The following is a 574,375-nucleotide window of genomic DNA, read 5'->3' as shown; positions in this document are numbered from 1 at the left end:
TTTATGGAACATCAAATCACAAATACCGTCTATGAAGGATCAACTGTTTACCACAATCATTTTTAACCTGAACCGATGCTATTGTTTGCTCACCTGGTCTGAAGGACTGAAAATTGTACAAATGGTCGGGCTGACCCCTAGGGGACTGAAGGGCGGGGCCAAAAGGGGTCAAATTGACTATTTTTCATATAAACGACATATCTGAAACTAAGCATGTGATAGCACTCGGGTAGGGATCTACTGTCATCTTCTGACACTTAGCATTGACTAACACTCATAGTCATATGGTATTGATATCATTATTATATGGTTGGGATTCAAAATTAACAATACGTCACATCAACTTTGCTATTTCTAATTTAAAGAATTTTTTTATAATAATTAGTAAAAAAAATAAAGAAAAACAGGGAGGAGCGATACAGGCCCTCTGGGCCTCTTGTTCCTCTTCTCGGGGGATTTCCTCTGATTGAATAATATTGAAGAGAAATAGAAATCTGAAGCATCATAAGATGCCGTTTTTAAACACAAGGGTTTTTTTTTCTTTAATACATTAAAGCTGTCAAGAGATTTCCTCCCTTTACTGATAAACTCAATCATATTCCCGAGTACCAGGAAGAGCTTGCAATTAAGAAGTGGTGTAAAAGCAGAGTTAGGTGTGACATGAACATTTTCTCTATCGCTTTTTATGTAATCTGTGCGAACATATCAAAGACAATTATATTCGAATTATAATGTATCTGACTAGAGGTAATATATACATAGATTATCATACTGCTAACAGTTTGAATGCTGACTTTACGACACTATTCAGTTTTACTGTTATCCTTTCTTGTTAGTTTGTTTCCTCCATGTACACAGTTGCAAGCGTACATATCTCAGTTGATTCGATCATCAACGGCTTGTTAACTTTTGTTTTAAAAGTATTTTGACAGATTAGACTCATGCCAGAGAAAATAGTATGTCAGGTTTGCAAGTGCCTGAATCTCCCAAATTTAACTTGATTTTGTCTGTCTGGTATTGTCCGTGAAACAAAATCGTTCTTCCTTTATATCTCTGCAGATTGAAATGTTTTTGATAAACGAACATTGAGTTTGATGAGAGCTGTGTCGTCATGTTACCTCATTGGCTTACGATCGAGAACTGTTTGGTTAGTTGTGAATGAGGGTGTGGCATCGATGTTTAAACGCCTTCATGCCACAGCAAAAGGAATCCTTTTTGTGTCGCCTGCAACGCATGGGCGACACTAAGGTATCACTATGTCGGCGTCCGGGAAACGGTTTCCGTGCGATAACTTAATTATTTTTTGTCCGATTTCAACTTGGTATACTGCTTTATATCAATGAGATCTGGGATGAGTTCGATAATAGTCAAAATTAGTAAATATTTGCAAGAGTTATGGGACTTTAAAATCGTCAAAACAAATAAATCCATGGTTTCTGCTCAATAACTGAAATATTTATTGTCCAATTTCAACAAAATGTTTTAAGTTGCTTTATATCAATGAGATCTCAGATGAGTTCAATAATGGTCGAAATCCGTCAATATTTGCAAGAGTTACGGGACTTTAAAATCGTCAAAACAGATAAATCCATTATTTATTGTCCGATTTCAACCAAATTTGGTATATTGCTTTATATCAATCAGATCTAAGATGGGTTCGATACTGGTCAAAATCCATCAATATTTTCAAGAGTTACAGGATTTGATAACTTCACCTAATTATTGACAATATTTTCAACTTTGGTATATTGCTTTATATCAATCAGATCTAAGATGGGTTCGATACTGGTCAAAATCCATCAATATTTTCAAGAGTTACAGGATTTGATAACTTCACCTAATTATTGACAATATTTTCAACTGTAAATAACAGTTTTTTGTGATGCTGTGCAGGCGACACATCCACTTCTGTAGAATTCTTGTTTGACATCGAGAAGGAAACATTTTTTTTTCAAATTTAAAACTGATGAAAATCTTGTTACTCAATTTCAACCCACATTCGTTAATAACTTTCATGAAAATCTGACGCGTATCAGCCATAGCGAAGTCAATGATTTTATTGACAATTTCTGGCACTGCAGCCTCAATGCTCCATCACGCTTATATTCCATCACATGCCATGAATCATTTAAAATGATCAGCTCTTCCTAGCTAGTGCTGTGAAATGGTATCCATATGTTCTAGATAACCTTTCTTATGCAGATATCGAATCACCGTTCTTTCAGCGCTTGTTTTTTTGTATAAAATCACATTGTTTCAATACAACACTTTCTCTTCGACACTATTGACCAAATTTCATATCTTTGGTGGTATTATGGCTAGAGCATCCACATAGAAAGGGAATTACTACGCTACCATCTGTTATCTAGCTACGCTTCTAAAATACAAGTTAAATTTACATTTATCTAATTATTTGTTATAAGGAACTTGAGAGTGCGCGATGTTACCGTATGTTATTGACAATATGGATATAAAAGATCCACATGCATATCTATTTTCTGCGCAAAGATAAGACACGTAGAAATACATCTCTAAAATCTTTATTTCATTCACAAAAAGTTGGTGGTGTGAGATATGTTATAAAATCAACAATATGTATACTATAGCAGTATTGCAACTGGTCACGGCAATGCTTTCTTAACTATTAATAAGCAATTCTCAATGATCATCATTGGAAATGAATAAAGGAGCCTTGTATTCGCCAGGTCAATTTAACCTTTAATTAGTAGATTCAGATTGAACAGTGTGAATATAATCATACTTGACTATAAAGACTATCCAAGGCACTAAACAAATATGGTCATGATACACAGATCAAGTCATGTTGAAATTGACCGTTTGGGACCCTGAGAAAGTGGCCCTTGACGACAGTAAGCATTGTGTATTGTTTTAAACTTCTACTTCGAACTTTCAGTTTACCAAAGTGACTTATTCCAACCAATTAATTGTTTGGGGGGAAACTGCTGCACTAGAAGGTATTCATACAGGAATATGTACAATATATAAAGCTCCAAAGGGGTAAGTAAATGCATTTAATTGTATAATATTTCCTATAAAAAAACAGCCAGTGGCTGAAGTATTTATTCACTTAACAAATGATAAAAATGAGTGTCGATAAATAGCAGTTCATCAGAAATACACGGAAACGTATACATCGGTTTCTTTTTATAATATCTAAGGAAACTGATTCATTCATGGGTATAAAATGTTATATATTGGAAAGCATATAAAATATTGTTTGTCATGCAGTTGAACTACGTCACTTTTGAAAAGGTCCAAAATTTCTTCAAAAATACAAGGTTCAAAATTTCTTCAAAAATGTTGTCATTCTTTCCACAGCGGAGTTGTTAATGTCACACTCGTACAGTCCATTGTTACCACTGAATGTCATATCGATGGTCCCACCAAGCTGCCGTAACTCTGCCCCGTAACTACGGAAACCAATATTGGTGAGCGACAGAGGTTCTTTTGTTTCATTGTAGTGGATAACGATCAGAGCGGTGTCTTTGTTACCTGAAATTAGTTCAGTTTAGTTTAGTTTAGTAACGGATAAAGCAGGTCTAGCTTAATTACCTTATAATAAGAAAGTTAAAACATCATGTAGTTGAATGTATATTTTTACCAGGACCTTGCTTTGAAAGTTTTTGCCGATGCTATCATTGCAGGAATAATCCAAATGATGAGAAGACTTAGCAGAAAATTTCAGTTAATTAGAACATCAGATGGTATGCTATTCAAATCGTCAATCGTTAGTCCGCTAACAGTTCTTTATCAGAAATTGCTGACAGGCTGATCATTTGGTTAACATATATTTCTCAGAAAGTGCAAAGGAATAATCCTTAAATATGAAGTTTGTTACAGAAGTTTTATTTAACTTCATGGGTTGGTATTGGATGCATTTCTAGTTGATAAGAATTGCAAATTGAATATTTGATCAACTTAAAGTCTTACAATCAAACCTTTAAACATTTTATATGAAACGAAATTTATATCTCATTTGTCTGATATTGCAGGTTTTATGATGGGTATCAATATTCCTCTTGTTTAGGTTTTAAATTTGCATAATTAAAATAAAAGATGTATTTTACCTGGTATTCCTTCCAGCGCGTTAACCTTTGTTCCTATAATTGCCTTTGCCAGACAAAGAACAAAGAGTGGACCTTCTGCGTCAGCCTCCACAGTTTGACACGGTTTGAAGTGAAGATCTACTTTTTCTCTGAGTAGTCTGTCTTTAAGGAGGTTCTGCAAGCCTTTAGTCACAATGTCAATCATAGTTTTGCCCATGCCACTTCGCACGCTTCGTATCCGGAGCTCTGCATATTAACGTAAAAAAAAGTTTATTTGTAAGCAGTATCCATCAAGATTTTATAACGTTTGACGACAACAGGACCTCGTAAATTTCGAATTTTTGTAAGTATGAAACGATGTTTGATTTGAATTTAGTTTGTCCTTTTTATTTTCTAATATATTTGATAACTAGTATATTTCAAGATCTTAAAATACTGTATTTTTCCATATCCACGAATCAAGAAAATCTTTTTTATAACATGTTATACATCACTACGAGTTATCAACATTTTGAGAATGACAGTACTTTCAATGCATTGATTTTAATTCAACAAGTACAAATCATAGCTGAAAATGATTTTAGCAGTCCTGCCAAAATGTTTATACTTAATTTAAAGTGAAGTGAAATGAGTATCACAGTCAGACCATGAAGCCAAATGATTGGTCTACAATTTTATTTCACATTTTTACATTGTTATTAGTAATCGTAAAGTGATTTCTGGAGGAAAATTTGCATTTAAACACACATAGGCATAAAACGTCAATTTTACAGTACATATAATTGCTGTGTTGTATCTTAGGTTCATAAGGCATCTGAAGCCATTTGAATTTTATGGAATTCAATAGATTTACGAAGTTTTAATAAGTGTTTGGTTACAACCCAGGGATCAATACAATAGGCCTAGTGCACTCAAATGACTTCTCTACGATTACCTAGATCATTTGATTTAAATAATTCAATTGGATTTTCTGAATGAGTTTGTGAACCCTGTTGCTTCAAATGATATACATCTATGTGTAGATATTACCATAGATTTCTATGAAATGACACATATCTTCAGTTTTAATATTTATATCTTTATAAATTGTATAGAACCGTTTTACATCACAGAAAGTGAATATTAGTATAAAGTTTACTCGTCTGGAGGTTTTGTATTCCACCAATAATTTAATTGAACCACACAATTGTTTTAATAACAGAAGGTTAATATATCGTGGTTGTGACATTAAAAATATCGATAAAATATTTCTGTAAATACTTTCTGTTAATCAATTACTATAAATGTACCATTACGTAGTACGAAGCAAAGTGTACAACAATTGATACCCAATGCATTTTCCCTTACATCTATGACATTGGTTATTTACACAACAGATGTCCATTTAAGTAACTTTCCATACTGCGACTTCAATCAATGTCTTACCAATTATTTTCTTTGTCTTTGAAAGCTTTTCAGCCACAATTGATCCTGAATTGATTCCCAATTCATCTCCAAGGGAAGCTGTTAAATGAATAAGATGAAGATGATTAAATGCCATGTTTATAACTTGTTATGTTGTATTATCATTATGATAAGAATGAAACCAGGTCAACATCTAATAACATGTATTTAATTAAGGCATTTATGATACTGTCAGCAATACTCCTCGTATATATATGTATATATCTATTAACACCCATGTGGGCTGTTGGATTCTAGACTTAGGTCATCGGTAAAGCCTTATGTTTTTCCCCAACCAAAAGATCACCTACGTGTATAACTGAATTATGACAGCATGCTAAAACAAATTGAATTATTTCAATCCCAATATTATATAACTCCTATAAATACATATTTTTTATTATCAGTTTTATACGTTGGCTGATTTATGCCTTTTCGTCTTTTCGCCGCGAAAAGACGAAAAGTCAAACACGAAAAGACAAAAGTTATGCACGCTAATTAGCGCCTTTAATTTTCGCCTTTTCGCCTTCAAAAATCTCGTCTTTTCGCCCCGAAAAGACGAAAATTAACAAGCCTTAATTTTCGTCTTTTCGACTATTCGCCCCGAAAAGACGAAAATTAACAAACCTTAATTTTCGTCTTTTCGCTCCAAGTGACTTGGTGCTAAATGTAATCAAAAACGTAGATTAAGACTAATACTTTTTAATACTTCTAATCTTAGTTATTGATGAAAAACCTGGTAATACTTATCAATTTAATAAATTGATTGTTATCATAAACTGCTTTGATGCTTCCATATTGAACAATTAAGTCAATAATATGAAAAGATTTCAAAATGGCTTCCACACCGTACCGGAAGACGAAAAGACGAAAAGACGTTAATTTTCATTTTTTCAGGGCGAAAAGACGAAATTTAAGGTTTGTTAATTTTCGTCTTTTCGGGGCGAAAAGACGAGATTTTTGAAGGCGAAAAAACGAGAATCAAAGTCGCTAATTAGCGTGCATCACTTTCGTCCTTTCGTGTTTTAAATTTCGTCTTTTCGTCCTTTCGCCTCGAAAACACGAGATACAGAGATGGTTGAATTTCATCTTTTCTTGGCGAAAAGACGAAATTTAAGGTTTCTTAATTCTCGTCTTTACGGGACGAAAAGACGAAATGGCACAAATCAACCACCATAGTTTTAGCAAATACCACAACTTTAAATAGGAGATTTTTTACGAGTTCAGTTATACTAAATACAATACCAACTTTATTCGCAATAACAAATTAATTTAACATACATATGGGTAACAGAGAGGTGAAAATACGTAATTAATTATAACGACTCTTCATTAAATGTCGTTTTTAATCAAGTACCAGGCAACACGTTTTTGGTACTTGGGTACTTATATAGTTTTTAAAATATTGTCCAATTTAGGAAGTCTTTGGATCGCATATATAACACGCATATATGATACAGTTTAGATGCATGTAATAATGAAAATGTTTTTCAAACCTTACCGGCATTTCGTTCATCCATCGCTTGGGAGGTAGCAATATCCGGTTTACGGGTATACACAGTCGTACCTGTTGGTTCCTGTCTCTCTTGCTGAAGTTTTTGAAGTTCCATTCTCAACTGATTGTTTTCCACTCGCAGCGATTGAAATTTCTCCGCATTATCATCTATTTAACGAATGAAACAATACAATAGTTTCATACTTAGCTTCTGTTCAGTTTTTGTTTGTTAATCTATTTGTCTACAGTATTTTATTAACGTTTAGAGAAATACTTTTAACATAATAGATGTTATAATTACGTGTGGAGATTTTGATTTTTGTTTTACTGATAATCGGCCATTCACAAAATTCCTGTAGCCATCATTATTTTCTCGACATAAATTAAAATGACATATTGTACTAATAACTTTTTCGCGGCGATCAATTTCCGAAAATAATGATTCACGAGATTTGTAAAATTCAATCGCACACGAAAATAAGGTGGTTTTTGGTTTATTTTTGGTCCAATTAGTTATATAAATGTATTATTAGCATAATCAGTAAGATAAAGTAAGCACATTTTGTTTATGGTTTCTTTCATCACTACGTTCGATAAATGATTTCTATAGGAGATGTTAAATGAAGGGTATTTAAACGATAGATATGATGCTAAAAGATACTAAAACTGTTGTAAATGTGTCTCATTATTTCAATTGTTAAAACTTATACCCTTTGGATTTTCATCTGCTTTTTTGCAGTTTTTCAGTGTTTTCATTTTCCATCTCTGCTAAGAGAATTTCAGAATTAAAGGAAGTGTAGAGGTCATTGCAGCATGTCGTATAATTAAATTTAATGTAGACAAAGACATCCAAGGAAGCGTTCATACATTATTCAATCGTACAATGAAGGGATAATTTAAAATTGATGTCTTCGTATACCTTTTACTAGACATACAGAGCACTACGGTTAAGGGGCTGCATTTCCTGCCGTTCTATCAACCCCTACACTGCCCTTTTAATCATCGCCGGATTTCTTACGACGGCAAATATCAGATGCTCTCGGATTTCCCTATCCTTTGTATATTGTTTTGCTGTAACCCATGGATTATTCCTTGGTGTGATAATATAATAAAGTAATGGAACCTTATGGGAAAACTACTTAATGTATACCTGTGATTTGTTTTTGATCTTCGGGTAATGTTTCTGTTTGTTGAACCTCTGAATCCTTAACGTGCTGTTCTCCAACTTCTGTTGCTATAGCTAGGATCTTCTCAACTACATGCGATAAAAATTCTTAATTATATTTTTCGTTTGTGAATATGCAACCTTTGATGATACCAGTTGTGTCCTTTCTTTAAACTGTGTGTTAGATACTACCACAGTGACTTTTTCTTGTCAGTATTCAATACAGTATAACTTGTCACTAATCAAGTCCCTTTGTATTCCGGCGTAATTGAATGTTTTTTTCTTCTTTATATAATACAAGAGGCCCAGAGGGCCTGTATCGCTCACCTGGTTTGTAATGCCAAGTAGCATTCTGAATACATGTTCATTATTTGTTTTCTAAAGGAATTTGAATATTTACCTCTTATGAGGCCCCCTCCCTTCCAACCCGGGAGGTCAGAGCCAAAATTAAAAAAAAAAACTCTACTACTCTTCCCCAAGGATTTGTCAGGCCAAATTTGGTTACAATCCATGAATTGAAGAACTTCATGATTAATAGCGATTTATAGGATTTACCTCTATATGCCCTATTGGGCCCCATTCCTGTTCCTGGAAGGTCAGAGCCAAAATTTATACAAACTCTGTTCCCCTTCCTCCAATGATGTTTCTGGCCAAAATTTATGCAAACTCTATTACCCTTCCCCCAAGGATGCGTCAGGCCAAATTTGATCACAATCCTCGCAGAACTCTATGACTATTAGTGATTTAAAAGATTTGCCTCTATTTCCACTATTTGGCCCCACCCCTCCTGCCCCTGTTGGTCAGAGCCAAAATTTATACAAAATCTGTTCCCCTTCCCCCAAGAATGGTTCTGGCCAAATTTGGTTACAATCTATGAAGAACTCGTAGATAGCTATAACTTCAATAATATGGAAATCTGTCCATAAATGCTGGTCTTTGCGACATCAGGCTTAGATAAGTTACGCCGAATATAATTTATCATTATTCCATCATTTCTTTTGATCATATAGTAATGAAGTAATATAAAATCATTTAAGATAATCTTTGAATATTTAATGTACATACCTGTGATTTGGTTGTGATATTTGGATACTGTTTCTTTTTCTTGGACCGCTAGATTCTTGACAGGTTGTTCTATTTCTGTAGCAGCTGCAGATAATTGGAAATACGAAAAGGGAAACAATGATAAATCTGGGCCCGGCTGTTCAAAGAATGATTAGCTTAGTCGCAATTTTACGACAACTTCTAAATTAAAATTTCTGATAATACAAATTTTACATGATTTTATAAAGTTCTTTACTCTCTACTTACTTACTGACTTCAGTGAATATAAAATCACAAATTTAGAGAAATGAAAATTTCACTAATCATGTGATTAGGCTAATCATCCTTTGAACAACTGGGTCCTGATCAGAATTGCTCAGCAAAACTGACACATTTAAGTGGACACATTTATCTTTCCAATATTCCTTTAATACATCATTATTTCTTTCCTTGATGTTTCCATATATGCGTATGTTTAATGACTTGCTTCCACTTAAGAAATTACACATTCTTTGTTCAATAAAGGAATGTCCATCATAATAACTGATTCCCTCTATTTAATAACAAAATTTTACCTTTCATATTTTCCTGTTCTTGAACAAGTTTCTCAAGTTCCTCAATTCTCAATGTCATTGCGCCATGTTTCTCAGTAGAATTGTCTGAAAATTAAAAAAAAAACACAAAATAAATCATGAATGTGCAAATCCGTCACTGATGAAGCCCATCTGAATATTGACACAATACAACATATTCAAAGTATTCTGTATTGGCAAAACATATTTGGGTCAATATAAAATCAAATAGGTTGAAAATGCTCAGTTTTTCCTTGACCAACAATTATGAAGACAATTTAAACAAGGTACGTTTTAGTTGTGGTTGTTGTAAGTATCTTATTTATTTGACGACTGTGACCTTAATATTAGGTCAAGGTCATTCAGTGGACCAAAGTAACACTTCATCCGATCATGCTACAGGTCCAATATCGGTACTCTGCGTCTTTCGGTTATTGGCAAGAAGTGATGAATATAGCTCAATCTGGCCCTGTAGGTCAGATGACCTAAGACGTATTAAATCTGTGTATATTTTATATCGTTGTTATCTAAATGATGAATGAAATGAAACAATATTAACTGTTTACTTAAGAGTGTAAATATATTTTGCTTGACAATATATTTAACTTGTTTTGCCTGTTAACTGGTATCAAGGATATTAGTATCTTTGTTGACACTTTTTCGGTATCGCTTGGTACTTTGATACTCGGTATGCCTAAAAAACATTATATAAAGTATGTTTATTCCTTTAAGTTTAGTAACCATCTATGATGTGATCAGATTTTGCTTGTTTGAAGTGCCTGAATTCTTCTATACAGAGAAAAGCTATTTGGGAAAATGTTAAAAAATGTTGAAACAGAATAAGACCATGTGTCTTATAGCAAATTCTAGTCATATACATATAACGATGATACATTTCGTATGCATCAACAATTTAAGAATAAAATGTCATATGTGATCCGTCTTTACAATTAATTACACTGTGGTCGTTGGCTATCCCTATGTCAATAGTTACCTAGTTCCACACGTAACGTAGCGAGTTCTTGCTCTTTCGCAGCGAGTTTGGCCTCGTACTCCATACGCAGTCTCGACTTTTCCTCCGTTACATCCTCGCTATCTAATGAATGATGAATATGATGAAACAATGTTAACTCTTTACATTAGTGTTAGCTTAGAAGTAAATATATTTTGCTTGACAATGTATTTTAGAATTTCGGTTTTTATTACCTTTCATCTCCTTCAGCTGCTTTGTCAAGTCCAAAATGTCTTCCTGTTTCTGTTTACATTCAGCAACACTCCTCTCTGTCAAAATCAAGAATTCTATCTCATATATATGAAATTGTTATGGCTGTCTTTTCTGAATCTTTATTTGTTTTACGAGGAGTGCAAACAATCCAAGATCCACTAGGTGATCTCTGCGACACATATGACAATACAGTATATACAAGACAATATAATACTCTCACTCACAAAAACATTCCATGACAAAAGGGAAAGACAGAGGAGAGAGAGGGGTAGGGAGGGAAGGGGCATTGGGGTGTAAATAAATAATTATCTAGAATATTTTGGAGTCGATGATATATTCGAAAACGTAATCAAAAATAATTTTGTTTGATAAATCGGTGTTATCATCACAGCCATGTTTTCAAATTTGACAAAGACACCAGGTATTAGATTAATGATAAGGTCAGGATTGGCATTTGGAGCCAACTCTTTACAAATAATCTGAATTATTATGGTGCGTGGGATGCTAAATCTTGGTCATAACAAACTGAAATGCGTTTCATCCTCAGAAGAATCTACACAGAAATCACAATATTATGGCTGTACTAGTCGTTAATTGATACCTGAGATATGTAAGGAATTTCTGCTGTCTCCATTTGATGATTTATTTGTCAGTTTTTCTGTATGCTCGTTTACTACTTTATAACTCGGTGTGTTAACGTTCGAGAGTAAATAATACATATACCGAGTATATATGTAGAAAACATTACATAATCTATTCAATTCCATTACTTCAAGGTTAGTAACCTTTTATGAGAGTTTTGATTTTGCTTATTTGCAGTGCCTGGATTCTTTTAAATAAGGGAAAGCGATTTGCTATGGAAAAATGTTCTAACATGTTGAAACAGGATAAGACTGTGTGTTGTGGGTCTCATACTCTAGTTATGTACACATAATAACAATATACATCAACATTCATCGAACACTATGTCTATGTGATCCGTCTGTACAACTAAATGCGCTGTCGTTGTTGACTTATGTTAATGTAGTTACCTAGTTCCCCACGTAAGGTAGCGACTTCTTGCACTTTCGCAGCATGTTTTGCCTCATACTCCAGACGCAGTCTCGACTTTTCCTCAGTTATATCCTCGCCATCTAAATGATGAATGAGATGAAACAATATTAACTCTTCAAATTATTGTTAGCTTTTTTGACTGTAAACATATATTGCTTGACAATGTATTTTAGAATTTCGTTTTTTAATACCTTTCTTTTTCTTCAGCTGCTTAGTCAAGTCCAAATTGTCTTCCTGTTTCTGTTTACATTCAGCATCACTCTTTTCTGTCAAAATTAAGAATTCGATCTGATATACGAAATTGGCTAATTCTGGCCGTTAATTGATATCTGAGAGATTTTCTGCTGTCTTCATTTGTTTGATTTGTTTGCTATTTTTTTCTGTATTGCTGGTTTACTACTTTATAACACTCAGTGTGTTCGAGAGTTAAAAATGCATATATCGAGTACATATATAGAAAACATTACATAACATATTCCATTACATTACTTCAAGTTTTGGTTACCATCTATGGTGCGCTTTTATTTTGTTTATGTAAAGTGCCTGTGTTTTTCTAAACAGAGGAAAGCTATTTGGGAAAATGAAAATGTACAAAAATATTGAAACAGAGTAAGACTATATGTCTCACATTAAATTCTAGTTATATACACATAAAATAACATACATCAAAATCTTCGAATAAAATGTCATATGTGATCCGTCTTTACTACCAAATACACTGCCGTTTTTGGCTATCCCTACGTTAATATAATTACCTAGTTCCCCACGTAATTTAGCGACTTTCGCCTCGTACTCCAGACGCAGTCTCGACTTTTCCTCTGCTTGCATTATAAGTTCAGCTGTAATTACATTATTTATTTTGTTTAAATTTAACAGCATATTAATTAAACAAATAAGGTAAGTATCGAAGAACAACTGGGTCCTGATCAGAATTGCTCAGCAAAATTGACACATTGAAGTGGACACATTTATCTTTCCAATATTCCTTTAATACATCATTATTTCTTTCCTTGATGTTTCCATATATGCGTATGTTTAATGACTTGCTTCCACTTCAGAAATTACACATTCTTTGTTCAATAAAGGAATGTCCATCATAATAACTGATTCCCTCTATTTAATAACAAAATTTTACCTTTCATATTTTCCTGTTCTTGAACAAGTTTTTCAAGTTCCTCAATTCTCAATGTCATTGCGCCATGTTTCTCAGTAGAATTGTCTGAAAATTAAAAAAAAAAAAAAAAAAAAAAAACGCAAAATAAATCATGAATGTGCAAATCCGTCACTGATGAAGCCCATCTGAATATTGACACAATACAACATATTCAAAGTATTCTGTATTGGCAAAACATCTTTGGGTCAATACAAAATCAAATAGGTTGAAAATGCTCAGTTTTTCCTTGACCAACAATTATGAAGACAATTTAAACAAGGTACGTTTTAGTTGTGGTTGTTGTAAGTATCTTATTTATTTGACGACTGTGACCTTAAAATTAGGTCAAGGTCATTCAGTGGACCAAAGTAACACTTCATCCGATCATGCTACAGGTCCAATATCGGTACTCTGCGTCTTTCGGTTATCGGTACTCTGCGTCTATATAGCTCAATCTGGCCCTGTAGGTCAGATGACCTAAGACGTATTAAATCTGTGTATATTTTATATCGTTGTTATCTAAATGATGAATGAAATGAAACAATATTAACTGTTTACTTAAGAGTGTAAATATATTTTGCTTGACAATATATTTAACTTGTTTTGCCTGTTAACTGGTATCAAGGATATTAGTATCTTTGTTGACACTTTTTCGGTATCGCTTGGTACTTTGATACTCGGTATGCCTAAAAAACATTATATAAAGTATGTTTATTCCTTTAAGTTTAGTAACCATCTATGATGTGATCAGATTTTGCTTGTTTGAAGTGCCTGAATTCTTCTATACAGAGAAAAGCTATTTGGGAAAATGTTAAAAAATGTTGAAACAGAATAAGACCATGTGTCTTATAGCAAATTCTAGTCATATACATATAACGATGATACATTTCGTATGCATCAACAATTTAAGAATAAAATGTCATATGTGATCCGTCTTTACAATTAATTACACTGTGGTCGTTGGCTATCCCTATGTTAATAGTTACCTAGTTCCACACGTAACGTAGCGAGTTCTTGCTCTTTCGCAGCGAGTTTGGCCTCGTACTCCATACGCAGTCTCGACTTTTCCTCCGTTACATCCTCGCTATCTAATGAATGATGAATATGATGAAACAATGTTAACTCTTTACATTAGTGTTAGCTTAGAAGTAAATATATTTTGCTTGACAATGTATTTTAGAATTTCGGTTTTTATTACCTTTCATCTCCTTCAGCTGCTTTGTCAAGTCCAAAATGTCTTCCTGTTTCTGTTACATTCAGCAACACTCCTCTCTGTCAAAATCAAGAATTCTATCTCATATATATGAAATTGTTATGGCTGTCTTTTCTGAATCTTTATTTGTTTTACGAGGAGTGCAAACAATCCAAGATCCACTAGGTGATCTCTGCGACACATATGACAATACAGTATATACAAGACAATATAATACTCTCACTCACAAAAACATTCCATGACAAAAGGGAAAGACAGAGGAGAGAGAGGGGTAGGGAGGGAAGGGGCATTGGGGTGTAAATAAATAATTATCTAGAATATTTTGGAGTCGATGATATATTCGAAAACGTAATCAAAAATAATTTTGTTTGATAAATCGGTGTTATCATCACAGCCATGTTTTCAAATTTGACAAAGACACCAGGTATTAGATTAATGATAAGGTCAGGATTGGCATTTGGAGCCAACTCTTTACAAATAATCTGAATTATTATGGTGCGTGGGGATGCTAAATCTTGGTCATAACAAACTGAAATGCGTTTCATCCTCAGGAGAATCTACACAGAAATCACAATATTATGGCTGTACTAGTCGTTAATTGATACCTGAGATATGTAAGGAATTTCTGCTGTCTCCATTTGATGATTTATTTGTCAGTTTTTTCTGTATGCTCGTTTACTACTTTATAACTCGGTGTGTTAACGTTCGAGAGTAAATAATACATATACCGAGTATATATGTAGAAAACATTACATAATCTATTCAATTCCATTACTTCAAGGTTAGTAACCTTTTATGAGAGTTTTGATTTTGCTTATTTGCAGTGCCTGGATTCTTTTAAATAAGGGAAAGCGATTTGCTATGGAAAAATGTTCTAACATGTTGAAACAGGATAAGACTGTGTGTTGTGGGTCTCATACTCTAGTTATGTACACATAATAACAATATATATCAACATTCATCGAACACTATGTCTATGTGATCCGTCTGTACAACTAAATGCGCTGTCGTTGTTGACTTATCTTAATGTAATTACCTAGTTCCTCACGTAAGGTAGCGACTTCTTGCACTTTCGCAGCATGTTTTGCCTCATACTCCAGACGCAGTCTCGACTTTTCCTCAGTTATATCCTCGCCATCTAAATGATGAATGAGATGAAACAATATTAACTCTTCAAACTATTGTTAGCTTTTTTGACTGTAAACATATATTGCTTGACAATGTATTTTAAAATTTCGTTTTTTAATACCTTTCTTTTCCTTCAGCTGCTTAGTCAAGTCCAAATTGTCTTCCTGTTTCTGTTTACATTCAGCATCACTCTTTTCTGTCAAAATTAAGAATTCGATCTGATATACGAAATTGGCTAATTCTGGCCGTTAATTGATATCTGAGAGATTTTCTGCTGTCTTCATTTGTTTGATTTGTTTGCTATTTTTTTCTGTATTGCTGGTTTACTACTTTATAACACTCAGTGTGTTCGAGAGTTAAAAATGCATATATCGAGTACATATATAGAAAACATTACATAACATATTCCATTACATTACTTCAAGTTTTGGTTACCATCTATGGTGCGCTTTTATTTTGTTTATGTAAAGTGCCTGTGTTTTTCTAAACAGAGGAAAGCTATTCCGTCTTTTACTACCAAATACACTGCCGTTTTTGGCTATCCCTACGTTAATATAATTACCTAGTTCCCCACGTAATTTAGCGACTTTCGCCTCGTACTCCAGACGCAGTCTCGACTTTTCCTCTGCTTGCATTATAAGTTCAGCTGTAATTACATTATTTATTTTGTTTAAATTTAACAGCATATTAATTAAACAAATAAGGTAAGTATCGAAGAAGAATAGTAATAACATGCCATATTATTCATTTGTTTTGTTTGTAACACTTTGAAACTGATAGCATAATACAGAGGTAAATAGCAGTTATTTTTTATGATTATTAATAATAATTAATAAAAATTTAATAAACTTCTGAATGTATTACACATGTACCTTTTAAATCACCTAACTGCCCTTGCAATTCGTCTTTGATATGGTCTTTTTCTGCACTGACGGCTTCGACCTCCTTTTGTAATAGAGACAGTCTCTTTTGCAATAGGGTCTTTTCATCTGTACAAATATTGAACATGGATAAATCATTTTAAGTAATCATTTGACATGTGTATAATCTTAATATGTCCTAAGAAGAACACGTAAAATATGTTGCCGAAATAGTCTGATAATTTCTAACGCGATTAGAGGTAATATATAAAAGATAGACAGAACAAGCCATTTAATTCCGCAAACATCATTCCTGTATACCAACAGCAAATGAAAATATATAGTGAGGAACATCCGACCCATTACCTTGGAACGACCCATTGTTTTCTTAAAACAAATATAGGTTAAGTTTTCAAGTCTTAAAACAAAAAAGAAAAGCAGCTACAATAGACGCAAGGTTTTCTGACCTTTCTCTCCCGCTGATTTCTTTACCAACTTGTCATGTTTTGCCTTCAAAGTCTTGAACTGTTCTTCTGATTTGCCTGTTGAATTCAAATATGAGATTTTAGTTTTCAAACAATAATAATTGTATGATTGTAATGTAAAACACGTAATATCAGACGAGTATTTATATCAATAAACTAAGCTCTCTAGACTTGACTTGCTCTATTTGTAGTGTGCCGACTTTTTGGTTTAACTTGCCCATTGCTATTCCTTTCTCCTCAATTTTTTTCTTGGATTCTTGTAGAAGCTCTTCTCGTTTCATCACATCCTCTGGGAATATAAAATATATCAAATGGCATATAACGATTTCATATGTGGATATGAAGGATAGGGAAATTCTACGCAAAGTTACAAAATGTAGTAATACCCAAGGATTGTCAAGGGTTTTACACTATGTACTTTGTGATCTCGATGGTAGAATACCACTATCTTTAATATCTACATATCTTATACTTCATTGTTTTATTACAAGTTTACAAGATATGTGAGAAAATGTGTTTGTCATATTTATTTCTATGAAAAAAGAAATTCTACCACATTCCTCGGAGTTATTTATTACTACAGTAATATATAGTAAATAATGGACATCACGGATGTAATCTATATGGAAAAATAAAAAGTTTAAACGGAAATGAAATTTTCACTTAATTTCAACCAAAAATCTTCCTCAATGTTCATATTAAATTAAGCTAGATATCTCAATTTTTGCATATTTGTTCAACATATTTGATCAAAACATTGCTCATTACCTATATGCGCATGAACTGAGTATGTTAATCTTAAAACAATAATATTAGCTCTTATTACCTGGCTGCAACTTTTCCAAGTCAGCGTATTTTGCTCTCAGCTTTTCCTTTTTATTGTCGTACTTCTTATTCAGCTCCTCTGTAATTGTATTGTAAAACCGTTTTGTAAGGAATTTGTGGTGTACGTGGATGAAGGTCAAATGTGATGAAATTTTTCTTTATTTTCAATATGAGTTTCAGCAGGAAAAATCGTCTCTAATTAATATAACTATCCTCAATGACCGCCTTCTCTGTTAGTGAAGCTGTTCCATTTTTTTACAAGATCCACGGTGACAACCTCTGACAAATGATATTGCCGCGAACAATTTCTTTTTAACCCTAAATTCAATGGCTTAATTTCACAACTTATTGCTTACCCTTTTCCTTTTCAGAGACACTATATTTTGCAGTCATACGTTTGAGGTTTTCTTCTGCTTTAACTGTTAAAATAAAATATTACATCATACTTTTTCTATTCAATTGAAACTTTTGTAGACATGCCTGAATATATGTTAAAATATGCATTTTTTTCTGCAATAATATTGTCTATTTGAAAATCTTGAATATTCATGTAATAATGCGACACTCGTTGGTACATTTAACTTCATGTTTACATTTATATATTAAACGAGTTCAATAATTTTATTTATTTTCAGTGACTTTGCAAAAGAAACTGTAAGGACATACTTATCCTAAATAAAAACTATTTTATGATGTAATAAACAATATATGACATCAAAATCATTGACTTTATCTTAATATAAATGTTTGTTTTATGCATTGCGTAGACTATCCACCGGAGTTCTTTGCTAGATTATCTCCTCTTAGTGTAACCCTTAATCAGACATGTAGTAGAGACAAAATAATCAAGCCAAATTAAGTGATTTTCCAATATTCTAGAGACTGGTGGCCAGTCAATGCATTACAATACTCATGAAGTGAAATGATGAAACGATGTGTCTAGTGTTTCATAGAAAATGAGACTCAAATAACCCGCGACGAATAACAATGTGAAAGCGGTGTCTTACGTATTTTGTTCTGATATTCTGTGATTTTTCGACTGGTGTCTTCATTTAGGCCGTTCTTTTCCTCTCTGACTTGATCTAGTCTTTTCTTTAGTTTTTCTTTATTTGTCGATTCCTCCTTCAACTTCGCCATTAACGTCCTTACAGCATTTTCGAGTTCTTTTATACGATCCTGGTCTGTGCCTTATGATGTGAGATAATATAAGCAGAAAAATCCTTACTCTGTCCTAAATATTCACGTACGTTAAGAACTTGAAGTTAGATACCTACTATATGATTCTAAGCGGCATGTTTCAGTGTTTCTGATGCATTATTTTCAGCCATTTTTTATTTTCAGACTTTGTCTTCAAAGACATAATTGGCGATAGAGAGCATGACTTTAAATCAACATTTTATGGGACATATCGTTTGCATGGATAAACAAACCAATTCAAACTGTAACGAATCCAATCAGATATCGATTTCATAAGCGTATGTCCCGTAGCACACATTTACAGAGGCGAGTTATCAACAATGAAACAACTGCATTATTTCTTCTAAAACTATTTTGGAACAACAACAAAAAAGTTCTTTTGTACATTTTTGCATTCTCTGATACGAATAACTACCGATATTCATAAAAAACTTAAAGGAATGACACAAATCGCTTCTAAATACATGTGAGTATGTATGAAATCGGATAAGTCAGTTGCTTTACTTTATGACTATATTCACCTGCAATAATGTTAACACTTACATTAGATCCGGATCATATGTTGATAATTTCGCGAAAAAGTACTTAGATTGCTAATTAAAAAATCTGATTCATTACTTTTCACAAAAATTGTCCTTGTATCTTAGATGATTTGATTATTGATATAGTAAAATGATTTTAGATGGATTATTGACATATCATAATGTTTAACGTTTAGATATAGCCTATAGCCATTCAACCAGAAAAAATACGAAAGCACACTTTTCCCCAAAGTTGTTTGGGATAAAAACAGCACATGTATTTTGGAGTTTCATTCTAGTTATTGTTCAACACCTCATTTAATATGTATCTTTGATAAAGTCCTCTTTAACAATATACCAGTAACCCAGAAATAAATCATTGATATTTTCAGGGAGGGGGCTTATATAAGCATAGCCTGCTGCCCAATCCCTATTAAGTCAAATGATTTAATAAAAATATTTTGAAATGAAATTGACAATTTATTGTTCACTTCCATTCTCGCTGTAATGTAAAATGTTGTTCATAAGAACGTACACTATTCAGATTCTACTTTTATTGACTATCTAATTTCAAAATGTGCTTCATCAAACCACTTGTAATCTAATTGTGAATCCGACAACAGTATAAGTGTACAAATAATGGACCATAGGAACCTGTGTCGTATGTGGATGGACTATTGTCGCACCTGATTGCCTTCTATAAAAAAACGTTTTAAATCATTAATAAAAATAAAAATTCAGAAAAATAGCGATATTGTGAATCAAAGATAAAACCGAGCGCTCAAAGATGCTTTTCTGTAAATCTATGGAATTACACTGTACATGTATATTAGTATTTTATGATAATTTGTATGTTAATCCGAGAACTATTGTCTTTTTATTTTTAAAAATGTGAGTGAAATAGATAACTACAAAGTCTATATCGACATATGATATTCATTTTTTTTGTTTTCAATCTACAATCATCGACCACGAGAGACAAGGTCGCGCTTACAAGGACATCTACCTAGTAAAGCAAATATCATCTTTGTCATCAAAATGAAGGTTTCAAAAATAGTACTGGCATTTTGGTGATTACTATAGTATTTTACAATTCTTATTATGAACATATTGCAATTAATCAAATATCCAGAAGCGCAAGGCAGTCATCACTTCGATCCCTAATTCGTCCATTTTCACAAAATTACGTATTCTGAATGCCTTATTCGTCTGAAAGTTTTGGCTTTACTTTGTAATAAGTGAATGAGTTAGTTCATTGTTACATTTTATCATATTTAAAGCAAAATTCCTTTTTCCTTAAGTTTATTTAGGATTTATGAAACCACCCATAATGTGCGACGTAACATATTTTTTTTTGCTAATTCACAGGTTATTCATTCTGAGACGTCACAATGCATAATCTTATCAAAGTTATATTCTACTAAAAACATTCGACTCTGGATTTCGTTTCCATAAAATATCATTTTTTTAATATCACACATATCGTACATTTACAATACGAACTATATTTATTTTACAAATTATATTGAGATGTTTGTTGGTAATGATCAGATTTTTCTGTACTTAATAATACGCTTAATTTTCCCAAAGTATTTAACTGTCAGCAGCTCTCCCTTGTAGCAGAATCAAGACACCTTGAAATTAGTTATCTATTCACAAAAGACAACATCCGTGTGACCAGAAATGATGTCACGGTCCGACGAACTTCGCCCAACTTCGTCAAAATTACATGAATGTTATTGCACAAAAACCATAGTGGTAAACAAAATATTAATATATATTTTATTTTATTTATGGTATTGTATACATTGTATTGTATTTATGGTATTGTATATATTGTATTGTATTTATGGTATTGTATATATTGTATTTGGCTGTAATGTTTTATATGTCGCCATACTGTGGTTTATACCTTTGTGGACCCGACGGAAAGTTATCTGTGATGTCACGCCATCTTTTCTGAAATAGTCTATAAGCAATTAGGTTATCTGTGGAAATACTACTCACGTGCTTTATCGCTAAGTTCATTAGTCTTCTCAACAGTACAATTTGACACACTTGTGTCTATAGTCTTCGTCTGGGAATCTTTTTGTGGTGGAAACACCTCTTTCCATAACTTTGCATATTCCATATCTCCAGTTTGCAATCTACTCGTTAAATCCCTGTTTGCAACCTGTAGTCGTTTTATTTCCTTTTCAAGCGCTGCATGGTCAGACATTTTGACAGTCATGCTATTTATATATTTATGTGCCTCCTCTTTATCCTTCTGTAACGATCCAATCTGTTTTGATAGTTCTTCTAGTTTGCTCTTTAGGTCGCGTTCCTCAGAGTTATATTCATCGGGCGAAAGATATTCGTCATCCTGGAAATTAATTGATTATTTCGTTGACAATGGCGTTTGTGAAGTCGTTAATACCACAGGTATTATACTATCATATTCTCTATATTAAAGCGTGTTTATATTATTAGTCAAAACACCAAGCCTCAGTCAATCTTTATGCTTCTCCACATAATGTTCTGATTAACCAATGTCTAAATAACTAATCAACGATAATATACTGAGTAATTTTAATTATACCGAGTTTTGATTTAATTTTGTTTCAGAAAAATACCAATGAGGTTTTCATAGTAAATTGATTTCTCGCAAAGTACATGTGTTTATCAAAATCATATTGAATTGAATTTTATAACGATATAAATATTATCATAGTCATATCGATATAAAAATCACCCATTCATCACATTTCAAATTACAAAACAATATGCTCTGAAGTACTCCTACCGAAGATGTAACAAAAATCAGTGTTTTCTAAATCATTCTAAATTGGGTCATTAACATGATACAATAATAATAGTACTGCAAAGAAAAAGTCATAGATAATGAATACAAAATAGTCGAGGAGTTTGTTACACTTACCGTAACTATGCTTGTATTGGCCATCTGTATCTGATTCACCAACTGGAACAATGTGTGTGCTGAGGTTGCCGATGCCCTGTGTCGGATTTGAAAATACAGCGCTATTTAAAAGCAATGTTGCAAAATATGCCGTGAAACAAGTGTACAAATACCGTACAGGCGGTGATTTTTGCGGCGATTATATTTTCGCGATTTCGCGGCACATTGCTATGATCGCGAAAATTTGATCCGCGAAATAATGAGAAATGGTTGAATAATATCTACCCTTTAAATCGCTAAAATATTGATCCGGCTATACGGTAATAAAAATAATGAATACCTTTTGTTATAAATAGAGGTTTATACATATTTCGAACAGCTATGTAAAATGGAGTTTTCCGGTTTTTAAAAGATAAGTCCACTTGGAATACTTCATAATAACTTATACCAAGTTTAAAGTTAATCATATGAAGCTGAAACGACTCTTTCACTATTGCAGTTTGATATCGAACTTATGTTCATTTATCGTTTATTTACGCGAAAATATATGAGAAATAAATACTTTGCTCTAATCAAGCTTAGGAAGAATGTTTTGACACATTGAATATTTTAAGTGTACCTCTTTAAGAATAGTTTTTACCATACACATGGCTTGCTAAATCTTAATGCTATGTATCTGACAATTAAGGTCAATGTGAAATATTGTAAAACGAAAGCTTCTTTTAGTTCACTTTCGTTTAGAACTAAAAATGTGACGACAAAATCGAAACAACAAGTAAAAGTGTTAAATATAGCTACACGCAATAACTATCAATGACTCATTTCGATATTTTTATGCGTTAGGTAACCTACTTTCGTTTTCGCTTTGGTATTTCCTGTTTATTGATTTCGATACCCATATATATTTATAAACCATATTATTATACAAAACTTTTATTTGATAATCTATATAAAATCCATGTGCTTACTTATGGGTCTCTTGAGCAGTTGAATCTCTCAGATAATTGAAAAAAAGTTTATTATAAAAGATTTTTACAAAGTTTTCTATACAATGATAAACTGCATTTCTAGAAATATTCGCTATGTAGAAATATTTTGTTTCCTCTGAGGTTGATATGGACTATGAATATAATAACAGCGAACTCAATTTAATATATAAATGGAAACACCGTGTTATAAGCTTACCAAAATATTTCTACACACACAATGATTTAAAGGCTCTTACCCACCGTATTGTGTTTCTATAAAATTGGCTGTTTATATGTAGACAAAGTGTTGATTCATTTACTGCTAATTACACATTTGGCAAATGGCGAGTTTGAGTTGTGTATGTTTAAAGATGATACGATGGGTGTAAGTACAGCATCAGTTCATGGGTTGAAAAAAATACCGTGGACATAATGCGTAATTAGGTTAGTATGGCATATGGCAAATACAAGCAATATGATAACAATTATACATACATAAAAATAAACATTTAAAAACCCCATTAGATAAACAACATATTATACCGTATGTGATTAAAGGAAAATGCATTTCTAACCTTGATCGAATCTCTATCTGCTACTGTAGTAGTGACCTTAATTTTTGATAAACGGCAAAACCAAACATATACTTTCGTTTTGTATAATGGTACAGCTTTTGGGTTTTTTTAGGATAGGAAAGAGAAACAGTAATACCTAATATACAATGAGTGACAACATTATAGTCCTATAAACATATGTCTACATACCCATTCATTACCAATTGAAATAATATCGATGTTTTAATAAAGTAGAGTATTTTCATTTCATGCAAATAAATCCTGTTGATTAATCTAAAAACAATTTTGTAGGATATCTATTTATCAGTTTAAATTATGTGTCATTAACATGTATCCATTGTGCATTGCGACCGAAACTTGATAATGAACTGCTGAACTAAATTTTATTATATATGTGTCTTTTTGTTTTTCTCTACTATAGGTCATATCTTACCTTGTTTTGACGCTAAAGGTCGGACGATATATAACAACTACTATACATGCGTTAGTTTAACAACTCAAATGACTAATATAGAATTCATAAAATACGATTGAACAGCTTAAAAATTTAAGTACTACCTTGCTTTGTACCTGCTAACAGCTCAACATGTTGTTTCATTATCAATTATTCTGTACCTGTCAAGTATGGTAAAACCATTTGTTCGTGGTGAATATCTACTTTCGTTTCCTATTCATGAAGTACTATGCACAAGGTTATGCGTATACAGTTAGTTATTTATAGTCCAAATGCAATCCATTCTACTTTCGTTTTAGTCACCTATCGTCAAAACAACTTTCTGATACTAATATGTTTTCTGTTGATACCATTAGATATATATATATTTATAAACCGAAAGTGGCGTAACCTGGTTTACCTGTTGCCTTTATAAGAAGTACACGGCAACAACATGACTAATCTATTTTTATTTTATTTTTGCATGAAATTTTGGGTTGTTTATGACGAGAATTTTGAAAGTTGTCTTTCTGTAGAAAATTAGTTTTATATTTTCCATTCCATATACGAGTTAATCAAGCTATTTTTCTGAAGTAGATGAGCAAAGTTGTAAAACCATTCTAACACGTTCACAAATGTGTTTATTCTTCAATTACATTTGTATGTTTTTATGCCCAGCCATACGGTCCTATTATTTTATTTAAAGGGACTAAATCGCTAAAAAATCATGTAATAAAAGATAAAAAGAGTTATAGGACTAAAATTAATTGTAAAAGTTGTGTACTTTGTGTTAATAACAATATTTAAAAGTTTGTATAACAATTTTGTTCAAAATGGAGAAAAACTGAAAATAAAAGGACCGACCTAGTCACTATTTCATATTATTATCTTTCGGCGAGTGCAAGGACGTATCTCGTATCTCACTTTAAATCCTTGGCGAGTGTAAACAACCCCTATGTGCATGCGCGACGCGTGAACATTCCAAACATCCGATCGAAGGAAATCTCATCTGTCTAATGAACATATCTACTATCGACTGAAAATACAAATTTATCGACTACAGGTTCCTGATTACTGTGTTAATCTAATAAACGTTGAAACGTATGCAAAAGTTTTGTGAAGAGTTTCTAAGTGTAAATAATCCAATACTGTACAGGTTTATTGTAGCCATAAAGAAGGGTTTTCATTATATTATATGGTTTTATACTTGCTTCTACCATTATTTTATTTTTCATTTGTCATGATATTATGTACTATTCTGCTAAACCTGCCAATATTATTAGGCTTTTAAAAAAATGGCCTAATATATAGACTTTATAATAAGGAAAAAATGGCGAAAAAGTAATAATATATAGGCATGTTTAGCGGACTAAGTAAGTACGTGTATTTCTTTTTATCATTATATCAATATTTGACATTCCGTTACATTGTATATCCTTAGTTATAATGTCTATCCGTCTAATGGGCATTCCCTATATATCTCTAGTTATAGTCTTTATCCGTCTAATGGACTTTCCTTATATAGCCCTAGCTATAATATATATCCGTCTAATGGAAATTCCCTATATATCCTTGGTTATAGTGTCTATCCGTCTAATGGACATTCCCTATATAACCTAGTTATAGTGTCTATCCGTCTAATGGACATTCCCCTATTTGTCACTAGTTATATAACTTTTTTACATCTGATCTACTTTAAAAAAAAATCAGCCTAACTATATATCTAAATTTTATGTGTACTTTTATGTATTCAAAGCAAAAATATACCTTACATATACATTGTAGACCTATGTACATATATGTTTGCTTAATAATGTACATGTACACCTGTATTCATGTATAATATATACATAATTAACGGGTGAAAATACCTCTCACTTCTTGTCATATTTCCATCAAATACTCTAAAGCTTCATAGAACTATGCTGCAATGTAGATACAGGGGCGTAGGAAGCGGGTGTGGGAGGTGGGGGTCGGGGTTGGAGGGGGTCAGGGGAGGGGGGCAATTGCCGCCCCGTTTCCCACGACGAGGAGAAACATTTCTTTTTGCCCCCCCCCCCCCCTCCATTTTCGCCGACTGAAATGATCTAAAATTGCACATTTGAAAAAAAGGGTCCTCCTGCACATTTTCGTGAACTAGACTTAAAATGTCAATCAGGGGATTCTACGTACTATTTAAAAAAAATTCTCTTAAAAGATTCATCTGTTTATATGACTTAGCAAAACAATTAATTCATTATTATTTTGTGTTAAACAACAATGATCCGATGGTGTGAAGCCAGTATGTTCAGATCGAGTTGCATAGATATGACGGCATTCACAATTACCAATTCTTAATGCAGGTAGCTTTAAATAAAAAAAGTATTATGTTAAGAACGCTTTAAAATCATTAAAATATATCGTAAAACTCATCACAGCCATTCTAAATCTAATATTTTTACCCGGGGGAGACCCTCGGACCTCCTCAAACACCCAAATCTCGCGCCTTCAGGCGCTCCCACATTCATCAAAATGCATCGTAAAATTCTAAATCGTAATGTATTTCCCGGGGAGACCCCCGGCCCCCTCAAACACCAAATTCTCGCGTCTTCGGCGCTCGCAAATTCATCAAAATGCATCGTTAAACTCATAAACTCATCTTAGCCATTCGAAATCGTAATATTTTTTTCTCGTAGGAGATTGTCGCACCCCCCCCCCCCTCCCACCAAACACCAAAATATCGCACCTTTGGCACTAGCAAGGCAATTTGCGTATTCATTAGTTTCCGTTTATCGACGCCACTGTCTATAAATGTGTACAAGTATATTCTACTCAACGATATATGAAAAAAGTTTATAAAGTATATATGGTTGTGTGTTGAATTAAAGAATCAATCTCCTCCTGTGGGTGCGGGGCTGAGATACGCTGTAAATGTATCGGCTATTACGCTTAATCAGGCCAATGTAACCGATAAAATATAAGTTGCCTCTTAGTGGTGTTATTACGTCTATATATCCATTAGCCCAACAGTGTCGAACAGCTGAGCTGGCCATGAGATTTTCAGCGACCTCGATTCCGAACTCAAAGATTCACTCGGTTCTTTCCGTTGTAAACATTCAATGCCGACAGATGCAATTTCTTGTTGTGTTTGGCGATATTTTAACGTTGATAAACATTGCCAATAGTTCAAATTAAATGTTGTAATTTTGAAAACTTTCTAATTTCAGGTATAAGAACGTTTGTAGGAAGTCAAAAACCCTAAGAAATCTATGTAAATCTAATGATTTAGTAATTTTAAAGTGTTTTAGACAAATAAAGTGTTTTAGACATTTTGCTCCATTTCCCCTTAAATTTGTTTTCTTTAATCACTGTTGACAGGATGATGGACATTATTATTACACAGCGATTAAAATACCATAGACATTTAAGGCTACTTAATGTTGTGTCTTCAGGCAATTACTGGGTATGTTTACATTGCCTTGAGGCATAATATGTCCAAGCATTTTTCTCAGGATCCATAGCCTGAACTATTTACTGGGTCAGTTAAAAAAACTGAATATATGCAATGTAAATTGAAACCGTGTGTCACAGTGTGATTTGAAATCCGATGTGTCTTATACCAACGTCTTTACACTGACAGATACAGGAGCTTATAACCAAACTGTAAAAGAAAACAAAGGAAATGGACGTTAAACTAATAAAAGTTTGTTACATTTTTACAATGCAAGAACGGTTTGATTTTATTTGAAACATAAGGACACAATTATTAATGACACATTTACCTAAGATTTAACCCTGGCGAGGTCACATCAAGTGGCGTTACAGTATAAAGAATCAATAAGTTCGCTTCAAAATTTATACAATATTTCTAAAAACTGGCCATTGTGCTTTCAAATACCCTGACACAAACATGAGGTTCCAAAAATACCCTTGAATTATTTTGTTTATTATATGAAGCTTTTCATCATATCTAATAACCTTGAGGTATTTTCAAAACTTAATTGCCATTTTATCATATCTTAATCAAACTAGACAGGTCTATCATATGATATATGAATATAATTATGAGTGATAAATCAGATTCAACCACATAATTATCGTTTAATCATGTCTGAACAGACCTTAATATAGTGTATTCATTTATTTATTTTCTATTCATTTTTTTATGTTTATTCTTTTATTTTTTGTTTATTTTAATTATAAGTTGCCAAATATTGATCCAAAAGCTTGTTGAAGATTTCTTACAGCTTGCATTTCAGGCATATAAATGTATCTCAATAATATAAAAAAAAAAGGTGAAAAAAGGAAAACTTTCATAGGAGTTGTGCAAAAATGAGAGTATTTCATAGGGAAATATTGCATAACCTGACTAGACATGTTACGGCGGGATTGCGTCATCATGAAAGGAGTTCCTCATGTCAAGCGCTAAGACACACTCTCAGTATATAAGTTATTAATGTCAGATATTACTAACGAGATACGTTAATATCTTAATACCTAAAACAAAGCACGAAATTGATTAAGACCATTGAACATTCTACAGCAATAACACAAAAAAATAAATAATGAATAAAACACAACAAGACATAAAAAAGTGCTATTTCAAATCATTAAGGATGCTCCACCGCTGACAAATGGTAGTTTTGCATGAAAAACAGGAGCAGACGATCTAGTATTTTTCTTTAATTACAAAAGTTAATTACTTTACACCATTACCATCATTGAAAAGTTTGAGCTTCTGATTTTACTTCAAGTTAAAAATATGAAAAATAATTAATTGCATCCCGAAAAAAATCCGTGGCACTGTATCCTATATGGAATGAAGTACTGATTGAGCATGCACCACAGCAAAATGAATTATCTTATATTATTTTTTGTGTTAATTATACATATATACACACACACACGATTAAACACCAATTATTGTTCAAATGATGAATGTAATTAATGCTCTGTTGGCGGTGGAGCATCTCTGATAATAAAAAGTAGTTTATTATCTTCAGCTTATAAATATCCTTTTAGATAATTAAATTATTCGTATACATTGTCAAAGCCTGTCATACAAAACGTCATATCATTAAGCAAATGTCTCTTTTACGACATGATGGTTTATACCTGAATTTCGATTAGTCGATATTCAATTAGTCGTTGTTTCAAACACATCGGTTCTGATTTGTTGTCCTATATAGTAATAGTCAATTAACCACTATTGAATTTTTTGAGTCTACTTATTTGATGAGTCGAAGTAAATTGGAAAATTCATTTGTAGCAATAACCGCCGATAGGTGAACTATGATGTGTATAGCACTAAAACCAACGTGTAGATATATACAGGTGGTTTGTAGTATCAATTTTAATAAATTAAACATATCTATCGTTATGTGAGTGTTTATCCCGAGAATTACGTATACATATGTGGACGTGGAATAATCACATTCAGTCAGGTTACCATGGAAATATTCAAATTGTTTATTATAAATACGTTTCACAACATTAACTTTCAATCCATTTCTTAAATAGGTTTTCAGGTACGACACTGTAAAAACTGTAAAAAAAAATGGCAGTGCCATGAATAGGTAAACACCACGCATAATGACAAGTTTATGTAAGACTTAAGAATAACGTAGCAACAAGTTTATTGATTGAAATGATATATTAAGAAAACATCAGGACTATGAGAGACATTCAGGGGTTTCGAGTAGCTTTTTAAAGTTAAGAAATATATATTTCAATAACGACATACCTGGATATTCATCTTATGTCAATCAATTTGGCAATTCTACTTTGGTGTAAATGAATTAAACGTAATAATAACGTTGCCTACTAAACAGCTAGATGAAAATGCTCAAGGACATTTCGCAAACGGTAGGAATGTATTTTAAAGCCTTGAGGTAAATGTATCGACCAACTCTGTCTATCCTAAGGTCATCGTATGTTCACATGAAAGGTGTGCTCTAGGTTCTAATTATACAGTGAGAGAGAGAGAGAGAGATAGATATACTACTGGGATTGAATTTTTACATTTCACATTGCATTAAATCAAGTCATCCACACTTTCCATGGAAAACAAAATACTTTATTCTCTGCATCTTTCTCGCCATTTTAAAATGGTTATCACTACTACATATTAGAAATATGTATAGATTATAACTGAAGAGTTTAAAATATCATCATGAATCATAAATACAGATTATGATAGAATATTAGATTGTTTACCATGGCGAACATAAAAAAAACAGTCATCACCTTTAGATGTGGAAGTAATCTAACCAAATTTTCAGTTTACTTTTAAAACATGGTATTAATTCCTTATACCGAAATGGTTCCCTATCATACAATATATCCGTTATTCTTCATATAATTTGTACGCAATTGCTTCACTGTCTCGGCAGAAATACAATTAAACATAATATAAACTATGTGAAGAGCAGCGATAGCTATGAAAACGATCGGGAAAACAGAGTTGTTTATTTTTTCTTACTATGTGAGATATATATTATGTGACACTTATAATCTATATTTAGGTAACATGCATGCAGAATTCATATCACTAAATTAAGCAGCGAACGTTTTGAAGATAAAATCTACATTAATTCCTTTCTCCTTTTCATCTAAGCACCTTAAATATGTTAATATTGTGCCTTTACAACGTGGTAATGATACATAGTCTGTTTATAATGAAGCAGTAACTCGTAAAATATTCATAGAGACAAACCAATATTCCAGAGGATGTGCCCAGAAATTCATAATAAATAAATTATATGAGGCATCCCGAGCAATGTTTTTTTTTTAATTTGTTTTTCCCCTTCCTTTCCTCCTCGTTTTGAATCTCATTGAAATAAATGCAGACTAGGTATTCGACATTACCTTTTCCATGTATATCTAATACATTATTACACAACTGACCAGATGTCCACGGAATGCTGGTCAGTGCTGTAACAGGGGTAGATATAGCTTAAAATAATCACGATCGCTTCCGGATCGTTCGATACGTAATATCGTCACCCGGCGAAGGTCTGTACTGCACTAGTGCCGGGCGCTAGCCACTTCCGGGTGTGTTACACACAGTGCTGTAATTTGGACCCCTATATAATACCCAACTCCCCAGACAGAGTAAGTTCATCTTCCAGACTAACTTGTAAGTGTGAAGTTCGGTGCATGTACGGTAGGAGCGCAAGTGTAATGGATATACCTGATCTTAATATGATACTAATTATTTATTTTCGGATTCTTTGGCATTAATATTTACTAATCCAGTACTCTATTTCATACTCAAAATGTATTAGCATTAGTGTAAAATGATATGAGAAGTATGTTAAACACTATATAATCTGTAGTGTTATAATCTCAGTTTTAACACCTGATTTATGACTTTTGCTGATTAGTAAGAACGCTTAATAATTCCGCTATCATAGTTTTATCGGTTCCATGCAACTTTTGCCGCATTCTAGGTGAAAACAGTGAAATGTTTTAAATATATATTCCGTTCACTTATTTCAATCTTCATTTCTAACAGCTATCATCATGAAATTCATCGTCGCTGTCCTCGCCGTCGTCCTAGCGGTTGTTTCTGCCGATTTTGACGACGGATATATCATCGGAGGCGACTTTGATGATTCCCATGGGGGCTACATCGTTGGCGGTGGCCATGGGTTCCAACCCATTGTAAAAGGATCAGGTAAGTCCACAGACCATTCTATATTTATTCACTGATGTGTTTTTGTTAGTAATTTGATGAATGGTTTGTCGCTCTAACCTCATTATGTTGCATGATAATTGCACTAATCTGAATTTCTCGTATACAGTCGGTATACTGTGCAGGACAATGAATCACCACAGTAATCTGTTTGTCACCATTAGGGCACTTAAGTAAATCCGTAACAGTATCACACAATTTATCAGAGATAAGCGTATTAATTCTATAAAACGATCCAGTAGGTTATATTACCTTACGTATCTATTTATTATGGCATGAAACATCAATACGTGTAAATGTGATTTTAAAACAAGACGAATCTTGCTGTAAAAAAAAGTCAATATTGTTGCTTTAATTGAATTGCTGTAAATTTGTATAAGCTTGAACCATGATATTATCTTATTAATGTAGGTTTATATATATATTTTTCTAGCTATGTAATAGTTAAGAGTGAATTCGGAAGCGCATTTGTTTTTGTTTTGTTTTTTTTTGTTTTTTTTTTGTATTTATGTCGTATTCTTATCGAGGCAGCAAACATACATATGTGTACATCACAAGATTTATTTAAAAAAAGAGTATTTAGTAATTGAAAATCCATTTATATTTCCTTTGTGACATTGTAGGTGCCTGCTTGAAGCACAAGGGAGGATACCACAGCGGAGGCGTTGTGGTCCATGACTATCCCACCGTGTACACCACCGGAGGCCAATACGGAGGCTCCCAGATGTACGGCAGCGGCATGTACGGAGATTCCAACGTGTACGGTAGTGGAATGTACGGAGATTCCAACGTGTACGGTAGTGGAATGTACGGAGGATCTCAGATGTACGGAGGTTCACAGATGTACGGCGCTGGACAGTACGCAGGATCCCAAATGTACGGTGGCTCCCAAATGTACAATGCTGGACAATACAACTCTGGTCTAGGACAGTATGGACATGGACAACAGATGTACAGCCAACAGGTATACCCTGGCCAGAACATCTACTGATCTACCCACTCGTGGCCTTCAGAGGCAATATAGCCAAAACCAGAGACTTCGGACAATCACAGCGTCCGCTTATGGTGCATAATTTATCAATGAACGCTTTATTTCGATGTTTTGAGACATTTGCAGATGGATTTACTACTTACTGCGTATGTTTAGAAACGTCCTTATAAATCCTAAATTGACATAATTTATATTTAGTCTTGACTTAATGTTCACTGTGTATAGTATTTAGTAATATGTGGGTTGAAATGGAAAAGAATTGATAATATTTGATTTTTCAATTATATTGGTTTGTTATCATGTTATAGTATTACGTCATTTCATTCAAGTACAATGAGTCCAGAATATATATATTAAAGTGTTGTTTTTTTTCAAAATTATTCAAAAATATATTTATTCGGTCACCTTTCTGTACTTATTCAAACATTTCCCAAAATTACAAAAAGTTCTATTTGATTCGATGTTTTACTCACTAAGTCAAAGTAAACTCAAATGAAGTTCTGAAATAACAGCTCTCTGTACATTGGCTGTCCGTTTATGCTCAGGACAAAAGAGCGTAAAAAGCAATAATTTGTTTAGGTATATGTTTCCTATGCTCTCTTAAAAAGAAATTCATAGATGTTACCATCAGAAAAGTTAAAAAGCCAGTTTTATAGTGAATGACAGATTTTAACTGTCTGTGATTAGTGGACATTTGTTCTTTCTGTCATAGTAATTCATATTTATTTAACATAACTTAATTTTCTTCAGCTGTCGTTTGGATTAAAAGGTTGAAATATATACAGCTAACCAAAGGGGAATATTGTTTCATAATAGGCTTCATCAGTGATTTTTATATTAAAAATCAATATAATTTTTAAAAAATAATATTAATATTTTAAAAAATCGTAAGAAAACAACACAGTTCGCAGCACTTATATCCGCTTTACGTTATGACAATAGAAAGAAGGAAATAGCTGTCAAATTTATATAATATTTTGTGTAAGTATACAGAGAGCAATGTAAGCAATCAATTTGTTTTTTACCTGGTACAATTATAATGAAACATTTTTCATATCAGATTCAGTTTTTGTTGTACTTAAACAGATTTATTTTACTTGGTATATTCAGAAATAAACAAAAACTGCTTCTAGATTTATAGCTTAGCTATCGAAGAATATGAATAACCAATCCATTTAACTTTCATAATGTGTATTTTTGTAAAACATTAAAAAATTACTGTAATAAGACTATTTTCCCTTTAATTCTAATGTGGCGGCAGGGATATACACTTGTGTATTGGTTATCTGTATATGTGCTGAATTTATCTAACATAAACCTCTAATGAATAAAAGCTTAGTATGATGTTAATATTTATTGTTGTTAGTGTTCATTTTACACGGAACATTTATATTATACTTTCAACTTTCAATATGTAAAATGTTATGCAGAATTTCTTAATTTATCTCATTTGCAATGTAATAAATTTTATCAACATAAATTTTGTCTTTTATTCAATAACTTTCTATTTGGTTTTTATTGCACTTGTTACACAAACAGCAAGTAATTCTTTATAATGTTTCGATGACTAGTGTAATGTGTGCTTTGTCACCTATATCAGACAAATGACCAGGCAGCAATGAAATCGAATATGGTCGATGTAGATTTCGGCACTGCTGAAGTATAACACATTATGCTATAACATTATAATTGAATTGAAATGACTCGGTTTGTATGTAAGAGAGTCAATGTGCCCCCTCGTCTCGATTTTATACTGGTCCACTACGACGTATCCTGTTGACTTCTGTTATCTGCCACTTCTGATCTGCTTCCTTTCGTACGTCCTGTATAATACTTTGAAGTAGCATGATTCTTCTGTTACTGCCGATACACAATTACATATAAATATGGCCAGAATTTGACATTAGTCGATGGAGAATTATATCAATCACATCCAGTAAATGTTAACATGCTCCCAGCTCGTCATCGTAATATTCACTCATACAACACAAGGGGAGTCGATTTTTTTCTATCAACCTCCATGCCGCACTAACCTTTATACAGACTCCTTTCTACCTTCTTCTGTGGACCTATAGAACTCGCTTCCGGACATTATAAAATTTAATCCATATATTACCTGTCTCAAAAACTTAATACTGATATCCAAGCTGTCCCTCTCTACTATTATTATTGTAAAAAAAGGCATGGCCAGATTCACCACTCCCGTCTTAGAATGCATTGCAGTTCTCAAAATTCTCATTTATATCATCGTTATCTTGTAGTTAGTCCTCGCTGCTCGTGTAAACAATCTGACGAAACTTCTGAACATTTCCTTCTCCATTGTCTAAATTACCAACAAACAAGAATGGTATGTTTCAGAAACCTACCCCATGGCTATGATATTAACACTTTACTCTATGGTAACCCTAATATGCCCGATCATTATGTACAATGTAAATAATTTTGATACGGTTCAAAATTTTATCAGTCGCTCAAACCGTTTCAAGTAGATATAAATACATTTGTATCCATCAGTACTACTCTACTGTCCATCTTATTGGTTATATACTCATGCCCCGCGTTAGTTTTACTAATGATTAAACTATGGCCGATTTATCAACAAAGTTCTGGTTTTGTATGGTTGAAAAATAAACACCATTTTTCTCTTCTTAATCCCTGCACCCTTCGCTTTCCTTACCAAAACACTGAATAATTAGCACTGAAAAGTTTTAGAAATCAGTACTGTCCTATTGGTTATAAGTCATATATATATATGGAGACGGATTGACATAAGTACATTGTACTTGTTTCTTTATCCAACCTTTTTGATATATTGTATATCGTTATTGAATTGAATAAAATATTGTTTTAACCAAATATGTTAATCATTTCGGAGTTCGACGTTATAGCATACAATCTCAGAAAATAAAACAGTCGATATGTTATCATATAAATCATATCCAGAAACATGTTAACATATTAGGAGTCTGTACCTCAGGAAATAATAATAATAATAATAGACTTTATTTAAACTTGATTGCATGTTGAGCTTAGCAGCTCGTCTTACACATGGTCAATACATTTTCTTCTCGAAACAAATGTTGGAATGAGACATACCCTAGAGTATACACAAATGTTTCTACAAGTATTATAATGTATTTATGTACGTGAGGGAAATATTGTTTGTCATTGAATGACGTGGTGTTTATTGTGAAGCATAATATCAAAATGATTAATGTTTATAAAATAGAAACAATCAGTTCAATACGAAATATTGTATGCGTTGTTTTTTTAATTTTCATTTCGTAGTCGACATCGACAGATAAACTTTGTATAAAAATATTCCCATGCAGATGTAACATAGATATATCCGTGCAGATATAGCATAGATATATCCGTGCAGATGTAGCATAGATATATCCGTGCAGATGTAGCATAGATATATCCGTGCAGATGTAACATAGATATATCCGTGCAGATGTAGCATAGATATAGCCGTGCAGATGTAGCATAGATATATCCGTGCAGATGTAGCATAGATATATCCGTGCAGATGTAGCATAGATATATCCGTGCAGATGTAACATAGATATATCCGTGCAGATGTAGCATAGATATATCCGTGCAGATGTAGCATAGATATATCCGTGCAGATGTAACATAGATATATCCGTGCAGATGTAACATAGATATATCCGTGCAGATGTAACATAGATATATCCGTGCAGATGTAACATAGATATATCCGTGCAGATGTAACATAGATATATCCGTGCAGATGTAGCATAGATATATCCGTGCAGATGTAACATAGATATATCCGTGCAGATGTAACATAGATATAGCCGTGCAGATGTAACATAGATATATCCGTGCAGATGTAACATAGATATATCCGTGCAGATGTAGCATAGATATATCCGTGCAGATGTAACATAGATATATCCGTGCAGATGTAACATAGATATATCCGTGCAGATGTAACATAGATATATCCGTGCAGATGTAACATAGATATATCCGTGCAGATGTAACATAGATATATCCGTGCAGATGTAACATAGATATATCCGTGCAGATGTAACATAGATATATCCGTGCAGATGTAACATAGATATATCCGTGCAGATGTAACATAGATATATCCGTGCAGATGTAATATAATGTACATATGTTTGCAGATGTAACATAGATATATCCGTGCAGATGTAGCATAGATATATCCGTGCAGATGTAGCATAGATATATCCGTGCAGATGTAACATAGATATATCCGTGCAGATGTAACATAGATATATCCGTGCAGATGTAGCATAGATATATCCGTGCAGATGTAACATAGATATATCCGTGCAGATGTAACATAGATATATCCGTGCAGATGTAACATAGATATATCCGTGCAGATGTAACATAGATATATCTCGTGCAGATGTAACATAGATATATCCGTGCAGATGTAACATAGATATATCCGTGCAGATGTAACATAGATATATCCGTGCAGATGTAACATAGATATATCCGTGCAGATGTAACATAGATATATCCGTGCAGATGTAACATAGATATATCCGTGCAGATGTAACATAGATATATCCGTGCAGATGTAACATAGATATATCCGTGCAGATGTAACATAGATATATCCGTGCAGATGTAACATAGATATATCCGTGCAGATGTAACATAGATATATCCGTGCAGATGTAACATAGATATATCCGTGCAGATGTAACATAGATATATCCGTGCAGATGTAATAATATAATGTAATATAATGTACATATGTTACCAGCAATCGATAGAGATGATGATACGTATAACTTGATTTGGATATCGACCATACGAAATATACCTCACAATTATTGCATTTTACAGAAGATTACATTTCATGACATGATGATGATGATATTTGATAGTCACTGACAAAAGAGTATCTGTTTCAGCTCATACATGCGAATGTCAGAAAATATTGAAATAAGCTAAACAAACTAAAATATTGGAAACCTAGGCAAGATATAACAGTACAATCCATAGATAGATACCTCCATATACATCGGTTCCGTTCAGACAGGATTTGTCGGTTAGGTCAAGGGTCATATATGTTCATGTAGTATGGCCACCAGTCTCTAGATTATTGAGAAAACATTACTTATATGGCTTGATTATTTTTGTCTCTACTAAATGTCTGATTTGATTCTTCAAACTAGAAGAAGATAATATAGTAAAGAACTCTGCTGAGAAAGTCTTTCAACAACTTAGAGTCTGGTGGCCAGTCTAGTGTTCATGAGTTTTGATAAGAGAAAACTAAATCCAAATGTCGAATAGAAAAAAGGTATTAATATATACCGTAATATTTCACTCTTTTTTTCATATTCTATTATTATGTATTTATTTTTAGAATTGACTTATTTTCATTTTGTTTAATAACAACTACTGAATATTTTACAAAGCAAACACAGTAGCATAATAAAAAGAAACAATTTTAATTTCTTCATTTTAAAATTACATATATAATGAAAAGAATGGACTCATTCACGTACCACGTGATACCCGATAAAGTTTGTGCTTGACTATTGTTTCTATTGGTGATGAAATGATTTTAAAAAGATGATATCCCGCGCTAACGATTACAATATGGCACGTTTGATTGCCACTGAAAATACTAGTACTGTACAAAACGTTATAAGGTGTGGTGTGGCACATTAACTAGTCCCATTGTAAGAGCTAGGAACTTCTTACTTACAATGCACGGACAACTACCTCTGCTGCCTTTGCCTTGATGTAGTATCATTATAGGAGTGGGGGGTTTAACATATTAGGTATTAAAAAAGCGCAATTTAGATAATTTAATTTAATACAGAACCTATTTAAATTTTGTTGAATTTGACTCTTCTTATTATAGTTGTGTAAAAACTCGTAAATGATAGATTTCCTTTTAATAAACTAACCTTCGAAAATGAAACCAATATTCTTGATTTTTTTATTATGTTGTTTAATAACGTTAAAACCAGGTTTTTCAAATAAATCAGGTAAACATCTTTACTGAACAAACTAAAGTGAGCAAATAACTGCAAACAATGCTGCATATCAAATGTATGAAATGCCAATTTCGTTATTGTTTCCGTTGGCACTTGGTAAGACACCTTTCCATGCAACTGCAAGGTCTCTCGTCATGAAGTGTTTTAAAGTCGAAATGTATTGAAACTATTCCAGAAAAGGCACCCATTTTGTCACTCCTTGACGGAACGCCATTGTTTCATTAACTATAAACAATGCGTACTGAGAAGTCACACACACGATGTCGGTTTTTTTTTCTAAACCAACTCATTAAGGGATATGAAGTCTGTATGAACCAAACATTTGTAGCCTTGGTTTCGATTTTGCAATAATCTTTCATCACGTTTCTGATCACGTTGGGAATAAAATGCCCTGAGGGCGTAACATCATTTCATGGATAAGTGTATTAAAAAAAACTTCATGTTAAAATGTCCTGAATTTTGAAATTGACGCTATATTTTTTTATATACAAAAACACATAACCATTATCAGCGTCACGTTTTTGTTTTTAACCTATATGCCGCTATTTTTCTTCGAATACCCGCATCCAATCCCTGGAACAAAAAGATAATATCACACTGATAAAATATTTTGTATCTCAGTCATTGAGAGTATAAATAAATATATATATATATATGTATTATTAGCATACAATTATGCATGATCAAAGAAAGTATTTCTGTCATTTTTTTGGTTTATTTTTTATGTTCAAAAACAGTTACTGATAATGAAACTAGGTCGATATCTGAATTTAACATCTCATTAATTATTTCCGTTATATGGAACACTAGGGCGTAATAATCGCAATTACATCCCATATATGAAATAACTATCAATTCGTTTAAGGCTGTTTCTAATGTCGCCAAAATACACGATCTGTGATTTTCCATCTTCATCATTACTAAAGTGAAAGGAATGATAACAGCTCTTCATATAATATAGTAAATGCTTTGTTCTCTCTCCTTTGGGAATTATAGGATATTTTATACTTCGTTGTCATTATTAATTGTAATTGTTTCTTGTTTTGTTGACCAACGTGCAGAGTAAAGCCGACAGCGAAAGATTGATTTAGCAAAATGATTATTGATTGGGAAAACTAAACAGTTTCCTAGAGGTATATGTAAATGTATTATTCCGCGTCTACTTGAATGTTTTCTCTTCAAATTGAGTCATCAAATTGTATATATTATATTTGATCTGCTTATTTTAGCGTAATAACATCTTGCTATTAATAGAGATTCTTTTCTATTTTTCCACTCAATCGGTTAGAAATGTTTTAAAAATGTTGTGTACTCTTCGTGTAAAGCGCCTAAGGGGGAGTCTATGACAATGGCAATGGTTATAATGACATCAAATCCAGGGATATACAAGTGATGCATATAATATGATAATGGGAACGACAAGGAGAAGAGGAGAAGTGAAGGAGGAGGACAAGACAAAATGGACGATAAAGACAGAAAGAGGATGAAAAGGAGCAGAAGGAGGAGGAGGTCTAGAAATGCATATTGAAAGAGGACATTGACAATAAAAACGATGAAAAGGATGTCGATGAAGAACAATAGGAAGAGTTTGAGGCCAGGAAGACGACGATGAGGAGAAGAACGAGGATAAAGAGAACGATACCTGTAATACTTCTTCCTCGTTCACTGCTACATAGATCCACGTGAAAAGCTTTTTATGGCTTATCACCTTTACTGTGTATTTTAACGAGTTAATACCATCCTTGTGTGATGTTTCATTATTCCTCGAGTACAAAATATCGAATCTGAAAAAAGAAAATACTTGCTGTAGAACACTAAAACAATCAATTGCAAAGAAAACATTAATCTTTTTTTGACAAGTAGACCAAAGTCATGTTTAACGTTCTCTACTAGCAACTGGTACTATTTTGATTTTTTTATTATTATTTACAGCCCGTGTAAAGTTATATTTTCAGTACGCGGTGACAAAAAAAATACTATTTTTCGAAATTGAAATCAGAATGCCGGCTGGTTGTACTATAAAAGATGCATAGAGATATATGCGTTAAAAATATAACTAAGATTGTATGTATAGAGAATTCTCGGGTAGAAGTTCCCTATCTTTAATATCTACATATGAAGAATAAACTATTAATAATTCAATAATTATCCCAACTCCTAACTTGTTCAAATTTCTATCGTGATTCTTTACTACCATTTGTTCAACTTTCTAAATGACATGCATCTTTACCTGTATTTCACTTCTGGGTCTCGCTTATGTTTCAATGTTGACATAAACCCAATAGTTGAATTAGTATCTGGTCGCTCTATTTGCATTTTTGCTCTTTGAATTCTTTTGATGAGGAAAAAAAGAAAAGAAAAAACATCAAAACGTGTAAAACCAATTCATAAAATAACAATCTAATAACTTCGATTGAGTAAGCATGCGATGCTTAATCAATTTATATGATAACAAATGGAAAAGGTCGAAAGCGTAGGACCTAAATATGCATTAGAAGTTATCATAACGCCGTTTTAACTTTCCCCAAGGGTCCCAGTTGCAAGAACTCTCACAGGAAAATGATTAAGCTTTTCCATTATTATATTTCTCGTTAATCCCACCCACCCCTCCTCCACATCCAACTGATTTTAATACGTGGCTAAATTAGGAGTAAAACATATTTTTAATATTTGTGTAAAATATTAAAGAATGTTATTGGTTAAATCATAATATGATTTATGTTACAAAATGCACTTATTTTGGTATTCGTGATAAAACAGAAGTGACACCGTGATAGATTCATATCAGTCAATGTTTGTTATGGAAAATTAAGAGATTACTTTAGTAGTTTATATAAAATGATGTAATAACTTTATTATTCTTTAATTACTTATTAAAGTTACTGGCCGAAAATTTTGACATGTTAATTTTTCTTCATTGATCTATTGAAAACCATAAGGTTTGATGAACTAAGCTATGAAAATCATTCAAATGGACAAGCAAACATATAGGATACCTTAAAAACATTAGTTACAACATATAATGTATGCACTATATTCTTGTTATTTTGCTTCATGTATGCATTTAACTTTTAACTATCTTTGAACCTACCTGTAATAAATGTCGTCATCCTCAGCGCCCCAATCAAAAAAGAAGTTTGAGTAGCCGTTCACCCTCCTAAATTGCTCGGGTGTGAAGGCTATTATACCACCAACTAATATGGAATACTTTAACCTGACAAAAATATTACAAAATATAATGTATAATCAACTCCGCTTGAACCAAAGATATTCAATGTGAGATATAGGATTATGTCAGTTCTAAAAACGAAAGCGAAAACCTATATGGTAATTTAATTTATCTGGGTTTTTTTATGTTTTTTTTTTTTTTTTTTTTTGTGAAGTCATTTCATTAAAATCAACTTTTAGGCTATGAAATAAAACCAACGTTTGTACTTAATATTAGAATAGACAGAAAGTGTTAATTTAGAAAGATTTCTGAAAGTAAGACTGGATTTTAAGTAGACCATCTACCTGTAGAATTATCTTAAATGCACTTTTTTAAATAAAGTCGCACTTACGACTAGGACTTGAAGAGGAAATCAGATAAGAACAAAAGAGCCTATTGACATAGACATTTATAGTAGTGACTTTTTGTGATGATACATAGACTAGAGAATGCTATTATGGTCAACCTACTTATAGTCAAATACGTCCACTCCTGTCACTAGGTGGCGTACGCTGTTATCAGTTCCACACTGGAATAAATTCCTGTCATCCTCAAAGATGGAATCAACATCATTGAAAATGAAGCAATCGTAATCTGCTATTTTTCTGGCTTCAGCGAACCCGATATTCCTCATCATTCCTCGATTAAAATGAGATCCTGGAGCCTTTCGAAAACAAATTGCATATATATCATTGTTATCATGGGTATCACGTATATACATAATTTATTTTGTAAAACATAAATGCAACTTTTCATATATACTGTTAAATAAGAATACAACTTGGAAATTTAAATATGCTAATAATGAAAGCAAAATATTATAAAGCTGAGAAAGACCATACATCATGGATTTGCAATACAACATCGGAATACTAGTTATAGAACAAAATAAAGTTTTATACCTGTTCTACTACGTATATGGTGAAATCAACCTTTTGTCTTCGAAGCTTTGGTATAACATTACTGAGATAAATCTTTAGATGGATTTCTCGATCTCTAAATGGTATAATGATAGCTATCCTGTGTTTCGATCTACAGCCGTTGGGCTGGAATCTCCCCCCAGCGTGACTTTCAGGAAACATAGACTCCAATGCTATTAATGATTGCGACGTCAGTGCCATTTTTTCTCGACCTTCTGAAATGAAATGGTGAAAAATAACTTTTAGGACTAGAATAATGCAAACGGTGAGATGATGTAATGCGCTAATTTCGAAAAACGACATGGGTTAAGTACGATTCACTGTCAATCGATCCTTTATCCAACGTCGTTTTGGTGATGGAAAAAACTGATCAGCTTACGTTATTGAAAAGAATTTAAGAAGATTTTTTAAATACCGTACATTTGTATAACCGTTTATTTTCGCGGGACAAACTTTTCACGATTTAGTTTTAAAAAATCGAAAAAATCATATATTAGCGATTTTAAATGTTTTCTGATATGTATTTAAGGGTAGACATAATTTAACCATCTCTCAATATTTCGCTTATCAAAGTTTCGCGGTCCTAGCAATGTCCGTGAAATTGGTATATCTTATCTGAAATCCGAAAATGTCTTTCTTTCTTTCTTTATAGGACATCATGGATTTTTCCTTCTTCGCAATTCAATTCTCAAGAACTGCTTACAATTGGTTCCGCCTGATGAAGTAAGTCGTATCAATGTTTGTGTTACAACAAGATCTTTACGATAACACTATATTTGAAATCGACAATAACTATTTTAGTATTTCTTAAAATCAAAATCATCTCTAATTTCCATGCATACTTATATAATTCCATTTCATCTATTTTACACTTTGTTTTATTAGACGGTCAATATCATGGCCGCAGTTTGCCTCTATGACGAGGACTAAATGGAAGCTAAAGCAAAAGTTATATCTCGTCATAGAAATAGTAATGTTGTTTCATACCTAGTGTGTCTGATGTACAATCTCCTTACTTTGTTCTTAGTTCAATCATGGTAAAAGTGATATTCGTGATATTTTTCAAAGTAACCTCTGTTTTATTCATTCGACGACACATTCTACTGGATCCGTGACATTTTCCCCTGGTATGTTTGGAATGTTTCAGGAAACTATTTTACTGTTTCAATTAATTACAATGTTATATTAAACCAACTGTAGTCCCAATCTCTATCGAAGACAAAGCTTGTTAACTCGTATCAAACAATGGTTAATTAGGAAGAGTTGGGATGTCTCTATGAATGTAGGTCTCTATGAATGTAGAGGTGTCCATACAAAAATAGATATCATTTAGTACATTTTGTAATTATATATTAAATCTCGATCACGGATCTCTACACCTTGGAATTCAAATCTGAATACCCTACACACACACACACACACTTTGATGGCCCGTACAGGTACAACATCAAGTATTGGGTTACTTATTTTAAAAACGTGATAACATACACTAAAAGGTGGAGTATGAAATGGGGTACTTCGAAACAAGTATATGTCATCTATAGATACCATACTGCCGATAGAGTATAAACATAATTTAAACAATCATTGGTGTTTACTCATTACATGGTTGTATATTTCAGCACACAAACCAAATAACCTTATGTTTTGCCTTTGGTGAATGCGCAATCAGTACTTCATTCCATATATGACATAGTGTCATGAACTTTTTTTCGGGACGCAATTAATTATTTATAATATTTTTATCTTGAAATAAAAATAAGAAGCTCAAACTTTTCAATGGTGGTATAAATAAAAATAAAATAACATTTGTAACTGAAGAAAAATACTTCATCTGCTTCTGTTTTTGATAGAGAAAAAAAAATACCATTCGTCAGCGGTGTAGCATTTTTACACTAGATTCGTATCAAAATTTGACAATATATATCTAGACGACAACAAAATCGACAAACCGATGATCAGATCTGAAAGGGATTATAGATCGACCAAAAAAGACTAGGCCATAGTTTAGACTAGGCCATGAACATCTGACAAAGTATTAAGGTCAGGTATGCGTTATTTAGAGAAAGTTAAAGAACCGTAGATATAGTAACAGCAAATTATGTTTGGTGGGGGTGTGTAGATTGTAGGTGTAAACATTAACTTCGTGACAATCTTTCAAATCATGGTAATACATAGGTTTAGCTTATAATATATATTATATACTACAACACGTTATTTAAAAAGAGAGAGAGTCGGGTACCTATGGGTGAATTTTGTCGATTCGAGTCAAATGTTTATTTTAAACAGTAGTAATGAGAGAAATTCTTTTGTTAATCATATGTAAAGGGTTTTTTTTGTAATTTAGTCATATTCGATAGCATTGGAAAAAAAAGAGTCGTGGAACAAGTTTCATAAAATTAACGAATTTTATTGCAATGATAGCGTAGCACAAATCTATATACAATGTAAAAATATTTATTTCTTTCATACCTACGGGTGTAAGACTGGCTGGTCTAGGGCAATACGCTCATGCCGCCTGAGGCTGTATTGCATGGCTACCCATGCAATAAAGCCTCGTGACGTCACGGCGTCAACAAAATTTCTATTTCCTCGGTAAAATTTAAACATTTTTTTCACAAAATTAACTGGTTTTACTATAAAAGATGCAAACAACAAATTTTTTGTTGAAATTATCACGTTATTTTTCATGTATGAAAAATTGACTTTCAGCCGTGGATTTCTTCGAATCTATTTCAAAATGGCGGGATATTATAGTTGTAAAATTGCAATAAAACGTCGAGGTATGAAAGAAAAATACTCTTTCATAAGTGGATATGAAGGATAGGGATATTCTACGCTCGGGATCACAAAATGTTGTAAAACCCTCGGCAAGCCTCGGGTTTTACTACATTTTGTGACCCTCGGGTAGAATAACCCTATCCTTCATAAAAAGCCGAGGGTTTCGCAACATTTTGTGATGCCGAGGGTAGAATATCCCTATCCTTCATATCCATATATAAAAGAGTCTTATAATATATATCTACTATCTTGCTCTCTTTCTGTATGCTATCGACTTGATGTCATCACTTTCTTAATGACTAATCCCCAGCAAATGCTTTCTGATCATCAGAGTGTTGTTCACAAGACTACTGTTACGGGAGTGAAGCTGAATGAATAGTTGCAGATACCTAGAGCAAAGATGGATATTTATTGAAGATCGTAGATTGACCAGATTAGGCAAAGCTAAGGTCTGAAATCTACACAGCTTTGTGTGTAATATTACACGTTTGCTTTATAATGGGGTTTCATAATACTTTTTCTTCTTTTCTGACATAATCCTAAGCAAGTTGAAAACGCCCACAGAACGTTGACGTCTCGATATTTCACTCAACATATTTTCCATTAAATGACCTAAATACTACGTCTGGACTCATCTACATCGAAATATGGCTATAGGGATAGTATTACATTGGTAATGTATAGTTCAATCGTCACGACATGTTACCGTCTCTCCATCTCTAGGTCCGCGAGTTCGAGTCCATGAGGGGCATTTTCTAGGTCTAGATATTGACAACTTGTCGATGTTTTCTCCGAATATTCCGCCTTTCCTCTACCATCTTAATCTGTACGTAATTGGCTGTTAATCAATGGGATATAAAACTAATCAAACCAAACCAAAAGTAATAGTCACTTAAATACCACAGCACTGAGACGTTTGAATATCACAATTTCTAGTATATTGTTTTATTTTCACATTGCTTGTTGACATCAAACATCCTTGTGTGTTAAAGGTAAAACACCAGAGTAAACCTCCGATATGTTTCAATGTGAATGTTATAGGAGCTATTATGATTTCACAGAAACGCTTTGATAAAAACAAGTAATGTTAAAACTTTGTAATTATAAAATTTATATTCAAAGAAACTTCTCTTTATTTCAAATTTAGAAAAAGTTCATGTTATATAAACTGTATAAACTGTTACCAATATAAATTTACAAATATTGATACTTTAGACTGCCCAAATTGGGATTCGAACACGCAACCCAAAACTATGGAGAGGTAATATGTTGTGGTAGAGGCTTGTGGTAATAGTCGGGACACCTTTTCTCAAAAATCTTAACCACTCGGCCACCGCGGCCTCAATTACTGATTACAACACAGTGAAAACATTACCAAGTCAACAACGAAGCACTTGAAACAAGAAGATTAACAAGTATAATTAGGGTCACTAACTTCCGGACAACTAAACCAGTTTCACACAAACCCTTGACTAAATAAATATTTCCGTCTATGTGTTTTTGTTGGAAAATATTTCCATATAGTTATTATTTACTTAGGTTTATAGTAAATCCTGGGCATGCCATTTCATGTATTATCAATACAGATAGAATCATTACATGAGGAAGTCGTTTTATTTCGTTTAAACTCTACACATGTATTTCTGCTATTATGAAATAATCTGAACGCCCGACGTATACTTAAGAATACTAAACACTTCCGCAATTTTCTAATGAAAGGCGCCTAAATGTAAAACACATCCCGATTTCTCTAAACAAAGCTATCGACTTCAGTAAAAACTTAACTTCCATAATGCAGACTATGATACAAGGTTTTCTTCAAGTTCAGGGCCAGACCTCTAAAGAAAACTAGTGAAATGTAGCAAAAAAGAACATTAAACGATTTTTTTTATACAAAAAGTATAATGAACGCAATATATACAATTTTGTTATATGTTTACCTTGATTCAATTCGAAGAAGCAACTTTTTAACAATGGGGAACTAAATCATTTTCGTGTACAATCTATGATAAACAATTCAAGAAAACGCATGATATCTAGTGATAATACGGTAAAGAAAACCTTCACATCCTGTGCGTAGTAAGAAGACCGCACGTTATTTGTATACTGTATATCAATGAGAAGACCCATCAACTAAATGCTAACACATGATACACATGTTTCTGTATAATGATGTTACATTAAACAATCACCGGACATTTGGCTGAAAGGTCATCGGTATGGTAATTCTAACCATATGTACAGGACATGCACGATCGCATAAGCGTTTCATATACATACTATATAACGTCATTTGAATACAACACATCCTAAACGTCAATGTCAATGTAGAAAAAAGTAACTAATGCAGGTTTCATTGGGTTTTTTTTCCAGATATCATAAATTAGAGAGTTCTGTGTGTTCTATATTGATTATAATGGCTGGTCGTACATGTCTTCATATTTAATATTTTAATATACAAATGAATTTCTGTACTTACTTAAAGTCTTAAAGTCCAGATCACAGACAGATAAGAAACTAGTAGTGGCATGCTCTTCATGCCTTCTCACGTTGATCGGCAAAGATGTGTGGTTTATCTGTACATCATCGCTGATATCTTTAAGTATAAAGTTAGAAAGATTCTTCTGAACATTACCATAGCTCCTCCTTGTCACATGGTTGTTACTATAATACAATCCTTTCACAATTAGAACAATTCCGAACGTCACTATAATTAATCCAGCACCACCAAACGGTGAGGGCGACTTTACAATGAACTTGAACAACGCCATTTCATTATCTTACTTTATCGCCATGTTGTTATCTAGTGTCGAGCTGTTGTGGAAGTGACTACGTCGATGTCACGCACCTTACTAACTATATATAGGCTTAAAGCTAAATGAAGGCGGGGCTCTCGCTACAGTTCACAGCCAGGCAGGTCAGGTGTACAAAAACAATAGAACAGCTTGACATGCAAATAAGTCATCATTAGATGTTTAATGTCGTTTTTATACCAAATGTGAGTCGTGAGTATTTTTAGTTGGGAGGAATCTATTGAAAGTAATGCATCACTGTTATCGTCAGTACTATGTAACAGTTTTGAATTCAATAGTATGGCGTGTATTTGATTCGTTTAAAAATTCTTTTAAACACTCATTTTAAGGCTCTTTCGTATGTGAATATGAAGGATACTGATATTCATACCATGAGGGTCAAAAATTGTTCTTTTACCGGACAGTATATTATCTCTGTCCTTCATATCGACAAATAAAAAGGAGTATTTTGCTCTCACACCTCGAAGTTTTTATCATAATTCACAATTACATTATCTCGCCATATTGAAATCTGCAGCTGTAAGTTCTTAGAAAACTCTTTAAGTCATTTCTTCATACGTGTATAATAAAATGAATATTGAATCTGTTTTGTAAAGTTGTATTGTTTAGTTTAGTTGATTATAGAGTTTGTAGTTCATGGCTCATAGTTCGTCAGGTACATGTGCTTGTTGAGATGGAATGATGTACTGTCGACATTTTATTTCCGTTGTACTTCATATACATTTCACTATTACATTAACAATATAGATACAGTCATGGTTATGTGGTCCAAAATAGGACCACACACAAGATGTGGTGCTCCAGTCTAGCTGTCTAACATAAGTATTATTTTGGGTGGAAGTAGATGTGAGAAGTGGAGCAGTATTGAATAAAAATGAAGCAGGAATCACATTTGTAAGGTTGTTTTTATCCCGGGTTATCATATTGTCATATGGTGGATGTTTTGTCCGGAAACTTAACTGCTTACTAAGAACCAACAAAGACGGGCATGCCAAATATTCATCCAACCGTATCTACATTTGGCCTCGTTTTTTTGTTTTGACAAGTGATGGGGTGCGGCATTGATACCACACAGCAGTCTGCTCAGACAGAAATGAGCTATTTAAATGTTTTCTTCACGGAATGGGGTGTTGTGGAAGTAAAAAGAAAGCTACATAATGGTTAAATGGGTAAATGGTTATTTATGTCACCGCCTACTTTCCGCGTGCCAAACTTAGGCATTACTTTTAACATAAACTTAATTTCATTCATCTTAAAAACATTAGCTTCAATACATCATGCATTACAATTGTAATAAATTAAATAGGATTCGGACACAACATAACGTATAATAAATACGGCTCAAGTAGTGAAAACACATAATTGGTTGTCTGATACGTTATCTATAATTTCGAACATTATTAGAAAAAAAATGAAAATAATGAATGAGTGGTTTAGAACAAAATTGCGGATTAGGTGGGGATAAGAGAGGGATATGCATGAAGGGGAGGGGTTGGTATCCAGCATAATATAAAGAAAATAATTTCCGTAGATCTAGAGGCAGGGAAGTTCATTCGGCATATTGAAACTTATTTCCCGACGGTTGTCCTACACAACTGAAAAATGAATGAATTAATAAATGAATAAATACAAAAATATAGAATAGTAATTAATCAAGCTAATTTGAGCTAATGATGAAGTTTTGAACTCATGAGAATGTAAAAGCGTTTTCCTCATTATTAGTCAACCCATTCTTACCGAACAACAGAATTTAGGACAAGTTATCAGACCAAAAACATGTACACGACGTTGGGAGAAACGACGACAGCGTAACTAGAAGTAGTCGTTAGTTTCGTTTTTATTGATACAAGAACACAGAGGACTACCAATAAGATTTCTACGAAAAAGATAGAAATAAATTCTTAATCTGACATGAAGAATCCGATCCCTCCTGCAACCGCTATATATAACAGTAAGAGGGTACTCAGATGACATAATTATATTAACATATTTTATGTCTAGTTGAAGAAGGATTACTTTTTTATAGATCTGGAAGGGAAATCCAGAGTGTATCATATGGTGTATTCGATTATTCCAGGAAGGGCACATGTCCTGACGAAACTGCGGAATGAGTCCATTAACAATTATGTGGAACGTAATTATTCTAAGATGATCACGTCTACGTTCAGGGGGTAACCGACCTTTAAATATTGTCTTATAAGTCAGACTGAGTTTGGGTAAGACAACCTTATAAAACGTCGGCATATTCTCACATTGGGTGAATAAGAGTAAAGTACAATGTTTGCAATCTAAGGCGGTCTAGCGAAAATTTGAATTTGTGCAAAATATTTAATTTTGGCGAATAAATTTTAATATGCTTATTCCAGTATCTTGCACGGAGTCGGGGGTCCCATAAGCCTTTCCATAGAGTAGTATACCGACATGTTTATGAGTAGAGCTATAGTTTTGCTAGGATTAACATTTACCAACCACTTCTTCGACCAAGTATTACTTTTGACTCGTAAGATGTGGTGTAGCTTGTAAATCTTGACAAATATATGCGAAAAATACACATTGCTGGAAAAAGTGCACAGGTTTCGGTACATATTTCTGTTACAATTAACCATGTTGTTATGACTACTATGTCTGTAGCAGGTACAAGGACCGCTTGTTTGACCGGATTCGATTTTACAAAAGCATACACACCCAGTCCTAATTTCTTGTCGTGCAAATGGCGGTTGTGAATTATGTCACGAGGCTATGTCATTTTCGTAATTGAAATGTTGAGGGAGTAGTTCATTTTAATGTGTATCGAACTATATGCGTATCTTAGAACTCTGCTTTTTGAATCAGAAAGTAATTAAATAACAGTTCATAACAAGTTTTCATTTTGACTGGAGAATCACTGCAACCTCTTTCAGCTAAAACAATTCTCCTTTGAATAAAGATGAGACGCTATCGTTGCAAGTTATGAAGATTGGAGAAGATGTTAATTATTAATGTATATCTTTTATAATAACTTTACTATTCAGTGGTGGGGAGAATCGAATTATGGGTAGGGGGCTTCCCAACCATGTTTGTACTTTCTCCGCAACTGGATGGTTTATTATCCTGCTATTGTTTCTATCAAACGCTAATTTGATGATTCTTAGTATTCTATTCTATTTTAATTCAATTTCATATGTACTGTTTTATTAAGTCGATTTTGTTGCCAATGACGTGATATCAGTAGGTAGGGTTCTCTCCAACCATTCGAGATCTCACTTCTCCCAGCATCGAGCCTTTACTTCATGTATAAATATACTATAATAATACTGTTTAATCTGCTGTTCATCGAATGATGGGCCGAGGGTTGTGCAACCTGATAGTAGAGGATCGTCCATTCACTCCTGCAATTCGCATTTTTCTTGATGTTGACCGTCGCATAAGCAAAATGTAATTAACCATAGCTAGTTATCAAGTATAGTTCTTAGTTCTCTCAAAGAGTGTGAATAATTAGATTTAAACCTGTATCGTTTAAATATTCGTGTAACTTATGTTATGTTTTGATCAACAGCTTCAAGACAGGTCAATGCGACCGAACGCCGAAATATATTTTTTTATATAAATAACAACAACAGGTATATCAGTTTAAATAAATGTAAAGCAGTACGAATTAATGAATATATTTAGCAATAGGGAGAGGACGTTTCCCTTGAATTAGGATGATAGCCCATGGTCTTTATAAATAAAAATTAACACTACCGAGATTTTTCATTATATAATGTATAGGGAAAACAATAAAAATCAATTCCGATAGAAAAACATGACAGAGTATGTAGATAATATCAGTTTTTATGTTAAAACCCAATGGCACTTAAGTGTACCTTGACAACTAAGGGACATGTTACTCTGGGCTTTTAAAATATTACAGTACAATTTTATCTTAACCGAAAATCAAATGGATTTTTCTTAATTTTCAAAATGGAAATATAAAACGAGTTCGAGCTTGAAAAGTTTGTCGTTAATATTGCACTTAGCATCACCTTCTAATTAGTTTAATTCAATAAATTCAATTTAAACTTAGGCCATCGATATAAATGTTCGTATTTTATAATTGTTTTGTTTGTTTCGGAAACGTTGTGTGCCCTTAACGTATATACGATACAATTTAGATATCAAAGTAATTTTAAAAACATTTTAATTTGTGAAGAAAAAAATACATTATGAAAAGTGTCCCTTTTGAGTTCACGTCAAAAGAAAATCAATAAATTATTCAACTACATTCATGAGATCTAAATGGAATTAAAACAATCATGTAATATATGCTACTTGCCAATGGATTTAAAAATATCGGATGTAAATATGTTCGGTAACAACAACACTAATATTTAGTGTATTTCATTCAGATAGAGATTCCCTGCCAAATGTTAAATCATAAATGGTTGTTTCCCATAATCAGATTGTTTATTATCGCACAGAAAAAAAAGGAAGAAAAATGCAGCTAAAGTCGAAAAACCAACTAAGGTTATTAAATCCTTTATTAATACATTAGTGATTCGAGACATTAATATTCTTTTACTCATGTATGCAGATGATATGATGGTGCTATCCGAGTCGCCATAGAGAAGGATCTCCAAATCATGTTGAGTGTTATTTTGGACTAAAGAAGGCCTTATAGTGGCTTAATATATATTCCATAGAGATGATTTTTTTACTTTGAATTTATTTTGGCCTTTTATTTCGGATCATCAATATACTAGCTTTATACCGTTTTTACCTCATTGTGATGTTGAATTCCCTGCAGGATTATATCAAAATGGGGGCTAACTGTTAATGTATAGAAAACCAAAATAATAGTTCTTTTAGAAATGGTGGAAATATTAGAAATAATGAGAAATGGTATTACAATACATGTAATGTTAAATGAATTCAATTATCTCGGGCTGATGTTGAACTATAATTTTAAGACCCAAAAGTATGCCTCAGAACAAGGTAAAAAAACCTGTTTGCTATTATGAATGTAAGCAAAAGTAACTTTTTTTAAAATATTGAAACTAGTTTGGAAGTTTTCGACTCTTACGTGAGTAGTGTAATGAAGTATGGATGTAATTAAGATATATATATATATATACTTAAACTTTTAAAAGACGTGTTGTGCATCCAGAGATCATATAAAGCATCCTTTTCTGCTAACGTAAGGCCATTGATTGATTATATCCTTATGTGACAGACACGTATGCGTGACGTCGACTGCATTCAATCATGCAGTACTCTTTTCTCTGTGCAAATTATGACATTCTCCACGCATGCCGATATTTTCGAGTCTTTGTAAACCGATAGCGCCTCATCATGATCATGCAACATTTTGGAATGGAATGCGTTCTTAAATCACCTCTGATCCAACGATCTGGCGTCTCCTATTCCGTACCACACATCCTCTTTGGAGTAAATATTATACAGATCAGCTAATCAGTAAGTAATCAGCTAGCAGTCCTCGTGCGACTATATGTTACTGGCGGTTCAAGATTTCGAAATTAAAAGGAGTTCATGTATAAGGCTTTAAAACAGTGATATTTTGCTAGCCTAAAACTCATTACTGTGCTGCAATTGAACAGAAACTAATTTCATTTAATTGTTGGTATATACAAGGATGGCTAACTGTTAGACCTGTCTTATTGTTGATATGTAATTTGTGGTGAAGCTGCTTGTAAAATTCAGTAAATATATGAGAAAAATTGTATATTTCTGGAGAAGAGAAAAAGACATAAAACTCGTGTGATCGTGTGTGAATTGCATTTGATGGAAACCAAACAAGCATGCCATCGTGTTCAGTTTGTGAATATTTGCCAGGTACTACTCCAACAATTTGTTTGGCAAAATCGGACCAGCAAATAGCGCGCCTATTGTGGCGTAGCCTGATGATAAATGTAGCATAAATGAAACCTTACATTCGATCGTTTTGGTTTTATTTGTTTTTGTTAGTTTTGTTTGTTAGTTTGTAGTTTTTTAGTCCTATGGCAAATGGATATCGGGGAAGAATTTCTAACTTTCATATTCAGAAATTTCTAATTTCCGATATCGGGAAATTCTAATTTCCGATATCGGGAAAGAAAAGGGAAAAGAAAAGAAAGAAATCAATTTCCGATATCGCGGAATTCAATTTCACGAACAAGGGAAAGTAGAGACGAATCGGGAAAACAATGGGTAACAGAATAAAAAATTCATTATTAAATTTTTGAATATCGGAAATTTAATTGCTATATTGAAAGATATCGTGAAAAAAAAAAATTCTAATTTCCGATATCAGAAATTCTAATTTTCGATATCGGAAATTCTAATTCCCCATATCGAAAATAAGGCGGAAAACAAATTTCTGATATGGGGTTAATCAATTCTATTTCGGGAATGGAATGAATTGAATAAAATTGAATATTTTCCGATATCGGAAATTGCAAAAAAAATTTCCCATATCGGAAAGTGTTTTCTAATTCCCGATATCGGAATTAGAACTTTCGATATCGGAATTAGAATTTCTGATATCAAGAATTTTTTGTTCTAATTACGATATTCAGGAATGTCCGAATTTCCGATATCGGAATTAGAATTTCCGAATATCGGAATTAGAATTTCTGATATTCGAGAATTCTAATTCCGATATCGGAAATGAATTTCCGATATCGGAAATTCAATTCCGATATCGGAATTAAAAAATAAAAGAATTAAAAAAGTAAAACGTTTAATTGGAATGCCATATAGTGTTAGGTCATTCCTTATCTGCAATAAGTCCATCGTTTTTTGAAGCAAGTCTGTACTAGGGAAAGTAAAGTAGTCTAAACATTCATCTTTATGGTTCTGTTTGGTTGTGAACACTTGGGCGTTAATCTCTCCGCTACTGACATCTCCAAGATAGGGGGACAGCACGTTTTCAACTTACGCTGCAAACAAAATAAACTTATAAATATATCCCTATGAATTTATTGACAAACAATACATTGTGCACATGACCCATTTTTTAATCTACCGTGTGAATTACCGTAATTTAAATTTAAGGCATTTTATTTTACATTAGATTTTATTTTTTTATGAAAAGTGTGTTTTTTGATAGCCAATATCAAGTTGAAAAAAAAAAAAAACATATGTTTTTTATATAAAATGAGGGTTTGGGGATTGTTGAATTGGAAATTGAAAAAAATTTTCGAGGAAAATTCTATGGAATTTGGACAAAGGAAGTTGTTAAAATGTAGTAATATATCAAATGTAAACGATCGTCAAACGTGGCTGGTGGTATTTCACAAAAATACCATGATTGGTTTTTTTACTTATTGTTTTCCCCGTTGTGTGGGAATTTTTTTTGGTTTTAAACAGACAATGTGGGTATCAATTTCGATGATTTTGAGGATTGGAAGGGGGATGGGAAGGATCAAAACATAATTTATACAACCCGTTTACAAAATAACATGACACACTATATAAAGTTATTAACCAGCATAGTTACGAAAAAACAAACACAAAACGATGACCTATGCTCTACCTTGTAAAAAAAAAAGCGTTTTAGCTATAGGTTATACACGTGGATCACGAGGGGAAAGTTAAAAGAAAAGTTACTCGAAAAAAAAAAATACAAATATGCGGGAAAAAAGAGGGGAAGGAAAGGGAAAAAAGAAACAGGAGTACGGAGAGACGCACTGATAAAATCGAACATGGGTGTCAATCTCAATGTGATTATGTACTCTTAGCACTTACTCATCAAATTTTGGTTTTTTATCGTTTAATATCTTTTGGGAAAAAAAAAGAAAAAAAAAAAAAAAAAAAAAAAAAGAAAAAAATAAAAAAGAAAAAAAAAAAGAAAAAAAAAAAAAAAAAAAAATGAAGAAAAAGAAAAAAAAAAAAAGAAAAAAAAAAACAAACAAGGAAAAAGAAAAAAAAAAAAACAAAACCACAGAAAATTTCAAAAAAAAATATTGAACTTGATACAGGACAGTCGGACGTCCAGCGTCAGCGATTTCAATTATTCTCGGGGGCTGATCCTGGGGGGCTGTGGATTTTGTTGAAACTATAATTTTTAAGACCCAAAAAAAGTATTTGACAAAAAAAAGTATGGCTCAGAAACAAGTAAAAAAAAACAAAAAAAAAACAAATAAAAAAAAAAAAAAAAAAATAAAAATTAAAAAAAAAATGGTAAAAAAAAAAAAAACTTGTTTTTTCGATTTTTTTCGCTATTATGAATGTAAGCAAAAGTAACTTTTTTTTAAAATATTGGAAACTGAGTTTGGAAGTAGTTTTTGCGACGACCGACACTCTACGTGAAGAGTATTGTGTTCATGAAGTATGGATTGTAATTAAGATATATTATATATTGTTATACTTAAACTTTTAAAAGGGGACGTGTTGCATCAAAGTTAGATATTTAAGAAAAAAAAAAAAAAATAAAAAAAAAAAAAAAAAAAAAAAAAAAAAAAGAAAAAAAAATATATCAAACACGGCATTACTTTTCGCTAACGTTTTTCAGGCCTTTCAGACCATCTTCAGGCGATTGTTGATTTACTTTACTTTAGCTTAAGATACAAGATGAACGTATCATAGTAAATGATGACGTCATAATAGACAATTCACTAGCCAGGGGAGGGTTTAACGGGTATTGTTTGTCAGTAAATATAGGTATCAGGTATCACTAATATGTAGATTAAATTATTTATACTAATCAATAATGAACCACATATTATGACCATTTTCCATTTTCAACATGGTTGGGTTTTTTAAATAATTTTACAAACATATTTTATTTTGCAGAGTCTGTTTTGTTAATCCCAGCGTTCTTTCCGTGTTTGCTCCCATACTGTAAAATGGGAAATATAGTATAGTAAAAAATAGCCTGCCTTTACATCATGTGTCGAGGTGTGCATGTGAGTGGGGATTTTCCGAGTTTCTGGCGGATGGGTTTAGGTTGAGCGCATTTGCTGCTTATGAACTCGGACTCTCTCACTCAGTGCAATTTTCCTGTTTGTCCTATGTAGAATTCTTTACAACGTGGGGTGCATAACAAAATCACGTCGTAAGATAAGGTTTTGTTGGTTTTTGCAACTCCTCAAATAATTGTTAGGCGTTTATGTAAAACTCGTGTGAATTGCATTAAGTGATGGAACCTCAAACAAGCATGCCCATCGTGTTCAGTGTTGTGAGTTGGAATATGCACAGCCGTTACTCCAACAATTTGTTTTGGCAAAAAAATCGGACCAGCAAATAGCGCAGGAAGGAGCCTATTGTAGTGTAAAATGCAAAATGGCCGGCTACTATAAATGGCGGTCGGGGGGCGGACGGACTATCACAAATATAGCAGATATGAAAGAAGCCATGTCTCAATCAATTGATACAAATGTTTTTTATTAGACAATCATAAGGGTACTCTGAAATCTCAAAATCACATTATACTATGTTGGGTTGTACATGAATACTGAGATAGATAATAGGAATATGTAATAGATATGTAATAGAGGTATATCACGATATGTTTTACTATAATGTATATATTATATGTGCTGTACCCGTTGTTGATAAACGAGCAAAGTAATAGTTTAATACCAGACACCGTTTTTAATCCCTTAATTACCGAAGGCACGTTTGAACAGGCCTGCCATGTGATGCGACACCCTGCGACACCTGTTTATAGACACGGGTTAGTCGTTGAGCGAGCTAGATGAAGCTATTTTATCCGTGTTTTGACGGTCGGTGCAGAGTCAGGTTGTGTGTGTATGTGACACAAGGTAAACAATTATCAAGGGCCCCGCGAACACCTGTTCGAACGAACATGCATGGGGGGTACGATTACTATGGATTTTGCTCTATCGGGGGATATATTTCTCACATGTTCGAGGAATAATAAAATAGGGAGAATATAGGAATAAAGGAACTAAGGGGGTATTAGGGGATTTTATTCGAAACCCGCCCGGCCGAATTAGCTCCTTTGTTCGCGCGAGCTACTCGGGGTTTTTGTGGTTTTGTCTACATAAGATAGGGGACAACACGGTCCGGGGGTCGGGTCGGGACCGTACCCGCGTTACTGTGCGTACGACTAGTTTCGAACTGAATAACGAATAGGGTGGTCATGGGTATTCAAGGGAATCGGGTTCGAAGTTCGTTAGAGGGAGGGTTTTTATTGTTTTAGTAGAGGGTTTTTTTTTTTATGTTTACTGTACTTGGCCTTGCGCCGAAGCCGTAGCGTTCGAGGTGCCGATTATAGCTGAGCCTATTCTTGGCCTCCTTACCGAATTTCAAGCACGAAAGGCTCGAACGGAGGGGGAAAACTACTGTTTTCTCGTCCCAAAATTATCGCTAGGGCTCCCAAACGTTACTTATCTTGACCAAACGACCAAATTTTTATCCTACTCGTCTTTATGAGTTATAGTTCAAAGTCTCTTAGAGTAGAAGACCCCCGGTTAACCACCAGTACGGGAAGGAAGGGGATATTTTCCCTGATTTAAGATTAAGGTTACTTCCATAATTACAAACCACTTGCTTATTTGGACAGTCTTATCTCGATCTTACATTTTTCCCTTCCACTGAGGATCCATTGGAAACGTTATAATAAATTCCAATATCAGAATTACCGTGAAAATTTAATTTCGGCGCGCTCGTAGGATCGTTCGTTACACCTATACTATGGCAAAACGAATATTGCGAACTTATCATTGTTTAATCAAATCTGAAACTATTCCTCTTACCGAACCCAATATATAATGTGGGCTTTTGCTGCCTGTATCCATTTTGATCCGATATTAAGGAACCATCTATCTACTGTTCTAACGCCTAAAGTTTCTTGGCAGTCGTACCGACGAAGTTGTTTTGCCAGGTATACCTGTGTACGGCTTACTCACGCTTCTCTGGAATTTTGACAACGCTTGCAGTTATCGTTCATCTTGGGTTAATTTGTAAATGTACATTCCTACGACACCCAATAGACGAACCTTTCATTGGGAATGATATTCAATCTGGAACTTGAACCCTTTGATTTTCAATTTCATTGAAAAATTTGGGATCATTCCGGAACAACGCGCGCGACTCCTATATGCCCGCCTCGACACACCTCCTTCACCCCGTTACGTTTTTATTCGTAGAGCCCTTTTTAGGAAGGACCACAGTTATACAGGAAAAATCCCCTTTCACAGTTGTTACACCAGTTGTTTTGTTTGTGCATGACCAAAGACAAAAAAAGACCCTATTCTTTTAAATCTATCTTCAATATGTTTTGTAATACGCGTTTAAGCGGAGACGCTTTTAAGCGATGCTCTTTTGGCTTCACTTTTGTGGATAACCCAGTTGAAGGGTTACACAAACGCTTTACTCGAACCGCCGCGGCCTCCCCATGGCTATATTTCGCCGGCCTCTGGCCTAAATTACATTTTATAATAAGTTTTAAGTTGGCGGAGTTTCCGAGCAGCGAGCTCCGCCAGCAGCAGAGCGACGGATAGAAAGAAGAAGCCGCCGCCACACGACCCGCCCCAGCGCCCGACCCGAGGGTGCGGGGGTGGGGCAGCTAGGTTGTTGTCTGGTGATGGTGTGTGTTATGTTGTGGATCTTGAGTGAGGAATTCAATATCCTCTACCGTGGGAAGGGTAAAAGAAAGCGGGAGTTTTGAGAGAGGGAGTGAGGGGCTGAGTATAAGCTCCTTTCTGACATTGAGGAAAACTGGATACTTATGTCATGTTTCTTTGAAAAACAAAAGACAATACCTTGGTGTTGAATGTGCGAAGGGAAGAAAGAAAAAAAGGAAAAAACGAAAGGGGAAAAAACACTCACTAATGCTAAGTGCTGCACTCATATTGAACTTGGGAGGAGAGGGAGAGGAGGAGGGTTTCTTGGAGGGAGATGGGAGGGGATGGCGAGAGAAGGACGAAGTTTCTAGCGGTCTTATTAATTAAGGAGAAGCAAACAAAAAATATACTTATCGTCAAGTTCCCCAGACCAGCAATTGAACAAAACCATAAAACCAAATCGGAGACCCGGACACTTGTACGGTTTTGATTTTAACACCAATGGCGCTAAGAAGAAGAAGCAAGAACATGATCTATACTAGTATATTAATAATAGTTCGGATTAATGATATTGAGATAATGTAGATATATTATCTTCTTTATCAATTTGCACATCTGTGTACGAAGATTTAATGAAAATACTGTTTTATATAAAAAAAATTTTTGAAGGAGAAAATAGAGATAATTCAAAATATGTATTACGTTACGTTAAGGATTATCTCAAGATGGTTACGTGTACATGCAAATAAAAGAGGTATAACCTCACTTTACACCGATTCCTGCCCATGGATACTGAACCGGATGTGTCCTGATCCTGTCTCTGTAGTACTGGTACACGATCCGGTAAATCTTGGTTCAACCAGACATATGTTTGAACAACGCCAAAACTGAATGCAAGGTTAATTACCAAACACGCGTCTTTTTTAAAACTAGGGTTAGTAAACAATCGTCGCCTCTTTCTCCTGCACGAATATTCGGCGGAGTAGAATGGCAGGCGGTCACCCCCGCTTTGTGCTACTGAACATAGGCCCAAAAGCCTTACCAGGATTTCAACTGAAGTATGGGGGGAGGGAGGAATGGAGATGGTTCAAGATAATTATTTAACACTAAATCACGAATAAATCCCGAGGTCGCTCGTTTTATTAACCTGGATAATTCATACCTGCAATGTCTTGAAGATGGAACAAGTTTCGCAGATGCATATATTACTCTCCAGAGTTGACAATATGCGCGCTAAAACCCGAGGAGAGAAGAAGAAAAATAGATACAGAAATTTCATTTGTCAATGATTAACATTGGATTGACCGTCGTACCCCGAATGTCAGAGTCAGTCCAGGGGTGCTTGGACTTACCTTGAATTGATGGGATAGTCTAGAAAGATAGAAACGGGACGTACGAAAACGTCCCCTGAAAGAATTTCGACGGAGAAGGCGAGTAGATGGTTTGGGAAAACATTTTCCCCCAAGCCCTAATTTGCCATTCATTCTTGGGGTTTTAATAAACTTTTCTACGCGGTCAGGCCCCTAAACTAATAAATAATTTGTATTACTGGGGGCCCAAACTATTGTCGTACGCTGTACAAAAGTCGTTTGAACGGAGGCAAAACGGAAGACGGTTTATAGTTAGGTAGATATAGTCCCCGTGGTGATTGTGGTGACTGTTCGTGCACAGGGGCCATGTTTCGTTTCTATTATGAAAAAATAGTCAGAAATACATAATAAATTTATAATGTATTTCTGGCTATTTTTTTATTTATTTCTTAGGGAAAACTTATTACATGGGCCCTTGTGTGCTCCTCTTCTTCACTATTGTGTGGTTCGTGGCGTCGGGATAGATTTTCGAAACCAAACATAAATGTCTCTGCGTGGAGCTCCGTTTTCTGTCGAATACCTTCATGGGCATTTGGCATTGATTTGTTTATGTGGGGGATAATAATCACAGGGGGGCTCAAGAGCACTGTGGGAAGATAATGTCTGTGGTTTCGGGACGGAGATTTGAGATTGATGAGATTGCAAAACATTTATATTTTACACTAAAATCACCAACTTTGGTTAATTCCGTCCACTACAACTGGTCAGGGTCCAACCCCATGTACAGCATGTTTCATTACCCTTCCTTATATTAATGTTGGGCACACATGTTTGTCTGTATACTCCAACAATGTTAGATAGATTTAGAAACTATAGTGTTACAACTCAGGTACACTTTTGTTGATCCTTAATTACGTTTTAACTATTGGCCATAGCAGAAGTTTCCTTGTCAATATCGAGCAAGCAGCAATCTAAATAGTATTTGATTACTGGTATCTCTTCGTAACCTGCCACCCACCATATGGGAAAACATAACTCCTCCACTTTAGTGTCAATTTCTACTTTCGAATAACACCTGTACGGTAAGGTACTGCAAACGAGAAACAAAGGATTTATTCACAACTGAGTTGGTAGGCAAGGACGGCTAGCATAGAAGAAAAGAAAGACATAAGGAAAGGCTATAGCATTAGGGAAAATGATAAGTTTGCCCAACCCCCCACCCCCAATCCCCCCACACCCCCCCCCACTATACCCTTCCCCCCTCCCAGCACCCCACCCACCAACCCCACCCACCCACCACTGGACTCTCGCCCATTCTTCTGCAGCGCCTCTCCATTCCATATATATTATTTGTCTTATGCGTTTTTTCACCTGAAGAAACAGTACCATTCATTTTTTTCCTCCATACTTTATTCTAGCGCTGCGGTCTACCAATGTACTTACCTTCGAAAATCTATTGGACTACCTTTTTAGAATTCATGTCTTTCATCCTCCTCAGTTTTTGTTTTCTTCTGCTGATATGCGTTTTTTTTTTCTCTAGTTTTGTGTACAAATCTGTAAACCAATCTTTGCCTATCTTTAACCAACCTTTCTTTTATTTCTGAAGAATCATTATCATTATACTATAATGATACTGAGTCTTCAGAAATTAAAGTTGGTTGATTATAAGTACCATTGTTAGTAAATATGTTAGGATGTAGTGATGTTATTGGTTAAGAAAACCTTAGCCGCCCCGATCGGGAATTTGAAACAACCGAACACCTCCATGCCCGCACTAGCCAGATTACTCTACAAAGATGGCAGAGGATTACAGGGTGATTAGGACCCACTTTTGAAAACATTAAAACTTTTGCGATGATCACAGTTTAATTCATAATTTCCTCATTCTGACGAAAAGAACATTTTTAATGGTAATACACTCTGTTAGTTCCTAGTAAATAGCACAGGAAGGGTTGATCCAAGTTGTTAATAAGAGAAAATTTTAATGCCTCTCGGGGAAGGTAAGCTTTATGGTGGGGGCCTCCTAGCCCCTAATACAAAATTTGTGTGCCCTTTTTACCGACCGCATTACTAGACCAGGTGTTTGGGTTGGTAGGTTGTTAAAATTTTTAGTAAACCTGTATATATAATTTGTTTTTTTTTTTTTGTTGGTTCTAGGACAACAAATACTAAAACTTCTAATTTCAGACTAGCCAATGTGGTATTAGTCCGGATTCTCTAGAAGTAGAGAGGAAGAGAATTACGGCCCCCCCTAATACCCTTGGCTAGCAAAAGTTGCAAAATCACTAGTACCCAAAGTTAAGTTTTCTTTTCCCGAATTGAAATTATTAAAAGTAAAAAAAATGGATTATAACAACGGCAGAAACAAAAGGCGAGAGTACTATTATAAATTATTTAGTATAAAAATTATAGACTTTCAAAGTAATTGGAAATTGAAAGTAAAACAAAAAAAAATTAATATCTAGAAGATGGATTCAAATTATTTTTTGGTAGATGGAAGATTGCCTAAATTATATAACATCTTTTGGGTGGATGGGTGTTTTGGCACCCGTGGGTGTAGGACGGAAAAAAAAAAAAAAAACAAGAAAGAAAAAAAACAAAGAAAGGGAAAAGCCTTTAAGGGGAAAAAAAGAAAAAGAAAAAAAAAAAAAAACAAAAAAAAGGGGATTTAACAAACAATGTTCAATTTTTAATCCCTGGGTTGGTTTAAATCGGGTTTTTTTATAAAAAATACTTATGTGTATTTCACACATTTCCACCACATTCATACGTATGTATTTCACAATCACCCACATGGATGAAAAACTATCTTAGCTTAATCATGTTTTGCATCTTCCTGAGATAGAGATGAAAAAGAATCATGAAAAGTGCTCTCAGGAAAAATTTTTCATTTCTCTTCCCAAAAGAGTCTGTTTAACGAAGGAGGGACAACTTGCTAAGGACCCCCTGGATTGGCCACCCCCCCCATCAACTGGTTTTCCGATTTATTACGATTTGTACCAAAAATAACAAAGTATTGAGGTGGGGATGGATGATGCGAAGCTAAGAGCTTCCAAAACACATGTCCCTGTGGCTTAGGGTTGATGTTGGCAGGTTAGTATTAGTAAGTAGTATAGTAGTAAGCTAGTAGTTAGTAGTAAGTTTAAGAGTGTAGTATTTATAGAGGGGTGTGATACCTCACTAGGTAGGTTGGGTAAAGATCAATTTTTCAATCATCACGTTCTCATGGATTACTGAGTTGTGGTCCTCCTCTCCTCACTAGAAAAATTCCAAAAATGGGCATATGGGAGTCTATCAAGCCATATTGGATGATGTTAGCTTTGTCTTATAGTTGTGCTCTTTGCTGGTATTGCAATAGTAAGAGTATATAAAATAAATGCTCACTGTCAAATTACATAAATTGTCAGTCCTTAACAGGGCTAACAAAAATACCATGTGCAAGTTCCATTATATAAAACTGTGATTACTGGCCTGAGTGTCCTGCAAAACAAACTGTTATTATTAGTGGAGCCAAAAAAATGTGGATCTGCTGTACTTGGATTGATGAGGATTAAAAGCTCTTAATTAAGAATGAGGCGGATAATATTTTACCTCTCCTTTTGTACACGATTCTGAATATTGTATATAGAAGGAAAAATTTCCTGTACTAGGAGATTACAAGATTGCTGATGCTATTAAAGCCCTCACAGAAATCGGTTTATTATATATTAACATTATTTAATCCATGGGGGATTGGTGTTGAAGTCGAAGGTATTGAGGGGGGTTTGTGATGGGGGGGGTTATCGCATGTACCTTTCAACCTGTTCCAGAAGAGAGATGGTGGCGCTAATTGCAAGGAGATGGATTGGTCTATGGATTCATTAGTTACATTGTGTAAATTATATACCTGGTAATTCACAGGAACAAAAGGAACTTGGCATGGCAGAGTGGATATCCGTGGTGAACGATGTGATTGCTATTACAATCGAAAAAGAACAAACCATGACTGAAAATGAAGATGAAGATACAGTTGAAGACGAACCTCAGAATAAAAAAACAAAGAAAATTAGAAATAGATGAAAGTGTGTGAAATGTGTGTAGATGTTTAAAGGCAACAGAAGACATGAAACTGTTCTACTGGATGTGAAGGTAATGAATAAAATCTTAACTAAAGCTATAACAAAATGGCTTTGCTCAAGTTAACGCAAATAAGAGTACATTTTCACATTTTCTCATTCCAACATTTGGAGCTACATCAGATTATGTTACTGTTTGTCTGTATGACCCTGAAGTGGACTGCTTATTTCCACATTGATGAGGAACTCCAACTATGGCGAGAAAAGGAGATCAGATCAGAACGTAATTTTAGATCCTGAGACTATAGTTATCATTTGGCTTTTTCTTAAATTTTACTGTGCTTACCAAGAAAAAAATCTGGTTGTACCAGACATGAATAAATCAGGATTTCACACAAACGATTAAAGAAGGAAGATCTGAAAATTTACAGAGAGACCAAAGCAAAAGCAAATTTTTTTTCACATACGCTGCCTGAAGCAAAGACCATGGAAGAAAACCACAAAAAAGGTCATGCGTCCAATATCCCCATCATAGATATGAATGACATGACTCCTTTTTGGTTCCCTGTGACAAAGTGACAATAAAACAATCATCTTTTGTTCAGATCGTCTTTTGCCTAGTATCATTGCACCATCTACTGTTCATTGTGTAAGACCATTATTACAAAATTTTAAAAGATATTGACCCAGAAAAATGTTTTGGATGAAAGTGTTTTAAAAAGTCATATTTTAAATTGTGAACAAAATTTGATCTACTTATTAAAAACACCATTGGTCAACTATAATAAAATCTTTGCATTTCTGAGAAATAGCGGTAACAAGAATTGTTAAGGGACGGAAGGACGGACGAGGGACCACCGACGAAAAGCGATTCGAATACAGGGCTTTTTTTCAACATGATTTGGGGCCGAAATTCGGCCCCATTCCCCAAGGCAAAACCTCTAAATTTTTCCCAATTCAAGCCTTAAATTTCCCAAAATCAAAATTTCTTGAAAACTATCCAAAAATATTACATGAACTTAGTTGGTTAAGACTTTAAATATTTATGAATTGGATTCAAAAAAGTACATAAACTACACTTGAAATAAAAAATCTTATTTGTTATGCTTTATTTCATATTTCATAATTTTCCCCAAATCCTTGTTTTGTCGCACATTTTCCCAAAATCAAAGCCACAGGCCCCATTCCCAAAGCAGTGAGAAAAAGCCCTGGAATAGCCCACCATCTGGTGATGGTGCTAAAAACTGATCATGTTGTAAATAAAAATAAAATAGGCATTGAAAACCTTTAACCTTGGGAATCTATGATATAATGGGAACTATATTCTACTTTATTATAGTTCTACATCACTGAAGCATGTACAGCCAAAGATTGATAATGGACAAACCAATTCTTCCACTCAAATAAATATATTTACAGTTTGCACTGACATGGACTCAATAACAATGCTTTCTAAAATTATTATTATTGAACATATGAATGACTGCATTCCAATCAGCTGTTCAATCCAATTAGTTGATGATGGCGGAAGAGAAAAAACAATATGGGCGTTTTAATAAACAAGAGGCCCATGGGCCTTAACGGTCATCTGACTATTGGCACAATACAACACCTCAAAGAATAAAGTAGTGGCAAAAAATTAAGGAAATAAAAAAACTCTTTTATTAGAAGAAGTCCAGGTTCTGATATATTTAATGAATAAGACCATGAATGAAGATCAAGGTTATTCATTTCAATAAAGATGGTGTCCCTTGATCCTCACCATGCTACAAATCCAATATCCAGTCTCTAGGCCTCTTTGTTATTTACTAGAAGTTGTTTGAAGATTTTAGCCTATTTGACACCTGTGACCTTGAATGAAGGTCAAAGTCATTTATTTGAACAACCTTGGTAGCCCTTCATCCCAGCATGCCACAGTCCCAATATCAGGTATATAGGCCTCTTAAATATTCATTAGAAGTAGATTTAAGATTTTAGCCTATTAGACCTCTGTGACCTTTAATGAAGGTCAAGGTCATTCATTTGAACGTAATTGGTAGCCCTTCATCCCAGCATGACACCTAATATCATGTCTCTAGGACTCTTTGTTATTCTCAAGAAGTTGTTTGAAGATTTTAGCCTATTTGACCCCTGTGACCTTGAATGAAAATCAAGATCATTCATTTGAACAAACTTGGTAGCCCTTCATCCTTGCAACCTACAGGCCAAATATGAGTACACTGGGCCTCTCGGTTATTGAGAAAAAGTTGTTTGAATGAAAAGTTTACTCACGGCACACAGCGGACTTCGGATGACCTAAAAAGTAACATCTTTTAACATATCTGACACTTATAACATTGAAAGAAGGTCAAAGGCATTAATTTCAACAAGCCTCATAGTTTAAACCATGATACTGGCACAATATCGTAAAACCCTTATTCATATAATTATACAAAAAAAAACAAGAGGCCCAAGGGCCTTAACGGTCATCTGACTATCTTGGCAATAGCTGTATAGGAAAATAATTAGATATGGTGTCATGGTAGCCATCTCCAATCTGGGATCAACCAGAGATATAACAACACTTTGACAAGATCATATCAGTCGCATTTTATGTTTCAAGTTTCAGTTAAATTGCACTGGTAGAACTTGAGAAGAAGTTCAAATGTGTTTTCAAGATGGCATCTGTGGCAGCCATCTTGGATTTTGGATCAACATAAAATATAACAACACTTGGTCGGGACCATGTCAGGATCATTTCATGCAGGTTTCAGCTTAATCACACTGCTAGAACTTGAGAAGAAGTTCAAAATTCAAGATTTTGGAATATTTGACTCTCGTAACCTTGAAAGTAGGTCAAGGTTATTCATTTCCACAACTTTGATAGCCCTTTATCTCAGCATGCTATTGACTAAATATGAATACCCTGGACCTTTTGGCTAATTAAAAGGTGTAGTTAAAAGATTTTAGCTTAATTGACCCCTGTGACCTTGAAAGAAGGTCAAGGTCATTAATTTTTATAACTATGGTAACCCTTCATCCCAGCATGCCACCAGCAAAATATGAGTATCCTGGACTTTTGGGTTAGTTAACAAAAATCGTTCAAAGATTTTAGCCTATTTGACCCCTGTGACCTTCAAAGTAGGTCAAGGTCATTAATTTTCACAACTTTTGTAGCCCTTCATCCCAGCATGCTACAGGCTACATATGAGTATCCTGGACCTTTTGGTTAGTTAGAAGAAGTCGTTCAAAGATCTTAGCCTATTTGACCCCTGTGACCTTGAAAGTAGATCAAGGTCATTTATTTTCACAACTTTGGTAGCCCTTCATCCCAGCATGCTACAGGCCAAATATGAGTACCCTGGACCTTTCAGTTAGTTAGAAGAAGTTGTTCAAAGATTTTAGCCTATTTGACCCCTGGTGACCTTGACAGTACGTCAAGGTCACTAATTTTCACAACTTTTGTAGCCCTTCATCCCAGCATGCTACAGGCCAAATATGAGTACCCTGGACCTTTCGGTTAGTTAGAAGAAGTCGTTCAAAGATTTTAGCCTATTTGACCCCTGGTGACCTTGACAGTACGTCAAGGTCACTAATTTTCACAACTTTTGTAGCCCTTCATCCCAGCATGCTACAGGCCAAATATGAGTACCCTGGACCTTTTAGAAGAAGTTAGAAGAAGTTGTTCAAAGATTTTAGCCTATTTGACCCCTGTGACCTTGAAAGCAGGTCAAGGTCATTTATTTTCACAACTTTGATAGCCCTTCATCCAAGTATGCTACAGGCCAAATATGTGTACTGTGGGCCTTACGGTTATTGAGAAGAAGTTGTTTGAATGAAAAGTTTACGCACTGCGCAAGGTGGACAGCGCACGGCGGACAGCGCACGGCGGACAGCGCACGGCGCTCGGCGGACGACGACGGACGGTGCATGATGACTATAGGTCATCCTGACCCTTTGGGTCAGATGACCTAAAAAATTAAAACAAATCTACAATCCTTCGAGCTTTCCAAACTACCGCTGCTTTTCAGGGGATGTTAAATGATCCATTAAACATCCCCTTAAGAATAGCGATAACTGGGAAAGCGCTAGGGATGGCAGATTTGTTTTAATTTTGTTTTTTCATAATTTAATTTGATCCATCATAAGGATATTCTACATTCATTTATTCTATATATATATATATATACATGTATATATAGTAACAAGAGGCCCAGAGGGCCTGTATCGCTCACTTGGTTTGTTATGCCAAGTAATGTACAGGTTCATTGTTTCTTTTCTGAAGGAATTTGAATATTTAATTCTAATTCCCCTATTGGGCCTCGCCCCTCCTGCCCCAAGGGGGTCTGAGCCAAAATTTATACATGTTCTGTTCCCCTTCCCCCAAAGATGTTTGTTGCCACATTAGGTCACAATCTATGTAGAACTCTAGGACAAGTAGCAATTTATAGGATTTACCTCTGTTTCCCCTATTTGGCCCCACCCCTCCTGCCCCCAGGGGGTCAGAGCCAAAATTTATACAAGTTCTGTTCCCCACAGGATACTTGTGGCCAAATTTGGTTACAATCCATGCAAAAGTCTAGGACAAGTAGCGATTTATAGGATTTACCTCAAATTTCCCTATTGGGCCCCACCCCTCTTGCCCCCCGGAGGTCAGAGCCAAAATTTATACAAGTGCTGTTCCCCTTCCCCCAAGGAAGGTTGCGGCGAAATTGGGTTACAATCCATGCAGAACTCTAGGACAAGTAGCGATTTATAGGATTTACCTTTAATTCCCCTATTGGGCCCCGCCCCTCCTGCCCCTGGGGGGTCAGAGCCAAAATTTATACACGCTCTGTTCCCCTTCCCCAATGATGTTTGTGGCCAAATTTGGTTACAATCCATGCAAAACTCTAGGACCAGTAGCGATTTATAGGATTTACCTCTATTTACCCTATTGGGGCGCCCCTCCTGCCTCCTGGAAGTCAGAGCCAAAATTTATACAAGTTCTGTTCCCCTTCCCCCAAGGATATTTGTGGCCAAATTTGGTTACAATCCATGAAGAACTCTATGACAAGTAGCGATTTATAGGATTTACCTTTAATTCCTCTTTTTGGCCCCACCTTCCTGCCCCTGGGGGATCAGAGCCAAAATTTATACAAGTTCTGTTCCCCTTCCACCAAGGATGATTGTGGCCAAATTTGGTTTCAATCCATGCAGAACTCTAGGACAAGTAGCAATTTATAGGATTTACCTCTATTTCCCCTATTGGGGGGTTAGAGCCAAAATTTATACAAGTTCTGTTCCCCTTCCGCCGCGCCATGACATAAGCTCACCGGCCCTTTGGGCCAGGTGAGCTAAAAATTCAACGGTTCCTGAAGAAGGTATACTGTAAATGTACTTATTTTAGCACAGTAAATGAAAACTTTCTATTTTGTAATCAAATTTTAGCGTTATACATGAATTTGCTCTCTAAAGATAGAGAGAAAAGTGCTAAAATAAAACTACCACTAAAATAAGTATGCTTACAGTATTCCGTCTTTGTATACATGTATTACAGAGTTAGCTCCCTTGCGGATAGGTTTAGATTGTTTTGTCATTATTTTGTGAGAACAATTCACATCGTTTTCTCCAAAAAGTATGACGTTACGCTCGAAAACACATGACATCACAATCAATACCTTACCACAAGGGCATATAACTCAGTAAATACAGAATATGAAAAAGGAAAAATGATAACAAGGCCTTTCTGGCTTCACAGGCATCTTCAGGTGGAATCAATGGCGTCTTCAGGTGGAATCACTATATATATATATATACAATGTACAAGAGGAAAGTCGTTGACTTTTATTTTTTATATAAGAAATGGTGAATGTACAAGAGGAAAGTCGTTGACTTTTATTTTTTATATAACATTTCTACTCCTGAAGAGCCATCATGAAATGGTGAATGTACAAGAGGAAAGTCGTTGACTTTTATTTTTTATATATATATATATATATATATAAAACAATGTATGTACATAGTTATAGAAAATTCATTTCTAGATTATAACTTGTATGACCCTTACCACCTTGAACGGGATGTAAAGTCCTTCAAAGATTTTATTATAGTAGACCACTGTGATATTAAAAGTAGATCAACTTTGTTCAAATTAAAAAAGCTTTAAAACCTTCATCCAAACATTTTTCTGGGTCAATATCTTTAAAATTTTGTAAAGTGGTTACAATGAACAGTAGATGGTGCAATGATACTAGGCAAAAGACGATCTGAACAAAAGATGATTTTTATTGTCACTTTGTCACAGGGAACCAAAAAGGAGTCATATCATTCATATCATGATGGGGATATTGGACGCATGACCTTTTTTGTGGTTTTCTTCCATGGTCTTGCTTCAGGCGTATGTGAAAAAAAATTTGCTTTTGCTTTGGTCTCTCTGTAAATTTTCAGATCTTCCTTCTTTAATCGTTTGTGAAATCCTGATTTATTAATGTCTGGTACAACCAGATTTTTCTTGGTAAGCACAGTAAAATTTAAGAAAAGCCAAATGATAACTATAGTCTCAGGATCTAAATTACGTCTGATCTCCTTTTCTCGCCATAGTTCGAGTTCCTCATCAATGTGAAATAAGCAGTCCACTTCAGGGTCATACAGACAAACAGTAACATAATCTGATGTAGCTCCAAATGTTGGAATGAGAAAATGTGAAAATGTACTCTTATTTGCGTTAACTTGAGCAAAGCCATTTGTTATAGCTTTAGTTAAGATTTTATTCATTACCTTCACATCCAGTAGAACAGTTTCATGTCTTCTGTTGCCTTTAACATCTACACACATTTCACAACTTTCATCTATTTCTAATTTTCTTTGTTTTTTATTCTGAGGTTCGTCTTCAACTGTATCTTCATCTTCATTTTCAGTCATGGTTTGTTCTTTTTCGATTGTAATAGCAATCACATCGTTCACCAGGATATCCACTCTGCCATGCCAAGTTCCTTTTGTTCCTGTGAATTACCAGGTATATAATATACACAATGTAACTAATGAATCCATGCAATCTCGCAATTAGCGCCCCTCCTCTCTTCTGAAGAGGTTGAAGGTACATGCATATAACCCCCACCCCACACCCTCAACCTTCTACTCACCCATCCCATGGATTAAATAATGTTAAATACCTTTCTGTGATGCGTATAGCATCAACATCGTAATTCCTGTACAGGAAATTTTATATTTTCTATGTGTACAAAAGGAGTTAAAATATAGCCGACTTCTTTATTAGACTTTAATCATCCACAGCTGATACATTTTGACTCCCTAATAATACAGTTTTTGCACCCTGGCCAGTAATCACAGTTTATATGGTACTACATGTATTTTGTTAGCCTTAATGAATGACAATTTAGTATTTGAAGTGAGCATTTATACTTACAATGCAATACCAGCTAAGCGATCGATTGTAAGACAGCTGACATCCATCCATGTCATTTGGAATTTTTCTAGTGAGGACCACTACTCAGAAATCATACGTGATTGAAAATAGATCTTACCTAGTGAGGTATCACCTCTATAAATACTGCCATCACAGCCACAGGGACATGTGTTTGGGAGCTGCTTTGCATCATCATCCACCTCATACTTGTTATTTGGTACCAATCGGGAAAACAGGTGATGGGCCAATCCAGTCCTTATCAGTGTCTCCTTCGTTACATCTTTTGGAAGAGTATAAAGAAGTTTCCTGAGAGCACTTTCATGATTTTTCATCTCTGGAAGATGCAACAGATAGCTATGATTGTTTTTATGTGGTGATGTGAAATACATACTATTTTTAAACCAGGCTTAAAATTAAACATTGTTTGTTTCCCTTTTCCGACCTACCCACCCAAAACACCCATACCCAAAATATTTTATAGGCATCTTCCATACCAAATATATTTGATCACTTCTGATATTAATTTTTTTTGTTTACTTTCAAATTACTTTGAATTGTCTATAATTTTATATAAATAATTTATAATAGTACTCTCGCTTTTGTTTCTGCAGTTGTTATAATCCATTTTTTTTACTTTTATAATTTCAATTTTGGAAAGAAAACTAACTTTGGGTACTAGTATTTGCAACTTTGCTAGCCAAGGGTATTAGGCCGATTCTCTCTACTTCTAGAGAACCCAAAAAAAAAAAAAAAATATACATGTATATATAAATTTTACCTACCTACCAACCCAACACTGTCTAGTATGGGTCGGTAAAAGGGAAACACAAATTTATTAGGGCTGGCCCCACCATAAGCTTACTCCAGAGCATTAATTTCTCTTTTAACTTGATCAACCTTTCTGTGCTATTTACTAGGTACTACAGAGTGTATTACCTTAAAAATGTTCTTTTCGTCAGAATAGGAAATTAATTAAACTGTGATCATCAAAGTTTTATGTTTCAAAAGTGTCTAATCACCCTGTACCTCTGCCATTTTTGTGAGTTATCTGGCTAGTGCTTGGAGGTTTCGGGTTCAAATTCCCATCTGGTCGCTAAGTTTTCTTATCCAATACATCTCTACATCTACATATTTACTAATAATGTACTTAATAATCAACCAACTTTAATTCTGAAGATCATATCATTATACTATAATCTTCAGAATTAAAGTTGGTTAAATATAGGAAAAGATTGGTTTAAATTTGTACAGGGAATATCAGAGAAGAAAAAAAAACTTGAGAGATGAAAGACATGATTTAAAGTAGTCAATAGATTTTCGAGGAAGTACATTGTAGACCGCAGGCTTGAATATAGTATGAGGAAAGAATGAATGGTCTGTTCTGCAGTAACGCATAAGACAATTATATATATGGAATGAGAGGCTCAGAAGATGCGAGTGTCCAGTGGGGCGAAACTTATCTTTTTCTATGCTAGCCTGCTACACTCATTTTTATCCTTCGTTTGAGTACCTTACGTACATGTGTTATTCGAAGTAGGAATTGACACTAAAGTGGAGGATTATTTTCCATATGTGCAGTTACAAGAGGTACCTGTAATCAAATATTAGATGCTCGATATTGACAAACTTCTGATTGGCAATATTAAAGTAATTAATGATCAAAAGTGTCTTGTTGTACTATATTTCTAACATTGTTGGAGTACACAAGTGTGCCCAACTTAATATAAGGGTAATTATAAATGTACTGGGACCCTATACTACCAGTTGTCGTGAAGGAATTAACAGAAGTGGTGATTTAGGACAAGGACGTATATGAGAAGGATAAGTCACACTGGGTTTTGGGCAGGCGCTTTTGTGTTTGTGCACTGACCGTGACGTTGGGCGACGACTGATTTCCTTTGATATCCGCCGGCGCATCCTTTGATGCAGCAGGGGGGTGCGAGGGTTACCGTCTTACTTTCTGAAGCGTGCTGTCATTTCATGAGCTGTCGTATTTTTTTAACGATAGTTTAAGACATTTCTTCTAAATCTTCCGTCTTTAATACAAGATATAAACGTTGTGAAATTTAATTAACTTTACATTGGTGTTTCGTTTGACTAGATAAGACTAGTATTTGTTAAGAAAAATGGTTTTTATTTCCGGATCATAAGCGTCTCGCGTGGTGTTTAGTAGTGTAAAGAGACAGTCACGAATCCTTCTCACTTATAAATCCTTGTTTAGGATAAATATAATTGTTTGCATCTCACGAAACACATTATTCCCACAGGAGCTTGAGCCCCTGTGATTATTTCCACATAAACAAATCAATGCCACCATGAAGTATTCGACAACAGCTCCACGCAGACATTCGAAAATCTGGACGCACGAACCACAGGGCCATGTATAGTTTCTATAAAAAAATAGCCAGATACATATAAATTTTATATGTATTTCTGGCTATTTTTTCATATAGAAACTATAGATGGCCCTGTGCACGAACAGTCACACAATCACGACTACTGTTCCGTCACGACTACGGCATTGTTTGGTCCCAGTATACAAATTATTATTAGGCCTACCGCGTAGAAAAGTTAATAACACCAAGAATGAATGGCAAATAGGCTGGGGGAAGTTTTCCAAACCATCTACTCCTCGTGTCTGAAATGCTTTCAGAACGTTCGTTTCTAGAATATCCATCAATTCAAGCACCTGACATTCGGTACGTTCAATGTAATCATTGACAAATTCTGTTCTATTTCTTCTCAGGTTTTCATTTGTTACTCTGAGTGTAATATATGCATCATCGAAACTTGTTCCATCTTCAGCATTGCAGTTATGAATATCCAGGTTAATAAAACGAGCGATCTCGGGATTATTCGTGATAAGTTTAAGAATTTTTTGAAGCACTCTTTCCTCCCCAGACTCCTTGAAATCCTGTAGGCTTGGGCCTTCAGTAGCACAACAGGTACCCGCCATTCTCCGATTTTCGTGCAGACGATTTTTACTAACTGTTAATAAGACGCTTAAGTAATAACCTTCTGTTTTGCGTGGTCAACAAATGTCTGGTTGAACAAGATTTACGGGATCGGGTACAAACTACAGACAGGATCGGACACATCGGGCAGTACCTGGCAGGATCGGTGTAAAGTAGTTTACTTTTTTGCATGTACACGTAACCATTGAATAATACTTAACTAACCTAAACATATTTGAATTTCTCACAAAATGTGTTTTATAAACTTTATTCTCAAATCTTCGTACACATTGCATTTTATAAAGAAATGAAATTCATCCTCAATATCATAATCTATATATTTATATACTGTATAGATATGTTCTTCCATTTTTTAAATCAACACAATTGTCCGAATTTTTAAGTTTCATTCTGTGATTGAATATTATAATTTTCCTTAATGTAGACCTAGCTAGAACTCTCCCAAGTTCAATATGCAGCATAGCATTAGTAGTGTTTTTCTTCACACCAAGTATTCTTTTCAAGAAACTGATATGTACCTTTTCAATGTCAGGAGCTTTATGAACTCTCCATATATCACCATCAAGCTTTATTTCCCCCGTTAGAGGATATTGAATACAATCAAATCCACAAAAAAATAAAGAAAAAAATAATGACAATAAAAGCTAAATAGGTCGGAGCTCGCTGCTGGAATATACAACTTATGAATAAGTTATATAGCCGCGCGGTTCAGTAGCGTTGGTTAACTCAAGGATTTATAAGTGAGATACGTCCTTGGTTAACTTCAATGGTTCACAAAAGGCATCGCTTAACGCGTACAACATATTGAATTGACTTTATAAAGAATTGTCTTTGGTCTGCAACACTGGTGAAGGGGATTCCTGTACTGGCTCCTAAAAGGCTACGGGTGAAGGAGGAATGATCCAGATTTTCAATGAAATTGAAAATAGAAAGGTCAAGTTCAGATTGAATATCTTCCATGAAAGTTCGTCTTAGGGTGTCGTAGAATGTACATTCAAATTAACAAAGATGAACTGCAGCGTTGTCAAAAGTCAGAGAGCAGAGCGGACACTGGTTACCGGCAAACACTCTCGGTACTGCCAAAACTTTACATAAACAGTAGATGGTCTTAATATCGGACAAAGATTCAGCAGCAAGCCACAGTATATATGGGTCGTATGAGGAATGTACAGTTTTTAAAAAGGATAAGTCATTATCGTTTGCCATACGATCCTCGAGCGCCGAATTTTCACGTAATCTGATATTGGAATTTATTATACGTTTCCATTGGATCTCAGTGGAAGGAAAAATGTAAGATCGTAGATAAGACTCCAAATAAGCAAGTGGTTGTATTTATGGAGTACCTTAACTATATCAGGGAAATATCCCTTCTCGTGGTTAACCGTGGGTCTCTAGACTTTGAAATATACAAATAAAGATGAGTAGTAAAAATTTGCTTTGGCAAGTAACGTTGGTCCATAGCGATAATTTTGGACAGAAACAGTAGTTTCCTCTGGTCGATCTCTGCTGAAATTCTGAAGAGGCCAAGAATAGGCTCAGCTATATCACAGGGACCTGGCACGAAAATTTTTAACTAACAGTATACATATATATATATGTATATTATTGGTTAATTTTTTTCGTGCCAGGTCCCTGTGAGCTATATCGGACCTCGTACGGCTCGGCAAGCCAAGTACAGTAAAACCCCTCTAACTCGAACCCGGATTCCTTGAATACCCCCTATTCGTCGACCGTGTCCCTATCTATGTAACAAAACCCCGGATAGCTCGAACAGCTATTCGTCGAATACCCCTTATTCCTCGAACAGAAATATATCCCCGTTTGAGCAAATACATAGTATGTACCCATGCATTCGTCGAACAGGTGTTCGGCCCTTGATAATTGTTCACCTGTGTCACACCTGACTGCACCGACCGTCACGTATAATAGCTCACGACCCGTGTCTATACAGGTGTCGCATCAAGCCTTTCGGTAATTAAGGGATTAACGGTGTCTGTATTATATTACTTTGCTCGTTATCAACACGGTTACTGCACATATATATATACGATAGTATACATATCGTATACTACATCTATACATATCTATTCTCAGTATTCATGTACCCAACATATATGTGTTTGTGATGTTCAGAGTACCTTATGGTGTCTATAAAAACATTTGTATCAATTGAGATGGCTTCTTATATGCTATATTTGTGATCCGCCATTTATAGCAGCCATTTGCATTTACTACAATAGGCTCCTGCGCTATTTGCTGGTCCGATTTTGCCAAACAAATTGTTGGAGTACCTGGCATATTCACAACTGAACACGATGGCATGCTTGTTTGGTTCCATCAATGCAATTCACACGAGTTTTATGCCTAACAATTATATTGAGTTGCAAAACCAAAACCTTATCTACGTGATTGGATGTCCCCAGGGTTTATACCACTTGTAAATTAGTTTCTGAATTCAGCACATAAAGAGTTTTTTAGGACAAAACAGGAAATGCACTTTAGTGAGAGAAAAGTCCGAGTTCCATAAGCAGCAAATGTGCGCTCACCAGAAACTCGGAAAAATCGTTGGACTCAGTGTTAAAAACGCACACCTCGACACATGTGGTAAAGGCTATTTTACTATATTCCCATTTTACATGATGGGAGACGCTGGGATTACAAACAGACTCTGCAAAGAAAATATGTTTGTAAAATTATTTAAACCATTGTTGAATGGTCATAATATGTTCATTATTGATTTAGTTATAAATAATTTAATAATATAGTGATACCTGTACCTATATTTACTGACAATACCGTTACCTCCCCTGCTAGTATTGGTTCTATTATGACGTCATCATTTACTATGACGTCATTTTGTATCTAAGCTAAAGTAAATAAACAATCGCCTGAAGATGGCCTGAAAGGCCTGAAAACGTTAGCGAAAAGGAATGCCGTGTTGATATATTTTTTTCTTAATATCTACTGATGCACAACGTCTTTTAAAAGTTTAAGTATATATATATATATATCTTAATTACATCCATACTTCATTACACTACTCACGTAAGAGTCGAAAACTTCCAAACTAGTTTCAATATTTTAAAAAAAGTTACTTTTGCTTACATTCATAATAGCGAACAGTTTTTTTTTACCTTGTTCTGAGCCATACTTTGGGTCTTAAAATTAATCAGTTCAACATCAGCCCGAGATAATTGAAATCGCCTGACGTCCGAACAATCCTGTATAAGTTCAAGTATTTTTTTTTGAAAATTTCTGTGGGTTTATTTCCCAAAAGATATAAAGCGCTACCAAAATTATTGAGATAGTGCTAAGTACAAATCACATTGACCCATGTTCGTTTTTTTATCAGTGCGTTCCGTATCTATTTCCCGCATATTGTATTTTCGTAACTTATCCTCGTGATCAGTTGTAGCCTATAGCATAAACGCTTTTTACAAGGTAGCCCACGTGTACTACCGTTTGTTTTGTTACGATATCTAATCAAGCTGGTTAATCAACTTTAATAGTGTGCATTTATTTTGTAAATCGTGTTAAATTAGTTTTGTTAATTAACCATCAAACGAAATTGTACACACATGATATCTGTTTATTAAACAAAGATGGTATTTTGATACCACGTTTTGACGATCGTTTACATTTGATTTTACTTTTTGTACTATCAGTATTTTACACCAAACTCGCTCATTTTATATAAAACCATTATTTATTCCACTTGATATATGCTATCAAAAACACTATAACAAAAAACATCCAAAATGCTTGAAAATTACGGTAATTTAAATGTCCATTGTGCCCAGATAATGTTTTGTTCATATAGGGGATATATGTATAGAGTGTTTGCAGCTGTTAATAGATGAAAACGAGCTTGTCTATCTTGGAGATGTCAGTATCGGAGGGATTAACCCAATGTTACACAACCATACAGAATAAGATTGTTAGACTTACTATACTTATACATGACATGCTTCAACGATTTGGACTAATTGCAGATAAGGAATGTCCAAACCTCTGGCCAACAATTAACGTTACTTTTTAATCTTTCTATTCCGATTATCGGACAAGTGAATTTAAATATTCCTGTGATATCTGTGGACACCAACCTATCCGATATCTGGACATTTAGAATTTCTCGATACTCAAGAAATTCTTACTTCCGTATCACTCTGGACAATTCAAATTACCTTGTATATCGAAATAGAACAAAAAATTCTTGATATCAGAAAAAACTAAAACCGCATATCGAAAGTTTCTACATTTTATCGCGATATCGGGAATTAGAAAAACAATTTCCGATATGGTGGAAATATCATATTTTCCGAAATCTGAAATTCAATTCCCTGAAATTAGTAATTACCCAAAACAGAATTATAGTATTTCTTATTTCCGATATGGGAATTAGAATTTCGATATCGAAATTAGAATTTCTGTATATCGGAAATTAGAATTATCCGATATCGAGCAATTAGAATTTCCGATATCAAAAATTCATTGAATATGAATTCCCGATATTCGGAAAAAATTGATTTCTCGATATCGGGAAATTGAAATCCCGATACTCGGTAGAACTTAGAAATATTACTGATCTCGGAAAATTTAGTGAATTCCCGATATCGGAAAATTGTGACAAAAAAAAATTGAACACTTGGCTTGCCATACTACACCCAATCGATCGAATGTAAGTCAGGTTCTATAATATATACTATATTGTTGATTCGCCAATTAATCAGCCATTTTTCATTTAATACAAATAGGGCTCCAGCGAAATATGCTGGTCCGATTTTGCCAATCAAAAATGTTGGAAAGTACCTTGGCGATATCACAAACTGAGCACGATTGGCTTTGCCATGTATTGGTTCCATCCAATGCACTTCACACGAGTTCCTTTGTCTTCTCGAGGAAATATACAATTTTTCTCCGATTGTTACTGAATTTTTATAAGCAGACTTCCACAAATTACATCATCAACACATAAGGCAGACAGGTTAGCCCGTGTAATATACCAAACAAATTAATGAAGACTTAAGTTCTGTTCAATATGCAGCACAGTAATGAGTTTTAGGCTTAGCAAAATATCACTGTTTCAAGCCTTTACATGAACCTATAAATTTCGAACTCTTGAAAAGAACTAGATAACATATAGCGACTGCTTTAGCTGTTACTTGATTAGCTGTTCTGGTTTAATATTTACTCACAAGAGGATGTGTGGTAGGAATAGGAGACGTCCGATCGTTGGATCAGAAGGTGATTTAAGAACGCATTCCAAAATATGCATTGATCAGAGGCGATATCGGCATCCGGCAGAGTTGAAAAAGATGACTGCATGAATATTGAATGCCAGTCGTAGCATCGTGTCTGTCACATAGGCTTTAATCAATGGTAGTTAGACGAGCTTTATGAACTCTTCATATATAAATATATATATATATATATCTTAATTTACATCCATACTTCATAACACTACTCACGTAAGAGTCGAAAACTTCAACACTTGTTTTCACAATTTAAGCAAAGTTGATTTTTGCATACATTAAAAAACATATAGCGAACAGGTATATTATTATCCTTGTTCTGATGCATACCATTTTGGTGTCAATAAAATATAAAATGTTCAACATCATGCCCGAGATAAATGTAATTCAGTATTACCAGTTACATGATACTGTTTAAATACAAATTCTCATTATTTTTCATAATTATTTTCCCACCCATTTCTAAAAGTAACTATTAATTTTGGTTTTCTATACATTAGACAGTATTAGCCCCCAATTTTGGATATAATCCTGCAGGTGAATTCAACATCACAATGAGGTAAAAAACGTATTAGAGCTTGTATATTAATTGAGTCGAAATAAATGGCGCCATAAATAAAATTTCGCAAAGTTAAAAAAAAATCATCTCTATGGAATATATATTAAGCCACCATACTGTCCTTACTTTAGTCCAAAATAAAACACTCAATCATGAATTGGAGATCCTCTGCATGGCGACTCGGGATTGCAGCCATTCATATCATCAGCCACTAAACATGACGTAAAAGAATATTAATTGTCTCGAATCACGTAATATATTAAATAAAGTGATTTAATAACAATTAGTTGGTTTTTCGACTTTAGCTGCATTTTTCTTCCTTTTTTTCTGTGCGATAATAAACAATCTGATTATGGGATAACAACCAGCTTTATGATTTTAACATTTGGCAGGGAATCTCTATCTGAATGAAATACACTAATATATTTAGTGTTGTTTGTTACCGAAACAAATTTACATCCGAAATTTTTAAATCCATTGGCAGTGCAGTACATATATTACATGATTGTTTGTAATTCCAATTTAGATCTCATGAATGTTAAGTATGAATAATTAAATTGATTTATCCTTATGAGACGTAGACACTCAATGGGGACACTTTAACATGTATGCATTTTTTTTCTTCACCAAATAAAATGTTTTTAAAATTAACTTTGGATATCTAAATTTGTATCGTATTATACGTTAAGGGCCCACAACGTTTCCGAAAAACAAACAAAACAATTATAAAATTACGATACATTTATATCCGATGGCCTAAGTTTTAAATTTAAATTTTTGGAATTAAAACTAATTAAGAAGGTGATGCTAAAAGTGCAATATTAACGACAAACTTTATCAAGTCTCGAACTCGTTTTATATTTCCATTTTGAAAATTAAGAAAAATTTCATTTTGATTTTCGGTAGTTTTAATTAGATAAAAAATTGTACTATAATATTAATTAAAAGCCCAGAGTACACAATGTCCCTTAGTTAGTCGAGGTACACTATAGAGTGCCATTGCGGTTTTAACATAAACAACTATGAGATATTATCTACAATACTCTTGTCATGTTTATTCTATCGGAATTGACTTTTTAATTGTTATATCCCTATTACATTATATAAAGAACAAAATCTCGGTGGTAAGTTATAATTTTATTTATTAAAAAAACCTTGCGGCAATCATCCCTAATTCAAGGGTCACTGTTTCCTCCTACCCTATTGGCAAAATACAATCATTTATTCGTACATGCATTAACATTTATTTAAACAGAGTTATACCTATAATCAGCCGTAAACTAAATACAAAAATCGCATTTAAACAGGCATATGTTTGTCATTACGTAAAACGTACTAACAGACCAATTAATCGTTACCGAGAAATTTTTATTTAATATATGTTATTTATATAAAAAAAATATTTTCGGGGTTTCGGTCGCATTGACCTGTCCATTGAAGCAGTTGATCCAAGAACATTAACATAAGTTTACACGTGAATATTTACACGAAAACAAGGATAAATCTGATTAATCACACATCTTTGAGAGAAACAAAGAACTATACTAGCTAATGGTTAATTACATTTGGCTTAGCCTACTATCACACAACGAAGAGAAATGCGAATTGCCGGAGTGAATGGACGATCTCTACTATACATGTTGCACACACCCTCGTCTCAATACATTCGATAACCCAGCGAATTAAAACTAAGTATTATTATAGTATATTTATACATGAAGTAAAGGCTCGATGGCTGGGGAAAGTGAAAGATCTGAAATGGATGGAGAAGAACCCTACCTTACTGATTACCACGACAAAGGCAAACAAAATCGACTTAATTAAACAGTACATATGAAATGAATTAAAATAGAATAGAATACTAAGAATCATGCAAATTAAGGTTTTATACGAGAAAGTACAGAAGGGATCTCTCTCAAATTTCACATGTAGGTTCCCCTAGAGGTCTAGTTGTGCATAATGCATTTTGGGACTAATCGGTCAACAAAATGGCCAAAAGGCCACCATCTTGGATTTTGATAGTTAAAAGTTTGTTATCGCTATTTCTCAGAAAGTGCTGAAGTGCCTCTTCTCAAATTTCACTTGTAGGTTCCGCTAGGGCCCTAGTTGTGCATATTGCCTTCTGGGCCAATCTATCAACAAGATGTCTGACAGGCCGCCATCTTGGATTTTGACAATTGAAGTTTGTTAATGCTATTTCTCAAAAAGTACTGAAGGGGAGCCGTCTCAAATTCCATGTGCAGGTTCCCCTAGGTCCCTGGTTATGCATATTGCATTTTGGGACCGATCGATGTACAAGATGGCCACAGGCCGCCATCTTGGCTTTTGATAATTGAAGTTTGTTACTGTTTTATATCTCAGAAAGTACTCAAAGGATCTTTCTCAAATTTCATGTGGTAATATGCAGTAAAAGATTGAAAATCAGAGAAAAGATCCCTCTTTCGTTTGTCGGACATAGATCATTCTTTGGTGGGCTTCAAGATCACTCTGGGATCTCTTGTTTGAATAACTCATATCTTATCTATCAATCAAATCAATAACATGTTCATTAAATTTTCATTCGGAAAGAAATTGCTTTAAAGGTGAAAAGCCTGTCAGCAGTTTTAACTGTGACCAAGCTCATACTGAAACTGGCAAAGATGCATATCTATAAGGTAATCTGTTTAATCTGATGAGTCATTTACACACTTACATGTAATTACACATCATTTCAAGCTCCAGACAATATTTATTTAGCCATTTAGATTTTGAGATTTTACAGAAGATTCATGATCGTAACATGTGTGCGGTCGTGAACACTATCTGCACAAAAATACTGTAGTTAGAAACCAATGAGTCACTACTCGATTGTTTTGTGACCACAACAAATGATTCTTGGATTTCTAAGGATGGTGAGGATGTTGAAAGTTATTTTACTTGAATTAATAAGAAAGACAATTTGGGTTTTGAGCGACATTTTATTTGCATAGGCAAACTATAATCCATGTTTGATAAGAGTACATGTCTAGGTACTTCAAACACTGGTGTTCGCAACAATAGTATCCCTAACATAATTAACAATGTGAATAAACAAATAAACTACGTCAAATCTTACAAGATTGAAACATTATTTTGGTTTGTTTGATGGGTAAATCTTTCTATGTAAGGGTTATGTTAATTATGAGAGTCCCTTGAGAAACTGCTGACACATTGGTCATGACTTTGCTATGACTTATAGAAGTCTTTTAACCACAACTTATATTTGGAGAGCATGCGTGGTACAATATTTAGACTCATTTACCTGCTTGGACTGACAGCCCATAGATTAATTCAAAAATTGAATTGGTATTTTGTATACCCAGTGCAAGGAAATAACACCAGAAATGGTACCTTAAGTGTCTTGAAAATTACAAGACTTTTTGTCTTTGCTTCTTTTTTTTTTCTCAAATCAAACGTTAAAATTCTCATTTTGATTATTACATCTCTTTGCAAATGTTACCATATCATTTTCGAACAAAATAAACAAAAACATTCTGGTTAAGTAAAAATTACTAAAGACTTTTCTGCATGAAGTTCACATCACTAACATTAATTCTACTTGGTACATTTATATGTATGTACATCATTTGTATTTACAAAAATAGTATTAATTAGTACATGCATTTTGGAATGACAAAACAATATAAAGCCAATATCGCTGTAGATTCCTAAAGCAAAGAAACCTTAGTTGAGACGGATATCTTAAAGCTTCCTCAAACAATTCACTTGATCTTTCTTACATTTTACATAATTATAAAATCTACTATCTTTCCTATCTGGTTCTCACCACTTGCTTACATACACATGCACTAACACGAAAACTGTCAATCATAAGTCTTACATTTGCTTACAATCTACAAGTACAAGATGTTTGATTTTAACATTTCTTTATTTACACCAGTATTTCAAACTTTTATTAAAGTTTAAAATCTGCTTTGTTTTAATGACGATGACACCTCTAAGAAACTTGGACTAACTTAGTTCCATGACCTGTTTAAATCAGTTTTACACAATATTTGTAATTTATCTATCAACATATTAAACGGATAACTAAAAAAATCTGGAATAAGTGGTTTTGATGGGTATATATTGAGCAAGTTAAAACAAGCACAACCTAATAATTTATCTCAATCATTATTATTTAACAAATCTTGTTCACTCAGACCTAAATCTAAATACATGTAGTGTGAAGATCCTAGTTTGATCCACCATACATCAAACAGTTGATTTGGAGCGCTGAAATAACTTTTAAATAAAATCTTTAAACATGTGTCCTTCCATAGCATAGATTTGAGTGTACTGTACTAAGAAAAAGTATTATGCAAATTAACTCTTGAGAAAAACACCTCATGTAAACTGTTTCTGACAAAACAAGCCATACATATAATCTTATCTCTGTTAATCTTGAATATCGATATCAAAGTAACACCTTGTAATTACTTTGTTCCTTAGGTTTTTTTAAACTCTTCCTAACTTCCTAAGTGGAAGCTAGGAAAGTATATTTTGGAATTTTAAGGGCTAATTAGTGGTCAATGCTTAAAACAGTAAAGAAAATATACATTACACCATAGTGAAAGTCAGAATTCACTATGTAGTTTGCATAAGAAAATACAAATGTAGTTGAAAGAGGATCGAGGGAACTGCTAGATGTCATTATTAGTCTCTTTGACAGTCAATATAAAAGAGCTGGACATTTTCCTCATAAATCTGAATTGAATATACTACTATAATACTTTTATGGGTACCATTTATAACATATCAACATATATCAATATATCTGCTGTATCAAGGTAGTTATGTAGATATATCAATATTCTGTTAAATAAAACTGTTGTATGTAACAAAAACAAATTGGAATGAAGCAGAATTTCATCTTATGATAAAAAAAGTTAACAATCAGATACATGTTCAAAAAGTATTCATCATATTCAAAATGTATGCATTTCTATCTGCCTATTTCAAAATGCTTTCATTGGTCAATTAAATTTCTGTATGTAATATTAAAATGAAACAAGCAAGAAACAAACTACTTAATTATGATAATAGTCAACATGGATTTTGGAATACATTCGTAATATACAAATTTGACATAGAATTATATACAAACTTAAAAGATGATTAATGAGACATCAGCTAGTGAAAATGAGAAAAGTTTTCCTCCCAAAACTTAGTTGTATCAAATACTTTTTGTATCATGAATAAATAATCCTGAAGTAACTCCCCACATTGTGACTGGATCTCCATGTTGACATTATGAAAGAACAGTTGTGTTACAAAATTCAATCAAACAACTGAATTCCCATTTTTACAAACAGGACACACAGTCTGGCAAGTTAAAAGAAATGTTTATTATTGTTTAGAGTATAAACACACCTCTCATCAGACACACATTGGCACTGTAAGAAAGTATCACACAGTAGACTCAGTCGGCTTTCTTTGGTCGACGCTTCCTTGGTTTGGCATCACCGGTTTCTTCTGGCTTCGCCTCCTTCGCGGCCTTCTCTAGCTCTTCCTCAATAGACTCTCCCTCTGACTGTGAGTGTGGTGTATCGTCGATGATATCCTCCGTTTCTGTATCATCATCTTCTGTTCCCTCCTGTGACTGATGACCGAGGAATAACAACAGTAACTCAGTGTACAATGTATTTAGTGTGTTTTATCAAATGAAGTATTGAGTAAAGTATCAATATTTGGTATGGAGAGCAAGGTTCCTGCCATGCTGCTCTAACAATGTTACAGGTATACGTGTAGCATGAAGAGACACTTTTGAAACATTACTTCAGAATAATGTCTGATAAGAAATCAACTGGCCAGTGGACTCGTGATATGGGAGTACAACAGCACATAACACTCATTTTATCAAAAACATTTGAAAAGTCTCTGTTGAAATCAATGGCGCATACACTATACTATCAATTCACCAAAGACTGCAAACATTATCAACTCAAAATGAGGTAATAGAAACAAACAGATTAATCTCTTGATTCTTGAATTCAAACTTATTATTGGTCCCAATATTTTTTGTCTTTTATAGCCTCAAGTATACAATTATAGACATTACTTCAATATTTTCATTATTCAAAGTTTAACCATCGTCCCCCAAACTTCAAGTTTAATGAACTAACATTTTGTTATATTAATAGATACCCTGGTATGTAAATTTGAAGAAAATTATATTACATTTAATAATACTTTCAAACTTTTTTATTGTTTGAAAATATTCCTTCATCATTTATCTTCTTACCTCCAGTTCGTTCTCCCCCTGCTTAGGGATCATGTCCTGGGGAGGGGGTGGAGGTAGGTACTTTGTGGGGAACACCATATCACAACAGCATACTATAAGCTACAAAAACATATCAACTTTAATTACCAACTGATGATCAGGAGAAGACTTAATGGATATACATGCACAACATTCTATGTTTCCATGGAAGTTACTAAAAGGCTGAAACCATTTTAATTTTGTTACTTTCAATTTCTATCTAATTATATAAATCACTGTAATAGACTTTCCAACACTTAAAGTAAAATAATCTGTTCATGCATTCACTCAAAAGTAAGGAAATGATGAAAAAAAGTTTTATAAGAGTACATAACTATTTGTTCTAAATTAAGAAATATTCATCTAGGTATAAATAAAAACATACCAGTCCGAGAATGAGCCCCAGAGTTATAGTCATGACTGCAAAGATCACATAGCATGCCCATTCAGGGAGTCCATACTCTGACGTCATCACATTGTACAGTGCCTATGGACAATTACATAAATTAGTGTATCAAAATTTCTTCAATTCATAGATGTATAAACATGGCATGATTTAGAGTCATGGCCAAATGGGACTCGGTGAACTTGTAACCTACAAGTGCAGGGTTACATATAACATGATACTATATTAGTTGACAATGGAGACAGAATACAGAGCTTACCCTATTCAACATTATTGCAGGCTCAAATCTTCACTGTATATGTAGACCTATATGTCATGTTACTATTGTCAAAGTATTCGATCAATGTCATGATGCAGTTTTTAGATTAAGGATATATCTGTTTTATCTTTCTATATATTACAAGTTATTATCTATCGATGGTCTTGTGTTCAGATTAAACAATATAAAATATTTTCACATTGCAATTGCTTACCCTTATCTGCATTGCAGCCTTGAAAAAGAATCCTACTGCCCCCATTCTGTAAGACAAATACAAACCATTAAATATATATTCAGGTAGTTTGTAAGGGAGGTAACTCCATTAACATATTAAGAAAGAGCAGGAAAGTTTGTATACATGTATATAGAAACCAAAGAGCATACCATGATTTAGAGTCATGGCAAAATGTGACCCGCTGAACTTGTAACCTAGAAGTGCAGGGTTACATACAACATGATACTATTACATTATATAATTAGTTGAAAATAGAGACAGAATACAGAGCTTTTCATATTAGACATAACAGGCTCAAATCTTTAATGTATGTGTAGACCTATGTTATGTCATACTTACTGAACAGAGCTGGGAGAAAGGTACCAAACCACAGGCTCAATCTCCTCCCACTTCTTGTCATCAATAAAACTGACCAGCTCGTTTTCCTTGCGTCCTCCCTTGTATTGTCGGAACACCCCATCTTTTACACTGAAAATGCATAAAAGCAACAGATCTAGAACAAAGAAATATGTTGTTCACCTTTAAAAAGACAGACTCTTTTAAGTGTGTCCAATGCTGCTCTGAATGTATATCACTGTGGTACATGTAGTCATGTGATGTTGGTTGGTCATTCTATCTCTAAAGCCGTCCACCTCTGAATATAAGTTGAAAGTGCAAAGGACAGCTTGTAACATAACAGCTTATATAGGATGGTGTTTTCTCTCTTTCTCCATATTCTCAGTTTTTTTCCCAACATCAAAAAGTTTTATTATTATAATGCTTCATAGGATTTGGTTGTTGAAAGAAGCCTAAGTTCCTACAGTAAATCAAGTGTATAAGCACTATAGTTACTGTGTCTTGCAGACATAAAATTCAAAACTTAGATCTGTATTAGGGCTATAACAGCTCTACCCGGCAAGTGTTTGAGAGTCTTATACTTACTGGTAAACAGTGGGAAGAGCAGATACCAGGAACCGACCACTTAGTCCTGAAACAATGCAGGGATAACACAATTAAACCCATGAGGGAAAACCAAAGTGATATTAAAGTAACCAATAGTTATTATCTCCAATCACAATATCTTGGAGAAATTTCCGCCAATCTTCATAAATATGTCTTAATTTTCTGAGATGTTGCTATTGATATCATCCCCTACCACCAATGTGCATGTACAACTCAAGGAGCAGAACATTTAGGAGAAAAGTAATCATAAGCTCATGTGTATCCAAGTGAATTAGTAAGCACAGTCACTGATGCACCTGATTAAGTCAAAGTTTATTGGTTCTTAAAACTTTCATCCCAACGCAAATGCAGTACAATGGATTTTTTTTTCATAAGTTGGCAAAACAAAATATCCATCATACTATATGTATGCTGTTGGTTTGGTATTACACACATTAGCTCCAGTTATAGTAGATGGCATGGAGGAATACATCGTCGGAGACCCACGGGTGATCGCAGTACACTAAGCTTCACTTATGATAAGTGTAGCGTACGTAGTGTAGTGCGATGACCCGTGGGTCTCCCCGACGATGGGAGGAACATAGAACCTCATGAAAATAAAGTTCAGTGCAGATCAAAGTATAATTTTTAACAGAAAAAAAAACAACATTTAATGTGAAATCATGGCATTATAACAAATGAGCAACATACAGTATGCAATTTGTATCATTATATTTGTTTAACAGTAATATATGTGAACTGATCATATCACAAAAATCAATAGACACATTGTATATGTCACCATATGGCAGCTAATGAGATCCAATTATCATAACCAATAATAACATAACAATACTGTCAGAGATCAATATAAAAGTTATTTTCTATTTGTAATTAAGATTTCAACCCAGTATACTGTAAATAGCTTTTATACCTACAATGTAATACATCAAAATATATTTTAAATTAGGACATCACATGTGTATATTTATTGTTTTTTTAGGTCAACTGAGACAAACGAAGTCTCAATTAAGTAACCTATTCTAATTGCCTTTTGTCCGTCGTCCGTCATATGTCCGTAAACAATTTTCATTTTCGACTTCTTCACCAAAACTGCTGAAGCAATTTCAATGAAATTTTGCACAAACCTTCTAAGGCATAAGGCCAATCAAAATTGGGAATGATATGGTCCCCCCTCCCCCAGGGAGCTATAGGAGGGGCTAAAAGGGGTAAAATTGACTAAAATTTCAAAAATCTTCTTCTTCACTCACAGATATGATGGAATTAAATACTCTTCATAGATAGAAAGGTCTCAAGGTCCTTTACAAAAATTGTGAATTATATGACCCTGGGGTCTCGGGTTTCCCCCTGGGGAGGGGGTTAAGTTTACTATAGTTTATATAGGGAAAACACATTTTTGAGTATTATTTTATCATTTGTTATAGGAAATGAGTCTAATATTGTCAGAATTATCAGTATGAGATGGCCATTGAATCCTATTAACCAATTTTCCATGACTGACCCCCAGGGGCCTTAGGGGCAGGGTCAAATAGGCTATAACTTCAAAAATCTTCTTCTGAAATTCTGGAAATGGTAGAATCACATACTCTTCACAGATAGAAAGGTCTTGAGGCCCTTTACAAATATTGTGAATTATATGACCCTGGGGTCTCACGTTTCCCCCTGGGGAGGGGGTCAAGTTTACTATAGTTTATATAGGGAAAACACATTTATGAGCATTTTTTGCTCAATTTTCATAGGAAATGAGTCAAATTTGTTTAGAACTATTAGTCTGAGATAACATTTTCACATCATATCTATATTGGTCCTGGTCAACCCCCTCGAGGCAGAGGGGAGGGGCCAGAAGGGGCAAATAGGCTAAAACTTTTAAAACAAGAGGCCCAGAGGGCCTGTATCGCTCATCTGGTTTGTAATGCCTAGAAATGTTCTGAATTCAAGTTCTTTGTTTCTTTTCTGAATTCCCCTATTAGGCCCCACTCTTTCTGCTCCAGGGGGTCAAAGCCAAAATTTATACAAATTCTGTTAACCCCAAGGATGTTTCTGGGCCAAATTTGGTTAAAATCCAAACAGAACTATATGACTATTAGCGATTTACAGGATTTACCTCTATTTCCCCTAATGGGCCCCGCCCCTCCTGCCCCCAGGGGGTCAGAGCCAAAATTTATACAATTTTCTGTTCCCCTTCTGCCAAGGATGTTTGTGGCAAAATTTGGTTACAATCCATGCAAAACTCTAGGACAAGTAGCTATTAGCAATTTAAAGGATTTACCTCTATTTCCCCTATTGGGCCCCACCCCTCTTGCCCCCGGGGGATCAGAGCCAAAATTTATACAAGTTCTGTTCCCCTTTTGCCAAGGATGTTTGTGGCCAAATTTGGTTACAATCCATGCAGAACTCTAGGACAAGTAGCGATTTATAGGATTTACCTCTATTTCCCCTATTGGGCCCCACCCCTCTTGCCCCCATGGGGTCAGAGCCAAAATTTATACAAGTTCTGTTCCCCTTCCCCCAAGGATGTTTGTGGCCAAATTTGGTTACAATCCATGCAGAACTCTAGGACAAGTAGCTATTTATAGGATTTACCTCTATTTCCCCTATTGTGCCCCGCCCCTCCTGCCCCCGGGGGGTCAGAGCCAAAATTTTTACAAGTTCTGTTCCCCTTCCCCCAAGGATGTTTGTGGCAAAATTTGGTTACAATCCATGCAGAACTCTAGGACAAGTAGCGTTTTATAGAATTTACCTCTATTTCCCTTATTAGGCCCCGCCCCTCCTGCCCCCAGGGGGTCAGAGCCAAAATTTATACAAGTTCTGTTCCCCTTCCCCCAAGGATGTTTGTGGCCAAATTTGGTTACAATCCATGCAGAACTCTAGGACAAGTAGTGTTTTATAGAATTTACCTCTATTTCCCTTATTGGGCCCCGCCCCTCCTGCCCCCAGGGGGCAGAGCCAAAATTTATACAAGTTCTGTTCCCCTTCTCCACTAAGGATGTTTGTGGCCAAATTTGGTTACAATCCATGCAGAACTCTAGGACAAGTAGCGTTTTATAGGATTTACCTTTATTTTCCCTATTGGGCCCCGCCCCTCCTGCCCCCGGGGGGTCAGAGCCAAAATTTATACAAGTTCTGTTCCCCTTCCCCCAAGGATGTTTGTGGCCAAATTTGGTTACAATCCATGCAGAACTCTAGGACAAGTAGCGTTTTATAGGATTTACCTCTATTTCCCCTATTGGGCCCCGCCCCTCTGCCCCCGGGGGGTCAGAGCCAAAATTTATACAAGTTCTGTTCCCCTTTCCCAAGGATGTTTGTGGCCAAATTTGGTTACAATCCATGCAGAACTCTAGGACAAGTAGCATTTTATAGGATTTACCTCTATTTCCCTTATTGGGCCCCGCCCCTCCTGCCCCCGGGGGGCCAGAGCCAAAATTTATACAAGTTCTGTTCCCCTTTTGCCAAGGATGTTTGTGGCCAAATTTGGTTACAATCCATGCAGAACTCTAGGACAAGTAGCGTTTTATAGGATTTACCTCTATTTCCCTTATTGGGCCCCGCCCCTCCTGCCCCCGGGGGGTCAGAGCCAAAATTTATACAAGTTCTGTTCCCCTTCCCCCAAGGATGTTTGTGGCCAAATTTGGTTACAATCCATGCAGAACTCTAGGACAAGTAGCATTTTATAGGAATTACCTTTATTTTCCCTATTGGGCCCCGCCCCTCCTGCCCCCGGGGGGTCAGAGCCAAAATTTATACAAGTTCTGTTCCCCTTCCCCCAAGGATGTTTGTGGCCAAATTTGGTTACAATCCATGCAGAACTCTAGGACAAGTAGCATTTTATAGGAATTACCTTTATTTTCCCTATTGGGCCCCGCCCCTCCTGCCCCCGGGGGGTCAGAGCCAAAATTTATACAAGTTCTGTTCCCCTTCCCCCAAGGATGTTTGTGGCCAAATTTGGTTACAATCCATGCAGAACTCTATATGACAAGTAGCGATTTATAAAAGGAAATGTTGATGGACGGACGACGGACGGACGGACGCCGCGCCATGACATAAGCTCACCGGCCCTTCGGGCCAGGTGAGCTAAAAATTGTCTTAAATACTGGAAATGGTAGATTCAAATACTTTTCATAGATGGACAGGCTTAAGGTTTTTTATGAAAATTGTGAATTATATGACCCTGGGGTCTCCTGTTTCCCCCGGGGAGGGGGTCAATTTTACTTTAGTTTATATAGGAAAAACACATTTGTGAACATTATTTGCCTACTTTTCATAGGAAATGAGTTAAACTTGTTTCGAATTATTAGCCTGAGATAACATTTTAATATCATATCCATATTGGTCATGGCCGACCCCGAGGGGTCAGAGGGGCGGAGCCAAAAGGGGTCAAAATGGTAATTTCAAAAATCTTCTTTTAGAATTCAAAGATTTGATGGAACCAGACACTCTTGATCGATTGGAAGGTCTTAAGGCCCTTTACAAAAATCTGTGAATTTCATGGCCCTTGGATCTCAGATTTTCCCCTGGGGAGGGGGTCAAATTTACTATAGTTTATATAGGAAAAACACATTTAGGAACATTATTTGCTTAGTTTTCATAGGAAATCAGTCAATCTGGGTTAGAATTATTAGCCTGAGATAGTATTTAACATCATATCCATATTGGTCCTGACCGACCCCCAGGGGCCAGAGGGGTGGGGCCAAAAGGGGTCAAAATGGATAACATTTCAAAAAAATTTCTTCTGAATTCACAGATTTGATTGAACCAAATAATCGTCATAGATTAAAAAGTCAAATTTATAAAATCACTAACTGACTCCAAGGGCCTGATGGGCAAAAATATAGTGTTTATATGCATGTCTTTGTTCATTCTGTATCTGAACTCAGGTGACCGTTAAGGCCCATGGGCCTCTTGTTTTTTTTATGTACCCCGGTACATGTATGTCAAATGCATGGTACATGTACGTGTGTATATATATAAATATATACAGTGTATACATAGTAAACACTGTATAATACTAATGTTCACTTAAAAACAGGAAAATCATACAGCTGTATAAATAAATACTAGTGTTGTCAAGATTTTGATGATATTATCGCTTTATTTCATTTTGGAAGACAAATAGCAGAAAATAAATACAATTTAAGAAAATATTCAGATCTGTATTGATATGGCTAGAACTTTTATTTCAACTGGGTATTGGACATTCACTAACCCTTTAAATGGTTAATTAGTAAAAACTGTGTTTGCTGTAAATAATCTGAACAATTTTATACCTTACCTGGGTTTTCTGTGACATCAACAACACCGACTTTGAAATCAAAGTCATCACTCCATTTCGCAAAGCTTGTCCATGTCTCAGTGAAAGCCCGACAGGCAGGGCACCAAGGAGCCATACTGTTGATATACAAAATAAGTACACCATATATAGTCCACCAATGTGTATAAAATCATAAAGTGAAAAACCTAGAGTTCACTTTTCTTCATTGATAAGTTTTACTGACCGTACAAGAAAGGGGAGATTATCATTTTGTACTGCATACAAAAGCTGATCATGATCGATAAAATTCAACAAGTTATAATTATCAACATATAAGTTTTGTGAAATTCATAGAAGAGCTAAGATTACTCCCGATTTTTTTTTTTTTCCCAAAATAAATTTTAATTTGCTTAAACAAATATCTACGAAAGGGCTCATTTTGGTAGAAGAAATTTTTTTAGCGTAATTACGCAAAACTTTTGGCATTATTACGCGAAACTTTTAAACAATTATGATGTTATACCATCCCAATTTACATAATCGGAAGTCTTAATTTTATATTTTACTGAGGCAGTATAACACCTAAATGCAAATTAAGCGAATCAAAGGCATCTAATTTTCATTAGAAAAGAATTTTCTCCGAAAAATGTCAATAGGATTATCTGAGTTGCTTGTCATTAAGAAAAAAGGATGGCCATAAGACACTACCCTGATGAACTCTATGTTTCGGATAGTGGAATTTAAAAGTCCAATATCGATGCGACTATGATGTCAAAACACTTATATTAAACTGATGTTTCAAAAATTTTGTTGAAGATTTGTTGAAATTTGTGTCATATATATTTGTTTCTCCAACAATAAAATGTTGTTATCAGTAACGTGAACGTTTAGATAACAAGAGCTGTTGGAGAACAGCAAAGCTCGCCTATTCAGAAGAAGTTGATGTTCAAGTATTTACCATTTAAACATGGAAATATGACAAATTAACAGACTCAAAAAAAACCTAAAGGGCCCCAAATTGGTTGTATTATCACGTTCAGCATCCATACACATTAGGAAAATAAAATTATAAACATTTATGATGACTTAAGCTTAAACAATAGACAAAATAGAAACTTGCTCAAAAACTTTAACATGGAAATATGACAAATTAACAGACTCAAAAAAAACCTAAATGGCCCCAAATTGGTTGTATTATCACATTCAACATCCATACACATTAGGAAAATAAAATCATTTACATTTATGATGACTTAAGCTTATAAACAATTGACGAAACAGAGAATTGCTCAAAAACTTAAACATGAAATGGGACGCAAACGCTGACGCCGAAGCCGGGGTGACAACATTAGCTCCCCCTATTCTTCGAATAGGCGAGCTAGCAATTCATTGTACATCAATGGATTTGGTCGAAAGTATAGATACTCATGGGAGTTATTTTAGCAACAGTATAGATACAAGCAAAGAGAAAATTTGCTGCTTATAAAATGTGTGTAAAATGGTAATCAGAACCTATTCTAAAATGAACATGAAAATTATGTGGATGCACGTGAGTACAGGAGTATATGGTAGTTTAACGCCTGAAAGTTATTTAAAGTAAATCAGTTGTAAAGCAGTATCGAAATCAATTGGAATTAACAAGATGGAAACTGTTTTCAGATTTAAACGATGTTTCAACATTTATTTTGAGTAAACTTCAGCATTACTAAAAAACTTCATGTGTATAAATGACATGTGTATAAGTTCTTGCTCCTCCATATATTAAATGTGGCTTCTGGGATCAAAATGTAGCTTCCGAGGGCTCAAACAATGTAAATATGTATAGTATTTTTCGCGTAATAATGCGAAAGTTTCACGTAATAATGCCAAAAGTTTTGCGAAATAACGCGAAAGTTTCGTATAATAACCCGATAGCTTTGCATAGTTACACTAATCTATTTTCTTTTTCTCCTACCCAAAATGAGCCTAATGGGCTTTTATAAATATCAGATAACTAAAACAAATGTTGTAAAATAATCTTCAATCAAAATTCACTGAAATATATATATCACAGCCAATTTTAAAAACAAATTATTATGCCTTGAATAAATCTGTGATTGGCCTATGTACTGGGGTTTCAATATATTTTAGGAGAGGCAGTAGAATTGTAATTTCAGTGGGTTCTTTTCTATAATATCTCTATGCTATCCTATGTAATTTAGCGGTACCATAGCCAGTTTAAAGCGACAAAAATTACTGAAGTTCTTATTCATTGTGAAATCAAATTTTGGATTCTTAAAAGTTTTTCTTTATCCTTTAACAGACAATTAAACTATTGTGTGTTGCTTATTTATTTGCCACAATTGTAATCTTTACTTTTTTTCATTATATATGCTTAATATATGAGACTGTTTTCATTTGCATTCTACCTTATTCACTTACTGTAATGTATCTGCAATCAATCAACATTGATATTGATTACATATTAACTGATACCTTAGATTATATCATTAATGAAATACTCTTATACTGTATATGTATATGTGTTTAAGGGTGATAGGAACAAAGATGACTCAAATACTGACATAAATAAATGATGACACACACCTCTAACATATGTCACAAATATTGGCCCTACTAAGGTAAATAATATATATACATCTGACAGCTTATTACCTGTCAAGTTTACCTACGCATACATGTACCGTATCTATACCCATCCAGTCCCTGGGGGTTAACTACATTTTTTTTTCATTATATTAAAAAGGAGAGTTATATATAGTGCAAAAGGTAACGATGTTTAATCTGCATCGATCTGCAATTACTCATAGATCATTTATAATATATGGATCAATGGTTTGATTTAAAATATATATTCCAAAATAACTCTACATGGTATATTTAGCTACCCTATATATGGTATCTGACTTCATTCTCACGTTATAATAGTTTCATAATTAGCACTGAGCATGATGTTATTTTATTTATTGATAACTTTCAGTATCTAGGCTATATGTAGCTGTCAGGAATAATGAACTGACACTATTAGTATATCAATATATAATAATATCATATTTAGTTATCAATAAACCGTAACACATATAATTATATTAAGTACATAAGACACTTTCAGATTCCAGAAGTTATTGAGGACAGATTAATTCAAGTCAATGATCATGACTAATTCTCGCATTGGTCATCATTGTGACCATTAATATGCTGTACTAATATTTAAATACCTCAGGTAATGTACACCTACAAACTTATTCAGTAGTTATCTGATGTACATATAGAAAACTTTGTATAGGTACAGTACAGTCATGTATGTCCTGGATAGGATATTTAATAAGAGTGTTATTAACAGAATAATTAACTACCCTCTGAAAATGTTTTGTTCGAATCATAATGCATTCTACTACATTGATAATGAAACACATTGCAATGCATGTTATTAAGGATTAATTATGATTAATAGCCATAATTGCACCCGTCTGCCTGTACAGATACATGTGTATTTCATTTTGAATATATTATTTGGAATAATAGAATTAAATTTTCTGTTGATATCTTATATATTTATTAATTTGATTGTCAAGATATATTTATTAATTTGATTGTCAAGAGGAAATGCCATCCAATTTTATTTTTTTCATGAAGAATTTAATAGACTGAACAACCTACAAAATTAAATTAACTTCTAAAATCAGTAAAATGGTCGAAAATCCAAACAGTGACTTCAAAGTCTTAGGTCAACAATGTCCTAGATTAATCAGCATAGATGTACATGTATATCATTCAATCATCGTAATAAAGTTGTAATTTGGTAGTGATTGCATCAAGTAACTAAAATCTATATAGATGTCGTACTGTTCTACTAGGCCTATCCGATAATCTTACGAACAATTCAACCATCCATTCTCCTTCCAGCGACTGTGTCCAGTTGTTTTCATCAATGGTGACGGGTTTACTCGACTGCTGACCACACAGACATGTTGATATCAGACACAGAAGGACGAGATCTCCCAGAGCGGTCTTCATTTTACTTGTATCCATGTTCAGTTCTACTCGTCGAATGAAATGTAGCCACGCTTACCAACAAACAGGAAGTGTTTTCCAACTGAACCGGTAATTAGAGTTATCCCCCTTCGTACATACCAATTGTTTCGAATAAAGGCGCGTGCACACACTCTATCAGAGTTGTCGTTCTTTACCTAGCTTTCACTAACAAGAGAAACTAAATAAAAATAATAAAATTAGGTTTTACCACAGACATATTCTTTGTACCATTGGTACGTCCTGTTAGTTTGATAAAAGTCTTCAACTATGAATTTGTGACTGAATATCGCTGCAATGTATACATTATGTAGTCTAGATCTATTTAGTACTATGCAACAAGTAGCCTTCAGTATGTATATTTTATTTGTATGTTTGGAGAGGGCTTATTAATAAGTTGTAAAAATACAATAAAGACTAATAAAATATGTTTAAATCAATGTCGCTTCATGTAACTTTCATTCATTTATACATGTAAATATTTATTATACTTGATAGAAGAGTTATATGAATTTGCTTAATTTCGTATTTTGCAGATGTTTATAATATCCTAATATGTTTTGTATTTTTTCCTGTAAGTCTGTGGACTAAAATGACGTCCTCTCTATGGGATTCCCACATCACATTTTTGTTTCATGTCCATACAGGGACTAGTAACGTCACAATCTACGCTACTAGTCCCTGTGCATGTCCATGGCTCACTACTATCTTTCCGGAGCAAAATTTAAAGGTGCCTAAAAAACATTATAAATCTAATAAGGAAACTACACCAAGCATATGCCAAATTTTCTGGGTAAGATATGATACAGTTATGTAACAGCAGAGATTCATTTCGCTGTTTTGCCTTCTGGCGCAGTGATTAACAGCTAACGCGCGGTATTTAAGACCCGCGTTATGATTTTTTTTTTATTTTAATTGAATTAAATTGTGAAGAACTTAAGGCTGTGATAAGTGTAATAAATAACTTTCGCGACTATATAAAATTATCGATCTCGTTGTACATTCCCATTTTAAGAATTAAAAGCCGTTTCGGAAAGGTAGTGGACCTTTAAACGCCCGCTACCTTTCCAAAACAAAAAGATAAAAGTTTCTTTAAAACAATACATAATAACATTAGAAAATGTATATCTTTGGTCTAAGATAAGGTTACAACACGAAACAAATGCAACTTTTTCAGCGTCATCTATTCCATCCTTGCATATTACTGAGCTAGCTCCCTTGTGGGTAGGTATCGATGAACCGAAATGTTTTATTTGGCGGCCGCCAAATAACTATCTGGCAGCAGCTATATTTCTGGCATATAGTTATCTGGCGGCCGCCACTTAATTATTTAGCGGCCGCCGCCATGTAATTATTTGGCGGCCGCCAGATAACGAAATTACGGCCGCCATATAATTATATATTGGCCGCCAAATAAAATATTTTCGTTATCCTGAAAAATATTTTCCTATGTCAGCCTAATACGCTTCCATTTTTAGCCTATTCAAATCGCTCTGCGTCCGTGGTCCGTGGTCCGTGGTCCGTGGTCCGTCGTCCGTCGTCCGTCCGTAAACAATGCTTGTTACCACTATTTCTTAAAAACTACGGCAGGGATTTTGTTCAAACATGGAGGGTCCTCTTGGTCCACGGTTGTGCCATACAGATTTTGTGGCTGATCGGAATAACAAGATGGCTGCCAGGCAGCCATCTTTGATTTTGGCAGTTGAAGTTTGTTATCGATATTTCTTGAGAACTACAGAAGGGATTTTGTTCAAACTTCACATGGAGGGTACCCTTGGTCCCTAGTTGTGCCATACAAATTTTGAGGCTGATCGGAAAAACGAGATAGGCGGCCATCTTGGATTTTGATAATCAAGGTTTGATATCAATATTTCTCAAAAAATGCTGAAGGGATCTTTCTCAAATTGAATATGTAGGTTCCCCTAGGGCCCTAGTTGTGCATATTGCATTTTTGGACCAATCGGTGAACAATATGGCCGCCAGGCCGCCATCTTGGATTTTGATAGTTAAAGTTTGTTATCGCTATTTCTCAGATAGCACTGAAGGGATCTGTCTCAAATTTCATATGTAGGTTCCCCTAGGGACCTTGTTGTGCATATTGCATTTTGGGACCGATCGGTCAACAAGATGGCCGCCAGACAGCCATTTTGGATTTTGATATTCAAAGTTTGGTATCGCTATTATCAGAAAGTATTGAATGGATCTTTCTCAAATTTCACATGTAGGTTCCCCTAGGGCCCTAGTTGTGCGTATTGTGATTTGGGACCGATTGATCAACAAGATGGCCGCCAGGATTTTGATAGTTTAAGTTTGTTACTGCTATTTCTCAAAAGGTACTGAAGCGATCTGTCTCAAATTTTATGTGTAGTATGTTTGAAAAAGTTTAAAAATTAGAGAAAAGGTCCATCTTTCCATTGTCGGATATAGATCATTCTTTGATGGGCGCCACGATCCCTCTGGGATCTCTTGTTAGAATTAGAACGCCGTACGTTTCAGAAAGGTAGTACCTTTAAAGCGAATGGTCGAGCAAAGAACGGTTAAAATCGGTAAAAATGGTGTTAATATATGCAGTGTAATTTCTTATGAAATAGAAAAATAAAATCTCCCATCAAAATCTCTCTGTATGCGAAGAAATTAATATATAATATAGGAATTCTAATTGGTCTTCCCGGCCCCGCTATCAGTGCAGTTCTGTGATGTAATCTTTTGGAAGGCCAAAGAACGCATTTAGACTGGTTTCCTTTGCCCGACTATTCGCTTTAAAGATGCGATCGTCTGGATGACCCTTACTATAAATAAACGTCTTATCAAGATTTATGTTCCTGATTATGCTAATGATACCCCATATTCCTGTGTTGTGGGGCACACAATGCTCCGTCTAAGCACTGTCTAAACAATTATGTCAGTCCCGCCCAGGGACACTCAGTCACATGCATGGTCAGTAAAGATAATGACGCATTGTTAGCTAAAATTCCAATGATATGAATTTGATAGAGACTATCAAATACATTTACTTTATAACAAAATTACATAGTGTATAATCATCTTCTTTAAACCAACAGTATCTTAATTTATACGCACGTACGTATGTGTTTAGAAGGTGGCCATGGGCACACAACTTTTTCTTTGTGCATACCTGTGACGGTACATTTTCACTTCCTCGTTTTACGCACCACTGCCCTGGGGTCTTGGCCTCACTGTGAAGTTTAAGATGTGACGTACGTACACACCATTTAATTCAAAACACTCACATGTCCAAGCCGAAAATATACAGGGAATTATCATGGCTGTTCGTGAATATAAAGCTTTGTCGTACTGACAATACATGTCACCCAGGACAGAAGTGGCACAATAACCGAGGTACGTACATGTATACTAATATAACTCAATATGGGAAAGGTAGCATCGAATACACATCAGCTGTGGAATGTATGTTTGAATCTTATGGACACGGGTACACGCATAAGGCCTACAATGTAGCTCTGGTTAGATGTAGACCCAAGGGTTAGAACTACGTGCCAACCACGTGCACATTTGACGATATTGTGATATGTACACGATGTACAATTGTATATGTTGTACGTGTAGATTTCCCCAACCTCCTATTTTCCAGGAACATACGTGCATGACCCCATTATATGTAATTAAACTATATACATATCCGATGGGCTATATTTTTTATGCAATCGTTATAAATGTATATACAATCTACAATGTATATATAAATACATATGTTGAGGCTAATGATATAACATGTACATATGTTTTGTGATTTGAATGGTTTGCATCCGTGTACTCCCCACCCAAATAACAATGTGTACTTCGATACAGATGACTACACACATATAATAGTATATACGTATGTACCTCATTTAATAGATCACAAGCTATATGTAATCTAGTTACAAAACAAGGCTGCGAAAACAATGCATCACCAGTCAACTTTTTTATCCTAATGCATATAAGTTAATGTCAGATAAATATGCTGTAGTTACCAAGAGCAAGGATGTACAAATCTTTGCCACGAGCAAATTATTTAGTGTACTGATACAATGAAACAAATGCCTGTACATGTTCATATGATGTACTTGTTCATATATGTATATAGATAATATACAATTATGTAAATTTATTGTATACCAAATTTATCCAATCTGATTGTAAAATTACATCTTGATGTTAACGCCGATCCGAAAACTAGTATACATCAAGATGTAATTTTACAATCAGATTGGATAAATTACGAATACAAGGTATTTTCATAATTGTATATATCTATATACATATATGAACATGTAAATATAAGCATATACTTCTCGTAACTCTCGTAGTTTACAATCACAGGAAATCACAAAGAAATCACAGGCTTTCGATACTATACTTATACAAACGAATATCTATATAGAGGTGTCGGTATAATTATTTAGAATCAAAAGCCCGTGACCGAACCATCATCACCGTCATGGTCATTTGCTATTATGGGTTTACCATTTCATAAATATTTATGAATTGCATCGATACTCCTATCACCCAGTTATATACATTGTATACATAATCTATCAAGTTATCATGTATATATATATACAGAGTATATATACCAACGATTGGTAGGAATTCGTGCCGAATCCCTGTGTTAGTAAGTACAACCTTCATCATCACGGAATGTACGAGTTTGCTACGAATTTCTCTACTACTTGACACATATGTCAGAGGTGACTATGGGGTCAAATCGTGTAATGTTCTAAATGGACCTATCGATCATGACGGTATGGAGCTTGTCACCTAACCTCAATCTCATAGTCACCATTATAGGCGTTCGTATTAAATATGGGAAATTGATAATAAATCATAATGAAGAAAAAAGGGTTAAATATGTACATTGTATATATATATAGCGTATGCATGATATTTGATAATAAGTAAAGTAAGATGTAATTGATATTGTTGAATTTTCTGTCAGTTCACAACCATCTGCATTACCCAACAACGGCCAGTTAAAAGCAATTAAATGCTTGTATTCATATATACTAACGGAGAAACTTGATTTTCGATAGTTATAATTTAGTTTGATTCATCAATGTTTAATTTGATTCATCATTGTTTGCTTAGAGGAAAAAACAAGGGTAACCGAACAATTTGTTATTAACAGTCAGTAGATTGTGTGTGTGTTACCGCTTCAGGGGCTGCCATTAGTCACTGCTCTTTAGCTTTGTTCAGATGGAAGTGCCTGACGGACGTTGACACGCTTCCTAACCCCTCTGTCCAGCCCGTCCATCATATGTTCGATTGTGCTGAGACGCTTCCTAACCCCTCTGTCCAGCCCGTCCATCAGATGTTCGATTGTGCTGAGACGCTTCCTAACCCCTCTGTCCAGCCCGTCCATCAGATGTTCGATTGTGCTGAGACGCTTCCTAACCCTTCATTCCAGCCCGTCCATCAGATGTTCAATTGTGCTGAAACGCTTCCTAACCCTTCATTCCAGCACGTCCATCAGATGTTCGATTGTGCTGAGACTCTTCCTAACCCCTCTGTCCAGCCCGTCCATCAGATGTTCGATTGTGCTGAGACGCTTCCTAACCCCTCTGTCCAGCCCGTCCATCAGATGTTCGATTGTGCTGAGACGCTTCCTAACCCCTCTGTCCAGCCCGTCCATCAGATGTTCGATTGTGCTAAGACGCTTCCGAACCCCTCTGTCCAGTCCGTCCATCAGACGTTCGATTGTGCTGAGACGCTTCCTAACCCCTCTGTACAGCCCGTCCATCAGATGTTCGATTGTCCTGAGACGCTTCCTAACCCCTCTGTCCAGCCCGTCCATCCGATGTTTGATTGTATTGAGGCGCTTCCTAACCCCTCTGTCCAGCTCGGCCATCAGATGTTCGATTGTGCTGACACGCTTCCTAACCGTCTGTCCAGCTCGTCCATCCGATGTTTGATTGTACTGAGGCGCTTCCTAACCCCTCTGTCCAGCTCGTCCATCAAATGTTAGATTGTATTGACGCGCTTCCTAACTCCTCTGTCCAGCTCGGCCATCAGATGTTCGAGTGACTTGACGCGTTTCCAAACCCCCCTGTCCAGCTCGTCCATCAGATGTTCGATGACGGGCTTCCTAACCCCCTGTCGGAAATTCAAGTTATTCTACCATGCAAATAACGTAGGAAGCAGTAATTGCAGCAGGATGAGAGAGAATTACTGATATCGGGAATTGGATTTCTGATATCGGAAATTCAATTTCTGTTATCAGGATTATTAGGATTTTCCGATATTTGGAATCGAACAGCTTCCCGTGTTAAAAGTTACTTCTGTTTAAACGATACTATTTACATAGATTTATTGTTTTGTTATCCTAACACATGTTATGTACTTTCACGTATTTTATCTCCTAAATGATATTACTCTAGTCACTAACCGGGTCCCAGTTGAAGTTCTGGATGTTGCCTTAAACACACTGGTGTTGTTATGTGTAATTGCGATGTCGAAGATATCATTATTACTTTCTGGTACGAACTCCGAATTGTCCTCTGAATCTTCGTGTTCATATGTCAGTGAGGAGCTCATCTAAATGTCCAAAGTTTAAAACACAAAGTTGATGTTTTTTTAAGGGAATTTTCTAATACAGATATATTGTCTTTTACTGAAACATGGCTTACCCCTAGTGATGATTTTAACGAATTAAAACAATCCGGTTTCTCTGAACCTTTCACATACTGTAGACGTGGGCGCATAAGGGGTGGTGTTAATTTAGTAAATGTGTTAATTTAGTAAAATGTTCTAAACTCCTCTACTTCGGGAAACTCTGTAAAAAAAAAGTTGAAAACAAGAAAGCCACAAGTCCTAAACAGTGGTGGAAAATCGTAAACACCTTATTGTCAAATTCAGAAAAAAATGCTTTTTTTCCTCCGTTATCCTCTGACAATAAATTACTGTCTGAGGATACTGACAGATCAAATATAGTAATTTCTGTTCAAGATGTTATAAATATTATTCTTAGTCTTGATTGCTCTACAGCTACAGGTCCTGATCTTATTAGCCCACGCCTACTTAAAAGAAGCGGTCAATATTCTCAATATTCCTCTCCAAACAATATTTAACTTGTCTCGTACTCTAGATCAGTTCCCACTGTTATGGAAACAGGCTTATGTTACACCCATTCATAAAAAGGGGAATCGCTCAATTCTTGGTAATTATCGACCAATTTCTCTTCTTTCTATGGTGGGTAAAGTTATGGAAAGATGTGTCTTTAAATATACTTACAACTTCATTATTGACAACTCCCTATTAACTTCTAATCAGTATGGTTTTAGGTCTGGAGACTCCATCGTCAACCAACTAGTAACAATAACTATAGTCCGCTAAACCTGCCTATATTATTAGGCTTTTTTTGCCTAATATATATATATAGTCAGCTCGTAGTACCTCTTAAAAATGTGAAATCGTAGGCCAGATTTGGCCTACGCTACGTCAGCGGTATATTTCTAATATATCGTCCATGCAATGCCGGCAAAACTTATGTACTCCACTGCCCCCATGCTACATCCCATTTATGAAATGAAACAACTCTGCACAATGAAATATTTCCGAGACCCTTCTATTTCACACATTTGTAATGGCCGCCGTATACACATTTAGTAGAGCAAACGGCAGCCAATCAACTTCGCTTCCGGTTTTATTTTTTTTAAAACCACGTGTAGTTGAAAGATAAACACAATGCAACTGTGTATATCGCAAAAGTGATGCGGTACCAGCAATAGTCGTGTTCAATTTGAATATTTGACAACATGTCGTGTATATCGACCATAATTTCACTATAAAAACTCTAACTGGCTAGCATTTTGTTATCTTTCAACTACACGTGTTTTTTTTTTTTTTAAATAAAACCGGAAGCGAAGTTGATTGGCTGCCGTTTGCTCTACTAAATGTGTATACGGCGGCCATTACAAATGTGTGAAATAGAAGGGTCTCTGAAGTATTTCATTGTGCAGAGTTGTTTAATTTCATAAATGGGATGTAACATGGGGGCAGTGGAGTACATAAGATCCCAATATATAGGTATGTGTATGTTTTCCCGGCATTGCATGGACGATATATTAGAAATATACCGCTGACGTAGCGTAGGCCAAATCTGGCCTACGATTTCACATTTTTAAGAGGTACCGCGAGCTGACTATATATTAGGCAAAAAAAATAATAAAAAAATAAATAAATAAATAAAAAAGCCTAATAATATAGGCAGGTTTAGCGGACTACAATAACTAACGATATCTTTTCGGGTCTTGATAAGGGTAAAGAAATTCGAATGGTGTTTTGCGATATTAGCAAGGCCTTTGATAGAGTTTGGCACCATGGACTTCTACAAAAATTATTAAACTTTGGAATTAGTGGTAAACTCTTTACATGATTCAAAGATTATCTCAATAATCGTAAGCAAAAGGATTGCTATTAATGGAAAATTCTCTGTATGGACTAACGTCACTGTAGGTGTACCCCAGGGTTCAGTCCTTGGCCCAATACTTTTTCTAATTTTTATAAACGACATAGTCGATAATATTGATGTGTTAATTAAACTTTTTGCTGATGATACGTCATTATATTTAATTGATGATACACCTAGTACCTCTGCAGCTATTCTAAATGAAACCATTCTAAAACTCCAGCACTGGTCTGAGTTATGGCTTGTTAACTTCAACCCTAATAAAACTGTATCTCTAACTGTATCCAAGAAAAGAAGCAAACCCTTTCATCCACCATTGATTATGAACAACATCCCTCTTCAGCAAGTTTCTTCTCATAGACACCTTGGGGTCGAATTATCAGAAAATGGAGGATGGGCTAGCCATATTGAAAGCATAATTGACAAAGCTAATAGGAAATTAGGCCTTATGAGGAAGTTAAAATTCAAAGTGGACAGAAAGTCATTACAATCTATGTACTTTTCCTTTATTACACCGGTTCTTGAATATGCTAATGTCTGGGATAACCTTACTCTATACCAATCCAATTTGTTAGAAAACGTTCATTTAGAAGCGGCTAGAATAGTAACAGGTGCAACTAAACTTACAGGGATTGATAGATTGTATCGTGAAACTGGTTGGCAAACTCTCTCCACTAGACGGAAAAATAATAAAATTATCCAGTTTCATAAAATGGTTCATAGATTGTCATCATCCTATCTCACTGACCTTCTTCCGCCTCGTCAATCAGATATGCATCATCACAACACTAGAGATGCTAATAACTTCCGCTCTATCACATGTAGAACTCGGTCATAAAAAGACTCTTTCTTGCCCTCTGTCGTTGATCTTTGGAATTATTTGCCTTCCCCATCTCTGTACATGCTGAAACATCATCTGTGAAGTCTAGCACCTCAAATTCCTTCATATTTCTTTTACGGTCAAAGGTTAGGTCAAATTCATCACTCCCGTTAGCGAAGGAATTGTAGTGCACTTAAAGATCATCTCTTCATCAGAAATCTCATCGCAAGTCCTGTATGTAACTGTGGTGAGGATATTGAAACCACTTTCCATTTTCTAATTGCTTGTCCAAATTTTACTATTTGTAGACATCTTTATCTTGCTCATTTACTTCCTGTCGCTCTGTTGACAACTTGACATACTCCTGTTCGGAGATCCTTCGTTACCGTTAGTGGAGAACGAAGTTATATTTGACAGTGTCCAAACATTTATATTAAAAACTTAACGATTTGACCCATAGGTTTCCTTTATCTTATACTATATGCCATTGGTGCCTCTCAATCATTCTTCAGTTCTTCTAACTCTCATTGTCAAAATTTAACTATTTTAATAATTATTGTAAATTACCAATTGCAGTACCTATAGTACTAACGATATAAAAGAATTTTTAAATTTTCAATTCTGCCAATCAGTGTTGTACGCGGGAAGTCCTCTGTTATCTGGATAATTAACGGTTCCTTGTCAAACACATCATGTGATATCCTCCTCCCCTTATATCCCCATTGCCGATCCCTTCTTGCACTTTTCCTTGAATCCCCTCTCTTCCCCAATACCTTTCCATTTCTTTCTTTTCTTCCTTTTAGATAAGTATGCTGCCCGCTAGTTACATTCAAAAGGAGACAGATTTACATAAGTGTAAACACATTTTTTTCTGAATCCTTATTATGTTGTGTACCTCATAAATTTTTGTTTCAAATAAAATAAAGTCTAAAGTTTAAACTAAACTGCTTCATTGTTGAAATTGTATGTGTTCTCTTTACATCTTTATGGAAAGCATTCAACATCGACCTGGGTCACTGCTGACCTCGGCGTCGATTTCTTTATATTTCATTAAGATAAGAGTCTTAAAGGAATGTTACCAAAACAACTTGTTATTATTTTTTTCAGAAAATATATGATAGAAGCCAATTTCCCAGGGATATCCCTTTGTCAATTTTAGCGAATGGACAAATTGTGTCTATTCACCTTTCCTGAATTGGGTCTTCACATGCGAGTTTTAATGATTTCAAAAGGAAATTACCATACTAGTTTAATCTGTACACACATGTAACCGATTACCGTGACATTGTCGTAGTAGTGTACCTCTACATTACATATGTACGGTTCCATATGAGTAATATCACCACTGTGATTGTTCAAGGTTGGACTTGTTATGATTAAACAAACTTTTCAGTCGATATAGTATACATATCTATCAGAAATAATGATGATGACGTATGACAGTCTTCGAAACCATTAATGTTTAATTGAGACAAACCCATAATGCTATAATAACCGATTCAGGTCGTAGATTTGTCTATTGAAAGTGAATTGTTGTCTTTGTGACTGGTGAATAGCTGGACGCTTACATCAATTTAAAAAAAAAAGATTCCTCTCTATTTTTAGTCTTAAACCTCATAGCAACATTTTATTTTTGATTTGTTGAATAACAAATTAGTTAACTTACTATATGCAGATGTAAATAAATCTGTATAGTAATGAAGTATATAATGGTAGGCTATAAATGATACCTAGGTTAGTAATATAATTTTATTTCTTTATTACACTTGTATAAACCGTTTATGGAAAATATTTTCTCACAGCCAATTGCAGCTTCCAAACTGAACGCAACAAACTTGTTTTTCAATTGATGTCATTTCGAAACTAAGCATGCTATTAAATAATCATAACTATTTATAAAACTTATTTCAACAACAATGACGTAATTCAACAAATACATGTGTTGTATATTTAAATACTGTGTTCCTAAACCACAAATGTTGTCTTTACGATTAGATCTCTATCTCATTTACATTTATTTATTGATCTGAGCATGTGATTGGCTTGTAAGATAACTAGATTTCACAATATCTGTTAGTTTTTTGGAAAGGTGTCGTGGACCGATTTAATTCACTATGGTTGGAACTTCCTGGTTAAGGCTTAGTAATGTGGGTATCCACCTGGAGATCTGTGTATGTGCATGGTATGTATACACATGTGGGCGGTTTATGGTTGGTGTGTAGGGTAGTACTTAGTAGTAAATACACTAACATATCCGGGATAACGTTATTAAATGAGTGATTCGACGAGGACACATTTCATATGTAACACAAGTACATGTATCCGTTGATTTCACACATGCAGGACAAAATCGGCCAGATTGCTTTGGGCAGCAGACATTTGCAGTTTACTAGAACAATACGTGATGGCAGAGGTTGACATGAACGGATACTTGATGGAGTGTTTTTGTTTATTTCAGGGTGTACGGTGCTGAATTAACCAATAACAATGACAGACCCCGGAGTGGTGAGTAATACTGTCTAACCACAATTGATACCACGCCTTACATAATTCAGTGGCTTTTATTTCGTTATATTCATCTTACAGGTTATTTTTTTCTGTCGAGAAACCTTTACTGAAATCGTTGTTTCTAGAACGATATGTCATGTGTATAAATACAGAATCAATCAAATATATATACATTCCTTGCTGGTTAGTAGATATTAATAGCGAGAGTTCATATGCTGAGTTCAATGTGTATTAAGACACACGAAATGACTGGTTTTACATGTAAAGAATGCAGCATTCTTGAATTCGCAAAAGTTAATCACAATAAGGTACCCTCTGTAATCACACACACACAATTCCAAAAAATAGGTTAAGTAGACCACGTACGAGACAGTTTAGTGAACAGGAGAACATGTAACAACAGAATGGCACATTGGCGACTGAGAAACTGTTAGTCTGATAATTAATGAACACATATAAATACTCATGAAAACTAGAAAAAGCCTACTTACACACTGTAACATTTAGATGTACATATTACGTTCCACCTACTTACACACTGTAACATTTAGATGTACATATTACGTTCCACCTATTTACACACTGTAACATTTAGATGTACATATTACGTTCCACCTATTTACACACTGTAACATTTAGATGTACATATTACGTTCCACCTATTTACACACTGTAACATTTAGATGTACATATTACGTTCCACCTATTTACACACTGTAACATTTAGATGTACATATTACGTTCCACCTATTTACACACTGTAACATTTAGATGTACATATTACGTTCCACCTATTTACACACTGTAACATTTAGATGTACATATTACGTTCCACCTATTTACACACTGTAACATTTAGATGTACATATTACGTTCCACCTACTTACACACATGTAACATTTAGATGTACATATTACATACTCATGAAAACTAGAAAAAGCCTACTTACACACTGTAACATTTAGATGTACATATTACGTTCCACCTACTTACACACTGTAACATTTAGATGTACATATTACGTTCCACCTATTTACACACTGTAACATTTAGATGTACATATTACGTTCCACCTATTTACACACTGTAACATTTAGATGTACATATTACGTTCCACCTACTTACACACTGTAACATTTAGATGTACATATTACGTTCCACCTACTTACACACTGTAACATTTAGATGTACATATTACGTTCCACCTATTTACACACTGTAACATTTAGATGTACATATTACGTTCCACCTACTTACACACTGTAACATTTAGATGTACATATTACGTTCCACCTATTTACACACTGTAACATTTAGATGTACATATTACGTTCCACCTACTTACACACTGTAACTTTTAGATGTACATATTACGTTCCACCTATTTACACACTGTAACATTTAGATGTACATATTACGTTCCACCTATTTACACACTGTAACATTTAGATGTACATATTACGTTCCACCTATTTACACACTGTAAAATTTTGGATGTACATATTACGTTCCACCTAATTTCGAATTCCAAAACACATTAGTTATTCCATACAAATACTTCATCATTTTCTAATATTTATACTGTAAATCTTTACCTGATGTTAAAATAATCTTAGTTGAAATACAAATTAATGTTTCCCAAACCGTCCAATTTTCAAGAAAAGAAGCACCAAGAGACGTTTTACTAAACATAAACCATGTGAAGGTATCCATTTTCACATGAAGATTACACACGTTAGGTTTCGTCCCCATCTGATAGATATTCAAATTATTATCATATACCCCAAATACGATATCTGTCGTTTGGATGTTGTTATAAAAATGATCAAGCACAAAAACGATTCATTGTTTTCATATAAAATATCTTTCTTGTTCAATGCTTGTTTGTTTCAACTATAACAGAGGCAAATTAATGAAACACACTTTACCTAATAGTAAACATGGCTTATCTATGGAGAAATACTAACTGTACGCCTTAATTGATATTACTATATAATTATATTTTATTATCATGATGATGTGATGTGATGACATAGTTAGAATTGCATACTCGTTAAAGACATAATGTAAGGATTATGTCAATATGGCCTAAAGAATATGCTAATATTTATATTTGGATAGGAAAAAATGTCTATCGGATGGATTTGATTTATAGAAATTGGACACGTATTAAAACAGATATACTTATAGCCATTGAATAGCTCACTGTATTTTATGTGTAAGTCTCTTTGAAACAAAACTTGCACACCAAATTTCTTTTTTCAGATTGCGGGGCTTATTGTACTGGCCTTTCTTCTCGTGCTGGTCATCGCAGCTTTCATCGTCGTCGTCTTCCTCGTTATAAAGAAACTCCGATTTCAACACAAAGAAATTAATGAACTGAATGAACGAATAGACAAGCTAAGTTCAACAGAAAATGGGGAGGTCACATATCAGACAGAACCAGAGGTTGTGGTCTCCAGGACGAAATCAAAACAAAAGGGAGAAATGAGAGCGGATAGTGCGGTGGACATGTGTGACACTTACAGTTTAAGTACCCATGGCAACAGTATACACGTAAATGAAATAATTCAGGAGAATTATCCTGCGTCGTCAAAGATAAAACCTCAATATACCATCAAAGTAAAGAATCGGCACACCCTTATGTTCGGTAATAAGACTACTATGCCACAAATGGTGGCGTTGACACAAGACTTTTCCCGAAGCGACGAAGGTGGTGATGCGGTTGCATCGGTAGACGAGATCGACATTGAAAGTGTAGATGCAAACGACACGATAGGAACACTATCACCCCTATCTCGACAATCTATATGGGAAGGTCGGCCGACGTCAATTCTCATGCAAACTCCAAATGAACCTCGCGACTCCAAAGGCAAAACTGTGTCACATGATAGAGGAGTATTTGTCCACAAAAGTGTCGGTAAAGATGGCGACATTCTAAGGATGTCGGGCGTAACTTTGGAAATCCCTCCTGATGCACTAAGTGAATCAAAGCTAATAACATTAGGGATAACTTGGGATGAAGCTCTTCTTCCAGATTTGAAAAAGAAGCAGGCACGACTTAGTCCTGTGATAGTGTGTCAACCTTGCATCCAATTCGCAAAACCCGTCAAGTTGACTTTCCCACATTGCGGTGTCAAGGTTATACACGATTGGATGCCGCGGGTGATTAAACGCCAGGGTAGTCTCGACGACACAGATTCGGAGTGGACTAATTTAACACTTGACGATTACGAGGAAAGAGATTTCACTGATTCCGAAGTAACTGTAAGCCTGAAACATTTTACTCTATATACAATGATAGGGGAATCGAAGCCAAATAAAACGGCGGCGAAGAAAGTAAAGTTAATCGCCTTCACCCCGATGCTTCAATTGGGTGCGATGTTCAAAACACGAATATATTGCATCAACGACTACGAAACTGAAATAAAGGTAAGTCTAAGCCGAAATTATATGGAAGACCATTACCTGTTGGTAGTTTGAATGTGGTAGGAGAAAGAATCAAATGACCTTTTTGCAAAGCGATTTTGAAAACACTGTATTTCAGAGCAGCACATTTTAGTTGTAAAATGGAGAATCAGATTGAGTCTCAGTTAATTTAAATACAAATGTGAAAGAAAGTATTGGAATCTATATATTCCATATTGACTTCTACCGAATTCCTTAATGACAAACACGTTTGCAAATAACAAATAGCTGATATTTTTTTCAAATTTTCTTGTAGTGATTAATTACTCATTGCCTCCATCTTGTGTTTCTCGATGAATTCCTTAACATTGATTGTCCTCGCTAGAATTGTTCTTACTTTTGTTTTAAAGGAAGTAGATCAAGTGGAAAAAAAGCTGGAAGGAAGCATATCCAATGCACCAGTACCTCTTCTTTTCCACGACAACGGCGAGAACCTCGTGGTTTCTTTGAAAAATGACCTACAGGAATGGAATTTGTGTGGGGACAAAACGCAGGTAAACCACTACATTGTCATTTATATTTGTCTTTAAACTCATTACTTTAGTACACACCCAGGTAAACGTATATATTGACGTTACCATTTTATATTAATTTACAAGCCTATGAAGCTGTAGCACTAGTATCCGCTCCTGCCATCAACTAACAAATTACTTTATATATATATCGATGTCCTACCTTGGCATGATTGTAAGGATATGTATTACATGAAATATATAAAATGTTATGTCCCTGCTTACTTGACTACTAGTACATGCACATTATATATCTATACAAATGGGAAGAAAACCCTTTACAATAGCTTATATACAAATAGAATGAAAAAAAATATTTTAATTGGAATACATGTAATTGTTTTAATGACTTTACAGTGCATGGATTTCGAGAGTGTTTGGCATGGGATGACTCCGTACTCTAACTTCGTGTTCGAGCCTTCCTCGGCAACCAACAGTAAGATCCACTGTGAATATGAATCCCTTCAGCAGACGGTCGGTCGAAAGGTTTCACTTCAGGTCTCTGCTGAATACGTCGCACCGGTAAGTTAGGCCAAAAAATATGTCTGTTTAGAGTTACATTGTCAAAAAGATAGGGTCGGTAGGTCGGGAGGATTTATTTTGTCTTTCACTCTAAAATAATGGCCGGAACCGGAGTCTGTGATCGAAATCCCGACTTTTTTTTCGTGGAAAAGTGCAAAAAAAATTAGGGTCGGGGGTAAAAAATTAGGGTAGGTCGGGTAACCCTAAACAGACTTGTTAATTTTTTGGCCTTATCAAAGTAAAATGGAAGTTTCAATAAATCAATGTTATCTTACTGAGAAAATACTTTGAAATAAAAATAAAAATGAAAACACTTAAATGATGTATTGAGAGATCGTAATTAGGAAAAAAATATGTAATGGCCGGTATTACGTAACATTATTTTTTTATATTAAAACTTATTAACTATATGTTCTTTGTGGTTTTAGGTAAACAAATTATCTCCAGTTACAGACCCACGCTTAGAGTTAGAACGGAAGTTGTCGATTCTTCTGGACCCAAAAACAAATTCCAACGTGGGTGATTTCCGGGACTTAGCTTCTTATATGAACCTTGATGGTGCACATGTGACTTATCTAGAAAGCCAACAAAATCCCACAGAGCAACTGATGAAGCGATGGAAAGACGAGAAAAGGAGTCTACACGAACTTAAACAGGCTATGTTGGACATACAACGTGTAGACGCAGCAGATGAGATAGACACATATATAAATAAGTATCTAACAAGTGAATAGGTCACAATGACACGCTGACAGTATTCTCAAGGACAACGCCATCATGATCAACGATATAAAATGTGATAAAGGATACGCCTTGAAAATGTCCCTGAAATATAACTCTATCATTGTGATCCATCAGGGTTACTCCCCTTCGTTTCACTCCGTCGGTACGGTATTGTCGGATCGAAAAGAAGGGAAGTAACTCTGATAGATAAGAATGTAACACTATAAGTCCCATAAGTAGATTATCGCCAATTAAACCGTTTGCATATTGCATCACTTTAGCACATATGTATGGTCACAACTTCATTATATCCGTATACTACATGTATATTTATTAGCACGACGCAATTATCTCAGTGTTCGGTTAAATCATACTGCGTCATGGTGGTATGTACGTTGTTAAGTATTGAATGTTCATGTTATCGTGTTTTGTTTGTATACCGGGGTACATTGTACAGTTTTTGACTGTAAGCAATTTGTTTGATAAATTGTATCTTTCTATTTGGCTTGATCTATTCAAATATTAAGGCCTTATATGTTTGTATAAGTTACCGAAACTGACGCAAAACCTATTACAAATTTAATCACAATCTAATAATTTATTTTAGCTAACATTTTCAACTTTTGAATTATTTTCTGAAAAGTCATTGGGAATATACTTCCCATTTCAAACTATCCTCTTTCAAAACTTATGAATTATTTCCATAAAGCAATTCATCAGATTCCATAACAAAGTTCGTTTTCGTGTGTGTCAATCGTTGCCATATGATTTTCTGAACATTTTATTTCTGAAACGGAACATTGCATCCCCTAGCCGATATTAATGATTTGTTTTACTTGATTTCGTATAAACTGACTTACATACTCCTACAAATGTTGAGACACAACATATTAAGTTTTCAGGTAAATTCTGGTTTTCAATGTTCTGTATTTGCTCACTTTAATGATATCATTGTTATACTTTAAGTACACTGTTGTGATGAGGTGTTCGTTGTACTCCTCTGAAGAACATCTATACATATATTTACTAAAGTGCAGATTACAATGTCCGACTGAACTTATGATACGCACATAATGAAGTAAATACTAGATTAACATTAACTAGACTGATCAGACTAAGTGCAAATGTAACATACATTGTATATTCACATATTTGCTAATCTGCAGTTACCGACTGAACTTAATCACATTCGTTTTTGTTGCCTACGCATTTGATACCTTTTCAATTACAATAAACATGTATTTATAAACCCACAATCAATAACTTTAATGGGCTAGAGATATACATGTAGTTGAAAGAAGGTACTAAACAATATTGAGTAGAAAAGAAATAAGAGTATAATGGATAAAATGAACGAAGAAGGACAGGAATATGTCAAAAGGAAATAGAAGAGGGAATGGAGTGAAGTAAAACCTGATATAGAGGGAGAGAGACAGAGAGGAACATTGGAAGAGGCATGAAATGGAGTTTGAAGAAGAGAGTGTCGGAGAGAGAAAATCTGAGTGTACTCTAAATAAACCGCGAAGCGTTATATCTCCATAACATAAAAAATATATTCAAATTAATCCTTATAATTCAATTTACTAAAAATAATCTCTTCAATATTCAAAATTCATTTTGGGACTCTTTTGTCTATGAAATTATTACGCCGTTATCTCAGCCAATCAGAAACAACGTTACAAACAGCGACGCCATTTTTTCCTTTATGGGTTGATAAAGTAAATGTTTAAGCTCGTAACAAGCAAAAATTGAATTATATTGTTATAACACAGTTTCATATATAAACCAAAAATACACGCGTACATTTGCACGTTTACAGTATTCAAGGAAATTGTTTCCCTATATATAATAATATAAATGATATCACATGAACACTATCAATCAATGAGAGTTTATCCATTTAATTCATATGTAAAATTATTTTTGTGTATTAGCGTTTGATGTTTATGTAAAGGTAAGTGCGAATGTATTTGCTTACCGAACAAGAGCTGACAAAATATTTTGTATGCTCTACATCTGAGAATGGTTTTCGTTGATTTTTATGCACTTTTTATACGATTTGTTATATATAATATTGATAATATTTTGTGTTACAAATCAGCTGTAGTTCCTACTTCGTTCTTGCCTAATCCCTTCTAATCATGTGTAAATCTCCCGTAGATCGTACAAATATATATATTTAATGCTAAAGCAAGGCATGGACCTCTTCCAAAGATGTTTGAACTACCTTTCATTTAAAAAGATACATTCTGGAGAGCACCCTATTACATAAATTAGCAATAAAACGATGTCCAGTGGTAAATAAGGCACACATGTACAGATTGGATATATTCTTTTTAAATTGTGGTACGAAAATAAGTACAAGATGTAGATATTTCAAATGATATATTATTACACCAAAGTCTGAATGAAGACATTAATATTTAAGACACTATTGTTTTTATTTATACGTCTATCTATCATCGGAATTTTCTTTTATAAAAACGAAGGGGAAAAGTTGGTAAAATAAGTTCATCCTCATTGTGTAGCTGAAAGAGGAATTCTTCTGTAAAGCAATAAACAAAATATCCAGAAATATAGGCATGTACAGTAAGTATGACTTTGGGATAAACTCATGTCAGTATGTTTATCGGAAATCAGATATTGATAACAAAATGTGTATAGTAGACATGTATTGTCTTTATATCGGTACGTATGGAGGAGAAAAATATGCTTTTATTTGTGTGCTACAAATTAACATTTAAATGCAATTCTTGAATTCTACATGACTTCTACAAATAATTTTTTTACAGTAAACAGTAACAGAAAATAGTAAAAACGATATTGTTACCACAGTACATTAATAAATGTATAAAAGAAAATCAATGTGTCATTTTCATTTCTCAAAAACTGATATCAATATTAATCAATATATCAATATTATCATTAATAATATTCTACTGTTAATGCCACGACAATTTCATCATACTATTACTTTACTTCATCATAACATAACTCCGATTAAACATAACTCTATCATAAAACAACTTCATCATTACATAACTTCATCATAACATAACTTCATCATACCACAACTTCATCATAACATAACTTCAAATAACTTCATCATAACACAACTTCATCATAACATAAATCCGTCATAACACAACTTAATCATAACATAACTTCATCATACCACAACTTCACCATAACACAACTCCGTCATAACATAACTTCATCATAACATAACTCCGATTAAACATAACTCCATCATAACATAACTTCATCATTACATAACTTCATCATACCACAACTTCATCATAACATAACTTCAAATAACTTCATCATAACATAAATCCGTCATTACACAACTCCATCTTAACATAACTTCATCATACCACAACTTCATCACAACACATCTCCGTCATAGCATAACCTAATCATAACATAACTCCGCCATAACATAACTTCACCATAACCCGATCTCTTGGCCCACAGTCTTGTACCTTTCAGACCTCCTCAATATCTGTCACAGAAAATTGTAAAGACAAGAGCTGTTGGAGAACAGCAAAGCTCGCCTATTCAGAAGAAGTTGATGTTCAAGTATTTACTATTTAAAAATATCAAGCAGTGCCCTGAGTCTATATTATTTTGCCTCCAACAGAAGTTGAAATGTCTTCTTTTGCAGTATAAATCTTTAATATTTTTTTATGGTAAACGCAGACAACATGGAAATATGACAAATTAACAGACTCCAAAAAAACCCTAAAGGGCCCCAAATTGGTTGTATTATCACGTTCAGCATCCATACACATTAGGAAAATAAAATCATAAACATTTATGATGACTTAAGCTTAAACAATAGACAAAATAGAAACTTGCTCAAAAACTTTAACATGGAAATATGACAAATTAACAGACTCAAAAAAAACCTAAAGGGCCCCAAATTGGTTGTATTATCACGTTCAGCATCCATACACATTAGGAAAATAAAATCATAAACATTTATGATGACTTAAGCTTAAACAATTGAAACTTGCTCAAAAACTTTAACAGGCGAGCTAAAAATGGTAACAACACCATCAAATCATAGCGTCACAGCCTGAGATATATTCACGATTATGTCTATTTAAATTTCGAAAGAGCATATATTTATACTTGTAAAATATTTGATTTTCAGTAACACCTATCCCGAGAAGTTGTTAGGTCGAAGCTGCACTCTGTTATATTACTCTAGAAGATACCATCAATATCGGACACGTCTTTCAATCAAAGTTTGAATAGGACATTATGTCACTTCACCAATACAGCAGTGCATTTGTATATCTTAAATGCAAACTGCCTCTTTCCTGCGATGACACATTAAATAATATTGTTAACGAAGATGAAAATCACATTCATTTCCAAAAGTACGTGTGTGATTGATAAAACCACTTGATACCGTCTGACGATAATTATATAAACTGCCATAAATGGATGGAAAAGCAAACAAATGACACGTTTCTCCATACAGAGGAAATACGACGGACGTGAATTGCCTACAGATATTAGAGGTGACTTCTGAATCAAGGAAGTTATAAGAATAGTTCGTGTCACAATATAACGTGGTCGTTTATTGTTTACAAAATATTTCCTTAATATTAGTCCATTAAAAAATGCTCCACCGCCGAGAGCATAAATGATATTAATCATTTGAACAATAATTGGTGTTTAATCGTGTATATATATGCCTAATTAACACAAAAAAAAAATAAAATAAAATAATTCATTTCGCCTTTGGTGCATGCGCAATCAGTACTTCATTCCATATAGGATATAGTGTCACGAATTTTTTTCGGGATGCAATTAATTATTTTTCATATTTTTAACTTGAGGTAAAATTAGAAGCTCAAACTTTTCAATGGTGGTAATGGTGTAATGTAAGTAACTTTTGTAACGGAAGAAAAATACTAAGTCGTCTGCTCCTGTTTTTAATAGTGAAAACATACCATTTGTCAGCGGTGGAGCATCTTTAACAATCCAGTGAAAGTATGGTACCGTTGGAACTTCCGGCTATACATTATAGCTTTTCTTCTTCTTTTTTTTGTTTTGATTGTTGTTTTTTTCTATTTTCCCTTTTTTTGTTGTGTTGTTACTTTTTCCATCATACTTTTTATATTATAATTAGCATTACCCATACTACTCAGTTTAGTTTAACGCTCTCTTTTAAACTGCTATAGGACAACGTGCTGTATTAAATGTGGAAGTGGGAGTATTAAATTAGTGTCTATTTTATTACTCAATTCCTAGAAATTTATCAATGAACAGTCCTCCATGAAATCTTAGATGTTTTACCTATATAGCAAATTTCCTTTATTTTATGAATTATAAGACCCAGTATACATGTACGCATAATTTCGTTTGGACGCAATGAATTTCTTTCATGTTTGTTCTATGCATGATCCTTCATTGATTGGGTCTCTTTAAGAATGTCTGTAATTGTGTACTATCACATAACAAATAACATTTATGATTTCTTCCAAGAACGGCAAAGTGTCACCTGTGGCCGATGGATGAATCGCTTAGTTCTCCATCAAATCTGCCGACTACGATATTCACCTCATTACAACTCCCCACATAGACTTAAGTTTGTGATCTAAAAGTTGGGGAATATTTCTAGATCATTTACACAGGCAGCATTTCTTCGTGTGATTTTGTTTCACGTGGAATTCTAACGAAGGCTTTTTCACACGAAATTTTCGTCATTATGTTGTATTACGTATTGTTCCTTAAACATTAACAGGTAGTGAGTGTGATGAGCTTACATGAGCTATGCAGTAGTGGGTTGTAGGCCATAGGCTAGGAGGGTCCCACATACACCCCTTCAAAACCTCCAAACCAATATTTTTCTGAACCCTTATGACCCACTGATCACAAATCAAAATGTTAACATTGCATAAGTTGGGATGAACTTCCGGTTATGAAGTCATTAAGATGGCCGCCATCTCGAATTTCAATAAAAAGTGAAAAATAGTCATAACATTGACTTTTTTCAACTGAAGTAGATAAATGAGGTACCAAAATAACCACAATAAAACAACACATACATATCAGGACCAATTCATCAAATATATGTAGTGATTTGTACGTAGGAACTGAAAAAATAATATTTTAAGCTCAAAAATGGTATTTTTTAGCAAATTTTTCATATTTGGCTTGACACAGTAAAAATGATTCCCAACAACAAACTATTATTCATAATCAGTTATTTGACCTCTTATCAATCAGTAAAAACAACATCAAAAGATAATTATTGTTAAACCATCATTAGGTTTACAAAACATCACCGGGTGCGTATACTGGGTATAAGCTAGTTTTCGAACTCCAAACCGCTGACACTACAGTTTCCTGCTGTCATAGAATTTCCTGAAGTTCGGAGGGTTTTTTTTTTTTTTGGGGGGGGGGGGGTTGCATGTGGGACCCTCCCAGCCCATCGCCTATTTGGTCCCCAGAGGCAGAAGCGATAGGACACAATAAGAATGATCACGAAATTTTTAAAATCAATTGATATTTGGTTTAAAAGAAAACAGAGGTATCGCTCACCTGGCATAATAAAGCAAAATCAACAATGTAACAGTATGTATATAAGTATAGCATAAGTGTTAATATCCTCGAATAAAACAATATCATATGGATATAAAAAATAATTTAGCATGAAGATACCTTAGAGTCAGCTGTATATTTTATGCTATTTATAATATCCGATTTTTTTCTGGACTCATTGTAATTTCAGAGGTCAAAGGGTGAAAATTCCAATTTTCATTGTTTAAGTCTTAATTAATTAAACATTTGAATAGAGATAATATTTTTTGCAGTTTTTGCATGTAAATATTCGGTTTGTGAAGTTTATTTCAGAAAACCAATGACTGGGTGACGGGGATGATTAAGGTCATATTCAATGAAATGTATCTTCTTTCAACAATGCATCTTTTGGGTTTTTCATATATCTTAAAACAAGTGTTTAAGCTATTTAAGTTTCTTTTGTGATATCATTTAAATCAACACCTACATTGCAAGTATGTTCTTGGAATGTGCCTGCTGACCCATTTCATGATCGTAATAGGCGACTCATTATGGAACCTTTATATCGTGGCTTTAGCAAACAGTATCATGTATTTAACATCTGGTGTTCACTATAAGAGAGTATTTCTTGAAAATAACTGTTTTGTAGTGACAGGAAAGTCTTCCTGAAAAAAGATACCTTCTTTGTGATGTTTGAGACAGAAATCCAATATGTATTTTGACTAGAATTGAGGTTCAGGATTTAGTCGCCTTTTCCGATCATGCAATGGCGCAGCAGGCACAATTCTAACATCATGCAGTAGTTGTAATGTAGGTGTTGCTTAATATTTTCCCTTAAAACAAACTAAGATAGCTTACACACTCGCTTTAAACATGGAAAATCCACAAGATACTTAGTTGACAGACGATACCGTTCGTTGAATGTGACCTAATTTATGCACGTGATCCAGCAAATGTGCCCTAAGATGTAATAATCTGATGTAGATTGTCACAAAATACAAATCAAGTGATAAACATTACTCTAAATCTTTGAAATGGTTAAAAAATTAATGTACTTTCATCTCAGTAATTACGAAATTAAGATTCCAAATTGCCTTTCACGATCATACAGCAGCAGGCACAATTCTAACATCTTCCCTTCAATGAAGGCGTTTTTTTAAATAAGCTCATAAGCCTATAGCATTTTAAAACCTGCTTTAAACATGCAGAAACAGATGCTTAAGTTGACAGATGATACCATTCATTGAATATGACCTAATTTATGCACGTGACCTAGCCAATATGACCCTTGGATGTAATCATTTTAAGCAGGTCATGTCAAGATCCACATGCAGTACTAAACATCAATTTCTAGCTATCAAATCGTTGAAAAATCTAAGTTTTCAGCAAAAATAATTAAGTTTTTAAAGCCGCATAATCCGTATCCTTCAGGGTCCGTAAAATAGAACAAATGCTTAACTAGGTCACTGTGACCTGCGCTTTTAATCTTTCATTAGTTTTTTTAACTGAACTTCACAAACCCAAGATTTGCAGGAAAAAAACGCAAAAGAAATATTATCTGTATACTAATATTTAATTAATTAGGACTTACACAATGGTAATGAGAATTTTTCACCTTTTGACCTTTGACCTCTGAAATTACCATGAGCCCAGAAAAAAAATCAGATATTCTGATTAGGATACAATATGCAGGTGACCCTAAGGTATCTTTATGTAAATCATTTTGCTTGTCTCTATATCAAAGTGGTCTTTACATAGCACATCATACTATAAGATTTGGATGTATAGCCTTTAGTATACGGAGAAATATATATTTCTCATAAAAAGGTATATGGCGTGCATACAAGTGTAACACAAATAAGATCATGCGAATATCTCAACAAACTAAAAGATATGTTGGCCTGGTTTCAACAGAATATTGTGTCGTTTTTCAGGAGTTTATTTAAAGCATTTTCGATTCCAACTACAATTTGGATACGTTTCCTTCATGTATCTTTCAGGAATTTTCGATCTTTTCAAATAAACTGATCATAAGACTTTCAGAACGTTAAGTGACGGATACGGGACATGATGGCATTCTGATCATAATTAGCATCTGTAACATGTACTCGTGAGAGAATCCTACTCTATACATGTATCTAGATAATATCAATACTCCGTAGGCAGACTATAATTGTTTAAAATATATAATTGCACTTATCATATTCAAACCTGTCACATCATGTATATTTAAATCCCGTGTACTTCCTGGTTGGCCGACTGAATTATTTATTGTCAGTAGGAAAGTAGGCTAATAGTACAATGTCAGTGCACTGCATGTACTACATACAGGACAACTCTGTTTGACGAAATAAGCGTGGTTCTGGAAATCATTCGACCCAATAATGTTACTACTATTACGATTACATTCCGTACTATGTATTTACTGGGAAAGACGCACAGGCCACAGGAAGTGTAACTGAAGGTGAAATTTGTAAAGAATATAATGCTCTATTTAAATGACATAACAAGACAGGAAAGACAAAAAAAGGATATAACAGGTACAGTGCCAGGTATCCTCGATACTCCAGGGCTTCCGATCACTTACATATAATTAATGTACTTGAAATTGTAAGTGATCGGAAGCCCTGGAGTATCGAGGATGAGTACCAGGAAGAACAAGGAAAATGGTGATAAAAGATGGTCTGTTGTGCAGAAACTTCAGTCTGTATTCACTGAACCATTCTTTTAAGCAATCTACCATAAAACTAAGGTATCAGTAAAGTTCCCGCACATAAGCAGGAAATGCAAACTGGGGCACGAGTATCAATGCATACTTAATCCTTTAGGGTAAAATTCCCCCCAATCAGAAACAAGTGTTTATATATCCATACACGCTGCGGCGCGATAAATGAATAAATCATTGGCCTTTTCCATTTTCAAAATAATATATGTGTTTTTTATTGTGTACCGGTAACTTCTTTCGGTTATTTTCTTTTTTAACATATGCAAACCATCCTAACTTTGTAATGTAAATAGACATAAAAGCATGAAATTAGCTTACTCTCTTGGTCGGAGCTCAGAATTATCAATTTTCGTGGTTGACCAAATAATCAATACGATGTTTTTTTTTATCATTTATTTTTTGGTAACAGTAAACATCTACTCTCGACAAAAGGTTTATGTATTTCTCGGTCCACACAGTATTTCATTAGTTTTGATTTTTTCTTACTATTTTTAAAGTGAATAGTCGGGCAAAGAAAACCAGTCTAAATGCGTTCATTGGCCTTCCAAAAGTTCTCACATATTAATACGACGGTCAAGTTCTGCTTAGTTTCCCAGTTCTGACCATTAAAGGCCCATTACCTTTCCGGAGCAAAATATATAGATTTCTTAAAAACATTAATAACCTCAGAAAATATATACCGATGGCCTAATATGAGGTTACAACACCAAACATATGCAAGATTTCCTGCGTAATATATGATAACAGTGGAGAGTCATTTCTTTGTTTTACCGTCTGCCGCAGTGATAGCCAACTACCGCGCGGTATTTAGGACGACGGGGGGAAACATAAGACGACCCGCGTTATGAAAATTAACATTTTATTTATTTTAATTAAATTGATTAGGAGGTGATAATAAGTGTAGTATTAACGTTAAGTTAATAACTTTTGCAACTCTACAAAATTACCATTCTCGTTTTGCATTCCCATTTTAAAAATCAAAAACCGTTTCGGAAAGGTAGTGTGCCTTTAAAGTAAAGAAAAGTTGAAAGCATCGAAAGCGAGGCTGTGAGGAAATGTAACCACGGACATAGTGAGCCGGGAGGACGTTTTAGAATTCCCATACTTTAAATTAATTTCTTCGTACGCAGACAGATTTTGATGAGAGATTTTATTTTTCCATTTCATAAGACATTATACTGGATACATTCACACCATTTTTACCGACTTTAGCCATTCTTGCCCGACTGTTCACTTTAAGCTAGAGTAGCGTCCTGTTGTACTGTAAAATGCCATTGTCAGACAATGTACATTTGTTATCAGGAGATCATAATGTCATTTTAGGCCGCTGTATAGAAACTTGTTCGGTAGTATTTATCCATAATAAATGCTGATGATAATTAACACAAACACAGCAATAACTTTTCAACGATTTGTTTATAACCAGTTATTTATAACCATTCATTCATTTTATATATCAATTCATGACAAACCAAACTATACATTTAGTATTATAATCCTTCTATAGCTAAACATTGTATCAAGCTCCTCAGTTGAAGAACAAGTTAAACGTTTGCACACACATACATTCACTTAACAATTATCGAAACAGATTTATACAGCTATCTAAGCTCCTGATATCAAGATCAAACCCCCAGGTCAGGTGGCACAAGGTACACATCCAATGTTCATCATGTCTTACAGTTTAGAAACTAAAATAACACTAATCAGCTCCTTAATTTGTTTCAAGACTTACTATCACACATTATCTCACCAATTATCTTTCATTTCTTAAATCTTTTCGCAAACCATTTGTTCATATTTAACTTCACGGCTGGCCATAATAAAGAGAAATTCTTCCCATACCATTCCCTGTAAAATAAAACAGAATGTATTAGTTAAGCCAATTACAAACACACAGGATATTAATTACTTGTATAAATGTCTATTTTTATGAAAATGTAACTGCCTTCGAAATTGTACAATTTTGAGAGTATGATAAATTAGATGATACATGTAGTATCTCAGGGCCCAGTTTCATGAACATTCCTTAACATTAAAGAATTTGTTAACTTAAAACTCTCAATAGGAAAGCATGATGCTCCACTGCCGACAGAGCAAAAATGGGATTTATCATTAGAACAATAATTGGTGTTTAATCTTGTGTATATATGCTTAATTAACACAAAAAATAATATAAAATAATTTATTTATTCCTATGTGGAATTTTAAGTTAATGAATGTTCATGAAACTGGGCCCAGATCATCTATTCATATTGAAACAATGAGAATATAAAAAGAAAATAAAACCTCCATGTGTGGAGAAATATACCTGTTATATGTCCTGTGTAGATTGTAGTTGTTATCCAGAAACTCTCTATAGAATACAGACATTTCCTCTGCAGAAAGAGTTTCAGAGTCGATCCCTGCCTGATGTTTTTCCTCTAGTCGACGTTTTACAAATTCTTCCTTCATCTTTGCAAACAATAAAATTATTTTATTTTAGTAAAGCTACAATGTCTACAATGAAATCAAAGAAATTTGAAACAAATATTTTGTACACAATAATATGATTTATTCATTCAACAATTTATCAGTTTTCGTGTGTCCTACAAACAGTACATACTATAATGTACCTATAGGCTCAGCAACAACCAGAGCAAGGACATTAATTATGACACAATCAATCTATCCTTGATGTAACTTAGAGTAGGTTTACCGGAAAGTCATGAAAATCAAGACATGATTTAATCAGATTGACATCATATGTATATGCACCAGTGTGTCCTTTTATTCAAACACATAAACAAAGCCATATAGGAAAATTATATCCCTCGAACATTGATTTAACACACACCTTGTAGAATTTTGTGTTGTGTTCTGCCCAGAATTCCTGGTTCCAATCCTGCGTTTCCTGTCGCTGAGATCGGTAGCTTTGTTCCAATCGAGTATCTTCTTTACTGACGTAAAATTTCACAGGCCTTAGGTTAGAGACAGGATCAGGAGGACCAATCCAGTCGTTTTCCATGTCTTCTTCTTTCACTAAGCATGGTATCTTTTTCGGAGTGTCGTCCTACGGTACAAAAAATCAATCAATAAATAAAATTGATCAATTGTTTTAATCTATTTATTAATACAAATGTAACAGTGCTTGTAAATAGTTTGTGTTTTATGGGAATGTATATAGTGTCATGGTCCTGTGCTAGCTGTAAGAGTGCGTGTGTATCTTGTCCACTGTATACGTATCTGTCGTGTACGATATGTCATTGTATCGAGCGCCTGTGTTGTGTTCCGTCTTTTTATTGGTCGATCGTGCATGTGTTGTTACAGTCGGAATATAGAGGGGTGTTCTGTACCCAGAAACGATTACGTGACGGTACGTTAATATAAACACTTCAATTCGTCCATTTCAGTGCGGTGTGTTGAAGGATGAAGTTATTGAGCCATATAGGTTTCAGAGGTGTGTAACAGTAAGCAGGAAGGGGGCATGTTCCTAGTTTTATAGTATGGTAGGGTTTTAGGTGGGGTATGGAGGGGTTGACGGGGGATATTTTGTAAATATATGTGTTGGTCTTGTTGTGGTTGGGGCTTACGTCTTGTGTGGACATCGTTCAATATGTTCTTATACATATATATTGTTACGTGTTGCAGGCCTTTGTCTAGAGTTTTCCTTCATCGACAAAAGTCAAGCGTAAACCTATCGAACCATGGGTTGAAACACACACAGGGATCTGAGAATTAGTTACAGATTATATAATCATGGACCCACCTGAGTGCCGTAAGACCATTTATAGACGTTTTAGAGGTCATAGATTAAAAAACGATAAAAATCATACTCTACATTATATACGATATGTAGAGTATGATTGTTATCGTTTTTTAATCTAGACCTCTAAAACGTCTAAAAATGGTCTTACGGCACTCTGGTGGGTCCATGATTATGTAATCTGTAACTAATTCTCAGATCCCTGTGGAAACGCACAGGTAGGTATCGCTTTATACAATCTGGGCCCGTCTTGCTCCTGTTACACAAACATTTAATCAACGTTATTGTGTCATTTCATCTAAAGTATGGAACTTGAAGTGCAAAAAACATATGATCTGAAATGGAATTAACAATTAATCAATAACCACGCAAATCAAAATATGTATTATAATCATTCAGTCAATAATGTCAAAACAGTATCGGCGAACAAATTGTGTCAATGGCCTAATGATAATATCCACAATGATTGAAATCCCTAGGTTTTAGCACGCGTGTTAGAGTTACCTCCCTTCGTCCAGTACTGCCCACATCGTCTTCATAAACACCAATAAACTTACATCTGTCTATTAATCTGTAGATTATCAAATAAAAATCAATCCCGTAAATACAAAGTCAGTTGATTTCACATCGCTAGTTTTATATAAAATAGTTAAAGATTTCTGTCAAAACAACATCAGAACATGGAAAACTCAACGGTAACAGACAGACAGAGCTCTGAGTTGACAACAACTGTTTATGATTGTGAGTAAGCACGTGATTGCTACGCCGCTTTAGTTTATGGGAATTAGTTATACATACATCCAGCTGTTTACTTTCTGGTTTTGAATGCTTGTACCGGCAGTATGTAAGTCCAGAAGCTCTTCGGACAATCCTGATCATGTTGTAAAAAGAAAACAGGAACTTGTTAACTCAAGGGAGACCACTCTATTGAAGAGCCTTCTGATACACAGATTTTGGGAGTTTGTTGGGGGGTTGCAAAATCCGCCCACGCTCCGATTTTTTTATTTCCCCCCCCCAAATTTTGCAGTAAGGTCTAGATAATAACTACTTGATATGTACTTTTTATATATTTTGTATGTTTAACAAAGGCAGAAAGGACCTAAAAATGTTTTCTAAAAATACTTGGGGCATGTGACAAGAGGATCACTTGTGTCCACCTTTTGAACATTTTTTTTCATTATTATAGTTAATAAAAGATACCTATTCTTTAATTGAAATACAAATATTAGTCTACTACAAATTTATTTTAAAGCAAAAATAGTCTAGATCAATTTTGTCAGGGTAAAAATTGAAGATAGATCTATTGCGTTTGCAAGAAATATTTGCCATGTCATTGATTTTGTCCACACATTTAAACCATGTTAAAAACATGTTAAAGGTATAATCTTATAACAGATCCTTTTTCAAGAAAAAAAAAAAAAAATCAGAGAAAAGAACATTTCATAATCTGAAATGAAGCGAGGAGAATTTTCTATAAAAAATCAAGATTTGCCCTAAATGACTTAATTCAAAATTGATCGTAGTCTGAAATATACGTTATGCGTTAATATGAATCTTCTAAGACACAAGATGGCTTGTTCAAGATTAAAACGACAGATGAAATATCGAAAGTGACACCTCGCAAATTATAGTGACACAGAGTAGATTCTACTTAGATAGTCCGCTAAAACATGCTTATATTATTATGCTTTTTATTTATTTTTTTGCCAAATATAAAGTCTATATATTAGACAAAAAAAAAAAAAAAAAAAACTTATAATATAGGCAGGCTTAGCGGAAAAGATTCTGTTTAGTAAATGCACAATATACTGACACATATACTCTTGTTGGAGCGATACATTGTATAGAGAATTAAAACTTCCCGTCAAGATAGACTTTAAGAAGACAAATACTATTGTTTTCAAGCAGTGCGACTTTTATTCCGTACAATATGAGGCGCTGTTTTTATATTCATTCATTTTTTCACATATATGTATAATTCGATTTTTACACATAAAAAAAATCGATAACGTAAGAAAGTTCCGTCAATCTATCATCAAATCCCATTAGAGTCACTCAAGATACATGCAGGACTTATCATGAGATTTTCATATACTTTTTAAGTACTAAACATTAACACATAATTATCAGGTACAGGTAGAAAACAGTCATATAACTTTGATTTTAATAAATATAGTTTTAGCAATACCAAACATTATCAAATATCAATTTCGGTGCTAAACATTTCCTTAAAACGATTTTCCGTCGGGGGGCTTCGCCCCCCTGAACCCCTCGCCTGGGCTTGCACATGTAAAAGACTCTAGCTACGCCCCTGGAGACACCATAATTAAACAACAGTTAGAAATTTGTAAACTTACATGTATACTGTAAAATTAGTGCATTTATATTTCTGTATTTTCCCTAACAGTACAACATAATCTAACAAATACAAATGTAGTTTCTTTTTTAATATCAGAAATCAAATAACTATTTGAAAGAAATATATTTTCGTCAGCAACTCAATTTCGAAAAATACAAATTAAGAGTATACATCTCTCTTATGTAGATAAAAAAATTCAAATTGAATTAAAATGATTAAAGAGGGAAACAGGTTACATTTGATTTTCATACAAAATTGTTTAATCTAAAAATACCAGCACCACAAAGGCTTTAATCTTGATTTTGACCAGTCAGGGGGCCCTTATTTCGTTACATTTAACATTAGCTTGAACACCAATTTTTCGTTGAAAAATTACGACTTCTTTCTCATAATTGTTTTTCAAAGCCTTAGTTTATAGAAATGAAAGGCCGAATATCATAGTTTGCAGCAGATAATAGGCCTACGTACAGTAGCTGTACTGAGTAAAATTGTCGCAAATATTCCTTGCTGAAAACATTAAGAATGCGTATGCTATACAAATGAGTTTTCTTGCAAAACATTACGGCAAACATTTGTTGCAATTTTTTATGGCTCACCTGCGCTTAAGAGCTAATGGTTTACGTCCGTCGTCCGTCCGGCTGATCGTCAATGATTTGTTCAAATGAATGACCTTGACCTTCTTTCAAGATCACATTGGTAATATAAGCTAAAATCATCGATTGACATCTCGTCAAAACAAAATAGATCAGGGTAGAGACCCGGTATTGGGCTTTAGGTATGTTGGGATAAGGGTTGGCTTCTAAGTTTGTTAAAATTGATTACCTTCCACTTCATTTAAAGTTACTTTGGTCAGTAAAGCATTCAAAAATCTCAAATTTCTGTCTTGCGTGTAAAATATCTACCATGATCACCTCATGCAGTGCTCTTAGACGCTTAAAATGACATTATTTCTACAATGACGAAACAACTATGAATGCTACTTTTCATGCCTTCATTTTTGTTTTAGCCTATATAATCTATAATAAATATCTGAAACTCATAAAAGTCCATCCACCTTAAGTATTGTCTGGTTTGACCTTGTTTTCAAATTTGATTCTGTGACAAAACTAAGGCTGCCTGATGACTCATTATGTAGGTCAGTCAATTGCTTCAAATGTGTTACAAATAACATTATGGATGAATACATTATAGAAGATAGCATCTGTGAAATTGCCTCAAAATTCTAGCACAAAAAAGTTTTTGTGAGAACTTTGCAGCAATGTTGAAAGAATATTTGCGACTGCCTGTAAAGTTCTTGCATACAGTTCTGGCAAACTTTCAATTTTTCTAAGAGATACTATGAATGAAAAATAACGAATTTATCAATAGTTCATTAGCAATTCTCCAAGTTACTTTACAATTACGGTGTTAATTTATATAACACAGGGGGAATTGAGCGAAAGTATGCAGGGATATATCACAAACATAATCTTGAGATTCTCGTTTTATATAACAATAATTCAACCTGGCTTGTTACAATCATTTTCAATGACGTACATGTAAAGTCAATATCGTCACATAACATAAAGAAAAGAGTTCCCCAAGAAAATGGGAATATCACTGGATTATACAGGCTTATAAGGATTAACTTGAATGTCCATTGTTATAAGTAATGAAGCTGTAACACAAAATTCAGTGTGTACTCTTTACTGCTATTCAAGGCACTCCATAATTAAAGTAAGACCAAATCAACTGCAACTGTTTGGGATCCTGAATTAATACTAGCTTGAAAAAGTCCAAAGAAGAGAATCTAGATATCGATGTATGTTGATGTACATAGTTCATCATCCATCAGAATCTCTCGGAATCCATAGCTAGTCATGCTCGTCTTCACAAAGAAACTGTTCGGTTAACGGTACATTTAGGGTTAAAACAACTACAGCTAATGATATTTTTGGTTATAAACACTCATTTGACATGGAAAGACAAAAAAGGCAGTAGAAGCGAAATGAAATTGATGGTGTTCTTGATGAAAGCGCAAAAATTGTCGCTTTTGTTTTGGATAAACTGAAAAGAAAACAAGAAAACAACATTTCGGAATTCAAATTAATAAAACTTTTTCTAACTGTACATTTCTATAAAACAAAAATGCAATAAAATGAATTCATCAATTAATTGCATACATTCCTAACCATCTGTTTATGTTCGGCGTTTCCTTTCTCATATTTCATTTTTTACATACCTTCATGATGACTTATATATTGTAATTAATTACTTTTCAGCAATCTTAATGTTTCCTTTTGTTTAAAAAACATTTGGCATCATTCAGATGATAAACGTAAATTTTTCATGCCCTTTGTCAAGGCATTACTTTTACAAAACGCAATCAATATGTGTAAGGCACATTTCATGGCCAGCAAATACATTTATGTACAAATTGTATATCGTTTAAATCAAAATAAGTTGAATACAAAAAATGAACTGTTTACACTTTCAATTTCAATGATCTTTCTATAAGTATAATACAAAACAAATTATAAAATTCAGATAAATTCCGACATAATTGACAACATTCCGCAACACAAGAAAATGTAAATATCTTCGAAACACACAATCAGCCATATTCATTACTAAGCATGCTTTGATATCGATTCAGTATTACTCATCGACTGAAATAAATCTAAATAGCGTTTCTTTGACATTACTTTCACAAAGCATTACCTTTAGTGAAAGTTTGTTTAAGACCAATCTGTGCGACAATGTTCACTTAATGTGATAGTAATATAGAATACAATAGGTTTACTAATAAACAGGAGCATACATAGATAGATTTAGCCCCAAACCGGCGTGTCTTTTAAGTTCCCTCAGCACCTGGACATGTGATTATTATGTAAATTCAGGAGAAAATCAAAGACTTCAATGAATAGACGATATAATGTTTTGCAAAATGCTGCAATTTTCCTCACTTCTGATGAAAAGCCTAATAACCCACGTCTCTGTTGTGTTTATAATGGAGCGAAACGGGTCGACATAACACTCCCTGTCTCTGTGACAGACACAAGGTAGTGATGAACAATATGGTTATCATTCAAGGAAAAAACAGATAGACAGGTACATTGTCGACTTTTGTATGCACGTGTTCTAATGACTCTGCTTTATCATATCAAAGTTTAATATGTTCATGAAAATCATGTTATTTGATCATGAATGCTTATATAAATGTATGTCAAAAACATTTCGCCATCTTCTTCCTATTAAGGAATGTGTCGAGTGATATGGTGATAAGATATTGTTATTTAAAATCCGCGTGATTAAGAAAAAGAACGAAAACAAGCGTTCCATTCATGAGCCTATGTGAAATATGAATTGATTACCACGATATTGATTACAAACTTCCGGTTTTAGATGTTTAAGGAGTGACACCACATCCGGTGCGAGCCCACCAACATCAGAACTACTGTTTTGGACGTGTTCTCTGGTGACCCAGTGACGCGGTAGGAGTGTGTAAGGAAGTAAAACAATACCTATTGCTAGCCATACAGTTACCAGTAATACATTTATTACAGTGTATAATGAGGTTCAAAGATGTAAATCAGCTCCTGTGTGTCACTTTAAATGTCAATATGTCCCAGGGTTCATTTGGGTTCTCACATTTAAAATCGGAGGAATGCAATGCATCCTGGGGGAAATTGTTGAATTTTACCTTAGAATCTGTTTTCAACCTTTTTTTCTTCGTAATTTTCACCAATACAATTTTCCTTCTTGCTTTATGATTTGTTTTAATTTCGTCCTTATTTACCTTCCCGACCATTCCTAATATAATCCTAGTGTCCTCTAAACCCCTTTACATGACCTTCTTTGTTGGGATTCTGACATTGGTGTCCTCTCAACACTCTACGCAGCAGATGATGTCTTTTAGACAACCTAAACAAGTTATTCTTATAGTTGGTGTCCTCTCTTCTCTTCCATTTCTTTATATACAACCCTGAAAGTTAGTGATATCTTATCATAACTCCTCTTCAAATAATTTTTGAAGTTTATGTCTTCTTACCCTCTTCCCCTTTATAAAATCTTAGCAGTTGATGTTTCTTTCCTCCCAATCCCATCATCTTATGATGTTAGCAATTTATGTTTTTACCCCCTCTTCATATGATCTAAGTACAATGTAGTTGCTGTTTTCTTACTCTCCCCTTCATATGATCTAAGCAGTTGCAGTTTTCGTACCCACCCCTTCATATGATCTAAGCCGCCCGTTTCTGTTTTCTTAGTCTCCCCCTTCATATGATCTAAGCAGTTGCTGTTTTCTTACTCTCCCCTTCATATGATCTAAGCAGTTGCAGTTTTCGTACCCACCCCTTCATATGATCTAAGCAGTTGCTGTTTTCGTACCCACCCCTTCATATGATCTAAGCCGCCCGTTTCTGTTTTCTTAGTCTCCCCCTTCATATGATCTAAGCAGTTGCTGTTTTCTTACCCACCCCTTCATATGATCTAAGCAGTTGCAGTTTTCTTACCCACCCCTTCGTATGATCTAAGCCGCCCGTTTCTGTTTTCTTAGTCTCCCCCTTCATATGATCTAAGCAGTTGCAGTTTTCGTATCCACCCCTTCATTTGATCTTAGCCGCCCGTTTCTGTTTTCTTACCCCCCCCCCCCCTTTCATATGATCCTAGCAGTTTCTGTTTTCTTACCCCCCCCCCCCCCTTTCATATGATCCTAGCAGTTGCTGTTTCTTACCCCCCCCTTCATATGATCTAAGCAGTTGCAGTTTTCGTACCCCCCCTTTTATATGATCTTAGCCCCGTTTCTTTCACCCCCCCTTTCATATGATCCTAGCAGTTGCTGTTTTTTCCCCTCATTGATCCTAGCAGTTACTGTTTCTTACCCTCCCCCGTCATATGATCCTAGCAGTTACTGTTTCTTACCCTCCCCCGTCATATGATCCTAGCAGTTGCTGTTTCTTACCCTCCCCCTTCATATGATCCTAGCAGTTGCTGTTTCTTACCCTCCCCCGTCATATGATCCTAGCAGTTGCTGTTTCTTACCCTCCCCCGTCATATGATCCTAGCAGTTACTGTTTCTTACCCTCCCCCGTCATATGATCCTAGCAGTTACTGTTTCTTACCCTCCCCCGTCATATGATCCTAGCAGTTGCTGTTTCTTACCCTCCCCCGTCATATGATCCTAGCAGTTGCTGTTTCTTACCCTCCCCCGTCATATGATCCTAGCAGTTACTGTTTTCTTACCCTCCCCCGTCATATGATCCTAGCAGTTACTGTTTCTTACCCTCCCCCGTCATATGATCCTAGCAGCGTTTCTGTTTTCTTACCCCCCCCCCCCTTCATATGATCCTAGCAGTTGCTGTTTCTTACCCTCCCCCTGCATATGATCCTAGCATTGCTGTTTCTTACCCTCCCCCGTCATATGATCCTAGCAGTTACTGTTTCTTACCCTCCCCCGTCATATGATCCTAGCAGTTACTGTTTCTTACCCTCCCCCGTCATATGATCCTAGCAGTTGCTGTTTTCTTACCCTCCCCCGTCATATGATCCTAGCAGTTGCTGTTTTCTTACCCCCCCCCCCCCCCTTCATATGATCCTAGCAGTTGCTGTTTCTTACCCTCCCCCTGCATATGATCCTAGCAGTTGCTGTTTCTTACCCTCCCCCTTCATATGATCCTAGCAGTTGCTGTTTCTTACCCTCCCCCGTCATATGATCCTAGCAGTTGCTGTGTATGTCTTACCCTCCCCCTTTATATGATCCTAGCAAGTGCTATTTCTTACACTCCCCCTTTAGCAGTTGATGTTATCCCGACATATGATGCTTGTACACTGTAGTTTGTCCTCTGGTTCTCCCTCTATTAATGACCTAGTAGTTAATGTCCTCATTTTGACCATTTTGATCTGGCAGCTGGTATCTTTGCGATCCCTTCCAAATATAACTTGGGCAGTTAGTTTCATCTCGACTTTCTTATCATTATAATCCCGGTGGTCGGCGTACTTTCAATGAACTATTCATATAATCATATCTATTGGCATCTCCTTGCTCTTGCAAGGATATTATACGTTAAAAATATCATATCATAAGATTTCATTATAGAAGAAATAAAATCCAAGAAAGTTATTTTTAAAATGAAATCTACAAGAAGATATTTGAGTTAACTGTATCTTAGATTTGGAATTCCATAGGCTGTAATTTTCTCTATGAACATTTAGGTCATTTTTTCCGAGCGAATATCTAAGAAGCTAATGACAGCTACGGATGTGTTTTTAGATATTGATTTATGAACCCATTCCTGTGTTAGAATCAGTAAAGTACATATATCCAGCGTGTTTCGTGCCAGACAGATTGTCATACTATCAACGACCTCTGATTGATAATTGTATTTCCATGGAACTATTACCGTCTCATCCGTTTGATGTCCGTATCCAAACCATCTTCATAATGCTCGCGACATCGTTAGTGCCGATAATTTTATTCATGGGTAATTAGAACGTCCAGTTGTAAAGATTTAGTCAAAACTTTAAAAGCACTCCCTGGACAAGACTGATTTCCCATGGCTTGTGTAAAATATTAATTGTTTGGGGCACTGAATTAGCTACACAGACTGTCCTAACCTAATACATTATGCATGCATCTTGCATTCACCGAAGCGTGACACGTTTTTGCAAATTGGTAATATTATGGACAAGTATTTGTCCATAAAAAAATACCCATCCCTTCATGGCGATCGTGAAGTGTAGTTAAGGGTAGCGGGACCTGAGTCATACAGCGGGCGGGATCGTTACGTAATTGTGAGCAATGCGAGGGTGAGTTAGGTCTAGGCGGAAGTTCATCTCGCACAAACCACAACCCAGCATAGTGCATGGGTTGGATAATTGTATTAATTTCATTGATACCTCTTTGGTTGTTTATTTAGAGCATCGATAACAATCTGTTCACCTATAGATCAGTTCTGTGTCACGTTCCTGACACTACTACAAGGCACCGAAATTACAATAATTACCATATGAAAAACGATTGGAAACAAGGAAAACACGGATTGTCACAATGGTACATCAGATAAGGTAGTAGAACCCGGGAACAGTTAGCAATGCCGGGGCGCTGGACACATCAAACTATATATAGTTACATGAGGTTCATTATAAATAATATAAGCCTTTTATCAAATATTGGCAATTTATATATAATGAAAGTAATAAACTTAGACGAGAATTTGATAATTAACATCATATGCCATAGATTTATATTTTCAAAACTTTCACTTTTGAGTCCTTTGTACTTTCAAATTCATCGTGGATTTTCGCTTTTGTCTTTTTAATTACAAATACATGTATTTAACCATATCATACTAAGTACTAGTATTATTGTTTTCAAAGTCATAAAATGTCTTGGGTATTTAAAATACAATGCATACATTAGGATGTTTAATATTTGATGCCAAAAACGTTGGTTTGTAATCACTTTTACGAATTTGGCAACCATAGGTTTACACAAATTTGTTATCTACGTTTGATTACTTATTTAATCAACTAACATTATGTCCACTTAAACCTAATGTCACCTGTACCAATGTGGGTCATGATTTAGACCCCCAAAAGAGCTTTATATATGAACCCATATATCAAACGATAAAGAAATATAACCGGTATTCCAGACATGCAATTTGACTCGTATGCCTTTTATCTCTCTATTAACTTGTCGGTAAGCTTAAATACATTAATGACGATATTAGGGTGAAAGTACTGTAACTATTGACTAAAATTTTTTACAAGTAGGCGATAATACTATGGATGTATGTTGAGTTCGTTTTATATTTGATATTTCTATAGCAAGCATGAGTAAGAATACAAATATGCCTTTCATATTTTGATGGGTTCTTAATATCAAAAAGCCTCTGATTGTCATGATGATAAATTCCTTTTTATGCCTGGTCGAGTGAACTTTATACGGCTATCAGTATGTAATGCTATAGTAGTTTAAACTATAACATGTAGATTTGATCGTTTGATCTTCACTATATGGATGAGGAGGACATAGGAGCATTTTAATATGAATTTATTTTAGATGGTAATTATCTTAAAACTTATCATTTATCGACTTAAACCAAGAGCCAATCATTGACAATAGTGTTGTAATTTAAAGGTTAAAGGTTTAAAGGTTTAGCATCCAATGCTCTCTATAAAAGTATAAAAAGCGCAATTGTTCTAACCTGTAAGTTGATACCAACAAAAATAAAAGCTACATAAACTTGAATATGTGGAGATTACACAAGGATGACCTCAAACGTTAGATACTAGGTCATTTCTGATTATTATTCGAGTGATCCTTTAATTACCATCACACTTTAATTAAGGTTTAATTAAGGTTTGATACGATTTTCTGTAAATACTGAAAATAGTAAAATAATGTAATGTAATTCACTTTAGTTTATTATGAAATATATTCTTTGATTTTTCGAATTGATAAAGATAGATAAATGAATAACTAGGAATGTTTCAGATATTCTTGAATGAATTTTTCAGCTTTTAATCATAAAAATATAGTGTAATTTTTCCTTTTATATCTAACACAAAGTTAGAATGTGCAACTTTTTAAAAAAATTGAGAAAAGAAAACTCATTTCAGGTTCTGACTGAATTAAAACACATTTATCTTAATAGTATTATCTATGCACATACATAGCATTAATTTACATTTGAAGGTAATTTTCTCTAAGATATGTTAAAGCTCTTTCAAAAAATAATTGATTTCCATTACATTTTTAGTATTAGATTTATTTGATGTTTTTTCTCTAAAGTTATATTTGTTTAGATGTTTCATAAGCAGGAAATTTGAACTGATAAGATAAATCGGTGTCGGCATTATCGACAAAAGATTAAATGCTGAGAGTGACATTGAGCGAAGGGTCGATAATTGTGTTATGTAAATGGTCATTGCCATGATTTAAAATCTTTTACTAAGCATAAATACATTTGCATTATACTTAAACTCGCCGTTTGATCTCTGACCAAAAAGTCTGCCTGTTCAAATCTCCTTTGAATGATTCCAATATATGGATTGCAATATATTTCGATATTTCATTTCAGGCATAAACATAAAAAGTGCGTCTTTTATTAGAGGTCGATAGTGCATCGTCCACTTCTCGTTTAAAAGTAAAGAAATCAGAATGTAGAAATGGATAAAGAAAATTGAAAATAATATATAAACGTAGGCAACCGTCGAAAAACACGACGTTGCGTTTTGTCGTGTCTCCTCTGGGTCTATGAGCTAACTCACATTCTTCATAAAGATTTTTGTTATTTTCATTATTTACTTCAAATTTTTTTCTGGTTGCTATTCAGGCAAAAGTTTAAATAGAGCATTGAGAGTAATAGACGTGAAATCAATTTTCGAATAACTTGATAGAAGGAAGCAAAACATGTTAAACTGAACAACGAGAGAGAACAAAAATGACCCTCATTTAGACTCAGAAATGTTTTAATGAAGGCAAAGATTAACAGTTTATAGATTTATACGAATAATAAACATGTAAAAGAAAACAGCCTGGCGTTCCAAAAATATACACATTTTCTTATTTAAATAGAAAGAAAATTAACAAATCGGTGACTTCACAGGTAATATTATAAAACACCAACACGTGTAAATAGAAAATAATAAGTTTTTAATAACAGGTCAGATGAATATATTACATTCACTTAATCTTCATCTTATCGCATCTTAAGAACCCCTTCGACCTAACCACATGTGCGTATTGAGTCTATGTTCAATATAGATATGTCATCTTCAAACTTATTGTATTCACTGACACCGACTATCTTATATTGTAATAATGACATATATTTCGTGTTCTCCACGAGATTCATATTATCGTTAATACCAAAAGTGCTAAAGAACCGTTTCCGTATTCCACACATTTGAAACAATATCCGATAGTTATTGATCATAAGCGAGTGACCTAGTTATTGGGTCAAGCTGCAACGCTCTATCATATGACACCGCAAAGAGCACAAGTACATATAATTAAACATTAATTGGCTATGAATATTTAGGAATAAAGATAAAAGGTTCTTTAACAGTGGACACGTGCTCACACCTGACCTATGACCTGTGTTGTTGGTCTGGTCTGTGAAACGCTTATCGGGTTTCTGTGGACGATTTAGCACGTTATTGGGCATGGCACGTTGTGTCACGTGGCATGTGGGGCGTGACCAACCATTCATGGTATCTCCAGATTCAGGTACACGAGACTTTGTCATGTGATATCAGGATCAACATCTCATCAACTCAACTTGGCAGGCGTTATTGGACAAACATTCAAACTCCGCATATTGCTATTGCAATTATCCTAACCATTGTATTTACGACGGTTAAGATGGTTCCAAAAATAGTTCTATGTTGTCTTTTCTTTCATATTTTAGTACATAATGCATGCTGCAGGAAAATATTTAATATTTTCGTACTATTTCGAAAAGCATGATATGACTTGGTAGCGGAAGAAAGCAGTAGTAAAAGGAGAAAAGCCCTCGACCTGTTATCGGTACCACTTACATATGAACCCCATACACAGAGGTGGGGATTAGCAATATAATGCGGGATACATTTATTGATTGGCCACAGAGGCTTGCCAATAAGGAAAGTGGAGCAATTTTATTAAAGAGGGAGAAATATTACTTCTGAAGCATCGTGGGAATTTCGTGGGAGAGGACGATGCAGATTTAGAGTGGCGGGACAGAGCCAGTAAAGCGGAGGTGCGATGCTACGTAGTTTCCCTATTCCCACACCACATCTGCGGGTTGTTAATGAATCAAGTGGCCTTCTCCTGATATCGTCTTTTATACCTTCCCATAAAAGGACCTATCGGCCGACTTTGAAGTTACAATACGTCTTCAGAAAAGTCGATAATATCTTTTGATGTAATAATCTATCTATCAAATTTGACAGAAAAAATATTTAAGCGAAATGAAAGCCTAGAAAATTACATAGTCGTTTATAATCATAAACATATCAAACGGTAAAGTCACTTTATCCACCCGGGCTGTTATCTGTCTAAGCCGAACCGGTATACAAGCGACTACCCTTATCGGTGTTTTGTTTTGCTACGTAGTATATACTCCATATAGATTTTATAGCTTAAATATTAAAGGCTTATCAAGAGTATTGTATGGACGGCAGACTTGATAATGTAAACGACACGCATTCTGACAGTGAAAAGCCTTTATTTGTATAGCCAGCCAGAAAAAGGTTATCGAAGGTCACTCGCGCGAATTACTTACGACGAGTTTCGCTTTGATCTAAGCCATGAATTTTGATTCCATATTATAATTCTTATCAAAACAAGCTATCACGTCAAATCTCTCCTCGGCTTATTAAAGAAGTATGTGTTTTGCATTTAAAAATGGTGACTTGGTTTTGCTTCGGCGGCGATAATGTGAGAACTTGTGTCAATGACAACATCCACACCGTGTAATGGTCCTTGTCCGTACCTCGCGTATACCGTCCTACCTATAGTAGCGTCCGCAGCCATGGCCCGTTTATCCCGCAGTCACTTCCAGCAACCATGTCCGGTTTGTCCCGTAGAAAGTCCAAGCAACCATGACCGGTTTGTCCCGTAGTCACTCCAAGCAGCCATGGCCGGTTTGTCCCGAAGTAACTCAAAGCAACCATTACCGATTTTTCCCGTAGTCACTCAAGCAGCCATGGCCGGTTTGTCCCGTAGCCAATTCAAGCAACCATGGCCGGTTTGTCCTGTTGTCAATCCAAGCAACCATGGCCGGTTCGTCCCATAGTCACTCCAAGCAGCCAGGGCCGGTTTGTTTCCTAGTCACTCCAAGCAGCCATGGCCGGTTTGTCCCATAGTCACTCCAAGCATAGTCACTCCAAGCAGCCATGGCCGGTTTGTCCCATAGTCACTCCAAGCAGCCATGACCGGTTTGTCCCATAGTCACTCCAAGCAGCCATGACCGGTTTGTCCCATAGTCACTCCAAGCAGCCATGGCCGGTTTGTCCCATAGTCACTCCAAGCAGCCATGGCCGGTTTGTCCCATAGTCACTCCAAGCAGCCATGACCGGTTTGTCCCATAGTCACTCCAAGCAGCCATGACCGGTTTGTCCCATAGTCACTCCAAGCAGCCATGACCGGTTTGTCCCATAGTCACTCCAAGCAGCCATGACCGGTTTGTCCCATAGTCACTCCAAGCAGATGACCGGTTTGTCCCGTAGTCACTCCAAGCAGCCATGACCGGTTTGTCCCGTAGTAACTCCAAGCAGCCATGACCGGTTTGTCCCATAGTCACTCCAAGCAGCCATGACCGGTTTGTCCCATAGTCACTCCAAGCAACCATGGCCGGTTTGTCCCGTAGCCAATCCAAGCAACCATGACCGGTTTGTCCCATAGTCACTCCAAGCAGCCATGGACCGTTTGTCCCGTAGCCAATCCAAGCAGCCATGGCCGGTTTGTCCCATAGTCACTCCAAGCAGCCATGGACCGTTTGCCTCGTAGTCACTCCAACCAACCATGGACGGTTTGTCCCGTAGTCACTCCAAGCAGCCATGGCCGGTTTGTCCCATAGTCACTCCAAGCAGTCATGACCGGTTTGTCCCAATGTCACTCCAAGCAGCCATGGCCGGTTTGTCCCGAAGTCACTCCAAGCAGCCATGACCGGTTTGTCCCGTAGTCACTCCAAGCAGCCATGGCCGGTTTGTCCCGTAGTAACTCCAAGCAGCCATGACCGGTTTGTCCCATAGTCACTCCAAGCAGCCATGACCGGTTTGTCCCAATGTCACTCCAAACAACCATGACCGGTTTGTCCCGTAGCCACATCAAGCAGCCATGACCGGTTTGTCCCATAGACACTCCAAGCAGCTATGGCCGGTTTGTCCGAAAGTCACTCCAAGCAGCCAGGGCCGTTTGTTCCATAGTCACTCTAAGCAGCCATTGTATTAGGAGTTACTGTAGGAAAAATGGTTAAGTTGTCAGACATACTACCAACAGATCCAAAGCTATTGGTCGCCAAGTTGACGTCCAAATTAGACATTTTCGAAAAACTAGCCATATGCATACGTTGACAGCTATTTGCACAGTATTAGTCTAAGGCATTCATCTATTTCGAAACAAATCATTGTCTTTCATTGACGTTCACTGCTTATAGAACATAAACAAATCTCAAATCTACGAAGGTTAATATTGTTTCGTTGTAAAATAGTGCATTTGCTGAACGACCTCTGCCTAATGTTTGTTTCACCAATCCCTATCGATAAATACCCCGTATAATAGAATAATCAAATCTATGGATGAATCAAATAATTCGCATGCATGGAATACTTGAATACTTGCCACTAAGAACAAAGTGTTTGTTTCTGGCTTCTGGTTCGGAAATAACAGTACTCTCCGTCGCTCTTTTTACATAATCTTCATCTCTTCGAATATTACACGATAAGTAACGAGTAAGATGTCCTAGATAGATTCTAGTTCAACATCAATCAACTTTCTGCCATTAAAAGGTGATAACACAAAAACGCAGTATTGCAAAACAAAACAGAAACAATCAAAGTAAAAGAAAGAATAATAGAATCTTACATGCGTCTGTGAAGTGGACAGGGATATCTCAACCCTCGTGAAAGATTTTTGCCGGTCAACCCTAGGCTTGCCGAGGGTTGACGGCCAAAATCTTTCACGAGGGTTGAGATATCCCTGTCCACTTCACAGACCCATGTTTGATTCTTTTTCTCCCATACATAGCAGAAAAATGATGAAATACCACTTGGTTTCCAGCTTTGTCATCGCGCCATTATCGCAGAAACGTCGTTATGCGTCAAAATTGATGACTTCATCTACAATGTGCGCCGCATGTATTGATGACGTCACGTTATTGTCTAGCGCGTGTGAGCTGTCTTACACCCCCCTGTGTAAGATAGAGATATCTTTTCCCTAGCAACCACGGGATATCCCTGTGAAGTATGGGAGAAAAACTTACATACTAACATGATCAATATTGGAGTCTGTCCTTGAATTAACGTATCTAATTTGAGACGTTTTACAAATCTAACCACATCACCTGGTTAGCTGGACTACTGTGAGCTGCTTCTCTGTATGTCCTCCATACAGACAGCTTTATATATCAAACCCTTATACTTTATTGTATCTTTTAAAATTAAGTTTTGTTATTTACTACTGCAATCTTTGCTATAATCAGGATTTATAGTTAAAAACTGCGCGATATTTTATATATATAATACGATAATTCTAATTACATTTTGACCTAGATGTGTTAATTACTGTCGAAGAATTAGAGGACGTTTACTCTTGTAGAAGACCTTGCTCTATATACTTGTACACATGTCTATATACAAATATATATATATTGTGTATGTTTCCTCTCGATAAATTTGATTATCAATTTTGATTTGAACTTACGTCGATCTCCATGCTTGACCATACTTTAATGACTCTGCCTATTAAAGGAAATCATTCAATTCACAACCGATTAAATGATTTACAAAAAATCTTTGTTTAAATGTTGCATTAAAATTGGTCGTTTCACCAATAAACTGGACTTTAGCCAATAAGTCAATACTTTAAGTAGTCTACTTGCATTAATATGTCATTGATTGCTCGGCTTCAAGCGTGCTGGTGAACCGTTAATTATTTCAATGTCTTTAATTGTGAATGTGGTCTTGATATATCATTCGCATTTAAGCACATTGCCGTCAAAACGTTTTCAGGAAAGGTGGAGATCAAAGACAGGTGGTACAGTTGTAATCTGGAAGTTTCTACTTGTTACATCGAAGATTGTCTCGGACTCCTAAGTAGCTGTGTACTAAAATTCTATCATGTATAAATATTTCATGACTCTGATGCAATATGTGTTTCTAAATTCTATTTGGAGTTAGGACAATACCTCTCCATTTAAAGGGTAGTCTTTGCCTTTAGGGACTTCATAGAGCAGTTGTTACTGACACGTTCTTTCGTAAAACGATGTTCATTGGCTGTACGTCGCTCTGACCCTAACTGTGGTGTAGAACATATAAAGATGTATCAAATTTACATTTTAATGCTAGTGTCGTTGATGGTATCTTTTCTATTCGTTTAATTTTCTTTAAATTGTGTCTAAATGATAATTAGCGTGTTATATTTTACGTTAGATTAATTATTTATAACCGCGACAACACTGAACAAGTTTAAGTATGGACATAGAACATTTTTGGTTTTCGTCATGAAATACGTTTGTCGTTTGTTTTCTATTTTCATCAATGCTTTTGTTCGTGTTATTCTCATTAAAAAAAATTTTCAGAACGAAATGTGGAAACTTTATGGACGATTATAAGATATTTTCCAGCAATAATGTCCATGATAATACATGGCATATCTCCTTTCCAGGAATAAATGACTTATGTTAGTAATAATTGTGACATCTCCTACATCAATCCATCCTGGATAAAAAAACATGCATGTGTCTGCACTTTGGTGCTTATCCCTGTGTGTCCCATTAATCCGGTGAATGTGAATCTCAAGGGTGCACAAAAATGAGGATATTTGAAAATATGTCTACATAAAAGAACAATGTTGTGAATAATTAATTTCAACCGAATGCGATGGACAGAATGTGTATTTGTCAGGATTAGTGTGTGTCCTTTATTTATTCATGTGCCTGTTTTAGCTGTTTGTAGATTGTTTGTGTATCATGGTATTTGATGTTTAGGATAGAAAGTCTGCATAAACAGTCTTCTAAACCACAGCGACTGATTCACATGCAAGATATCAATTTGTTTTATTTATTTTTGTTGTTTTCATTTTTTATACGTTTCTTTTTTTCCTGAAATGTGATATTGTCTTTTTTTATTTTGAATTTGGCTTATTTTGTTATTTCCTCTATTTTTTCATTTTTTTTTTTCATTTTTGCTAAAGGTAGAAGACATAACTAAAGAACAAGTTAGGGAAATTTTCCAAAGTCTTCACTAATTTGTTTTTATTATTTCTTTTTATTTCTTTGTTTATTTTTTCTTTCTTGATTTTTCTTTTTTCTTTTGTTGTTGTTGTTGTTGGTGTTGTTGTTGTTTAAATCTAATTCTATTTTTTTATTCATTTCATTGGAAATATAACACTATGACGAATCTATTTTTATATTCATGGTAATTAATTTAAATGATGGTTATTATCCTCATGATTTAAGCCACACTATTCGTAACTATCAACAACAAGTCAAGAAAGATTTGACTCAGATATTGTTAATATTTGTAGATGTAGTTGAAATTAAGTTATATCAAAGAATATTTATAATTATTTCTTAATAACTTTGTTACAGCAGTTGTTGAAAGTCGATACTGGTCGCCATAGAAGTTACGATTATTGCCGAAGAGAAGTCGGGAAGTTTATGACCCGTTCTTGGAAGAGTTCGTACAGACGTCACGTAGTTACGGTAGTCACATGGCGTTCTCAGCAACGACGTTACAATGTCGGCTAACTTCGGCTTGTTTGACTAGATGGGACCCACCCAGTGATGTTCAATATTTATTATTTTTTTTTTTATCAAAAGTTTCTGAATCATTATCGCTCATCTTGAATTCGATTTAGTCCTGTCTCTACATGATTTTTTACAATTCTTCTAAATCCTTAAAAAATAAGACGGATAATGGGACTTTATGTTTTCTTTGGAGATTAAAGGTTAATGTGGATTAGCCTTGATTTGTATGACGGGTGTCATCGCTGTAGTAGAAAATACTATCATTATCTTGGAACCAGCGACTGTGGGATTTGCTTTAATGCATTTGATAATCCCTAGTGTTTATAATTTAATGAATTTATGATTAAAACATAAAATGTACTTTCATTTTAATATTTTCATTTTCTTACAATTATACAACAATAGAATAATAAAACGATTTTTTTTTTTTTGGGGGGGGGGACAAAAAGAAAAGCGTTATTTCTTATTACATAATATATGGCTGTATTTTTACATCATTACATCATACAACACAGACTAATACCATCGCGTTCAGGGACAATGTCAATGTATCTGTACCTCGTTCAAATATCGTTAATTATTTCACATCGAGTACTTATTTATTTGACATCGCAATTTGCACAAATGATTAATGACAACTCAAAATGTCGTACGAAATGAAATAAGCAGGTATTAAAACAATGCGATGACATTAAATTATTATACTGATTTTCGATTCCTTCGTTGTGTCTGTTGTTCAAACAGAATTGTAGAGACCTGCAGATGGTGCAGTTGAATTGAGAGTTAATTCCCCTTTAATACATATGGTGGACAGTATGTTTATGTTATCTTGCCGATTTGCACCGTATCCATCCACTGTCAATCATATTGTATTCATTCAAATCTTCAACAGAAATAAAATACCGCGGCATTGTGCTTAAAGATATAATGCAAAAATGTTTAAAAAGAAAATCTTGATAAAGTAAAGAACGACCCTCATTAAGGCGCGTTAATCCATACGTGGGGATCTAGAACAACACACTGTTTTAATATAGTCCATTAATACTCTTTGGTTATGTAACTATCAATATCCTTCCAGTGATCCATAGCTTTCATTAGCTCCTATGGCAGATCGGATTTCAAAAACAATATGATCCTTTAAGTTGAAAAAGTAATGTTTGCTAATTTTCACATGACACAATACAAGCTATTCATGTCATATTCAAATTTTCTCGATAATTCCCCGAACCACTTGAAGTAATTTCGGAAATCTGTTCAATATCGCATTGATTATTCTAAACACCAGTCTTTACACATTAGCACATAATGTATGCGTTAACCGACCGGTAACAATGGTGTATTGATATTTATAGCCTCTAAACGAAGTGCCCCATGTTACAGTATGTCGTAGTTTTAGTCCCAATGTCGCTGCCCTGTAATGCTCCTGAGATAAGGTCAGAGAGTTTGAAAATAAATAAATTTGATAGTTTTTCTAAAACATAAGCTTACATCAGAACTTTTCCAATATATCTTTAGATACTTCCTTTTCTCATTCCAAGAAAACCAATGAACCGCCTAATTTGAATTGTACTTGTTTTGTTCAAATCATTGAGAACAATGATATACAACACATGATCAGAATTTTTCTTTAAATTATTAATTAAAAGTCCTTTATTATTCAGTTATGACTTGATGTATTTTGTATGATTCTGCTATGTAATCAATTAAGTGTTCCTATTTATGAGTGATACATTTTAAATTAGGTGTACATTGCATTATTTTATAAGAAAGTCGTTTATTACCAATATGAATCTTATCGAAAATACTTTACAATGATTATGTTCCCGAAGAAGCAGTGAATGGACAGCTTTACGTGTCTTTGATAGGGTTGGTAATGAATCATGTCTTTTTGATTCCATTTTTTGAATTTTTTATTATTTAATTTTTCCTTAAATGGGGTCGACCCTGGCGGCTTCAAAGAGTGCGCAGACAAAGCTAGTGCCCCCTCCTCCTCACTAACTGGGAAAGGGCTTCTTTGTCCGACCCTCACACCCCTATTTTATTGCAAACCGTCCTCCGTCAACACAATTGCATTCAGCATTTTCCCCCCAGTGTCGAGTTTCAAACGAGTGATAGTATCTCCTTAGAGTTCATTATCGTGAAAGAAAGTGATTTTTGCAGTAAAAACCGTGTAAAAATTGTTTTTAATAATGTCATATATTTTTGATAAATATTCACTTTCACCCTGATAAAAGATTTCTTTTAAATCTTCACGTAATAATTTCATCGTTATGGCAACACGGCTGGTCTGCCTTATAGGATATCTTACAAGTATTTCAAGCTTCATATTATATTTATAAATAGCTTGAAGATGACATCGATTCGCTCTGCAGTAAGTAATTATTTTTAAATGCACACATTCCATTTTTTAGTATTTTAATGATGAAATAGTATTTTTGTGGAATATATTTTGCATATGAAGCATTAATCTTATCCATAACTTTTCATATTTTTGCCATTTTTAATCACGCTACTTTAAAAAGTTCTTGAAAGTGATTTTTCCTCAAATTCTTTATTATAATTTCTGATGCGAAATAATCCAAAGTCCAAACTCGTTTTATCTTTATGAATTGCAAAGTAATCTTCGAAAAATAATATAGTAATTTGCCTCCAAACGGTTTTTATCGGATTTCCTATAAATTAATGTATTTTGCATATTGGCGAAATGTGATAATGTCGTTTGTTTCCATTTTATACATCAGTTTTCATAACGTTTTAAATATCCTTTCTTTTGGTGTCGACCAACCGGGCTAAATTTTGTGCTAAGGTGTTGTCGTATATTATAGAACATATGTACCTTTGTTAGTTGGTCTTTCTTTATAGGAAATAGATTGTAATATGATAACGATACATACTATTAAGTAAGGTCATCACATTTGCTTATGACATTATGTTTTGCGGAAGGCGACAGAAAATGGAATTTTAAAAATGAAAAAGATATTTCAATGTTTTCGTTTTTTTATCATTATTTTACTTTTCATTCTTTAAGATAATTCATTTTATTGACATGTTTTTATTTATTTTTTTATTTTTTTTTTGTCCGCTTTGTCTTTGTTTTCTATACATCAATTATTCAGCATCCACGACGATTTCTCGATATCAAATTCTAAGGTGATAATGAATAACGTAGTTTTATAGACGATTTATTTTATTTTTATTATTCTTTTATTCGTACTATTTCCTCTCTTTTGTTTGACCAATTTTAAAGATAAGTAATAATGGAAGTCAATGGTTATCTCAGCAATCAATTCCATATTCTCATTTTTCTTTCAAATAAGTCTAATAAGTGATTTTTATAGTTTGGATGTTGTATATCTTCAAACATTTTCTGGAATCTATCGTCGTATTTTATATCGATACCTTGCTGGTGTTTAAATGTATTTTAAACTGAAATTTAAATACGTTTGACAGTGCTATTCTACTATTCTCTTTAGTAGCTAGAAGAAAATTAGTGACACAATATCCTAATTTCGTCTGAATCTTTACAAAAGAAAATAATATATAGCCGTTTTTAATATTTAATTGAACCATGGAAATTCTCCGTCCTTCTAGAGTTACGCCATGATGCTAAGGCTCAAAGGCATCGTTTAGAGGCTACAACATCAACTTTACAAGTATTTAACAAAATATATATGGATAGGGAGATACAAGAGATCAAAGATTAAAGCAATTGGAGGTTGGTTTGAGAGATTTTACGATTGAAAGAAATAAATTTTAAAAAGGGTAATAAATAAATGATCGTGTACATTCATGGTCATATACGGAGGATGAATTTGAAGTCTGACTGGTCAGTTATGTCACATTTTGGGAATCCAAACATATACCAGTAATGTCTAACATCTCCTGTGTTTTTAAACTAAAGCTTGTGTGGGTTGTTTTTATAAGTAAACATCATTAAACCTAAATGATCTAGCTTTCTTTTTATCTAGAAAACCTTATTTATAACTCTTTAGCTGTTTTTCACTGTCTACGTTTCCAACTGTGGAAATGGTGATATCTTTTTTTGTCTACGTTTTTTTTTTTTACAATCCACCAATCCACCCTTTTTAAGCGTGAGGATGGTTTTCATTTCAAATAAAATGTTTCCGATAGAAAAATTGAGTCAGTATGATGTTATTTTATTAGCTTTACATAATAAACGTTTTCCTGTCATAACTATATATCACCGCCATTACTTGTGATTGCGAAGTATAAAACATTTCTCTATCACGAATCGTTTAGACATAGCTGTCAGAACATGATAAGACAATGCGGTTGCTGCCCTAGACGATTTCTGGATTACGAGCCTTCGGTTGTGGACATAGAGTATTAATGTTTACTATATCTATAGATATTGGCCAAACTATAAACAACTACCCAACTTGTATTCCGCGCTGTTGTGGTTAGGAATTGTATTTTGTTGCAGCTGGCCAACCTTGCTGAAGCATAAAATAATACCACTGAAAACATGGTGCAACTATTGAGCCGTTAAAATACTTATTGTCAAGCCATAATACGAAATTCTGCATTGGTCATACCAAACTAGCTGATTATTATTTAATAAAAACAAAATTAAAGAAAAAAATAACGTGTACGCTAGACGCTTTGCTGGGAATCAATTGCTAGCAGATACCATAAAAGTTATTTATCACGATTGATTAGTTTATCTAATGCTACAAAGAACGTGGTATTGATGTAGAATTACTCTTCCTTCGGTCGTATAGACATAACTATTAGAGCCTTTCCTGTTCTTTTATCACGATGGTAGCTGTCGTTTCCACATGAAGCGATCAATTCTAATTGATAGGGAAATCGTCCCTTACTTTACTGATAGCCATTATCTATATGTATCTTTTAATCGGTTAATATCCAGATAAAGCCGCTTCAAAGACGCAGATAAAATTATTTCCAAATAAATGCCCGTACCGTGCCGTGGTTATTCCTTGCTAGTGAGTTATGGATAGTTAATGGTAAACCGCAATGTAACAGAATTATTGAAGCTAAGACAGACATTGGCGTTAGTGCTGGGTCGCCAATGTCTCTAAACTTTTTTAAACTATATAACTGAAAATTCTCCATAAGAAAGCATAAGTAAAGATTTTTCTTTATTTCTGCCACGTTTTGCGATAGACAATATTTCAAGTTAAGGAATTGCAAGAAGTTAAGGGAGGACATTTGATAAATGGGACCATGAAACCCCTTTGTTAGTAATAGATAATACATGTACTCTTAAATTTTTACCAAAAAGAGAACATACACACATCAAATAATTATAATTTTAGGAATTCATACATGCTGCCGAAGAGGAGATCTTTAACTTAAAAAAACAATTTTATGACATAATTTATCAAAAAATAATGTTTCGAAAAACATTGTATGGCGTCACAATATCCAATAGTATCTAGATACGTACACTGTATTTATACGAATAAAGTTTGGAATCGCACTTAGATGGTTTCTATGATTACTTTTCTATTAATTGGTAATTTTAGACCAGCTTAATGTAATGCAAAAATAAGTGGATAAAGAACGTCATAATTAGCACACGGTCAATAGAAAATTAAAAGTTACCGTCTAACACAAATACCTACTCTCATCTTTACTTTGTGTTGATTAATGTATTTAACAAATTGATATTCGATGTTTCGACATATTACCCTTGATATCTAATGCTACAGAGTTATTGCTATTTGATTATAGGTAGAGAACAAACTTTAATATTTATGTAGCATGTTTGTGTGACCTTTGCCAATTGACAGGGTTTTGTGTGAGTATATTGGATGAAAATGTTACCTGTAAGTACATTAAAGGCATTTAAATGGTTAAATCGTGAATCAATTATATGGAAATACAAAGCTAATCAAAGTAGATTTTCTGGACTTGCCCACATGTTTAGGTCAGACGACAGATGACGCGGGACTCTAGAATCTGCTGACATTCCCAAGTAGGGCTGAGATGTTACGGATGGTAAGCCAGGACAAAGACAAGTTATCACTCTAGCTTATCAAACTATTATAGAATGATGACAATAATAGGCTCTGATGTAGAGACTACATAAAACAATAACATCGTTTTAAAAGCAATTCACGGGAGAGGGTACAGGCAACTGGAGGGTTCCCAGAGGAAAGGCGGCGATTTGTCGGGCTCGTCTGATGATTCCGCCCCAGACCTGTGTATTGTTTATTAACATTATAAAACGTCATTCTGCAATTGATAATGTGACAAATCCCATTTATATAACAGGTTTCCCTCAGTTGAAACGGTGACTGTAACTAAATATGCCACGTACAAGCGGAATGAAAAGGACGCTGGGTCGTTGGCCACCAGGGATTCCTGATATCGGTATCACGGTTATTAGCAATCACTCGAGAGGGAACATCAAGGGAGATAAGAGAGCATTTTGTATTTAGTTTTACATAATGTATTTGCAATAAAACAAATTGATTTTACTATCCATTTAAAGTCTCATTTTTGCCACTAGATATTCAATAATACTCTGGAAATTGGCAATGCACGAAGACTTATGTCGTGAAAGAGGAATTAAGTCCTCGCGGAATGGGATGATAGATTAAGATAGGGGGCAGCACCTGATAGCGAGGCTGTGTGACGTCGAGACGCCCCCTGGTGTTGGTCAGATATCACACACAACGAGGCGAATCATTGGCGACTAGTGATGTCTATCTCAAAGTGGTGATTACATTACAGAGTTTGAGCCCGAGACCAGAAAATGTTTTAATAATTACTAATAGTGTAAGTCATATATCGCTTGGTAGACAGCACTGTGGCAACACGCTGAGGATTCAGAAACGTTCTGCCACACTTTATGTAATGTCAGCCAATGCAAAATTACTTACTTCTCTTCTGTTTTTTTCTGTTGTTTCTGTTCAACAGTAAAACAATGAGTGATGAACTAGACGCTCAGAATTCGAGACCGTTGGTGAACATACACGAAACAATAAACACTAAGGAAAGACTCGAGAACAAACAAATGGAAGCAGTAAAAATCATGTTTTAATTTTCGAGATGTTATTGTAACACAATTTTGTATCGCCAGCGACGATATATAGTTCGTGAAGGCGATACTATGGTGTTACTTTTCCGGCGGCGGTGGTGGTGGCGGCGGCGGTGGTGGCGTTGTCGTCAACATTTCATTTTAAAGTTTTGCCTTTTGTTCTGTTTCTCAAAAAGTCCAATCCTAACTAAACTTTAAAGTGAACAGTCGGGCAAGGATGGCTAAAGTCGGTAAAAATGGTGTGAATGTATCCAGTATAATTTCTTATGAAATAGAAAAATAAAATCTCTCGCCAAAATCTGTCTGCGTACGAAGAAATTGATTTAAAGTATAGGAATCCTAAAACGTCCTCCCGGCTGACAATGTCCGTGGTTACATTTACACGCAGCCTCGCTTTCAATGCTTTCAACTTTCCTTTACTTTAATGGTCAGAACTGGGGAAACGTAAGCAGAACTTGGCCGTCGTATTAATATGTGAGAACTTTTGGAAGGCCAATGAACGCATTTAGACTGGTTTTCTTTGCCCGACTATTCACTTTCAACATAGCTAAAGGACATCATTATCACCTCAACACACCTCATTGTTGCAGGATTCATTTCAGGGTGTGGGATTCAAGGGCTGTGAAACTTAGGGATGCTAAACTATACTTAGCTCTTTTTCTTTCTTTTTCCCCTCTTTTTTTACCTTTCAGATGTATTTAAATATTCCATTATAGTTAGGTACATGTAATAGATCAACAATGCGGTACGGGCGATACTTAAAATTAGGCGAAATTCTTGTTATAATTGTGTAGAGTTGTCCAAACGTTGGTAACATACCATTAATACTACAAATATCATTAGTTCTTGAACAATTTAAGTGGATGTAAGTAAACCAATTAAATTCATCGTCTAAGTATATAAGTTACCTTGTAGTAATTGACTATCAGCGAAATGGATTTACAATGTTGATGTTCTAATATAATATATTGTTAGTAATGAACTGCTATATTTTTGTTTCGGAAAGTAGTATGCTTTTAAGGGAATATTTTTCAAAAATTAATTATAAAGTTCTTTGGATTAAAAGTGCATAATATGACCTGATATGTCAATTAAAAACAGATATATTTTCATGCTGTTAACAAATATAAAATAAAGAGGTGTGCCACTTACTAAAATCAAATTGTTAAATACCAACATTTTTTTTTATTTTTCCTAACATTGTACAACATTATCATTATTTACGTTTGTTTATTATCCTTATTTTATTGATATGAAATGACTCATATACATTCATTTCCGATTATAATGAAGACAAATCAATAACCATATAAAGATATATTGAGTTTGTCATGGGGCCGATATGAGAACGTTTATATCGATTCTAATCACTTTTACTTATTTGAACTTCTCTATTCAAGTACAAAATTTTAAAGCTTTTCTTACGTTTGTTTTGATCAAATCATTTAAACTTTATTTTTCTTTTGCAAATAAAATGTTTGATTCCAGACAGAATGTTTTGTTATGTATGTCGGTATGTTGGTGTGACGTATATGATATATCCATTATGTTAATGATTCACGAAAACATACAGATTGCATTAATTTTTCTTTTATTGAATATTTTTGGTATTCTTCCTGAGAAGTAGTATTCACGGTCTCAAATATCGAAAATCGGAATATACATTTTATTTCAGTCTGTGAACTTGAATTATTTGTTAAATAAAATGTTGGCTGCATTTCAAAAAAATCAAGTGATGGAATTATCTAGAAAATAATTCATGAAAAGAGATTTTCATAGAACATCATTTGAGACATCTAATATTTTTAATTGATATGCATAGTCAGGAATAAGATATTTTAATGTGAGTCATGGTAATCAGGTGAATACAATATCACTGTCGACTGGTATATAGTTAATTTCCATCTATGAGAAATGACAAGATCACCATGTAAGGTACACTTGTACATTCTAAATAAGTATTAATGATGACAATGCTAGCTAAAGCAATATTCATTTGAATTGTCAGATTTAATATACTTGTCGTGTTGCATTGTAGATCCACGTAACGTCTGCGTCATCAACAGTAGGCTCATTTTGATCTATCAGAGTTACTTCCCTTTGTTTCACTCCGTCAGTACTGACGGAGTAAAAAGAAGGGGGACAATTCTGGTAGATCAGAATGAAGTAGCTATAGACAGCGTTACTCTAGGCTCGTTAGGGTGAGGTGTGTTGTTGGGACAGATGACCAAAATAGAAACATGAATGTAAAAACCTAGCAATCCTTTTCTCAATGAAGCAACTCCTTATTTGCGTAATATGGGAGTACACATGTATAAAGTTAAATTCCAACAAAAGGTATAATTTTACAATTTTTCTTAGAATATATTTCTATCTTTTATTTCTAATAATGGTGATATCATTTTTGTGACTGCAGCCGTTTAATACCATACGTGGTGCGTTTGTTTTAGATTTAAACTGATTTGAAATATGTGATTTTACACAAAAAAAGTTGTTTATTATAGTAGAAGGGAGGTGATACATGTATACCATTCAATTGGAGGCATTTTTGTGAATGTTGAACAAAAGAAATCAGACCTATTGTTTTCTTATTTCTATTTTATTGGATTTCTGACAATAAGACAAAACACGGAGATAATTATAACGACACATCTATGGCATTTTTCCCAGGGACAACAACACATACATCCGGGGTAACAAACACGGAACTATCGTACAGGTATATGTTTACATAACTGCCTTACTTTGTTCATATTTGCTTTACGATATAAAGACTTTGTTTCAAACATGTGAAAATGTCTGGGCAGGCAAGTCATGGACACAGTCGTTTGATTACGTCACAAACGACATTGGGTACTACATTCGGGCACCTGCTGTGAAATACTTAACAGCATACCAATTAAACATTGATGGATCTGTCATAAAACACCGAACTGTACTAAACGACACGAACTTTAAAAAAGGAGGCACGCAATAATCCTTTCCGTAACACTGCTAATGCGTTGTCTTATTCCGCTAATGTCCAATTGTCGACGAATTAGCACGTTACACAATGTCCTCCCCTTCTACTAATGGAATTACCAGGTAGTGAACTAAGGTACATACAAATAATGTTATAATGAAATATTTAAATAGTAATTATGGTTGGTATGTTTTTGGCCATGAGCTGTCTGCATATCACCTTGATGAATTTAGATTGTCCTCTGTCGCAAGCTCGTGAGATTCTAATGAAACATTGTCATTTTGCACGTGAGAAGACGTAGAAATGTTCCTTTCGATTTCATTGTCTGTTTTGGCACCATTGTCTTTTCTGTCCTGAATTCCATTGTTATCCTCTTCTCCTTCACAATGAGAACTGTCATCACTAGACACACTGTCATTTTCTTCCCTCTGAAGTGGACTTGATGTGCTAAAATCATCATCTACACATATCGTCATATCTTCTCCCAAATCATCGTCGTTATCGTCTGCACTTTCATTTTCTGATATCCGGGTCTTTTGAGCTTCTGAAGTGATGGTTGATTTTGCTTTGGAACCAGAATGACCTTGTTTTGTAGCCTCATCTTCGCGCTTTACTTTTCGCCATTTTGCCCTTCGGTTCTTAAACCAGACCTTCAAAGAGAGAAAGAAAAATATCAGTATGCGTAATTCAAAACTTGAAATTATTAGGGTGATAAATAATGAAACAATACTAACAGCATACTAAATTTCATATCTGTCAATGATAACATCCATCTCGGGGGAATGCTTACGAATTAGGGAGATTTTATGCTTTGAGATATTTTGGTTATGATTCCCAAATCTCTTTTATCCACGGTTTAGTCACTAGCAATGGAAATCTATCCATTAATATTTCATGGATTTACGTGTTGTGCGTGACTGTGTCCATAACATTAAAAGTAGAGCATAATGGACGCCCCTAGACACGTGGTGTTTATAGTTTCAGCTCCTCAACACATGTCTACTGATCTCTCGGAATTATGAGTGATTGGATGATGGAATCCAATTTACTGCTTGATATCTTATCTAAATTCAGTGGTAATGTACAGCGTATAAAAGATAGTGTTTAGTAAAAACAGCCAATCCATGGTGATCACTAATACCCATTCTATACATTACAAAAGCCGATCAACTTTTATTTGAACTGTCAGTATGATAAAAGATTAGCAATATTTCAACGGGATGAGCACAATATGTTTACCGATATTATGGTAATATGTGGCATTGAGCCCTGGCCATCTCCATCTATGGAACTATCAACCTATTAATAAGCTTAATCCTTATTAAACTTGATACAAATTCGTCATCCTTTGTGAGTATGACGGCATTCTGTACAAAGCCTCAATGATATACAAACAAAGGTAACCGTAGTGTTAGCACCATGTACCAGTCTGGTTAGTATATATACTATACTATTGGCTACCAACACAAACTGACCATACTTTTATGTCATTAGACGCACGTGGGAAGTAGTCAGATGACGAATAAATAGCAAATTGATTCCAATTTTTCACCTGTAAGTTACAGTCCCTAATGGAACAATGCAATTGTGAAAATTAAAATGACATTTGAAAACTATTCCTATTGACTTGTTGAATAGAATGTCTAGATCACATAAAGTATCGACAAATTAGTTGGAGGACAGCTGGCGCGTTAAAACAGCATTTTGTTGTGGGAATAGCTGATTTGATTGAAGCGTGAATAACAACTGATCCTCCACTTCTCGAACGCAACGTAAACAGGAAGTACCGACATTAAGACATTCAACTTCAAAGGTTGATTTTCTCTCGTCATCGATAAAACAAATGTCAGTATCTGCTACAGATTGATGAGGTCTGTATTGCACTTCCGATGTAAAAAAACGATATGTGCATGGCTTTGATGAATAAACGTCATAGCAATATTAATTTGAATGTATTTTGCTATCAATGCTGTTATTTAATTGGACAAATATGTTTAAAGCGTTGCCTTCAAGTGGATTGTCTTTGGTACTCATGTTATCATAACGCTTGTTTCGTTTCTTTAACTACACTACTGGTGTTTTATCGGTAAATATTAAAAACCCGCACATAGAAAAAAATGAAAGTTTTTTTAAATAATAACTTTCTCATAATTATGTAGGATTGTCTTGTAATAAGGGACAATTTTCCTCATTATAAGCCTCGAAATGAAATGTTACGCGCCGCACTTACATCATAGTAATGTTGATACAGAGTATTCAATAGATTATTAGGCACATGTGCTTAACATTATATTTAAGATACAGCTGGATGCATCGGTATTCCTTAAATATTAAAGACTTCGTAAATGCATAGCATATATCGACTCCCACGGTATTTCAAAGTCAATATGCAAAGAATATTTCACACATTGGCTGATTCTTAAAAGATAGCCTTAGAAAGACCTTCTATTGAAATTAATATATTCCTATGTGCAGATATAACGAGAAGTGGTGTCGGGTTTCCCCGCTATCCGATATGTGAGTACGCAGGGATAAGAACGGGTCTGGACGGACGTTACTATAACATTTGTCACAGTTAGCGATCACACGCAGACGACAGTTCTCTCAAATAAAAAATATGAACGAGATTCAACGAGATGTCCACAAGCTTCTGATCTGAATCACATTGATGTTTGTTACAGATAGGCAATCTAGTAACGGTTTGACACACTCGACATGGACTCTGGTCTATCTCACATGTCCGTAAAGACATCACACAAGAGCTTTAATGAAATCTGAAATAATATCGATATTCGTGTCAAAGACTTTATAACTTGTAATTTCAATTACAATTGACTACCAAATTAACCACATTTGCGTTAATCAAATCCATTGTCTGAAGCTCGTCTGGAATTCAGTTGATTTTTGGTATAATAAAAATAACCAACAGAATCGCTCTTAGGACCCATAATAAAATCAACGACGTGGCGGAATTTTGAAGTTATATTAAGGAATTGTTTGAAAAATCAGTTACAAGCAAAATTTGTTTGGAATGTAATAGAGTTAACGGGAAAACAAGTAGTTTGTTAAAATAAATATGAAAAAACATCCTAATATGTTTACAAATCTGTCATTAAGAAACCATATAAGCATATGTAATTTACAAATGTGCCATACATATTTCTGTCATTAAATTTAGAATAATGTTTTGTTAGAGATGGAAAACCTTTCATGAAGCAGGGATTTTGAAAGATCACTATGCTACTATTAAAAACAATAAATCAATTAGGAAAACAAACTGATGCTTATTTTACAGAAATCCACGTTTCAACAGAGGACATCTGTGGCAAAGATCATCAGATTTACTAAACTAATCAGTGACCGAAATATGATACACGAGGCAGCCGGCAAGTTTGTCTGCTTCCTGTTATGCTGCAATAAGTCACTTACCAGTAAGAAGCTTATCTACAAAACATCGAAATCTTTTTTGATATTAGAAAATTGAAGACGACAATATTTGCCCATAATTCTTTAAACAACGGTATTGCATTATGTCAGAAAGCAATTGCACGCACAAACGATAGACGTTAATCAAATAAATAGATTACTTCTATCCGAAAATACTCTTTAAACAAGTTAGTTGTTGGATGATATCTGAGGGAAATCCCTTCCATAGCTCCAATCACTCGGATAATCTTATAGAAGACAAGAACTAGAATATAACTTGGGTAGCAAGAGGGATCTTTTTGATGATAATCGGTTCTAGCATTATTTCTCTAGGCAGGAGTGGCGGGATTCCAATAGATGCTGATGCTGGAGGCAGGACAAATGCTGGCCCTGTGACATCGCAATATGTATTGATTTTGTTGTTATCTGATATGTATACAAGGATATGTTCCCAGTTAGCTTGTCATCACTGACAGACAAATATGCATGTCTAGCGATACCTAATGATAGACTAATTATATTACACAAATTGTTTATTTCCAAGACGATAGCATAATCCTGTTTGGCATTTCATCATATTTATGAATTTACAATTATGATTGGATACATATTATTCGTCACTAAGCGAAAGATAAAATCCGAAAAAAATGAAAACGTTCGGATGTAAAAAAAAAAAAAAAAAAAAGATTAAATGGTATAAGTATCATCAAAACTTTACTGTTTCATACAGAATTGTCCTTCTTAAATATAATCTAATTAAGAAAGACTAGAACTAAACTTTGGAAACAACCAAACAAAACGTCATCAGCAATAGAAGGACTTTTGGCGATTTTGATTGATCTAATGGCTTTTTCAATGTTGAACTGTTTGAATGTCTTGACTTAAAACAAGTTATCTTTCGAACTAGGACACTATATCTACTTAATCAAATCAAAACGTGGAAATGAAGTTTTGAAAACCTTCGGGTGATCTATTTCAATTCTTTTCAAAGTATGAGGTTGTAACCGCAACAAATATATGGTACGTCATGTCAATCTAATCTATCATCTAACATCAATTTTATTTTATATATTATAGTCGATATACATTTTTAGTAACAAATACTTTTCAACTGGAAATTAAGTAAGATCGTTTTAGACCACATTTTGATTTTGTGTTTATGTCGAAATTAATCATAGGAAATAAAACTTTGCTGAGATTGACACATATGTCCTTATCATTTCTCAGATTGATGTAATGGTTATTGATCCGTTTGATCAATTAGGTAATGGTCTCTTTCCATATGTTTTACATTGTCATAACAACAATGAAGTAATTAAATGTTGTTCATTATACCTTATAAGATGCGGTATTACAGGTTCAAAGACTAAAGAGCAACATACAACTGCCGCTAAACCACCAAAAATAGAGACGGAATGATATAACTATTGTACTTGTTTCTGAATCCAACCTTTTACGACATGCATATTGTACTGTATCATTATTGAATTGAATGAAGTATTGTTTAAACCCAACATAGAAACTTTAATATATCACAAAAAGGAGACTCATCTAAGAATTCGAAAGGTACTGAGTCGATAATTCAGACCAACTAGTAAAAGGCACAATCACGACGTGATACAGCCTTAAATATGACAACGGTAGTAAATGTTTCGTTTGCTTGGTACTTTGTAAAACTGATCTGTCCTTGATTGACATTACAATGACACGAAGGACGGTGGTGCAATACAGAAAGTTAATGAAATCAGAATATACGTGCAATTATATCTTAATGAATCAATTTATAGTAAGGATATTATAACATTTATCTAGACACATTTTATGATGGAAAACTTACTATGAAATTAAAGTGGACAATGAATATGCGAAAGAAACAAAAAAATGCATGTATTACGCATACTGGGGAAAGGTGAAACTAATTGTAAGCATGAAATGCATCTTTTGTATATCAAAGAATATTCCAAGTGTAAGACGGTAATAAAAATGTACTAAGAAGTGCTGTCTTCCCAGAGACAACTGCGCCACCAGATGATGTATACGTGTAATGAAGAAGTGTTGTGGATCTACGTGGGAGATTAAACAGATTAGATGGTCTGGTCCTACACAACGACTTTGATATAGAAGTCATCTGTGTACGACTATACCTAGCTTCAGGTTACAAACTAATATCAAGCACCGATTCCGTCTTATACAATCCTTTATATCTGCGAGATTTAATGCAGATTTCGTATATCTGTCATCTGTGTCACACTAGGACATGGGAATTACTTAATTTGAATCGCCTCCAACCTAATTTCAGAGAGCAGCTTGTATCAAGTTAGATTCACCAAGTGCATGCTGCATATGCTTGTCATTGTATATCCTTCAGTCTGATATGGTTAATAATTTTAATTACACTTAAAATGAAATAAAGAAAATATTGAAAATTTAATTCCTATTATTTTTGTGTCTTCTTTATATTATTTTAGTGAAAAATATAAATCAATATTCTGTTGTTGTTTTTTTCATTTTCAATCTCATTTATATATATGTTGACATTTGTTTACTCGTTATTTTCACGGTACATTACTTATTTCATTTGAATTATTATTTCAGATTAAAGCCTCTCGTTGCGTACAGTTTTAATGTAAAACAAATACATCTGGCAATGCCAAGCAATACGGCGGTTTCGAGATCCCAAAATAACGTGGGTAAAGTACTATTTACTGTCGATTAGTCCCACCTTCCGGTGATTATGACGTCACAAAAACCACGTCAAATGACGACGTCACAATCACTGGATGGTTGGACTAATCGACGGTATATAGTACAGTTCTTTACCCATGTCGTTTTGGGATCTAGAAACTGACGTATGTATGATATAACAGGGATGATATTATGTTTTCTCGTACGTTTAATTGTTATTATTATCTTTATTCACACTGATTTTGATAAATACGTCTTGATTGTTATTTTTATTTTTATTGTATTTTTGTTTTCCCAGATAAAAGTACTTTGCTGTATCATGATAACAATATAGCATTAATGTATAATGATCCTACATAAACCTAACATGGTTTACACTTCCAGTACAGTGATAACATCAAAATAGATCATATATTATATTTTATTTATGTTTCGGGATGCCAGTTTCTTAATCATATTATTTTTCATGTAAACGGATTAAAAAAAAACCAACATCATTATGTATGAAGTATACAGTATCAGAATTAAATAGAAAAAAGTCTTTATTTACCTTAACAGTTGTAATAAGTATTGTCATTTGATAATAATTCAGTCGTATTATCGATTTTATCGATTTGCCCTAATTGAAATTACTAAATACCTGAGTATTAAAATGGTTGATCGGACACCCAATAAAAATAATAATTCAACCTGCAATACATGAGCGCCCACAACCTGTTTCTGTTAACCGTCCAGCCTATTCTGTCCCATCTATATATTAGCTAATACAGCCATTATGACTACATGATCACACGTAAATCGTGTTCAACATGACGATTGCAATGATATATTGGACCAGAAAAAACTTATATTACATCATTATCGTCCTTAATTATATAGGCCTTCTATATCATATGATATATGATGCTAAATGTTGGCATTCACACGCGAATCAATGCAGCTTAACCAAGTGTAGCGTATATTTCCATAGGTAAGTCAACCAACAACAGCAAAATAATACATATCATTCAGTGGATACAGACCAAATAGCAAAGTTATTATCAAATTAAAACATTGTGTATCGAGGAATATGTAAACGAAATATCGATCTTTACAAATACCCTCTTATCTTGTAAACGATAAAATCAGATGAAAACCAAGCGCGTCGGAATAGAAAGCGTTTTCCGATTCTTAGTCAAGCTCTTACAACTACCAATATTATTTTCTATGGTATTAATTAGTACTTGTTATATCCTATAATTACATTATTTTAATGATTTGGAATAAATTTTCCTAATGTTTGGATCTGAATTGAAATTCACGTTTTTAATATGTTTTGGCAAATTGAGAAAACTTGGAAAGACAAGACTTGTGAAAAGAATTAAATACCTTTTTAACTTTAAAAAATGTTCAGTGATGCTTCACAACTACCTATTCCCTATGGCAGAGATAAGTTATGCAGTGAGTAATACCGTCGGTTTAAGATGCACCAAATTGTATATCTACCATTAGTATATGCTCCATATTGAAATATGATAATATGATAATTGTACTTCACCAGCTTGTTCTTTGTAAATTCTATATACAAATGTATTTGTTGAAGTGACATAAAACGGAAATAATCCCAAAAGAAATACATCAGCTTCTCTACCCCAAAAGAACAATTTATACATTGTAAGCATATTTTTATTGATATAAAAATCATGTCTGGATACATAAAAAATTATGACTGAATTCATTCGTTATGCAACAATAATCAAACCATCTACAATGTATGCGTAAAAAATAACTTTCCCTTGTGTAATTTCATCCGTTTATATTATTATTTACCAGATCAATGTGTAACCGGTTATCAATATCGGCATAGAAACGGAACAGGTATTTTTTTTAATTACCATGTTCCAATATATAACTATAACTGTTACCATGGTGACGGCTAGATTAAAATAAATTGATAAATGTATTATTAATCAACATATTCCATTTTAGAAAAGTTGAGACATGAAACTGGTTTTAGAATAATAAAGTTGTCATATCATTATATGTTTTAGAAATCTTGTGAAATTTATATATCAGAAACAGAAATTGTTTTATCATCAATGTTTAAGACACTTTCTTTGGAAAATCTGTCAGCACTTAATTTCATTGGATTTGTGGTAAGTTATACATCAATAAGCTAAGTAGGTATTTTATGTATTATGCATTTATTATTTCTAATGTTGTATTCTATTAGATTACAATGTGTTAAATGGTAAAACATTATGTATGAAATATATCTATTTTACAAAAATATTAGTTTATATGGTTTCATTTCATACAATGCCATGTCTTAATACTACATATAGATGTTGTCATAGTAGATTATAATAAGCAATTTATTTGTTTTCCATTCATTTAGAACTATTTCTAGTTCGTTCTACATATATTTATTTCAGCATATATTTAAAGGACATTAAAATTTGATTGATTGATAAAGTTGGACTGACAAATATTAAATATCAAAATTTAAAAAAAAAAATCGTTTGATGAATATGGGATATTACTGTTTTTGATGTTAAGGTTAATCGCACTTGAATGATTATAATTATCGTTTTAAAATTATAACTGTACCCATTTAACCCGTTGCATTTTCTATCTGTGAATTGTACGTGGCATTTTGTATAGCAAAAGCTGTAGAAAGAAATTGACCACCGTTCAACATTATTTCATCGATATTAGATATCAGGAAAGTACAAATGTTTAAGCATCCAATCTTTAACAACGTATTGTTTGTGTATATTTTTTATCAAAGCAGGTGCAAAGGACAGCACGCGATAGTTGATTTCCAGGAATGCGAATTTATTAAAACTGGTTTTCCATAGCATTGAAAACAAATGTGATTGAAATTATCACATTTTGTTTTAAATAAAAATGTTATTAAGTATATACCTACGCTGCAGTTTACATTTACATAAAATTTTAATTGTAAAAATACACTACACATACGCTGGTACCACAACATTATATATAAACTACAAGTCTTCATTTTTTGGCGTTCCTGATATGTGAATGATGCTTTTCACACCTAATATGTTCAGGTAGGCCACTAATGATACCAAACAATTTATTTTTAAGAATTTGGTTGCACAGTTAAAATTGATACTAAATAGTTATCTAGCACCATATTTTAGAGAAAATATATATTAAATATGAAGTAAATCTTTATTCTAATTTTCAAAACGAGTAGATAATTAATTTGTATATCAATTATTCTCACATTTCATACATGTAGAGTATCTTACGATTTTTCATTTTTCAAACTAGATGTCGGTATATTATCAAGAATTACCTCTGATTTTAAAGTAATTCCATTAATACGCTGCTGTTAAAAAACGGCAAATAGCTGACAACAATTTAAAGTAGTTTCCGTTTCAATATCATTCTTAACTTATATATTTGGATTTAAGCACATTATTGGTAAATAATGTAAAAAAGAAATTTTGGCTTTTGGCCAGATAATTGCTAGCTTAATGTTACATTTCTGTGAGGTTTGCTTATTTTGTTGTTTCTGGTTCGTACGCTTCTCTCATTACAATCATTCTTAAATGGTGGTTTATTATTATCGGAATGATGTGCAAGAAATTCGGTCGCAACTTGAACATGTCAATGTACTCAAAGGAACTAATACTGTCTGCTACATATATACATAACGTGAAGATTGATGTCATACAATTTGGATGGAATATGGTCCACAAACCCTCTTTCTTATCATAGGTAGGCTATATTAGTAGATTAAAGATATAAAGACATACGTTAATGTAGGTCTTGTACCATGTATACATCCGATTAATATGTAGTATATATTGGAGTTCCGATTAGTCTATCGACGTTTAGAGATACTTAGCCACCCATCCAATTACCTATACATAGAAACACCGCCAATTCACTACTTTTGTAAAATTCATTATTTGCATAATTGTTATTTATAGGTAAATGTTTTGACATGTTGCTGTATCAAAATGTTATTCGATTTATTGATGCAGTGTATAGGTAAGTGTGTTAAGGTAAGTTACCAAAAGAAATTTTGTCATGATTTAAAAAGATTGAAATGTATTAACGAGTTGTGTAAGATTTGTTATGTACTATCTTATCAGTAAGTTTTGTTATACTTCAGTCCTATTTAATTGTTTACTGTCTTTAAAGTAAGACCTAACAATTCATTGTGTTGTAAAAACTTAATATGTAATGTTGCTATCATTAATTGATTCAGAATGTTGCACTAAAATTATGTAATAATTTAAACCACTTTATTTTAGCGTACGCAATATTTCATGTCCTCGTTATTTATAACATCTTTGCGTGTAAATAACGACCAACGGCTCTTATCCATATGTAAGTTTCTATAATTTTTCAGGTTATATGTGAATTCGCATTCGAACTCTCTTAAAAAATACGCGAAATTTGGAATGTCGCAAAAATAATAATGTGGTTTACAGTCGCAAATGTATTTGAATTGCAATAATGTGTGTTAGGTAACCCGCTGAAGCATTGATCTGCTATAAAGACTTCATCACTTTAATATTTTGCCTGAAAACTTCTATTTTATTGTACTGAAACTGGCAATACTAGTAGATTTTAGTAACTGAAATGCTGTCAAATCTACCTGATGAACAACTTTTGGTGTGACAAAGAAGGAAATGGCTAAGGAAATGTTATACATTGTCCCTGTTGGCATCCAGTTCGAACATAAGAGAATACCACGTATATTTGTTAGGCACAGCAGAAGGCAGCAGTATTCTAGGAAAGGTTGTTGACACCATAAGCATGGTGTCGTTGAACAAATGATGGTATTATTTTGGTCGGGGCATTTACGGATAGGACTGGGCATGTTTAACCATAATGCAAAACATATTGTAATGTCTGTTTTGTTTTACAACCATTTAACAACTGTGGTCATTAAAGGACCAGCCAGGGGTTGTAGCCTTGTGGAAGAATGTCAGACACATTAATCTGTTGATTCATGGACCCATACTAGGAAACTTACAGAAATAGGGACAAATTGTGTTATTTTAACGTTGAATGAACCCCTGGTGGTACAGAACCAAACTATTTCATGAATATATTACACACGTTTATATTTAAAAGAATGTTTTGACATCGGGAAAATTTATTTTGGTTATAAAAACTTACATTTGAACGTCGAATATTTGTCCTTTATTATCTATTTATGAATTTGCTTTCAAAAATGGAATTAATGATGCCAAAATTCTTCAGATAATAAATATTCAATGTTTGATTTATATACAGTTAAAGATACAAGTGGATACTAAATGTAAGAAAAAGATTACTTATACTAAGCAATAAAAGACAGCTTTCTTATATTCTACTTCTCTCTGTTTGCTTCTTTCTCTCGATTAATTATACATGTTAATGTAATCATAGGCATGATATTTAACATAAATCAAAATAAAAGAACATAAACTTAAAATAAAACATCATGAAGCTTTGATTGGGGATAATCATCTCATAATTAATTCAAACACTGAAAAATTAACGTTTTCAGCTTTTAAAGATGTTTAGACTATTAGTTAAGTTTAAGTCATCATGCGGGAAAATGGAAAACATTTACAGTGTTTTTCAATAAGCGAACTATATATAAAGTTCATAAATTATTCTTAATTTTGAAAATGCTTTCCAAATTATGGTTTATGTTGATGTTTATTTACAGGTAAAAAGTTTACCTGGATGAACTCGACAGGTATACGTAATAGGTAAATTGTCCTGTTTAATACATAACTAGCGGATCAGATGGGGCTCGTCAGATATGCTATATATTTCATAACTTTAGTAGATCTACTCCCCTGTACCTGTCAACCAACTTAGCCTCCTCTCATTGTGTGGTAAGAAGCATCAAACTTCAAAGCTATTTGGTGTACATACCAACTGTTTGATCATTAAACAAATCATAATTTTAAAATTTAAAGGCTTTTAAAATTTCACTGTGGAAACTAAAATCATCCTTGCGTGAGTTTTTAAATCCCTACAATCTACTCTATCTCCGGAATCTTCACAGTGTTTATTAGTCCTTTAATGCTTTATAGGGGCGCTATTCTACTCGGTAAATATGAAAATATATAGTGGAAATGTGTTGGAGATAGCATCAGCAATACTACACCTATATGGCGATACACAAATAACCCTCATCTCGAAAACTCGGTATAGTCACCATCGCTAATAGCCCACCACAAATCCCTTATGCTAACGCGAAATATTTGCACGGTTTAGATTTATTTTTGATAAGTACATAAAATCCTATTTGATGAAAAGTTGTGAGATGAAGCCTCAGTTATGTGTGACAGTTAGTCCGACGGAGGAGAGAAAAAGGCATAGTAAAACTGCTAATAACACTTTGATATCTTTTACAGCTGAATTAATACATTTATATAAATATATCAAAAGATTTTTTTCAAATAAATAACTTCATATTTCACATTATTAAAATGACATTTTCTTCAGATAAAAAATACAACTATAAATTGGATTTGAAAAAACAATCTCACACTTTTATGATATAAAATGACAATTTATCAGCTTATTTAAACATCTGCAAAACGAATTTGCATTTATGATTTAAATATTTTTTTAAATTGCTCATTATTTTACAACTTCATGCGTTTGAAGCATAGAATTTTGAGAAACCGTAGAAATAAACAGTTACATTAAAGGAACAAAGTGTTTACAACACATTAAGATATAATGAAAAGTATTTTAAATGTTCTTTTGATATTGACTTATCATTTGAGGTTATAATAATTTTATAATCTAATATCAAACTAGTTTTTAGTTTTTTGTGAATCGTTCCGGTAATGTTCCACATAAACAACAAAAGATGAATCCATCAACGGTTGTTAAATAGCGTTGTATGGTGTAGGTATACCAGATAAATCTATGAAAATGTTGTACAAAATTTTGAATTAATAATTAAATTTATTTTGAATTGAGGAAAACTGAAAAAAACTACATTTTTGGGAATTTAGTTAGGTCATATAATTTAAAAATATGATTAAAACACAAGCAAATGTAGGTGCGTCATTTAAATAAAATATGGAGGTGCAGCTATGATAGAACAGTGGAATTTTATATAATTTTTATAAATTAATTTTCAATTCAAATTAAAATTTTGTGAGAGAATAAAGTCCAAATACAATTTCCTGATACTTTAATTCACATATCTTTATTTTGATATTTTTTTCTGTATGGTATCTAATTTTGAGATAACTTGTTTGGTAGATTTCTATCAAAAGTGGTATTCAATTAATCATAGTAATTTAGATAGTTAAAACCAAACAAATAAAAAATTATACAAAAGTCTTTTCATTAAAATGGGTTTGTTCTTTCAGAAATGGATCCTGTTCGTTCTTGAAAATCAAATAATATTTTAAAAAAGGATAATCAGGGAGTTATGAGCTTTGTTCTCATTTCAAGAATTGTTTTACCGGATACACTCTTTAAATTTGTTTCTGTAGAGGTTTAATTGTTATGTTTGTATCCTTACTTACCCTTGCCTGCCCCTACCCTCGGAATCATTATCCCCGGGCTTACCTCGACTCTCTCCTCCTTCAGATCCACCTTCATTGCCAACTCCTCCCGTAGAAGTACGTCTGGGTAGTGTGTTTTCTGGAATGTTCCTTCCAACATCTCCAACTGCTCTTCTGTGAAGATTGTTCTGTGTCTCCTCTTCCGCTTTTGTCCCAGTTTCTCGATATCCAATGAATTAAAGATGCCATGAAAAGGATAGTGATACCGAACTGGAAATATAATATAATTTAATGTATCACACCTTCATTAAACCCAACACAATGTAGTATCACCGAAAACAAAAATCGCGGAGTCGTAAAGAACAATATAAGAAATCAGCATTATGTGATTCAATTTAAAACCTTGCCTTGTATACATAATTTCATAAAGATATAGAACATTATAAGAGGAATATCAACACAAGACAAACAATAAAATGTGAACCACTAACTTCCTTATGTAACACCACAATGCCTGCGTTAGATAGCAGTATTTTTAAAAATTGCAGCACAACAAGAAATGTAACTAACTGATTTATATATATATAAATAGTTTGAATAGAGAAAATTAGCCAAATATAAACCCACGAATAATAGCTAAACTTAATTCTAAATATACAAAGAATTTGATGTTTTTTGTCGTTAGATTCAGTTTAATCAAGTATTTGAAAAAGTAAACAAATTGCAAAGTTAATGTTGGTTCAACAAAGAAATATCTCTTTAAGAATCAACGAAACATTCCTTGAAAGTAAATTCAATTCCCGCTGTGTATTTGAAAAATAGATTACCCAACTAATTTGACTAAAAACACCATAAAATGATGGGACAAAACTTGTCACATTGATAAAATATCTACCAAAATATACCCCCGATTATCAGACGAAATTATTTCTCAAACTTTTTGAATAAACATACAGTTTGTATGTCAGTTTTGTGTCTACTTTTCAAAACGAAAACAAAATAGTCTTGAAGACTTAAACTGTTCAGCGACATTTCTTGACAACAGATTTTCTGTGGAGACTATAAAACAATTACTAGTCATTTGCGGTTGTCTAGAATCAGTAGATTTTAACTGTTAATCCTTTTGACTAGTTATTCAGCACTAAAAACCTTGTTTGTGTGTGATATCCGAGAAGATAAGTTGTGCTCTTACCGAGGTAGTCCCTATGGAGAGGCGATAGGTTTGGGAAGGTGTGAGGAGGGAATCGTCGTGTCGGCTGCTGCGGCGGCTGCTGAGGCTGGGGGGTTCGTGGTGACAAGATGTTCTCGATTGTGAACAGAGACGAATTTGTCTGTGTTGAAGCGGCCAGAAGTCCTATTTGGTAGTTCCTTAGGCATGCCAGGTGTTCCGGCGTGTAATGATAGGGAAAGTGCTGCATGGCGCTCTATTCTACACCTCACAATATCACAAGGTCTTATACAGACGCGTCTTCGTCTTAATGTCCGCCTGGTTACAAACACCTGTCTAACGCCTGGAAAGGAAACCTGTCACATACACACTCAGACGAACTGTAAAATGCTCCGGGATGTTCTGGTTAGTTCGGAATAACTCCAGTCCAAGGAAAATCTGTAAACCAACAGTATCACGTCACCAACGTGTTTAAGAGGATTAGAGGGAGAGGTTTTGACGATCAAGTTTCTCTTCCCCTGTATATGTATCAGTTTAATTGTATAGTATTTACGACGTTACTCACTGAATGTAATCGTAAGATCCACGTAATAGGCGATTTCACCACTCATACCCTATAGCAATTTTAGAAAGCTCCAATGAATTCTCTCTGTGTTATGTCTAAGGAGGCAGCCACCCGTGAGCACTAACCAATCGCGGATCAGAGGGATTGAGACAAGCTCCGCCCAGTTTTCAATTATTCATATTTTTGGTGTGTATGTCTAATATTGATGCCTTTTCTGTTTTATCCGACAAATCATGAAAGCAGGCTATCGGAAGACGAGCAGCGTTTGTATGTTAACGAGTCGGCGCTTAAGTTTATACTTTAAAACCACACAACTTATTTATATGAATTATACCTGGTGGCTGATTATATTCAGGCTTTGGTTAAATGTTTAAAAGATATTGATATTAGATCAACTTTAGAAAGTGGTGTTTGATTTCTCAAGACGATACGGGTATCTTTAACAAACTATGAATATCCACAATTTCTTAAGAGATAATATTTAAGAGCGTTTTTGTTAAGTTGGGCGTTAAGATTTCCCTAAGCAGTATCTTCCCTCAGTAAATGTACTGACACTGTCATTATTATTGTTTGTAGTGAATTTATTTGCGAAACAAAATTTAAATAAAGATTATTAGGTATCAATTTCGTATCAAAGAGATGCATATCTGTTGAATAAGTCTTTGTGGCATTTTCGGTTTAAATGTTTCTGTTTCTATCTAGTGCATGGGAATTCGGTTTAACATTACCAGGACGAATGAATTTAATGTGTTGTGAGAATTTTTAAGGCAAAAACTTTCAAAGGTTTTAAGTGACAGTTTTTTTTTCAAAAAAAAAATATAACCCGATTTCAAATTTAGATGTTATGATATAAATTCTGTAAGATATTGTGCTATGATTGTTATTCAGCTGTTTTGCTAATTAAAATCATCATATAGTTACACTTACCAATCCGGAAATTAATACTAAATTAGTACTGTTCAATTGTTGATTTCATGTATATATGGAGACGGATTAATATAAGTACTTTGTACATGTTTCCGGATCCAGCCTCCCATGATATGTATGTTGTACCGTATCCTTATTTTAACATGTTTGAGTACGTTCGCAATATCCTTTGAATATTGATCTTCAAACCATGAGCTTTTATTTTATCATTCTTTTAGTTTTATTTATTTATTTTATCTATTTATTTCTTATGTATTTATTTATTTATTTATTTATTTATTTATTTTTATTTATTAATTTAGTTAATTAGAAAATATATTACAAATATTTTTTCTTCTAGCTTGCACGTTATTCAATGTAACTCTCAAGACGAAATGATATTTCAACAATCTGAAATTATCGTTCAGTCTAAGTTTGGTTATGAAATATGATTTCAATTTTCTAGAAATATAACTATCACGACGAAGTAATGTTTCAATATGTATAACAGTTGAAGAATAGACCAATTTTTATATTTTAATTCATGATAGTTTTTTAATTACATGGTTTTTATTTAGCATTTTTTCTGATTTACGTGGTTCAAATGTTTCTTTCTATATATCAGTCAAATATATATTAAGAATGCTCTTTATTGTGATATAGTTGTGCATTTTAAAATTCAAGGTGCCGCGTATTTACAGATCCCGATATCGTAGTTCACTATCTTGTAACTTGAAGCTGCATACCTATCTTACATTTTTATCTTGTTATCTAACTTTGAAGTTTTCCCTTACAATATAGACACCCAAGAAGTCACATCGCTGTTATGTATTTTATATGTTTCCCCTTTTAAACTCCAATACTGAATTTACGCTTTTTCATAATTTTACACGAAGAAAACAAACGTTGGCGACGGCAAAAAATAAAGAAATTATATTACAATGCATTATTACCAGACATTTAATAGAGTAAGAACACAGTCGTTGTATATATTTAATTTGGTAAATTGAATCAACCAATAACACAAATTTACAATATACAGAAAAATACAGGAATACAAAGATTCCGCTAGAGAATAAGACTAGGTGACAATAATTGGTAAATATTTTGATAATCTCGGGAATTATTTCTACCGCAGTGGCACAGATTCCTGGAATTGAATTATTTTGAGAGGCTACGGTCAATATTGGTCAGAGTGATTATGTTGACACGTGCTTAATACGACGATTAACATGTTTTTTGTTGTCCAATCACCTGTATAGGAACAAAAGTAAACAACCTAAGGTAAACAATCTCAGGTAAACAAGAATAGGTAAATAAACAGGTGTGTCGATTACACGATAAGTGTGTGTCAGAGCAACTTACTGTTTTATATACAACCAAACAGGTATGTGCTACTTCGACACGAGGGTCCGCAGATTAGTCTCGTGCCCTACCCCCGGGCCAGAACTAGGTAAGTAAGATCGAGACTAAATAAGGCTTTACTGACTCTCATCTGTTGAGCTGTGGCGCAATATTTACTTAATTATCGTGTCACGATCTTGTTTGTTACTAAATAAGGTAAATTGAGAGGTGAATCAAGTGAAGTACTTGTTATAAGGGATATCACAAATACGATGATTTGTTGTGACACATTTCACGTTTACATCATGGCACAAAAATCACTGATCGAAAAATGTGTAAGTAGAAAAAGCAAAGTATTAAAAATAATGGTGGCGGCGATATCGTACACGTGTACCATATACACTGTTACTAAACAAAATGGTATTTTATTATCATTATGTTATATTTATATTTATCTTATTTCATTATCTATTTCATATCAATAGTTAAATTGGATGATCATTCCAGAACTCGGGTCACGATTTTAAAAGTATTTAGCAATTACATGTACGTCTACGTCCATATACATAATTGTGGTTAGCAACACATTTTTTTAAATATTTGCACAAGTACTTCTAGAATTTCGATCAAAAATAATAAATCTATATTAAAGATAACTAGGTGTCTTTTAGTGTACTAAAATATTTTTTCTTAAATGTTTTGTTGATATATTTATCAGATATTCAGTACATGTAAACTTATTATTATTCATAAATTACTTATCAGCTATAATGATATCATTAGGAATGTGTTTGAATAAGGAGGTCATTTATCACCAAAGCTTTCTTTATTTATAATAATGTCAGTAATAAATGAATTTCAATTTCAATTTCAACAGCACGTCAGTTGAATACTTCTCTTGAGAAGGACATGATGATATCCCATATAAGTGGTCTGTATACAAAATAGGTAGCGGGCTACATCTCTTTGAGAAAATTTTTATTAACTCATAAAAAATTAAACTTATTATCCTAACAATATAATCTGTTATTAATAGTTCCCCTATAGCTGTCTCCTTTCTTTGAAATGGCGATGAGAAGATTATCGTCTGACGAGATAAGCTGTTTATATGATAGCATCGGTGTTAAAGTCGTATGTAAAATTAGTTCTAAAGAAAACGGGACATAAAATTCCGGACACGAGATACATGTGTCAGATTAGCATTGTACAGGTAAGTCGAGTGAATGACCTGGGTGGTCAAATACACTGACCTCACCTTCCATACCCGTCGGTCAGTTTTTTATCGGCCGAAATGGCGTTATCGGACATATCATCATCATTTTTATTGCTATCTCCGTGGAATATTGAGCACTACAAAGGTACCGCCCGACCAGGTATGTAATTATATACCTGTTATAATATATATATCATACAGGTATATAATCACTATGTACCTGTATCATACAACTTTATTATATATACATGTCGCCATAGGAAATCTGACCGATACACTCCAAATAGTAGGAAGTGAAAGGGTTTATTTTGTTGAGATACAATAGTCTTAAGAAGTGCTTATTTCATATCGAAGTTAATTAAACTTAAATTTTACTTTTCATGAATCCTTAAATCAAATCTTCGGTAAGATAAAAAGAAAACTTTTGCATATTCATATCATGTAATTCTTTTCTCTATCTGGGTAAAATTCCAAGTTAAGGAATTGTTCAAGTTAGGAAAAGTTAAAAACAAAAAAACAAAAAAACAAAAAAAACCGGGACACTCAGGCTCTTGAGTAGAGAACAATGTATGAAAATTATAATTAGGTTAACTGACAATAGATACTATAAGTTTGCTCAAATATGGACAAAAAATAGTTCTTAATAAGTCAACAGAACAGTTATTTTGCCATGGCTGGTTGTGTAATACATGTCAAATTATATTTTCACAAAATAATTTATCGTAGTTTTTAATAATATTGGTAAATAATGCAGTAACGCTACAACAAAAAACTTCAGAAAGGATATATTTGTGTGTCTGATACTATCTTTGACGTAAAAGGGATACTCAATCTTGTTAAAATGTGACTAGACAAAATTACATTACAAAATGTATACCCGTATAACATAAATACGTGTGTATTATCGGCTGTGCCGGTTAACCTTCGTAAATTATTAATTATACCCGTCATATCTAAGCACAATGAAATTATCTCTTAAACATACATGACAAGAAAGACGTCTCACCAAGGCCAAATGTTGCCAATCACAGCTTTTACAACTCCACATCAAAGTGAAATCTTACAATTTTGTTTATTTCGGACAGCACAGAAGCTGCGCTATTTTTGGTGAAAATGGCCTTAAAATTGATAAAAACATACACGACACCATTATTTGGCGAATTATTGACACATTCGGCACTAATAGGAGTAAGTAATGGTTCCCGTGATTGGTTTGAGAAATAGTGCTTCATTTCCATACAATAATGACATTCAAATTTCAGGCACAAAACTTCCACATGGTTTTTTTTCTGTTTCTTTTTTTTAATTCAAATTAAAGTTCAGTTGATAATGATTAGTGTATCATTTTTACAAATTACAAAAAAATGAAAAAAGAAAAAAGAACAGCTTTCAGTTTTCCTATTTGAGATTTCCGATTGCGATGATAATGATAACATTGTTATTATTCAATCTCGCGACCAACGGATGGAGGGCAAGTGGTAAAATATTGGACACGTGTGACCGTTTCGTCACCCCGTGCAATACCTGGAGACACAGATATGTAATTTATAATGTTGTCATGGCACCAACTTCTATATGTATATTAAATATCAAATATACAATATAATATGCCGTTGTGAACAATGCCTTAATAACATTCAAGACGGAATATCATGTCTTAAAGGAATAATGCACATCACAGGCAACTTTCTCCGATATCAATATATGGTTTATATAACTTCACCTCATATATGGTAATACTGAGGGTAAACAAATGTATATATGAAAAAAGAAAATTTTAACTTTCTACTGAATTGAGATGACACGTAAAACTGCAGTAAACTATATGTCTCGATATCATATAAATAAAGAGAATAGGGCAGTATTATATCAAGCGAAAAGTTCTTGTAACCTTGATAAATTGGTCATCTAATAATTATGACATTATTCAAAATGAAAAGACATGTTATCATCTTTATGGTGCAAACACTACTACGAAAAAGCCATACACTGCTGCTTGGACCCCAATACAATATAAATATACCACTTTTCCTTATGTTGGAAACATCTTTCTGCTTTGTTGCAATTCTCATCTTTGAGGAGTGAAAGACTTGATAAATTGATTGAACAACTATAGAGTTTGAATTCCAAGAGAAGGTTCAATAAACATATCTTTATGAAATACTTTATAATAAACACAGAAAGATAGAAAGGCTGTTAGAAATCATGCGGAAAAAAGCTAAAACGAATTAAAGCCTTCTGGTAATTATTCAGATTGTGCTTTGTTGGGCGTGGTTAAATTGGTTGACCCAAAGACAGTCAAACGTTCTGGTACGGACGATGTATATTCCCCATATGTGTTTGTGAAGCGATCCTAAATGATGAGCATCATGCACTAGAACAGAGATAAACACAACAATAAAGTTTTGTGAAGGCTTAGAAGTGTCTTTGTAGACATGAAAACAATAATACTTTGGAAAAGCAATGACATGTCACCATCAAACAAACTTTTGCAATCCCATTCTCTTCGGAGATGGCGAAAACAAGTAAATTAAAGACAAATAACCGGAGTTTTTAGCAGGATCTGTAGGTCTTATACACGAAAAGTCTTCATATTTTCAGTTAGCTAAAGAGAGGGGAAGGAGAGGATGGACAGACATGCTATCTATATCGACTCATGTATATAGTGAACAATTAGATCCAGCAGTGTGACCAGCAGTTGTCTTCCCCCCGGCCCAGACGTGACATGTACTTTACACAAGATCGCTATCAATCAAAGCAATCTATTCTGAATCGCGATTAACTTGTAAACATATTGGTTCCAAACATTTAAATGACTAACGACTCTCACAGTTTATAAATGACCAACGAGTTTATCCCTGTAGGCAATTCGGTGTCCCAAGCGGCTAACCAGATCGACAATCGTGTGAAAAAACAATAATTGCTCTGTACTTGCTCTTTTAACAAGTAGGAAGTAAACTGTCAATCAAAAATCGCAAAACTATCTTCAAAAAATGCAGTAAAGAAGCAGGATACTTTGTATATATAGAATTATGTAAACAAAAATATTGTTGTGTTATAAAACAATAACAAAACGGTAATTCAGATACACAATTCATTGAACAGTAGATCATATAAACAACTAGAAACTTTCACGACTGCTCTCGAAAATGGTCCAAGTACATTGTAGGATGGAACCTGGGACATCGGGAAAAAACATAATTATGATACAGGTAACATTTTATTTTTTATCAAATTAAAGTTAGTGCAAAAATAAAATATTAAAACATAGTAAATTCTACAAAAATTCAGTTACAGTATAATATGCTTACAACGAGTTCATGGTTATAATGTAGCAGTTTTATTCCACGTCAAGGTTTCGTTATATGTAAAACGTGTATAACGAACTATGTTTATACCGAAGCGATTTTATTCGTCCACTGAGGTTCGTTACACTCGTGTCTTACTGTAATTTTTCGAACGTCAAAAGATAGAAAAGAGTAAGCATGCATTTGTGAAACAGACCACTAGGTTATGACTTCAAACAGATAAAGAAAGGATAATTGTAATGTCGCCTTATGCAAACCGTAAAGGAAAATATATTTTGGATCAGTATTTAAAACTATTTTTTTGGATAACAGCTAATGATTTCGATTTGAAAACATAATATGAATATGGTAATAATTCAAATAAAAACGTTATAAACTATATTCTTGTAACATTTCTCAAATAATCCTAACTTAAGTCCAAAAAAACAACTGAACAGTTGTTTCCATTCATGCACTGTTACAAAAAAGAATCACATGGACAACACACATTATATTTCTAACATGCTATAGAAGAAAATTAATTATACAGATGATTATGACTTGAAAAGCCACCCAATACAAGTTCATACATTAAAATCATTAAGGATTGTGCAAACCCACGTCAATATATCGTGAAATCACATATCCTGCCATTGAAGTATAAGGCGCATCGGAAGAGTTAGCGTTCTTGACTTCATCGATGATAATAATACACACTTTACAAAAATAGTAAAACTCCGAGTCAAGTAAAAGTTCAAATGTGAAGAGTGATGATAAATAAACAAAATATATTCCATGTATTAAAAGAAAGAAAATATCGTGAAACATTTATTTTGTTAATATATTCTTAAATGTACTTCAGAATTGTAAACAACACATGCTTCATTTTTCAGATTTCAAGTATTTATAAAAATGTAAAAATGCAAAAATAAATGATTGATGCGAAAGCATCTCTTCGAAAAATGTCCAAAAAACTTTGTTATAAAAACGAATTTGATAAACTTTTAAATAAGTGATTGAAGTATTGTAGCCATTATTACAAGATACCTTTATTTTCATTTCATTATTTTCATGCAGTAATATTTTAGGTGCTCATTTGCTGGTGACTTTGTTTGGATGTTCAGCATAGTACACAGAATGTGATGTGACTTCCATACCGCACTACTCTCAACAGCTAGCAATTTACTTATATAAATAGATGTATATCATACATATGATAAGTAGTTAATTAGATGATATCACTGCGAGAGGTCGAAACGGCAAGAATTTAATTTTAAGATAAAATACCAAGCATAACATTGGAATAAATAAAATAAGTAACTGTTGCTTAGGTCTACAATTCTGCAATTGCTGGTTTAGATTTTCTTGGGGAAAAAGAAAAATAAGAGAAAGTACACATGTTTCAGAGCCTCCATTCAGAATGCTGTTCTGAAATTCTTGCAGATCTTTGTGCTTTGTGTTTTGAAACAATATCCTAGCTGCAATTGTGGAGACAATGAGGCGAAACAAAACCGTATTCAAATACATTCATAGTCGCCAGTATTTTTTGTCTTTTACAGAAATGCTGATAAATTAGAAAATTTTATCAGTTTTTCTTTTTACTTACTTTATATCGGCGGTACCGCACTATATGTATTAAAAGTTTCAAAATATACAGGGTGTCCGATAAATTATGTTACGCTTTCAAAATTCAATATTTTATTGAATTCAGCACGTAAATCACCAGAATTTCATCTCCCAAAAAAGCTGCAATCATACATTTAATATTTTGATTAACAATCAACTTAACAAACGAATCTAGGTAATCTTACCAACGTTTTTCACAAAAGACACAATTTTGAAAAAACGGTATCCTTGATATTTGAGCAACATTTGAACACTAGCATTGAAGGTTTGTTTTTATTTTCTAATGCCTAATTAATGCATTTGACAATATTTTCTGCTGTTGATGATTATTTTCAGTACTTCTGGTAATAATCGCACAGAAAATGAGTTGTTGGGAAGTGGGGCATTACATGACCAAAACACTGTTTTACAAAGCATAAAACATTTCACAGTGCCTTTATATAATGTCCTCATGACGTGCCAATATCTTAAAAGTGATGACGTCATTTTGACGTCAATGGTTTTTAGCAGTATCAAATATTTCTTTTTATATTATGCATACAACAAAACACTTTTGAATGCATGTCCTCATGTACCAATATATCTTTTTTTTCGTAGTTTAAGTATGTCAAAAGTAATAACAGTTTGAAAGTGTAACCTTATCTTTTGGACACCCTGGATATTTTAAAAACACTAAAAAGAGTCTTTTTTGAGCTCTTATGGTTCAATGTATTTGTATAGTGTTAAAACACAAGCTTTTTTCACTTTTGAAACAAAGAAGTAACGACATAGCCAAAATGTGAAAATAGATACATTTAATAAAACCCGTATCGTGCGGCAGTTTCATCCTTCAGGGACTCACCAGTGACGGAAAATAAAGATTATAGTATCGGTACTAGTACTAACCCCAGGGAAAGGTACAGGTAATGTTGGTCAGGGTGAGAAATACTGATACGGTAACGAAGGGTCCAATACGACTAAAATTATCTACAACACAGTTCCAATTCTGTATGAATATTTTTCAACACCATTTGTATTAAATATTCTTCAGATATTACGCATAACAACTTTATTTACATTGAATGTGTTTCAATATCATAACACAGTAGTTGCTTAAAGGACTATGCATAGTTTGTATATTTTTTGGCTCCCACATCAGTAAAAATTTATTTAAAGATTTAATAGTTTAATTTCAAATATTAAGCATATCCCTGATACATTTGGCGTGGTGATTTTGTATCATTGCTGATGTAGTTGTTATGGTAACCATGTTAAATTTACTTATATATCATGGAAATATATGAACATTTTGTCAATACTGTCCATCTTTTGCTAAATCTTTCGTCTAGAAATCATAGAACGCAATCAGTCAACAAACTTTCTTTGAGATAACAAAAACAAACAAAATATACTTAAATAGCCACGATTTTCAAATTGGCATAATTTGCATTTCGGATGGTTACCAATATTTGCATTTCGGATGGTTAGCAAAATTTGTATTTCGGATGATCAGCAACGCCGCTAAAGCTGCAAAATGAGCAAACTATGATTTTAATTGAATCAGGGATTTACTACTACTTTTAAATGTTACAACTTACTGAAGAAATCGCTTAGAAATCGATATCTTTTTAGTCCAAATATAGCCTAAACCATTTACAGTTCTTCCACGCTAACATTATTATGTATATGTATTTATGTAATTGTAGAATTGTAAATGTTTAAAAATGTATTTGCATTGGAACTTAGGTCCTTATTTTTCTCACGCACTGGTCAAGGATACTTATATATATATTGAGATATTAATAAAAAAAATACTGTCTTGTATTACAATGAAACAAAATAAGAAAGATTTGGGTGATTGATATACTGTTACGTAAAATATTGAACTGATAGACAAACTTATTGTATATTCTATAACTCTGAACAAATACATCATCTTTCTCATCTATTCAGTTCATCAAAAATGATATATCTAGAGTAAATATGACAAGTTTATATATCAATTTATTTTATTTAGGTATATTACTTTCATAATAATACGTTTCGGCTCTTTATTTACTCACAGTTGTACGGGAATTTGTTTTGTAGTAGAATCTGTTCATAACCAACATCAAAGAGTTTGTGAACTTGCTTGCTGAAAAGGTGTTCGATTTGGCTCGGGAAGTTATTATATAAAGGTTACTGTTCAAACGAAGTTTGTTGGAACACCAACGAACGCAACCTCAATCCGCAACAACAAACAATGGACACCGGTGTACTGGGGACATCTTCAAAGAGATAGGTACAAGGATAGGAAGAAAGGGGAGAGATGGAAAGCACCGCCTTCATTGTATGGGGACGGACGTGAGAGACAATGGTAGGGGTATTACGGTACATCAGGAATTAATCATCTCACAGATCAAGGTGACTCATTATAAATATCATCAAGTTCATCACGGAACTAATAGAAAAGTCATATTTGTAACCGAAAAGCAATAAAATAAATATTATACTCTGATATTTTATATGTTTCTTTCTTATAGGTTATTTGATGTCATTGATATGTATAATTATAACCTTATTTGTATCTAAGGTAAGGTAAATTCATAGTGTTCTGTAATACGTCATATTATGAGGGAACTATAATATACTACAACTAAAAGTGATCTAATTTGATTTAATTACTCTATCTGTATGTAATGCTTTTTGTAGATCTCTTGAATACGAATGCTCCCTCATGTAGATTCATTTCGAAACCAAACAGAGTAGCTGAAAAGTTAGAAAGTTTAAAAAAAATAATCAACATGGCAAAATTAGAACTAAAAGAAAAGACAAAAGTCAGTTTTATGATTTAAAGTAGCATTTATACTAAACTCTACTTAATTCAATTGATATTTGATGTGGTAATATGTTTACTAAGACTTTCGTCTAACTCGTATGAACTTCATGTTTTTATTAAATGTAATACCTGATGTCACTATTACCTTTTCTAGTATTTTTTGAAGTTCATATGGATATGAAAAATGTCTGTAAATCCGCTACCCACAAAAATTGCAAACAATGTTAAACTTTGCAAATAATGTTTTTAATAACCAGGTGAAATTTAAAAAACAAAACAAAAAACATGGTGTCACTGATGCTTACATTTAATTACAAATAGAAAACGTTTACGATTATTTTTCCAAATCAATGGCAAAGTCAATGTACATGTACATATTTCACAATAAAGTAGGTTTTTCGCGGCATTCTCGGATATTTTTCCATGAGATATGATAACAAATTTAAAAAGTATATTGGATTTGAATCGAACAAATATTACATTTACGGAAAAAAATACCAAAGGTTTGGGGTTTTTGCCCTAACTTTAATATCTTATGCTTTGATTTTAACCAATGTATACAATTGTTTTCAGTTTAATCCTATTTTTTTCGAAGGTAATTACACGAAATTGCGATCTTTTCAATATATTTGATAACAAATATGCATAACAAAATCAGTCATTTGTTAATGTAGATTTAAGAATTACAATTAACGGAATACCAAATTCTGTATTTGTCATTACAATATATTTATTATATTCTCTCTCTTTGATAGCATCAACCGTAAACTTTTTCCGCGACTCTTTATTGAACTATGGGAGAGTAAAAGGAATTTAAGCGATTCGTGTTTCTTGAATTCAAAATTATATTTATTGAATCACTTCGTATTATGCTGAAACATCATACATTCTATTGTTTTTTCTCATCAAATCTCTTTCTTAAACAATAGAGACGAACTCTTGGTTTCCACGGGCTTTCGTAAGTCTGTATTCTTGCTGTCTTCAATCAGAAGTTCTCTTTTTTAATTTTCAGATACTGTAGTATACTCCAATCCCGGATCGTAGGGTCTGTATAACAGCATATTATGTAAGAAAATTAAAATATCATTTTATTTTTGTGTGTATAACGATTTCATAATGTATCATTCCCGTATACCAAATGGTCAAATAATTCAGCCTAACAAATATTATTCGTCCATTATCATATGGCAATATTTTTTGTGTGTCAAGATATCACTCTTACCGTAATCCATAAATCCCTAAGAAAGAAATATTTCATACTTATTGATAGAACAATAAATGCTCCAATACAGTGAACTAAAATGTACACCGCCTTGATTTTTATATATACTTACATATCTGGCGACATCATTGTTAAAGATGCTCCACCGCCGACAGAGCATAAATGATATTCATCAATCGAACAATAATTTGTGTTTAATCGTGTATATTTATGCCTAATTAACACAAAAAATAATATGAAATAATTTATTTCGCCTTTGGTGCATGCGCAATCAGTACTTCATTTCATATAGAATATAGTGCCACGGAATTTTTTCGGGATGCAATTAATTATTTTTGATATTATTAACTTGAAGTAAATTAGAAGCTCAAACTTTTCAATGGTGGTAATGGTGTAAAGTAAGTAACTTTTGTAACAAAAGAAAAATACTAAATCGTCTGCTTCTGTTTTTGATAGTGAAAAAATACCATTTGTCAGCGGTGGAGCATCTTTAATGCGTTGGAAAGGTACTATTAAAGATGGTATGATGCATTGTATTGAGGTATTGTTCCATATGTTTAATAATATTTATTAATTAACTTGATTTCTCAACACTTTGGTAACATCATACCTGCTAAGGGTCGGTGTTCATGTGGCTCAGATGTGGTATATTTTAGAAACGCGCTTTATACGGATATTCCTTATGATTGTCGAAATGTGAACATTGATTTTATTTTACTTAAGATTAAACAAATTAAACCCAAAAGTACTTTACGGACATACTATTATCATCGTTTTGACCTGTAGTGGTTCTGATGGTTGAACGCTGTTTTATCAAGTGTCATCAAAAGATGCTTTTGTAAATATGACCGACTGTGTATTGTTGTTATGGCTGTGGACAGGTGAGGAGGCGAAGAAAGGATTAAAGATTTTTTTTTAAGTCATCATATTTATATTTCAATGATGCAGGCTAAAACAAAAATCACAATGAATAATATATTAGTTTATATTCATTTCAATATAAATATACATCGGAAATTTGATTTAAATACGCAAATTTACTTGACAAAAATCAACATACCGAGAACTTCTCTACCATACTTTTTCCGGCTGTGATTGCGCAATCGTAAATCTCTCTGCTTACAAAACAAATACACAATCATCAGATTTATATTTCTACAGTTCATTCGAAAGCAAAATCAACATAAATATATTTGCTTGAACATTTTTTCAATACAAATTCACATGAAAAATTTGGTTTTCACGCGTAATCATTACTTGACAAAAACCAGCATATCAAGAACTTTTATCAAACTTTTCCTTTGAAATATGATACAAACAACATTTATTACTTATGCCTATGCATCTGCTTCAGTAGTAAAAATCCTCTTTGGAATTTGCGAACTTATATTTCACTTTTATAGTCGATCCTTTCAGTCTGTTCTTTATAGCTGTTTTCCCTTAGTGACATTGTCTGCTGCTATCTAAGACCTCCTTTTCTGTGTTCATTTTCATCAGCGAATCAGGTCGCAAAACCTACTTACTTTTAGCACAAATATTGGTTGTTATGTTTCTGTTAATTTATTTTTTCCTGCATCTAAAATGAACATAAATAGTATTAGGCGAATTTTGTTTGTTAATTCATACATTTTGGCAGATGAACTTTTATTTAAAATAATGACTTTGTTTGAGTTTTGGACTTAGTCAACCACGAATATGTCGCTAACCTCTGCATGATCCTAAATTTAGTCGCATTTTATGTCAAACGCCTCAACATTTGGGTATTCTCTCTTCTTTCCTTTCTAACGTCTCTCCTGACACCGCCTTATTTTGGGTTGAGCGTTCTTAAGGAAGTCTCTTGGTTCTGTCCCCTGGCCGAGACACACAAATGTCTATAACAGTGGTAGATTCTGCTCCTGCTTTGAGCTTAATATAAAGGGCTATAAAGGGAGTGTGATGACTGATTTACCAGTTGTCAGTGCAATGGGGTGTATGTTTCGGTGTCTTTGACGACATGCTTCTGTGACGTAGCACTATAAAAAGAGCAAGAGTTGCACTATTGCAAAGAGACAGAACACTGATATACTACAGCCTCCCAAAACAAACATGTATTCACACATGCAGCGGATACAGGGGAAAATTATTTAAATACCTTTCTGTTAATGAGAGTTTAAGCTAAACAAACTAAACTAAATTCTCCCTGATCAAAAGATCCTTCTGTTGAAGTATCCTTGCAAATCTGTAACTACATATACAACTGTATATTTAAGAGAGCATTTACGTCTAAAACGTCTAAAAGACACTTCTATTGTTAATATACTGTATTTTTTTCGGTATTTAAAGTTCTTTGGTCTGTGACTTGTTGTAATTTTGGCACAGAAAAAGTATTCATAGTGATCTAAATATTTTTCTCCGCCTTCTGAATTTTAAACTTCCGATATTTACCGACTTTTGTAAAGTTCGTATTCGCAAGTTATTCAAACAATTAAATTTACATATTGATTTTTAACGTGTGCATATGAAAATAGCTCGGAATTCTCCCAACTGCTCCGATCTGTACAGGTATTGCCGATATTGGCGGGGTGATATGACTCGGGATGCTCCGATCTATACGGGTATCGCCATGTCGGTCACGTGATGCAACTCAGTTTTCCTATTTTACCCGAACGTTTTAAAAGGCGGTTCTTTAAAAAGGTGTGATATTTACCACTATGTCATTAGTATATTGATGCTTTCATGGATCTGAAAATCATATAAATGTATCTATATTCACACATTGTATGTTTTATGACAGATTTTGATGATGGAGTTTACAAGAAATACAACTTTAATTTATTTGGAATTCAAATTTTGGTTTGCTCATAATGCTTATATCTTCAATTTCTTGTTTGTTTTAAGTATATAGTTGTTTTTAACATTTAGAATTGACTACGATGTTCTTTCATACCATTTTAATCGGTATTAGCCATATGAACGATGGTGATGATTTGTCATGATCTGTAGACTATTACCAAATATTATTCATTAGCTTGAATTGGTATTTACAATAATTGAAACCCTGCATTAACATAATAACACATTATTTTACAATAGATATAAACGTGTAAAGAATGTAAAAGCGGATATAAATGAACATCAGTAAAAACGTAATCCAGTCTTACAGGGTCAAAACGTATAATGGTCGCAAAATTCTGTTGAGTTTGTTGAAAATAACTGGCTAAACGGATATGAATATTTCATACATTTACATTTTATGTAACATAAATGTATTAACTGTAATTCTTATTTTGTAATAACTTTGACATAAAATGTATATTAAACAGAATCCCGAGTATAGAGTAGGTGTAATTTAAGTAGTCTTTTGAATTTACAATTATAAGATTGAGAGAGATAATTCTTTAATATATTTGTTTGAATTGGTCATTCACGAATATTTCATGATTAACTTGAATAGATTATTTATGTTATAGAGATATAACACAAAAAAACTGAGTGTACTCTAAAGCCGCAAAGTACATTAAGATTTTTGTGTTATATCTTCATAACTTAAAAAAATATATATTTAAGTTGATCTTTATAATTCAATTTGCTAAAGTTAATCCCTTCAAATCCCAAATTCATTTTAGGACTCTTTTTACTATGAAATCATTACGCCGCTATTTCAGTCAATTAGAAGTGACGTAATAAAAAAAACACGCCATTTTTCCTTTATGGTCTGATAAAATAAATTTTTAAGCCGATGAAAATTCTCGTTACAAGCAAAATTGAATTAATAATATTGAAAATCGTTCCTTTAATTTTATTTCTACTTTAAAGTTGATATGTTCAAGTAAGTTTTGGTTTACTCGCTTTCCGTCATATTTATTTTTTAAAATACACATAGCTCAATAGTTGTTGTTCACTGCAGCAAAAATGCAATGTACTATTGGACAGCAAAACACAACCGGGAAATCATGATAAGTCCTAATACGTATGTTTTGTGCCATGATGTATGATTCCCGGACAGCTAATTAGCCTGATAGTAACAGTGTTGTTAAGATAATCTGTTTTAAAACACGGTGACAATAACGATGAATGTCAATAAATAATGTGGTACGAATGTTATTAAAGCTAATGCGGTGACTGGCTGTGAACAAATGTTGTATAAAGTCTGGTTTGCTCCAGTTATCATTTGTGTGTCATCTTTGATGTAAAGAAAGGTCTCTCGATTTAGCGTTTATTTATTAGAAACCCACACGGAAACAAATGTACAAATGAATATGTATATGATACTGAATTAAGTGTATAGAATAACATTTCCGACATTATACTCATTCATTATTTAAAAAAAACACCGATATTTTCTAATGAAAATAATGAAATAACAGTAAAACCGCTATACAATTGTGTTATATTTCACATTTGATGATTGGTTGTCATTGAAAATTACCGGCCCATGCGGCTGTAAGTTGTCAGGTATTTGACTTACGCTCGACTAATGTCATATTACAACAATGCCCATCCGTGTTTTATTTCAGTTTTGTTATAACCATTTAACAAGTGTTGGCGTGTATGTTTTTATATACAAATAAATTATCAGTATCGTTTGGAGTATAACAAAAGATAAAAACAATGTGTAATTATTTCAATAAACGATTTACTTTGATATATAAATACAGTTTTCTACAAAATCTTATTTTTATTTCATTAATTCATTTTAAGCATCCGGTGTATGCTGATCATATCCAGAAATAAAAAATAAATTGCAATAACATTGTATGATAAATTTTCGGAAGCGTTATTTGAAATAATCTTTCATTTAGGGAGCTGGAAGCTATAGAAGCACCGAGAGTATCACATGGACTGTAAGTTCACCAGGAAATAAAAGTCTACAATTAGTTTTTTATGAAAAATGTTCTATCCACTTGTAAATTAATTTTCCTCGTTGAAATCTAATTATCAGAAACATATTAGAGTAATATCAGTATCATGTGTACTCTGTTAGGTCCCAGATGTGATAAGTTGAAAGTGGAAAATGTAATACATGTACAGGCGTATATGCATCTTAGAAATGTATTAAATTGGCAACGTTCTTGTAGAAGAATGAGAAGATGCAATAATGTCCTTCATTATACCAAGTACCGTATAATAAAAACGTATTGCGCTGTACAAACCATTGTTTTGATTTCATTTAAATTGCATTATAATGCGTAATGTATCATAATCTTATAATGATTCAGTTATGCTTGTTGTTGGTGAACGCACTGTTTTGTTTGAAGTATTTCATTTAATATGAAATATAATATGATATGTAATACACATGTATCATGATGTAATCATTACATATGTTAATTCTGGTTTTTGTAATTTTGAAATTTTTGAAAGATGAGGAACCAAGAACCAAGTCAGAAAAGTATGACAGTGCAGTCATCCTATAATGTGAGCCTCCAGATACATCATAATGCTATATACATTGATGATAATATTTTTGCAAATAACACTCAAAACAATTTGATAAAATGTTTAATTTTGCACATTTAATATGTTTTTAGCCTCCATAAAAAATCCGAACATTTGATCTTTTACTTAAACTTTAATGATGTTCTGATAAGCAATCAAATATGACAGTATCTGTACAGTGATAGTGATGACCGACCCTTTAGTTGTGTTTAACAGAGTGTAATTACGAGGGCTCCTCTACAGGTTTGTCAGGGTATCGTCCAACTCTTCACTAGATAAGACCTAATATCATGTTATTACGTCGTGTGGGATTTTTTTATGGCCAAACAACCCAATACACAACAAACGTCCAGCTCTTTGTGTAGATATGGACATATAATGTTATAACGTGGATACTACTCACCAGACTGCCCAATGATCATGACTATATCATAGCTTCAAATCACCAATTAAACGCTTTATATCATATAATGATAGAATATAAAGAGAAATGAAACACTCCAGTCTTAAACCTAACGAATGAGGTAGAAATATTAGTAGTAAAATGAATAATGATAAGCAGGGCTCATTTGTATTCTTCGTTCCGACAGTAAAATGCACGTCATATAAATTAATAAATTCATCATAGGTAGAAACCGATTTTCGATAGGACAGCTATAACCTCATTCACAATAGACGCTACAGAGGCAATATGATAAGGAATTTTAAATTTTAAGTGTGCGTCTACTGAGCATCAATTAATAAAAATTTAAGTGAGGAGTAATAAAAATATATCATTTCGAATTGTACATTTTAACAAAACCTTCATTGTCAAATTCATTTTCAATAGTTGATATGATTGAAAATATCAAAGTGCATTTTCCCAGATCTGCAGACATTTCAATTTCATTTCAATATGCCATGGGAATGGATAGAACGATGCAACATATCTAAGATGAAGAACTGTCTATTAGGTGTTGGTTAACTTTTGTTATTGTCAAACTTTTCACATATGATGCCCTGCATGTGAGTTTTTAATGAGCATCGTTAATGTTAAAAGTAATTAGAAATTGTAAGTGACTATTGGTTTTACTCTATAACATAAAGTATTTATGTGTATCTTATATTCGCAGTTTGGGGAATTAACACATATCGCGAGTAGAAATGTTCGTGGGTAGTCTTTGAAACTGCATAAAACAAATTTCTTTGGGTTTAAAGATGCTCCACCGCCGAGAGAGCATAAACGATATTCACTAATTTAACAAGATTTGGTGTTTAACCGTATATATATATATATGTCTAATTAACACAAGATATAACATAAAATAATTTATTTTGTTTTGGTGCATGCGCAATCAATACTTCATTTCATATAGGATATAATGCCACGGATTTTTTTCGGAATGCAATTAAAAAGTTTTTTTAATATTGAATATTTTTGTCTTGAAAAAAATAATATATAATTCAAACTATTCAATGGTGGTAATGGTGTAAAGTAAGTAACTTTTGTTACTAAAGAAAAATACTAATTCGTCTGCTCTTGTTTTTGATAGCGAAAAATGTCATTTGTCAGCGGTGGAGCATCTTTAATGTTCGAAAACGAAAGTATGTACACAACCACTATTTACCTTTATTCAGTATTTTTCCTCAACATCTAAGGTTAAAGACGCACCAGGTTTTAATTTTAGATAAAAGTTACCAACCAATGCTTTGTACCTTCTAATTTATCTTGCATTGACTTCCTTAATCTTTATTCAAAATTGATTTGATAATAAAACCATCTATGCACACCAAAGTGAACGACAGTCACTCTGTAAATTCGTTTAGGAATATCTTACTTCAAATGCAAATGGATTTATCAATAATGCAAGAACAAAATATAATTATGAATTATTTGTTATGATTTATTTTTGGCATGGGAAAATGTTTATAATCCGAATAATGTTTTACTATCAATTTTCTATTTCTTTGAAGAGTTTTATATTAAAAAGTATATGTACGGATTAAGATATCATACACTAGCTTCGATTCTTTAGTTCGATTACTAGTAGCCATTTATTCGCTTTATATGTCATGCAATCGGGTTATAAGATTATAAAAGACAAACTATTTGATAGTACATGTACTAATGAAAGACTGTTTTTGCCATTTTAGGTCATCGCAATGAATGGAAAAACTTGCCGTCTTTAAAAAAACACAACTCATATCCGAAAACTTGCTATATGTGGGGCGGTTGTTATTTCCCGCTTAATTCGTTTTCCTGCACCGCCTACAATTGACACGCTCTTAAATCACCTTGACATATAAACCCTTATCCGAAACCTCTCTAGACTGGACAGAATACAAGATAATGTGACGAAAGGAATACGGAATAGAGCAAATATGTCAACATGGACTGACCCGCTTATAAATCACCCAATTATGAAACAAATGATTAGGAATAACATATATCTGTAAGTATGTATACTAATTTCAAAATATCTTTGCTAATATTTTATTTCAAAGATATTTGTTTCAGCAAAATTTATAATACATTCTTATATCTAGAAATTAGGAACCTGAGACCCTAACATTTTAGTATTCTGATATCTAAACAGTTTCTAAATAAATAGTGTCAACCAAAATTTATGATGAAAGTTCATATATTGTTTATCATTTTTATGAATAACATGGAAAACACAAATGCCATTTCAAATTTATTTTGAGATTTTGACATGGTCATCAAACGAAAAAATGTTCCGTTCAACACAAAATGTTTAATTTTGAATACATTAATTTAGAGTAAAGAAAAAAAGTGTTATTGTTTGATACTTTACTATATACAGTGCACTGTATATTGTAAGTTGTAGGATGTAAAAGATGCGGCACACTGGAAACTTTGAGCTGTTGTGGCTGAGCTATTAAGGTTAATGGTATTTTAATGAACATTTTTCTCGTTGGATATTTGTCAAATTGTCAAATTGTTTTCACTAAGGCACACTATTTTTTATCTTCAAAAGTGTGTGACGTTGGTTGACTGTTCTCCCATCTTTTGGTTTTGTTATACAAGTTTGTAAGTGTAGAATATCTTTGGTATTTCTAAAAATATGAAGCATATATTAGTAATTGGTATTTAATTAAAAATTGTCTTTTTCGACAAACAAGTTTCAAATTATTGAGTTATCTTTGCCTATGACAACTAAAACAGAACAAAGACAACCTATGGATATGATGTTACCTAACTAGTTAATATGAAGGTATAAATGGGTTTACAATGGTAACTTTTTCATACTACGTAACATAAACATAACATGGTCCGTAGATCTACTATCAGGGCATTAAGTACAAGCAATAGGATCGTGATGGTATGATTATATATAGTAAACAAAATCTTCTAGTCGGAGGTTAGTTTCTATTCTTGAAAATAAAAGCAAAGATCATTGCAAATAAGTTTAAGGATTAAAAAAGGAACAGAAATGAAAACACAAACTATCGCGAAAATGCGCTAGGGATAGTTATAGTTATATGAGCTGATGATTGTGTTTTTCATTTGTTGTCTCATACATTCTACGTATGCATTTTGGTTTCCAAACTACAACACAGGTAATACGTCTCCTTGTAAATGTGACCCGAAAAGACATTAAATTTTACCTGAAATTCGACTGAAAATTACCTGAAATTGAAATTAATTTTAAAAACGGAAAACTTAATGTAAACGTTAGGTCAGAATCTTCACATAAATTCTTGATAAAATTTACGTCAATTCCAGGTCGAATTATTAACCCTTAATTTGATTTGCTCTGTAAAATTGACCTTAGATAATTCCATGAAATTGATCTAAAATTGATGTGCGATTCAAATGAAGACTTTTTACCCGTTTTCCGTCCATCATATAGAAATCAAATGAGAACAACATGCTTACTTAGTAGTATCATCTGTTTTTACACCCTCTAAACCACATCACTATTATTTATCATAAAAACTGTATGTAAAATGTGATAGATCAAATCTACAATATTTGTTGAATGTGTTACTGGTAACGACTAACATGATTATCATTAGTTGTTTATTCTAAATATCACACAATCCAATCCTTTACAAGAACAAAAAGGAAGAGGCAAATTACTCTTTGTCATTTGATTTTCAGACTTAATGAAGTAACGTTATTTTTGACATACTGCACATGTAGAGTATTGTTCTGGTGAAAAGTAAAGATTATCATCCATGAATTAGAATTCGTGTTTGTTAAATTTAATGAATCTGATAATTCATCAAATACCTTTTTATTTTAACAAACGCCAAAGAAGCAGAACGCCTGGATATCATGACACAATATGACTGTTTATCAATCTTGTTTCTAATATTATGTATAACGATTTCGCAATCGTAATCAAATATCAATTTTATTCTTTATAAACAGTTAACATCACCATTTCCGTGTTAATGTTGAATAACATATCAAGTTTTCAATCCACTACACTCGGTTAGGGGGGAATACATCCGAACAAAAGAATAAAGGTCTTTTATCTAGAGTCGTAATCCAACAAATTCTGGCAATCTGCTCCATTTACGATTTTCAAATTGCGTTTGATTCTTGTCTTAGTCATGAAATTATATTCATTTCAAGCCAAACAGCAATCAGTTGTGCAGCAATTGTTATAATGACGCATTTTATAGCGTTTGAACTATCTTTTTAAAAATGATTTAATCTAATAATATCAGTTTAGCCTCCGATCATTTATAAAACTATGTCACGTGATGCAAATTTTAGGGTTGTATCAAAGTATCAAATGCACAAAATGGTTTGCTTCTCTCTAACAAACAAGTTTTGCCTTGGTCCTGGCCAGCCCTCGGCTTACCGCCACAAAGCTCAGCCTCTGCAGCAGGCTATGCTGCCGGTACCTTATTGCTTCTGAATCACAATCAACAACCAATAAACATCCATCAAGTCAGTCAGTTGGTACTGTAAGTATACTCTCAGGGAAATACAACTCCGTAATGTGCCTTGCTTCAAAGAATCAATCCAAACAGATTTCCGTCAAAGTCTGCATTATCCTATAGGCCTATCATGCATCTGATTTTCTAATTGGGACTTTATGTTAGAAATTGATGAAGTAGCGGTTTTATGTCCTAACATTCATGATTTGTGTTAAATTATTGAAGTTATCTGTCGCGCAGCCTGATCAATGGCCATCAAGGGAATTGACTTCTCCAAATTATTTCTTCTGTATATTTGAAATTATTTGTTTGATACATAGAATTGTCGAGAATGGCTGCATTGTGATCATTTCCCTTATCAAAAAGATTTCAAATGATTATCTCTCAGCATCTACGGTCTATGTGTGAATGGAAACTATTTAAAACCCCATTACGTTTTTTGAAAATGGCAAGTTTGTGATTATGTATGTGCCATTAATCTCTCTGTCAAGTGCCATTAACTAATTGCTATTTTCATAACTTTATAAATAATTTAGGATCATTTCAATGTGTTTTGAGATTCAAAATATTATGTTCTTGATAAGGAGGTTCTGATAAGGATGGGATATTTCAATTTGGACATATTTATTACAGAGGGGGCTTACTGAAAAATCCCTTTCATGCAGTTTAACTGTCGTGAAAGGATAATTCATAGATGCGCCAGAAACATTACAGTATTTACAGCAATTACAGTAGTGCGAAACGAAAAACAAACTAATAAATATCTTAAGCTTCGTTTTTCTCTCCAAACACGGTTGGTGATAGGAAAAGAAGAACTGGATCGTTATTAGTTCTCACATTCTACAATAAATCTTTTCTCTTCATTCACACTGCAAGAAGCCATTTGATTTTAAAGATATTGTATGGAACCTTTTCGGTGATGAAACGTTATTAAATAACCTAACTGCCCGATATGAAATATAGCCTTTCAAGAAATTTTTAAAGCAGATGCTTTCATAGTCAAAAAGTATGAATTATGCTTAAGATGAGAAATCCCCTTAAAATCGGAAATTGGTTTTTAATGAGTTCTATAAATTAATGGTGTCATTTACCGAAACTAACATGGTTGTTGTTGGCAAATAAACTGGCTTTTTACTGTCAATATATATGCTATTTTGTTACATATTGACACGTTGATCTAATAGTGCAGTTGCTCTCATATTTGTTATTTCAAAAGTCTGTTTTGGGTTTCCAGACGGGGATGGCTGTTTGCTGTGGTGGGTTTGCTCATGATAATAATGTTCTCTTTATAAAAAAGATGAAGCATCTCATAAACAAATTAAAATCATCAGCAAAATAAAACAACAACAAAAATAGAATATATATATCTAAATATCATTCTAAAGTGATTGATTTTATGCAACTGAATATAACAGCTTTGTTTCATAACTCTATTTTCTCAACTGACAATTCATCAACGAGCCTACATTATTGTTTCTTTATCTTCATGTGTTTGAAGCGCATTATGTATCCTCTCCGTGTTCTGTGTGTCTGCAAAGGGCGGATTGCCTCGAAAATAAGACATTTGTTTTGTCTAAATTATAGGAATTAATTCTTTGCCTCATATCATCACTTCAATTGATTTGTATCCTGCATACAACGGTATGTAAGGATCCCGTGTTATGTGGGCTAATACTACTGACGATGTTTGACATAAACAAACATACATTATATGTTTACAAATACATTGTACTGCATATTATATTAAACCAAGGCCGTGTTGTACAATGCATTCTGGCGGACACATTTGTAAGGCTGACTTCCTACCCCCAATATTAATATTGAAGTACCCGACATATTTTATATTCCTATCGGCAGACTTGGACGCACATTTGTCGGTTTATGACCTTTTTCCAAATAATTTGTTAGGCTAAACGTTTAACTATCAAATCTCTGGTTTTCCCCCATTAAACACCATTTATATTTATACAATTTCCATATTATCCATTGTCGATATTCTCTTTAAAGCACTTTATTTTAAAGCTGCTAAATGGTGTAGGAAAGCTTCTAAGAGACGCTCAGATATAATCAGACGATTTGCAGTTAAGTCAACCATGACATATTTGTAAAAAGGTGTTTACCTGTTGAAATATGTACCTGTCAAATTTAACAACTATACCCAAGACAGGAATTATAGCTCAAATGGATTTAATATGGCGATTTTCGATTTCATTTTCTTTTCAATATTTCCCTTTTTAACCTTCAAAATAACAAATAATCAGTTCACATCGGCTAGTTTATCTTTAATTCGTTCAATACAGACAAAGTACCGAAGTGCCCGCGTTACTAGCTACATCTAGTATTTATTTGTCTGATTTGCGTATTTATCTTTGTGGATAAAATATCTATACCTAACTAAAATATAATTATAAAAAGCTATATTCAGTTGTCTTAAAATGGTTATATATTTTGCATATATATTTCTTGTAGTAAAGATACTACTTAACTTGGAATCAATACAGATATCATATAATCTAATTATTGACTAAGAATGAAGATACCATCGATTTTAAACATGAAAATATGTATTTTATAGCTTATACCATTTCCAATTTATATGTACAATTCCATATCGGTAATTACAAAATCTGAAGTTACGTTGAATTCAAACAGAAAAAGACCATAACAACAGAAAATAATTGTTTTTATACATTTGATAAAATGGTAAGTTTCCCAGTGATAACATCAAGAGAACATGATGCATGTGATAGTTATATTTTATTAAATGTGTTGATACGTTAAATTATTCATTATGTTATTATACATTGTGTTTTCTAATTTATTTAAACATATTTAGTCTTTCAGTTTACATACGTATATTCAACATTTTTAGCAACTGAGCATTGTTTTATTATCATTGTAAAAAGTTGCATGACTTAAAGGCAGTAATAAGGTTACAGATTTTAAAATGATATTTCAATACTCCTATAGCCAATTAAATTTACTATATCTACATCAAGTAAAAGATATACACATGACATGTGATTTGAATTCGAATCTTTTCAACACAATAACTCATTTATGATATGAACATCTTATGCACAAGTAAAACTTTGGAAAGAAAAGGGTTTTTTTTTTATCTTTTTTTGAGTTTACCGTCAATGAACCTGAATGTCATGTTTTAGAAATCCAAAACCACAAAACTCCTGAAATTTAGAGTAGATTATATTTCATTAAATAAATTTTATTTTCACCTTTTTCACTTTTAAATTGAATATGGAACGAATCATTAATTATTTGGATTAATTAAACAAGACAAAGTTAAAGAAAGAAAAAACCGTCCGGTACATCATAGAGTAAATGATTTAAGCACACTAACTAGTGGAAATAAACAATATCAAGTTTGATGCCCAGGATGCTTCGAAATTTTATAACGAAAATATAAAAACTTATTAGAAACGCATTTTTAAGACATATTCTTAAATATATTGCTATAATGAAACATAAAAATCAGGAAATTATTTTCACTGATCTATACGCTTTCTTCAACCTTATATGCTTTAAATGGCAAGTCAGGAATAAAATCAGCTCATAAGAAATATGTATACATGTATTTGTAATCAGGAAACAGAACATTTTAAGTAAGTAACACTATATAATCTTGATAATCAAACACCTTTATCAAAGGAATATCATAGTAATTCAAAATCTATTTCAGGTTATCTTTTATCGATAGATTGAGAATATATATAACGACGTTTAGATTGCCATTCATAATTTTTCTTAATTGAATATTTAAAATAGCAATGTCACGTTTGCAAATTTCCGGATGTGTCGCAAATCAATAAAGAGAGTAAAATTATTATATTTTTGTATATTTGTTCAGTTTGAAAGATTTTTTTAAAGTCATTCGTCAAATACAATTCTAGTACTCTTCAAACTCTGCAGGAACATCAGTACATGAACTTTTAAATGATTATTAAGGGGAAATAAAGATGCAAAACCGCTGACAAATGATATTTATACATATTAAAACTACGAGCTGATGAATAAGTATTTTTGTTCAGAAACAAAAATTACTTACTTTACACTAACACCATTAAAATGTTTGAGCTTCTTATTTTGCTTCAATTTAAAAATGCTCAAAATAATTAATTCCGTACCAAAGAAAACTCCCTAACACTGAATAGAATGAAGTACTGATTGCGCAAGTACTGAAAGCAAACAAAACAAATTATTTATATATGTATTTTTTTGCGTTAATTAAACACATATATACATGATTAGACATCAGTTATAATTCAAATAATGATTACCGTTTATGCTCTATAGGCGGTGGATCATATTTACATAATATGTCATACATTCCATCTGTACCCATTACACTCAGTTGTAAAATAATTGTTTCGGGAGATATGATATGTTTTAAATAAACCGGTATATATTTGACAGATATGTTTTAAATAAACCGGTATATATTTGACAGATATGTTTTAAATAAACCGGTATATATTTGACAGATATGTTTTAAATAAACCGGTATATATTTGACAGATATGTTTTAAATAAACCGGTATATATTTGACAGGCCGATAATATATCAAACGAGTACCACCACAAATGATTATTAAATGCTCATATTATATATACGAAAAGACAAAAACTATTGTTAATTTGATTCCATTTGAATCGATTTTAAACAAAGCTGCATTTCCTACGTAATTGTTATTCTTTATATGTTATCCAGTAATGGAAACTAGGTCTTTAATAAATTACAATAAATTACAATACTGATATTGTTTAAGTTGATCAAAGCACAGCAATAGTGATACTTACAATAAGAGGTATACGCATACGGATACGAAAACGTATTAGACTGCAATCGATCATTATTATGATAATGTAATTTTTGCCATCAATTCTACAAATAAAATTACTTTTTATGTTTCGAAATTAAATCAAAATAGCAACTCGGGTCAAAAATGTCGCATTTGTACATGAGTGAATAAAAGTATTAAATGTTTTAACACGTGATTTTCCATCGCTCAACAGGCCTTTAGCTCTATAGCTATACGGACATCTTTATATATTTGTGACACTGTGTCGAAAATCAGCCTAAAAAGATTTAGAAAGTAAAGGATTTTACAGAATGTATGGTTAACATTAAGCAGAATGCTCGATCCCAGTCAAATACGTCTCCGTATCCGTATTATACGTATACCGCTTATTGTAAGTATCCCTAATGAAAAGGATACCATTTTGAAACAAAAATCGTTAAGTCAATTTTAGACAAGTTAAACAATCCAAGTAAAAACAAAACAAAACAAAATTAAATAATTAAGTTCATATCCAAGTCTTATTTATACATTTTGGTGTAATCGGAAGAAGGTATTACTTTTAAAACATCAAACAAAATAGAAAGTAGGGATAAGATAGGAGACAATTTTATACCGTATTATGTTTACTCTCATGAAATTTAAGTTTTCATATTTACAATGCCGATTGAATAAATAGTATATGGTACCGAAAAAATATACTTATATCTTTTACTTATCATTTTAATTTCAAACATCTTATTTTTTTAATGTTTAAAGATACGTTTTAATTTGTGTGATAGTTTGAGAACGATTAAGTCATTATTTCGCAGTTACGAGACACCAGTATTTCACAAATCGTATCCTCATACAGTATCACAAAGCAGTGTTAATTTGTGTTAATAACTCAACACTCTTACAATTTTATCTTATACAATATTGTTTGACGTTTAAATATAGAGAGTAAAATAAAAATTAACAAAGTAGTTTTAATATACTTTACATAATATAAATCTATTACTGAAATATTTTCCATTTTTCTTTTTTCAATTTAACAAAAAATATCATTAAAATAGAAGCCTGTGATAGTTGATTAAGTTTGTTTATGATCTAAGTGAAAGACAAATTAATTTGATTTTTTTTTTAACTTTATAGAATACCTAGGAAATAGGTGAATTTGCCATAATTTATTCTTTTTTCTCTCGTTCTAGCCTGGGTTTATTTGTAAGCGTCTCAGACCTAGATCAGACTGATAGTAATGGAACACGCAATGCGTTCATTAAAACCGTTCCTTGAATTGCATAAGTGAATTGCTTTAATATAAGTTGAGATACGATCAGGCATATTCACGTAAGCAACAAGTTGTGTATACGAGGATTATGAATGTTAACAATGGCGGTGAATAAAGATCAAAGAACTCAGAAATTTGCCCTTGTCATGAAGATACGTATCACATATTTCTAAAACATAAACAAAATTTAATACCTCCTTTTCCACGATAAGGAATCAGATAAACGCCACAGCTATGAAAATTAATTTTCAAAGCTTTACTCTTTGATAGGGTGTTTTCTACCAGTAATGAGTATATAGTTGATACATATATGCGATTTGGTGGTATTTGAATATCTTGAATACCTTTGAAGGTTGCGAGGCACAATGCGCACACCTGTTTAGCGACTGAGTGCTGTTCATACCATTTGACAGCTCCTCTATCAGATAAAAGACTAGTAATAATCGCACGTGATCATATCACAAACTTTACAAATAATTTCTTTCGATGCGAACCAAAATTTCCATAAGAGAAAGTTCTCCTACCTAAAATCTAATCTTGAGACAACAATGCCTTTAAAGATGTTAAACGCTCGCGTGCTCGTCTCGTTTACACAAATGCTGTTTTTGTAGTGATTACTGAGTGATATGAAAAATCCTTGATGTTTATCAAATCTACATTCACTTTGGAATGTTGTTTTGGTATTTCTTGGATGAACATGTATGTAATTGTTTAAATGAAACATCATTTGTATGTTTAGATTAATTAATTGTTATATCAAGTATTATTTACATGTTATAGATTAGTTACAATATAATTAAACACAACTGAGAGAGGTATATGCTTACCAGAATAAATAGCTCATTATAAGAAATATTTTGCATAGCCATTCAATTATTTCTTAAAATCAGTTTCCATTTCAATGGTTTCATAAAGGGTTACAAAAGTTTGAATGATAAAAACAGCATGAAATTATAGAAATAACGGACCAAGGAATCACAAAAAATGGGAGTATTGAGAACTACACTCTCAGTTTACCTTATTCCTGCCTCACAACCGAATTTCGCATGGATAAGATTTTGAATCATGCGCCCATTTTGTAAAATTAAATACTTGGTGTCGTATATCTTACATACTTGAAAAAGATGGCTTATTATAACACGCATTAAATCAGAAATTTATTACTTACCTCAGTGATAATGTGTTTACGATGCAGAATCTCTCAAAGATATGACACGTTTAGACACTATACTCTTTCATCCTAAAATGACTGAAAAATGTTCCGATTTCTTAAACAGAACTTTTAAAGCCTATTTTTCTGTGATTATGACCCCTTGTGAAATAGTTCAACTAGATATTAAAAATATTGTTTATGCTTCATAACAGATGTATACAAAACTCCAATATGTTGCTGCATTTGATTTAATTTATGTCTCTTGTTGGTGGAAAGTTGCTTCGGCAATTCGAGTTATTGTTGGAAGCTGCGGTCCTGTACCGAGGCATAATGTTTATTCGAGAAGGAGTAGATTTTGTGCACGACAGAAATTTTAACGACGTACCCGGACCCAATGATAAATGTGATATAGAAGCCAACGACTGCCACACAATCAATATTTCAGTGTAGTCAGCCTAATATTTTAGTTCAACACGTATTCATAGCTTTATTATATTGCAATATGTCACCCAAGCAGGACACGAGAATAACTGCAATATCAAAATTATATTTCATGGCTTTTTATAGTGATAATGCACCCGCAAATAAAGCTAAGTTGAATGTTCCCGGACGGTGGTATGAGTAAGCCCCCGTTACTATCGGGATACAAGGTTATCGCTGTACACACGACCAGCCAGGTGACTTGTGATAATACACAAATCACTCAGGTATGATCACAAGCCTTAATTGAAAACGCGTGATTATCACATAATAAAATATTAATAACTAAAACTGTTTAACCTAAGGCATTTTTTGCATTGCATTGTTATCGAAACAACTTCATTCTTTCGAACAGAAATGAATATATATAAATTATTTTAATAGTAAACATATATATAACATTAAGCAGGGTTTTATTATCTTCTTTCTTCTTTCCAATTTCTTTCGAAAATTTATATTAGCAAAATAAAAAGTTCTTATTAACTTACTCTTCAAATGTTTTGTTATTGCTGCTTATGAGTATAATAAGGTGTTTTTTTCTTCTAAATTCCATTCAAAATGTTTGTAGCAGTTTTATTACTTCCAATCTATGTATATATCGATATTTAAACATTTTTGTATTCAATAAAGTATGTTTTAACCGGTTTCGTTTCTTTTTGAAAATTTTAAAAATGTATTGTCAAACGACTTTTGAAAAGACTTATAATTCCTATTCAGGATAGACGTCCATATCCTCCAGCTTTTACTAAAAGCGATACCTCCATATACATTTTCAGTTTATGAATCATATTCTCTCGGATTTAAATGTAAAACAAATTTAGGCGTTTAAAGTCATTACTCTTCGAAAACGCGTTAAGATATAATATATTCAGTGAAAAGATTATCTGGTCAAATAGATCATATCTTGTTAATCGACTGGGTTATAGTGTCACTGAGCAATCAATGCCCAGCTTTGATGTTTTGTTATCGTTTGCATATATTCTAGATATTTACGTGTATGGCCACGATGTTTTCAATAGTTCAATATGCTAATAACGATCATCAATATTTTCCATTTTGATTATCTTGATAATAACGTGTTTCAAAGGAAGGCCGATAAAACTCGCCGCCTCTAAACAGACACACTATATATAGATGATAGCAGTGTCTGTGTTGCACGTGGTGTATTTATTCGATACAGTGATTCGTGTAGTACAAACATGTGTTTATTGTAAATGGTAAAGTACCTACTATTAATCAGGATAATACGGCCTGTCTAATTGGTAAAAACTACATTGTAAGCACCCCCAGGTGTCATATACAATGTTATTCTCTTACATGCATGTAGAGCACTAGGTGGGATCATCCAAGTTTATGATTTGAATAAGTAATGCCGTCATTGCATATATTTTCTATAACTTTAAAATTTATTTTCTATTTGTTAAAATAAACTTAAGCAAACCTTCTTGTTTTATTATTTTACTTATCATTATCGCTTTTATATATTTGTATTCAATTAAAGTAAGACTGTGATTGACAATGGTTGTCACAATGGTGCTATTTTCTTTAAAAAATGTATTTACGGATGAAGAAAACATCAAATAACCTCACTAGGTAGTGACATTTTTCTCGGCGGATATGAGACGTCTGTTTTGCCCGTTGGTGGGATGTGCTGATTGGTGCTTTAATCGCTATACTTTAGTGACTAACCAAATACTATCCTTAGCACAATAAATTCGAGGGAGCATTCCTATAAAAATATCAGAAATCGGGTGAAACGAAAATTGAAAAAAAATATAAAGACTCTCCTTCCATCAAAACGTCAGAATTTTATCTAGACTGAAAACTAGCAAGGGACATGCTGATGTATCACTGTTGTCAACCACTTCATCAGTTTCAAGATATTTACAAACAGATTCTAAATTTTTGCGATCAATGGTAGATAAGTATATTTACATTTTGTACTTACGTCATATAAAATTATCCGTAAAACATTTGAATTTACGTTGGAACTTTTACGAAATTACGCGGAAAATGGAAATTAAATATATGAGCATGCTTGCTCGAAATTGCTGTTTGGTTACAAAAGTTAAATATAAAGTCAACTGTTTTTGAAATAGAAAAGCAATCAGAGCTATAAGTGCAGTTTGACAAACTCAAACTTAATTAGCATCGTCCTTACCAATAGTGCATAGTTTTATATACAGGGCGACTTCATCTGAAACTATAACAGTAAAAAAGAAATATCTGTCAGTTATAGTAGATCTTAGGGAACAATCATCATTATCAATCAGCGACATCCTATCCTGCAGACTTTCTCTATTAGCCACCTTTCACCATCAAGTCCATGTATATAAATATATAGGTTCCAAAAGACTTTTGCTTCTTTCATATCAATTTGTTAAAAAAATGCAAAAACAGGAGCTCTTTCGTGTGGTTTTGCAACTTTTGAAAAACGTTAAACGCCCAGTCAAAAGATGAATTACGTAACTCTTTAAAATTTCAGAAAAGAATACTACGCTCGCAATTAAAAGTGTTCAGTGAATAGACTTGTGTTAGTTAACCTTTTCAAATATCGGAGTAAAATATTCGTTGTAATTAATTTTCTGATAAACTTCTGTTGTAATTCTTTTTTTACGTGTAAAACGTTTGAAATATTTGATTTCAACTTTTTTGTCAAGATATGTTTTACAGAAGATGATGCATTTTTGAAACAGACGTATGTTACTAAGGATTTGCTAATTATGTATCGTTTTCTGGAATTATTTACTTTCGATAATTCAAAACATTTTGAATCAATAAGAAATTATATCATGATCCGGTTGTTTTATAAAAATCGGATAAAGCGAAACCAAATATCGAAATGATTAGATAGAGGGCTCAAGTTCTATGTAGTTATGTTTTTAAGATTTAGATGAAACTGTTATATGAAGCAACTAAAGACTTTTCATGTGTATATGGGGGCTTTCAATAGTCATGTACTCAAGCCGTTATTCATAAACAACTGGATGAAACTCAAAGCATTTTGTATCTTTCCTAAATCTACATTTTGTCAATATCCAAATAATGGCGTATGTCAATGTGTGTTTGATATAAACATTTGTTCTATTATCTTCTGTAGCAGTGTTTAAAACGGTTAATGTTCAGTCACCATTGCTAGATGTCGAAGTTAAATGACTTATCAGAACATACGATGATTATCTGGCGTAGATGCCTTTGTCAGCGGTCTCTGGACCTTCCGCTTAAGTGTCGGTAAGTTTAGATATACAGAGATCAGTAATGGCTATAATAGCCTAATGAGATAAACGACAAACACGACTTGTCAGCATTGCTGGCTTTATTTCCCAAAAACAGCTAGATCACGATTGAAATTAGGAAAATAACTTCACACCACGCTGGACTACAAAGATGGAAGGTGCTGTTTGATGTTGTGGTAGATAACATCGACATAGCCGTGATACGGAGAATCGGAAGCCAAATAAACTCGAAGCAGATCAAATATCAAGGCAGAAAGGACTGCCTCGTTGGCTTTAATAATGCGTAACGTCTTTGACAATTTGCTGATTTCGTTTTTTATTTAAGTGTTTTACATGACAGATGGGCCAGTAAAGACATATGCCTCCTATCATAGAAAACACAATATCCTGAACTTTGGTTTAAATCGAAAACAAGTCTAGATATCTTCCTATCATTTATCGATTTTTAAACGCTTGGTGTAACGAGGAACTTTCATGAGAGCTCATCGATATGGTGATAGGTGGACATATTAAACCACGGATCATTGGATGTACTACCAATCCCATCACGTCTCTACCACAATGAGATATTTTATTAAGTTTTTATAATTTTTCTGTAGCGTTTTATTAACCGACTGTTTATTTTAAAAGTTTTATCAGAAAGAAATGCAATAAAATTTTCATAGATTTTATGTTCCCGAATAATAATGTGGTTTCGGTTAATATTTTGAGTACTAAAACTTTTCCTGATTTATCACTTTCATGCCATTTGAATTTAAATTTATTTCGATATTTTGTGGTCTGCGTAAACGATAATTAAACTTGAAATCTTTAGTTTTACAACGTAACTCCATTCCACTGTGCACGCACATCAATTATATACAGCTGATGTGATATGTGTGTTTCAGCTGCAGTGTAATAAGAGTGAGAATAAGATAACATATTTGCAGTTTTTAATGGTTTTAATCATGTTTGCTGATGCGTACTGGAACCATATCACCAGAACCAATATAAGGATGATGCTACTAGCTTAAAACAACAGGAAAGATCAAACGAAATCATAGCTACTTATTGAGCTTATCAGAAATTATTTTAATGTATGTTATCGCATTGGTCTTGTAACGCATCAATCAGTTATTGTGTCATTCCAAATGATGTCGGCTATCTTTGTTTGTGTTATCATGAAAAGGAAAAGGGAATAGGACGTGTGAAATATCAACACGTTATGACCAGAAGCATTATCCTTGCGTAAAATAAATTCATATTTTTATTAAAGAAAAAATAATTATAATATTCGTTTAAGAACAAGTGACACGTATTACTATATTTTCATGGATTAATATCAATACTTTCAACAACAAAAAATCGTCTTTCGACTTTCTTATATATCTTATTGAATTTGATATTTCAATTTTATTTTTTAATGTTATATGATTGATTGGTTTGATAAAGTGCAGTAATGTATAAACGGTAAAATGTTCCTTTTTAAACTAAAAGGTATCGAACGATTTCTTAAAATTTGCTATATTGCAATGATTTATAACCGGAATATAGTACATTCCTCAGTAAACTTTAAGGTATCAGCCGATTGCTTCAAGATATCAACAAAATACATGACTTTCGGTATCATTCAGAATGCAACAACCTAACTAGTGACAGGATATCTCGTCAAGAAAAGTTCTAGCCTACTGGTGTTTATCACAATACGTAAATACATAATCTAAAACAAACAATCTTAATGTATTCCTACTTAAAAACTTTGAAGAAAAAAAAGTTTTTATCAAGAAACAAAATCACTTGAATAATTCCGGAACTTCATTCACCATGTTGCAAAATAGCAATGCCTCAAATATATGATAATAAATAGATTGAGAGACATTTGTCAAAATTATTTCCTGATAGGAATTTTAAAGAAACTGACAATTCATAAATATTTTTTCTGTCATGCACTAGAACTCTTCAATAATCACACGCGGGGCGAAGTGGTCATCAATATGTTTTGTAAAAAAATGCCAATCTTTGAGGCAAGTATGTGCTGAATATTGCCATATAACTCAACGACGTAAGTGATCAATCTGAAAAGGAGGACATATGTACATATCGATTTCGACTCCTTTGTACAAGTGTTGAATCTTCTGTTATTTTCTTTAAATGTTTCATTTAAATTATAAAAGCGTTGAAATTTAATTTATGAAATTAGTTCATTTTGCTATTTCAACGTTTCACAAATTGAAAAACTACACAGACACAAGATTTTCTGTCATGTTCTACTATGGTAGAACTCGATTTCTAAAAATTTATATGGACAAAATTATAAAAAAAAACATTTCAAGTGCCAAGGTGTGCATCAATAAATGACTTACACTAATCCAGCATAACTACATACGATTTATGAACAATTCTTTTCTCGACTACAGAAACACTTGAAAACAACCATTTAAAGTGTTTTGTATATTAAGATATAGTAGTGTTTTGTATAGTTTTCAGCAACGTCACACTTTTATAAAACAAAAATGAACAGTACATCCATTTCAAGTAATAGGTTTAGATGATTATAATAATTCTATTCTTGGAGTTTGGACAAATGGATTTTTAGAAGACTTGACATCCCTTTGTTTCTTAAATTTTCGAAATGTGAAAAATCCCAATGCCCAAAGCATCTAATTATCAACCAAAATATAATTACTGCAATCATCAATGGTTTATAAATAAATATTCCAACAATAGATATATAAGTAATAACAGTGGATTTCATGTCAACTTTACATAAATGTACAATTACCGTTTTGGTTAAACGTATTATCGGTTTGAGTAATTTTGAAAACATAAAATGACTTCAGCAAAGTGTTAAGCGTACCCTTAAAACAAAAATTAAAAATAATTAAAAACGTATACTGTACACTTGACCATTTGAAGAAAACCTGTCATCACAGTCATTAAAATACATGCATTGTATCAGTAATGATATTCTTGCAATATAAGGCCAAACATTTAGCTACAAACACACGATGCAATTGTTATTTTCAGCAACAATGTTCCAAGATTGCGCCAAAATATAGTCTGCAACACTATATAAATGTGCCACAGAACAAAATGTACCATGTGTCCTGTTGACGTTGTTTATTTATGAGCGGGTGGTCTATTCTTTAGTGAATAATGCTGCTAAATTGTTTAAAGAAAGTGTTCTTTGTTGTTATAGTACAACACTTGTTCTTTTCTTGAGACTGATATTATACTACGCATGTCAATAAATTACCGCCTAGTTGTCATTTTGGAACCATCATCTCCCGGGCGGGCGTCAGACAGAACAGACTGGACAGTAATTAATGACGCCACGAGCTAATAGACCGACAGTACTATTAATGGTTAAGCCAGGTATTTATCAACCTGATGTTCCAATAAAAAGATAAATGTGTACTTTTAACACTAAATCTTCGAAGCTCGTGCAAAGCCTGCACGTATAGTACCACTACCTCACGCCTGGTCGCCTTTTGTCTTTCTTATTAATGACAGTAGACCGTTTAGCAGTTGGTATATTACAGATCCTTGTTTAATAGGAATTGTTCATTTATCGCCAAGGCTATTAATATTTTGTGTACAAATGACCACATCTTGACTCAATATAAATCAGGCAGTTTTTCTGACATTAACTACCATTGGATTTATAACCCCATAATCACCTCCATTGTTGAAAAGATGAATATTTAACAATTGTGGGTTTTTTTCTGTTAGGAACACAAAAACACAATGGCGCATATGTACCTATTTGTAAAATAAACAAGGCGTTTGAAAGCAGCTGGAAAATAAAAATGTTTTCTAATTTATACAAAAATCATCTTTAATTTCCATTCTTTATTCATATAACTTAAGCATTGAGAGAAAATGTTTAAATTACATGTACTTCAGTGCTAGCATTACCATTGAAGCTTGGATGCACCGACAGAACGATTAATCGCTTTGTGATTGATACAAATAAAAATACCTTTAAACACAAATGATAAAAAAAACCAATGTAGTTGTTTTCATATCAGCTATGTTTCTTTTATCATCTTTCTCTTTTTTAATTCAATTTTCAAAATTAAATCCTTTTCCACTTATTCACATTGTACCTATAACATTGAGAAATACTGATGTTGAAAGGACGTGAGTGCTAGTACGATTAGCAATGAAGTTTGCATGCACCGACCGAGCAATCCATCATTTTGCGTCCTTGATCGGGAGATCCATGTGCCAACAGACAAAGGGGACTATTTTGTGATAACGCCATATTTAAGAAAGTTTCTTTTCATATAACAATGTTACACAGCCGTAAAAGTAATGATAATCGATTGAAGACGGTCATTTGAAGAGTTTAAATTGTGTTTCTTCAAATTAAACCGTTCTGAATTATTGTAACAATACACGAGTATACATTAACGGATAAAGATATAAATAAAAATAGATCATCAATCATAATTTCAATTAAATTCAATTATTTTCTCAAAGGAAAACGTGACTTTATCGTACGACTTATTTACCGGTTAGAAGAAAAATCTATATTTTGAGTTATTAATTGATATCAAATTGTTATTTGAAAATATTACATGAGGAACCTCCATCAATATCTAATACATTTTTTGTTTGTATAATATTGAAAACGAATGCATCTGTCGGATCCGAATTAATTTTAAAGGCGATTACTGACAACGTTTCTAGTAAATTGGTTATTTAGCACATTCAACGATGCATCAAAGTGTACAAAATCGATAAACAAGCTATCCCTCAAAAGAAAGAGTCTCCTTTATGAAAGTAAACGTCACCATAGTCTTTTTTATTATTGAACTAATTTAATTCTATGTATAAGTTTCATCTATTTGAACCTACCAATTATCGATATATCTTCAAACTCTAAAAACATAATTGGTTATAAAACATAGACCATATGTGAGATTGACAAGGCCAGTTTTGCCATACATAACTTACACCAAAAAACGATGTTAAAGTAAGAATGTACAGTCAACCCGGTTATTACGAATTCCTGGGGACCTTGAATTCTTTTCGTACTATACGGGTTTCGTATTATGTGGATTGCCTTTGTACAAAAAATTTAGAAAAGGAAAAAATATGAGACTTAAGTCACGGATATACTATTGTTTTATTAAAAATGTTTATCCCTGTTTTTAGATTATTCACTATATAGACATAATTTGAGTTCATGTGTCAACAGTTATCAATTCTCACAATTAACATAGTTTTGTCATTTTGCATTAAGTGGGTTTTAAATAACACAAAACGAACCCAGGGTACTCGAATATTGTTTCTTATTACGCGGATTTTCGTATTAAGCGATCCGTTCTTAACGGGTTATAAAATCAAGGATATCGAATGCAGTTTGCAGGCGATTTTAATTCCATTCGTATAAAACGGGATTTTGTACTATCTGAGATCGTATTAATTGGACTGTATTTACGTAAAATGATGAAATAAATTATAAGGGCGCAGCCCTTCGTGCCCGATGGGCATGAAGTGCGAAGCACTTCTAAGGTAACGGATACACGATAATAAATGAAAAAACACTATCTTCAAAATTCAATCCTACATACTGACAGCTTCAGTTTGCGGCCGCCATTTTGGGGAGGTTGTGCGTTGCTCCGGTACTGCTCTCCCCAGTAAATATATTATTTAACTAATGCAAATGCATAACAGGGGTTATTAAACATTTTTTTATTATTTTTTTTTTAAATAATAATAATAACTCTTTGAAAATTAAAAGCTATAGAATGCAGTCAAAATATCCACCAAGGCGAAGATGAGCACAAGGAATCATGACGTCACATAACGTCAACAAATGGCGCGAAATCATAGGATTCGCATACGCGGCACCCCAGGCCTTGAATGGACACAGAAAAATCCGAATCTTTGAGTTCATATCTTTGAGTTTATGCTAAACAGTCCTTTTATTTCTAAATTATGTCTTCTACATGAAATAGAAAATGAAATAAACAAGTAGAGCTTCGCTCTTCCTATGCCGTGCATGATTCATATTAAAACATCTGGCTGCGCGTCATATTACACTTATATATAATAATATTGCGCTAATAAAAATTCAATAATGATTGATTGATCGATAGATATGAATAATGTAGTATACAATGTAATACATATAATAGTATTAAAGTCTTTTGAATCTAATTCGTCGCCATGAAAGATATGTCTCCTTGTGTTGAAGAGGTGCTATATATACACACATGTATATGTCGTCTTTTTTTCTGCGGGCAATGAATGGTTATAAGGTTAATAAGACAGTAAGAGAAATATATTAAACATAATATACAACAAAATTTCGATCGATGTTAATATCTACGTAGTGACATGTATCTTAATTTACTAAGGGTTTCCAATATAAATTAACTATTTTTTTAGATATAAAACATTTAACTACGCTTTTGCAAATACAATCTGGTTGTTGCAATTGATGCCCCATAATGTCCTCAATAATCTTGGGGCTAAGTGTGGTTCTCCAATTTTATTACTTATTCATCCTCCTCTCAGCTATTTTTGCAATTAATCTGAATTGTTGTTTTGATTGTCGGAATGCTCATTGGTATGTTCTAAGTCGGAACCTCAGTCGCGTGGAATTGGTGTGGCCGGTCCTGTCTCTGTTCTGCAATGACTCCATCCATCTTAAATTCCTTCTGGGTCCTTACCCCCCTTCGGTAAACCTGGAATTGAATTGATGGCGGGCCTACGAGACTTGTAAATAATTAAAAAAGCATCTGCAGAATTCCAGAAGTAGGGATTCCGCAACCAATGCAATGAGGATGTATCATTTGGGGGTTTTATTTCCCTACTTGATTATGTGTGTAGAAAATCAATTGAAATTCTATTTTGAAGACGTTAAAACGACCAATGCCTCTGTAGATTAGGTTATCTTTGATGAAATCAATAAGGACAAGATAAAAAAAAGTAGTTAAACAAACATGGGATATCAAACACGATCGTATCATAGAGGCAAACCTGATTGAATTTAATTAAATGCAACGATATATCTTGTATACACGTGGGGCTTACCAGCACAATTTACGGAATGGCAGATAAAGGGAAAAGATGTGCTTTAATGTTTCGTACGCAACTGGATATTGTTCGGTCAAGGACGGGAAAATAAAATTCCTTGATGAAGTTATGCATGATAATTATACTTTAATGTTTGATTATGCTTTGTAGGGAACAATCAACTAAATGAAGAATAGACCTTTCAAAATTGTTCTTTGTGTATAGAAGATTGAGCCAGGATTGATTTTTTCAGGACCATGTGTTTACTGGTTAAGTATAATTTTCAAAAGTAAAGTAAATTTTGACAGGTAATTATCCCCAGGTAACAACGGAAAGTGAGACTGAAAATTAGAATAAAATTATCGAAATAGATAATGAGTAAAAAAGAACATGGGATTTTAGGCATTTTTTCAGTGCAGCGTGCACCTCATTTAAAAATGGCTACCCTAATGAGAGTTTGAGCTGCATTATCCTACCGTTTATTTTTTTAGTTTAACTTTCTGGTCTGATATTATGATATTATATTATATTATATTATCTATAACCAGAACTAGAGAATCTTAAAATGACTTACACTGTTTAACCACATTACAAAATCAAGGAATTTTTAACCACATTACAAAATCAAGGAATTTTTTTTACTTCCCAATGACGGTATACATCTTTATAATAACATTTGCTCTGTATTGATTTAAACATATTTTATTGCAAAATGTGCAATTGGATTGGGCACAAGTTATACAACTTATATAAAGCCCGTTCCCAAAAATAATAAAACATTTAAATTACATAGACAAGATGGCATTTACAAGAGAAGATATACATAATATATAAAGTTGTATTTGAGACAGAGAGAGAGGGAGAGAGTGAGGGAAGAACGAGAAAAAGAGAGGTGGGGGAGGGAGAGAGCTATTTTATAACCAGTATGCTCCTCAAGGTGTTAGTTTCAACTCATAATATACTATTATTTTAAAATCTAAAATCTACCCCTCCGATAAAGACGACAGAAGTTCTAAACCACTTTTCTTAACTGTCGACTTCTCAATGTTCATATCATCCTGTCTTCGGTTTGTCTTTCTCCTGGTCACTCTAGGCTTTCTTTGAATATTCGTTTCTCTTTTGTCGTCAGTATCGGAGGGTTATACAAATATAATTTAAGTGTAAATACAAAACCAGTAAGATGTATTGAATGCGACTAAGCCGGAATTTTATCATATTAAGTAATGATCAGGTTATTTTTTGATGTCATTATTTGTTGTTCCTTCTATATTATGTACTCTAATGTTATTTGATAATTTCTGTAGGCTATTCCATGGGGGTTGATGCCCATATAATTGTATCGAATTCAAATTCTTTGGAATGACATAAATGAAAATGGGAAATAAAAATGAAATATTTAGATATATGCAATGAACATCATTCTGTTCCATCTTATGATCCTATAACACGGATTGCATACAGATACTAGTAGTCATAACATTAGTTTTAAGAAGTAGACAGCTTCATATATCAGATTTTGTTGAATATGGAAAACCTTTAACACGAGAACAGATATAGCGATTCATACATGATTTTATTTTTAACTTGATATTTACTTATTATTATTATTTTTTATTTTGCACTTCATACCACCCCTCCAAAAAAACACGCAAAAATCATATACAAAAAAGCTAAAACAAATATTTTATTCACATTTGACTATTAATATCTGGTTCTCATTACATTTTGCGGGGAAATTGACATCGTTGGAAGCGTATAATTGAAGTAAGACATGTTGTCCCATTTATTATTTTATTGCTGTTTCAAATAAAGAAGATACAATAAACCATTCCTCTGGAATTAAGATTTGCACGAAATTCTTTCTTATTTTATACTGATCTCTATAATGTTATCAAAACATTTCAAAAAAAAATAATAATACAGATTTTTACGATTGTCACAATGACAGAAAATCCATGCTTAATTAAATAACCTTACAGAGCTTTAAGCACTTTTTATGCTACCTTCCTGAGTTCAACAGATTTATAATGAAGAGGCTAAAAACGTGCAAAAGCAGATGACAAAAGTATATTTATTTCCATATACTTATATCAATTTACATAATATGTTTTAATACAATATTCTACAAGAAGACATGCGTTTGCAATAAAGTAACTTCGTCTTCTAAGATTTTACAGCATTTGTATAAAAGAAGGTTGCGAGTTATCATTTTAGTTTTGCCTTTGTGAGAGGTTCCCTGTGCTGAAAAGCTAACAACAACAAATATGATTCTTTTACAAAGGTTTTCGTATTTGGGCTTTATGGAGAAATTTACTATATTCATCAATGTTATGCATATCATCAGAACCAATATTTAAATACCTTATGAATAGAATTTTTATTAATTGTTTCATAATTTGTCTCTGATTACTCATATATACAAGTAATTGATTGATAAGTGTGAGCTTTTTAGATAATTCGATTTACTTTATTGCATTTTCATCTAATATACATATATTTATAACAATAAATGTATGGATCGAACTGTAATTGAACCAAGAAAAGAAAACCAAAAAAATGAACATATATAATATACATTTATAAATAGGTAACATATATATTGTATTGCGTAACCGATGATCAAAAACAAAAAGAAAATAGGTCCTTTTGGATATTTTTTCCTATATCTTTAAAGTTCATTTTAACTCATACCTTTTTCGCTAATCAATGTATGTATATATCACAATATGGTAAAGCATGACATGTACCAGCTGTCACTAGGATATCACTCATTGAATAAGGTCTGTCTTGCATTCTACCACTCGATCACCCTCTCTTGTCAATATATACGGAGCTTATATGGGACAGACACCAACACTGGTCGGGAATTCCACACCCGGAGCTCTGCATACCTTTCAAACACGAACAGAAATATATTATCAACGTTTTGTTGACGGTATTCCTTTAGTGACAGCTCTAAATATCTGTTTTAAAGAGAGCAATGAGATAATCGAAAATGTTCAATACAAATAAAATCTAATCCACATACTCAACAAAATCAATTACGTAACCTGAAGCATTGCAGTTAAAGGGAGACAACCGTGTCTTTTATTTGCAGAAATTTGATAATCGTTGTTCAATAAATGTTATAAGGTACAAATATAATTTCGTGTCAAGTGTATTGATTACAAAGAATATTATCTAATTATAATTGTGTAAGCCGTAACCTAGAAACCTAATTAAGCTGAGTTCCCTAAATAATTAAATTATATAACCATATTCACATCTGAAATCTTCATGAACAAAAAACATCCTATAGGCAGTACGCAGGTTATAAATCTTAGAGATTTACAATGGCGGAAAATAAGTAAATTGATATCGAAATATGGCGTTTGAAAAAAACTGCAATTACCCCACGTAAACATCTTCAAACTTCTGAGGAGATGTGATGGAAGAATGTCTAACATTAATTGTCATTGCTGCTGTCGACCAATGCGTTTTTAAGTACATCTTTTATTGAGAACTGACGTAGACTAGGTAACGTGTTGTCGTACTCTAGTTGGATATTTGTTACTTGTCATGTGTATGATTGTCTTGATATTTGTCATTGTTGTCATATCCATTGTATAGATCCAATGTCGACGATGAAACATTAGGTTATACTGTTACGAATCTTGGATGCCGAATTTACAACATAATCACATGATTAGCTGACAGGATATGAATAAATGTTATGCTGGAGAAGATCGTAGATAATTAACTGACATTCTATGACGAAGATGATCGCCATATTGACGAGTCTCACGTCTGGTTTACACAGCATGACTCGATTCTAAATGACATTGGATATAACGTATGAATAGTTACCGAGTCCTCATATATAAATGAATCAAGTTAGACGAATGAAACGGCCATTAGCCCAACGCTGATTAATTTCTTGGTTAAGTAAATTTGTAAAGTAGTACCCAATAATTATTTCTGGGTACATTTTCATATCTGAATTATTTTATCAAATATGACAAAGTTTTCAATCAAATATTGATAAAAGTTCCGTACCCAAATATGGGTAAATATATACAATGTTGTACATAGCATAGCATTCTCTATCTCTGGATCCATACGGACTGTGAGCTGGAACCAATAAGGATTGTGAATTTCGTAAATGTGTTTTTACAATAAATTATGAACTGTATTTTCTGTCTCTGGTTTTCTTTTGGTCACAGTGGTAGGCTGGGAACGAACCTTTACTTTATGTTAACGGTCCTCACCCGAAACTCGGACACAATTATTATACTGGGTAGAGGAAACGTTACATTACCGAGCTCGAACATGTGCTTCTAAAATTGTACGGATTTGTGTTGTACTTTTCCTTTTTGAGATTTCCCCCTTTTTAGTGATATTTTATCACATTTTTTTCAGCTAGGAATTTTATCCATGTTCTATAATTCTCAATATTAAATTTCGCTTTTCCCTTGTAGATTCCAAATACATGTAGTTTTGATAATGATTTAAAAAATAAGTTGCTTTGTAGAATATAGTATATATATTAATAAATGTAGAGCATTTTTTGAAAAGTTTCCTATTGCACTTTACTATAAGATGCACTATATTTTAACGACCTTGTATCTGGTTAGAAAATAGATGCAAAGAATCATTTTAAAAATCATTGAAAGAGAGATAACTCATGTCGTCTTCATAAACTTCAAAGAGAAAAGATGCTAGAATTCCAATATATAATCTTTCTTTTGTATTTCATCCTTGAACACAGATAACAATCGCCATTCAATTTGAACTTAGACAAGGATGGTATATTAAGCATCCAAAATCACATGTTCAATAAAGTGATCAAATATCGGGTTCTTTATATTTGTTAATATTTTCCGTACTATTCATCAGTAGACGCATATCTTATGTGTTTAAGTCATTAATATGTTCAGGTACTAAGATCAATAATGTGTCCTAGGAGTACAAATATATGTGTCCTAGGAGGACAAATGTATGAGTCCTAGTAGGACAAATATATTTATCCTAGGAGGACAAATGTATGTGTTCTAGGAGTACAAATGTATGTGTCCTTTGAGGACAAATGTATGCGTCCTAGGAGGACAAATGTATGTGTAATAGGAGGACAAATGTATGTGTCCTATTTAGGACGGTCAACTGTATGTGTCCTAGGAGGACAAATGTATGTGTTCTTGGAGGACAAATGTATGTGTCCTTGGAGGACAAATGTATGTGTTCTAGGAGGACAAATGTATGTGTCATAGGGGAACAAATGTAAGTGTACTACGAGGACAACTGTATGTGTCCTAGGAGGACAAATGTATGTGTCCTATGAGGACAAATGTATGTGTCCTAGGAGGACAAATGTAAGTTTGTTACTGTGAAATGATCATATCTAGTGTGTTTTGTTATATTTTCCTTCCTTGCTGATTGTTTAGTGGACGACTTTCATCAACAACGCTTTGAATTGTAGAGATATTGGGGAGTAGTCCCAACACGTTTCCTGTCGATTATTCCGTGTCGCTTTTGGTATACTAGCATACATCGTAGTTAGTAGAAGTGCATGTAATATGTCCTACTTGTATTATCACTTAAAAGAAAAACCAAGTTGATGCATATCTGACATATGCTGATATACGACAAATTAATATCCATTTTTTTATTTTTATCTGAATCTAGTATTTTATTGGTTTTACAAATAGAACAAGTGATATATTTATCCGATCATTTAGAATCCAGGATGGGGTTATTTTGCACGCTTCGAATGCCATCAAACCATTAAACACTAAACTGAGAGCTCTTGCCAACTTCACAATTTATGAATCACTTTTGATAATATACAGAAAATAACTTTTATCATTTCTACAAAGATGTTGTTGGCTAATTTATAAATAACGGTTTTAGGCAAATATAACAGAAAGAATATAATAGCGTTTGATATTACTTAATTAACATACATGCATGGTGCATTCTTACTAAACAAATATGGTTGATTGTATGATTTGATATCTTAATAGAAATCTTAGATTGTGTGAAAGACACCTAAGCCAATCTGATTAAAATATAGATTCTTATTTACAGATCGTTTCATAGATAATCTGACATCCCATTAAAGGTCACCTTCTGCTGACTATTTAAATAGACGAATCAAATCACTGCCTCGAATGTTTCTGGCAGTACTAGTAATTCAGGGAGCGAATAAGTTTACAGAGCTAACAGGATCTTTTTAATATATAGTCATTTATCTTGTACAGAACAACAAAGCTACATGTATATACATGCTGTGACGAAATATCTCAGTTGATGTAGCCAAATAGAGAAAGTGCATTTGAACTAAAGTACAGGTATATACATGGGTCTTCAGAACGTAATGGGATGTTGTCAGATCTTACATGAAGCGGAATGAGAATAAGAAGCTCTACTTTAATCCAATTGAGAAATATCTGTTTTACTAATCTTGTATACATCCGTATTTTATTGTTTGTAAATTTGTCGATTCAAGCTGACATGACCCTCAAAGAAATAGACAAGGGTAAAAAACGCGCAGTATCTTATTGAACATGTTATTTGCTTTAGTTGAATACAGAAACCTAGATATTATCGGCTGTCTTGCGAAAATTTTCATTTTAAAAATTTTGGTTCAATGATGAATGAAGGCATGTTTACATGTATCGACTTTCAACAACTGCTGTACCAAAGTTATTAAAAAAACATTATAAATATTCTTTAATATATCTTAATTTCAACTACATCTACAAATACTAACAATATCGGAGTCGAGTTTAACTTGAATATTTGCTAATAGTTACGAAAATTTTCATTTTAAAAATTTTGGTTCAATGATGAATAAGAATATTATTGAACAGGTGATTTCGAAAATATTTACATCAGTTTTCAATAAAAGAGTGACAAAATAATTAATGTTGTCCATTTAAAAATCTTCTTGATGTTTAGCTGCTGTGCTGTGTTACGGGTCTATTTTTGTTTGTAACTAAAACAGTCATCATGATAACCAAGTTAATGCGTACAATAATATATAATATTTTGAGTAGAAAAACTTTGAATGTATTTTGCCAAAATCATAAATTATCTTGCGTATATACCAGTTCATTGTAATCAGTGAATACTAAAGAGATAATATAACAAATACAACGATTTTATTAACATTTTCGTTATTGGTAACACGTTCATACTCAAAATAACGAAAGGACGAATTGGTTTTACATTTCTCCATGTTTATGTGTAGTTTGGCAAGTTTTAATACCACAGGTATAGCACTGTTGGACGAATTGGATCACTTTTCTGAGGCCTGCTGGTTCTGTTCCACCTCTGTATCATCGCCACTGTCTGAATCGTCATCACTACAAACACCGAGGATTCCCTCCATTGTTGTCGGCAAACTCTCCTCGACAAGCACAGGTTCTACGTTTGTCTCTACATCTGATTCTACTTATAACAGCTAACCGCCGGTTCTGCTGTTGTTTGAACAATTGTTTTATCTGCTTCATAAATAACACCGTCAAATTCTCCATTGCTTCGAAAATTAGTCGTCATGGAAGTGTCACCTTTGGGATCCATGGTAACGTGGTACTGATGATCCTCAATATCGACGCTGATGCCACTCTCGTCTGCCGTGTAAGCACCCTCGTCGACATCTGTATCAAATGATCTATTTGAACATTCAAAGGCATCTGTGTCTTCCTGCACGTGAAAAGAAAGTCACATGAGTTCGTCCTCTAAAACACACAGGTGCGCACAGACGGACAGACAATATGCAGATGAAGAAGTCGACAGGGTGCGGATCCAGAACGAGGAAAGCTTACAAAACACGAGAGGCAGAGACAAGCAACAACGGGTACAGGCTCTTCTACCGAGTAGTCTACTGGTATAGCGGCTATAATTGCGTCTACTTTTCTACGTCGTAAATTAGTTAATATGCTTTCTAATTAGGTCATGGATTACGTAAGGTCTTAGACGTCATATTGACTATGGCTACATTATGTCAATTTGGATTCACAACACTTAACCTAGAATAAACAAATCGGTTACCATATTTACATCGTTGATGTTGTAAAGGTTAACAAAAGGTCAAAGGTTATTACGCAGTCAACCATAAAACAGTGACACAACAAATACATATTTAGTTACTAATGCTCTGGATAATTTGAATTCGATATTGTAAACTTGTTTCTTTTGAAATGTTATGGAAGATTTTATATTGTCGTTGGCTTAACTGTCTGAGTACAACTCAAGGTCAAATAGATGTACTCTCCTTCTGATCGAGAAGGGGTTTAGTCACCACAACGATGTCCTTTTGACCTAGTACCTTTACGTAGAACATCCCCTCGCGCTGTTTTGACATCTCCTCCTTGGCTATTTTTGCCACACGACAGCTAAGTACGGTGGATACGAGGCATACGAGACATTCGGTGCCGGCCGCACCCAGGGCCACCAGAATTAGGATGTCCTTGACGGCCTTCTGTATCGTCTCTCCGTCTGTTGTATGGTTCACCAGTCCAAGTCTCAGAAGCTGAATACTGACGACAGCGGTTACCATGGATACGACATTAAACGCCGTAAAACACATTATCTGAAATTAGACATGTTACATGCTGAATCATATTAGAAAAAAGTATGTACTCATTTGACTGGAGGTAATACGGCGTTGGTTTGATTGATCACACTATGTCTTATGACCAGGGGACGATTGCGTGTTCAACCGTGTCTGGTTTCATATCAAAATGGAACAAAATTGATTTTGATGATGCTTTGAAAGCCCCATAGAAACGGGGTGATGCGTCTAAGAGGCATGTTTAGCCTTACGATATTGTACCTAGTTGTTCTTAGATCGATAGACAATGGACAGAGGGCTGTATGATAAAGATTTTTGCCCCTAAAACCTAATCCAGACGATCAATATGTTGTGTTTGTTACCAATTAGGTTCAACAGTCTTGTAGCTCTTTGAGAGATATTGTATCGCTGTATACTAAGAAGTATCGGATATCAGCGATGACTGAGCAATGATAAAGGTTTTGTTCGTGGGTGTTTTAGCAATCTTAGCAATAAATGTGATTAACATTAATTAACATAGCATTTTATGCCTTGCAAACACTGCTAACTCAAAATAGGTGTGTTAATTCCTACGAAGCATTTAAACTAAATTTCAGTTCAGTGTACATATAAGACAAATATTAAAACGTCCTATTAATAGCAATGGTCATTTAAGAATGGGATCCCTTTTATGCGATGTTTTGCGTGAGTGAGATGTTTGTGCATTTAATCAGGTTTGACACCATTGAGTTATTATGATGAATACATAAATAAGAGTACAATAAATACCAAAACACCGCGAGCTTCAAATTTAGTTAGAAAGACGAGAAAAGATAACATCCTAAATTTAGTCGCCTTTTACGCATGCAATAGAGGCAGCAAGTACAATTCTAACGTCCTACTTACAGGGCCACATTGTATACGCAGTGACATATCATAGAAAACAACATTAAGTGAGGAGCCATCAACACTCTATAATCTTACCACATATGATGATTTTCTTCTGGCACAAAGCACTGCGACGATACCAGTGATGATAAACTGCAATGAAAAAGAATAAAACATACACCAACGCCTCAGTAATGTGATCAGGTGGTGTGATTTGTTTAGCTATGGCACAAACTGTAAGTTGATTATAGGAAAGAAATCAATCAAATCCAAAAATATTTGTCGACGACAACAGTCTCCCAAATTTAGATCAAATCTGGATTAGACCTATTATTTGTAATTGTTATTTGTGATACTATTTATATGATGGCATCAAAATTTAAAACAAAATCAAACTACTACCTACGTCTTAAGCTTCAATTTTGCTTAGTATTCAATGGAGACTCTAGAGGGTCTTATATCTGTTTGAGTCCAAATCCCCATTCTAATTCAATATTACCATAATTAAATATAATCATAAAAAAATTGTCTGATAGATGTATCAAATTGGAGGCATTTAACAGCTGCAATACTTGCCAGTTACATTGAAAATGTATCATTGAAAAAAAACTAAAACATGATACAGTTTTGGGCAACTTCTAGTACCACAACATGTCATAGTATATGCTTTATTGCCATAGGTATAAGAGTGAACAGTCTATAGAGGTAATGATGAACAAAGCATTATAAACAGCCTAGGTATGCCTCGCGTTAATGGGAAGTCCCTATAAACAACCTGAAGTGTCAATTAGTTCTCTGTATTTATCGCTTTAATTCAATGGGCGAGACCACATCATTGACAAATCGATGGGTACTTAGTTAATACGATCGCCAATCTATGTATTCAATTATTGATAATAGCCCATCAACTTATATACAAATATCAATAATCTAATGCAGTAATTTAGCCGCAAGAAATGTCCATTAAGTGGGATAATATTGGACAGGTGCGCGGTAAGAGTACATATAACGTGTACAAATTCCTACGATGACTGATGATAATTTATTATTGTATCTATAGCATACGAACCAATTTGACGATGACGACAATTTGCTGTGTGTTCTGAACTGTTAATAAGACTACTTATGATATATAGACACAGATATTGGACGAGGACATTTTTGTAATTTGCCAAAACAAACCCTTAAAGTGAACAGTCGGGCAAGGATGGCTAAAGTTGGTGAAAATGGTGTGAATGTATCCAGTACTATTTCTTATGAAATAGAAAAATAAAATCTCTCGTCAAAATCTGTCTGCGTACGAAAAAATTAATTTAAAGTATGGGAATTCTAAAACGTCCTCCCGGCTCACTAACGTCTGTGGTTACATTTCACGCAGCCTCGCTTTCAATGCTTTCAACTTTTCTTTACTTTAATGGTCAGAACTGCGAAACTAAGCAGAACTTGACCATCCTATTAATATGTGAGAACTTTTGGAAGGCCAATGAACGCATTTAGACTGGTTTTCTTTGCCCGACTATTCACTTTAAGTTTGGTCATTCATACACAGTAATTAGAAAAGAATTTTCAAATATTTTCTGTTATTTGAGATTAGATGCTAATTTATGAATAACAACAACATAATCTCCCAGGAGAAGGTTTTCATCACTACGATGTTATATACAATCGTGATGTGACTTTTCATCGGTGTTCATAAACTAGAACAAATGTTTACCAATTCCAAAGTTAGTATGCCTCACATTCAATACTATGCGTGACAGTAAATATTTAGTGATATGTATACAATCTTACAATCACTTTTCAAGAAAAAGAAAGAATAAATATTGAATAATTAAGTTGACCATATCATTATACTTACAAAGCCCCCGCTCCAGATCGGTGAAACACGATGTGCAAGCCATACTTCTGATTTAATGGACGCAATCACACCAAGGCAAACACTAAGGAGACCAAGAAGAACATGGAAACCGGATGTGACATAAACGAGAATTATGACAAGATGCATGGTGCTAGATTTTCTTTATGTGGATCACTGTCATAGGCAATGCTTTATATCATCTGAAAATAAAAAGTTTCCCATCAAAACACAAATACAAATAAGAAACACGATAAACTCCAGCTCAATATGAAACAAAAAACTACATGTACTAGTATAGTATATTAATGAAGGCCCATGCCTACGTTTTTTTCAAAAGGATAAAAATATACACTCTCTTTCGAAAAACTTTATTGACGGTATCGCTAAAAGGATACAAACAAGTGAAAATTATAGTAAAACAGACATCCAAGTAGATTTTCATTTACGTATTCCTATTAAGATTTGATACTTATTTTTAAAGAGTTTTTCATCGTATTGAATGTTTTGCCATAGCAGTGAAAAATAAAAAGCTGCGTAGAAGGCCTGTACTTCAACATTATGTGGAAATTGAAAATCAATTATAGTCGCAACAAACGCAAATAAAAAGAAGAAAGATAGACACGAGATTAAATCGTGATTCTCAAGTATCTATTTATAAACCTTTAATGGCAAGAACATCTATTAATATGGATAATTAACGTCACAACCCCACGTCATATACAGACCATTCACTTTGCGCCCAACACTAATGAAGTCAGATTTCTTGAGTATTAGGATAATATTATTCTCAAGATACGTCCATATACAACAGGCTGATACATAATACCGAGTATTTATTGTATATATCTTCCCACGCGATTACCAATAATGAGAAACTCTATAAGGACATCTGATCCTGATATGTCATTATCTAAACTCTTATAACCAATGCAATTTGATCTTTATCTATTTACGTACCTCGTTACTCCTACAAACAGATTGTTGTGGTAATATCATTAATAACGCGGGCAAATTAGCTCTAAAATACCATAATTACAAATAATTCACAAACTATAAGACGATTTCTTCTGTTACTTGTAATCCAAAAACACGTTTTCTTTTCGTTATGCGATGTAAATTCTGGAGAACCAAATTAAAATTGTACATAACATGTATCTGTTCCTACGCTATTAACTGTTTATTGCTATGTTTACTAACAAAACACGGAGAAAAATATCCAATCAATTATAATTAATTAATCGACATACTAATCGCAGAATGCCTGAAATAATTATAAAGCTGAATTTGTAGTTATAGAAACTACAGTGGAAATTGTCCGCAAAATTGAAATTATTATAAAAAAAAGAAATTGCAAGTGTTACCACCCTTCAAGACTTATCAAAGATTAGGTCTACGCTAAAATAGATTGATATGATTTCAGCTGGTCCGATATTGCTTAACACATTATCAACACTGAAGGTCATTGAAGGACAACCTTTAGGCTTCCCTGTACGTGTGGTGGTAGGTTGGGTGATTAATTCTACTAACAGTCAGTGTCATTTAAGGACAGCTTCCTCGTGTATACATTATGATGCGTATGTAAAGTGCCAACGAGTTTTAGGAGACTGTCGTATGTTCGTGTATGTGACTCAGAACTATTGCCCTTTTTATAGTCTTATCTTACTGAAACTTGCTGGCAGAGACACAAAACAAACACATCCTACCAGGTTACATTACACTGTCAACTCAAAAGCAAGTCGCTCTACTATTTTTTTATGCAGAACGCTAAATAGGAGCCGAAACTACCACTTTTATAGACATTGGTGTGACTCGGCCTGGGGACAGAACCTAGCGCTTTTTTCACAGGGATTGGAGTTCAACTCATAGCCAAAAGTGAGGCGGTGTCAAGTGAAAAATTATAAAGAAGAAAATCAGATAGTGAAAATTGAAAATAAACTATTCTAAATTTAGTCGCCTTTTGCGATAATACAATGGGGCAGCAGGTACATTTCTACGCCCTCCTATTTGCAATGTGATGTGTGTGGTAAGTGTACAGGAACTGGTAATAGTAGAACTGTGTACTTTATCCTGAAAGTGATATCTCACCCACTGAAGCATACTGCAGATGACACCACATGATACTCCTTACCCAGTCATATTTTACTGTGAGCAAATGTCTCGTTCTCTTCATGTTAAACGTTAGGCATGAGTAGAAACTTTCCCTTTCATAAACTATGATGTATATCGGTCACAGAGCAGAACTAATGCAGTTTTCCTTACAGGTGAACACTCAGCTTAATTAATGATAGAATCAGGTGCAATTCTAACGCCCTACTTGCAGGGCAACAAAGGACGTTGTCAAGGATAGGCAAGTGACAGTGCCAAGAGCCATTCTAAAGCAAAGAGATGCCGAAAATACATGATGGATAAGATTTAAAAAAAAAATCATAAATCAACAAATAGTATGAAGGAATATATTTAGGAATTATTATAAAACTATACCGTATTCTGACCGTTCAGATGTACCATGTTCTTTCTCAATTTTGTTTAATCTGGACGCAAAAACAAATTATATACATGTACTCTAGGTAAATCCTTCTAACTCATTGGCATGTAAAAACGCCATGGGTACATGATGATTGGAGAGTGCATAAAGTACTACCAATACATGGGCTGGAAATACAGTAAGGTTTTTCCGGGGTAACAATAAGACCCAAGAAGTTGTGCGAGTTGTTAGCACAAAACCATATTTCAAAAGCAAGGTATTAAAAGTACACATATCTTTAGTGATATCAGAAACATATATACATATAATAAAAATATGTGTATATATGTTTCTGGTGATATACAGCATAAATGAAAATAACTCCATAACCTTCAGTTACTTACTCTACGTAATAATATACGATGTATTACATTATGGGATTGGATGTTTTGTTTTTTGTTCCCAGTTTTTGCTTTGTACTTTCACATACAAATTAGCTGAGATCATTAAAGAACAAACCGTCATTCAACTCACCCTCTGGCTATGGTCACGATCCTTTCGGTGAAGGCTCCGCGTCATAACGAGGCAGCTTTACAGGGTCATGAAGACTCCGCCATCTTGTCTTGTCGGATGTTTACAAGTCTTTGATACTGATACTGAGCAACACAGGAGTTTTGTTGACGAACGGCGTACGAACACCGATCCTACCGATTCTTGTCGTCTATGCACGTTTCACCTTCCAATCGATAATGCTCTTAATCAAATGAAAGCAACTCAAGGCAACAGGACATTGAATAGTGGCGGAGTTCCAGCAACAAAACGTCCCGATCGATCCAATTGATCCAGTCACATACGAGCATAATATTCATAGATTAGTCCGCGCTCTGTCGCTGTTAGTCGTATGGTAAGGCACTCACGTTTGTCTTGATAACAGTCTGCATGCCAGTCTGAGATTTACCATTTCGGCCGATTCTACAGAATCATGTATTTTAACATGGCGACTTTCCAATGCTATTTCAAGCTACTAGGACAGAATATGACCTACATACTGCAGCCACAATGTTGATCTTGAATAATTGATTTGGAGTATTGATCAAAGCTTGTAGCTGTATATCATAGCAAACAATTCACTGTAAGTAGTTTGAATGACATAATGATAAGTTTACAAATAGGATCAATAAAATAGTTCTACCGCAGAGAACGTTAATAAATGTTTAAATGAAATAATCAATGACAGTACGTATAGTTCAAACGTTATATTGACATATTTATCGTTTTTAATTTTTATAACTTGGGAGCAAAGACAAATAAAATACAAAAAACGTACTCGGAACATAAGATAGATTTAACAATGTCAAATAAAGACAAAAATAAGATTTACAGTTACAATGAGTTAAGAACCAATAAAGTCATTGTCAAACAACTATGGTCTTTATCTCACTTACTATACCTAGAGCAGGTTGTTAGCATACACAACAGATACGATACTGCTTGGTTTGAAAACTACATAGAAACGCTGCAAAATTATAGTGATCATCTTTCGTTTTTATGGAGGAAAACATATTTACAAATAAAGTGAAAACAACACCTTTTGAATTTGCTTTTTGTTTATCTTTTTATCTGTTTATTTATTTATTAAGCATGTAGGTGTATCCTACAAATATTTACAGTAATTTTCGACATATGGGTAAGATTGAAAACTTTATTGCAAGTGAGTTAGCTAAAGTTCAAGAATTCATCTTTTAGTAATTCATGTGGCAATGTGTGACGGTTTCAATTCTCTAATTTTCCATTTCTGGATAACATCATTCTTACACCTCAAAACATTGTTTATATATAAGTACCTATTGATCCAATATCCTAGCGTTATTTGGCCCATGAGGTATGGCATTAAATTTGTACCTGCTGTCCCTATTCTATGATCGTAAAAGGCGACTAAATTTAGTAGCTCCCCCCCCCCTCTACTGACCATCTTCCTAAAGTCTCCTTTGACACCGCCTCACTCCCTGTGAGGAAGGCTCTGGATTCTGTTCCCTGACCGAGACACATCATAATCTTTAAAATAGGTTAATTCTGTCTCTGCTTAGCGTTCAGCATAAAGGGAGTAGAACGATTGGTTTGTCCGGTTGTCAAAATAATGAGACTGGAGCTGTCCGGTGACTCTAGCGGTGTGCTTCAGCGAAATGGCATTTTAAAATGGGCCAAATTCGGGACAATTGTCAACTGCTGTCGTAGAAATTATCTCTGACATTAATGTTCTAATGACACTGGAATATGAAAGCATGGAAGATTGTACAGTCTACATCATATTGTCATTGGGGTTAAACTCCTATTGGAGCACAGTATTTCCATACGGACAAGACTATTGTCATTTTGTTTTAGTAGGATTATAGAGATAACAAAATGCACCAATAAATATAATATATCTTCATTGGGAAGTTATCTCCCCTTACCTTCATAAACTCTCTGCCACCATCTTTAGTTTTGTCATCCATTAACATGTTAATACCTTTTTTGTCAGTAAAATACTTTGAAATTTAAATTGAAACAAAATGCCCGAATAGAAACAAAGATCCATTCAATATTCAAAGTACATTCAAGTACGGTTTATTTCCACTTTAAGATGCCCACCGCCGACAGAGCATAAACAATACTCATCATTTGAGCAAAAATGAACAATGAACATGTATGTCTAATTAACACAAAAAACTATAAAAAAATATATGCTATTTTGCTTTTGGTTGATGCGCAATTAGCACTTATCATATTGGTTATAGTTTAATATGTTATGGGAAGAAATTATAATTTTTTTTTCAAAATATCTTTATCTTAGCGTAAAATAACTAGCGCAAACTTTTTAAATGGCGGTAATGATGTAAAGTAACTTTTGTAACCGAAGAAATAATAATTCGTCTACCCCTGTTTTTGATAGAGACAAAACACGATTCGTCAGCGGTGTATCATCATTCATATCTGTCAGTACATTATATAATTCCATCCCACTTATGAAACGGACCTGTATTATTCCTTCGCGAAAAAAATATTAGTTTTGATTTACAGATTGATTTTGTTACTACAGCCAAACTAGTATTTCAACAAAAAGTTTTTAGAAAAAAATTCAAATGTTATGCATTTTATTTATCACTTTCACTGAACAACCATTACACACTGAAGTGGATGTAAAGGTTATCTTAAAGTCATTGTACAGCAAGTGTAACAACGATGCACAATCGACAATTTACAAGTCTCCTTCTTTCCTGTTTACTACTTATATATTAAAGTCATTATAAGGAAATTGAAACTATATACAAGTTAAAAACTTGAAATTTAATTTCCTTATTGGTCATGGAAATTTGTAATGAACAAAGAGAAAGTGGTCATTACCTTACCAACACGTCCATCATTTTTCCAATGCTCATCTGAGCTCTATAATGTTTCAAACAATTTCATCATTTATTTAACAAATTCTGTTCACAAAAACGTGTTTCCACATATGAATCAATGTTAACGAAAGGGCCATCAGATCCTTTCATTCATGACAATATTATAGTCTATCATAGATTGGAATTGAAATGTTTAAGGAAATATATTGATCCATTTTGACGTTGGGAGTTTATGACAATATAGTTCATTTTTGTTGTTGTTGTTATGTGTTTTTAATTGTTGTTATTTTTTGTTGTTTTTTGTTTGTTTGTTTTTTTGGGGGAATTTTTTGTTGTGTACATTTTGCTATCAAAGGTTTCTGAAAATTTTCATCATAGAAACTATTTTAGAAGAAAACACAAATTATTTATGGGTGCCAAAAAACACTTTACGAGAAATTAATTGAAAGAAATGCAAAACTTTGACAAAATGGAAAAACCACGATTCAATTAGACGAATAATGGATTGAAAATTTAAAATAATAATAATAACAATGACTGATATAACAGGGAAACAGTGAATGACATTGTTTTTGTTTTTGTTTGTTTAGCACATTTGAATTCATTGTGCACAGGTGCTCTTTTATAGTGATATCCTATGAAGCATAATGCAACCGTCACTAAAACGCATACCTCATTTGGTCCGATAAAGTTAACAAGGGGCAAACCGTTCGTACCACTCATCGAGTACTGAACGTTTTATACACTGAGGTAAGTCTCGACACTAGACAGAGCCCGAGTATGTCATCTCAATAGACAAATGCTAAACTTAAAGGCATGCTAGCATAGGAAGGCACAAGACGAATATTTCATAGTTACCTACCACACGCTCGCAGTTACAAAGTGATTGCGTGATACATAAGATAATTCCTCACGTAAATGACCCATGTTTTGCATTAATCAGTTCAGGATGTCATAAGTATGGAAATGTTATAACATCTAACAATACGTCAATCCCTGAACCAAACACAGTATACGTTAAGAAGTGTCAAGTGGTTTATCGCTTGAATCTGGAGAAATTTTAATTTCCTTTATAAGTCGATCAACTGGTGACTCAGAAGAATAAGCGCAAGTAGTAATGTGTGTATTAATGTTTAGAAAATCTGTCAATTTCTTATATACATTTACTTTCTGCAGGAGTAGTTTTGTTTTAATAATCTAATTGTCTCGCTTCGTAAAGAGAATGGCGACTTCATGCAATAATTAAGGTATTATGTGTTCCAACGTTTTCATGTGTTCTACTTCGTATAAGACCAGGCCGTCAATGATGACGATTTGTGGTGATCTAATGTGACATTTCTCAGAGGAATATGCATATTATTTTGGAGAGGAATGATTGTTCATGAAACAGCTAGGTAAGTTTATTCCACATGCATATTGAATATGTTTCGAATAATTGTTATATTAATTAATATCGGTTTACTTCCTGGTGATTATTGTTTTAAGTCATTCTTAAAAGTAGGAATATGTACCTTCCCCTTGTTTACAAAAAGGCTTTTAAAATGTACCTGCTGTCTCCATCATATGATAGTAAAAGGCGAGTGTAAATGTCACGCTATTTTCATTTTCAAGAGTACCACTATAAAAGAAGACACAACACGAACATACCGCAATCTCCCAAGACACCCACTTCACATTTCACACACGCAAGACACCACATAAATAGGAAGCCGTCATTAAAATGACCCTGGCTGTTAATAAGACGTGACAATAATAAACCAAACCAAATCAAACCTCGCATTTGGCCTTTCGATTTGAGGGTTCGTCCATGTGATGGAAGGTTGTGGATTTAGCTCCCTGGTTGAGAGAAACTTGTGTTGGTTTGCACTCATATACAGAATGTGGGGACTTAGTTAGCAGTATATAATGCGCTGCATACTATGTTTCAGTTAGGTCATTGTTTTGGTAAGTAAACGAACAAGTGGGCATAGCAAACAGCATCACATATGTGTATATATATATACCATATAGATGAAGACTGTTTGGTTAATGGGTTACGATTAACGTCCTATTCACTGCTAAGGTCATTTGAGGGCCTCAGCTGCATACAGAACAATGTGTTGAGAACTTGTTTGTGTGTTACGATCGTGTTATGTCATGTCTCCATGTAATGGTGGAAACTTGCCTTTTCAATGGAGCATAATGTCAAAGACACTGAACAGCAGTCCCTGTTCTGCCATACATCACACTGAAAACAGTCAATTCAGTCTCCCTACTTTCATAATGCAAAATCAACTTTTATAGAACTTGCTGTGTCTCATCCAGAGGATAGAACCCAAAGCCTTTCTCACATGGAAGGGCCGATCTCAAGGTAGACGTATGGAAGGATAAAGTCTGTTTATGAAGTATAAAATTATCATATCCCAAATTTAGTCGCCTTTTGCTATTATGAAACTGGACAGTTTGTAAAGTTCACAGCAGCTATGTACAGAGAAGACCATTCCGCGGCCACAAATGGAATTAGCTGCTGATACGACATACAAACCAAATCACAGCTTTCTTTAAAATTTAAAATTTAAAATTTCAATAGATTAGGCAAAAATCACTTCATGTTTTCACAAATCAAAATGAAAGCTGTCCATTAAATGATTGTTCATTATGATTTACAGAACAACTGGATCGCAATGTACCTGAATGACAGTGGGACGATTATCTATCATTGACAGTCCCTATCATGGATACAAATGATACACATCGACTTTCAATGTTTCTGTCCAGAAAACTTGATTTTCATCCTGGAATTGGTTCTGAAGAGACAGTGAATGTACGACGTTTTGTGAGATGGTTTAACGAAAACCTTCGACAGTATTCTGGCGTTATGATCATACACACTGGTTCAAAGGCAGAGGGTTTGGATTTTGCAAGTTCGGATGATGACTGCATGTTAGTGATAAACAATGCTATTGTAGTTCAACCCCATGACGTGATATCAGAGACCGACACCAGTAAAACTGTCCTGGTATTGGACAACACTGACTGCAGACCGGGATATACTCTACTCAGGTTTCAGCATGAAGGAGTCCAACCTATCATAGCAGTGGTGCATTCGTTGAACCTTATCAACGGTTCCAAGTATTTGTCTAGCTCTATTTTCCTAAGACATATGTTGACGCATATGAAAGGTGAAGAGAGTTATATCCATGGCCCTTGTAGTGGACTAAGCACTGAAGGTGTAGATATGGATATCGCCCCGAGTTTCCACTGTCTGTCATGGCCGAGTGACCTTAGCGATTTCGGTAATCGTACAAAATACTGCAATTGGCCATCCAGACAACTGGTCAGACATATAATTAAACAAGGTTTTCATGTAGTTGCCATCGGTGACAAACAGTCTAATTTGTTCGCAATGCAGTGGCGGATTTCGTTCGCGTTTGCCGAAAAAACTCTTGTTAAGTCATTTAACCACGTACAGTTGAAAACGTATGCCTTACTGAAAATGTTCTTGAAAGAGTGCATTGAGCGTGATGAATGCGTCAATGATCTTCTTTGTTCCTACTTTATGAAGACAATAGTTTTCCATGCAGTAGAACACTCCGAATCGTCGTTGTGGGTGGATGACAATATTATCCAGTGCTTTTGGTATTGTTTTACCATTCTACTGCAATGTGTTCAAACCGGATTCTTACCAAACTATTTTATTCTTAGTCACAACATGTTTCTTTCGAAGATAGCCGGTGAGAATAGAACAATACTGCTCCGTGTGCTGAACAGGCACCATAGTCTGGGGCATAACTGCCTGTTTCTGTGCCGGAGTCTTCAGTCCTTGCCTCAATTAATACAGAACAGTCAATCATTCTATCCACCACCGGGTGATGAAAGATGCCACGAATTCAATCAGGATATGTGCGTCTGGGTAAATTCGAGATGTGCTGCTGATGCATCCATTAATACTTCCCAAATCTTAAAACTAGCACACACAGCATTTCGTAGATATTCTGGTATCGTGTTGGATGTAGGACTATTATATTATATTCACTGCATGACCGCTATTTCTGGAAAAGCAACTGCAGAGTTGATTCAATACCGAGAAAACAGCAATAAAACTGCTTACAGACAGATTAAGAAACACAAACGATTTCTCCATGTTTCAGCAGAAAAAGATACCAGTCATGGTATACTCTCACTTGCCACGTTCTATTACAATGTCGGTTGTTACAGGAAAGCATTTGAGGAAGCAATACGTGTGATATACGCATGTCAACAGAGAGGGTTATTACAGCCATACGGGCGTTTTGCGGAGTATGTCGATGAGGTATGTGGTAAAGGATACACGCTGCTACAGAAGGCCAAACGCTCCTTCGTCTTTTCCTATGCTATCCATAAAACGAAGTATAGATTGTATCCGCCGGAACTAGACATGGAGGTGCAAGCAAGCGACGAGCCAATCAACCTCCCATCACTTCCGTATGCCACCTTTCTCCTTGTGTTATCGGCCCACAGAGTCGGCAACATCGCTATGTCCCAGACATTACTGGGGACTCTCGTAGCTATGATGGCCCACCCTATCTACGGTGAATGTTACTTCCCAATTTTATATAATCTGGTCGGGATATGTCACCAGCTGTTTGGGAACACACAGCAGGCAGTCAAAGCATTTGAGGACTCCTGTAGACAACTTCCTAGCAACCAAGCTGCTGTCAAAAGAATTATCCATCTCCGTCAAACTCCGAAAGAGAAAAACGAGACTAGAGACAAGAGAGAATTGGATTACTGTAATATACCATTGCAGAAGCAAAATGGTGGAAACCACTTGGGTGATGTCGATGATGATAATTACTATCATAAAACCATGTTCAACATTGATCCCCGTACTGTCATTAATATGCACTCGTGTATAAAGTAGATACAAGAGACCTATATCTGAAGTAGTAATCGATGTGGCGTTTATATAAATATTCCCAACCTCTACACTTCCTGTCATCTATTTAGATTATATTCACCTGATACATTCAACCGTCCTTGATATTTGCCAAACTGTTTTTTGTTTTATCATTTTCAAATCAGCAGATACTTAACAGTATGACAGGTTTTGGAGCTAATTTGATTGCTAGAACGTTTCATTCTTTGAGCCGAAGAGCTTTCTTGTGGTTATATTAAGAGACGAATGAAATCTAGAGAACTCATCACAAACAGATAGGCGAAGCAGTCAATGGTTGTTGTTTAGAAATCACCTTAGTTGTTGATAAAATGTGAACATATATGAAATTTTCTTCAAAATCTAAATCAAAAAAAGAGAAATGCAAGTCAATGGTTTGTACTTAGTTGTTCCCAGTTGTTTGATGACCCGTGTACATACGAGTTATTCCTTCCTCACACATGTCTTTCAAAAATAATCAAATGTGTTTTATAGTTGTGTAACAGTATTTTTCTGGCATTAGAGGCTTAGAGTTTGGATGACGTTCTGTTTGTATAAAAACTACTGAGGTCTCACTGAGATTTCTTCAAACTTTTACTAACCATAAACTATGCGTTACTTGAAGTGTGGACCAACATCATGCACTGCATATGGTCAATCCAGCATTTTATCTGCAATCAGCAAAGTTGCTTAATCCATATTGTCAGCGCTATAGGTAGAACAGCTCAACCTGATGATGGACTCGGCCTGTACATCAAGCAATAGTTGACCACTGATAGGACAATTCGTTACATCTACCTAGTAATCGACCTACTTCATCAAATTGAAGATCATGTCGATATTGTTGAAGGTGTGGCTATGAACAGGGGAAGTGAAGAAAATAATTAAATTACAGATGAAAGACGAGTTTTGAAGGAGTCAAGCGACTTCAAGATTACAAGATCTGGCGTAAGAGAGTTCCAGTCTTGGATAGTGCGGAGAAAGAAGAAGTGTTTGCAAGAATCAGTTCTACAGTAATGTATTTGGTATGCAAGTGTATGGGAGTGTCTGGTAGGGCGTAACTGTGAGGTCAAGTATTGGTCTTTTTAATAGCTACTATGCTGTTAGTGATTTTTAAAAGCATAGTAAGCCGTGCGTTTTTTCTTCTAGCCGATAAGCTAGACCACTCTATGTGTTCAAGCATGTCACTGACGCTTGAGGTGTTATGACATCTGTTAGTGGCATATCGAGCAGCTCTGCGTTGGACCATTTCTAGCTTATTAATGTCTCCCTTCTGGTATGGGCCCAACACTGTACAGGAATATTCAAGTGAGGGACGTACTAAAGATTTGTATGCTTCTTTTTTATCTTTTTTATCTTTTTTAATTAATTTTTTAGATTTCGTCTAATAAAGCCAAGGGTCTTATTGGCTGTGCAGGTGATGTTGTTGATGTGGGAGTCCCATTTTAAGTCGTATTGGTTTGTTACGCCCAGATATTTTGCCTTATCAGTGTGTTCCAAACAGTGACAATGAAGATGATAATTATGTTTGATTGTTTCTGAATCTTTTTTATGTAATGGTTATGTACGAGATAGTGTCATCGGCGAACAAATTAACTGAAGATGAGAGGTAAGGTGGCATATCATTGATGTAATATAAGAACAAGCTTTGGCCGAGAATAGACCCCTGAGGGACCCCCGACTCTACAAGGAGTGGTGGGGAAAGTTCGCCAAAGTTTTTTATCCATCTGTTTACGTTCCCCCTGATGCCATAGTTATAGAGTTTATGAATGAGAAGAATGTTACTGACCTTATCGAAAGCTCTTGAGAAGTCAAGAATGAGCACATCTGTCTGTTTGTTATTTTAAATATTTTTGGAGACATCATCTAAAAATTCTAAAAGTTGAGTTTCACATGACCGAGATTGTCTGAAGCCATGTTGGAGAGGATAGATGATGTTATTTCGGTCGGCATGAGACATGATGTTACTTACTACGATATGCCCTGCAGATACAAGTGAGTGATATTAGCCTATAATATTTATTATTTTGTAGATAGGTGACACATGGGCTACCTTCCAGTCTGATGGTACATCACCTGAAGCTAATGATTGCTTAAATAACAGGGTTAGAATGGGAGCAATTTCTGATGACATTTCTTTTAGGAATAATGGTTTGGTGTTATCTGGACCTGCAGCTTTGGATGGATTCAGATTATTTAGGAGTTTTTGGACTCCCTCTTTAGAGATATTTATACTATACTGTCAAGTGTAGGATGGTCAGTCTGTGACATGTTGTATTGTTGTTGGAAATGTTCCCTGTTTAGGTTGGTAGCTTTAGAGAAAACAGATTTGAACTGGTCCTTTAAGACTACAGCTTTATTGAAGGAGTCAGTAATCAGTTTGCCATCTTTATTGAGTGGTGCTACACCGTTGTGATCTGCCTTCCTATGCTTGATATAGGTCCAAAACTTTTTCATGGGTCGATCACTTTCTTTTGAGGGGTAATGATACCTTCGATATATTTCCAGTATGTTTTTCGAGTGAGTTTTTGTATCTGGTGTTTTTATTTAGACTTTTAAGTTTAGTTTTAAGATCTTCGTGGCCTGATTTTTTCATTTTTTGTACAAACGATCCCGTTTGTGTATTAAATGTTTAATTTCAGGGGTGATCCATGGGTAACTGTCTTTTGTTTTTTGCTGTTTTGTGTGGCACATTACTTTTAATGCTTTCGTGAACAGTACCCTTAAACATTTGCCAAATGTGATGTTTTTGTCACCTTTAATGTTTTCATACATCTGTTTTAGATCGCTCCGTACGTTGTCCCACTTAGCTCGTTTATTAAGTGTTATCTACGGGGTTTCTGTGGGAGTTTGCTTGGTGTGCATAGGTACTCGGCAAATACAAAATTGTGGTCTGAAAGTCATGGAAGAATTTCTTTGCTTTGGATTTGGTTTGTAAAATTTGTAATTAAGAGATCTAATATGTTGTTTTGGCGGGTTGGTTCTTTGACTAATTGAGTGAGATCTGTATCGTCTAGGAGATCAACAAATTTGGAATGAATGGACTGACGGGTTGTATTGGGTTTGGTTTGGTTGGTTCTCCAGTCTATCACAGGAAGATTAAAGTCCCCACCAATAATGAGCGATGCATTCTTAATTTGTGATGCGCGCCGAATCGATTTTTCAAAGGCTTGAGCACCCATTTTGTTAAATGTTTTGGGATTGTAGTATGAGCAGATGTATAATGATTTTTTACCACCTATTCCTATTTTAACCCATACAGTTCACACTTTTGATCTGGCTCAAGAACTTCAACCACTGTGCTTAACTAGTCTTTATTTATTGCAATCAGAACACCACCCCCGTCATATTGTTCTCTGTCATTTCTGTATACATTGAATTGAGGTGGAAAATATTCAGAGTCTTCAATGTTTGGTTTCAACAATGTGTAGATTGTAAAGATCTCAGAGGAGGTCGAAATGAAAGTGAAATGCTGATTAGATTGTTACGTTGTTTCAGAACCACATCAAAATAGAATATCTTAATTATAAATAAATAAATACACGTTATGCAAACGTAAGTCATTTCCTGAAATATAAATAAAGATAATAATTAGATTTTATTAGATTGGAGGAAAAATCGAAATGCATTTCACTGATGGACGAAAAAAGTTCTGAAGAAAAAGAATGTGTCAGAATTGGTAGAACATAGTCTTTCGCCCATTAGCACAGATTGAGTGAAATTCCATATCACCTTCATTTTGACAACACCAAGGTATCAGACAAGGCGTTGTACTTTTAAAAAATTCTTTTTGTAAATTGCTATTTTGTATATGAACCCCGCTCCTGTATTTTTTGAGACATTGTATTTAATTAATAAGCAAAAAAAGTTTAAGTGGTACATAAAAATACAACTTCGCTAGCCAAATGATTCAGTCCACTGTATCCTTGGCTAGCGAAGTTAATAAAAATATTGATATTTCTATTTCGATGTCAAGCGTGGTTAAAATCCATCAACAGATGAGATGAGGAAAATTTCGAGAAAAGGGATAATAAAAAAAGAGTGTAATGGAAAAAATAGTAGTGCAGAAAGACTTGATACGGAACTGTATTCCTATACCAGTTCCGGTTTATTCCGTTTTCCGTTGGTTGGTTTGTACAGTATCGTAATCAAATCACTTCCGGTGAATGAAAGACAGATGTCCGTTGATTGACTAGGCCTAGATCAACACTGCTTATAATTAGGCCTAGTAGCCGCCTCTATGTGGTGTATATTGGGTATATAAGGTAGGATAAGAAAGCAATGTATTACATATAAAATATATTGATATGTATAAATGATGTAAAGAAATCCACACTACAAACATGTTCATTCATTGACAGCTGATATCAGAACAGCAGCACATTCATCTGACACCAACTCGAAGTTTTGAACTCGTTATCTAAAATACCATAACGAATTACTTCTCTGGATCCTCAGAGAAACACATTAGAATGATATGCCTAGATAGTAATACAGTATATATATATTCTTAATGATTCTTAATGATGTTTTCCAGCACAGGCTCCTTATAGATCCTCTTTGCTGGACTCGTAATATTTTTAGTTACATATTATGATTATAGTCACTTCCTAGCTGATATTCTCTTTATAGTTATTGTATTTGATTTCCTGTTCGTTCCAGTGATTGTCCAATCTGTTTTGAAGGTGTCCAATGTCTTAGATGTAACGACATGGTCTGGTAGGTTGTTCCATATTGAAGCAATCCTAACGGAGAATGAGTTCTTCCTGATCAATGTTTTAGTATGCTGGGGGAATATTTTCAGCGAGTTTGTCCTAGTGCTAGACCTCTCTGATGTGTCGGACCACATCCTTATGAACTGGGTTGCTCCTTTGTCGTATTTCCCTGTAACTGCCTTGTAGGTTTCTATCATGTCACCTCGTACACGTCTGTAACTCAGGGTTGGGAGTTTTAACTTCTTAAGCCTCTCAGGATAAGATAGGTTATCCATTCCCGGTAGTTGTTTAGTCGCCTTTCTTTGTACTCCTTCCAACTGTTCAATGTGTTTCATTTTATATGGTCTCCAGACAACACTTGCATATTCCAGATGGGTTCTTACCAAAGATTTGTAAAGTGGAATAAATAGTTTAGAATCTAGGAACTTAAATGTTCTTCTGATCATACCGAAAATTGAAGTTGCTTTTTGTACTTTTTCGCTAATGTGTTTGTCAAATGTAAGCTCTTTATCAAATATGACTCCAAGGTCCTTTTCTTCTTCCACTTCTTCTAATGTTGTATTTAAAAGCACATATCCAGTGTTCCCTCCAGTGTGTTTCCCGACGTGTAGTGACTTGCACTTGTCCTCGTTGAATTTGAGTAGCCAAGTCTCACTCCAATATATACACTAGCTGATATATGTTTCTGGTCCTCTGCAGTTCCACTACTCCAACAATGTTAGAGGTATAGGACGGCGTCTGCTTCTTGTTGTTAAAAAAAATAAAATAGCCCTCTGGAACCTAACCAGTAGTCGTGACGGAACAGCAGTCGTGATTGTGTGCCTATTCTACGGTGCGTACAGATTTCCGAATATCTGGAACTGCTGACAAATACTTCATGATAGTGTTGTTTTCTTTATGTGGAAATAATGTGTTTTGTGAGATGCAAACAATAATTTTTTTTCCTATTTCCTAAATCATGACTACTGTTCTTTCACAATGACTAGTAGGGTCCCAGTACCCCTACTGACAGGGATAGGTCATTGTATTTTAATAAATTTTCCACAAACAGAAGTAGACGCCTCTGAGAGTACAGATGAGACACTGGCATTAACCCGTTTTTGGTTTTGAAAAAAACTATAATAGCCCTCCCCTAGCTACTATGTTCATATAGCAGTGTAGGCTTTGATATTTTTTCAAAAATTAGAAGCAGGCGCCTGTGGGTGAGACCAGCCTGTTATATAATTAGCTCTCCTTATAATTACCAAATTCAACTATCAAATTATACGAATGTCACCATTGTAAGGACAGTATCCAAATTATCAAATAAATCTGAAATTTCAACTGCTGGAAACATTAATTTGTAACATTATTTATGTATCTTTTCTTCATTTTCTGCAATCTCGAAATTTTGCTTTACAAAAAGATATTCTGCAGTTTTTCTTTTTTAGACTGACTGAAAAAAATATGTCCAGAATTTCTACTTCTGCACCAGTTACTATATGACACAGTATTCTGACTGACATTCAATGGCTGTGGTCGATGTCTTCGTTGGTAACTTTACTGTGATTGACACAGATCTGTATGAGCTATGGCTGAGTGGCTATTCAGGTAACTATAATTGCACTCTCCATATAAATGCATAATGTTAATCAATCAGCATGATGCTCTATCTCCACTCTACAGTATATCAGTCTTGAATTTTTTAACTTTGATGACTTGATTTTTTTTCATTCACCATATTGGCCAGTGATTTTGTCTTCACATATAAAAGTAGTATTTGCTCTTGCAGGTAGGTATAGATTGTGATATCATTATATATGTATACAAAAGTAATAACTTTGGAAGCAAAATGGATGTTGTTTTATTTGAAGAATATGCCTCTAAACACCTAAAAATGTGATGAATTGTAACAATCAATTCTTTAATGCAAGGGCAAATAACTCTGTAATATGCAAAGAGTAAATAGAATACATAGATACATGGTCAGGACTTGTCTTATAATATTTATATATATTACCGTATATGTGTATTTTGGCGAGTGTTAAGAAAGACAAAAGTGGCAAGCCAAGTTTTTCTTTCTGAGCCAAGAATGAGCCAAAGAAACTCTTTATATTTTAAAACTAACCATGTATACTTTGTATTCTAGCTGGAATATTTATTAATTTAAAAAATGAATATATTTAAGCTGAAAGATGCCAACATTGTTGCAAAGGTGTTAATCTTTCAAATACCGTATGTCTCAGAAGTATGTCAGTTGAATTGGTTCACATGCTGAAATTCTTAAATATGTTTTTTCCGGTCAGTGCTCATTACAGCGAAATATATGTTAGGTGTATACCAACTATATCTAAGCTGGTTGCAGGATAAATGTATATACATTTCACATGCATGAAAATGGAGAACTTCTGATATACATCTCAGTATTTTACCAGTCATTCATAAATCTTATATTAGTGCTTTTCATGCTGTGAATTTTTGCAAAAACTGCACTTAAATGTTGCTTTGCAGAACTTGTGCAGTTATGAATTAATCTTTTGTTTCTTTACTCATAATTGATTTCTATCTACTATGACATTTCTGTTTTATAGCACAAGATGCATCTTCAGTACTACAGAAGCGAGGTGTACTTCACAATATGGGGGTGAGTTTCCAGGACTTGGTATCTGATACACAGGATAATTACCGTCTCTTTATCAACCTGGAAAAGCTTCTGAAGGATCCCACAAAACTAGCAGAGCAGCACCTCTACCAGCTGGATCCCCAGACACAGAAACTTCTCATAGAAAGGTATCAGTTGCAGTCTGTTTTTGTTTTAGCGCAAGATTATGACTGAAACCAAAATGTTCTGCCAAATATTCATGCCATCTTGATAGGTAATATCCTATTCATACATTTATATATAATATGTGGGTCAGTGGGTACTGACGACTCAAAATATTTAAAATGTATTAAGTAATATCTAAGTTCAAAAAAATGCTGGTTCTCCAGCCAGGAGTATGACTATGTACATGTGTTTATTAGTAATTGGAATTTTTGTATTTGTTTAATTTCAGATATTACCAGTTTGATGCCCTTGTAGTTAGGGAAGTTCTAGGTAAGAAGCTGTCCTCCAGAAACAGAAAAGATTTAGATGATGTTTGTGAGAAAACCAGAGTGCCTCTCAGATCATGTCGACGTCAGGTAAGTCATGGATGGCTGACATATTGCCAACATATACTGCTCCTTATAGTAGTTGTATGGAATATCCAATCCACATACCAGGTATTGTTATAATGTCAACTTATATTCATTTGTAATTTGCTAAATTTTGCCAATGTATCCTTTTTAGGGGTCATGCTGGACCCGATGGTCCTGGGTCAGGATGACCTATAGTCATCATGTTTCGTCCGTCGTCTGTACGAGCACGTGCGACGTCCGCACGTCCCCGACGTGCGACCGTGCCGTTGAGTTAACTTTTCACATTTTGAACTTATTCTCATAAGGTTTTTACCAGCTGCGATTAAGGATGAATCTTGACGTGAAATGATCCTGACATTGGTACCCGATACATAGTGTTGTTTTTTTTAGGGTGGTCTGATCCGTAATCCGATGTATGGTCCGCCCATCATCGCCGACCATCTTGTAAAACACATTTTGTAACTTCTTTCTCAAGTTCTACCGGTGTGCGATTTGGCTGAAACTTGCATGAAATGATCCTGACATGGTCCCGACAAAGTGTTGTTTTTTTTTCGGGTCGATCCGAAATCCAAGATGGCCTGCCACAGCCGCCCATCTTGAAAACACATTTTGAACTTCTCTCAAGTTCTACCGGTGCGATTTGGCTGAAACTTGCGTGAAATGATCCTGACATGGTCCCGTACAAAGTGTTGTTATTTTTCGGGTCGATCCGAAATCCAAGATGGCCGCCACAGCCGCCATCTTGAAAACACATTTTGAACTTCTTCTCGAGTTCTACCGGGTGCGATTTGGCTGAAACTTGAGTGAAATTGATCCTGACATGGTCCCGACAAAGTGTTGTTATTTTTCGGGTTGATCCAATTTAAATCCAAGATGGCCGCCACAGCCGCCATCTTGAAAACACATTTTTGAACTTCTTCTCAAGTTCTACCAGTGCGATTTGGCTGAAACTTGCATGAAATGATCCTGACATGGTCCCAACAAAAGTGTTGTTATTTTTTCGGTCGATCCGAAATCCAAGATGGCCGCCACAGCCGCCATCTTGAAAACACATTTTGAACTTCTTCTCAAGTTTCTACCGGTGCGATTTGGCTGAAACTTGCATGAAATGATCCTGACATGGTCCCGACAAAGTGTTGTTATTTTTCGGGTCGATCCGAAATCCAAGATGGCCGCCACAGCCGCCATCTTGAAAACACATTTTGAACTTCTTCTCAAGTTCTACCGGTGCGATTTGGCTGAAACTTGCATGAAATGATCCTGACATGGTCCCGACAAAGTGTTGTTATTTTTCGGGTTTGATCCAAAATCCAAGATGGCCGCCACAGCCGCCATCTTGAAAACACTAAATTTTGCCAATGTATCCTTTTTTTCTTTTTTTTATTAGTTGACAAAATTCACAGTCCAACTTGTATTAAAGATCACAAATCAGTTTGTTTATTTTACATATTACATTTTGTATTTCTTTACATTTTCATTTCATGTACCTGGGTAAGATCTCCCCAATTAGCTCTGAATGCACCAATATTTTGTATTTCACATAAAGCTATGAAAAACTAATACTGTACCTGTATTACAGATATTATGCTAATTGTTATGTTTTAAATACAACAGTTTGATAATCTGAAGAGAGTGTTCAAAACCGTAGAAGACCTGGCAGGTTCACTGGTAGAAAACATACAAACACACTATCTAGTCTCAGAAGTACTCGCAAAGTAAGTTATCTTAATCTAGTCCCAGAAGTACTCAAAAAGTAAGTAATCTTAATCTAGTCTCAGAAGTACTCACAAAGTAAGTAATCTTAATCTAGTCTCAGAAGTACTCGCAAAGTAAGTAATCTTAATCAAGTCCCAGAAGTACTCGCAAAGTAAGTTATCTTAATCAAGTCCCAGAAGTACTCGCAAAGTAAGTAATCTTAATCAAGTCCCAGAAGTACTCGCAAAGTAAGTAATCTTAATCTAGTCACAGAAGTACCCGCAAAGTAAGTAATCTTAATCTAGTCACAGAAGTACCCACAAAGTAAGTAATCTTAATCAAGTCCCAGATGTACTCGCAAAGTAAGTAATCTTAATCTAGTCACAGAAGTACCCGCAAAGTAAGTAATCTTAATCTAGTCACAGAAGTACCCACAAAGTAAGTAATCTTAATCAAGTCCCAAAAGTACTCGCAAAGTTAGTAATTTTAACCTAGTCTCAGAAGTACTCGCTAAGTAAGTAATCTTAACCTAGTCTCAGAAATACTCGCAAAGTACGTAATCTTAATCTAGTCTCAGAAGTACTCGCAAAGTAAGTAATCTTAATCTAGTCTCAGAAGTACTCGGAAATAAGAAATCTTAATTTAGTCTCAGAAGTGCTCGAAAATAAGAAATCTTAATTTAGTCTCAGAAGTACTCGCAAAGTAAGTAATCTTAATATAGTCTCAGAAGTACTTGCAAAGTAAGTAATCTTAACTCAGAAGTACTCACAAAGTAAGTAATCTCAATCTTGTCTCAGAAGTACTCGCAAAGTAAGTAATTATATGTATATCTATTGCATTGCAATCTTATTAAAATTAGGCTCTGATACATTGTAGTCTTTCTGCTTGTTAAAAATGGCAGTGAATCTATAAAAATGTCACATCTATCAGGATAAAATAACTGTGGTACAGATGTTCAACCATGAATTATGTTTGGGGAAATCAAATGTAAAGTCACATGGCATTCTTTTGTTTTTATGTATTGTTTAGTTATCTCATGTTCTGTCCTTCATAGATAGTAATACAAATTGTAACATACTGTGATTGAAAAATACATGAATCCTTTACAGGGAATACGCTGCCATTGTGTTCATTGCCAACAACCGATTTGAAACAGGAAAGAAGAAGCTCAGTCACCTAACTTTCTATGACTTTGTCCATTGTGCCACATGTATGATAGCTAACTGGTCATATACTGCTAAAGGTGTGTTACTCTTATATCTATAGTGATTCAAAAGCTGATAATAAAATGTTGTATTACAGTAGCTGTAAATTGGTCTCCGACTGTCTCCGATGTTATCAGAATTGTTTTTAACTTCCCAGACAATTCATAAATGACTTGTCAATGACAATAGATTTTAGGATATGAAAAAATATTCTTTTAATGAAAGCACCAAACAACTTTTGCTGGTGTATTCTTCTGTTGAAGAAATTTAGGGCTCCATGCTATACTCTATGGTATAGTTAAAAATGTTTAAAAGATCATGAAATGTATGGGTAATGTAAAACAAAGCTATAAACAACTATTTTGATGGTTGTCCAAAGATTTGTAAAAAAGATTTTGTGTATGCATAGACTATAGAACACACACAATATATAGATTCATGAGCACTCACAGTGACACTGTTAAGTTAGACTGTTTCTATAGACAAAATATTATAATATCCTTAAACGGCTATAGATTGTTATCTTCCTGTATAGATTCTATGTGATTATCTCCCTTTATAGATTCTATCTGATTATGTCCCTGTATAGATTCTATGTGATTATCTCCCTTTATAGATTCTATCTGATTATGTCCCTGTGTAGATTCTATGTGATTATTTCCCTTTATAGATTCTATCTGATTATATCTGTCTGTATAGATTCTATGTGATTATCTCCCTTTATAGATTCTATTTGATTATCTCCCTTTATATATTCTATCTGATTTATGTCCCTGTATAGATTCTATGTGATTACTCCACTGTTATTCCAGATTCTATGTGATTACCTCCCTTTATAGATTCAATAAGACATGAGGATATGGATGTTGACCTTGACCGCAGGTTTCTTCAGGATCTCCGTGAGTTTAAGCTCCTGCTGGACAAGGAAAGCTTAGACGAACATAAAAGGTGATTAAATGTGTCACTGTATATTATTGTTCTTCCTCCATTGTTTTTTAAATGAATACTTAACAGACATTTTACAAAAAGTACCTATAATGGTAGTTATAAGGGTACTAAACTTCAATGGGTAGAGTTTCATACAAACTTATATAATATCTGCATCAAAACACACTTACAACAACTACTTTAGTCTGATATACTCTACTAAATGTTTGGGTTTGTAATCAACAAGTTTTTAAATTATTAAAAACTGAAATTATATTGCCAAGGTTGGAAAAAAAAAGTCATAACTACATATAATTATAGTAACAAATACCTGTTAGTTGTAATATCCTATTTGGTTTGAGGGGTTGTCTCTATAGCTCCCACCAGTTATATAGTTTGGAATGTGGCACTCTATTACATGTATTTACTTCATTTGTGGTATGTTATGACTGGAATGTAATTATTTTCTTGGTTAAGAAGAATCAGTATGACAAATGTTTCTTTCATTTTCAGTTTGGTTTTGAGTGCTACAAAAGGCACACTTCCAAAGAAAATTCATCAGGATTTAGATGATAATTTTAAAGTGAGTAAACTATTAGATTAATCTGCTTAATGATACATAGGTGATTGTGACTTCTTACAAATATTAAATTTTGTTAAAATACTTAATATTAATGATATGTTGTTTAAATGGGGAACTAACATAAACTTAAATCAATGTAGACCATTAATTACATATATATAGGGTTCTAAAGAGACATATTGTCAGGTAGCGGGATTGGACTGGGTTGATCATCGGTGACCAGGAAGCTCAGCGGTACAGCATTTGGCTAGTGTTCGAAGGTCCCAGGTTTGAATCCAAGGCTGGCCGCAACATTTTCACCTCTCCTGTTACAGTTATATCTACTGTTGAGTTACTTGTATACATACCAGTAGGTAGGACATTCTAGACTGTGTGTTGTGTACCAAAGGTCATGTAATGATCTAAGTCAAGTAAAACCTACATTGAACTTACTTCCAGTTAGGGGACTGTTATCACCAAATTGTTTAGTTAATGTGTTGATCATGCCTTGCCATAGGGAATGTAGTGTTCCTTTTTCTGTCAACTGCATGAGCATTTTGTTTTCTTACAGAACATGTCAAAGGCAATAGTGAATATTGCATATGGATTAAATCACAGCAAAGAAGCTCGAGACATATTCATTGACCTTCTGGAAAAGGTAAAATTGCTATGTGCATGCTATTATGGTAGATGCAGTACAGTGCACCAATATCAAAATACAATGAGTTCTATTTGGGAACATTAAATCAAAGACATATTGAAATTTACTTGGTATATTAAAGAATATTGAAAGATATTTTCAGCTAGATTTGATGCTAATTAGTTGAGTAGCCATACTTTTTGATGCTGTGAAACAGCATTCTTAGATACGCTCAGAGAGCCTGTGCACATCAAAACAATGAAACCACTCCGCGACGAAAATTTAAAGTTGTTTTGTTCATTTCACTTAATATTTGATGGTACGAAATAATAAAACCCCAATATTCAAAACCACAGACATTGAATTTGTACATACATATACACCATGGATGGAGTGATTTAAGTGTTCAGTTGGGACTCTAAGATATTTGTATTACTCCGAGAACACTGGTCTCCAGAAAATCACGAGTAACGCCTTCTTCGCTGTCTTCCTCCGCGACAGACTTTCGGTGGATTTCGGATTGTGTATGTTTATTTAAATTTTACATAATTCATGCTACTGATCGATTATTTTAATCAAATGTTAGGAATGTAACTGCAAAAGAAACTTCTTATAATGCTTATAAAGTTTTTTGTGTTGGTTCCATTGACGCACTATATCTGATGATATTATTGGGCAGTAAAAGTTAAAAGTTTTGAGGACGAGTTTCCTGTCTTGTTCTGTCACTGGGAGTTGTGTCTTTTGTTTATCGACAACTGCGTTATAGTGAAAGGGACAAAGTACAAAATTTATCAACATAAACTTACAAAAAATCATGATAATATAGATCTAATATAGATCTATATATGAACTGATATTGCCTTGTAATGTACGGTAGCCTTATGAAGACTTGCTAAAGTCTGGTGCATTGCATGAAGTTTTTTTTATGTTAGCGTTCTTATGAATTCGAAAGAAATTTGAGTGTTATAAGTAACCAATAATGTACCCTTTATTTTACAAAAGTACATGACCATGATTTATTATTAGTCAAAAGTCGGCAAAGCAAAACTCACGATAAAATGTTCTGCACGATAATAGGTCGCCAACCAGTTAACTGTTAGGCTTACGAAAGACTTGCTATATTCTGATAAATTACATGAAGTTTTCTTGATGTAAAAGAAATCCGAGTGATATACGTAATGAAATAATGTACCTTTTATTTGGTAAAAGTATCTGGCCATGATTTATTAGTCAAAAGTCGTCAAAGCAACTCATGTTAGTCTTCTAAAAAGGAAACCAAAACATATCCAGAAATGGTAATATTTCTATTGTTATATTTTACCAAAAATATTCTTAAAAGTTAAGTGGATATTAAGATACGGATATGTTAACTTATTACTTTCTTTATCTTTGAAGAGACATTGATGAAATTGATAATTTAGTAATTCATAAAGAATGACAAAAAATGATACTCAGATTCTGAACGGTTTCATTGGTGTTGAAATCTTTATTTCAGAAATAATTTGAATTTAAAAATTTATATCAGTTATTTCAGGAAAATGAGTTATTCAACTTTTTGTTCTTGAAAACTTTAAATATCATAAAACAAATACGGTATACTGATACGATATTTTGTTAAACTCCGAAATGCAACACTGCAGACTGAAAAACTAATTTCTTTATTCCTTTGTATGAGTCCTTCATTCAAAGCATCTATGAGTGACCTTGGCACTTTGATTAGCTGGTTGTTGTCGTCCAGTGAATGTCCGAGTATCAGTAAAGTCATTAAAATTTGACATGACAAATGAAGAATATGCATACTTGATACTAAATATTTGTGTGTGTATTTATAGTTAATTCCTATACCTTCATTAGCAAACTGAAAAAGATGACTGACTGATTAAGATTTTATCTACATTTTTTCCTGGTTTTTTTCTCTCCAGATAATAGAGCCATGTATGCAAGGACGTTGGCTGAAGGATGAAGTGAATACTGTATTAACGGCCTATAGAGATGCTTATCCTCAACTAGATGTTTTCCGTCATAGGTATTAAGCTTTTTCACTCTTATGTTTAGGTCTACTTTGTGAAATACAAAAACAGAATTTTGAATGTTGATTTTAATTGTTATTTTTAAACAATAGTTTGAAAATTATAAAGACAATTGAAACATATTATTATATTTCATTGAAAATGACAGATGTAATGAATTATGAATTCTTTGTATAAAGTATCATTTAAAACATTTGTCTTTTGAAGGTCAGTTACAGAATGTAATATAATAATGTGTATAATAACAGATTTATACTAATATGTAATGGGATATGTACTAATATTCTGGGATACTTGTGTGCGAAAGAGATATCAAGTGTAGGTGTGACCTTCAAATGATAATTTGTAACAGCGAAATTTTAATGTGGTAAACTTATGCAGTGTTGTAGACTAGCTGTATAGTTGAGGCCTGAAAATGATAATTTGTACAGAGAAATTTAATGTTTTAAACTGTAATATATTGATATTTGTTCCAGGAACTTAGCCAGGCACAAAGCTGTATGGGATCGATACATGAATACTCTGACATCCTGTATAGTACAGATGTACCATAGCTGAGAGGAGGACAAAGAGGAGATGGTCTTAAACTGATTAAACATTCCATAGGTTCTCGTATAAGCAAGCTTGCACATACTGCTGTGTTGATGGACAAAATGGCAAATTAGAATTTGTGATTGGAACATGCACCAACATACTCTTGAGTGTGTTTTGAATGTCAGCTTCAAACATATGGTGATCTCAGCTTTATGTTATTTCCTTTCAAGTTGAATTATGCACTGCAGAAAAGAACTTTTATCTTATTCATCACTGTAATATCATAATTAAGTGCCCCAGTCTTAGTATTGGAAGAATACAAATTTGTTTTCATTGATAAATGAATGAATTATCGGTAACTGCATTATCGCTAATTGAGAATTTCATGAAGAACAACGTTAACAGTGCTGTTTAGTCTAGTCATTATTCATTCTTATTACAACTTAACAGGTTTGTCATTTAATAGAAATTTTGTTCCGAGTGATATTGAACTTTACAAAATATCATACATTTTTGTATGTGAACAGTAGTAACTTATTGATATATTTGTGTACTTAATGTGCAAATATTTCCTGTTGGGAATGTGATACATTGTATTTTTGTTTCTTTATGTAATGAGGTTATATCTTTTATAAATTGACGGAAACTATCAAAGATGGTAGAATTGAGCTGTAGGTTGAAAACCTTTCTATACCCCCACCATGAAATAAGGGCTGTTGTAAGTATTACCCATTTCTGTCCTGTCCTATCCCTCTATGATATAAAGAGGGAAGGGCATTAATATCTTACTGATATAAAAGTGTTATTTTGTTTAAAGTTTTCTAGTAGTCATTCTGTGTACATACTACTACAACATATTTGACTCCCATTCAATCTAAGAAAACAATAATTATTGAACTTATGAGATATCTCATCAATTTACAAAAATAAAGATCATCAAAGGGAATGTATTCTTATTGTTGTATTACATGTATGAGAGAATATTATTGTTATATTCACTGGGGTCTAGATAACCAATAATATGTGAAAAAATAAGCTGAGAGTAAGTACAATTAAGAAATATGCCATAACAGTAACAGCTGGGCCACAAATACCTTTCATGTAATTCAATTTTGTTAGCTCAACTCTTGAAGAAAAGAGGGCTTATGGAATACCACTTTACAGTGGCATCAGTGTTGGAAATCTCCAGGTTACAGTTTTGGTGTTTAAATACTGTTACCTGTCACAATTGACATTGATTTAAATAGTAATATTGAAATATAAGTGTTTTAATGGGTGTGAACAATCATTGTAAGGGAGAAAACACAGTATTTTGAAAATTTCAACAGGCCCCATGGATGCAAGTTGTGAAATGTTGTTATTTCTAACAACTGACATGAATTTCTGCATGCATATTGGGTTATAGGTCTTGTTTTTAATAAGGACAATACTTTAAGCATGAAAAATAAAAATTTTGAAAACTTCAAGATGCCGAAAGGGCCAATTTGTACTTAATGCTTCCTCTACAACAAACATTGTTGAAGGCTGGGATTTAGGATTACATATATACAATGTATGGTAAATTGTACTTGCATACATGATTAGATCTTAGGCTGCCTGAGGACAGCCTTGCTGTTCTCAAACAGACAGATTGTTATAGACAGAGGGTTTTATTAGTTTAACGTCCTATTAACAGCCAGGGTCATGTAAGGACATTCCAGGTTTGTTGGTGGAGGAAAACTGGAGTACCCAGAGAAAAACCACCGACCAGCAGTCAGTACCTGGCAACTGCCTCTCATGGGATTGGAACATGAGATGGATTGAGGGCTTTTGGTAATATATCCGGACATCTTATAACCACTTGACCACTGCGGCCCCTTTATAGACAGAGATCATGATCTCAGATGTATGTATACATGTAACAGTTATGAACACATGCAAGTACCTCATTTGTAGTTATAGATCCAAAATAAATTCAACTGTCAGAACTATAAATATATGGTAGCTTGGATGGTAGATCTATATCTACAGAAACGTAATATACATAGAGATTGGAAAATCCTTCTTTATCTTTGTTGGCAAGCAGAGGAACTCCGCCGGTTCAAAGACATTTTCCCTTGGCTAGCTACATTTAAGTGTATTCTTTATCAATACCAAGTTTAAACATTATATCATGGTTTGGTATGACCAATTATCTGAATTAATATAATTTGTGAAAGCATGAAAGTGACTTATTTTACCTGGTTTTTCGAAAATTTAACATTCAAAACCAGAAGTACATTTTGTTTTATTAATATGTAAGTCAAATTTTTTTCTTTTCCAAAATGGTATTCAAACCATCTGATACATGTAATTACTGAACTTTTGTGACATATCAAAGACATTCCCCTCTATTTGACTATTTAAGAGTATATCTAAAAACCCCTAAGCACATACAGAGGTGTACATCTGCCGAGAGTAAAAAAAACGGAGTTGCCAGAATCTCAAATAAGAAACATTTGTTTCTGATATCTATATACTCAAGTTACACTGGAAAAAAAACTATGGACATCGAGGAAAGGCATGAATACAATAGCAAGTTCCGAGATACTTAAGTTTCCCATGAGTGTAAAAAGATAGGAAAATGTTGAAAATACATAAATTCTCAGGATTTTTTTTTTATATATAATTGAAATGGGAGGGGTTGGGTGGGGGTTCTGAAGCCCACTAAACTCGCTGAAAACCATATAAGTCTGCTTTGAGTACACAAAGTTTAAAATATATTTTAAAACTTATCGCCACACCCCCGTATTCTATGGTAGTAAGCATTTATAAGAAGATTCTTAAATAAGTAACCAAGTCTTAAGTCTCAACTCTGTAACTCATATCATTATCGCCAATATTGTGTTAAAACTTAAAAATACAAACATAATGCTCCACTATTTTTGTTTCGACAGCTGACAGTTGAAATAAATTAAACAGGTGAAACTGGAAATAAGCATACCCCAAACATTTTGATATATAAATTTAATAAAAAAAAAATTGTTTGCTTCACTAAAAAAATCATATTTCCCGCTTGATATTGTTGGCAAGTGGAGGCAACCGCTACATGTGGAACTCTTCAATTGGAGGCCGGAAAAGACGTAAACAACCAAACGCCGACCATCAGTATGCTACGGTCCAAACTTCGATGTTTGTGCAGGGATAGACGATTAAATCGAGCTGTTACAGCATGCTACCACTCCAAGACTGGCGTGTATGGATATAAACCATTTAAGAAAGCAGATATGTCAGGTAGATATCTCCATGTCCCATAAAGAAGTGGTCGAACAAGTAGCAATATAAGTTCTGCAGTTTCATTTTAGGTCAAGGTCATCGCTAGTGATTGGACGATCAAGGGACACACCTCCGTGGACCTCACTTTCCACTTGAAGTTTAATATTTAATACATGTGATTATACCATTGCTTATTTTTTAGGCATTATGATTAATTATTGCAATCAAGATGAATATCAGGTCCAGATATGATAGCACGCAGTAGCATACACCAGGCCACTTTCTAATGCCTACTGTACAGTACTGTTTACAATTACAGTACTGTTTATTATATGACTGTTTATTTTTGCTGTATTTTTATTAGCCGAAACGTTATACATACATATTGTACAGTACTGTTTACAATTACAGTACTGTTTATTATATGACTGGTGTTTTTGCTGTATTTTTATTAGCCGAAACGTTTCTTTGAAGTAGTAATCAACTGTAATATCAACCTGAAATCGTCAGCGAAAAGCACACAAGGTTACTGGACTTCAGTCTAATACTCTTGCGAGTCCAGTAACCTGTGTCAAAAATAGATCGAGAGAATCTCCCTAGAGATGTGACATCAGAATCACTTTTGACGTCGAGTTGTGCCCAAATATAGCGTAACAAGAGTTTCTTTAATGACTTCGGGATAATCTGTTGTGACGTCATTATTATAGCCGCGCAACATATATGGCAGAAGGCAGCAAGTTTACTGCGATCAATGATGATAAACTGCAAACTTCAATTTATGGAAAACGTTCAAGAATGCCCGACTGACAGTTGATGCAGCGGTAAAATATTCCAGGACTTGTATACATAAAAAATCTAAGAATTTTCTTAAGTTTGTACTTAAAGCTGACAATGCAAGTTAAAAACATGCATTTGAAATTAAAAAAAAAAGATATTAACGAAATATTTTTTTAAAATTGTTTCTGAGACATCCCCTAGTTATGACAGTGTGGTATCTAAGGAAGTGGCAGCCATTTTTCTTTTGCTCTGCTTAGTAACCTTCACTGGCCAACCCCCTATATAAAGCACGGGACACTTGACACACGTGTGTCATTCTAAACATGTTTTGTCTCAGATACACATGCCCCGATATTGCAAATAACATTGTCAAATTGAAAATAAACACTGCACTCACCTGTATTTCATTGAAGTAATAGATGAATGTGTTGTCAGCTATATCCCAACATATGTCCAATACGAACTAATAAAACACTTCAATATACACCAAGTTTTAAACGTACATGTACATCGACACGTGTGTGTCCTTGATAGTTGTCGCTCGTTCGGGTCAGGTACGTAGTCACGTGTACATGGTCAGTTGAGTGCATCGAGTACGATGATATACGTGGAGATATGTGGACGGATTATTGTTTGGGTTTCTATTCACTTGCGTTGGAATTTTATTTTGAGAAACATCTAAATGACATCTTAGTGGAGTTGACATGTTTTCTTGCTAAAAAAAGTCCCATATAGTTTTACAGGCGAGGGTTTTGTTTACCTATTTGTAGGTGATATATAGTGTAGACTGCCAGCTAGGTGTATGGGTACATGAATGAGCACACGTGTGTCGATTCACGCGCTTTATATAGGGGTCGGTGAGTCGTCGGAATGTAAAACAAAAATGGCTGTTCTCAACCGGGGAATGTCTCATAAACGATTCATGAACAACGAGTATACTTATTTTTAAAAAATATATCATTTTAATAATTTTAACTTGCATTGTCAGCTTTAAGTAAATTTTCAATATACTTAGTTAAGAAAGATGCTTAATTTCTGTTGCATAAATATTCTAAGTATTATGCTTAGTTGTTTTTTGTTAAGCATATTGCAAAAATCTTAGATGGCTCATTGTCAATGGCGAGACATCATGTTTCCTGTACTTTTTTGTTTACAAACAATATCACGCGGACAATGTTCAAGAACGCCAGACAGGCAGTTGATGCAGCGATAGAATATTCCAGTTCTACTAAGTCTAGCAAGAAGCATTTGCATATTTACCACATACTTAATGTAATGGATAAACTACATGTACTTTTGTATAAAGAACATTTACAAATAACATCCTGTGTATTGTATTAAAAAGTCTTTTTGAAGAGCCAATTAAGTTTAATGTCATATTATAAAATAGTTATCAACATATTTCCAGGAGGATACGGTGAGTTATCAACCCTCGAAAGTGGCCTCGGGATATGTCATTTACCCGGGTACTCGGGATGATAACTCACCATATCCACCTGGAAATAGGTTGATAATTGTATAATAACATTAACAGGTTGGAGAATCAGAATCAGTTTGCTTTCTGCAAACCACAGGCGTTTGCTTCTGGTTTGAAAAATGAGCATCTAGTAGGGGTAGGGGTATTTTTTTCAAAACCAGAAGCAGACGTCTGTCTGCAGACTACTCCAACAATGTAAGAGGTATAGCACGACAAGACACTTTTGAAACAATAAGTTGTGTCTAACATAATTTAGCGGATATCTTAATTTAACTACAATATGTAGTTTCGTGCCAAACTTAATACACTATGATTTAATTGGGTTCATTTGTTTTCTGTATATTGTTTAATATATGTATAGTCATGACTTTTGGATGTTTAGACTCCGGTACACTGTAACAGCTGATCTTGCATCGCATATTTAATGCATGATGTCTAATTTAGATTTGATCGTAACAGCTGCTTCTGTAGAAGAATAGCATTTGGACTGGTACATTATCATTAAGAAGTTAAACAACTATGATCCAAGAAATGTAGACTATCATTTCCTACTTGCGTAGCTATCTTATTTCCATATATTAATATGCACTTTGGAGTGAAATGTTGATGTACTATATTCATGCACTCTTGTATCAGGGTATATTATTTAGTAGCTACTGTTGTAACTGTCTGAAGGTGATACCTTTCTGCTACATGTATTCAGCATCATGTGGTAGGACCACGGTGGCCAAGTGGTTAAGATGTCCTGACTTATTACTACAAACTATCCACCTCTGTGTGACAAGTTTGAATCCAGTGATTTTTCAGGGTATTTTGGGGAAAATGTTTGGGAATTTTTAATCGTAAAGAGAGCAGTTTTGGGAAAAAATTACACATTACTGAACATAGTATTATATGTGATTAGATGTTGTAAACTGTGTCAATTTATCAAAAGGTGACTTTCAGAGTACATGTAGTCCTAGTTTGCTTTTGGATTAAACAACGAGAGGAGAGATTTCAGGTTTTTATTTGGTTTTACAGCGATTTTGATTTGGGAATTTTTTATTGTAATTAGGAAAAAAATAAGGGGAGGGGGGGGGGGGTTGCCATTGGGAATGGGGTCGACCCCAAATATATAAGGAGAAAATCACTGGAATCCCACATCATGGCAGCTTCAAGGTACTGACTGTTGGTCAGTGGTTTTTCTCTTGATTCTCTGGCTTTTCTCAAACCAAACCATCTTAATACCCCAGGAAAAGCTGACAAAATTATCCTATCTGGCATTTCATTCTTGATGGATATAAATAATCTTCACAGAATCTGTTGATGAAGAATCCTTAGAAGGTGAATTTACACTTTTTGTAACTTTTCTATTTAAAAATTGATGGAGAGCTTGAGGGGCAGAACTATTAAAAATGATCACTTTAGTCAAAATCCAATGTGCTATTTTATTATGTTTTCACGTGCATTATGCATGAGCGAGATCTCCGCTACAATCGCATTGGCTTACTGAAATAAAATGTAATTATGCTCATTTCGGAACACTTCATAATTACCTGTGGCGTAACCAAAACACAGGAGACACCTGAAGAGAAAATGTAATAACTGTTTTAATGAAGACATGCTAGAAATGTGATTTTTAGCTGCTAAAGCTAGGTGGGTATGTGTTTTGTGTTGGGGAGCTTTCCACCCTTTACATATATAGTGAGTATAATTTTTACCCTTAAAACACCTAAAAGTGGTCTTAGGACACTTTGTTGGGTCCATAATTATATAAACTGTAACTAAATCTCAGATTCCTGTGAAACTACCATGATCATTAGATAGCACTCATATTGCATTTGTAGCACCCTTTTGGGGTGGGGATTCAAAATTGTACAAATGGTGGGTCTGACCTGCAGGGATCTGAGGGGCCTTATTGACAGTAGGGTCAAAAGGGTGAAAATGGCTATATCCATATAAACAACTTCTTCTCTGAAATCAAGCAAGGGATAGCACTCATATTGCATTTGTAGCATCCTTATAAGGTGGAGATTCAAAATTTCACAAAAACGTGACTTCCCATTGCAAAGATTAGATATATGTTTTCTTCCATTCATTACTATTTTCAATTTTCTAAATATTTTTAGGTGTCAGCCAAAATGTCATTTTGAACCGAGCACAGAATGCCAATGTGTATCGACTGGTAGAAGCATATAGAAAGTATGGACATAGACAAGCCAAGTTGGATCCGCTTGGTCTGAAGACTGTCGAGTAAGATGAAAGGCTTTAGAATAGCTATAATGAATATTATTTTAATTAAATATAATTAAATATGTATATTAACAGCTGTTATCTAACACTGGCATTTTCTGTAAACGATCTTTATTTACAGTCATAGATCTAGAAATTTAGAACCGTAATATCCATATGAAATCTGTAGACTTAAGTTTTGAAACTATAAACAGCAGTTACAATAATATTTTGAAAAAATTGATCTCTCTTTTGCACATTCATTTGAATTAATGTGGCTTAGTATACTGGTAGGCTTATCGGGTACATTACTTGGTAATCCCTTCAAAAATGAAAAAAACGAAATCACCCCATGTATTGATCTTAGCTTGTAAAAAGCTTTAAGAATCTTCTTTGTTTTGGAAATATTTTTCCAAAACAAATAATTACCCTACCCCTACTACATTATAGGGGAAGGCTATCATATTTTTTTTCCAAAACCAGAAGCAGATGCCTGTGGTACAAATAATGAGTACTGGTAGTGAAATACACAAGATTGAAATGTACACTGTAGTATATTCTAGTGATATTATCCTTTAGATTTGTAAAATCAATATTTTTAAATCCATACTTCCCTGTAAAGCTATATGATTAGTTGCCTCCTTGTTTTAAAAGTAATGTTCCTGAGCTGTGTCCCTCCCAGTATGGTTTGTCAGTGGACAGTCAGGACAGCTTCTCCACTGAGGGTATCCTACACACTGACCAGTCTACAATGACCCTTCCTCAGCTGGTCAAGTTTCTTGACCAGGAGTACTGTGGACACATTGCTGCAGAGTTTGACCATCTAGAGGTATGTAAATGTACATGTAGCTTGTAATCACATAAAGTGAAATGATTAATATAGACAAGAAAAATTCCAGTTGGGAGATTTTCTGAAGTTCTGTTACATTTACAGTTATGTGATTTTATTTGTGTTAAAGTACTTCTTATAGGATTTCAGGATTCTTCTAAGATGGATATTAGAGAGGTTCGGATACGTGTAGACTACACATAGATGTACACGGTGATGTTATCTGCTTACATCAGGAAAATGACGTTTTATGCCGTGTACGGAGTTATGTTACCAGCTCTGTTCTGCTATCAATTTCTCAATGTTTTGTGCCTTATTCAAACGCAATTACACACTGTAATAGAGCATAAATCCTTAAAAAGAGAAACTACTTCATTGAAATATAAAGGCATTCAAACAGAATTGTCTACACGTTTGTATGTGCATGTAATCGCCGCACTACAAGTTAAGACTACATGTAGCAGATACGAGGCAACATAAAATGATGATGTCATACAGGCTAAATTCAGAGCTCAACTCGATTTGCCCTCTTCTAAGAAGAGAAGTCTACTCAGAAAATCTTCCAGCCTATAGACGGAAGAGCCAACAGAAGTAGAAGAACTACAATCGAGTGAACGGAAGTTATATTCTGGAAGTAGAAGAGGGCAAATCGAGTTAGGCTCTTTGGATTCCCCGTCTACACGTACCCACACACGTAAACTTAAGGTTGCTTAACCTCTCTATTATATAGAAGACATGTTTATTTACCATGAAGAGAATTATTGACAGTATATGTGGATTATTTCTTTATACTGTATGTGGAGTCTTTAAAAGTACTACAATAATCTTTAAACAGAGAATTACCTGGTGATATTGTTGTCACACAGGTGGCTGTTTTCACTGTGAATACTTGATACCAAAATTAAAGTTTCTGTTATGATTTTCTTCTGTAGTTTTCATTAAGGACCAAATTATATTTTTATGTCCATAAATTTGCGCAAGCTGTTATAAGCTGTCAAGAGATTCATTGATTTCTTGCCTATGAATTTAATATCCTTTTTCTTATTCAGACAGAAGAACGCAGCTGGTTTGCAGAAGCATTCGAATCAAAAAGAAACAAAGAATTCTCTCCAGATGAGAAAATTTCCTTGGCAACACTAATGATGAGATGTCAGGTATTAACATATGCCTTTAAAAACAATTTCTTAAGGAATAAAATTACAGAAACAAAGTTTAAAATAAAGATGAATACTTTGAAACTTCACTACTTGGTGATAAAGGTAATGTAAGGTATAAACAGATGCCTTTATAACCAATTTCTTAAGGAATCACATTACAGAAAGAAAGCTTAAAATAAAAATGAATTCTTTGAAACTTCACTACTTGGTGGTAAAGGTAATATTTTTTTCTCTCTGATTCGAATTCCAGGCATTTGACCATTTCCTGGCCAACAAGTTTACAACTGTGAAGCGATATGGAGGAGAAGGGGGAGAAAGCATGATGGGAATGTTTAAAGAAATTTTCCAGAAGAGTTCAGAAAGTAAGTCATAAATATTATGGTATAGGATATAGAAAATCCAATACATCATGTATTTCAAAAAACCTAAGAAGATAAATATTAAATCTACCTGTTTCTGAAGTGATCTTATTCTAGTTAGATATAAAAATACCTATCCCTACCCACCCATGTTAGAACTTGATTTCATACAAAGACGGAGTTTGCATGATTTTCCCTCCTCATCGTTGATATGTGAATAGTTGATTTTATTTTCCTTCTGGAATGAAATTGGTTGATTTTGCCAGGTGGAATCTCTGACGTGGTGATATGTATGCCCCACAGAGGACGGCTGAACTTCCTGACCTGTATGTTACAGTTTCCTCCAGTCATCATGTACCAAAAGGTAAGTCTCAGCTTCCTCACAAAGTTATTGTGTTATTAACTAAAAACAACTTAATGTTATAAAAGTTTTAAACAGAAATACTGTATATAGCCGGTTATCTTTTAAGGTTGAAATTTTTCACGATTTCAACTTAAAACAAGATTTGATTTTAGCGGTTTTAAATTTTTCAAGATATGACTCTAAGGCTAAGTATGATTTGACTAATTTTCAATATTTTGCAGAACTTTTGCGATCATAACTTTGTCCCACAAGATCATAAAAAAATCATCCCTGCGAAAATAACCAGTTGTACAGTAATAACCATAATGTGACCAACTCTGATACTTTAATGATTTGAAGCCCAGCTATTAGTCCTACGCACAGTAGCTGATGAGACACTAATGCTTTGAAATGTGTCCACAAACACCCCACTCCACCAGCCCCTCACCCACCAACCTGCAATCTAATCTAATAGATTATTGTGCTTCATTTTATGTCCATTTTCAGATGAAAGGCATGACAGAACTACCCCCAGGTGCCAAAGGGACTGGGGATGTACTTTCTCATCTGTGTAGGTATTTACTAATGACTTGATGTTAATTACCTTTGTACAATTAAGGATTATTTTATAAATCATTGTGATAAAATGAAATCAGTTTATCGTTCAGTTTTAAGAATGAGTATTATGTTAATGGCGGTTTCTTTCCGTGTTGTAGATACATCTGTTGATCTGAAATATGACAGTGAAAATGTACACGTGTCACTGATACCAAACCCTTCCCACTTAGAGGTGAGGATAACATTAGTGACTTTGTCAGACTCAAGAATAACATTAGTGACTTTGTCAGACTCAAGAATAACATTAATAACTTTGTCAGACACAAGAATAACATTAGTGACTTTGTCAGACTCAAAAAACATTAACATTAATGACTTTGTCAGACTCAAGAATAACATTAATGACTTTGTCGGACTCAAGATTAACATTAATAACTTTGTCAGACACAAGAATAACATTAGTGACTTTGTCAGACTCAAAAATAACATTAGTGACTTTGTCAGACTCAAGAATAACATTAATGACTTTGTCAGACTCAAGAATAACATTAGTGACTTTGTCAGACTGAAGGATAACATTAGTGACTTTGTCAGACTCAAGAATAACATTAGTGACTTTGTCAGACTCAAGGATAACATTAGTGACTTTGTCAGACTCAAGAATAACATTAGTGACTTTGTCAGACTCAAGGATAACATTAATAACTTTGTCAGACACAAGGATAACATTAGTGACTTTGTCAGACTCAAAAATAACATTAATGACTTTGTCAGACTCAAGAATAACATTAGTGACTTTTTCAAACTCGAGGATAACATTAGTGACTTTGTCAGACTCAAGAATAACATTAATGACTTTGTCAGACTCAAGAATAACATTAGTGACTTTGTCAGACTCAAGGATAACATTAGTGACTTTGTCAGACTCAAGAATAACATTAATGACTTTGTCAGACTCAAGAATAACATTAGTGACTTTGTCAGACTCAAGGATAACATTAGTGACTTTGTCAGACTCAAGAATAACATTAATGACTTTGTCAGACTCAAGAATAACATTAGTGACTTTGTCAAACTCAAGAATAACATTAGTGACTTTGTCAGACTCAAGAATAACATAATTAAGTGACTTTGTCAGACTCAAGGAAAAAATTAGTGAATTTAAGACTCGAGGATAACATTAGTGACTTTGTCAGACTCGACGATAACATTAGTGACTTTGTCAGACTCAAGAATAACATTAGTGACTTTGTCAGACTCAAGAATAACATTAAGTGACTTTGTCAGACTCGAGGATAACATTAGTGACTTTAAGACTCGAGGATAACATTAGTGACTTTGTCAGACTCAGACGATAACATTAGTGACTTTTTTAGACTCAAGGATAACATTAGTGACTTTGTCAGACTCGAGGATAACATTAATGACTTTGTCAGACTCAAGAAAAGCATTAGTATTACTTCATAGTCTTGTCAGACTCAAGGATAAGTGACTTTGTCAGACTCAAGGATAACATTAGTGACTTTGTCAGACTCAAGGATAACATTAGTGACTTTGTCAGACTCGAGGATAACATTAGTGACTTTGTCAGACTCAAGGATAACATTAGTGACTTTGTCAGACACGAGAATAACATTAATGACTTTGTCAGACTCAAGGATAACATTAGTGACTTTGTCAGACTCAAGGATAACATTAATAACTTTGTCAGACTCGAGGATAACATTAGTGACTTTGTCAGACTTCAAGCATCTATAGATGTGTTTGATATTATGACCATTTTATGGTCAATTGATAATAGGTCTTAGTGGTGGAGGAAAGTTGGAGGTCCAGAAGAAACTCCCCTGACCTACATGTACCATCAAAATTGCCAATACAACACAACTTGTAGATGTAGTAGGTGTAGGAAGTCATTTACATATGTATTATAGTCACTAATTGTATGTTACTGAGACAGTTTAGAGGGAAAGCTGATATCAAAACAGTGAAATATGAAATTTGTAGATGGAATAGAACCTTTAAACTTAACTTTATTTTCAAATCTCACATTTCCTATTACATTTGTACATATGATTTGTAAATATTTTGAAATAACTAGGGCAATGAATGAAATAGTGTTTTATAAAAAATGACATTGCTAGAAATCATCACTTTATGATACTTTTGCTTAATAGAAAGAAATCTGGAAATCAGTAATCTTTATGTACTGATTTATGAATAATTTCAATCTTTCTATTTCAGGCTAACAACCCAGTAGCTGCAGGGAAGGTGAGAGCCAAACAGCAGAGCCTGAGGGAGGGGGACTACAGTGATCAGGAGGGGACGTCCCCTGGGGATAAGGTACTCTGTCTACAGGTCCATGGGGATGCATCATTTTCTGCACAGGTATGTAATTATAATGTCATGTATACATTATCCCCTGTCATATAATAGGGACATATTTTGTCTTAATAATGTAGAATTATCCTTTTATTTGTGATAAAAACTATGTTAATATTGGCAATGATGTAATTAATATCTGCTTACAGGGTCAAAGAGAATAATAATCTGGTCCTGTCTTATTCTTTGCAATCTGTGCCCGTAGTACATATACAATGTACTCTATCATTCCCTATGAGGAAGGCTCTGGGTCCTCTCCTGGTCTGAACACACCATAGTCTATAAAAGTGATAGTTTCTGCTCCTGCTTTGTGCTAAGCATTAAAAGAGTGGGACGACTGGTTTGCTCGTTGTCAGTATAATGTGATCGGGTGAGGTGTACCTGTTTGGTGTCTTCATCAACATGCTTCAGTGAGATAGCACTACAAAAAGGGCAAGAATTCCTCTGTCACAAGAAGACACAACACAAACATACCGCAGCTCCCCATGAGACATGTTTTAATTCACAAAACAAATTCTTATTTGAATTACATTTTGCTTAGTACTGTAAAAGGACTGGGTTAGTGTGGTTTGTACATACTGGTACATTGTAGTGTTAAATAGGGTCTCTGTCCCTCAGCTGATGGAGCATGCTTCTTTAGTTCAGTCAGTAGCGTGGTAGTTTTTCACACAGGAGACCTGGGTTCGATTCCTGGTCTGGGCACTCGACAGGAATCATATGTGTATTTTCCCTGTGCTTCTACAGCACAATCTTTAACTAAAAGTTTTTTCTTTACATATTTAAGGAGTTGTAGTAGAACATTGTTATGAAGTGTTTTGTTTTTTACAGGGAGTTGTAGCTGAGACGTTTGTGTTTGCTGAATGTCCTCACTTCAGAGTCGGAGGCAGTGTGCATCTAATTGTCAACAACCAGGTTGGTTTCACAACAGAAGCAGAAAGAGGCAGGTAGGTATACGTTACATTCAAAAGCATATTATTGAAGGTAAATACTCGCTATATATAGCTATCACTTATAATAAAAGAACTGGACACAGGTTATGTTCAACCTCAAGGATCAGACATTCTGTTACACTATAAGATTCCTTGTGTTTTAATATTATAAATCCCCACAACAAAGTTTGTGAGTATATACTGCAATCAGACTGTCTGTCTTTGTCTGCATGTCCATACTACTCCTCCTCCTTAACTACTGTGTCATTTTCAATGAAACTTCATAGCAATGTTGGGGACCATATGTAGATGTACATGCATGGTAATAAACAAAATATAAAATGGCCATTATCTCATTAGCGTTTGGATATTTTTTTTCAAACTTTTGATATATGGATGTCTATAATTAAACAAATCACATGCTTCAATAATGGCTACCATGTAAATATATTAGATAAACATTTGGATGGCATGCACACAGGTCTCAAATATGGAGTAGTGCAGGGGGGTATATAAATCAGTCATTGGCTGACAGATCTAGTATTTCTAGATTTTAGAGACATCAATCTTATTGCAGGTTTATGGTATTTGCTTTCATATAATATCAATATACATGCTTTTAAAATATACTCAATTTGTTGTGAGTTATTTATGCGTTACTATTTGGATCTATTTTAGGTCTTCGCGTTACTGCAGTGACTTGGCCAAAATGAATAGCTACCCCATCCTCCATGTTAATGCAGATTCTCCTGAGGTAAGTATATCAGTATTTATATATGTTTCTCAGCCAAAATGAATAGCTACCCCTACCTCCATGTTAATGTTGATTCCCCTGAGGTAAGTAGATCAGTATTATGTTTCTCAATCAAAATGAATAGCTACCCCATCCTCCATGTTTATGCAGATTCTCCCGAGGTAAGTAGATCAGTATTGTGTTTCTCAGTCAAAATGAATAGCTACCCCATCCTCCATGTTTATGCAGATTCTCCCGAGGTAAGTAGATCAGTATTGTGTTTCTCAGTCAAAATGAATAGCTTCCCCATCCTCCATGTTTATGCAGGTTATCCCGAGGTAAGTAGATCAGTATTGTGTTTCTCAGAATTTCCTTCACTAACATATAGGTACCAGTCTGTGTTAGTTAAAATCAGCTGAGAAATTTACTGATAAAAACAAAACACATGTATTATGAAACATCCTTTATAGACACCTAAACATTAAAATCATTGGAATAATGAAAAATTATTTGTTTTATTTTCAAGGTAGTCAACAACTTCTCAAAGAATACCTAATGAAAACATACCTTATCAGAAATCATTAGAATGGCTACTTCAACAGACATCTTCTTTGAATCTTAACTGAGGATTTGTGAATGTGCCTTACTTCTTAATTGCAAAAAAAAACCCAACAAATAACCTTTTATATGAACTTCTGTCTTTGATATGATGCTACTTGAGGTTTTCTAATACATGTACATATTATAAGAGAATATGAGACATACTTGTTCGACCATGTTGTTACTGTGATTAGAGGTGTCTTTATAAATTTACAGGATGTTATGAGAGCCACATCTATAGCTATGGATTATAGGAACAAATTCCGTAAGGATGTTGTTATAGACTTTATATGCTTTCGGAAATACGGACACAACGAGATAGATGATCCATCATTTACCCAGCCAGTCATGTATCGGACCATCAACAGTCGTACCAGTATACCAGACATGTATGCCAACAAACTAGTGGTGGGTAACAAATGAGGAAATTATCATTTCTAGAGTAACAATTTTAGGACAAGAAATTTGTTGCTTTTAAAAATGTGAAGTGATGGAATTTATCTTGACCAGACTTTGAAGATTTTATTATGGAATCGATACCTTGATTATGATTATCCATTACGAAATGATATTTCGAAATGAAAGACTATCTTTTGATTCAAGATTCAAATACCTGTACATGTAGTTTATTTAACAAGCATCATAAAAAAGAATCAGAATCAGCCAGAAAAGTGAATTGATGCTTTATTACTATTTATGTTTGTAGGATGAAGGCATATGTGGACGGGAGGTGCTGGACAGCGCTGTCCAGGAATGGTCTGAGACTTTGGCCAAAGACATGAGTACAGTAGATACACATGTCCCACAGGTAAGATCTTATAGGTCAATGTTAATGATACTAAAATAAAAGCTAGATATAGGTAATAGAAATGGGAAAAATAATCCAAACTCAGTATCAGCTGATAGGCTGTTGTTCTCTCTGTATTTCTGGGGTTAGTTCCAGAATATTTTTTTCATTCCAGCCTGGGGAAACATGCCAAAATGCTGTAATTGAGGTTATAACCTCTGACTCAAAACTCTGGCTGCAATGACTGTTAATGGATGTTGCTTAGTATCTCATATGAGTTGGGCTTATCTATGAAACACTTTCACTTTTGGTCCCTACACTTGTATGGTTATGATTTATTTCACAACTTTTGTAAAATAAAGTTGATTCTAATATCCGTATTATTTTCTACAGAGATAAAGTTCATTATCCTCTTACATATCATGGGAATAGATAACCCAAACTTTTAATAGGTCATCCTCCACTGCCTATCTTTATTGAGTACCTATTAAACATGAAAAAAGCTATGCGGACATATTGTTTAGTATATATCAACAACAAAATTTTGCGACAAATTTTACTTCTATGTGTACAGGAGCGACACCTGAAGCGCCAGTGGTCTGGACTGGTCCAGGCTTCTGATTCTGTAACAACATGGGACACCGGTGTAGCAACAGACATTCTCAAGTTTGTTGGAGCCAAGTCAGTGGAGATACCAGAGGACCAGGTAAGCTGACTTTAGATGGATCTCTTAACATCTGGGTACATTAATCTGGAGGCATAATCTAAACTAGCTAGGTAACATGACACTGTTCACAACATGAATTACTTCACAAGTGTTAACTGCAATCTAATAATGCAACTATAATGTGATAATTGAAACCTACCTCTTTGAATTAAGAGATATTGTTATTATAAAGTGTATATTTACAGATTTTCTGGTTTTTGGTTTCCCTTCTTGTCTAGAAAATCATCTAGAAATGACATCGAAAATATCAAAGGTCAAAGATGTGTATTTCAAACATCCAAAATTATACTCCAAGGTGATGTCATTGGTCCATTACTTTTAAACCTTTTAAATAGAAATTTAGTTATGCTCTCATTCATAGAGCAACTGAAGTGTAAAGATTGTTTGTTATACAGAATGTGCACCCCACCATACAGAAGACTCATGTAGAGCGGCGTATACAGAGAATAACAGAGGGGCGAGACCTAGACTGGGCCACAGCTGAAGCTCTCGCATTTGGTTCTCTCATGTACCAAGGTAATAATTCATGTCTGCACTAGTACAGTACTAGTTATTTCTAGGGTAAGGGGACTTATTGCTGATAGAATACAGTACAGGAGTAATCCTGGCCTGGTTACTGTCGGACATAACATGCAAATTTATATATACCGAGTCATGAAATATGCTTTCATTTAGAGTACTATAAATATTAATTTGTGCTGTTCATGCTGACAGCCATCTGCTTACGGTAATGAATAATTGTGCCAAAATTGTTTTTTTCAGTAAATTGGTAAATGATTCTAATAACTATTATATCATAGTTTGACTGACAATCAAGTTATAGGTTCTGTTTATCATTCCTACAGGCCTCTCACTCTTTATATTAGCTTGATCTATGGTTGCAATTTCCAGGGTTTAATGTACGGATTAGTGGACAGGATGTTGGTCGCGGTACATTCAGTCACCGACACGGGATGGTGGTGGACCAGGAGACTGACGATATAGTCATCCCCCTCAACCACATGTCTGAACAACAGACAGGATTCCTGGAGGTAGGTTACCTATATACAGGGTACCCTTAGAACCTTACCTTGACAAGAGTGACTGGTGACTGGGTGTATCATCCCCCTCAACCACATGTGTGATCAACATAGAGGATTCCTGGAGGTAGGTTACCTATATACAGGGTACCCTTAGAACCTTACCTTGACAAGAGTGACTGGGTGTATCATCCCCCTCAACCACATGTCTGATCAACAGACAGGATTTCTGGAGGTACGTTACCCATATACAGGGGTATTCTTAGTACCTCATCTTGACAAGAGTGACTGGGGTGTATTATCATCCCTCTCAACCACATGTCTGATCAACATACAGGATTCCTGGAGGTACGTTACCTATATACAGGGGTATCCTTAGTACCTTACCTTGACAAGAGTGACTGGGGTGTATCATCCCTCTCAACCACATGTCTGATCAACATACAGGATTCCTGGAGGTAGGTTACCTATATACAGGGGTATCCTTAGAACTTTTCCATGACAAGAGTGACTGGGGTGTATTATCCCCCTCAACCACATGTCTGAACAATGAAATTGGAGGGCATATAGTGTTGTCTATCTCTGTATATATTCTAAAATGTAATTTGTGTTTAGGTTGCCAACAGTGCGTTGACTGAGGAGGCCGTCCTTGGCTTTGAGTATGGAATGAGTCTGGAGAACCCTAATAACCTAGTCATCTGGGAAGCTCAGTTTGGAGATTTCTTCAATGGTGCCCAGATCATCATCGACACGTACATTGCCAGTGGAGAAGGTACGTCTCAACTTTTCATTTTGAACTGGCTCTGCTTGCTTAATTTGTTTTGGGAAGATGGTAGCTGGTTCGAAATCACAGTGGTCATGTGGTCAACCTGCCCTAAAGCAGAACCCGTAAAATTCTGATATCCTTGTCAGCATTTGTAAATACAATTAATAATGTACAGTGAAAGTATAAAAGCTATGGTGTTGCCCTACTTTTTGCCTAAATTGGACAATTTAAACTTTACATTTATGAATTCCAGCGAGATGTAGTCTTGGTGTTTTGTTACAGACAAGTGGTTACTACAGTCTGGCCTAGTGATGTTACTACCCCATGGGATGGATGGAGCCGGACCAGAACACTCCTCATGTCGTATGGAAAGGTTCTTACAGGTAAACTCCAGTACTGACAATTCCTGTATTGACAATTCATTCTGGTAAATTCCTGTACTGACAGTCGATGCAGGTAAATTCCTGTACTGACAGTCGATGCAGGTAAATTCCTGTACTGACAGTCGGTGCAGGTAAATTCCTGTACTGACAGTAGTTGCAGGTAAATTCATGTATTGACAGTTGTTGCAGGTAAATTCCTGTATTGACAGTCCATGCAGGTAAATTCCTGTATTGACAGTCATTGCAGGTAAATTCCTGTATTGACAGTTGTTGCAGGTAAATTCCTGTACTGACAGTCGTTGCAAGTAAATTCCTGTACTGACAGTAGTTGCAGGTAAATTCCTGTATTGACAGTTGTTGCAGGTAAATTCCTGTATTGACAGTCATTGCAGGTAAATTCCTGTATTGACAGTCCATGCAGGTAAATTCCTGTACTGACAGTCCATGCAGGTAAATTCCTGTATTGACAGTTGTTGCAGGTAAATTCCTGTATTGACAGTCATTGCAGGTAAATTCCTGTATTGACAGTCCATGCAGGTAAATTCCTGTACTGACAGTCCATGCAGGTAAATTCCTGTTCTGACAGTCATTGCAGGTAATTTCCTGTACTGACAGTCGTTGCAGGTAAATTCCTATATTGACAACTGATGCAGGTAAATTCCTGAACTGACAGTCGTTGCAGGTAAATTCCTGTATTGACAACTGATGCAGGTAAATTTCTGTACTGACAGTCATTGCAGGTAAATTCCTGTACTGACAGTCGTTGAAGGTAAATTCCTGTACTGACAGTCATTGCAGGTAAATTTCTGAACTGACAGTCATTGCAGGTAAATTCCTGTACTGACAGTCCATGCAGGTAAATTCCTGTTCTGACAGTCATTGCAGGTAATTTCCTGTACTGACAGTCGTTGCAGGTAAATTCCTATATTGACAACTGATGCAGGTAAAATCCTGAACTGACAGTCATTGCAGGTAAATTCTTGTATTGACAACTGATGCAGGTAAATTTCTGTACTGACAGTCATTGCAGGTAAATTCCTGTACTGACAGTCATTGCAGGTAAATTCCTGAACTGACAGTCATTACCGGTAAATTCCTGTACTGACAGTCGTTGCAGGTAAATTCCTGTACAGACAGTAAATTCCTGAAACTGACAGTCGTTGCAGTAAATTCCTGTATTGACAGTCGTTGCAAGCAAAATTCCGTATTGACAGTCGTTGCAGGTAAATTCCTGTACTGACAGTCGTTGCAGGTAAATTCCTGTACTGACAGTTGTTGCAGGTAAATTCCTGTACTGACAGTCGTTGCAGGTAAATTCCTGTATTGACAGTCCATGCAGGTAAATTACTGTACTGACAGTCGATGCAGGTAAACTCCTGTACTGACAGTCGATGCAGGTAAATTCCTGAACTGACAGTCGATGCAGGTTAATTCCTGTACTGATAGTCGATGCAGGTAAATTCCTGTACTGACAGTAGTTGCAGGTAAATTCATGTATTGACAGTTGTTGCAGGTAAATTCCTGTATTGACAGTCTATGCAGGTAAATTCATGTATTGACAGTTCATGCAGGTAAATTCCTGTACTGACAGTTGTTGCAGGTAAATTCCTGTATTGACAGTCGTTGCAAGTAAATTCCTGTACTGACAGTCCATGCAGGTAAATTCCTGTTCTGACAGTCATTGCAGGTAATTTCCTGTGTACTGACAGTCGTTGCAGGTAAATTCCTATATTGACAACTGATGCAGGTAAATTCCTGAACTGACAGTCATTGCAGGTAAATTCTTGTATTGACAACCGATGCAGGTAAATTCCTGTACTGACAGTCATTGCAGGTAAATTCCTGTACTGACAGTCGTTGCAGGTAAATTCCTGTACTGACAGTCATTGCAGGTAAATTCCTGAACTGACAGTCATTGCAGGTAAATTCCTGTACTGACAGTCGTTGCAGGTAAATTCCTGTACTGACACAGTCATTGCAGGTAAATTCCTGTACTGACAGTCATTGCAGGTAAATTCCTGAACTGACAGTCGTTGCAGGTAAATTCCTGTATTAACAGTCGTTGCAGCAAAATTCCGTATTGACAGTCATTGAGGTAAATTCCTGTACTGACAGTCGTTGCAGGTAAATTCATGTATTGACAGTTGTTGCAGGTAAATTCCTGTATTGACAGTCCATGCAGTAAATTCATGTATTGACAGTCCATGCAGGTAAATTCCTGTACTGACAGTTGTTGCAGTAAATTCCTGCTCTGACAGTCATTGCAGGTAAATTCCTGTTCTGACAGTCATTGCAGGTAATTTCCTGTACTGACAGTCGTTGCAGGTAAATTCCTATATTGACAACTGATGCAGGTAAATTCCTGAACTGACAGTCTTTGCAGGTAAATTCTTGTATTGACAACTGATGCAGGTAAATTTCTGTACTGACAGCATTGCAGGTAAATTCCTGTACTGACAGTCATTGCAGGTAAATTCCTGAACTGATAGTCATTGCAGGTAAATTCCTGTACTGACAGTCGTTGCAGGTAAATTCCTGTACTGACAGTCATTGCAGGTAAATTCCTGAACTGACAGTCGTTGCAGGTAAATTCCTGTATTGACAGTCGTTGCAGCAAAATTCCGTATTGACAGTCGTTGCAGGTAAATTCCTGTACTGACAGTCGTTGCAGGTAAATTCCTGTACTGACAGTCGTTGCAGGTAAATTCCTGTACTGATAGTCGATGCAGGTAAATTTTCTGTACTGACAGTCGTTGCAGGTAAATTCCTGTATTGACAGTCCATTGCAGGTAAATTCCTGTACTGACAGTCGTTGCAGGTAAATTCCTGTATTGACAGTCGATGCAGGTAAATTCCTGTACTGACAGTCATTGCAGGTAAATTCCTGTACTGACAGTCGATGCAGGTAAATTCCTGTATTGACAGTCATGCAGGTAAATTCCTGTACTGACAGTCATTGCAGGTAAATTCCTGTACTGACAGTCATTGCAGGTAAATTCCTGTACTGACAGTCGTTGCAAGTAAATTCCTGTACTGACAGTCATTGCAGGTAAATTCCTGTATTGACAGTCTGATGCAGGTAAATTCCTGTATTGACAGTCGTTGCAGGTAAATTCCTGTATTGACAGTCCATGCAGGTAAATTCCTGTACTGACAGTCATGCAGGTAAATTCCTGTATGACAGTCATTGCGTAATTCCTGTACGACAGTCTTGTAAATTCCTGTACTGACAGTCATTGCAGGTAAATTCCTGAACTGACAGTCATTGCAGGTAAATTCCTGTACTGACAGTCATGCAGGTAAATTCCTGTACTGACAGTCATTGCAGGTAAATTCCTGTATTGACAGTCGTTGCAGGTAAATTCCTGTATTGACAGTCGATGCAGGTAAATTCCTGTACTGACAGTCGTTGCAGGTAAATTCCTGTATTGACAGTCCATGCAGGTAAATTCCTGAACTGACAGTCGTTGCAGGTAAATTCCTGTACTGACAGTCGATGCAGTTAGATTCCTGTATTGACAGTCGATGCAGGTAAATTTCTGTATTGACAAGTAAAATGACAACTGATGCAGGTAAACTAGTCAGGTTATAAGCTAGTGATGGCTCCATTCCTCATCATCTGTATCAGTTTCATGTTGTGTTTCATATCTCTAGACATACACTGTAATAAGTTAATACTTTTATTGTAAATGAATAATTTAGTTATCAAAAACTGGTACAATGATCTTCTGACTTACAGATGTGTGACAGTAGTGAACATAAAGTGGACAGCGACCATATCAACTTCCAGGTAGCCAATCCTACAACATCAGCCCAGTACTTCCACCTGCTCAGGAGACAGGTCAGTAAATCCACAACTCACGTCATAATTGTCGGGCTGTTTTCTATAAATTGACCATTTGTATAGGTAGTATAGTAATACATGGTTATAACAAATCTCCGGGGGCCATCAAAATTACTTTTTTACAAACATAGTTTGTTATACACATACTGTACCGTTTATATAAAACTTTTTGCTCATGTTTGAACTTGGTGTGCAGAATCAATATAAAAAAAATTGAAAAAGCTGTAATATGGGTTATAACAAATTAGTTAACCTTATGTACAATGTAAATGACTACAATAACAAATGAAATTGAACATGTTGAGATCTATTTACAGATGGTGCGTAACTTCCGTAAGCCCCTGGTTGTGGTAGCCCCTAAGGTTCTCCTCCGCTTGTCTGGTGCTATGTCCTCGCTTTCCGACATGGCACCTGGTACCAGTTTTAAACCAGTCCTGGGTGATTCTGGGGTCAAAGCTGACAAGGTCACTAAGGTCATATTCTGTTCAGGCAAGCACTTCTACAACCTCCAGAAGGAGAGAGATAGTAAAAAACTTGATGATACAGCAATCATCAGGCTAGAGGTAAGTATGTTATGGCTAGGTTTGAAGGCACATATAGCTATGAAATATTAACCTAATGTGTAATGTAATATGGTTGTTTGGCTATCTGTTACCAGTTTTTGGATATCTTAAATGCTTTTAGGATAAAAGGTGTTTTTGGTATAAAACAAATTCTCTACCAACAACTGAGATGGTTCTGTCTTCTATCAAATTCATCTATGTGATTCAATAAAAAAAAGACAATAATGAATATTTATCCTGCAACTGTCCCACATACTGACCGATAACTACTGCCGGATAAACTTGTGCTTTATCCGTCAATACGATATGCTTTATCCGTCAATACGATCACGTGAATTTGTTCCATATCTGATGGAACTTTTTCTAACTTGACCCAGAACTTGAACCTTCCGGTGAATGAAACGTCATTCAGTCCCGCTAAAACGTGATGTCACATTCACCGAAATGACGTCATTTTTACGATATCGAAAATCTCATATGGCGATGATGTTTTTTTCTTGGCTCATGACAAAGGTATGTATTGTTAAGTAATTCTTTAATGGGTATTTATTGTTATTTGAGTATTTTCATTTCCTTTCAGTGATATATCACACTGAAAAGAATTACGGTTACTGTTTGTGAATGTGCTTATTCATTTCCCACGGCATTAAAAAGGAGTACACTCTCATTCGGTTAAGTGAATGAATCTTTACCTCCGCATCAAAGAAGCGTCTCGCTTCGAGCGAAACAAAGTTAAGAACTGTCAATTTGCTTTTGTTTTGAATGCCATAATGGTTGCAGGATAAACAGAATACACGGTTAGTATCTTACAAAACAAGTTTTATTTTGGTGCTCAACACGGAAAGCCGAGATATGACTCGGCAAAGCCTCGTCATCTCGGCTTTCCTAAGTCTCGCACCAAAATAAACCTTGTATTGTAAGATACTAACCGTGTATTCTCTATATATACATATGTATTTTAAGCATTTGCATGCTGAATTTCTATTGACGAATATTTTACTGGAATATCCCTTCAAAGAACTGAGTTTAAAATGTTTGACATTTAAAATACAACAAGATTTTTCTTTACATCTCTGATGAAAAATATTTCTGTGTAAGTATACATTAAAACATGTCTACTAGCACATTGACATTGACCTGAGGTGTCGTTGTATCATTTCAGAGCCTCTGTCCATTTCCCACAGCAGAACTACAGGCAGAAATACTCAAGTTTCCAAGTGCCAAAGGTAACATATAGAACCACATTATTCTTTTGGTCTATTTTATATCTCTTTCACTCAGGGTTATGGTTAACAAAGAGGTTACACTGTCATGACAGTCTCCCACTAGTTGTCATCCTCTGAGTCTTGGTGACTGAGTGCTTAAATTGTCAGACAATACATCAATAACCCTCCTCCTCTAAATCACAAGTGACTACTTCTCTACATGACAACTATTTTCAAGATGGATAAAAAAAAATTAATGACTTGCATGTACAAATTACCTTAATACAAAAGTCGAAATTGTTAGATGTCTATTTGCATGAATAGTATTTGTACCGTTTGATTCTTGAATAGATTTTGTATGGAGCCAAGAGGAGCATCGTAACATGGGTGCTTGGACGTTTGTCTCTCCGAGGTTTGAGAATCTTGTAGGATGCAAGGTAAGTATTATTTTTGAATAACTCTGCTTGTCTATAGAAAATAATTGAAAAAGATAATTCTAAATCTGTAAGATTTTCAAAGAATTATTTCCTTCATTTATTGATATTGCCAACATCAAATTTTACTTTTTCTTGGTATATTTTTTTCATTAAAATGAATAATATTTTTTTCTGAAGTGTTTGATGTTTTTCCCCTCTAACATTAAAACATCTCTTAGCTATGTAATATGTAATTTATTGATAAAGTTCATAATTTCGTATTGAATAGCTATGTGTTCAATTTTCTATATTTATACATATTGTTTTGTAGTTACGATATGTTGGCCGTGACCACCTTGGGTGTCCAGCCACTGGGATCGGGGAGGTACACAGGGCGGAGGTAGAACAACTAATGTCGGACACTTTCAGTTGACCACAGTGACCATCTTCAGTGGACTGCTGTATGACTGATTCACCTGTATGTGTAGATGCTCATCATTAGGCTTCAGGACCATGAAACAACTTAGAAGTTTTGCTCAAACAGCCAGCAATGACATAACTTTTTATAAAGCCATCTATGATTGGCCAAGTCTAAACTTAAGACTGATTTAGATTAAAGACTGTTACCTGATCTTGTGGGTTGAAGATCATACAGACTAAAACTTTGCTTTGCAGGTTAAGGTTGAAATCCTTTGAACTGTCTATAAAGCTTGAAAATGATAAATAAAATCAATGCAAGTCATTGTAACAGACATATGAACTGGATGTGAATTACCAGCCATCTATGTCTTGTGTATTATATGCTACATGGATTGTGGTTTATTTCCTATATTGTAACAGCACAGATAGTATCTAATGGTTGTTCTAGAATCATGTGTGATAGAGAATGTTATATTTGATTGGGTTAGGTGTGAAACACTATATAACCTGTATACTTTTTATAAATTTTGTTTATGATTTTTAGGTGTATTGGCTTATCTGAACAAAACTGCCTTCCGCATCTCTTGTATCAAAGATTAAGGATCTGCTCTAATGCTGAGAGAAATCTTTTTTTTTAAAGCTACCAATTTATTTATAGTTTATCCTATAACTAGCTGCATGACAAATAGGGGCATACCAATAAATCAGATTATTGGTATACATTTACATGCATTGCAATTTTAAACCTTAATTTGATCAATCGATGAAAAATTCAAAGACCGTAGTCAGATATTTTTCTCAGATTGAACTTGTATGTCATCAGTCATAATAAAATTATAAAAAGTCATTTTTCCATGCCATTCAATCAAAAAGAACCAGGGACTGTTTGATTTGCTACAGACACTATCAAATAAAGGGAAGTAACTCTGAAATTACACAGCAATAGATGAAGAATGGCGGCCAATTCATCAACTGAAATTGAATGCAAATAATACTAATGCAGTTGTAGTCTTCAATAATTAAACTATTACAATAGTTTCAGTTGTAGGCGATAATATACCTTATAAAATATGAAGGTTTTGAGTGGGGGCTGAGTACAATTATTCCCAACTTCCAACGATCGATTGTAACTTCACGTCTAAATATGAAATTACAATTACCAGAAGGTGGGACAAATTGAGAGTAAGTGTCTTTTTATTTTTTCGAAACTGACTTATTAAACAAGTTTTTGTGAGCTGTGCACAAATTTGTAGATTGTATCTTTTATATTTTACTAACATATTATTCTTTTCTTCTTTGAAGTCATCAGAGAATTTATTTTGACTGTATTAAGAAGTGGTTAAAATTTGTAATGTTGGCATTTCCTTGATCATTTTAATATTATTAAACATATTCAGTAAGAATATATTGGATTCACTTGATTAACTGTTAACATGGTATAGCTATATACATGTGTATTTGTGTATACAAGTGTTTCGAAGATGCACAGATAATGTCTTTGCAATATTTCAACATTAATATAGTAATGAACAAAAGTTTCCACTAGGGAGTGGATTTAGTCTGCACCTTTATATCCTCAGTCCAGGTGAAAAGAGCCTGATGTTTAGTTCCTTTAGGTGCATAAGCTGTATTTGCTGTGATTCTAATATATTCAGAAATTGCACCAATGAGCAAGTGTGCAAGTCATCTAAACTTTTGTCAAGAGAAATAGTATATAATATCTATAGGAAAGATGGTTGTGCCCATGAAAACATTTGGTATCTTTTTGATTTGATAAGACTTCTACCTCGAGGTATGGCTGAATGTACGTATCAAATTAGAAGGATATTTAGAGATGCATTATTTATGATACTGCAGCAAATGTGGCCTATGTCCCCAAGGATAGATAATTGTATTATTTACACCTGGGACCGTGGATAGCGTCTTTATAGGATAATACTCATTATGATTGAACTTTACATTTGTCATTGTGATACAGCTGTGATAGAAGTTTGTGTATTGGTGATTAATGATAACCTTTGTATGTGTGAAATATTCCTCATAACAATGCATGTAAAATGAGTAAGGTATGTGATATATCTTACCATCAACTCAGAAGCAATCAAATTTAAGCTAGTGCTATAAACAGTCTTTTAGAAAGATACAGCTTTATACAAAGATAAAGGTTACTCGTGAATTGGCTGTGATCCAAACATTTTGAAATTAAATTGCAATCAACACTGTCGTAATTTGTTGAAATCATGTACTTGTAAGTTGTAGTTGTATGAAATACAGCTTCTTCTGTACATCAAAATTGTTTATCAAGATGATCTTTATCTATCATGATGAAATACATATTCAATGACAGAAGTTTTATATGTGATCAGTGTATGTTTCTTTACTGAGCAAGCTACCTTTTGTATGAGAAGTTATACTATGATTAATTACTTGTGATAAAAATATGAAGACATAATTATTAACAAAGACTGGAGGTGAAATAAAAGGTAAATAAGAAACAAAATGTTTTTGTTATTTACTCTAAATATGTCTTGAAAAGTTAAGGTGGTTGAATGATTATGGTGTCCAACCTTCTGCTAGGTAATTTACTAAGTTGGTTGTTTGAGTTTAAACCCTCATGCTTCGTCTGTCCTCATCCACATTTAGTAAACTTTTGATATATTTTAAACTTCTCAAGTTTCAATGGTATTCTGCCCTAATCAAATTGTCTTCAACATGTCATATGTCTTTGCCCAAAATCCAATATGGCCACTAATATTGCAACCAGCACACTTCTAAAAATTTCTTCACAAACATCTTTGACAATTCTGACCAAGTCGTGTTAATTTCATCCATTCAAGTTTCCTTGACCGTATCCTTTAGGTTTGCCTATGGGCCTCTCCCATTCACGTTATGTGTATTACAGTAAGATCATGTAACTGGGGAGTCTGTTAATCGACTAGGCCTATGGGCCTCTCCTTCATCATTAACGTTATGTGTATTACAGTAAGATCATGTAACTGGGGAGTCTGTTAATCGACTAGGCCTATGGGCCTCTCCTTCATCATTAACGTTATGTGTATTACAGTAAGATCATGTAACTGGGGAGTCTGTTAATCCACTAGGCCTATGGGCCTCTCCTTCATCATTAACGTTATGTGTATTACAGTAAGATCATGTAACTGGGGAGTCTGTTAATCGACTAGGCCTATGGGCCTCTCCTTCATCATTAACGTTATGTGTATTACAGTAAGATCATGTAACTGGGGAGTCTGTTAATCGACTAGGCCTATGGGCCTCTCCTTCATCATTAACGTTATGTGTATTACAGTAAGATCATGTAACTGGGGAGTCTGTTAATCGACTAGGCCTATGGGCCTCTCCTTCATCATTAACGTTATGTGTATTACAGTAAGATCATGTAACTGGGGAGTCTGTTAATCGACTAGGCTATGGGCCTCTCCTTCATCATTAACGTTATGTGTATTACAGTAAGATCATGTAACTGGGGAGTCTGTTAATCGACTAGGCCTATGGGCCTCTCCTTCATCATTAACGTTATGTGTATTACAGTAAGATCATGTAACTGGGGAGTCTGTTAATCGACTAGGCCTATGGGCCTCTCCTTCATCATTAACGTTATGTGTATTACAGTAAGATCATGTAACTGGGGAGTCTGTTAATCGACTAGGCCTACGGGCCTCTCCTTCATCATTAACGTTATGTGTATTACAGTAAGATCATGTAACTGGGGAGTCTGTTAATCGACTAGGCCTATGGGCCTCTCCTTCATCATTAACGTTATGTGTATTACAGTAAGATCATGTAACTGGGGAGTCTGTTAATCGACTAGGCCTATGGGCCTCTCCTTCATCATTAACGTTATGTGTATTACAGTAAGATCATGTAACTGGGGAGTCTGTTAATCGACTAGGCCTATGGGCCTCTGTTAATCGACTAGGCCTATGGGCCTCTCCTTCATCATTAACGTTATGTGTATTACAGTAAGATCATGTAACTGGGGAGTCTGTTAATCGACTAGGCCTATGGGCCTCTCTTTCATCAAGAATATTGTTCTGGTATACATCAAACCCTGACACATCCTAAAATGACCATAGCAGCTAACGTAATCATCCAAACACAAAAATAATGCAAAGGATTGTACAAGCTCTGCTATTCTTATCTAGGTCTAAAATTTTCTCAAAATGAGAATCGTATGTGGACAACAGAACATATGTCAGATTTTACAAGTTTTCTATTATCAATGTCACAGTAAAAGGTACGTTCAGTGAGAGATGGCAGGAATGCCTACTTGGCTCTGTTCACACTATTGGATACCCACACCTGGGAACAAATAATAAAAGATCCATCACAAACGTTTTAAAATTATTTATTTCATATTAGCTATCGGTAATATCAGAGAGGCACATATTTCTCTATCAACAAACCACAGCTGTCCAGTATTGTCCACAAAGCCCTGTCCCCTTCAGTGTCTCTCGGCATAGGAGAGGTGACGAGGACGTTAACGTGGTGACCGGACGACAAACATGGCGATATAAGACACAGTATGAATGTGTAAAACATGGTAATTAAATGTTACATCCATAGCAAACAACAACATCCAGGACATTGTCACAGGGCTGACCAACAGTTGATATTGTCTGTTCTTAAATGTTGATTATTCCATCAAAATGTATGCGTTATGAATATTCATCGTTCTATTAAAGTGCATCTGTAACGAATATTCAAAATTCCGTCAAAATGCATGAGTAATGAATATTCATTCCCTCAAAATGCATGTGAAATAACCCTGAGATTTCAACATTAAGAAGGCCTATAACTATATATACAAAAGTGGTGCAGCAACACAGGTTATTGAGCAATATTGAAATCACAGTGAACTTTGTTGGAATTAATGCATATTTAGATTGTACATCTCATTTATGAAGATTTACACATTTTTACTTTTTGTTTTTGAGCTTGTGATCTTTCAACTGTGATATTATACTATTCTGTCCAATTCCATATATTTGAGATTTACTTGGAAGACTACATGTATAATATGTATGGAGTTTCTATAGACCTAGTAATGTAATATTTGTGGGTGTTTATTGGTCAGCTCTGTAAGAATGTCCTATCTATCTCTACACAGGGTAACCACAGTTGGTCAGTGTGACCTTGTCAGGTCAGTCTGACTTTAAAATGACCAGTCAGTTTGACCTTTTCTAGCCGCTCTTACCTTGACCAGTCAGCTCAAGTTCACATCTGGTCAATTGACAACTAAATGCAGAAACTTTAACAAATTGATGAATATGTATGTAAATGAATCGCTGGTGAAGTCAGATGAAAAAGCAGTTGTTACAAGCGAAATATGGTTAAAATAAAAATTGAAAAAATAAGTGAAAACAATGTGTTTTAACAATAGAAAAATCAATATTTCAAACATAAATTACATTCACTGCATATTTTCTTGGTGTATATAACATATTTTGGAAAACAATTTTTAATTCCATCACTGAAGTTGCAAGGAGCAACAAAATAAACAGCTTAGAGCATAAAAATAGATTTTGAATTCTTCTTCTTCCAGATCTAGAGTCAGACTCAAAGGGTTGAGTGCATTTGACTCTGGGAATTACATTGAATTTAAATATTTTATCTTAAAATTAAAATTAATCTAGCCTGTAAGTTATCTAGATAGACCTGAAAAATCATTAGGTTCGTCTTATGTTGTCAAATTAATCTTATACTGACAATCAAATTGCACTGGTCTTTGAACAATTTTTGTTTTCTTTGTTCATTCGAGATCAATGTTATAGTGACTTAACATACAATGTTTCATGGACGTCCTTTTAACAGTTGAATAGATGTCAAGTGTTTGTTTTTATTACATCAACATTTCAAGGAAAGGGACATAATTTCAAATTGTAAACAAAATTAACATAACCAGTAGTACTACTGAAATTAAAAGGCATAGCACCAGAAACAAATTGGTTGAGTTTAATTTTAATTTATACTGGTAAATATATTATAAAATGACATAAATATATCTATACAATGTATACAGCCTTTATATATAACTCTGCAAATTTGTTTTCTTATTTTACAAACACACAAAAAACAATACAACATAAACCTATTGACAGAAGTGACACGAACATGTACACATAAAAATGCACCACAAAAATGGTTACCAGGGTAACAGAACAGCATCATTTTATGAGCATCACATATTGGGGATAGTAAAAATTTACAGAGATTTTCATCTCCACTAAAGTAAAGTAAACCACACTTCATAATAAAAATGTTTTCAAATATAGAATGAATGACTTTTAAAACAATTCTGAGATACATTTTAGCAGTCGTTACACATAGATACATGTAAAGAAATAACATTAAGTTTCTTTATGTGAAACGTTGGTTACATACATCCTTAAATAATACCACATGAATATATCGTGTGTATCACACTTGTAACACTCAGTTATCTCATCAATGTCGATTCTCTGGTTTACAATGCCCTTCTAATTTAGACACAAATGTTCACTGTACTTTTCTGTTAAAGCTAATTCTGTTCACCTGAGTATTAACTTGTCTTAAATTTGTTTGGAAGCATTTTACGGTGCCAAATGGCTATTGGGTTATTAAGTAGAAACAAAGAGTTTTCTCCCCTTATCATTTGTCCTGACATTTCTTTTTCTTTCTGTTCAGAATGAAACTACATGCATTAAATGCATTTCTTGATAAGGTTGTGACGAAAACTAATTTTACTTGTATATAATCCTGACAGTATAAAAATCTAGACACTATGAAGTCTTTGACTGACCTGACTTAATTAGCAAGCAATAAATTACATGCTGGCGATATCCGTCTCTCTGGACTGGCTATAGACTGTATAGGGGATCCTAATGTCAAATAGATGATACAATTTGACCTTTCTCGCATTAAAACATAAGGGAGGCCCTGTCATGACAAATATACCAATAGAATTCAAACATTTGAGGATCCCAAACAGTAAAACAGAAGCTTAATTGCGTATTTGATGAGAATTTGGAGATCATGCAGCATCAACACATGTATGTATACTACACTGACCATAATAAAACGGCTTTAAAGCTAAACAATGAATGTTGTACATGTTTTGACTACAGCAGTGTGATTGTTTCTGATCACATCCTGATTTTAATCAGGTGATTGAGTAACTGGTGTCTAGAATACAAGCAAATCTCCCATAACCTGGTTATACAGAACACTTGGGATATTCACTTGTTCAGGTAATCAAAGTTTTTTCATTTTCATTTTATGATATCTGATTTTTCCATCTCTCTTCACTTCAGTTTGAACAGCAGTTTCTGAAGAGCCTCTTTTTGTTAAAACAGAATGTGAACACAACTAGCGCCACCTATGGGGAGTCTGTGTGTATAACATCCTGGGCCAGCTCTATCTGTATGCTGAGCTTATATAATCCAGCTTTACTCACCGGTAAGTGACAACATTCTCCAGATATACTGACCATTAGTGACTGTATATTGGCCGGTTAAGTAAGGCTATCTATGACGAGATATTAATAGGCACTAATGTTGTGATCACAAGACAATAGATTTATTCCATCCCCCTGTAAGTTTGTGGAACAACTCCTCATTTAAGGTCTGGTTTTTGTCCTGTGATCTCATTGATAAGAATATATAGCCTCCTATGTATTCGTGAACCACTTTGCAGTCAGCATTTAAACATGAAAATGTTAGCCGCTCTCCCTCAAAGTCCAGAAACACTTGTTTCACTTCCCAGTTGACGTGCCAGTTTTTCAGTGTGTTGTAGCGCCAGGTCTTCAGTGAGTCTCCTGATGATACATCCATTCTGATGATTCTGTTGTAAGCTACTCCCAGCAACTCCTGTAAAATATTAATTGTCAATTTGGATTATATTCATATGACTCCCTTTTCTAACATAAGTATACCATTCAATTGGATACACCACAATTTACATTCTATCTATATATATTTTTTTTTTAAACTTGATATTCTTTGTAACTGTTTAAGAATTAAATGTTTCCTACAAAATAAGAATCTCAAACTGTTCATTTGCAAAGATTTCCAGATAAAGAATTTCAAAGAATTACTATAATTTGATGTACAAATAGTGTCCTTCTGACTTTTACTGGCAGACCAATTCTTACCATCTCATGTGTATCTGTCTTCATGAATAAAGTCATCTTCTGATAGCTAGAAGACACTGAATGCAGGTTTCCACAAAAACTGGTTTGAAATTTGCTAAGAATCATACAATACACATGCAATGGCAAGAATTGATCCTTGGCCAGATTTAGTCACTGACCATGGTCCTTGGCCAGATTTGGTCACTGACCATGGTCCTTGGCCCAGATTTGGTCACTGACCATGGTCCTTGGCCAGATTTGGTCACTGACCAGTTACAACTATACATTGATTTGTCTTACCTCTTTCTTGGCACCTTTCTGTTTGATAATGAAGTAAGTTATACCAAAGTCTGGGAGGGCCTGCCAAGCCTTGATGAAGGCCATCTTAGCGTCAATCAAGTTCAGATTCTGTACGTTAGCATGGGCCTCCAGTATTCTCTGTTGTAGCTGTAAATACATATAAACATATATGAACAGTGTGACTTCATAGACAATATGTAACATCACATCAAAACAAGAATTCTATGGAAGTGGATGTGTCGCCTGCACAGCATCACAAAAAATAGTTATTTACAGTTGAAAATATTGTTAATAATTTAGGTGAAGAAATAAAGTTCCATAACTCTTGCAAATATTGATAGATTTTGAACTCATTGATATAAAGCAATATACCAAATTTGGTTGGAATCGGACAATAAATACTAATGTTTTCAAGCGGAAGCCATGTTTCGACTATTTTAAGGTCCCGTAACTCTTGCAAATATTGACAGATTTTGACCAGTATCGAACCCATCTAAGATCTCATTAATATAAAGCAACATACCAAATATGGTTGAAACTGGACAATAAATATTTAAGTTGTCAAGCGGAAACCATGGATTTTTCTGTTTTGATGATTTTAAAGTCCGGTAACTCTTGAAAATATTGACAGATTTTGACCATTATTGAGCTCATCCAAGATCTCATTGATATAAAACAATTTATGAAATTTGGTTGAAATTGGACGATAAATATTTAAGTTAACGAGCGGAAACAATGGATTTTTCTGTTTTGACGATTTTAAAGTTCCGTAACTCTTGCAAATATTGACGGATTTTGATCATAATCGAACTCATTTGAGAACTCATTCATATAAAACAATTTATGGAATTTGGTTGAAATTGGACGATAAATATTTAAGTTATCGAGCGGAAACCATGGATTTTTTCTGTTTTGACGATTTTAAAGTCCCGTTACTCTTGCAAATATTGACGGATTTTGACCATTATTGTACTCATCCGAGATCTCCTTAATATAAAGCTATATACCAAATTTAGTTGAAATCGGACAATAAATACTTCAGTTATCGCACAGAAACCGTTTCCCGGACACCGACGCCGACATAGTGATACATAAGTGTCGCTCTTGCGTTGCAGGCGACACAACAAAAGGACAGACCTGATACAACAGGTATCACTGTGATCATTGTTTTAAAATGATCAACACAATATTACAAAAGATATGAAATATTATATCAAAAGATATCTCTTACAAACACTTACCTGTTTTGACTTTATCTTCTTATAAAAGCGAGGTGCGACAAAGTCCTCTGAGTTGATGTCTACTTGGATCGTAGGGGAGGTTCCAGGCTGAGATGACAGGTGCTGTCGACTCAGCATCGTCTTCAGATTCTGGACCTCGGTCTCATATGAACTATCGGCCATCGTCTTCCCCTGGGAGGCAAGCTTACAGGCTGCCATCCATTTACAGTATTGCTCTTCCTGTTAACACATCAACAGTATACAGTCAATAAAGTAAAAAAATAACAGGTAACTGGAATTATTTACACAATGGCCTAATTATTCTTGGGTCACTTCCACTGGTATTTAAAGTTATCTTGAGTGTACATTATATATTCAAATTAAAAGATAATGAAGGTGTCAGGATCATGAAAAGAACAGATAGATATAAGGACAAAATGCTTATTGAAAACAGTAGTTTCAGTATGTTTCTAATTTTACTAAGTCAAGGTTCAAGCTTTCTGTCTGTGTGAAACAAATCTTACCATTTTTATATCCAGATAATAAATGGATACTACCACATATAGCAGTAAAGGAACCATGTTATCAAGTCTTTTGAATACATCTGTTTAATCATTTTATCAACTTAATGTAGTATCAAGCATGAGCAAAAATACACTTTGTACTAAATTGGAACATGCTCTTATAACCAAATCTGGTCAGCTTATAAGATATTTCCTACAACATACCATATCAAACCGAAGCCAAACTTCAGACATGCCATCAGATTCAGGTACAAACAGTTTCATGCCATACTTTTTCGAAGATATATTTAGATCTGGATGACTTTCACATCCTGCAATAGTCAGAAATTATTGATATAATCATACAAATCTTTAAACAAATGTTATTGTAGTTTTGAACTTTAAGCAACATCAGATACTCTTTTACCTTTTTTTTAAAAATAAAATTGATACAATTAATGTATACATACAAATATCAAATTCAAATTTGTTTGAACATTAATTCCGGTAAAATCTTTCAACTTATGATTTCAAAGGAAACTGAGTAAAGTTACACAAGTAAAATTAAATTTTACCTTTTGTGGTAAAACCTTTATACTTATTTTTTCTATTGAAATAGAGAAAATTTAAACAAGTGATATAAAATTGTACCTTTTGTGTTGATTCTCATGAATGGTACGCCTTGTGAATCGCCTCGACTCTTGTAAAAGGCTATGTGTGTGTCCTTGAAGGTACAAAAAGCCCTGTTGTAACTCTTACGCAGCGCTAACTTCTTTGGTCTGGAACAGATTAAACATAAATGTTATTTTGGTTTGTTGTTGGTATCCACAACATAATATATACCAGGTATACTATAAAACACTTATAACAAACCTCTGGAGACTAACAAAATCACTTTGTATAAGAATAGTTACAGACATCTTATAGGAACCCCGAGGGGCAATAAAAATCACTACATTATAACCATGAATTCTTTGTAAGCATGTTCATAATAACTGTGTTTTACTGTATATTGCTGTAATATCTTTATTTCCTTACTTAAGGAACTTGATTTCGTCACTAAGTTCAGGGATGGCGGTGATGTCCCCAGGTGAAGATAACATGGATCCCTCCAATGACTCCTCTAAGTTTGTAAGGTCAGCATCTATATCGTCTGTGTCCAGGGAATGGCCGCCGTTGTCCATGGAGTCGTTAGGCTGAGGTTGACTCACTTGTGTCTGGATTTGCAGCTGTAATATAATAAAATGTTTTGTTATACAATTTGTTACAAGACTGGAGGAGTTATCTCCCTTATATTGAAGAATGCAAAATACATCACCACATATAGTTTTACAGGTGGGGAACAGGGCATATAAAAACTACAAAATGAACATATGAGTTTTAATCTTCACATATTGTAGAGACTTGCCTCTTCCCTTTGTGTCAGAATAAGTATGGTATTAGACACTCACCTAACACAATTTACAACCATCATCTGTTATATGACAAACAGATCGTGTGTCTACAAAGAATTTTTATTTCAATTTCCAGCATAAACAAACCACATGTTGTGACCAGACTTCACTTATTTACAAACTATGATGCACCACTTGCCTCTGACAGACATTAAAATCTGTTGCCAAGGCAACCTCTGACAGGCGTTTGTTACCGTGGTAACTAAATGATCATGTACCTGTAGTGCTGCAAACATCATCATTTCCTCCTCGGTACAGTCCACTTCCTCTGACAAGATATTCCACTTGGCCTGTTCATAGATCTGGTTAATCCGTACAGAATCATACTGCAATTAACAAAGGTCAAGGTTACCAGATACACCCACACAAAAGTCAAGGCAAATTACATTCAAGGTTGAGCATTTCCTTTTAAATATGCAACTGGTTCTCTTCAAAATTGTTTGAGCAAACAACTTTATTCATTAAAATTAAGTAATATTTGTTATTGAAAACATGGCTTTGGTATTATCTATTTCTATTGTAGAGGGTACCATATGTATTTTGAACAAATTTACGTAACAGTATTACTGCCTATTAATACTGTGGAATAGATTATTGTTAGGAACTTTTCAATAGCAAATTACAAGAATTATTCCACAGTTGAAGGTGAAACTCAAGTCTTGTACTGTATTCTTTTTATGGATTTTACATCTAACCTGAAAGCTAAATGAGCTAGCACATTACAGTACACATTAGCTACTTTAAAGTAAATCCATGAAAGGTTGTCGAGGGTGGGGGAGGTATTATAATGTGTGGGAGTTATGAGGAGGGCTTGTATTATTGGTACTGGCACCTGTATGTATCAGTGGGGAGGATTTATCTTTGTGTGTGGTATATAGCTTACTCTATTTATAACATATAATGTAGTTTGATCTGTAGCTTTGATACACAAATGTAATCAAATTTTGAGTATTTATGTTTCTTTTGTGATAAATGTATCTTGGAAATGTAGTTAAAAGAAGGTAAAGGTTTGCTTGGAAATATTTCTTAATTGAGTGCAATGTGTATTAACAAAGTTCACTAATGAAGTGCAATGCATGTTCTTGAACTTAATCCTAGGAGTTTAGCCCTCAAAACAGATATATCTGTACACAGTAAACAGGCTTTTTAACATAGCACGGCTCATGAAAACATCAGAAGGGCTACACTAGACTCATCAAAGGAAAACACAGCACATAGGCAGTATTCACTATGATGAGGCACACATAACTGGATGGAGTTCAATGACTGAGACGATGTGGAGAGAAACACGATGTCCGAATACAGAGGAGCACAGTGATCTGTAGTGAGGTGGAGGGCTAAGTGGGTTGGGTTGAAGTGTGGAGGGTGGCTGGAAGGCAATAGGTGGGTGCAAGCTAGGTGTCAATGAATGTCTAACTATTCAAACTTTAAATTTTCAATATTTGATGTCCTTTTGAAAGTTACATTCATCTAAGGATGGGTCGAGTTTTGGTGACAGAGAATAGTGATTCAAAGAAAAACAACCCATTCAACCTACGCTCAATACATGGTAGTATCATTTATGTAGGGCTTATACATCAGAATCGATCCTTAAACCAAAAGTGAAGGATTACAGGCAGAATATATGATGCTTTATCCACTTCACTACTGTAGATCTAGCAGTCTTTCCAAGTATAGATTGAGGTAAATAACACTACATGTATTTAGAGGAAATTAAATCAAGTCCATTCTTGTGTCAAAAATACGTTCTCATCAGCCAAAATCAACAGATTCCAAAAATACAGATGCTAGCCATTATCTTATCTAGATCGCATAAAAACACGATTCTGCCAATGTTGTAGCTAGAAACACAGCTTAATAGGAATGAAATTAAACCTGTTTGATACCCAAAATACCTTCTTATAAGCCAAAATCAACACCCTTCAAAAACATCAGAACTCTCTATCTCATAACCTGATACTGTTCTGGTTAAACAGGGCCATCTTCATTACACTTCTACAATGACACATGTACTTTTTCAAAATCTAGGTCTTCCAAAACATCATGGTACTGTTTTATCGTAATTGAAACTAATTTTATTTCTGTTCTACTGAAAGAAGGGTCCTATTCATAGTGTACTTCGTGTAACAGGCACACATAGGGAAACAATGGGCACAAATAGTTGCATATGTATAGGCCTTCATTTCATGTTTTGTCTTTCTGATAATGCAGGTCATCCCTCTAACACCTTGCTACAATCATACATTTCATTTTGATTCTAATTAGCTATACTGTGACAGTGTTACGTTTAACCTATTGATCAAACCTGGATACATACAATGATTAAGGGTACAACTGTAGCTAATTTCACCTCCTATTACATTTGTTTGTGAACTATCTGTCTGCTAAATCTCTATTGCATGACAAGCAGAAAGCTACAATCCATTTGTGCACTCTAGTAAAATTGAGGTTTACTTCTGAGTCAATATTGAAACTGGAACAGCCTTCAAACATTCATTTGTACTAATTTCTTATTGAATTCTACATGTTTATTCATGTATACTAAACCTAACACCGTTTCAAAAGAACTTTAACTTTTGAAATGTATAATGAGTGTTTGAAGTTTACAAATTACCGTTAAAGCCTTATTGTCTATGCACCAATTTTTAACTTTAACATGACTCAATACTCAGGTGATGCTCTGATGCAGAAAAAGATGGATGGATACGAATCAGAGTACAAAAATATTTTTTGATGATCTGTCAGAAGTCATGTACAATTTCAGTTCTGCTACCTGGTAATTACCAACAGTTATGCAAGGCTTTGGCTGTGATGCAACAGAGTACCAGGAGAAAAGGCAAAGACCTATGAATATATAAGTACAAGGCAACAAACACTCATCAAATTCCCACCAACAAGTGGAAGAATGTCAGACACCTAGAAACTATTTTGGTGAGAATGTTTTTCCAAAAGATTATAACACAAAATCAATTTTCTTTCAAATAAAAATTTAAACGCATCCGTAACCAGGTCAACATTATTTTTAAACAACCACAACAAAAACCACATTATACAACTTGAAGCTTTAGAACATTCCGGATACAAACGAACTCAAGTGATCCTCAAGTTATTTGTGAGACCTCGGATGTCTATCACAACAACAACATAAGTATATATATCTGAATTGCCGAGTTTCCTGTCCACCTCCTTATAAATAAGTACATTAAAATATTACCAACACTGTGCTGTCAGTCATCATCAACCAGTGGTTTTTATACATTTTACTTTAAATTGGTAAATTAATACAGTTGTACATTCAATCAGGATGTACTTAGACCAGAGTTTTGCTAAGTTTATCATCCAATCAACAGTCAAAGATCTTATTTTCAAATTCTGTATGTTTGTGCTGTAGCTAATGACTTGCTCAATAATGAATCATTACAATCCAATTAAAAGGCAACTAGACGACTATTTCTATTCTTTTATTCTATTTTTTCCAATACAATCATTTAATTTTATTTCGTCCAATATTTTTTTTTCTCATTTTATGACAAAATTGGTATCTTCTACAGAAAAAAAATGATGAGGAACAATCTTGTGAAATGATGAGCTAAAATGCTTGACCAAATGTATTTATATATAGAATCCAATGTAAGTGTATACAGACTTTAAGCTACGGTTTGGGTCAGTGTGTTGCCTGCTGCCTCCAATTATATGTAGGTTTGTGTATATCTGAAGTGCATGCATGCATGTCCTACTCTCTTTGACCTTTGACCCCAATTCAGCACACATTTGGCACAATGCCAAGCCCAGCAGCCCGAGCCAAAATGCTATGTGTTACTATCACTGTAATTCAGTTTCCAAACGTTCACAAACTGGTGTTGGAGTTTCACCATTAGCAAATACTTCTAGTGTAAATAATGCAATTATTTTAAAATCTATTTTTAGGTCTTCGTTAAATACCTCCAACAAACTGCATTGTTTTTTTGTTTTTAGAATAGAATTATATTGTTTGCATTAAAACTGATTTTTATCCCTAGCTGATGGAACCATTCTGACAACCTCACTATTATACACACATAAAATACACCAGTGTTTTGACTATAAATGTATTTATCTCAATTACATCCCACGTCAAAGTTAAACCTCTATCCGACCTCGGTGTCTATCCTGGTGGCATCTTCTACCAGCACAGGGTTTTAATGAGAAATGTACATTAGGTAATTTGGTTAATGAATTCCATCCTTTCCTTCAGTCTATAGCTAATGGATGTCTTGTCATGTCTAGCTTTTTTCACCTTTGTAGCTATCTCAGGGAATAGCATTAGAACAGTGCCCATTTGATGAGTAAAGAACAGTAAAAGCTGAAGATTTGTCTGCAAGTTGATGGACTGATTCATCAGGATTGTGCAAAGAAGGGTAATCTACAATGTATAACATGCTAGTCGGGTCAACTGTATATGAACAAGGATGTCCGTCCTCAGCAAGCAAAGCTGCACAGACATCGCCTATAGCTAACTTCCTCCATAAAGAACAATTTCCTTCCCTCATCATAACTCACTGTTACACCTCGATGGCTGATTACAAGGTCAAAAGGTCAAATCGCATGGCCAATCAAGTTATTCAATAAGGAAGGAAATGATAGGAAAATCTCCATACCTTCATTCCAGAGCTTAAACACAGATAAAAGATGCCTTAGTCCTTAGTTAGGCAACTCATCACTCAATCATTTGGTACAGTGTATATAACTTGGCAGGGTGTCTATGCTGGTGTACATTTCAGCATGACAACACTATAAAGTTAACATTAGATCTTCTATTTACCATCAAAACAGGCTCTCGACATAGCTGTCCTTAAATGACTACTGGTAATTGTTCATAGGATGATACACATTGTAAATCAGAACTTGATACATTAGTATGAGATAGAGTTAGTATCCTTATTCCTTATGAAATATAGATATTACCTATGCTTGCTGTGGCAATTGTTTGAAAGACAATACCCCGACATCACATTTTTACAATCTCTTTCTTGTTTTTACCATCTACCTTTCCTAACACAGCTATTATTTGCTGAAAATAAAGATAAGATGATAATCAGATCTGAAGAAGATCACTTTCAATATTTTTTCTAACTTTGATAACATGTATAATTTACCACACATTTTGGAGTCCATTTTTTCCACATATAGTAGTGTTTGTTTACTCTCCTTAACAGCTAATAATAAGGTATGTGCTGTCCTCAAGCCTGGCTGTGCCACTTATTAGATAACTATCTGTGCCCCTGGGGTCGTGCGGGACACATGTCTGTATAATTCTAGACTTGTAGTGATTAACCGCAGCACGCTGAGTCACATTAGTGCCATCAGCCACAGATGACTGAACTCGGTGTTGTTTAAACGGTAACATCACCATGAAATTATCACTGGGGCTATATTGTTAGCAGATTTTAGCACTTGATGGTTCACAGCATTCATAACATCTTAAGCTCTGAGGGAGGTATAGTATAGATTGTTGGATTACTGTTTCTTTCGCGTGGTTAAAAAATCAAAAACACTGGTCTGAATTAGCATATGGTTCACTTGGTATAGGGCGGCTACCACAACACAATTTTTACATGTTTTATATTAGATTAATTCGTCCACGGCATTTACACGGAAACTGGACAATGATTGTAAAATAAAGAAAATATCCATTATCAAGATTTTTCTAAACTTTCACATATTCACAACTTCTCATTGATAAATTACTCCCCCCTCCCTCTCTTTTCTCTCTCATATCAATCTGGTCAGTCTGGTAAAGAAGTCCCCAGCTCTGTAATTTCCCCGCTGTTGACCATAGAATATGCTATTTTTCAAGCTCTTGCTTAACAATGATGAATAAACATCCAATGTCTACTAACCATCAAACATAATATCATACTACCCTGCACATATTATACTATTCATACCCACTAAGTTCTGTTTCCCATGTTTACTCAAACAGATAAAATGCAAGAGAGATCCCACCTCCGCTAACAATCCACCCCCAAAATGTAGGAAAGGTTGCTATCTCTACTGTCCACCCCCATAAGGATTGCCCCAACAATCAGGAGTGGCTCCAGAGTAGTAATTAACTATACCTGAACAGATTTATTGATGAAAGCCAGGTATCTCCTGATCACATCACACATATCTCATATCCCTACACCACACACTCTAATAGTAGTTTAATGCAGTGCGTAAATGGAAGTTTGGCGGCCACAGCACAATGGGCACCATTAAACTGAAGCATTTTTATCTAGTAATAAATCTTAAGCGTATGCAACTAATTTGCATGTGTTAACTGCAATCATAGGTGCCTGTTTACTGCTTTCTACTATTACCTAGTGGTATGATAACAGAATTTACATTCCAGGTAACAGAACCTGTCTGCCATTGACAAAAGTGCAGTGTTGTCTTGCAAGGTGCACTTTGGTTTCAGAACTGTAATGTGATAGAGCATTTAAGTGTCATAAGGCCTTCAAGAGAACCATGTGATAGCTACATCTGATCTGACTGCCATAATGATGTCATCTGTATCACAAGACTGCCATAATGATGTATTTCGGGGTGAGCAGGGCATGCATGAAGTACTCGTGTAATGGTTCACTTTGGTATCCTATCACCATATATAATGTATAATGATGCATCATATAATGTCACAAAGGCATTATACCAAGCATTTTTTGTGCCAACTCCACATATTGAGAGCAGCACTATAAGACTATCTGAAATGATTTGTTCTTTTTTTTTTTTTTACTTGGATAAGATTCATCAAAACAATATTTCTAAATTGTTCAGTCCACATTTTGGCAGTGGTAACATTGGTTTTGGATGACATAAATATCATATAGATGCCAGATCCTTGAGTCATATTTGTTCTATGACATTATAACCAAATGCCCTTCACTGTTCTGAACACTGTATTGAATTAACATTTGTATACATATGGTATTATATGTAAATCTCATGCAATCAAGGAAGACAGAGACTGCCTACGTGATATGTGTCTCGCACTAAACGACTTGGGAGTATACGACTTAGGTCAGACATTTGAGTACTTTGACCACTCCAGTGCCATTACATATAAAGTTCCGTCTCCACAAGTACTGGCCGGGTCGGATATTAGGTACTTATACCACTATAGTGCAAAAACATATATAGCTCTCTCTCCATCCCTACAAAAATTAGTCTCTCAGCTCTTATAGTAAATTTCTGCAGCTATTGGCAGAAGTCCAGGGAAACTTTACCTACACGTGTCAAAACTGTACTGGAGTCTGACAAATGTTCCTGTGTTGTCTAGTCCTGGACAGGGTTCGGCCTGCATGGTTACAGCGTTGGCAGGAAGCTATTGGCCGATAGTTTGAAACATACTGATTCTCTAATGAGGAATATCATGTTGTTCTAGGGATGCCAAGTTTTACCTTCGTACTTAATTCTTTATAACCAAAAAACTTTTGAAAGTTATTTTTTTCTCTATTTATTTGAACGTCATGAAGTTGCGGAGATTTAAGACAGAAAGTTTTTGTAAGTTGGTACTGAACACAACGTTACTGCCAAACACTATAGATATTGGAAAACATGAGTGTTGAAGTAAAAAACTATGACACATTGTTTACATTAGCTCTGCTACTGAATGTTGGCAAACAATACAGGTATAATTTAAGACAGACCAAGCATCTGATTTGGTGGGCGAGGTACTTGAGCACTGGAGTTTTTATAATGTGGACAAACTGTTATTGACGATGGTGTTGGAGGTATTTGGAGGCACATAGCTGGAATACCACAAATCTCAGACATCGTACACTGTATCAGGAACCACTTGTATGGAACAGTTAGGTGTATATATGTTTACCCTAGATTAACCAGAAATTTCCAAGACATTCTCTGAAGCTCGAATATTTCTAGAACTAATTATATGATAGTTTCCTTAATAATAAGGATTAACTTAAAGTAAGAGTTTCACACCTGGAAAGAGGTCTTTAACAAGGGAATTTCCAGGAGACAATTTGAACTTTTTGGGGAATAAGCTACAATTTGAAATATTATCCATAGATAGCAAGATCTGATATCTGTCTCAAATTTGTCCACAGAAGAAAAATCAGTGCAAATAATCTAATATAAGATTGCATAATTCCTTTTGTATAAAACATAACTGCCAAAAACTACTCAACACTTGAACAACCAACCACTTCAAATGTACACAAAACAAGTTATCAGAAAGCTGCTCCATGCTGACCTTGAACTAACGACCCAGCGACTAGAACAAGTGGTGCTGGAATGTCAGGACACTCTAACAACTTGGTCTCCATATATGTTAAGATCAAGATTCAAAAACGCTAAACTTTTACAAACATGTTTTCAAGCTTTTATTTTCAATATATGTATAAAGGTACTAGACACTGAGAATTTCATTTACCCAGCTGGTATTCTAAAATATAAATATATATATACTCAGTTTGTGGTAGCCTCTCAAAGAACTATAGGGGTAGTGGTTGAATGATGACCAAATCCTGGTCTCTGAATCTGGGGTAACAGGATGTTTGTTAACAGTAGACAGAACCTGTAAGACAATCTTATACAGAATCCGTGAACAACCTCTCTAGCCATTGGTCATCATAACACAAGACCTCACTCCACTCCACTAGGAACAACAATACAACACTTCACAACTTCCCTGACTCCACTAGGAACTGTTAGTGTCCTGGCCACACCACAACACTTCACAACTTCTATGACTCCACTAGGAACTGATAATATCTCGACAACACTACAACACTTCACAACTTTTCTGTCTTCACTAGGAACTGATTATATCCTGACAACAATACAACACTTCACAACTTCCCTGACTCCACTAGGAACTGATAATGTGACGGCACATAATGGGTATGGTGTGGTTTTGACATGTTCTAGATGGAAAATAGAAAAGCAGGCACTGATGAGACAAGCAATTGTAATTAAGTTATAAACAAATGAACTGGTGCTACTAGACTTCAAATGATTACTGGTATTATGGTAAGACCATGCCACATGTACTTTTTTGTACCATTCATAAGTTCCTGTTCAATAATATCTATATCTCCAACCAATGGTTAGGATAACCAGTCATAACATATCAGCCTGATAGTATCAACCAATGGTTAGGATAACCAGTCATAACATATCAGCCTGATGGTATCAACCAATGGTTAGGATAACCAGTCATAACATATCAGCCTGATGGTATCAACCAATGGTTAGGATAACCAGTCATAACATATCAGCCTGATGATATCAACCAATGGTTAGGATAACCAGTCATAACATATCAGCCTGATGGTATCAACCAATGGTTAGGATAACCAGTCATAACATATCTGCCTGATGGTATCAACCAATGGTTAGGATAACCAGTCATAACATATCAGCCTGATGGTATCAACCAATGGTTAGGATAACCAGTCATAACATATCTGCCTGATGGTATCAACCAATGGTTAGGATAACCAGTCATAACATATCAGCCTGATCGTATCAACCAATGGTTAGGATAACCAATCATAACATATCAACCTGATGGTATAAGAAATGATAAGTGTTATCATGATAACATTACTATCAACCACTAGGACCAGGATGCTGTAAAGTAAGCTCACATGTGGGCTGAAACATCAAACAGCAGGCCAAGCACCTGTAAAATGTATGTCAGTCGACTAGTAGTCTTAAGACATTAACTGGATATGAATGAAGATTTTTCGGCGGCAAAACAGTTTATCTAGATTTAGTCATGTTTAGTAGATAGTAATCCATCGACTCCAGTCTTCCATTCATACAAAACGGCCCTTACTAAATTACTAATCAGTCTGGATATATCTCCACCAATGATTCAGTTCTTGACCTTCGATGACCTCTACGTGTGGATGCTGTGGTATAACCTTCAGTGACCTCTAATAACCTTATCTACTATACTTAGTACATATATCCTTGCTACTGGTTCTCTTTATAGAAAATTTAGGGATGATTTTGGATTTTCATGTTTAGCTGACCTAGTCGTTGACATGGTAACCAGAGCCTTCTGTGGCCCAGACCAACACAAACAATCACTACTTCTCTGACTAGACACTAATCAAAGCTAGCTAATAATTTCACTTCTTTGGTCCTATCACAGAAACAACATTAGCAAGATTAGGTTTTTATTAGCTTTTCAAATGTGTTAAAACTTTGAAATATTTCCTGGCAGGGGATTGATAGGAGCTGAGGGGCTGTGTGTGTGTTAGTGTGGCAATGTGCCTACTTAGAAAATCTGTTGAATTGGACTTACCTTTTGGTTTAAGTCATAAAAGGAGAAGAACTTGTATTTTAGGAGTATGAAATCATTGTCTCGGATTCCTTGTTCCATCAAAGATTTAGAAGAATCAAGCCATCTGAGGAATAGAAAATAATATTAATATTTTTAAGCAATCAATTATCAATACTAAATGTTATCATTTTAAGCATTTATTTCAGCTCAAATTTTATACAGACAGGCAATTAGTGATTCTAATGTTTTCAATCCAAGTCAAAAATTTAGGCAATTTTCATTTTCTCAAATTACAATGAAACATATGGACAATCTTAATACAATACTTTGTACTGTATGAATAATTAATCAACAAATTCTGAAGAAAATGAGACACTACAATCTGATATGGAAAGGTATGTAATATTATCAGGAATATTCATGTCCGAGGATCCATTTACATTTTGTTTAGCATGTTGACATCATCATGTAAGGAGAATGTAATCTCACAGATACATGGCTCTTCTTTTAAGAAGTAACAAACAAGTAAAGGATCTCATACATCTGGCCATGTAAATATGGAGTCTATCAAATAAATTCAGATATCTCAACTTCCATGAGCCTGTAAGGCAGGCGGTACCATTATTTGAAATTATTTACTAAGTTTAATAAATTTCATATTTCCTTACCACAAGTGCAAGATTCTGTATTTATTTTTTGTATTTATGGGAAATAAACTTTCAAATCAATTATTGTGCTCATGGTGACTTGGCCAAGATGATGATCTATGAAGAAAATGGGGAGACAACTCTCATGTCATATGGCAGACATCTGGTGACAAGGAATATCAGACATTCTGATTCATTCAACAAGACATACTCCAATGTTGTTCTCATTAGCTTATCAAACAAACTAGGCCCTAAATACCCTGTAATACATATAGGCAGACTCATGTACAGCTGGGTACAATCTGTGTGCAGTAGTAGACACCCACTATCATCCATAGACATACATTGTATAGGAGCCTCATAATCTCACCGACAACACTATCTACATAGGCTGCACATATTTCATTTTTTTTATGCCCAGGAAAAACATCTGCATTTTCTCATTTAAGTCTGCTGTAATTACAGTGTAAATGATTCATTTTCACATGGGAGAAATTCCCCAGTGAAAAAAATAGAAAGGGTAATAAAAATTGCGATGAACAAAACATTGGCAAAAAGATTTTAGAAATAATTTTGGAAGCTGGTGTTATCAGCATCCAGATGCAATAAGGATGCTGGATGTATCAATGTGGCTATCTTATCTGGGGGCTACATCCTGACACACAGGGCCTCTACCCTAATTCCTGTCTACAACTGTACCCAGCCTTACAGATCTGTGGTTTACATAACTAAACTCAGATACACAATCTGCGCTGAGTCAGCCTCTCCATCAGCAGATAACCAGTGATGGACCTAGTCACTTACAAAATACCCATATCATATCTGTCTGGATAGCAATGTTCAGATATATTCAGAATAACTTACAGAAACTCTTTTTTTTTCTATAATTTATTCTATATCTAACATATGTTTTTACAGTTAGGAAGTCTTAGATATTATTCTGGGTAAATTTCATGCACAGAATCTGAAAAAGTTTCTCAACTTTTTGTGGAATCTAAAATGTGAATAGCAGATTACGAATATGAAAAACACCTTTTCCAAAATGAAAGATCTATCTCCATGAGAAAAGTCTTAACCGACATCCATATAAACAGTATCTACCAGTGTACAAGTTCCATAAACTTGCAACAGAACAGAAGTCACCAAAGATGACAACAATATATATATTTCAATATAGAAAAATCTGTTTGATATGAATGTCCAAGCCTTTACTTGAAGTCTACACAGGACGGGACAGTCATGGGTAACACAATATGTTCTCTATGTGTTTGATATTTTCAAATGCAGCGTAAATAATTGTATGGTCTTGATTTATTATCTAATTATGTAAAAATGTTAAACACAACATTGAAATGCCATTGAAATGTTAGTAGCTCCAGCTGTATGTGTATAATGACTTGTGGTTACACCAGTACTGTGTTATTTCCTGTATCCTGTTGGAGGGCTATCCTGACCAACGCCCTGCATTCTCTTCACGACAAATCTCACCCACCAAACTTCCTTTTTATCACAGTTATCTAAGAATACACTTATATTATTCTAATCAAACATAAACAAAATCAGACCTTGCTGTGACATGTCATTTTTTCAGTGTTCATATAAAAAGTAAGAAATTCATTTAATATCAGAAACATTGTGATACATATATCACTATTTTGATTATTGTTGTTGTTTTGGTTTTTTTTGTCAGTTTTTTAATCAATTATGAAATGAGAAGCAGTGAAAACTACAAAGTATACCCTTCACAGTTGATTCACAAATGAATCAGATCTAAAGGTATTATTCTGACAATTTAAAGACTTAATCAGTGTACAAAAGTAATTAGCAGAGACATTTGTATTGGTGATTACACTATATGTGTTTAGTACTGTTTACAAAAGTAATTAGCAGGGACATTTGTTAATTATGTGTTTAGTAGTGTTTACAGAAGTCAGTAATTACTGGATACACAAGGTAATGATGATAGACCTTTGAGAAAGGTAAATGCTTCATTAACCGAAATCGGTAAATGTGGGATGCTGTAAGTGTGTAATAAGTATATGTAAAAGGAAAATAGACAGTCAAACACCGCAGTACATAATGTAATTTAACTATCCAGATTCGGGCTATTGATGTAGTGCCAAGTTTGCCTGTACTCTAAAAGACCAAAGTTCATTACCAAACAGTTAGGGCTAATTTACTGCGGTTTTTTCCAACATTTTTTGAGGTTTTCACTATAAAAGATGGAATCTATCTTAGTATGGGACTACAAAATGGCTATATCACTTATTTTGTGGATAAATGTTATATTGCACGAGAAAGCACACTGAAGAATGGCAATAGATTGATTACAACATTTTTGTAACTGGTAAACTTAATCAGCTTTGGAGAGAGAAATAACTATAGGTATGAAAGATAATGAAATCAATTACTTTTGACATCTTTTGATGGCAAATACGTAAAGTAATTTTGGCAATGTTTATATCATTGCATTATTGCACAGCTTGGCTTCGATACATATCAAGGTGATTTAGTACCAGAACCCATGACAAAGGTATCACAAACAGCACAGAGAGATTCCAGAACACTAGCTATCAGAGGTGTCTACCCATAAACCTACAGAACCTTTGATGTCACGGATAGCAACAACAATCATCATCAAGTTTCCTGCATACTTACGAGTAATTAATTCTAGCTTTTTCTACATAATTTTTTGGCTTGTAGAGGAAGGGTTGAGCGTCCCTTATAGACACAGGCGGACTGTTGGCTAGGGCGTTCTCCATACACGTTTCAAATGACAGACTGTACATGGAGCCAGGTGACATTGTCCCATTGGCATTAAAGGTGCTGTTAAATGTATTATAGGGTGACACTGAGTTAGCACTGTAGGAACTGACTCCGGGGGTCATTGTAGGTCCTGGCGTTAAACCTGGCGTCCTACTTAATGTATTCTGAAAAACAAAACAGTTTAATAATGTAATAGCAATACTGATAAATATGTACATTTTTTACTATAAGAACAGGAGATTGAACTGCAGCAGAGAAGTTGAGACAACTCTGTTAAATCCAATGCATGATGTAGATGGTAGCTCTGTGCATTAGATACACGGGAGACAAACCTGTCTGGATCAAACTCAAATACAGGGGAGACAACCATATCTTTACCAAAGCAACACACAGGGCAGATAACCCTGTGTTATTAACTAAAAACTCGGTGTAGACTGAGCTCAGATGAAGGGGACAAAACCTTGTCTAGACCAAATTATGAGACAGGGAAATTATCTTATGTAGATTGACATCAGATAAAGGGGAGATAACAATGTGTTGACTGACATCAGATAAAGGGAAGATAACCCTGTCTTGACCAAATTAAGAGACAGAGAGATTACTTTGTGTTAATTGACATCAGATAAAAGGGAAACAACCGTGTGGTTTACTTACATTAGGTGATGGTCCTGCTGGGCTCCTGCTGAAGGGACTCAGCCTATCCAGACTGCCTGATGATGAGTGATGAACTGTGCCATTTCCATTTACTCCCATTACCAAGTCATCCTTGGAGTCTTTCTTTTTCTTTTGGTTTAAATTTTCTTTTATACTCTTCTTTAGGTCATCTTTATCCAAATACCTCATAATTGACAGCTCTTCTGGATGTCTTATACCTTTAAAGAAAAGGTTATAATGCTAATCAATGACATGTTACAACCAACATAATATTTGATGATGTTGAACACCTATATATAAGGCCAACCAAATTTGTTGATCACTTACGATCTCTACACCCCTGGACTATCTCATAGTGAAATTGAAGGCAGCTCAGCTGAAAATATTTGACCAATCACAGACCAGCAAAGATTTCCTTTGAAGACTACAGAGAGAGCGACGCCCAACTTCAAAGCCACATAGTCAACCACAGTGTACCGTTATACGGTTCTTTTGATGTACATCAAAGGACTAAATTACCTGTTCTGTTCTGTTGCCTCCAGTTTTACGATGAGATAGTCCAGGGGTGTAGAGATCGTAAGTGATCGGAACCCCTGGAGTATCGAGGATGAGTCAGCATGTAGAGATAAGGCCAACCAAATTTGTTGGTAATTCAACTTAATAACTTATCTAAAACAGCAATAAAACAACCAAAGCATATTTCAGAATATAATTCTACAAAATTGTAGTCACATTAAAGACAATCTTAGTTATTTTTCTTCACAAATGACTTATATACATCATAAACAATGTTGGTTATATTTGTTTACATTGTTCAACTTTTCAGATAAAAGTCCACTTCCAGCAGCTGTGTTTTCAGGGTATAGACGACATATCTATTCCTTTGTTATGCAATTTGGCACCAAGTTTGCCAGAAAAGATAAACATGTCAGCTTAAAGCCAAATTATTTGCTTAAAACTGTTTTCTATAGACTAATAAGTTTGTTTGGTATGGATGAGGGGTACAGAAGACCCCTTGGGTATGTTTATAGGACCTTATCTGACAGTTGTGTCTGCCAAGGGCACCAGTTCCTTTATAAACATATTGATTCAGCATTTGTGTAAACACGGAGACGATAGGGAACAACTCTAGCAGACTACTGTGAAGGATGCATACTAACTTGTACACCATGCTAGAAATCAAGCATTACAAGGAGATATAGACTTTTATCTTCACATACCGATCCACCAAAAAAACACACCAGTCTATCTGTTTGCTATACACACATGGTTGCACAATGCCTTAAGTACCGTCTAAATTTAACTGCGAAAATCCATTCTGTTTCATCTCTTGGCAAATTTACTTTGAAAATATTTGAAATGCCGCAGCAGCATCGAGCTGGTTTATTGACTTATAAACACGTTAAATGAATAAGCATGCCTGTGAGCAATACTCTTGTCTGTTAAGTATGTTTAAATGCATGTGATATTATGTAACCCTGTTTAAATACAAGTCTCTTGGCTACAGAGAGTTTCTCTTCAGCTTGATCGGTTGAGCATTAGATTAGTAATCCAGATCCTGGGCTCAATCCCAGGCAGATAAAGTGATTTATGTTTAAATAATCCTTTGGCATTGCGCTATAACTTTTTCTGCATGTTACATCATTTTTGCTGTCAATATTTTACCCACTATGTTAAACGACAGGAAAGCACTTTACAGACCAATATTCTTCAAAATTTGAATATCTGCACATTCAGATACATCATACCTTGCAACTGTGAAACAACAAAGGTTTTATTAGAAAGCATTTCCACTTGAAGGCTAAATAATCTTATAGTACTATTTATGCACCATTGTTTTAATGTGTGTACATACATTGACCCTGGGTTACCAGGACTCCAAAGCCACTTCTATACCAGGCAGCAAGTGCACATGCAGTAAGATGGGATGAGAGGCCTGAGGTTTATTACTGGTTTGTTTGGATGGTGTGCCAGTTGGACCTGTAGTGGTTGAGCTGTACAGGAAGTGGTTGATGTGTATGTTATGTTTGGGCCTGTTGCCTATCCATCACCATTCTCCCTCATACTGGACAGACAGTGCCTGCTGCTGCCCAGAATCCTCCCCAGCTGTTATAGATGTACTATATATATATACATCAGGGCTCTAATAAGTTTGTAGAGAATATCAGCACCACCAAGTTCCAAGAGGACGGACTAGTATCCAGTGGCTTGTGGTTTGCTATACTCACAAACAATTCATCTCTGATCAGACATTTCCAAGAATTTGACTAGCCATTCCACAATAAAACTTACATTTGTGAAAGATGAATACATTCAAAGTCCTACATCTTGCATATGTACACCATCAATGAGGTTTATTTCTCAAACAGTCCCCCTTATGCTTGTAGTACATGTGACCTTGGCAAGTGACCTTCACCAGTACATAGCAACTGTATCTATATTGTACAGCATTGTTTAAAAGATCTTGTCTTATGTTCTTATAGTCCTTAATGTTCCATTAAACATCTTTCAATAATTTTAAGTCACTAATTTTCTCTCTAAAACTGTAACAAAATCTGTGCAAGTTTTCTATAAACTCTGGACATATCATCACTCTCAAAACCATTTTCACAGCTTTAATATACCTTTTGTCTGATTTTACTTTTTTTTTAAACCATTAACTATACAAAATTATACCTTTTTTAATTGCATTAAACAAATTAAACTTAACAGTTCTGTCAGCCAAGTCAGTGTTAATTTTTATTGTTATCTGTGCATCCTGATTATAAAATCTGTGATTATTTCTATAGATCCTAACAACATATCACAACAAAATTATATGAATTCAATCAGTTCTATATCAGACAAGCAGTGATTATCCACGTGAATACCTCATTACAAACTTTACAATAAATCAGTTCTGTTTCATCTCCAGATGTCTTTTACAACAGAAACACAAAACAACACAGAACAATTGATGCACATAAATTCTGTTCAGCTTTCAAGCTTTGGTCTGATTTTTCTCTTTATTGTAGGTGCTGGTCCGATATAATCGCATGGTAATATCAACGTAATCGATAATGTCACTTCCCGGAGAAATCAATTTCCCTTGTGAATATTGGTTAGATTTCTCCCCATAAAATAGAAATAATATGACAGGCTATTTTGATAACAGAATCAAAAGTCTGGAGTTACGCTTCGTCGATACCTGGTATTAGTTATACGTGATTGCCACAGGTGTCTAAGGTATAATTACTAATGATTTGCCATTGTTAACGAAGCCAAGTCATTGATTATGTCAGTGGCCAGTCAGCACGGCCAAAGCCAATACACAACTCAAACTGATGAAAAATAATCGTCCTCAATCAATTAGATCAGGCAGAGCTTAAATATAATCCAAAGTACATGCTTCATCATCAATATCAAACCAGGAATACAGAGTGTTATGTAGGTATACAGTGATGATGAAAGCTTCATGGTTAATAATGGTACACTGATCACAATAACTTTTGCATAACTGAACACAATCTTATATATCATGTAGGAACAGCAAGGTAGCTATAGATGCTGGTTCAATTTCACTGCAGATAACGAGCAAAATCCTAGGCTTCCAAATATAAAACCAATACGTATATAGCTATTTCAAATTTGGTGCCAATTTTATTAGTATTTCTTATCCACAGCTATATGGTAGTTAATTGTGGAGCAAATATTTTTTTGGTATGATAGAGAAAATTTTTAAACATCAACCTAGAGATGGTACCATGTAAAAGCTCAATGCTAAATTTCTGATTCAGACATTCAGCTTATTTTCCTTGAGAAGGACTTTTCAAAGACCATCCTGAGAAGGAATTCTTACATAAAAATTGCAGAATGAAATTATCTGGTATCACTTCACTTAAAATTGGCAGGATCAAATTTCCTGTTATTAAGCTAATGATTGTAATCAATTGTACTATTAAACCTATCTGATTTAGTTACATGGGGGATATCATCAGTTATCACCTGTGATCTATGGTATCAAGGACAGCAAGAACTACAATTATCATATCTAGGTCACGGTGATCCAGATCTGATGTTAGTCATATCAGATTCTACCATGAGCATGATCGATATGCCTTTCTGCACTCAATATAGGAAACTGACTATAGGCAGGACACATCTAGTGGGAATTTACATATACAAGTTTATCATTTTATATACAGCATTTTTCTGGAAGTTCTTTTGTTGGCGGTGTAAGCGACACAGATTTTCCATTTCTATAATTACTCATTGAATTGTTTGTATTGCGTCCACATCAGCAACATTTCATCAAAACATACTACAGGAGGAAATATTTCCAGCTGTAAAATCTTTCTGAATTGATTTTTTTACTGACTGGAATTATTACTCTGTCCATAGCATTATCAAATAAGTTTTTTATGGCTCTGTCAGACATTGTGTGTGGAGGGCTGAAGGACGTGTGAGAGGCCAGGCATCAAACACATAAGGAAGGTGCAGACAGAGGAAACACCAAAGTCCTACCGGACCTACATTAACACAAAAAGTGGACAGTCGTGCTGTTCCAGCGCCATCAAACTGGAAATATGTGATAATGCATCTAAATGATAAAAGTGATGAGGCAAACACAGCTAGTTGTTATCTCATACACTGGGGTTCAGACAGTGCTGGCAGTGGATCTAAATGTCAGCTAGCTAATGGGAAATATCAACCAAAGCCTGGCTACAACCCTTTTACAAGTGTAAAATGTAACTGAGAGAGTAATCCAATAAATAGAGGCCGAAACAATCGAATCACCAATAAAGAAATCAAAGTGATTATTTTAAGGGGAAACTTCATGTAAAAGTAATTAAAAACCTACAACAGCAGAGACTGGACCATTTCTTAGCTTCCTCACGAAGACAAACCACCATGCATGGCAACTATAGCAGTTATTGAACAATTCACTTGAACTCTTCACATGATGTGAACTATGAGGCCACTGAGCACTTTAATCAAAGACCTGGCCAGTGAACGCTCAAACTTAATGATCTAGTGTGGCACTTGCTTGCAACCTTTTTATTTACATGTACAGTATCTTTAATTTTAAATGTTGATAGTTCCATGAGTAATGCCAATTGTTTGACCTTTAGACTTACCTAATTCTTTACAGAGTAGAATAACAGCAGAGAAAACATTTTTGGAGAAGTCCATCCTCTGGTCTATGATCTGCAGGTCGGGGAGCTGCACTCGTACATTTTTGTGCATAGGTGTAAAATGGAGTTTTGCATCAGCCTGTACGTTGTATTGGTTTAAAGTTGACCTTGACCTTGTTAACCATATGTTCCTGTCTGGCCACCATAGTGAATGATCATGCCAGTCCATAGCAATATCTGCAAAATACAAGGAAAGAACAATTCAGTAACATTGATGAGGTATTGAAAGGTATTATTACAAATTCTGAAAACATCTAGATGTCTTATTTCAACATTTGGGACACTAAATGAAGATGAATGTCAATCAGTTGAACTGTGTGCAAATTGTTACATTTCACTTTTATGCATTGTGTTACTTTCAGTTGGCATTCATGATCATGAGATCATGATCATGACTGTCAACTGTACAAAGGTAAATTCATGGAAGAGTACTAGCGATTGTGATTCATGTTGAATTTGCCTTTGCTGACCTAAATCATAAATAGGTCATGATGACCTAAATCATATATAGGTCATGATCATGATGACCTACTGCCTTTTAAATAATTATCTGCAATCATGTGATATCTATCCATGGAGCAACAAATAACTGGTCCAATCAAGCAACAGTATAATACACATGTTTGTATGTACTATGTAGTCATGTAGCTTATCATTAAATGTATCATGAATATCATTTCTCTTGTTATTTAGGAGGAAACATCAAACCAACGATAATATCATTGAAAACTATTGCATTGTTAAACTGTATGATAGAAATTAATTTTGTTGTTACAATACACCTACATTATCATACCTTTAATTCTGGGTCAACTTGAATGAAAGTGATATCATAACGCATTGACAATACATGTAAACGGTATACAAAGACACGCTTTGGAGTAGGAATGGTCGAATGTCATTGACCCTGTGATTGGTGAATATACCTTTAAATCTCTTAATGGTATCAGGTTAAAATATTTAAATAGCCTTGTTCTGTTATAGGCAGTAATCCTATTCACCTGCCTGCTGATCAATTATAAGATAAGTAGGAGAATGTAATCAAGCCAGGACCACTATAGGTTTTGTTAGTCTCTCTGTCTCCTAAAACGTGCCAACTAGCTTGTAAGTCACTGGGCAGCACACACTACTGTTGATCAAGTAAACATATACATGTCAACAAACAAAATAGACTTCATACCAATTCTTTGGACTAGATTAACAATCAAGTTAATTAATTGTAATAATAGATTCTGGTGTATGCAGTCATCTTCATTCCAAAAATATATGTGTATGTTAACTAAATAGCTTTGCCATATATAATCATAATTGTTCATTATTTTTATTTAAAGATCTCACGAAATGTTTCCTTGCATTCACTGAAGGAGTGATTGACCTTTTCATGGTGATATGGTGTAAAGTAGTATTTTTGTAACGAAGAAAATACTAATCGTTGCTCTGTTTAATAGACATTCACTCATATCAGAAGGAATATGATATATAATGACCAATTTTTTTTTGGGGGGGGTTGAGAGACCCCAAAACATTGCTACCGTTGATAAGTCCCATTTTAATGTGATTGTGATGTCATCTTTGACATGAACTTTGTGACATCATAATTATAAAGGTGAATTTAATAAACAGTAAATTGAACTTTAACCACGTCAAATTGGAGTCTCGTAACCCCACTATTGAAAAGGCAAATCAGTATAGACTTCTGAGGTAAATTTACTGTTACTGCTAATTATAACCCTGTATCTCCTTTTTGACAGTGAGTTTGATGCCTATATCACAGAGTCCACCCTGTATCTCCTTTTTGACAGTGAGTTTGATGCCTATATCACAGAGTCCACCCTGTATCTCCTTTTTGACAGTGAGTTTGATGCCTATATCACAGAGTCCACCCTGTATCTCCTTTTTGACAGTGAGTTTGATGCCTATATCACAGAGACATTTACATAGTCAAAGAGATTTTTTTCTCTCATTGGGATCATTGGATTATTTGTACTAAGCATCTCATATCTTATAATTGACAATGGTTGTTTTGACAACCGGATGTAAAACACAGTCTACCAAGTAAACTAATTTTAATCCATAAATACTCATCCGATCAACAATTTATAAGTCAGTCATGTCATTTTTTTAAACTGCAGTCTCATTCTGAGAAAGCTTTTATCAATTTTCTCATTGATAATTCATCTCTATCTGTAATGTTGTCAAATGGATTTCACAACAAACATCAATTTGTGTTATATACATTCAAAATACTCTAGGTACTCTATATAAATCTAAAAGCTATTCACTCAACAACCTCTATAATACATTTGATTTAATGCTTCATTGGGTATCATGATTCAAAACAATTTGATCAAATTTCTGCATTAACTTTTCTAAATCTGTCAAAAGTTTTTTTCTCTCTTAATTTCAGTTTAACTTTCAGAGTAGAGATATATAATTTGTTCCCAGACTACATGTAGAGGTTTTCGAAAAAATATAAGGCATCGTTTATTAGGATACATTTGCAAGAGGCTAGCTGAATCATACCCATTCAATGGAAGGCACAAGGTGTATGTATATTTTAAGTGTTGCTATATTTGGGGCCAAAGTTAATCACTCAATTGAGATCTCTATCTAAATCAGAACAAGGTGTACATATCAAGTACTTAATAAAACTTCCCAGTTAAAACTTCTCTGGCTTTGACCTTTTAATATAATTCTATATACCAGTAGAAACATATACCAGGTACACTTATTTTCAAGACATTGAAGTATCATTTCAATATAGTAAATATATAGGTATTTATATCTTTTTTTTATATAATCAATTACTTTCCATACTGTATGCCATGAATGTGTATTTTAACAAAACTTTGATTAAATCAACCTAAAATCAATTTAAGTGTACGACACAGCAGGTTTGTGGGTCGGATGGTTTCAGCTTCATGCTATGATGGAAGTCTATTTATATGAATATAGGATCCATGTATCTAGTACATCAATATACATGTAAATAGCTAGACAGATATTTCTCAGTTGTATATGGTACACTTCTGAGCATATTCTGGTGGCCATGCTGTGTGTATTACATATATATACTGGGCTGCAAACTCAAATGCTGCCTCAGTCTTGTAAACCTATTGTATATCAACATTATTATTATCTTATACAGTAAAATGTTTGAGTCAAACAAAAGTTTAACAGGACAATTCTTATCACTTTCAATTAAGTTCCAAACAATATTTAGCTATTTTGACCATGCATGCACATACATATTGCTTGTGACCTTGGCCAAATATAATTTGCAACTTTGACAATGGCCATTTTGCTTGTGAACTTCACTTGCAATGATGTCCATTTTGACTGTAACCACAGTGACCTATACATCTAGCTGATGGTCTTAACCTATTGCTTGTGACCTTGACCTTGACAAGTTTGCTTCATATGTGATGAGCTACATTTATTGTGAGCTTTACTTCATGTTAACAGCACAATATTGACAATGTACATTTCACTCATGATCTTGACCATATACATATTCTTCATGCCTTGATAAAGTCGTATGTCCGCCTTACTTGTGATCTTGACCATGGTCATTTTGATTTTGACCATGACAAACATCACAAATGAGGTTTCCATTCGGCTGTGATCTAATCGTAATATCACTCGAGACTTTCATCATTTCCTGGCCATTAGACAGAACATCAGATTGACAGCTTGTTGATTGTGTAGTACATCTTTTGCTTTTAAATTGATTATTGTATTCTCCGAGCAACGTCAGCATCAAATTGTTAACATCAAAGCATCCTGCAGAGTCTGTTGTCTAACTTCCATTTCGTCCACATCACCAATCTACCAATTATTCCTCACTCTATACATTTATCACAATATAGAGTGTACATCTCATAGATTTATTACTAGCTAACTACCAGCAATCATATATACTTCTAATAGTGCAAAGTCATTTGGCTTTCAACTCCCATCAATGAAATCAATGGGCATGATATGTGGAAGAGGAGATGAGAGAAATGAGTTTGAAGTATAATTATCTAATTTATTACATGAGCAACCCCCCCTCCCCTCCGAATATTTAGTGAAAGAAATTTGAGCTAGTACATGCTTATCATCTTGACTAAATAGCTGAAGTGTACATATTTCCCAGGAGTTATTGCATCAAAAAACATGTCATTATAGTATTTAAATCACATGTGCACATCTGTCTGAGAGCTGTTACATTGGTATTCCAGCATAAGGCTTAGTTTCTACAATTTAATATTACAACATGTTACGTTACTATAGCCTGACAGCTAATACCAGCGCTCACAGCTGTCGGTAATACCTTAACCCATTTCTATAGCTACAAGCTGATTTCTGCTGTAGATTTCTGTGTAATAAATCATAGCATATGTGATGACTATCACTAACAAAATGGCAAGTTATTGCAGGTAACACTATGTGTTGAATTGATACCTCGCGGCAGATTTTGAGTTTTTAATAAATGTTTTCAATCAGCAACTTATATCATACATGCATCTTTTACTTTTTGTATACAGTGCAAACAAATGAACAGTTGATTTTAGTCAATATTAAACCACCTATCATAATTTCCAAATTGAATACCAGTGATAATTTATATTATAACTTATAATAATTATTTCATTATCAGTGGCAGAACTATGGGTACTTCCAAAAGCAGTCTTCAGCAAATACCCCTGTCAACACATACTAGTCTAGTACTCCGTGCATCAAAGTGTGATGGGATGGGGCAGGACAGGAGAGATAAACTGGTAGATCTGTAATAATTCTGTATGTAACATAACTAGTACACTTCCCTCTCTGCATATGCATGGTGGTCCCTTTCTATATATATCTGAAAACGGACCTAATTGTTAATTTGTTATGCCCTGATATAGGTTCTGCACTCTCTGTGAGAATGAATAAAATTAAGATTGATTATTTTCACAATGATAGTAAATATTTTGATTTCTTAATCCTAGACATTATTGTTTACCTTCAAATAGAAAACAATGCTTCCCTATTTGTTATAACATCATGTCACAACAAAGCAAAAACTTTCCTGTTAAACTCATATAGGGGTAAAACAAATAATTTCACTTTATTAAGACTGACAAATAGAATATCAATTTCAAAAATGTAAATTGTAAATTATGTCACCAATTAGCTGGTCTAGTCATTAGATACATTAATATCATTCTAATGCAATATCCTACATCAAATTATGGTAACACAACTTAAAGCTCAAAACATCCATATGCCAATATAGATAATGGCTTGGATTTATGATGATCACAAAACCACAGTCAATGTACCAGTAAAAGAAACATGACTGAGACAGAAATGATAACACCTTCTTTGATCTGATGAGCTCTTTGTATTCAATTATGTAACGAGGATATTGTGGGGTATGATTCACAAGTGTATGTCAATACCATTACTGTATCACTGCCTGCACTCATTAACATGGGTGATCTAAGATACACCAGAGATCCCAGTACATGTCCGCCCCGATCAGTAGGGACTGGTAAAGGACTTGGCATGTAGAGAAGGAGGGGAAAGTGTGTATGAGATAGGGATCTCACTGATGGACAAGGGAGATAGACCACTTCACTGCTCTGGGTAATGAGTCGTGTGTAATACATGTTCTGCATGCAGCTGCCATAGAAAGGTGCAATGATCATGAGACAACAAGATCCAAAAAAGAACATCAGTACAGAATACACAGCGCTAGAGCAATAACACCAGGATTTTATATTATTAACCTTCCTTTCAATCTCTACATTACAATTGTTTACTAAGGGTAAAATATCTAGTAATAGACTACTTCAATTGAGGAAATCTGACCAAAGATTTGGTGTTTCAGCAAGGTTCATGCTTTAAGTAATGTACAGTGAATAACAATATTAAATGAAAAGCAATTACTCTGACTCTTTTATTTCAATCAAATATATATATGAAAATGCATCATCAGGAAAAAAGTTATTCTTACACAGGCAAGTTCCGACTTTGCCTAAGTTTTCAATCGATCATGGTAAGAGATGGTGATATGTGTAACTGTATAGGAACTACACCAGCCCAAGGGTTATCGGGTACAACATTCCATGCTAAACATGTATAGTCACTGATAGTAAAGAAACATTCCAGACCTGCACCCCATAACTGATAGTTGATACCAAATATCCATTGATTTCTAGCAAGGAAGGAAGCAACTAGACTCTTGTCTGATAAACCACATTTACAGTACAAATATTTACTTAATCAAGTGCCTTAATTACGTCATGTTTGGCATCGTATCATACATCCATCATATCTCCACAATAAGAAGTATCAATCAAGACCAATAACGCATAAAATTGTGAACTAATCTGTGAACATTGAATGCTAATCAATTGAATGAGGTGAGCTACATATGAATGCCCAGAATTTTTTTCCTGAAATAATTGGGACAAAACAAAAACGGTATTTGATTTAATCTAAAATGTTTAGTGAGGCGTAACGCAAAGTTTGATATGATACGTTTGTAATGTATTAATCGCAGATGTGACCTGAATAATTTTAATTCTTACACAGGTAATGGAGCATGTTATAGTCGACAAATACAGATCATTATCATAGTATTATAAATACGGAATACACAAGATCAGGGCGTACTACAATGGGTTTTGATAATAACATTCCTCAAACATGTGTAGCTGTTAATCACATATCTGTTCTACTAAACATATATACGATGTTTATACTTCACCAAACCATTTGTTTGAAAGCCTAAGATTAATGACATATGCACAATTTATAGCATTACAACAATATAACATGATTGATTTCATAGCTAGCCGCAGTGGCCGAGTGGTTAAAATGTCCCGACATATTACCACAAGCCCTCCACCTCTGGGATGCGGGTTCGAATCCCATGTGGGGCAGTTGCCAGGTACTGACCGCTGACCGGTGGTTTTTCTCCGGGTACTCCGGCTTTCCTCCACCAACAAACCTGGCACGTCCTTACATGACCATGGCTGTTAAATAGGACGTAAAACTAAACAAACCAAACCAAAAAATCATAGCTAGCCAGCTTTCTCCCATCAGGATTGTTATATCAGGTTTCAGGTTTCTTCCTAATTTATTTAGATTTGATTTGTAATTTCCCAAAATAAAATATGTTCTATTAATGATGACTGAAAATATGTTCAAAATTTTCAACCTGTAGCAAGGTATTTTAATTTCTGCACAATATCCATGTATCATGCACGTTATTCTACCATAATGACTTTTATTGTTACTGTTTTACTGACTTACTGAATTATGTTTGCATAGTTTCACGTTTGAAGTGTACATAAACGTTTATGAGGTCGATTGAATAAATAAATAACGGCTTTTTGCTTTTCCGAGTACTCAAGATAAAGGACCGCTAAGTCAACGTCAGTAGGGGACACAAAGAGACAGAAAATCCTTCTAAAAAATATCACAGAAAAGCAGCATGATCAGGCGGACTTATACTTTTCCCATACGCATGCTTGACAGTTCCACTGTTCATACACTATTAAGAGATATTTAGCTCCTTTAAAGGTATCTAGAAAACTTCTGTAAAGAATAGTTGTGTAAATCACAGCTGATGTGATGATTTATACAGGAAGTTAACAGATTTAACACCATGGAGCATCATCCATCATAACATTGTACAGGAAGTGACATATTAACGGATTAATGACAGCCCTATCATGTTCATCAATATCAATTAGTAGACAGTCTGATGACCACTTCTGCTAAAGGCATTAATATCTGACTCCTATCAGACCTGGTCATGCATGGGCGATAATACATATATAGGAAAATACCACCAATGAAGGAAATACAAATGAAAAGCTTACAATTTATATCTAGTAAAAAAAAAACAAATTAAATATAGGGATTCTATGATGCAAATTTACTCACCCCCCCCCCTAACAAATTACACAGAAGATTTGAAACATGTACCTATGTTAGAAATGAATTTGTTATGACAATCAGACAATATAAAAACAACTTCTTTATCTTAAAATGTACATCCTGATATCAACTATACATTGCTAATTACTGGTAGGTAGCTAGCTATAAACTACTAATTAGAATTGGATCATTTAGAGCTTCATCAGATCTAAGAAGCTTCTAGTCCTGCCAGTGTTTATAAAACGTACCAGACACTCTCAAGACTAGCATTCGAACTGACATTGTTGGAATCATCTGTTTTACTTCACAGATAAACAAAACCCCTCATACATACATAGTCTGTATAATGAAGCTATTTTAGGAATATCCTACCTTGTTTGTTAGTACATTTTTTTTTGTATATATATATATCAATCGCCTTTAAATGAGCTTAAACTCATCAGTTCTGTGATCTGGCCAATTGCGATCTTCAGTACATTTTTTTGCCCTGTCGATCTGCCCCTATCCCCTATTTCCAGTACACTTTTTTGACCTCATCTCCAAACTCTAGTATACTTTTTTGCCCTCAAGATCTGCTCCAATTCCTAATCTCCAGTACACTTTCTTGTCCTCTTAATTTACCTTATCCCCAATCTCCAGTACTTTTTTAATTTGTGCCCTCTAGATCTGCCCCCATCCCCAGTCTCCAGTACTTTCTAATTTGTGCCCTCTAGATCTGCCCCCATCCCCAATCTCCAGTACATTTTTTGCCCTCTAGATCTGCCCCCATCCCCAATCTTCAGTACTCTCTTTTGACTACATTATTCCCGAACATTCCAGTCATAACCCTCCACACAATAGATGATAATACCTGGTATAATATCTTGTTAGTCAGACTGTTAGAACAGATAGCCATGCAAGGTGTGCTAACCGTGGATGGCCCTATGAGAGATATCATATGTGACCTTAAGGTCTGGTGAAAGTATGTCAAGACACCCTCTCATACACATAAAAACTCACAACAATAATATGTGGGCCATCGCTCTAAGAGAAAGTGATATTATTTAGTGTGAACAATGCTGGTAATTTTACACTGCCTTAAGTAAAACAATGATCATTGTAATCTTATTACACAGAGTAATAATGCTATCAACCTAACACTTCATTTGAGATAAACGTTTTAAAATGTTAGGATAAAATACCATGTGCTGTATGTGGAGAGAAGAATGTCAACACAGAGAAATAATTTGCCTTATAACAATCCAGTGACATCTTAAGTGTGTTCGTCCTGTGGAGCTATTATTAACTTTACAGGTAAACTTTGGATGAGATGCAATATCAGTACACCTATCATTCGTTACACAGGTGTGTAGTGCAGTGTGTGGTATATTCGTCAGTACAGGTGCACAAGCTAACGGACAGTCATTTGTTTACAGGTGTCAAGACAACCCCTCCTAGAATAAGTCTTACCTGAGCTCTAAAACCGATCAACACCCTCTGTAGGAACAGGTGTACAGCAGTTTGCTAGGCTAAACAGTCGACCATAATCTACATTTTTTTTTTTTTTCACAGGGAAAAATTATGATCTTTAAATATTCTGTCTTGTATCATTTCACAAGTGCTCCACCCGAAACATGCTCTGTCACAAACAAAATCAATCTAGCGAATAAACATCCAAAGGCTTTCAACACTTAAACAGAAACCCAATTCACTCTGTTCAGGACTTCGCCGGAAATGTATGAATGAACAGTTTCAGCAAAAAAGTTTATCAGTTTCTAGCATGTCAAGCGCAGGTTAAAAAAAGATCCATTGAGTTTTGTAAAGCAATATACTACCAGTATAAAACAGTAATTCATTTATTTCAGACAAGTGTAATGCTGGTTTTTTTTTTTACACGGGAAAAACATTACATCACTTGTATTAAAGAGTGATGGTTTTTCAAGGTATTCTTTTTATAGGTGTTCAGATTGGAGGCCTTCAGTTATGTACTTTATGACCTAGCCCTATTTAGCCCACCCTATGGACACAGGAATGCTCACTATTATAACCCTATACAACCAGATGTTCTCAGCTAACCCTCTCCATCCATGACTGATATGCGTAGTCACTTTGTAATCTTTCTCGATAATCTTATAACCAAAGAACAGTCATGGTTACATTATAACTTAGGTTCTGACCTGAAATCCTATGCCAGACATGACAAGACAGTTTTGTAGCTGTAAAGTTTTATCACAGCGACTCTAGGCTTCTGTACTTCTAATCTGATAGGGCCATATTTTATATTCATTTTTATTTCAGAGAAGAAACAGGAAACTACAAAGAAACGGTAACTTACTAGCTTGAGTTCATAGCCAATGTCAAAATGTATTGTATAAGTATAAAAAAAGAGCAAGTTCTGCGACCTTTAATATGGATCAGTTCTGTGCACTGCGTTACACAAACTGTTTCACATACTGCTGCTCCCTCAAAGTATACCCACTTATATAATAGTTTGGGAGCCAGACAAGTCAATATATTCCACAGGGAACTTACAAATGAGCAGTTCCTAAACTACTACATTATAGTTTTAGTTCTAGTAAACTAGGTCCAAATTCCAAGAAGTCTCTGATTCATCACTTCCGAGGTGAAGTAACAAACAATATTACGTACGTGATAGTCAGAACACTGGAAAGGAAATTGGAAGTTACCAGCCCTGAGTTTTTCTGTAGTGGTGTTAGCTACTGTTATGTTATATACTCAGTCATTCACTCAGTATACAAATATGTAAAAGTATTTTTGTGTTTATTAAATGTGTAATTATTAAAGCTGTTAAGAGGATTCAAAGATAATGGCCTTGCAGAGAAGAAACACAGTGAACATTAAAAATGAAGCTTAAATGGTTGACTTCTCTTGACATATTTTTTCACTTGAACCCTAGTACCTTTATTTGTTAATGATTACAACCTTTCAAATCATTTCCTGTCTGTAGGTTATTTAAGTACTAAAGGAATGGTCTCCAACAATACCCAGACAGTAGTAATGTATATTAGGAGTTTACGGAAGCCCTCGGGTCACTAAAAATGACCATTCACTTCCACTTGGATTGACATCTCTCTACAATAAACGGGATGTTTTTGATAAACATTAAATCTGTTCTGTGTTATTTAATGTAGAAATCTTTGGAGATGTGCCCAAATTGCATAAGAGTGATATCTTTGCTCTCTTTGTAAAAGCGACTTTTTTAACAGGGCAATCATGAAATGTAGGCTAGCATAAATAAATGAAATATATTTATGTTAAATTTATGGACAAATGTAGGTATGTGTCAAGTGACCATTCAGCACTTTTTAATTGGTTATTCCAAGCATATACAATCTTATTTCAACATTTTACTGTGGGGCAATAATACAGGTCTAGTAATAGACTATCCGTAGACGTTTGATTTTTTGTATTTATGTGCATATATGAAAGCAATGAAAAAATAAATTTTGAAGACGAAACTTGTACATCTTGTATTATGATTTATGCTTGTGTTGCACTCGGAAACAAATCATATAAACAATAAAACTAACCTAAAGTAATATACATGTACATTACAATATGTAGTTTATTACTTTAATAAAAATAAATTGCTTCAATAATTACCTATAGCATCCACGAGCTGGACCATGACCCCGCCCACGTGCAGGTCCCCTGTCACTCGGAGGGTCTTTTCCACCTGTAAATCCGTGACGGTGATGGTCAGGTTCCATGACCCGTCCACACTGGCCATGTTCACGTACAATCCGATATAAACACACTAACACACTGTCCTTTTGTTTAACAAATTACACTTTATATCCACTAAACAGGTAAATCCCGTCTTAAAAACATAACCAAAGCTTGCCCTCAAAGCAACTCACGGGAGGCGAGGAACTGACATTCTCTGAAAATAAATAAGAATTAGTTTTATAAACAAATAGGCTCATTCCAAAGTTGATAAACAACGAACGAAAAGTGATGGTACGTCCACTGCGGCGAGCTGGAGTAGAAATTTACACACACAAATTTTATATGACAACATGCGTTGATCAGACTGTGTTGATAGAGCGGTCCGATACGTGTGTTAAATGTTGAGTGAATGAATGATAAAGCTTACGTTTACAACGATTCTAGGTCACTTGCTAAAATGTAATGGCCGATCTGGAAGTCGGCAAGTCCGACCAGAACAACTGTTTCTTTTTCTGCTTACCTTATTCAAATGACGTTCCTAAAACAACAGAATGTCCTCGTTAAACTCTTATGAGCCCGTGATAAACAACAGAGAACTTGACATAGATCACAAAACCAAACACATACGACCAAAACTACAAATCGTGTAGCTCAATGACTCAAACCGCTTGCCCTATATGGAAGTGAATTATCTACGTTCAGAGAACTTCCCATCTGCCGTAAGCCGGATTTTGATTGGTTGCGGGATTTCCCCCGTTGAGCTTCAACAACACCCTACGTATTCCTTCCTTGCTTCTTAAATCATAAATTTTGTAATCTATAACCTGAAATAACACGGTTCATACATTTATTCCCCTATAAACTCCATTTGTCTACATAGATGGTTGATAATTTCGGGAAACCCCTCAAATACAGCTATCAAATTTGAACCAATCGCTGCCCGTCTTACAACGAAACTCTTATCTTTCAAGTACTTGCTAATGACGTCATATTACAGGGGAATTACCAATCCTGTGCAGGTTTCAAGTTTCTTCAGTCTCGGCAGCGTTACTCATGTGTTCGCAATGTGTTTTAAGTCCAATTAGACGCACACGTTAACTTGTTTTAAAGTAAGAATATAAAAAACACTATACGAAAAAAAATGTAAAATTGGGAAAAAACAAACACTTTAATATTTCTTTAATGAAAATAGCCTAATTGTCGTTTGAAAAAAGTTTAATAAAAATTAGCTTTAGAAAATTAACGAATAATAGACTCTACTAGACAAGACAATGTGATGGATTTTTAAATTGTTAATGGCCGAACAATTCAAATACTATTCAAGAATGTATACACTGCAATGACTGTTTTGGAGCATTCGATTTTATTTCTTAATTTCTTATTAAAGGCCCACTACCTTTCCGGAGGAAAATTTAAAGGTTTCTTAAAAACATTAATAACAAAAGAAAATATATATCAATGGCTTAAGATGAGGTTACAACACCAAACATATGCAAGATTTCCTGTCTAATGTACGATAACAGTGGAGATTCATTTCGCTGTTTTGCCGTCTGGCGCAGTGATAGTCAACTACCGCGCAGCATTTAGGACGACGGCGGGAAACATAAAACGACCCGCGTTATGAAAATTAACATTTTATTTATTCTAATTAAACAGTTCTGAAGGTGATGATAAGAGTGCTTGTAAACGTATAGTTAATAACTTCTGCGACTCTACAAAATTCTTGATCTCGTTTTACATTCCTATTTTAAAATTAAAAGCCGTTTCGGTAAGGTAGTGGCCCTTTAAATGGACATCTCAACATGTCTGCATTACTTGCTATAGTGCAAAGAAATGACAAATGAAGACAAGAACATTAGAAATAAATACAGATGGGTAAAAGGGAAATTTGTTTGAAAAGGGCGATAGCGAGCAGGAGAGTCACCTTGTTATTTTGAAATAGAGTAGATCTACCATGTACCATTTTTAATTCCTACATACAAAAAAATAATCTTTATCAACAAATATTCATGGTTGACAACTGGAACATGGCAAAAATCTATTTGTTTTTAAAGTATTATAAGAATTATTTTTTTAAATAATTGATATGACTTTAGGTTCAAATGAAGGACTTCATACTAAATTATTATTAGAACTTAAAAAAAATTTATATGACTTTAGGCCCAAAAGAAGGACTTCATACCAAGTTAAAAATTTAACATTACTGTAGTCTAAGAGAAATACTTCCCCCTCCCTTTAAATGATGGGATTTTAAGGGGAGGGGGGTCTTATTACCAAATGTATATAATATACATTTGATAGTTCACCTGTTGCTAAAATAAGCTCAAAAGTGGGTAAATTAAGCCACATCCAAACTTGAATATCTGCACAATTTACAGGCTACCATATCCAACCCCATGGCAAGTAACATCTTTGTCCCTGTCACCCTCCATTTTTTTCTCAGATGCTCAGGTTTATGTGATATACAGTGTTAATTTTAATTCAAACTTCTTTTCTTTAGTCCCACTATTACCGAGGAGTGCCAAATATCATTTCATTTCTTTCTCCTTTTGCCTTTAATTGGCACATAATATGTCAAATAGGGTAATTGCACAAGTCAGAGGTATTGTATTCAGTTGTAGGTATATATTGTATCTTAGATTGTCAAAAAAATAACTATTTCTTTCTTTTGAATTAAGTCTATGAATTCAAATTAAGAAAAAAATATACTACTTCCAAATGTCAAAGAAAAATACTTCTTTTTTGCACTTGACTTTTTTTAACTACACTTGCTTTCTATATATAGTTAGTGTCACTTATGTACTTGTGTCTAAACAATTAGCATACATAATGGATATGAATATCAGAAATGTGGTTGATTTACCACCAGTCTGTACTATCAAATTCATTTGATACAGAAAGTCTATGTATTTTTTGACATTAACTCAAAATAAAAATCAAAACACAACATAAATCAAACTTTTGTACATCAAGTTATAGCAATTTTATTTCCATATCTTGACATAACATAGATGTCATTTATCATCATCAGTCATAATTATCACATACAATAATTGATTTTATACAATCATATCTACAAACAAAATGCCTAACAACTTACTTATATTTTACTGTATAACATGTGTATAATTCTGTGGACGGAATTAACATCAGATCACAAGTTGTGTGTGTTGTAAATCAAAAGGCTAAGGTATACTGAAGTTTTATGTATTCTTTGGACAATCAACAAACTTTCAAACTTTCAATAGAATAGAGTGTGACAGACCTCATCATTCTCCCTGGTACACATATTCATTACACACATGAAAGTGATAGTTGATAGAAAAACTTAGTCAGGGTAGTTTGGTATAGCATGGTTACAGATGGAATACGATCTGACAAATTAAATATTTGGTAAGTGTAGCTGTATACAGTATTCACCAAAATGAGAACCCAACCTGATTTAAAAAAAATATTTTCAAAGAGAGCACTGGGATAAAAAAAATATATGTTCCAGGAGAATTAGAAACATCAGTAAGAAACAAATGCCCTTGTCTCCATATTTAAATCAGGACACGTTAGGGTATGCCCTCATGTCATGGTGGGGTCATAAAAATCACAGACTAAAAGTAGTGTATGTATTCTAGCCAAATGATATCAATTTTCTTTGTAATTTTACAAAGAACAACCCACTTGCCAATGACCTGCCATAGATGTCAGATATAAAAAGAACTTTTGTTACAATAATTTAGAATGGTTCAGTTTTGAGTCCTTCATAGTTTCTGTATTACAAGGAAAGGGAGAGGGTTACTGAGAAGGGAAATTATGGTGAATATGGTATGTAATACCGGGTAGGTACAGTCTCCAGATGTCTTATGAATCAAATATACCTCCACCCACCTGGGCTATTAACCTGCATGCAATACTGACATAAATTAAAAATTATTTCATGGAATACCAAAAATACAAATGTTTGATATGTAGTAGGATCAAAACTTTCATTTACGTGCACTTTGAAATAGGATACACTTGATTTTATTTGCACCTTTCACTTTTCCCATAAAACACCTTGAAATAGATTAACATACACTGTACATGTGTACCTATTCCATGGGATTGGAATGATTATATCATGCAAATAACACACACAGTGATCTCACTACCTGAAAAGCCAGGTGAGCAAACAGAATCATTAGCATGGATGTGCTTCACTTTTAACAAAAAACCTACACAGCGAAAAATAGTAATCCAAATATTTTGCTTTAGGTCACAGCTAAACTGGCTAGATTTTCCGTTCCAATGATTGCAATGAAAAGGAAAGTCAACCTGAGTGAATTTTTTTGGACATTCTTTGAAATACATTTTTGGAATATTTTTTCCAAAGCAGATTTCATTATGTTGTGTTGGTCGAAATGACACATTATCATGTGACGGTGGGTGATGGGTGGAATGAATGGATTTGGAGGTGAAGACAGCCATCGACTATGTGTGCTCATCCCAGTGTGAAGGCAGCACATATAGCCCATTTAACCAGCTAAGTTGGTTAAATACCTTCAGGATTATATATTTACTCAAGTGCTTATTAGAGCATAACTATTGTCTCCACAGGTATTTTGATATTTATCTTACCTATTCACAAATGACAATGCCTGATCTCTCCAAAGCATGCAGGACAGATTCTGATAATTTTCAGGCAAGACTCCATTCAGAAATAATGTTATAATGCATATCGTGGCTGATCTGGTGTACACACCTGTCAGTAATACTTCTGTTGTTACAGTAGTCGATTCAAGGCGGAAAATCAAAGAAAATATGAGAAGTCTTGTAATAAACTGAACAAATGTTTACATCCATTTAACGTCGTAGTATTTAACTAATAAAAGTTAATTACCTGTAAACAAATATGTATACGTTTCACCTCGATGACCATAGAGATGATTTACGAACAAATTGCATTCCTGTGTTGCTCACAGAATTAGACAGATTGTTTCCTTTAATTGATAAAAACAGATTAATAACTTTTTGTATGTCACAGTACTTAACCAACAAAAGTAAATTACATGTTAACAACAGAGAATATTAAGTTTCACATGAATTATCATTTAAAATGACTTTAACACTTGTGTAATTAGGAACTTTGGTGAAAAATTTAAGTTGTCTGACATTCTACCACTGTGCTGGGTTATGAGTATGAGCAGTCGCTAGTTATTTGCAGTTCATAATTGGTTTTTCTCTGGATACTCTGGGTTTTCACAGCAACCTTGCATAGCATCACTGACAATTATAGGCCAATACCACTGCAATTGCAAAAAGGCCCCTGGATAAAGGACTTTTGACGGTATGATGGACAAAATTAAGATTCACTGTTGGCCCCTAAAAAGAGAAGATAATTAATTTTCCATTAGGTTGTAATACTGTTTAAGCTTTAGGAGCATTTGAGTGCATAGAGTGTTTTAAGGGTCTACATTCAAACTTTGAAACATTATGGAATGATTGTTTTACTGAAACATCTACTAGTACTCAAGCACTCAAAACGGAAAGTTGAAAACAGACCAAAATAGATACAAATTCTCATGTCCATTCCAGAGGATTCAATAAGAAAGAAAGATGTACCAACACAAACAATATACATGTATATCACAGACAGTTAACATGTTGCTCAATCATTTTCAGACCAAGTTAATAAATATTTAGAATCAAAAGACAGTTCAAAGAAGTGAGAAGTGATGTTTGAGTTGTTTGAGAAGTTCTTTAGAATCGACATGGTCAGGGAAGGCGTCCACTGCTCGCTTGGCTGCGTTGTAGCTACTTTGTAAGTCTCCCATCTGTAAACAAACAAAACACAGTAATTGGTCAAAGCAGGAAAACAACAACACAAGAAATGTCCATTTAAGATATTTAGTAATTAATTCAATTTAATTGATAGTTATTATGTCCTGATTTCTTATGATCCATGAAAACTCACATTGTCCTTCATTTTTTCAGTAATCATAATGTTGCAATAAACTTCAATTTTATTTTGCACAACATCTTTTTTCTGATAACTGCAATGATATAAGTATGTACCAGTGCAAGTGTGCAATTGATTTCATCTATTGCTTTAAGTGCAATACTAATGTAATTGCCAAGTAATAAAACCACAAAAATCTGAACACTTTTAAGTATATGTGTATTTCCAGTTGTATGATTATACTTTATTTGGAATGAAAATATGATATAATTACAGAATCCTTAAAGATGTCCTAAGGACAAATGATTTTTTTCTCTATCAAAAAACAGGAACAGAAGAATTATATTTTACTTCAGTTACAAAAGTTATTTACTTTATACCATTACCACTAATGAAAAGTTTGAGATTCTCATTTTAATAAAAGATAAAAATATTAAAAACAATTAATTGCATCCCAAAAATTTCTATGGCACTTTGTCCTATTTTGAATTAAGTACTGATTGTGCATGCACCAAAAGAAAAATAACTTCTCTTGTATTTCTTTTTTTTTTGGTGTGGTAATTAGACATACATACGATTAAAGACAAATTACGGTATTGTTTAAATGATGAGTATTGTTTTTACTCTGTTGGCAGTGGAGCATCTTTAAGATATTTTGTTCAATAAATATAATAGCAGGAAGTATCCGGGCCTAAAAATAAAGTGAATGTTGGGTTGACTCATAAGCTATGTAGGAAGGTTTGAAGGAGTTCAGAATAAGGCTTGTTCACCCACTCCACCAGAACTAGCTGTACTGAAGTGGTTTATCCTGCATCAATCTGTCACATTTATAACTTCCAATGACCAGTCCAAAGTCATCCACCTTAACCATGAATCAACCATCTTATTATTGATACGGTCATTGGTACAGCTGGTCATCACTACAGTGGACAGTCAGGGTTGACCTCTTGAGACCTCCCCACCATCCTAATTGGCAGGACAAAGTCGTGACAATGCTGGTGATTAAAGCCACAGAAGTGTGTTTATCAATTGTCTATTAATGAAGTTACATGGAAGCAAGTGACCAATATCACGGACTAATACACAGCTATGATCAGTCAGTCGTCATCCAGAGGACAGGTGGTCCCTCGTTATCATAGCATCTTAATTAGGTCAATAATTCAGTCGGGCTAGCAGTCAACAACAAAGCTGGTGTCACGCGATGACTAATTTGCATTTTAGATGATTTGAAATGCAAATATGTTACATAATGAATTGGAATTGAATTGCTTTACAAGAAAGCTGTTTTCCTTGTGTTTATTTATGCAAGACAAGTAGTTGTGTATAAAATTTTAAGACCTCATCAATCGGTTCTGACATTCAACGGTAAAATACACAACTATAGATAATTATGTCTCGATCCAGACATTTTCCAATCAACAAAATTCAAAGACCGATCTGTGACAAAAACCTTTAAATTAATAATATTTTACAGGAATGTAGTTTTTTTTCAAATAATGTAATACAAACAACAAATCACCAATCGCCTTGCATAGAGGTTGGCCAAGTTTTGATGATGGAGGAAAGCAAAAATGCCCATAGAAAAAACACAAACCAACAGTTACCTATATGTTTCCAAAGACCTATATGGAGGCCATATGTTCCTATGGGGGTGAAGTATATTCTCAATTTGCTTTTACTAATCTTGATCATACTGGGAACCCATGTGATATGTATAATCTTCTTTTAAAGCCAAACTGTCATTTATGATATTACATTGTGTCCACTAAAAGACTCCGAGATACTAATGGAAACTTTGACCTTGATGGAAGGTCAAGCCAGATTACTGATATAGCTGATTATAGGTGGATAAATCTGACTTTAGTGGAATGTACAATGAAGTAGCAACTTAACCACAAAGTAATGGTACAGCCATTACTAATGTAATGCCACAGTAAACATACATGTCTCTGTGTAAAAGGATGGTGATACTATATAGGTACAAATGTTTCTGTGGTCAGAGTCACATGACACTGGACACCTCAAATGACCACTACTGGTCAGTTATATAGGGACTATTATGTCCTGTCACCATACTAACAAGCTACAAGGCTAGTGGGATTAGCCCCTATCATGGCCCAGCCCATCACTCCTTTCAATAGGCATCCTGGAAAGTGGTCATCATCTAAATGATAGCGGTCAGTATCACTACAGTGACCATATAATGTCAATGATGAACAATCTCTCCAGCCAAGTCCCTATACAAATTCTTGGGTTAAATGACCATGGTCAGTTTTCTATTATATATGACTGGTCATCTAATTACAGTGCTTGCTGTGACCTGAAGGTAGTGGTGGACCAGATAACATCTGTGACCTTTAGGATGTTCACCAACAATAAAGTGATTATGTTATAACCTGGCCATAGAGTACCTGGTCAAGTGGAACATCACAACAACACTTGGCTATCGTCCTGCTGGACATGGCAGTCAATAAGATACAAAACAAGGATGATTTCTGACTTTTCATATTTATATGTTATTCAACATTTTCTGACATTTCGCCTTATTTGAATATCAGGTGAACAGTCAGACAGTGTTGAATATCAGGTGAACAGTCAGAAAGTGTTGAATATCTGTTGAAAAGTCAGAAAGTGTTGAATATTGGTTGAAAAGTCATAAAGTGTTGAATACCCAGTGAAAAGTCACTTTAGTGTTACATTTTATGTGGCATGGGCGGCATGGCCAAATAATACGACGTATCTACATTTTTTCATCAAAGCTCTGAATTCTATCAACTTTACAGATATAGGTGTAGCTCCAGAAGCTATACCATAGAGCTTGCTATGGTATTAATGCATACAATTACTATCACACGTGAACCTATTCAATTCATAAAAGTCAGACACAGCAACGAAAATTCAAACAAGAGATCCCAGAGGGATCTTGGCGCCCACCAAAGAATGATCTATGTCTGACAATGGAAAGTGGATATTTTCTCTGCTTTAAAAATCTAAAATATTGTTTTTATTAAATATGCGCAACTGAACACCAAGTCTAAACATGATAGCAATGTTCAAAAAAAAACCAAAAAAAAAAACCAGCATCCTGTTGTAATACAAAACTATTTCTTACTTTGCTCAAATTCAAATCCTCCAAGTTGAATTGAGATTTCATAAAGTGATAAATTTTTTACTGGCAATGATCCTCTAATTACAGCATATAACAGCAGGTATAAATTCACAGTAAAAAAGCATAAATCATATAAGCTAGCAGCTAAATATGAAGGATGTCATTTACACTTAAATACATCCTCCCCAAACTACCATATCTATTCTAACTACAAAGGGGCGGTTTGTAGGACACTGGTGATGGAATGTTCCCTTCGGGACTCAAAGATATGGATGTTATTTCATCAAGAAATGAAATCAGAATATCTCATGGCATCAAATATGAAATTTCAATATTGTGAAAAACCGCATCACAGACAGAAAGAGATATGTGCAGCAGACAGTGAAAATAACAATGGTCTACTCCGCCATTACAACTCGTAAAATATCAAGGTTGTGCAAGACAGTTTATTATCTATGCATTGAGAACATGTCATTCAGGTAATTTTTAATGACCAAATAAAATATGTTTTTGAAGAAGAAGCCTTTTTGAGTAATTACAAACTTGTGAATATTTTAGATAACCGAGAACCTGGCAGTCACTGTATATATATACATGTAGAAGAAGTCCAACCATAAACAGGTACAACTGCTGAATGTTAACACATGTAAGGGCTGCCCCTATTAAGTATATTTGTACCATTTATTATTGTAGCATTCTTAATCAAAGCCTTTTTTTAACAATAAGGTATTTATCATAATAACTACAATTTAGATTACTGATTTAGCATAGAAATCACCAAATTAGTCAAACTGCTGAAATATATTCAGCTATAGCATATTTTACATATTCTGACTTGGTATATATTCAGTGCCCAGACCACCTAAATACTGGGGTGTAATGTAATATTGTAATTGGGATGCACCATTTCATATGTTCAATAATTAAAATAATTAATACTATCATACATATAACTTAGAAAGATGTTATTTTGTCTTCTGCTGGTATGATGACATTTTGATGCAAAAGCGCCAAAAGTTCCTGACGCCAAAATATCCCAATTCATGTTACGTAAGAAATAATACAAACCTGATCAGCGAGGGCTGCCCAGTTATAATGTGCTTCATACATGTGGGGAGTCAGGATATATGCTGCTTGGAAAAATGCCCTCGCCTGAAACAAAAAGATCAAATTGTACTTTTGATATTAAAGACCACTCAAGTTTATGTTACCGATGCTTCAAATATAGATATCATTGTACGTTAATTTGTAAAGATCAGGTTTCATCTGATCATAAAAAATAAACTGGAGCTGACTCATCTCATTACCTAAGTTATATGTACCTTTCTTATATTAGAAGTGAGGAAAAATATATGACACTACAGATAAAGTTTGGCAACACGGAAAGCTTTATTAGACCCACATGGACAACATAAGAAACAAGCCAACTCAAACTTTTAGCTGTGTACAAATTTTCATGCCTTTCATTGTCGCTGTGGAACAATTAGACTGGCCACCACTCTCTGGAATATTTTAGGGTCTGTGACATATCTGTTTCTAACTTTTAAACTAGTGGGGATTATCTGGTATTAGAATTCTGCTGAGAAAAACGTATTGTTAACTTAGGTTCTGGTGGCCATGCAGATTATGGAACCAGGGACATTTACAAATTTGTTGCAGATACATTGTTGTTATCAGTCTTCAATTGGCAAACATTGAACATTTTTCTAGTGGACCACCATCAAAATTATTTGAACTCACTGTAACCACAAAAGAAAGTATTTTTTAGCAGATCATTCTATGATTTACAGTAAAACAGTTTTGAATCCAGTATAGAGCATTTCTATTGTTCGGAAATTAGCTTCAACTTAATGCATGTACCGGGTGGTAAAGCCTGCTTCAGCAACCTTCTCTGTATAAAGAACAAATAAGATCACTTTCTTCGGGTCCCAAACGGTCAAGTTCAACACAATTTGACTTGTGTATAAAGACCACCTGGCTTATGACGATATTTATCTCCCCTTAGGTGTTCTTTATACAGATGTAGCTGTAATGCAGTTAAACTACTGTAAACATTTTTTCTTATTTTTGCATAATATTTTAAAAGACTTTAAGTCTTTTAAATATTTTGGAGGTAATTTATTATCACAATTCACGATCACATGTGAAATACACAAATAAGGTTGGTTTACAGTACTGTAGCATTAAATGCTGTAGTGTTATCCTGTGCTGAAACCTATCATCACCATCAGGAAAAATTGGACACATACTATATGTAAACCAACAGAGTTTGAAAGCAAGTTACAGGGTAATTGTTCCACAATTTGTTTCCATTTTGTAGACATCATATACTTCAGCAAACACACGAACATTGTAGATTAAAGCAATATTTATGCTGTCATTTTGCCAAAGTAGGTAACTAGTACATAGTGTATATGACCCAATCGGGAGGATGTTACAAGTCTATAATGGCCATACAGCACACCAGCCGACCTCTCTGGGTATACTATTGATGGTACAAAAATACATTTTAACACATCTGTAGACATATCTACAATATTGTAGCTGAAAGGTTGGAGTTTTACGGCCCTAAAGTGACCTGTTGTCAATCAACAAAAAGTTGTTTTTTTCAAGGCTCCAATATCCTAATATTTACAGGTGTAACAAATCCTTTATGACCCTTCAACATAAACTCTGATATTGTAACCTTTTTGCAATAAGCCATCTTTTGGAGTAGCTATCAAATTCCCAAAACATGAAGATTAAACATTTTATTACCCATAACTTTACAGTTTGCCTATAGAAAGGATTGTGTATATGTATGAAAGGGTGTGTTGTAGCCTGAGAAGAATACGGTCATACATCTCTGTCCAGTTAAAGGGCTGGTCAGTTATTCACCTGTTCTCCTAACTGTCAGACAAGGTGTGAAAGAAAACATTATCATATAACTGGTGGGAACACCTGGATACCACAGAAGTTCACCCCTGGTCCAGGCTCAGGAAAAATGGGAGTTCTGCCCATAGTCTGAACTTGGTATCATAAAACATTGAGGACAACATTAACCTTGTCAGGCCAAGTTAGGGTCATTATAGGGCATACAGGGACAGCACAGGAGACCTCAAGTCACCCACCACGATCATCCCAAACCACAGAGGTAAACAAATCAGACAATGTAATAAATAACTTTAACTATTATATTTCAATTATAGCTAGAGATATGTCTATAAAGACATTACTGCCCTCCCCATCTCCATATGAAATGTGGATAAATCAGGGATAGGGCAGGATGGACATAATTAAGTAACTCTATAATTGGTTTCTATTTCAGGGAAGAGGAAGGTGGACTTTTCTTTTTGATGGAATATATACCTGGAAAAGTGTGTACAGTGTATTTCTAAACAGCTTCGATTCTACTTAACTTCACATTGCAAATGGGATTGCATTGCAAGCAGTCATATTGTAATTGCAAACATTGGACTTTAAACTCGATATGAAAGTTTTCAAACTTCAAAGAAAAGTAACTGTAATAAAAAAGTTTCACTTGACATTTTCCAGATTACAAAAACTTTACATTTTGTATCTATCATTTTCATTTTGGATCTAGACTCATCCAAAAAACAAAGTCTATACAAAAACTAAGATTACAGATTTCATTGTAGGGGAAACAGATTAGTTTACATTTATCTGTAGCTATCCTCGAATACATTAATATATACTAGGCCAACTCCAATCTATCACTCCCACACAACAGCTTAGTCCTCTGATGAAATGTTTCTTCATATCTAGTCATTTTTTATATACCAATCCACAGGAGTACTGTACCAGAATTAACAGGTGTCCGGTTTATGCTGGGTTTCCTACTGGGCTTCCTATAATGAAAAATGTCTCCAACAATCGGACTATCCAGTACCAGAATACACAGAAATAACTCCACAGCAGGACACTCATACATTTTTATGACTCCAAAGTTAATTTATAGAGTAGTATTAGAAGTTCATTTCAGGCCCACTGTGGCTTTGTCCTTGAATAATATCCTCGACTGGGAATAAAACAGACAAGAGAATTTAAATAACAGGAACCTCACTTATCTATGGCCCTAGTTTTCAGGGGTGATTAGCTTCAAAAGACAAAAACACAGATCTCATAGCCACATCAGGTGTGAGTGAAAGGCTGAAATTGAAGGAGTCGGTATGAATTCTATTTTAACAAAACATGGTTTCATGGGCAGTGTCTGTTTTAGCTGTCATTGTCCATGAATAAATCATGTTTTATTACAACATGAGGTAAACCGATAGTAACTTCTTTCTTTTATTGACCAATAGGTACCAATAATAGGCCAAAGGTCAAGGTAGTCAGGTTTGCAACTTAAGTTCAATCAAGGTCATTTGACAAGGAACACTCAGAGGCAATGGTCAAAATACTGTGGTCAAGGTAAAGGTCAATGCCATGGTCAAGGTCAGCTGGAAAAGTTTATGACCAACAAAAAGGTCTTATCAAAGAAGCTCATATGTGAAATAATGTAACAAATATGAAATCTTCCAAATTAGAGGAAAGCAAATAGTAAAAGTTCTTCTTGACTAATCTGATCAGTGGAATACTGAAATACTTTTCCACCAGGAAATACTTGCAGTAAATAAGTAGATATTTATCAGTGATGGAGTAAATCTATATTAGAAGTTCACCAATTTTTTTTCAGGCCTGTTTACAGCTGCCTTGTCAGAAAACAATGTAGAGATGTGTCTACTGCCTCTTTGAAAGACAACATTGGACTACGGGATGGAGGATGATGCTAGGCTTTGTACTAGCATAGTTTTTGCCATTGTGAGAGGGATGATTGACTATGTGTTTGGTGTATGCCTACAGCACTTGAATCTCCATACATTCCATTTAGCTTCTGATAAATCTCACTCCACATGTAAACAGCCATATCATGGTCATCAGCATTCTGATCGATAAAGCAAATTATTACTGCATGGTCCGTCCACTGATATCTCACTCCTACTCCAACCCTTGTTATACACTAGTAAATATTTAGGTTAGTTACTGAACAGTCCAACTCTGATCTAACATCTTAACTCACATGCTAGAAATATTTGATCAATAAATTTGGCTTTTGTAAACATGGAATGTACTGACCCTGGGTCTGTGGTGTCGGTCAATACAGGTAAGCCATTGTGTAGGGTGTATGTGGTTATCTGGGTACAGGTAAGTGTGCCGTTATTAACTATTAAAGTTATATCTGTCCCTATAATAATCCTGTCTTCAAAGAACTTATCACAGGTATTCTGCTATCTTATGTTTACAGATGATGAATCACCAAGGATGTTGACAATAAAACCCCAAATATGACCTCAAAACAGAATTTTCAGGGACATATTGGCCACATAGATTAGAAAACGTTTGTTTGCATAATGTTTTGGTAATTGATTTAGATTCAATAGAATTCTGTAGCTCAGTTTATGGCGTGAGAATATTTTTGATATCGATGAGGTACATGAGACATCAAGTCGTATCTGCCCTTGCTTACTCCATCGTGATAATAATGTACAAGACAGCTGATTGGATCATCTCATCAGGGATGACTGGTAGATTGTACTACCCCAGCCAGGTGTAACATTCATCTGTGATTTCCTAAGCCAGGTACTATGTGTAACATCCATCTGTGAGACTCTTAGGCCATATGTGTAATAGTGCACTGAGACTAGATCAAACACCTGCTCATACCTTCATCTTCCTGCTATCTCCTCCATCAAGGGAGGGGTGTGAATCCCACATTGGACATTCCATCTCCTGTATCCTCTGATCGTTGGAGCTTGACCCCCACAAAGTTTGGTCCACACCCTCCTATGACATGAACCATGTGTCTGAACAACCTTACCCAGAATCTCAGAGATCAGTATCTCAACATCTTATACCTCAAACATTAATATCTTTATTATAATCTAGAAATGGGATGATCAAGTCCCAACTGATAGGACAAGACCAACAAGACCAGACATGGGTAACAGTGTGGTTGTATCTCTCATTTCATCATAATTGACTATTAAACAATCTAAAGACACAAATAGTTTAATTATTCACTTTTTTGCCTGTGGTTCTGCCTTATTTATTCAAAACTTTCCACCTGCCACTTTGGTTTAAAATGAAAAGGCCATTTGTACAGAATGTAAAACAGTCTCCAAAACCAGTCTCTTTAGTCTACCTGACTGACAGAGTTGAAGGAGGCACTCCTTTGGTTCAAAAATAATAATATTTACAGACTTGAAAATTATTCTTTTCAAGGAAGGAACATTTTCTTGTTCTTTCAAATTGAACAATCATTATGGAGAGATGAAAACCATGAAGAAATGTTTTAAGACATAAAAGTCCCCACCCCATAAGTTGGATGTGATAGGACGTCCCATGACATGACGGGGCTGAATGGAACAGACATAGGTACCAGTGTATGCCCCCTCACCACTCCTCCCACCCTTAATCCATGGTGGGGGACATACCTGGTATATATAAACCAAAACCAAGACATAAGAGGAGGAGAGAGGGGAGTAAGTTAACCATACCAAGGAAATGGCAACAATGTCCATTCTGCTAGGAGACACACATTCTTACGGTGTATAGTTGCTGCACATACTACCATTATGATGGGAATAGGATATTTATTATGCAAAAAGAAGTATCTCTACCCAACAATTTAATCGTATCATCAAAAAATTTCAAACTGGCAATATTAGATCGGATTTGAGGCAACGTTTTAAAGGCACAGAAAAATTGAATATAAAGTTGCAACACTACACAACAATAATAGTGAAGCTATGCAGTAACAAAATACAGAAACACCCTGTCTTCATTATATATCTACAGAAAGTGTAACATATCCAGTGTCACCAGGTTTACACACACAAAACACATGACAGGAAATCTCTAGCAATCACATAGCCATAGAATCCCCAATTTTTAATACCAATAAGTATCCATTCAAGATTTCCTGGTATGATTTCTTCCCCAATATCAATAAATATAATTAACTTCATTATAAATCTCTTCACTTAATTTGCTAACTAAAATTTGAATTTTTATCTGATATGTGATCACACTTTCTTGGCCATACGGCACAATCTGCATATAAATGTTCCTTGTCGGTCTTCTCGTTATTTGTTGCGAAGTTAAGAGTGTACTGGCCTATAAGGTGGTCCTAACATATCCCCCAGAGCCCCCAGCTATACCAGAAAGGCCATGCTAAGCCTTGAACAGCCAGTCCGTCTATCTGATCAACATTTGAAATAGAAGCTATGCCACTTTAATTTTTTCCCATGATACCAACCTCCCAAGAGAATGTATTCCCATGAAATCAACAAGTCCGAGTTCAAAATGCAGTATAAATCGAATAACTGCCTGCACAGAGACGGTTTATCAGACTTGGAAATATTCAAAACACACAAATTTCATTAGATGAGAGAGACAAGAAATCACACCACCAGTTGATATTGTATTATTACCAATGTGTTCTATTTATTGAGATTGTTTTGTAATGTCCCAAAGCGTTCAAACATGACAACCTGAAATGAAGGGAAATGTCTGAAAGCCTATAGGAGCAATCAATGGTCCTCCGATACAATATATATCCTAAAGTAAATCCAGTGGAGAAACAGAATCTCTGACTCATAGAAAAGTCCTATCCAAAGTAAGATTGACTCATCATTGGGGGAATATTGTATGTGGATTGTTTAATTGAATTACAATCAAACTTATGACAGACATTGATTTTTCCCCGACAGGAGCTAAGTACCAGGCACAATTAAGTTTTCCAACAAGCTCGATCATTACTCAATTATCAAGACACACACTTGTTAATATAGGAATGAACTTAATTCTTGGTAAAGGCTTATTACATATACAAGACATTGGGCTTATATCAAGACATAAGCGTAGTACCAGTGTCATGGACTCATTTCAAGGCATAGTCTCTAAGTACTTGCAATGGACTATTTCCAGGTATGGACCTATTACCAACCATAGACTTATTTCTAGGTATCCAGGACTCTAGTACCAGCTATGGACATTGCCAATGATGGGCTAGCTGATATAAGCTTATTATTGGGTATGAACTAGGATTGGATTGTTATGTTGTGTGGTCCCTACATAAGTAGGGTGACAATGTTGCCTTGCTTTGTCATACACTTTTATAAGTGTCTTATTCACAGACAGCAGCATGTAGTCTATGTTGACATTTTATGTGTTAAAGCAACTTGTAACAGATCAAATGTAAACCTTTAAACTTTAGTTTGCTACTGGCATTCCAATTTTTTCTTTGAAGTGCAAAATTTTGCGGCTATTATCTAGAGCAAGATTTGAAACCGATTGTGTCAATTTCTCGCTTGCTTGCCCATCAAATCACTTCTTTATTTGAGCAAAAATTCTCTATGATAATAAGCCCTCACTTACTAAATGTTGTGTAATGTGTCCCGCTTTTTTTCTGCACTGTGCTGATGAATGTCAGAGATTGACACAGAGGGAAATTCAAAGCCTTTCAACTTGAATGGGGACTGGTAGTGCTTTGTTTGTGGGCTTTAGAGTTTGTGGGTAAACAGTTAACTGTAAACTGATCCCTAGAGGTTTTGTTAGGTATCCCTATCATTGTTACGGAGGTGTGTGGTGCCCAGGTGAGGAGGGGACAATCGTCTGACCCCCTACCATCATCTAAACCTCGTATGTCACAATTGTGACATCACTCTGCCAAACTGTGTGGCCCACATTCTGACTGTATCACCCTTCAAACTTTACACTATCTAATTACAGAATTTGTTAAAGAATGTCAAGATTTTTTTATTACGCCATCCGTGTCACTTTTCGTTTTCAACATTTCCCTAAATTAATGATACCCGCACTGAACCCTTGGACCATTTTGACATGTGTATTAACAAAATAATTAATGCTCTAGAAGTTACAAGTCTTTATTTGGGTATACATGGTCCTCTAAGAAATGTTGTATCAAATTGACTTGCAAAGCAATATCAGCATTTTTTGTATCTAATCTTTAATATTAACCTTATGTAAGATTATTTTTTTCAAATTTAATTTACCTCAAACATTAAGAGCACAGAAGTGGTGAAGCAGCAATATTACACTTGTGTAAAGGATTTTATGAATCTAAACAAATCTGAGATCCAGGGATATGAAGAGTACGAGAAGAGAGAAATTCATCCAAACAAGAGTTAATTGGCAGAAAAATTTAATTAAACCTAATTCTATTTCTTGCCTTGTATTCCAGTAATTAAAGCAAAGCAGCTGTTGATGAATATTAATCACATGTATATCACCAGTTCTAATTAATCCAGTACATTTCAAGGTCATCAACAAGGTCGATCACCATTTCCTGTGATTAAGAAAACACCTTACATTCTCTTGTAAAACTGCATGTAGTTATTTTAGTAATCTATATGAATCTAAGTTGAAAACCATGATCACCATTTCCTGTGATTAAGAAAACACCTTACATTCTCTTGTAAAACTGCATGTAGTTATTTTAGTAATCTATATGAATCTAAGTTGAAAAAGTTTTCAAGAGGTTTAAATTTATATCATATTATGATATCAAACAGTTTGTGAATTTAGGGATTATTTTGGATTAGGAAGATAGAAAAAAGAGTGTACATAATATTTTAAAACCAATAAGGCCTTCAGCAAAATATGAATAAATATTATAATTTTTTCCAAGAATTAATCCATCATGTAAACTGTCTTATATAGTGAGGACAAAACAATATAATAAAGTGAATCTGTTATATAAATACAGTTGTTACTGTGCACCAAAGTCTGTAACTAACACACTACCATCTTACAGGTGTTAGTTGGCAGGATAGGGCTGGGATACAGCTCAGATTCTGAATGGGTGTACCAACTATCTTATCAACATTTTGTTACATATTGCTCTTAAAATAGATACTTGTAACCCTTTATTTCCCCAAAAGTACATTCCAGAGTTGATGGTATCTCCAGAGTAGGCTAGAGCACAGGCCTTAATATAAACCAATGTGCAACAGGTGGTTTAGCATGAAAATGTATAGTTAAATATGAAATATCAAATACATATTTCTTAACTTGTTTCAGCAATGACAATAATGCAGTTCATTGTTTTTGAAAGGATCATTATAATACATATTTACCACATACGAAAAAACTAAATTTAGTGATATCTTTTTGATAATTTTGCTGAAAATCTCACAATAAAACAAATTGTGCAGGAAAAGCCTACCCATTTTGTTCAAATATCTGAATATTTACTCTTGTGACAAAATCAAGGTTTCTGCCAGGTATTGTACCAAGATATCATAATTTGTAATTCAAGTCCCTTAATTTCAAACAAGGGGAGGTAACATAGAATTACAAATCAGCTAACAAATCCCCAAAAGCCTTGATCTTGAGGCCTGAATCTCCTGCACCTGTCCTTGCCTGGCAATGCCCAAATTCCTCTCCAACTTATAATAGTTTATATGGTAGACATGAGTGATGGACAACACTAGCAGTACAAATTGATTGGGAATCATCAGCCGATATCTACCATGTGATGGCAGTTATAGAGGCCAATGGTCTCTGTCCAGCTCTATGTTATGTAGGGACTATTGTTGTCTCATCAGGCTTCAAGACCATGAAACTGTCCAAAAGAGTTTAGAGATAACAGAAATTATTTCATTTTATATTGCCTAAGACAGTTTCATAATCCAAGAGCCTCATCGGACTTATAATGTGATCTTTCACTATCAAAATGAAATAAAAAATTACTTCAATAACCATTATTTTAAATTGCACAGTTTTATATTGTCACTGTACATTGTGAGGTATACAATGGGATGGGGTGTAAGGGATGTCACTATATTTAGTATCATTGTAGGTGTAATTTAGTATTTGTCTATCCAATCCACAATGAAGTGTATATTCCTGTCTCTCCTGCTAAGGGATAAGGATTACAGAAATCCCGTAATTGTGGTGAGGAGTTTCCCTAGCCACTACAATAAGGAGTTGTCCCATCTAGTACAAAAAGGGGTTTCCCCATCAAATATTTTATCTGAACATCCAGCCTCTTCCTCAATGAACACCCCCACCCCTGTATCCCTGATTGTAAGAGTACATTATTCTCTGTATCCACCTTCTTCCTCTTGCTATGATGATAAATGATGGGTTAGCCAGTGACAGAGGAACTGTCAAACTATCAATGAACTCTGCAGTACACACAAAAAGTCATCAACAGCAGCCTGCTTCTTATTGTATTGTTATGTGGTACAATGGTCAAGGGGCCACTTACTGGTCAGTATTAATCTAAATATACACCTAGACAGGCTGCTGGACCTTGGGCAGTTGTAGTACAACTGCTAAACCACAATACATTTAATAATTCATCTACAAAATGTATTGTTATTTCACTTCTCTGACAGCAGTATCAGAATTAAATAATGGCCCACAGATATCATAAATCATCAAAAAAGAATGTAAATTTTGTTTTAGACCTGTAAATAATACAAATATTTCCACACCTTTCCCTCTGAGTTATATATGTTACAGCAGTCTCACAGACTTACATACCTATCTGTATAGTGACCCTACCTACAAACCGCCAGCCTACATAACTCGTGTGCATAATATGCATGGATACCTATCATGTTTCTTTTCTATCTTAAGTATTTTAGGAGCAAGGTTTTAAGTTTCACACAAAATTTTCCTTCCTTAAACATACAGTGATGAGAAATTCTATATCAGGGACATTTTTCATTATCTAATAAAGTCAGCACACATAGTACACACCAAATTCTGACAGCACAGTTTGAATGTCTTTTATCCAGGGAGCTGGTCTCGGGTTTCTTATATAAAATCTGACACCCTTAGAACTGAAACAGTAAAGGCACTTCCCTAACACATTATTCATCAGGTTTGTCACACACCTACTGAGTATTTCTGTATTTGTAAAGCTCACTTACTGACTTTATTGGACTAAATTTATCACCAAATCATTCCCAATGGCATTATTTTGTTTATCGTCTCAATAACAGCCAGGGTCATTTAAAACAGATGTGCCAAGTTTAGTTAAAGGAAAACTGGAGTATCTGGAGAAAAACCACCAACTTCTGGTCAGTACATATACAGTCCCATGTGGGTTTCAAACTTGTGACCATGCAAGTGATGAAGGGCTAAATATGTATACAATACATAAGCCTCTGACCATAAACTTGTATGACTTGTAAGAAAGTTTGTTTGTACTGTATCTAGGGCCTGCTCACATCTCCACTCCTGAAATCTCCTGAGGAACTGCTCAAGTCTTTAAAATTAGAGAAGTTCAAAGTGTCTCAAAAGATGAATGACTTATGGTGAGCAAGGTTTGATGGTACCAGAAAAATGTGAATTCTCAGAGACATTACCAGATACAACTGGCTCACATAGGTCACTGACTTCAGACATCAGATTTAGATTCTCAGACGCATTAATTACTGAGTTTGGACTATGGACCCTTTAACCTTTATGACAGAAAATTAAGAACCAAATAATTGAGAGATGTGTTCAGGTACATAGACAAATAATTGTTGTTTTGATTTGAGGGTAGACTACCAGTAAAGGTCCCTAACCTATGAGATATCACCCCAGAGGTACACTCTCTATATGTAAATGTTATAATGACTCATAATTATTCCATCCAACAACTGTACTTTGTTCATATGAAATCAGATATATTTTGGTATTATAAACAATAAATAGGCCAGGTCAGGACATCGCAGTGTACAGAAATACAAGTAATGTGAGAATTTAATCATGATTCATTGAAATTAATTGATCAAATTACTACAACTACTGCTCAAAGCCAAAGTTGCAGTAATCAGCGTTGTGGAGGTGACTCAGAATAAAACCAAATAATTGATATACTACATATAAAATAAGTAAGGATCATAATTTTCACAAGATGTTAAATTCACACATTCTGTGGAATTCATACAATTCAAGGAGATTCATTTTATTCTTAATTCACCTTGAAATTCAATATAAAATCCACTAAATCATGCCAGTATTGTGACAATTTTTGACACAAAAATTAAAGTCAGACAATATATACCAAATGACTTATAATGTCGGCTCATGCCACTGTAGGATACAAGGGGAGTAATTCATTGACTCAATATAATGACTCCAGCAAGATGTCAATCATTAACTCATGATTCAAAGAGGGAAACAAGATTTGGCTCATGATTCACAATTGGACACAAGCTGGTGTTCACCAACACATGAACAAGATTTGTCTAACAGCAATTTATAGACAAAAGTGGGTAACACTTTTTCTGACGCATCTGATGCATAACGTCAGAAAGAGACGCATACCGTCAGAAAGGGCCTCGAGTTGACACATTATTGACTCACAGTTTGTTTGTTTGTGTGTCTTTTATGGCGCATCGACAACTAAGATCATTTAGGCCCAAGCAACAAGACATGCAGTAGTTTCAAGGACAGAAGATAAGTAATGCTTGTATCTAAAAGATCAGGATAAGAAAAGGCAACAGAAAGTACCAGATAGCATTCATTGATTATATGAGATAAGAAAGAATGACTAATTTAATCATAGACTACTAATGATGATCAAGATATCAGAAATAAATCCTAGAGACCTGTCACAGACATCTTATGCTTCTATTTTAATAAAATAATGAAAGTGAAGCTCAAAATTTACTTTACACTGAGGTAATACTTCCTCGAATTTCCACAATCTTTCATTATACAGAAGTTTTCTATGTGATATGTGTCTGCAAACGTCTGGAATTCAAAGCCTCTGGATAAAAAATGTGTGAGTATCGAGATAAGACATTTATGTAGTCTGTGCTTTAGCTATCTGGATAGGGCTGTTGTGTAAAACTCACAGGGAATATACTATAAATGTTATATAAAACATTTTGTGGCTCACTAACGTGTACCCCTGCTGAAAGGAAGTCTGTTTTAACAAAAATTCTTCTTCAAATAAAATGGAATACATGGAAATCTGCCAATCTTTGTGTAATTGACTCCCAACCTAGATTACTAATTAATGAGACATTGCAGAAAAGGTATTAAGTAGTCTAGTTTCCTGATTTTATCCTCTATATCTCAAACTCCTCACCAGACTGGAATTAAAAGCAAATTTAAATTCCACAAAACTGCTACAGTAGATGATCCCCTTTTCCTCTCCCCCCCCCCCCCCAAGACCCCTACCATCATCTAAACTATCCTTATTTCAGTTCTGCAGACCTTCTTTGAAAGAAACTTGAATTTCATTATTTCCAATAAAATAACTTTTCCAATGAAATCTATAGTTGAATCAACATTTTCAAATTCTTCTGGATATATCTTAGATCATCAAAGATTCGCCAAAGGGAAAATGAAACTAATTTGAAAATACTGGTTGGAGATATGTAAAGGACTCATACTCAAAATGTTTAACTCAAAATCTCTTGAATCAAAATTCCATTTCAGTCAAAAACTATGAAGTCCCATTTTTAATCCTTTTTTAATTGATGTATTTTTATTTCAGCCACTTCAGTCAAAGTGAATTTCCAGTCCTTCCAAATGATACTAAAAGGAAGAGTTATTCGCTATCTCAAAATTTGATTTCTGTCATATGCCCTCAACTTTCATTAGGAACCATCTTAAGTTTTTTTTTATCATTATAACAATATCATTTCTCTGAAGTAATGACCTATGACCTCACCTTTGAGGTGATGACATATGCCATCATAAGACATTGGTGATTTGGCGGTGCTCTTGAAGCTGATGCGAACACTGATTTTATAGAGCTGTTGATGATGCCAGAAATGTCAATCACCCCAGCAACTGGACAAACAAAGGTTACCATTGTCATAGCTCTTACTCATCTGTGAGGTCAGAGGTCAAGGGTCACAGGAAGGAGGTACACAATAGCCTATGTACACAATATAATACACAGTAAACAATGTCTAGTGTTTTCAAAGCTTTTTTTCAAACCTCAGAATGTCGGTGAAGTATTTTGCAGTATTTAAGCTTAACACGAACACTAAAAATAAGAATAAATGTACTTGAGTATTGTGGGAATTTTATACTGTAAACGGCTTAGTTTGGCTTAATTTAAGCACATCATTATGACTTAATATTTTGACATTATACATGGGTCTCCATATATTTATATTTCTACAATACGCATGGTGACACGATGTCTCCATCAACAGACCTATTTGACCTTAATTCACTAATTAGCATAAACAACACTTTAATAAATTGTTTGTCCAACATTATTGTCGGAGTTTGACATTTATAAAAGTGTATATAATATTGGTCTTTCACATGAAAATCACCGCTATAATTGTAACCTAAGCACTTTTATTTAGATATTATCCACACTAACAAACCTGAATTGTTTGTGATTAACATATGTTCACATTTCTGTGGTCTGTAGGTATTATGATAAGGGAGATTTCAATACTGCCTCTGTGTATTGGTATCAGGAGACATAAGGGTGAGGGGGAATGAGGGGGTGGGGACAGATGTAGGGGTAGGGGAAGTAAGGGGACAAGGAAAGGTGAATGGAGACATAAGGGGGAGAGGGGGATGAGGGGGTGGGGACAGATGTAGGGGTAGGGGAAGGAAGGGGACAAGGAAAGGTATACTGGAGACATAAGGAGGAGGGGGAATGAGGGGTGGGGACAGATGTAGGGGTAGGGGAAGGAAGGGGACAAGGAAAGGTATACGGAGACATATGGGGGAGGGGGAATGAGGGGGTGGGGACAAATGTAGGGGTAGGGGAAGGAAGGGGACAAGGAAAGGTGAATGGAGACATAAGGGGGAGAGGGGGATGAGGGGGTGGGGACAGATGTAGGGGTAGGGGAAGGAAGGGGACAAGGAAAGGTATAAGGAGACATAAGGGGGAAGGGGAATGAGGGGTGGGGACAGATGTAAGGGTAGAGGAAGAAAGGGGACAAGGAAATATATAAGGAGATGTAAGGGGGAGGGGGGATGAGGGGGTGGGGACAGATGTAGGGGTAGGGGAAGGAAGGGGACAAGGAAATATATAAGGAGATGTAAGGGGGAGGGGGGATGAGGGGGTGGGGACAGATGTAGTGGATAGGGGAAGGAATGGGACGGAGAATGTATAAGGAGACATAAGGGTGAGGGGGGATGAGGGGGTGGGGACAGATGTAGGGGTAGGGGAAGGAAGGGGACAAGGATAGGTGAATGGAGACATAAGGGGGAGAGGGGATGAGGGGTGGGGACAGATGTAGGGGATAGGGAAAGGAAGGGGACACGGAAAAGTATAAGGAGACACATGGGGTAGGGGGAATGAGGGGGTTGGGACAGATGTAGAGGATAGGGGAAGGAAGGGTACAAGGAAATGCATAAGGAGACACAAAGGGTGGGGGAATGAGGGGGTGGGGACAGATGTAGAAGATAGGGGAAAGAAGGGGACAAGGAAAGGTATTGGGAAACATGAGGGGAATAGGAAATGAGTGGGGAATACGAGGGATAAAGGGGGAAGGGAGAAGGGTAGGTAGGGATTGGGGAGAGGAACAAAGGGACAGGGAAAGAAACAGTGGGAAAAAGACAGAGATGATGGAATAAAAGGGGACATGCATATGGAGGGGAATAGATGTGTAGAGAAAGAGTGGGCAGTGACTTAGGAAAGGAAGGAGCAGGTGAAATGAGATTGAGCTAACTACAAGTTGGGGTGAATGAACAAAGACATTGGAGGGACTGGGAAAAGGAGAGGACAGAGAAATAGAAGGCATGAGGAAGGAAGGATAAGAACAGTGGAGGGTATAAGAATATGGTGGTAGACAGTGGGGATATGCAAGGAAGGGTAACAAAAGGGGGGAGGAGTTTAGCTTAACATGCTAAAGAAGGTATTATCTCACTACATCACAAACCTGGGGCAGTAAGTAACCAGAGCCACACCTCAATTTGTCAGACTCAAGTATCTGGAGTGAGGGTTATCACTTGGCTGGGGACTGGCTTATGTCACATGGTCTTCTGTCTGTGACATATTGGTGTGTAAGACAGGCACACTCTCCCACCAGGGGAGGCACAATTTGTCAGCCATACACACGCTGGAGGCAACACATGCCAAAGATGTAAAAAGATATAGTTTAATGATAATAATTCAGAAATATATCTGATTTAATAAACTCTGTTGATATATACCAGAGGCTTACTGGATAAGAGCATCATTGTCTCTATAGGTAACTGTATACTTGCATACAAACTCCATGATCTGTCTAACATGCCAACTATGGATATTTTTTTCTCTAGCTGTTAAACTTTATAAGGATCAATCTTTTTTACCCCTATTCTGCATTGACTCTAGCACTTTTCTGCAAATTATGCTTGAATCAAGTTTATTTCATCTTTCTACATTACTTGTAGCATTTCTCCATTAAAATTCTGCTAATGCCTTTTACATCAAAATTCTTTTTCAAACTCGATCTTCACATATTCATAAAAGTGGAATTTATAGCATTACTACATAAAAAAATCTAAATTTTGGCAAATGCATCAGAATGCATGTCTGAAAGTGCCAGATCAAGTTTAATATCCTTCAAGCCATCCATAGTAATAAACTCAAAGAATCGTTGTGGACTCTTTAATTATTAAGTTCATTGACATTACCACTGAGCCTTTATCATGTAAATATAACATGAAGCCCTACTGAGACTACCTGGCATATTCCACAGACGGTTAACAGCAGATGGCTACATTTGAAGTTCTGCTGTCAAAAAGGTAAAAAACATAACCTATTCCCTCGCCTCCTCTTTCCATGTATTACAGGTTTGTATGGAAACCTTAATGTTTTATGTTGTAACACAGTGTTCTAAGTTTAGCCTTACTGTTATGAACAGTCAGAATGTGTAATGGATAAAAACCTAAGTTTGTAGAAGTTAAAAGTTGTCTTTCTGAAGTGCAGCCAGAATGCTTGCCAATCAGACACAGGCAAGCAATCAGGATAATGTTTTTGTAAATCAGCAATGTAAACAACACAACAAAACATCAGTGTGGTGGTGGCTGTAGGATATTTATGCAGAATGTGACCTTCTATGATATTCTACTTAGCGATCTGAAAGGTATTTTTCGAGTCAAACAAGTACAATTGCTGTCACGATAATAAATGCTGAGAATGCATGTTTTCTGTGAAAATTATCTCTGGAATAAAGATTACATAGCTAAGATGTTTGGAAAGATACAAATAAATTTACTGAAAACTTACCATATCAAGGTGACCTTTACGAAGCTCCAGTACCCCAAGGTTATTATAGGCTTCTGCATGGTCATTGTTATTGGCTAAGGTTAATTTAAAACATTGGTAGGCCAAGGTCATATCTCCTATACCCTGTAAACAGAAACAAAATAGGTCAAGGTCATATCTTCTATACCCTGTAAATAGAAACAAAAGAGGTCAATGTCATATATCATATACCCAGTAAACAGAAGCAAAATAGGTCAAGGTCATATTCCTATATTGTGTAAACAGTAAAACAAAGCTCCTAAACCTTATAAGCATACAAAAATAAAATTGGTCAAGGTCCTAGAAACAAAATAATTCAAGGTCATGCATCCTTTATCCTTTAAAAATATTTTAAAAAGGTCATATCTCCTAAACCAAATAAATGAAAACTTGCCATTGTCTCTTTCCAGTAACAAGGAATCAAAAGTCAAACTATTTAGGGTTTTTATGGTTCTACTCATTCCTTGTTGTGTATACTTTAATATTGGACAATAATTTGTATCATTTCTACCAAATAGTGATACCAACTTTGTGATAGTATAGCGATAATTGAATGATGATAGAGGTGAGCCTCCTCTATTAAAGGTGATTTATTGTCAGTAGCAGGGCACTGAGACATACACAATACATCTAACATTGCTTAGGGACATCATTATTCACATGAACCAGTGAAACGAATGTTTATATTAGTACATAAACCACAAAAATGTTACAGAAATTTAAACACATATATAATACATTCATAAGTATATTCATTCATAGAATATGATGATATTAATGTAAGTACAGAACACTGTGGGAGAGTTGGAATGTTTCAGACATTCCATCACTTCTGGATCATGAGTTTGAGGTCCAGGTATACATAGGGCAATTAACCTAGGTTGTAGGTCAATTAGTTTATACTGGAAACTCTGATTTTTATTTCATCACCTAAACAATTGAGACTGTACCACCAAACCAAACTATCATAGCTGTATCAAATTACACAGAAATGTATGTAAATGTATCCTATATGCAGTCATATAAATCATACATACAGCTACAAATACAACTTTTGTTAGAAATTCATGAGTGTGGATATTTTTCATAGAAAATTAAATTGTATATTTTAGCCGTTACTTAAAACCCTGACCTTTATATTGTCCCCAATAACATTCAAATACACAGGATATCAATGGAAAAAATTGATCAAATAATGCCATGGTCTTACTCCAGGCATATAAAACTTGTAATTTGATACCGGGATATTAAATAACCATATAAAGACAGACACGCACATTGTATTTCACATTTTTAAAAAACAAAAAATGCATTTCATGTTTTTTTCTTAAATCTAGGATGATAAATGTGAAACATGTAATTGTGACATAGATGTGTGAAGTTTTTAGCTCCCAATATCAGGTATCTTGACAGGACTTTACCTCAGGACAAAAATAATATTATGTATGCAATGTTGGGGGCATGCTCTACCAAGTTTAACCAACCCTACATTATTAGCCCACAAAATGTTACCACATAAATCACAACACTTATGTACATTTCCACACAAAGTTATGCATATACCTCGACTCATTAAATGTGCATACATAAACATAACTTTGTCAGTAAAATCTGCTATAATGCTTACATAAGATAGTTGTTACAAAATATATACTACATAGGGTCATTCCCAAAATGATGGATGTAAAGAGATATTCCAGGTTAATAAGTTGTGATAATGACCCACACATGAAATCATTTGATATTGTATTTTTGGGTTTTGTATTTAATTGATATCCATAGCATTCTCATAGCCAGATATAAGCCTAAGATTTAATTTTTTTGCATTATTCTCTCTTCAAAAGAACATTATTGAAACCCGAGTCTGTCCTAAGATGTTAATGATAAAATAATGCTCAAACTTAAGTTTTTCTTATTTTCTTTACTCATTTATTTCACACACAGTTAAATGTCCTTAACTTTAGCCTGCATATACACCTCAAAGGGTCTGATGAATAGGAAGTATTTTGTTGGTCCAGACCAACGTTTAAGAATCAAGGGAACTTTTGATAAGATGATGCTCCATGAATCCTTTCGATAACCGATAACCGATATAATGAGGATCAGGAACTGCCCTGTTGATATTCCATATACCTTCTCAGCCTTGCCTCCTCATCCAAATCGCCATCTCTACCTTGACCCAGCTTTACCTCCCCATAAAGACCCAAATCTCCCTTCCCATACTAGTCTATTGTAAAATTCAGTATTGTACATACCTCCTCAAATACACCATAACCCTCTCCCCTTATTACCTAAACCAGAATTTGTCATTCATTTACTCATCTAGACCTCCACCTTCCTCCATCACTTCTCTAGACCAGTACAATTAATCACAACTTCCTCATCCAGACCCCCATCTCCCTCCCACACTATAGCTTATCGTACAATTTCTCAGTATTACATCTCCTATACCTAAGCTTAGTCCAATATTCAATATTCATCTCCTCATCTACAGCCCCATCTCCTCCCTTCATTGCCCTAGACTAGTACAGGTAATTACCACTTCCTCGATGGGACCCCTATCTCCCTCCTAGCATAGACCAGTAATTACCAGGAATGACCCACCAATGGAGATCTCACACCTGCTTAACCGTGTAATAGACTTCTCTGGTAGACAGGCACTTAACTTAATTGAAAAATTCCTTCATTACACACCAACCAAAAACACAACATTTGGTTTTTTTGGAGAAAAGGTTGTTATGGTTACAAGTTTTATAAAGTAGCAGGTGCCCTGACTAAATGGTCGGAATCTTTGATGGAGCATTGTTAACAGTCGGGTAGGCTACTGGTGCTGTCAGTAAGACGGAGGCTGGAGCAGCCCTCAGATTTAGTCTTTTCTTCTCGGATATCCACACTTAATCACTTTAAAAAAACTCCTCATCTCATTATTGTTTTCATTGCTTTTTATAAAATTCTAATGAAAACCATGATCCTTAACCATGACCCCTGGTTACTCCTAATACTCTTTTTAGTTTTTTTTAAAGGCTAAACATTATTTCATGATGAAATTATTTGTTATTAATAAAAGATCATTTTTAGTATAATTTCATACATGTATATCAAAAAACAAATGTGTTACTTGTGACGTATAGTTTGGTGACAGGAATGGTGAAATGGGGTCACTTCCATTTCAGATTTATAGTCATGTGGAAGTTGATGAAGAAAGCAATGAAACAAAATCAAATGTCATTAGCCCTGAAACAACATGCAGGGGAAATGTCAATGTTAAGAAATAAACATATAACAAAAATCATAAAGAAGATTACTTCATTAACAATTAGAAATAATGTTATATAGCAGAAATAGTGCTTTTAATTATGAATAACAATAGATATCAATTAAGTACCTTATCTAAGTATGTACATGTGTATCAATACTCAAGCCTTACCAGGGCCACATGACCTATGTTAAACCAAACTTCTGATATTGTTTGCTCCTCTGCCAAGGACAATGCACGCTCAAAACAGGTCAAGGTCATGTCATATTGCTGGGCGTAGAAACAGCACAGTCCTAAATTGTTAAACAATTCACCATTGTAGACGCCCATCTGTAAAAGTCGTCTGGAAAACAATAGAGATATGTTAATATATTAGTCATGTATACAATTAACAATTACTCAATGTTCTTAACGGTACTTCATTTCCTGGTTTGGATCTTTGAATTTTTTATCTCATGTTTTTAAGAGGGGGAGGGGAAGGTAACAAAATTTGAGGTAAGCTTAGCGTGGTTCCAGTACTGTATTACCATAAAAATCCAATCTATTTTTGGTGAAACAAACATTACAACACAACAAACATTATTTCCTGTTTTACAGTAACTAGAACTCATATATTTTTATCTTTACTTCCAAATTTAGAATGTTCAAGTGTATTCTGCCTGCATTTTGACACTTAGTTAAAGATCTATAGTTTAAATTGATTAGTCATTTAAGGATGTACACGCCAGGTTTAAATGTAGGAGAAAAACTGGTCTACCCAGAGAAAAAGCACCAACCAGCAGTCAGAACCTGACAAATGCCCCACATTGGATTCAAACTTGCAGAGATGGAGGGCTTGTGGCAATATGTTGGGACATCTAACAACTTGGCCACTGTGGCCTCAAATCATCTTCAAACATTTGTACATCTATACGGTGCCTGAAGATCACTACTGCTGTAGATCACAATATACTTTTGATTTGTATAGTGTAAGTAATTACATATGTAGGATCTAATGATTAACTACCACGTGGCGGATTGGAAGAATCAGCTACAGGGGGATTTATCTATAGGAAATCTGTCAAGATACCGTATTCGACCCAATAAGCACCCAGGGCGCTTAAAAAATTTATAAAAATGAACAGGTGCTAATAAGTAAAAAAATATTTCAAATTTATACCATTTTATGTAGTTTTGGTCCTTATTTATGCCTGGACAATTGAAATTGAGGCCTCAAAAAGGGGGAGGGGCACTTATAGGGACATGGGCGCTTATTGGGTCGAATACGGTATTTGATACTGGTAAATATCTGAGACGGTGTCCCAAGTGGAATTAACCTTCACACAGGAAGCATAGGAATTAACTTCTCTCTTGAAACCATCCCCATACTTGAACCTAATCCAGCTCAAGTTAAACTGGTCCCAGCGGCCTCAAGATAGGAAGTCATCTCAATATAGAGATCTACAACTACGATTGGTCATTACTGGTGTATTAATATAGCCAAAAACGCCTGACTGTGATCATGTAGACTTACGTTACGCCAGGAAACTTATTTATAAATACTCTGCTTATCAGCCAAACAGATGATTGCATATTTCCTGGGAATCGTAAATCACATTTTATTGGCGAAACACTTAAGCAAGTTCAATGAAAATTGTTGACTGTTAAATGGGAACAGGATAAAAGCTGGAAATGTCTTTTTTCTCCACCTTCACTTCTGATTTATTATTGGTTAAATGCCATCACAACATAAAACATTACGGAATCAAATTCAACCTGTTATATGAATCAACACTGACGAAATATAGACCTTTGTAAAAGGAGGAGTTTAAAACACAAAACTGCATAATTTCATTACAACTTGTATTTGTCCATAGCACTGTACAACAACAAGTCATCATGATTGTAATAATGGGACTTAGCAATGTCATCTGTCCACTTACTTAGGAGCTATGGTGTCTAACATTTTAACACTAGTCTTCAAGCCTTCCCTTACCACTAAATCTCAAGTTCTTATAAAAATAAGTCTCAAAAGGATGTAAACAGACAAACAAATAAATTCTTACGGATTCTTCTTTCTATGAACACTTACATCTAATTAAAATACTTTTACAAAAACCACAATTTCATTGTGTTAAGATGCATTTGATTGGATTTCCTGTTTTGAACACAAATTTAAATTCCCAGACAATAAGTATTACAACGTAAAAGACTTTTTCTGTATGTATATGTATATATACACAACATGCACTGAACACGTGCAGTGATACACAAGGATGGCCGTGACTTTGCCGGTAAGGCCAATGTCAATGACAGGATGCAATATGCAGCACATTGGATGTGGAGAAATAGAGAATATCAGTATATGTATATCTGTCAGCAAAGCTATCATCATCTTACATATAAATTTAGCCAAAATGTCAGCAGGATTATAGCCTCCTTATCACTGTCTAGCTGTGACTGGGGTTTGTGACCGCTTTTATTGTTGTGTGCATCCTGAGCGATGGATGGCCAGAATGCACCTTAACTGTGATCTTCAGCTGCGCATCTATCATACTAACTCAAGGTTTTTTTGCCCATACAATAATCACTCTAAAGATGAAAGAGTTATCCCCCTTCTATGTTTAATTGAATTGAGAGGGTACATGCAATGAAGACCTTTTCAGACACAAAGCAACAATTGGCAAGAAACAGAGGAAACTCCTTTATGGGAATCCTGTGTTGAAATCTTCTGTGACTAAATAACTAATTAAGTCTTTACAAAAAAGTTTATTTATCCAATTCCATATTAAGGTTTTCATGTCACCTTAAAGAATAAAGAATACAGATCAGGATTATATAGGCTGCTAATGACTTCATAAAGTAAGAAAGAGAGACACATTTATAACCACTGAATATGAGAATTTTTCAAATAAGAAAATTAAATTATTTTCACTGACCAAAAGAATGGCAAATCAAAGGCAACATGAATATTTTAGCAAACTCAGATATAAATGTATCACACTAAGATGATTTTTTTATGCAACAGACAATTAGTTGAAGACAGCAAACTCAAAATCTCTGCATTAGAGAGTGTATTACAGAATACAGACAAGGCAACCTTTTCACTGTATATCACTATAGTAAACAAAATGGCAAACCCCGACACAGGTTCCTGTATTATCACCTGTTCATTCATCTGTCACAGTGTATGAGTGATGTTGGTGTGATCAGGGTATACTATAATAACAGGTTGAACTGGAGATGTCAGACTGTCCCCCATTAGGGCGGAGCAGATAACACTATACAGCATGTCAATACTCACGCCCTGTCGGCTCTATATACCATAACACTGATAGGGGGGTTTACGGACATAATAACATAATGATGATGGAGAGGTATGTTAATTAGGGCCGGCTCAAACGTCAATAGGTATTGATTATAGACACTACTTAACACTGCTAATTACTCATCAGAGAGCTACTGTATTAAGTACACCCGACTTGACATAGTTTTTGTAAATAAAGCAGCTTCTGAAATTAAACCTCTCATGCTATCAAGTAAACCAAGGAGAAAATTAATAGACATCAACCTAAACAGTGCATTTTTTTAAAGTTACGTTATATGAGCTAACATAATATTATGAATTTAAGCCTTCCTAAGGTGATCTTAAAAAGTGTACAATTTGGGTTTTTTAAGGTACTATCAGAATATCTATATTCAGTGATTCTATTTATCTATACAGATGAAAATCTTATACAGATAAAAATCCTCTGTTGTCAATGAATACAAAGCTAAACATCTTTATTTAAGCACTTATGTTACTATTTTTTAACTTCATAGGAGTATGAAAGAAATTTTGTTTGTAAACTGTGTGAATCGTAGCAGATTCACACAAAAGTTTGCAAACAAAAATTATTTCATAACCTATGAAATGAAAAAATATTTACATCAATGCTTATAATTAATTTTCCAGACAACTTTATAAAATAAAATGCATTTAAACGTACAATTTTATTGATTTTCGAACGGATTGTTTTTCTAAATCAATACGCCTCATCAACGTCTCACTTGTGACGTCATGATTACATTAGGTTTTTGCACCATTTTCAGATTTTGTCTTCATAGTATATGAAGAAAATGAATCTGCCAATCAGAGAATTGGATTTAGAATCAAAACCAATGAAAATTTATTATTACTAAATACTTGTAGAGCCATTGCGTACATGCAGGGTATTTTGTACTTGTCACTTTTGCATATACTTAACCCTAAATGTAGCATTTAAATAAAATTCTAGAGCTAAGAATGCTTCTGAGATGATATTGTTATGTACCAAGATATGACAGTTATAACTTCTTGAAAAGAAACAAGAAATTAGAATGGGGGTCCAGATACTGAAAATGATATATTCTGTGAACCCTTACTTCTAATAAAATTCTAATATTCCAATAAATTCTTGAATCTTAAACACAGAAAATACAAGAACTCAGTAAAATATTTTTCAATATTTGTCAGTGTGTCCTGAATGATTACAAAGAGTACCTTGCCGAAGTTTTACTTCAATTAGATCTGATAGACATTGCCAAAAGTGGAATTTAACACAAACGTTGACATCCATTCCAGAAGAATACTTTTGTATAATATAAAATAATAAAATCTCATCTCAACTATTGTGTAAGGAAAGAAAATAAAATATTAATATAGTCAACCTCATTTTGTACCCCACATGAATCTCAAAACTTGCTTGAAAAGAACCTCTACAATGTAGGCCAAGGCCAAAATAATGAATAATGTACCAATGAACATCATCTTTAATTGATTCAAATGTAGAAGAACATATTTCATCATGTAAGAAGATTAAAAGATTAAGCCAATTTACTTAATGATTAAGCATAGAATGTGCCTTATTGACCTCCAGTTTAAAGATACGACAAAACCTTATGGCAGTATACTATGGTTATAGGGGTCAAGGGGATGCAAGTATACAGTTACAATGGTCATTTGAAATCTTCTGTATTAGAAACTGGGACTTATATGGCACTGAAATTCTATAGTGACATCAAGTCATAGGGTGAACCAATTTATTTTTGCATGCAATTGAACTTTCTCATATTTCATGGATGATAAGACTTCGCGAAAATAACTCAAATACAGGCAAAGTAGATCTAAAGAATTCTCAATCATGAAATTCAATCAATGTGAAAACTTTATAAGGCATAAGAAAATGAAAATCAGTTGGATTACAGAAGCAGAGCTGCATATAACAAAAGTCTAGAATAATATAATCTGTGTCACGATACTAAAGTCATAAGTATAATGAAATATGTCATGTCACTAACAACAAGAGATCCCAGAGGGATCTTGGCGCCCACCAAAGAATGATCTATGTCTGACAAACGAAAGAGGGATCTTTTCTCTGCTTTTCAAACTTTTACAACATATTACTACAAATGAAATTTGAGAAAGATGCTTTGAGAACTATCTGAGATATATAACGGTAAAAAATATCAATTATCAAATTCCAAGATGGTGGCCTGTCGGCCATCTTGTTGACCGATTGGTCCTTAAATTCAACATGCACAACTAGACCAGTAGGGGAACCTGCAAAACAAATTGGAGACAGATCTCTTCAGTACTTTTTGAGAAATAGTGGTAACAAGCTTCAACTAACAAAATCCAAGATGGAGGCCTGTCGGCCATCTTGTTCACCTATCGGTCTGAAAATGTGATATGCACAGCTAGACCCCAAGGGGAACCTGCACATGCAATTTGACACAGATCCCTTAAGTACTTTCTGAGAAATAGTGGTAACAAGCTTCAACTATCAAAATCAAAGATGGCAGCCTGTCGGCAATCTTGTTCACCAATCAGTCCGAAAATTGTGATATGCACAGCTAGACCCTAAGGGGAACCTGCACATGCAATTTGACACAGATCCCTTAAGTACTTTCGGAGATAAAGTGGTAACAAACTTCAACTGTCAAAATCCAAGATGGTGGCCTGTCGGCCATCTTGTTCATTGATTCAGTCCCAAAATGCAATATGCACAACTAGACCCCTAGGGGAACCTACATGTGAAATTTGAGAACAATCCCTTCGATACTTTCTGAGAAATAGCGGTAACAAACTTTATCAATCAAAATCCAAGATGGCGGCCTGTCGGCCATCTTGTTGACCGATTGGTCTCAAAATGCAATATGCACAACTAGGGCCTTAGGGGAACCTACATGTGAAATTTGAGAACAATCCCTTCAGTACTTTCTGAGAAATAGCGGTAACAAACTTTATCTATCAAAATCAAAGATGGCAGCCTGTCGGCAATCTTGTTCACCGATCAGTCCGAAAATGTGATATGCACAGCTAGACCCTAAGGGGAACCTGCACATGCAATTTGACACAGATCCCTTAAGTACTTTCGGAGATAAAGTGGTAACAAACTTCAACTGTCAAAATCCAAGATGGTGGCCTGTCGGCCATCTTGTTCATTGATCAGTCCCAAAATGCAATATGCACAACTAGACCCCTAGGGGAACCTACATGTGAAATTTGAGAAAGATCCCTTCAGTACTTTCTGAGAAATAGCGGTAACAAACTTTATCTATCAAAATCCAAGATGGCGGCCTGTCGGCCATCTTGTTGACCGATTGGTCCCAAAATGCAATATGCACAACTAGACCCCTAGGGGAACCTACTTGTGAAATTTGAGAAGAATCCCTTCAGCACTTTCTGAGAAATAGCGGTAACAAACTTTATCTATCAAAATCCAAGATGGCAGCCTGTCGGCCATCTTGTTGACCGATTGGTCCCAAAATGCAATATGCACAACTAGACCCCTAGGGGAACCTACATGTGAAATTTGAGAAGAATCCCTTGAGTACTTTCTGAGAAATAGCGGTAACAAACTTTATCTATCAAAATCCAAGATGGCGGCCTGTCGGCCATCTTGTTGACCGATTGGTCCCAAAATGCAATATGCACAACTAGGGCCCTAGGGGAACCTACATGTGAAATTTGAGAAAGATCCCTTCAGTACTTTCTGAGAAATAGCGGTAACAAACTTTATCTATCAAAATCCAAGATGGCGGCCTGTCGGCCATCTTGTTGACCGATTGGTCCCAAAATGCAATATGCACAACTAGACCCCTAGAGGAACCTACTTGTGAAATTTGAGAAGAATCCCTTCAGTACTTTCTGAGAAATAGCGGTAACAAACTTTATCTATCAAAATCCAAGATGGCGGCCTGTCGGCCATCTTGTTGACCGATTGGTCCCAAAATGCAATATGCACAACTAGGGCCCTAGGGGAACCTACATGTGAAATTTGAGAAGAATCCCTTCAGCACTTTCTGAGAAATAGCGGTAACAAACTTTATCTATCAAAAATCCAAGATGGCGGCCTGTCGGCCATCTTGTTGACCGATTGCTCCCAAAATGCAATATGCACAACTACACCCCTAGGGGAACCTACATGTGAAATTTAAGAAGAATCCCTTTAGTACTTTCTGAGAAATAGCGGTAACAAACTTTATCTATCAAAATCCAAGATGGCGGCCTGTCGGCCATCTTGTGGACCGATTGGTCTCAAAATGCATTATATGCACAACTAGGGCCCTAGGGGAACCTACATGTGAAATTTGAGAAGAATCCCTTCAGCACTTTCTGAGAAATAGCGGTAACAAACTTTATCTATCAAAATCCAAGATGGCGGCCTGTCGGCCATCTTGTTGACCAATTGGTCCCAAAATGCAATATGCACAACTACACCCCTAGAGGAACCTACATGTGAAATTTGAGAAGAATCCCTTCAGCACTTTCTGAGAAATAGCGGTAACAAACTTTATCTATCAAAATCCAAGATGGCGGCGCCTGTCGGCCATCTTGTTGACCGATTGCTCCCAAAATGCACTATGCACAACTACACCCCTAGGGAACCTACATGTGAAATTTGAGAAGAATCCCTTTAGTACTTTCTGAGAATAGCGTAACAAACTTTATCTATCAAAATCCAAGATGGCGGCCTGTCAGCCATCTTGTTGACCAATTGGTCCCAAAATGCAATATGCACAACTACACCCCTAGGGGAACCTACATGTGAAATTTGAGAAGAATCCCTTCAGTACTTTCTGAGAAATAGCGGTAACAAACTTTATCTATCAAAATCCAAGATGGCGGCCTGTCGGCCATCTTGTTGACCGATTGGTCTCAAAATGCATTATGCACAACTAGGGCCCTAGGGGAACCTACATGTGAAATTTGAGAAGAATCCCTTCAGCACTTTCTGAGAAATAGCGGTAACAAACTTTATCTATCAAAATCCAAGATGGCGGCCTGTCGGCCATCTTGTTGACCGATTGGTCCCAAAATGCAATATGCACAACTACACCCCTAGGGGAACCTACATGTGAAATTTGAGAAAGATCCCTTGAGTACTTTCTGAGAAATAGCGGTAACAAACTTTATCTATCAAAATCCAAGATGGCGGCCTGTCGGCCATCTTGTTGACCGATTGGTCCCAAAATGCAATATGCACAACTAGACCCCTAGGGGAACCTACATGTGAAATTTGAGAAAGATCCCTTTGATACTTTCTGAGAAATAGCGGTAACAAACTTTATCTATCAAAATCCAAGATGGCGGCCTGTCGGCCATCTTGTAGACCGATTGGTCTCAAAATGCAATATGCACAACTAGACCCCTAGGGGAACCTACATGTGAAATTTGAGAAAATCCCTGATTACTTTCTGAGAAGAATCCCTTGAGTACTTTCTGAGAAATAGCGGTAACAAACTTTATCTATCAAAATCCAAGATGGCGGCCTGTCGGCCATCTTGTTGACCGATTGGTCCCAAAATGCAATATGCACAACTAGGGCCCTAGGGGAACCTACATGTGAAATTTGAGAAAGATCCCTTCAGTACTTTCTGAGAAATAGCGGTAACAAACTTTATCTATCAAAATAAAAGATGGCGGCCTGTCGGCCATCTTGTACACCGATTGGTCCCAAAATGCAATATGCACAACTAGACCCCTAGAGGAACCTACTACTGTGAAATTTGAGAAGAATCCCTTCAGTACTTTCTGAGAAATAGCGGTAACAAACTTTATCTATCAAAATCCAAGATGGCGGCCTGTCGGCCATCTTGTTGACCGATTGGTCCCAAAATGCAATATGCACAACTAGACCCCTAGGGGAACCTACATGTGAAATTTGAGAAGAATCCCTTCAGCACTTTCTGAGAAATAGCGGTAACAAACTTTATCTATCAAAATCCAAGATGGCGGCCTGTCGGCCATCTTGTTGACCGATTGGTCCCAAAATGCAATATGCACAACTAGACCCCTAGGGGAACCTACATGTGAAATTTGAGAAGAATCCCTTCAGTACTTTCTGAGAAATAGCTGTAACAAACTTTATCTATCAAAATCCAAGATGGCGGGCCTGTCGGCCATCTTGTTGGACCGATTGGTCCTCAAAATACATTATGCACAACTAGGGCCCTAGGGGAACCTACATGTGAAATTTGAGAAGAATCCCTTCAGCACTTTCTGAAGAAATAGCGGTAACAAACTTTATCTATCAAAATCCAAGATGGCGGCCTGTCGGCCATCTTGTTGACCGATTGGTCCCAAAATGCAATATGCACAACTAGGGCCCTAGGGGAACCTACATGTGAAATTTGAGAAGAATCCCTTCAGTACTTTCTGAGAAATAGCGGTAACAAACTTTATCTATCAAAATCCAAGATGGCGGCCTGTCGGCCATCTTGTTGACCGATTGGTCCCAAAATGCAATATGCACAACTAGGGCCCTAGGGGAACCTACATGTTGAAATTTGAGGCGGCCAACTAGATTCCCCTATTCAGCAACTTTCTGAGAAATATTGGTAACAAACCTTTATCTATCAAAATCCAAGATGGCGGCCTGTTGGCCATCTTGTTAGACCGATTGGTCTCAAAAATGCAATATGCACAACTAGACCCCTAGGGGAACCTACATGTGAAATTTGAGAAGAATCCCTTCAGTACTTTCTGAGAAATAGCGGTAACAAACTTTATCTATCAAAATCCAAGATGGCGGCCTGTCGGCCATCTTGTTGACCGATTGGTCCCAAAATGCAATATGCACAACTAGACCCCTAGGGGAACCTACATGTGAATTTTGAGAAGAATCCCTTCAAGTACTTTCTGAGAAATAGCGGTAAACAAACTTTATCTATCAAAATCCAAGATGGCGGCCTGTCGGCCATCTTGTTGACCGATTGGTCCAAAATGCAATATGCACAACTAGGGCACCCCTAGGGGAACCTACATGTGAAATTTGAGAAGAATCCCTTTGATACTTTCTGAGAAATAGCGGTAACAAACTTTATCTATCAAAATCCAAGATGGCGGCCTGTCGGCCATCTTGTTTGACACCGATTGGTCCCAAAATGCAATATGCACAACTCAGACCCCTAGGGGAACCTACATGTGAAATTTGAGAAGAATCCAAAATTTGAGAAAGATCCCTTCAGTACTTTCTGAGAAATAGCGGTAACAAAATTTATCTATCAAAATCCAAGATGGCGGCCTGTCGGCCATCTTGTTGACCGATTGGTCCCAAAATGCAATATGCACAACTAGACCCTAGGGGAACCTGCACAACAATTTGAGAAGAGATCCCTTCAGTACTTTCTGAGAGAAATAGCGGTAACAAACTTTATCTATCAAAATCCAAGATGGCGGCCTGTCGGCCATCTTGTTGACCGATTGGTCCCAAAATGCCAATATGCACAACTAGACCCCTAGGGGAACCTACATGTGAAATTTGAGAAGAATCCCTTCAGCACTTTCTGGAAATAGGGTAACAAACTTTATCTATCAAAATCCAAGATGGCGGCCTGTCGGCCATCTGTTTGTTCACCGATCGGTCTGAAAATGTGATATGCACAGCTAGACCCCAAGGGGAACCTGCACATGCAATTTGACACAGATCCCTTAAGTACTTTCTGAGAAATAGTGGTAACAAGCTTCAACTATCAAAATCAAAGATGGCAGCCTGTCGGCAATCTTGTTCACCAATCAGTCCGAAATTGTGATATGCACAGCTAGACCCTAAGGGGAACCTGCACATGCAATTTGACACAGATCCCTTAAGTACTTTCGGAGATAAAGTGGTAACAAACTTCAACTGTCAAAATCCAAGATGGTGGCCTGTCGGCCATCTTGTTCATTGATCAGTCCCAAAATGCAATATGCACAACTAGACCCCTAGGGGAACCTACATGTGAAATTTGAGAACAATCCCTTCGATACTTTCTGAGAAATAGCGGTAACAAACTTTATCAATCAAAATCCAAGATGGCGGCCTGTCGGCCATCTTGTTGACCGATTGGTCTCAAAATGCAATATGCACAACTAGGGCCTAGGGGAACCTACATGTGAAATTTGAGAACACAATCCCTTCAGTACTTTTGAGAAATAGCATTGTAACAAACTTTATCTATCAAATCAAACGATGGCAGCCTGTCGGCAATCTTGTTCACCGATCAGTCCGAAAAATGTGATATGCACAGCTAGACCCCTAAGGGGAACCTGCACATGCAATTTGACACAGATCCCTTAAGTACTTTCGGAGATAAAGTGGTAACAAACTTCAAACATGTCAAAATCCAAGATGGTGGCCTGTCGGCCATCTTGTTCAATTGATCAGTCCCAAAATGCAATATGCACAAACTAGACCCCTAGGGGATACCTACATCGTGAAATTTGAGAAACGATCCACTTCAGTACTTCTGAAGAAATTAGCGGGTAACAAACTTTATCTATCAAAATCCAAGATGGCGGCCTGTCGGCCATCTTGTTGACCGATTGGTCCCAAAATGCAATATGCACAACTAGACCCCTAGGGAACCTACATGTGAAATTTGAGAAAGATCCCTTCAGTACTTTCTGAGAAATAGCGGTAACAAACTTTATCTATCAAAATCCAAGATGGCGGCCTGTCGGCCATCTTGTTGACCGATTGGTCCCAAAATGCAATATGCACAACTAGACCCCTAGGGGAACCTACATGTGAAATTTGAGAAGAATCCCTTCAGTACTTTCTGAGAAATAGCGGTAACAAACTTTATCTATCAAAATCCAAGATGGCGGCCTGTCGGCCATCTTGTTGACCGATTGGTCCCAAAATGCAATATGCACAACTAGACCCCTAGGGGAACCTACATGTGAAATTTGAGAAGAATCCCTTCAGTACTTTCTGAGAAATAGCGGTAACAAACTTTATCTATCAAAATCCAAGATGGCGGCCTGTCGGCCATCTTGTTGACCGATTGGTCCCAAAATGCAATATGCACAACTAGGCCTAGGGGAACCTACATGTGAAATTTGAGAAGAATCCCTTCAGTACTTTCTGAGAAATAGCGGTAACAAACTTTATCTATCAAAATCCAAGATGGCGGCCTGTCGGCCATCTTGTTGACCGATTGGTCCCAAAATGCAATATGCACAACTAGACCCCTAGGGAACCTACATTGTGAAATTTGAGAAGAATCCCTTCAGTACTTTCTGAGAAATAGCGGTAACAAACTTTATCTATCAAAATCCAAGATGGCGGCCTGTCGGCCATCTTGTTGACCGATTGGTCTCAAAATGCATTATGCACAACTAGGGCCCTAGGGGAACCTACATGTGAAATTTGAGAAGAATCCCTTCAGCACTTTCTGAGAAATAGCGGTAACAAACTTTATCTATCAAAATCCAAGATGGCCGCCTGTCGGCCATCTTGTTGACCGATTGGTCCCAAAATGCAATATGCACAACTACACCCCTAGGGGAACCTACATGTGAAATTTGAGAAAAGATCCCTTGAGTACTTTCTGAGAAGTAGCGGTAACAAGAATTGTAAACGGACGGAAGGATGGGACGGACGGACTGAAGGACGGACGGAAGGACGGACCACGGACGAAAAGCGATTTGAATAGCCCACCATCTGATGATGGTGGGCTAAAAATGTCCTCAAAATAGTGTTGATAGTGTAGGTCATTTCTGTGTTGTCTTTATACATGTGATGTGTAGCTATAACTAAAGTTTACTATACCTGTAGAACTTAAGTGCCACTTCCAGCTGATCTGTATAGAAATGATGTGTAGCTATAACTTAAGTTTACTATACCTGTAGAATTTAAGTGCCACTTCCGGCTGATCTGTATAGAAGTGATGTGTAGCTATACACGCTATAGCTTCTACATGCATGCTGTCATAATTCAACACATCCTTGTAGAACTTCACTGCATTGTCCATGTCATTCATGCCCTAAAATCAAAACAACAATACTTTATACCTGGGTAATCTCTTAGTAGAAATTGAAGGTTGAAGGGGACTTTCTGCATAGCTCAATTATGATGCTACTAACTGTTTTATAGAAAATAATATTTCTTAAACATAAATAATTGCTACAAGCATCATAATTTCATTCTCTTGAATTGTCCTCTTTCCATCTTTAAGCTGGTTTGCAGAAGACTCCCCTGAATACTTGGCATACCATAGCAATTCTACTGTTCAATCTAAAGAAATTTATACCCAAATATTTCTAGGAGAAATTGAGTTGATACATAGATTCAGAACTCAGCACTTTTATTAACATTTTGTGAATTCTTTAAACAAGTTTATGACTCAAATTTTAAGTTCACCATGCATTGTGACAAAAGTCCTATTATTTGAATGACAAATATTTCCAAATCAGCTTGATTATTTTAATATTTTGTACATTACATTTTAAGAAAATCCGTTGTTGGTTAGTCTATAGTGATTATGTTATTAAGGTTATTCCCAGATTACATAAAGATATAGCTTATACAAAGGAATCTGATGTAAATAAATACCTCATAGATTCTAGCAATTCCTGACAGTAGAGTTGTCTCCCCCTGAAACTTTTCCAGCCCCTGTTTGAAGATGTCTATTGCAGTAAGAGGCTGGTCCAGCCTGACATATACCTTACACAGGTATAGGTAGATGTCTATTATGTCCTGTTGCTTCTGGGCTGACTTCAACTGCTTCTCAGCATCTCTGTACATACCCAGCCTATCACAAAAAAAGTTTACATAAATATATATGATACCAACTTCAAGTCAAGTATTTATGATACATGTATATCCAAACTGACAATAATTAACTCCTGAATACATTTTTGTTTTATTTCCTATTGTAACAGACTGAGGTCATTTAAGAATGTGAAATGTTTTGATGTGAAGGAACCTGATATCAAGTTCCCAGAGAAAGGTTACCAAACTAAGGCCATACCAAAGCCAATTCTCTTCCTACTACATGTATATAATGATGAGGTCAATACTGAGCAGAGAACAAAATGGTTTATTCTGTTTTGTGTTCTTTAAGTGGGAATTTTTAGTATCAAATGCAATACAATAAATTGCCTGTTCATTTTTTAATGACATTTTTAAACTCACCAGTCCTAAATAAACACATGACAAGATGTGGCTTTGTTTCTCATGTCTCTAATTTAAGAGATATAATGATTGTGATTAAATTGATTTTAATGGAAAATGTGGAGACAGTTCTTACTATAAAGTTGCTATATCTGTACATCTTACATCATTGTACAAAATAAATCATATTATTTATAACAAAACTATAATTAGAATATGGAGTCAAGATTTAATTACAAGTGGAAGATATTTTAGCAAGTTCAAGTTTATGGCACTTGTTGTTTTAGTAAGTGACATAAAATATGAAATTTGGGGCCAGTTTCTACTGACCTGTAGTAACATTTGGCCAGCTGGACTTTCCACCACCAATCTTTGTACTGACAGGATTCTGTAGCAAGGGCAGCTAACTCTAATGCCTGTAAAGAACCAGAGAAACAAATAACAATTTATCTTTGATTATTAAAACAGTGAAATTGTTAATTTTACAAAATATACAAGACAAGGTAAATCAAATGATATCAATCACATGCGTAATTTTGTTAGTGAGCAAGAATCTTGGAGAGAACCAAATTCCTTTTCATCTTTTATAAGGGACTGAACAATAACTAAAAGGTGTCATCAAGTCATGTGATTTTGTGCTCTGATCTTTTTCAAAATTTTGTGCTCTGATCTTTTTCAAAAGTATTCAATATGAAATTGCTGCAACACAAATATTCAAAAGTATTGATTTATAATGACATCATTCATTAAAACATCAAAATTTACACTTACATTTCTAACATCATTTTCATGATGGAATATATATTCAAACAAGGCCTTGGCTAAATTTTGACGAGCAGCATACTTAGCAAAATTGAGTCGTGCCAAGTTAATAAAAGGCCCATCTGGCGTTGACAACATGGATGCCTGTAAAACACAACGAAAGGATTGCTGAGCAAAATTAAACAAAAAGAAATCAATATCTTTTCCTATGCATGTTCTATATCGCAATACAAAATTATCTCAAATTACTGATTTCAGTTCTTGTTTACATGTATTGCAATACTAATTACAATGTAACAGGTAAAAATAGTTTACTACTTTCAATTGATTATATAGGTAAGTTATTTATCTTCATTAAAACCTCATTTAAAGTCCGCAGGATCAAAATAAAACTTCAAATTATCTGAACATTCAATTGAAGTGTACTTAATAATATATAGTTAATTTTTTAGAAAGGTTTTTTTATCAAGAAACAGCAGGTAAGCATATAGATTTATTTATATAAAACAATATAACCGTACTGAACTTGGACATTCAATATTGCTAATTTATTTTATATTTTAAATGACTCACGGTTCCGAGTCTGACATATCTGCCTGAAGCACTAGTGACTGGACGTGCAGTGTGGGCTGTCCGAGGTGTCCGAATTGCCTGCTCCATGGTGCCAGGTCGCCCACCCTGAGTTCCTGGTCGGACAAATCCTGAGACAGGCCGACCAGACTGAGATGTGGGTCTGTCAACACAAAGAACATAATAAGATAGGAGGTACACTCTTAAGCATGCTTAAACAAACTTAATAACATAACCTCTTTAACTCTTTCCATACTTTGTAGTATTCTTTCTGGATTCCGTACTGAGAGTAGTTATTATATATATATAATAAAGTGTAACCCCCCCCCCAGTTTTTGTGAAAATGCCGGACAAAATGTCCAGATGTTGTGTGCTAATTCATTTAATTTAAACATGTAAAGGTTAGTGCAATCAATTATTATTCATATTATCATTCTTAGTAATATTCTTATAAATTATTTAAAACCTATATCAAGATTTTATTTTGATTTTGCAATCTGGAGCGAAGGTGCAATAAATTGCCATTTTGTGTATGATGATAACTTCTGTTTGATTTATCTTGTTCCTCGGTCTTAAAACGCTATACATTGTAATAATACATATTTATTTAGCATCCAGAAAGTTTATTGTGAACTTGAAATACTTTTCATATATCACTGTTTTGAAAATTTGAACATTATAGGAAATTTATTGTAAAGAAAGAATGTCAATATCGTGTGTCGACTATTGTCAAGTATTGTGAATGTTTCTATTCTGTAAATTATCTTTTAGATATTTCACCTGACACCAGGACTTGGTGCTCCCACTCCAGTCCCTGGAACCTTCAATGACGTCCCTGGGCGAGATACTTGAGCAATAGTGTTGTCATCCATCAACATTTCTGCTATCCCTTCTTCATCAACATCAACTTCATCAACATAAACTTGAGCTGTAAGAGCTCTTGTTTTCAGTGTCCAGGATGCCTGTTAAACATTACCTCACACCAATAAATTTCATAAGAACTTGAAAATTTTAATTGCTTGTCCATAATACTGCATATAGAATCTTATATAATCTACTGTCCTCTATGATAAACAGCTGTATAAATTATCATTTCCACCAATGTAACATAATTAATTTGCTTCACTACCAGATTCTCCTGTGAAGTTTCTGGTTTTAAAATCTTTTTAGTTTAAACTAGTTTGCTTAAAATACAAAAGTAATTCACACCATCTCTTTTACTATTTTTCAATTAAAATTAACACTTAACAAGAGGCCCATGGGCCTTAACGGTCACCTGAGTTAGAATACATAATGAAACAAATAATGAAACAAATTAAAGACATATAAACACTATATGCTGGGCCTTGAAGTTGGTCAGTGATTTATAAATTTGACCTTTTTAGACTATGAAGAGTATTTGCTTCCATCAAACCTGTGAACTTAGAGGTATTTTTTGAAATTTTAATCAATTTGACCCTGTTTGGTCCTGCCCCTCTTGTCCCCCAGGGGGTCATCGAGGACGGATATGGATGTTAAAATGCTATATCTTAGGCTAATAATTCTAATCAAGTTTGACTAATTCCCTACGAAAATTGGGCAAATAATGTTCACAAATATGTTTTCCCTATATAAACTAAAGTAAACTTGACCCCTCCCCAGGGGGTAACGTGAGACCCCAAGATCATATAATTCACAGTTTTTATAAAACACCTGAAGACCTTTCCATCTATAATTATTTTATTCTACTATATCCAAAATTTTAGAAGATTTTTGAAGTTTTAGCCTATTTGACCCTTTTTAGCCCCCTTCCTGCCCCCAGGGGGTCGGCCAGGACCAATGTGGATATGATATTAAAATGCTATCTCAGGCTAATAATTCTAACCAAGTTTGACTCATTTCCTATGAAAATTGAGCAAAAAATGCTCATTAATGTGTTTTTCCTATATAAACTATAGTAAACTTTACCCCCTCTCCAAGGGGAAACAGGAGACCCCAGGGTCATATAATTTACAATTTTTATAAACAAACTTTAAGACCTTTTCATATCTATAAAGTGTATTTGATTATACTATTTCCAGAATTTTAAAAGAATATTTTTGAAGTTTTAGCCTATTTGACCTTTTTTGGCCCCGCCCCTCTGCCCCCAGGGGGTCGGCCTAGACCAATATGGATATGATATTAAAATGCTATCTCAGGCTAATTATTCTAACCAAGTTTGACTCGTTTCCAATGAAAATTGAGCAAAAAATGCTCATAAATGTAAACTATAGTAAACTTGACCCTCTCCCCAGGGGGAAACGTGAGACCCCAGGGTCATATAATTCACAATTTTTGTAAAGGACCTTAAGACCTTTCTATTTATGAAAAGTATTTGTTTCTACCATTTCCAGAATTTCAGAAGAAGATTTTTGAAGTTTTAGCCTATTTGACCCTTTTTTAGCCCCGCCCTCTGTTCCCAGGGGGTCGGCCAGAACCAATGTGGATATGATATTAAAATGCTATCTCAGGCTAATAATTCTAACCAAGTTTGACTCGTTTCCAATGAAAATTGAGCAAAAAATGCTAAAAATGTGTTTTCCCTATATAAACTATAGTAAACTTGACCCCCTCCCCAGGGGGAAACTAGAGACCCCAGGGTCATATAATTCACAATTTTTGTAAAGGACCTTAAGACCTTTCTATTTATTTGAAAAGTATTTGATTCTACCATATCCAGAATTTCAGAAGAAGATTTTTGAAGTTTTAGCCTATTTGACCCCGCCCCTAAGGCTCCTGGGGGTCAGTTATAGAAAATTTGTTAATAGGATTAAATGGCCATCTCATACTGATAATTCTGACAACATTTGACTCATTTCCTATTACAAATGACCAAATAATGCGCAAAAATGTGTTTTCTCAATATAAAGTATAGTAAATTTAACCCCCTCCCCAGGGGGAAACTAGAGACCCCAGGGTCATATAATTCACAATTTTTGTAAAGGACCTTAAGACCTTTCTATCTATGAAGATTATTTGATTCTACCACATCTTTGAGTAGAGAAGAAGATTTTTGAAATTTTACTCAATTTTACCCCTTTTGGCACCTCCCACAGCCCCCTGGGGGGTAGGGACCATATCATTCACAATTTTGATTGGCCTTATGCCTTAGAAGGTTTGTGCAAAATTTCATTGAAATTGCTTCAGCTGTTTTGGAGAAGAAGTCGAAAATGTAAATTGTTTACGGACATACGACGGACGACGCACGACAGACGACGCACGACGACGGACAAAAGGCGATTAGAATAGGTCACTTGAGACTTCGTCTCAGGTGACCTAAAAATATTGTTTTCATCTTCATTTTATGCATTCGGAGCTCATGCAGTAGCTAGATTTCATCTTAAAAGGTAAAAAGGGAAATGGGTTTTGCATATAGCTATGATCAATGAAATCCCATTCTATAGAAATTATTCTTTAACGAAAACATAGGTTATTACATTGTCTGATTTAGAGTGCGACTATCTGAATGCCACATCATGCTGCTCAAAGCTTAACAAGGTACACATATAATGCCTGATTTTCGAAAAACTAGGTAAAGTTGCTTATTTTCGTGCTTTCAAAAATCATACAAATAACATCAATCGGGGAAAACTGATCCCACCAAACCATGATATAATGTTTAAACTTTGTGTTGATGCAAAAGTATCATGTTTAAAAGAATACACTTAAAAGTAGTTAGCCAAGGCAAAATGCCTATAAGCTGGACTGGTCCCTCTGCCTGTCAACAAAGACAAAGAAGGAGTTTCCAAACACTATGTATATATGTTTCTGTTTTAAAGAATACACTTAAAAGTAGTTAGCCAAGGGAAAATGCCTGTAAACCGGAGGTCACTCTGCCTGTCAACAAAGACAAAGAAGGAGTTTCCAATCTCTATGCACATATATGTTTCTGATATACAGTACAGTATAAATAGATATATATATATATACATATGCCATTCTAAGATGACTACATGCTTAAACCATAATGGATCATCGTACAAACAGTCAAATAAACTAAAAGTCGACTAGTAAAATTATAAATGCTGTATGAAATGGACATAGTCTACTGACAAACCAATGGCAATGGATGAAATGTGCACCAACAGTCAGTGGATTATGCTAGTTATCAAAACTCGTAAAAATCCATTTTCGGTCATTTTACCTGGTCATATGGATTCTTTTCTAAAAGCTGAGAACATAATTCGACACATTCTTGGTATTTCCGTCTTCTAAAATAACTGTAAGCAAGAAAAAGGGGATCCATCTCCGAAAATGTTCAAGAATGTTGTGGAGTTGTCAACCTATTTGAAGAACGGTACAAAGGGAAGTAATCGTTGACGCAGGTACGCGAAGCGGTGTTAGGTCAAAATCTTTCTAAAATTCATTGTGGTCATATTTTGAAAAAATAGTAACTCATTAAAATGTTGTACATGTAGTAAATTCTAAATAATACTTTTACGAACTGATACTAAATCGACCTAATATTGGCGCCGTATATAAGATAAATGTATAGCGTTTGTGGTACTAAGATAAATGTATAGCGTTTGTGGTACTAATTGAATGAGGTATCCAAATTGTGTTGACACACAGTGGAAAACGTGAGGCGTTAGGAAGCAACTCGAAAGCGATGGGGCTAGATTCATTGCTTTTCATCTTCTCTGTGATCGACGAAGGAGCACTGCTCTTTCTCGTGGTGTATTTTGTATCCTTCAAGAAACAATATCACTTTATATAAATATGTTGTTAGTAACATTCCCACTAGGCCTATTACAAACTTCATACAGGTAACACCGGTCTAACGTTAAGGGTTCGGAAAAAGTTGGTCATGTGAACATTTTTCTGAAAGATATGTAGACAATGATTTCATATGTATATTCACTTTTATCCGTATTCACTACTCATTTTAATGAAAGGTGTTATTTATTGACAATATAATTTGGTACATAATACAATTGGTTGTATGCCTAACTGACTAAATGTAGTTTGTCTTTGGTGACAACTTCTGTAATTTAATTATGAGTTTCATTTTCAAAGAAAATCTATCAATAAAATACAAAGAAATAAAAGTTGATTTTATATTAATCACTGACAGAATAAAATATAGTTTCTCATACTAGGTAGATTTAATAAAATTACAGAAAAAAGTATTCCAATCACAATAATTATCTAAGTCGGACCTCATGCAGTAGCTAGATTTCATCTTAAAAGGTAAAAAGGGAAATGGGTTTTGCATATAGCTATAATCAATGAAATCCCATTCTATAGAAATTATTCCTTAACGAAAACATAGGTTATTACATTGTCTGATTTAGAGTGTGACTATCTGAATGCCACATCATGCTGCTCAAAGCTTAACAAGGTACACATATACATATCATTCAAACATACAAAAGCCTAAATTATGAATGTTTTTCCTCAATATTATTTGTTTACCATTTATCATGTAGATATAACAAACATTCTGAACAAACTATTAATAATTATTGTTAATATTTTAAAATTTCTTATAACAAATTTTATAATTCATATTCTCTCTCCAGTGGGTGTTACCAGAACTAGTAGCCCAGTGTGTACTTGCCTTTTTCCTGCTGGTGACAGGTCACTGGATCTTATTCCTAATGTACGCACCTGTTACAGCATGGATGGTGTTTAAGTAAGTGACTGTATCAACAAAATATATTACCAGAATGGACCCTGGTATTTGTATATAAAAGAAAACAAAACAACCAGACAGAAAGGATATCTTGAAAACTTTAGAGAGATAATTTCAATAATTGAGTTATCTTTCCAGTTGTACATGTACCTAATAGGCTAGTACTAGTTTGGTTTGGTTTACTTTTTCTTTTACATTTTTAATATTGCTTTTAGATTTCCAATTATGTGTTGCAACTTTGAAACCCACACGAGCAGTTCCCAGATACTCATTATTACTGACTGTAGGTTGATGGTTCTCCTCTATTAAAGTACTGTGGCTTTTTTCCACCTTGTAAACCTGACATGTACTTAATGAGAGTACTCGGTATATAATCTTGGCTGTTAATAGGACTTTAAACAAAATGAGTTCTAACCATGAACCCTTTGTTGAACATCTCCAAACTTAACATATTACCAACCCCATCTAGTCTGTTACAAAGCTTAAGGATCGACTGTCAGGTTTAGGAGGTGGAGGAAAGTCAGAGTACCTGAATGATATAACCAACAATTGCCCTGTGTGGGTTTCTTACTTACAATACAGAGCTGGGTGGTTGGTACCAGCAGTAATTAGTCTGGACACCTTATTTGATGGCCAATATATATGAATTTCATGTAATATTTCATTCTTTAAGTCAGGATATTGAACTGGTCATCTGAATTAAATTTCATAATTAAAGCATTGTATTGCATTCAGTTGGCATTTATGGGAGTATGAATGCTAACTGGACAGCGACAAACTTAATGAAACACACCAGCGCTTCATGTTGACTGCCGCTGTCCAGTTGGCATTAATATTCCCATAATTGCCAACTGAATGCAGTTCAATGATTTTATTTACATTTAAAAACAATAATGATTTTATGATGAATTCTCAAGTGGTTTTGCATCTATAGTGAATGAGAGAAAAAAATTTTACTCATCAAAGATGGAACAGCCATTTGAATAGCCATCTTCCATAATCGCTAGCACGACAAATGTGATGTCACAATGATAATGATGTCATAATACGCAGTTCATAGACTGATGAGTGCCAACTGCGCTTGTTAAGGCTGTATAGTGAGGCTGCAGTTAAAATGTAAATATTTATATTTGCACAGATTTTATTTACCATGCGTCTTAATTGATATGTTTTCTGCTCATTCAGATTTGTGACAAAGCCATCAGGAAATATAGGTCTCTATGACCCTACAGAGATACACAATAGACACCAGCTGAAAACATACCTAAAAGAAAACCTCATCAAATTGGGCTCACACCTTATCTTCTTTTTTGTTTTCCTGTATTGGTAAGTTTTCATTTTAGACTAACAACACTGTGTACATCATGCATATATATATGTATTATGAAAATGGGTAATAGGTGCTAGCTATAGAGTACTGCTACTTTTTAACAGAATTCACTGCTATTAGTTTGGGTATGGAAGAAGCTAGGATTCTTTAAAAAGAATAAATCTTGGACAGAATAATGATAATATAATCAAATAATACAACCAATGATGATGATTAGTATGTTGCTGTCAAAGTGATGCACTTGCCTTCTAATGCATGATATTTATTCTTATGTTGCACAAGTGATGGAGCACATGCATTTTAATATGCTATAAAATACTTGAAAACCACCGTTAATTTTGCATTGTTTTATAGTATTGTGTATAAAGTTTATGATTTGATATGTTGTGTCAACTCATCAGACCTGTCAGTATACTAAAAGCTTTAACAATGTATATAGTTTATACCAGATCTAGATTAGTTTGATGACTAAACCAGATATTTATTACTAGAAAAAACAACTACACATTGTCGAACCTCATTATCTTAAAGTCAACAGAAATGTGATGGTCAAGTGGGTCGAATGATCCTAGAACTGTAAACTAACTTTCTTTTGCATGAGATACCTTCATGAGTTTTGTGTTCAAACTGAATGCGTTAAAATTTGACCCTGTTATACTTATAGTTGTATCAATTCAATTAAGTCTTAGGTCTGCAAAAGTTAATCCCCGTAAATTTAACTTTTATTAGATCTTTAAATATGATATAATGAAGTTTGGCAGCTGTGAATAAAAGTTGGTTTGCAGTACCAGGTATTCAAGTTTCAAAAGTTATGTGTGATAATTGACTGAAGCAAACTTAAGGATGTTCCACCGCCGACAGAGCATAAATGATGCTCATCATTTGAACAACAATTGGTGTTTAATCGTGTATATGTATGTCTAATTATTACAAAAAAATAATATATAATACATATAATTTTTTTTGCTTTTGGTGCATGCACAATCAGTACTTTATTCCATATAGGATAGAGTGCCAGGGATTTTTTTCGGGACGCAATTAATTATTTTCTACATTTTAAACTTGAAGTAAAATTAGAAGCTCAAACTTTAAAATGGTGGTGATGGTGTAAAGTACTTAAGTAACTTTTGCAACTGAAGAAAATTACTAAATCGTCTGCTCCTGTTTTTGATAGTGAAAAATACCATTTGTCATTGGTGGAGCATCTTTAAGGAAACATTTGGAATTTAACAAGATCTATACCCTGGTTATATCAGCCATTTCCAGATAATGAGGTTCAGGTATATGTTATATATACGAACACTAACTTCACATTTCAGTAAATGATAAAATTATAGCCATATTCTATGTTTAACACTTAGCGGTATTGACTGAGTGTTTGTTTCACTTACAGGATGATATACTCCTTGATTAAAGGACTTTGATGACTGACAGATCATGATGTACGTACCTTTGTAACTTCCTGTGCACCTCTGCATGTTGCCATGGTGATGACGTGATTTACATTTACAGGATGATCATCAGTCTCTTGACCAACGAGGTTACGGGAGCGTTTGGTTCACAGGCTGGTATCCTGGCCAATATGCCAGACGTACAGAGTGCACAGGAGGTTATGGATATCATTGACGAATGACAGTAGATGATAATTTGATCAGAGAATAGAGCTACAGAGATCAAATATCATTTGTGTCGGCGTGTGTGTCATCACAACCTGAAATCCTGAAGAGAACCACAGAATAAAAGTGTATAAAAGTCCTAAAAGTAACAAATGAAGAATGTTTTCATTGAAACCTGTGATTTCTGACATCAAGAGAGATTGTATCTTCTGGCACAAAAGTGACGTCAAGGGACTCAACAGAAACTTTGTATGTTAGATTTATTGGAACAAAATTGTAAAAGTAATCAGCCATTTCACTTTTGAATGTTAATAGAGAAATTGTAATTGATTATGCCACTCTTTTCCTTAATTAAGTATTGTAAATTTCCTCAAGGTCTGATGTCAGACATTTCTGATTTCGTGGCATTTTTGTTATATGTGTGTATCTGATGCATATGATTTATTTTGGTGCAATTTTATCACTCATTTTAAATTGAGGGACCGTTAATACTGTTATGTATGGAATATACTTTGTTAGTGTTATTATTGTTGAATTGATGGATGTTTATACTGCTAATGATGAGGCCTAGTGATCTTGGTATGTTCGATTTTGGTGAGTTGTCAGTCCCTAATGTATATACAGATTTAGTCCTATGTGAAGTTGTGTGTGGTAACAGAAGGAATGACTGATATATGAACCAGGTGTGTCACAGCATTGTAACGATCAAGTTATAATGTAGAACCTGAGTATGAATTAGGTACCTTAAAAGGAGAACTGAACAGGGTCAATCACTGACCAGGGCCGTTTTTTTATTTGATTGGTTGGACCTAGTTGTTCGTTTATGAATTAAAGACGGACCTGGTAATTTATATTGTTTTCAGGCGAGCCTTGACAAAGCCCTGACAGGCATGTAGCAAAAACTTAAGGATTTATACTTTAACAAACAGTCGAACTTGTTGTTTCGAATAAAAGATAATAGCCCAGATAACACATAAGACTAGATGACTAAAAGTTTCAGGTTCTTGTTCCAATCTGGTCTCTATGTTTGCTCATTACACAAAATGTTTTAAATTGTAGCAAAATGTACAAATATACTGCAAATTATTCTAATTTGTTTTTGTTTCTAATTGGAAATACAATGCTTTCCTGCTGAATTGTATGATATTTTACAGGATTAAACTTAACAAGAATAATTTGGTGTCAACAAAGGGCAAGGATCAGGTCCAATATGATCCAATATGGCTTCATATCAGCCTGATTAGAGAGAAGGGTCCCAACAGTTCATAGGACTGTGGAAATACAAAAAGTCAAAATGGACTGTGAAGCTTAAGGAAATATCTTTTCAGGAATGTTCTAGAGCTTCTAGACTCATCAAGTTTTTTCATCACTATAGGATAACATGAAATCACTTTAAATATCCAAATATTAGTGTTCAGAAAGTCCCAAAAATGTACCTTATACATGTAATTACATGATGTCAATACTAGCTATTACTTTATACAGACATTATTGAATCATCAAAGAACTTCTATAGTAATAAAGATATTCAAATAGTTTATGCAAGTTAAACTTGTAGTTATTTTACTCACTGATATATAACAGATCTACCATGCACTAATTGTATTTTAACTGCCGGGAAAGTCATGAGGATATTACACCTTTAAAATGAAACAATTACATTTTTTACTCATACATTTTAATGAGAAAAACTTCTATGCAAATACCTGTATTTACCTGTGATGTTATAAAGTCATTGTTGCTCTCCATGTAAACAATGTTGTCTGGTTATGTTTTCCAAGATGAACAAAACAAGCAAGCTATAGTAGAATTTGCCCTTATATAGCTGATGCACTTGTATTGTTTTCTGTTTTGTTTATTTGTCACAAAGCAATGCATTTTGATAAGATAGTTTTGCTGTCTCGACCACCTTTGTCCATACACAGTAATTTGAGGTATGCCTGTAGTAGTTGTTTGAATTAAAATTGCCTGAATCAAACCTGGCCTTGCTTTGGTGTGTCAATGAAAAAGTGTCCACTTTTAAGCAAAGAATGTGAAAAGTACCTGGTAAAACACAATATCTGGTATGTTGTTATACTGTACAGCCTGTTGTTTTTGTGGGGATATTTTTACGATCTCAAAGCACAGCGCTATGATTGCAAAAATTTATCAGATCATATAAACACTTAAAGCCGGATCATGAAAATTTAATGTTTCCCATTTCTTCAAATTTAAATTTTGACTAGCACAAAAATCCGGTAAGTGGTTTATATACAGTAGTATAAGCAAGTTTAATGATAAAAGAGCAGTGATATCACAAACATATCACGAAAAGTTGATGGAGTGAAACAAGAGTCACATAAATCTGATACCAAATCAACTCATCTTGTTATAAGCATTGATTAATTGCTTTTGTTACTGGTAATTATACCACTTCACAGTACCCATGTTATATTTATATGTATGTATGGTGTCATATCTATGTATGGTGTATATTAAATTAAACGTTATACATTCATATCAATTTATAAAATTGAATTATTCCTCTTACCTTTGCAGTGTTACTGAGATTATAGAGCTTTATTTCTACCTTATAGCAGACTGCTTCCGTAGGTTAGAATCCCTGTTGAGGACTAGCATTGCCTAAACCCATTCACCCCAGAAGGCACATTTGAACTCTTCTAATTAAAGGACTGGAATAGGTCATTATGATTTTAAGGGGTGAATGAGTTAATCTTTTATTTCCCACAGAGCTTGACATTCCTTGACATTTTCCTCATCCTTGAGATGGTTACAAGTGGTGGACCCATGTGATTTGGTGATGTTCGGTTAAAAAAAAAAGTTTTATTGATTAAACATTTCTGATGCATAATGCTGCATTACAAATGTATTTTATTTCTGACGAAATCTTGGATGATTATTATCAAATTAGATTATTTCGTAAATCAAATTTACTTATTATTTCTTTGATCACTTCTCAACGATGTGTAAGAGAAAAATATATCAAATCATATCATTCCAGGAAAACCCCGGCTATGTTGTATTAAAAGTACTGGGGTTCATATCTTAACTGAAACAACTTATAGTTTTAGAAATGTTTGATAAATTTGAGGAGTCCCGATAAGTACACGATTAACCTTATATGGTAACCCTTTTTCCTAGGTTGATATGAAATGTTTATGAGGATTTAATTTGCATTACTTCAAACTTTAACCAAAACCGGATGAAAATTGACCATGATTTTGTTATAAATTTGCTGTCAATTTTAAGGTTCATAATATATTTTTGTATGTCACAATTTTTTGTAAATTAAGTGATACTGTAAAATTTTGTGGTCCATATATAAAAGCATTTGATTTGTGTCTGGTCATGATGATGGAGGAAGTGTTAACTTTTGCTAATACATGTATTGAATTATAATTTCTTCATTCTTTTATACTTATACAGTCTTTGAAAAGAAACTTGCTTCAGTAATTTCAATAGTGTACAAAAATGCATGGTAATGTTGAACTGTGAATAAACCAACCCCACGTTTGTCAAACAAACGTGCCATTGTTCTGTGTGTTTGCTGCCTTGATCTCACATTCTTGGGGAAATGACAACTGTTAATCTCTTTATCATTTACTAATAAAATATGTAAATAAAGCATATGTCTTTGAACTTTTTACCTCGATCAATATCAAACCGTCCATTCATACATATTTAAAAGAAGCGGAGAAAATGTAGTGACTAGACCAGGATTTGAACACAGGATCTCCAAACACTAGCTGATTGTTCTACCGATTGAGCTGTATGGTTACCGAAGATCGACCCAGTCCAATCCTGCTTCCAATTTTTCCTCCACCTACTAAACCTGGCACATCCTTAAATTGTTGACAATACACTGTACATTTTTTGTGAGGAAGACCCCTTGTCAACCGACTTCCGAGATAGACGGATAAATGATTTATGGTTTGGAGATTTAAGTCTAAGGGCTCAGTTTCATGAACATTCCTTAACTTTATGGAATTCCTTAGGAAAGCATTACAGAAGCTAAGGAAAAATCTTAACTGAATGAGCCTTCCTCTGGAGAATTTTTAATTAAGGAAGTCCTTAAATTTAAGGAATGATCATGAAACTGGGTCCAGGAAAATATAAAGACCAGTAAATGAACCCGATTGGTAGCGGTTTATTGTGATTACCACATCCTATACCATATCCAGGTGGTTTTTAGTGATTGAAAAGTTTCTAGAATAGGTTCACCATGACCTTAATAGCATAGTACATACAATTTGTACATACTGTTATATAAAGGTAATTCATCCTGCCATATCTTGACCTTGTGTACATTGGTTATTGAGAAGTTCTTTATGGAATTAACACATCTTGCCTGTGACCTTGAGAGGCCAAGGTAATCCATTTGGTGCCCCTTCACTCTAGTAGCTACATGTCCCATTTCGCATATTGGGCATCTTGTTTGATGCACTAAAGAAGCAATATGTAAATGTTAGTCTCTAGGCCTTGTGTTAGCTAAGGAACTGTTGACTTTTTGGCCTCAAATGACAGTCAAGGTCATTACTTTGCACAAAATTTGTAACATTTCATTCATGTACAAGGTCATGCTTAGAGACGGATCAAAGGCCCCGATTTCTCAAAACAAACTTAAATCAAAATTTGACTTAAGTCAATTTTATCAACATAAGTTACATAAGGAGAAAAACTTAAGTTTTGACTTAAGTCTGTACTTTTGTTTCGAGAAATCGGAGCCTGGCTGCATTATAATGTAAAGGCTCATTATCTTTACCAGGATAATTTAACATGCATAGCCTGTACAGAATGAGGCTAGTTTATCTTTGACCATGATACCTAACAAATGACCACTTGAATGCCACAAGATGGACATACAATGAAACACCGTTATGCTTGCTCACAAAATGGCAGGAGTAGAAAACTTGCTATTAACTGACCAAAAGACTGCATTATCTCGGCATATATTTCTTTATTGATAATATATGAAAACCATTTTGTTGTATTTCTTACATGTGAATTATCACAAAAAGAAAAAAAATTGCAGTATTTTCTAACTGACAAAGCTGGATGTAAAACAATATAATTCTGTGCCTCTCTTATGCAATGGTATATACCACTAGTTCATAGTTATCACTGCATGCAGTCACTTTCATGCATTTGAAAGGGTCAGTAATCTAGTGAGAACTACCCAACAGAATCTCGCATGTACGCAAATCATCACATGATCAAACTTTTAATTTTAACTTACACCTTTGTATACATTTAGTCAATTACTTCAAAGTAATAAGATAAATGACATTCATTCATTGCAATTGGAATTTTCATTAAGATTTTGAAATTGACATGATTTTGATTTTAAAATGAAATACCTATTACAAACTGTTATGTTGAATAAGTATGACTTTAAAGTATCGTAGAAAAATGTACAAAGGACATGGAGTGCTGCTGTAAACAAACTTATTTACGCATGCAAAATATTTTGGTATATTTCACAGGCTCATAGAATTTGTGAAAAGAAATTGTCGCAAAAAACTATTCAACTGCAAACACAGAAGAGCATTTTACTTGGTAATTGTGAAATGAAGTTGTCGAGAAAATGTTTGGCATGAAAATGCGAAAATTTATTTGCCATGAAAATAAATAGGTTTACAGTATCTGTGTAATTAGTAGAACTTTCTTTTGATCACAAAAGAATTGGAAGAACAAATGAATTTAATGAAAGTACGTAGTTGATGATCACTTTCTTAGGGATTAGTTATGGGTGTTTCTAGTGTTTCTAGTGTTTCTTTGATTCAAGATAGAAACTACCGAGTCAAAATCCATCAAACACACTCTGTACACGCATTTTATACAATTCCTTTACTGTATACCTTAAATTTGCATTCAAAACCACTAGTATTTCAATTACTAATTTCCTATATTCATCTTTTTTCTTCCTTTTTCTTTCTGACAATTTTACAGCAAGGACTTTGTCAACATACTGAAACTTGGGCCTCAAGATATTTCATGAGGAACAAAACAGTCAGTTCTACAAAAGTTAGTAACTGAAGGGGACACAGCATAAATCTGTTAAGTGAGTATGGATCTGATTCAGCATACAACACCTTAACAAGCCTAGATTTCGAGTAAAATTTGGCATTTTGACATGGAATGGTACAGATAATGACATGAAGGGTTAATATCCATAGCACTTCATTTCTGTAAAACAGTCCCAGGCGTTCACACTACAGAGTATAAGTTCTACGATACAGGAGAACATAGCTAACTCTACCGTTATGTTACCTACACAGTTTCTACCTCACATACATAGAAATCTATACTAAGCTAAAATGTCACAACATGTCATTCCATAAGGCAACACCACAACAGCTAACATATGGCTATTAAATGTTGTGGTAATTCTCATCACATCATATGTGATTGATAAAACAATTTAATGTATTGCTACCCTCACTGGTGATAACATATACCTACCAACTTGATAGATCCTATCTATACAAGTTAAAGGTACATATCCATTCATCACAGGATATAAATCATTGAATCTCACTCTATTAGAAATACAATGTATATTTTATCTCCCCATATACACAGTTTATCTACTTTATAAACTTATATGAGTTGACCATGATGACAGAATCAACATGACACCATCTAGAGGTCATCACTCATTCACCATTATAATTGTATAATTTTGGTCTCAGAACTTGGTTGTTTTAAATTCACCTTCAGGGTTATGTTAATTTCTTAGAAAATCATGAAGGACTCTCCTTGAGAGTAAATACAAAAATACACGACACATGAGATTTACAGAACCATATGTATGCAGGCACACTACTCATTGACGCCTATATTTTGTCTTATAAAAAAATTGAGAATTGTGCAATTTGAAAAGTTGAATATAGTCTTCTGTAATATTTCATTGGAAAATGCATAGACTGCTGCAATTTAATTGATTTTAATCTTCAGTAAGATTCAGTTAATGTTTGCTTGTTGTACACACATTATATATTAATAATTAGTTACATAATTATAATTAATCACAGGATAATCAGACCATTCCCACACAGGACAGAACTACATGGGCTCTCTCACTGTATCAAATAAATCAAGCAAAAAATGTTAAAAAAAAAGAACAATTAAAAATCAAATGTAAAACCAACAGAATATAATACTATGCAAACAGTACATATGTTACAAGTTGGACAACACTCATGTGGAACTCTCAACTTCAATTCCAAGATCTATCAATTTAATTTTAAACACAGATTTTGATAGGTCAAATAAGCAAATGCACAAATATCTAACATTTTTTATTTCAATATTGAATAAGAAATTGGTAACTCTGAATTTAATAAGATAAAAATATGTGCATTTGACTTAAAACATGTTTTCACTAGTGCATACAATGTATTTGACCATGTTAAAACTTCAGAATATAAGTATAGATATATGTAACTCAGAAAATGTCACCAAAAATTATAATCCTGAAATTAACAGCTATACCAGACATAACAACTGATATACAGGTATGTTTTAAAATGTTCATTATAAGTGATAAGACATATTAATAGAATGAACTGAGAGTTAACCAACTCATAACATTTGTACTGTTACATGCTACATTTAAATATGGACAAACATTCAATCTGAACTTCCACACATATTAACTTAGATATATATTTATATATTACATACATTGTAAAAATATGAAAAACATGTAGGTAAATAAAAAATGGCATTATAATCATCAATTCTTCCATCTGTCTATGCGACTTCACAGTTTTATCGCATTCTTGTACTGTAAAACACAATTTCTCTGGATAAGGAATAACACCATACATCTAGTCATCCATTTCACATTTCAATATGACACTCAAACGTATTTAAGTCAACATTCCATAGCCAAATGATCAGGGTGGATAACTACAGAAAAATATCAGATCAGAAAAAAAAGTTTATAGAAAAGTCATAAAAAAGACAAAGTAATAAAGAGAGAGAAGAAAGGACATTAGCACTGGTCAGACAAGTATATGTTCTGAATATTGGCAAAAAAGGTGGTTTAAAGATAAATTGGTTACAATAAATCCTGGTTTTAAAACATAGATATCAATACTTGGTATATGACATCTACAGACAACTTGAGAGAGAGAGGGAGAGAGGGAAATAGAGAGAGTAGACAATATCTAAGATTGAGAAAATCTCTGACAAAACACAACAAATTAGTTTTCTCAGTTTCACTGAAACAACACTCAAACATCTAACTTGTTGGAATAGAAAATCAGAACAATTCTGCATGACGATTCTACTGTGTAAATACAACAGCATTTGATAACCCGAGTGAAGCTGAACACATCAACGGACTGACTTGTTCTTAAAACAATAATGGTCATATCATGTATTGTACATATACAATAATAATTGGACTGGTTAGCTCACACAATTCACTTTAAGTATACCATTCTTCTGGTTCAGAACAAGGATCAATAAGTATATGTGTTCACACTGAGAATAAAACACACAGTTATCATGTCATTTTTACTGTGTGTACTGATACATAATACATCAGATTATAAACAATAGAAATATCATTGTGAACAATGAACAATAAATCTCTGACATGATAACATTATCACAGAGGTAAGTACCTGGCAGATAAATCTACCCTGGAAATTTCAGTCGTTTCCTTGTCAACTACATTATTCTGTAGTTATTACCGATTTGTGGCAACCAGTAAAACTTCAGTTGCTAAAATTTTTAACACATTGGTCTAGCACTGCATTACATTGAACCTGGAATGGGTTATACACAGTTGTAATGTCATCAGGAAGTTTACAGTTTTACTTCATGATATAAACAATAGCATATTGTTCAATTAGCACACTACACGTCTCATCTATAGCCAACTATTCAAGGATTGCACTGGTCAAATATGGCAAATTATTAGGACATGCAGATGTCAAGACTTGCAAAAAAAGCAATACGGCCATAGGTACCCAATGCATACTATCATTTCAGAATGAATAACAATAATGTCAATGAGGTGCTTGAAAACAGCTCATACATCAACCATGAGGACGCCAAAGAATTGTAGCAAACAACACCAGTACATTATTGAATATACATCTAAAATTTCAAGAACAAATATTTCTTTCCTTTTTGTAGCTAGGAGACTTAAGATATAATACCTGGAAGCCCTACTTAATTTGAACTTGCATGTAAACAATAGCTCAATCTATTTTACTCTCTTGACAAGACATTTAGTTTAGATAGATGTCCTATTACACTGTGATATAGAAAACCATTACATTCAGTCATCAGTTGTTACACTAGTAACTTGCCCCATTGTTATAATACATTTCCAACTTATTTGGCTTCACATGAATTTTGATCACTATGATGGACTCCCCCAATATAATGGGTCTGTTATGATATTACATGAATATTTGTCTGATGTTTGCTGGTTATCAATGGAGCAGCATTTGAGAGAAGAAAGACTTTTTGTTTTGTTTATCACATCATGTACACCCCTAAGGAGGTCATGCTGCCACTGTCCTAGTGACTTAGTGAGTACAAGTAAACGATAATTTAATAGTATGGATGGATATAGACTGATGCATTCTTTCCTAAACATTCAGTAATCAGTACATTTTGACATGATACCGACTCTTTACATTCAGTAATCAGTACATTTTGACATGATACCGACTCTTTACATTCAGTAATCAGTACATTTTGACATGATACCGACTCTTTACATTCAGTAATCAGTACATTTTGACATGATACCGACTCTTTACATTCAGTAATCAGTACATTTTGACATGATACCGACTCTTTACATTCAGTACACTGTGCTGCTGACAATCACACATGAATGATATGATGGCGATGGAAGATGTATGAAGATGATGATCAGACATGGCAGATACACCAGACTGTGAGAGATCTATAGTCAATGTCATACACTTGGCTTTTTGCTATACAGGCGTACTCCGTCCTGACTCGGCACCATTACCTGTAGAGAAAATAAAAATGTTTGTTTAAAAATCATTTTCAGGTTAAAAAAAATAACACAGTAACTCAATTTGGACTTTTCACAAAAGGAAAGATCTTTCAGCTTCTTGACAGAAGAGGTAGAATATTTTCTAGAAGCAAAAGGACTACAAATCGAGTGACTGTAAGTTAGATTCTAGAAGTAAATCAGGTCAAATCTCAGGTCTATTTTAGTTATCTCTATGGGATGTGTGGAAAGCGCATATTATGATTATTTGACTCATGTTTGGATAACTTTTCTCTATGGTGAGGTTATAGACAAACGACTTTACATCCCTTACACACTTACAATTATTCTGAACTGTTCTAATAAGATATCTACCACTGCATAGTAAACTGTTCATTGTAATGTTGGGTGTAAGATAGTAACTGACTCTGATAGTGATTACATTTATCACATATATCTTTCATTGCACAAATGCATATACCTACCATATTGATTACCAAAACAGATATTGTAAACAATACATTAAACACACTCATATCTTAACAATATCCATCCTCGATACTCCAGGGGTTCCGATCACTTACAATCTCTACACCCATGGACTATCTCATAGTAAAATTGGAGGCAAAAGAACAGAACAGGTAATTTAATCCTGTGATGTACATCAAAAGAGCCGTATAATGGAACACTGTGGTCGACTGTATGGCTTTGAAGTTGGGCGTCGCTCTCTTGGCAGTCTTCAAAGGAAATCTTTGCTGGCCTGTGATTGGTCAAATGTTTTCCACTGAGCTGCCTCCAATTTTACAATGAGATAGTCATGGGTGTAGAAATCGAATGTGATCGGAACCCCTGGAGTATCGAGGAAGAACAATATTGTGCTGAATGTAAACAGATAGATTAAGATTGCCCAACAAATCATTATGTCTTAAAAGGTGGAAGTTAGTTTACACTTTCCAATACACACCTATTTTGACTTTATCGATAGGTCCCCAAATTCGAACAGTGCCATCGTCTGAAGCACTTGCTATGATCCCAGGCACTTTGGGGTTCCAGTGAACACAATTAACAGTTCTTGTATGTCCTTCTAACACAGCTATTGGCACTTCTCTTCGTAAATGCCATATATATACTTTGTGATCTGCAATAAGACAACAAAACAACATTAACACAGCAATGACTTTGACTTATGTCTTATCATGACGATCTAAGGATGCGTCCCTATTGGTACTGGAGGAAAGCCAGAATTTCCAAGACTGGCCTTCAGCCAGTACCTGAAAATTGCACTTAATCAGCCTCCAGCATGAAAATCAAAGGTAGAAAACTGGCCTCTTCTACTAATTAGTCATCGCCATTCAAATAAATAATAACTCTGCTATGCATTGAATCTGAGACCACTGGCTCACTAGTCAACAATAAATAGATCAAGCTTACTTTAGAGAAGATCACTAATTGCAGTTGGTATTAATTATGTTTACATACATTTATATTACCATTATAACAACATTTCATTTTTATAATTAATGTGTTCACTTTATATTGTGCATGCTGAATTAATTTCAGTCATTATGCTATTAATATCATGTCTCAATACAATGTTGGTGATACTTATTACACAACACATCCAACAACACTGATCTTACCTTCACTTCCACTTGCGATGAAGTCCTGATTCAGACCTCCAAAGCACGAGTGTATTGTGTAAAATCCTTGTGTAACGCCTTGAAATTTCCTAACTAAGCACCTATCTTTTAGATCCCATAAATGTACTCCCTGAAGAGAAAATAATCACAAAATTTGTTTTAGTGCTTCATTACACAGTACAGGAACCATTAAAATAAACAGTGCAATTCACAGTTAATATTTTATATATAAAGGAAATATGATGGCCAATCACTTACTTAACCCGATATATGCCAATCACTTACTTAACCCGATCAAACAAGAAAATGGCCAGAAGTATGAATACACCAAATTATATTCATATGAAGCACAATCAAATAGATGGAATGTGGTTATGCATGTGGCTAAGTAAATAATACAAGGTTATCAAGTTACATGTGCAGAAAATTCTGTTGACAATCCAACAGAATTTCAAAAACGTAACTGTAAAAGAATCATAAAACTGTAATGACAAGACATAAGAGACATAAAAGAACTCAAACAGAAGCTTTAAGCCGTCTCTATAACATAGCAAAGAAACCATTCAATCTTCAGATAAAATTTACCTGAGTTGCTACGTTCAGTAATGCTAATCTCCCCGTTTCATTAAGAGTGAAAGACATAACGGGATGATCTTCTTGAATTCTACAATAAAATGGACATAGGCTTCAGTGAATGTAATGACATCTATAATACTAATTCAATCTATATCATTCTCATACATTACTTTCAAGTAGAAGGCTTTTATAAAAATGATATAAAAGTAGTGATTAAGATTTATGATCACAGTCTGAAGCAAATGATTTTCTTATGTTTGTTATACTTTTGTGTCCGTAACAACAATTGGGAAACACCAGGTGGCCTGTATGGCCTAAATAACCTTGGAGATTACAAGATTCAGCAATACCTCTTTTGATTATATAAATATCATCCTTTTATCCTACAACTGCCCCACATACTGACGGATAACTACTGCTGAGAAAACTTTATGCTTTATCCATCAATATGAAATGCTTTATCTATCAATATGATCCTGTGAATTTGTTCCGAATATGACGGAACTTTTTCTAACTTGACCCAGAACTTAAACCTTCCGATGAATGAAACGTCATTCAGTCTCAATAAAAAGTGATGTCACATTATCCGAAATGATGTCATTTTTACGATATCGATATTCTTGTATGGCGGTATCATCTTTTCCTTGGCTCATGGCAAAGGTATGTATTATAAAGTAATTCTTTGATGGGTAATTATTGTTTTTTGAGTATTTTCATATTGTTTCAGTGATATTACACACTGAAAGGAATTACTGGTACTGGCAAATGTGCTTATATATTTCCTACAGTAGTAAAAAGGAGTACACTCTCATTCGGTTTAGTAAATTTATCTTTTCCTCCACATCAAAGAAATGTCTCAATTCAAGCGAAACCAAGTAAATAACTGGTCAGTTGTTTTCGTTTTCGATGTCCTAATGAATGCAGGATAAATAGAATACACAGTTAGTATCTTACAATTCAAGTTTTATTTTTGTGCTTGACATGGAAAGCCTGCTTTCCTAAGTCTTGCACCAAAATAAACCATGTATTGTAAGACACTAACCAAATATTCTCTAAAATGACAATGTTTTTTAAACCAATCAAGGTCCCCCAATGGGGCATTTACATACAAAACATTTATGATTACATAAAGTAGACATCATACAGGACAACTTTTAAAGTGAAAATGCACTCTTGACTAAAGGTTTATGACTAGATAACTATAAAGGTTATATAATAGTAGATCTAGATATACAATCAACAGTAGACAGAGAGTTAAAATGTATACAATTTGATAGTTAGATTCCTAACTGTTAGCGACAATGAGAAGTAGCTGTGTCGTTTCAGTGGGAAATTGAGTTTCATATTTACCGAGGAAGGTTTGGTGAAATAAAATCAGACACAAGCACGAGGATACTCATGTTTTCGTTGTTCAAGAGCCATATAAATTGGTTAAGTGGATCTAAGTGTAAAAAATTTGGACATACGTCATGGCATACATTGACTAATTTCTGACGTTGTACTCTATATAATCAATAGACTGAATACCATACAGTTCATACAATCTTATTTCTTCTGAATTTGAGGAGCAAAAAGTTTGACACTAAGCCTCAATAAACTCTTTTTGCTTTCTATATGCATGGACAATAAAACAATATACTGACATGTTATAGTCTGTGAGTTCGTCAAAGTTGTAGCCTCGTATTCTGTGATGTGTGTCCGCGGCCAAGACACTCTTCCCGTCAGTCTGACAGGCCATACATTGGACCCGTACACCTTCCCAGGAATCCAGCATGTTACCATCAAGGTCCTGTTACATACAAATACATAACAGTGTAACTTGTCTTAATCCAATGAAACCGAGACCAGCATATTAGGCCTGTATAGCCATCTTTCTAGATTATATAGGTTTGTAAATAAAGAAGCATTAAAAACATTCCTAAATGTTTAAAAGTAGTGTTTAAAAGGTGTTGGTTTTTCATTTGCATTTATTTACAACCAAGAGGATATGTTTAAGATCACTGGTATATAACAGGGCTTTATCTAGGGTCTCTCAGGGGCCGATATTAGGCCCAATTCTCAATGATATTTAGGCTAGAATTTTCCCAACTTCATGGGGTTTTTTCCCAATCTGAAAATGGTGGCAAAGTCCCACGACTTTTGAGACTAATTGCGATCGAACGCACCTGAAAAACTGTGTTAATCAGTTACCTTTGCGTTTTTAGGACAGAATACATTTCTATTTAAAAATGTTTTTTTTAATGTCATGCAGTTTAAATTACATGTTTAAGATATATGATGAGTTTAGTATTTTCTCCTACTGAATATGGAGATATGCCGATGATTTTTCCCAAATTCACTCAGGGGCCTTTTCCCAAATTTATGTAGAAAAAGCCCTGTATAATGTACAAAGATTTGATATGCCATGATTAATTTTAGAGTTCATGATCAGCTTTCAAATTATTGGTCACAGTGAATTTTTTTTTCAATTTGTTTTTACAATGAATAGCTGGTATGCTTTGAATAAATTAACAGATAAGTATTATCTATTATTTTTTTCATATGTGAATTCAGAAGAATAACTGAACAATCAGCAGGTATCTAAATAAACAGTGAAATACCCAAAGCTCCCTAGCCCCTATTAACATTTTGTTTCCTTACACATTGATAAAACTGTCCCCTGGTGCCTCCCGTGACAAACTTTTTGCCGTCTGGTTGCCAGGCAGCTGTGGTTAAGCTATCTTCTGGGCTTTGGCTCATCTTTACTCTCAAGTCTCCAGACTACAACAAGAGGAAAATATACAAACATTATCACAAGGTGTAGGTGTTGTGATTCAAAAGCTTAATATCAATATAATGACAGGCTGATGATTATTCCAACAGAATTTATAATTGAAAATAAAATAGATACTTATCAATACCAGAGGCCCAGAGAGCCTATACCTTTCACTTAATTCTATCAATAAAATTATATATATATTATCAAGCTTTCTCAAATCTTGTGATTGAAATTAACATTTTACCATTTTTAATTGATAGTTTGTAATCAGCAACAACATTTTGTTGTTCTTTTTCATTCATAGCTACATGAACGAACTATTTACCTCTGCATTCCAGAGCCAGAGATCAGAACAATCATCTGGACCACATGCTATGATGTGTGTACCATCAGGGCTCCAGGCAATGTAGGATACCCCATAGGAATGACTGTCTAGACTCTTAATTCGTGTCAGCTCATAGGTCACCTAAAATAGGTAAAAATATAGGGTTAATCAGTGTCAATATATAGGTCACTTATAAAAGGTCAAAAAATAGTACTTAAGTTAATTGGTGTCTTTTGGTTTATTTATTTTTACGTCCTATTAACAGCCAGGGTCATGTAAGGACGTGCCAGGTTTGTTGGTGGAGGAAAGCTGGAGTACCCGGAGAAAAACCACCGACCAGCGGTCAGTACCTGGCAACTGCCCCACATGGGATTCGAACCCGCATCCCAGAGGTGGAGGGCTTGTGGTAATATGTCGGGACATCTTAACCACTCGGCCACCGCGGCCCCTTAATTGGTGTCAATATATAGGTCACTTAAAATAGGTCAAAACATAGGACTTAAGTTAATCGGTGTCAATATATAGGTCACTTAAAATAGGTCAAAAAATAGGACTTTAGTTAATTGGTTTCAATATATAAGTGACTTAAAATAGGTCAAAAGCATAGGATGTAGGTTATTCTGTGTGAAATTACAGGTTATCTAAAATAGATCAAAGAATTGAATTTTAAACTCATTCAATACTTTTTCTATTAATCTAATTCTAAATATATTTGAAAGCATGTGCATAGGATCTACAATAACTGATTTATAATTTTATTACATTTTGGTATCAACTTTATGTATTTTTCTAAACTAAAACATTAATCGAATACTTACCATGTCTAGTTCCCATATGATCAGTGAGCCATCTTTAGAACCTGTAGCAAGTTTAGTACCGTCAGGAGAGAACCGACAGAACCACACTTCATCACAGTGTTCGTTGAGAATCTGGATGGTAGTGGACGGGAACTGCTCTCTATAAACATCAATGCAACTTCCAATAAAACCCTCTTCATGATAGACACAATGCATTAATAACATTTGATATGGTTAAAACATTTCACATTAATATCAACATATACTTTACATGCATTTTTTATTGTCAATTAGACACAAGTAGTTGATAACCACATTGAGTACATGGTAAAAGCAATTGGGTTATATATAATTATGAATATCTTTATTTTGACTACTCAATATATTGACTCCAATTATTCCATGGGTAAATATCACCATGATTATATCCACCCCTGGACTGAAGGCTCTGTCTACAACAACAGATGAGACAGGTTGTTATATTTGTAATTTCCAAAGGAAGTATCTGTAGCCTGTGATTAGCCAAGGCTTCTACTGAAATGCATTCGAATAGGTATCAATTTTTACGTCATTATTTTATGAGCTGAATTCAAGCGTTTTCTCTGAACAGTATAATGTTACGCTCGCAAACACTTGATGTCACAATCGATACCTACCCACAAGGCCAGAAAACTCTGTAATATGCAAATATGGAATAACATAGTACAGAGGTGGATATAGTGATAGTATCACCTGGATTATCAAGGACAAGTCTCAATTGTCTAAAATCAAGAGCTTGCTCAACTTAATGATTATAATTGGATTACTTTACTTCTTTCTTTTTTTTTTAAATTTTGTTTACCACTATCCTGATAGGAAGTTTTTTTTATTCATTTTTAAATTCCAGTCCATATGCATACATTTTTACTAACTGGCATGTATATAAGAAATGCACAAACCTGCTACAGACATGATCTATCAAGAGAGAGACAGCATCAAGGTTGCTGTCAAACTTTGTATTATGATAAGGACATTTGTCTTTCTGCATCTCAACAGCTTGATTCAGTAATGTCAGCAACCGACGAGGCGGTAACATCACAGTTGGTGGCAAGAATGCTGCAAGAATATCAGAAATGGTAAAAAACATCTTAGAGAGGGAGTACCATGTTGATGCAACTAGAGTTTCTCACAGTTTCTGTAAAACTAGATGTGCAATGGTTGCATTGGCAAAGTCATTCAAATGCAATGTGCTAATATAAGAATTACTTCCAAAACAATCTATACCGTCCGGTATCTGAAAAATTTGACATAACGTAATTTATGAAATAGTGTAATTTCAAATCAAATCATACAAAAAATAATTTTTAAAATACTTTCTATTCAATGTGAATTATCAATAACAAATAAGTTCATTTAGAACTACCATCTATGTATTCAATGTAAATTATTTAATGTAGTCAAATACACTGTACATACATTGAAGCTTCTCCACAAGCTTTGTCCTTGACTCTGTACCCCTTCCCTGCCACTCAGCTGTTTCTCGTAAATCCTCAGGGTTACAACACATCATGTACCTGGCGATAATAAAGGCAAGAATATTCATTTAGATGACAGAAACATCATCATGGTCAAAAGAAATCAACATGAAGCTTCCACATTGATACAGAGCTGGAGGGTTAGTGGAAGGTCAATATGTAGGTCAAAACAGCACTTTTATGTGAACGATGCAATCTCAAAAAACCTGGAGCACTCATCTTGATTTGAGAGATTGAGATCATTCTCTATATAATTGAATATCAATTAACAGTAATCTGTTATCACTGTGACATATCTATCATTATAATTCATTGTCACTGTTGTGTGATAGTTACATGAATGAGAAAAATTTGTCATGGTACTATTTCAAGTTCCATGTTTTTTTGTTTTTTTGTTGTTGTTTTTTAAACTTAGAGTTGGCTATTTATTTTCCTTAATGAGTGTTCAGTAGACTACAATGTAATTTGTGTTGTGTCTTATAATAGTGGAACATATGTCAATTGTCTCTCACAGTCTCTCACTGTAAAGACCACAAAATGCAAAACCCTAACCAAACCAGTTATACAACTCCAGAATGTTAATTATAAGTTGAAGCAGAAACTTCCACTTTTATAGATTACAGTACACGGTGATTCAACCTAGGGACAAAACGCCAGAACATTAATGTTTTTGAATACTAATTAACTCATTTCACATCTATTTTATTTAATTAACTGCATACTTCAGTTTTAGTTTTGGGAGAGTTCAAATGAGTCATAAGGGTGAATGAGTAATAATTATTCCTCTAATTTGTATCAGTCATATATATATCACTTTGTATAATATATCTAAACTACTCAATTTACACACCCTGACAAGATATGGACCCTTTCTGTGTTAAATTTAAGGGGAGTTAATTCATGCCGGAGACACTGTAAAGCATCCATCTCCCGTCCATCTTCTAACAGCTCCAGATACTTCTGTTCTAGTAACAGGAACTTCATTTTCTGAAAACACAGGAACAAATTCACAATTATGAACAATTCTTCATCTTCTTTGTTTCATCACACATTTCAGGCTTAGAATGTAGCATCCTCGATACTCCAGGGGTTCCAAACACTTATGATCTCTACACCCCTGGACTAGCTAATAGTAAAGTTGGAGGCAGCTCAGCAGAAAACAGCTGAACCAATCACAGGTCTGCAAAGATTTCCTTTCAAGACTACAGAGAGAGTGACGCCCAACATTAAAGACACACAGCCAACCACAGTGTACTGCTATATGGCTCTTTTGATGACAAGATATGGACCTCGATACTCCAGGGGTTCCAAACACTTATGATCTCTACACCCCTGGACTAGCTCTTTTGATGTACACCAAACAACTAAATTACCTGTTCTGATGCCTTCAATATTACTGCTAGTGGTGGAGCTAGCTAGTTGGTTACTGATTCTATAATATAAGCACTTGGCCAAGCTACTCCACAACCATTTTAGTCTTTAAAATTTTCTTGCAATATCTAAGTTTAAGCTTCCATAAATCTAGAGATTTTCTTTGACTATTGAGAACATTCCTGCTTTTTAGATTTCTTATGCTTTGACATTTTAAATTGTCACACATCAGGACCACAGTGTGAAAATCCTGATACTGATGAGTACCAAGTCTGATGTCAGATAAATTTGAAATAACATTTTTAAATCATTATTTTTTAAAATGAATGCTCAATTTAATCATCATGTGTCTTCATGTATACTTACAGAAATTCCTTGTGGGCTGTCAATCAAAGTTTTGAGTTCTTCTAGATTTACTTCTGCCTATAAAAAAAGAATGTTGAAGATATTGATTTCTGGTACTCAGACGACAATTTAGTTTAATATTGTTGTATATTCATTAAGTACTGAAAAAACTTTTTTACTTTCAAAAGTTATAATATGGGACCCCATCAGTAGTCGTGAAGGATCAGTAGTTGTGATTTAAGAAAATTAAATTGTTTGCATCTCACAAAACACATTACTTCCACATAAACAAGAAGATAATCATGAAGTATTCATCAACAGCTCCAGACATTAGGAAATCTGGAGCACAGTAAAATATGCACACGATCTAATTAAAATTAGACTTGTAACTCTGTTCCACTACGATAATCTACCTTATGCTCCAATACAAGATCTAACAGAGCCCCTTTCGGGGTCACTTCAGCATGACATCTATGGTTAGCCAATCAGCATGTCGCCTATGGAATCTTCCATGTGGGTTGATTCATTCTAAAGTGTAAACGGCTAAGAGTACGTCCTGAGATGTTCCGATTCTAGGCCAGAGGTCATGCTGAGGTGACCCTGTACAGAGCATTGCTAGATCTTGTATTGGAGCGTAACGTAGAGTATCGTAGTGGAGCGTAATTACAAGTCTAATTTTAATTGGATTGAATATGCACACAATCATGACTATTGTTAAGTTCCATCATACCTACAAAATGGGTCCCAGCATAGAGCTAACTATGGTAATAAGTACCAGAGCATCCAGTTGACCCTTGACTTTTAACAGATTCAGGAGTCAAAACATATCACACATAGACATGCATGCATGTGCTTCAAACTGAAGAGTCAAATCTGACTTTTGTGAGTCAAACACATACTCTCATGGGTCTGCTGTATGCCCAGAATACCTTACTGAAATCAGTCATATTCATTTGCAATTGTTAGCTTGATTAAAACATATTATAATGATAGGACATGTACATGTGGGCGACTATGATTGTCAACCTATATAGCTATCTACCATATTTATGTATTTATTCAATATTCAAAAAATCACAAAAATGATAATGTTATTCATTAAAACTTAAGTATTTGTTACTTTACCTTTGCCCATTCTCCGTTCATTACATGTGAACGAAGTTTGGCAGCAGCAGGATGCTCCAACATACATCCTGATTCAGAAATAAGTTGTTCAGCAGTTTGGCTGGAAAAGAACACTAAATTTATATTCACTTCCAAATGGAAGCTTTGTATACACATTAAATAAATAACCAAATTAAGTATAAATAACCAAATTAAGTCCATAGTTTTATAGATGAATTTGAAAAGAATATTTTGATTTATTGATTTTCTGCTCTGCAGACTTTTTTGGCATTATATCAAGGCAACAAATTACATTTTAAAGTTTTGCCGAGATGTTCTACCATTACTGTTATTTCTATTTAATTATATCCATCCATATTGTACAATGTTACTTTTTCATAATCACAAAAAATAACGAAAATTATGTCATCATTTCAATTATGACTCATACACCCTGTGTGATAAGTCAATTATATAATAACTGTCATTTGAAATAAAACTAATAAAACATCGTGATGTGATAATGGTATCTTGGATGATCAACAGATACAGATCACAACGTGTAATGTCGCTATCCATGCATGACATTCACTTTAGTACACAAAGAAATCAGCTGATCCATAAACATGCACACATCATTTGTTTACATCCATTAATCCTTAGTGGAATTTTCACTATTGGCCTAGGAGTAAATTATTTTTTTATCTTTGGACATAGGTTTAAATAGAATGGATTTTTTTTATTTAGAACCAGAGAATATTTTCTGATAATCCCGTTTGGCATGTTAGTAAACAAAGCAAAATATTGACGGTTTTTACGCAGCCGCTAAAATCAACAGCTCCTTACTTCAAACCAAGTCCTCTCAAATGCTGCACAATCAATCGGACGATATCTTGGTCAGTTTGTGACATTGATTTGGGAGGTGAAGGTTTGTCTAAATCCCCGTTCGTGAGAGAGGAACACGTTCCATTTTGTTGGGAAGTTGTTGCTATCTCAGTCGCTCCATTGTGCTGGGGGCAGCCATTAGCCTGCATGTTAGTGGCAGAAAATCGCTGCTTTTTCCGCGGTGGGGGCGAAACTCCACCGTCTTCTGAGCCTGACGAGGATGCCAGTATGTCTCGAATGAGCTATTATGTGAATATTGTTGATTAAACCCATGCAAAACGGCCCACGACTGATCAAAACAGAGGTCCTCTCTCACTTCACTTCGACGGTGACCAAATTTGTTTTGCTTGATGACGTCACGGATTTTGTGAATGATGGGTAAATTTTCTAATTTTTGACACCCGGGAAATTTAACTTGTTGCATATAGGCCTATTGTCGCAAATAACTTTTACTTGGACTAAAATCATCGTACATTTTATGCACTTGAGGGGGATTAAAGCTTTCATCCGAAATCAATCAAGCATATGTTGGGGGAAAAATGAGGAATGGGATTCTTCTCATTGTCTCATGGTAAATTTCTGATTTGTACTGGAGTATGTTTCTGGTAATTATTATATAAATAGGTCCATAAAAAGTAGCATGACTTTTACTAGAGATTCAGGTGCTGTCTAAATGTCTACTTTTGTTAATATGTTAATGCAGGTATTTTATAATGACAGAAATTTATGTCTCTGGTAATGATAAAATAGTAGAGTACCAAGGGAGATAACCCATGATTGCAGGTGCTTGGTGTAATACTTCAATAATAAAAAAAAACAATTAAACCATTCTATCTTACTAAAACTTTGATATTGAGACTTTATAAGGTCACAGCTAAGAAATTGTGCATGGTCATTAATTATATGTAATCTTGAGAATAAACCTAATAATATGGGTTAGGGATACTTTGAATTCTCTATTTATGAAATGTTAAAATCTGCAGATGAACTATGATATTTAACATATTCTAAACCATATTGTTATTACAATTTGTATAAAATCCAAGCGACTATTGTGGAGTAGGCAAACATATTTTCCTTCCTACAATGTAAGTCGGAATGTAGGTCACCGTGACATACTTTTGGTACAAGAAACGCTGCTATACTTTGGGTTAACTTAAATGACCCAAGTAAAATGTAGCAAGAAATTTGAATAGATTTGTCTATGCTGTAGATCAAAGGTCAAAATGTAGGTCAAAGTAAAGCACAATTTATTTAATATTCAGTCCTGGTGCCAAGAGGATTAGTTAATTTATTATCATGATTATTGCATTTTTGAGTATTGGATACAGGTAATAAACCAATTGTTCTTTGTGTTTCATTCCCCCCATTTACCCCTCACTCCAAGATACTTGTTCTAGGTATTTCAGATGAAGAACAAGTTTTACTGATTCAGATAGGCAGCAATAATCCCATATCAACCAAAGAATTCTTGTTCATAGAATCGATCGAAGGTACAAAGAAGTCAAACAAACGAAGTAAAAACAACAATATGTTTTATTTTTTCTTCAGAAATAGAATTAATTTGAATTAAGACAAGTCAATAAAAAAAGAACATATATTGTATATAAATGGTAGCTGTTAAAAAAGCTCCACAACCCATTATTTATATAAAAGTGCAATACATATGGAGAATAAATTAACTCAAATTAGTTTACAATTATTTACATGTATAGAGAACTTTTATCATTTTCACGAAAACATTTTTTTGTATAGCTATTTCCTAGTTTTAATCTAGGAAATTTTTTAAACGGACAATAAGAACAAGTGGACGTTCTGAAAGGCATTTTAATATAACAGTAGTCAAGGATGGTTCTGACAAAGTGACCTGCTATAATAAATATTAGGAGCACTGTTGGATATGGATCAATATGCCATCAACACAATTATGAGCACATCAGATAATATGAATCATTCCGATAAGTATAATATTGAAATGCAATTGCAATAGCGATTTCACTTTTGATATCAAATTTATTACATTCAAACCCATTGATTTAATAATAGCTACCAAGATATCAGTCAATATGAATATACAAATATTCCCACAGTAAAATGATAAATGTTAACAAGTATAAAAAAGTCCCATGGAATAACAATGAGCAATTATCTAGAATGCCCTTATCACAGTTTACAGTAGCTAATCCTAGTAATGGCAGACACATGACGACAGATCTGGCCGGTACTGCCATTGATTCCCCCAGAAACCGGCACACAGAAATCCACCAGGTCCTTTCCATCCAAATTCTGGCCCTGTCACCACATAGTCAGGCAGTAGATTAGAGAACTGTAAAAAGAACCATAAACATACGTTAACAATTCATAACTTTCATCAGTTCTGTTTTGTCTACGACATAGCTCATCTGGTTTATTCTGACCAAGGAAAGAAAATCTAACTTTATCAAACACGTGTATATTTTCAGATGTCTTATACAGATATTGCATTGTTGACAATATGAATGGTTTTCTTTAAACATGGTATCAAGTTTCAATCAAATCTGTTAATCTGTCCTCAAGTTATCATCTGTATGGAAACTGGTCACTGCAGGAATAGATTGACAGACAAATACTACCTAGTACCTTCCAGTTTCATTGGGAAGGGGACTGATAAATGATTGTCAGACATACCGGTGATCTTGTCATGGGAGGAATGGTGGGAGTGGCCAGAGAAACAACATCCCTCAGACCCTCTATAGAGTGTGCTAATAGAAACATCACCAGGCCGTCCGTTATCGCCTTGTGTGGGGCAAGAGTCATCAGTCCACTGCGAGGCTCCAAAAATTTACAGTCCACGAGATTTATTGTAGAATCTGCATACACACAAACAAGATATCGGCTATACTACTAATTGTGGAAATATACACAATTACATATACATGTATCAGGAAAGGTCTATCTTAAATCCCAACTGTATACCTTTTTATTTTATATGCGTATAATCTTTTATATATTGCATCACCATGTTTTTTCTTTATTTTCATCATTAAAAAACAAAAAAAATATAATACTAGTGTTCAGTAACATATACTGGTATGCTTCACACTGTCCCCTAAAAAGGTATGAATTACATGTACATCTTTTTGAAATCTTCAATAAAATTTCATTTAATGAATTCCAACCTGTTGCTTTCAAGTCTGGGGGCAGATCAGCTACTTCCAACATATCTGGTAATAGGCTTAAAATAATCAGGTTGTTTTCACCTAGAAAAGTAAACAATAATTTGCTGTAGAACATACATAATCCCATTTTCCCTAAATTCTTATTTTTGAATTAAATTAATGATATTGATCAGGAAAATCTAAAGGTTAATTGAGCTTTGACTTATTCTTTTCTGTAAAATCTTTTTAGCCTGGTGATAACATTGTTGCAGCTTCCATATTCTTCTACACCCTTTAGAAATGTAATCTCCTGAAAGTGCTCCAAAAATTAATAAGACCTGAGTCTCTAACAAGTGATAACCAAATACTTTCCTAATTAGACATTGCTTCATCACATAGCTGACAGACAGAGCTCATATTAATACTGCCTCTTACAGGAGTTGACCTATTAGTTTTTATAGGAGTAACTGTGCCAGGAGTTAAGGACATACCTATGATTTTGTCTGAAACATCATTGAGCCTAACAATCGGAACAGCTGTGTCTGAGGTTAGGAAGAACAGGTTAGCAATGTATACGGCTAGATTCTGGATCTCAATACCAAACTCAGAATCTGTATCTGTAAATTAAAAAAAATAAATCTTTATAACCAAAACTGCTTGATAAGACTGCATAGCTACCAGCTTCTAAAATATTAGAATTGTCGAGAAAATCTGCTAGATTATTTTTGATATGTCTCTATCGACACATCTGATTCTAGGCATTCTAATTTTCTAACTAGTGGGAGATAATCTAGTAATAAAATTCAGCTGAGAAAATCTTATCTACAAGTACGTAAGGGTCTGGAAGCCAGTCTACTGTAGACTATAATATGCACCCAAATCAACTATATGAAACAAATAGCAAATGAGCACAAGTGTTATGATTGACATCAAGATGAAACTCTATTTCTTTGAACAGTTTGACACATAAATTACCTTTGCATACTTCTTTGTAACAACCAAACTTTGTGGCTAGTTTTCAGTTTGATTTATCATAGATTTCCGTGCAATTTATTTACACACAAAATATCAATATTAAACAACAATGAATATTAATATAGTATCCCAAAATAGATCAAAGTTATTTTCCATTTAAGAAAAGACAAATGACCTTATACATTGCACTCTGTCCATTAGCTTCACACAATTCAAGCAAATTCACATTATTGAAGCAAACTGTAAATATTATGGAATATCTTCAAAGAAATAAGAAAAATCAGCTGATGGGCTGTATAACCAAAGCAAGTAGAGCAAGTACAGTACAAAAAGAAATTATCTCCCTTTATTCAAAGGACAGGTCATGTTCTTGAATAGACTACAAATATATTGTAGTGTCATATTCCAAAAAAAAAACACAGCATTTTTTATTACCTATAACAATAACAAATGGTCGTTCAGCAACACGTCTGGCAGGTCCATAGGATGCAGCAGTTCTCTTATCTGTATCTCCATCACATAGTGCCCAAACACCTAGAGATATTAAGGAAACTACATAACTCAGCTGCTATGTACAAGTACCTGGTGGCTATGACCAAGGTAAATTCTTCATCTACAGTGACGTAGCTTTATAGATTTACAATAACTAGCTTGGTGACTGAACAAGTAAAATAGACCATCGTATAAGGTATTGTTAAGTCGAGACCAGCATTGATGTTAGCATCAAAATACAAGGCAATCCTTTCTTTAAATAAATATGAAAACTCTGTTCATCAATATGTATAATCCTCACCTTTTTTGTAACAAACACGAACACCATCTTTTTCAAATTTGGTGGTGTCAGCAATGTCCAAAACTGTGTCGTCAATCTTTAAAACAAACGGAATTATTGGATTTCAATATTTTGTCAGTTAGATTCTACAGAATCACTTTTAGCTTGGATCCTCTTTAGTCACCATTGTTTTAGTCTTTGTTTATTGAATTAAAGATGCTCCACCGCCGACAGAGCATAAATGATATTAATCATTTGAACAATAATTGGTGTTTAATCGTGTATATATATGCCTAATTAACACAAAAAATAATATAAAATAATTTATTTCGCCTTTGGTGCATGCGCAATCAGTACTTCATTCCATATAGGATATAGCGTCACAGAATTTTTTCGGGATGCAATTAATCATTTTTCACATTTTTAACTTGAAGTAAAATTAGAAGCTCAAACTTTTCAATGGTGGTAATGGTGTAAAGTAAGAAACTTTTGTAACTGAAGAAAAATACTAAATCGTCTGCTCCTATTTTTCATAGTGAAAAAATACCATTTGTCAGTGGTGGGGCATCTTTAAGCATGATTTCCTACACACAGCTATGCACTATGTACATTTAAACATGAATCAGGTTTGTGTGATTGCAGATTTTTTCAGCATTTCCCATCCAAAAAAGTACCTGTGCAAATTACACTGGTGTTTTCATGGTAATTTCTCATTCAAAATTTGGAATGTTAATTTGAACTTGTTACTTAAAAATAAAGTCTGAGTGGTAAAATGTCACGCACCTATTTGTCCTTTCAACTGCTAAAAGCATGAACTTTTAACCAAGGGCTTACTAGCAGAATGTAAGTCACTTAAAACACTTGACCACTATGGCCCAAATATCTTACAGACTCTTACTTTCAGCAATTTATTCTTCCAATCCATCTTTCTTATCTTTGGTTCCTTAATCACAAAAGATGCAACATTGGTTGTCTTCAGCAAAAAGTTTTCATTCTTTGTGTATCCCTAAACGATAACAGAGAAACTAAAATTATTGATCCAAAATGGGATTTAAAATTCGTAACACAGTCTCTTGGTCATGAAACAATAACAAATATCCATACTACATAATGTAAGAATATCTTCATGGAAATAAGACAATGTTTTTAGTTTTGTGCCCTCACTTCTATTTTACTGAGTCGAAGTGGCGCCCTCTGCTGGATGATCTGTAAACCATTAAGGCCCTCCCCTAGGGCTGGGTTGTAGCAGGTGAAGACAAACTTCTCATCCTTCCCACTGTATCTGTTCTCTGTGGTACCATCACAGCCATCACTACCACAGCTGCCATCTACCTCAGTAATGCGGTTTGTAAACTCCCTCAGCTGTCTGTCGTTCACCACTCCACCGTCATTGGTCTCCCTGGCAACCGAAAATGATTGATAGAATTAGTGGAACCTCAGAGATAATATATTACAAAATCACATCTGTCAAAACTTATTTTACATCCCTGAAAACATAATCAGATTCTCCAGTTCAGGAGTTAGAACAGGTTTCTTTGTTCTCACTGATCCTCATACTTACATGATACTGTAAACCAACTTTCTTTTGTGTCCAATTGATTTTTTACTAATTCATGACGTATCGTGATCAAGGTGAATATGCGAAAGTATATCTCTGCAAACTAATATCTTAGAAGATTCTTGCACAATTAAGTTAAAAGACATCTTAATTCAATTTTATATCCGCAAAACTTAATCTCTGCGAAAATGTTTGGAAACAGAAATCGCAAAATTAAGTAGTCACTACAGATATTTGGTTTACAGTATAACAATATCCTTTGTCCAGTAAAATACAATCTGTCTCATGTCCTCCCTCTCGTGCGTACCAGTTATCCCTTGTTCCTTTTGAAACAGGTGTTTTTCTAATTTAATATAGTAATGATATACTAAGTGTCTATACCATTATCCCTGATCCTTTGACAGACCATATATCAACTAGCTCTGTCCCCCTTTAAGTGTCGTATAGGCACCCCATTATACAATTTGCCCCTGCCCCTGCCCCTTGACATACAGGTATCTTCTGCCCTCTCTTTTAAACCATTATCCCCAGCCCCTGTTGACATATCATATATCCCCTGACCCTTACCATACCATGTGTCCCCTGACCCCTAACATACCATGTATTCCCTGACCCTTTACATACCATGTGTCCCCTAACCCTTTACATACCATTTGTCATCTGACCCCTTACATACCATGTATCCCCTGACCCCTTCCATACCATGTATCCCCTGACCCCTTACATACCATGTATCCCCTGACCCCTTACATACCATGTGTCCACTGACCCTTTACATACCACGTATCCCCTGACCCCTTACATACCATGTATCCCCGACCCCATACATACCATGTGTCCCCTAACCACTTACATACCATGTATCCCCTGACCCCTTACATATCATGTGTCCCCTGACCCTTTACATACCATGCATAATCTGCCCCCTTACATACCATATGTCCCCTGACCCCTTACATATCATGTGTCCCCTGACCCCTTACATACCATGTGTCCCCTGACCCCTTACATACCATGTGTCCCCTGACCCCTTACATACCATGTATCCCCTGACCCCTTACATACCATGTGTCCACTGACCCTTTACATACCATGTATCCCTGACCCCTTACATATCATGTGTCCCCTGACCCTTTACATACCATGCATAACCTGCCCCCTTACATACCATGTATCCCCTGACCCCTTACATAAGATGTGTCCACTGACCCTTTACATACCATGTATCCCCTTACCCCTTTCATACCATTTGTCCCCTGACCACTTACATACCATGTGTCCCCTGACCTCTTACATACCATGTGTTCGCTGACCCCTTACATACAATGTATCCCCTGACCCCTTACATACCATGTGTCCACTGACCCTTTACATACCATGTATCCCCTGACCCCTTACATATCATGTGTCCCCTGACCCTTTAAATACCATGCATAATCTGCCCCCTTACATACCATATGTTCCCTGACCCCTTACATATCATGTGTCCCCTGACCCCTTTACATACCATGCATAACCTGCCCCCTTACATACCATGTGTCCCCTGACCCCCTTACATACAATGTGTCCACTGACCCTTTACATACTATGTATCCCCTTACCGTTTTCATACCATTTGTCCCCTGACCACTTACATGCCTATGTCCCCTGACCCCTGACATACATTGTCCCTGACCCTTAATACCAGTCCTGACCCTACATACATGTTCCCTGACCCTAATACCATGTTCCCTGACCCTACATACCATTATCATACCGCTGACCCCTTAAATTTGTTCCCTGACCTCCCCTACATACCATGTATCCCCTGACCCCTTACATACCAGTGTATCCTCTGACCCTAACATACCATGTGTCCCCTGACCTCTTAACATACCATGCGTCCCCTGGCCCTTTACATACATTTTGTCCCCTGACCCCTTACATACCATGTGTCCCCTGACCCATTACATACCATGTGTCCCCTGACCCCTTACATACCATGTGTCCCCTGAACCCTTACATACCATGTGTCCCCTGACCCCTTACATACCATGTGTCCCCTGACCCCTTACATGCCATGTATCCCCTGACCCCTTACATACCATGTGTCCCCTGACCCCTTACATACCATGTTCCCTGACCCCTTACATACCATTGTCCCCTGACCCCTTACATACCATGTTCCCCTGACCCCTACAATACCATTTGTCCCCTGACCCTTACACCTGTTCATTTCCCCTGACCCTTACATACCATGTTCCCTGACCCCCACATACCATGTGTCCCTGACCCCTTTACATACCATGTGTCCCCTGACCCCTTACATACCATGTATCCCCTGACCCCTTACATACCATTGTCCCCTGACCCTTACATACCATGTATCCCCTGACCCCTTACATACCATTGTCCCTGACCCCTTACATCCATGTATCCCCTGACCCCTTACATACCATGTGTCCCCTGACCCTTTACATACCATGTGTCCCTGACCCCTTACATACCATGTGTATCCCCTGACCCCTTACATACCATGTGTCCCTGACCCTTACCATGTGTCCCCTGACCCTTTACATGCCATGTATCCCCTGACCCCTTACATATCATGTGTCCCCTGACCCATTAAAAATACCATGCATAATCTGCCCCCTTACATACCATATGTTCCCTGACCCCTTACATACCATGTGTCCCCTGCACCCTTACATACCATGTATCCCCTGACCCCTTACATACCATGTGTCCCCTGACCCCTTACATACCATGTGTCCCCTGACCCCTTACATACCATGTATCCCCTGACCCCTTACATACCATTTGTCCCCTGACCCCTTACATACCATGTATCCCCTGACCCCTTACATACCATGTGTCCACTGACCCTTTACATACCATGTATCCCCTGACCCCTTACATACCATGTGTCCCCTGACCCTTTAAATACCATGCATAATCTGACCCCTTACATACCATATGTTCCCTGACCCCTTACATATCATGTGTCCCCTGACCCTTTACATACCATGCATAACCTGCCCCCTTACATACCATGTGTCCCCTGACCCCCTTACATACAATGTGTCCACTGACCCTTTACATACTATGTATCCCCTTACCGTTTTCATACCATTTGTCCCCTGACCACTTACATGCCTATGTCCCCTGACCCCTGACATACCATGTGTCCTCTGACCCCTTAAATACCATGTGTCCCCTGACCTCTCACATACCATGTATCCCCTGACCCCTTAAATACCATGTATCCTCTGATCCCTTACATACCATGTGTCCCCTGACCTCTTAACATACCATGCGTCCCCTGGCCCTTTACATACATTTTGTCCCCTGACCCCTTACTTACCATGTATCCCCTGACCCATTACATACCATGTGTCCCCTGACCACTTACATGCCTTTGTCCCCTGACCCATTACATACCATGTGTTCCCTGACCCCTTACATACCATGTGTCCCCTGAACCCTTACATACCATGTATCCCCTGACCCCTAACATACCATTTGTCCCCTGACCCCTTACATGCCATGTATCCCCTGACCCCTTACATACCATGTGTCCCCTGACCCATTACATACCATGTGTTCTCTGACCCCTTACATACCATGTGTCCCCTGAACCCTTACATACCATGTATCCCCTGACCCCTAACATACCATTTGTCCCCTGACCCCTTACATGCCATGTATCCCCTGACCCCTTACATACCATGTTTCCCCTGACCCCTTACATACCATGTGTCCCCTGACTCCTTACATACCATGTGGAATTACATACCATGTTCCCTGACCCTTAATACCATGTGTCCCCTGACCCCTTACATACCATGTGTCCCTGACCCTTTACATACATGTATCCCCTTACCGTTATACCATTGTCCCCTGACCCTTACATGCCATTGTCCCCTGACCCCTTACATACCATGTGTCCCTGACCCTTACATACCATGTGTCCCCTGACCCCTTACATACCATGTGTCCCCTGACCCCTTACATACCATGTTCCCCTGACCCCTTACATACCATGTGTCCCCTGACCCTTTACATACCATGTGTCCCTGACCCTTTACATACATGTTCCCTGACCCCTTACATACCATGTTCCCTGACCCCTTACATACCATGTGTCCCCTGACCCTTCACATACCATGTTCCCCTGACCCTTACATACCATGTGTCCCCTGACCCCTTACATACCATGTGTCCCCTGACCCTTACATACCATGTGTCCCCTGACCCCTTACATACCATGTGTCCCCTGACCCCTTACATACCATGTTCCCCTGACCCCTTACATACCATTTGTCCCCTGACCCCTTACATACCATGTGTCCCCTGACCCCTTACATACCATGTGTCCCCTGACCCCTTACATACCATGTATCCCCTGACCCCTTACATACCATGTGTCCCCTGACCCCTTACATACCATGTATCCCCTGACCCCTAACATACCATGTGTCCCCTGACCCCTTACATACCATGTATCCCCTGACCCTTACATACCATGTGTCCCCTGACCCTTTACATACCATGTATCCCCTGACCCCTTACATACCATGTGTCCCCTGACCCTTTACATACCATGTATCCCCTGACCCCTTACATACATGTTCCCCTGACCCATACATGCATTCCACTGCCCCCTTACATACCATTGTTCCCTGACCCCTTACATATCATGTGTCCCCTGACCCTTTACATACCATGCATAACCTGCCCCCTTACATACCATGTGTCCCCTGACACCCTTACATACAATGTGTCCACTGACCCTTTACATACTATGTATCCCCTTACCGTTTTCATACCATTTGTCCCCTGACCACTTACATGCCTATGTCCCCCTGACCCCTGACATACCATGTGTCCTCTGACCCCTTAAATACCATGTGTCCCCTGACCTCTCACATACCATGTATCCCCTGACCCCTTAAATACCATGTATCCTCTGACCCCTTACATACCATGTGTCCCTGACCCTGACCTCTAACATACCATGCGTCCCCTGACCCTTTACATACCCTGACCTTTACTGTCCCCTGACCCCTTACTTACCATGTATCCCCTGACCCATTACATACCATGTGTCCCCTGACCATACTGGTCCTGCTTACATGCCTTTGTCCCTGACCCTTACCCATTTACATACCATGTGTCCCTGACCTTACCTGACCCCTGACCTTACATACCATGTGTCCCCTGACCCCTTACATACCATGAACCCTTACATACCATGTATCCCCTGACCCCTAACATACCATTTGTCCCCTGACCCCTTACATGCCATGTATCCCCTGACCCGGCCCTTACATACCATGTGTCCCCTGACCCATTACATACCATGTGTTCTCTGACCCCCTTACATATCATGTGTCCCCTGAACCCTTACATACCATGTATCCCCTGACCCCTAACATACCATTTGTCCCCTGACCCCTTACATGCCATGTATCCCCTGACCCCTTACATACCATGTTTCCCCTGACCCCTTACATACCATGTGTCCCCTGACTCCTTACATACCATGTGTCCCACCACCAATGTTCTTTGTTTGGCAGCTCTGTATAGTTGACCATAACTTCTATCTCTTTCAGCAGTCTGTACATTCTCCTCATAAAGAATGGATGAACAGTGCGATCATTTGCACCAATCCTGGTAAATACGGGGACATCCTGTGACAAAATGAAGACAACACTAATGTCAAAACAGTACTAGGTATCATAACTCTATGTCCTGACATCTGACATGATACCTGTATGTTGGTGCCATGATACCTATATATTGGTGACATGACACCTGTATGTTGGTGGCATGATACCTGTATGTTGGTGACATGATACCTGTATGTTGGTGACATGATAATGCTGGTGACATGATACCTGTACATTGGTGACATGATACCTGTAAGTTGGTGACATGATACCTGTATGTTGGTGACATGATACCTGTATGTTGGTGCCATGATACCTATATATTGGTGACATGATACCTGTATGTTGATGACATGATATCTGTTAATTGGTGACATGATATATGTATGTTGGTGACATGATACCTGTATATTGGTGACATAATACCTGTATGTTGGTGACATGATACCTGTATGTTGATGACATGACAACTGTTAGTTGGTAACATGATACCCGTATGTTGGTGACATGATACTTGTGAGCTGGTGACATGATATATGTATGTTGGTGACATGATACCTGTATGTTGGTGACATGATATATGTATGTTGGTGACATGATACCTGTTAGTTGGTAACATGATACCTGTAAGTTGGTGACATGATACCTTAAGTTGGTGACATGACACCTGTATGTTGGTGACATGATACCTGGTAGTTGGTAACATGATACCTGTATATTGGTGACATGATACCTGTTAGTTGGTGACATGGTATCTGTAAGTTGATGACATGATACATGTATATTGGTGATGTAATATTTGTTAGTTGGTAACATGATACCTGTATGTTGGTGACATGATACCTATAAAATGGTGATATGATACCCATATCAAGTTGGTGAAATGTTATTAAGTATGATACCGTAATGCCTGTGCCATATACCAGTATATTAGGGATATTTACCTGTAAGTTAGTGATGTGTCTATCAGCATCGTTCTCTGCTATACAAGCTTCCATTAGGAATTTCGTGGCTGGATCTACATGACTAGTGGCTAAATCATGTCTACAAAGTGGAAAGTATACAAACTAGAACCTTGCAAAACATGTAACTAGTTCAGACAGGCTGTAAATATCAACCAATTTACATGTCATGTTACAATATCATACACTACAGGTTAGTAGTTATAGTTATGTAAAGCACATATTAATATTCTGGTGTTATGATTTCTTTGGTTTGTTTTGAAAACAAACCTGAAGAATAGATTGCTATCTCCATATTCCTCCTTCTTGATCCAGCCTGCCAGTGATACCAATCCAAGGGCTCGGTCAGGGTAGTGTGTAGCCAGGTGCCAGGCCCCGTGTCCTCCCATGGAGTGACCTTGAGATATTAGAACATGGCCACTACTGGTTAAAGATATTTTATATGAGACATTTCATCCAAGTGATAATCTTATAACCAAACTCTTCTACCTAGCACCTCAATTAGGTAAACTAATAAATGCCTAATACAGTATACATGTATGTTGTAAAACATACTTTAAAAGAACACACTTACAATGAAATGTAGTAATTTTTATTCCCTGTCAAAGTTCCTATCATCCTAGATACCCCAAGGGTTACTATCATATGAGTGATATTATAAGATATATACAATCGTATAAAGAACTTTACCTATAACAAAGTGATTTTGTTGGTTCCCTGAAGTTCATTATAACCCTGTTTTACTGTAGGCAGGTTTAGCAGACTACTCAATGTTTAAACTGATGATTTATAATATTTGCCGCCTACAGTCAATTAAACAATTTCCTATCTATCTAACTATACCTTAAATACTTTTTAAAAGCAATTTCATGATAATCAAGAAAGATAATAATGTTGTCACTTGCCTGCTAACAGCACCCTTGAGTTGTCTGCCTTGTCTGAGATCCAGTCACTGGATTGAGTCAGTGATGTCAGTCTGTCCAGAGCTGTTATAGCTGTCAGACTACCAGGCCCCTCCCAGTTATGGGCACCATGTCTAGAACAGGTATTATATGTATAATAACTATGATCATCGTCAAATCACAGAAGCTTCTGTTGATGTATAACAGGAACTGAACCACATATTATATAGAAGAAACAAGATTGTTTTTGCAAGGCATCTATATCTTTGTCTCTCACTTTTATATGACATCAGGATGGGACAGAACAGGACTGATGTGACGGGACAGGACAGTACTGATATGGGAAACACTATATGGCTCCTATTTCATGACAAAAACACTTACCGCGTTGGAGCCAGTAGCCATGCATGTGGAATTCCAAACACATATTCTCCATTCTTCATAACCTTGTAACTGTCAGCCTGGTTCTGTGGTGGTACAGTTGTACCGTGTAGTGAAAGTACAGTAGGACAGGTTGTGCCACCACAGCCAACAATAGGGGCTATGGCTGCTGCATGCTGGACAGATCCATCATGGTCTTTAAACGTAAACAAGAAGGACTCTCCAGTCTTGCGACAACGGAGGTCAATATTGAAGGGTATGGTTCCTACTGATGTAGTAATGGATAGGACTATGTTTAAAATTGTACACTTTGTCATTAGAACTTTATTATCGGACGTCTCCAAAGAAAACAATATAGGAATAGTTTGACCTGGAGCGACACTAACCGATTGAAGCAAATGACTTTTCAGCATATTTCCATCTGATTGGTCAGTCACAGTAACCTTGGAAACACGAACCCATTTTGACTGATGATGATTTGTAACTGGAAGTGCTACATGTCTACCAAACAGTTGACCATTTACAAGATCTGGAAGGTAGTGAGGAGGGAGAACTTTTATACTTGACTGTGGTATCTTTATAGAGCATTTAAAATTTGCCGTCACTTTAGAGCGAAGACGAACATAGATGGTATGAATCCCCTGGAATAGCCGTGTAGTGGTCCAGAACACTTCTCTACGATAAACGTCTCCAGTCAATGGTCTACCATCAATATAAAAGGTGTGAACATCCAGACACTGGAACACTACCATCTGGTCCTTGTCATTCACAGCGAATTCCCCAACAACCCAACCCTGCCACTCTGTTATCCCCATAGAACTGAGAGAGTTGACCAAGTCGTTCCAGTTTACTTGAGGACTTATCTGAATGGTTTCACCAGCATGAGACTGCTTGTAGGACTTCCATTGGATTTCTCCTTTTGGTAAAAGCTCTGAGAATAATTTTACATTTTTGTTATTTCTCTTCTTTGAAACTTCAATTATACCACCAAATGGTTCCAAAGGATCACCATCAAGCTCCATTTTTCCAATGACAAATGGACCAATGAAATCCCACGAAGTAACATATGGACTGACCTTCCCAGAGAGGTTTGACGCATGCTTGAAACAGGAGGCTGCTTGAGATGACTGTCCTTTCTTCTGATACAGCATTCCAAGTGCGGACCACTGAAATCCATCGTTATTCTTGGCATCCAGTGCAAGTAAAATGCATGATATTGCTTGGTCAGTCTGTGACAAATAAAAAAAACCCAGTGAACATGAAATGTATCAATAATTATTATGATAATGTTGGGTTTGCTTTCGAAACAATGTTTAATTTGAGTTTATAATAAATATATCTGCTTTAACAACACATTTACTAGGAATAATTTGTAACAGGAGAGGAGAAATGTAGCGGCCAGTCCAAGATTCGAACCCAGGACCCTCAAAACACTAGCCGATTGCTCTATTGACTGAGCTACAAGGTCACCGATGATCAACCCAGTCCAATCCCACTATACTCCTCCCTCCTTTCTTGAAGTCTTCACCCTCAAAGACATACAAGACCCTTCCAAACATCACCACCGTGGGTTATTTAATTGGACACCAATTCTGTAACAGTTGAGGAGAAAATGTAGCAACCAGACCAGCATTCAAACCCGGAACCCTCCGAACACTAGCCAAGTGCTCTAACCAACTGAGCTACCAGGTCATCGGTGATCGACCCAGTCCAATCCCACTACAAATTGATAGTATAGGTTCAGCTATTTCTGTGAAGCAAGGAGGGCAGTTGATCAAAAATGACAACTTGTTCAGTTTCTAACAGCTTAAGACTTTTGTGAATGAGATCTCATTGAATGAAGATATAGCTATTTAGTTACCACTTTGTGTATCATATAAACTAAACAGAATGATAAATATATTCATTTTTAGGTACAAATAGTACTACTTTTTTTTCTTTTGTTTTTTTTTATAAATACTGAGTCAACTTTAATACCTCTGCTGTCCATCTCAAACGATTAACACTGTTTATTGTAATCTTTTTAGGACATGATGCTGGAAACTTTTTCTTCTCTTTCTCCAAAAAATCTTTCACATCCTGCAAAGGAAAAGGAGATTTAAAATTCTTCCACTTCTGACAACTTTTGGCTAAGCTCTCATATCCAATGAAGTTTTTGATGCTGAAGATACATAGGAGATATCCATTAATTTGAACCAAAGATTAAAAAGAAAAAGGAATACAAGGACTGACAGAAATTTAATTGTTTTGTACATATGTGTACTGTAGGACGGTTAGAGATACTGAATCAAAGAGTAACTGACTAAGCATGTGCTAAAGAGGTCAAAGTGAAAGTAACGTTACAGGTTCCTTTGCACGTGTCGGTATATTTCTCAATCTACTCACTAAATTGTCTTTCTTTTTAGATAATGAGACTTGACTCAATGCAGCAACAATGAAGAAAACTATGTATATAGTTCTCATCTTTAGCATCAACATCTAGCTTTATATTATCTCATTCCAGCCAATATTAGTGTGTGCCACCAAAAACACAGCAGACCACATGTCATCTTCCTGTACCGGTGTCGGGGGAAACTATGCTTTAGGTATTTTTGTTAGATTCCGAATTCTTTTTTACGAGAGCGTAAATGAACGCTTACAACATGGTGACAACAATTAATATTTTTCTCCAGTCATTTCGAGCAACTTATTACTTGATAGCTCTACATTTAGCAGTCGGATCTGTCACCTTCCGGAACTTTATGAATTGTATGACTTGTTCCCCATGCACATATATAGTCAAATATTTTTGATCTCTCAAACGCTTCAATCTTAAGATGACACGTACCAAGCGTGCTACCTACGTTGCATATTTGATCACCCGACGCATCGCAGCCAATGGCAATGTGAAAAACTGATAAAAACACTGGTCTTTGGAATTTGGCCGGTTTCTGATCTTGTCTGTGCTGTCCGATCGAATTCACAATGGAGGAACAGTCGAGAAATGTTTGGATAAAGCAGGGTTGGTTTGACTATTTTTATGTAGGGCACTAACTAATGTAAATAATTTGGATGACGTTTCCGATCTCCGTTTCTGATGCTCGTTTTACCAGCCTCACCCGGTTGTCCTGATCTCGTGTTTTATGAGGCTGGATCGATCTTCGTTATGATACGATCACGATAGGCCTACATACATGTATTAACACCAGTAGAATGTTTTCTATTCAGAAACATCTACAACGCAATATAAAACTAAAAGAGTCTTGATGAGAAGTTTCAATAGGAATATAGTAACCAAGAACTGAACCGGGTCTCTGGTTACAAGAAGATTTATTTAAAAGTCAGTTTCACATTAATAGATTTTTTCTATATAACAATAGCTACCAGAGCTATTTTTCTGATATAAAAATCCATGACTGTACTGACTAAACTAAACAACTTAGGAATCAGCTGAGTGGCAGAGACTATTTGTCATCTCATAAACCACATTACATGGGTTATTTATATTTTAGCTGGGTGCACTGCTTATATAGAAAACCCAGGAAAAATACACATCCCTGTTGATCACTGCAATCAGGAATCAAACCCAGATCACTTTTTATTTTCGGACATTTGATAGATATTTGTCTTCATTTGAACTTGAGTCTACGATATCAAAAAATCCACAGCACTACGGATTGGGCCAAAGAAGCATATGTTCTCAGAATCTAAGAATAATAACCATGATAATTACCTATTTTAAACTGATAATCAGATTGTTAACTAACAACTATAATACATAGTAAAAGTTAAGTTGACATAACACTTTTGTGTACCCCAGCCTCTGTATTTGCATTTAGTGGCCAGCCAATGGGTCTGGCGTCCTCTAGGGTGCTCAACATGTGAAGCACAATGTTCCTATCAACTTGTTTCGTGATTTTCCTGGGGGGGGGGAGGTGGGGGTGGCACTTTTGTTAACAATAAAAGTGATAGTTATGTGTCACATGTGATGCTCTAGTTTGCAAGCTTGTTGATAAAAAGGCCAGTGTGATGATTCACAGACATGGACATATCAGTTGCAAAATCCAATTGTTAGCTTGCTTTTTGTGGCTACATGTGAATTAAGATTATGGTAGAAACTCATGTAACTTGCACACTTTTTTGTGCAAAAAAAATTGTAAAGTTAGGGGTGCACAAATTACATTGATATAGATATTTGCCAGATACTGTAGATATTGGTAGTGAATCATGTCTGTATATCATCAAAGTTGGGCAACATTAAACATGGCTTGTTCTGGAATTGGTGATCACCTCTGTTGTGTTTTCTGGCCTCTCCTGCTCTGTTGTGTATCCTGGCCTCTACTGCTCTGTTGTGTATCCTGGCCTCTACTGCTCTGTTGCGTATCCTGGCCTCTCCTGCTCTGTTGCGTATCCTGGCCTCTACTGCTCTGTTGCGTATCCTGGCCTCTACTGCTCTGTTGCGTATCCTGGCCTCTACTGCTCTGTTGTGTATCCTGGCCTCTCCTGCTCTGTTGTGTATCCTGGCCTCTACTGCTCTGTTGCGTATCCTGGCCTCTACTGCTCTGTTGTGTATCCTGGCCTCTACTGCTCTGTTGTGTATCCTGGCCTCTACTGCTCTGTTGTGTATCCTGGCCTCTACTGCTCTGTTGTGTATCCTGGCCTCTACTGCTCTGTTGTGTATCCTGGCCTCTACTGCTCTGTTGTGTATCCTGGCCTCTACTGCTCTGTTGCGTATCCTGGCCTCTACTGCTCTGTTGTGTACCCTGGCCTCTACTGCTCTGTTGTGTATCCTGGCATCTCCTGCTCTGTTGCGTACCCTGGCCTCTACTGCTCTGTTGTGTACCCTGGCATCTCCTGCTCTGTTGCGTATCCTGGCCTCTACTGCCTGTTGTGTACCCTGGCCTCTACTGCTCTGTTGTGTATCCTGGCCTCTACTGCTCTGTTGTGTATCCTGGCCTCTACTGCTCTGTTGCGTATCCTGGCCTCTACTGCTCTGTTGTGTACCCTGGCCTCTACTGCTCTGTTGTGTATCCTGGCCTCTACTGCTCTGTTGTGTATCCTGGCCTCTACTGCTCTGTTGTGTATCCTGGCCTCTACTGCTCTGTTGTGTACCCTGGCCTCTACTGCTCTGTTGTGTATCCTGGCCTCTACTGCTCTGTTGTGTACCCTGGCCTCTACTGCTCTGTTGTGTATCCTGGCCTCTACTGCTCTGTTGTGTACCCTGGCCTCTACTGCTCTGTTGTGTATCCTGGCCTCTACTGCTCTGTTGTGTATCCTGGCCTCTCCTGCTCTGTTGTGTATCCTGGCCTCTACTACTCTGTTGTGTATCCTGACCTCTACTGCTCTATTGTGGATCCTGGTCTATTATCTGTAGTTGAGGTGTCTGTCTGTCTTGACTTCAGAGATTCAATACAAGGTTTATTAACTTCAAGTCGCAGTCTTCTTAAAGTTCATGGCTAAAAATTCTAGAAATACCTATGCATTATGGTTGTGTATTTTCTCTGTGGATGAATAATAATATTTTGGTGGTGAAAATAAAGGATAGGTAATTAAAGATGAAATATATATATATTGCAAAGAAGCTCCTGGGGTTCAAAAGATGTTTCTGGTCATAGAATTTCCTTATCCCTATATATCTGGTATGGCAATGCTAAACATTTTCATAATCTGATTATCCTGTCACAAGAAATCTAGAACTACATTCTAGTCCCAGAATGATAATCATCATTATATAGTGTGGATAGAGTTTGCTCAGCAATGGTATTGCATTGGAACCACTGAAACCTGCCACATATATATATATATATATATATCCAGATAAAGTGTATGTAAGTTATAAATGATGTTAATATATAATAATGTTGCTTCATTGATTGTTTTCAGACGATCCCAAACTTGTATCCTCAAGACATAAGGACATTTTTGAGGACATCCTAGAGGATCGGCGACACACAAGTGACTTAGTATGGAGTCTGCGTACGAGGGATGTCCCTACTTACAAAAACAACAAATCCAGAAATATAAATCAGATCAAAGAGCATGTCATGGCCAGTGATCGTGTGAAGTATGCTGTAGAACAAGTAAGAATCCAAACTGATATATAAACGAAGAAAAGTTTATTCCTTCTTTGCATGTTACAAAGTTATCTCCCTTGCAGGAGGATATAAATTTGGAGTGAAACTCGTGTCTTTTTCTTTGAAAAATATGAAGATCCGCTCACAAACAAAGGAAGTCACAGTCAATACTTATGTGCAATGTCAGATATAATTGACTCCTGAATTTGGGAAGAGTTTAAAAAAGATAGAAATAAAAGTTGTTTGCTTTCTTACAAGATTATGCCTAAAACAGTGTTTAAAGGCTTGTTTTCCATGAGATTGGTTTTAAATTCTATCAATCTGTAACTTATGTTTGATTATCATGTATCAAGTAAACTTACATCAATAAGTAAGTTAACAAGTCTTGTATGTCTTTGCTGTACTTCTCTAAATATAAATGTATGTATGTTTAGTAAATTAAAACTTCAGCATGAAAGTCATATTGTACAAGATTCTCTATATCTATGGCTGTGTTTCAGGTGTGTATGGAGAGTGGGCTGCCTGCTGATGAAGTGTGGAATCAAACCAAGGAAATTCTAGAAGAGATGTCACATAACCTCAAGATTGGTGCTATCAGAGGATTTGCTGTTTTCCTTGTTAAAGTTCTCAAAGCCTTATTTAAAAGAATATATGTAAATGAAGAAGGAATCCAAAAGGTAAAAATGTCAAGGAAGTAATAATAAACCAATTAATGATTTTGGTAATACTGTAAGAATATTGATATTGAGATATCATTGTAACACTGAATATTCAGTATGATCCACATGTTCTTAGTCGTCTTTAAGAAATGCTTAAATTAGAAAGAAGTAATCATTAAATTGTACAAATGTTCTAGTTAAAATAAACGACCCACCTATATAGCAAAACATTACATTTATCTTCAATGAAACACAGTTTAGTGTACTTTCCATTCAATCGGTTATGTTTGATGTTACAGGTACGAGCAATGATTAAAGAGTACCCTGTGTTATTGACCCCCAGTCACCGTAGTTACTTCGATTTCCTCCTCATGTCCTTTGTGTTTTATCATTATGATCTTCCTCTGCCAGTCATCGCAGCAGCAATGGGTACGTAAATGTTTAAATATATTAATTAAACTACATGCAATAAAAGTTTTTCTAAATCTTAGTATAGTATCAATTAATTACTCTATTACATGTAATAGTTAAGCATGTATAATTTATATTCACCTTCTTTCCTATTAATCAGTAGATAGAGGATATTGCTTGTGTCTTGATAAATACCAGTAAAATTTCATCGAGTGAGATTAAAACTTTGATATTATTCACGAGTGCAAAGAACAAATGTTAGACTTAATTTGATGATTTCAGATTTCATGGGAATGAAATTCTTTGGATGGCTTTTAAGGAATTCTGGTGCCTTTTACATACGGCGAAGTTTTGGTGATGACCAGTTGTATTGGGCTGTTTTTACGGAATATGTTCAGACACAAATATGTAACAGTGATCACCCGTTAGAATTTTATGTGGAGGGTACTCGCAGCAGGACTGCCAAATCATATTGTCCAAAGTTTGGTATGTTATCAAATTTCCAAAAAGCTGAACCAGTTATAGCTTATTTTTAACCTTTTTGTTATATCATTTTTGCTTAAAGAACTCATGGAAATTCAAATACATTGACATTTTTTTTAACCTAACATTTTCTCCAACTTCCTCAGATGATTTATATAAACCTAAAGGTACAAAAATGTATACCTAATCTGATACCCCTTTATAACAAATATTTGTACAGTCAGAGATGATAATCCTCAGTGGATTGGCTGATTTCAACATTTTTGACTTTCAGCAGATAGCTACCTGGTACATGTAATTCTATGTATAGTTTCCACAAAAAACTTGGAAGTTTATAGCATTTGTCATGTTTTTCCATTTTCATCTCTGCAGTTCAATATTGATGTAATTCAGGTCAACAATTCCTATCCTTATCATAGTGCATTTTGAATGACATTATTCAATTACATGTTTTTTTAATTTATGATGAATTTATTGGTCAAACTAAACCTAAATATTCTGTAATTCTCTACCAGGAATGCTGTCAGCATCACTAGAGCCATACTTTAAGGCTCACATTCCAGATATCATGGTCATCCCAGTCAGCATCAGCTATGACAAAATTCTTGAGGAGAAACTCTATGCTTATGAATTACTTGGAGTCCCAAAACCTAAGGAGTCAACTTCAGTAAGTGTGGTTTTCTAAGAGTATAATCAAAGGAAATAAGAAAACATAAGAAATCCAATTTAAGCTGTACATATTACAGTATATAAAGAAACTAACTTCTTGAGCGTGAATGGTGATGGTGATTTTGAAGAAAACTCCCTGTTTTTCAATTATATGTTAGTAACAGACTTTTATCATTTTAAGGTGGTTATTGGTGAACCATAGAACTTCTTCTGTGGATATTTTAGGTATCACTTCTTGTATACTTTGTTTAAATTTTGCTTTGGTACTCATGCTCACAAATGTCTTGTGCTACACCAATGGGAAAGACTGTTAGAAAATCAACATGTGTACGTAAAAATAATGGTCAAAAGTATGTACCTGTAATTGAAAACGAAGTGAAGGGGGGAAAACATTCATTGAAAACTTCAGGAAACAAACCAAAGGACGTTTATGTGAGAAATTGGTTATATAGTCAGTTATTGATTATAATTTTATAAAGTTAACATATAAGGTTACATGAGTGTATATTGCCCTAGACCAGCCAGTATTACACCTTTAGGTATGAGAGAAAATAATTTATTTTGATTTTGGTACATGCACAATCAGTACTTAATTTCATATAGGGTATAGTGCCATAGAATTTTATCTTGATGCAATTAATTATTTTTTATATTTTCATCTTGAATTGAAATAAAAAGCTCAAACTTTTCAATGGTGGTAATGGTGTAAAGTAAGTAACCTTTGCAACTGAAGAAAAATACTAATTTGTCTGCTTGTGTTCTTGATAGAGAAAGCATAACATTCGTCGGCGGTGGAGCATCTTTAACATATATATTAATAATAACAAAATTCATTCACTTCCTGTTTTGTATGTTTGAATTTTGAAAATCCATATAAAAGAGGCAATTTTCATGCTTTCAAAAATCATTTTAAATCATATTTATCCACACTGATTGGTCATGTTCATGCTTTCAAAAATCATATTAATACGAACTATTGGTCATATCAAACCCATGTTAAACTTTGTATTGATGCAGAAATATAATGTTTTAAACAATTACACTTAAAAGTAGTAAGTCAAGGGAAAATGCCTAAAAAATTGTCAACAAACTAAACAAAGACAAAGAAGGAATTTCCAATCTCTATGTATACATGTACAGGAAATGTTTACAAGAATGTCCAGCTCTATATGAGTTACCTCCCCTACTAAAAAATAATTTTGAAAAGTAAATGTCATATTTTTACCTTTAGTTTGTTTTAAACATTGTATTTTTATTAATGTATATCTTCATAATTATAATTTCTGTAAAGAATTTGTATAATTTGAATTTACTAGGTATGTATACTTATTTTTATGATTGACAAAATTTTTTCAAAACTTCATTATGTGTTGAGCGTTGAATATATGGTATTTATTCATTGACTTGAAGGTTAATTTACCTATTTTGTACTTACCAGTGTACAAGTATTTTTACCAGACCTTAACTTAGGGTTTAGACCCTATATGTAAGGTCCATGCAAATTTATAATTTAATAAATCTTTAGTGTTCAGAACTGGAAGTGTTTTATGTTGCTTAAATGAGGTACCTCTGTTGTATTTGCTTAAATGAGGTAATAGAGGTTATTTTTCCATAGACTGAAAAAATTGGACGTCACATATTATGACGTCATAAATACAAAACATTTTTGCGGGGGATTTTAAAAGTGGCACAGTCATTGGCCAATCTGAATTATTGGATAAGATATCAATGCACCATAACTCAATTTGTTTTATTGTAAAAGTAAGTAAAATTGCAGAAATTTAAGTCTAATTAGTACCTGATTGAGTTATCTGCATCAAATAATAAGAATTATTCTCAATTTGCGTCTATGAAGAATGTCCTTCCGGTTTTTGTCTATGACTTCATAACCCCAAAAGATATCGAGAATAATGCTTAATTAATTTTTGCATAAATATCAAATTTAAACGTTATGTAATGGTTTGATTTGCCAAGAAACACATATAAATACAATGTAAATTTTTCTGGTCACATAAATATGACTTTTGCCAGCATGGAAATAAGCAATTTTAATTTGGTAACCGTTTCGAAATGGGAAAATAAATACTGAGGAGTGAATTAGTGTTAATAATTCAGTCATCTGAAAGTCCCAAAAGAGGTTATACCCATTGAATTTAGGTGCTAAATATAGGAGAAAACCCACATAAGAGTTCCTAAATAAAATGAATTAGAAATTATAGAATAAGTTTTAAAGCAAGGAAAAGAAAGAATACCAGTGTATTAAACTAAAGGGTCTTTAAGTATTAAATAGTGGAATAATTCAGAAATCCTTCAATTCACAGGTTCAGTTCCAAAAATATGTTAAAATACATATGTAGGTGTTCAGCAATTTATGTTATTTTCTGTTAAATAGGGGTTGTTCAAAGCCAGAAACATATTGTCAGAAGACTTCGGAAATGTACACATACACTTTGGTGATCCTTTATCTATACGTGAATACTCGGTTGGTAAGGTTGACAGGAGTATCCATAATCTTGCACCAAGGTAACTTTTTGGTACACTTTATATGATAATGACATGTGCTATCCTAAAAGTTTACAGAAATATTGTTTTAGATAGGAAATGAAGTTTTAAAATTATTGTCTTAGTTACCAGTATGTTACTGAAATATTTATCATTTAATTAAATTATTTGCATTTTTTTACAAATGAGTATTGTTATGAATGCGTGCTGCAGAAATATGATGTGTGCAAAGTAAAATATTGGTTACCAAAGGTATGTAAAAATAGACAAAAAAAGATGAACATTTTTGTCATCAAATTTATCATTCAAATTATGCTCATGTTATTAAAAGCTCTATCTTCATACAGTATTCTAAAAGACTTGTTCATGCTTGTATAGGTATATTGCCAGTTTGTCTGCTCAAGAAACAGATCTACTGAAGAGTCTTGCCTACGACCTTGTGCTGCTCCACCTAAAACACATGGTTATCTCCCCCTGGTCCATGACAGCTGCTGTGATGGTACAGAACAAGGATGGTATTCCCATGAGACAACTTGTCAGGGAGGTGGAATGGCTCAAACGCCATGCGTTAAATCTAGGAGCTTACATAGACTGGCCAGGTAAACTTATTCTGCTGGTCTATAGCTTGGGTACTATATTGTATTTATTTTGTTAAAGCCTCAATATTTACAAAATTATTTCCCGATTCAGAAAAAATTTTAAGGAAATTTCAGTGAGTAATCTTCAGGTCAAATTATCTCAGATGTGGGCATTAAATGTCTGTGATGGTAATATTTTTTTGTACTCACTTGTTTCTTACCTGTATTAAAGCACTTTTTGAGGAATTTACCCCAAAAATAATTCATAACAATGCTACTTTACACTGTATTGAACACTTCAGCATTAGGTCACCTTAAGTTTTTAGCCCACCATCTATTCAAATCGCCTTTCGTCTGTGGTCCTTCTTCCGTCCTTCCGTCCGTTAACAATTCTTGTTATCGCTATTTCTCAGAAAGTACTAAAGGAATCTGTCTCAAATTTCATATGTAGGTTCCACTAGGGCCCTTGTTGTGCATATTGCGATTTGGGACCGATTGATCAACAAGATGGCCGCCAAAGAGTCATCTTGGATTTTGATAGTTGAAATTTGTTACTGCTATTTCTCAGAAAGTACTGAAAGGATCTGTATCAAATTTCATATGTAGGTTTCCCTAGGGCCCAAGTTGTACATATTGCGTTTTTGGACCAATCGTGAACAAGGTGGCCGCAAGGAGCAATCTTGGATTTTGATAGTTGAAGGTTGTTACTGCTATTTCTCAGAAAGTACGGAAGCAATTTGTCTCAAATTTCATATATAGTATGTTTGAAAAAGTTTGAAAAGCAGTGAAAAGATCCCTCTATCCATTGTCAGACATAGATCATTCTTTGGTGGGCGCCAAGATCCCTATGGGATCTCTTGTTTTTTATAAAAGTTATGATCAGTTTTATGGTAGGATTTTCACTCAAACATTAACCAATTGTAATGTATAGTGGACTTTTTACAGTAGATTATACAACTAGATAAATTGATTATTAATGCATCGTTTTATTATTGTGATTTGTATATGATACTCTTCCCAAACAGCTAATGAATCTTCAGATACTGTCGTGAGAAGTACGTTACAACTCCACAAGAACATTGTCACCATCAACAAGGACGATGTGATAGAGCTAGTGTCTATGGATATTCCATCACATGTGAGCGAGGACCAACTGATGCAGTCTGCAGCACAGCACCTCATGTTGTCTATCTACCGAAATCAATTAATGCACTTTTTTGTCCGTGTTGCAATGGTGTCTCTCACCATCAATGCCTGTACTCAAGACACCCTGCCTCTAGGTTAGTTTTAGATTGTATAAAAGGTTGTCCATTCCATTCTTAGTTGACCTGGTTAAATTCGGTTGAACCTGTGGCTAAATTTGGGGTTCTTGAATTTGTGAAGGTCAACATTGGAGGGGTTTATTAGCATTCATTGCAAACCAACAATTTTATGGGTCTATTTTTGATATGTTTCTAAGCTGTTCATCATTTGAAAAAAAATGATCTTTTAGAAATGTTCTAACAAGAATGCAATTTGCTGAGTGATTGATTTATACTTTTATGTATCATATACATGCTTTTGCATTAAGATAAACATGTAAGTGTATATCATTAAAAATGGGAGTAAGTGAGGTGAGGTGAGCAACCCAATATTTCTTTAGTCCTTACATGACCCTGGCTGTTAATAGGACGTAAAAATAAACAAACCAAACCAAACCTAGTTAATATACATATAAAAAGTGCACTAATGCGAAACAATACAGTATTATGATTTTCATAGGATTCTAAGTCACCAAATGGTATGTATACTTGAATGTTTTACAGATGATCTTTACAATAAGTATGTGTTTCTGGAGCAGCTGTTGAATAGAGACTTCATCTTCCACCCGGGTCATACAAAGCTGGTAAGTGTTTCAATAAAGTTCTTTTTGTTTCTTTTTTCATATTGTGTGTACATGTGCCATTATCGATGTGAATTTGGATTACTTTATAAATCAAGAAGCAATAAATCGTTATAATCCATCATCATTTGTTAAATGTCTTGTATATCTTAATTTATCAAATGTCTGGTTAATTTATCAAATGTCTGGTGTATCTTGATTATCAAATGTCTGGTTAATTTATCAAATGTCTGGTGTATCTTGATTATCAAATGTCTGGTTAATTTATCAAATGTCTGGTGTATCTTGGTTGTAGGACTTTGAACACTCCCTCCTAACCCTGACACATAACTGTGGTGTTGTGATCAAAGATAATTCTGTTCTCATCAAGTCCTCCACCAACAAATACACAACGTTCTTCAGTCAGATGTTTGAACCCTTTCTCCTTGGATACTGGGTATGTGTTTTAAATATTTGTGTGATAAATACTCTCCTTGGATATTGGATGTGTGTTTTAACTAAATACTTACATGTAAATATTCTCTACTTTGACATCAGCTGAAATATACAACTCTTTTGGAATGTTTCCTTTACTCTATACTGATGAAATCTAGTTCAATCGTCTTTATCACAAGCTCTATGCTGTTCCATCATGGATTTTGTTGTGATGTAAAATTCTGCTATGTGCATGAAACAAAGCATCTTGTATAAAGTTTCACATATTTAACCTATTTTTCGCAATTTGATACTGATGAAACATGATGGATCTTTGATCTTTCTTTATTAATTACATTTAATAAATGTATTGCAAAATACCTGTAAAACAAAGATTTTTAAAGCATTGGTTAACATGTATTAGTGCTCTATATTTTAGATCATGTGCCGATGTCTATTATCATTACACACTGATGTACATGGTAAGCCTAAAGCCAAGACTCCCAAAGTGATCGCTAAGGAGGCCCAGATGTTGAGTGCCAGACTTCTCAGAGAAGGGGCTGTCAAACACCTGGAGGTTCTCTCCCTTGATATCCTCAACAATGGTCTCCACGCCCTCTTCCACATAAATGCAGTGTCAAAGGAGAAAAGGTATGCTGATAAATTCCACCTATATGTATCATTTGTAAGAAATTAAGGAAGTAGTTAAAGGGAAGATATTCAACACTCCGACCATTCTCCCTCCATCACTGGGTTGTAACTTTCAGTCAGTGTAAAGATGCCATGTGCATACTACATGTATCTGTAAGTATTGGGTTCTTTTTTTGGCTCAACCATCAAAACCTAACATGTGTTTACAATTCACTGTAAATAATGGTAGTTTTTATAATGTAATAAATTACAAACTGAAAACTTGAATGAAATGAATAGATCATGAATAGATGATAATTCAATCATTTTCTTATGTTATTGAAGTTTGAGAGACAACTATCAGGTGCAGCTGACCCTGCATGGTAACAAAAGACATACTTACAATGTACTACTGATTTAAATTTTGATGTATCATCTTGATGTGTTTTAGTAATGAATAACCTTTGTACTTCACAGAGATGGACAGGCCTATATGTACCCAAACACATTAGTTCTCACAAATGTTTGTGAACAGTTAGGTGAGTTCTTCATCAAATGAAGCAACGTTCAAAGTTACCATACAGCCGGTTATTTTTGTGATGGTAATATTTCGTAATTTTGTGTTACAGTGCTATATTTGTGAAAATTTGATCCACAAAATATTGAGAATTGTTTGAATCATATATACCCTTAAAACCAGATTTAAAAATCTAATTTTTTATACAAAATATAACACAAATATTTTGACCTGCGGCAATCACTGGCTGCAGCATTTATATTTTGAATGATTCATGTTTCTGTAATTTGTTTCTATAGCTAGTATCTATTATATGGGACACAAGTCCAATACCCGGTACTAGACTATATATAACAGTATTCTATTTTATGATCATATTAATTCAATTTAATTTATATTGAAATAAGATAATGCAAAAAGTTCATTTCAATGTCATACTAGTGTAGATTTATTTATTTGTTTTGGGATATGAGAAGATTTCTTAATATGTTGTGGAATGTAATTCTATATCACATTAAGAAGTGTTTACTTTTCTTTTGTAGAAAAATTCCTTGATGTTCCACAAATCCCCATGACAAGCATCTTAGTAGACTCTAAAACAGTGGTAATCAATGCAAAATTATAGACAGGGGTGTCATCTTCACCTAAAACAGCAGTGATCAACAGAAAATTATAGACAGGGGTGTCATCTACACCTAAAACAGCAGTGATCAACACAAAATTAGAGACAGAGGCATCTTCTACATTGAGTACATGGCAGTCTTTTTACTTGGCATTGGAAGCTTACGGGAGCAACAGTGTCAAAAGAGAGAAGTTTGACAACAATTTTACTAAACCCAGATGTGACATGCTGTTATCATTTACTAGTAGTGTTGCAAGTCTTGTCGTATTTGAGCTACAAAATGTATATCCGTTTTAACTACAGAACTTTTGTAGTTCCTCTGGTCAGTGGTAGAATATCAAAGTTCTCATTTTATGGAATTCTAAGTTTACATGAAATTATAAGTTTAAATTGTTTAATTGCATACTTTGTTTGGTATCTTTGATTTTTTTAAGTATTTCTTTGTATACATGTAGTGGTATATAAAATTGAGTTCATGGATTACTCTATTTACAGAGTTAAGGCCCTTTGTTGATTTGTATGTGTCTCACCCTCCAATGGTTCAGGATACATGTATATTGTTGTTTTATACATTAGTCTGTCTTGTTGTAGTCTTGTTTTATTTAAATCCAATACAGTTATACACTGTTTATTGTTTATTTATCTATATAACAACAGCTCATAAAATATGTACATGTACTCTGTCTGATTTTGATGTGACAATATTATTGACAACTTTTATAGCATCTGCATATAGCATCTTAATTGTGTAATTACCTTCATGGCTCACTTATGTTCAATTTGTAATAGCAATCCTCATGTAACATGATTTTTGTTTTATCATTCCTTTATAACTTATTACACTTTTTAAAGGGACAATTCATTCTACAAGAACATTAAAATTTGTATATATATCGGAAAACCCCCAGTTCTAATGGAAATTAGATCAGTCGGTTTTACTGTGATATGTCAGAAAATCCCATGGTGGTGAAATGCGTGTGAAATGTTCAAACCCACTCGCTGTCCGCCATTACACATTGTGGTCGAATATCTTATATGCCGAACCCAGTCCCTTGCTCGTAGAGTAATGCTACTTTTGTCTAGAACTGCTCTAATCGCACTGAAAGAAGTGTGTTTACATTATTAGGTGAATTGTCTTGCCTAAAAAAAATCATTACATCACCTCCACAGTGGTTATGTAGTTCATTCGTTTATTAGAATTAGCCTGAGTGAATTGTCCCTTTAACGAAATTGCAGTATTTCAGAGTGGTTTACTGGTATTTTCTATAAAAAAAATGGATATGCTCTATGTTTAAATGGCCAGTGCAATTATATTAGGAATTTATGTTATTTTTGTAAGGCTTTAGTCTGCATTTGACTTTAACTTTATGATCTCTATCATATGGGATACAATTGTACATGTAAAAAATGAGTTGTAGTAATTTATGAGATACTTATACATATGTACTTGACTCATTATTAATTTTAATTCCACTTTTGCTATAATAATTTTATACAAATATCTTTGTTTTTCATGCAGGATACTTTGTTTTAGTGCCAGAGTACATGTAGCTGTTTTCATTATAATTTTGAAAAAATATTTGAAATTTTGTTTGCAATAATGATATGAATTTTATGGAAAGCTGATATTGTGAAAGTGAGAATGGTATATTCATTTGAATGAATGTGCATTGGGGTATGCATCTTTTTGAACTGACTTACTGCTACATTCCAATATGGAATACAAACCAGTTATTTTATTGTGTATTTTGGGCCTGGTATAGGCTCTTTATCACTTGAGAAATATTATTGAGAGGACTTTTCAATTAATTTGTCTTTCTGGAATAAACTTTGAGTACTTAGATGTAATTTAGATTGTCATTATTTTGTTTCTTTTAAAATATTACAATAGATCTCTTAACATTTTCGAAAGGAAATCCTTGACAGAAGATGGGTTATATTGGTATATTTTATCAGTTTCTTTTAGTACATAATTTCTTTTAGTTAGATATTGAGTGATCAGTCCCAGGAAATTCTGCATGTCCTACTTCTACAGTATGTAAGATTATGTGTAGTTAGTGTGTGGTACCAAGTCTGCAGTAAAGCTGTGTGTATACAGTTTAAGATTGTTAAAAGGTATAGTTAATATTTATTTGTTTGTCTATTGTTCGAATGAATAATGATATATCTTGCATTAAATATGTTTCTAGGAAATGATAATAATAAAATATTTTACAATAATATCTTTGTTTTTATAGTTTTATACTTAAAAGGATATTCAATTGAGAAAGGCAGCCTTTTGAAATCATTAAAACTTGGAATTGGTATTGAAGCATTTACACATATATATCAGTCATTCTCAGCCCCCATCGGCTGTCAAGCTATCGCTATACCAACACTGACATAGTGAAAGGAAGGGAAGTAACTCTGATGGATGAGAATGTAATGGAGTATAAAAATTGTATCTTTTTCACTTCATATATCGCCTACCTGGGAAAAATAAAGATGTTCATTTAAAATTTTGCTACGAACCATAAAGTTGTCTTGAGATTGCAAGATTGCAATATTTGAAATCAAGATCTAAACCTTAAAGGATTTGTGCAGCCAAATTTTTTTTTTTTTGATAATACGTCAGGATATTGCTTTGGATGAATGAAAAATTAAGTCCCACCCAACGAATCGCCTAGCTTTTAGCGCTATCGGTTGGTTTTGGTCGTGATTTACGGGTAGTGTCGACTACGGTTCAGAGATAATGAGCTAGGCGGTCACGTGGTCTTGTGATGTCACAGTAGTCCGCGGCTACACAAGGTAAGCCTAGTACCTATACAGCACATACACGTATACGTTAGATCTACAATTTGAGTTTTTCGAGTAAATGGTTATTCTAGCTTTATAATTAAGATATTTTCAGTTTCAAAACATTCCATTTACACCATTTCAAACATTCAAACAAGAATATATCTAACTTTAGATTAGATAATCAGTCCAATTCGATAGCGATATCAATATGATGTTCGGATCAGTCTGGACTGAGATTTAGATAGCATATTATGTAAATTTCTGTGTAATAAAAAACAGTATAATGTAACGCTATATTTTTACGAGTAAAATCCCCAAATTTAGCATGAATATATCTAGAATCCATGTTTTTATTTCAAACTTCTGCCACAACGATGCAAACACGGCACAGTTTTTGAGTAAAAATAAAATTTGGACGGTTATCAGTTATGTGATATTGGAGTAACAGTACCGAACTTATACCGAAAATAATATGTATATCTATATTGTTGCCTTTGAAACTTTAACGTTTACTAAAAAGCAGAAATACATCAATGATATTTCTGATATATGTTTCTTAATTACAGTATAAGTGTAGATTTAAATTCATTATTTCAAAATCATACTAAATCCTTAAAATAGTATATTCATTGTCGATCCTTTTGTATATCATACCGAAATTTAATAGTATGATATATGAACATTTATCGTATAATCCAAAACGTAACCACATATAGTGTTCAAATGAAAAATGAAATTACTTGTATACAGGCATTATAAATAGATATAATATCTTGTACCTTTTCACAAATATACTAAGTGACATTAAAATAAGTATATTTATATATAATTAGTGTTGTAATGCTGTAACCCTTCTTGTATGACTATACATGTAGATTCGAAACGGTGAAAATACATGCTTAGAAGTTTTACTAATACCTTAGAAATTACGGTAGATTGTATATAGATATGCCACGATTCCGTAATTGCAGTATTAGACTGGAATAATGTTTAAAGTTTAATCTTTAGTTGAAATAGTTCTTAGAACCATTTTTGTTTCTGAATAAGTCAACTTCCATTATTGTTTTACCTGTGTACGACATATATATATCCTAGGTATGATCAGTGATATTTTATTTCCATTTGCTTTTACATTTTAAAAATGGAGGTGACAATAAAAAAACCTAGAGCATAGATGTACGGGGTTTCCATAATTCAAATCACAATCCAATTAACAGATGTCCTAACCTGATTGACAGTAAGACAATAGCAAATACCCGATATAGTCCACCGAATAACAAATTGCCCGCGGCCAGGTAATTACAGGTGAGTTCGATGAATGGCGTTGTCACGGTACAGGTAAACAACATCCTGGTCCAGGTATTACATAACCATCAAACTAAAGGCATGGCTAATTATATATCTATATCGGAGTATCTACTCGTATATCGATTAAAAATTGAAAGCGACCGCACGGTCTGAAAAAATAGTTTGTTTTGTTTAATATCTCAATATTTAGATCTTTTATAATATCGTAAAATTTCATTTTACAGTCACAAACTTTGTAATTCACAATGTATCAAAGACAGACTATAGGAAAATATTATCTAATTAAAGCTTATTCGTTGCTGAACTCCTCGACAAAAAATCCGAAACTTTTATTTCTGTGTGGATTTTCTTTCATAATTACATGAAGATACCTGCTATTAGAGCATAAATTAGAGTATTTGAAACATCGAATTTCACTCTTTTAGTTATTTACATTCGAGCCAAAGTTATTATACGATTAACTTCACTCAAAAGTAATCATAAAAAAATGTTGATCGGCTTTTCCTGTGACCGTCGATGTAAGTGATAGCACACCAGTTATAGTACAGCTATAAACCACCGACTATTGTGACGTCACACGGTTTAGAGCTAGAAAATATGCATAATCGGGCGGCCAGATTTTTGGACCTCGATATCGACTTCTTACGGGTTATTCTGGTCGCGCGCGGCACGGAGAGGTTTCTACACGTGCTAATAAAGCCATTTCCAGCATAAACTGAAATTATCATTTTTGACTGCACAAATCCTTTAACCACCAAAATTAAGGAGGCGGACGGTCGGCCATTTTGTTAACAGATCGGTCCCAAAATGCAATATGCACAATCACGGGCCTTGGGGAACCTATTTATGAAATTTGAAAAAAGATCCCTTTAAAGCAGTAACAAGAATTGTTAACGGACGGACCACGGACGAAAGGCGATTTGAAAAGCCCATCGTCTGATGATGGTGGGCTAAAAAAACTATTTCAATAAACAGCTTATGTACTATCGAAAATTAAATTTGCTATGAAGGGCTGCACAAGCAATAAAACGGATCAAACTGAGAAAAGCTATGAGTAGAAATCTTTATATGGATGTTTCTACACCTAACAGAAATATTTAGTAGTGTGCGACCTAATTCGCCGAAATGACCAGATTATCTCCCTTATACTACCTCTTTTAATTTGAAGGCTGAAAACTTAAAACGTGTTTTCAATAATTTTACAGAAATCTGAAAGGAATTAATTAACATTAAAGGATAGGAATAACGCTTTACTGATAGACATGGCGTCGTCAACAGATGTACAGACGTTAATGGAAATGGGGTTTACGAAAAACAAAGCGTAAGTCGGAGAAAATTAAAAGTTGATACAGACCGAATGTACTGATCATTGTAACGCCGGATGGATACGGTTACGATATTGTGTCTTGTTTTACAGACAGGAGTAATATTGTTTTAAAGCATAAACATGTATGTAGGATTGAAGGTTATATCATGAATGAGATTTTGTCGTATCATCATTTGACATTACATTGTGCGATGACGTAATATTTCTAAAAATAGACCTACTTTCTTTTTTGGCTTGAGAATGCAAACTAACTTAACAATTTTTGGTTGCAGGATAAGGCCAAATAAAAAAATAAATTCTTGTTTCCGGTAACACCCTTTAATAATGAAGTGTCGGTAGGAAGCCATTTTTTAAGTATACATTTAAAATTCAGTTGAGTAAAGAACAAAATTTTAATTTGATGCAGTTTACACGATTATTATCTAATTATTTACAGGGAAAGGGCATTAGCAAAAACTAGTTACCAGGGAGTACAGCTAGCCATGGATTGGTAAGTGGTATTTGATGAATACCAGTTCTGTCATCAGTAACTAAGATAGTGAAATTGGTATTATTTTTTTTACTAAAGAAGACAACAAAATGATTGTGAGACCATACTTTTTTGCTCGAAAAACAGTATAGTCTTGAGTGTCCCAAAGAGTCAGGGATTAAGAATGACCTATAGTTGTTCATGAAACTATGTGATATAATATGTTGCTCATTCCTAGTCCCAATTCAGATTTCTTCTAAAGTTGATGTGAAACATCATTGAGGAAGGTGAATTTTATATAAATGAATTAGATGTTGATGCAAATCAGGACTTCTGGGGACAGAGGATTAAGGGAATCATTGTTGAATATTTGGTTGAAATTCCTATTCGTCTTCAGCTTTTGCATGGACTCCTATTCCTTCTTAACCCTTTATGGATTTCAAACAAGTTTGGAGTGAAACGTCATGGGGAGAGGACAATCATATTTAAAATAATTAAGTCTGGTCCGACTCCTGCTGACAGAGGAATGGGACTTTGCTGAATTTTTTGCTTTAAATTCTAAATTCTTATTATTCTTTATTCCTTGCATGGATTAAAGCCAAAATGGATGTAAAACATAAGTGGGAGAGAAAAATCATATATTCAGATTCTGTGAGATTGGTCCCACCCCTTCGGTAGAGGGGCTGGGCGAAACTTAACTGAATTTCTTTTAATTCATATAAACTAAATTTATTTGAGATAATTAAAACTCCTTTAATGTGAAACATCTACGGATATGGCAGTATTATTTTATATAAGTGAAGCCTTTTTACCCTCATGATCAGAGGACAGAGGGGTAAGGCCCCAAAAAAGAGAATATTATTAATTATAATTTTCAGATCCCTTTAGTCCTTGATTCTTGATTGGATCACAACAAAAGTAGGTGTGAGGGTAATTTTAGAAAACAATTTATATTTATAAATGAAGCTATACTTTTAGTACAACACTTAGGAACATAGAGAAGAGGAATTTTGATTAAATCTTATTTGAAAATTCTTTTAAAGTAAACCTTCCCACCCAAAGATTTTATATAGTATTATGCCTCATATTAGAAAATCTCAAACTTAATCAGATGACTGTCCTGGTCCATGAGCCTCTTTTTTACTGAGGTACCACACTTTAAATTTGTGTAATGGTAGACTTCCTTTGACACATCACAGTGTATGCATTGCCATCTGATCATGATGGTGAGAAAGTCACAAAGATATGGATTTTTATATTTGGGTCATAAGTGATAATCAATCTACTAGTACATAATTCTTTGGTTGAATACATATTCTTTAAAAAATAATCATAAGAAATTGAAATTTACAATATTTGAGATGTATGGAAAAGATTACAATTAACATAACTTGTAATTTGAAAATAAATCTAATTTCTTGCAGGTTATTTGCTCACGAGGATGATCCCGATATTGATGAGCCTTTTGAAGCACCAAAAGGACAAGTACTAGGAGGTAAGTATATTATTCACAGGATAGAATTAATCATCATTGATTTTAGAGTTTCTCCACCAGTAAAGATACTCGATAGGTATTTTGTAATCATCTAAATTTGCTTTTATTTTCATATCTTAAATGCTAATGTTAATTCAAAATTCAATACAACATTTTGTTGTTTAGCTAGTTAGTTTATCTGACCCAAGAAATTTGGATGACTTATTGGCATCATGCTTCATCTGTCGTTGTGCATTGTGTGTGAGACTATTTTAATCAAAGCATATTCCTCTTTAACCGAAATGCTGATTAATAAAAAATGGTGTGAAGTATCATTTTGAGAGGACAATCATATCTTATATTAAATGATGCTGTTTTGACATTTGGGGACAGTGGGAGGGCTCCAAAAGAGGAACTTAGTTAAAGTTTTGCTTTAAATATCTATTCCTCAACATTAATGGTGTAATTCTAATTCTATTACCCCAACCAGTAATAGCTGTCCGAATCTGTAGCAGGGTCCTCAGGTCCATGTGTTGATATGAAGGATATGGATATTGTAGGTGTACCCTTGTGATCACAAAATGTTGTATACTCCTTGACAAACCTCATTTTGTAACCCTTTGGTAGAATATCTCTATCCTTAATAGCCACATATCCAGTATGTAAGAGTCTTGTAAACAATTACATATAAGCAATACCAAAGGAAAGTAAAGGAAATATACCCTGGTTAGATGTTGGTAGCCAGAGTCTGTCTTTGGATTGTATCATGTCTGTAGCTCAAATGTCTACCATATAAAGCCATTTCGTTTAGAGGAGCTAGCCAATCTTATTAAAATTATACTTGTAATTCAGTTCCACTATGATGCTCTACGTTACGCTCCAATACAAGATCTAACAATGCCCCGTTTGAGGTCACCTCAGTATGGCCCTTATGATTAGCCAATCAGCGTGTCACCTACGAAATCTTCGGTGTAGTTGATTCATTCGGAAATATGAACGGCTAAGAGTACGTCCCGAGATGTTCCAATTCTAGTCCAGGGGTCATGCTGAGGTGACCCTAAACAGGGCATTGTTAGATCTTGTTATTGGAGTATAACATAGAGCATCGTAGTGGAGCAGAATTAGATTGAGGAGCGATCAAGAGTAGCTCATATCAGTACACCTTAGAAATTAATCAGATGACTGTAAAGGCCATGATAGCTAGGCCTCTTGTAATCTTGGTTTGTATCAAGTCTGGAGCCTAATTTAGTGCATGGCAAGATTTTATTAGCTCACTCACCTGGTCCAAAAGACCAAGGTGAGCTTATGTTATGCTGTATACAGTGTTTTTCCTGCCTATATATTTGGGGCCGAAATTCGGCCCCATTCCCAATCGTATTTCTTGTTATTTTTTCCCAAATATATGTCTAAATTTCCCAAAACAGTGAGTTTAAGCGTATTTTGTGCGACGAAACAAAAAAAAAATCTGGAAATTCCAAGTTTGAACATTGTATTTTAGTATACATTCTTACTATGATTCTTAGAGAAGGATAATTGTTTATTTCTACCTTTTCCAAAATTTCCATAAACACTGTTAAAATTTTTCCCAATTTCCTACTTTTATCGCACAAAAATTCCCAATTTTCACCAGGTGGCAATTTCCCAAAATACCCAGGAAAAACACTGGTATAGCAATCTTCTGTCAATTACGTACACATACTGTACTTTTCAAAACCAGTCTCAATGGCCGTATTGGTACTTGTCTGAAAGTTATAAATAGATATTGCTTAGTATTGTACATGTATTGTTATCAACAACTCAAATTTCATAATAGAAATTAGTAAAATCACTCATAGTTTGCAAGTTGCATCCATCAAGCTAGGTTTGGCGATTCAAACCTGTACAAACAATTAGTTACCTAGGCCCACAAAGAATACGTTTGATTATACATGTATTGTTATAAACAATTTTTTCTGACAGGTATAATTGATATCTCTGATATGGCAACCTCTCATATGTACATATCAACTTAAATTTTCTTTTGAACTAGACATCTAAGAATTGAAATACTGTATACATGATACTGTTGCGCAATGCACACTAAACCATGGTGATATCAAATATGGGTTTTATTGCATTATCTGAATTACCATGATAACCAGGTGAACAATACAGGCCCTTTGTGCCTCTTACGGTCAAGAGGAACTCAATTTATCACTCCATAAAAATATTGTTTACTTGGTTGGAACTATCAGTAATGGATGTCAATTTGGTATTACACACATTTCAGCCATGACTGATCCCCATGGGGCTTAGGGGAAGGCCAAAAGGATGAAGTTCACTTATACTTCAAAACTTTTCTTATGTTACAGAATATGGAATGGGTCTTAGGGCCCTATATACAAAAGTTGTTAATTTCATTACCTTGTTTGCTCCTGGTTGGAGATAAAATTTTATTATAGTATACACAGGTATCTATAGGGAAACACATTTTATTTATTCAATTACATTAGGAAATGGTGATGAAAGCTGAAATTTGTATTGGATTCACTTTTCAACAAACTTCTCAGGATTCATATACATGGTGAAACTCTTTACACAGGGAACTGTTTTCTTCATAAATGGTCCTTGAGAGGAGGTAAAGCTTAGTCTCCTGCCACTGAAACCTGAGGGACTGTACTCTGTTCAGAAAAAATGTTGATAGTGCTCTTCAGGCTCTCTTTCTTAAGGTTTGAGTTTCAAGGTTATCATATCAATGTCAAGGTCATTTTAGCTATTTTTTTCAGTCAGTTTTCAGGGTTATTTAATAGTTTCTTTTCCTCTCAAACATTTGATAAATCACTACATCTTAAGTAACGATAGGGGACATGTACTTGCTCAGTAATAATTTGTTATCCTCTAGATCCGATTTCACCGAAACTGGGATATTAATTTGGGTCTGTCATGGTTAAGTGTGCCAAGGGCTTGGATGAGTTTGATTGGCAGTTTCATCAGACCCTACTTTGCAGACTTGTGGCCCTATGATTAATGGAAAACAGCATTTTCAGCTGTTTCCATTTAAAAACGCTCACAAATAGTATTACCAGATTTTCTCGAAAGTTAGTAACATGCTTAGATGTCTCAGGGCCTCGGCCACTTTTTATCGGGACTTTAATTTGATTGGACCTTATTTGGCTGAGTTATAGCCCATTGATTAACGAAAAGTGTTGTTTCCGTTCATTAACTCACACAAATATAACCAGATTTTCTCGAAACTTAGTAACATGTTTAAATGTCTAAGGGCCTTGGCTAATTTCAATCAGGACTTTGATTAGACCCTATTTGGCTTAGTTATGGCCCTTTCATCAAGGAAAAATCAAATATAAAAGTGAATTATTACCGGATTTTCTCGAACTTGGTTACATGGTTAAATGTCTGAGGTCTTGGCCTTTGATTAACGAAAGCAGGGGATATAAATTCCACGAATTTGCTTGTTTATCCTATTTCCTGGAGTATAAGTCACAACATTTTCCCCTTATAATCGAGAGTGTGACCTATACTCCAGTTCAACTTATAATTATATATATGGACAGAAACTAATATCAGATGATGTAATGAAAGGTACTTCTTTCAAACTCAGATGACTCTTGAGGCCCAGGGGCCTCTTGCTTCATGTGTGTCCTTTCTAAACCTTCCAAACAGATGTTATTGTTCAGAATGAGCATGGTAAAGACTGTTCAAATGTTTATGAGTTTAGGGAGATCAAAAGTTGTGGTTGGGATTTTCATTTGAATTCAAATCAAGACATATTTATATTCCATTGTGGTAGGAGAGGACAATCCTGTAGCAGTGCCTGGAGCTGCTGAAAACTGCTTACTGAGCTCCATTCCAGATGTACAAATTGACACTGGCACATTCAAATACATTCTAATCAAAGTTGAAGATCCAACGCCAGGGAAAAGCGAGGAATATAAATATATTGTTCGTGGGTTTTCGACAGCTGAGTACCATGCTGATATTTATGATTCTGTGGATACAAAAATTGAAGAAAAAGGATTATATTGTGAATGTGTTGGAGGTGGAAGGATACAACATGATGCTGGTTCAAAAACAATTGAGATTTATGGCTATTCTGTAGGTTTTGGAAGAGCTGATCATTCTATCACCCTTGCAATTCTTCAGAAGGAGTTTGGCAGTGACTATACCATCACATTCAGCAATGATTCCCGTTACTAGACTAGTTCTGTTCGGATGAAAAACACAAGGAGCCTATAGTGTGAATAGATTATAACAGTGTGTTTCTCACTGATTTTGGATGGCAATAGACATTTTCTTGTTTCATTTTGTCATTTTGATAAATAAAGAAGCATTTTAGGTCACCTGAAATGATATATCAAGTGACCTGTTTGTTGTGCATCATTTTACATTTTCAACTTCTTCTCCAAAGTGACTGAATCTATCATTGAAATTTTCCATAATACAACCATGGAAGGTCAACAAAAATTGTTACTGTATTCACCATAATTAGTGCCCAGAGCGCTGTAATAATTGTAACAAAGGGGGGTGCTTATTAATGTATTAAAATGTAAGTTGTGGATGAAAAAAGTAAAATCTTTCTGTTCTTGTGGTACATTAATCTGTTACAGTAAACATGCATACCTTTTATCCTTAGAGATGCATTAATATGTTGTGACTCACATGCAAATGACTCGTAAGATCATGTAATATAATGTTGTTGTTATAGGCATCACATGTTGTAAAACATTGTTAAATCCATTGACAGGGGGCGTTTATACAATTTCAACTTTCCTCTAGAAAAGGGGAGGGATACTTATAGGGGGAGGGGCGCTTATTACGGCAAATTAGGTAGTTATATGGTCTTCAACCTCCAAGGTTCTGAGGAGCAGAGTAAAAAATTCCAAAATCTCTTTAGTAATTCTAAGATATGATACAATCAGATACTCTTCATTCATAGATAGAATGGTATATGGTCCTTTACAGCGTTATGAATCTTATGACCTGGCATCCCTGTATTCTCCTGGGGAGGTGTTCAGTTTTCTATAATGTAAACCAACCTATTTTTACATATAATGAAATTTTGTGTAATTCATTTTGTGGATAAAGGGAAACTGCAAAAATCAATGATTGTGAAAAAGTGTCAAACAGAAGTACAACAGGGTCATATGACTGAAATTTGCATGATGACATCAACTTGAAAAAGTAATAAGGCATGGCAATGCAAAATAATGCTATGAAGATTTGTGTAACAGTATTTTATATAAAATAGCATTTGTTTGTGTGTACTATTTATCAATTGATGTATCCTCAGGCCTTGGCATATTACAGATACCTCCCTTACAGGATATCCAATGCAATATTATTGTTTTATAAATGAGCAAAACTTGTCGTTTTCTATGAAAAGTGTGATGTTACACTTGCATATGGCATCACAATTAATATCTCCATAAACATTGATCAAGTCAAGCTTGGTTAGAATTATAAGTATATGATAGCAGTAACATATTGGAAAAAAATATCTAATTTTCCCTGACATTTTTTTAGCCCACCATCATCAGATGGTGGGCTATTCAAATCGCCTTTTGTCCGTGGTCCGTCCGTCCGTCCGTCCGTTAACAATTCTTGTTACTGCTATTCCTCAGAAAGTGCTGAAAGGATCTTTCTCAAATTTCATATGTAGGTTCCCCTAGGACCCTAGTTGTGCATATTGCATTTTGGGACCAATCGGTCAACAAGATGGCTGACAGTCGGCCATCTTGGATTTTGATAGTTGAAGTTTGTTACCGCTATTTCTCAAAAAGTGCAGAAGGGATTTCTCTCAAATTCCATATACAGGTTCCCCTAGGACCCTAGTTGTGCATATTGCATTTTGGGACCAATCGGTGAACAAGATGGTCGACAGGCGGTCATCTTGGATTTTGATAGTTAAAGTTTGTTACCGCTATTTCTCAAAATGTGTAGAAGGGATCTTTCTCAAATTTCATATATAGGTTCCCCTAGGGTCCTTGTTTTGCATATTGCATTTTGGGACTGATCGGTCAACAAGATGGCCGACAGGCGGCCATCTTGGATTTTGATAGTTGAAGTTTGTTACCGCTATTTCTCAAAAAGTGCTGAAGGGATCTTTCTCAAATTTCCTATACAGGTTCCCCTAGGACCCTTGTTGTGCATATTGCATTTTGGGACCAATCGGTCAACAAGATGGCCGACAGGCGGCCATCTTGGATTTTGATAGTTGAAGTTTGTTACCGCTATTTCTCAAAAAGTGCTGAAGGGATCTTTCTCAAATTTCCTATACAGGTTCCCCTAGGACCCTAGTTGTGCATATTGCATTTTGGGACCGATCGGTGAACAAGATGGCCGACAGGCGGCCATCTTGGATTTTGATAGTTGAAGTTTGTTACCGCTATTTCTCAAAAAGTGCTGAAGGGATCTTTCTCAAATTTCATATACAGGTTCCCCTAGGACCCTTGTTGTGCATATTGCATTTTGGGACCGATCGGTCAACAAGATGGCCGACAGGCGGCCATCTTGGATTTTGATAGTTGAAGTTTGTTACCGCTATTTCTCATAAAGTACTGAAGGGATCTTTCTCAAATTTCATATACAGGTTCCCCTAGGACCCTTGTTGTGCATATTGCATTTTGGGACCGATCGGTGAACAAGATGGCCGACAGGTGGCCATCTTGGATTTTGATACTTAAAGTTTGTTATCGCTATTTCTTAGAAAGTACTATAGCGATCTGTCTCAAATTTTATATATAGTGTGTTTGAAAAAGTTTGAAAAGCAGGGAAAAGATCCCTCTTTCCATTGTCAGACCCAGATCATTCTTTGGTGGGCGCCAAGATCCCTCTGGGATCTCTTGTTAGCACTTCCATCAAAATCAAAGTGATGTTTATATCAACCTGGTATCCAAAAAGACTGCTTTAGGCTATGTGCCTCAATCAGGACTTGGAGGGGTCAACCTAACCCATTGTACAATTGTGAAACCCAACATAAACGGAGGCTACATACAAAATATGAGTGATATCCGTAATGAAATTTCAGAGAGGTTGTTTATAGCAATATGTATCATCAAATATGTTATGGCTTAACTGAACACTTTTGGCCCTGCCCCGTAGACATGTAGTCATGAAATTCTGTATGGTTTGTTACCAAATTTTGGAAAGTTTGTATGAACATTTTGTAATACGCCATAGGGGTATTTTTACAAAGGGGAATGCAACATCATAGCAGGAAAAAGAGTTAATTTTTTAAAATCCTTCAGGAAATTTTCACTTAACTTGTATACAATAACATTGCTGGGTTTACAAAGCCAAGTGAGTGATACAGGCCCTCTGGGCATCTTTTCATGATTGCTTCATTGTATTGTATTACAAATTACACTTTTAAGTAATTAATTTATGTTCAATTTTTCCTCTTATTTACTTACTAAATGTTTGAGTGATGGATACTTATTCACATGTAAAAAGTCATTAGTTTAAAAATTACATGTACATGTATTTGAAAGATAATTGTGAATTAAATACAAAACAAAAAAACTTTTGTCTTATTCAAGTAAAAATAGGCATACATTAACAATTAGAGATGATTGAAAAGCTGCATATTCCAATAATTGGATATTAATGTTGTGACGTATCTGTCCAGGCCCCAGTGTTGGCTCACCGCCTGCCCAGACAGCTGGTGATGGTAACGTCAGTGTGGGAGGAGGAGGGGAGCCTGGAGTATCGGGGGAGACTGGAGAGGCCCCACAGCAAGCTCTCTCTCTCAAATGTGATGAGTAGGTCTTATATCAGATCCGAGTCATCTTGGCTTTCCGTGTCGAGAAAGATTCTGTTTATCCTGCAACCATTATGACATTCAAAACGAAAACAAATTGCCAGTTATTTACTTGGTTTTGCTCTAACTGAGATGCTTCTTTGATGAGGAGGTAAAGATTCATTCACTAAACTATTAGTCAAGAAAAAGACAACACTGCCATACAAGATTTTAGATATCGTGGAAATGACGTCATTCTCATCAATGTGATGTCATTTTTTAGCAAGACTGAAAGACGCTTCATTCATCGGAAGGTTAAAGTTCTGGGTCAAGTTAGAAAAAATTCCGTCAGATGTGGAACAAATTCACGGGATCGTATTGATAGATAAAGCACAAGTTTATCTGGCAGTAGTTATCGATCAGTTTATGGGACAGTTGCAGGATAAATGAAATTACATATCCACTCTATGTTTATTTTTTTTAATGTTTAGAAATAATGGTGCATTTTTGGTCCATTTTGAAAATAATTGGCATGTTTAAGATCATTCATGACCTACTTTTACTATTATCACATTCATCAAAGTTTGATTTTGTTTACACCTACATATGCATCTATCTGCTGAATTTTTTCAGATGTGGAAAGTTGCTCAAAGGAGAGATGGACGCTCAAGCGCATGCAGCAAGAACACAACATTCCCAATTTTCTGAGTCCGTAGAAGAAATCAAACCACTGACAGCTGAGGAAAAGGCAGAACAAATGAGAAAGTATGCTTGTTTATTATATGTGTCAACATGCAATGTAGCAAAATCAATTACTTCTTTACTGTATTCCACCCAAAAAGCATCAACAGCGCTCAAATAATTAAGAATTGCTGAACTTGAACTAAACTTTCACAAAGTTATTGCCCGAAGAAAGCTATAAATCAATTTGCAAAAGAAATCAAACAAAGAAACCAATGTTTTTCATATTTATGGTTTGCAATTCAAATTGAGGCTTCAAAAAGACGAAAGGGGTGCTTATAGTGACAGGGGCAGTTAATAGCTCAAAGATGTGAAACATGTACTGGTGGTTTTTGTGTCGCCTGAAACGCGAGGGCGACACTTAGGTATCACTATGTCGGCGTCGGCGCCCAGAAAATGGTTTCCGTGCGATAACTTAATTATTTATTGTCCGATTTCAACCAAATTTGGTATATTGCTTTATATCAATGAGATCTCGTATGAGTTCGGTAATGGTCAAAATCTGTCGATATTTGCAAGAGTTACAGGACTTTGAAATCGTCAAAACAGATAAATCCATGGTTTCCACTCGATAACTTTAGTATTTAATGTCCGATTTCAACCAAATTTGGTGTATTGTTGTATATCAATGAGATCTTAGATGGGTCGATACAGGTCAATATCCATCAATATTTGCAAGAGTTACGGGACTTGATAACTTCACCTATTATTAACAATATTTTCAACTATAATTAACTATTTTTTGTGATGCTGTGCAGGCGACACATCCACTTCCGTGGAATTCTTGTCTTTAAAATTGCTCCACCACCGACAGAGCAGAAATGATACCCGTCATTTGAGCAATAATTGGTATTAATCGTGTATATATATGTCTAATTAACACAAAAAGTAATTTAAAATAGTTTATTTTGCTTTCGGTGCATGCGCTATCAGTACTGCATTCCATATAGGACATAGTGTCACAGAATTTTTTCAGGTTGCAGTTAATTATTATTGATATTTTTATCTTGAAGTAAAATTAGAAGCTCAAACTTTTCAATGGTGATAATGGTGTAAAGTAAGTAACTTTTGTAACTGAAGAAAAACACTAAATTGTCTGATCTTGTTTTTGATAGAGAAAAATTTCCATTTGTCAGCAGTGGAGCATCTTAAGATTCATGTGATTCTCTTGCAAAGTACTTAAAATACAGTGAAAACCCATTATCAAAGCCACTAAACTGAGGCAATCTAAAGAGACCTACCAGGTAACAAGAAATTTGTTAGAAGAAGTGAAACATATTCTTCCCAGTTGACATAACTGGGTTCAGTTTTACAAACATTTCTTTATGGAATTCCTTATAGTTGGACAAAGAAAACCAGTCTAAATGCATTTATTGGCCTTCCAAAGTTCTTTCATATAAAAACAACAGTTAATTTCTGCTTACGTTGTCCATTTGACCATTGCAATTACGGGAAAGCCCCATGTAAATTTAGCACAGTGCTAAAAATAAATTCACTTAACTTTTGAAAGCAAGGCTGCATGGAATTGTCAACACTGACAAAGCCAGTCGGGGGGATGTTTTAGGGTTCCTATAATATACCAGGTAAATTAATTTGTTTGCATGTAGAGCAATTTGAGGAGAAATTTTATTTTTCTATTTCATAAGAAATTATACTGGATATATTAACACCATTTTGACCGACTTTAGCCTTCCTGTGTCCGACCATTCAGTTCAACTTTAAATTCTCCTTAGGAAAATATTACATACATGAAATTTAAGAAAGGCGAAAGGCTTCTTAACTTAAGATTTTTCCTTATACTTCTGTAATGCTTTTCTGTGGGGAATTTTAAGTTAAGTAATGTTCATGAAACTGGACCCTGTTATGTTGTTTCTGGTAGGTAAATTGTATATACTGTAGAAGACGATCATGTGTGATGAATATGTATCTAAATTAAAGGTTGCAGGAGAGAATGAAAAAGAATAGACTTGAAAGGGAAGAAAAAGAAAAACAGGATGCATTAGCGAGAGAGATACAGAGGAGACAGTCTGGTAAAATGATCACGAGCACCAAACAGAAGTAAGCTATATCTTGTTACATATGTATTTTGGTGAATTATGATGTAGAAAAGAAACAGTATATGGTTGGTGGATTTTCAAGATAAAACTGAACAAAAACAAAATTTAAATAAATTTACCTTTACCAATACATGCTCAAGGTCAAATTTAGTCAATGAATAATGTTATTGTATGCAAGTTTGAAAAAAAAACTTTCAATAGAAAATATCTCTCGACCCTGAGGAAACATATATCACTACTGCATGTGTTTGGGTTGCTTAAGCTAAAACTAAGGAAAAAATATTGTCAATTGAAGAACATTTTTACGTTAAACCCCTCCCTTTTAATGGGAAATATAATGTGACAGAAAGACCGAATTATGATCAAAAGGATACCTGGCAAATTGATACTTTAAAATCTTTAATCATTTCATAGGATCGAGGAGAATGAAATTAAGAAAATTGCAGAACAACGACAACGAGAGAAGAGGGAAGATATGGAAGCAAGGTTTGTAGAATACCATGCCTTTTCTAAAGTTTCAATGTTTTCCCTGTATTGTTCCCCAGGCTCAAAATTGTTCAATACATAATGGAATACACTGTACATGTATTTAAGATTTAATTTTTAAAAGAGGGATTGTATCCGTTTCTTATTTGGTCAAGTTGAATTTCAGACGAAAAGTAAAAGAAGCAATAGAACGAGACAAGGCAGAAAGAGCAGCAAAGGTAATCATCTTTGTGTTTTACTTGTATATTATCATCTTCATTTTCATTATTAATATGTTTACTTACATAAGTATTTTTATTGGTTTTTACTAAACCTGTAAAGGATTTTGTTGTTGTCAACATTAGTAAAATTTATTCGAATACTGTATTTACTTAATATTTGTTACCCCGGTACTTTAATTATAGTTTTGGAAGTATACCAGAAAATTGCAAAAATTGCAGATAGTTGCAACAAATATGTTCTGATCCCACCATAAAATGGGGGTAAGGTTGGATATAGTGTCACCCATGTCTGTCCTGTTCTGTTGTCTCTCAGCACCAACATCCTGCTCATGTCCTGCTCCCACATTGAACACCTTGTTTTGTGAAATTCCATACATCTTTCAACAATTGTACTCTGAGGAGCTTTTCATTTGTAATGTCTTGTAATTTACTATAATGACTTGCTATCGTTTTCATTTAACAGAAAAACAAACCTGATGTTTCTGCGACTGCTGCAACTCCACAGTCGACACCAGCTGCACCTGTAGAGAAAAAAGCCTATACTGAATCTCAGCTTCAGGTAATTACAGCTATATTGAATGTCAGCTCCAGGTAATTACAGCTATACTGAATGTCAGCTTCAGGTAATTACAGCTATATTGAATGTCAGCTCCAGGTAATTACAGCTATACTGAATGTCAGCTTCAGGTAATTACAGCTATACTGAATTTCAGCTTCAAGTAAGCACAGCTATACTGAATGTCAGCTTCAAGTAAGCACAGCTATACTGAATATCAGCTTCAGGTAATTACAGTTATACTATGTCAGCTCCAGGTAATATATAAAAATTTGCTTTGCAAAACAAACCGCCTGTCAGACATATTTTTCTACACCATCACTTGTGCTAAAAGTGATCACTATCAACCATGACATCATCTTCAGAAGCTAAACACAGACACCTGATTGACATGATTGTCCCACTGTATACCTTTCTGTGTACATGGCTTATAAGTTATAACCATGAGATTAAGTAAAACAACTCCGGTATTGTCACTTTGATAGACCTTTATTGATAATGACATTGTTTTGTTGTAGATGAGACTTCCGGGCGGAGAAACTTTAAATCACACCTTCTCAGCCAAGGAGCCTCTGGCAGCTGTACGCTTATACATCCAGATGAACAAACCAGAGATGGGAGCTTTCAATTTACGCCAAAATTTTCCACCAAAAGTCTACCAACCAGAGGATTATGAGAAACCTTTAGACCAATTAGGTAATATTTAGCTCACCAGAACTAGAGTTCTTTCAATGATAGAAATATCCCTCAGAGTTCTCTACTTGAAATAGTATCCATTAAACAAATGAAAAAAAAAAAAAAAAAAAAAAAAAAACATTTTTTAAGGTTAATTAAGAGCTGTTTGTTTTAACCAGACTTGCAAAACTTCGTTTTTGGTGGAGTAGAAATTGTGTGATTATATTTAGACACAACAACATCTTGTGAATAATTTGTTTTTTTAAAAACCAACAAGAAACAGGGGAGATAATTGCTACTGTAGAAGCCCCTTTTCCTAATCTTTGAACACTACCCACATATTTATGTTGTTCTCTGGTTTCTGTTTCAGGACTAGTACCAAGAGCTAATGTACTAGTGGTGAAGAAACAATAACACTGTGATATATTACTATAAACCTACATACATATACATCTGTATAGCTGATATGTCAAGTGCTATGGTGCCTCCCAGGCTTCTATCGTGTGGAACTATAAACCTATACATTACCATATCACCTGTCATTGAAAGTATAGCTGATACATGTACGTAAAAGTGCTAAGGATGGGCACTGTCTATCGTTTTGAATGTGTGGAAGATGTTCGGTATTCCTCATACCATCTGTTACTTTCCATGAAAGATATTAGAATATATGTATTAGATACAAAATGCATTTCAATTAGATGTACATCTAGATATTCTGTATTTGCATATTACAAAGTTACCTGCCCTTGCAAGTAGGTATTGATTGTGACGTCATGTGTTTGACGATGGTAACGTCATAATTTTCAGAGAAAACAACGTGAATTTCACTCGCAAAACAATGACAATGGATACCTGCACTCAAGGGAGGTAACTCTGTAAAATACAAAGACGAAATATTTTGAAATGAATTTCACTGAGAAAAAATATTTAGTTCATAGATATAATGCACTTCATAGACCCTATTGCCAAGATGGTTGTTATCTGAGCTTACAGTGTATTGAATTCAGTAGACTCAAAATGTATTTATAGCACTTTCTTTAAACAATACATTGTAATTTCTTCATCTCTGTATATGAATGATATATTTTACTGTGATTGCAAACCCTTGTTGTATTCACATGAAAGTGTTTTATTTGATTTATTTATAAAATGCATCTTTCTTGAAAGTAATTGTATGCCTTACAGATTTTTTTCAATGAATAAAATCATGTTAAATTACAATTTATTTGTCTTTTAGTCTGGCTAGAATTGAATAAAGGATGTGATGATAATGATACAATAAAACATGGTTATAAAGTACTTCAGGGGAGAAACAACATTACTTTGTTATACACATATTACAAACATCTAATAGGAACCTTGAAAGAGAATGGAAACATGTTTTACTGTATCATGTTACATAGTGAGTAAGTATGCTACCAGAATCATCCTATGAGATCATGTAGGTAAGCAATAAGATGAAATCTGCTGTATTGATTATTCTATACACATTGGAACTGATATATCAAGAGTTATGGCCCTTGCTGCTTGGAGTTACAGTATGATGATCGTCTAACAAACTGACCTTGACCTTCTTACCTATACATACATGCATTTGAAGTTGATAACGCCATTGTTACGAAGTTATTGTCCCTTCAAAGATTAGTGTGTTTTCATAATTATCAATTTCAATACATCTTGTCCTGGCGTTCATTTTTTGGTCTTTATTAAAAACATTATCAACTTCATAGCTTTGTCACTGTCTTGTAATCACTGGAACTTCATACATTTTATTCATTTTGATGTGTTCGTCTTGTAAAATGAAAGATTGGTCAAGACTTTTTTGTTTAACTATGACCTCTACACTTCAGTCATGACAGTCTGTTGGTATTGATAATTTAATAGTACTGCTAAAATAACAAAGAACCAATTGCAAAATGAATCACTGTTTATGTCCATCACTCAGGTTAGTTTGTTATCAAGGTCATCTTAGGCTCTACACTTAGTCAAGTGATCCAATTCAAAAATCAGCAAGAAAAAGGAAGAGTCTTTTCAAATTTTGTGATAATTTATTCGGTGAAAAATATAAAATGAAATATGGTTACTAATACTAACAAATGATTGTACATTATATATAAAATGGAACAATATGTTATGAAATAGTTTAACACAAGAAATGGTGAATGCTGACAGGTCCATCAGACTTTTCATTTAAATATTCATTTTTTAAATTGCATATTGAACACAAAGTATTTATAAATAATGGGAATAATTAACGTAACACGTGATACTTGATAATGTTTGTGTGGTACTAGTATCTCCAATGGTGATGGAACGTCACTCTTTGTTATCTTCACGCTGAAATGACGTTAGCATCATTCTATCACCAATAGATACAATAGTCCCGCACAAACATTATCGGGTATCAAGTAGTGATATATTCCCCATTAATTAAGTCTCATTCAATGTTAAATTATCACAAATAAACTATAGTTATTGCAGAAGAAAGATAAATGCATTGAGTATTACATTTGTGTCCTAAGATATATAATAGAGAAAGCTTCCAAATGGTGATATACATGTTCTTGTGATTTAATATCATAGAAAATTGATTGTATTTTGCCTCACAGTAAATCAGGGGAGACAACTCTAGTCATATGGAAGATTAACTGTATAATTTACTGAAATATTACATGTTTGTTGCATAAAAATGATATCAGCTTAATTCAGAATAAACATTAGTATCTGACAAACGTATACATGTATTGTTTTATTTACATTTTTTTTTTTTTCATTATTGATTTCAATAAATAAAATTAAATAAAGGTATAGCAATATGTTGATTTGGAGATACCAAAATAATATGGGTTAAGTATGATTTGACTTATTAGTTCCTACCATGGTGAGTGTGACACCTTATTTTGAATTGGTTTTTTGGGGTGTTTTTTGTGACGTCACAACCAACGAAAGTTGGAACTAATTTTGATGTTTGTACTAGCTTGACCCATGATATTTTGGTATCTTAAAACACTCCTGTTTAGGTCATGTTAGTTTGTTATCCATATGTGTGAAAATGTCTGGATTTACATCAGGTAGCATCACATGTCTTATTATACCTGTAACAAGCATTTGGCAATAACTTTCCAATCTCTGGTCTAACATACTGTAATATGATGTAGAAGTCAATGTCTGTCATCACAGCATTGAGTTCTATCTTTGATCAATAGTGCCATATTCAATACTTTAACTATTACTGGGTAGAACCAGTAATGCATAGAACAAACAGTAATTAGATAACAACTCATTTTCTTCATTGATATTTGACCGTCTTTGATCGCACTGTCCACTCAACACCATTCCCATCTTGATCTACACGGAATGGAAAGAGTAACTGAAAAGGAATTTTCCAAATTGATCCAAATACTGAGCGAACATTTTCTAAAGATGTCCGTCTGTACCAAGGAATTCCTTTCCAAGCTTCATAAGATGTCAAACCAGAACAGGCTAATATGATTTGCCAGCCAAGGAAGAATACTCCACCGCAAAAACACATGAAGCAAAAGCAAATATGGATGATTAAAAACAGTTCAACAAAGGAAACGTATCCCATAAGGAAATAGGCAAAACCCACCATTGGAATGTATGCAAGTCCATCCCAGGAGAAAAAAGGAATTGACTGTGTGATGTAGGATAATTGTAGAAACAGAGCAAACAGGTTGCCCCAAACCATGTATATACAAAACATGACGAAGAAGCGTTGATTGTAGAAGCCGACACATGAGTTGGTGAAGAAACAGTGGTGATCTCTCTTAAGCACACAGCGGTTACAAAGGCGACAATGGTGAGATCTAGGTGGAGCGTCAACCTGTAAAGTAGATGTTGTTTGTAAGTGAAAATGCTACAAATTGTTTAATATCTTGTATTCCAATAATGTTTGTGGTCAATATTACAAAACAAGAAAACTAGAATAGAATATGTATATTAAGCTAGAGGCTGTATGTACCTCATTGGGAAAGGCGTGCATGTTGAGTGAATTCAAAGAAATCATTAACAAACACTATATCATTATTTTATAATATCCGTTTTCTAAAATTACATTATACAATTGTAAATTATCATGGCCAATATTCAAATTTAATGAATGACATGTTAAGTCTCAATAAGGTTAAGTTGTGTGTGATAACTTATAAAATGGCATCTAACGTGTACCGTAATAGGACGTTTATCAATGACTGACATCTTGAACAGTGCTCAACTCACTTGACATTTAGGACAGTTTATCCATCCGGGTGGAGTATCATCAACTCCAGGAAACTTTTCAAGCTTGATTTCCGTCGTCACATAGTTATTTTGTCCGAAATACGTGCCCATCCAATTGATAGTACATTCAAACAACGTAAACCAGACCAGCAGTGAGGCTAACACCATCGACCAGATATCGCCCCAGTACAACATTGGCACGAGGAAAAACTGACCTTCGAAAAATAAGGAAACAACCATTCCCCAGAAAAACATTTGCCCATACCGACTTGCATCCTTTTCGTCGGTTTTAAAATTACGAGTGTGATAATGATTTGTTAATTTTTCTTTCAAAGTAGTCTTGTTTCTTTCTCTTAGCTCCATGGTACCGGTGTCGACCACGCTTGGGAAGTGTCGTTGAAAGTCTAAAAGTGAAACCGGAAATTATAATGTTACTGCGCAACCGTGTAAACACAGGGGAGCGGTCATTTTCTCCGTAGCGTGATATTTGTATATAAATTGAGCAGCCATAAGGTTTATTTTCAAAAGCTGAATAAGTATAGATTGACTTTCTTGATATCAACCTAATTTTCTCTTTATTTTACTATACGATATCGTACTAATATATCCATAAAACAACAACACCCTTAATCACCATATTTGTGATAATGACCAGCCCCATTGTAAACAAGCCGACGAGATGAAACACGTGGGAACATGATATTTCGGTTTCTATGTTAGCGGGACATACCGTTCTGACAAGCATTAGGCTTAGTATGTATATATGTTTCTGGTAACTGTGAAAACAGGTCATGCTTTTTCTCATAATGTTTAAAACTTATTTGAGTTAAGCACATATAGATTGTTTTGTTTATGATGATCAAAAATATGAAATTTAGAATAAGTCATGTTTTTATTCTACCTTCATAAACAATAACTTGTAGTAAAATCATTATTTATCTTTTTTTATAATTTTCTTTTTATTCAGGATTTTCATCATTGCAATTTACAAATTATCATAACTATCAACTCGTTAACTCTCACTCTTATATATACAAGAAATTCACTTACCCATCTGATTCACACAATAGGTATTACATTAACAAGTAGGACCATATACCCATCTGTACAAACTCATGCATGCATGCACACCTACTTTCATACACCTACAAGATGCTTTGTTATATAAATTTTATTCTTGTAAATCTATAAGAAAAGGACCAAGAAAAATGTCATAGGGAGAATGTTCAGTAAATTGCAATGTTTTAGAAGAAAGAGAAATTAGATAAAGATCAAAGAAATTTAAGAAAATGAAATAGAAAAAAAAAGAAAAGAAAAAAAAACAGAGAGATTAGAAGAAGGGAAAGATAGTTGATGACAAGATGGTAGCGACTAGAAACAAAAAAATGGAAACTGAAGAACAGATTTCAATATCTAGTATAAATACTTCGGCTTTTGTGGAGGGCTTTATAAAGAATTTTCAATTTCTTTATAAAATCATTATTTATCTACAACACTGTACATTACAGTGTTTATGTAGACCTATCTTCTAGTTGAGGTGATATAATTGGAATTAGGCCTAATTGTTACTAAAAGTTTTAATTTGTTAATCAAAGATTTATTTTAGTGATTCCTCATCTACGTCCTTGGTTAAATAATGTACATTAATCAACACATAGGATAACAATATATATATATTGGACCTATAAGAAATGCATATGTATTCTACACAGTATTTGTGAATATTCGGGTTTGTACGGTCTAACGATGCAAACATTTCTTTTGGTACAAAATTTTAAGTGCCCTTTATAAGTTCGCTCGGATAAGAACGATTATAAATTCTCATTCCTATTTTGATAGTGTGATTTAAGTCAAGTGAACTTCCAATCCTTTATTTAAACATTGCTAATCTCTAGCTGTATATACAATGAAGGCTCAGCGGTTTTAAACCTTGACCAGAGACCAATCATGCAACAGCCAATGCAACTAGTCGCCATAGATTATAGCTTTAAATGAATTGGACTACTGAGATTGTAAATTGTTCCACATATTCAATATCAGAGACTTCCGTTAAGCTTTGTGTCTTTTGTACTTTTGAGGACAATTCCACATATATCATACATTGTAGATGTACCAATATGGTTGTGTATTTTTGATAAGTGTAACGTCATATTAACAATCAACGGTCATTAAGGATGTACCGGATTTAGAGGTGGGGAAAAACCACAGACCTACATGTATGGTTGAACTTGGCGCATCTAACTAGCTACCCATAGGTACACTCATGTATGTCGGAATATCTTCAAACACTCCCCCACTCCCCAATTGCTAGGAACCTGCATCAACCGTGTAATTTCGCAAATTTCTACTACATAGGGCCCATACTTCTCTTATGTAGGTTAAATATCGGAATACAGGTCACAGTGACCTATTTTACAACCCGTCTCACCAAAATAAACATGTAAACCAGCATACAATTTCCGAACAAGAAAATGTGAGCGGTTAAGTTAATTCAGACAATATACATGTATGATGTAGACCTTCCTGGAAAGTCAAGTCTAAATGTCAAAGATATCGCCCAAAGTAAATGGAATGATATCATTGTAATGTTCAAGACTTGATATATCGATCATTACGTCAGAAAAACATGTGTTTAAGCGTTTTGTGTGGAACACTCTACACAAGAGTCAATTATCAGTATCGTATTTATGTATTTGAAGAAGAAAAAAAAATAAAGAGAAAACTACAAACTTGACGTAAACTTCAAACTTGACATAAAACACTTCAACTTGATGAAAGTGGCCAGTATGTGCATATGTACATATAGATGTCGACAAAAATACGATGAATCACTTCAAGAGAGGGGACATTTCACATTTGATATTGGGGAAAAACGTGACCGGTGATCTGAACTTTGCTGATTCCAAATTACCAGGGGCGTAAGAAGCGACACAACAAAAAATCTCGCGCCTCCGACGCTCGCAAATTCATCAAAATACATCGTAAAACTCATCTCAGCCATTCTAAATTGTAATTTCTTTCCCCAGGGAGACCTCTGAACCCCTCACACAACAAAAAATCTCGCGCCTCCGACGCTCGCAAATTCATCAAAATACATCGTAAAACTCATCTCAGCCATTCTAAATTGTAATTTCTTTCCCGAGGGAGACCTCTGAACCCCACACACAACAAAAAATCTCAAGGCGCATGCAAAATCATCAAAATACATCGTAAAACTCATCAGTCATTCTAAAACGTAATTTGTTCCCCGGGGTATACCCCCGGACCCCCACACATCCAAAATTGCGAGACTTCAGCGTTCGCATTTTCAATATTTTCCTGTTAGCGTAGCCACTGTCTATATGTAATGATATATGAAAAAAAGCTAGGTAAAGCATCTCCTGTGGGTGCGAGGCGCGCGGGATAGTATAAATTTCATATCTTCCAAGCCAGTAAGTGCACATTCATTGAATTTTTAGCATTGAAGATAACGTATATATATATATTTCTACTACTGGTGTCTGTAAGTTAGTTTAAACAGCATTTTATTCATATAATGATATATAATACAGTAAATAAACACATTTCGGGATCGGAAAACAAGCTAAAGCTTATATAAATTCCTTGACTCGTCATATTAAAAATCTAGATCATGACAATGATATCAAGTGTTTAAAAAGGCTTTTTTGGGAAAAAGTGTTTCCTTATGTAATATCCTGTATACAGTTCCCCACTGCAGTAGATGTACTTGTTCATTTGAACGTTAACAAGTACATTCAATGTGGTGGGATTTTCATGAAAATCGTGATGCTTTCATTTTCAATCTATTTACCTAGCTTACAGTATATGTCTACAAATATATTGTATTTGGCATCGTTCATATCAAAAGTGCACATGTTGTGTGTTCTTCTCTTATACAATGTGCATATATTATCTACTGTACATGGTATTTGTATTTCAACATATTTTATTAATAACAAATATTAAAGGGATCCGACAACAGGCAAGCCTATATAAGTCATCTCCCGTCCCGGAGGTTACATTGCATACATATTTACAAACATAAATAGACAATATTACAGGATTAATGTAAGTGAATATATACATATAAACAATCACATACATACCCCTCTCTCACACACATACACACATAGTGTAGCTTTACTCAGATTCATCGATTAAAGATGCTCCACCGCTGACAAATGGTATTTTTTCACTATCAAAAACAGGAGCAGACGATTTAGTATTTTTCTTCAGTTACAAAAGTTACTTACTTTCCACCATTACCACCATTGAAAAGTTTGAGCTTCTAATTTTACTTCAAGTTAAAAATATGAAAAATAATTAATTGCATCCCGAAAAAATTCCGTGTCACTATATTCTATATGGAAGGAAGTACTGATTGCGCATGCACCAAAGGCGAAATAAATTATTTTATATTATTTTTTGTGTTAATTAGACATATATATACATGATCAAACACCAATTATTGTTCAACTGATGAATATCATTTATGCTTTGTCGGCGGTGGAGCATCTTTAAAGATATAAGATTAAAATTACACCAAGAAGATTAACATATGATATTCATAAATAAGTATATTTATAGTAAGTATATGACTAATAACAAATTTACAGGAAAGCTAGGATTAATTGAATCTGTTAGTGGCAGAGATATAATTATTCACATTAGAAAGGATGAATTGATTCTCTTCAATAGATAATTGGATATCACCAGATGTTAATAGTTTAGAAGAGATATGATTGAAATGATTAGCAATGTTAGTAATAAAGTGTCTGGAGTCAGTAAAAAGAGGACAGAAGAAAAAATAGTGATCAGCATTTTCACAAGCAGCGCCACAGGAACAAGCAGGGTCATCAATAAGGTGGTCTTTAATTATATTTGTCAAAGTTTAGATTGCTCGCATTATTACGTAATTGACATAGTATTATATTAAGTTTTCTTGGATTACAGGAGGTGAAGTTAACAGCATTACTATTAGAGTGTGTTTGAGTTTTATTTAAATTCTTTTTAAAAGTACTAAGAGTAGGGGAAGAGGTAATAGAATGGTCAAGATTATTCCATAGGCGCATTGTATCCGGAAAGAAACTACGGTCATAGGTGCATGTTCTGGATGGAGGAATATCAAAGAATCTATTAGTGCGAAGTCGGTGATTAACATTATTATTAATATAGGGTTCAATAGTGTGATATAGATAGTCAGCTGTTAAGTGATTAATTATTTTGTACATTAAAATGAGTTTATGTCTATTACGTCTATCTTTTAATTTTTCAAACCCAGATTCATAATATAGTATTTGATGAGACGTTCCACTTCTGAGGCCAGTAATAATTTTTATTGCATCAATTTGGACAGATTCAAGAAGTTTTTCGTCTCCAATATTACAGTTATCCCACACAGAAGAGGCATATTCTAAGATGGGGCGGATGAAAGAGAGATATAAAGATTCCAACGATTTCCTGTCAATTTTGTGTTTAAGCATGCGCAAGATATTTAGTCTTTTACAAGAAGTATCATATATATATTTAATATGATCACCCCAGCTTCCATTTGAATTAAAAAATAACACCAAGATGTTTGTGGAAAACATGTTCATTAATTATTTGATTATTAAAGATAAGTGGTGGATGGTATATCTTTTTCCTTGAAACAGATAAAGCAACAGTTTTCTGTGGATTAAAATTAATTTTCCAAAGTTTAGCCCAATTATAAATGGATTCTAAGTCATCGTTGAGATCATTAGTTGGGGTAATAACATCTTCATCAACTATAACATAAAGTGATGTATCATCAGCAAAAAAAATTACGTTAGTATTAATTTCATGAGTGATGTCATTAATAAAAAGAAGAAAAAGGAAAGGACCAAGAACAGAGCCTTGGGGAACACCAGCAGAAATGGATTTAAAATTGGACATATAGCCTTCAAAGATAACTCGTTGTTTCCTGTCAGATAAATAGCTCTCAAACCATTTGTAAAGATTGCCAGAAATACCATATTTTTTAAGTTTATTAAGAAGTCCTTTGTGTCATATCCTATCAAAAGCCTTACTAATATCGCAAAAGACTAATCTAATATCTTTACCATTATCTAAGTTTTTGGAAATAACATCATAAATAGAAATAAGTTGATTGACAGTTGAATCCCTACGTTGAAATCCAAGCTGATTCTCACTTATGATATGATGTTTCGTTACAAAGTTAAATACATATTTAAAAACATTTTTTTCTAATAATTTACTTAGACAGGAAGTAATAGCAATAGGTCTGTAGCTACTGGGATCATCAACAGAACCTTTACCTTTATAAATAGCAGTAACATTTGAGGATTTCCAAGAGTGTGGTACCTTCCCAGTTAAAATAGTTTTCTGAAAGAGTAATTTCAGAGGTGTAAGTATAGAAGGTGCAAGATTTTTTATTATTGTAGGAGAAACATTATCAGGTCCAGCAGGCTTGTTAAGTTTTATTAGGTTAATTTGATCTAAGACATCTTGATCAGTAATGTTGATATCGGAAAAATTAAGGTGACTAAGGGGAGGTAAGTCAGGATCAGAATCATCAACTTCAGCTGTGGAATTTGAGATAGAACAGAAGAAGTTATTTAATGCCTCTGCTTTGTCCATAGGATGAATAACTATATTACTACCAATTTTAAAAGGTTGTGAAGAAGAAGACTTATTAGAGAAGTTACTAATAGACTTGGCAAAATTACCAGGCGGAATTGACTTGTCAGATAGGGTATTTCGTAATTTATTTAAATAGTTTTGTTTTGCCTGTCTTATCAGATCAATAACATCATTACGTGCAATCCTAAATCTGAGCCAGTCATTCTCCCTATTAGTAGATCTTGCTTTCTTATGTAATCTATTTTTAACCCTCAAATTTCTTCTTATTTCCTGGGTCATCCATGGTTGATCATTAGGACGAATTCTAATTACTTTGACAGGAATATGCAAGGCAGCTAAACTAAGGATTTTATCAATTACAAGATTATTAATATCATCAACATTATCATTAGGATTAATAAGAGCCTGCCAGTCAACTGACGAAAGAGAGCGAATAGTTGTTAGTTTGTGGTTCTTATCGCTTAGATCTCGGACAATAATGGAGCCATCCTTAGTAAAGGCTTTGTGGGCCACACGATCTCGTACCAGACCTCGAGCTTTAGCAAAAACTCTGGCTCGCTGAGCAGTGAGTGCCTCATTTATGAAGATGCGAGGAGTGTCAGTATTATGATGCGAAGATTTGAGCTGGAAACGCGCATCATAGACTTGAGCTCTAGTCCTGTAGGAGTTAAATCTAATAATAATGTCTCTGGGACGATTGGAGGAGCGTCGGAAGCTATCAACTCGATGGGATCGTGAGATGTCCTGATATGAGAGCGGGATGTTCAATTTATCCTTGAACAAATTTATAAGTAAGTCATCTGTATTCTCACCACTTTGTTCAGGAATGCCTGCAACTTTAAGACAAGTGCGCCTACTGTACTGTTCCAAGTCATCGACACGACGGGTTAAGTGTGATAGCTGTTCAAGGAGCGGTTTAGTTGCGTCCTTCACAGTGTTAGGAATATCCAGTTTAGCATGGATGCTTTTACAGAAAAGGGAGTTGTTGAGCAGTTTATCTACTGTATGAGTTTGTCCATGCTTTCACTATTATCAATGGATGTTATGGAGTCGTAAATCTCACTGACCTGCTCATCGTCCTGGCGTTGTCGTTTAGCTTGTTGATTGTCGTGGTTACCTCGACGACAATTAGATCTAGTGTTGGAGTTCTTTCCCATGATGACCGGAATTAACGGACATGGTATGTAAATGTGTAACACGTATTTAAAAAAACGCGCCCAACATTACATCATCGGTTACCTCCCTTGGCAGAAGTTTTCACGAAACGTTCAACGTGCGTTCAGGAAGCCATGTTGGAAAATTGAGCGCCACACTAATCACAAGGAAAATATTGGAGACATGTTGCCGATCGGTAAGCCAGTTGCTAAATTTGACGAGAACAATATGTGCGACCTTGATGACTTTGAATCTTCGTCTTCAAATATGGATTTTTTCGACGATGACAAACATGACTCGTTTGATTTATTTGATGGCGTGCTGGACACGCAAGACGCCGCAGACTTCCCAAAAAAGTCAAAAGTCATACGTGTTTTTCCTAATGGTGACATGCAATTAGAAAAGAATAATTTTGCTAGCATAAGTACAAACGAGGAAAAAGAACTTATAGAGTACTTGAATAATGCGAGTTGCCCAAGTCCCACTCCCAGCGTGCCGCACGCGAATGGAAACAGAAAACGGTCGTATACGGACAGTGTTGATTCCTGCTCGACGCGATCCAATGAAGGCGCTTGCATGACGAAGAGTGCTATCGCAGCTCGTGAAAACCGAAAAAAGAAGAAAAAATACACACAAGAATTAGAAACAACAGTAGAAAAACTACAGACAGAAAATACAAGTCTGAAAACTAAAAACAATGTCTTGCAGTCATCATTAGATCAGCTTGAGACAGAAGTGAAATACTTGAAAAGCGTGATTGCAAACCAAACAACCCTGGCGCATTTACTTGGCAATATTCAAAATACACCAGGGGTTAAATTTCAAAGTTCATTAACAGTAGATACATATGACAAAGAAAACATTAAGGATATCAATGACAATGCTGTATCCAAGTCCGTTAACCTCCCAGTTGAAACAAACAAGCAAAAAGTTGTAGACACAAAGACAACTACAATGTGTACAAGATATGGAAAACTGCGAAAAGATTCAAGTGCAATATCAAACCCAAAAGATGTAAAAAGGTCTTCAACAATAGAATGCAGTACATGTAATAAGGATCCGGAGAAGTTTGACCAGGCATGCACTCCTGCAGGTGTTTGTCTTCATGTATCTAATGGATCGGTGTCTTTGGAATTCTGTGCAAAGTGTTCTTCCAGTGCAGCCTTTACAAAGGCTATCACTTTCGACCATTCCTATGGAAAGGTTCAGGGAGAAGGGTGAAACATGTCAATTTGAAATGGTCGGTAGCTTGTGTGTATATATATATAGCTGCAAAAGATATAATTTAAGAAAATACTACTTTAGAAACTGAATGTTAAATATATTTCACCTTTGATACAGGAGACATAATGTAAAGAAATTCAACCCAAAAATGGAAAATTACGAACTTGTCATGAGATAATTTATTTTTAGGAAGAAAAAAAAAATATGTATTTTGTCATTCTACTTTTGCTAATTATATATAATTAGGATCATATCATGATTGTTAAATTTTTTAACGGGGTGACTTCATTTTTGATATTGTCTGCTTTTACAAATTTTATGCAAGTGTATTTACATTTCCAGCATTACCTGTGAATGGTTTGAGGAAAAGTAAAAAGCCGGCACATCATTAGCAACAGTTCAGAACTACTACAGTTTGCTTTGGTGGAGTATACAATACAAATGGTCGGTGTCATTTTCCACAAAGAAAATTACATGATGAATATGGTAGATCAAAGATGAAAAACTTAAACCACTATACTTGTGTTTAGTGCTTACATGCAGGAACACTATACATGTGTTTTACATGCAGGAAGTGCTTTAAGATTTTCTTTGACTATATGATCTGTTTTCATTTTGATGTATGGTCCAGAAATTCAAGGAACATTTTGAATTTCGATCATCCTTAAGCTTTGATATTGAAGAATTAGGCATCAGCTAGAATTGTAATACCAGGGCTGGGGAAAAGTACTCGTCCGCTCGTCTAGACGAGTGGATTTGACCATCGGACGAGTGAATGTTGACATCACGCTTGTCCGTCGGACGAGTGGAAAATTCTGACAATGACTATATAACCTACACCTTATTAATTATATCGTTTCTCGGTAAGTTTATATAGGGTCTGACATTCGTAACGGTTTCTTAAAAATACGACGAAGCAATGATAAGCTTTCGTTTTCTGCATCATTCTAGGAATTCCCGACTTTCGTTTTCAATGCGCATGCGCATGTACAGCATTGTAACATGAATAAATCCGAGGTCTATTGATATCGTAATCAAGAGTCTAGAGGTGTATCGAAAAACAAGATGTCACAGCGAAATTTGCTTCAGTTTTTAGCGACATTCGCCTCAAAAAAATCTTACCAGTAAGCTAATGGATTTAAAAATAATATATATACCTACTACATTGGAAAGTAAGTTAAAATATCGACCCTTTAAAAAGATATATCTTTTTTATAACACTTGCATACAAAATTGTTTGGGAATTAAATGTTTTGTCGGTCTTCTTGTAAAACTGTCTGTTAGTCATGTTATCCCGAATCGGCATCAATACAGTTCTAACAATCAAATGGATATATCTAAAACCGCTGTAGGCTAATATATACAGTCACATCTACTTATTTATCTGACAAATATTGCGGACAAGTAAAAATGTCATTCGGACGAGTAGATTGTGATGAAGCACTTGTCCGACGGACGAGTACATTTCAAAATTTTTCCGCAGCCCTGAATACATTAAAAGAATTAATTGTAAATGACTGTATTCATATTAACACGTTTGGAAGCAAGATGACATTACATGCATTATTAATAGATTATACATTATTCAAAATTCATGTGTTAAGGATATTCAAACTTTTCAAAAATGTTTCAGTCACTCATGACAATCTGTGAAATAGTCTTCACAGCAAATTCAGAATCTTCAAACTAGAAATTCTGTATAGACCATATGAATTGATGGATCAAGTCTTGTATTTATTTGAATGTCTGTCATTAGATAAGTACAAGAAAGGCATCAAATCTTCTCACAAATACATATAAAGACTAACTTAGTCTTTTCAACTTTTGTAATATATTCTCTACACAAATGTCACAGTATTGTTCATTTATGTAAGGAATAAATTGCTTTATTTGGTGATTATTCTGCTGTCAATTTTCAATCTTTTTCTATTCTATCTCCAGGGATCAATCAGCTCTGATTTATTACCGTTTATGGATAAATTTCCCCTCTGGCCTAAAATTCCCCCTGAAGATTTTAAAAATTCCCCATTTTAAGCTAAAAATTACCGTTTTTGTAACACAATTTCTTTCCCCTGTTTATTTTTCATTAATTTTTTTAGACTTTCGTTTCTGAATTTCTTTGTTGTATTTATCATGCAGCTACTGCATATTTTATGATAAACTCAAATTTTTCATTATTGGGCTCTAAATCTTGCTTTACTAAATCTAAATTAAAATTAGTTGTTTCACAGTACCTTTTTGTCAATATTGATATAATTTTGGACCAAAGTAAGAAGATTCAAATTCCCCTAAATTTCGCCAAACTTTTCCCGTATTTTGAAAAAGGGTAGTTTCCCCCCAAACCTAGATTGATCCCTGATCTCCTTTCTAAAACAAATCATCATCTGAAATGAATTAGTTTATTAATGCTTTAGTAATTAATAAAGCAATAGCATTTCTAATTCTATTTATTTTGACAATATGTGTTTGGAAGATGCTTTTCTAATTTTCAGTTAACTGCACACAGCTACTTTTCAATAAAACTGAAAATTGTTCCAGAATTACATAGAAGGAAAGAAATAATGTTCAAAAGTAAATAAAACACAAAAAAGTAATGTATATATTTGAAGAAAAAAACACATTTCAGGTGATGAGCAACAAAGTGATTTTGCAATTTTACTAAAATGCCATTTCAATTTTTATTTCAGTTGATGTCCAAATTCTCTGGTCAGAGAAGCGATTCCAAATACTTACTGTTAAAGATACTCAATGAAAATGGTAAGGTATTTATTTCAAGCATTTTTTTTTTCAATATGCAAAAATTTAGTCACCCCAAAAGGTTTCTAAGTGTAAGTCAGTGATTTTTCTCCACTTATTATGTCAAGTTTTTAATTGAAACAAGATTTAGTTGAACCTTTTTAACTTTATATATAGAGTAAATCTACATAATGAACTTGGTGTCCAGTCAAAACAATTGTAAGGACGTACAGATATCAAACAAGCTGCGACTGTGAAAGAATATCACATGGCTTGTAATATTAGTGGTCCACTACCTTTCTGAAATGGCCTTTAGTTCTTAAATTAGGAAATGTAAACCGATATTTATAATTTTATTGAGTCGCAAAAGTTATTAGCTTAATATTTAATACTGCACTTGGCATCACCTTCTATCAGTTTAATTTAAATAAATGATATGTTAATGTTCTTAATGGGGTAATCTTGTGTTTCCTGTTGCCGTTCTAATTACCATGTGTTAATTCAACTTAATTGAGTGATTATCACAGCACTAATCTGCAAAATTGATCTTCATTATTAACATATATATGCAAGGAATCATGCCTATGTTTGGTCATCAAATGATCAATATTAAATTTTGTTATCATTATTTTTATGGAACTTTAATTTTTCATCTCGGAAAGGTAGTGGGCCTTTGTATTGATATAATATTAAGAATTAACATTGAAACATGAGATTCTAAGGTATAACAAATATGTTTGATTTTTGTCTTGATTTTCTTTGTCACTTGTAAATATTTTCTTTTTTTTTCCTTTACCGTTAATGTCATAAAACTACATTTGCTGTAATATATATATATCATAATTTCTCATTATTATGTAAGTGCTTAAGTGGTTTAAGTGGTTTGATCATGTAAAAAAAAGTTCATCTGCTAAAGATTGTGTAGAATTGGTTAATTTGTAGCCATTTACTTCATGTTGTAAATATTGTGATGCTTTAAATTTGTATATATATATATATGGTTTAATGGATATTTCAAAATGTAACTTGTATAATGTCATTGGTAGACGACTAGCACAATTTGAACTCTTGATAGCAGTTTAGTTTGTACTTTTTCATGGTGCTGAACCAGCAGTGGAGTTAAAGAAAAAGCTGAACTTGTAATGTGATGCTGTGGTAGTAAGTATACAAAAAAAGGAAAGGAAGACAAATAACTTAAATATTTATCTGTGTTATAGCTGATCTGTTAGTGCTGTAGATTGTCTTCAATATTAAAAGCTATTTCATTTGTAAATGGAAAAATGATTTGGTAGTTTGCTGGAGAAAGGTTGTTGGAGAAAAGCAGATATTGCAGTGATAAAGGCTATCAGCACAATTCTTCTGAAATAACTGTATGATGCATTTATGCTGGACACACAATTTAGTGCAATTGACATTGATCGATTTGATGGCATATGTTTGATGCATCAAAGATGTTTTGAGACAAATTATGAATTCAGATATATTTATTCAGTGGAGTATGATATCGACAGTTCTTTAATGTCTTGTCCATAGGTTTTATTAAAATGAAACAATGTGTCCTTCTTCTTGTTATATTTTATTGTCAGTAACACTAATAAACACCGATACTTAGGTATACAAGGCGACACTTTCATCAATATTAGCTTATAAGACAATGGATAATGTTTATTTTTCCCAAGCATTACAAAATCTTTAGACAATTTACTTGAGATGTTTTTCTTTACTTTTGGAATGCTTTCTTTAGAGAATTTTAGGTTAGGGTTATTCCTAAGGTTAAAGATGCTCCACCGCCTACAGACCAAAAATGATATTCATCATTTGAACAATAATCGTGTATATAATAGTCTAATTAACACAAAAAATAATATAAAATAATTTATTTTGCCTTTGGTACATACACATTCAGTAGTTCATTTCATATAGGATATAGTGGTACAGATTTTTTTTTCGGGATGTAATTAATTATTTTTCATATTTTTAACTTTAAGTAAAATTAGAAGCTCAAACTTTTCAATGGTGGTAATGGTGTAAAGTAAGTAACTTTTGTAGCTGAAGAAAAATACTAAATCGCCTGCTCCTGTTTTAAATAGTGAAAAAATACCATTTGTCAGCAGTGGAGCATCTTTAAGGAATGTTGATGAAACTGTTGCTAGATTACCTCCCTTCTTTGTCCAGATTTTATGATTCAGCTCATGCATCTTGCATTTAATATTTTTAGGTCACCTGAGACGAAGTCTCAAGTGACCTATTCTAATCACCTTTTGTCCGTGCGTCGTATGTCCGTAAACAATTTACATTTTCGACTTCTTCTCCAAAACTGCTAAAGCATTTTCAGTGAAATTGAGCACAAACCTTCTAAGGCAGAAGGCCAATCAAAATTGTGAATTATATGGTCCTGGGGTCTCTAGTTTCCCTCTGGAGAGGGGGTTAAGTTTACTATAGTTTATATAGGGAAAACACATTTTTAGCCCACCATCATCAGATGGTGGGCTATTCAAATCGCCTTTCGTCCGTGGTCCGTCGTCCGTCCGTCCTTCCGTCCGTCCTTCCGTCCGTCCGTCCGTCCGTCCGTTAACAATTCTTGTTACCGCTATTTCTCAGAAAGTACAGAAGGGAGCTTTCTCAAATTTCACATGTAGGTTCCCCTAGGGCCCTAGTTGTGCATATTGCATTTTGGGACCAATCGGTCAACAAGATGGCCGACTGGCGGCCATCTTGGATTTTGATAGTTAAAGTTTGTTACCGCTATTTCTCAGAAAGTTTTGAAGGGATCTTTCTCAAATTTCACATGTAGGTTCCCCTAGGGCCCTAGTTGTGCATATTGCATTTTGGGACCAATCGGTCAACAAGATGGCCGACTGGCGGCCATCTTGGATTTTGATAGTTAAAGTTTGTTACCGCTATTTCTCAGAAAGTACTTAAGGGATCTGTCTCAAATTTCACATGTAGGTTCCCCTAGTTGTGCATATTGCATTTTGGGACCAATCGGTCAACAAGATGGCCGACTGGCGGCCATCTTGGATTTTGATAGTTAAAGTTTGTTACCGCTATTTCTCAGAAAGTTTTGAAGGGATCTTTCTCAAATTTCATATGTTGGTTCTCCTAGGGCCCTAGTTGTGCATATTGCATTTTGGGACCAATCGGTCAACAAGATGGTCGACTGGCGGCCATCTTGGATTTTGATAGTTAAAGTTTGTTACCGCTATTTCTCAGAAAGTTTTGAAGGGATCTTTCTCAAATTTCATATGTTGGTTCTCCTAGGGCCCTAGTTATGCATATTGCATTTTGGGACTGATCGGTTAACAAGATTGCCGACCGGCGACCATCTTAGATTTTGATAGTGAAAGTTTGTTACCGCTATTTCTCAGAAGTGACGAAGGGATCTGTCTCAAATTTCATATCTAGGTTCCCCTAGGTCCCTTGTGCATATTGCATTTTGGGACTGATCGGTCAACAAAATGGCCGATCAGCCGCCATCTTGGATTTTGATAGTTAAAGTTTGTTACCGCTATTTCCCAGAAAGTACTGAAGGGATCTTTCTCAAATTTCATATATAGGTTCCCCTAGGGCCCTAGTTGTGCATATTGCATTTTGGGACCAATCAGTCAACAAGATGGCCGACCGACTGACGGCCATCTTGGATTTTGATAGTTAAAGTTTGTTACCGCTATTTCTCAGAAAGTACTGAAGGGATCTCTCTCAAATTTCATATGCATGTTCCCCTTGAACCCTAGTTGTGCATATTGCATTTTGGGAGTGATCGGTCAACAAGATAGCCGACTGGCGGCCATCTTGGATTTTGATAGTTAAAGTTTGTTAACACTATTTCCCAGAAAGTACTGAAGGAATCTTTCTCAAATTTTATATGAAGGTTCCCCTACGACCCTAGTTATGCATATTGCATTTTGGGACAGATCGGTCAGCAAGATGATCGACAGGTAGCCATCTTGAATTTTGATAATTGAAGTTTGTTACTGCTACATATCTCAGAAAGTACTGAAAAGATCTTTCTCAAGGTTCATATATAGTATGTAGTAAAAGTTTGAAAAGCAGGGAAAAGATCCCTCTTTCTGTTGTCAGACATAGATCATTCTTTGGTGGGCGCCAAGATCCCTCTGGGATCTCTTGTTGAGCATTATTTGGTCATTTATAATAGGAAATTAGTCAAATGTCAGAATCCTATTAACAAATTTTCCATGACTGACCCCCAGGGGCCTTGGAGGGGAGGGGGGTCAAATAGGCTAAAACTTCCGAAATTCAGAATCATATACTCTTCATAGATGGAGGAGGGGGTCAAGTTTATACAGGAAAAATATTTATGAACATTATTTGCTTATTTTTCATAGGAAATCGGTCAAACTGGGTTAGAATGATTAGCCTGAAATAGTATTTTAACACCATATCCATATTGGTCCTGGCCTACCCCCAGGGGCCAGAGGGCGGGGGTAAAAATGGTAAAAAATTCAAAAATCTTGTTCTGAATTCACAGATTTGATGGAACCAGATACTCTTAATAGATTGGAAGGTCTTAAGGACTTTTACATAAATTGTGAATTTCATGGCCCTGGGATCTCAGATTTTCCCCCGGGCAGGGGGTCAAATTTCCTATAGTTTATATAGGAAAAACACATTTAGGAACATTATTTGTTTAGTTTTCATATGGAATTAGTCAATGTGGGTAAGAATTATTAGCCTGAGATAGCATTTTTAACGTCATATCAATATTGGTCCTGGTTGACCCCCAGGGGCCAGAGGGGCAGGCCAAAAGGGGTAAAAATGGATAACATTTCAAAAATCTTTCTTCTGAATTCACAGATTTGATGGAACTAAATACTCTTCATAGATTAAAAAAAGTTAACTTTATAAAATCACTGACTGACTTCAAGGGCCTGATGGGCCAATTTATAATGTTTTTAAATATGTCTTTGTTTCATTCTGTATCTGAACTCAGGTGACCGTGAAGGCCCATGGACCTCTTGTTTATAAACTTTTATAATTAATCTCCACTAGGATGCCTCCATAATACAACACAAGATCTAACAACTTCTTGTTCGGGGTCAACTCAGCATGACCCCTGGCCTAGAATCGGGACATCTCTGGACGTACAAGTAGCCGTTTATGCTTTCTACTGAATATTTTGATAGGCTACACACTGAGCCTGATTTGCTCACCATAGGGGTCATGCACCCGAAATGGAGAGTTGAAATGTTGGATCTTGTGGAGTAGAAATAAAAGTTTAATTATGATTAAATTGGCAGCCGTGCAAGATGTTTGTTTTGGATTTGCATATTACAAAGTTACCTGCCCTAATTAAAATCACCATGACGATCAATCTAATTAAGATAATAGTTAGACTTGCAATTCCACTACGATATGCTCTAATACAACCAATACAAAATCTAACAACTCAACGTTTAGGGTCGTCGAGGACATGACTGTGCCAGAGGTGTTGAACTCTGACTATTTTCTGATGTTTTTGGATACCTAACGGCACTTATGTGGCATTATGAATATTGTATCCTATTAAACCAAATTAAAGATAAATTATCTATGTTGATTGAGAGTATTCCAATGGTCACATCTTATAAAGTTTGTTTATACATGTATATGTATTCATATTTTTTCTGAAATTGGATAGTGTTAAATGATCCCTTGAGTTATCGACCTCGACACAGTTTACCATTGCATATATATATGTATATAGAGAGAAAAAGATCTATACGGCCCAACATCTATACTTAAATATATTACTGTCATTAATTCTCGGATCCCAGTTAAAAATAGACTGAGGGTAGTAGAAAGATTACCATGCGGATTAGTGTTAAATATGACAAGGCGAAAAATGGATTTTTGATAGGATTTTGATATTACATTCACTGTGAAAATACCATGAACACACAAATAACGCACCATACATGTAGATTCGTGTATACCGGTAACTACGAAACCAGCATTTATCTGTCGCATTAAAAATGTGTATTTACTTCATAAAAAGGACTTCTACTACTTATGATAATAATGGTAAGAAATCCTATCGGCCATCTGTCAGATCGGTCTCAAAATGCAATCTTGCATACGAAACTTCAGTATTTTCTGAAAAATAGCGGTAACAAATATTTCTACATGAACAATCAAAATCCAAGATGGTCTGAAAATGAATTGGGACAGCTTGCAAAATTGTCCTAGGCGAACCTACAGAAAAGTTTGAGATGGACCCTTTTAACATTTTCTAAGACAGGTTGGTCTTACAACTAAGGCCGATGGGGAGCCTTTCTGAGAAATAGTAGTAATAAACCCCAACTATCAAAAATAATTTTAAGATGGTGGCCATTTTGTTGACCGATAAGACATATCCCCCATTGCTTTCTGAGAAAAAGTGGTAACAAGAATTGCCTTTATGATTGGAATAGAGTATCATTTGATGATGGTGGCAATGGGCTACTTGTTTGTAATTGAAGTAATTGGAATAGAGTACCATTTGATGATGGTGGCAATGGGCTACTTGTATGTAATTGAAGTAATAATTGTAGAATAGGAAAGGTGACTTTAGCATTTCCAATTATGGTCCAGTTTTTAACAGTCCACCACACAAGATATTAAAACAATTTCAAAATCTATTTTACAATTTTATCTGGAATAATAAAGTTGATAAATTAAAAAGAACCCTTTTAATTAGTGAATATAAAGTATGAAAGTTCCTGATATATTTACTTACTGTAAAGCATTAAAGCTAGTGTGGATTAAAAAAAATGTTTAGATGTTCATAATCAAGCAGATTGGAAAAACACATCTTATTGATGATAAAGAAAGTTATGGTGGTGATAAAATTAGGACGTTAACCAAAAATGGTCTCTTGGAAATACAAAAGAAGCAGAATATAGGCAGTTTTTGGACAGAAATTTTTCGGATATGGTGATTTCTAAAAGACCTTCCCACAGCCCTTGAATGTATTCCGTCTCAACCCTTATTACCTAAATACAAACCCTGGAGTGCAGCTCCACAGACGTCATCAGCCAGGTACACCTCTCCCTGAACGTTTCGACTCCTAACCTGGAACGTCCTCAAGATGGCAAGTCGACAGTGATTGGCCAAATCACTGCCATCTGTGGATAGCTTCCAGCTCATGTCTTGTCGACTCAACCACAGCCAGCTGGACGACTTCTCTGCTGTTCTTGAGAGTCGGTCCACTGCTGCTTTCCTGTCTCTGCCCTTCACACCCGGTGCTGCAAACATTCTCCATGTTGAATGTGATGGGAATCCTCTGCATCCGATCTCCACTGGGAAGACCCAAACACTCCACCTAGGGCCCTGATGTATCCTGCCAATTCTTCATACTTCCCCTTCTTTCGCTCAAGTGCCTCCTCACATCTTTCTTCCCATGGAACTGTCAATTCCACCATGACCATCTTCTTTCCCTGTGGTGACCATATGAGGATATCTGGACAAAATTTGTCTAGATGATGTCGGAGAATACTAGTCTCCTGTCTAGATCGACCCCATCTCCTAGGTCTGTGCGCCGTCAATCAAGGATTCCCTCCTGGTAAACAGTTGAAGAAGTGTGTCCTCCCTCCCCGTCTAGTACAAAGTTGATGAATGTACAACCCTTCGCAGGCTTCTGCTTCTTAATCCTCTCCCCCTCCAGGATGTCAGCTAGTTTTCTTAGCACCTTATGATTTAACAATATGATAAAAAATGAAGAAAAACAATATTCTTCAAACAACTCTGTCAAGAAGGTATTTTTTATACAAAGGTTTTTGTAGACAGACATGGTAATTTTTAGCCTACCATCATCGGATGGCAGGCTATTCAAATTGCCTTTTGTCCGTGGTCCTTCCGTCCGTCCGTCTGTTAACAATTCTTGTTAACACTACATGCATATCTCGGAAAGTACCAAAGGGATCTTTTTCAAATTTCATGTATAGGTTCCCCTAGGGCCCTAGTTATGCATATTACATTTTGGGATCAATCGGTCAACAAGATGGATTTTGATAGTTAAAGTTTGTTACCGCTATTTCTCAGAAAGAACTGAAGGGATCTTTCTCAAATTTCATATGCAGGTTTACCTATGCCCCTAGTTGTGTAGATTGTATTTTGAGACTGATCGGTCAACAAGATGACCGCCAGGTAGCCATCTTGAATTTCGATAGTTAAAGTTTGTTACCACTATTCCTCAGAAGGTACTGAAGGGAATGTCTCAAATTATTCATATGTAGGTTCCTTTAGGACCCTAGTTGTGCATATTGCATTTTGGGACTGATCGGTTAACAAGATTGCCGACCGGCGACCATCTTAGATTTTGATAGTGAAAGTTTGTTACCGCTATTTCTCAGAAGTGACGAAGGGATCTGTCTCAAATTTCATATCTAGGTTCCCCTAGGTCCCTTGTGCATATTGCATTTTGGGACTGATCGGTCAACAAAATGGCCGATCAGCCGCCATCTTGGATTTTGATAGTTAAATTTTGTTACCGCTATTTCTCAGAAAGTACTGAAGGGATCTGTCCCAAATTTCATATCTAGGTTCCCCTAGGACCCTTATTGTGCACAATGCATTTTGGGACTGATCGGTTAACAAGATGGCCGACCGGCGGTCATCTTTGATTTTAATAGTTAAAGTTTGTTATCGCTATTTCTTAGAAGATACTGAAGGGATCTGTCTCAAATTTCATATCTAGGTTCTCCTAGGACTCTTGTTGTGCATATTGCATTTTGGGACTGATCGGCCAACAAGATGACCGCCAGGCAACCATCTTGGATTTTGTTAGTGAAAGTTTGTGATTGCTATTACTCAGAAAGTACTGTAGGGATTGTTCTCAAATTTTATGTAGGTTCTTCTAAGGACCTAGTTCTGCCTATTGCATTTTTGGACCGATGATCAACAAGATGGCCGATCACCATCTTGGATTTTGATAGTTTAAAGTTTGAAAAGCAGAGAAAAGAAGTTAAAGTTTGAAAAACAGAGAAAAGAAGTTAAAGTTTGAAAAGCAGAAAAAAGAAGTACAAGTTTGAAAAGCAGAGAAAAGATCCCTCTTTCATTTGTCAGACATAGATCAATCTTTGGGGGCACCAAGATCCCTCTGGGATCTCTTGTTTAACATTTAATCAATTTGTAGAAAAATATCGAATTCAATTTAATTGTATTAACTTTAATAATCTCATAAGTGCTATACCTAGAGAATGAAAAAGAATCATTAATACATATCGAAAAAAATATTGAATCTGTTGTAAATGAAAACTTACTTTTGGTTATGAAAAATTAAAAAAAAAAAAAAAAAAAAAAAAAAAACCTTCACAGATTTTTTTTACAAAAAATGGTGTCTACAATTACAACACACTTTCTAAAGTCCCAGGAGAGATGGCATGTTATTTTAGACGCGTCTTTGGATAACAAGCAGTGGGGGGAATTACATGTTACTGTTTATTGAAACACTGGATTCGAAATTGCAAAACTTACAATATCGAATTAATCACAGAATTTGCTTTACAAACTCTATGTTATCAAAGCGTAAACTACTGGAGAATGTAGTTTTTGCAGTGGAGCACCAGAAATAATATGCCACCTCTTCTGGTAATGAAGGATTACATGTTACCGTTTATTGAAACAAAGGATTCGAAATTGCAAAGTCTACAATATCGAATTAATCACAGTGCTTTATCAAAGCGTAAACTACTGGAGAATGGAGAATCTAGTTTTTGCAGTGGAGCACCAGAAACAATATGTCACCTCTTCTAGGCCTGGGTACACATTCAATCTTTGTGGACAAGACTCATAAACTAAGTTGCATATCATTATGATATTATCACGGAAAGGAAACCCGATTTTTTCCTATTTGGGGTTATAAAAGATGTGAAGCCAATGACTTGATATCATAATTTTGCTTCATATTTATCGTTAAGAAGACAAAACAAATTATTATCATGCGAAGTCTTTAGTAAAAACTATAGAGATTTAGAGACTATAATCCACATATATGTTAACCCCAAATGCAGCAAAAAAGACCAGGCAGAAATGGGAAAGTATTGGACGTATCTTAAGATAATTTTCTGTTAATATATCAACAAGTAACATGACACATGAATTTCAGCTATGATATATATTTATTATACTCTCATATTGATAACAAATTAAGAGTTTGTGCATGTGTACACGGATGATTAAAATATAACAATATGTAATGACGGAAGTATGAAATGATACAGAAAAAAAAACAATAAAAAAATCGTAGCAGATACCTTGGCGCATAATTTCTTATAACAACAAGTACATCTCCAATACATAAAAACGGACACCATCACTGTTGAAATCGTTCAGAGACGATCTGCGATGAGAGGAAAAAGTACTGAAATGCGAACTTGATCTATAAAATATTTCATATTGGTCTTAGTCTTTGCCCATCGACCATCGATGAAAGTCTGTGAAATTCTCTTCTACCATGTGATGTGTTAGATGGATAAGAAGATAATTCAACAATTATTTTTCATACTCTATAATACGGGATATTCATGGATATTTCGTGGTTTGGAGTTTTTAAAACAGGGGCTGCGGTGGCTGAGTGATTAAGGTGTCTGGAGATATGATAAAGCTCTCAACCTCTGGGTCGCGAGTTTGAATCCCATGTTGGGCAGTTGTCAGGTACTGACCTCTGGTCGGTGGTTTTTCTCTGGGTACTCCGGCTTTCCCCAACCAACAAACCTGACACGCCCTTACGTGACACTGGCTGTTATTAGGACGTTAAACTAATAAAACCTAAACTACAAGCTTTTAAAACGTTGGTAGAAACATTGGTTTGCCGATATTGCAATGATGAAAGGTTTTCTTTTTTAATTCGTGGTTTCAAAGCAGCAAACGTAAAATAATGGTAAGATCGACAAGACGATTTTCGTTATACCAGTGCGATTCACAGAATCGAGACGGAGTCGAAATGTTTGGAGGACAGGGTCCTAAAACAGGACAATGATTTCAGAACGAACGCGTGACAAACCTGCTAAAAGATTTATTGGTTAAGGCTTGAGTTTATATAGAGGACATGACCTAAATCTAGGATAAACACGAATATTCTATACAACACTGTCTATTTTACAGGTTCATCTCACCCGAGGTATCCCGTCTCACGACAGTCATTAAGTTTCATATGGTAGTTGGGTCACGGTGTTGGTTTAATAACAAGAATAGAACAAATTGTGCTATAATCTCGTCTAACAAAGGATTTCATATGTTTCTCATACAAAATGATCAAATCTATTACACGCAAATGTATCAATTGAATTTTATGAATAATTTTACAAATATAAACATCCATAAAAATGCTTAATTCTTCCCACAAAATGGGTCAGAGTGTATTCTAGTATGCAATTTATTCGGGGACAATGGATAGTCAGTTATTTATAGAATTGGGTTAAGTATGTACAGCACGCTGTGTATATTGGAGTGACCTAGTCAAGTCGACATACTTTAGTCCCAGCAACTATAAACGGATCTATAGTTCTCGATTATATAAATGTGCATTACCAAGCCATCTATTGTGTATAATCATATTTCAATATTTTATAATACCATATTCTATTTTAAAATATATAGATAAAGATATTGCACCTTATTGTTTGAACACGTGACTTTGTTTATTGTTGTCATGTGATCTATAAATACACCTGGGACATGTACTGCGTTAACGTTTATGCTGTCCACGGGTTTACATATCGCTATAAACCATGTGCATTGTTGATGATAATAGCAATTATCAGTGATAGTGTTCGATAACCGGTTATCTTGTTATGTTATCACTTTACCTGCGTATGTGTTACATCTCCCAGATATGGTGTAAAACTATGTGGACAGGGTGTATTCCGGGTTGATTAATCAGTCAGTGGTTTGGTCACAGCTCCACAGGTTGATGTCGAGCAGTTGAAGTGGGATCACAAATCATGAGGTCCTCAGTCCTGCTGGTGTGCATCTTAACAGTCTCTGTGGGTAAGTATAGTAAAACCTGTCCATGGAGAACAGCACAGATACGCAGTAAACATGTTCTTTATAGACAAGTGTCTTGTATACAGTGGTCAATTACTAGTATGTAGTAAATTGCACCAAATGGGGATGATGTGACTGTCCTTTATAGACAGGTGTCCTTTATACAGAGGTCAATTACGCAGTAAATTTATAGGCAATTGTCCTTTATACAGAGGTCAAGTATGTAGTAAATTGCACCAAATTGTGATTATGAAAGTGTCTTCAGGTTTCAATGTATATGCAATGTAATGGTGTTGTGTAATCTTTCCTTTATCTGGATCTTTCGACAAAAGTACATTAAAATCAACAGAAGCTATCATTACAGAAGTTATTACAAGAACAATAATAATTCGTTTGGGAATCAGAAAATATCGTGAAATATTATTTAATGAAATTGGATTAAAATATCTACCAAATGGCTCAAACTGACATTGTCGTATTATAATTGTGTGTAAATGATTATGACAGCAAAATCAATAGACTCGTTCCGGACCACTTAATTCTGAAAAGTGTTGTTTAAAATGCGTCTCGTTTTCAACTTTCCAAGTCATCATGTCTGCCCGCCTGACGTCAATCAATGAATGCTGAAAAAATGAGAAAACGTTTTCACTTCAAGTGTACCACATATGTGACATGATGTGAAACATATAAATGAGATGACTTAATTGTTTTGGTAAAATCTAGGAGATAACTTGCTTAGGCATGTTGTAAATCCTATTTCAATTTATTATTTGAATAAATTTTATTGAAAGTGAAATGGCGGTTTAGTACATTTCAAAAGAAATCAGAGATACAAGTTAATGGATTATCATACATGTATATGACGCGACCTTTTGCTTTCTATTCGGTGATAGCGATGACCACTACAATGATCAGGTGACATACATGGTAATCGTAATCGGTGATATCATACATTAACTTTCAACAGGTGGAATAATGTAACAAATCATAGAGATGATAGCACGCATTAATTCAACGAAGCTACAATAGAAGTTATGTATCTGGAAATGATGATTTCTATTTATTTCACCTTTCGAAATCTTTTACAGACCTGACAAGAAATACATCTTGCTTGTATTTTGTAAAAGTAAAGTATATTATATTTCAATAACGGATATGTCATTTACAAGAAAAGTGAATATTTACGCACTATCGGAGAACTGTATAGTTACTTTTATTCACGAGAATTAAATTTCGCTACATTCGTGGTCAAGGTGGCAATGCGCAAAAATTCTTCCCGCGAAATTAACAACAATAAAGTATAAGTAGTTTTAAAAGTTAGCTCCATAATATAGTTGGGCCAGGCACTAACATCATGAACCCTGTCTCCATATGAGATTCGACTTATCGTCTCATTCAGTGACTGTGTCTGGACGTAAAAGATACAGAATACGCATTCATTAGATAGTGTCTATTTCCTAAATTAATACAGAATCTATTGAATATTTGTAGGTGCCGACTTCTCACAATACAGAGACTTTATTCTAAAACAGAGCACAAACCAGACCTTCCTCCGAGAGTATGACGCTCACATCAAATCGTGGACCAGCAAACAGTCGGTAAGGGCAAGTGGCCAATTTTGTCTTTGTATATTACAGACTGACTTCCCTTACAGATATATATCCATTGTGACATCATTTTTTGTGAGCAAAGCTCTCTGAAAAGCATGGCGTTACACTCGAAAACACAATCAATACCTTCCTGCCAGGGCAGATACTTCTGTAATATGCAAATACAGAATAGCTTGGTCAACGCTCGGCAAAGTTCAAGTATGAATTGCCTCGAATTAGCTTTTTTGAGAATATTGCTTATTTACTTTGGTGTTTAAAGCTGTGACGCTAATTTTCATTGGCATGGTCGCTTTTAAAAAGTAATTGAACAGGGTATTTGGTGGGAACTATGTATTCTTGTATCCATTGCACTTACACTTTAAATACACTGTGTAACCCCAATATATTATCATTAAAAAACGATAAAATTTTTAAGATAAAAAATAACGTCGATAATTCGCCTATATAATTATACAACACTGTCTCACCTTGACTGGTTGACGAAACAAACATCAATTTATTATAAAAGTAAGATATTTTCTAATAATTTTGTTGCTAGGATAACGTCGGTGACTACACGTTTCCGTGTGAGGTGCTGGAACCACTTCCCCCAGCAACGTCGGGTGAGTACAGTCACCTATACGATACCTTAATGTACACCGCATTATAAAAATGATTATCTTTACAACCCCAGATAGTTATCGTAATGTGAATCTGTGTTGAATATTATTTCCATTTTAATCTACAAAATTAAATATCATTTTGACATTTATATGCTATCTTGCAGTGCACAAGTTGACACCGGCTGATATCAAAGTGGTGGCTGCTCTCGGGGACTCTATTACTGTAAGTGCATTTAATTGTATATTAATGCATTAGATGTCTGAAATCACATTATAAAACAATTTCTTGCCACAGCGATCTATGAGCTGTATGCTGTAAGCTGTATTATAATTGTTTTTACATGTTGGCACTGTGATAAATGCCATCTGAGATATAGATATCGTATTTGCAGGCTGGCTCTATGATGTGTTTTTAGGCTTGCACTGTAATTACTGCCATCTGAGATATGGATATTGTATTTACAGGCTGGCACTAGGATTGTGTTTTTAGGCTTGCACTGTAATTACTGCCATCTGAGATATGGATATTGTATTTACAGGCTGGCACTAGGATTGTGTTTTTAGGGTTGCACTGTAATTACTGCCATCTGAGATATGGATATTGTATTTACAGGCTGGCACTAGGATTGTGTTTTTAGGGTTGCACTGTAATTACTGCCATCTGAGATATGGATATTGTATTTACAGGCTGGCACTAGGATTGTGTTTTTAGGGTTGCACTGTAATTACTGCCATCTGAGATATGGATATTGTATTTACAGGCTGACACTAGGATTGTGTTTTTAGGCTTGCTTTGTAATTACTGCCATCTGAGATATGGATATTGTATTTACAGGCTGGCACTAGGATTGTGTTTTTAGGCTTGCACTGTAATTACTGCCATCTGAGATATGGATATTGTATTTACAGGCTGACACTAGGATTGTGTTTTTAGGCTTGCTTTGTAATTACTGCCATCTGAGATATGGATATTGTATTTACAGGCTGGCACTAGGATTGTGTTTTTAGGCTTGCTTTGTAATTACTGCCATCTGAGATATGGATATTGTATTTACAGGCTGACACTAGGATTGTGTTTTTAGGGTTGCACTGTAATTACTGCCATCTGAGATATGGATATTGTATTTACAGGCTGGCACTATGATTGTGTTTTTAGGCTTGCTTTGTAATTATTGCCATCTGAGATATGGATATTGTATTTACAGGCTGACACTAGGATTGTGTTTTTAGGGTTGCACTGTAATTACTGCCATCTGAGATATGGATATTGTATTTACAGGCTGGCACTAGGATTGTGTTTTTAGGGTTGCACTGTAATTACTGCCATCTGAGATATGGATATTGTATTTACAGGCTGGCACTAGGATTGTGTTTTTAGGCTTGCTTTGTAATTACTGCCATCTGAGATATGGATATTGTATTTACAGGCTGGCACTAGGATTGTGTTTTTTAGGCTTGCACTGTAATTACTGCCATCTGAGATATGGATATTGTATTTGCAGGCTGACACTAGGATTGTGTTTTTAGGCTTGCTTTGTAATTACTGCCATCTGAGATATGGATATTGTATTTACAGGCTGGCACTAGGATTGTGTTTTTAGGGTTGTACTGTAATTACTGCCATCTGAGATATGGATATTGTATTTACAGGCTGGCACTAGGATTGTGTTTTTAGGGTTGCACTGTAATTACTGCCATCTGAGATATGGATATTGTATTTACAGGCTGACACTAGGATTGTGCTTTTAGGCTTGCTTTGTAATTACTGCCATCTGAGATATGGATATTGTATTTACAGGCTGGCACTAGGATTGTGTTTTTAGGCTTGCACTGTAATTACTGCCATCTGAGATATGGATATTGTATTTACAGGCTGACACTAGGATTGTGTTTTTAGGCTTGCTTTGTAATTACTGCCATCTGAGATATGGATATTGTATTTACAGGCTGACACTAGGATTGTGTTTTTAGGCTTGCTTTGTAATTACTGCCATCTAAGATATGGATATTGTATTTACAGGCTGACACTAGGATTGTGTTTTTAGGGTTGCACTGTAATTACTGCCATCTGAGATATGGATATTGTATTTACAGGCTGGCACTATGATTTTGTTTTTAGGGTTGCACTGTAATTACTGCCATCTGAGATATGGATATTGTATTTACAGGCTGACACTAGGATTGTGTTTTTAGGGTTGCACTGTAATTACTGCCATCTAAGATATGGATATTGTATTTACAGGCTGGCACTAGGATTGTGTTTTTAGGGTTGCACTGTAATTACTGCCATCTGAGATATGGATATTGTATTTACAGGCTGGCACTAGGATTGTGTTTTTAAGGTTGCACTGTAATTACTGCCATCTGAGATATGGATATTGTATTTACAGGCTGACACTAGGATTGTGCTTTTAGGCTTGCTTTGTAATTACTGCCATCTGAGATATGGATATTGTATTTACAGGCTGACACTAGGATTGTGTTTTTAGGGTTGCACTGTAATTACTGCCATCTGAGATATGGATATTGTATTTACAGGCTGGCACTAGGATTGTGTTTTTAGGCTTGCACTGTAATTACTGCCATCTGAGATATGGATATTGTATTTACAGGCTGACACTAGGATTGTGTTTTTAGGCTTGCTTTGCAATTACTGCCATCTGAGATATGGATATTGTATTTACAGGCTGACACTAGGATTGTGTTTTTAGGCTTGCTTTGTAATTACTGCCATCTAAGATATGGATATTGTATTTACAGGCTGACACTAGGATTGTGTTTTTAGGGTTGCACTGTAATTACTGCCATCTGAGATATGGATATTGTATTTACAGGCTGGCACTAGGATTGTGTTTTTAGGGTTGCACTGTAATTACTGCCATCTGAGATATGGATATTGTATTTACAGGCTGACACTAGGATTGTGTTTTTAGGGTTGCACTGTAATTACTGCCATCTGAGATATGGATATTGTATTTACAGGCTGACACTAGGATTGTGTTTTTAGGGTTGCACTGTAATTACTGCCATCTGAGATATGGATATTGTATTTACAGGCTGGCACTAGGATTGTGTTTTTAGGCTTGCTTTGTAATTACTGCCATCTGAGATATGGATATTGTATTTACAGGCTGGCACTAGGATTGTGTTTTTAGGCTTGCACTGTAATTACTGCCATCTGAGATATGGATATTGTATTTGCAGGCTGACACTAGGATTGTGTTTTTAGGCTTGCTTTGTAATTACTGCCATCTGAGATATGGATATTGTATTTACAGGCTGGCACTAGGATTGTGTTTTTAGGGTTGTACTGTAATTACTGCCATCTGAGATATGGATATTGTATTTACAGGCACTAGGATTGTGTTTTTAGGCTTGCACTGTAATTACTGCCATCTGAGATATGGATATTGTATTTACAGGCTGACACTAGGATTGTGCTTTTAGGCTTGCTTTGTAATTACTGCCATCTGAGATATGGATATTGTATTTACAGGCTGGCACTAGGATTGTGTTTTTAGGCTTGCACTGTAATTACTGCCATCTGAGATATGGATATTGTATTTACAGGCTGACACTAGGATTGTGTTTTTAGGCTTGCTTTGTAATTACTGCCATCTGAGATATGGATATTGTATTTACAGGCTGACACTAGGATTGTGTTTTTAGGCTTGCTTTGTAATTACTGCCATCTAAGATATGGATATTGTATTTACAGGCTGACACTAGGATTGTGTTTTTAGGGTTGCACTGTAATTACTGCCATCTGAGATATGGATATTGTATTTACAGGCTGGCACTATGATTTTGTTTTTAGGGTTGCACTGTAATTACTGCCATCTGAGATATGGATATTGTATTTACAGGCTGACACTAGGATTGTGTTTTTAGGGTTGCACTGTAATTACTGCCATCTAAGATATGGATATTGTATTTACAGGCTGGCACTAGGATTGTGTTTTTAGGGTTGCACTGTAATTACTGCCATCTGAGATATGGATATTGTATTTACAGGCTGGCACTAGGATTGTGTTTTTAAGGTTGCACTGTAATTACTGCCATCTGAGATATGGATATTGTATTTACAGGCTGACACTAGGATTGTGCTTTTAGGCTTGCTTTGTAATTACTGCCATCTGAGATATGGATATTGTATTTACAGGCTGACACTAGGATTGTGTTTTTAGGGTTGCACTGTAATTACTGCCATCTGAGATATGGATATTGTATTTACAGGCTGGCACTAGGATTGTGTTTTTAGGCTTGCACTGTAATTACTGCCATCTGAGATATGGATATTGTATTTACAGGCTGACACTAGGATTGTGTTTTTAGGCTTGCACTGTAATTACTGCCATCTGAGATATGGATATTGTATTTACAGGCTGACACTAGGATTGTGTTTTTAGGCTTGCTTTGTAATTACTGCCATCTGAGATATGGATATTGTATTTACAGGCTGACACTAGGATTGTGTTTTTAGGGTTGCACTGTAATTACTGCCATCTGAGATATGGATATTGTATTTACAGGCTGACACTAGGATTGTGTTTTTAGGGTTGCACTGTAATTACTGCCATCTGAGATATGGATATTGTATTTACAGGCTGACACTAGGATTGTGTTTTTAGGCTTGCACTGTAATTACTGCCATCTGAGATATGGATATTGTATTTACAGGCTGACACTAGGATTGTGTTTTTAGGCTTGCACTGTAATTACTGCCATCTGAGATATGGATATTGTATTTACAGGCTGGCACTAGGATTGTGTTTTTAGGCTTGCTTTGTAATTACTGCCATCTGAGATATGGATATTGTATTTACAGGCTGACACTAGGATTGTGTTTTTAGGCTTGCTTTGTAATTACTGCCATCTGAGATATGGGTATTGTATTTACAGGCTGACACTGTGATTAAGTCCATCTGAGATATAAATGTCGTATTTACAGGCTGGTACTTGTATTAATGCCACCCGATATATAAATATCGTATTTGCAGGTTGACACTGGGATTGTGTTTGTAGGCTGGCACTGGGATTAATGTCACCTGAGATATAAATATTGTGTTTGTAGGCTGGCACTGGGATTGTGTTAGTAGGCTGGCACTGTAATTACTGGCTGACAACTGGAATTAATGCCTTACACATCAGTGGATATATGAATATTGTATTTACAGGCTTCGACATGGGATTAATGCCACAGGATTTATGAATATTGTATTTAACTCAAGGCTGACACTGGTGATTTTCCCTATAATGCACCTGATATTTGAATTTTGTATTTAACAGGCGTAAGGCACTAGGGATTATTAATGTCATCTGAGATATAAATATGAAAAAACAACAAGTAATTTGCAGGTTGACACTGGGGGATTGTGTTTGTAGCTTGGAATTGGATTAAAAAATGACATTTAAAGATACATCTTAACAGATTAGATAAAATTGTAGTTGCCACACATTATTTTTTTTATTTACGTCACATTGAAAATTGCACTTTGTTATTTGCGTTATTTTGCCTCTTAATTTTTACCATGAAACTGTCTACTAGATTCAAGAATTTGGTAACTTGATTGATTACATGAATTAGTATGCGTTGTGTTTTTTTGGACATTGTAATTTTTTTACAATTAGCATTAAAAACCAGTAATTGGTCATAGCCCGATATTTGACATAATAAACCACTTATGACATCTCATCTAGCTTTAGGTTGGGACATGCAACCACAGAAAACTGAATTTAAAGCATTAAAATTTCACACAAGTCATCTACGTTATTGTGACGGAGAGGTACCAAATTAGCCCCTTCGGTAGTGTTGGGAACATCTCACTGTTACAAATTAGGGTTGTTTAATTGTATAATTTTCTGTTTTATGCACCGTTACTATTCGCCCCTGAACGATATCATAGTACATTTCAGGAAAAAAAAAAAAACCTCACTTACACATGCAACGACGTTCCAACTTCAAAGCCAAGAGATAAACTATTTTCTAATCTACCTGTCTCCATCTGTTGTCGCACACAGAACTTCCGATTTGCTATAAACATAATCCAGGGGTAGATATAGCGACAATGATAAAAAAAAAACCTGGAATATCAAAGAAAGTAAAGGGGGATTATTACCATCCATCCGCGCTTTTCAAGGTAGATAACGCTTCTGACCACAACCTATGCATTATGATTATTAGAAACTATATCACCGAATATTGCTGATTAGTCAACACCTTTTGTCGACTTTTCAAATACACGATTCAACACTTCTAGATGTGATCACTTAAATATATTTGTACCGTTCTTGTAGTGTTGGAGGAGATAAAACCTTCGAAAAGGAGATTACAGTACCAAGTAAGTTTTTTTGCAATTCTGCTGTTTTTTGTTTGCTTTTAATTTTTTGAAATAAAAGTCAAATGATATCCATTTTTTTTTTTGAAAACTCACATTAATACCGAAGTGTATGGATTTTTATAAATGAATTGTCTCATAATAAAACATGAGTGGAAGAATATCAAAGAAATTCCGATTGAATAAACGTTTGAATATTTTATGTATCTGTACAGATATCATTAAGAAGTATAACCCGGATGTGAAGGGATTTTCGAGAGGAACGGGAGGAGTAAACAGCAGGAATGCAAGTTAAATGTGGCGGATCCCGGCGCTGAATCACAGTATGGCCTTTATGTTTATAGTGTACTTAGATGATACAATGTTGTCTTACATATTAAGAATATAAGAATAATGTCACGGGGTATGTAAACGAAACTGTTTACAAACAGACTGAACAAAGAACAACAATAAAGCATGTTTTCACAGCTGTAAATATTTATATATTAGATTTAAATTGAAATAATTTTATTGAAGTTTTCAATTTATTTACACAAATATTTGATTATCCTACAGATATTTACAGGATATACGGGACACTGCACTAATTCAGTGAAGAATGGATATCATAACATTAATAATTTTTCTCAGAGTACCGATTTACACTCCTTTACATTTGTAGCACTTAAACGTTTGTCTAACTTAAATATGGATATCTAAGTATATATACTTCTCTTATGTTCTGTTCAATAGAAAATCATTTTTATTAGATATTCCTGTTAGTGAAGGAAGTTGTCAGTCTTTGGTATCGTAAATTAAAGTTAGCGATGCAGTTTGTTTTTATTAGAAAACTTATATGGGTGTGACTGCCGTGCATAAGATTACAATCTAGGTATTCCATCTTCGCATATTACATATATCACCTGATATTGACTGGCATTATTTTGGTGTCATTATTTTGAGAGCAAACCAAAGTCTGGAAAATATGACACTATGCTAGCAAACACATAGCATCATCAGCAATACCTATCCGCAAGGTCAGATACTTCTTTCATATGCAGAAAGCATGGTAAGACTAATCCCGTGTTTGATTAAATAATCTTGAGTACTACAATAAACAGATGTGTAGGATGCATAAACAGTCAATAAGTTCCTTAACTATCAAAACAGCGATTCAAATTCGATGTAGACCTTTGCGGAGATATTGCACAGTACATGCTGTAAAACGAGAGATTAATGTAGTCCTCAATATGTTTGTCCCCAAAGTGAAATGTTTGGAGAGACTGAGGACCTTGTCAACCGTATGAGAGAAGACCCGGATATAGACATGGACAACGACTGGAAGCTGATCACCCTGTTTATTGGTGGAAACGATCTGTGTAGCTACTGCGAAGACGAGGTAAGAACATACGTTCTTCATATTGAACGGATATAAATTGTACAAAATCCACACAAGATCTAAGCATATTTTATATTCAGATTAAACCGTTCAGATGATAAATAATTCTCAGATCAAAAGACAATTATGACAAAGCACCGTCAGATGATGGTAGGCTTACATTGAGAAGAATAACTTTATTTATTACATTTTTGCAGTGAAATATAAAGTGGAACGAAGAACATAAAAGCGATATACATCACTCCAATGAAAATATGATTTTTATATCTTCATTCGTTTTTGACCATTTGGAATGCAGCGTTGACAGCGAAATTATAATTTTGATCGTTACCTCATTATTTTGTAAAATATGACGTTTAAAATGCTCACAAAACTATCAATAATGGGCGAATAACTCTGTATTATAAAATAGCGGAATAACCTTTAGCAGAATTAGTAGTGATGGTCTTCTATATATGGAAGCGAGAAAATGTAATAAGTAGAATATTCCTTGTTTCTTGATGAATACCAGTAACATTTCATCTCATGAGGTGGAAACTCATGTTTTTCACTTGTGCAAAAATATCAAAGTTTCCACCTCACTCGATGAAATATAACTGGTATTCATGAAGAAACAACAAGAGACCCCAGAGGGATCTTGGCGCCCACCAAAGAATGATCTGTCTGACAATGGAAAGAGGGATCTTTTCTCTGCTTTTCAAACTTTTTTAAACATACAATGATCTGTCTGACAATGGAAAGAGGGATCTTTTCTCTGCTTTTCAAACTTTTTTAAACATACAACATATAAAATTTGAGACAGATCGCTTCAGTACTTTCTGAGAAATAGCAGTAACAAACTTTAACTATCAAAATCCAAGTTGACTCCTTGGCAGCCATCTGTTTGATCGATCGATCCCAAATCGAAGTATGCACAACTAGAGCTCTAGAGGAACCTACATATGAAATTTGAGAAAGATCCCTTCAGTACTTTGTGAGAAATAGCGATAACAAACTTTGACTATCAAAATCCAAGATGGCTGCCTGGCGGCTATCTTGTTGACTGATTGGTCAAAAACGCAATATGCACAACTAGGTCCTAGGGTAACCTACATATGAAATTTGAGACAGATCAACAGACTTCAACTATCAAAATCCAAGATGGCTACCTGGCGGCCATCTTCTTGACGGATCGGTCCAAAAACGCAATATACACAACTAGAGCCCTAGGGAAACCTACATATGAAATTTGAGAAAGATCCCTTCTGTACTTTCTGATAAATAGTGATAACAAACTTTATCTATCAAAATCCAAGATGGCTGCCTGTCGGCCATTTTGTTGACCGATCGGTCCAAAAACGCGATTTGCACAACTAGAGCCCTAGGGGAACCTACATATGAAGTTTGAGAAAGATCCCTTCAGTACTTTGTGAGAAATAGCGATAACAATATCTAATTATCAAAATCCAAGATGGCTGCTTGGCGGCCATCTTGTTGACCGATCGGACCCAAAACGCAATATGCACAACTAGGGCCCTATAAGAACATGCATATGAAATTTGAGACAGATCCCTTCAGTACTTTCTGATAAATAAAGATAACAAACTTTATCTATCAAAATCCAAGATGGCTGTCTGGCGGCCTATTGTTGACCGATCGGTCCAAAAACGCGAAATGTACAACTAGGGCCCTATAAGAACATACATATGAAATTTGAGACAGATCCCTTCAGTACTTTGTGATAAATAGTGATAACAAACTCTATCTATCAAAATCCAAGATGGCTGCCTTGCGGCCATTTGTTGACCGATCGGTCCAAAAACGCAATATGCACAACTAGAGCCTTAGGGGAACCTACATATGAAGTTTGAGAAAGATCCCTTCAGTACTTTGTGAGAAATAGCGATAACAATATCTAATTATCAAAATCCAAGATGGCTGCCTGGCGGCCATCTTGATGACCGATCGGACCCAAAACGCAATATGCACAACTAGGGCCCTAGAAGAACATACATATGAAATTTGAGACAGTTCCCTTCAGTACTTTCTGAGAAATAGAGATAACAATCTTTAACTATCAAAATCCAGGATGGCTGCCTGGCGGCCATCTTGTTGACCGATTGGTCTCAAAATGCAATATGCACAAGGGCCCTCGGGGAACCTACATATGAAATTTGAGACAGATCCCTTCAGTACTTTCTGAGAAATAGCGAAAACAAACTTTAACTATGAAAATCCAAGATGGCTGCCTGTCGGCCATCTTGTTGACCGATTGGTTCCAAAATACAATTTGCACAACTAGGGCCCTAGGCAAACCTACATATGAAATTTGAGACAGATTTCAGTACTTTCTGAGAAATAGCGATAACAAGGATTGTTAACGGACGGATGGAAGGACGGACCACGGACCACGGACAAAATGCAATTTGAATAGCCCACCATCTGATGATGGTGGGCTAAATATCCAAGATGGCTGCCTGGCGACCATCTTGGATTTTCCGATTAGCCTCAAAATTTGTATGGCACAACTAGGGACCAATGAGATCCTACATTTGAAGGTTGAACAAAATCCCTTCAATATTTTTCAAGAAATATCTATATCAAACTTCAACAGCCAAAATCCAAGATGGCTGCCTGATGACCATCTTGTTTTTTCGAATCAGCCTCAAAATCTGTATGGCACAAATATGGACCAAGGGGACCCTTCATGTGAAGTTTGAACAAAATCCCTTCAATAGTTTTCAAGAAATAGCGATAACAAACTTCAACCGCCAAAATCAAAGATGGCTGCCTGGCGGCCAACTTGTTTTTCCGATCAGCCACAAAATCTGCCTGGCGGCCAACTTGTTTTTCCGATCAGCCACAAAATCTGTATGGCACAACTATGGACCAAGGGGACCCTCCATGTGAAGTTTGAACAAAAACACTTCAGTAGTTCTCAAAAAATAGCGATATCAAACTTCAACTGCCAAAATCAAAGATGGCTGCCTGGCGGCCATCTTGTTTTTCCGATCAGCCTCAAAATCTGTATGGCACAAATATGGACCAAGAGGACCCTTCATGTGAAGTTTGAACAAAATCTCTTCAATAGTTTTCAATAAACAGCGATAACAAACTTCAACCGCCAAAATCAAAGATGGCTGCCTGGTCTCTATGTGAAGTATGAACAAAATCCCTGCAGTAGTTTTTAAGAAATAGTGATAAAAAGCATTGTTTACGGACGGACGACGGACGGACGACGGACCACGAACGCAGGGCGATTTGAATAGCCCACCATCTGATGATGGTGGGCTAAAAATATCCTTTATACATAAGTGAAGCAAATATCAATTTACGGAGATAAATAAATAGCAAAATGATTATTAAGAATTTCCTATTTCCAGTAAATTAATCTGCATTCAATTACGATATCAAAATCTACATAAACAGGCTAATCGAGATGAACTATTGTTTTATAATTGATATAAGAATGAAATCTCTGAAAGTCCATTGATATGATCATGTTACTTCCAATGGCTTTCGGTGACTATCCTAATCGGTGATTTCTGTTAATAATTACTATGCTAAGCGATAATATATGATCAGCAAATTTATATGTTGCAGGAAAAATATTCCCCCGAACGATACGTGGACAACATCAAGCAGTCCCTAGACTATTTATACGAACACGTGCCACGGGCATTTGTCAACGTCGTCCCTGTCCTTAACATCGCCGTCGTCAAGGATCTAAACGAAAACCTAGTCTGTGACACACTCCATTTGTAAGAGAATTTCACCTATGGTTTACCACTACCATGGTTATAAAAACATCGCTATTTTACCACAATAATTAAAAAAATCAATTAGTTATTGATATCTAGTTGTGCAACATGTAGAAGGCCAAAGCAGCTGTGTGACCAAGTCTATACGATTAAATAAATTTAATAACATCAAAATGACAAGATAATTGTCCTTGAACCTGTATTAAATCTTTTTTACGATTGGTTAGGTTCTTGTGTCAGTGTGCAGCCTATCCACGTAACAGCGAAAAAGAAAACGAGATGAAGCTAGCAGTTGAAGCATACCAACACCAACTCGCCGATCTCGTAACATCCGGGCAGTTTGAAAGGAACGACTTCGCTGTTGTCATACAGCCTTTCTTCACCACCACTGAACTTCCACAGGTGAGGGACATGGAGGGCATGTATAGCTCACCTAGGTTTTAAGAAATTATAAACCAGAACTATTACAATCAGGAATGGGGTGTGGTCTCATACACCCACCCGATGTACAATTTTGAACCCCTACCCTATATGGATGTTTTTACATTAAAACATCGATGAGTCGAAGTTAAGTTGGATGGTACATCTGAAACCGTTCGAATCGTCTAGACTTTGACTCATAAATTGTAGACAGTGACCCACGAACTTCCCGTCGATTTGGCTACATACTGGGCATAGACAGTGCACGTACATGTGGTTTGTTAATGTTGTCATAAAAAAATTTAAGTTTTAAAGAATTCTTTATTATTATACATTCAACTGCTGCAATAAATTCCATGGAACGGATAACCGCTTACTGTGTAAAACATACATGTGTATCGAACGAATCACGTCATAAGATGGAATGTGGCGAATTACTATGTAATCAAATACATTTTGGCAAGTTATATATACCTAATCTATGAATACAATTTCGTCACTTAGTGCGTTTAATGACACTATTTACACGATTTCACATGATCAAAAGGTCTTCCTTGGTAAAGACGAAACGTTTTCTGTATTCATGCAACACCGCGCATCTCAGTGACAGCCAGATCTAACGACACGACTGTACTGAAAACCCGATAAGCATGCATTCACAAAACGAGATATATATCTGTTGATGTTGTGAAAACGGCTCCACGGGCTCCCGGGAAACAGTCCCATCAAGTCAATCTTGAATCCCCACCTCATAAGGATGCTACCATTTCAATATAACTACTAGCCCATGCTTCGGTTGAGAGAAGTGTGAATGTGGAAATAGTCAAATTGACCCGTTTGCTGACGGACGACACGATATCGCATAAGATCTTTTTGATTTTCCGGACCAGATGAGCTAAAAAGGTAGAGTTTTTACAAAAATGTAGCAAAACCTGATAGTTTATCAGCACCATTTTGAATGGAACTATTTTATGTTCCACGTGATTCCACGTGATACCCGATAACGTTTGTGATTGATTAGTATCTCCAGTGGTGATGGAACGCAACTCTCCGCTAAAATGACGTTTGCGCGGGATATAATCTTTCAGCGTCATTCCATCACAATCGTCATCAGGTATCACGCTGCACCAGAATTAGTTCTTTTCTTTGATTTGCAGAAGAATGGCCGTCCTGACTTAGCTTACTTTGCTCCGGACTGTTTCCATCTGAGTCGGCTAGGACACCAATCGGCTGCTACAGCTCTATGGAATAACATGGTAGGTTACAGTCACATCCTCGTAATCTGGTTAATCTTTTCGTGTGTGTATTTTACTAGAGTGCTTCTCGAAGAGAATAAAACTTATGATCACTGTAGTCGGCGTCGGTATCTATCAGCTTTTGAAATGATCACGTTAAGGTTTGGTGTTAAGCGTTAAATTACTAATTAATTACTATCAACAACTAATTCAAGATGCTCAAGAGGCCAATTTGTACTTTTCAACTAAGGGCTTAAGGAATAACAATGAATGCTGTTGATATGGGCAATCGTTCCTCTAGGAATAAAACACAGGATTTTGAGAGTTTCAAGAGACCCGTTGAGCGCAAATTAGTGGCATGATAAGGTCTTTAAAAACTACAAGAGCTGAAGCGAGCTTTGCTGTTCTCCAAACTAGATATTTGAAGTTTGCTCCAAGATGGCAGGCGAAATGGTTGATTGATAATACAATTCACACGATGCAATCCAGTTTTTTCAATACCAAAGCTACCAGGCAAATAAGGTTGAGAGTGACACTCCACTTTTGTCTGATTATAGAATTACTAACTATTCAAAGTGATACACAATCTATACTCTGATGCAATGTCTTCATACAAAGTTAGTCATTTTACTTCGTGATTGTAAAATCCATTTTGTAGTGGTGGACGTCAGTTTAGATGAATTTGAATAACAAAAGCATTTTTTTTTTCTAAAATGCAAATCGATGAACATAATCATGTATATGCGTTTATAATCATGTTTATACATATTTAATGTTTAGTTAAAGTTATGAGAGATTACTCTTTTTATTAATGTTAAGCTTGAGAGCGTTAGTGAGAAACGCGAATACTGGAAGCCGGGTGAGCAAGTCAAGTGTCCAACAAAGGTAGGCACCGGAAGATTTTATTATTAAATGTATTTTAACTTGAAGGGTTATTGAAAAAATATTTTGATTAGTGTTTGATATGACCTTTCTATTTGTTGTTTATTTTGATCATCATTACTTAAGTATATGTATGCTTGTGATTTTCTATCTGTGTTTCATGTAATTGTGTATTTTCAAACTTCGTTTATGAAATGATTCATAAATGAGTTCAATTATTAATGATAAAAGCATACATATCAAGATGACGAATGCTATACCGAAACATATGTATAATTTCTGATTTTATATTGTTGGGTGATATTGTCTTTTCACAGGACAACAGATATTTCACCACATACCAGAACAGCGTGTCAGGCAGGTCCGGTTTAGGAGAGACATATGAAGGAGACCAAATGCAAGGCGATGTTAATAAGCATGTCGACACACAATCCGGAAGCTCTCTTTCTACAAGTGGTCTGATCCTTGGTGCTTGTATGTCAATTATCGTAGGGTTAGCTGTCTTGGGTACCGTTTTATACAAGCGATATTCTAAGACTTCAGAAAAACATCGTCTCATCGAATCAGATACAAGCATGTCTTACACACAAATATGATATATTTACTTAATATAAAATCATTTAAGTGCCAAATGTGAATTTATGTTTTCCAATCAAATCAGTAATATCATTGAAGATCACATTTTCATAATTCAGCCTTTGAAAATCTTTGCTGAAAGACAGTTCCCAATTGCACAAAGTACCAAATATGTTCAATGAATCGTCAATTTAAATCATGAGGTAATTTATTCTAACAATTGTGATATTATATTATAACAATACCATGTTATTTTATGTGATTTTATAAAATGTTTAATATTAATCATCTGAAACTACGACAATAGGAAGAAGTATCAGCTATTTATAACGCATATGAATGTTTCCTCCATATTTTGTATTGGTTATCCATTAGCTGTATCTACGTGTTGTTTCGTGTATTCATTTTATGTATTGGTTGTCCATTAGCTGTATCTACGTGTTGTTTCGTGTATGTTCATGCGTTCATGTTTTTATTTACCTCCTATCAACAGAATGTATACATGAGTTTTGTAATAATTGAAAATGAAATTGCATACGTATGTGTTTATGGAACATGTATATTGATATGTACCGTTTTGTTGGCAACAAATCTGTTGTGTTTAAGATCAGTTTAAGGCCAACATTGCTATGAAATAAACACCTCGCGATTGAATCAAATGATCCATAACTGTGATAAAAATATTATATTTATCAATAAATATGTTAAAATTGAGTTTATTTTTCATTTAACATAACCAACACGTTTATATCATCATTTATCCATTGAATATATATTTAGTATGTATATGACTGGAATTTTAGTATTTTCCTATCATGTTACTTATTTATTTGTTGCTTTGAGATACTGCAATGGTGTTGGTACAATTATTTCCATTTCACAGTTTGTAACATGGTAATCTGCACGAATAACATGTTACATGAAGCAGTTTATTATCACAAAATTAAAACTAGGAACTCTTTCCACTTTTTTCACATGATCTTATTTTATCAAGAAAACCAAACATAAGGTGACACACTACACAAAGATCACATGTCTATACATACACATGTATTTACACATGACAAATGAACAACGAAATAACAGAACGGTCGACATACAATTTCAATATCGCCTCTAAACAATCAACCCATTCATACTGCAATATTTCTTTTAAAAATGCTTTCAATGAAATAGAATTTTAAATATTAAAAGCAATGCATCACTTAAACACATGAACTTTAAGCAATTTTAACGCCCTTTCTGGACTACTAGAATATGGAAAATTCAAAATCAAATTACAAATGTATAGCACTGTACTAATAATATATCGGAAACCAGTTCTGGAGCCATGTTTGTAACAACGTGCATTTGATGATAATTCACTGTTGTCCTTACAATTCCATATATCTCGGGTCCTCAGTTTTTAAAGTTAATGTTTAATATAAAAGACATTACTGAATATCTGAACACAGAGTCAACATCATATCTCAAGTTCAAAGTAGTTTTATTCCTAGTTAAACTCGAATGCAACATATTTTCTGCACTTTCAGTGATGGAATTTTTTATCAGTTTAAATTAAAAAAACAAAAATCATTTTGAAACAGAGCGCAACGTGAAAACCTGAAAAATTTTCATATCTGGTTCAACAATATGACACAAACAAAATGCTCAACTGTATTAAAGTTGCTTCCAAAGCGAGTACCTGTTGTATCCTGGTACAGTTGTGTTTAAATAAAAGTCATAGAGATCACAGTTGAGAACAACAATCTAAAAACATTCGCGCGAAATCCTTGTTTAAATATTTAGAGATATAGCACCATCCAATACCGACAGGTATAAGACATACTGAACTTAATGTTTTTAGAAATATTTAAAGTCAAGTTGGATCCTCAATATACAATGGTACACAACACGAATGGAATAACATGATTGAACTGTTACACTTCCTTTGGTCACAGTGAATTCTTATTGGCATGGAAATGTCCAATATATTCAAGACGACTGAAGAACACTGATCATACCCACTCTCAATGACGAAATACTGTAACATCTAGCCTAAACAGATAATATTTATATTCGTCAATATCCATTCCAGTAATCACAAGTTTTGCTATTGGCACAGGCAGTATAAAGTTCACACTCAAAGCTGCCATTTAACGGGTTTTTACAGTGATATGTTCGCATCCAGTTCTTCTCTTTTCAATGAAATCCATTATCACCACGGTTATGTAATCTTTGAGGATATAAGTTTATTTACCGCTTGCATGTCAGGTTTTCTATCACTGAAATGTAAAGTATTTAATGCGTTTACACAATGTTAATTCTAAAGAAACACACAGGTAATGAGGAAAAAGCTTAAAGAAGATAACACTGACATGACAGAAACAAGAATAAAGCTAACATCTACACAAGAATAAAGCTAACATCTTATGGTATGTTATTATGACACACACCTCAGTAAAATCAAGTTTAATTGTAGATGCCTTCACATTATATATGCACAATGAATTTAAGAGTTTTATACTATCTAAAACGAAAATATTTTGAAATTAAAATAAAATGGGTAACAATGGGATAACTATGTCAAACAGATACATCCGAGTTGAACATTCTTAGAACTTAATAACATGTTGCGTTAAGTAAAGTTACATTATTCTTTTGGTGTGAGTCTATGCGATCTCCTGAATTGCTTAATAAGTGCCAGTGCCAGTTGATCAAAAGCAGTCATTGGCATGTATATGTTCTAGCGTCAAAACTCAAAACTATTACTGGTAATTGCAAGTAATCTCACAAGATTTATTTTACGTCAGGTCATCTGTGAAATATGCACTAAAATATCTTCTGCTGCTTCTGTATCAGTCAAAAGGTCACAGCAACATAGATGGGGACTAAATATCCTTAAAACACTGGAAATATCGTTTAGCAAAATCATAAAAAGTGCATGGACTTTGTTACAGCAACATTAACAAACTAAATCCTACCTTTGGTCTTCAGACGTCTTACTGGCCGTCCACTTTAATTTATCTTTTGTAGGGAGTGCTGGATGATAGAAAGCACACTGAGCCTTCTTCATGCAGGACATACCAAATCTACAAGGCTAAAATCAAAATAATTATTTAGTTTCATATGAAAAATTAAAAAAAAAACAAACAAACAAGCAAACTGGGACTCCATAGCTACAATTAGAATTTGTACTCTTATTACATATGACAATAGTTAAAGCTAAAGTGTTTTCTGTTTCATTTACAAAACAACATAAAACCTTGAAATCTAAAATAAACAAGCAATTTCGTGGAATTTCCATCCCCCGCTTTCAGGACATATTGTAGGTAAACATTATTGAGGTTAGGTTTGACTTTGGTTGAAAAATGAAAAAAATAAACTGAAGCCTTATTCGGAAGTAAGATGTGTAAAATAATGTCCGCTGAAAGTGACTATTAAACTTGCTTGAGCTCTTAAGGCATTTAACTTCGATACAAACTTTTAAGAAAATCGGTTTACAATTGTTACAATTATTGCACAGGGGACTCTTTTTTGATGCTGTGAAACAGCATTCTTAGGTACGCTCGGCGAGCCTGTGCACATGAAAACAATGAAACCACTCCGCGATGAAAATTAAAAGCTGTTTTGTTCATTTCACGTAATACTTGATGGTATGAAAATTAAAACCCCAATATTCAAAACCACAGACATCGAATTCGTACATATATATACACCATGGATGGAGTGTTTTAAGTGTTCAGTTGGGACTTTATGATATTGGTATTACTCCGAGATAGTAGTCTCCCGAAAATCACGAACAACGCCTTCTTCGCTGTCTTCCTCCGCGGCAGACTTTCGGTGGATTTTGGATTTTGTATGTTTATTTAAATTTTACGTAATTCATGCTACTGATCGATTATTGTTATCAAATGTTAGGAAGGTTACTACAAAAGAAAGTTCTTATAACGCTTATAATTGTTTTGTGTTGGTTGCATTGACGAACTATATCCGATTATATTATTGCGCAGTAAAAGTTAATAGTTTTGAGTATGTGTTTCCTCTCTTGATCTGTCACTGGGAGTCACTTTATCGACAACTGCGCTATATTGAAAGGGGAAAGTTTAAAAATTTATCAACAGAAACTTGCGAAATATAATAGTTTTAGATCTATATATGTACGGGCATTTTAAAGTGACAAATAAAATTATAATACCGTGCAATGTACGGTGGCCTTATGAAGACTTGCTAAAGTCCGATGTACAGTGTATTGCATGAAGTTTTCTTGATGTTAGCGTTCTTATGAATTCAAAAGAAATTTGAGTGTTATAAGTAACCAAATAATGTACCATTTACTTGGCAAAAGTATAAGGCCATGTTTTATTATATGTCTCAAAAGTCGGCAAAGCACAACTCACGGTATAATGTTCTGCATGCAACTAGTTACTGTTAGGCTTACGAAGACTTGCTAAAGTCCGGTATATTACATGAAGTCTTCTTGATGTTAACGGCTAGCGGTCTTTTTATTTGATTTTATTAAATCAAAGGGCCATAACTCTGCTAATTAAGATCTGCCAAAAGTGGCGATCGAACGTGACTGAGCCCTTAAGGCATTTAACTTTGTTACCAAGTTTTAACATTTGTTATTATTAATTAGTTATTGTACGGAAGTGGCAGAAACTGACTTTTTTATTTAAGTACAGGGCCATAACTCCGCTAAATAAGGTTCGTTGAAAGTCGCGATCGAACTAGGCCGAGTCCTTAGGGCATTTAACTTTGTTACTAAGTTTGTAGAAAATCGGTTTACATTTGTTACACTTATTGCACGGAAATGGCAGAAAATGACGTTTTTAGTAATTCAAAGGGCCATAACTCCGCTAAATAAGGTCCATCGACAGTCGCGATCGAACTTGGCCGAGCCCTTAAGCCATTTAACCTTGTCACCAAGTTTGAAGAAAATCGGTTTACATTTGTTACAGTTATTGCACGGAAACGAAGTGTGACAGACAGACAGACAGACGGACAAACCCAAATTAATATCCCCCGTTTCGGAGAAAACGAGGGATAATAATACTCATACTTTTACTTTTACCTCTTTCTTCGTAGACAAAAGTCAGAAACCACAACAAACTTTACTACATAATATCGATGGTAATTTCTTTTGGGGTTTCAAATTTTTATTACACTTTGGGGGTAGGAATATTAGTATGTAGTCGATGAAACAAAGAATTACTAAACCTGATTACACAAAACAAAATTTGATGTTTTCACATTAATGGTTTAATTACAATTTTCTACACAATGCAAATTGTTAATTTGTTACACAGTAGATTGCTGCCTATGTTTAATGAAATGCGTAGTGTCTAAAGATTAAATGACTTAATACTTACTGTAGGGTGTGGAAATGTACAGGACATGTTTTTACAGTTTGGATAGAATTTACAGGTGAGTGAAGAAAGTGGTCTGTATGCCGGCCGGATGGGGGCAGGCCCTGGGGTAGGAACAGGTACTGGTACAACTATAACAGAGAAGATAAAAACATAAAGGTGAAAAATAATCTTCAAAATATTTTCAAATGGCTTTATTTATTACCAAGTAATGAAGAATTTATAAACTGATAGCATTAAGTTACTTCATATGTTACTATAAACTAACTTTCTTTCGCAGCTACTAAATTTCATTCCAAATCAAGTTCGTGGACTTAAAATGAATTGAAATTTTAATCAAACTAGGTCATGTATCAATTCGGGGAGAGAAATTTTCGCTGGTTTTCTTTGATAGTGAAATTCGTGATTTTCTTGGATATTAAAATTCGTGAAAGTAAATTAAAAGTGAAAGAAAGTTGGTTTACAGTATTAAGAAACAATATTAGCTCGAGCACATATGTAGCATATATTTTCAAATGAACTTCACGATGAAAGATGATTAAAATATATAATACTTACTCTTTTGTATAACAGTGGTAGCTACGTTGCCCCGTTTACTAGCGTGAGTATATGGACAGTCTTTCCGTGTACATTTGGCATCAAATTTACAGTTAGGATGAATAAACAAGCACCGGTCACCAAATTTACACTGTGGAAACATTCTACGAATGAAAATAAAACATTGTATAATACATAAACTTCTATTCACAGAAAGATAATATATACTCAAACCAAAGCATGGTACGAAAGAACCATACTCTTGTAACCATTTTTTGAAATTATATTTCACACCAGAGCGCCACAAAACCAGTTATCAAAATAATTTGTCAGTAAATCAATTTGTGGAAAAGACAAGGACATAGTCATTCAGATTCCCCGCCATTGGAGATATCAAAGTTGAAGTAAGTTTGATTGTGGAGACTTATGTGTATGAAAAAAAAAACAGGAAAAAGGAAGTTGAGCTAAAGAAAGATGGAGTATAATTCAAGTAGAGCGGGGCTGCAATTGTTGAATCAGGTATACAGCCTTGACATTTATATTAAACTATATACACAAAGATGGGTGGAGTTTTGCAAAGTAACATTTACCATTTACCATGATATTTTCAGCAATGTTTCCATGGTAACGGAAAAAGTGCAAAAAATGAAAACCTAAAAATAGCAAAAGGTACTACTAGACCATAAAAAGAATGTGTCTATGAAGTTTCGTGGAAATATCTCTGCTGGTTTTAGAGTTATGCTCCTGAAATGAACCTGCTACAAAAATATGATATTTTCAGCAATATTTCTATGGTTACAGAAAAAAGCACAAAAAGTGAAAACCTAAAAATAGCAAAAGGCACTACTAGACCATAAGAACAATGTGTCTATGAAGTTTCATGGAAATATCTCTGCTGGTTTTAGAGTTGTGCTCCGGAAACGATTCTTACACAAAAATCTGCCATTTTCAGCAATGTTTCCATGATTACAGAAAAAAGTACAAAAAGCGAAAACCTTAAAATAGCAAAAGGCACTACTAGACCATAAGACCAATGTGTCTATGAAGTTTCGTGGAAATATCTCTTCTGGTTTTAGAGTTATGCTCCGGAAACGAACCTGGTACAAAAATATGATATTTTCAGCAATGTTTCCATGGTTATGGAAAAAATGAAAAAAAAATGAAAACCTAAAAATTTCAAAAGGCACTACTTGACCATAAGACCAATGTGTGTATGAAGTTTCGTGGAAATATCTCTACTGGTTTCAGAGTTATGCTCCGGAAACCATTCGTACGGACGGACAGACGGACGGACGGACGGAACCCATTTGTATATCCCCCGCCAACTTCGTTGGGCGGGGGATAACAATACAGCTGGAGTAGCAATTGCAAATATCGAGATGTATCTAAAAATTTGAAAGCAGAGTGAGTAATTTATAACTTAAAATTACTTACTTGCAAGGAACTGTAGGATGGTGGAAAGTGCACGAATTCCCATTCACACAGGCTGGCCAAAATCTACACCTTTCTGACATTTTTGCTTTCTTTAAAGGACTATCATCATCAACTTCCATATCTTCTTCATCTGTATTTAGAAATGACATAGATAACACACGAATAAAGAGCATTATTTTTACCAAACGGCACAAACTATTTAAATATTAAACAAGTGTCCAATGAATGTTTCTTCGTTCGCAAATGTTCGACTTCTTGTCCACTCTCGACACTCTTAAACCATCATAGTGATTGGAAAATTAAGATGGATTTTACTTAACTGTATATTCCATGTTCATAAGGATGGTCAACAGATCGAAAATATAAAAGAGTCATTCACATTGATTTAATAAACATTTTGCATATTACATTATTTCCGCTGTTTAAAGCGTGGTACAGGTTTGCGTTTGATATTTGTAGTACCTATACATACCATCGGTATCTCTGAGGTCGATGGAGATTGGTCCTATAGTAGGTGGGGCATTATCTGGCTTTTTCATCTCTACAGGATTTACTTTTGGATGTACCTTTAGTTTGTAGGCGTTTGGGAAAGTAGGTGTCACCTGTTGAACCATGTGTATGGTTTGCTGTGACACATCCTGTAGAACCATTTCAGACTCCTCATCATTCCTTTCCATTGCAATCTCATATTTATCATGATCTACACCATCCAATGTGACTATGAACTTTGTATTACTGGCTGCTTCTGCTTCACTCCTGTTTCAAAAGACCAATTAGCGGTATTACACATTTCCATTATCGCATAATATATTACTCAACTGTAATTGTTAGATGTTGTATTGTTAGTTTACATTATATAAAGTAGGAAAAGAAATGGGCCAACAGATCCTTGGGGTACTTAATTGACAACCTTGGATTACTAGTATATAAAATATCCCTCAATATAACTCTTTGCATTCTGACTATTAAATAACTGTGGAACCAGCTAATTTCATCAAAACCACAATTTGTCCTATGCGACGTCACTGATGTTGTGATTACAAACCTTTGTTGTATGAATCTTCTTTTGTCTATCTGACTTTTCTGAACAGGTTCTGATAAATATTCCACTTCCTCCACTAAAAGGTTAAGGTCATTATCATACTCTTCAGTGACTTGCGGAATATCTGTGTCATCGACAACGGTGTCTATTTCATCTATATTTTCGTCAGCAATTAGATCAGGATTACTCTCGAATTCCTCCACCTCTCCCGAAGTTACGCTGCCTTTCCCATTACTGTCCGCCAGATCGATCTCTTCATCCGAGTTAACTGAAATTTCTTCTTTCGCTTCGCCTTCTATGGGAACACACTGTACCCGACGGCTGTCCATCACTGGGGGAACACGAGCCACTTCTGCAATAAAGCAATAAAAACTTGAACGGTTACTTTTAAAACACTCAAATTATTACCGAATAACACCGGAAATACTGTCATATCTTTTTATTGTATCTTCAACAAAAGGAAATTGCTCCACAAGAAAATTGTTTAATATACATTTTGCTACAGCTAAAGATTAACGAGATGTTGTATCGCAGGAAAAATGTTGTATTTTGAAGTACATCTTTCAATTGGTATTTTTTTCTCTCAGTTTTGATGGCTGTATATTTCCATCTGTATTACATGTTCCTTTAACATCATCTGATAATCACCACAACGACCTTCACCAGACAAATACACAAGGTTTAATATCGCACCAGCTACCAGGAAAGAAGACAATTTGTATCAACCACCTGAGTTTTGTGCTTTTTTATTCTAAAGTCAGCTTTATTATTACATGTACATCATGCCAAATAACCTTGTTCCAACTCCTTGGTAATAGTTTTCATTGGTCTAATTCTAAACTTCTGAAATATGCAACATGTTTACAATACTCGATCAGGCAACGTATAGGGTTTAATATTGCACCAGCTACCAGGCTAGTAGGCAATATATGTCAACAACATGAATTTTGTGCGTTTTTCCATTTCTAAAGCTAAGTCTACTTTATTATTTTATGTAAATTATGCCACATAACCTAGTTCTAACTCCTTGGTACTTTAGGAAAATTTCAGGGAATGCTTTACAATTTCCTTGTTTAATTACGTTTGACTTATTAGTTCATAGCAGAGAAATCGATATATTGACTAGTACTAATTGTTTTCCAATTTTGAAATAGGCAGTATGTTCCTTTTACACCACCTTATGATAGTAACAATACTCCATCAAGCAATGGCACACGGTTTAATGTTGCACCAGCTACCAGGCTAGAAGGCAAGACATTACAACCACCTGAGTTTTGTGCTTTTTCATTCTGAAGCCAGTTTTTTTTTCCAGAATATAAAATTTAGTCAAAAATTCACATCAACGAACACGATATCCTTTGCTAGATGTATATTCATATATAACTGTGTTATCAGTTATCCCAATACGTTACATTAATGCTTACTACGCCGGGACATCTGGTTCTATCTCATTTGTTCATTTTAATGAGTGTTCGGACAGATATATGCTATAAATGTACTTTTACCACTTATGCTTTTAATTCTTATTATTTTAACACAAATGTGTTCATCCTGTATTAATATGCATACATGTTTGTGGATATTGTTTCTTTTATATTAATAAGAACGAATACAAAGTTTATCACACCAGTTCTTAGACAAAGTGCATTAAATCGTCATTTTTATGATGGAAAAAGTGACATGTTCCTAACACATCATCTGCTGAAAAGTACTACAATCTTTACAAGACGATGACACAGGGTGAATATTGCACCAGCTACCATGCTAGAGGGCAATATGTGACAACCACCTGAGTTTTGTGGGTTTTTTTTCTTTCTATACACGTCATCTTTATTATGTGCACAGAGTAAAGACTATACATTGAATTAAGCGTACATGTGTTGAAATGACGAATAACAAAATCTCTACAAATATTTGGCAAAAACATTTTCTTTGATATTAGTTTTCTGTTCCTAATACATCATCTTATGAAAAGTACAGCAGCATTTACTAGATGATGACATAGGGTTTAATATTGCACCAGCTACCAGGCTAGTAGGCAATATATGTCAACCACCTGAGTTTTGTGCTTTTTTCTATTTCTAAAGCTAAGTCTGCTTCATTATTTAATGTAAATTATGCCACATAACCTAGTTCTAACTCCTTGGTACTTCAGAAAAATTTCATAGCAGAGAAATCGATATATTGACTAGTACTAATTGTTTTCCAGTTTTGAAATAGGCAGTATGTTTCTTTTACACCACCTAATGATAGTAACAATACTCCATCAAGCAATGGCACAGGGTTTAATGTTGCACCAGCTACCAGGCTAGAAGGCAAGACATTACAACCACCTGAGTTTTGTGCTTTTCATTCTTAAGCCAGTTTTTATCCAGAATATAAAATTTAGTCAAAAATTCACATCAACGAACACGATATCCTTTGCTAGATGTATATTCAAATATAACTAACTGTGTTATCAGTTATCCCAATACGTTACATTAATGCTTACTATGCCGGGACATCTGGTTCTATCTCACTTGTTCATTTTAATGAGTGTTCGGACAGATATATACTATATATGTACTTTTACCACTTATGCTTTTAATTCTTATTATTTTAGCACAAATGTGTTTATCCTGTATTAATATGCATACATGTTTGTGGATATTGTTTCTTTTATCTTAATAAGAACGAATACAAAGTTTATCACACCAGTTCTTAGACAAAGTGCATTAAATCGTCATTTTTATGATGGAAAAAGTGACATGTTCCTAACACATCATCTGCTGAAAAGTACTACAATCTTTACAAGACGATGACACAGGGTTTATTATTGCACCAGCTACCAGACTAGAAGGCAATTTATGTCAACCACCTGAGTTTTGTGCTTTTCTTCTCTCTATGCACGTCATCTTTATTATGTGCACAGAGTAAAGACTATACATAGAATTAAGCGTAAATGTGGTTCAATGACGAATAACAAAATCTCCACAAATGTTAAGCAAAAACATTTTCTTTGATATTAGTTTTCTGTTCCTAATACATCATCTTATGAAAAGTACAGCAGCATTTACTAGATGATGACATATGGTTTAATATTGCACCAGCTACCAGGCTAGTAGGCAATATATGTCAACCACCTGAGTTTTGTGCTTTTTTCCATTTCTAAAGCTAAGTCTGCTTCATTATTTAATGTAAATTATGCCACATAACTTAGTTCTAACTCCTTGGTACTTCAGGAAAATTTCCGGGAATGCTTTACAATTTACTTGTTTAATTACGTTTGACTTTTGTATAAGCTACTATACCATTCTTATTAGTTCATAGCAGAGAAATCGATATATTGACTAGTACTAATTGTTTTCCAGTTTTGAAATAGGCAGTATGTTCCTTTTACACCACCTAATGATAGTAACAATACTCCATCAAGCAATGGCACACGGTTTAATGTTGCACCAGCTACCAGGCTAGAAGGCAAGACATTACAACCACCTGAGTTTTGTGCTTTTTCATTCTGAAGCCAGTTTTTATCCAGAATATAAAATTTAGTCAAAAATTCACATCAACGAACACGATATCCTTTGCTAGATGTATATTCATATATAACTGTGTTATCAGTTATCCCAATACGTTACATTAATGCTTACTATGCCGGGACATCTGGTTCTATCTCACTTGTTCATTTTAATGAGTGTTCGGACAGATATATGCTATATATGTACTTTTACCACTTATGCTTTTAATTCTTATTATTTTAGCACAAATGTGTTCATCCTGTATTAATATGCATACATGTTTGTGAATATTGTTTCTTTTATCTTAATAAGAACGAATATAAAGTTTATCACACCAGTTTTTAGACAACAAAGTGCATTAAATCGTCATTTTTATGATGGAAAAAGTGACATGGAAAAATTTTGTGACATGTTCCTAACACATCGTCTACTGATAAGTACTAAATCTTTACAAGACGATGACACAGGGTTTAATATTGCACCAGCTACCAGACTAGAAGGCAATATATGTCAACCACCTGAGTTTTGTGCTTTTCTTCTCTCTATGTACGTCATCTTTATTATGTGCACAGAGTAAAGACTATACATAGAATTAAGCGTAAATGTGTTGCAATGACGAATAACAAAATCTCCACAAATGTTAGGCAAAAACATTTTCTTTGATATTAGTTTTCTGTTCCTAATACATCATCTTATGAAAAGTACAGCAGCATTTACTAGATGATGACATAGGGTTTAATATTGCACCAGCTACCAGGCTAGTAGGCAATATATGTCAACCACCTGAGTTTTGTGCGTTTTTCCATTTGCAAAGCTAAGTCTGCTTTACTATTTGATGTAAATTATGCCACATAACTTAGTTCTAACTCCTTGGTACTTCAGGAAAATTTCAGGGAATGCTTTACAATTTACTTGTTTAATTACGTTAGACTTTTATATAAGCTACTATATACCATTCTTATTAGTTCATAGCAGAGAAATCGATATATTGACTAGTACTAATTGTTTTCTAATATTGAAATAGGCAGTATGTTCCTTTTACACCACCTAATGATAATAACAATACTCCATCAAGCAATGGCACAGGGTTTAAAGTTGCACCAGCTACCAGGCTAGAAGGCAAGACATTACAACCACCTGAGTTTTGTGCTTTTTCATTCTTAAGCCAGTTTTTTATCCAGAATATAAAATTTAGTCAAAAAATTCACATCAACTAAACACGATATCCTTTGCTAGATGTATATTCATATATAACTGTGTTATCAGTTATCCCAATACGTTACATTAAAGCTTACTATGCCGGGACATCTGGTTCTATCTCACTTGTACATGCTATATATGTACTTTTACCACTTATGCTTTTAATTCTTATTATTTTAGCACAAATGTGTTCATACTGTATTAATATGCATACATGTTTGTGGATATTGTTTCTTTTATCTTAATAAGAACGAATACAAAGTTTATCACACCAGTTCTTAGACAAAGTGCATTAAATCGTCATTTTTATGATGAAAAAAGTGACATGTTCCTAACACATCATCTGCTGAAAAGTACTACAATCTTTACAAGACGATGACACAGGGTTTAATATTGCACCAGCTACCAGACTAGAAGGCAATATATGTCAACCACCTGAGTTTTGTGCTTTTCTTCTCTCTATGCACGTCATCTTTATTATGTGCACAGAGTAAAGACTATACATTGAATTAAGCGTAAATGTGTTGCAATGGACGAATAACAAAATCTCCACAAATGTTAGGCAAAAACATTTTCTTTGATATTAGTTTTCTGTTCCTAATACATCATCTTATGAAAAGTACAGCAGCATTTACTAGATGATGACATAGGGTTTAATATTGCACCAGCTACCAGGCTAGTAGGCAATATATGTCAACCACCTGAGTTTTGTGCGTTTTTCCATTTGCAAAGCTAAGTCTGCTTCTATTTTAATGTAAATTATGCCACATAACTTAGTTCTAACTCCTTGGTACTTCAGGAAAATTTCAGGGAATGCTTTACAATTTACTTGTTTAATTACGTTTGACTTTTATATAAGCTACTATATACCATTCTTATTAGTTCATAGCAGAGAAATCGATATATTGACTAGTACTAATTGTTTTCTAATATTGAAATAGGCAGTATGTTCCTTTTACACCACCTAATGATAATAACAATACTCCATCAAGCAATGGCACAGGGTTTAAAGTTGCACCAGCTACCAGGCTAGAAGGCAAGACATTACAACCACCTGAGTTTTGTGCGTTTTCATTCTTAAGCCAGTTTTTATCCAGAATATAAAATTTAGTCAAAAATTCACATCAACTAAACACGATATCCTTTGCTAGATGTATATTCATATATAACTGTGTTATCAGTTATCCCAATACGTTACATTAAAGCTTACTATGCCGGGACATCTGGTTCTATTTCACTTGTACATGCTATATATGTACTTTTACCACTTATGCTTTTAATTCTTATTATTTTAGCACAAATGTGTTCATACTGTATTAATATGCATACATGTTTGTGGATATTGTTTCTTTTATCTTAATAAGAACGAATACAAAGTTTATCACACCAGTTCTTAGACAAAGTGCATTAAATCGTCATTTTTATGATGAAAAAGTGACATGTTCCTAACACATCATCTGCTGAAAAGTACTACAATCTTTACAAGACGATGACACAGGGTTTAATATTGCACCAGCTACCAGGCTAGAAGGCAATTTATGTCAACCACCTGAGTTTTGTGCTTTTCTTCTCTCTATGCACGTCATCTTTATTATGTGCACAGAGTAAAGACTATACATTGAATTAAGCGTAAATGTGTTGCAATGACGAATAACAAAATCTCCACAAATGTTAAGCAAAAACATTTTCTTTGATATTAGTTTTCTGTTCCTAATACATCATCTTATGAAAAGTACAGCAGCATTAACTAGATGATGACATAGGGTTTAATATTGCACCAGCTACCAGGCTAGTAGGCAATATATGTCAACCACCTGAGTTTTATGCGTTTTTTCCATTTCTAAAGCTAAGTCGGCTTCATTATTTAATGTAAATTATGCCACATAACTTAGTTCTAACTCCTTGGTACTTCAGGAAAATATCAGGGAATGCTTTCAAATTTACTTGTTTAATTACGTTTGACTTTTATATAAGCTACTATACCATTCTTATTAGTTCATAGCAGAGAAATCGATATATTGACTAGTACTAATTGTTTTCCAGTTTTGAAATAAGCAGTATGTTCCTTTTACACCACCTAATGATAGTAAAAATACTCCATCAAGCAATGGCACACGGTTTAATGTTGCACCAGCTACCAGGCTAGAAGGCAAGACATTACAACCACCTGAGTTTTGTGCTTTTTCATTCTTAAGCCAGTTTTTATCCAGATTATAAAATTTAGTCAAAAATTCACATCAACTAAACACGATATCCTTTGCTAGATGTATATTCATATATAACTGTGTTATCAGTTATCCCAATACGTTACATTAATGCTTACTATGCCGGGACATCTGGTTCTATCTCACTTGTTCATTTTAATGAGTGTTCGGACAGATATATGCTATATATGTACTTTTACCACTTATGCTTTTAATTCTTATTATTTTAGCACAAATGTGTTCATCCTGTATTAAATATGCATACATGTTTGTGGATATTGTTTCTTTTATCTTAATAAGAACGAATACAAAGTTTATCACACCAGTTCTTAGACAAAGTGCATTAAATCGTCATTTTTATGATGGAAAAAGTGACATGTTCCTAACACATCATCTGCTGAAAAGTACTACAATCTTTACAAGACGATGACACAGGGTTTAATATTGCACCAGCTACCAGACTAGAAGGCAATATATGTCAACCACCTGAGTTTTGTGCTTTTCTTCTCTCTATGCACGTCATCTTTATTATGTGCACAGAGTAAAGACTATACATTGAATTAAGCGTAAATGTGTTGCAATGACGAATAACAAAATCTCCACAAATGTTAGGCAAAAACATTTTCTTTGATATTAGTTTTCTGTTCCTAATACATCATCTTATGAAAAGTACAGCAGCATTTACTAGATGATGACATAGGGTTTAATATTGCACCAGCTACCAGGCTAGTAGGCAATATATGTCAACCACCTGAGTTTTGTGCGTTTTTCCATTTGCAAAGCTAAGTCTGCTTTACTATTTGATGTAAATTATGCCACATAACTTAGTTCTAACTCCTTGGTACTTCAGGAAAATTTCAGGGAATGCTTTACAATTTACTTGTTTAATTACGATAGACTTTTATATAAGCTACTATATACCATTCTTATTAGTTCATAGCAGAGAAATCGATATATTGACTAGTACTAATTGTTTTCTAATATTGAAATAGGCAGTATGTTCCTTTTACACCACCTAATGATAATAACAATACTCCATCAAGCAATGGCACAGGGTTTAAAGTTGCACCAGCTACCAGGCTAGAAGGCAAGACATTACAACCACCTGAGTTTTGTGCTTTTTCATTCTTAAGCCAGTTTTTATCCAGAATATAAAATTTAGTCAAAAATTCACATCAACTAAACACGATATCCTTTGCTAGATGTATATTCATATATAACTGTGTTATCAGTTATCCCAATACGTTACATTAAAGCTTACTATGCCGGGACATCTGGTTCTATCTCACTTGTACATGCTATATATGTACTTTTACCACTTATGCTTTTAATTCTTATTATTTTAGCACAAATGTGTTCATACTGTATTAATATGCATACATGTTTGTGGATATTGTTTCTTTTATCTTAATAAGAACGAATACAAAGTTTATCACACCAGTTCTTAGACAAAGTGCATTAAATCGTCATTTTTATGATGAAAAAGTGACATGTTCCTAACACATCATCTGCTGAAAAGTACTACAATCTTTACAAGACGATGACACAGGGTTTAATATTGCACCAGCTACCAGGCTAGAAGGCAATTTATGTCAACCACCTGAGTTTTGTGCTTTTCTTCTCTCTATGCACGTCATCTTTATTATGTGCACAGAGTAAAGACTATACATTGAATTAAGCGTAAATGTGTTGCAATGACGAATAACAAAATCTCCACAAATGTTAAGCAAAAGCATTTTCTTTGATATTAGTTTTCTGTTCCTAATACATCATCTTATGAAAAGTACAGCAGCATTAACTAGATGATGACATAGGGTTTAATATTGCACCAGCTACCAGGCTAGTAGGCAATATATGTCAACCACCTGAGTTTTATGCGTTTTTCCATTTCTAAAGCTAAGTCGGCTTCATTATTTAATGTAAATTATGCCACATAACCTAGTTCTAACTCCTTGGTACTTCAGGAAAATATCAGGGAATGCTTTCAAATTTACTTGTTTAATTACGTTTGACTTTTATATAAGCTACTATACCATTCTTATTAGTTCATAGCAGAGAAATCGATATATTGACTAGTACTAATTGTTTTCCAGTTTTGAAATAAGCAGTATGTTCCTTTTACACCACCTAATGATAGTAAAAATACTCCATCAAGCAATGGCACACGGTTTAATGTTGCACCAGCTACCAGGCTAGAAGGCAAGACATTACAACCACCTGAGTTTTGTGCTTTTTCATTCTTAAGCCAGTTTTTATCCAGATTATAAAATTTAGTCAAAAATTCGCATCAACGAACACGATATCCTTTGCTAGATGTATATTCATATATAACTGTGTTATCAGTTATCCCAATACGTTACATTAATGCTTACTATGCCGGGACATCTGGTTCTATCTCACTTGTTCATTTTAATGAGTGTTCGGACAGATATATGCTATATATGTACTTTTACCACTTATGCTTTTAATTCTTATTATTTTAGCACAAATGTGTTCATCCTGTATTAATATGCATACATGTTTGTGGATATTGTTTCTTTTATCTTAATAAGAACGAATACAAAGTTTATCACACCAGTTCTTAGACAAAGTGCATTAAATCGTCATTTTTATGATGGAAAAAGTGACATGTTCCTAACACATCATCTGCTGAAAAGTACTACAATCTTTACAAGACGATGACACAGGGTTTAATATTGCACCAGCTACCAGACTAGAAGGCAATATATGTCAACCACCTGAGTTTTGTGCTTTTCTTCTCTCTATGCACGTCATCTTTATTATGTGCACAGAGTAAAGACTATACATTGAATTAAGCGTAAATGTGTTGCAATGACGAATAACAAAATCTCCACAAATGTTAGGCAAAAACATTTTCTTTGATATTAGTTTTCTGTTCCTAATACATCATCTTATGAAAAGTACAGCAGCATTTACTAGATGATGACATAGGGTTTAATATTGCACCAGCTACCAGGCTAGTAGGCATTATATGTCAACCACCTGAGTTTTGTGCGTTTTTCCATTTCTAAAGCTAAGTCGGCTTTACTATTTAATGTAAATTATGCCACATAACTTAGTTCTAACTCCTTGGTACTTCAGGAAAATTTCAGGGAATGCTTTACAATTTACTTGTTTAATTACGATAGACTTTTATATAAGCTACTATATACCATTCTTATTAGTTCATAGCAGAGAAATCGATATATTGACTAGTACTAATTGTTTTCTAATATTGAAATAGGCAGTATGTTCCTTTTACACCACCTAATGATAATAACAATACTCCATCAAGCAATGGCACAGGGTTTAAAGTTGCACCAGCTACCAGGCTAGAAGGCAAGACATTACAACCACCTGAGTTTTGTGCTTTTTCATTCTTAAGCCAGTTTTTATCCAGAATATAAAATCTAGTCAAAAATTCACATCAACTAAACACGATATCCTTTGCTAGATGTATATTCATATATAACTGTGTTATCAGTTATCCCAATACGTTACATTAAAGCTTACTATGCCGGGACATCTGGTTCTATCTCACTTGTACATGCTATATATGTACTTTTACCACTTATGCTTTTAATTCTTATTATTTTAGCACAAATGTGTTCATACTGTATTAATATGCATACATGTTTGTGGATATTGTTTCTTTTATCTTAATAAGAACGAATACAAAGTTTATCACACCAGTTCTTAGACAAAGTGCATTAAATCGTCATTTTTATGATGAAAAAGTGACATGTTCCTAACACATCATCTGCTGAAAAGTACTACAATCTTTACAAGACGATGACACAGGGTTTAATATTGCACCAGCTACCAGACTAGAAGGCAATATATGTCAACCACCTGAGTTTTGTGCTTTTCTTCTCTCTATGCACGTCATCTTTATTATGTGCACAGAGTAAAGACTATACATTGAATTAAGCGTAAATGTGTTGCAATGACGAATAACAAAATCTCCACAAATGTTAGGCAAAAACATTTTCTTTGATATTAGTTTTCTGTTCCTAATACATCATCTTATGAAAAGTACAGCAGCATTTACTAGATGATGACATAGGGTTTAATATTGCACCAGCTACCAGGCTAGTAGGCAATATATGTCAACCACCTGAGTTTTATGCGTTTTTCCATTTCTAAAGCTAAGTCGGCTTCATTATTTAATGTAAATTATGCCACATAACCTAGTTCTAACTCCTTGGTACTTCAGGAAAATATCAGGGAATGCTTTCAAATTTACTTGTTTAATTACGTTTGACTTTTATATAAGCTACTATACCATTCTTATTAGTTCATAGCAGAGAAATCGATATATTGACTAGTACTAATTGTTTTCCAGTTTTGAAATAAGCAGTATGTTCCTTTTACACCACCTAATGATAGTAAAAATACTCCATCAAGCAATGGCACACGGTTTAATGTTGCACCAGCTACCAGGCTAGAAGGCAAGACATTACAACCACCTGAGTTTTGTGCTTTTTCATTCTCAAGCCAGTTTTTATCCAGATTATAAAATTTAGTCAAAAATTCGCATCAACGAACACGATATCCTTTGCTAGATGTATATTCATATATAACTGTGTTATCAGTTATCCTAATACGTTACATTAATGCTTACTATGCCGGGACATCTGGTTCTATCTCACTTGTTCATTTTAATGAGTGTTCGGACAGATATATGCTATATATGTACTTTTACCACTTATGCTTTTAATTCTTATTATTTTAGCACAAATGTGTTCATCCTGTATTAATATGCATACATGTTTGTGGATATTGTTTCTTTTATCTTAATAAGAACGAATACAAAGTTTATCACACCAGTTCTTAGACAAAGTGCATTAAATCGTCATTTTTATGATGGAAAAAGTGACATGTTCCTAACACATCATCTGCTGAAAAGTACTACAATCTTTACAAGACGATGACACAGGGTTTAATATTGCACCAGCTACCAGGCTAGAAGGCAATATATGTCAACCACCTGAGTTTTGTGCTTTTTAATTCTAAAGCCAATGTTTTATCCTAGATACAAAGTTGACATATATGCAAAATTTATTTGCAATAGGCGACAACCACCTGAGTTTTGTGATTTTAAAGCTATTGTATTGTCCACGTTAAAAAATATAAAATTTCTTATCAACGAAACGAAATATGTATGTACTCCATGTAAATGTACATGATTAATGTACGGTGTTCAATATCTGTATATTGTATTGCCGTATTTCATTTATTCACGGATTCTAGGATTCTCTTAAAAAGGAAAAACTGTATCAGTCAGCTACCTTTTTCAATGATATAATGCAACAATATCTGGCTCCATCTCCTTGGTACGTTTTAAAGCATTTATAAAAGTCTTAGTTCTGTATATTTGTCGTTCTATCTCACTAACTTTTGTATATACTACTATGCCATTTTTTTTTTTTTTTTTTTTTTTTTTTTTGGAACTAATTATGAGAGGTTTAATTATCTAAAACATTTTGAAATATTCAACATGTTCATTTTACATCACTTGATGATAATTACAATACTCTATCAGGCAATAGTATAGGGTTTGATATTGCACCAGCTACCAGGCTAGAAGACAACACATGTCAACCACCTGAGTTTTGTGCTTTTTCATTCTAAAGTCAATGTTTTATCCTAGATACAAAATTTACACATATACAAAATTTAATATCCACATACGAAACGTATTTTGTTCAGCGTATATGATTTATAATGTCTCTTATTGACAGCTGGACATTCAATTTATTGTATCTAATTCTCCTTTCATTCCTTCATTCTTTATATTAAGTAAGTATAGATATATTATCAGTTGTCTTAATAACTTACATTAACGTTAAAGCTTAGTCGGAGCTTCTGGTTCTATCTTCCATGTACATTTTCGCGAGTATTTGAACAGATTTATGCTTTATTGATGTTTTCATCTACTTATCACCATTATTATATATGCGCAAACATCCAAACGAGATGTCAATATGTTTGCTACTATGTTTTAAGTTTCCCCTTTCTCACTTAAGAGATAAGAAACATGTTCCTTTTCCACCATCTTATGATCATTACAATAATACATCATCAGGTTTGTGGTATATGACTTAATGTCGCACCAGCTACCAGGCTAGTAGACAATATGTTTCAACCGCATGAGTTTTGTGCTTTTTGTATGATTTGTATGACAACCACCTGAGTTTTGTGCTTTTAATGTTAATGCTTTGTCCACGATAAAAAAATATAGATCTGTGCAAAAATCAACAAACAAAACTTTTATGTGCTCCATGCAAATTTACATGATTAATGTCTTTTCCAAAGGTAAGGTTTTCACGAGTATTTGAACAGATTTATGCATGATTAATGTCGGTTTTCAATTTCTGTATATTTCATTGATGTATTTCGTTTATTCATTGATTCTTTTCACAAAAAAAAAACATTATATCAGCCAGCTTTAGTATTCAATGAGATAATGCCATAATTTCTAGTACCATCTTTTTCCAGCATTTGTAACGGTCTCACTTACTTTTGTATGTACTACTTTACCATTCTTATCAGTCTGTAGTAGAGAACTAATTATCAGAGGTCTTATTCTCTTAAACATTTTGAAATATGCAACATGTTCCTTTTTCCATCACCTGATGATAATTTACAATACTTTATCAGGCAATGTTATAGGGTTTAATATCGCACCAGCTACCAGATTAGTAGGCAATATATGTCAACCACCTGAGTTTTGTGCCTTTTCATTCTAAAGTCAATGTTTTATCCTAGATACACATGTGCTTTTTGTCTGACATTCCTTATAATTCATCTCAGGTATTCAGTTTCTGTACATTTTATTCTAATGCTTCATTTTTTATTTCATGATGATGAAGAGAATGAATTATCAGTCAGCTGATGAATATAAATGGCTAATTAGGTTAGAGTATTAGTATAGTTTATGTAATCGTTAGCTATATATCAGGTAAGTATGTCAGAATACATACCGTAGCTCTTCCTTTTCACTTTCTTGGTGAGTCTATGAACTACTAGTCCTCTGACTGTATTTTTAACTGTATCTTCGTACAGTCAGTAAATGTAACACTGCTTTACTTAATGACTTAAATAAGGACTTTTAAAATATGCATCCTTATGTTCTTCTTCATAATCTGATGAAAACTTCAAAGACTTCACCAGACACTGACAAGAAGTTTATATTGCACCAGCTACCAGGCATGAAGGCAATATATGTCAACCACCTGAGTTTTGTGCTTTTTTCTTTGAATAATCAATGTAAAACATCAATTTCATTGCGTGCTTTAGGTAAAACTTATTTCCTCTCATTTCTGGTTAATTTCACATCGTTAATCCACTTGGTAGTACACACTAAATTATTACTTTTTTCATCTTTGGGAAATCATCTTTGTTCCATTTTCACCGTTGTAGAAAGACTATAAAAACATCATTAGACTATGACAAGTAGTTAATGTTGCACCAGCAACCAGGCAAGTAGACAATTTGTGAAAACCACCTGAGTTTTATGCTTTTAAAGCTAATGTATTTTCCACGATAAAAAAAATCCCTTTCAAAGAAACAAAATATGTATGTGCTCCATGCAAATTTACATGATTAATCTCTTTTCCAAAGGTAAGGTTTTCACGAGTATTTGAACAGATTTATGCATTATTGATGTTTTAATCTTTGATTACCATTATTATATTTGCCCAAATATCCAATCGAGATGTCAATATGTTTGCTACTATGTTTTAAGTTTCCTCTTTCTCACTTTAGACATATGAAACACGTTCCTTTTCCACCATTTTATGATCATTACAATAATACATCATCAGGTTTGTGGAATATGACTTTATGTAGCACCAGCTACCAGGCTAGTAGACAATATGTGTCAACCGCATGAGTTTTGTGATTTTTGTATGATTTCTGATGTTAGAAAACAATTACATGTTCCTTATTCATCGTCTGATGAGAAAGTGATGCAATCTTCACCAGAGGATGACACAGAGTGTAATATGGCACAAGCTACCAGGCTAGTAGGCAATATGTGAAAAACACCTGAGTTTTTTATTTCTCACTCTAAGCCACACAGAGTTTTGAAAGCTAATGTATTGTCCACGATAAAAAAAAAATTCCCTATCAACGAAACAAAATATGTAAATACTCCATGCAAATGTACATGATTAATGTCTTTCCCAAAGGTAAAGTTTTCACGAGTATTTGAAAAGATTTATGCTTTATTGATGTTTTCATCTACTTATCACCATTATTATATATGCGCAAATATCCAATCGAGATGTCAATATGTTTGCTACTATGTTTCAATTTCTTCTTTCTCACTTAAGAGATAAGAAACATGTTCCTTTTCCACCATCTTATGATCATTACAATAATACATCATCAGGTTACATTGTGGTATATGACTTAATGTCACACCAGCTACCAGGCATATCGATACAAAATATAGGGCGAAATTTTTTATTTCAGATACAAAAATATTTCAATACTAATGTGTATGCTATACATGTGTCTCTCTCTATTCAAGGCAGGACATTTGACCATCTTATACATGTACATTAATAATTTCCTTGATAAATACACGGAACAAGTTTTACTGGTCTGTTGATATGTGTATGATTATTCTCCTGGAGTACCTGGTTCTACATCCTTTGTACTTTCTAAGGAGTCATATTCTTATGTCAATATTGATTGTTTTAGGATCAATTATCAAGAGAGATGACTAGAATCCTGTACTGTTATTATTTTGTCTAAACTTTTGAATTCATCAACATGTTCCTTTTCCATCATGATCATCTGCTGATCCTTACAACAATTCATCACCAGGCAGTAGTATAGGATTTAATGTTGCACCAGCTACCAGGCAAGTAGGCAATATATGTCTACTACCTGAGTTTTGTGCTTGTACTAGCTCATTCTAATCTAGATTTCAACCAAGTATAAAGTACATTATCATCAACCTCATTAATACTGATTTGTGAACACTACAAATTGAGTTTCTCAACCTTTTAATTGACAAAACATGAATGTTTTAATTTGCACAATGATATTTTCACTTTGTGTGGTGATATTAGTAATCAATTAGCAGTAACTTAACGTAATAATGATTTAGAGAGAAATTCTGCTTCTACTTGTACGTGTGACTGCATGTAATATTTATAAATAAAAATAAAATAAGTGTGGTGTTTTTACCTCTAATGTTAAACAAGTCGTCTTTATGCACTAATAATAGCTCTTAATCAGAGCATTGTCCATTTGTTTGAAGAAGATACTTTAGTGTCTTATGAAGATTAAATTAAAGACTCTCGTTTGCTTTTACACATTCCTGTTCTTGTGTTTTCTTTTGTCTGTGTTGTTATTGTTTTATGTTGGTTCTTTGAAGTTTTATTGATAGGGTAAAGCCTTGGCGTTTCTTGTGAAAATGGAATAGAATGTATCAGACACCTTGACCCTCATGGCCTGGTCAGAACCTACATACAATATCATAGAATTAACATAGACAACAAAGACTTACCTGGTTCTTTCTTGACTTTGTCCATATCATTTGCAATCGTGTATCTCAGATCCTTGAACATCCTCCTCTCTCTCGACACCTGGGATACCAAATGTAGATTAGACTTGGGCTTCAATCCACTGCTCACTGTCACTGTCATCGGGCTGACCTCATCCTCATGAGCCTCCTTCTGACGTGGTATTGACCGTACCCCTACTCTACTCTTCACTCCAGCAGTCTCTTTGCCCACTTGGCCAGGTTTCTGGGTCCTAGACTTGACCGTGACTAGACCAGAAGGTTTAACAGTGTTAGACTGTCCTTCCCCTGAGCTAGATCTATTAGCTCTCTGGATAGGCTGTACGGTAGCACTCTCTGGAACACAGTGATAAAGAAATAATGTTAAAAAGTGATCTCAATCACTTCATGAGGAACCTTTTCAACAATACAACTAATATAATAGATTTTAATCAATGATTGAGAATAGAAATATCATGATCTAACCGCCATGATGCCAGTTGGCGTGGCTGGTATACAGATATCCCACTTTGATTATCATCTAAACTGAGGGGCTGAGGGGACAAACACAAATACTTCACTTTCAAAATGTGGGATAATATAGATACATAACAAATATCGGAATATAAGACTGTTAATCAACTACCTAAAACACAAATATTCCATTATCATGATTCAAATTAAATCTTACATCATAAAGGTGTTCTAACTGAAAGAATTTTTAAGACTTTTCTTCACCCTCCCTTCAAAATGTGACCAATTTTATACTTGTCCAAGACGATGAGTTTGGATCATTTTCCTCAGAAACATCAAGAAACACCTTAACTTTCTCAGAAACATCCATAAATCCTTTACGTTTATCAGAAACAGCAATAAACCCTTTATCTTTCTCAGAAACATCAATAAACCCCTTCTCTTTATCAGAAACAGCAATAAACCCTTTAACTTTCACATAAACATCAATAAACCCCTAACCTTTATCAGAAACATCAAAAAACCCTTTACCTCTCGCAGAAACATCAATAAACCCTTTATCTTTTTCAGAAATAGCAAAAACCCCTAGCCTATGTCAGAAACATCAATAACCCTTACCTAACCTTTATCAGAAACATCAATAAACCCTTTACCTTTGTCAGAAACAACAATAAACCCTTTACCTTTGTCAGAAACATCAATAAACCCTTTACCTTTGTCAGAAACATAAATAAACCCTTTACCTTTTGTCAGAAACATCAATAAACCCTTACCTAACCTTTGTCAGAAACATCAATAAACCGTTAACCTTTCTCAGAAACATCAATATAAACTTTATCTTTCTCAGAAACATCAATAAACCCTTTAATTTTCTCAGAAACATCAATATAAACTTTATCTTTCTCAGAAACATCAATAAACCCTTTAACCTTTCTCAGAAACATCAATAAACCTTCTACTTTTCTCAGAAACATCAATAAACCCTTTAATTTTCTCAGAAACATCAATATAAACTTTATCTTTCTCAGAAACATCAATAAACCCTTTAACCTTTCTCAGAAACATCAATAAACCTTCTACTTTTCTCAGAAACATCTATAAACCCTTTAACTTTGTCAGAAACATATATATAAACCCCTTACCTTTGTTAGAAACATCAATAAATCCTTTACCTTTCTCAGAAACATCAATAAACCCTTTACCTTTCTCAGAAACATCAATAAACCCTTTACCTTTCTCAGAAACATCAGTAACCCTTTACCATTCTCAGAAACATCAATAAACCCTTCACCTTTATCAGAAACATCAATAAACCTTTACCTTTCTCAGAAACATCAATAAACCCTTACCTTTCTCAGAAACAGCAATAAACCCCTTACCTTTCTCAGAAACATCAATAAACCTTTACCTTTTCTAAGAAATATCAATTCAATAAACCCTTAACCTTTCTGAGAAACATTGATAAACCCTTACCTTTCTCACTGTACAGCTTCCTTTCGTTGAGTATTTCCTGCATTTTCGACGACACTGATTTTTCTGCTGCACTCACAGCTTTGACTAGTAATGATTTGTTGGCCTGTAACCCCACAGGTACGCTGGACCTGAAAGCACACATACACTTCATAAATTGTTAAATTAATGTATATGTCACATGAGATTAAATATATGCATCAATAAATTACTGAACATGCAACTTGTGAAGTTAAACTCTTTCAAAAACAAAAACATAATAATAATGTCAACATATATGGAGAATTCCTTGTGAATATAACCCCAGCTCCAGAAATTAGGTCAAATCAAATTCAAAGGTCAACAACAACGGTCATCTGACTCATGGCACAAAACAACAAAGTCACAGTATAAAGTATTGGTTAACGATTAATATAAACAATACAAGGAACTCCTTAGTTGAATATGTAAGTTTCTAAAATAGGTAAATGTCATTTGTTGAACAAACTTGGTAGCCCTTCATCAATATATGGTTGTAACCCGTTCAAGGATTAATATAAGGAGTCAGATTTTAAAGCCAAATTTCAGCAAAGCTCCCATTTTTGACCTCCGCCGTACTATCCCCATGGGTCTTACCTCGGTCCTTTATAAAATATAATTGTCCTCACCTAAAGTTCCCCCTTATGAATCAATTAAAACCCCTATAGACCAATTTTCATTGAGATCGGAGACTGAAACCTTAAAACAGGAAGTGGGCAAGTGGCCATCTTGGAATACCAAAATCTTTTCGAAAATGTTTGCATGTTGTTTGGCATCAATTAAAACCACTGTAGACCAATTTTCATTGAGATCGGAGACCGAAACCTGAAAACAGGAAGTGGGCCAGCTAAAATTAAGAAAATTTGCCCATTTGGGGCCCCACCCCTCCGCCCCTAGGGTTCAAAAATTATTGCCCTTCCTAAATGATGTTTCACACCAAATATGGATGAAATCCATCCAAGGATGAAAGTGGAGTAGGATTTTAAAGCTAAAATTAAGAAAATTTCCCCATTTGGGGCCCTACCCCTCAGCCCCTAGGGGTCGGACCAGGCTCATTTATACAAAATATGATTGTCCTTCCCCAATGATGTTTTACACTAAATATGGATGAAATCCATCCAAGGATGAAAGTGGAGTAGGATTTTAAAGCTAAAATTAAGAAAATTTGCCCTTTTGGGGCCCCACCCTTCAGCCCCTAGGGGTCGGACCAGGCTCATTTATACAAAATATGATTATCCTTCCCCAATGATGTTTTACACCACATATAGTTGAAATCCATCCAAGGATGAAGGAGGAGTAGTATTTTAAAGCTAAAATTAAGAAAATTTGCCCTTTTGGGGCCCCACCCCTCAGCCCCTAGGGGCCAGATCAGGCTCATTTATATAAAATATGATTGTCCGTCCCCAATGATGTTTCACATCAAATATGGATGAAATCCATCCAAGGATGAAGGAGGAGTAGGATTTTAAAGCTAAAATTAAGAAAATTTCCCCATTTGGGGCCCCACCCCTCAGCTCCTAGGGGTCAGATCAGGCTCATTTATATTAAATATGATTGTCCTTCTCCAATGATGTTTTACATTAAATATAGATGAAATCCATCCAAGGATGAAGGAGGAGTAGGATTTTAAAGCTAAAATTAAGAAAATGTGCCCTTTTGGGGCCTCACCCCTCAGCCCCTAGGGGTCGGACCAGGCTCCTTTATATAAAATATGATTGTCCGTCCCTAATGATGTTTTACACCAAATACGGATGAAATTCATCCAAGGATGAAGGAGGAGTAGGATTTTAAATCTAAAATTAAGAAAATTTGCCCTTTTGTGGCCCCACCCCTCTGCCCCTAGGGGTAACTCATTTATATAAAATATGATTGCCCTGCCCCAAGGATGTTTCACACCAAATATGGATGTAATTCACTCAAGGGTTACGGAGGAGTAGGCTTTTTTGTATAAATAGTTTTACACACGATCACTACTAATGCAAAACAAGCATTTCAAATCAAAACGGCTCTGACTATTCATGAAACAAAAAGTACAAGAATAAGGTGAATTTCATTGATACTGTCTATAGCAAGGCACAGCTTTTTATAGCTTGAAGGTAGGTCCATACTTTTAAAAACCGCGCCAATTCATATGACGCTATACCGGAACCTACAGAGGTTGTTGGAATTCCAGAATGGTTTCCGATACACTACGACATTCCAATTGGATATTATTTTCAACAGGTGAAAATTGTCTGCATATAATATTGAATGTTTAAAAACATTAAATAAATCAAATAAAAAACGATAAAGTGAAAATTAGATGTTATCTCTGAGGTTTTTGTGGTCCCTTAAAGACTATCCTGACACTTGTACCAGGTAGTAAACATCCCAAAATGAAACTCACTTGCGGTCTGAAACTCTGATAACACTGGCTACACTGCCCACAGCAGGATTGTAGGGATCATATTCTTCTTCCTCCTCAAACTCAGTGAATTTACGTTTAATATTGCCCACCACTGACATTGGTTGTTTCCTCTTCACTGGAGAAACCTGACAATGAATAGAAACATTACTTTAATAGAGAAAGCAATAACTTGTAAGTAAACATATACCAGGATCAAGTATATCATAGTGCAGTGCAAATAACCATAGTGTCTATAAGGTACATATTTGTAAGTTTTAAGTATAAAGATACCTGTCTCTGAGATTCGGATGTTGATCTTTTCACCGGTACCGCCATGGCTTTAGGTACTTGGCCAATTCGGCTATGAACTGACCCTAGTCTCTTTGTCACTGAAGGCTTGACCATAACAGACCGGATATAAGTTGTGTCCTCAGCCGACTTCACTGCAGGCTTGACCTCAGCACTACTTGTCGTAGGACTTGTTTTGGATGAAGGTGAGACCTTAGATGCTGATGTTTTTGTCTGCACTTTGACAGCTGTAGGTGTCTCGGAACTTTTCTTTTTATTCTTCACCTCTTCTGTCTTCAACTCATCATTAAATTCATCTAAACAAGGAAAACATAATTTCATTAAATTAGATCCAATGAATTCAATACACAATTATACAAGAGGCCTTGAAGGCATGTATTAAATGTTCATTTGGATTATTACTTTTTAAAACGAAAAACATGCAATCTAAATTGCAATTATTCTTAATCCAGGTACAGATCAATACTTGAAATGCCCTGTCTCCATGTATAAAATTGGGATATAGCGGCTGCGGGATATGACAGAATATATGTGGATAATACAATAAATCCCCATTAAATAGTACAAAATTATTATCAGAAGGACAAAGTGCAAACACGGATGTAATGACATGGTATAAAAAGGATTCATGTATTGAATATAAAGCATACCAGTCTCTGACTTATCAAGAAGTAATGGTACATATTCTTCTTCTCCCTTTGCCTTCTTTGTTTCTTTGACTGCTTTATGGGTTTTGGCAGCAACAGGTTTTAGGACTTTTGCGGAATTTTGTTCCTTCACCACTGACTTTTCTGAGTTAGGCTTGTCAGCCTTTTCTGGGGTTTTCTTTTTCTTTACAGTTTGCTGCTGACTCATACTTTCTGATTCTGATTTCTCAAGCTCTTGACTTTTCTGTTTATCTGATAAATCAAATAAAAAATATTGCAATCTAAAATAATTCTAAAATGTATTTAATTAGACATATACCGGTAATAGGATATTCATTGGAATGATATACTTTAAATTTGTTGACAATGACATTCCCGATAAATCTGATTGGTACTGATAATTTATTATACATCAAATCTGTTTAGATGACAATTTCAAGAAAATTAACATACCTGTTCCCAGTGTTTGTAGTTTGTCCAATAGCCCATTTAACCTGTCATAGAAGAAAACAATATTTGTAGATATTTCACTTTTAAATATCATTCAATAGTGTAAGTAATACTAAATACAATGTAGATTTACTCCTATCATATCCGTTTTACATGATGTATCAAAAGTGAAGACAGCATTTTTTAAATTTAAAAAATCACCCTGATGATTAGGATACTCATCTAATAAGACATAACTGGTGTCATTAAAGTTTATGATGTAAATCAAACTACATGCCAAGGTATTTTGCTTACCATGATGTGAACTTTTCTGTGTTTGCACTCAGAAACAGTCCCAAATCTTCTGTCATTTGAGCCTGACTTTTCTTATTGGCCACCATGACCATAATATAATCTGGCAATTCATCATCTACAAAAAATTAATGTCATTTCTTGAAGCATTTAATGGTAATTTACAATTAGGATTATAGTAGAAGTTGAAAAATATAAATATAGTATTCAATCTGAAATAACATAATTGCTTTATACTTTTTGCTTACATGATAAACATAACTCTTTGATATACACTGTTTCCGGAATACAACGTTCAGCTGGTTTGATCATATGACTTTCATCACCACATGACTTAATTTAGGGCACATTTGATACAAAATGGTGGCATACCCAATGGCTGTACATGGATGGAATATTACACATAATGAAAGACATGTAATATTAACTAATAACATATGATAATAAAAATAATCTAACTATGCATGAGAAATGAATTCAGATACTACAGGAAAAAGTCACATGTAAATTACAGCATCAAATGGAACCGTCACATGGAAGCTGGAAACCAACTGTATTTGATGTCTCATTTACAAATATTTCATAGCTGATTTTTTCCTATAATCAAAATCAAGACAGATAGACATAACATAACATTGTTTTTGGTAGTCTTTGATCCGTTGCCAACAAACTTTTATCGACAAAGAAATTTATGGTACTATGACATTCGTAGTCTCTGTCTAAATTGTCACTGATGTGTCATAAAAATAAGCCCTAAATTTTTCGCAGCCACATGACCAAATCATCATTTTGTATCTGCCTTACAGAAGAGTTCTTGTATCGCGGAATCAGCATATTGGGACTGTCAAAACCCTACTGACAGACATTCTATAAGCTACTTGGTCATCAGTTTGTGTTTCCCTAGTCAAGCTCTTACTATATAATTACACTTCCTCTCCCAAAACACACAGCTCATTCACTTACTAAATAATAACCCTATACGAAGTGTGCTCAAATGTCTGAAACTTGGGTTGACAATATCTTCCACCAATTTAGTAACAGTGCCTTATCAAGAACCCTAGCAGGACAAATACAAACAATGGGACTATCCACCAATGATAGACTCATCCAGTCCAGTTCTTCTTACATTTGTATTAAATTTGTTTTAATCACAAGTTAAACAATGGAACTTATCAAAATATTTACAGCAATTTTTCATCAAGTATATCATAATATAATAAATATTCTTACCAACATAGGCTCCAAGTTCTATTAACTTGGCTTTAATTGCTGACTGAAAAATAGTAAAAAAATAATAAACATTAACATTAAATGTAAATATAACAAACTTCTAAATTACTAGTCTGCATACACACTATGCTTCAAGTAGACATTTTTTTGTTATTATATTACATTATCATTAGAGTATGGAAAACAAATTACATTGTTCAAATATTTGAGTATGTTATGGTAACTCTGTTAACTGATTTTATGCCAAACACATAAAGATTGAGTGTCAATTCTACATTCTAACAGTGCTCCAATCAGGAATCAAACCCGGGCCTTTGACATGAAAATCTAGAGCTCTAAAGAATGAGCCAAAGAAGCATGTTTCATCAGCTGAGTGACAGGGACCCTATTATTAAACACTACAATGTATGTACAAATCACACTAGCTACTGTTGATATAGCTACGCTAACAGTTACTCCAACAATGTTAGAGGTATAGCACGACGAGACACTTTTGGAACATTACGTCGTGTCTAACCTCCGATAGGCCATTTACCCGATGCTGAGGGTAACATTTTCAAAGTTTGGATTGTGACAATATAAAACGTTGAAATCATATTTAAATCGTCATCAATGACATACCAATGTCAATTTTTTGACAAAATCAGCCGTAAAATCCATCTACAATAAATATTTACATCTCCTAACGTAAACTTTCATGACCCAGACAAAACTTCATGATGAAAGCGATCCGCCCGGTAAATAAAAAAAACGAATTGCAAAGTCCCCAAAACACTTGATCTGCCTCTACTTTTACTTGCATTCTGCCTGCTTGAATTCACGTTCCGTTTTTTGTTGTAACCTGCCGCCATATTTAAAACTAGGTCAAAATATTACTGAAAGGATTCATCATATCTAATCCGGTAAAGTACTATTTTATGAGGCCTCAAGTTATGAGTTTCCTAGATAAATGGGATAATTAATACCTAAACTGTAAGTACACATCAATATTATCACTGTTAGAGCTATAAATATTGATATTATTGCATTTTTCATTCCGCCTTCATCTGACGTCGGAAGCTGCATCAAAGAAATGACCCTTCGGAAATGAGAGTCGACAGTCAGCAAAATAACGTCCGATAAACAAGAGGCCCAGAGGGCCTGTATCGCTCACCTGGTTTTTTTTTTAGTAATTATCACAAATACTCTGACAATTAGAAAGATTAGCAAAATGGACTCCCAAAGTTTAATTTTGAATCGCAACCATACAATGATGCTATTGATACCATACAAATATGCTATCCAATACATAGGTTCAGAGACAAAGTAATTTTATGAAAATAGTAGCCTAATTGACCTTTTTGACCCCACATCTATTGCCGTCTAAGGCCCTGGGGGGTCAGCCCTATCATTTGTACAATTTCAAATCCCAACTCTATAATCCCATTGCATTATGAGTGCTCTTCCATGCTTAGTTGCAGAGAAGAAGTCGTTTATATGGAAATACAGTCAAACCTCGATGATTCGAACTCCGATGAATCGAATTTCTCGCTGTATGGAACTTTTTGTCTGGTCCCGAATTTCTTCGCTATATAACATTACTAACCAACCCATGTATGAATCAAAGTTTTATGAATCGAAGTCCTTGATGTATCAAACTTTTTTCATGGACCATTTGTTATAGAATCATAGGTAACTGACACTCGATGATTCGAATAAAAAATTACCTGTACAGATCAGGTGTTCGCCGATACCCGCGGCATGTTGTCACACCTAGCTGTCTCGCGGCAGCCCTTCGCTGGACAATAGGGATTATGACAGTTTGTATTGCTTGCTTGATATCATCAGAATAATTAATATCACTGATCAGGCAGATACCTGGTGCTTTGTTTTTACAAGCTGTGTTATTAAATCATAAGTACGGCAAAGATACAGTTAGTCGTTTTTGATGTTCGCCGCCGCCATTGGTAGCAGTTTGTAGAATTTACGGAACGGTAAATAGCGAGCCACATTATTAGTAACTCATACTCAAAACTGTTACATTGCAAAACTTTGGCATAAATACTGGAGCAAATCGATCATTCTAAATCGAAGTATTTTGTAGGTGTTGTAGCGCTGTCGGTTCCTCCTTTTTAGTTTCGTTTTTACAACGTGTTTTCGTTTTTTATATTCATTCCGTAATATTAACCATCGCTTAAATAGTCACCAAACCAATACATGTACATGGGTTAGGCCTAGTAGTAAGTAAGTCTTGTTTATAATATACATATGTATTGCTAACGATAACAATACATGTGATAAATTGCATACTTCGTTATTATTTTGTTTTGCTTGTGGTAAATACCATGATTATAAAGTTTACGGAACGGAGACGACATGTACACAACTACAACAGTTGGTCATGGTAAAACAAACATCGGTCTAATTTCAACCACGAATAATTCGAAGTCTCAATGTTTTGAAGTTTTTTTGATGGTCCCTTGAACTTCGATACATTGAGGTTTGACTGTCTAACAGGGCTAGCTCTGGTCAAAAATTGGTTCCCAATTGAAATTTGCTCTACGATTCTTCACGGGACAATTTTTATATCTTTGAATTGATTAAAGAAGGGAAACATTTAGAATGCAATTAAACATATATTCATCTATACTATTTATTGAAATATATATATATATAAAAAAAATACTGGGCTTAATTGAATGGAAATATTTACTTAATTTTCATCACAACAGAAGTACTAAATTAAAAAAAAAAATGTCAAACCTGTTCAGTATCAGTTGAAATAATCAAAAATATATCTAATTTGAGAGAAAGAAAAAGTAAAAATTTCTTTGAAATTTGATTGATTAAAATGTATTTATATTTACTATTAATATATATTTCATAAATTAATGTAATTTTTTCAAAAATGTACACAAAAATTCTGGAAAAAAAATCCCTTTCTATTTTTTAACATCATTTTTAATGAATTCCTGAAGTTGTACCGATCCGGGCCGACTATTATACTTATCCAAAATGGCGGCCATTACGATTGCAAACTTTGTGACTTGGGGGACAGTTAGGCCTATTAAACATTAAAAACGTGAGTAAATCATTTACAGTTGTAAGCTGTGTTTGTTTTTGATGTAATGCTCACTAGCTGTAATCACAAAATGTATTGAAAGGCCAGGAATTGTTTTCTAATGGTGGCCAATCGGCCGATCACCTTCAGCTGTAATACACACGTGTGACACTACCAAGCCCAGGTGGAAACAGCCCCAGGCAGCTAATTAGGATCTGGGTAGTGGTCAGGGAGTGTTCACACCTCTTTTGTTTTCCTAATTATCAGGGGGTGGGGGGGGGTGGGGGGGGGTGTGTCAGCCATATCATTTGTACAAATTTTGAATCCCCACCCTAAAACGATACTACCATTGCATTATGAGTGCTATCTCATGCTTAGTTTCAGAGAAGAAGTCGTTAATATGGAAATAGCCAAATTGACCCCTTTTGGCCCCGCCCCTCAACCCCCTGGGGGGTCAGCCCCATCATTTGTACAATTTTCAGTTAGTAGCCCATAAGGATGCTACCAGTAATATTTTGTTGAAATCCGACCAGCGGTTATGAAGAAGTCGATTGTTGACGGACGCCGGACGCCGGACGCCAGACGCTGCGGTATCCCATAAGCTCACCTCGGCCCTTCGGACCAGGTGAGCTAAAAAACCGGCTGACCAGTTGACTCTCATGTTATGGGAGTACGCTAACAGTTAGATACCACTTTTCCTCTTTTCTAAATGTAACGTTTTATGACCTCGAGGGCCTTTGCTTGATAATCAACAGGTTGGACAAAACCCCAAATTTGAGTAACAGTTAACTGTTACCCATTTGAGTATTAAATCATTTAGTATAATACCAAATAACCGTTACATTTTTTCAAAACGTTACATTTAGAAAAGAGGAGATATCACAGCACTATGGAGGTACTCCAATAATTTGAGCAACGGGAGTTAGCTCCAAATTTCAATTAAGGTTTTCCAAAAAGTTTGGAATATTGGTGAAACTGGTCCCAGGTGGTATACGTCTGTACGTTGGGAAAACGTCTGCATCATCGAGCACGTCGTCGGTGCCGATTTCATTACTGAGTAACGTATAGGATGAAATTTTTTTTTTGTTATAATGTACCCTAATTTTCTTGCTAATGTCCTTTCCGATATCCATCCCGTGGTCGTCAAATTGTCCTCTAGAAATGGTTTAGGAGCCTTTTTCCATTTAGGTTTTCGCAAAAGTCGGCATCGTTTTAGAACCGGATATCAATGTGCACTTAGGGGAGATCACTCTGATGTAGATCGAATACCAAATAAGAACGATAACTCTGTTAGGAAATCTTATGGGACATTAAAGTATATTATTATCTATGTTTCTGATACATATTACCAGATATTTAGATTGTTGATATTACTGTTATTATTTACTTTTTGGGTAATATCAAATATATTTAATATAAGGTCGTTCAAATTCATCAAAGCCTGCATACTAGAAAAAGTAGAAAAAATACATGTTGTTCTTTATGCTGTATTTTTCATACCCACGAATCAAGATAAGCTTTTATTATATTATTCATCACCAAAAGTTACTTACATTGAAAATTACAGTACTTTCAATGCATTGGTTTTTAATTTTACAATACAATTTAGAGTAGAAAATGATTTTTAGCACTACTGAAGCGAAATGAGTGTCTTGATACGGTCAGACCATGAAGCCAAATTGTGGTCAACAATTTCCTTTTAGCAATTGTTAAGTGATATCGCAGGAAAGTTGCCATTTAGATATACATAATGCATGAAAAACGACAATTTTATAGTGAATAATTTCTGTGTTGTAACTAACGTTGATAAGACATCTGAAGGCGTTTGAATGATTTTTACTGCTAAATTAACCAAACCTTATTGTTTTCAATAGATTAATGAAGAAAATCAACATGCAAGAATCTTCGCCCGGTTACGGTACATACAACTTAAATTCAACTCAATTTACATCATTTATTTTACATGAAATATGTTACAGGTATTACTTGTCTAAAATATGGTTAATTTTTGAAACTTGTAAAATTGCATAGATCTATATGTTTGAAAACAGATCGCTATAAGGTGTCAGATAATATCCGTACCAATAAAAATAGGTAAAATCACCCTTTTTATACAGCTAGGTAATTAAATATTTATTAATCTTAGAAATAATTGCGTTTATACATCGAAGACCCAATGGAAATTTCATTTTTTTTATTTAACGGCCCATCGTTAAATAAAGTTTGAAATTTATTAATCAAAATCAAACAATATGGTATTAAAATAAGTAATATAGTACAAGTTTATTACCAATCAAAGAATTGCGGGCTTAAACAAATGTATATATGCAGTGTGAACAAAGCTGTGTCCATTCGCGGATCGGGGTGTCACAAAATGATGCAGTTTCGCCAATACCTTTTCATATGTGTTGTACCAAATTTCTTCTTGAATCTACTGTTTATGTTGTTTTGAATGTTGTGATAAATGGAGGTGTAAATGGAAGTGTAAACGTATACGTACCTGTATCTGTAAATGGATAAGAACTGAATCAATTTGTGATATTGATAAGTAGAATACGTATCTGTAGTAGAGGATGCATGTTTGTGTTTGCAGAAAATAGTTTGGCGATTGCCGGAAAATTCACAAGGGATGTGATATAACTATGGGGATGGAGATATCAGAAATAAGGTTATATCACATGTACAAAAGGACGGACATCAGTGGTAAAAACATTTTCTTCGTTGCGGTATAAATATAATATCAATTAAATGTATGATTTTAATTTCATTTAATTGCTCGCACACACATTGATTGATCAGATCTTAATTAAGATTGTAAATATATTTCTGAGATTTTTTGAACCGGACTCAAACAACAGCTGAAGTACGCGATCTTGACTATTACGAATTGTCGCTTTTAGTATTAAAAAATGAATTTTATGTCGTTTTGATTATATTTCAGGAATGGCCACTGGTCAGTCATTTTGATTCACCAAACATGTATATTAAGGTTCTGTTGCAATTCTAATCGGAGTATTGATGTGATTATAATGGTTTCGTTACCTTTATCCTGGTAACAATACTTACGTATGCAGACGACATTGCCATTAATACATATCCGAATGAAACCTCAATGCAAAAGATTCTCGACAAATTGTCAGAGTGGTGTAGAAAATGGAAACTATATATCAACTAAGATAAACCAACGTAGTTCATTTTCGTAACCCCAGGCTCTTCGCCAGTAACACAATTCAAATTCAGATGCGGCGATGCCAATATTGACATTTGTTCTAAATACAACTATTTAGGTTCATGGTTGGAACATCTAGATCTACATTACGCGGTAAGCGAATTGTGTAAGTCTGCGCGCAGGGCCCTTTGAATATGCCCTTTAAACAAAGTTCAGTTACTCGGGAGGTATGACACAATCGATTTATTCAAAACTCTTCAATTCTTTAGTGGAACCAATAACCTACTTCGCAAGTGGATTATTGGGTATAAATTCATACAGAGAAGTAAAGGTACTCCAAAACAAAGCATGTCGATATTTCCTCATCCTCGATACTCCAGGGGTTCCGATCACTTTCATACACACTCTCAGTAATCATGACCACTTACCACTCGACATAGAGGCGACATTGACTGGACAACAGTAAGTTTTAAGACTTCAAGTATAAGTATTTGAAAATGGTCCAGATGTCTTCGTAAATCTTGGGATTCACTTGTACATAATAGTGAAGAATAACTTAAAGTGAACAGTCGGGCAAGGATGGCTAAAGTCGGTAAAAATGGTGTGAATGTATCCAGTATAATTTCTTATGGAATAGAAAAATAAACGTTCTCGTCAAAATCTGTCTGCGTACGTAGAAATTAATTTAAAGTACAGGAATCCTAAAACGTCCTCCCGGCTGACTATGTCCGTGGTTACTTTTCCACGCAGCCTCGCTTTCAATGCTTTCAGCTTTTCTTTATTTCAATGGTCAGAACTGGGAAACGTAAGCAGAACTTGACCGTCGTATTAATATGTGAGAACTTTTGGAAGGCCAATGAACGCATTTAGACTGGTTTTCTTTGCCCGACTATTCACTTTAATGGATGTATTTACAACACAGAATTCGGTTTACTGGAAGATGGTGAAAATTGAAGAAAGATTACATAATACGGATACCGATAGTTGGCAAAATCAATTGTGGAAATGTTAATAGTAGTAAACTACGGCTTTATAGAACATTTATATATGAGCCAACAACAAGTGACTATGTAAAATGTGTTAGATATAGAGAAAGAAGATGTCTATTATGTAATTTAAGATGTGGATCACTATGTTTTGTGTTAATTTGACATGTATAAACATCTACATGTGTACATGTACATGTACGATTTAAAGGCCCTCTACCTTTCCGAAACGGCTTTTAATTTTCAAAATTGGAATATAAAACGAGATTGATAATTTTGTAGAGTCACAAAAGTGATTAACTAACTGTTAGTACTACACTATCTGAATAATTTGATTCAAATAAATGAAATGTTAATATTCATAACGCGGGTCGTCGTCTTATGTTTCCCGCCGTCGTCCTAAATACCGTGCGATAGTTGATTATTACCGCGCCAGACGACAAAACAGCGAAACGACTCTCCACTGTTATCACATATTACCTAGGTAATCTTGCACACGTTTGGTGTTGTTACCTCATCTAAGGTCATCGATATATATTTTCTGATGTAATTAATGTTTTTAAGAAACCTTCATATTTTGTTCCGGAAAGATAATGGACCTTTATATATATAAGCACCATAATACTTGTCCAAAATGATGGATACAGTATTATTTATGCTCGGTTGACGGTGGACGAGCATCTTATTAGTTTGAAGCGAAGCTATACATGTAATTAAAGCATAGTCCGTGTCTAGTCTATACATGTTAATAATCAACTGCATTATCTTTTATATATGAAACACTTAATTCATTCCACATCTAACATGTTTCTGATATTGCCGCCTAATAATAATTAAACTGAATATAACTTATTCATTGTGCGGATTACTCTCTTCTAGATTATCACCGTAAGAAAATATCATAGTCATACGTTTGTTAACATGCAAAGTTTCTATAAATAGCGAGAAGGATTTCAATCTTGATACTTTTAAACTCGGTATGTCACTGCAAGTCACAACGTGTTATGACTGTCATACCCGAATTATCCCCCTTTAGTGAAATGTTAAGCTCACCAGATGCCACCACAGTCGTAACCCAGGGAATTGACCAATCACAGACACTGTTATTAAAATGAAGAGGGAAGGGGAAAATTCAAAGATGGATGATAATCGGCAAAGCGCACCTTATCTTCAGTGTAATTAGTGTAAAAATCATACGAATCGGCCAATTTTCCCATGTAGTCAAGACCGCGAAATGACGCTGACAGCGTTAGAAAAAAGCGGTAGGATGGAATGGGTAAAAATTCTCAGGAAATTAGTCGAAAGAAAGAAAAGTAAGTTATGTCAAAAAGTGCGTCTGCAAACACAAATAATCTGCGTGGACATGTCTTTGTCTGTTACTGTATCGTCTGTGTATGGACAGGAAACTGATTGGCACGATTGTCTGATTAGAGTTAAGGGGTGTATTTTGCTATTTCGTAGATATGACCCATCTGTATTTTTAACAAATTCAAAGATGGTATTCTGAGCCCAAATAAATGTTTTGTTTCGTATACAACAATACAAATTAAAAACACGAGACAGTCACAGTGGAATGATTATAGACATGACAGACTTAATCCCTATTGAGATTCCTCCTCGAGACTCTTAATTTTAATAATCGGACATTTGATAGATGTCTCTCGTCGGACGAATATAACGGTGTCTTGAGGTGGAATTTCAATAGGGATTAATGACAGACTATGCAGTACAAAAAAAAAATGGCTGCTCATAATAATAAAAGAAACATCGACATTGTCTTGTCTTGGCCCGTGGATGTCATGATTACCATAAAACTAGGATGTTTGCCCAATGTTAGGGTCAGTGCACAAACACAACGCTTGTGACATATACGTCAAAAAACCCCAAGTGGATTATCTTTGTCATCTACCTCTTGGTGAAGTAAACATGTGATGGCAAGAAAACATGTGTACTTGGGGAGATTTACGTAGATGTGGTCATAGCAAGTTTGAAATCAACTTTTCGATTCAAACATATTTTTTATTGTCAAAAATACAATAATGGATTAGGCACAAGTTATCACAACTTAATAATGCCTTCTCCATAATATATACATGTATATACAATACTTTGACAGCATACAATCATATAATTATGTATATATACAGAAAATATTGAAGAAGAAATAGAAAAAAATCAAAATGAGTTTGTTGTTACAGACTTGACCTAAAATCTAGCACTATCTTTAATAAAGGTTTGTACCCATTGAAATATCATTTGGTTTTCCATATTGGACAAGTGTGGATCACCATAAAGCAAAATATTAATTGAAATATTACCATATTGTGAAACATTACGGAATAAAACATCCCTTTGCCTAGTATAAAGACTACATTCAAAAAAATAATGAGTTGCATTTTCACATTGATAACCACATGCGCATGATGGGTCGTTAATTATATTTACTCTGTACAAATCATAGTTCAGACTGCTACACGAATGTCGCAATCTTGTATGTAAAATATTAAACTTCCTTTTCCCAGTAAAATAATAAACGGGTAAAGAATTTACATCAGATTGTATCAATGTTTTGAAGGTACGAACGGATGGCTGCTCTCTGACATTGCTAGGCAAATAATTCCATAATCTAATAGAAGATGGCAAGAAAGATTCAAGTGAACATGACAAACGAACTTTCGGAATAACATAGTTTTCTCTATTTCTCATGTTGTAGGCGGATCGCTCTCCAACTTTAGGAGGAAGGATATTGGTCAGATAAGATGGGTTAGGTTATTATGGAGTTTATACATTAGAATAAGTTTTTTATTTTTTCTTCTTTTTACTAGAGGTACAAGATTAGTTTCGAAATAGAGTGAGTCTTTACTTGAGAAGGATGGCATACCCGTTATGATTCTTGCCGCCTCAAGCTGCACTTGTTCGAGTTTGTTAACATCTCCCAGAGAGCAACCATCCCATACTTCGCACGCATATTCCAACACAGGCAACACAAATGCTTTATATATCCTTAATAAAGTTTTCCTATTGAGTAAAAATTTTAACTTACGTAATGCCGAAATTTTTTTCATACACGATTTTTGAATTTCTGAAATGTGTAACGACCACTTAGCATCTGCACTAAATGTCACACCTAAGTGCCTATGACTGTCAACGCATCTTAAAATTTCATCACCAAAAGAAAGTTGCAAGGGATGCAGGTTTTCAGAGTTGGATACTAGTAAAACGTCCGTTTTTTGAGGATTAAATTTAGTGAGCCAATCTAGAGACCATCTGTTTAATCTATCTAAATCTCTATTAAGATTTAATTCAATATCGTGAACAGAGGATAAAATGAAATCAACTGCATTGCAATTGTATTGATACAGCATTAAAGTTACTGTTTTTCCCTTGGTATATATACTTGTGCTTTTAAAATTTCTCCTTCAGTTATTGGACACATCATTAATTTAATTAGATATGAATTGAATGTATATTGAGTCCATGCAGGTCATAATTAGAACAGTGGATATATACCTATAGATATATAGAAGATACAAGCTACTGTTATAGCGGAAAAAATTCTAATACTTGTAGAGTAATGTGTTGGTTATTAAAGTGTACACGGAACGGAAAATAATATTAAGATATGTTATTCTGTTTGATCTCTTGACAAGAATGTTGAAAACCGCAACAAAATCGGTCGCTTCACTACCGAGATACAGCCCTCCGAAGTGCTCGATTTTTACCTGTATATCGACTGCTAATCAGGGAATCAGCCGCTCATGCTGATTTGGGGAATAACCGGATGTGACGTCACGAGGACAATGGCAGTGAGGTGTTTGGTAGTAGGGTTATAGAACAAAGGGGACATATATGTATTCCTGAAATGGGGTTACGAGAATTTTCCAAATATATATACAGTATACAGTTACATTGACGATTTCATTATATATATAATAGGAAATATTACAACTGAAATTAGGCTATTATATAAATTAGCGGAAACATGTATACCTTATTTATGTTTCTGGACAATTCTGGAACATTTAACTAGAGATCTTATCTCTGTTTTTACAACTTTCTAAATTATCAAACCTCGAGAATATTCCATTTTCATAATGTGATCTAAAAGGAGACGAATTAGAAAAATGATGGCTAAATAATTATTCATGAATATGTTTCTGTATAAATAAAAATTCTCTCTAGGCCTATGGATTTCAACAGAAATATATATGTTTATATGTTTCTGATTTCAAGAACCAACATAACGAAAAGAAAATGTTTTAAATGTATTTCATAGTTCAATACACGTAGATATCATAGACATAAATTAGGAGGGGAGTAAAAAAATGGATATCCGAAATCTAGCAATTATCAGAAATATCAAAATTCTGACATTGAGCATTATATTTGCATTGTTCTTTCTCGACATGCCATTTGTAAATAATTTTGTAGTTTTTGTTATAAAAATACATTTACGTGTAACCAGAACATATATACAAGATAAATGTATAATGAGTCTTTCTGAAATATATACTGTACATCTAGTAATTGATACACTTGTTATATGTTATGTTGGAACGGTATATTTTACTGTAAACCAGGGATTTTTAAGTGTAAACAAATATTACATTATACAACAATTACATGATGGTCCATCGCTAACTTACCTGTGATCCTACTTTTGACACCTGACGCGTGCTAATCAACAAAGCGTGACAGGTCACTAAACACCTTTCTTATGTAATCTGGTTAGCCCCCTCATTAGTCTCGGTTGACCACGCGGTTTAGTTACTGCAGTATACAGGTATAGAGATTAACGCAGCACGACATGGCTATTTGGAATGACAGTTCTGTTTTTGTTCTGTACTTGATATCTGCTACTTGGATTAGACTTGTCACATAGACATCTTCAGTCTCATTGTTTTTGTCTGACCTGTGCATGAGTTATTTTTCAATTAAAGACACTAATGAATGAGCGAAATATCAACAAGTCATCAAGTGTACTGTATTATATGTAAGCTGAACGTATTTCGTCAAAAAACAAATAGATCGATTTCAGTTATAACGCAATTAGTAGATGCGTCTACATATATGCAAAAAATTCTGTTTGGAATCATAACTTAATCGTATGGGCAGGTTTTATAAAAAAAAAGTCAGAAATTTGTTAAGCGGGTTTGACCAGTAGACATTCAAAGACTCGAGTCGGGCTTTGGATAACATAATCAAGAATCCTTGATATAATATTCACATATATGTGGTTCCAACCAACGCAGATATACAACGTACAGGGATTATTATGAACATTTTATTGTGTTTAATTATGCAGTAATTGCGTAGAGATGTTCATTTATCTAAGACAGGTACATCAATATACATGTATGCATAGTATAAATCCCTGTTTTCAAGCGTTTTTCAAACTCATATCTGTGATTAAGGATGATATCAAATAGGTATCGGACATGAACACAGGTATTTGTGTCTTCAAAATCAATATTTACAAACAGATAGTTTATATTAGTTGGCAGACACCAAAAATCGCCTCTCTATTTTATGCGAGTAGAATAGGTCCCGTTGTCCTCGTGATGTCACAGGTCAGGGGTCCCGAATCGGGGTCAATGGCTTGGGGCTTCAGGTGTGTTCTAGAGAAAAGTCGCATTATCTCTAATACCGTAATCGCTATGAGACTCGTACTTTCTCCATTCTAAATTTTATCCAAAGACGCATTTATCAAGCCTTATATACCAAACCATTCCTTGTACATTTTAAAATAAGACAAGAATTATGAACATACATGCATCAAAGATATATATTACTTATCAGTGTCAGCTATAGACTGTTTCAAACTGGAGACTTGCTCCATAGTTCAAGATCATTGTAAGGAACTACAATATGTAGCGTTCCCCTCCCAACCCGTCTGTATGTATTTATCATACCTGGTAACTTTTATTTTATCACTTTGACTTTGGTAGCACCATGCATTGTTATTCTTTTATCTGTAGCACAATCATAAAAGATACAAATGTGATTTTCTTAAGTAAAGTTTTTTTTTTCAGGTAAAAAGTCCCCAGAGGACTCCAAATGGGAAGAATCTAACAAATTTGAACAATACTACAAGCAATGGAAGGGTCTAAATGATGACTTTATCAACGTTCCAACACTTTATGTTAAGGTATGTGAATTATTTAATATATACATTATGCCATTCATTGGTTATACATTTTCTGCTTTACAGAATAGAATCAACTCTGTTATGTAATAATTAATTATATATCTATTTAGCAAACAAGCTGTTCATAAGAAGGGATTTGCATTTTATATTATCTATTAAATATATTTTACAAAACTTTTATACTATAAAGAAAAATTTATCTATTGTGTGTGACTTTTGTATATTAAACAATCAAATTTATGAAAATATGTTAATTGTTTTCTTTCTTTTCCAGCTTCCTTCAGAAGAAGAACCTTTGCTTCTCAAGCTGAGAGAGGAATCTAGGTTTGTTTATATATATATATTGATAAAATGTCATGCATAAAAATAATAGCTTAATACTAACATACAATACAATGCCTATGTTTTGTTAATTACTGAATATCATATAATTGGTTAATATACGATTTTTATTCTAGTGCATATGATATGCATTTTCAATATTGCTAAAATGTGATAAAATTCTGTTTATATTCCTATTTCATTGGATATATTTGCTATCAAAGTGTTATTGTCTTTAATTTTGTTGCCATTAAAATCAATAGGTGTATGCGTTTTTATTTCAGAGCTGTATTCCTTCAGAGAAGAAGCCGAGAGCTTTTAGATAATGATGAATTACAGGTATGGCTAATTATATAAAGTGTAGTGTAATGATGGACTCATAATGATTAATGATCGAAGGAGATCAGCCTGAAACTGGAGATTCATTTAGAGAGATTTGTAATAGCAATCCCAAGTGTATATATGTCATATTATGTACCATTTGAGACCATATAAATGTATCTTAATGTAAAATAATGAAAAATGATAAGGATTACATATGGGATACAATTCTTTTATTCTAAGATTTAAAAGATATCTTCAGATATGTTATAGCTATAGCACTTTCCATTATCAAATATCATAGGTTAGGATGAGACAAGATTGCTACTGAACATACTGACATATATAGTGTTGTGTTTACTATGTGATGGTGTTCAGGTTTGTTATGTAATATTTGTACACCATCATGTCAAGGAAACATTAACCAATAATGCTTATTTGATAAAGAAGTATAAATTTGTCAATTTCAGCGACTTTGGTTCCTTTTGGACCAACATCATACACCTCCAATTGTAGGAGAGGATCAAATGATCAACTATGAGGACTTTCTCAAAGTGGGAGCAAAGCTGGACAAATGCCAGTGAGTATGATGTAAGCTGGATTTTCCATTTCCAATCAGTGCCCAAATGGCAAAGTCTCAATTTATTTACCAATTCAGTGAGTATGTAGATGTAGATATTTTTAATTTTCCAAATGGCAAAGTCTCATTTTTTATCAGATTTGATGTAGATGAATAAGATATTTTTAAGATTTCCAAATGGCAAAGTCTCTATTTATTTACCAATTCAAGTATAAATAAGATATTTTTAAGATTTTCCATTTCCTACCAAATGAAAAGATGAATAAGTAAATTTTCCAAATGGCCTCTTTTTTACCAATTCAGTGCCATGATGTAAATTTTTTAAGATTTTCAATGAAAGTTTTTTATTACCAATCTAAATTTGCTTTTGTCAAAATAATAAATAACCCTTATGCCTGAATTCAAAGCATGGTCACACATTACCTGAATCAAAGCCATGGTCTGCATTCTGAAAGTGATATAATTATAATTTATCTTCAGAGTCAAGTCAAAGTAAATTGGAACTTGCGAAAAGATGGTTTACTGTCTTTTCATCAATGGTGAAAGCAATAATTTTATGTTTTCAGACAATTTTTTAAGGCAGCAGTGTTCTGTAAACTTCTGCAAGCAGACCCCTATGGGCGGATATCAATCATGCAATTCTTTAACTATGTGATGAGGAAAGTGTGGCTCCACCAGACCAGGATAGGTCTCTCACTGTACGATGTCACTGGTCAAGGTTATCTCAAGGAATCCGTAAGTTGTGGTTAACAAAGAACTATTGTAACATGTAAAATATTAAAGTTTTTGTTATATATGTTGGGTTTTCTTCTATCTTGAATATTAGAGATAATCTTCAGATGTTCCCTTAACGGTGGCAATGAGAAGGTTTGCATTATGGCTATGTACTGAAAGTAAGGGTGTCCTGTAATTATCCAAATGTCCACCAGCCTTTTATGTTATACATAGTTTTCCTATTAGCAATGGAGCCTCATTTACTCAAAGTTGCATATATATCTAAAGACCTACTATAATTATACTCCCTAGTAAGTCTTGTCGACATAACTCCTCCTAAACTGCTGAATCAAATTTAATGAAACTACACAATAATTTTAAGGACTATGTGTATATAAGCGTGAAGCTTTTATTTTCCAAAAAAATATGGTTGCATTGGTAACCAGTTCACTATACGCAGGTTTTGTAAAATGCACAAGCTTTAAGTAAAGGGGATGATTATCTCCCCTCTTTCACAAGTCTCTGTCTTGATATATATAATGATGATCTGTCACTCAGTTTTAAGCATGTTAAATAGGGTACGTCTATTTGTCTGTGAATGATAGAATACTTAAAACATGTTGGATTTTTCAGGACTTGGAAAATTATATTTTGGAGCTGATCCCCACTTTACCACAGGTAAGTATATATCACTGAACATTATAAGATGATTATATTCATGTCAGCAATAGCTTGTTAGAGTAAAAGTTCATTCAACATGTTTAATTATGAATTAACACCTCAAAAGTTTAACTATAAACATATTGATCTTGATGCAATCAGATTTTAGCTCAAAATTTATTTTGGAAAAGTCAGTGCAGTCATCAATTCACACATTCGTAATTATATATATAATAATACGAGTGCAGTCATGAAATCATGAATTCACACATTCATAATGATATGAGTGCTGTCATGAATTCACACATTCGTAATAATACGAAGGCAGTCACGAATTCACTCGTTCGTAATAATACAAGTACTAGTGCAGTCATGACTTCACACATTTGAATAATACGATTAGTGCAATTACCTTTAAGCACAAAATGTTAATGTCTTAAATATAATAACTGCTAAAATATGTATATTTGTAGTGATAATAAAAACTGAACAAAATGCAGTACTAGTATGTACATGTATGTATTAATTAATCAAATGAAACAATTAATACAGATGAAAAAAAACATAATCCTATTCACTAGTATGTAAAGCAATCTGATGAAAAGGTTAACATCTATACATTACACATGGAGTCATATGGGTGTTGATTTGATTTCCAGCTGAATGGCCTTGAGAAGTCATTTTACTCCTTCTATGTGTGCACAGCTGTCAGGAAATTCTTCTTTTTCCTGGATCCGATGAGGACAGGGAGAATCAAAATACAAGATATATTGGCCTGTAGTTTCTTGGATGATCTTTTAGAGGTATGATCAAATTTATTTGTGTATTTCCCAATTTATTGCCTTTGAAACTGAAAACTTAATAATTCTCATTGTTTGATAGTGCCGTTCACTTGTTATTCCAAATCACTTATTTCCTAATTTAGTTAAGAGATGAAGAATTGTCCAAGGAAATGCAAGAGTCCAACTGGTTTTCTGCGCCCTCAGCTCTCCGTGTTTACGGCCAGTACCTCAATCTGGATAAAGACCACAATGGCATGCTGAGTAAGGAAGAACTGGCTAGGTAAGAATACCGGATGCAGCAGAATGCTTTCAATCCTGGAAACAAAACTCAAGAGGGATCTTAAATGAATAGACATTTTGTTATATATTACATTGGTGTGTATGAGAGAAAAAATAGAATATTAAAAGAGGGAATCAAATGAAAATGAACTAAACAATTGCTGTAGCTAGTTTTGAAGATAAATTTAAAAAAAAAATGCCATGTTCAATGAATCAGTGTTGCTCATGTCTGCCACATCGCATCCAATCCCATACCACTTTGATGTAAGGGAATCTATGTCTTCCAGACATTTTCTAGTTTTAATGTATATTTGAGGGGAAAAAAAAGTTTAGAATGTTAAGCAAACATCATATGAGTACTGATTACTGGGTAATATCATTGTAGTAATAACTGTAATGTTTCTTTACCCTGTCATTGTTAGATATGGCACAGGCACACTTACTGATGTGTTCCTAGACAGGGTATTCCAGGAATGCTTGACTTATGAAGGGGAAATGGTAAGTACATTCTTTAGAGTATCATGCTTTTTAAGGGATCCTGTTTTTATTTCTGTCATATCTCATTCATTTCAACTCGGTGTTGATTGATCTTGATACTGCTAAATAATAATGAATATTTGCAAGCATTACAGAATTCATGATATTTAGAACACTTTCTTTATTATGTATTATGCATCACGTGACATAAACTTCAATTTGATGGAGGTGGTCAATAAGATGTAGCAGAGCCATGGAAAAACTTTGAAATGTACCGTACTTGTCCGTCGGACTCGTTCGAATGGCATTTTCACTTACCCTCATTATTTTCCAGATACTTAAGCATATGTGATTGTGTATATTATTTGTTATTTTAGCTGTATTCAGTTGATAGTCACCTAACAATAAACAAAGATATATATATATATTATTTAATATAATTTAAGGTCCAGGTCATAATCAACGTCAGTGTCTTTTTTTTTACTCGTCCGACGGACATGTGTGCTGTCAACATTCACTTGTTGGTCGGCCAAATCCACTCGTCTGGGTGAACAGACGAGTACATTTCCCCAGTCCTGTGTAGATGTATCAAAATAAATGTCACATTAATAAACATCATGGGTTTTCCTTTTGAAGGACTACAAGACCTACCTAGATTTTGTTTTGGCGTTGGAAAATCGACGAGAACCACAGGCATTGCGCTACTTATTCAGAATCCTTGATGTCCAACACAGAGGCTCACTCAATGTATTTTCACTTAATTACTTCTTCAGGGTAAGTGTTACAATTGTTTACCATTGGAATTATGAATTCATGACTAGATAACAGGTAGTATTATTATACTTCTGTGATGTTTCTACATATGGAAACCAACATCACACTTATATTAAAGTTTTTATGCTGTGTGATCAAATCTTGTAAACATGTTAAACTTGGATAGGAAAAAACCAGTCCTATATTTAATACCAGAGCTTTGATAGAACAGTTCTAATTTATAATAAAAAGATTTTTTAGTTTTGATGGTGATAAAAATACAAATAGTATAGTAAACTCTTGATGTTCCTGACACTGACAGTCCCAATAACACACAATCCAGATAGAAAGGAATTAGATTATTGACTAAGTAGACAGAATTTGGCAGTCCAGAAAATATGTGACCTGGACAGTTTTGTCTTTGAATGCATGTGTCTGGATTTGTGATGGTCCACTCTATATTAATTTATCAAATAACATCCATGGTATTTGTTTCTGTTAGTGCTTTGTGCAGTTTGACTGTACATGACATACATTTACAATAAATTTGTTGTTTCCTGTCTAGGCAATTCAAGAACAGATGAAACTCCATGGCCAGGAGCCAGTGTCATTCCATGATGTAAAGGATGAAATCTTTGATATGGTCAAACCGAAGGATGTTCTCAAAATAACACTACAAGATTTGATTAAGAGGTAAGTGTTTCATAGACAAAAACATTATACTGATGTCTGTATTTAAAATATAACAATTTAGTGTCTTGTTAGAATCTTGAGGGGTTTAAGCTTTTTGTTGTTGGCTTTAGATGTTAAATTAAAACTTCTTCCTGTTTGCAGTGGCAAAGGTGATACAGTGGCAAGCATCCTCATAGACCTGAATGATTTCTGGACCTATGAAAACCGGGAGTACCTTGTCCCAGACACGTCGGAGGAGTCAGAAATATGACCCAGATCCACCACTTAGGGACCATGTGCAAATCAAGCCACTACACATACAACCACATTGTTACACCAAGGCTGTGTGTCCACATAGAATTACCAGAGATTTCTATTGCACTGCATAGTCACAAACTCAATGTCTTGTTTCCATTTGTCAAACTATTGTAAGATTTTGAATAATGCATAATGTTAACTGCCTACCAGGGCACACATCATGCTAAACATCAGACTAATGCATTTAATCTCTTGCAATAATAAGGGTTTATTCATTGTTCATTGATTTGAACTGCCATGTATATATGATGTCTTAAATGTTGACATTTGGTTTTATGTGATATTTGTATGGAAGTATGTTTCGTGTAAGGTAAAACATCAATCATAACTGTTGTGATGTACATAGTATCTGTGTTAACATTGAAATCCGCTCCATTCCATTGAATGTATATTTGCATTGTGATAAAACAATTGTTCTGATTTGATCCTGAAACAAGTTTGCCTCTGACGAATTATTCACGTTCATTGTGGAACGAGGGGGGAAAAACTGTAAACAAGATAATATGAAAAAGTTATACATAGAAAACATCAAAATAAACCTGCAGAATAATAGGAATTAGGAGTAGATTAGAAGACAGAGCCGGCACAAATTAGTTCTATTTTATATATTGTTTTGTTTCTGTACCCATATTTCCTTGATGGAAGAAGGTACCTACAAGCACTTACAGTTCTATTTGTTTATACTGTGAATTTTGTTTTTGATGTATGATGATAATGATGTTTTTCTGTTTGCTTATGAACTGATAAATAATCAACTGTTTTAAATATGTTTTTGGCTTGTGAAGCTGCATTTTTGAAATATTGCAGAAATAGTTTGCATAACATGTTTTGCCCTTTGACAATTTAGAGAATATATATTTTGTAAGATCATCAGAACCTTAATTGTCAGAAGATATTTTAGAGCTGTCAGCCATGTATTTAATGTAGGTATTTTATAGACATTAATGTAGGATCATGTATAAATGACTGAAGGCGCGAAAAGTTAAAAATTGGCAGCAGCTAACACTCGTGCAATGGTTGACATCAATCGTTTCATACATGCCAAAACCTTATCTCAATCAAAATCAAAACATGTATGTTCATGAAACAGCCTTTATTTTTGTATTGTAAATTACTTTTGTTAATGTGATTAAAAAAACAAAAACCAACCAAAAAAAAAAACCCCATAAATTTGAGGCTTGTGTTTGGGGAAAAACCATGCATAAACCATTTGCATGTACATTTGTATTCAGAAGTCAGTCTAGATTTGATGATTAAGCAATCTTAGTATCAAAAAAGTAATCTACAGTACTAAAAATGGCTAAATGGTTTTGTACAGCTTAATGTTGAGATGCCAGTAGTTGTTCTGATCTTCCATCAGATGTAGTTTGGAACAGTATTAAGTGTATATGTTGCTTAGGGTGTAAATTTTACAACTACATTTCATCTGCAATGTTGCAATTTTTAAAACGAAATCAGGTTTGGTTAAAGTGGAAAAATAGTCAAATATGAAGTCTATTGCATCTCATTTTTTTGTGTTTTTTTTTGTTTGGTTTTTGTATGTACATGTATATATATTGAAGAGGAAATCCATGGGTACAACAATAGTCAAGAGTCATTGTTATGTTTCACAAACTTACTTTTTAAAAGACATTCTGTTTTATATGTACAATTCCCATTGCTTCAGTATTATTTTTGTGTGAAAAGTCACATATTAATGCACTAAAGAGTTTTTTGCACCATTCATGTAACCAAACAGATGATATTCACTGTTTCACATTGTGTATTGCCATAGATGCTGATTTTGCCAACATTATACATTAAGGCTTATTCTTATACTCTGTATTTAAACAGATAAGGAAAATCTTGTTTTATACTTGTAACTTTGATGGAGAACATGGTTTCTTAAAAAGCAAATTTGGAAGATATGCCATCCATTTATTAGTTGAATATGACTATAGAGAAACAGGGTGCCAATAGCCCTTACATGTCTACATGTTATTTGGGACAGTCGTAATGAAGAATTACATAACTCTTGTGATTCTGAAACAAGATCCTGACACTTGTTTGAAAAGTTATTATCACAAGATTTTAAATTATTCTAAGGTGTTCACTAGCTATTAGATGAGTTTCAGATGAAAATCCCTAAATTACTGATTTAAAAGTACAAATTTTGACCAGAATGTAAATTTGAACTCTGTCTTGCCTGAACTAAGCATTCGTAGTATAGAGAGAGTGAAAACTGTTCAAAGCAATGATTTTCTAGTCATGGAAATAATGTAAGCGTGAACAGCTCTTGGTCCATTTGCATTGGTCCCTCTCTGCATTGTTAAATGATAATTTCAAATATATTGACTTAAACATATGCTTATTTTCATTATACTAAGATCTTACAAAACCTTTACCGTGTGATATGGTGCTTATAGTCACTTGTGTGTAGTGTAAAGACTACCATATATTCTAACACTACGATCCGTCCAGGGCCTCTAACACAACTTTGATCTGTCTCCAGTAATCTGTGATCATGAGTCTCAGTATAATGTGATCTCTGTTATTTCCTCAATGTAACTGTACTTTGTATATCATTTCAGTGGTGAGGTGGGTCTGTGTGACAGTTTGAGACTTGTTTTAGTGTTATCAAGTTTTTGATAAGGAAGTTGGTAAAGGAATATTTGTGATGCTTAACTATCAGTCCTTTATCAGACTAGGAGATATGTATCAGTATGTGAATTGTATCCAAACTTTTTTTGTAAAAACAGTAGTATTTTCTGTAGTGGCATAGCCATACTTGGCACTATATTGATATCATTCCTGTAGACATACAAAAGCGGAATGTGATATTTGTACATCGGCCAAATATACTTGTCATCGTAGTAGAAATTCCCCAAACGTCTGTGATAGCTATGTATTTACCATGAGACCATAAAGGACCATAGTTAATGTAGTTCGGCAGGATTTAGGAAATGTATATTGTTTGAGTTATGTCTGTTATGTAAATGTATTTCATGCTCAATACTGTCACTCCAGGAAATATTTCAATGTAGTACTTTGGATACTAATTTTAGTGATGATTTGAAAGAAACAGTAAGTCTGTAATAATGTTCAACATTTTTTTTGCTAATGGCAATTTAGTCATTTGTTTAGAGAAATTTTCTCTGTGTATACGTGGCTGAGAAGCCATGGAAACCTACAGAATATTGCAATTATCATTCAAAATGTCACTATGTAGATTTACTGAGCTCTTAGAGATTTTTTTCTTCTGTGATGTGTGAAGGTTCCGGTTTGTGAGGGATCCTGCCTGAGAAGAGGATGCTATATTGTCTGTTAACACCATGTGACTGAGTGTAAATAAAGAGAACAACAGAGCTGGTAGGTTTGGAGTATTTTATTGATCGCCCAGGGGTAGTGTTGACTGGCCGTGGTATAAATCTGTGGACCATCACAATGTACCGGCTCTAAGGCTTTGTAGTACACTGATCATCAATACAGGTGTTCCAACCACCCCCAGCCAACCCCCAACCCCGGGGCCAATGGTCCCCAAAAGTCTATTTCAAGTATTTAGACGTCTACAAATATACCATATCAAAGGTCAAATAAATAAGACATGCATTTATACTTTATGGACACTGAAGTTAGAGCTTTTTAACTTTGACTCCCTGCTTCCTTTATATAGGCATCAAATATTCATGATGTTTCCACTTTTCTACAATATTTGGCGCTAATTTAACGCCTACCAATATAGCGCATTCAAGGTAAATTACTATATATAATCAATATGGTATACGGAAACCTATGTGAAACCTTTCTTATGAAGTTATTTGTTTGACTATTTGCTTATTATTTAGACACTATGCAATATTCCTGATATTTTCACTTTTCTCCAGTAAAATATTTTCCAACATCTATGAACTTAACTTCCATTACGTCACAGAATACTGATAAAGAATGATCGTACTTCTTGCATATTGTGCTTGACAACTTTGATCTATGTTATCATTTTGTCGAGCGCATTGTACAAAAAAAAATGTATGTATATATCGATCCTCAGATTGGCAGTATATATCACTTTAACAACGCCACGAATAGAACATTTTCAATGAGATGATGACAACCTTGATGTGCATGTTTTAAATTACTGTCCCTTTGTAGCTACTTTAAAGCTTCGTGTCACTGAACCTCTCTATTAATGATTTAATTTCACTCTGAAGATTACAAGTCTGGAAGTAGCGACTGAATCGTTTATGTGGTTTACCCTCGGGTGTGATGAGAAACTTCTCGAAATTCCAGGCTAAGTCTGTCCTACTGACGGGCTCCCAAATGATGCTTTTACATGATGTCATGAAGGAGAAGGCGTCATCACTTGGTATTGGAAGATGGTTGCGTAGAAACACAAATATCTCGGATGCATTCTTCCCGTTCACCTCAAGTTTTTCAAATATTGGAAATTTGGGAACGAAGCCATTTCCTGGACGAACATGCTTGAGTGCATTCAAGATCTCGTGATTCTTGGTGTTCTCCTGTGGATAGTGAATGGAAACGTTATCATACAAAGATACGAATAATGCATGCATGTCTAATATATATAGATTTAAATTTTAAATATGTACTATAATACAATAAATAAATGTTGAATATCCTTGTGATGGATTTAAAGTACTAAAAAACAGAACTAAAAACAAAACTGCCATCTCTAGTGCTTTTACAGCTGCCGCTGTTCTTCAGGAGATGTTTAATGGTTAGAAATTCGTGCCAGTTACATGTAGAATATACTTATGTATTCTTGCAGACGCAAATATTTCTGTGTATGTAAATATTCCGGCAGACTTGATATATTTGCCGACGCAATATATTAAGGCGGACACGATAATCGGGTTAACATGCTTTTACTGATCCGATAGATAAACTAGACGTCAACTGTCAGTCAAAGATATTCCAATACTCTTCCTGTCGGACACCATGACAACGCTCAATAAACATACTAAGTTATATAATTATAGCTACTAAATAACGATCTAACAGAATGTTTGTTTCAAGTAGCGGTTTCATAGAGAGAGAGAGAGAAACGTGTGTAACTGCAAATACATGTTAGATTGAACCGGACGCTGATTATTTAGTATTGTTGATATGATAGCTGTATCCGTTAACGAGTCGCACCTTCCCGTTTCATGAGGACAGGTAGGCCAGTCCCTTGTGATACCATTAATATATAATATCCATTGTCATATCCGGGGCTATGTAAGAAAGGTAAGCAAACCAACCTCACAACAGCCGATTCACTGAAACACTGCGAAGTACATAATGTTACGTGCACTTTTACAATGTTGAGGTAATGTCCTTGATTGTAAAATCAATATTGCATTTTACAATTAACTTATCAATGAATCTGGAAATAAACGAAAAATGTAATGTTGGCATGGACGGCATGCCTCTGATACTGTTAATTGTTACCTAGTATCTATCTGCCAGATAAACGTGACATTAACAATTCTGATATTGATTTTACACCTGCACATTGTATGACTGGTGCTAATAAGGAAACCCACCACTTTGGCAATGTTTGTACTTGTTTAGGCAAACATCGTTTCTGTTTTAGCTTTTATTAGTATTTTATCTCCGGGCGCGATATCTCATGCGTTCATGTTTTATCACATCCGGGAATAGACGGATTTGTACGGCGTTTGCTTCTAAGAACAGGATTCGGGCGATAATACACTCATTGAAAGTAATACACAATGGACAAACTCCGAAAAAACAAGTGCTAGGGCCGGTAAAGAAAAATTGAAGAAACTTGAGATTCGCTAGATCTCTTTCCATTGATGACCGTATAACATTTAACAATTTATATCCTTCTCTTTGTTAATTGATCTACATCCGAAGGTAACGAAACAAACATAAAATCCCCCCCCCCCCATTCATGCAACAAAAATCATATTTGCACACACGTACATACATAATGTAAGTCAATTCGATTTGCCAGACGTAAATAAACCTGCGATGCTATTCAATAATACAATATGGAGATGAGACTGGGAGATACTGACAAGAAATGTGCCAGCTTGATGTTGATACATGGTCTTGTCTGCTAATTCTATATTGTGTATTATAATGGGGACTTCTTTATTGATTTTTTTTCAATATATATATATAGATCATATAACAAATCCTGCTACATTGCAGCTGTCATTTCCAGGTATACATATGTCATCTTTTTACAATGTTATACTCGCGTATCTCTTTTCGTACAGAGATCATGACCGACAGGCAAATTTATTGAAGCAACAATTTGTTTTGTATCGAATGATCTCTCGATATTTAGTCCTCACCCCGAGGTATTATCTTTATAGCTTTCGTACACGACCGTTCATAACTGTGTAAAGTTAAAACGAATGCTAGTTTCTATTATTCTGTATTTGCATAATACATAGTTATCTGCCCTTCCGGGTAGGTATTGATTGTGACGTCATGTGTTTTTGCGACGTTACGTCATACTTTTCGGATGAAACGACGTCGCTCAAAAAATAACGACGTAACAGTCGATACCTATGCATAGACGGAATAACGGTCAGAGGGAACGCTGGCAAATTGCAATGCATTTTGGAAAATAAGAGAAGACAAAACATTCTGAGAGAGGAAGTGGGAAACATTTGATGGCGGGAAATATAGTCTAGTTTGGAGGAGAAATATGTGCGAAATATATGAATATCAAGAATCCATTAGAATTTATAACGGTGTTAATTTACATAATTACTATCAAATTGGGGAAGGGGTATGTGGGTCTAGGATAGTGAAAGTTGGTGTAAGAGATGTCTGAGTTCTGAGGAATGTGGTCTTGTATTACATATTGTCGATAAAATAAGTAGTCGGTAAAGTCAGGTTTCACTATTGTACGAGATATTGGTACACATCATGTATAATATGTATGTACTATGAAATGGTGGGAAAGTCAACTGGCCCTTTACCGAACGCAGCCTATGTAAATAGACATGCCCGTATAAGGACAGATGAACTAATAACGATGTTGTAAACGTACCGAGAAAACGTGGGACTGAAAACGCGTCATAAACACTAGGGCTCATATTTAGTATTTGTTAAATGTACATGTACATATAGATTCGTCAACTCACAGTCTAGACGGGTTAAAAGGGTTTAAGATATTTATCAAACAAAAATATCAAGCGATTTAAATCCACATCGACATTGCTTAGTCGTGTTAAAACATGTTGTATAATTGTCATGCTAACTAATTAACTTTATCTAATAGGTTACAGTGATTTGTAATAGACTAGGTCAAGCGACAAATACACGTATTACAGTCATTTAGAGTACCGCTCTATATTGTTTTGATAAACATTGTTTCCGTATATAAAGCGGTATGTATTATTTTAATAATATAGTTATGTATTATATATATTTAAAATCATAATTTTTCATTTACTAAATGTTAAAATAATAAGCCAATCTTACCTGATGTCCAAATTGGTTGCACGGGAACCCCAGGATAACAAGCTTATCTCCAAATTTGTCGACCAGCTCGTTCATCTGGGTATAATCCCGCACAGTCGTATCTCAGAGAGAAGCGACATTCATCACCAAGATCACTTTTCCTTTATACGAGGAGAAATTAATTTTCTCTCCTCCCAAAGTTGTCGCATGGAAGTCAAAAAAATTCTGTATCTTAACTGGGCTTCTGACTCCAAAGGACGCCATGTCTCTATTTTGTTTCTCCTGATTGAGATATGGTGTATATATATCCTAACGGTTTAAAGCGCACGTCTCCAATGACTGGTATAGGTAAAGATATAGACTGTATTCAGCGCCAATGGGCACGTGGATTGGTTCCGGAGAGCGTGACGGTCGATATTCAACGGCAACAGAATGATATAGTGGTTTACAACTGTGCGTGTATACAGTAGGCACACTATAATTTATATAACGCGTTTCTTTTTTTTTAATTCAGGACCGTTATCGCGACGTAATAAAAGTAGGAGTGGCATCCCTCTTTAACCCATCTCACTCGCCTCATACCAAATCAGTCGCACAGTAATGCTACAAACTGTTTATATGGAGAAAGCAATTTAGTAGTCCGAATTCGGCAAAACTTAAAAATATATTTCCGCTCGTCCGTAGTTTTCTGAGAAAACTACTCCTCAAAAAATTAGTTTTATTCCAGATAATAGGACGAAGGTCATAACTATTTCAAACCTATCTCAAGTGTATTATTTAGGCTTCACTCTAAATATGGGGTGATACTTGAACATCGCTGTTGGCGTCAGCTGTACCTCATAAAAATTACATACCGATAATTAAGAATATGTGACCATAACACTAACTGTATCGGCAGTATGTGGTCGTAATCCTAGTTGAATCGAGCTTAATTGTTATTTGATCATGATCCTGGGTGAATCGAACCTATGTGATCGTAACGCTAAGTGTATCGAGCCTATGCGAGCGTAAAGCAATGTGAATCGAACCTATGTGATCGTAACGCTAAGTGTATCGGGCCTATGCGAGCGTAAAGCAATGTGAATCGAACCTATGTGATCGTAACGCTAAGTGTATCGAGCTTATGTGATCGTAACGCTAAGTCTAACGAGCCTATGTGAGCGTATTTAGCAATGTGAATCGAACCTATGTGATCGTAATGCTAAGTGAATCGAACCTATGTGATCGTAACGCTAAGTCTAACGAGCCTATGTGAGCGTATTTAGCAATGTGAATCGAACCTATGTGATCGTAACGTTAAGTGAATCGAACCTATGTGATCGTAACCCTCGGTGTATCAAACCTATGTGATCGTAATGCTAAGTGAATCGAACCTATGTGATCGTAACCCTCGGTGTATCAAACCTATGTGATCGTATAACGAGGTTATCGAGCCTATCTGCTAGTAATCCTTTACAAAGTGATTCGAGCCTGTGTATCTTAACTCTTAGTGAATCGAGTCTATATGTGATCTTAACTTCAAGTGAATCGAGCCTATGTGATCGTAACCCAAAGTGAATCGAACCTATATATGTGATCGTAACCCTCGGTGTATCAAACCTATGTGATCGTATAACGAGGTTATCGAGCCTATCTGCTCGTAATCCTTTACAAAGTGATTCGAGCCTGTGTATCTTAACTCTTAGTGAATCGAGTCTATATGTGATCTTAACTTCAAGTGAATCGAGCCTTTGTGGTCGTAACCTTAATATAATCCAAAGTGAATCGAACCTATGTGATCGTAACGTTAAGTGAATCGAACCTATGTGATCGTAACGTTAAGTGAATCGAACCTATGTGATCGTAACGTTAAGTGAATCGAACCTATGTGATCGTAACGTTAAGTGAATCGAACCTATGTGATCGTAACGTTAAGTGAATCGAACCTATGTGATCGTAACGTTAAGTGAATCGAACCTATGTTATCGTAATAAACCCTTTACAAAGTGAATCGAGTCTACGTGGTTGTAATCCTAGGTGTATTGAGCCTATGTGATCGTAACCCGAGGTGTATCGAGCCTATGTGATTGTCAACCGATGTGTATCGAACCTTTGTGATCGTAACCAAAGGTGAATCGAGTCTGTGTGATCGTAACCCGAAGTGTATCGATCCTATGTGATCGTAATCCTAGGTGCATCACGCATACATGATCGTAACCAGAGGTGTATCGAGCCTATGTGATCGTAACCCAAAGTAATCGAGCCCATGTGATCGTAACTTTAAGAGAATCAAGTCTATGTGATCGTAGCGTTAAGTAAATCAAACCGTTGTGATCGTAACCCTTTACAAAGTGAATCGAGCTTATGTGATCGTAACCCAAAGTGAATCGAGCACATGTGATCATTACCTTAAGTAAATCAAACCTTTGTGATCGTAACCCTTTACAAAGTTAATCGAGCCTATGTGATCGTAACCCAAAGTGAATCGAGTTTATATGTGATCGTAACCTTAAGTGAATCGAGCCTAAGTGATCGTAACGTTGTGAATCGAACCTATGTGATCGTATCCCTTTACACAGTGAATCGAGCTTATGTGGTCGTAACCCGAGGTGTATTGAGCCTATGTGATCGTAACCCGAGGTGTATGTATCGAACCTATGTGATCGTAACCAAAGGTGAATCGAGCCTGTGTGATCGTAACCCGAAGTGTATCGATCCTATGTGATAGTAATCCTAGGTGAATCGCGCCTATGTGATCGTAACCCGAGGTGTATCGATCCTATGTGATAGTAATCCTAGGTGTATCGCGCCTATGTGATCGTAACCCGAGGTGTATCGAGCCTATGTGATCGTAACCCAAAGTGAATCGAACCTATATATGTGATCGTAACCCTAAGTGAATCGAGCGGGATACTCTTGATACCCATGTTTAGATAAAGAATATATAGTGTGTAAGAGAATTCATGTAATTTCCATTAAAATTACGACCTTCAATGTATTGGAAAAACGTGTAGCGATTGTCGACATCTGTATATGGTGTCGGATAGTTATTATTCATGCACATATTCGATCACTATCAACCATATCCATTCCTCATTCTCCGTATTTCAATAACGTAAAGAAAGTGCCCCCGGTACCGTAGTCTGATATTTGGATAGAAATGCGTCATGTGAGTGAAATAACTATCTCGAGATGAACTCTGCACGACACTATCACACTTTTGATTGAATATATGAATACATTACTTTGTATTCCCTACTGTGGGAAAACGAAAGGGACTTCTTAGAATGATGTACTACGATATACATAGCGAATTTTATTAATTTAAAATCAGTTCATGAACAAAAATACTCTATTTGTATACATACAGATAGAAAGGGCGTTGTATGCCTAACGGACAAATCTAACATATGTATAAGAATTAAAGCATCCGGGTAATGAAAGCGCAAGTGATTACATTTCAAACTTTATTACGTATCAGTTGCTTGTCAATGGAACATGGGTGGTCAGGTGTATTCGGATTAAATTTTATAGAATACCTTTAGCTTTCACTATTATTCTATTTTCTCATAATTTCCTCGCGTCGCTATAGCTCCTAAATTTAGGACTCGTGCGAGGAAATTAAGAAAAATGATCATTATATAGCGGAAACAAATATTTTTATTGTTTTTTTAATGGATGCCTCTCATATGCATAATCATGTATCTATGTTCTTTATTGCATGTGTTGTTTTGTTAGCCCACCATCACCATCATCAGATGGTGGGCTATTCAAATTGCTTTTCGTCCGTGGTCCTTCCTTCCGTCCGTTAACAATTCTTGTTACCGCTATTTCTCAAAAAATATTGAAGGGATCTTTCTCAAATTTCATATGTAGATTTCCCTAGGGCCCAAATTGTGCATATTGCATTTTGGGACCAATCGGTCAACAACATGGCCGCCAGGCAGCCATCTTGGATTTTGATAGTTAAAGTTTGTTACCGTTATTTCTCAGAAAGTACAGAAGTGATCTCTATCAAATTTCACTTGTAGGTTCCCCTAGGGCCCTAGTTGTGCATGTCGTATTTTCGGACCGATCGGTGGATAAGATGGCTGACAGGCCGCCATCTTGGATTTTGATAGTTGCAGTTTGTTACCCCTATTTCTCAGAAAGTACTGAAGGGATCTGTATCAAATTTCATGTGCATGTTTCCCTAGGTCCATTGTTATGCATATTGCATTTTGGTACCGATCAGTGAACAAGATGGCCGACAGGACGCCATCTTGAATTTTGACAATTGAAGTTTGTTACCGCTATTTCTCAGAAAGTACAAAACCTTCTTAACACTATTTCTCACGAACGGAACACGGTACGACGCTTAACTTTTGACACGTTATGTACGTACACGAGTTCTTGAAACGTACGTCGATTTTGGATGATAACGTTTAAGGTCAAGGTCACAGACGTAAAAAACTACTTTTTTCGAACGAACTTTAAATGCTCATAATTTCATAACCGTACGCTACACACCATGTAAGTTTCGTTCTTCAGGTAGATCGCGACAATTCACGTTTTTTTCCTCATTACATGTTATCAGAAATTATGTCAAGGTCACGAGTTCGCGAGGGGGTCAAATGAGGTCAAACAAAGGTCAAAAATGAACTTCAACATAGAAATGTTTTGAAAGGCGCATATGAAAGAACATGCTCTCAAGCACATAAAATGACCAATTTCAAGGTCATATGATTCAAATTGGCGGAGATATTGGACATTAAAAATCGAAATTTTTATTTTTATTTGTCCTTGCGGCAGACGTTTCAGCGCCTTTAAACCTGTATGTACTGTGTTGATTTTTCATATCTATCTTGTATGAACTTTTGTCTTCAAAAGTTATGGATTTTTTTTCACATACATCACACAAAATGAGATTTCATTTTAAAATATAGCATATATTTTTAATATCCCATCATAGGCAGTGATCCGTTCAATACATATGCATGTTTCACACGACAGGCAGCGATCCATTCAGTTGATTTTATTGCATGAGTCCCATAAAATTGTAATTTGAAAACAAAATTTCAAAACTTAAAAACTTTTTAAGTGATGACATCAACTAAACCACAACTAGGTGCATTGTCTAGACAGTTTCAACCAGATACATTGTGTATGTAATCATTATATTCGTTCTTTCTTTCTTTTGTTGTTCGTTTGTTATTTTCGTTCGATAGTTATTGTTTTCTTTCTTTCACTCGGGTGTGCGTTTGTTCGTTCTTTCGACCGTTTGTTCGCTCATTACAGATAGTTCGATTTTATGCAAAGAGAAAATTATCAAAACGACCATCTGATCGATAACATGATTATTTGCTGGATGGAAATCCCATGTTTTGATCATGATCAAATCTAGTTGAAGTTTGTTCCTGTTATATATCTCAGAATGTACTCAAAGGATCTTTCTCAAATTTCATATGTAGTAAAATTTTGAAAAGCAGAGAAAAGATCCCTCTTTCGTTTGTCAGACATAGATCTCTTGTTAATTATCTGTTGGGCGTGAAATACGTCTTCGTGAAACGTTCAACATCTTCTAACAACGGAAAGACTTTTGGAAAACAATAAAATTTAATTTTGGCAAGTTATTGGACAGATTTCTCTTTATTTATACACATGCATGTATGTGACTTCAGAAAAAAAGGGAAAAAATACCGTACCAGTCTAGTCCCGTTCCAGTTCCACCGGCGAGGGCACGTTTTGATAAATCCAGGATCTAGTTTCATACAAAAAAAATAGGAGTACGATTTAGTATTTTTCTTCAGTTACAAAAGTTACTTACTTTACACCATTACCACCATTGAAAAGTTTGAGCTTCTAATTTTACTTCAAATTAAAAATTTGAAAAAATGACTTATTGCATCCCGAAAAAATTCCGTGGCACTATATCCTATATAGAATGCAATACTGATTGTGCATTCACCAAAGGCAAAACACATTATTTTATATTATTTTTTGTGTTTATTAGACATACATATCCACGATTAAACACCAATTATTGTTCAAATGATGAATATCATTTATGCTATGTCGGCGGTGGAGCATCTTTAAGGAATTTCGGAAATGCAGTGGGTCTTCAACTTAAGGGCCGCGGTGGCCAAGTGATTAAGATGCCCCGACATCTTACCACAGGTCCACATCGCCTAGGTCCCGAGTTCGAATTCCATGTATGTGGCGCAGTTGCCAGGTACTGACCGCTTGTCGATGGATTTTTCTTCGGGTACTCCGTTTTTTCTCCGCCATAACTTCCTTAATGATGTATTCTTCTGATGTTTCAGTCCCATTGAAGTGAAGAACACGTTGATACCCGTGTTCAACCAGATACATTGTGTATGTAATCATTATATTCGTTCTTTCTTTCTTTTGTTGTTCGTTTGTTATTTTCGTTCGATAGTTACTGTTTTCTTTCTTTCACTCGGGTGTGCGTTTGTTCGTTCTTTCGACCGTTTGTTCGCTCATTTCAGATAGTTCGATTTTATGCAAAGAGAAAATTATCAAAACGACCATCTGATCGATAACATGATTATTTGCTGGATGGAAATCCCATGTTTTGATCGTGATCAAATCTAGTTGAAGTTTGTTCCTGTTATATATCTCAGAAAGTACTCAACGAATCTTTCTCAAATTTCATATGTAGTAAAAGTTTGAAAAGCAGAGAAAAGATCCCTCTTTCGTTTGTCAGACATAGATCATTCTTTGATGGGCGCCACGATCCCTCTGGGATCTCTTGTTAATTATCTGTTGGGCGTGAAATACGTCTTCGTGAAACGTGAACACGTTCAACATCTTCTAACAACGGAAAGACTTTTGGAAAACAATAAAATTTAATTTTTTGCAAGTTATTGGACATATTTCTCTTTATTTATACACATGCATGTATGTGACTTCAGAAAAAATGGAAAAAAATACCGTACCAACATTAAATACCAACATTAACTTTAAGCAATTTCAAAAACGTAGTGGGTCTTCAACTTAAAGGCCGCGGTGGCCAAGTGGTTAAGATACCCCGACATCTTACCACAGGTCCACATCGCCTAGGTCCCGAGTTCGAATTCCATGTATGTGGCGCAGTTGCTAGGTACTGACCGCTTTTCGATGGATTTTTCTTCGGGTACTCCGTTTTTTTCTCCGCCATAACGTCCTTAATGATGTATTCTTCTGGTGTTTCAGTCCCATTGAAGTCTCATTTCGACAAAGACCAAAGAAGTTACGAGATTTTCAAATGCAAATTATCAATATCTGTAGCAAGTTGCCATTTGCGAATTTTGTCAAAAAATAACATTTCTATTTTTAGGAGATTTTTTATACGGAGATTTAAAAAAATGGCCATATCTTTTTTCTTCCATTTTCTTTTATGGTATGAACTCCTATTCTCAAAAATCTATATGAGAAAAAAAATTTGATACAAGAAAAATTTGACTTCTCAGAGGAGTACATCCTTAAATGACACTGGCTGTTAATAGGAAGAAAACTAAACAAACTGACTAAACCGTGACTTTAACTTAAAATTTTCCATATGAAATTAATTAAAGCATTACAGAAGTTATAAGACGAATTACGAAATATTAAGGCACCTAGATATTAATTAAGTTAAGGAGCTTTCCTTACGTATTAATTTCCTTTGGATAATTTCAAATTAAAGAATTCTTTTTAATTGAAAAATATTGATAAAACTAGACCCATATACATATAATAAACGATAAGTTTATAGCAGAAACATATATTATTATGTTCATGTATATAATGTAAGTATGTTAGTATTTAATTTTTCAATGTCTTTATCGTGTTGAAACGAAGGGATAATACCTTTTAATGCTTTACTGATAAAATAATTCCAGAAATAAGAGGAATGAATGGAGAAGCAATGCTATTATCTCTGTTAAAATTAAACCACTGTGTGAGGCGCTAATTAATAGTCCCACGAGTTATCGATCCTGAGTCAGAGGGCGCTCGCGGAAGCAGGTGCGAGCTTGTCGCCTGGTAACTGTAAACAGTAATGGCTGCCAAGTGAGTGCTCCTAGATTGGGATCTACCAACGAGTGAGTTTTTCGTTTATATTTTACAGTCTTAAACGTATTGACAACGGATCATATATCCGATGAATGAATTGATCTTTTACTGTAACATTCAATTTTTGTTTGAAATGCTGCGAGAGGTTTAATATAGGCTAATTTGTTTTAATATCCTATCAACATACACGATGCAGCCGTGAACTGATTTATATTTATACGTATAACGTTATGTGCCCACACACTATTATTTATAATATCATCACTTTTATTTAGCATGTATAGATGCATGCAAATTCGGTCATTTATTAATTTTTGCTTATTCTACGCGTGAACCGGTACACCAAAAGAAAATAAATGTCAAATGAATTATTGATGAACATAAGAAACCTATAAGGACACTAGCTTTATGTTCCCATTTGTTAATCCCAAACATTAATTTCGACTTTGCTATAATTACAGAACACTATCATGCTGTAGGAAGGACCTACTCCGTGTTTATAGCCAGTCATTGGTAACCAACTCTCTACGAACTATCTGCATACATTATTAATGTGATTGTGTGCTACAGAGGAATACATGAGACTCTGCGATTAAAGCATGTAAAGATTTGATAGCCTTTCCACATGTTAGAGATATAAGTGGTTGTCCTTCGCATACAGCCATGCCTGTCGCACAAACAAGGCTCGAGACCTTACAGGTCTGTAAATTGTTACAATGTGTTCGAATGAAAGAAAAGAATCAGATAGAAAAGATGACAGTGAATGGCATTCCTCATCTCATCAATTATAATGATGCCTCAGAAGGACTCACAGCTTTGGGAGTGGCAGCTGCTGCCAATGATGATGAAATGATTGAGTTTCTCTTAGAACTTGGAGCACATCCAGATGTTCCTGATTTCAAAGGGCGCACAGCGGCCATGAGAGCGGCAGAGTTTGGCCATGTTCAGTGCCTAGAAAAGTTAACAAAGGCTGGAGCAGACATGAAGTCTATTGATTTAGAAGGAAAAGGTAATGATTAATTAAATTGAACAATTAAATCCAACATGTGTTGCCTTTTTACTTTGACAGTCATGGATGTAGTCCTGATTTTTTATAAGCTACAATAGATTCTGTGATCATAAATAGCATCTTTTTTCCCCAGTTGTAATGAATAAAATATCCATTTTAAAATTTTATATACCGTATTCAGGTATTAATTTTTTATCCAGTTATTGATTTTTATGTATGTGTTGAGTTCTGTGTTGCAGGTATTTTATTTTACTGTATATCTCCTACGGAAAGACATGCCAAGTGTTTGGAAATAGCTGTGTTAAATGGTGCTGAACCTAATAATATGTCACGAGAAGGAATCCCAGTTTTTATGTTTGCATGTGAAACAGCAGCAGAGAATGAAGATGCTTGTTTGCTGCTTCTGGAAAAGGGTTCTGATCCCAATGGCAAACAAGAGGTAATTAAAGATATAAAATGTTACTCATTTATATTGGCTTGCATTGAAATTGAAAGATTTCTTTGGATCTTGTATTAATATGTTTTATTTTAAAACAACACATTTTGTATAAAATAAACAGTAACCTTATCTATATAACAACAAATAAAAACTTTCTTTGGGTTACAACTGAGCATTTTCAAACACAATGTGACCTGTGTATAAAGACCACTTGGCTATAAAGTACAATTTTTCTTTGTCTTTTGGGTGGTCAGTATAAACAGGTTTGACTGCAATTTAAAAAGGAGCTTTGAGATAATTTAATTATTTATTATTTATTCAAATAGAAAACTGGGAAAACCTGTTTGATGGCTGCTGCCCTAAGTGGTAGTGTGAAGGTCGTCAGAGCCATACTAGAAGCCGGAGGAGATGTGAATGTGTTAGATATCCAGCACACTCACGCTGCTCACTACGCGGCCCTGACTGGAGGATTCGAGGTGTTGGCATGTATGTCAGCGTATGGAGCAGAGTTTGATCAGTGTAACAACAAAGGCAACACACCTATACACAATGCTGCTCTCAACGGCCACGCCATGTGCTGTAAATTTCTCTCACAAAGAGGTAAGGTGGTATTGTCAAGCTTTGTGAAACAATTGTTATTGCACCAACTCCACAATTACTGTTTCCAATGAAGAGCTTGAATGCTTTAAAGGTTCAGACTATTTAAGTCGTTTGATATTGGTCTTAGTAGTAGATCAGACATGCAAGTATAGACAAAATAATGCTCAATATTATTTGAGGATATTTTCAAGAATAGTTTCATATTTATATTGTCTATACAGTATCTCCAATCACACCACATTCAAATGCATTTTATTCTTGATATCCCCTTGCAAACAGTTTCAGCTAAATTAATTAATGATAGATCAAATTTGTTATTTATATCTTATCAATCAGGTTGTAATCCAAAACCAAAGAACAATGATGGCGAGACTGCAAAATCATTAGCCAAAGAAAAAGAGCATAAAGAGGCAGGGAAGGAGTTACGGAAAGCAGAGAAATCTTTTGGAAAAGTAGGAAAGAACAATGAGCCTTGGGCAATAGTGTTATATGACTGGGTAATGGAGCGTTCACAGAAAATCTTGAATTCTTTTAAAAGATATGATCCAGATGAGAAAGGAACAATTCATAAGGATGAGTTTTCTGATACTCTTGTGGGGATGACCGCCCCAGCGGAGGAGGCAGACATAGCTAAAGTGATGACGCTTCACGACAAAGCAAGAGATGGAAACATTGACTATAATGACTTTTTCACAGGGAAAAAATGGATAAATAAAAATTATCTCATGAGTGCATTCGAAGGTAAAAAGAAAAAGAAGAAGAAGGGTGGTAAGGGAAAGGGTAAGAAAGGTAAATTTAAGTTGGCCATGCCAATCTGTACGGCTGAGGATGGACCTAGGACTTATGGTGGGGCTCCACCAGAAATGTTTATAGAAAGACACATACATTTTACTGACACTGGTCGGTTTGACCGTGATAGACCTCCGAAACATCCTTTACAGGACGACTCAGCGTGGTATCTCCAGCATCCAGAGAAGATGTACATCAATATCAACGATGCAACAAAGAATGGTGATTTTGATTCACTGAAAGGTGCCTTCCAGAGAGGTACACCGGTCGACACTAGGGATAAATATTATAAAACTCCACTTATGGTGGCATGTGCCATTGGAAACATCGACATGGTTAAGTTCCTACTGGAAAGTGGGTTAGTATTACTGAGTAATCTGTCACGCTTTTTCTGATGCTTAATACATGTCCTGACCATACTGGATTATTACTGTAAAGAAATGGCATATATCTCAAGTATGTTGAAGTGAGAAATGCTGAAACTTACCATATTCTACCTTTAATAAGCCTCCACTCGGCAACAAAACATCCTCCTTATTATCAAGTATTTCAGAACTAGGGTCTTATCAAGCCCTTTCCCAATATAACCATAGAGTTCTCTCCATGAAACAAAACTTTTTTAGTAGATTCCATGCATATACAAAGCTGATTTGGTTATTGACATTAAAGTGCAAAAGCCTTATTTAGTAGACGACATGAATGTACATTCTGCACATGAATTTTTAGAACATGATGGCAAGGAATAAGGCTTTTTTGGTATTATGAAGAAAGTGATCTGACTTATTGAAGGATCTTGTATGTGATTTATCCATAGCTATAAAGTTCCCACCATTTTTCCACAGGGCGTACATCAATGCCAGGGACAACTTTAAGTGGACACCCCTCCATCATGCCTGTCACGCGGGCCAACTGGACATTGTGTCATACTTGTTGGACAATGGAGCAGAGTTAGAGGCCCACACCATGAACGGAGGAACACCACTGACTCGTGCAATAGAGAGCTCCAGGGAGAACTTAGTCACCTACCTCGTGGATCGTGGTGCCAAGCTCCAAACCGAAAACAAGAAAGGTCAGTAGTACACAGGTGAACAATGTTATCTGGAGCATATTATATAAAAGTTAATGACCTGTCATTGTCGGAGGCCCACAGATTATTGGGCTATGTACTGTGTGTAGTTTAATCAATCAAGGGTCTCCGACAATGAAACCATGTTGGATTTAAAGTCCATCCATCCCAACCAAACTTTTCACTATTAGTCCAAATACTCAAATCTCTTGTAGCTTCATCATGCCATTCATGGTTATTGACTTTAGATATTCAGAAAACAGGTGGCAACTTATTTTTGCATAATAAGTTCAATTTTGAGGTGCTTTGAAATATTGCTTACAGTTTGGTTGTTTTATCATTTATTCTGCTGCTTCAAATAAAAATGGACAAATGTATTCAAACTATCAATGTATTTTTTGATTCTCCTAAATTCAAATCTCCTTAAAAAGGTAAACTATATATGTCCTGTTGCTTTTTTTTCCACTAAAGGTCACGCTCCTCTAGACATAGCCAATGCGTGGGCTGACCCTCGAGTCCTGGAATTCATGCAGGCTAGATGTGAAGGTTTGCCTACAGGTGACAAGAAAGGAAAAGGGAAAGGAAAGGGTAAAAGAGGCCAGAAATCGGCCCGACCTACCTCTGTACCACCTCCGGACAAGGAGAATACTGGACCAGTAAGTCTCTTGTGACCCCTGGATGTGTTCGACCCCTGGTATTAACCCTTTCACCCTGCAGACCATGTAAATCAGTCCGCGTTCTATTGTAGTGCATAAAAAGATAACAGAGATTTTTAAAATTTGCCCATATAAATACTTTTTTTTGCATAGATTTAGACTAAGTAAATCTTGGTTTTAATTATCAAAATCATTTTTTTGAGATTCAGAGGTGGAAGGGTTCAATTAAGGTTTTCATTTTTTTAGAATGTTTGAAAACACAACTGTATCAAAATAAGTTTTGAAAAATCCACCAAGAAAAAAATAACATTAAAAAAACCCAAGCAAACAAAGAAAAAACTGTAAATTTTAAATATATGGAAGAGTAGAGTAACCGCACATTCAACCAATTATTACGATCAATATTGGCTCAATATACATGTATACCTAAAAAATATTAGTAAAACTATATCAATGAAATTTTGGATATTTATAGACAAAAACTGTGTTACAATCTGTAAAAAATAGTTTTTCAAAATATTTAAACATTAAAGAGTAATGATAATTTTAGGCCTACACTTAGTACTTCTTTCGCTGTTTACTACAGCTGTTTTAAATTTGGCTAATTTTCCCTACAGGCACCATCAAGAACGACCTCTGCTCTCGATTAGCATGTGAAGTATGTAAAGATATATCAGTCTTTGTGTGTAGCCGCTAATCTCTCCTCCATTATCTAATCTCGGTGGTAGATACACATCTGTATAAGAAACTCTTTTTTTATATACATTTTTAATGATATACTTTTCATAAACATAAAATCTTTCCATCGTTTTGACCTCTGAATTAATCAATATCTGAATGGGCTTATTTTATGGTCTGGAGCAGGGAGAGAGGGTTAAACCTGGCTTATTGATTTTTTTTTCATTATATATAGTCAGAATATTGTTTGTAAGTAGCCTTATAAAATATAGACTTTACTAAATATTTTTGTGAATTTTGTGAATATATCAGTGGTCAATGGGATGAAGCATTCAAATACAAAAAAAAAATTAATCAAGGAGAAAACAAATTGATGTCACCAAAGTATATTTCTTTTTGTGTTGGCACTTTAAGCTGAAACAATCTTGTGAAGACATTTATCTGTCAGCAACAATGTAAAATTGTTAATTCAATATAAATTGAATAATGATGTTGTTGTTTTATTTTCAAAAAGTCACATATGGTATGGAGTTACTTATACAAAAATTTGTATCTACCACAATTAACGAACATCAAATTGACAAAGACACTTCATTAATCTTTTGTATAGATAGGTAATATCATATAGACTTTTGTTGAACTTAACAATCAATACAGTGCTAGTAAGGAATAGTTGATGGTTGAAATTCAAACTACTGGATTGATTGTTGTTGAGCTCACTAATGTAGTCAAACCTGTTTATAGAGACCACCCAAGGAATCAAGGGGGAAATGGTTTTTATTCCCAATTGGTCTTTATACACAAGGCAAATTTTGTTGAAATTGGCCATTTAACAGATGGTCTTTGTACAGAGGTGGTTGGTAAGGCAGGTTTGATTACTCAGTCTTACTCAAGATTTTGAATTGAGCTTGTTTCATTGCTTTGCATTAGAAGTTATTTGAGAGATATTCAGAATGCTTGTGGAAAATAAAAAACATGATGTCATTGCTTAACAAGATTAATAGACACTAGCTGTATCATACATGGTGGACGGTTTTTGACACATTAACACATTCACTTAGTAAATTTTGCATAGTGTTGTTTTAAATTCATTGTGTGAATTCTGCTTTCTTCCATTATTTCATTAGTACATGTATAAAGTTGTGACTGATTCCTGCTTTCCTAGTATCTTACTTAATTGTGTGGATTTTATTTCTGAAACTGTCTATGTAATAATAGGAATATATTCATCAGAGAATTAATTTCAATTATTTTGAATTTGTAGAATATTCATCTGAGATTTAATTTATGTTGTAATATTTTGAATTTACAGAGTCTTATATCAGAAAATACAGAAAAGGTACATGGTTCCTGTAAATGACTTATCCCTGAACTTGTTTACTTTGTCCTCCTCCCTCCTTCCTTTTCAATAGTAACTGTCTAATGGGTTATAACTTGGACTCTAACCTGCTCTGTGTGTGCAGGTGTGTGGATGTTTGTGTGACACAGGTGTGTTATACTGAGACAAATTAGTAAATTTAGAAACACTATATGTATTGCAAGACTGTACACACTTTAATTGTCTTCTGTTATCCTCGAAAATCAACTGTATATTGACATATTGGACCCTGAGATACTTGGTATTTACTGGTCATGGCGCAAACTAGATATCAATGTATGAAAACAAAATTGATATGATTATTTATCATAACTCATTTCTTTACTCTAAAAATTATTATATCAACTCATCTTTTAATCCTATACCTTGGTACACTTGATACACCTTGATAATTTTTTCAAACAAAGGGAGACAATCTGTATTAACACTAAATTGTTCTTCTAGTAAAGGTTCTAATAATGCTATTATGTCCGATACACATATATTTATGCCATAACTTTTACAAACCCGTCATCTTATCTAACATATCTTCAGTATACTTATCTTCACATAAAGCACAATGTGACTACACATATCCGTCATGGCCTCAAGGTCAAACATAAATTATAAGTTATTTCATTCACATGTTATTGTCTTAATTTAGTACTAAAGTTATTTGATAACTCATAAACATATATGGGTGATGAATAAACAGGTGTACTGTGTGTTAAGTAACTTAAGCCTTGATCCTAATTAATTTAATTAAAAGCAAAGTCAAAAATTGTAATTATTGCAAATTCATAAAGGTGTATGGCAAGGTGATGTTGATGATCTCTTGTCATAAAAAAGAAAATGCATGGACATATGATAATTTTTAAATTTGACCATAAAATTGCTAATATTTATGCAAACTTAACAATTTCCTACATTTGTGAATCAATAAACAGTATAATTTTGCTGAATATAGATGAAAATTATTTAGCACATCATGAGGCAGATGCTGATTTGAGTCACTGCTTGTGTTACAGCATACCATGGTATACCATATATGCTATTTCTCTCATACCTACACGTGCAATACTGGCTGGTCTAGGGCAATACACCCATGTCGCCAAAAGATACAAACAACAGGATTTGCATTGAAAATATCACACGATTTTTATGTATGGAGATTTGACTTGCAGACGCGTTATTTTCCTAATTTATTTCAAAATGGCGGAAAATAATAGCAGTAAAATTGCAATAAAATGTCGAGGTATGAGAGAAAAATACTCTTTCATATGTGGATATGAAGGATAGGGATATTCTACCCTCAGGATCACAAAATGTTGTAAAACCCTCGGCATTTTGTGACCCTCGGGTAGAATATCCCTATCCTTCATATCCACATATGAAAGAGTCTTATAATCTTATTTAAGTCTATTGAATTCAAAGGATACCATAATTAGTATTCAAAGGTCTTTTTGCAGAGTTATTTGCTCTTAAGGCAGTTCTTGGCCTTTATCAGAATTCTAGAAAAACCATGTAGAGTTCTGTCAGTAAATGACAAAACTTTCTCACGAACATTTATCATGCACTGCTAAGAAGTAAACATGAATACTCCCAACACAATAGCACCTAATCCCATACCCAAAGTACTAAATAGATATGGAACCTGAAACATTTATAAAGTGTATTATAAACAGTTATTTTGTTAATAGGTGTTAACTTGCTTGCTGAATAGAGTAAAATGATTGCATGTCTTATACCCAATGTAAGGCCTACATCTTCAAATCATTTTTTATCACTCAGTAAATCCAGTACATGAGCTAATGTGGAATCTTACATTATAGCATTTTACTAGCAAGAGTTACAGAGAGAAGGTAGATTTGAACCCTTGCCTTAAGCATAAATTACATTAAAGGAAAAGTTAAAATCATAATACAAGATGAAATAAAATATATTGACTTTTATTACAGATTCCATTCAGTGCTTCGGGTGAGGACATTCCATCACGTCAGAGGAAGGGGTCTATATTGAGGGCAGCATCTGCCTTGGCTAGCGGAGTGGATGAGGAAGAGGACATTACGTATGTCCCACTAAAGGCCTGGACAAAACAGCCGACATCACAGGAGCTGATCCAGGAGAAGCAGGTCCGCAGGGACAGATACGGCTGGGAGGTCGACTTTCCTGACTTTGAAATGCCCTTCCTTAAAAATGTAACAAAGAAAAACATTGCTATGGGAGATGATGATGATTAAATATTGTGATTATTTATGGATATTTAAAAAATAAAATATGTCTGTTTGGTTTTTATTTCGATACAAACTTTACAGCTGCAATAAATAACAATATCAAAAGAAAGTAATTAGGAAATTACCTTTGTAAAAAAATCTGTTTTCATATTATGGTATACTATATTAATCCTAACTGCTGATAAGTGGTAATAACGAAGTGACATACAGTATATAACAATCCATGTTATATTTAAATACAATTTCTTTTGTACATATATTTTCAGGATTTTGTTGTAAGTATTTTCTACAGTACAGCTGTTAACATGCTATTTTTGTAAATATTTCAGGAGTATAGCTGATAGTATGCTACCTACTGTTGATTTTAAAGAGTATAGCTGTTTACATGCTGTCTTCTGTAAATACCCTTTTGAGGTTTAGCTGCCAGGTTTATTAAACATTGTACATATTGTATTGTATCTTTAGACTTAAGCGTACTTTATATCAGTGACTTGCTTTGTATATAAGGTGCTGGTTCTCTGTACGAATGCCTCTAACTTTTGAATATGACTGTGATATTCTGAAATTGTACATATGTATCCAGTTTTATGTTTTGAAACTGCTGATGTAAAAAAAATCTGTTATTTTAAAAGTTATGTTTATGTTTTTTTAAAATCTTGATTTCCATATACAGGTATCTAATGAAATCGATGATTTTATGAGATTTACTGCGGTACACAAAAGTTTATGTACGTACAAGCTGTTGCCATTGAGAAGTTGTATATGGATGTTTTTCACCTCTGAGAAAATGTTACATGTGAACTTTTGTGTTTGTAAGAGCTGTTTCAATCCACTAGCTTACATCAATCATGTTGAACATTCCTTGAGCCCCAAAAGCTTTGATCAAATTTGAGTGAAATTTCAAAACATGATTTCTTGTTGATGCCATTGTTTTAGGTTTCATAATTTAAAAACTGCACAAAAAATGCAGAAAATCAGTCCCAGAATATGAAATGACTTATTTCAGAAAATTGAGTAAGAAATTTTTTTTAGGGTATACTAGTAATGTATATACAAATCCAATTCCTATCAGGCATCATCTAAAAATGCTCACTTTTTCAGTGTCTTCTTAAAATGTTAAAAATGAATGGGGATATGTAACCTGTCACCGAAACTCATTCCACAAAATTCATTATGAACTGTTCCACCCCTTTAATTAAGACATATTCAAAAGTATCTTTAGGGGTGAAAATGTCTACATCCTGTGGTTGAGAGTAATGTTTTTGTAATAGAACAGTACTTGGAGCATGTGTCCTTCGACTTTATATAACCCTTTTACTGCTGATGCATGTACTATACCAATAAAAAAGGCAGGTGCCTTCTTATTATAGAAATCTATATGTTATAGAGATGTATATATATTTATCTTTAAATTTAGTGTTTAAGAGTTTTGTTGATCAAAATGCCTTAAGTCTGACTATTTTAAGATCAGATATGTTGTTTTCATATTTTTTTTTTATTATATAGAAAATTTTATTAAAAGTGTCCTGCTCGCCAATCATTGAGCTAAGGGGAGATAACTTTGAGAGCCCACAATGTTACTAGGGGCACCAGTTTGTTGATCAACTCGTTGAAAAATTGAACATGAAGAATTTTATTTTTACTTTGCTTATCAAGTATAAGTGTTATTTTGTATCAACGCTGTGCCAATTAAGTAAAACACATGTTAATTCTCTTTTCTTACTAATTTATACCTCCGTAACGTGATAATATGACTCACAAGTTTATAGTTTACATATGGAGGTGTCTGCATTAAATAATATTGTGGTAATGTGAATAAACAAACCTAATTTTATCATGGTCTTCTCGAAGTGTTTTGAATACAAATTTATGCTTGTAGGTTTGTGAGTTTTTTAAGTCATACATTTGTATGTGCACTTCTCAATTCCTGCATGAAGTGACCGATTGTCCACATTTTGAGAGAAATCCTGGCACCTTTGTCATACTATCATGATTTACATTATGTATTCATTTTACCTAACTGGAATGCCTGTGATCATTTCTAATTGATGTATTTAAAACTTGTTTTCTTGAATACATTAGATTTTAACCATGATATCTGCAGATGCCAATAAATGATCTTTAAACAGCTGAATTTAGTTTGATTTTAATTTTTCATCTGTATGCATCAGGTCATTTAAGTTAACTATTTTTGTTTTTAAAACTTTTTGGGTACATAGATACGAGTTCCTTCATTAGTAAAACCGTGTAACCATCAAAGTGATCACAGTCAACTTGTGTAAAACATGATTCTCGCAGAAGAGGAGGAAAATCTCAAACAAGCGTTGTCTGCTTGTAAGTGTGTGCATAACTAGTAAGAGTAGAGATAAATATCAGTACTCAAAAATCTATATTCCAGCAGATCCAATTGTATTAAATTAAAAGTATGCTAAAAAAATACTTGCCAAATCATCTTGCTTTTTGATGGTAAGCTGATATCATGGACTCACTAGTCTAGTATGTGTCTTCTGATTTTATGGTTGCATTCTAGGTTTGAGTTGCATGCAATTATTCAACTGCCATGAAGGTCCAATGTATGTGATACTTTGTGAGTTAGCCAAATGCCACTGTAGGATTTGATCCTCTCTCCTTATATAACCCAGTAATGGAGTAATAAATGTTGTTTAGCACATACAACATGCAATCCAGAGGAACACCATTTTTCATTCTGGGAAACGAAGGGAAGTAACTCAGACAGATCAGTCCCCTTGAATTACTGTTCCCACAATCTGTGCTATACATTGTTGACATTGGACTGGCCACAGGAGGCTGTGGTATACATTGTCATCATTGGCTTGGCCACAGGAGGCTGTGGTATACATTGTCATCATTGGCCTGGCCACAGGGGAGTGGAATACATTGTCATCATTGGCCTGGCCACAGGAGGCTGTGGTATACATTGTCATCATTGGCCTGGCCACAGGGGAGTGGAATACATTGTCATCATTGGCCTGGCCACAGGAGGCTGTGGTATACATTGTCATCATTGGCCTGGCCACAGGGGAGTGGAATACATTGTCATCATTGGCCTGGCCACAGGGGAGTGGAATACATTGTCATCATTGGCCTGGTCACAGGGGAGTGGAATACATTGTCATTATTGGCCTGGCCACAGGAGGCTGTGGTATACATTGTCAACATTGGCCTGGCCACAGGGGAGTGGAATACATTGTCATCATTGACCTGGCCACAGGAGGCTGTGGAATACATTGTCATTATTGGCCTGGCCACAGGGGAGTGGAATACACTGTCATCATTTGCCTGGCCACAGGGGAGTGGAATACTGCTGGCCACAGGAGGCTGTGGTATACATTGTCATCATTGGCCTGGCCACAGGGGAGTGGAATACATTGTCATCATTGGCCTGGCCACAGGGGAGTGGAATACATTGTCATCATTGGCCTGGCCACAGGAGGCTGTGGTATACCATTGTCATCATTGGCCTTGCCACAGGGGAGTGGAATACATTGTCATCATTGGCCTGGCCACAGGGGAGTGGAATACATTGTCATCATTGGCCTGGCCACAGGAGGCTGTGGTATACATTGTCATTATTGGCCTGGCCACAGGGGAGTGGAATACATTGTCATCATTGGCCTGGCCACAGGGGAGTGGAATACATTGTCATCATTGGCCTGGCCACAGGGGAGTGGAATACATTGTCATCATTGGCCTGGCCACAGGGGAGTGGAATACATTGTCACAGGGGAGTGGTATACATTGTCATCAATGGCCTGGCCACAGGGGAGTGGAATACATTGTAATCATTGGCCTGGTCGCAGGGGAGTGGAATACATTGTCATTATTGACCTGGCCACAGGAGGCTGTGGTATACATTGTCTTCATTGGCCTTGCCACAGGGGAGTGGAATACATTGTCATCATTGGCCTGGCCACAGGAGGCTGTGGTATACATTGTCATCATTGGCCTGGCCACAGGGGAGTGGAATACATTGTCATCATGGCCTGGCAGGGGAGTGAAATACATTGTCATCATTGGCCTGGCCACAGGAGGCTGTGGTCATTGTCCTGGCACGGGGGACATTGTCATCATTGGCCTGGCCACAGGGGGTGGCATTGTCCTGGCCACAAGGGAGTGAAATACATTGTCATCATTGGCCTGGCCACAGGAGGCTGTGGTATACATTGTCATCATGGCTGGCCAGGAAATACATTGTCATCATGCTGGCCACAGAGGCTGTGGAACATTGTCATCATTGGGCAAAAGGCTGTTGAATACGTTGTCATCATTGGGCAAAATAAATATATTGTCATTGGCCACAGGGGTGTGTGGAAAACACATTGTTGTTTATTGGCCACAGGGGTGTGTGGAATACATTGTTGTTGTCATTGGGCACAGGGCACAGGGGACTGTGGAATACATTGTTGTCATTGGGCACAGGGATGTGGAATACATTGTTGTCATTGGCACACGGGTATGTGGAATACATTGTCATCATTGGCCTGGCCACAGGAGGCTGTGGTATACATTGTCATCATTGGCCTGGCCACAGGGGAGTGGAATACATTGTCATCATTGGCCTGGCCACAGGGGAGTGGAATACATTGTCTTCATTGGCCTGGCCACAGGGGAGTGGAATACATTGTCATTATTGGCCTGGCCACAGGGGAGTGGAATACATTGTCATCATTGGCCTGGCCACAGGGGAGGAGTATACATTGTCATCAATGGCCTGGCCACAGGGGAGTGGAATACATTGTCATCATTGGCCTGGCCACAGGAGGCTGTGGTATACATTGTCATCATTGGCCTGGCCACAGGGGAGTGGAATACATTGTCCTGGCCACAGGGGAGTGAAATACATTGTCATCATTGGCCTGGCCACAGGAGGCTGTGGTATACATTGTCATCATTGGCCTGGCCACAGGGGAGTGGAATACATTGTCCTGGCCACAGGGGAGTGAAATACATTGTCATCATTGGCCTGGCCACAGGAGGCTGTGGTATACATTGTCATCATTGGCTTGGCCACATTGTCATCATTGGCTTGGAAAACATTGTCATCATAGGCCACAGAAGGCTGTTGAATACGTTGTCATCATTGGGCAAAATAAAATATATTGTCATTGGCCACAGGGGTGTGTGGAAAACATTGTTGTTATTGGCCACAGGGGTGTGTGGAATACATTGTTGTCATTGGCCACAGGGGACTGTGGAATACATTGTTGTCATTGGCCACAGGGGACTGTGGAATACATTGTTGTCATTGGGCACAAGGGGCTGTGGAATACATTGTTGTCATTGGGCACAGTGGTGTGTGTAATACATTGTTGTCATTGGGCACAGTAGTGTGTGGAATACATTGTTGTCAATGGGCACAGTGGTGTGTGGAATACATTGTTGTCAATGGGCACAGGGGCTGTGGAATACATTGTTGTCACTGGGCACAGTGGTGCATGGAATACATTGTCATCATTGGCCTGGCCACAGGAGGCTGTGGTATACATTGTCATCATTGGCCTTGCCATAGGGGAGTGGAATACATTGTCATCATTGGCCTGGCCATAGGGGAGTGGAATACATTGTCATCATTGGCCTGGCCACAGGGGAGTGTGGTATACATTGTCATCATTGGCCTGGCCACAGGGGAGTGGAATACATTGTCATCATTGGCCTGGCCACAGGGGAGTGGAATACATTGTCATCATTGGCCTGGCCACAGGGGAGTGAGTGGAAGTGTACATTGTCATCATTGGCCTGGCCACAGGGGGTGGTATACATTGTATCATTGGCCTGGCCACAGGGGAGTGTGAATACATTGTCATCATTGGCCTATCAGCCACAGGGGTGTGAATACATTGTCATCATGGGCCTGATGCCACAGGGTGTGGAAACATTGTTGTTTGGCCACAGGGTGTGGAATACATGTGGCACAGGGACTGTGGAATACATTGTGTCATGGCACAGGGTGGATACATTGGTCTGGCACAGGTTGTGGAATACATTGTTGTCATGGGCACAGTGTGTGTGATACATTGTTGTCATTGGGCACAGGTGTGGAATACATTGTTGTCAATGGCACAGGGTGGTGGAATACATTGTTGTCATTGGCACAGGGGGCTGGAATACATTGTTCATGGGCACAGGGCTGGAATACATTGTGCTGGCAGGGTGGTAATACATTGTCATCATTGGCCTGGCCACAGGGGAGTGGAATACATTGTCATCATTGGCCTGGCCACAGGGGAGTGGAATACATTGTCATCATTGGCCTGGCCACAGGGGAGTGGAATACATTGTCATCATTGGCCTGGCCACAGGGGAGTGGTATACATTGTCATCAATGGCCTGGCCACAGGGGAGTGGAATACATTGTAATCATTGGCCTGGTCACAGGGGAGTGGAATACATTGTCATTATTGGCCTGGCCACAGGAGGCTGTGGTATACATTGTCATCATTGGCCTGGCCACAGGGGAGTGGAATACATTGATACATTGTCATCATTGGCTTGGCCACAGGGGTGTGAAATACATTGTCATCATTGGCCTGGCCACAGGAGGGTGTGGTATACATTGTCATCATTGGCCTGGCCACAGGGGAGTGGAATACATTGTCATCATTGGCCTGGCCACAGGGGAGTGGTATACATTGTCATCATTGGCCTGGCCACAGGGGAGTGAAATACATTGTCATCATTGGCCTGGCCACAGGAGGCTGTGGTATACATTGTCATCATTGGCTTGGAAAACATTGTCATCATAGGCCACAGAAGGCTGTTGAATACGTTGTCATCATTGAGCAAAATAAAATATATTGTCATTGGCCACAGGGGTGTGTGGAAAACATTGTTGTTATTGGCACAGGTGTGAATACATGTTGTCATTGCCACAGGGTGTGTGGAATACATTGTTGTCATTGGGCACAGGGGGCTGTGGAATACATTGTTGTCATTGGGCACAGTGGTGTGTGGAATACATTGTTGTCATTGGGCACAGTAGTGTGTGGAATACATTGTTGTCATTGGGCACAGTGGTGTGTGGAATACATTGTTGTCATTGGCGACAGGTGTGTGTGAAATACATTGTTGTCATTGGGCACAGTGGTATGTGGAATACATTGTTGTCATTGGGTACAGTGGTGTGTGGAATACATTGTTGTCATTGGGTACAGTGGTGTGTGGAATACATTGTTGTCATTGGGCACAGTGGGCTGTGGAATACATTGTTGTCATTGGGCACAGTGGTGTGTGTAATACATTGTTGTCATTGGGCACAGTAGTGTGTGGAATACATTGTTGTCATTGGGCACAGTGGTGTGTGGAATACATTGTTGTCATTGGCCACAGGTGTGTGTGAAATACATTGTTGTCATTGGGCACAGTGGTCTGTGGAATACATTGTTGTCATTGGGCACAGTGGTCTGTGGAATACATTGTTGTCATTGGGTACAGTGGTGTGTGGAATACATTGTTGTCATTGGGCACAGTAGTTTGTCAAATACATTGTCATTTGGCACAGTGGTGTGTGGAATACATTGTTGTCATTGGGCACAGTGGTATGTGGAATACATTGTTGTCATAGGGCACAGTAGTGTGTGAAATACATTGTTGTCATTGGGCACAGTGATGTGTGAATTACATTGTTGTCATTGGGCACAGTGGTGTGTGAAATACATTGTTGTCATTGGGCACAGTGGTGTGTTGAATATATTGTTGTCATAGAGCACAGTAGTGTGTGGAATACATTGTTGTCATTGGGCACAGTAGTGTGTGGAATACATTGTTGTCATTGGGCACAGAGGTATGTGGAATATATTCTTGTCATTGGGCACAGTGGTGTGTGAAATACATTCTTGTCATTGGGCACAGAGGTATGTGGAATACATTCTTGTCATTGGGCACAATGGTGTGTGAAATACATTGTTGTCATTGGCCACAGGTGTGTGTGAAATACATTCTTGTCATTGGGCACAATGGTGTACAGGGTGTGTAATCATTCTTGTCATTGGGCACAATGGTGTGTGGAATACATTGTTGTCATTGGGCACAGGTGTGTGTGAAATACATTGTTGTCATAGAGCACAGTGGTGTGTAGAATACATTGTTATCATTTGGCACAGGGGTGTATGGAATACATTGTTGTCATTGGGCACAGATGGCTGTGGAATACATTGTTGTCATTGGGCACAGTGGTGTATTGAATACATTGTTGTCATTGGGCACAGGGGGCTGTGGAATACATTGTTGTTCATCATTGGGCACAGGAGCTGTGGAATACATTGTTGTCATTGGGCACAGTGTTGTCTTGGACAGGATGTGTGGAATACATTGTTGTCATTGGGCACAGGGGGCTGTGGAATACATTGTTGTCATTGGGCACAGGGGGCTGTGGAATACATTGTAGTCATTGGGCACAGATGGCTGTGGAGTACATTGTTGTCATTGGGCACAGTGGTGTGTGTAATACATTGTTGTCATTGGGCACAGTGGTGTGTGGAATACATTGTTGTCATTGGG

General features: G+C 34.8%; 23 protein-coding genes and 3 pseudogenes across 38 annotated transcripts; 10 read left to right on the top strand and 16 right to left on the bottom strand.

Moving 5' to 3' along the window:
• Positions 1 to 2,524: 2,524 nt before the first annotated feature.
• Positions 2,525 to 24,661, bottom strand: LOC138318370 (golgin subfamily A member 6-like protein 24). 4 transcript variants are annotated; one of them, XM_069260676.1, is made up of 26 exons: positions 24,444 to 24,661; positions 23,886 to 23,921; positions 22,364 to 22,439; positions 21,454 to 21,808; positions 18,736 to 18,915; positions 18,085 to 18,147; positions 17,730 to 17,807; positions 17,081 to 17,192; positions 16,886 to 16,962; positions 16,431 to 16,547; positions 16,121 to 16,204; positions 15,680 to 15,754; positions 14,204 to 14,305; positions 13,200 to 13,283; positions 12,820 to 12,903; positions 12,256 to 12,330; positions 12,043 to 12,144; positions 10,993 to 11,067; positions 10,781 to 10,882; positions 9,790 to 9,873; positions 9,236 to 9,319; positions 8,156 to 8,260; positions 7,012 to 7,173; positions 5,493 to 5,570; positions 4,089 to 4,313; positions 2,525 to 3,513 (listed from the first exon to the last, which is right to left on the bottom strand). In XM_069260676.1, exons 3-26 carry the CDS (start codon positions 22,385 to 22,387, stop codon positions 3,302 to 3,304), a joined length of 2,739 nt encoding a protein of 912 aa, XP_069116777.1. In that variant the 5' UTR covers positions 22,388 to 22,439; positions 23,886 to 23,921; positions 24,444 to 24,661; the 3' UTR covers positions 2,525 to 3,301. The 4 variants fall into 4 exon arrangements, with proteins under 4 accessions (XP_069116777.1, XP_069116775.1, XP_069116778.1 ...); XM_069260674.1 differs by lacking the exon at positions 23,886 to 23,921 and having other exon boundaries at positions 16,886 to 16,960; positions 17,121 to 17,192; positions 22,364 to 22,464; XM_069260677.1 differs by lacking the exon at positions 23,886 to 23,921 and having other exon boundaries at positions 24,456 to 24,661.
• A 6,985-nt stretch (positions 24,662 to 31,646) lies between these two features.
• LOC138320025 (uncharacterized) lies at positions 31,647 to 34,433 on the top strand. The gene is made up of 2 exons (XM_069263119.1): positions 31,647 to 31,975; positions 32,617 to 34,433. The coding sequence occupies exons 1-2, from the start codon at positions 31,822 to 31,824 to the stop codon at positions 32,982 to 32,984; spliced, it is 522 nt and encodes a 173-aa protein (XP_069119220.1). The 5' UTR covers positions 31,647 to 31,821; the 3' UTR covers positions 32,985 to 34,433.
• Positions 34,434 to 38,431: 3,998 nt separating this feature from the next.
• On the bottom strand, positions 38,432 to 48,747 carry LOC138318369 (beta-1,4-N-acetylgalactosaminyltransferase bre-4-like). Its single transcript, XM_069260673.1, has 7 exons — positions 48,396 to 48,747; positions 43,118 to 43,350; positions 42,686 to 42,879; positions 42,099 to 42,221; positions 41,238 to 41,339; positions 40,650 to 40,791; positions 38,432 to 39,580 (listed from the first exon to the last, which is right to left on the bottom strand). Exons 1-7 carry the CDS (start codon positions 48,685 to 48,687, stop codon positions 39,521 to 39,523), a joined length of 1,146 nt encoding a protein of 381 aa, XP_069116774.1. The 5' UTR covers positions 48,688 to 48,747; the 3' UTR covers positions 38,432 to 39,520.
• Positions 48,748 to 71,811: 23,064 nt separating this feature from the next.
• Positions 71,812 to 75,968, bottom strand: LOC138318368 (uncharacterized). Of its 2 annotated transcripts, none has more exons than XM_069260671.1 (3): positions 75,530 to 75,968; positions 73,089 to 73,250; positions 71,812 to 72,545 (listed from the first exon to the last, which is right to left on the bottom strand). In XM_069260671.1, the coding sequence occupies exons 1-3, from the start codon at positions 75,924 to 75,926 to the stop codon at positions 71,878 to 71,880; spliced, it is 1,227 nt and encodes a 408-aa protein (XP_069116772.1). In that variant the 5' UTR covers positions 75,927 to 75,968; the 3' UTR covers positions 71,812 to 71,877. The 2 variants fall into 2 exon arrangements, with proteins under 2 accessions (XP_069116772.1, XP_069116771.1); XM_069260670.1 differs by having other exon boundaries at positions 73,089 to 73,304; positions 75,530 to 75,967.
• An 8,725-nt stretch (positions 75,969 to 84,693) lies between these two features.
• On the bottom strand, positions 84,694 to 99,251 carry LOC138318367 (thioredoxin-related transmembrane protein 1-like). The gene is made up of 8 exons (XM_069260669.1): positions 99,007 to 99,251; positions 95,148 to 95,263; positions 89,858 to 89,903; positions 89,276 to 89,404; positions 88,916 to 88,961; positions 88,422 to 88,523; positions 88,019 to 88,117; positions 84,694 to 87,376 (listed from the first exon to the last, which is right to left on the bottom strand). The coding sequence occupies exons 1-8, from the start codon at positions 99,156 to 99,158 to the stop codon at positions 87,197 to 87,199; spliced, it is 870 nt and encodes a 289-aa protein (XP_069116770.1). The 5' UTR covers positions 99,159 to 99,251; the 3' UTR covers positions 84,694 to 87,196.
• Positions 99,252 to 102,343: 3,092 nt separating this feature from the next.
• On the top strand, positions 102,344 to 119,000 carry LOC138318366 (UNC5C-like protein). Of its 2 annotated transcripts, none has more exons than XM_069260667.1 (6): positions 102,344 to 102,518; positions 110,865 to 110,911; positions 113,180 to 114,346; positions 114,733 to 114,876; positions 115,252 to 115,416; positions 115,845 to 119,000. In XM_069260667.1, the coding sequence occupies exons 2-6, from the start codon at positions 110,894 to 110,896 to the stop codon at positions 116,148 to 116,150; spliced, it is 1,800 nt and encodes a 599-aa protein (XP_069116768.1). In that variant the 5' UTR covers positions 102,344 to 102,518; positions 110,865 to 110,893; the 3' UTR covers positions 116,151 to 119,000. The 2 variants fall into 2 exon arrangements, with proteins under 2 accessions (XP_069116768.1, XP_069116769.1); XM_069260668.1 differs by lacking the exon at positions 102,344 to 102,518 and adding an exon at positions 110,498 to 110,588.
• A 7,801-nt stretch (positions 119,001 to 126,801) lies between these two features.
• Positions 126,802 to 130,071, bottom strand: LOC138318365 (COA8 family protein CBG23705, mitochondrial-like). The gene is made up of 4 exons (XM_069260666.1): positions 129,948 to 130,071; positions 128,241 to 128,456; positions 127,716 to 127,858; positions 126,802 to 127,255 (listed from the first exon to the last, which is right to left on the bottom strand). Exons 1-4 carry the CDS (start codon positions 130,026 to 130,028, stop codon positions 127,168 to 127,170), a joined length of 528 nt encoding a protein of 175 aa, XP_069116767.1. The 5' UTR covers positions 130,029 to 130,071; the 3' UTR covers positions 126,802 to 127,167.
• A 27,486-nt stretch (positions 130,072 to 157,557) lies between these two features.
• LOC138320024 (diencephalon/mesencephalon homeobox protein 1-like) lies at positions 157,558 to 173,227 on the bottom strand. The gene is made up of 3 exons (XM_069263118.1): positions 172,739 to 173,227; positions 171,611 to 171,816; positions 157,558 to 158,589 (listed from the first exon to the last, which is right to left on the bottom strand). The coding sequence occupies exons 1-3, from the start codon at positions 172,962 to 172,964 to the stop codon at positions 158,155 to 158,157; spliced, it is 867 nt and encodes a 288-aa protein (XP_069119219.1). The 5' UTR covers positions 172,965 to 173,227; the 3' UTR covers positions 157,558 to 158,154.
• A 47,847-nt stretch (positions 173,228 to 221,074) lies between these two features.
• Positions 221,075 to 228,716, bottom strand: LOC138318364 (uncharacterized; annotated as a pseudogene).
• A 3,246-nt stretch (positions 228,717 to 231,962) lies between these two features.
• Positions 231,963 to 252,420, top strand: LOC138318363 (acidic fibroblast growth factor intracellular-binding protein-like). Of its 7 annotated transcripts, none has more exons than XM_069260664.1 (11): positions 231,963 to 232,197; positions 242,118 to 242,277; positions 243,258 to 243,456; positions 243,723 to 243,849; positions 245,461 to 245,561; positions 246,651 to 246,784; positions 247,586 to 247,694; positions 248,187 to 248,256; positions 248,807 to 248,893; positions 250,798 to 250,901; positions 251,382 to 252,420. In XM_069260664.1, the coding sequence occupies exons 2-11, from the start codon at positions 242,196 to 242,198 to the stop codon at positions 251,461 to 251,463; spliced, it is 1,095 nt and encodes a 364-aa protein (XP_069116765.1). In that variant the 5' UTR covers positions 231,963 to 232,197; positions 242,118 to 242,195; the 3' UTR covers positions 251,464 to 252,420. The 7 variants fall into 7 exon arrangements, with proteins under 7 accessions (XP_069116765.1, XP_069116761.1, XP_069116763.1 ...); XM_069260660.1 differs by lacking the exon at positions 231,963 to 232,197 and adding an exon at positions 232,204 to 232,472; XM_069260662.1 differs by lacking the exon at positions 231,963 to 232,197 and adding an exon at positions 232,204 to 232,472 and having other exon boundaries at positions 242,104 to 242,277.
• LOC138319647 (uncharacterized) lies at positions 240,576 to 241,022 on the bottom strand. The gene has a single exon (XM_069262796.1). It carries the CDS (start codon positions 241,020 to 241,022, stop codon positions 240,576 to 240,578), a length of 447 nt encoding a protein of 148 aa, XP_069118897.1.
• A 2,104-nt stretch (positions 252,421 to 254,524) lies between the features above and the next one.
• On the top strand, positions 254,525 to 279,655 carry LOC138318362 (2-oxoadipate dehydrogenase complex component E1-like). The gene is made up of 23 exons (XM_069260657.1): positions 254,525 to 254,691; positions 259,036 to 259,159; positions 259,793 to 259,967; positions 261,017 to 261,121; positions 261,375 to 261,486; positions 261,750 to 261,847; positions 262,334 to 262,397; positions 262,543 to 262,616; positions 264,626 to 264,769; positions 265,592 to 265,707; positions 266,371 to 266,446; positions 267,242 to 267,433; positions 267,732 to 267,833; positions 268,387 to 268,518; positions 268,935 to 269,055; positions 269,431 to 269,570; positions 270,174 to 270,330; positions 270,607 to 270,707; positions 274,447 to 274,548; positions 274,869 to 275,114; positions 276,277 to 276,340; positions 276,671 to 276,756; positions 277,067 to 279,655. The coding sequence occupies exons 1-23, from the start codon at positions 254,568 to 254,570 to the stop codon at positions 277,166 to 277,168; spliced, it is 2,757 nt and encodes a 918-aa protein (XP_069116758.1). The 5' UTR covers positions 254,525 to 254,567; the 3' UTR covers positions 277,169 to 279,655.
• A 1,850-nt stretch (positions 279,656 to 281,505) lies between these two features.
• On the bottom strand, positions 281,506 to 320,678 carry LOC138318360 (fermitin family homolog 2-like). 2 transcript variants are annotated; one of them, XM_069260654.1, is made up of 13 exons: positions 320,294 to 320,678; positions 319,801 to 320,080; positions 308,224 to 308,457; positions 303,107 to 303,324; positions 302,345 to 302,616; positions 299,061 to 299,163; positions 288,979 to 289,086; positions 288,345 to 288,535; positions 287,958 to 288,085; positions 287,532 to 287,638; positions 286,825 to 287,043; positions 285,584 to 285,730; positions 281,506 to 285,020 (listed from the first exon to the last, which is right to left on the bottom strand). In XM_069260654.1, the coding sequence occupies exons 2-13, from the start codon at positions 319,925 to 319,927 to the stop codon at positions 284,715 to 284,717; spliced, it is 2,160 nt and encodes a 719-aa protein (XP_069116755.1). In that variant the 5' UTR covers positions 319,928 to 320,080; positions 320,294 to 320,678; the 3' UTR covers positions 281,506 to 284,714. The 2 variants fall into 2 exon arrangements, with proteins under 2 accessions (XP_069116755.1, XP_069116754.1); XM_069260653.1 differs by having other exon boundaries at positions 320,387 to 320,678.
• A 2,144-nt stretch (positions 320,679 to 322,822) lies between these two features.
• On the bottom strand, positions 322,823 to 370,415 carry LOC138318361 (tetratricopeptide repeat protein 8-like). Its single transcript, XM_069260656.1, has 11 exons — positions 370,265 to 370,415; positions 366,883 to 367,064; positions 366,106 to 366,265; positions 365,542 to 365,676; positions 365,101 to 365,186; positions 364,210 to 364,408; positions 363,501 to 363,640; positions 350,558 to 350,729; positions 347,113 to 347,235; positions 329,973 to 330,056; positions 322,823 to 325,670 (listed from the first exon to the last, which is right to left on the bottom strand). The coding sequence occupies exons 1-11, from the start codon at positions 370,364 to 370,366 to the stop codon at positions 325,554 to 325,556; spliced, it is 1,500 nt and encodes a 499-aa protein (XP_069116757.1). The 5' UTR covers positions 370,367 to 370,415; the 3' UTR covers positions 322,823 to 325,553.
• Positions 370,416 to 370,676: 261 nt separating this feature from the next.
• On the top strand, positions 370,677 to 378,326 carry LOC138318358 (protein cornichon homolog 4-like). 2 transcript variants are annotated; one of them, XM_069260651.1, is made up of 5 exons: positions 370,677 to 370,804; positions 371,393 to 371,461; positions 371,643 to 371,755; positions 372,941 to 373,081; positions 374,598 to 378,326. In XM_069260651.1, exons 1-5 carry the CDS (start codon positions 370,730 to 370,732, stop codon positions 374,716 to 374,718), a joined length of 519 nt encoding a protein of 172 aa, XP_069116752.1. In that variant the 5' UTR covers positions 370,677 to 370,729; the 3' UTR covers positions 374,719 to 378,326. The 2 variants fall into 2 exon arrangements, with proteins under 2 accessions (XP_069116752.1, XP_069116753.1); XM_069260652.1 differs by having other exon boundaries at positions 374,479 to 378,326.
• Positions 378,327 to 379,638: 1,312 nt separating this feature from the next.
• Positions 379,639 to 396,373, bottom strand: LOC138318357 (WD repeat-containing protein 26-like). Its single transcript, XM_069260650.1, has 14 exons — positions 395,969 to 396,373; positions 395,144 to 395,243; positions 394,040 to 394,096; positions 393,153 to 393,289; positions 392,244 to 392,341; positions 391,727 to 391,883; positions 390,810 to 390,948; positions 389,992 to 390,132; positions 389,549 to 389,668; positions 388,552 to 388,697; positions 386,918 to 386,996; positions 386,333 to 386,462; positions 385,657 to 385,830; positions 379,639 to 384,707 (listed from the first exon to the last, which is right to left on the bottom strand). The coding sequence occupies exons 1-14, from the start codon at positions 396,154 to 396,156 to the stop codon at positions 384,670 to 384,672; spliced, it is 1,704 nt and encodes a 567-aa protein (XP_069116751.1). The 5' UTR covers positions 396,157 to 396,373; the 3' UTR covers positions 379,639 to 384,669.
• Positions 396,374 to 397,525: 1,152 nt separating this feature from the next.
• On the bottom strand, positions 397,526 to 412,893 carry LOC138318356 (uncharacterized). The gene is made up of 15 exons (XM_069260649.1): positions 412,731 to 412,893; positions 412,323 to 412,424; positions 410,349 to 411,574; positions 409,968 to 410,098; positions 409,333 to 409,459; positions 409,045 to 409,144; positions 407,973 to 408,121; positions 402,056 to 402,290; positions 401,790 to 401,897; positions 400,913 to 400,988; positions 400,555 to 400,653; positions 399,636 to 399,761; positions 399,166 to 399,246; positions 398,675 to 398,856; positions 397,526 to 398,333 (listed from the first exon to the last, which is right to left on the bottom strand). Exons 1-15 carry the CDS (start codon positions 412,821 to 412,823, stop codon positions 398,193 to 398,195), a joined length of 2,976 nt encoding a protein of 991 aa, XP_069116750.1. The 5' UTR covers positions 412,824 to 412,893; the 3' UTR covers positions 397,526 to 398,192.
• A 292-nt stretch (positions 412,894 to 413,185) lies between these two features.
• On the top strand, positions 413,186 to 427,985 carry LOC138318355 (dihydroxyacetone phosphate acyltransferase-like). The gene is made up of 14 exons (XM_069260648.1): positions 413,186 to 413,346; positions 416,208 to 416,404; positions 416,899 to 417,075; positions 417,357 to 417,486; positions 417,751 to 417,954; positions 418,467 to 418,618; positions 421,013 to 421,143; positions 421,501 to 421,721; positions 422,726 to 422,980; positions 423,506 to 423,585; positions 423,878 to 424,018; positions 424,436 to 424,647; positions 425,104 to 425,165; positions 425,686 to 427,985. Exons 1-14 carry the CDS (start codon positions 413,310 to 413,312, stop codon positions 425,766 to 425,768), a joined length of 2,082 nt encoding a protein of 693 aa, XP_069116749.1. The 5' UTR covers positions 413,186 to 413,309; the 3' UTR covers positions 425,769 to 427,985.
• Positions 414,771 to 416,049, bottom strand: LOC138320148 (MARCO-like protein; annotated as a pseudogene).
• Positions 427,986 to 431,012: 3,027 nt separating the features above from the next.
• LOC138318353 (UBX domain-containing protein 1-like) lies at positions 431,013 to 446,988 on the top strand. The gene is made up of 11 exons (XM_069260646.1): positions 431,013 to 431,172; positions 431,615 to 431,668; positions 433,072 to 433,142; positions 440,746 to 440,878; positions 441,490 to 441,621; positions 443,536 to 443,655; positions 444,069 to 444,140; positions 444,307 to 444,358; positions 444,825 to 444,920; positions 445,436 to 445,613; positions 445,963 to 446,988. The coding sequence occupies exons 1-11, from the start codon at positions 431,114 to 431,116 to the stop codon at positions 446,004 to 446,006; spliced, it is 1,011 nt and encodes a 336-aa protein (XP_069116747.1). The 5' UTR covers positions 431,013 to 431,113; the 3' UTR covers positions 446,007 to 446,988.
• Positions 446,989 to 447,651: 663 nt separating this feature from the next.
• On the bottom strand, positions 447,652 to 450,268 carry LOC138318354 (palmitoyltransferase ZDHHC22-like). Its single transcript, XM_069260647.1, has 2 exons — positions 449,835 to 450,268; positions 447,652 to 449,439 (listed from the first exon to the last, which is right to left on the bottom strand). The coding sequence occupies exons 1-2, from the start codon at positions 450,195 to 450,197 to the stop codon at positions 448,885 to 448,887; spliced, it is 918 nt and encodes a 305-aa protein (XP_069116748.1). The 5' UTR covers positions 450,198 to 450,268; the 3' UTR covers positions 447,652 to 448,884.
• An 8,563-nt stretch (positions 450,269 to 458,831) lies between these two features.
• LOC138319646 (phospholipase B1, membrane-associated-like) lies at positions 458,832 to 491,032 on the top strand (annotated as a pseudogene).
• Positions 491,033 to 491,357: 325 nt separating this feature from the next.
• LOC138318352 (zinc finger CCCH domain-containing protein 14-like) lies at positions 491,358 to 526,657 on the bottom strand. Its single transcript, XM_069260645.1, has 16 exons — positions 526,513 to 526,657; positions 522,376 to 522,418; positions 521,149 to 521,263; positions 520,858 to 520,898; positions 520,408 to 520,656; positions 519,740 to 520,053; positions 519,449 to 519,594; positions 517,048 to 517,175; positions 515,107 to 515,457; positions 498,683 to 499,031; positions 498,110 to 498,393; positions 497,638 to 497,767; positions 496,225 to 496,367; positions 495,670 to 495,797; positions 493,282 to 493,397; positions 491,358 to 492,582 (listed from the first exon to the last, which is right to left on the bottom strand). The coding sequence occupies exons 1-16, from the start codon at positions 526,546 to 526,548 to the stop codon at positions 492,525 to 492,527; spliced, it is 2,631 nt and encodes an 876-aa protein (XP_069116746.1). The 5' UTR covers positions 526,549 to 526,657; the 3' UTR covers positions 491,358 to 492,524.
• A 4,012-nt stretch (positions 526,658 to 530,669) lies between these two features.
• LOC138318351 (serine/threonine-protein phosphatase 2A regulatory subunit B'' subunit gamma-like) lies at positions 530,670 to 544,940 on the top strand. The gene is made up of 13 exons (XM_069260643.1): positions 530,670 to 530,883; positions 535,603 to 535,718; positions 535,993 to 536,042; positions 536,324 to 536,378; positions 536,831 to 536,940; positions 537,507 to 537,675; positions 538,288 to 538,332; positions 538,974 to 539,117; positions 539,240 to 539,376; positions 539,798 to 539,873; positions 540,489 to 540,626; positions 541,171 to 541,298; positions 541,440 to 544,940. The coding sequence occupies exons 1-13, from the start codon at positions 530,805 to 530,807 to the stop codon at positions 541,546 to 541,548; spliced, it is 1,356 nt and encodes a 451-aa protein (XP_069116744.1). The 5' UTR covers positions 530,670 to 530,804; the 3' UTR covers positions 541,549 to 544,940.
• A 4-nt stretch (positions 544,941 to 544,944) lies between these two features.
• Positions 544,945 to 549,570, bottom strand: LOC138318350 (glutathione peroxidase 2-like). The gene is made up of 2 exons (XM_069260642.1): positions 549,039 to 549,570; positions 544,945 to 546,091 (listed from the first exon to the last, which is right to left on the bottom strand). The coding sequence occupies exons 1-2, from the start codon at positions 549,279 to 549,281 to the stop codon at positions 545,729 to 545,731; spliced, it is 606 nt and encodes a 201-aa protein (XP_069116743.1). The 5' UTR covers positions 549,282 to 549,570; the 3' UTR covers positions 544,945 to 545,728.
• LOC138318348 (ankyrin repeat and EF-hand domain-containing protein 1-like) lies at positions 548,081 to 567,992 on the top strand. 3 transcript variants are annotated; one of them, XM_069260640.1, is made up of 10 exons: positions 548,081 to 548,258; positions 555,299 to 555,350; positions 556,859 to 557,059; positions 557,492 to 558,039; positions 558,279 to 558,478; positions 558,805 to 559,078; positions 559,415 to 560,225; positions 560,710 to 560,936; positions 561,405 to 561,589; positions 565,583 to 567,992. In XM_069260640.1, exons 4-10 carry the CDS (start codon positions 557,694 to 557,696, stop codon positions 565,862 to 565,864), a joined length of 2,325 nt encoding a protein of 774 aa, XP_069116741.1. In that variant the 5' UTR covers positions 548,081 to 548,258; positions 555,299 to 555,350; positions 556,859 to 557,059; positions 557,492 to 557,693; the 3' UTR covers positions 565,865 to 567,992. The 3 variants fall into 3 exon arrangements, with proteins under 3 accessions (XP_069116741.1, XP_069116740.1, XP_069116742.1); XM_069260639.1 differs by having other exon boundaries at positions 548,081 to 548,302; XM_069260641.1 differs by lacking the exon at positions 555,299 to 555,350.
• Positions 567,993 to 574,375: the final 6,383 nt, after the last annotated feature.

Source organism: Argopecten irradians, chromosome 3 (genome assembly GCF_041381155.1).
Source record: "Argopecten irradians isolate NY chromosome 3, Ai_NY, whole genome shotgun sequence".
In the NCBI taxonomy this organism is placed as follows: Eukaryota; Metazoa; Mollusca; class Bivalvia; order Pectinida; family Pectinidae; genus Argopecten; species Argopecten irradians.
This window is presented reverse-complemented; position numbering and strand designations above follow the sequence as displayed.

What these genes read in the sequence shown, in the direction of transcription:
- LOC138318348 (XM_069260641.1), top strand. Translation starts at nt 557,694, where the DNA reads ATGCCTGTCGCACAAACAAGGCTCGAGACCTTACAGGTCTGTAAATTG. An exon ending in TATTGATTTAGAAGGAAAAG is followed by an intron (nt 558,040 to 558,278) that starts GTAATGATTAAT and finishes TCTGTGTTGCAG; the next exon opens with GTATTTTATTTTACTGTATA. An exon ending in CCAAACCGAAAACAAGAAAG is followed by an intron (nt 560,937 to 561,404) that starts GTCAGTAGTACA and finishes TTTCCACTAAAG; the next exon opens with GTCACGCTCCTCTAGACATA.
- LOC138318353 (XM_069260646.1), top strand. Translation starts at nt 431,114, where the DNA reads ATGGCGTCGTCAACAGATGTACAGACGTTAATGGAAATGGGGTTTACG. An exon ending in CTCTCTCTCAAATGTGATGA is followed by an intron (nt 440,879 to 441,489) that starts GTAGGTCTTATA and finishes GAATTTTTTCAG; the next exon opens with ATGTGGAAAGTTGCTCAAAG. An exon ending in ATACTGAATCTCAGCTTCAG is followed by an intron (nt 444,921 to 445,435) that starts GTAATTACAGCT and finishes GTTTTGTTGTAG; the next exon opens with ATGAGACTTCCGGGCGGAGA.
- LOC138318354 (XM_069260647.1), bottom strand. Translation starts at nt 450,197, where the DNA reads ATGGAGCTAAGAGAAAGAAACAAGACTACTTTGAAAGAAAAATTAACA. An exon ending in TAAACTGTCCTAAATGTCAA is followed by an intron (nt 449,440 to 449,834) that starts GTGAGTTGAGCA and finishes TCTACTTTACAG; the next exon opens with GTTGACGCTCCACCTAGATC.
- LOC138320024 (XM_069263118.1), bottom strand. Translation starts at nt 172,964, where the DNA reads ATGCAGCACTTTCCCTATCATTACACGCCGGAACACCTGGCATGCCTA. An exon ending in TCTCCATAGGGACTACCTCG is followed by an intron (nt 171,817 to 172,738) that starts GTAAGAGCACAA and finishes TTATATTTCCAG; the next exon opens with TTCGGTATCACTATCCTTTT. An exon ending in TGAAGGAGGAGAGAGTCGAG is followed by an intron (nt 158,590 to 171,610) that starts GTAAGCCCGGGG and finishes CTCTCTTTGAAG; the next exon opens with GTCTGGTTTAAGAACCGAAG.
- LOC138318370 (XM_069260674.1), bottom strand. Translation starts at nt 24,483, where the DNA reads ATGAAACAACATGTTGAGCTGTTAGCAGGTACAAAGCAAG. An exon ending in AGAACAGGAAAATATGAAAG is followed by an intron (nt 12,904 to 13,199) that starts GTAAAATTTTGT and finishes ATGTAATTACAG; the next exon opens with CTGAACTTATAATGCAAGCA. An exon ending in GATGGATGAACGAAATGCCG is followed by an intron (nt 5,571 to 7,011) that starts GTAAGGTTTGAA and finishes TTCATTTAACAG; the next exon opens with CTTCCCTTGGAGATGAATTG.
- LOC138318357 (XM_069260650.1), bottom strand. Translation starts at nt 396,156, where the DNA reads ATGCAGGCTAATGGCTGCCCCCAGCACAATGGAGCGACTGAGATAGCA. An exon ending in ATAGATCATGTCTGTAGCAG is followed by an intron (nt 390,949 to 391,726) that starts GTTTGTGCATTT and finishes TGATGTTTATAG; the next exon opens with AGAGCAGTTCCCGTCCACTA. An exon ending in CATCGCAAGTGGAAGTGAAG is followed by an intron (nt 385,831 to 386,332) that starts GTAAGATCAGTG and finishes GTCTTATTGCAG; the next exon opens with ATCACAAAGTATATATATGG.
- LOC138318362 (XM_069260657.1), top strand. Translation starts at nt 254,568, where the DNA reads ATGCTACGGTCCAAACTTCGATGTTTGTGCAGGGATAGACGATTAAAT. An exon ending in ATGCATCATTTTCTGCACAG is followed by an intron (nt 264,770 to 265,591) that starts GTATGTAATTAT and finishes TGTTTTTTACAG; the next exon opens with GGAGTTGTAGCTGAGACGTT. An exon ending in AGAATCTTGTAGGATGCAAG is followed by an intron (nt 276,757 to 277,066) that starts GTAAGTATTATT and finishes ATTGTTTTGTAG; the next exon opens with TTACGATATGTTGGCCGTGA.
- LOC138319647 (XM_069262796.1), bottom strand. Translation starts at nt 241,022, where the DNA reads ATGAAACACATTGAACAGTTGGAAGGAGTACAAAGAAAGGCGACTAAA.
- LOC138318366 (XM_069260667.1), top strand. An exon ending in ACTACGAAACTGAAATAAAG is followed by an intron (nt 114,347 to 114,732) that starts GTAAGTCTAAGC and finishes TTTGTTTTAAAG; the next exon opens with GAAGTAGATCAAGTGGAAAA. An exon ending in CTGCTGAATACGTCGCACCG is followed by an intron (nt 115,417 to 115,844) that starts GTAAGTTAGGCC and finishes TTGTGGTTTTAG; the next exon opens with GTAAACAAATTATCTCCAGT.
- LOC138318365 (XM_069260666.1), bottom strand. Translation starts at nt 130,028, where the DNA reads ATGATCAGGATTGTCCGAAGAGCTTCTGGACTTACATACTGCCGGTAC. An exon ending in CAGAAAGTAAACAGCTGGAT is followed by an intron (nt 128,457 to 129,947) that starts GTATGTATAACT and finishes TTTGTACCGTAG; the next exon opens with GACGACACTCCGAAAAAGAT. An exon ending in CTACACAGGACATATAACAG is followed by an intron (nt 127,256 to 127,715) that starts GTATATTTCTCC and finishes TTTATTTTACAG; the next exon opens with GGAATGGTATGGGAAGAATT.
- LOC138318363 (XM_069260658.1), top strand. Translation starts at nt 233,792, where the DNA reads ATGGATACAAATGATACACATCGACTTTCAATGTTTCTGTCCAGAAAA.
- LOC138318368 (XM_069260670.1), bottom strand. Translation starts at nt 75,926, where the DNA reads ATGGCGGGTACCTGTTGTGCTACTGAAGGCCCAAGCCTACAGGATTTC. An exon ending in GTTATTAACTTTTCTACGCG is followed by an intron (nt 73,305 to 75,529) that starts GTAGGCCTAATA and finishes TGCATCTTCCAG; the next exon opens with AGATGAAAAATCATGAAAGT. An exon ending in TAGAGGTGATACCTCACTAG is followed by an intron (nt 72,546 to 73,088) that starts GTAAGATCTATT and finishes GGTAATTCACAG; the next exon opens with GAACAAAAGGAACTTGGCAT.
- LOC138318355 (XM_069260648.1), top strand. Translation starts at nt 413,310, where the DNA reads ATGGAGGAACAGTCGAGAAATGTTTGGATAAAGCAGG. An exon ending in TGAAGTATGCTGTAGAACAA is followed by an intron (nt 416,405 to 416,898) that starts GTAAGAATCCAA and finishes GCTGTGTTTCAG; the next exon opens with GTGTGTATGGAGAGTGGGCT. An exon ending in AGCTTACATAGACTGGCCAG is followed by an intron (nt 421,722 to 422,725) that starts GTAAACTTATTC and finishes CTTCCCAAACAG; the next exon opens with CTAATGAATCTTCAGATACT.
- LOC138318356 (XM_069260649.1), bottom strand. Translation starts at nt 412,823, where the DNA reads ATGTTGATGCTAAAGATGAGAACTATATACATAGTTTTCTTCATTGTT. An exon ending in GTTTGAGATGGACAGCAGAG is followed by an intron (nt 411,575 to 412,322) that starts GTATTAAAGTTG and finishes TATTTGTCACAG; the next exon opens with ACTGACCAAGCAATATCATG. An exon ending in GACACATCACTAACTTACAG is followed by an intron (nt 408,122 to 409,044) that starts GTAAATATCCCT and finishes ATTTTGTCACAG; the next exon opens with GATGTCCCCGTATTTACCAG.
- LOC138318351 (XM_069260643.1), top strand. Translation starts at nt 530,805, where the DNA reads ATGACGCTGACAGCGTTAGAAAAAAGCGGTAGGATGGAATGGGTAAAA. An exon ending in AGTAAGGAAGAACTGGCTAG is followed by an intron (nt 539,377 to 539,797) that starts GTAAGAATACCG and finishes TGTCATTGTTAG; the next exon opens with ATATGGCACAGGCACACTTA. An exon ending in CTACAAGATTTGATTAAGAG is followed by an intron (nt 541,299 to 541,439) that starts GTAAGTGTTTCA and finishes TCCTGTTTGCAG; the next exon opens with TGGCAAAGGTGATACAGTGG.
- LOC138318358 (XM_069260651.1), top strand. Translation starts at nt 370,730, where the DNA reads ATGGGGCTAGATTCATTGCTTTTCATCTTCTCTGTGATCGACGAAGGA. An exon ending in GCTGCTCAAAGCTTAACAAG is followed by an intron (nt 371,462 to 371,642) that starts GTACACATATAC and finishes TTCTCTCTCCAG; the next exon opens with TGGGTGTTACCAGAACTAGT. An exon ending in TTTTTTGTTTTCCTGTATTG is followed by an intron (nt 373,082 to 374,597) that starts GTAAGTTTTCAT and finishes TTACATTTACAG; the next exon opens with GATGATCATCAGTCTCTTGA.
- LOC138320025 (XM_069263119.1), top strand. Translation starts at nt 31,822, where the DNA reads ATGAAATTCATCGTCGCTGTCCTCGCCGTCGTCCTAGCGGTTGTTTCT. An exon ending in ACCCATTGTAAAAGGATCAG is followed by an intron (nt 31,976 to 32,616) that starts GTAAGTCCACAG and finishes GTGACATTGTAG; the next exon opens with GTGCCTGCTTGAAGCACAAG.
- LOC138318361 (XM_069260656.1), bottom strand. Translation starts at nt 370,366, where the DNA reads ATGGATCCCCTTTTTCTTGCTTACAGTTATTTTAGAAGACGGAAATAC. An exon ending in ATGAAAATGATGTTAGAAAT is followed by an intron (nt 365,187 to 365,541) that starts GTAAGTGTAAAT and finishes GGTTCTTTACAG; the next exon opens with GCATTAGAGTTAGCTGCCCT. An exon ending in GGGCAGCCCTCGCTGATCAG is followed by an intron (nt 325,671 to 329,972) that starts GTTTGTATTATT and finishes GTTTGTTTACAG; the next exon opens with ATGGGAGACTTACAAAGTAG.
- LOC138318369 (XM_069260673.1), bottom strand. Translation starts at nt 48,687, where the DNA reads ATGGCGTTGTTCAAGTTCATTGTAAAGTCGCCCTCACCGTTTGGTGGT. An exon ending in GATGACGACATTTATTACAG is followed by an intron (nt 41,340 to 42,098) that starts GTAGGTTCAAAG and finishes CCTCATCAAAAG; the next exon opens with AATTCAAAGAGCAAAAATGC. An exon ending in GACCCAGAAGTGAAATACAG is followed by an intron (nt 40,792 to 41,237) that starts GTAAAGATGCAT and finishes TTCTTTTTTCAG; the next exon opens with ATTCGATATTTTGTACTCGA.
- LOC138318360 (XM_069260654.1), bottom strand. Translation starts at nt 319,927, where the DNA reads ATGGCCAGTGTGGACGGGTCATGGAACCTGACCATCACCGTCACGGAT. An exon ending in TTTATGACTTAAACCAAAAG is followed by an intron (nt 289,087 to 299,060) that starts GTAAGTCCAATT and finishes TGTTAATTGCAG; the next exon opens with TATGATTCTGTACGGATTAA. An exon ending in TGATGTTTGCAGCACTACAG is followed by an intron (nt 288,536 to 288,978) that starts GTACATGATCAT and finishes ATTATATTACAG; the next exon opens with CTGCAAATCCAGACACAAGT.
- LOC138318367 (XM_069260669.1), bottom strand. Translation starts at nt 99,158, where the DNA reads ATGGATACAAGTAAAATGAAGACCGCTCTGGGAGATCTCGTCCTTCTG. An exon ending in GCTCTTCCCACTGTTTACCA is followed by an intron (nt 89,405 to 89,857) that starts GTAAGTATAAGA and finishes ATGCATTTTCAG; the next exon opens with TGTAAAAGATGGGGTGTTCC. An exon ending in AGGCTGCAATGCAGATAAGG is followed by an intron (nt 88,524 to 88,915) that starts GTAAGCAATTGC and finishes AATTGTCCATAG; the next exon opens with GCACTGTACAATGTGATGAC.
- LOC138318352 (XM_069260645.1), bottom strand. Translation starts at nt 526,548, where the DNA reads ATGGATATCGGAAAGGACATTAGCAAGAAAATTAGG. An exon ending in GAAGCTGTACAGTGAGAAAG is followed by an intron (nt 515,458 to 517,047) that starts GTAAGGGTTTAT and finishes ACTGTGTTCCAG; the next exon opens with AGAGTGCTACCGTACAGCCT. An exon ending in CAAAGTCAAGAAAGAACCAG is followed by an intron (nt 499,032 to 515,106) that starts GTAAGTCTTTGT and finishes GCTTTATTGCAG; the next exon opens with AAGTGGCTCGTGTTCCCCCA.